The 576,716-nt window shown below is 30.1% G+C and overlaps 12 protein-coding genes and 3 long non-coding RNA genes across 22 annotated transcripts in view; 5 read left to right on the forward strand and 10 right to left on the reverse strand.

Annotated features, from left to right (window-relative positions):
* LOC122272894 (uncharacterized) overlaps window positions 1-3,355 on the forward strand; it is a 7,815-nt gene extending 4,460 nt beyond the window's left edge. The window contains exons 3-4 of the mRNA XM_087156533.1: window positions 1-721; window positions 2,612-3,355. The exon at window positions 1-721 is cut by the window's left edge and continues 1,789 nt beyond it. Coding sequence (XP_087012659.1) covers window positions 1-721; window positions 2,612-3,355 — 1,465 coding nt within the window. The remainder of the gene's footprint in view (window positions 722-2,611) is intronic.
* Window positions 3,356-31,293: 27,938 nt separating this feature from the next.
* LOC139424971 (speckle-type POZ protein B-like) lies at window positions 31,294-34,333 on the reverse strand. The gene has a single exon (XM_071177343.2). The coding sequence runs from the start codon at window positions 34,303-34,305 to the stop codon at window positions 32,845-32,847; it is 1,461 nt and encodes a 486-aa protein (XP_071033444.2). The 5' UTR covers window positions 34,306-34,333; the 3' UTR covers window positions 31,294-32,844.
* An 11,619-nt stretch (window positions 34,334-45,952) lies between these two features.
* LOC147814900 (uncharacterized) lies at window positions 45,953-51,958 on the reverse strand. 2 transcript variants are annotated; one of them, XM_087157114.1, is made up of 4 exons: window positions 51,512-51,958; window positions 48,432-48,603; window positions 47,390-47,486; window positions 45,953-46,079 (listed from the first exon to the last, which is right to left on the reverse strand). In XM_087157114.1, exons 2-4 carry the CDS (start codon window positions 48,592-48,594, stop codon window positions 45,980-45,982), a joined length of 360 nt encoding a protein of 119 aa, XP_087013240.1. In that variant the 5' UTR covers window positions 48,595-48,603; window positions 51,512-51,958; the 3' UTR covers window positions 45,953-45,979. The 2 variants fall into 2 exon arrangements, with proteins under 2 accessions (XP_087013240.1, XP_087013241.1); XM_087157115.1 differs by lacking the exon at window positions 51,512-51,958 and adding an exon at window positions 50,881-51,095.
* Window positions 51,959-52,354: 396 nt separating this feature from the next.
* On the reverse strand, window positions 52,355-418,398 carry LOC147814901 (uncharacterized). The gene is made up of 2 exons (XR_015431325.1): window positions 418,191-418,398; window positions 52,355-52,712 (listed from the first exon to the last, which is right to left on the reverse strand). It is a non-coding gene; the product is annotated as an uncharacterized LOC147814901 (long non-coding RNA).
* LOC107441306 (uncharacterized) lies at window positions 75,146-81,260 on the reverse strand. Its single transcript, XR_001583723.4, has 3 exons — window positions 80,994-81,260; window positions 75,866-76,085; window positions 75,146-75,372 (listed from the first exon to the last, which is right to left on the reverse strand). It is a non-coding gene; the product is annotated as an uncharacterized LOC107441306 (long non-coding RNA).
* LOC107441311 (uncharacterized) lies at window positions 89,546-95,989 on the reverse strand. The gene is made up of 2 exons (XM_016054523.4): window positions 95,855-95,989; window positions 89,546-91,262 (listed from the first exon to the last, which is right to left on the reverse strand). The coding sequence occupies exon 2, from the start codon at window positions 91,242-91,244 to the stop codon at window positions 89,952-89,954; it is 1,293 nt and encodes a 430-aa protein (XP_015910009.3). The 5' UTR covers window positions 91,245-91,262; window positions 95,855-95,989; the 3' UTR covers window positions 89,546-89,951.
* Window positions 102,086-126,932, reverse strand: LOC107438000 (uncharacterized). The gene is made up of 2 exons (XM_043053673.3): window positions 126,756-126,932; window positions 102,086-104,565 (listed from the first exon to the last, which is right to left on the reverse strand). Exon 2 carries the CDS (start codon window positions 104,547-104,549, stop codon window positions 102,255-102,257), a length of 2,295 nt encoding a protein of 764 aa, XP_042909607.2. The 5' UTR covers window positions 104,550-104,565; window positions 126,756-126,932; the 3' UTR covers window positions 102,086-102,254.
* Window positions 140,114-184,370, forward strand: Uba1 (ubiquitin-like activating enzyme 1). Of its 4 annotated transcripts, none has more exons than XM_043051850.3 (26): window positions 140,114-140,530; window positions 155,219-155,301; window positions 158,548-158,716; window positions 160,103-160,237; window positions 162,357-162,463; window positions 162,957-163,047; window positions 163,200-163,332; window positions 164,039-164,136; window positions 165,798-165,944; window positions 166,083-166,250; window positions 167,176-167,274; window positions 169,449-169,685; window positions 172,269-172,434; window positions 172,514-172,596; window positions 173,547-173,660; window positions 173,997-174,061; window positions 175,507-175,555; window positions 176,706-176,852; window positions 176,936-177,010; window positions 178,506-178,692; window positions 179,563-179,831; window positions 181,057-181,161; window positions 181,501-181,584; window positions 181,682-181,782; window positions 182,998-183,170; window positions 184,105-184,370. In XM_043051850.3, exons 1-25 carry the CDS (start codon window positions 140,420-140,422, stop codon window positions 183,131-183,133), a joined length of 3,159 nt encoding a protein of 1,052 aa, XP_042907784.1. In that variant the 5' UTR covers window positions 140,114-140,419; the 3' UTR covers window positions 183,134-183,170; window positions 184,105-184,370. The 4 variants fall into 4 exon arrangements, with proteins under 4 accessions (XP_042907784.1, XP_071033447.1, XP_071033448.1 ...); XM_071177346.2 differs by lacking the exon at window positions 140,114-140,530 and adding an exon at window positions 150,512-150,705; XM_071177347.2 differs by lacking the exon at window positions 140,114-140,530 and adding an exon at window positions 150,670-150,788.
* On the reverse strand, window positions 260,224-262,509 carry LOC107446249 (uncharacterized). Its single transcript, XM_016060847.4, has one exon. It carries the CDS (start codon window positions 262,150-262,152, stop codon window positions 261,082-261,084), a length of 1,071 nt encoding a protein of 356 aa, XP_015916333.2. The 5' UTR covers window positions 262,153-262,509; the 3' UTR covers window positions 260,224-261,081.
* LOC107446250 (glutaredoxin) lies at window positions 262,548-270,360 on the forward strand. 2 transcript variants are annotated; one of them, XM_016060848.4, is made up of 5 exons: window positions 262,548-262,720; window positions 262,819-262,946; window positions 264,953-265,013; window positions 268,420-268,584; window positions 268,850-268,903. In XM_016060848.4, the coding sequence occupies exons 2-4, from the start codon at window positions 262,830-262,832 to the stop codon at window positions 268,569-268,571; spliced, it is 330 nt and encodes a 109-aa protein (XP_015916334.2). In that variant the 5' UTR covers window positions 262,548-262,720; window positions 262,819-262,829; the 3' UTR covers window positions 268,572-268,584; window positions 268,850-268,903. The 2 variants fall into 2 exon arrangements, with proteins under 2 accessions (XP_015916334.2, XP_071033452.1); XM_071177351.2 differs by having other exon boundaries at window positions 262,716-262,739; window positions 268,420-270,360.
* On the forward strand, window positions 341,221-379,004 carry Cerk (Ceramide kinase). Its single transcript, XM_043051849.3, has 11 exons — window positions 341,221-341,586; window positions 346,096-346,380; window positions 349,859-349,987; window positions 353,169-353,232; window positions 353,395-353,615; window positions 365,724-365,876; window positions 366,407-366,512; window positions 368,363-368,427; window positions 371,913-372,109; window positions 374,308-374,486; window positions 376,027-379,004. Exons 1-11 carry the CDS (start codon window positions 341,469-341,471, stop codon window positions 376,127-376,129), a joined length of 1,620 nt encoding a protein of 539 aa, XP_042907783.1. The 5' UTR covers window positions 341,221-341,468; the 3' UTR covers window positions 376,130-379,004.
* Window positions 411,865-412,816, reverse strand: LOC147814902 (uncharacterized). Its single transcript, XM_087155799.1, has one exon. The coding sequence runs from the start codon at window positions 412,796-412,798 to the stop codon at window positions 412,040-412,042; it is 759 nt and encodes a 252-aa protein (XP_087011925.1). The 5' UTR covers window positions 412,799-412,816; the 3' UTR covers window positions 411,865-412,039.
* Window positions 418,399-458,310: 39,912 nt separating the features above from the next.
* LOC107444919 (uncharacterized) lies at window positions 458,311-521,896 on the reverse strand. Of its 3 annotated transcripts, none has more exons than XM_071177349.2 (2): window positions 521,662-521,896; window positions 458,311-460,082 (listed from the first exon to the last, which is right to left on the reverse strand). In XM_071177349.2, the coding sequence occupies exon 2, from the start codon at window positions 460,024-460,026 to the stop codon at window positions 458,569-458,571; it is 1,458 nt and encodes a 485-aa protein (XP_071033450.1). In that variant the 5' UTR covers window positions 460,027-460,082; window positions 521,662-521,896; the 3' UTR covers window positions 458,311-458,568. The 3 variants fall into 3 exon arrangements, with proteins under 3 accessions (XP_071033450.1, XP_087013242.1, XP_015914678.2); XM_087157116.1 differs by lacking the exon at window positions 521,662-521,896 and adding an exon at window positions 498,817-499,117; XM_016059192.4 differs by lacking the exon at window positions 521,662-521,896 and adding an exon at window positions 486,422-487,366.
* On the reverse strand, window positions 500,720-502,971 carry LOC147814903 (uncharacterized). The gene is made up of 3 exons (XR_015430770.1): window positions 502,809-502,971; window positions 502,596-502,706; window positions 500,720-500,777 (listed from the first exon to the last, which is right to left on the reverse strand). It is a non-coding gene; the product is annotated as an uncharacterized LOC147814903 (long non-coding RNA).
* Window positions 521,897-554,212: 32,316 nt separating the features above from the next.
* Window positions 554,213-576,716, forward strand: part of LOC107443031 (uncharacterized) — a 22,573-nt gene continuing 69 nt past the window's right edge. The window contains exons 1-6 of the mRNA XM_071177350.1: window positions 554,213-554,458; window positions 559,960-560,010; window positions 568,068-568,191; window positions 570,248-570,372; window positions 571,416-571,540; window positions 576,003-576,716. The exon at window positions 576,003-576,716 is cut by the window's right edge and continues 69 nt beyond it. Coding sequence (XP_071033451.1) covers window positions 554,317-554,458; window positions 559,960-560,010; window positions 568,068-568,191; window positions 570,248-570,372; window positions 571,416-571,540; window positions 576,003-576,428 — 993 coding nt within the window. The 5' untranslated portion in view covers window positions 554,213-554,316 and the 3' untranslated portion in view covers window positions 576,429-576,716. The remainder of the gene's footprint in view (window positions 554,459-559,959; window positions 560,011-568,067; window positions 568,192-570,247; window positions 570,373-571,415; window positions 571,541-576,002) is intronic.

Genomic DNA, 576,716 nt, shown 5'->3' on the forward strand with positions numbered 1-576,716 from the left:
AAATCTAAGTACAGAAAAGTTTATATTAGCCTTGCGTAGGTTTATTTCCAGACGAGGAATCGTCCAAACCATGTATAGCGATAATGCAAAAACCTTTAAAAGCGCAAATAAAGAACTTCAACTCATTTTTAACTTGATTCAAGATCCAAAGATTCAAAATTTTATAGCAAATAAAAAGATCAAGTGGAAATTTATCATGGAACGAGCTACATGGTGGGGAGGTTTCTATGAGAGATTAGTGAAATCGGTGAAGGAATGCTTACGCAAGACCCTATCTAAATCTCTTCTTACTTTTGAGGAATTAATAACAATCTTAACAGATATAGAATCAGTGTTAAACCAACGCCCTTTAAGCTTCGTTTATTCTGACTTAAATGAACCCGAACCTTTGACCCCTGCTCATTTTTTGTTGCCCCAGAAGAAAATAGAGCTTCCGTTATATTACACCGGAACTCTTTTTGAACACTCAAATCGTTCTTCTTTAATCAAAAGAAAACTGTTCCAGATGAGACTTTTACAAAATTTTTGGACCAAATGGAAAGAACAGTATGTTCTTCTCTTAAAAACTGCGCATCGGCTGACAACTTCAGAAAATCAACGGAACCTTCAAGTCCAGGACGTTGTCTTGATCGAAGGAGCCCAAAAGAATAAATTACTTTGGAGCCTTGGAGTAATCGAAGAAGTCTACCCTGGACGGGATGGCAAAGTCCGGAGCTGTCTCGTAAGGACTAATGGAAGTCGGATCAGACGTCCCGTTCAACTGTTATATCCTTTTGAAATTTTAAATAATACTTAAAAATTTGATTCATGTTGAACTTTAATGTTTTTTTTTTTTCCATTTGTCATTTTTCCTTTAATCTTACTAGATATTATGGACGTCCCCGTCCATGATGGGGAGTTTGTAGAAATACATGTTATTGAACCACCGATAGATGGCGGAGTTTATCATTAGATTGTAACCGTAACTGCAAAAAAAGATTGTGTAAAAAAAAGCAAGCACATCACTATTGTAATGTAGTAGTAGCATTGTCTACCATTGTACCGTATTTCTCATGTTAACGATTTAAATATATTTTTGTTACTTACCCCTTGGTAATTATTGAGTAGTTTTCCTGTGCCATCAAGAAAACGAGAAAAAGGTTATATTCACTAATAATAGTAATAAATCTTCGGTGTATTTACCCTATTAGAATTGCTTTAAGTTGAAAAGCGAAATATGGTTAATGAGTTAAAAATAATTTTTAAAAAAATCGACATTTTTGATGTTGTCAATTGGCCGCTTTCACAAGAATGTATAAGTAGATTATGGTGCTTACAAATAAATATTGTAAAGATGATACTTTTTATTTTATAACCGACTCCTGATGTTCAACTCCTTAGCCTTGTAATTTTGAACCTATTCTAGAAAACAAGGGAAATCCTGCTTCAAATAGCTTTCGTGAAGGACTTTTTGATGGAACTAACCCGCATTTGCGTTACATGAAGAGGGAAACCACGAACACCTCAAACATTTAACCTGACGACAAGGGGATTCTAACACTAAGGATATTTTACGTCAGCTCTGTGGTGGTTGCGAGCCGGATGTGGAATTTGTATCAACTAGCCATCGCTGAGATACGAACCCAGTTCACCTCATTAGAAGGCGAACGCTCTCCTGAGCCTCTACTGCTCAAGATGATACTTTAAAAAAATATTGACTTGTAGCCAAAGGGTTTAATCAAAAACCAGGGATAATTTATCCAGAAACTTTTGCATTCGATACTCGCACCGGACTAGTTGGAATTATGGCTAGTCTTGCTGCTGAATTAGAATAAAAAATACATCAGTTTTTGAGTTAATTGTAAATAAAACCTTAGATAGTAGCATATCTAAGAAAGCAGTTTTAATTCTCATAATGAAGGCGATGAAGTTCTTTTTCTAAATAAATCCCTTTATGATTTGAGACAGGCAGGTGGATGCTGGAATAACAAATGAAATGAAATTTTTTATTAGTTTTAGAATGAAACACTCAAACTCAGATCCCTGTTTATATTATCTTAACAAGAGCCGGAGGGAGGTTGGTTTTAAATGTAAACAACAATTCCTATAACTATCTACCCCCAAATGCAGATGGAATTGTCAGCATATAGATGGAGCCTAATCATGAGCGTGGATTATGCATTAGTAAAACCTAATTGAATATTATTACCTTTTCCATCTGGCTCTTGCTTTTTGTCCTGTCTTGAATTATTGTTATTAGCTATAAAGTGAACAAAATAAAAATTTTATCACATTGAATGACTTTCGTTCTAAGGATCGGATTTCCATGAACTAAGTGTAAATCTTTACGGTTTCTGAGGGTGACCTCAAATGTGTTAATTAATTAGTGATAACTATTAATTAAGTTACGAAATAAAACACATAAACGTACATTCACTGAATAGATATTTAATTTTTTTTTACATATTTAGGTTCTTGTTTCCCGAAACAAACAAAATTTGTAAAAATTAGGTCATAAATTGAAAGGGGCGACTACGAAGCTATTTATATTTGGCGATTTTCCCAATAAAACAGCTCAATGTTATCTTCGCTAATGGAGTATTTTAAGATAACCAAAAACTAATTCAAAAAGGGTCATTCGGTTTTGGGGCAGAGCTGGATTGATATTATCCACGACGGCGTCTCCTGCTCAGATCATGAGCTTATCACAGCGACAATCGAAAATTATAGACAACGAGATAGATGTTACAAGAAAGCCCAGGGTATTAAATATAAAAACTTGGACTGGCTTGTCTTGAAATCAAAACTTCTTGAAATCACGAAAACCTATAGTACTGACAATTTAAATAACACAGTTAGTATAGATCAGCATATTGATAATGTCACTGAAGATATATACAGAATTTGTCAGGAGTCCAGAATACGCCCCATAATACAGTCCCATAATACAGCCCAATACACTAAGCACTGCTCCTGGTGGACCCCGGCTCTGGGACTGCTAAGGAAACAAGTTAGAGCTCTCCGTAGGCGGTACCAAAGGGAGACTAACCCAAACATAAGGCTCAAATTTAATATTAGGTATAAAGCCATGTACGCCAAATATAAAAAACTAATAAGGAAATCTAAAGCGATTAACTTGAAGGATTACATAAATAATTTAACAATAGATAGGGCATTTTCTACACCATATAAAATTGCAAAGGGTTGCTTGAGCAGTCACTTGATTACCAACCCGGTCATGTTTAACGGCAGTACCACGGAGAGCTACCACGACACTAAAGAGGGAATCATGCAGCATCACTTCCCGGAGGCGACCAATAATTATACTGATGTTAATAGGTGCCATATTAATGAAGTCGATTTTACTGTTGACTAGCTGGAGTATATTATTATGGGCCTTAAATCAGGGAAATCTCCGGGTCCTGATGGCATACCAGGGGAAATTTGCCTGGGATACTTTCCCAGCTCTTGGAAGAGAGTCACCCTAATCCCTAAAACAAATAAAGACCTCAGTCTTCCGAGTTCTTACCGCCCGATCTCCCTCCTGGCCGTCTGGGGAAAAATCCTAGATAAGTTAATTACTAAGAGACTGAGTTACCATTTGGAAAAAAGAGAAATAATAAGCGATAACCAGTTTGGCTTCAGGGCTGGGAGGGGGACCGATGATGCACTCAAAAGGGTGGTTGATTTCGTCAACAATAAAAAACTGGAGAACAAACATACGATTGGGGTGGCTCTGGACATAGAAAACGCCTTTAATTGCGCCGACTGGACAGTTATCAAAACAGCGCTTAATAATTGTGTTTTACCGGACAACTTAGTCTCTATTGTTTTTAGCTTCTTAAACGAGAGATCTGCAAACTTTTATGATGGCAATGGAAACATTGTCGTTAGTAGAAACTTAAACGTTGGTGTGCCACAGGGCTCCTCCCTGGGTCCTATACTTTGGCTTATTTTAATTAACGACATTTTTAAAATAGTTTTAAACATTGATCTTATACAATTTAGTGATTTTAGCTATAATGATATCAATATAGTCGCATTTGCAGACGACATTTTATTATTGGTAAGTGGTCCAGTTTTATACCACTTTGACCAAATGGCGACTCATATTCTTACCTGCATGTCAGACTGGGTCGAAAGGAATAAATTAAAATTCGCTAAAGACAAAACACGGCTGTTAACATTCCCCAAAAGTAATAAAAAAATCGGCCGGTTACCTTGTATCAAGTTTAATTCTACAGATTCGTGTAATGTCAAAAATGTTAAGACAATGAAATACCTTGGCGTCACCTTGGACCCGGGTCTGACATGGATACCACATCTAAACGATATTAGAGATAGAATCACAAATTTTAACCAGGGTATCAGAAGAGTCGCCAGAGTCACTTGGGGACTCAGACCACAAATCTTGAAACGAATATATCTCCAGGCAAGCGAGAGAATCATCCTTTATGCCGCCAGTGTCTGGTACAGAAACAATAGTAAAATTAATGAAAAACTAAATAGCCTTCAGAGGATTCCATTGTTAACCTTGACTAAAACCTACGCTACTACCAGTACTGAGGCTATCCAGATACTGGCGGGGGTGGTTCCAATAACACTTAAAGTTATAGAGGATGTTTATACCAAGAGGGTGAGATGGGGATGGCGATTACAAGATCTAATGCATGTACTACCTCCCGATTTCGACAACACCTTGAATTTTGATACGCCGCCCCGGGAGCACCCATCTCTTTATCGCTCCTTGCCCTGGGGATATTGTGCCCCTAGTAACCAGGGGGTGGAGATCTATACTGATGGCTCTCGGATGGAGGTAGACACACCTGGAATTTTCCATGCGTCACATGCAATGATTGTTAAACAGGATGGTATTACTATTTTTAAATCCTCCACCAGAGTCACAGACAATCTTTATCGCAGAGGCAATCAGATCCGCCTTTATCTGGATCAATGATAATAATATCAATAACGCTACCATTTTTTCAGACTCGTTGTCCTCCCTCCAGGTCCTGGCTGACCCAGAACCAATTTCAAAACTGATTGAAAATATTAAAACATATTGGCACAGAGGTATTACAATGAATTGGGTTAAAGCCCACGTGGGGATCCAGGGCAATGAGGAGGCCGACGAAGCAGCTAAGGAGGCCATTGGCTCCGATATTATAGATCTCCAAGTTCTGAGGATCCCTAGGCAAGCAAAGACCGAAATCAAGCGGATTCTAATGGCAAGGTGGCAGTACAATTGGTACAATTCTGTTAAGGGCCGGCAGACTTTTAAGTTTATTAAGACCCCGTCAACTACAAGAATTCAATCAAATTTCTACTTAAATCAATACCTGACGGGACACGGAGTGTTTGGGACCTACCAAAGGAAGTTTTTCAATAAGGATGATAAATGTAACAATTGCGATCAACCCCCAAACAGTAGAACATCTTCTATATCACTGTTCTCGGTTCCGAGCACTCCGACAACAACACTTCCTCGAGAAGAACGAGCATCAAATTTTTGCCAGTATCATTTGCCGTAATATCATTAAACAAATTATTAAAACAACGCTCGAGGAGGTGTTGGTCCAAAATAATAATAACAACTTTTAATGTCTTTTAATCTTGTTATTGATTGTCGCCTTGCCAAACTCCCTTTTATCTGGACCACTTACCCATTTTTACCAACTTTACCATTTTACCCTTTTTCCATTTTACTACTTTACCATCTTATTATAACTGTCTTGTTTTTAGTCTGCTTTGTCATGTTTACAGGTTTAATTTGTTTTAAACTGTATTTTTACTTTTTTTTACTCCTGTTTTATTGTAATGTCTTTTTAGTCATGTACCTCAGATTTTATACTGTTCTTCGGCACCCCTGGGCGTTTTTGCCTTCGGAGCGTGTTTACTTTTATCCTGTTGCAGATTTTAAATGTTTTACCATTTTTTAAAATTGGTTTTACATATTATGTCAGCTGGTCTGACTAATGGTTTTACCCTTGCCCTTTTGGCTAATGATAAGTTGAATGATTTTAATTCCAAATTTTAAACATTGGTGGTGGGTTTTTTTTCACATTGTGCTACTGTAAGTTTTTTTTTTGTTGTACTTTTGTCTCCAGCTCGTCAACTTTTTCAATGTTTAATCACTCTGGTGTCGCCTTTGCTTGATAGTTGTCGCATTTGTAGAACCCTGTCGAGCAATGTCTCTTTGTTACTTTTACCCCAGCTATACTGGTGCTCAGGGTATGTATTATTTTATTCCTTCCTCTAACTGTCACTATCCTTGCCAAAGGCAAAATGCTATGTAAAATAGGACAATTTTTTAAGGCTATAAGGGTCTGTTGACCTGCCATATAAGGGTCTGTTGACCTGATATTTTTAAACATTTTATTACTATGTTAATTTATGTAAATGGCCTGTTGCCATCCCGATTCTTCTAGGTATATTTTTTGTATCTTATATATAAGGGTATGTTGACCTTTTTTTAATGTATTCCATTGTATTTGGCGTATGGGCCTAATGGCCTAGGCTGCTGTAAAACTTCCAAATTCAAAAAGGGTCGTGGTGGCTCAGGAAATAGAGTGCTCGTCTCACAATGAGGTGACCCGTTTTCGAATCTCAGTGAAAGCTGGTCGATACGAATTCCACACTCACTGATAGACGAGTCCCGGGTTAGAGTAACCTTTCTGTCAGTTTAACCCAGGGATGTTTTCGTGGTCTTTCAATCCCTTTAACGCATATGCAGGTTAGTTCCATAAAAAAAGTCCTCCACGATGGTAAATTTCTCCTAATACTTGATCCAAGATTTGTCTTCTGGATTGGGTACAAAACTACAAGGCTAATAATAGGCTTCTACAAGGCTAATAATAATAATTCAAGAAAGCAACCAAGGTGAGACAGTAAAAAGGAATGAAATAAAAATTAGACAAATTTTGAATTAAAACATTTCATTGTTTTATGACAGTTTAGAAATCAATCGGAAAGGCTTATTTATATAAATCATCATCAATGGCTCGACAGACCAGGGAGGGCTTTGGCCTTCTCAATAAGTTTTTTCCTGGCTAACCTTTTTTTTTTGCTAGTGTTTCCCAATTTTTTGCTTTTAAGACCAAAAGTTCTTTCTATAGGCCATCTATCAATCTCAAAATCGCCTGCCTCTTTTACGTGTGCCAACTGGATTTATATTAATATTTAATTGAAAAATACCTCAACGTTACTGGAAAAATGAAATTTTTTGGGGCTGATTTCTGCCCAAAAAGGAAAGAATGTTTTCTTTTTATTCTCTTTTGAAATATTTTTTTAAATAAATTAAAAAATTATTCATGATTTTCCAAGATTTTAAAATTTGAATACATGAATTCATTACTGAGCATTGTTTTTAATTCATTTTCATGAGGATTTCCTACTAAAATCAAATTTGCTTTACAATTTTTTATAATTAAATACAAGATTGTAGGGAGTAGTAATTTTTACCTGAATAACCTGAAATAGTGCGGATGTTTTAAGTGACTAAGTAGAGATGCCAAACATACAGAGCTGTCGAGTACATGGCCAAAATAAGCTAGAATAATAATTTTTTACGCGTTTTAAAATATCTCTGCACCTGATATATAGCCTTAAAGTCATAATTTTAAAATTGAATTACCCGGCCACGTGTGATTCACAGAACTATTCAGACAATTATTTCATATATTTTTAAAATTATAATTTTTTATGCTACTAAGTAGATTTTTTTCGCCATATTAATCTAATTCGTTTTATTCTAATACGTTCTTGAAGTTTTCCTTTAAATTAACACTCACTAAAAATAATTGTCACGTTTATTTTTCAAGTCTCAAATCTACAGCAAGTTTGGTGAAAAGAATTTAAGAACATTTTGCTTAATTAAAATTACTCGGTGGGTAAAACGTCTGACTTATTATTTAAGATCACCCTTTATTTAGAAATTATTTATTTATGAACAAACAAATTATTTATTTACTTCGTTTTTTATTTGATTAATTTGCGAAAGCTAAATGCATGTTAGTGCAACCATCGAATTTAAAAAAAAAAAATCGCGAAATTGAAATTCGATTTCTCAGAAACTATAAGATCGAATTAGTTCTGAGAAATTAAATTTTAAAAATACAATTTTTATTTTAATTCGCTTTTTAAAGAACTCTTTACTATTTAAAATTACATTCTTTAAAATAATGTTTAAAAAAATTACCATACAATTCATAATTTTTTTTTACTATTATTAAATTAAATAATAAAAAATACTAATTTACTTAAAGTTATATTTGGCGAGGAATTTTCTTTGGAATAACAAATTTTATAATTATGAGGAATTTTTTTTTTATTTGCTTAATAAGTTCTCGAGAAACGGAGAAATACGCAAAAAGGGAAATTAAGAGTATCCTAACCAAATTATTGTAACCATATTACGGCTACTTCCTATATCTTGGGAGTTAGAAATCGGAATTCGTCGAAAAAGAAGTATTTTTGTGCTTCGTAACTTAAAATATCGTCTGCACAAATTAGCATATTTGAGGTCATCCTCTTGAACCATTGAGTCTAAAACGTGGTGATCAAATCATTAGATCAAAAGTTATTTAAGGTGGTCCGTACCAAGTTATTGTGAAAAAATGCAATTAGAAAATGCTGAAGAAATTAGGAGTATAATTGACTGTGTTCGAAAAATTCGCGTGCTTTAAAGGTACTTAACTATGAACAGTAATTGTCATATATTTTTCTTATTAATATACTAGTGTCAAAACTAGATAAAGAATCTAGGAAAAATTTTCACTTAAATAACTAACTGTACCTACATTTGAAGAATTCATTTAACACTTAGAACAACATGAATTAGTTTTGTTTTCTCTTAATAGAAACACATCAATCAGAAGTAAAAATCAAGAAATGTTTTACTCCTCACAATAAATGAAAATAAAAACGAAAGTTATGGTAATTTGTAAAAACTCAAACCCAATATTTCCATGCGAAATGTTTCTGAAATTAAATATTGAGGAAAATTAATTCGTTCTTATAAGCTTTGTGAATTATGCTTAAAACAGAATCATAATAAATCACAGTGTTTATCGAATTATAAGTGTAATTGAGATAGTTCTAAAGAGGTTTTAGACAAAACACGCTGATTTGTGATGAGCACAGGCGCCAAGTGTCGATTTCCCCTCCAGATGGAATGCTGAGAAAGAAATTAAAACAATTAAGTCTTCGGAATTATTAATCAATGAAAGAGAGAATTCGCAATCAGATGCTTCTATTTTAAATAGCAGCTGCAGAAGTAATGAAAATAAAAAGATAAAAAAAATTCATTTCTAGACTTTTGAAATTTTTGTGCAATGCACAAATAAAATACGAAGATCATAATTCGTTGCATTCTTGATTCTGCTTCGAATATTTGAGTATTGACAGATAAAACAAGCAATTAGTTGTAACAAAAAAGAACCCATTTCCTCAGTTTTTATTATAAAAATGTACAGCTGGAAGAAAGCTGCAATAAATATCATATATACTCATAAAATACTTTGTAACAATAAAATACAAAGTTTGATTTTTATATATACAATAAACTTTTAGTTTCAACAAGCTTAAGTATTTTGCTACAATGAACCAAAACTTTAAAAAAATTGTGAGACATTCTTCAGCCTCTGTTTTCTAAAAAACTTGAAATCACAGTGTTTACGTTGTAATTGTATAGAGATTACCATGGAATAAAAGAATTTAGAATTAAGTCCGAGATTTATATAATAACTGCTAAACCTGAAGCTTAAAATAACATGCAGGCCGCGGGAATGCAAATGTAGAGCTACAGAGTGGAAATTTGATTGTCTAAAAAGATAATTATTGGTTATATTTTTTTTAAAAAAAAAGGTCATAATTACGTTTTTTCTTCTTCTTTACGCTGCATGTTTTGCTGTGCAAAAGCTGTGAGTCTTAGAAAGTTAAAAGGACGAAGATGTGTTAAAAAGTGTCCAATCTGCTCGATGCAATAAAAAAATAATTCAGTTATTATTTAAAAGAATTTTCAACAACTAAATTTGAATTTTGTGGAATCGCCTTCGAGTTGGACTTTGACGAGCTGAAAGGTTTAATTTCATTTATGAATTTAATAAAAAAAAAATTTATTCTAATATGTTTGAAAGTTACTGTAGTTTTAAAAACATTTTTAAAGAATTTTTTGAACTTTTTGATTGATTGTTTACCCATTAATGAAAAGATAAAAGATTATCACTGTTGAGATTTTTATGTTATAAGCTTACACTTGACTTGATTTCAAGAGCAAATTTTGCATATATTTTTTATCTGTGCAAAATTTTACACCATTTCTAAAAAAATAAAACGTAATCTTTCAAATTGTGCAACGGTTTTGCTACAGTAAACCTTTCAAGACATTTATTTGCTGAAAGAAAGATTATTTATACAGAGTATTTCTATCGTTAAATATATTTAACAAGTAACTTTACTTTGCACTTATTTCTACGTAATGAAGCACGTTCTGAGTTCAATATTTTTTCTATTATGTACAATTGAATATTTTTAAAATCCAAATAATCGTTCATTTTGTTCCGATTAGCATAAAAACAAAATATCCATACACAAAAATATTATTACAATGTATTATATATGTTACCGGCAAAGTATGAAACGCCGGCATTATATATAATGCCTAAGCATTATATATGCCTGACGTTTTTAGGCAAAGTATGAAATATGAGAAGTATTACATACTTTCCCTAGGCATTCTATATAATGCCGGATGCTATTTAGGCAAAGTATGAAATAAACGTCCTGATGAGGTTATAACGTAAATTATGTGCATCTTACTGTGAATGATTGAAATCGGTGGTTGTTGACTTTCACCGGTGAATGTTGACAATCACATAGTCGCTTTGGTGAATGTCCGAAATATTTATTACATCCGATTTGATATTAATTTATTCGTGGATATATTTACATTTATTCGATATTTTAATACTTACTGACGATAGATTAGAAGAAACATCAGTGTTTGGAGTATCGGGCAAATATATACCGGGCAACGATACTATACCTTAAAAAAACATCAGTGTAGGACATACCGGGCAATGGGCACTTAACTAGACCTAGTATGACTAGACCTTTGGTAAATGTTCGAAATATATACTAGGTCTAGTTAAGTGCTACTGCCCGGTATATCCTACACTGTTGTTTTTTTGAGGTCAAGTGATATTGCCCGGTATACCCTACACTGATATTTTTTAAGGTCAAGTGCCACTGTCCGGTATACCCTACACTGATGTTTTTTTAAGGTCAAGTATCATTGACCGGTATATATTTGCCCGATACTCCAAACACTCATGCATCTTCTAATCTATCGTCAGTAAGTATTAAAATATCGAATAAATGTATTATATCCACGAATAAATTAATATCAAATCGGATGTAATAAATATTTCGGACATTCACCAAAGCGACTATGTGATTGTCAACATTCACCGGTGAAAGTCAACAACCACCGATTTTGATCATTCACAGTAACATGCACATCATTTACATAATAACCTCATCAAGACATTTCATACTTTGCCTAAATAGCATCCGGCATTATATAGAATGCCTAGGCAATGTGTGAAATATAAATCATTCCTTACTTTGTCGGCTAGTTTTAGGCATTATATATAATGCCGGATTTCATACTTTGCCGGTAACATATAAAAAAATGATCTTCAAAAAAAAATCTACTTTTAAGAAAAAAGAGAGATGATTTAAAAACGACCACGGAGGGTGGTGAGCAGAGCTTTCTAGTAAATTATAATAGCACTAAGCTTTTGAAAATAATGTTAAGCATTGACAAATAACCTTTTCAACTAAAAAAATTATCTCGTACAGAAACTCAACTAAAATAACCGCTTAGTGTTAGAATCTAAATCAATATATAAATAATACTTAAAATTTTGTGCCACTGAAAAATTGTTCAATTGTTCTTAAATTTTATTTCACTAAGTTAAAAAAAATGCAACGACTTTTAAAAAAAGTATTTTTTGGGTTTTTAAGGTAGCCTATACATAAAAGTGATAATCGTAAAGCTATTTTGTTTACTTATCAACTATCTAATATATTTCTTTTTTAAGGATTTAAATGAAAAAAAAATATCTGTTTGGGTTTGGAATTTAAAAAAATTACAACTTAAAAAAAAAAAATTCTGAAATTTAGAAGAATTTTGTCCCCTGTGGTCCCCCTATAGTTACGCCTATAGACGTTGCAACTTCCGGCAATAACTTTTTTCTTGTAACTGTTGATCCTTCTTCATACTTCACCTGATACTTTCTTGATACTTTTACCTGATCTTTTAGGTGCATATGGAATCAGCTGTAGTGACAAGATGGAAGAAACAAAGACATTATTAAAAAGATAACTCTATGAAATTTTTGGATATTTTTTATTTATTTCTAATATATTACTTTGCCCTAAAGAAACACAAAAATATATTTTAAATTTTATTAATGAATATAGAAAAAAAATATAATATTAATTTATAAATAATCTTAAAATACTGAAAGTAGGTTAGCGAATGTATATTACTTTAAAAATTCATTTTAAAGCAAAATATTTTCCGTTTCACAGAAAATTAGAAAAATGAATTTTTTTAAAATGTGTCAAAGGTGATTTGTTAGCATATTTTGTTTACTTATCAAATAATAACAACAAAGTAAGAAATTGGCTGAACATTTCACGAATTTTTTAAAAAAAAGAAAAAAGTTTTAAAAATTAAACATAAAAGTTAAAGTAAAGGAAGTAAAAATCCACCAGTTTCAGGATTACTAAAATGTAATCTAAAAAGCTGCATTAAATTTAATTTGTAAGAATTAAACTTCAATTAGTAAAATAATTTAGTTTTACTGATTAAAAAAATATTTTTTTAATGTGTTGTTATTTTTGGAAAGCTGCTTTGCATTTAAGTTATATACTCTAGAAGCAACATCTAAACTATTCAAAACATATAAGGACATTTTTCTAACAATTCCATTTCTGAAATTTTTTATTTTTTCACAAATTTTTGAAAGTACTTTTCATGTTACAGAATGCAAGCGAAAAGTGGCTAAAAATGTAGACAACCACTAATTTTTTTTTAAAATTTCTTTTACTTTTCTTATTTTATTTTTTTAAACATTAAACAAAACTTTTGTTCAGAAAAAATAAATTAATTACAAAAGAAATTTTTAAAAAAAATAGTTGAATTTCCTTGCAACAGTCCGACCGAAAAGTACCTTTCATAAAAGATTTAAATGCACCACTTAAATGTTTTAAAAACTTATCAATTTTCAGAGAGATATTATAAACAGTATCTACGTTCATTGAAACTTAAGTTTATTAGACAATATAGTTACTATTTTATTACATATTCAATTCTTTTTTTTACTCATTATGAACTAAGTTATGTTAACTAAATATATGCAATATTAAGTATCTGTATCGAAAACTACTTAAACAACCTAATACTATATATGCATGTCGGAGTATGAAATTAACTCTTGCAAAGAGAAAAAAAAAAGAATCCCAAAAGGTGAATTGTTTCAAGAAATTTATTTGAGGCCTTAAACTATAAAAATAAAATGTTTACTAAAAATATTTAACTATTTTTCATAATATTTCAAAAGTAAATAAAAATATAACTGGAAAAAGTTATTTAAAATATAAACACTTTGGCTAATAGAAATAATTGATGCAGTTTTTATTTAATTTTTTCTTTACCATACTCATTGTATGCATTTTAATGAAAAATAATTATTTATGGAATCCCATTAGATGAATTCAACTAAGTATAGATTACTTAATGACCCAAAAAAGTTATTCACAATTTAATACAATCCTATTCACAAATAATAAAATAAAGACATGATTGAAAAATAGTGGGTTGATTTCATAAATATAAGTTTGTTTTGTTCTTTTTGGCTTTTGAAAATGAATTTTTTGTCATTATTTATTATTCAGGCTATCGCAATTTCTCAAATATAGGTGGTTTGCTTTCTATTTTATCAACAAATCATACAACTGCAAGGGAATGTTTAAATATTATACCAGTACTAAAGAGAAGGTTTTACTTAAAGGTAGATTGCAATCATAAGATACTAAAATCGTTTCATTTGCAATTTTTTTAAAAAATAACTCATGAAATAAATTAAAATAAGAAATATAGTTTTCAGTATGCCAGGCACTAATAAATTAAGCTATTTTTTGCATATTTCTATATTTTATTCTAATTTTTGTGTAAGTTTATTTGAATAATAAAATTAATGAATGATTAATAATGTAATATAATTACAAAATAAATAATAAAACTAAAATTAAATAAAAGTTTATTGTTGAATTTACTTGAAAAAAAAACAGAAATAAAAATTAAAATTTGGTAAAAAAAAATTTTAAAAATATAGTTACTTGATGTCAGATTTAACCAATGAAAACGAAACATAAAATTCCCAAAGAATATTCAACTAAAGGTTTTACGAAATTAATAAATCTGTATTTTTAAGCAAAAATCATGTCTTTCATTAGAATTTAGTCCTAAAATTAAATTGTTACAATAAAAAAAGTTAATGCATATAAAGAGTGTTGTGACTTTCTTATGCAAACATGAATAAGGATTTGAGATAAGCACATTTTTGCTAACAATTGGATTTAATTTACTAACACTTCCAAGTTTCTACCAATTTAATTGAATTTAAAATCCAAAATAACCAGAAACAAGTTTACGTATTATTTCTTCTGCCTTTCCCATTGATTGAATAGCAAAATATATTAATACTCATAACTAGAAAAATAAAAGTTGAAAATATTTAAAGTAAATTACTTTATTTCATCATGAAGTATTAATTCCATGCAAATTAAAAATTAACTCAGTAACAAATTATAAATCAGTATTTGCAATAGAAAAAAATTTTTAGTTATTAATTAATATTAGAACTCCTAAAATAAATCACATATATATGCATCAATAGGCAATATTTATGCTGAATTAATATCAATAAAGAAATATCAATCAATTATTACAAAATGTAATAAAACTATAAAAAGAAGAGATACAAAATTAGTGTTCGTTAAAACTAAATTATTTCATAAAATAATAAAATTTCACTTAAGAGTAAACATCGTTCAAAAATTAATATTTAAGGTATTAAGAATACAGGAAAATGTGAAATACTGAAAAAAAGCCTTCATAAACTCATCAGAATACAATATCTAGATTAACTTTTGTTCATTGCCGATTTTCGTATGTCCGCGGACAACTTGGATAAAATGTATGTGGCTAATTTAATATTTCCTTCAATTAAATCAGTCCAGGCTGCAGTTGATAAAATATTGGCAGGATTGAGCTCAATAAAGCTTAACGCATAAGATTTCAAACTTTCACAATCTATCATATCTGCAATTGAAATAATTTCACACACATTTTCTATGGATGCAGTAGATTTCAAGAAAGAAGCACACTCGTCTACGAGCAATGGCACTTGGTACTTATCGGCAGTTAATATTAGATTCTTGGCAATATCGTAATCCATTTTATCCACTCTATCCGTATACAAAAATTCGAGAAACGCTTTCAATATTTTTCCATCTATGTCAGCCATATCCACTATACCAGTTTTGTTCTCCAGCATATCTTGATCAAACATGGCAGCTAAAACCGGTGACCGAACTTTCAAAACAAACTTGTGAGCAGGAAATTCATCATTTTTGCAACGAATTGTAACATCTGAGTACTTTTTGCTGGAAAATATGTTTTGAAATTCACTTTGCATAGAAGAGGTTGGATTATCCTTAACTATTACGAGGTTACAAGGAGTTGAAAATTCAAATTTTTCGATAAAACTGGAAACATTATTCTTGGAGATGTAAACCTTACATTTCAGCCCAAATTCATACCAGGATGAACTGCTTTCACACTTTTTCAGTATATCTTTGGTTATGAAATCTGGAAATTTCCACTGTGCTGCATTTTCATATGTATGCATTGCACGTTTGGAAGCTAACTCACATCCAATTTTATTAAAAATAGAAATGGTAAATGTCAAACGATTAGGTGCTTTAGATTTCTTTTCTTTGAGCAGAATTAAAATGGTCAAAACTTCTGACATGGAATTCAAAACCATTTCTACATTATACAAATCTGAGATTGAAAAAGCAATGTTTTCAGAGTACTCACCCAGAGTGGGTATTTTAATATTCCAGTCGACAAAGACTCGGTCTACTTCAATGATAGAACAAGCTACAGCCCCACATAACTTTTGCTTGAGTCTGTTATCCCTCTTTATTCGACAGCGAAGTGTTAATACATCTTTGGTCCAATTGCTCATTTCCTTCTCTATTTCATCGATAGCAAAGAATTCTTTCTGGCCCCATGTTTCAACCAGATTCTGTCTAAATACTATATCTTTACACTCCAAGCTCTTCAAAGCACAGCATTTTTGGTCCACAATCTCTAAGATGTAAGAAATAGTGACTACTTGAATTGAACCCAATGCTTTGCACTCTAAAAAGTAGGAAACGTCTTTCACTCCACCGTTGCCTTTTGGATAAAACCACAAACACCACTGAAAATCAGGGATATTTTCTATCGTAAAAAGAGGGCTCACTATTTTTTCATTTTTCGCATGGTAACAAGAAGAATAGTTTTTAATCTTCCAAGTGAAAACATACTCATTCATCTCTTCGCCCAACATTTTTCACGCGCTATCCAAAAGACAACAAATAAAAATATATCGCAAACAAGGGCGCCGGCAGCGGGGTGCAAGGGGGTGCACTTGCACCCCCCTGGCTTTTTTTAAAAAAACAATTAAAGAGATACAGAAAAATTTTGTTATAAAATTTTTTTATTAAACCTATTTTTATGGAAAAACAAATTATTAAGTAATTATTGATACATAACAATTAAAAAATTGTTTAATCAAACAAGAATTGTAATCGTCTTGTTTGCTGTCCAAATCTGTTTTTAACTTTTTCAATGAATTCTGAGTCATCTTTGATTCTTTTCTTATGCACACTGAGCATTCACAAACTTGGCAGATATCTAAGCTATATTTTTAAATTTCATTTAATAAAATGTAAATAATATTATATTTTCTATTAGTTATTCAGTTTAACAAAGGTGTATAACACAAGCTGACTTCTCGCAACTGTAAAACTTCATCAACACAATAAATAATGTTAAGCGTGTACAAACACGTTAGTATACGAAGCTACTGTTTGTAGTTATTTGTGTTTCAAAGTCAGTAGCTATGCCAGCGTGATCGCCTCTGGGCAAAATTTGCAAGTACAAGAAATTCGTACTATTTTTTAAATATCTTGTTAACAATGAAGAAATGTATCTTGAAAAAATGAACAGATGAAGGTATATGTAATAACAAAACAAAATGTAAAAGCAGAATATTTTAATTTTTTTTCGGGTTAGTTCGGGTTTCGGAGGGTAGTTTGTTAGAGGATTGCACCCCATTTTATATTATTCTGCCGGCGCCCTTGATCGCAAATGTTTTAAAAGAATGAATGTCAAATGCATAATCACTTTCTTCGATTCGCCTTCCTGCTGATAAGTTATTCTTCTCTCTTCTGTGTTAAAAATGCGAATTATCCCTTTCGTTATTGGCTAACGTGATAGAACATTGCCAGTCATGCAACGTCAATGATCACGTGATTCAGATGTAAATTGTTCAGGTGTTTCGAAAAGAGTTGATGTTTTTTTTTAATTATTTTATTTTATGCTTATCTTATTTTACGTTTGATGCGCCTTACTTTGAAACTACATTTAAAGAAATAAAAAATAAACTAGCAATATTAAGAAAGGATGATTTAGTAATTTATTGATTTGAAAAATATCAACGATATGATAATCAGTCGATTTAAATAAAATAATTTGATTTATTTTGTGATTATTCAGTCATGTTTGGAGTTATAATCAGAAATTATTTCACAGATGAATCATTTGTCTTACGATCTTTATGTGAATATTAATGTTCATACATTATAGAGATACTTTGTCAATTTTGTTTTAGTTATGGAAATACATTCTTCCAAAATATAGATTTTACGAAAATGTATAGTTATAAATACAAGGTTTTACATATTTACCAACTTTAATATATGCATATTTATAATCCTTTTTTAAAAAAAGCAAGCAAATAAATATACACATTAAGAGTTTTAAATTCATATCTAGGCCCCCATAAAAAAAAGGAAAATTTTATCGAAATCCAATTGAGATTTTATTTTATTCCTAATTGAGATTTTATTTTATTTTACAACCAGCGTTGAAAAGCTGTTTCATTTTTACATTTGCGGCAATCAACTCAATCGCCTTGTAATTTTAAATCCAGCCTAGAAGACAATAGAACTAAGCTTTGAGGCTAACTATAGCTTTCGTTAAAAAAATTTTAGATTTTTTAATAAGTAGTAGCGTTACATAAAGTGGAAAACCATCGATATTTATCCTGATAGTAAGGGGATTTTAACCCATGATCTATCTACCACTGAATATATTATACATCAGTAATGTTATCAGTGGAGGGATAGAATTTAAATGTACCAGCCATTGCTGGGATTCGAACATAGATTGTCTCAATGGGAGGCGAGAGCTCTATCCTAATCGCGACTCCGGAAATCTAGATTTTTTACTTTTATTTTATTACCTTCGTTTAACAGTCGACCCAATTTTGAGTTTACAAACAACTACCAATGTTCATAGGGGTTTAAAATATCAACAGTTGCATTCAAGCTATTGTTGATATTTTAAACCCCTCTTTATGCGATGGTGACTTTTAAATTTCGATAGTATTTTTATTTGTTTCCTATTTCTTTCTCAATTATAAGTTTGGGACTCATAATGTCTATATTTTTTTTATTTCTCTTTTGAGGATTCAAAAATTTACATTAAGGGTGATAATGGAGTACCCATATCAACCGGAGGAGTACCTATATCAACCGGAGGAGTACCCATATCAACCAGAGGAGTACCCATATCAACCGAAGGAGAGAAATTAAGGTTAGATGAATTTCTCGAACCCAGTGGTTCTAGTAAATTCTTGGACAAGATGAATTCGAAAGTTCAAATATTTTCGGACTTGGATCAGAAAAAAAATCCAACAATTTGGTCAGGAGAACAAGACTCATCTTACTTCTCGTACGTATATAATGAATATTTTATTTCTTTCTATATCACGGATATGGTAAGGGAAAATCTTTTTTTTTAATATTTTTTTTAAAAATTTCGTGAACGAAATGGCTTAAAATTTTATTTTAATAATATAATAGTCCTTTATCTTTTAAAATAAAAATTATTTAATGAAAAAAAATATTTAAAATGGTAAAAGATTTTTTGAAATTATGTTAAAATCCAGTTTTATCTAACCAGGTTCGATACATTTGTGTATCCAACAAAAAAATATTTTTTATGGCAAAATTTAAATATTATGGCCCTCCTAAATTGAGAAACATTCAGAAGTTTTAGATCAATGAAAGTAAGGAAGAATTTATTTGCAATTCATCGGAAATTAAGTATACTGATCAGATTTAAGTCAGATTAAAGATCAAAAATCACAAAAATGCTTTGATCATGTTTCCCTGCAATACTGCAGGCTTCATGCGCTGCAGGCTTAACATTGTGTCCGAAATTCCGGAAATTTTGGATACTGTGATGGGTATGAAATTTAATGCGATTACGCTATAGACACTATTTATAAAGAAATTTCAGTAATAAAGGGATGAAAATAATTAATTTTAGTATGAGTTATTGGTCTTTTTTTTTCTAGGATTTAGATAAAAAAAATCAGAACATACCCTGAAGATTTCAAATTATTAGCCAGAAAATAAGTCAAATATCAAAAGTATTAAGCCAGTTCTTAAAATTCTTTGACAAAGGCAAATCTTAACAATTTTTTATGATTGATTTTTTTCCATGGTAAATTTCCAAATCAAAATACAAATTTATTATAATTTGATTTATTTTATAAAATGCAAATTCAAATTATGAGTCATTTCGTAATTGGGGAGGAGTAAATGAGCAATGAATGAATAAGAAATGTTGATTATATTTCATCGTCTTTGAGAAAAATAATAGGAATAGGTAGGGATTAATTTCTGATAACGTCGTGGACTAGAGCAGTGTCATACGGATAAACCTGAAAAAACAATATGTTATTGTCACGTTATTGCATTTGTTATTGTCACGAGAAAACATATTTTCTGCAAAAATAGTTGGATATGCAAATATGCATCCTTAGTCCTATGCTTACATAATCTCTCTTGTTGCTTACTATCATTGAATTATCTGCACTTAATATAGTTCTCATTGGTTGTGAGATGTGTCTAAGGGAAATTACTGTAACCGAATAAAAAAGACAGGATTTTTTTTCTTGATCCAATTGAATATATATTTTTCTATTTGGTAGAAAAAACACTCGCCAATATTTTCGCCAAAATGCACTTATTTCACCGAGTTTACAATTTTATCGCGTTTAGCGAGATAGCGAATGCTTAGCTAGGGCCCTGAAAAATTAAAATTAAATATCATCCACCGACCGTTTCAAGCACAATTTTTTAGAAATTACTAAAAATCCGGGAATTTGAATTTTCATGCAATATCAATATCCGGTCGTGTCTTTCATAGCAGACATTCATTCCTTTCTCGCCATTACGTTTCGCCAATTAGAGGAGCGCTTTTCTTTAGTGGAATGCGAATGACCTTAATTAATTACTCGAGACTTTCAATTTTTTTAAAATTTAAATATAAATAACAGACGCTAACAAAAATTTTACAAAGGAAAAAGTACGTAAGAATAAACCTATCCGTTCTTATATCGACGAATTGTATTGTTTTTTTAAGTTACTTATTTATTTAGAAATAAATAGATTTATTTTATATTTTGTAATGACCATTGAATTAGAAGATTTTACTGCGTTCTTATAGCTTGCTCTTAAATCAAGGGGATTAAGCTTCATCTTTTTAATCTACAGTAATCACTAAAGCCAACAAAAATAAAAGAAAATCTACTTTTATTTAAACTTTAAAAAATCACAAATTGTTTTTTACTTAACCTAGTTCTTACTTCTTTCACCTAATTCATTCATATGAATACTGATTCCCTTTGTTTACGACATTTGTTCCTGGCCAGTTCTTCTTAGTGCGTAGAAATGCATTTTACCCTGAATTGCCCCTCTCGGCCTCTGTGATTTTTCGTGTTCTATTTTCATCTTTTTTTCGCCATCTGTTATTGCGGTTTTTCCAGTTTTGTTACTCACTTTTATTTTTCAATTTTTCGTTGGCAACTTTCTATCTGTGTTTGACCCAAATGTAGACTTAATCTGTCTCCGCTGAGTCATGTCAATGTTAATGAATACGTTGGCATTATTTTTTTTCAAATAATTAGGATATACGTTTAACATTTCGGATTTAACAATTAATATTTTAAATGTGCGCACAATCCTATAGATTGCTGATGAGCCTCTAGTTATGTACAAACGATTTAAAGCTTTGTTTCTTACCTTTGTTTCCCCAAATCAAAATTTTTGATGGTTTTCTATTGATATACCAACATAATCTTGATAGTAACCAACATAAGTAACCATCACTCCAACGTTGGAATTTGGGCTGATTTATGCTGGTCCAATAGAAGAATAGTAACTTGTTTTGATGGTTTGTTCACGTTGAACCATCTGAAACTTCCATCATAGTTTCTTAGAAATCAATTATTGGAACGATCATGAATCAACATGACTCCAATGTAGAAATTCGGTCTGTTTTATGATGAGCCAACATAAAAAAAACTAAATGGTTTTGATGGTATATTCCTGCTGAACCAACAAGAATTTCCATTATATCTTCATAAAAATGTATTGTACCACTATGGACCATCACGAATTTCCATAGTATACCAGAAATGAATTGTTGGAATGACCATAAACAACCATCATTCCAATGTAAGACTTTCAACTGACTTATGATGGTCCAAATTCCTGAGAACCACCGCATATTAAACCATCATGGAAATGTATAGTTAGAACCATCAATAACCATTACGGATCATCAGGGATTGTTGGTTCATGAGAATCAAACTTCTCTTGATGGTTAACCTTGTTAAGTGTGTAGTATTAAAGTAGCATTTTCCATCACGCAATGATGGAAGTTTGCTGGCATATCAAGCACCATGAATGCAGAATGGAAAATGTTGGATGATGGTGACCATCAAATGATGTTGGACCATAATGAATCATATTGAAACTAACTTAAACCATCAAAATTTTTGGATGGCACCATCAAGAATTTTGACTTGAGTTTTCTATTTTTCGTTGGAAAATGCACATTTTATGTTTCAAATCACTTTTGTTTCTTTTTATTTACGTCTGGCGAGTCTTGAAAAATAGGAGCCTGTTTTTGATCGCCTGAAACATGTCGACTGTTATTTGCTATATGTTATTCTTGAGTTAAATGAAGTTTTTATCAAGTGTGATTATAGATGCTTACAAATAAAAAATGAGTACTGAGATTAAATGGATTGAATAGGTAGCTGAATAATATCCTTCACAAATGTTAGCAATAGATAAAATATACTGAGTAAAAACTTTTCAGAAAAAGCAAATTAGTGTTTTAATCCTTGTCCAAAAAACATCCTACGAACCGGAATATTATTTTTACAAAATAATAGATTGTAGTAAGGACTTTAAACTTATTTATCTAATCTTAAAATAATTTTTCAAGTTCCTAATTAAGCTTCTATAAAGTATAGTTCGTTCACCAGGAGTTGGCACTTGGCTTCGCCTTCATCACGTGGTATCTGACTATACTATTTCGCTATTTTTGGGAGAAGCATGTGAACAATCCCGAACAAGTTCGCTATTTGGTGGTCGCACGAGGAAAATATTTATTTAACTTTATGTGCATTTTTTAACATTAAATATTTCTTAAATTTGATGATATTTCTCTCTTTTGAGTGAATAATTTGTCCTTTTTGAGACATTTTTCTGCAATATATTTAAGTAGCTAGAGTAACAAAAGGTATAATAGCAGATGATAAAGCTAAGTATAAAGTAATATAGTTTGTCTAAGCTACGAACTCCTCCCGCCACTAGGTCTGAGACCGTCTGGTGCTATGGAAACAAGATGGCTCATTTTAGGGAGGGGAGCTTCACTCTAGGACTAACACAATAGACCAAAGAAAGAGATTCCCTTTCTCTCGCCGACCCGAGCCGAAATCACTCCAAAACAGTGACCGTCCACTCTTTCTTGAAGCAGTCATACCTCGTTACCATAGTCACTGCCACAGGTTCAGACGATTGTCTGGGAGAGTTCTTATTTTAGACAAAATATAAGTGTCTGAAAAAGAATTCACTGTTAACGTTTGGCACGCATTCAGGGTTGTCTCAATTTCAAGCACGGAGATGTTTCTCCTTTCCCGCGCTGAAATGAACTCTGCGTCCTAGGAGGTGGAGCCAAGTGCCACCTCCTGGTAAACGAACTATATTTCTGCAACTGAAGAATCAACAACGTATCAATCCAAACTGAATTAATAATAATTAAAAATATTTTTCTGAAAAGCAACAACGTATCAATCCAAACTGACTAAATAATAATTAATAACATTTTCCTGCAGAAGCAACCTTACCAATCAAAACTGAATTAATATTTAAAAATACTTTCCTAAAGAATCAACAACCTATCAATCAAAACTGAATAAAAAACAATTAAAAATATTTTCCTGAAGAATCAACAACTTATCAATCAAAACTGAAGAAATAAACAATTGCTCCTCTGAAGCTAACTTAACTGGTTTCGCACAACTATAACAAATTATATAGTTACTGTTGCCATTTATATAATTTCCTGCATATTATTTTTACATAGGTAGGTACTTTTTTTACATCGCACTAAGAGCTACACAATGGGCTATTGGCGACGGTCTGGGAAACATCCCTGAGGATGATCCGAAAACATGCCATCGCAATTTTGATTCTCTGCAGAGGGGATGGCTCCACTGCTTTGGTAGCCGGAGGACCTTCTTGTGAAGTCGAGCACTTTACGGTAGAGCAGTTAAACGAGGACCCATACAGCGCACCCTCGGTCCCTACGCAGTCTGATCAAAATGGTCACCCACCCGCTTACTGGCAGCAGCCAGTGATGTTTGAGCTCGGTGTTCTGCTGGGAACCGTGTCAGTACGATCAGTCCACCGAGGGACTTAAATTTTATATAAATATGTTTAATAGTGTGCTTAGATTCCTTTTGTTTACTGTTTGAAATAATTGTTACTGGTTTCACATTTATTTAAAGTCGCAAAAACATGCAACATCTGAAAAACTTAAATAAAAATATTTAATAGTTCATTTTTGCAGTTCAAAATATTTTAATCAACTATTTTTAAACACAAATTATCAGAACAACTATTTTTAAACAAAGAAATTTTTCATGGGAATAAATCAAACTTTCTGTTTAGGGTGTTACAATAATTAAGAGTAAAATTAAATATGCTTACCTTGTGTAACGAAGATTAGTGAAACATTTCAGCTGACAAAAACTCCCTGTGAAAGCTGTCAGTTATACAAGTTTAGAGATTTGCTGAATTATTTGTTCAACAATACGGAACCAAGATTTTTTGCTCAATTTTTTTCCCCACAGACATAGTGTCACTTAATGAATTAAAATAATCCATCCACAAATAAGCAATTTAATGACAGATTTTTATTCTTTTTCATTAAAATATGAAATAATATACAGTTAATAAGCAAAATTTCAAATCCTATAATAAATTTTCATCCTCATGTGTATGCGTATGCCCCCCCCGAGCTTTTATATGCGTCAGAGCTCAGAGTAAATCAGGCCATTTATTTCCTTTATTATTTGTCAGCCAGGTGGCTTAGCGGTTAGCGTGCCTGATTGGGAAGCCAATGGTTGCGGGTTCGAATCTCTCTTAGGGCGCGGGTGTATCTCTCTGTGTTGTGTTAATTTGGTCCACTCTATGAACGCGTATCTGTGGTGTGGGTAATGTTACTCGCCTCCGTGACTAAGATTCACAGGTGCCCATCGAGTAACGCTGTTTTTCGAAGCTCTGTCGCTAAGGAAAATGAAAAATCCATAGATTAAGTGCCTTGCACTTAAAGCAATGCAATGGTATTGAACTATATATACAGGGTTATTCAAAATTCCCTCCGAGGTTTCGAAGCGCTATAGTAAAAAACAACAGGCTTCAGTGGTACATGTTACTGCCATCTACCGGCAACTGCTTAAATTAAAACTTGAATACTTACGGAATAATTTCATTTTTTTCTCTCCCCATATTCGTCTTCGTTTATTTACTGTAACACTTCGAAACCCCGGAGGGAATTATGAATAACCCTGTATAATCTTGTCGTGAAGAATTATCTATGGACAAATAACTTAAATATTTTAAAAGTCATTAAACTTTTTTAAAAATCGCCAATCAGGCGACATTTTCCCACCTAGATGAAAGTTATCAAATTCACTGCCTTATTCTCAGTATTTGCAAATTTTTATAAGCCCAAACAATGGAGCAATGTTGTAAGTTTTTAAATATTTAAAAATTCGACCACAAACGGTGTTCATTTTTATAAAACTGTGGCTTTTTTCATTATTGATATTTTGCGCCGTTTTCAAAATAAGCGTAGACAGCGCTGACTTTAGATAGGCTAAGCTTGACCTAACTATCATGAGTAACAGTTGCAAACTCAGAGCAGTTATAAAAATAACATATTATTCGTAATAAATCATCATCTGACGGTGAAATCGAAAAACAGCCGTAAAGATCTACACTTCCGGCATCTTCCAAAGCAAACGGAGCATAGTTCAGTGCCTGCCGTTAATAAAAAAAAATTATTCTTTAATTTTGATTCAATTTTTTCTTTGCTTATCTATTTTGCTTGAATTGTATGTTTTTAATCTGTGAGTTAAAGAATGTGTTTTTCATCAGTGTACCTGTCTAAAATCAATACTTGAAAATGCAACGATGAAAAAAGTTTTAAAAAATGCAAATTAAAAGACAGAAATTTAGGGTGATATGCATTCTGAAGTTATATGGCATCCAGGCATGAAGTTATATGGCATTTGAATATTCATACTAAAGATAGTTTTTTTTTAATTTTTTTTTAATTTTCTGAAAAACATATTGTTGTATTTCAACATCATGAACAATCACTCCTTAAGTTCTATAAATCAACCGCGAACAATAATACAATGTTTCAAGCACAAATTTTCATATAATATTCTGTTCGAAACATGATATTTACAAACAAAATTACTTTTGAAAAAAATACTCGTAATTCCTAATATCCGCTGAAGTGAAACTGTACTCGGATAATGCGGCAACAATGAATATTGCCATAGATTAAAAAAAATTAACTTTAAAAGATTACGTTTGCGTTCGAAAGCAATAAAATAGTTTTGGTAACATTAAATTAAAAAAACACTATGCAGACACTACATAAAAAAAAAATGAGTTTCTGGGTTAAATGCCGAAAATTGTAGTGAAATGAAAGAATAATTTTAAAATATGTAACAAGTAAAAATATAATACACTAGTGGGAGAGCCCCCTGCTTGCTAACGCTCACCAACCCCCGAGAATTGCTACGTAATCTTATATGGTTTTCTTCGCAAACCAAGCTCACTTCGGTCGCTACTAACTTAGGTACACTGCAAATGCACAAAATTCTAAGAATTCAAAACAATCATTCAAATCCATATAACAACTTTAAAAAAAAATTGCATCATTTTAATAAATACTAAGTCATTAAAATAAATTTGAATTCAAATAAATGACATGTAATTCGTTAAACCTATTAGAAATGTGCTATAGTATAAAATCTTAAAGCGTAACAGCACGACTGAGACTCATTTTTCAATGAATAACTAATAACAATAATAAAACAAATAAATTCGTGATATAAATCAAAAATCGTCAAATAAATTCGTAATATATAAATTCGTGAAAAAAGCGCTTTCAACAAAATACTAAAATACTTATTTCAGTTTCCGTTTTTAAAAGCGCTATATGTTGAGCCACCTCAGCTAGATTTGGCATGTGACATTTTTAGCGACAATCATTGGTCGATTTTCTAGCGTTGCCATTCAGGGAGTTATAATGAGGCTTTTTTTTGTAGCCGTGTAAGAGAAATATATATATATATAGGTAGCGATTCAGCTTAGACTTTATAGCGGGTCAAATACGTCAAAAATTACTGAGGTGATGCGAAAAGAAAGTTAAGACGCGTACTCTTGAAAGCGTAATTATGCTTGACAAAAAAACTAGGGGGCCAGCAGATTTAAGAGGACAAAATTAAACCAAACTTAAAAAAACACAATAAATAATATCCTTAAAAAATTTAATAAAGAATATTTCAGCGATGGCTGATCGATACGAATTCCGCACCCAGCTCGCACCGACCACAGTGTTGACGTAAAGTATCCTCAGTGGTAGACAGATCATGTGTTAGAATCCCTTTGCTGTCAAGCTAACAGTGGGGGTTTTTCGTGATTTTTCTTTCCAAGTAACACAAATGCGGGTTAGTTCCATCAAAAAATCCTCCTCGAAGGCAAATTTCTCCCAGTACTTGATCCAGTACTTCCCTTGTCTTCTGGATTGGGTTCAAAATTACAAGGCTTCGGAGTTGAACGTTGGTAGCCGTAAACTCAAAATTGGATCGGCTGTGAAAATGCGTGTGAAATTATTGCAATCTCTTATATGATTAATTGCGAACATTTGAAATTTTACACGCTTAACTTCATTAGATTAATGCTGTAAAATTATTACCTACTGCAGTCTGGACAGAATGGATTGAAGGAAATATGAAATTAACTTACATATATTTTATCTGAGGTATCTGTTAGTTATGGCACAAATTATAAGTTAATTTAACCTTTTTTTTAACTTGTCATGGCTTCTACAAAAAATCTTTTTATAATGGCTTTCCTAAGAGTATACATTTTTATAGATTTATTATTAGTTTTTTGAATTCATATTCATATGTTAGTTTTTTTACGTTTACTGAAATTTAAAGCTCTGCTAAACTTGTGATTCATGTAATATTAAAGTAATATGAAGAATTTTTTAAGAAATTAAGTATTTTTAATTAAAGTATCCTTACATTTTAAGCATTTATATAATTTTCAAACGCATTAAATTTTTTTTATATAAGACAGGTTCATTCTGAAAAACAGATATCATCTGTTGTGTGTTCCCAATAGATGGAAGAAGTATTTTATTTGTAGCATATACTTCATTCAAATTAAGAAGTTTTGAAAACTCTGATTTTTAATCAATTTAACAATTGCTAACTTCAGACCTTATAGAGATATTTATTTATTTATTATTGATATTATTTATTTATTTACTACTATATTCTTGTTCTTTTTCCTTTTTAATTGCAATTTATAGTTTTTGAAAAGAAATCAAACTTCAAATTTTACAGTTTTTATTGTGTATGGAATTAATTTGCATTTTATAACATTATGAAATAATTTACTACTTTTGTTTATAAATTAGTAAATTTTAAGCTCATGAATTTAATTTATTATATGTTTTAGGTGTTCTTTTAATTTTCAGTCATAGAGCAGCACTTTTTAATCCAATTTAAATCAATGCAACTCCAACCAGAAAAATATCAAAGTTATAATTAATTTTCCGATTTACATCATGTAATTTTGAACTTCACATAAACCATAAAAAAAAAACAAAGAACATAAATATTATATATTTTCTCTGATTAGAGCACTGTAGTTACGCAATATTTCTTTCTTTTGATAAATCTAAAAATCTAATCAAAATAAGAATTTAATACATTTTAAATTGTTTAATTAATTGATTTAGTATTTTAATAGAGGTCATGGTATTTATAATATAAAAACATTGAAAATGTCAAAATGATTACTTTAAAAACTAATACATATATTTTAATGTTTTAGTTTCTTCCCTTAGTATTTTTTTAAATGCAAGTTCGAGTTATAATTAGTTAACTTCAAAACTATTTTTTTTTCTTGTAACCGTGTGTTTCAAGGAAAGAAGGAGTTAAAGTGGGAGTTAGTGAAAATCTATTTTATAAAGAATGAATAAGATGATTGTTTTTGTATCTTCATTTTCCATTGATAAACAAATTAATGGATTGGATAAATTTTAATTTTTCACATTTTTATCTATAATTATTTAATTTTATATTTTCTACGCCAAAACTTGGATTTCTGACTGTAATTATCAAAACAAAGAGAAAAATTACATTAAAAATAGTTCAAGAACATAATTGATTGATAACTTCTAATTTTATGTGGTTTTTATTTGCAAACACATGATAACTAATAATTATATAATCGCAAATAATTATCATTACACCAAACTTTTTCACATAATAAAATTTTAACCATAAAAACCCTTTTGTTATGATTTTTGACAATTGTCAAAAACAATAACAAAAATAAAGGAGTTTTTGACATAATGGTTAAAACCATCTTAAAAACTTTCTAACCTTGTTGTAAGCTCTTAAGGGTTTGTTAAAATACATCAATCAATTACATATGGATATTACAGATTCAATATTCGATAAAACCATGGTAAAAACCAGATAAAACCATGAGCTGTTAAAAACTTGCTAACCTTGCTGTAAGCCTTTAAGGTTTTGTTAAATTACATCAATGGATAATACAGATTCAATATTCAATAAAATCATGGTTAAAACCATCAGCTCTTAAAATCTTGCTAACCTTGTTGTAAGTTCTTAAGGGTTTGTTAAAATACATCAATGAATTACAGATGAATAGTACAGATTCAATATTCAATAAAATCATAATGAAAACCAAATAAAACCATGAGCTGTTAAGAACTTGCTAACCTTGTTGTAAGGTTTTGTTAAATTACCTCAATGGATAAAACAGATTCAATATTCAATAAAATCATGGTTAAAAACATCAGCTCTTAAAATCTTGCTAGCCTTGTTGTAAGCTCTTAAGGGTTTGTTAAAATGCATCAATGTATTATAGATGGATATTATAGGGTCAGTATTCAATAAAATTATGGTTAAAACCATATAAAATCATCAGTTGTTAAAAACCTGCTAACCTTGTTGTAAGACTTTTAAAGGTTTGTTAGAATACATCAATGGATACAAATGAATATTACAGATTCAATATTCAATAAAGCATGGTGAAAACCATAAGTTGTTAAAAACTTGCTAATCTTGTTGTAAACTCTTAAGGGTTCGTTTAAATTCATCAATGGTGATATATTGCAGATTTATTTCAATATTTCAAAGATTTTTTTAGACTAAGAATGTAGAAATAAATTTTTCAATTAAGCATAAATATGTACTGAGTATGTTAAATGATTATACCTGTTGCCATCTGCTGTACCTTCTGAAAAAAATAAAATTTATATTTAAAATTAATAATATTGAACCTAAAATTTGCAAAAAAACATTATTTAAAATCTCAGGTGAAAGGCAAAACGTCTCATCTAATTACTCACTTATTCACTGCTTCTCTTATAACAGCTGAATTGAAAAGAATGTTTTCTGATTTTACATTATTTCAGTTTAAACTTTGACCATAGGCCGTGTAATGACCGTTTGGTGGGGGGAGGGGGCAAACTTTTTGTCTTTAAGAAACTGTTCGCTTATTTTAAGTATAAATAGTATAATTTATGTATAAATAGACTTACATAGAAAAACTGAATATGCATATATACATAAAACTTAAAATGAACGAACAATTTTTAAAAATAAAAAGAGTGCCCCCAATCACGCTACACCTATGATTGTGACTGAATAGTTTCTGTCACGTTTTAATCTTTCAATAATAATAAACAGTGATTTTCTGACATTTTAAATTTTTAGTTCCATGAAATTTTCATAATACTCAAAAATATCAAATTCATATTTTACATTTTAATCAGATCAAATCAAATTTATACTTTACATTTTAACGAGTATTAAACATTTTTTTTTCAATATTTGTGAATCTTATTTTTGTTTGCTAATACTTAATTGAAAAAAAAAATTGTTAATTACAAAAGGAAGATAAAATTATGTGCTCAAACGTAATTATTTATTAATGAAAATTAGATTTAATGATCATTTCTGCATGTTCATTAAAATCTTAATTTGTATACTTGGAATGCTAAGAAAATAAATGTTTAAATTTAAAACACAATGTGAAATAAAGATAGAAATTGATATTTTTTTGCACAATTTAACGCAAATAAAGAATTCATTGATTGAAAAACACAAATGAACATACCATGTGCAGCAAAAAGATAAATGTATTTCATTTCATGAATGCTTACAATGCTTTTAGAAACTCTATTCATCAACTTTAAAGCTAATTATGTGTTTATTTATAACTTTCAGCTAATCACAAGACTTATGATGCTTTACAATTTACAGAAAATCATTTCAGCAACTTCATTATTATAAAAATCATAACACATTTAGAATAAGACATAAAAGTGACTGAAATAGTTATTCTCATAACCATTCCTTTTATAATAATCAAGCAAAATTTTTTACTGAGTAAATATAGGTTATTAAAAAAGTTCTGCAAAACTTGCGAAAATTTCAACTTTTATGAATTTTCATTTTGTTTTGCTGTTTTTAGTGATCTTAGTTTAAATTTTCATCAATATTTCTAAATGATTTTGGATAAAACTGAATTCTGGGTTTTGGTTCGTTATTGTTCTAAACAAGTGTTGTAGCTATAAGCATATTTCCCAAGTGTTACAGAACTTTTTTAACAAGATATATATCGTATGTTATATTATATATATATGGGTATACATGTAGATTATACTATAAAAAAATTCAAAAAATTGTAGAATATACTATAAAAATCACTTATCAACAGATTGATTATTTTCATTAAAAAAAACATTAAAACCTACCTATCTCCTGCATAATTGAGTTTTTTCATGAAAAAGATCCAAAAATCAATTTATTCAATGGCTTTTTTTTTTGAAAATTGAAGTTTTGTTTGCATTATTAAAAAAATGTTTTTGCGTTTCATTCGTATTTTTTCAAGTTGAAAGTTTTAAATATTAGAAACAAAATGTGAACTTCATTGATCTGAATTTTTACTTTTTTTTTCAAAAATTGGTTAAAGTTTCGTAATTATTTTTTCATCTAAATTAACTAACTAATAGAAATTACTTTAAAATTTTCGGTAACTTGTCAACTGAAACATGTCTGAGAGTTCGTGACGGAGGTCTGAGGTTCTATCCTCGGACCGGCAAGATTGACTCTGCCTTTCATCTTTTCAGTGGGTGGATAGAATGAGTACCAAGCATGCTCTGGGACTGAACAGTGGGGGTTCCGGGTTCGGCTGCCCCTGCGTCCCAGTGCCCAAAGGCAAGAAAATTGGGATGGGCATAGTAGGCTTTGGCTCTTCATGGGTTGTCGAGCCACTGAGTTTAGTTTTAATGGTAACTTCTGCTTACTTGAATTCTCAATGACAAAAAAAGTGAATTTTTCACTAAAGTTCCCGTAGATATTTTTAAATTTAAAATAATCTAATAAAAAATAATTCAAGAAATTAAGAAAAAAAAAACAAATTATCTATACTAATTAAGAATATTATGTTAAAGAACGTAGGTATTACTTCAATTACCAATAAAATATAAAAATATTCTGCACACATTGAAAGTAACTGTGAAATTTTCAAAGCTTACATAATCACGTAGATTTGAGATGTTAATATTATTTTAAGCTTCTAATAATAGCCATTACCAACAAGTAAATTTTGATTTAAAAAATGTATACCACAGAAGCTTTGGTTTTAGACGACACGTTAAAACTGGTAGAAATGTTTGAAAAAATTTCATTAGCTAATTTAACATTTTCTTCCTAAGTAACTTTTGATTATAAAAATCTATTCCACAGGAGCTTTGGTTTTTGGCGACACGTTAAAACTGGTAGAAATGTTTGAAAAAATTTCATTCGCTAATTTAACATTTTCTTCCACCAAACTAAACCAATCAGGAGTATTAAATATTTCTGCCGAGTTTTCAATAGAAAAGTTCATTGCTATATGCTTTAACCGTTCGTGGTTCACCATATGTGCTGTAAGAAGAATATCACAAACATTACTTAGCGACATTACACTCTCTAAACGTGATGCACATTTTTCCCGGAGTGAAAGAACCTGATACTTATCGGCGGCAAATAAAAGTTTCTTAGCTGTTTCGTAATCCATGTTATCCACCGTTGCTGTGTAAATAAATTCAAGAAGTAGCTTCAGGGTATCTGTTTCTACATCGTCAATATGAACGACACCCGTCTGTGACTCGATCATATCTTGTTCGAACATCGCTGAAAATACAGGAGAACGAGCAGCAAGTACAGATTTATGTGCATGCACTTCCAGGTCATTTACTTTTAATTTTATGTCCGAATGTACGTCGTTTAACAACATATATTTTAGTTCTTTTTGCAAAAGTGAAACATCAGCATCGGAATTCAAACTGTCCTTTGAATCTAAATCTTTTGTTGATACGGTTCCATCTGAAACAGCTAGTTCACATAATAGAAATATCATGTTATCCTCTGTTAAGACATTTGCATCACTTTCCATAGTAGTTTTAGAAATAAATGACGGGAATTCCCAAACCTCGTTTTTATTTTTCGACTCAAATAAGTGCTGAGCACTTTTTGAGCATATTTTCTTTCCTTTTGAATTTAAAAGAGACAATTTACAAATAATAAATGTAGGTAAAATTGACTCAAATTGAATGATACAGATTTTCACTGAGTCAGTTGCCCCACTTAAAGTCATTTCGTAATTGAACTTGTTGTTAACTGTAAAGTTTTTTCTTACAGTATCATCTGCAATCTTAACCTTCCAAGAGAACGAAGTAGAGTTTACGCCAATGTTAGTATACGTTTCATACGCAGGTGATTTATCCTGTCCACATTTGATACGCATTTGGCAACGAATGGTTAAAATATCTTCTGTCGAGTTTTTTAACTCCTCCATAACTTTATCTGTACTTTCAAACTTAGGCCAACCCCAAGCTTTATTCTCTTTATAACTACGCTCTTCCATTGTTTTAGTACAGAAATTTTTTTCATCTATTCCAATGCTTACCGTACATCTTATAATGCTTTCTTCATTGTATACACTAGGACTTCTTATAAATAAATATAACGACACAAAGCCCTCAGAATTCTTGTCCTCTCCTCTGGGATAAATTTCTAAAGACCATTTACTTCCACCAATACATTCTACTCTAAACACAGAACTTAAAATCTTCTCTCCATTTTTCTGAAAACTTAAAGAAAAATTTCGAATTTTCCACACACATATAAATTCCTGAAAACACTCGGTAGGCATGTTTTTTATCAATGCACTTTATTCTACGACTGGTTTTCTCAAAGCAGTGAAAAATTTTGTTCATTTAACAGCTGATAAAACAGTTCGAAAGTGCAATTGCTATCTGATATTTATTCTTTTCATAAAAGGTCAATGTCTATCTTATACATGATTGTCATTTTCTAAGTATCATAGATAAGACTTTTCTATGAATAATGGTTTAAATTTTAAAAAAAACTTTCAATTTTCATTTTTTTTTTCAATTTTCATTTATTATTTTAAAAGTTCAACTTCATCTAAAATGAGTGCAGCAAAGTTTTCAAAAACATAAAGTCCTGAAAAATTACACAAAAAACTTCATGTTGTTTAAATTTCAAATTGAATTTTATACAATCATGCTAAAAAAATTAAATAAATCCCTATTCAGTTAAGCATGTGATCAAATAACAGAAAAAAATATTTATTTTTAGTTCTTAGCGGTAATCTCTCAATTCAGAATTTTAATTTTTATAAGTAACAAGTTTCGAAATGTTTTAAAAAGGAATCTCAGCAATTTATCTACATCTGATTTCCTTTTTAAAAATAAAGCTTAGATAAAAAATAATTTGCAAATGTTGTAATAACCTGCAGAGTCCGCTGTCGTGCTGGATGGTTTCTATTATCAGAGTTCGGCAACTAATAAATGCAAAATAATCATAAGATATGATGCACTTAAGAGTTAGGGGAGTTACTTTTATTACACAATTTAAAGTAAGAACAGTTAGTTTTGGATACGCCGCATTAATTCTTAAAATTAATTTAGTTTAGTTAAAACCTACACACAGCATAGTGATAATAGTGAGAAGAATTCGAATTAGGCTTAACGGAACAGAAGCGTGTAGTATGAAGGGGATATAAAATAAAAGGAAGGTTTCTGCTACCGGAGTTCAGTTATTCTAATAGTCATAATAATCATAAGATAGGATGCACTTAAGTCATGGATGTTATTTGTATAACACTATTTAAAGTAAAAACTAATTTTGAATACACCCCATTATTTCTTAAAATAAATTTAGTTTGTAAATTCAACCTACACATAGCATAGTGATAATGGTAAGAAAGAATTCGAATTAGGCTTAACAGAACAGACGCGGATAGAAATTACATGACGGGGATAAAAAAAATAGAGGTTTTCTGCTACCGGGGTTCAGTATTCTAATAGTCATAATAATCGTAAGATATGAAGCACGTAAGAGTCAGGGAAGTTATTTCTATTACACAATTTAAAGAAAGAACAGTTAGTTTTGGATACGTTTCACTAAATCTTAAAATAAATTTAAATTGCAAATCAAACCTACACATAGCATAGTGATAATAGTAAGAACATTCGAATTAGGCTACAGCACGGAAGCGGATGGAAATCAATTATTATTAATTTTTAACACATTTCACAGATACTTCAAAACTAAAATCTAATTATCTTTATTGAACAACTGAAATACATACATTTTGTAAAGACGAACTTTTGTTCTAGAAGACGTATAGCAGCGTGAAAGTCATGTCAAATCGTATACTTGCTAGCAAACAATTTACTTAAATACAAAGCACGCCAACATTGGTATTTTCGGAAATGAAAATAATTAAAGGTGTGCACGCATATGAGCTTGGACTCACTTTTTTCCATTTAAATTTAATTATACTCTTTAAATTGTATAAGAAAGACAGACTTGTTGTTAATTTGAGATAAAGTGTTCTTTCAACACAATTTTCAGGATTGTTCAACATCAAATTTAAAGAAATATTGCATCAGAGATTTTACATTCTATATACAGCTTTGTGCAGTTGTTTATTTCATTTTATTCTAATATAGGTGAGATTTAGTTTAAAAAAGTCGATGAGTGTAATTGGTTGACATAATATAGTTTCCAGCTTAAAAAATGTATTGTTTCAGTGTGTAGAGACACTAAAAAGAGAAAAATTTAGTTAAGTAGTTGGATTTTTACAGAAGTAGCGATATGCTTTAAGAAAGAGATAATTAACCATTAATAAATAATTTATTTTTGCAAAAATAGAGAAAGAAATTATAAATAAAACAAATGATAAATCTTATTTAAAAAAAAGTCAAAAGAGTGCTATTGTTTCATTTAATAGTTTTTGAGTTATAAAAGTGAGAAGTGTGCAAAAATTCTCTGTTAAATAATTTTTTAAATATATAGAGAAATAATAAAAATAATACTTCTACAATTTAAATATTCAACTTTATGTCAACTGCATAGTCTTCTAGGCATAGAAATTTTATGTGTTTAAAAATCAAGATGAGTTTCAGCAGTGAGTTGTTAAATAATTTTTTTTTTCTTCAAATTCATGCGACATTCGCCTTTTTTTCTAATCTAACTGCATTTTTCCATCCACTGTTACACCTGTTGAGTTTTTCTTTTTCATAAAAGAAGGGTACTTTTGAAGATTAGCTAATTTACATCTTATCTCTCAATTTCAGACGAAACTTCCTCATTTGCATTCGGAAATAAAAGCTCCATGACGATTGGTTGTAAAATTGACTTTTCAATGACAAGATGGAGATAAGATTTGTTGAGGAAGATAAAAGAAAGGTAAAATGAAAACCTAATTTGATACTAGTGCCTATTTTTTCCATCGCTATTTAAAAATTTTAATAAAAGTGGAATATTGACTAATTTCATCAGCTCTTTTTAAAAAAATAAAAATTAAATGAAATTTTGCAAATATTCTAAATCGTGGATATCTTTGGGAGGTCACAGTGACCTCCCATCCCGCTGCCCCTGATTACAACAATTACTATTTTCATCTGTGGGATGAGTTCAAACTGGTAAACTAATTCACCATAGATGAATACAATTAATAATACTACAGGAAGATTTTGAACTTCAGATTTTGTCAAATTTAAACGTCCAATTATTGACAATGTTAGAGCTATCTTTACTATACGTGATTATGTGAATTAACGGTTCAAACCTTTTTTTTTTAATTTGCATTATTCATCTGATACTTTCATTATTCCATGCAGTTATATGATTATTTTTCTTTAGCTTTTACTTATTGAATTATCAGTAACTGAATATGTCAGCATAAAGTATGTCTGTTTAAAGGAGGGTAAAGACAAGGCAAAAATAACCACCAGAAAGTAAAGTCGAAGTTGAAAAACATTAACCCCGATTAAAGGAAAAAAATTCCTGTAATATTTTTTTTAAATATTTTCAAGCGTAGAACTATTTATATCAATGCAGAATAAAAAATAATATATAAAAAATAAAAAGAAACACAACAACTTCTAAGCTCAAATTTTTACGCATTAAGAATCATTATTAATGAGATATTCTACTTAATTAGGCAGTGCAAGATATTTTAAGTTACGAAATCAGACACATATGTTTTAGATCAGACACAAAATAAACGGACATTTTTCGGTCGGATTTTAAAATTCGAGCTTTAAAATACGGTGGGAGAGGAGTTCGTTGCAGTCTGGAAAACATGTATTTTTAAAATCACTGTAAAAATGAAGTAAAATAATATGCTAACTTAGGATCACAAGTTAAGGCTGAAAATTGTAAAAACCCAAAACGTTTCCCCACTCTTAAGTTCCACCTCTCTATTGAAGTCCAAAGTAACAAAGTACAGATTAAAATCTTCAAACAACATTTGTCTAAAAAAACTGGAACCAGAATTCTAGAATGAACAAATTTTAGAAAATTTTAACTTCTTTTCGTTTTCTTAATGATCTGATTTACGTTTCATAACAGTTTGAAAGCATATTTTTAATCTATATAAAGTTAAATATTTATTAAAAATCCCTAATCTACATTTTTTTACCTTAAATACGCATATTTCTCATTACGTCATGATACTCAGACCTTTTTCAGGCAAAGTAAGTTTTGATTCTAGATAATTTTTTATAATAAAATATCTCAAAATAAAGTATCCTTTGTATTGCAAATCACCAAAGTATTCTCACAATTTATATCCTGAACAAAACAAAAATCATATATATATATATATATATATATATATATATATATATATATATATATATATATATATATATATATATATATATATATATATATATGCATACATACATATATATAGAAATTCCTTCCCACAATTCATATCCTGAAAAGAAACAATTGTTGAAGTTTACAATTTTAGTTAAAAATGTATAGAAAGATTGCTTAAACATATCATGAAATACAAATCTTTATTACATAAAATCCTCTACTAATAATCATCCTCTCTAAAATACAAATCTTTATTACTCAATTAAACATTTTCTATTAATATCCGAATATAGACTAAAAAAGAATATACACACATTTTATTATAACAATCAACTACTATAGCTAATACTTGTAACTAAAAGATAGAAAAATCAAGTACATCATAGACACAACAGATCATTGACACAAACCTATTTTGCAATTCAGGTATCTAATTAGCCTTCAAATTAGTTATATTACGCTATAAAATATCCCAACATGAAGTACCCTAAGTTTCGCAAATTACGAAATATATTCACAATTTATATGCAGCAAATGCAATAACTTCAGTTTATAATATTAATTAAAAAAATAATATGAATATTACGGTAACTATCAAGAAATTAAATTCTTTATTAAATAAAACAAGCTTAAATTGTCATTAAATTTGATACTAAAATGCCCTTGCATTAAAAATCCTATATATTGCAATTTACAAAATATGTTCCCAATTTCTTTCAGGCAAATACAATACCTACAGCTTATAATTTTAATTTAAAAATAATCGTATTATTGCAAACTATTATGAAATTCAATTCTTTATTAAATAAAACAAGTTTAAATTTTCATTAAATTTGATACTAAAATGGCTATGCATTAAGAATCCTATGTATTGCAAATAACAAAATATACCCACAATTTGTGACCTGACAGCGCAATTGCCACAGTTTATACAATTAATTAACAAATAAAAAGATTATTGCAACATATCATGAAATGCATTCGTTTTTATTTGTTTTCTCAATTAATTTATTTTAAAAACTAAGCAGTTGAGGTTTGATAGCCAAATTAAGTAAAACAAAGTCTAATTACACATTTCACATTTTGAAATCAATTTACATCTTAAACAAGACTATTTATGGTTCTATCATTAAAGGTAGGTAGGCACTTTATTTACGCCGCATTAGAGCAGCACATTGGGCAATATCTAAACAAAATGTTAAAAACAAATCTGAGATTAAAGAAATTTGCAAGTAAAAAAAATGAAGAAAATATGTACTCTGTATTATCTGATAGAACATTTATGTTCAGTTTAATTTTTGAGATCAATTTTCCTACATTTCAAATTGAAGCTATTAGCAATTGCGTGACATTTAACTTACAAAAAGCATATTTCCACAATTAGCCATAAATATGCTCTACTTATTTAATTTGAATTGGATGTAAGCTAATATAAAAATGTACTTTTCTAATATTGCAGATTTCAAAGTCACGCACACAACAAAATCTTTTAGTCTTAACTAAAATATTAAATGATTTTTTTTCCGAATTAATCTAAATGTATGAAAAATAACATAATCAAAGACTTTAAATCTTATTTTAAAACTTAGAAATCAGAATTCGTATTTAGGAAATATCATTGAAAATAAAAAATTTTATTATCAAAACAAACAGCTGTTAATTAGGACAAAGGCGTGTGTGAGTAATGAAAATTAAGCATTCAATGCAACAATAATAAATTACTTTTACGAAATTTTATATCTCATTTGGATATAATAAATTGCTTCTCTCTTTTTACAATAAATTAAATAAGTTCATATAACATATCTAATGAAAATTTAAATACTTATGTTTCTAAAAAATAATTTTAACAAGAAATTCACTAAAACAGGGCCATTCATGATTTTCATGGCTCTCATGAAAATCGTGAATGTCGAAATTAATATTATTTCATACTGATAGCGACAGTTAAATTGGAGAAAATATATGTAGCTATTTTACCATTTCCTTCAATTTTTCCACGGAACGGTTGGTAATATTTCAGCAGCATTAACTTTGATGAAATGCATCGCATAACATTTAAAATTTTTCGCAATTAATCACATCAGTGATTTCAATAATTTCACACACATTTTCTATCGCCACAATGGATTGCAAAAATTGAAGCGCACTCATATACAAACGACAGCACTTATCGGCAATTAATATTAAATTCTTGGCAATATCACAATACATTTTATTCGCAGTACCCATGTACAAAAACTCAAGAGACAAGTTTGCAAAGACAAGTTGCAAAGTTTTTTCAAAAGTTTTTCTAGTTTTGTCAACCATATCCACTTCACCAGTTTTTTTTCCAGCATGTTTTGATCAAGAACACAGGTGATCGAGCTGAACTTTCAAAACAAATTTATGAACAGGAAATTCATTATTTTAGACTAGGATTATTTCTGAGGTACATCCAGGTACGCCTGCGACGTGACACAAATTCCAATCTTTCAATGGTACTAGAATGAGTTTTCTTAGAGATGCAAACATCGCACTTCAACGTGAATTGATACTTAGGGGAATTCACTATACACCGTCTCAACATTTCCTTAGTAATAAAATCTGGAAACTCCCATGTTTCTTCATTTTCATACACATGCATAGCCCGCTTTGAACCTAGGTTACATTCCATTTTATCGAAGAGACAAAATTTAAATGTTATCTGCTGAGGTGATTCTGATTCTTTATTTTCAAAATGAATTAAAATTGCAATCGTTCCTTCCGTAGACTTCAATGTAATTCTAAAACTGTATAAATTCAAGACTTGAAAAGTTAAGCTTTCAGAATAATTAAACAGAGAGGGTTCTATGCCTCGCCACCCAACAGAACATCGATCTACGTTGATTGTAGTACAAGCTACTAATTCAGAAAGACTCAAATTTGCACTCATTATCCGACATCGTATCGTTAGTACATCTTTTTTCCAATTACTTATTTCTTTCTCTAATTGATTGATTGGAAAAAATGTAACGCAGCCCCAGGAGCTTTTTTGTTTATTAAATAAATGATCTTCCATCTTTTCAGGCTCTAAAGCTTGACCTTTCTCGTCCACAATCTCTATGGAGTGAGAGACTGTGAATGATTTAAAATCGTCTTCAAACGATTTCCACACTAAAAAACAGGAAACGAAATGTTCATCGTTTTTCAAGCTAGAGTGACCCCTAGGATAAAACGATAAGTTCCACTGACCACCAGGGATATCCTCTATCGTAAAGAGTGGGCTCTGAATGACTTCACCTTTAACTTGGTAACAGGAAGAATAGTTTTTGATCCTCCAAGTAAAAACAACCATCTTACATAAACACTATTAAAACGAGAATAAACAAATACCTATCGTAAATGTTAAAAAGAATAAATATCAAATGATGCCTCCCCTCTATCATTCGCATTTCTTCTGTCTCGTTATCTGTCTTAAAAACAAAAGGGAACTTTCCCTCTTGAATCAAATGATAAGACTTGATAACGTTTCCATTGATGCAAAGCCAGACATCGCTTGTGTTAGGTACAAACATATCTGATTTTTGAAAGAAGATAATAAATTTTATTTTATACATTATTCTTTTAATAATAAGACTCACTCTGAAGTAACAATTAAAAAAAAATATCTGAGGGTGTTGTTACTTATACTGAAAAAGAAATTTGGCAATTCATTAATTTGAAAGCCTGTTTTTTAATTCCCTATTTTATTTTATTTAATTGGTTTGAATTGAATCTTTTAATTCACTTAGTGTTAGACCAGTGATGTTGTACATTCAAAGGCTCAATCTTGGATATCCAGGTAATGGTATGCAGGGAGGGCAAGAGGGATGCACCACGAGGCATTCAGGAAAATGGGGCGTCCAATCACCGTCTAGTAACACTAGAACTTTAAGTTCAATGATCATGTTTATCACTGAATTATTTATTTTTTCATTAGGCCCCAAAATTATCGGCATTCTATTATCCAGATTGCGGTTGGCTTCCAATATACTAAGGGTCAAGAATCTAAATCACACAAAAAGGTGGTATGTTTATTCAGAGAAAGTACTTTTTTGTGTCTGGCTTCGTAACTTAAAATATCGTCTGCACTAATCAATTAACATATTCAAAACTAGGTCCGTAAATTTTTAAGACTGTATCTTAGTAAGTGAAAATCCGATTTATAGATCAAAAGTTATTCAGGGTATACTGTTTTTTACACACTGTTTCACGGACCATGCATGATCAAAATATTTATTTTGTAATTTATTCCAGGAACTAACTTTCTACGAAAGCACAGCCTTTATTCCTTGAAAATAACCAAAGATATCTCTCTTATTTCGTTTTTTTATGTCATACTTAGTTTAGAGCACTGTTGGATTTCCCTACTTTGAGTAAATAACGTGTTGGACGCTGTATAGAAAATTTCAGATCTTGAGTTTTTAAATGTTGTTTTAATTGTATCATATTGTTTTTTCACAAGAGTGTTTGAATTGATCAATGAATTTTTTTTTAGTAAAAGTGACGTCGTAACTACAAAAATAATGAAGCTAAAATACTTCCTCCCTTTAATTATGTATTGCATTTCTCAGTGGCTTTACGTTATTAGAATAAACAAAATAATTATTCAAAAGTTCATTTCATGAAAATTAAAATTTACAGTATTCAGTATCATTGCCATGCTCGAAGCCAGCTCATTAAACTAAAAATTTAATACATTTAAGCAATTTTCTCTAGCACTCATCCATTTTGGTCAACCGTGAAAAAACCTATTACCTACAGTAATACCTATAGGTATTACTGTAATACCTATTACTATATTTGGTACCAAATAAAAACCGCACTAATTTCAATTACCAATAGCACTATATACCAAAATTAATTAAGCATTACTGCCATCAATAATATATAGCCTTTTTTTATAATTTTTTAAAAGAATCAATATCTTTTCTCTAATGAATTTTTTTATTTGATAACTTTGAGAAAGTCATTGTCATGAATTAGCAAAGTTTCTTGTCAGAATGCTAGTAAGAAGCTTCGTAAACTTCACAAATCTGTCAGTGAATGTATGCTGCAGATAGGTTTTTTTTTGTCCACTAAATACGCATCACTGATAGTACCTCATACGCGGTGGGCGATTTGTTAAACTTGAACATTTTAAAGAAACAGAACTGACCTTGCAGGTTGCCTACATAGCTGTAACTAAGCACAGTTGTTCCCAAGGAATGCCAGGATCCGACGTAAGCACTCGTTGCGACGCAAGCGTGCTTACGTACACAACAAAACTGCCCTTACTTTAAAAAACAGCCCTCGTATAATAATAATTATAAATGAGTTCGACTACCACTAAAGATAAATAATTACAACAAATATATTAAAGCATAGCAGTCTTTACGACAGTGAATTTCAACATGATTAACATAAAACTATATTTTTAAGTAAGATTTTTTTCGGTAATTAGATTTACTACCACTTGGAAAATCCATTCTCGGAAAGAATGAAAATTGCCAAGCATGAACACGTGAATTCGAATAGCTTTAAAAACTAAATTTGACTCCATTTGAAATTCACGTTGATGACGGAGCTGTAAAAAAGTATTAAACATTAAGAACGCGCAATAAGATTTTTAATAGCTTAGTCTACAATTTTATTCATACTAATGACTAATGTTAAACTATTGAGGAAAAATCCTTTTTCAAACATCTCTCTTCTGAACGGACTAATTAAAAATTTAAGTGATTTTCAGTATCAGCGGCTAAAATTTCTCCTTGTTTTCAATGTCAAATTTTAACAACCTTTTCACAAACTGTTCTTGAGATTTAGAAGATTCGATATTGCGTTCTGGAAACGCAAATAAATCAAAATATTCAATGAACGCAAGAAAAGTCGGAAAACATAACGGATTATTCCCCTGCCTGAAGCTTATCAGAGGAATTCTAAAAAAGTTGTTTCTGTTATTATTTTAATCAATTTGATCTTATAAAACCAGTGAGTCTTTAATGCCTACTTGGAACATCAAAGCAACAGAAACAATAGCATAAGTAACTCCATGAATAGGATTTTGAAATTTGATTATATTTACAAAGGAAATTGCAAAATTGTTTTTTAAAGGTGAAAGTACTTAGCACTTCTTTTTCTAATATGAGATGCGAAACAATGTGAAGAATTCTTCAAATCTGACTTTTTTTATTGTGTTAACTTAATTCATTCGATATAGGTAAAGTATCCTATATTACATAGCCACTTGTAACCACAAAACATAGATATATCTTTTTCAGTTAATTGATGCATTTAATTTCAGAAATCGAAAATTTTCAATTTGCACCAATGTTACAATGCACACTCTCACATTATTTTTAAAAGGTGAAAAGACTTCATCTCAGATACGGGATGAGAACCAATATGAGGTTGTCTTAAAAAATGAGTAATTATTTTTTCGTTTATATTTTAAGCTATTTGATTTTGATAAAACATTCTGTACCCAGATAGCAATATAAGGTTTTTTTCACCCAACAAAAACCTTTTCATGTAAACCTAAAAAGGGTTTTTTACACTGTTTACGTGTAAACCTTCTAACCTTAAAACGAGGTCTGCCACAATCTGCTCTATTCTACGCACATTACCCTAATCCAAAACCTTGGAAAAAAACCTTCTACATAACAACCATAAAACGAGGTTGTCTTAAGGTTTTCAAGCGGGAAAAAAACCTTGAATAAAGCTAGTTCTAAGATGAAAATCATCTTAAATCTACGTAATTATAAGGTTTTCGTTTGCAGCGTTTCGTATGCTCAGCTAAAATCTACCTTGTCATGAGATTTTCATTGACAATGCAATTTAATACTATTGCTAGTGTACGTCAGCTAAAACGTCATTCTGAACGTGATGTCATCTCTCCCACGATTGTATGACAGCGCGTTTTATTATTTGTTTTATATTTTTCTTCTTATAGCTTCTCAGTCCGAGGTAAATTCTCCTTTCCATCAATTTTGCTTGATTATTTTGGGGGAAATAGTCATTTTTAATCAGTCTAACTTACTTTGCTGTAAGAACTGAGCGAAAAAATTCCAAATATTTCTTCTTTGAGCTAAAAAAGAATGTTTGCATATTTCCCTACGTATAAGAAATTTCCTTGTTCATGAAGTTTATAAATATTGTTTTTATATTTAAATTTTAAACTCACTTCTTTAATACTGATTTTTATTTTAAAGTTCCTGTTAAAATTGATAATCACCAGGAAGTCATTAAAAATGATAAAAATTAAGATTTAAATGCTAAAATAGTTCAAATTTTTGTTCAACAAAATAAGAATGTTAAAAATATTTGAATTTTTTTTTTTTTTTTTTTGCAATGCTTATATTTTAAATCAATAAATTGGACACACAGAAAAATTACCTTAATTTTTAAGTATATAACAGGATAAAACAAAATTTAAACATTTAATTTATAGTGCTAACAACTGGCATTAATATTATTTTCTTTGATATTATGGAAAAGCATTTTTTTTTGTCTAGATAAATGGGACACTTTTTAAAATATTATCTATAGAAAATAAAAGCCAGTTTTTATATTTTGTAGCTCAAATAGGTTAAAAATTTCTCAAAAACAATTGGATTTCAAATGTAGAAAATACAATAGCAATAAATAGATTTTTAAACAAGTATTTATTCCATAAATAATTGTTGTATCAAATAAAAAATTACACATCAATATAAAAATAAAAAATATGTCGAAGCAAAAATAAAAAATGAAGTTGTCAAACATTCAGAACATTCAGCAACTGAGATTATTCCAGCTCTCGTTTCCCTGAAAAATAAAATGGGAAAATTTACATCAGTGGAATTGAAACTACACTGTAAAAACAAACAGAAACCCTGTATTAATCATATTATAGAAGATCTCTGATAAGTAGAAAATTTCTTCGTGCTACTGGAAAAAAAAAATAGTAAATGAATTTTTTTGAAACAAAAACTGTTAAAAAAATCTTTGTAAATAAGATTTTTTCTTCCTGCATATCAGATCATACACAGTTCGGTAAAAGTCTGTACAGTTGATATCTAAAATTTTTATTTTGATTGTGGATCAAGAGATGGTGTTTACCATAGAAATTCGAATTGTGGTTGTCTTGTCATCTCATGAGAAGCGAGAGAACTTCATGTCCATTATGTGTGTTGATCATTGAAAAGGGTTGTGGAAAACAGGTTTCGTTGTTCTCTGGCTTGAGCTGAACTTGTTGAATATAATGTTTGTTGTTATTTCGATATCAAAGTTTTTAGTCGTCGAAGAGTAAAGACTTTGAACAAACCAAATAAATATGCATAATAATTCAGATCAAAACATTTTACAGTAATTTTTTTTTTTTTTTTTGTAATTTGAAAAAAAAGGTAATTTTTTTATAGAAATATCTATAGGAAAACTACAAAAATCTTTTTTAACAGATTTTTTTAGTGAAATACGAGGAAAAAAAACAATTGCACCAGAATCTGTCTATGAAGTTATACTGTGACTCCGTTAATAATTTAAACATGAAACTAATCAATAAAAATAAATAAAAGTATTCGCGCATCCTGTCCATATACAATAAAATAATAAGTCTACTCCTGAGTTTGTTTGCGTGCCTACTTGCAAGCATTTCAGAGCTACAGAATTTAGTTTGATTTTAAATTTCCACATGAATTCGCTAAATTCATAGAGTAATTTTTAAAATTTTGATCGGATTTCATTTTACAGTAAATTTAAGATTTTCAAATATTTTTATAAGATTATCATTTAACTGTTATTGGAATTTTTATATTAATTTAAATGTAATATCACACATAATTAATAAATAATAGCAGGTATTTTTATTACCATTAATGAATTATTAACAATGAAAAAAAATTTCTTAAAAGTATATATTTTTAAACGTCACTACAAAAAGATTTTACACAAATAAAACTCTTCATTTTTTTTTTCATAATTTATAATTGCCAATAATTTAAAATATCAACTACAAGTTTCTTTTTATATATAAAGAAAAATATATATTAATGAACTAAAATTATATATTAATTATATATTAATGTACTATTAAATTTATCTGCTCAATAATATTTTAAAAACAAAATAAAACATACCTTCTCCTTTTTCTAAATTTGGCTTGTGAAAGCCAGTCACTTAAGGCTTCTTTAAAATAGTTTTCTTTAAATGTATCAAAAGACTGGATGCAAACATCTAAAAAAAGTGAATAAATGAATAAATGCGAATGAAATTTTATAATTCTTCTGTGTGTGTATATATATATATATATATATATATATATATATATATATATATATATATATATATATATATATATATATATATATATATATATATATATATATATATACAGGGTGTCTCAGTTAAGCGTTTCAGAACTTCTAAGAGGGGTAGGGGGCATCCTGACGACTCGAAATCATATAGCAATGTGGGGTCGGAAATGCTTTCCTGAAGCGGTGACGTACACAGAAGCACCATAAAGAAAAGAAACCGTAAGTGTAAAATCGCTATAATAATACATTGAAAAAATTATATGACCTCCTCGGTCACCCGACCTATCATGTCTTGATTTCTGGAGTCATATGAAAACACTGGTTTATGAAACCCCTGTTGATAAAGCTGGTTGCAAGAATCGCAGTAGCTGCCTGCACGATATGCCTGGAGTATTGCAGAAAGTTCGATTGTCCATGCGCCGGAGATGTGAGGTGTACATGGTAGCCGGTGGCAGAAACTTCGAACACTTACTTTGGCCCATGTACCATATAATTTTTTTAATGTACTATTATAGCGATTTTTCACTTACGGTCTCTTTTCTTTGTGGTGCTTCTGTGTACGTCACCGCTTCAGGAAAGCATTTCCGACCCCACATTGCTATATGATTTCGAATCGTCAGGGTGCCCCCTACCCCTCTTAGAAGTTCTGAAACGCTTAACTGAGACACCCTGTATGTATATATACATATATATATATATATATATATATATATATATATATATATATATATATATATATATATATATATATATATATATATATATATATATATATATATATATATATATATATATATATATATATATATATATATATATATATATATATATATATATATATATATATATATATATTATTAGTTACCTCTAATCATCTTGTAAATGTCAGTCTTTTCAAAAGAGTTTTTCAATTGTCCACTTTTACTTTTTCCAGTTAAACTGTAGCAGATGGCCACCTCATCTGTTATTAACCTTCTAAGAAGATTTGCCACAAAGGCCATACAGTCTTTACCATGGCAGCTAAACATGAAATCTTTCTAAAAAATATAAAACATTTTTAATTCTTTCATTTTCTGATGGAAATCAATTTTTTTTTTTTCTTGTTCAATGAAAAAGTTGTGTATTGAGTAGAAATTTCCGTACGAAATTACAAAAATGTGAAACGCTCAGTCGGATTAAGAAAATTTTTAAAGTACTTAATTGATATAGAAAAACAAGCAATTTTTCAAACAAAATTACTTAAGTGAATAGCGTTGGGTAGAGGACTCAAGAATTGCCCTTCAATTTACAAAAAAGAAAATCTTTGACACTTTTTTAATTTTAGAAAAAAATTCAACATTGTACCAGATAATTAGCGTAGAAATATAACGTTAAATCTCGTTTTATTTTAAAATTTTGTTTTTTCTTCAAAAATACAGGAAACAATTGACAATTTTTCAGAATCAGATGGTCAAATAAAATTTTAATGTATTTAAATGAATATGAAAACAGGGCATTAAATTGCAGATTACAGACAAATTCAATACTATCTAATACTTAGATACAGTTGGGGTTATCCGTGGTATTTTACTAATGATCGCAGAAACTGCTCCTGACTGAGTATTTTATTACACGGTAATGATTAGTGGTTTATAATAACAGAGTATTATTATGAACCACTTAAAACAGGATTAAAAAGGGTAGTTCCCTAAAATAATAAATCTGTTGTTCTAAACCAGGGGTTTCCAACTTAGATGAGGCCGGGGGCCACAATTGAAAACACAAATCAAATGGCGGGCCGCAACTTTATCAAAATTTTATACAGGACTCTTTTATGTTTGAAGGAACATTAAATATTTCTGTCAGATTTTTACCAAGCTGTACAAAACAAAACTATTGAATTACAAATTAAAATAAGAAGTAGATTTTTAAAAATATCAAACTGCATATTAAATTATTCGGGCTACAATAACTTTAATGTGCAGCTATGTATTAAACAATTGATGTGCAACAGATATCAAGTTGTTAAGACATAAAACTTATACAGTAGCACACAAAATGTTCAATGAGAAAATTGAGGTTTGTCTACTGCAATCACCTGATAATAGATATTTGCATTTTAAATTTAAAATTTATAAATGTGTGCGTAAATATTTTCGCCGAAATTGAGTGGTTTCAAAAAGTTAAAACGGAGAATTTCTTCGAGAAAATTTCTGATACATACATGCTAAATTATATTTACAAAATACAAAAAAAAAAAAATGAAATAAAAAAAAAGAGCAACATTCACGATTATTTTTGTATTTGAATAAATATTTTCTTGAATGCAAAACCTGAGAAATAAATATTTTTGCACCGCTGGTATGTAAAATTTCATTGAAACGAAGAAATTAGGTTTTTGTTAACGAGAAAAGTATTCTAAACCCATACAGATTTTGTACGAAAATTTCCCACAAAAAAAAAATAACAACTAATATATTTTAGTTCGCGGGCCACGAAAAAAGGCTTCGCGGGCCGGATGCGGCCCCCGGGCCGCCAGTTAGAAACCGCTGTTCTAAACCGTGAACCAAACTTGGTTCAAGGGCCTTATCTTAAATATGCTAATTTATTATTGTAGACTACATTTTAAATTATAAAACCAGACAACAATAAAAAAGTGTTTCGTTGAAAAAACATGCCTCCTTTTAGTAGGATTTCAATTCCTGCCTTTAAATTGGTTGTCGTCACAATATTAAAAATATGGTTCTAATAGTTTAGGTAGGAGAGGGATCGAAAGTTTGGGTCAACCTTTAATGTCAATTTAATTCTTTGCGTATTTCACGTTCAAATAAATCTAAACTTTTTTCGCAAAATTATAAAAATCATTTAACCAAAACTAATTCTGGCAAAAAAAATTAATAATTAATTTTTTATTTTAATTAATATCGGTCGAAAAGTTTCTGAGTTGTTAGTTACACAATCTAAATACCCATTTAATAAACGTAATTAATTTAAGCGACGGTGTGCATGCATCCCGATAAGACGTTTAGTCTGAATTCGCGCACTAGCTAGTCGGGAAGGGGTTAACATTTCGATTTATGATGACTTCCGATCAGCCAATAATGTGGCAATAAATTGTGCTAATAGTGGACAGAAAGCGATTAAAATATGTTTTGACATATAGCACAGAGTTCCAATTCTAAATTGCACATTCCTGCTACTAGGAAAAAAAGTCACATTTTCGATAGAAGATTATTCCTATAAGCAATAAATTCTACTTATAGTGGTTAGAAAACGAATAAAACACATATTATTCTGTCTAGAAATTAATGAGCTTAAGCTAATTGGAAAGTTACCGAAATTTAAATTGCAATCTTCTAGCCTTAAATAAACTCGAAAGTGCGCGAAGAAAGCATTATAAATGCTACGTTTGGCAAAACTCAGATTCAAACACACACAGTAATACACAGTTTGGATTTTAAAATCCTGATAAGTAGTCTGAAGCGTCATAAAAATTTTAATATGAATAAATCTCCAATTTGGGAAATATAATTTTTATTAGTTGAGCTATATTTTCATAATATTAATGCAAGTTTAATTAACGCTAGTATTAATTTCATTTTTTAATAGTTATTTAAATTGTACTTTTTGCTTTTTTTTTGCAATGTCTCTGGAACTATTTACATGAATCTTCAGGCAACGCGTACATCCAAAAAAAAAATTAATGTCAAATAATAATAAGAGTAATAAATTAAAATATTGATAGTTAAATTTAAATTATAGTTTCAGTGTTTACTTAAAATTTATTGAAATTAAGAAGAGAGCATAATAATCAATGTCCCTTAGGTTGTGTCATCCCAAGCATAAATTTAAGTTTTAGATTTCTAAGTTAAATGGTAATATTAATTGATAATCTTAAAAAAAATAACAATACGCAAATTAAATACTTAATAATGAAAATGAAATACAATCAAACAGTGAACCTACTTTTTTTGTTGAAAAGAAAATCGAATATCTTTAACTTGAAACAATATAACAGAATGTCAATAAAACTTAAACTCCAATTTCAATTTTAATTGCGAAAGCAAACTCCAAGAGTGATAATGATCACCAGCAGTAATATTAGTGCTTTGTTGCGCATGACGTAAGTTTTTAAGACAGTATTATTGGATGGAGGGGAATCAGGTTTACAATAATTTTCTAATGTTAAATTTAGTGAGATTGTTTCTTTTTTCTTTTTATTATTATTTTTAATCGAATGAGAATTTTGAAGTTTGAACATAAAGTATTGCCTTAAAGTTTCAGTACAGCAGGGCTAATAGAAGTTTTTCTAGTTTTTTAAAGAACTTTTTTTCAAAGTTTATTTATTGCTTTTCCGTTTTCATTTTATGTATTTTAGATATATAGTTGTTAGCTAATACAAATAAGACGTTAAAAGGAAAAGTACAGATTTAAAAGACCAGATTTTTTAAACGACTTGAGTAAAATTTAATTAAGCTGACTTTTAGCCTCCCCTCCTCCTTTAGAAAAACGTGTTTTTTCTTATATCACTTCCTTTTACATTTTAATACTAATTTTTTATTTTCAACAGTGTTTTGTTGAAAATGCATATAAAAAAAATTTTCACTCTGAAAAACTGATGCAAATTATCAGCAATGGTTAAACATTTACGTACCTGTTAAGTCATAAACTTTTTAGAGAAAGCATTTTACTGTAGTTGCAAATTGTTTGATTGTCAGTTTGACAAATTTATTTCAAAATTATATGTAAAATCTCTACGTACAAATAACATATCTACAAGACTTGATTGTAATTGAATAATACCAAAACTAAACATTCAAACAATTATTTATTTACACCTCATATAAATGATATTAAATACAGTTCTTCATGCCTGAAACCTTTTAATTTTGAACCCAATCTAGGAGACAATGGAATACATTTGTCAAGTATTAAGACCATCTTGTGCTTTTATGAAAATTTGTTTCGATAAAATTTCACCACATTTGCGTTCAGGAAATCTCTTACTGTTAACCCGACGTCAAAGGGATCTCTCACACCAGGATGAGTTGGCCGCTTGCGTCATTTTTTGTCGCTGCTGGTAGACTGGGGCTGACCATCAGTTAGTTATATGCAATTCAACTTGTCGCTGTCCAGAATTAGGTGTCGATTACAATTGTAATTTATTCTAAATAATGATTGAACAAAAATAAATTACTAGAAATCAAAAACGATTACAAGCATTAATTACATTAGAAAAATGCTAATACAATTTAATTAGCTATTTTGTTTTCGATAAAGAAAAGAAATTCTTGAATATAATTTTATAAATAAATAAATTTTATTCTTCAAAAATAAAATAATCAGCATTTATAACTTTTTAATTTCACGGTTAAATTGTAAATAAAGTACTAAAAATAAAAACACTATATGAATAAAAAATAAGATTTATAAATATACAGATACATCCACTAATGCACTTAATATATTTTTAACTCTACCAAGTGAAATAGAGTTGAAAAATTCAACCTTATAACATTGATCGCAAAAACTGCAATTGATATTATTGAAATTTTATACAGTGTGCAAAAATTTAACGGACCATCCTGAATAACTTTTTATCTAATGATCAGATCTTCACGTTCTAGAACTATAACCTCAAAAATGCTTATTACTTAGTGCAGACGATATTTTAAGTTACGAAATCAGACAAAAATCGTACTTTCTCTAAGTAATTTCTTTTTCTCTCCAACTGATTTAGATTTCTGACCCCCAAAATCTAGAGGTTAGCCGCAATCAAGGAAATATGGTCTAAATAGTTTGGCCAGGAGCGCGGTCCAACAGTTGATTCCCATAATGTTAATTTTACTTTTTGCGTATTTCACCATATTTCAAGAGCTTTTTAAGCGAATTGAAAAATATTTGCACACAATTACGAAATTCGTTTATCCATTATGTTATGGAAGAAGTATATTTTAGTAAATATTTTTATTATTATTTTATAAAGTAATAGTCGGAAAAATTTTAAATTATGAGGTATGTATTTTTTTACATCCTTTAGAAATAGGTAATTTTACATGGCAAAATATAAAATTTGAGCAAAATCGGTTAAATTGTTTCTGAGAAATCGAATTTTAAATATACGCAGGAACAATTCAACCGATTTAACTCAACTTTGTGTTTTGCCATGCAAAATTACCTACATTAAAATTTAATAAGAAGTTGTATGCCTTACAATTCAAAATTTTTCCAGCTATTATTTAATAACATAATAAAAAATAATAAATGCCTACGAAAAATAATTTTTTGCGTGTAATTATCTTTAGAATAACGAATTTTTAAATTCTGTTCAAAATTTTTCAACTTGTTTAAAAAGATCTGGATATATCGCGAAAGACGCAAAAAGTAAAATTACAATTAAGGGATCCAAACTTTGGATCGCTCTCCTGATCAAACAATGTGAACCATATTCCCCAGACTGCGGCAACCCACTATATTTTGGGGGTTCAAAATCTAAAAGCGTCTGGAAAAAGGTATGTTTATTCAGAGAAAGTAAAATTTTGCGCCTGATTTCGTAAGTTAAAATATCGTCTGCATTAATTAGCCTTCGAACCATTAAAATTGAGTCACAAAACGTGAAGATCCGGTCATTAGATCAAAATTTATTCAGGGAGGTCTGTTTCTTATTTTGCACACTATACAGTGAGTTTTGTGCGCAAAAAGTTTTTAAATTCACTCCTAAGATATGATGAAATAAAGCTATGGGTCTAGGCTTTGAATCTACCCAGCTTTAGAGCAGGTACCAGCTTGTCGTGGAAATAAAAACGGAAAGTGCGCGATGCTGATTTTATAGTCACCATCACGCCGTTAGTCACAAATCGTGGACCATCTAATTCACAAGGGACTGTTGGGCGAATTTTTTGTATATTTTTTGTATCGAATATTTTAAATAAAATTCTCTTGGTGCGGATATTTTAGTGCTATACCATAATTAGGTCTGCAATGAGGTAAAATAAACGAGAATAGGCCACACATTTTAAAGGAACCGCAACGCATAGGACCCCTAAACACAATTTTTAAAAAAAAATTACATTTCTGAAGAAAAAAAATATTGAAGATCAAAATGAAATTTTTTAAAATTTTATTCATTTTTAATGTGATTATTCGAATGAAAAGTTTCGAAAAATTAACGTTAACTGTTATTTGTTGTGTTCACATTTTCTTAAAAAAGCAAAACTCGAAAACTGCTAAAGTATTTCTCGTTATAACAGGAAGACGGTAAAGCCCTTGACTTGATATGATTCAGACTCAACAGAAATGTTTTCCCAACTTTTTAAATCTAAACCGTGACTACAAGAAAACTTTAAAAAAAGGTTTTCGCTGCATACTTTCGCAGACCTTAGAAAACAATCCAAAAACATGGTCTTATACTCGTTTATTTGCTTTCCCTAAAATGAGGTTTTTTGCAAAATATTTTCTAATTATTTATTAATATTTTCGCTGGAAAGGTTAATATTTGCCTTATTTTCTTTCCTTGGAAAAAGGTTTCAGCTTTATATTTCTGCTGACCTTATCATGACAACGAACAAAAATGAAAATATTAAGGTTTGCCATTTGCTTATTTTTTAGCCTAAGTAACAATGTTTTTTAAAAAAGCTTTAAAAATCATTTAGTTTTCCTTTTAGGAAAAAAGGTTGGAAACTGCAATATTTTTGCTTTATTGAAAAAAGGTTTTTACTGCAAACCTTTTCGTGACAATGAAAATAAAGTTAAAACACAACGTTGTCGTAAGGTTACATGCTTTCTGGGGTATTATATGACTACTTGTGATATCATAGCATTAGCAACAACTATATATCTTCAGCAGAATTTGATACAGATAATTACATTCAGAAATAGATGCACCAATGTTACAAATCATACTTTAAAACATTGTTTCAAAAGAGGAAAAAGAACCTAAAGATTCCATCTCTGATTGTGCAACAATGAGAAGAATTTTGCAAAAATTGGAATTAATTTCTCTTTCATTGATTTAAACATTTAGATATAAGCAAAACATCCTCTATTGCCAAACTATTTGAAACATCATAGCAATAAAAACATATACATGTATGAATTATTTATGGCTCGTAATTAATTTTAGATCTAGATATTTTTCTATGTGCAGCGATGCTTTGAAGTAAACTCTCTCATAGTTTATAAAAGGTGATAAAAGCCTGACATTTCCATCTCAGATATGAGATCAGAAAAAAATTGAGGCCATCTTATAAAATTTGTTACTCTTTATTCATTCATGATTTCAATAATTTCGATTTTGGTAAAAAAAAACCTGTATTATAATAACGCTTGTAAAATCAAAGCACTTGCATCCACTATAAATCATTATAAATAATTTGATGCAGATAACAAACTTCAGGAACAGAAACATTATTATTTTGCACCGATGTTACAAAGTAAACTCTCACATTGCTTTTAAAAGGTGAAAAAACTTAACATTTTTAACTCTGAAATGAGAACAGAAACAAGGTGAGGATATCTTCAAAACTTATTATTCCTCTTTCCTTTGTTATTTTAATTCAATCTTCTTAGAACAGACTATATTATATAACTGCTTGTAACATCACAGCAACATAATTAAATATATATGTTCCAGAGTCTTTTGAATCGTAAAACTACTTTCAAGATGAAAAAATTTGATATTTTGCACTGATGTTACAAAGCAATCATCACATTGTTCTTATTTGGACGAAGGACCTTACAAAACCTTCTCTGAAATGAGAAGAGAAACAATGTGAGGATATCTTCAAAACTTCTAATTCGTCTTTCTTTTATTACTTTAATTCAATCTTCTCAGAAGAGACTATATTATATACCTGCTTGTAACATCACAGCAATATAAATAAATATATATGTTCCAGAGTCATTTGAATCGTAAAACTATTTTCAAGATTATATTTTGATATTTCGCACTGATGTTACAAAGCAATCACTCACATTGTTCTTATTTGGTAAAAGGACCTTACAAAACCTTCGTTGAAATTAGAAGAGAAACAATGTAAGGATATCTTCAAAATTTCTAATTCTTCTACTTTTTTTTATTTTAATGCAATCATGATAAAACAGACTGTACCTGCAAACTTATATACCTGCTTGTATTATCACAGCAATATAAATAAATATCCTGAGTCTTTTGAATCGTAAAACTATTTTCAAGAAGAAAAAATTTTATATTTTGCACTGATGATACAAAGCAATCACTCACATTGTTCTTATTTGGTCAAAGGACCTTACAAAACCTTCTCTGAAATGAGAAGAGAAACAATGTGAGGATATCATCAAAACTTCTAATTCGTCTTTCTTTTATTACTTTAATTCAATCTTCTCAGAAGAGACTATATTATATACCTGCTTGTAACATCACAGCAATATAAATAAATATATATGTTCCAGAGACTTTTGAATCGTAAAACTATTTTCAAGATAAAAAAATTTGATATTTTGCACTGATGTTACAAAGCAATCACTCACATTGTTCTTATTTGGTGAAAGGACCTTACGAAACCCTCTCTTTAATGAGAAGAGAAACAATGCAAAGATATCTTCAAGACTTATTATTCCTCTTTCGTTTGTTATTTTAATTCAATCTTCTTGGAACAGACTATATTATATAACTGCCTGTAACATCACAGCAACATAAATAAATATCTATGTTCAGAAGTCTTTTGAATCCTAAAACTATTTTCAAGATGAAAAATTTTGCTATTTTGCACTGATGTTACAAAGCAATCACTCACATTGTTCTTATTTGGTGAAAGGACCTTACGAAACCTTCTCTGAATTGAGAAGAGAAACAATGGGAGGATATCTTCAAAACTTATTATTCCTCTTTCTTTTGTTATTTTAATTCAATCTTCTTGGAACAGACTATATTATATAACTGCTTGTAACATCACAGCAACATAAATAAATATCTATGTTCCAGAGTCTTTTGAATCCTAAAACTATTTTCAAGATGAAAACTTTTGCTATTTTGCACTGATGTTACAAAGCAATCACTCACATTGTTCTTAATTGGTGAAAGGACCTTACGAAACATTCTCTGAAATGAGAAGAGAAACAATGCGAGGATATCTTCAAAACTTCTTATTCCTCTTTCTTTTGCTATTTTAATTCAATCTTCTTAGAACAGACTATATTATATAACTGCTTGTAACATCACAGCAACATAATTAAATATATATGTTCCAGAGTCTTTTGAATCGTAAAACTATTTTCAAGATGAAAAATTTGATATTTTGCACTGATGATACAAAGCAATCACTCACATTGTTCTTATTTGGTCGAAGGACCTTACAAAACCTTCTCTGAAATGAGAAGAGAAACAATCTGAGGATATCTTCAAAACTTCTAATTCGTCTTTCTTTTATTACTTTAATTCAATCTTCTCAGAACAGACTATATTATATACCTGCTTGTAACATCACAGCAATATAAATAAATATACATGTTCCAGAGTCTTTTGAATCCTAAAACTATTTTCAAGATGAAAAATTTTGCTATTTTGCACTGATGTTACAAAGCAATCACTCACATTGTTCTTAATTGGTAAAAGGACCTTACGAAACCTTGTCTGAAATGAGAAGAGAAACAATGCGAGGATATCTTCAAAACATATTATTCCTCTTTCTTTTGTTATTTTAATTCAATCTTCTTAGAACAGACTAAATTATATAACTGCTTGTAACATCACAGCAACATAAATAAATATCTATGTTCCAGTGTATTTTGAATCGTAAAACTATTTTCCAGATGAAAAATTTTGCTATTTTGCACTGATGTTACAAAGCAATCACTCACATTGTTCTTATTTGGTGAAAGGACCTTACGAAACCCTCTCTTTAATAAGAAGAGAAACAATGCGAGGATATCTTCAAAACTTATTATTCCTCTTTCTTTTGTTATTTTAATTCAATCTTCTTGGAACAGACTATATTATATAACTGCTTGTAACATCACAGCAACATAAATAAATATCTATGTTCCAGAGTCTTTTGAATCCTAAAACTATTTTCAAGATGAAAAATTTTGCTATTTTGCACTGATGTTGCAAAGTAATCACTCACATTGTTCTTATTTGGTGAAAGGACCTTACGAAATCTTCTCTGATATGAGAAGAGAAACAATGCGAGGATATCTTCAAAACATATTATTCCTCTTTCTCTTGTTATTTTAATTCAATCTTCTTAGAACAGACAAAATTATATAACTGCTTGTAACATCACAGCAACATAAATAAATATCTATGCTCCAGTGTATTTTGAATCCTAAAACTATTTTCAAGATGAAAAATTTTGCTATTTTGCACTGATGTTACAAAGCAATCACTCATATTGTTCTTATTTGGTGAAAGGACCTTACGAAACCTTCTCTGAATTGAGAAGAGAAACAATGCGAGGATATCTTCAAAACTTCTTATTCCCCTTTCTTTTGTTATTTTAATTCAATCTTCTTAGAACAGACTATATTATATAACTGCTTGTAACATCACAGCAGCATAATTAAATATATATGTTCCAGAGTCTTTTGAATCGTAAAACTATTTTCAAGATGAAAAAATTTGATATTTTGCACTGATGATACAAAGCAATCATCACATTGTTCTTATTTGGTGAAAGGACCTTACAAAACCTTCTCGGAAATGAGAAGAGAAACAATGTGAGGATATCTTCAAAACTTCTAATTCGTCTTTCTTTTATTACTTTAATTCAATCTTCTCAGAAGAGATTATATTATATACCTGCTTGTAACATCACAGCAATATAAATAAATATATATGTTCCAGAGTCTTTTGAATGGTAAAACTATTTTCAAGATTATATTTTGATATTTTGCACTGATGCTACAAAGCAATAACACACATTGTTCTTATTTGGTGAAAGGACCTTACGAAACCTTCTCTGAAACGAGAAGATAAACAATGCGAGGATATCTTCAAAACTTCTTATTCCTCTTTATTTTGTTATTTTAATTCAATCTTCTTAGAACAGACTATATTATATAACTGCTTGTAACATCACAGCAACATAATTAAATATACATGTTCCAGAGTCTTTTGAATCGTAAAACTATTTTCAAGATGAAAAAATTTGATATTTTGCACTGATGTTACAAAGCAATCACTCACATTGTTCTTATTTGGTGAAAGGACCTTACGATACCTTCTCTGAATTGAGAAGCGAAACAATGCGAGGATATCTTCAAAACTTATTATTCCTCTTTCTTTTGTTATTTTAATTCAATCTTCTTAGAACAGACTATATTATATAACTGCTCGTAACATCACAGCAACATAATTAAATATATATGTTCCAGAGTCTTTTGAATCGTAAAACTACTTTCAAGATGAAAAAATTTGATATTTTGCACTGATGTTACAAAGCAATCACTCACATTGTTCTTATTTGGTGAAAGGACCTTACGAAACCTTCTCTGAAATGAGAAGATAAACAATGCGAGGATATCTTCAAAACTTCTTATTCCTCTTTCTTTTGTTATTTTAATTCAATCTTCTTAGAACAGACTATATTATATAACTGCTTGTAACAATACAGCAGCATAAATAATAATATATGTTCCAGAGTCTTTTGAATTGTAAAACTATTTTCAAGATGAAAAATTTGATATTTTGCACTGATGTTACAAAGCAATCACTCACATTGTTCTTATTTGGTGAAAGGACCTTACGAAACCTTCTCTGAAATAAGAAGAGAAACAATGCGAGGATATCATCAAAACTTCTTATTCCTCTTTCTTTTGTTATTTTAATTCTATCTTCTTAGAGCAGACTATATTATATTACTGCTTGTAACATTACAGCAATATAAATAAATATATATGTTCCAGAGTCTTTTGAATCGTAAAACTGTTTTCAAGATGAAAAAATTTGATATTTCGCACTGATGTTACAAAGCAATCACTCACATTGCTCTTATTTGGTGAAAGGACCTTACGATACCTTCTCTGAATTGAGAAGCGAAACAATGCGAGGATATCTTCAAAACTTATTATTCCTCTTTCTTTTGTTATTTTAATTCAATCTTCTTAGAACAGACTATATTATATAACTGCTCGTAACATCACAGCAACATAATTAAATATATATGTTCCAGAGTCTTTTGAATCGTAAAACTACTTTCAAGATGAAAAAATTTGATATTTTGCACTGATGTTACAAAGCAATCACTCACATTGTTCTTATTTGGTGAAAGGACCTTACGAAACCTTCTCTGAAATGAGAAGATAAACAATGCGAGGATATCTTCAAAACTTCTTATTCCTCTTTCTTTTGTTATTTTAATTCAATCTTCTTAGAACAGACTATATTATATAACTGCTTGTAACAATACAGCAGCATAAATAATAATATATGTTCCAGAGTCTTTTGAATTGTAAAACTATTTTCAAGATGAAAAATTTGATATTTTGCACTGATGTTACAAAGCAATCACTCACATTGTTCTTATTTGGTGAAAGGACCTTACGATACCTTCTCTGAATTGAGAAGCGAAACAATGCGAGGATATCTTCAAAACTTATTATTCCTCTTTCTTTTGTTATTTTAATTCAATCTTCTTAGAACAGACTATATTATATAACTGCTCGTAACATCACAGCAACATAATTAAATATATATGTTCCAGAGTCTTTTGAATCGTAAAACTACTTTCAAGATGAAAAAATTTGATATTTTGCACTGATGTTACAAAGCAATCACTCACATTGTTCTTATTTGGTGAAAGGACCTTACGAAACCTTCTCTGAAATGAGAAGATAAACAATGCGAGGATATCTTCAAAACTTCTTATTCCTCTTTCTTTTGTTATTTTAATTCAATCTTCTTAGAACAGACTATATTATATAACTGCTTGTAACAATACAGCAGCATAAATAATAATATATGTTCCAGAGTCTTTTGAATTGTAAAACTATTTTCAAGATGAAAAATTTGATATTTTGCACTGATGTTACAAAGCAATCACTCACATTGTTCTTATTTGGTGAAAGGACCTTACGAAACCTTCTCTGAAATAAGAAGAGAAACAATGCGAGGATATCATCAAAACTTCTTATTCCTCTTTCTTTTGTTATTTTAATTCTATCTTCTTAGAGCAGACTATATTATATTACTGCTTGTAATATTACAGCAATATAAATAAATATATATGTTCCAGAGTCTTTTGAATCGTAAAACTGTTTTCAAGATGAAAAAATTTGATATTTCGCACTGATGTTACAAAGCAATCACTCACATTGCTCTTATTTGGTGAAAGGACCTTACGATACCTTCTCTGAATTGAGAAGCGAAACAATGCGAGGATATCTTCAAAACTTATTATTCCTCTTTCTTTTGTTATTTTAATTCAATCTTCTTAGAACAGACTATATTATATAACTGCTCGTAACATCACAGCAACATAATTAAATATATATGTTCCAGAGTCTTTTGAATCGTAAAACTACTTTCAAGATGAAAAAATTTGATATTTTGCACTGATGTTACAAAGCAATCACTCACATTGTTCTTATTTGGTGAAAGGACCTTACGAAACCTTCTCTGAAATGAGAAGATAAACAATGCGAGGATATCTTCAAAACTTCTTATTCCTCTTTCTTTTGTTATTTTAATTCAATCTTCTTAGAACAGACTATATTATATAACTGCTTGTAACAATACAGCAGCATAAATAATAATATATGTTCCAGAGTCTTTTGAATTGTAAAACTATTTTCAAGATGAAAAATTTGATATTTTGCACTGATGTTACAAAGCAATCACTCACATTGTTCTTATTTGGTGAAAGGACCTTACGAAACCTTCTCTGAAATAAGAAGAGAAACAATGCGAGGATATCATCAAAACTTCTTATTCCTCTTTCTTTTGTTATTTTAATGCAATCATGATAAAACAGACTGTACCTGCAATCTTATATACCTGCTTGTATTATCACAGCAATATAAATAAATATCCTGAGTCTTTTGAATCGTAAAACTATTTTCAAGAAGAAAAAATTTGATATTTTGCACTGATGTTACAAAGCAATCACTCACATTGTTCTTATTTGGTCGAAAGACCTTACAAAACCTTCTCTGAAATGAGAAGAGAAACAATGTGAGGATGTCTTCAAAACTTCTAATTCGTCTTTCTTTTATTACTTTAATTCAATCTTCTCAGAAGAGACTATATTATATACCTGCTTGTAACATCACAGCAATATAAATAAATATATATGTTCCAGAGTCTTTTGAATCCTAAAACTATTTTCAAGATGATATTTTGATATTTTGCACTGATGTTACAAAGCAATCACTCACATTGTTCTTATTTGGTCAAAGGACCTTACAAAACCTTCTCTGAAATGAGAAGAGAAACAATGCGAGAATATCTTCAAGACTTATTATTCCTCTTTCGTTTATTACTTTAACTCAATCTTCTTAGAACAGACTATATTATATACCTGCTTGTAACATCACAGCAACATAAATAAATATCTATGTTCCAGAGTCTTTTGAATCCTAAAACTATTTTCAAGATGAAAAATTTTGCTATTTTGCACTGATGTTACAAAGCAATCACTCCATTGTTCTTATTTGGTGAAAGGACCTTACGAAACCTTCACTGAAATAAGAAGAGAAGCAATGCGAGGATATCTTCAAAACATATTATTCCTCTTTCTTTTGTTATTTTAATTCAATCTTCTTAGAACAGACTAAATTATATAACTGCTTGTAACATCACAGCAACATAAATAAATATCTATGTTCCAGTGTATTTTGAATCGTAAAACTATTTTCAAGATGATATTTTGATATTTTGCACTGATGTTACAAAGCAATCATTCACATTGTTCTTATTTGGTGAAAGGACCTTACGAAACCTTCTCTGAATTGAGAAGAGAAACAATGCGAGGATATCTTCAAAACTTCTTATTCCTCTTTCTTTTGTTATTTTAATTCAATCTTCTTAGAACAGACTATATTATATAACTGCTTGTAACATCACAGCAACATAATTAAATATATATGTTCCAGAGTCTTTTGAATCGTAAAACTATTTTCAAGATGAAAAAATTTGATATTTTGCACTGATGTTACAAAGCAATCACGCTCATTGTTCTTATTTGGTGAAAGGACCTTACGAAACCTTCTCTGAAATGAGAAGATAAACAATGTGAGCATATCTTCAAGACTTATTATTCCTCTCTCTTTTGTTATTTTAATTCAATCTTCTTAGAACAGACTATATTCTATTACTGCTTGTAACATTACAGCAATATAAATAAATATATATGTTCCAGAGCCTTTTGAATCGTAAAACTGTTTTCAAGATGAAAAAATTTGATATTTCGCACTGATGTTACAAAGCAATCACTCACATTGCTCTTATTTGGTGAAAGGACCTTACAAAACCTTCTTTGAAATTAGAAGAGAAACAATGTGAGGATATCTTCAAAATTTCTAATTCTTCTTCTTTTTGTTATTTTAATGCAATCATGATAAAACAGACTGTACCTGCAATCTTATATACCTGCTTGTATTATCACAGCAATATAAATAAATATCCTGAGTCTTTTGAATCGTAAAACTATTTTGAAGAAGAAAAAATTTGATATTTTGCACTGATGTTACAAAGCAATCACTCACATTGTTCTTATTTGGTCGAAGGACCTTACAAAACCTTCTCTGAAATGAGAAGAGAAACAATGTGAGGATATCTTCAAAACTTCTAATTCGTCTTTCTTTTATTACTTTAATTCAATCTTCTCAGAAGAGACTATATTATATACCTGCTTGTAACATCACAGCAATATAAATAAATATATATGTTCCAGAGTCTTTTGAATCCTAAAACTATTTTCAAGATGAAAAATTTTGCTATTTTGCATTGATGTTACAAAGCAATCACTCACATTGTTTTTATTTGGAGAACGGACCTTACGAAACCCTCTCTTTAATGAGAAGAGAAACAATGCGAGGATATCTTCAAGACTTATTATTCCTCTTTCGTTTGTTATTTTAATTCAATCTTCTTGGAACAGACTATATTATATAACTGCCTGTAACATCACAGCAACATAAATAAATATCTATGTTCCAGAGTCTTTTGAATCCTAAAACTATTTTCAAGATGAAAAATTTTGCTATTTTGCACTGATGTTACAAAGCAATCACTCACCTTGTTCTTATTTGGTGAAAGGACCTTACGAAACCTTCTCTGAATTGAGAAGAGAAACAATGGGAGGATATCTTCAAAACTTATTATTCCTCTTTCTTTTGTTATTTTAATTCAATCTTCTTGGAACAGACTATATTATATAACTGCTTGTAACATCACAGCAACATAAATAAATATCTATGTTCCAGAGTCTTTTGAATCGTAAAACTATTTTCAAGATGATATTTTGTACTGATGTTACAAAGCAATCGCTCACATTGTTCTTATTTGGTCTAAGGACCTAACAAAACCTTCTCTGAAATGAGAAGAGAAACATTGCGAGGATATCTTCAAAACTTATTATTCCTCTTTCTTTTGTTATTTTAATTCAATCTTCTTAGAACAGACTATATTATATAACTGCTTGTAACATTACAGCAGCATGAATAAATATATATGTTCCAGAGTCTTTTGAATCGTAAAACTATTTTCAAGATGAAAAATTTGATATTCTGCACTGATGTTACAAAGCAATCACTCACATTGTTCTTATTTGGTGAACGGACCTTACGAAACCTTCTCTGAAATGAGAAGAGAATCAATGCGAGGATATCTTCAAAACTTCTTATTCCTCTTTCTTTTGTTATTTTAATTCAATCTTCTTAGAACAGACTATATTGTATAACTGCTTGTAACATCACAGCAACATAATTAAATATATATGTTCCAGAGTCTTTTGAATCGTAAAACTATTTTCAAGATGAAAAATTGGATATTTTGCACTGATGATACAAAGCAATCACTCACATTGTTCTTATTTGGTCGAAGGACCTTACAAAACCTTCTCTGAAATGAGAAGAGAAACAATGTGAGGGTTTCTTCAAAACTTCTAATTCGTCTTTCTTTTATTACTTTAATTCAATCTTCTCAGAACAGACTATATTATATACCTGCTTGTAACATCACAGCAATATAAATAAATATATATGTTTCAGAGTCTTTTGAATCGTAAATCTATTTTCAAGATGAAAAATTTTGCTATTTTTCACTGATGTTACAAAGCAATCACTCACATTGTTCTTATTTGGTGAAAGGACCTTACGAAACCTTCTCTGAATTGAGAAGAGAAACAATGCGAGGATATCTTCAAAACTTCTTATTCCCCTTTCTTTTGTTATTTTAATTCAATCTTCCTAGAACAGACTATATTATATAACTACTTGTAACATCACAGCAGCATAATTAAATATATATGTTCCAGAGTCTTTTGAATCCTAAAACTATTTTCAAGATGAAAAAATTTGATATTTTGCACTGATGTTACAAAGCAATCACTCACATTGTTCTTAATTGGTTAAAGGACCTTACGAAACCTTCTCTGAAAAGAGAAGAGAAACAATGCGAGGATATCTTCAAAACATATTATTCCTCTTTCTTTTGTTATTTTAATTCAATCTTCTTAGAACAGACTAAATTATATAACTGCTTGTAACATCACAGCAACATAAATAAATATCTATGTTCCAGTGTATTTTGAATCGTAAAACTATTTTCCAGATGAAAAATTTTGCTATTTTGCACTGATGTTACAAAGCAATCACTCACATTGTTCTTATTTGGTGAAAGGACCTTACGAAACCCTCTCTTTAATGAGAAGAGAAACAATGCGAGGATATCTTCAAGACTTATTATTCCTCTTTCGTTTGTTATTTTAATTCAATCTTCTTAGGACAGACTATATTATAAAACTGCTTGTAACATCACAGCAACATGAATAAATATCTATGTTCCAGAGTCTTTTGAATCGTAAAACTATTTTCAAGATGATATTTTGTACTGATGTTACAAAGCAATCGCTCACATTGTTCTTATTTGGTCTAAGGACCTAACAAAACCTTCTCTGAAATGAGAAGAGAAACATTGCGAGGATATCTTCAAAACTTATTATTCCTCTTTCTTTTGTTATTTTAATTCAATCTTCTTAGAACAGACTATATTATATAACTGCTTGTAACATTACAGCAGCATGAATAAATATATATGTTCCAGAGTCTTTTGAATCGTAAAACTATTTTCAAGATGAAAAATTTGATATTCTGCACTGATGTTACAAAGCAATCACTCACATTGTTCTTATTTGGTGAACGGACCTTACGAAACCTTCTCTGAAATGAGAAGAGAAACAATGCGAGGATATCTTCAAAACTTCTTATTCCTCTTTCTTTTGTTATTTTAATTCAATCTTCTTAGAACAGACTATATTGTATAACTGCTTGTAACATCACAGCAACATAATTAAATATATATGTTCCAGAGTCTTTTGAATCGTAAAACTATTTTCAAGATGAAAAATTGGATATTTTGCACTGATGATACAAAGCAATCACTCACATTGTTCTTATTTGGTCGAAGGACCTTACAAAACCTTCTCTGAAATGAGAAGAGAAACAATGTGAGGGTATCTTCAAAACTTCTAATTCGTCTTTCTTTTATTACTTTAATTCAATCTTCTCAGAACAGACTATATTATATACCTGCTTGTAACATCACAGCAATATAAATAAATATATATGTTTCAGAGTCTTTTGAATCGTAAATCTATTTTCAAGATGAAAAATTTTGCTATTTTTCACTGATGTTACATAGCAATCACTCACATTGTTCTTATTTGGTGAAAGGACCTTACGAAATCTTCTCTGTATTGAGAAGAGAAACAATGCGAGGATATCTTCAAAACTTCTTATTCCCCTTTCTTTTGTTATTTTAATTCAATCTTCTTAGAACAGACTATATTATATAACTGCTTGTAACATCACAGCAGCATAATTAAATATATATGTTCCAGAGTCTTTTGAATCGTAAAACTATTTTCAAGATGATATTTTGTACTGATGTTACAAAGCAATCGCTCACATTGTTCTTATTTGGTCTAAGGACCTAACAAAACCTTCTCTGAAATGAGAAGAGAAACATTGCGAGGATATCTTCAAAACTTATTATTCCTCTTTCTTTTGTTATTTTAATGCAATCATGATAAAACAGACTGTACCTGCAATCTTATATACCTGCTTGTATTATCACAGCAATATAAATAAATATCCTGAGTCTTTTGAATCGTAAAACTATTTTCAAGAAGAAAAAATTTGATATTTTGCACTGATGTTACAAAGCAATCACTCACATTGTTCTTATTTGGTCGAAAGACCTTACAAAACCTTCTCTGAAATGAGAAGAGAAACAATGTGAGGATGTCTTCAAAACTTCTAATTCGTCTTTCTTTTATTACTTTAATTCAATCTTCTCAGAAGAGACTATATTATATACCTGCTTGTAACATCACAGCAATATAAATAAATATATATGTTCCAGAGTCTTTTGAATCCTAAAACTATTTTCAAGATGATATTTTGATATTTTGCACTGATGTTACAAAGCAATCACTCACATTGTTCTTATTTGGTCAAAGGACCTTACAAAACCTTCTCTGAAATGAGAAGAGAAACAATGCGAGAATATCTTCAAGACTTATTATTCCTCTTTCGTTTATTACTTTAACTCAATCTTCTTAGAACAGACTATATTATATACCTGCTTGTAACATCACAGCAACATAAATAAATATCTATGTTCCAGAGTCTTTTGAATCCTAAAACTATTTTCAAGATGAAAAATTTTGCTATTTTGCACTGATGTTACAAAGCAATCACTCCATTGTTCTTATTTGGTGAAAGGACCTTACGAAACCTTCACTGAAATAAGAAGAGAAGCAATGCGAGGATATCTTCAAAACATATTATTCCTCTTTCTTTTGTTATTTTAATTCAATCTTCTTAGAACAGACTAAATTATATAACTGCTTGTAACATCACAGCAACATAAATAAATATCTATTTTCCAGTGTATTTTGAATCGTAAAACTATTTTCAAGATGATATTTTGATATTTTGCACTGATGTTACAAAGCAATCACTCACATTGTTCTTATTTGGTGAAAGGACCTTACGAAACCTTCTCTGAATTGAGAAGAGAAACAATGCGAGGATATCTTCAAAACTTCTTATTCCTCTTTCTTTTGTTATTTTAATTCAATCTTCTTAGAACAGACTATATTATATAACTGCTTGTAACATCACAGCAACATAATTAAATATATATGTTCCAGAGTCTTTTGAATCGTAAAACTATTTTCAAGATGAAAAAATTTGATATTTTGCACTGATGTTACAAAGCAATCACGCTCATTGTTCTTATTTGGTGAAAGGACCTTACGAAACCTTCTCTGAAATGAGAAGATAAACAATGCGAGCATATCTTCAAGACTTATTATTCCTCTCTCTTTTGTTATTTTAATTCAATCTTCTTAGAACAGACTATATTCTATTACTGCTTGTAACATTACAGCAATATAAATAAATATATATGTTCCAGAGCCTTTTGAATCGTAAAACTGTTTTCAAGATGAAAAAATTTGATATTTCGCACTGATGTTACAAAGCAATCACTCAAATTGCTCTTATTTGGTGAAAGGACCTTACAAAACCTTCTTTGAAATTAGAAGAGAAACAATGTGAGGATATCTTCAAAATTTCTAATTCTTCTTCTTTTTGTTATTTTAATGCAATCATGATAAAACAGACTGTACCTGCAATCTTATATACCTGCTTGTATTATCACAGCAATATAAATAAATATCCTGAGTCTTTTGAATCGTAAAACTATTTTGAAGAAGAAAAAATTTGATATTTTGCACTGATGTTACAAAGCAATCACTCACATTGTTCTTATTTGGTCGAAGGACCTTACAAAACCTTCTCTGAAATGAGAAGAGAAACAATGTGAGGATATCTTCAAAACTTCTAATTCGTCTTTCTTTTATTACTTTAATTCAATCTTCTCAGAAGAGACTATATTATATACCTGCTTGTAACATCACAGCAATATAAATAAATATATATGTTCCAGAGTCTTTTGAATCCTAAAACTATTTTCAAGATGAAAAATTTTGCTATTTTGCATTGATGTTACAAAGCAATCACTCACATTGTTTTTATTTGGTGAACGAACCTTACGAAACCCTCTCTTTAATGAGAAGAGAAACAATGCGAGGATATCTTCAAGACTTATTATTCCTCTTTCGTTTGTTATTTTAATTCAATCTTCTTGGAACAGACTATATTATATAACTGCCTGTAACATCACAGCAACATAAATAAATATCTATGTTCCAGAGTCTTTTGAATCCTAAAACTATTTTCAAGATGAAAAATTTTGCTATTTTGCACTGATGTTACAAAGCAATCACTCACCTTGTTCTTATTTGGTGAAAGGACCTTACGAAACCTTCTCTGAATTGAGAAGAGAAACAATGGGAGGATATCTTCAAAACTTATTATTCCTCTTTCGTTTGTTATTTTAATTCAATCTTCTTAGGACAGACTATATTATAAAACTGCTTGTAACATCACAGCAACATGAATAAATATCTATGTTCCAGAGTCTTTTGAATCGTAAAACTATTTTCAAGATGATATTTTGTACTGATGTTACAAAGCAATCGCTCACATTGTTCTTATTTGGTCTAAGGACCTAACAAAACCTTCTCTGAAATGAGAAGAGAAACATTGCGAGGATATCTTCAAAACTTATTATTCCTCTTTCTTTTGTTATTTTAATTCAATCTTCTTAGAACAGACTATATTATATAACTGCTTGTAACATTACAGCAGCATGAATAAATATATATGTTCCAGAGTCTTTTGAATCGTAAAACTATTTTCAAGATGAAAAATTTGATATTCTGCACTGATGTTACAAAGCAATCACTCACATTGTTCTTATTTGGTGAACGGACCTTACGAAACCTTCTCTGAAATGAGAAGAGAAACAATGCGAGGATATCTTCAAAACTTCTTATTCCTCTTTCTTTTGTTATTTTAATTCAATCTTCTTAGAACAGACTATATTGTATAACTGCTTGTAACATCACAGCAACATAATTAAATATATATGTTCCAGAGTCTTTTGAATCGTAAAACTATTTTCAAGATGAAAAATTGGATATTTTGCACTGATGATACAAAGCAATCACTCACATTGTTCTTATTTGGTCGAAGGACCTTACAAAACCTTCTCTGAAATGAGAAGAGAAACAATGTGAGGGTATCTTCAAAACTTCTAATTCGTCTTTCTTTTATTACTTTAATTCAATCTTCTCAGAACAGACTATATTATATACCTGCTTGTAACATCACAGCAATATAAATAAATATATATGTTTCAGAGTCTTTTGAATCGTAAATCTATTTTCAAGATGAAAAATTTTGCTATTTTTCACTGATGTTACATAGCAATCACTCACATTGTTCTTATTTGGTGAAAGGACCTTACGAAATCTTCTCTGAATTGAGAAGAGAAACAATGCGAGGATATCTTCAAAACTTCTTATTCCCCTTTCTTTTGTTATTTTAATTCAATCTTCTTAGAACAGACTATATTATATAACTGCTTGTAACATCACAGCAGCATAATTAAATATATATGTTCCAGAGTCTTTTGAATCGTAAAACTATTTTCAAGATGAAAAAATTTGATATTTTGCACTGATGATACAAAGCAATCATCACATTGTTCTTATTTGGTGAAAGGACCTTACGAAACCCTCTCTTTAATGAGAAGAGAAACAATGCGAGGATATCTTCAAGACTTATTATTCCTCTTTCGTTTGTTATTTTAATTCAATCTTCTTAGGACAGACTATATTATAAAACTGCTTGTAACATCACAGCAACATGAATAAATATCTATGTTCCAGAGTCTTTTGAATCGTAAAACTATTTTCAAGATGATATTTTGTACTGATGTTACAAAGCAATCGCTCACATTGTTCTTATTTGGTCTAAGGACCTAACAAAACCTTCTCTGAAATGAGAAGAGAAACATTGCGAGGATATCTTCAAAACTTATTATTCCTCTTTCTTTTGTTATTTTAATTCAATCTTCTTAGAACAGACTATATTATATAACTGCTTGTAACATTACAGCAGCATGAATAAATATATATGTTCCAGAGTCTTTTGAATCGTAAAACTATTTTCAAGATGAAAAATTTGATATTCTGCACTGATGTTACAAAGCAATCACTCACATTGTTCTTACTTGGTGAAAGGACCTTACGAAACCTTCTCTGAATTGAGAAGAGAAACAATGCGAGGATATCTTCAAAACTTATTATTCCTCTTTCTTTTGTTATTTTAATTCAATCTTCTTGGAACAGACTATATTATATAACTGCTTGTAACATCACAGCAACATGAATAAATATCTATGTTCCAGAGTCTTTTGAATCCTAAAACTATTTTCAAGATGAAAAATTTTGCTATTTTGCACTGATGTTGCAAAGTAATCACTCACATTGTTCTTATTTGGTGAAAGGACCTTACGAAACCTTCTCTGATATGAGAAGAGAAACAATGCGAGGATATCTTCAAAACATATTATTCCTCTTTCTTTTGTTATTTTAATTCAATCTTCTTAGAACAGACAAAATTATATAACTGCTTGTAACATCACAGCAACATAAATAAATATCTATGCTCCAGTGTATTTTGAATCGTAAAACTATTTTCAAGATGAAAAATTTTGCTATTTTGCACTGATGTTACAAAGCAATCCATCACATTGTTCTTATTTGGTGAAAGGACCTTACGAAACCTTCTCTGAAATGAGAAGATAAACAATGCGAGGATATCTTCAAAACTTATTATTCCTCTTTCTTTTGTTATTTTAATTCAATCTTCTTGGAACAGACTATATTATATAACTGCTTGTAACATCACAGCAACATAAATAAATATCTATGTTCCAGAGTCTTTTGAATCCTAAAACTATTTTCAAGATGATATTTTGATATTTTGCACTGATGTTACAAAGCAATCACTCACATTGTTCTTATTTGGTCAAAGGACCTTACAAAACCTTCTCTGAAATGAGAAGAGAAACAATGCGAGAATATCTTCAAGACTTATTATTCCTCTTTCGTTTATTACTTTAACTCAATCTTCTTAGAACAGACTATATTATATACCTGCTTGTAACATCACAGCAACATAAATAAATATCTATGTTCCAGAGTCTTTTGAATCCTAAAACTATTTTCAAGATGAAAAATTTTGCTATTTTGCACTGATGTTACAAAGCAATCACTCACATTGTTCTTATTTGGTGAAAGGACCTTACGAAACATTCACTGAAATGAGAAGAGAAACAATGCGAGGATATCTTCAAAACATATTATTCCTCTTTCTTTTGTTATTTTAATTCAATCTTCTTAGAACAGACTAAATTATATAACTGCTTGTAACATCACAGCAACATAAATAAATATCTATGTTCCAGTGTATTTTGAATCGTAAAACTATTTTCAAGATGATATTTTGCTATTTTGCACTGATGTTACAAAGCAATCACTCTCATTGTTCTTATTTGGTGAAAGGACCTTACGAAATCTTCTCTGAATTGAGAAGAGAAACAATGCGAGGATATCTTCAAAACTTCTTATTCCTCTTTCTTTTGTTATTTTAATTCAATCTTCTTAGAACAGACTATATTATATAACTGCTTGTAACATCACAGCAACATAAATAAATATATATGTTCCAGAGTCTTTATAATCGTAAAACTATTTTCAAGATGAAAAAATTTGATATTTTGCACTGATGTTGAAGCAATCACTCACATTGTTCTTATTTGATGAAAGGACCTTACGAAACCTTCTCTGAAATGAGAAGAGAAACAATGCGAGGATATCTTCAAAACTTATTATTCCTCTTTCTTTTGTTATTTTGGATGAATCAATTTGAACAGACTATATTATATAACTGCTAGTAACATCATAGTAACATAAATAAATATACATGTTCTAGAGTCTTTTTAATCGTAAAACTATTTTCATGATGAAAAAATTTGATATTTTGCACGGATGTTACAAAGATACTACGATACTTCTTTTTCAGTCTTTTGATGCTGATCTTTATGAATAGAATTTTTAAATTTGCTCTGATGTTCCAAAGCAAATTCTCATATTCTTTTCTTAAAAAAAGCTGACTAAAACCTAAATATCTATCTCCCATATGAGATAACAAATAATGAAAGGCAGCCTTATAAATGTGTAACTTTTTTTTCTTCTCTTTTTTAAGTTTAAGTCGTTCTATTTTAGGGAAACATCTCATATTATATGAGTTGCTGTAACATCATAACGCTTGAAGCAACTGTATGTCTTCTTTAGTAATTAGATCGTATAATAAATATGCGTATCTAGGAACAGAAACTTTTTTTTATTTTAACAATCAACTTCTTATGTTTTCAAAAAGCTTAGAATTCCATCCCCGAAATGTAACGAGGAACAAGGTGAAGAATTCTGAAAAATTTCTTTTTTCTTTTATAGTTTTAATACAGTCAGTCTCGGTAAAACATACTGTATTGGTTGTTTGATATAACATCATAGCAATGGAAATAATTATGTGTCTTTAACAGTCATTTGGAGTGCAAAATTAAATTCAAAAAAATAACTTTTTAAATTGCACAATTTAAGATCAATTAAAGTTGCATTACAAGGCAAACTCTCACTATATTTTTAAAAGGCCATGATAGCCAGGCTGGTAGGGCTCTGGGCCCATGTCCAAGAGTTCGTGGGTTCGATTACCGCCGGCCGAAGACTCCTCTTGTAGTAAATGATGACTGATGCACATTAAGTCTGTCCAGTCTCTAAGTTGTTCTCATAACAAATCATACCTCAGGGGGTACTGACCCATGGTTCAAAATTACAAGGCTACGGAGTTGAACATTAGTAGTCGTAAACCCAACAATTGGGTCGACTGTTCAACAACGGTTATAATATAAAATAAAAATATTTTTTTAAAAATTGAAAAATTGAAATCTTTCTTTTTATTTGCACGGAAATAAAAATAATTGCAATTATTCAGATATATGAAAAGTATTTAGTTTGTAATTTAAATCTTTTTATAAGATATTTACGCAAAACCATTGGTAAGTATTGTTTACATGATTTTTTTTTTTGTATAAATTTCAATTCTATTTTAAGAAGGTATTAATAATTGAAAACCATAATGAATCATAATCAGGAATAATTATCAACCAGATTAATTACAATACTATAGATATAACTGATAATAATAGTTTTACATGATATATTTGTCGTAATTCGTTAGTTACTAATATTAGTTACGATTGACACATTAAATAACTTTTAATCACATTTCGCATTAATGAATAAATACCATGATTATTCACAAAAGGAAAAAATTTTTCAAATAATTCAAATTTCCTATAAGAAATTTACATAAAACTTGCAATAAAAAAATATCTTTTTTGAAATTTTAAGCATTTCTTACCTTTTTTCTTGCTAGCCAGATCATTTACTCATTCTATCAGGAAAAACTCTTCTAAAGAAACACTTTTCTATTATAAGTTTCATTTTAACTTTTAGTTGAGGTTTAGAATGTAACTCTTGGTTTTTGTTTCGGCTGTGACTTCGTATGTCGTCTCAAACAATTGAAACTAACAAGGTAAAGTTTCTTTTCCACTCTGTTTTTGCTTAATGAATTGAGAATCCAATAAACTGTTTCAAACAGAGAAAATAGAAATAAAAAGGATTATCATCATTCAGTAATATAAACTTTATTAAAACTTCCTACAAGATATTTATGCAAAACTAATGTTAATCACTCCTAAAATATTACTTTTTCATAAATTTTAATTTGATTTTATGAAATATTAATAAATAAAAACCATCATGAATCACAAATAGGAAAGATAATCAATTAGACTTTAAATTAATTAACATTTAGTTACTTCTAATATCAGTTATAATTAATAATAATATTTTTAATTGATTACATTTCTCTTAATTAGTAATTAATATTAATAACTACAAATAAAATTTTTTAATAAATTTATATGGCTTTTATTCTAATTTCGCTTTAATAAATATATACCACACTCACAAATAGGAAAAATATTTCGTTAGATAAATATTTAAATTTGTTTTCAAAAAAAATTTGCATATAATTGCATTAAAAAAAATTTTTTCTCAAAACTAAAATATTAATTACCTTTTTTCTTGACAGCAGTTACTGTATATGAAGAAAGAAATCATCCTAAAGAAAGACTTTTCTACTATTAGTTTCATTTTCACTTTTTTATTTAAAGTTTCAAATTCAATTCTCGGTTCTTGTTTCAGCTATGACGTCGAATGTCGTCTAAAAACAATGAAAACTAACAAGGTAAAGTTTCTCTTTCACTCTTGATTTGATGAATTGAGAGTCCAAAAGACTATTTTGAAGGGAGAAAGCAGAAATAAAAAAGTATTACAATGATTCTGAAATATTAAAGTTGTTTAAACTTCCTACAAGATATTTACTAATATTAATCACTCTAAAAATATGACTTTTTTTATAAATTTTTATTCTATTTCAAGAAAGTATGTATAAATAAAAACCATAAAATATCGCAAATAAAAAGGATAATCAATCTGTTTATTAACACTTATTATTTCTAATATTAGTTAAAATTGATAATAATAGTTTTAATTTATTATATTTGTAATTAGCTACTAATATAATTCAATACTAATAGAATTTTTTAATAAATTTTAATAATCTTTATTCTAATGATCATTAGCACATAAAGACAATAATGAATCTCAAATAAGAAGAGTATTCAGTAATTAGTTAGTAATTCGAATTTATAATTAGAGATTTGCATAAAACTTGAATTAACTTTTTAAAAAAATTTCGAAAATTTTTTTAACATTATTTACATTTTTTATCACAGTTACTTACGGATCATTCACGCATTCGGAAAGCAAATGTAACATAAACTCCTAACACGATATTCATAGAAGAGAAGAAGAAAAATTAATTGAGAAAAACTTCTCTACTATTAGTTTCGTTTTCAGTTGTTTAGTTCAGGTTTAGAATTCCACTCTCGGTTTCCGTTTCAGCAGTCATGACGTCGAATGCCGTCTGAAAAAACAAAAACTAACAAATTATCTCTTTCACTGTGCCTTTGTTCGATTAAATGAGTGTTTAAAGGCCCATTTTAAAGGATGAAAAAAAAAGAAACGCTTTTGCTTTATAAAAGAATGGTTTCTTATCGATTATAATTCTGACTGGTCTTTTTTTATTTAATACTCGCAGAAAGTTACTCTTTTTTTTCAAAAGTTAACATTTAAACTAATGAGTAATAAATTATTATATTTTTAAATAATTAGTAACACAGTATTTTGAGAAGTAAAAATGTTCTGATTCGTAAATGTGCATAATTTAAAATGAGTCTACATTAATTGAGTAAAAAATTCGATTTGCACAAAATTAGTTTTCCTGTTGAATACACATTCAAACCTCAAAAATAAACTACATTTTTTAACTTTTTTTTTATTCGACATCAAACTTTGTTCTGAGAAAGTGATGGTTAATTTATAATAATTTTAATTATTGCTAAGTCAAAAAAATTGTTTTATAATTTTAGAAACATTTATATTTTTTCTAAAAATTAATAAAAAGATGAAAAATTAATTTTATATTCATGGTTTTGAAAGAAGAATGTACTTAAAAGAAATAAATAAACAAACAAATCAACAGAGAGTAATTTTGACATTTTATCTGAATTCACTTAGCCTTTTATAAATTTTCACGTCTCACTCATTTTAAAAATAACAGTTAAATCAATCTTAATTTTACTACACATCAAATAAAAAATATTTTTGTTTTGTATTTGTTTATTTTATTTAGACACACTTATTTTAGTATACACAAACACAAATACAAAAAGAAAACGAAATCTATGGGAAAAAATTTGAAAGCTGTTGTTCAAATTACGCAGAAATGAAATGAATTACAATCATTTAGAAATATTAAAATTATTTAACTAATTTGCAATTTAAACTTCATACAAGATATTTACGCAAAAGTATTATAACTCACTGATAATATGCTTTTTTTATGAATTGCAATTCTATTCCAGGAAGTCATTAATAAATAAAAATCATAATGAACCACAAATAGAAAAAAATAATCAGTTATTAATATTGGTTACTACAATTCTTAATATAATTGATAATGATAGTTATAAATAATAATATTTGTTGTAATTAGTTATTAATATTAATCACTATTTTTTTAAAAAAATATATAAATTTCGCTTTAATAAATAAAGACCATAATGAATTACAAATAAGAAAAATATTATTACTTAGTAATTCAAATTACTTATCCGAAATTTACATAAAACTTGCATATTTCTCTTAAAATTTAAATTTCTCTTACGTTTTTTCTTGAAAACAATTATTCCCATATCATTTACAGTCGGCGTTGAAAATAATAAAAATCTCTAACACGATATTTATATGAGGAAAAAATACTTCTAAAGGAAAAGTAATCTACTATTAGTTTCATTTTCGTTTTTTAAGTTGAAGTTTAACTCTCAGTTTTTGTTTCAACTGTGACGTCGAATGTCGTCTGAAACAATAAAAACTAACAAGATCAAAGTTTCCCTTTCACTCTATCTTTGTTAGGTGAACTGAGAGTTGTAAGATAAATTGAAGGTCTAAAAAACTATTTCAAAGGGAGAAAGCAAAAATAAAAAGAATTACAATCATTCAGAAGAATAAAAGTTATTTAAACTTCCTACATTTTATTTACGCAAAACTAATGATAATTACTGCTAATACTACATTTTTATAAATTTTAATTTTATTTGAAGAAGTTATCAATGAACAAACACTATAATGAATGTCAAATAGGAAAAATATTCAATTAGTTTGAAATTTAAATTTCAAATAAGAAATTTACATAAAGTTTGCATTAAAAAAAATTTTTTTTTCAAAAAATGTAAACATTTCTTGCTATTTTTCTTGATAGCAGTTACTTCCAGATTATTCACACAGTTGGCGATAAAACATAATATAAATCCTCAACACAATATTTTTATCAGAAAAAAAAATTCTCTAAAGAAACACTTTCTTACTGTTGGTTTCATTTCACATTTTAGTTAAGGTTTAGAATTCAAATATCAGTTTTTGTTTCAGCTGTGACGTCGAATGTTGTCTAAAACAATATAAGTTAACGAGATCAAAGTTTCTCGTTCACTCTGTCTTTCTTAGATGAATTGAGGGTTTTAATAGACTTTTTAAAAGGGAGAAAGCAGAAATAAAAGAAATTACAATCATTCAGAAAAATAAAAGTTATTTAAACTTCATACAAGATATTTGCGCAAAACTATTATTAATCACAGCTAATATGCTTTTTGTTTTATAAATTGCAGTTCTATTCTAGGAAGGCATTAATAAATAAAAATCATAATGAACCGCAAATAGGAAAAATAATCAATCAGTTATTTATTAATATTGGTTACTACAATTCTTAATATAATTGATAATGATAGTTGTAAATGATAATATTTGTTGTAATTAGTTACGAATATTAATCACTATTTTTTTTTTAAAAAAAATTGAATACATGTCGCATTAATAAATAAAGACAAGATTGAATCACAAATAGGAAAAATATTATTACTTAGTTATTCAAATTTCTTATACGAAATTTACATAAAATTTGCTTAAAAAATTTCTTTTCTCAAAAAATTTAAATTTCTCTTACCCTTTTTCTTGAAAACAATTAGTATTGCCATATCATTCACACACTCGGCGTTATAAATAAAAATCTCTTACACGATATTTATATCAGGAAAAAATACTTCTAAAGGAAAATTAATCTACCATTAGTTTCATTTTCATTTTTTTCGTTGAAGTTTTGAATTCGATTCTCAGATTTCGTGGCAACTATGACGGCGAATGTCGTCGTCTGAAACAATAAAAACTAACAGGATCAAAGTTTCCCTTTCACTCTATCTTTGTTAGATGAACTGAGAGTTGTAAGATAAATTGAAGGTCTAAAAAACTATTTCAAAGGGAGAAAGCAAAAATAAAAAGAATTACAATCATTCAGTAGAATAAAAGTTATTTAAACTTCCCACATTTTATTTACGCAAAACTAATGATAATTACTGCTAATACTACTTTTTTTATAAATTTTATTTTCATTTAAAGACATTATTAATTACAATCATTCAGAAAAATAAAAGTTATTTAAACTATTATTAATCACTACTAATATGCTTTTTTTTATAAATTGTAATTCTATTCTTGGAAGACATTAATAAATAAAAATCATAATGAATCACAAATAGGAAAAATAATCAATCATTAAGTTATTAATAATGGTTACTATAATGCTTAATATGATTGATAATGTTAGTTATAAATGATAATATTTATTGTAATTAGTTACTAATATTAATCACTATTACTTTTTTTTAAATTAATACATTTCGCAGTAATAAATAAAGACCACAATGAATTACAAATAGGAAAAATATAACTAATTAGTAATTCAAATTTCTTATACGAAATTTACAAGAAAAAATTATTTTCTCTTAAAATTTAAATTTCTCTTACCCTCTCAGTCGACGATAAAACATAATATTTTTCATGACCAAAAAAAATTCGAAAGAAGCGTTTTCCTACTATTGGTTTAATTTTCAGATTGTTGTTTAGAATTCAAATTTCGGTTTTTTGCCTATTGTTGTGACGTTGATTGTTGCTTATAACAATAAAAACTAACTAGATCAAACTTTCTTATAAAAGTGTTTGATGAATGTCTAAAAGAATATAATAAAGGGCTAAGGCGTAAATCAAAAGGATTACAATCATTCAGAAATATAAAAGTTATTTAAATTTCCTACAAGATATTAATGCAAAGCTAATATTAATCATAGCTAATATGATTTTTTTATTAATTTGAATTCTATTTTAAGTTGATAATAATAAATAAAAACTATAATGAATCACAAGTAGGAAAAATAATCAATTAGTCAATTATTAATATTAATTATCATAGGTATAGTTATTATTGTTTTTATTTATTGCTAATATTTTTACTACTAATATAATTTTTCTCATACATTTACACAACTTTCATTCATAATTCATAATCATAATAATAATTTTCATAATAATAACTTTCATTCTAATTTTGTGATAACAAATAAAGATCATTATGAATCACAAATAGAAATCTGTTCAATCAGTTGGTATTTCAAATTTGTAAGAAATTTACATAAAACTTACATTCATTAATTTAAAAAAAAATTATTTCTACTTAAAATTTTAATGTTTCTTACCTTTTTTACTTGATCACTGATACTTCCAAATCATTCACGCAGTCGGACATGAAATATAATATAAATTCCCTACACTGTATTTATATCAGGAAAAAAAAACTTCTAAAGAAAAACTTTTCTACTATTAGTTTCATTTTCACGTTTTAGTTGAGGTTTAGAATTGAATTCTCGGTTTCACGTCACGCGTGACGTCAAATATCGCCTGAAACAACTAAAACAATCAAGGGCAAAGTTCTTCTTTCATTCTGCTTTTGTTCGATGAGATGAATTGAGAGACTAAAAGACTATTTTATAGGGAGAAAAAAAAGAATATTTCTTATCGATTATAATTCTGGCTCTCATGTTTTTATTTATTACTTGCTGAAAGTTCTTTTTTCAAAAGTTAACAGTTGAACTAATAAGGAATAAATTATTAAGTTTTTAAGTAACTAAACAGTATTTAAAAAGTAAAAAAGCTTCGATTCATAAAAGCGCATATTTGAAAAAATGAACCTATACTTAATGTCATAAAAAATTCGATTTGCCAGAAAGCAGTTTTCGTGTAGCATACACATTTGAATCTAAAAAAAGCTTTTTTTTTTCATTCGGCATCGAATTTTGCTTTTAAGAAAGTGATATTAAATTCATAATAATCCTAATTATTTAAAAAAACTGATTTATAGTTTAAGAGAAACTGCATTATGGTTTTTATATAAATAACAATACCAAAGAATAATTTTATATTCATAGCTTTGAAAGAAAAAATTAATAAGAAGGATTGAAAGGACAAAAGAAGCATTACAGGAAATAATTTTAAAATTTTATATGAACTTCACTTTATCTTTTATAACTTTAAATTACTCGAAAGTTTGGAAATCAATCAATTTAAAAATCAATCGGTAAAAAAAATTTAATCAATCTTTTTTAACAATATAAAAGCTAGAAAAAAAATACTGTTAGAAAAAAGAATAAACAACTAAATAAAAATATTTTTAATAAAAATAAAAATATTTTTATTTAGTTGTTTTTTTTTTTTTTTTCTAACAGAAAGTCTTTCAAGCACACTCACTCTAAAACACAAATACGAAACGGAAACAAAATCAGTTCATGGAAATAAATCCAAGATCACTTAAAGCTGCTTCGATGTCGCAACTAAGAAAAAGTTTGACGTGAACGTTTCGTACAGCGTGTATTAGCGTACAGTATTAGCGTTTCGTCAAACACTTTGAAGCGTGAACGTATCGGGATCGAAACCTGTTTTTATCTGACAAGGAGAAAATAGGGCTGAAAGCCTATATATATACCAGGGCTCGAAAAGACTCAAAAATTTTACCCGTCCTCCTTTGAAACTAACCCGTAGCTTCTAAATAAATAAAAATATAATTTTCTCTTATTTATTACAAACATTTATATAAATTGCACGATGAATTAGTAGTTACTAGGATTACATTATACAGTAATAAAAGAAATACTAGGTTACTAATAGTAACCTAGTATTCCTTTTTTGAAATAATTTATTTCTTTTATGAAATAATTTAAATGACAAAAGTCAAGTTATCTAGAATGTCAATTTATCCGAGGGTACTGCGTTTTTTAAATGAATCAAATATGACGTTTGCCAGTTCCACAATCAAGCCAATGATTTACAGAGGTTTCTGCACAGAAATCTGAAAGGGGTTTTCCATTTAGGTTGATGTTCATAATTAATGGGATTTCTAGATTTAGAGGGTTATTTTAGAAGTGAGGCGCTAAACTCTTGTAAGATAACAAAAATTTAAAATGTATCACTAGCATTAACGGAAAAATGGCCGTCCGTGTTTGTTGTCCGCGTGGAATTTTTGACCGCCGAGGACGGAAAAGGGCAAAAACGGGCACGAAAGCATTTTTTTAGAGAAACATAAAATATCTGAAACTACATAGGGTTTTTTTTACAATTATAGCGAATGTATATAACTGAATCTTTCCTCAGAAAAAGTAAATATTGGCGAATAGTCGGAAGAAAATTTATTTACTCCTCCCGAAAACAAATTAAAATGGTTTCACTTCTTTTCCGTCTCGCTTTTACCCATGGCGGAGAAAACAAAATTAACCTCATTGATAATGGGGCAATAGCAGAAAATCTACCCAACAACAAGACGCTTGGAGTTTGAATCATGCGATTGTTTTTTCTTTCTTTTTTATTAAATGTATGTTGATAAATTGCTTTTTTGTTTACAAACACAAATTTAATTTTATTTTAATTATAAATATTACTCCAAATTTTTTTAATGAAAATTTTTTATATTTAAAAAGAGTATTAAATACAAATTATTTAGTAAGTTGAAATATTTTTAGTTACTAGACATTGCTTGTTATTCAAACAACAATGATAATTAAATCTTTCAATAAATGACATCGCTTAAAATAATATTTGTAAACTGTGGCTAAAATAAATAAAAAATTAGATTTTAAAGTAAATCCTCGAAAATGTATTAGTCCGGTACAACTGTGTGGCGTTTATTTTTATAGACAGGAAAAAAAATCTAAAAAAAACTTTTACAGAAGTAGAAGTATCAGTCACAGGTCCTTGGTTCGATCCTTGGGCCGGGCAAGGCCGACTCAGCCTTTCATCCCTTCAGTGGGTCGATAAAATGAGTACCAAGCATGCTTGGGAACTAACACTGGGGGTTCCGCGTTCGGCTGACCACCTGACCGGAACATATGCTCCTGCACCCCAGAGCCCAAGGTCAAGAAAACTGAGATGGGCACAGTCGGCCTTGGCCCTCTTAATGGGCTGTCGCGCCACTGAGTTAGTTGAGTTAGAAGTATCAGTAGAAATTTATTTACTGCGCTTTAGAGCTGTAAAACGAGCTATTAGCTGAGGTCTGGGAAACAGCATAGATTCCAGACATGCCAACACAATTTTAATCCTCTGCAGAGGGGGTGGTTCCCCTGTTTTGGTAGCCCGATGACCTGCACACGAAATCGAGCACTTTACGGTAGAACAGCTTAACCGTTTGACGCAGAATTTTTATTAAATATATCTGTCGTACTTTTTTCCAGTATTTTCTATTAGTGTAGGTCAAATAAGTGAAAAATATTATAATTAGCATTTTAATAAATTAGCACAGCACGAGACGCTGGCATGAAAAACAGCATGACAAACCGGTGTCTTTTTCTGCGTTAATGTGAACTCTTCCAAACAATAATTTTTCAAATTTTCAACTATAAAGATCTAAGAGAAACTATTCATTCATCATTGAAATTTCTTTACTTTAACTCAATTATTGATAAATTTTTGAGTATGAATGAAAAGAAAATTTCTAACTTCTTGCGGTATTTTATATTTCAGTACAAACATAATTCCGATAACCGAGCAGTTTTATTTTCAGTGGATATTAGAATGGGTTTTTTTTATAATTAAAAGAATACCTAAATATTTTTTGTCGTATTTAGAGCGTCAGAAATAAAAATTATAAAAGAAGCACCGCATCCCATCTATGGCAAAGGAACCGACAACGAGCGCCCTCGGTCCCTTTGCAGGCAAGGTGGTGCTTAACTTTAGTGATCTACTGGAAACTCCGTCTTATGGCACGGGATGTCACTGGAAAACAAGTGTTAAAAAATCTGCAGTGTTATTTGAACTAAATCGAAATATTATTTCCTGTGAAGATTACAAATATAAATTCCTGTGAAGACTCAATATATTAAAATAGAGCCGCGATGGCTCAAGGGATAGAACGTTTGCCTTCCAATGGTGTGAACCGGGGTTCGATCCCGGCTTTGGCTGGTCAATACGAATTCTGCATCCAGCTTGCACTGACCACAGTGACGTGAAATATCCTCAGTGGTAGACGGATCATGGGTTAGAGTCCCCTTGCCTTCAGGCAAACCGTTGGAGGTTCTCGTGGTTTTCCTCTCCATGTAACGCAAATGTGGGTTAGTTCCATCAAGAAAGTCTTCCACGAAGGTAAATTTCTCCCAATACTTGATCTAGGAGTTCCCTTGTCTTCCGGAATGGGTTCAAAATTACAAGGCAACGAAGTTGAACATTAGTAGTCGTAAACTCATAAATTGGTTCGGCTGTTCGACGACGGTTATAAAAATTTTTGAAATATATAGATATATATTAAAATAAAAACAGCAACTCACCGTCAATTTCTAACTGTAATTTTAAATAAAATGATAAAATATGGTTGTTACGTTTTTAAACTTTCTTAAAGGATGGATAATTATTTTTGAATGTTAATAAAGTATGTTTTTCGACAGATCAATTTCAAAATCGTTGTTCATGTTAACTATCATTTTTTATTATTTGTAAAAGAAGCCTAACAATTTTTCATTTTTAATTTTTCATAATTACAATCCAGGCTATTGCTTATAAAATAAAATAATTAGTAAAATTAATTTTAAAAAAATATAACTATTTAAGGAGACCGACTGGTTTAAAATAACAATTTCTACAAAAGTTTTGATTTAAGTTTTAATCGTCCATATTGAATTTTTGTTCACTAACTTTCTAAATCTCTTTAAACTGAGAAAAAATGTTACGATTTCTACTTATTTTATTCGCATAAAATAATTTAAGTATTTTTAGCAATTACAAACTTTAAATGAATTTTTAGAAGAACTTTAATTTTAAGAAAATCTCTTTACGCTACGTTACATAAAATGTTTTTTTTTTAGAATTCATTGAAACTTCGTATGAAGGTTTTGTATGAAGACTATGTTTTGAACTAAAGTATAAGTGCGAATTTATTCTTTTTATCCTTAGAATTTTTCTTTTAAAAAAAACCAATATTGAAAAATATTATATTTAGTTCTATTTCATCGTATCTTAGAATTTTTTAAAAACGCAAGTTCCAAGCATAAGTAACCATTTTATTAATCGTAAAAATATATTTTGATATTTATGCATTATAATTTGATGTAGAGCTGTCAGCGTAATATAAAAATTTTGTAGTTTTAATGCTCAAATTTGCTCTTATTTTTAAAAAAAAATTACATAAATGTTTATATTTTACTTTAGATTTTTAATTTTAAGACCCCGGCTTATCAAAAAATAAATTAAAATTTTAATTAAGGCTGCATTCAAAACAAATTTGAGTCTAACCAAGACAGATATTTTAACTATTATAAGCTCAAAAGGTAAAGATTATTATTTTAACCATTATTGTTTTCTAGTGTAACGCTTTTTAGTTTATTTTTTACAAGGATACTAAAACTAGATATTAGAAACGGTGGGTACGGAGCACCCAGATAAATATTTACAGTCAATAAGGAGAAAAAGTAACCAAATTTAATTATTTTTCTTCAATAGAATTTTCAAAAATACAAGGAACAAAAATAACTATCACCTAGTATTGAAATAATTTTATTTTTTATTTTATAACACAAACATAACAGAATCTTGCGCTATCATTCAACATAAATAGTTTATATTTTTTGCATAACTTCTTATACACTTTATACAGATAATATGAGTTGATAGTTAAATTATGAGTTGAGCATTATAATTATAAGTTGATAGAAAAATGAGTTCAATATTTTTTCAATGACTTGAAGAAAGGAAAAAAAATTCTAAACAAGAAAAGTTAAAAGTTATTTAAATGCGCAAACCTAATAATGCACTACTATAAAAAAAACGGACTGTAAATATCACTGACATAATTTTTTCCTGTACCAGATGGATATTTTTTGTTCTTTGACTTCTACCGCTTTAGCTTATAAAAAGCAACCTGCTTTTACTTCAGATCCAAATAAAAATTACTGATAGTATAGTTAAACTCTTTGTAAATTATAGTTGGCGTCCCCGTTCCCAAAGAATTACAGAAAACCGACAAAAAAAATTACTCTGAATAGCTATACTGAAAAACCAGAAAAATGCTTTAAACTACCTGGGCCCCGGATCTAGCTTAGCCCATCTTCTCCTTTGAGCAAAACAGAACAAGAATAATGATATCACAACTGTATAAGTATCAAAATAATTCGGTGATGGTAAAAATTCGTGCCCGATTTATTAGCATTAAAAAAGGCTTGCTTGGTGTGATTAGTAAGGAATATGACAGTTCTCTTGTAAACTGAACAGATGTTTCAAGATTACCCTTTCCGTTACCATGGTGACATCACTTCTTACTGAAGCGTACTGCAGTAGGAAAAAACCAAAGCTTTTGGTAAGATCTGGAAGAAGGTAAAGTGTGAACAGTGTTTAAATTTTAGATGCCTATTCTATTTACAAAGTATGTAACATCAAATATAAGACTTAGTAAAATAATGATCTAAGTGACATTTCAGAAAGTTTGTGTAAATAAAGTTTTTACATTGACAATATGAAATTCAAATAGCACTTTTCCTTTATTTCTTGCCCGTAAGCTTCCAATTAGTGAAAGGACAATTAAAAAAAGCCACAATTTAAGTTTCTTATTACACTTGCAGCATCTTGCCTTAAGGCTGTTTTTTGAAGGCTCTGTTGTAATATGAAATGCTTTTTGCAAATATAATATATTTTTTTAAGCTTCTGTGAGTTTGCAACTGTTACTCATGACTGTTGGGTCAAGTTTAGCCTATCTAAAGCCAGCGCTGTCTATATTTATTATAAAAAATGGCGCAATATGTCAAAAGTTACTCCGATGCTGCATTAAAATATGTCAAAAAAATGAGTCAAAACTAAGACTAAGCAGTGATTTCGATAACTTTCATCTAGGTGGGAAAATGTCGCTAAATTAGGTTTTTTTTTTTCAAAAGTTAAATAACTTTTAAAATATTTAAGTTATTTGTCTGTTCCAAAGTCCAGATTATTCTACACGGAAATTTTTATATCATATATTAGTATGTATATACACATTATTTAAAATCATCACATTGCTTCAAGTGTAAGGCACTTTAACTATAGTTTTTCGTTTCCTTGGTGACTGAGCTTCGAAAAACAGCGTTAATGAATTTATCTTGGCTTTGGAGCAAACAATTGGGTATACTATAGCCTACGTCACAGGTTGTGTTATTCCTACTAAATTTAACCCATGAACGGCATTTTCTGCGAGCCTAACTTCAAGCCACAAATAAACAAACGAAGTGTTTGATCGTTTAAATAGTTGCTCGCCAGATTTTAATGCATTATAAAGAAAAGTAATTGATATTCGATTTTTGATTAATAATTGATTTATGTGGATAGTGGCATAGAATTTAGCATTGCGTCATGGTAAATGTTATTCCTACTAAGTGGAAGTAGTTGTGTTTTTTTTTATATTATACCCAATTGGCTTGATTTAAAAGTTATTCAATTCTTTTTAAAATTGCCCATTTGGTTGAGATTTTTCCACTAAGATTAAAATTATCTAAAATGGGCGTATAATTCTCAATCATAGCACAAATTTTTATAAACCGATAAACCTTTGGAAATATTAAATAACTGATTGCAAACGCTTTTCTTCCTGTTTTGCACGAATTTTAGAATGACCATAGAGTGCGCTGGCTACAGATAGACAACAGTTCACCAAACAGTGAAGAACAACTGTAGCAAACTCACAGCAGTTGTGAAAATAATAACTTTCTTCGGAAATAAAACGTTTTTTCATGTGCCAATGACGATCGAGTTTTACACCGTTAGCGTTCTCACAGTTCACTTTTTAATATGCAAGTAAAAAAACAGTTTTCTAAGGTTGTTGTCAACTGTACTTTGAATCTTCTTCCACTCTCAAAGGTTTTCATAGCTGCCACTTCAATGAAATCTCTAAAATTTAAAAGCTTGGCAAAGTCGATCAATGTTGTATGATAGTAAAATTTTGCATGATACTAAAATAAGATCTTTTCAAAAATATCTCTCAGAACTTTCTTCCCCCAGTAGAAAAGAACTGTGATCAACTCAATCTTGAAATCAAAACAAAAATATCCCATTTAATCAATTATGATTTGTACGATCTTTAAATAATAATAGTTAAAATAAGAAAGGAAAGTGTATTTAAGTAAACTGGTATTCAGCACCACGTTTTATATTTTATAATAAATATATATCAGGTTGTGGAATCTTTTTTGATTTGTATTCTTAGTTTTTTAAGTGAAACCTAATAAAGAGAAATTGCTATCTTCTTCATCACAATATAGACATTACTTTTTAAATGTTTAAGTGTCATGCAAGTCTGGTCAACTGAAAAGACTCTTTCTTACTGTCACAACATGTCGACATACGAAAAAGTTGAGAAGCTTAAAGAAAATCTCTCATAATCTCCTAACTTCATCAATTTCATAAATTTTGCGTTCAGAAAAATATTGTTAATTATAAAAATAAAATAAAAAATTTGTGGAAAACATCAAAAGTGGCCTCTAATGGCTTTCTTTGACTTTTTATACAAAAAAAATCTAAAATGTGTAAAACATTGAGAATCAGTTATAAAAAATGGAAAATAAATAATTGATGGGTTTAGCGATGAATAGATAAGCTACACTACTTTCTAAGATAACACATTTACATCAAACCATCTCTTAATATTGTTTCCAGATAAATAAGTAAAAAATCCAGAACTTCCCCAAGAATCCCACCAAGTAACACCACAATAGACAGAAAAATCATATTACTAGCATCAAAAAACAGTGCCGTGAACAATTCGAAAATTTGGTTTATTAATAAATCCTTTCGACTTTTTATAATTAAGGATCCAATACTTTGTACCCTTTACATTTGAAGTTCTTTCTAACATTAAAAAAAGAATGCAACCGCTAAGAGTTTACAAGACAAAACCCACTGTTTACACAATTGCCATGTAATACATAGTGACTATTTAAGTGGTTACCAAACTTCATAGAAAATGAGGCAGATTTTAGTTTTATGTTACAAATCGGGCACGAACTTTCATAAAAACCTAATACATAATAGAAGATATTTACTCGCGCAGTACAACACGTGATTATTTAATCAAAAACTCAAATAAGGGATTTTTACTTTTCAAATTATCTTCACGTTGTTCAGTTCACTAATTGAAATTAACAGTTACGTTGTGGAGGATTTCACTCATTAGCGGTTTCCTCTGCCTGCTTAACCGTGGAAGCTTTCTCCTGTTTTTTGTCCGACATCTTTTTCATTCTTTTATGATGCTTGCTAGTCAAATGCTTCTCATAATTCAGAGAACTGTAGCTTAAAAAGTCACACAACTCACAGTAGTGCTTCTCGGGATTGGAAACAATTTCAACTTCACAATCATCAGAACTATCGGTGTCGTCAGTTCCGAAACCATCCAGCGAGGAGTCACTTTTAGTTTCACTCGCTTCGACACCAGATGGCGTGAGGATTGTGCTGACAGTTCCATCGGTTTTGCTAACATTTTCGTCTTTTCCATGATTGTTCGATGACGAGGGAGACATTTTTTTAGACGCTTCCTCGCCGTCTCTAACTTTATGTTCAACTTTTCTAGCCGAACGTTTTTTAACTTCTTCAAACTCCATGCGCCGTTTACACCTACAATCCGGGTTCTTTTTCTCTGTGACGCTGCGTAGCCTAACACCTCCCATTCTTTCTCTCTTGATAAGTGACTCAACTTCTTTATGTCTGTAACATAGTTTATGTTCAGCATACTTAAAACTCGTCACCAACCAAAGAGAGCACATTTGGCAATAATACAATGCTTCAAGTGAATTGCTGAAAGTTTTCGAGACACTCCAACAGGATCCAGCATTAACGATATCAACTTTTTTAACGATGTGGAAGAGTTTGTTCAGAAACTGCTCCGTCCTTCTATGGGACTGATTTTCCAAATGTTGCGTGTAATAAACGGGTTCGCTGAAATGAATGTTACATAATTCGCAGATGAACGGTAACATTCCGTGAGCGACTTTATAGACATGCTCACCGAAAGCACGGTCATGCCCTTTCTGTTTGACGTTAATAATTTTGCTCATGAACATTTGTGTGTCGTACTTTGCTTCCTTAACTGAACAAAGTAATTCTTTCCTTCTAATAACGGTTTTAATTACAAATGCTAAATATTTATGACTGTCGCTCTGGATGTGTTCCTCTATGGGTAGAAAGCCCCTATAGCTGCACAAATAACAGCAAGAATGCGGTGGGAATGAAGGACTAATAGTGCTGGGATTTTTATCTTCAGCATCAAAAGGAATACCCGTGGCTAGTGTCATGACGGAATGTTCATCAGTCCCAATGTGTTCAACGACATCAGTGACACTAGAAAATGCTTGTGCGCATGGCAAGCAAAAGAAATGAGAGTGTCGATGCCTGCCACTGATCCCATGACGTATTAGATCCTTCAATTTCGTAAACTTTTCATTGCAGATTTCACAATTCATTTTCTTCACGACAGATTTCTGAAATTGAAAAAAAGGGTTGTAATTATAGATTTACTGCGAATACTACAATTTTAAAAAATAAAAATTATGTTTAATAGCCAAAAAGTAGTTTAATTCTAGTCATACGTAAAACGAAAAACGTAGAATACATCACTTTCGGAAAACGTGGGATGGGGATTTCCGGTGGCAATAGAAGTTTATTACGTAAGTGATGCTTTCTACGTTTTTCGTTTTACGAATGAAAAATTTTAAACTATTTTCTGCTTTTTGCCTACTGAAAAACCTATTTTTTGTTAAAAATGCGCCCGATGTGCAATTTATTATAATTACTTTTCTTAATAAATATGGAAGTATTAAAAATATTTATAATAATTTAAATATTATTAAATGTTACACATTGTTTATAGAAATTTTTCATTTTTTTTTAAAACCAGCTATGTAATGTTTACTATAATATTATTAGAATGCAACTTTTAAGGCAATGACTTTGGTCTTCTTTCTTTGTTATCCTGCGCACATCTTTACTGCATCTTTCTATTTGTACCTTTTTGCCTTGCCATTGGAAATTAAAAAAAAAGAATGCTTCAAACGATAACATTATTGATATAAATATTCTTTTTAACTACTAAACTCAGCGGCGCGAGAGCCCATAAAGTGCAAAAGCCTACTATGCCCATCTCAGTTTTCTTGACCTTGTGCTCTGGGGTGCAGGAGCAGATGTTCCGGTCAGGTGGTCAGCTGAAAGCGGAACTCCCAGTGCTCAGCTCCCAAGCATGCTTGGTACTCATTTATCGACCCACTGAAGGGATGAAAGGCTGAGTCAACCTTGTCCGGCCAGAGGATCGAACCTAGGACTTGTGGCACAGGAGAGCGAAGCGCTACCACTCAGCCACCGGGCGTCTAAATAGTCTTTTAGTCGTTTAAAATCTTTTAGTCTTTTAGTCGTTTTCAGTTTTTGGAAAAGTGGCCACGTGTTATAAAAGGTGCCACTGTTAAAAAATGTTACAATTGACCACTGGCCAGTTACAAAATTTCCTAATTTTGCTATTTTCCACCAAAATACTTTTGATCGTGTACAAATGGTTTAAACAGGGTGCGTAGCCAAATCCTTTAACAAAAAACAAGCACTTTTTAAGCACTCAAAAAATATTTATAAGCACTACATACATTAACAAAATTCAGAATAATTTTCAAAGACTTTACAGGATCGTGACAAAATAGCTAGTTTCTTACAAAGAACGCTTTTCTTGTTTATATTGCAATGATCGAGAAATTTTTCGGTTCGATATCAAAAGGTGGAAAACGAAAACTGAAATTAAGAATATCTTGCAAAATGCAGCAGAGTTGCACATGAGAAGCAATAATCTCAGTATATGCACATGCGGACTCGCAAGTATTTCATTAATCATGTAAAATGATTGGCGTTTTTATACGCTATGAACCAACGGTACACCAAAATAGATTGTGGTTGAATAAATTGAGAATAACGTTGAATAGAATAAAGTAAAAACCACGCTTTTGCATAATACGAGGAGAAAATCGACAAGGATAAAGAAGAAAAAATCTCATTTTCGAAAAGGGAAAATTAAGCACTTTTTAAAAACGCCCCATTGAAAACTCACCTTTAAGGGCTTTTAAAAACGAAAATCAAAAATAAGCACCTTTAAGCACTTTTTAAAAATGCTACGCACCATGTTTAAATGGTAAACCTTAAATATGCGAATTAATTAATGCGGACTATATTTGAGGTTTGCATATGATATTTGATATTGCAGATTATATTTGAAGTTACAGAATATATTTGCAACACAAAATTACAGATTTTAAAATGACTTAAAATTACAAATTTTAAAATGATGATGTATGTATAACACAATTCAAAAATTATTCGACTATTATAAAATAAAATAATAAAAAATAATTATCAAGAATTTTTTTCCATGGAGTTATCTTTGGATAAACGAATTTAATAATTTTAAAAGTTTTCATTTAGGAAAAAATAAAATTTAAGGGTCCAAGCTCTTTTGACCAAACGAGTCGGGAACAAGTTTAAATTAACAAAAAAAAAATTGAAGTCTATTCAGAGAAAGCACAGTGCTTGATTACATTATTTAAAGCATCAGTGTAAACTAACTTATTAACAAGCCATTAAGATTAAATCCTAGTTTGTTAAACATCCCATGACTAAATCAAAAATTGTTCAAGGTGTAACATGTTTTTTTCCCCTTTCCTTTCTTTTATTTTTCTGTACCCCTTCAAAATTCCACTATCCAAAGCGTTGGTATTTCCCAGTTAGCGTCCACGTAATTCAAAAATTGGCGTAATCTTAAGGTGTATAAACTGTTTAATCATATATATAGGTAATATATTAATAAATTCAAGCATGAATATGCTATTACATAAAATAAAAAGCTGAAATTACATGCTTCATTAGTAAAATAAGATTGATAGCTTGGAATCAATATCATATTCTAGTTTTTCGGATCAATTAAAATTTAGTCCTTATTACCTTTTTCATCATACGCTTTTAAACAGTTAAAAAAAATTCTAGTGGGATTTCAGATTCGCGTTTCTTTCTTTTGCTTTTCTATAGAGGAAGAAAATTAAGTTTCAAAATAGCTAGTTGGAAGATGAAAGATCAGATTTCCTTAAATAAATAATCCCAGGAAAAGGAAACGATTAGATATTACTTGATTATTAACTTCATTCGCTTCAAAATTAACAATAAGCTTGTTTAAAGTGCTCAAAAACAGGCGTCCATTTTCAAGACTTGCCAGATGTGAATGAGAAAAAACAAAAAGAGATTTGAAATATATAACGGAAAGTTGCTAACGAAAAAGAAACAAAACTAGAAAAACTACAGTAAACGAGAGAGAAAAAAAGAGAAAAAACAGAACAAGAAAAACTACGGGAGCCGAGAAGGGCGAATCAGAGTAAAATGCATTTCCATAAGCCATGGAGAGTCGGGCAGGAACTTGTGTGGTTAACGAGGGAATCAGCATTCAAATGAATAAAACAAGATTCCTGGGTATCAAGATATGATATGATTAGGGTGGAAATTATTTTGGCACTGTCGAAATTAAATTTATGTTCAAGATCCCAACAATGTGCAACAATTGATGATTTTACGAATTCTTGATAACGAACATAATTATCGTGTTGTCTAATTTTTTTAGGTAAACAGGCCTAAAACTGACTTTAAAACCCAATGGTAAACATGTTACTTTAACGGGGTTTTTCCCATTTTGGTTCCAAAGTTATTTTTAGGTCTGTTAGCAAAATGAAATTTAAGTCTCCTAAAGATCCTATTAGATTTAAGAATTGCTGAGCCATTTACCACATACCTTAAAAATTCGACCTTGAATACATCAGACAAACGAGACATGCTTTAAAATTTAGATTTAGTAACACAATAGATATGTCTGTTATCAAGATTTCGAAAAAACCATCAATTGTTGCACATTGTTGAAATATTGGGCATAAATTCAATTTCGACAATGGTAACATTACTTCCATCCCAGTCATATCAGCTCATCTTAATACCCTAGAAATTTGGTATTATTCACATGAATAATGCTTTTCTTGTTAACAACATTAGTTTTTGTCCACCTCTCCATAGCTCGTGGAAATGCATTTTACCTTAATTTGCCTCTCTCGGCCACTCAGGTTTTTCTTGTTCTATTTCTCTCTATACTCTCTCGATCGGCTAATATGATTTTTCTAGTTTTGATTCTCCAACTTAGTTTTCTAGTTTTGGTTGGTAACTCTGGGTTTTATATTTCAAATCTCTTTTGTTTCTTCTCATTCACGTCTGGCAAAGTCTTGAAAATGGGTGACCGTTTATGAACGCTTAAAAGATGTTGGCTGTTATTTACAATTTGTATGCTTTTGAAACTAATGAATTTTTTAACCAAGTAATATTAAATTTCTTTGCCTTTCTTTATTTCTTGTTTTTATTAAATAGTTTTTTTATCCATTCATTTTTCAAAAAATTATTTAAGGAGTGAAAATCATTTTAGATTAGTTACAAACAAGATATTTTATAACTCCTAGTAGTTCTGGGAAAAATTTTATTCCGAACATTAAAATTCTCAAAAACCGTAATTTTTAAAACAATACTGCTCAGTCCGAGTTTTTGTAATTTTGAATGCCAAGTAGTATTAGAACATGGCGATGCGCGCCAAGCACCCAATCATTTAGATCATTATAACAGCAAAAAATTTCATTCTGTTAAACTTTGCACGCCAGAAGTTCAAAATAAAATTTTACTATCTATCAAAATCAACATATCTGACTGAACACTCGGTTACTAAAAAAGATTGATAAATCGAGATTACATGGTGATAATATTCAAGGGATACTTCAATATTTAAAATAAAAATATTTTTTAGTCTTATGCTAAATTTTTAAACTTGCATGAATAGTTTTTCCAAAACAAAATGCATCCAAAATCCAATTATATATAGAAAGAAACACATTAATCAAAGAAAATGCTTATCAAGAAATATCGCATTTACATGATGATACTATTTTTTAGTATTGCAGGATTACGAAACAAAACATTTTAAAATACAGCAAACATAATTTCTAGCTTTAAGCTAAATACTTACCTTTAAACCTTCACAATTAAAGAAAATCGAAAAAAGCAATTGCAAAGATGATGATGATGACTGACGAACATTTCTAGAGCTCTTTGCAGTATTTTGCTTATAGCTCGCTTATTGTAGAAAGAGAGGAGATAGGATGAAGTTTACAGAAGATGATTACCGTTTAGGAATTGACTGTAGCGTGTGATTGTCTGAAGTATCAACCAGTGATGAGAAAGACTGATGGATAATTCAGACAATCACAGGCTACAATCATTTCTGCGATTCCTTAAAGCAGAGAATAATTAATATTATTGAAAGTAAAAACAATAAGTATTTTTCAGGTAAACTAAATTAAGCCTTACCTATTGAAACGCAGAGCTATAAGCGATAAGCAGAGAGCTCGCCGCACTTTACTATACCCAATAGTGAAAACTTTTAGTAATTTCATGCTTATGACAGCAAATATTTGTGGATTCGCTTCTTTTATTTGAGTTGTCATTGTAGTTCATTTACGTCGCACTTGTGCTGCACAATGGGCTATTGGCGACGTTTTGGGAAACATCCCTGAGGATGATCCGAAGACATGCCATCACAATTTTGATCCTTTGCAGATGGGATGGCACCCCCGCTTCGGTAGCCGGACGACCTGCACGCGAAGTCGAGCACTTTACGGTAGCACAGTTTAACGAGGACCAATACCGCACACCCTCGGCCCCTACGCAGACTGATCCAAGTGGTCACCCACCCGCACACTGGCCGCAGTCAGTGATGCGTGTCTTAACGATCAGTCCACTGCGGGACTCTTTTATTTGAGAATTATGTGATGGGATTAAGATATCTAATTAGAAAGAGTAGAGTACTTTCTGTCAATTTTTTACAACGTTTTTATCCAGTACTGTATTATATCTAACAGCCTAACTATAAAGATCTAGGGGGCGCTACCAACCTAGCAATAATAAAAATAATTGTTTTTCACTTACTCGCTATCGTGTAAAATTTTGCAATCAAAATTTGACCTGGAAAAAAAACACTCAAATTTTAACTAAAATTCCGTGCTCTATAGCAGTGTGAGCTATAATTATTTTCTGATTGATACAAGCTGTATTAATCATCATTTATCGCCAAAACAAGTTTGTCATCTATCAAAATTCCGACCACTTCAAGGTCAGCTAGAGAGCTAAATTTTTAACTGAAACTCAGTAGTTTACTAATCTCTAAAAAACAGAATTTAAAATCATATTGCCGCCAATTTTAATTTTATCATCAATCAAAATTCTGTCCACTTTCTAATTAGTTAAAGCCCTTAACAACAATGCAAAGGCCGGGATAGCCTGATCGGTAAGGTGCTGGGCCCATGCCAGAGAGTTCGAACCCTGCCGGCCGAAGACTCACCGAGTAGTAAAATGGTGACTGATGCACGTTAAATCTGTCGAGTCGCAAAGTCCTCCATGCTCCCATAACAAATCAATACCTCTGGGGATATTGGATAGGAGATCGATCGTTCTCTGGTCAAAAATTACGATCTGTGGATGAATGAATGGGTTCGTCTTATAAACGGGTATGACGTGTGAGTGGCTGAAGACGAATTCTTGGCCGTAGAACTGAAAAACAAGAAACGCACCCTCTGCCTTAAATGTGCTCGGTTTCACCAAGCAGGCTTGCTAGTGTGGCAAGTAGAATTAGAAACAACAACAATGCAAGTTTCAATCACTTCTTAACAGTTGCAAGCAAATATTACTGTATTATGTCAAATTGACGCCAATAGATATTTCGACTAGTTAACGTGATTAAACTTGTTTCATGACAGCTGTACACTGAGTTTCAATAGAATCCTGGCCGTTACTAAAAGAATCGACCGCCATAATATCGCCAAATGGAATTTCTTGAGAACAAAATATCCGATCTTTTTCCGATCAACCAACTACAGGGTTCAAATTGTTGCTGTTCATCAGTTCTAAACTACAATGCAAGTTTTAATCGTTTCCTGACCACCACTAGCAGAATTTACCGTTATTTCACTAAATAGAAATTTCGACAACTTAAGGCAATCAAATATTATCTACAAATCTGTATATGATGACAATGGTAGAATCAACGAGCGCTACAGATGGAATCTATTGCTACATTATCGCCAATCGAAATTCAAATCACTTTTAGACTTGTTAGTGTTCAATCTAAATCAAAGCTTTCTGTTCTGTGCTAAATTTTTCCAAAAATTTCGAGGATGAGTTTTGTGAGTTCTGGCGCTGGAAGAAAGTATAACAGGGTGTGTAGCCAAATCCTTCAAAAAAAAAATAAGCACCTTTTAAGTACTTTTTATGCACTCAAAAATATTTTTAAGCACTATATATATTAACAAAATGCAAAATAATTTTCCAAGAATTTACACGATCATGATAAAATAACTAGTTTTTGACAAAGAACTTTTTTCTTGATTATATTAGCCACCATAAAAAGATCGAGATATTTTTTTGGTTTGACTTCAGAAGAGATTTTTGTGGTTTGATTTCAGAAGAGAGGGGGAAATGAAGCCTGAAATTGAGAATATCGTGCAAAATGCAGTAGAGTTGCACATGAGAGTGCAAGAATCTCAACAAACATAAATCAGTAGACGTGCATGCGGACTCTCAAGTATTTCGTCAAACATGTAAAATGATTGGCGCTTTCATACGCTACGACCAACAACGGTACGCCGAAATGCATTATGTTGGAAGGAATTATGAAAAAATGAATAGAACAATGTGAAAACCACATTTTTGCACTAGGAAAATCGAAATGGTAAAAAAAAAACTAAATTTCGAAAAGGGGAAATTAAGCACTTTTTAAAAACACCCAATAAAAAAAGCACCTTAAAGAACTTTTAAAAATCGAAATCGGGAATAAGTACCTTTAAGTATTTTTTTAAAACCGCTACGCACCATGTATAAGATTGTCCTCTCAAGGTGAACCGAGCAGTTAGAGTGGTCTGGAGCTTTAAAAGGCGTTTTGACGTTAACTAGGTTATGGGAAGAATGTCTGCATATGTGATATCTATTGATCTTGTCTGGATTCGTGTTCGAAGTCATGCTATTAATCCTAGGACAGTAAAGATCTGGAATGGAAGCTTTTTTTGTAAGATTCCTTGCAAAATTTGCACTAAACAACTGCATTTGCGTCTGTAGAGGTGACAATGGGGCAAGAATCTACTAGAGGGTGCACGATTGTTTTTTAATTTGCTTCAGTAGGTTGTTGATGTTTTACGTAAAATTTGTTACACCGTTACATAATTCTTCTAGTCGAATCTGGAAAAAAATATCAGATGCGTTTTCAGTGCTGTTTGACATCAGGCAATCATCTTCTAAGAATAGTGCTTATGTCTGATGACATTACAAATTGTCACCTAAACGTTACCGGCAAACTTAAATACCACTCTATCGTCAATCAAATTTTTGACTTCTTCCCCAATAAGCTCGAAATTTAACTAGAACTATGTGACTGGTGTTATTATAAGTGACAATTGTTTCCTAAATGGTTCGCCATTGTATCACCAATCGAAATTTCGAAGAATTTCCATAATTCAACCCAACAACTTCTTGTCAGGCCAAAAACAATAAATGTAGGGCGCATCGATTAGTTAGGGAATTATTGAGTCAACGAATCTAAACACTGAATCAACAAGGAAACTAACTACTGTTTCGTTAATTTTCTGTTTTAGCAATTCACTTATACACTGACTCATTAATTGGTTGATTTACTCTTTCATATATTCACTTATTAACTTGCCGATATATTTACTTCCAGTTTCTCGAATTTTTAGTTCATTGATTTGCTCTGACTTGTTGAGCAAATCTGAGCTTGTCTACCAAGTTTTGACAGATATCAGCTATTTGAAGTAATACAGATAATTTGGTGAAGAAAACTTTAAATTTGCGTTACTATAAGGCAAGACAATTTAAAGGAACTAGGAAAATGCAATTTATAGGTTATTATTTCCATTTCATACTATATTCGAATAGTTTAGAAATACTAGGAAAGATGAAAATATCACAAAACTAGCATTGGCAGAAAAGAATGCGGATTGTTATTGATATACAATCGAATTTCAGAAAACAGATACTTCTGTTAACTCTGTGTGAATACAGAACTTAAGATACCTCCGATGAAGACCTTACTGAATATCTCCACTTTGTAGATTCATGTTTAATGTCAATACAACGATCATATTAAAACTCAATCGTATTTCACTAACGAAAGTATTTTTCCAGCTGGATTTATTAAATCTATAGCAATGTTATCTAGAGTGCCTTAATTGAAAGAGTTTCAGGCAATAAGTTTAAGCGCACCTAATTTTTAAAATTACGATCTGTGTCAACCGTCGACTAGTAAAATCAATCTTAACACGTTATCTTTGTCGACAACTGCCTGGTGTTTCTAAATTCACTAAAACTTAACTTAATATCCCAAGTTTGAACTGTTAAATTTTACGACTTTTACTAACATAATTAAGATAAAAAGATGTTGATTCAAAAAGCCAAATATTGAAGGGAGAACAACCAGACCAGAAATAACCGCTCGCCACTTTAACAAAAAAGTAGTGACTAAAATTAAACAAGCAACCGGTCGGATGTCTATTTTTTCTCATCGTATTCATTTCAAACACACTCTCATTTTTTAAAAATTGTTTAATGATAGAAGTAAATCAATGCAGAAAAACCCTAAAAATCATCAGAATTAAAATGTTCCATTGCCTCTATTTAAAATTTTTCTTCAGAAATCATCAACTTGTGATGATTGATGTGTAGGGAGAAATCTTTAACAATTCGCATATTTCAAAGTTATGATGTATACACATAAAAATATTTTGCCTCCCCAAAATATTTTTAAATGAAGTTCTTAAAAGTCAATATGTTTAACTAAATTTTGTCTCATATTTATACTTTTAAATTAACCTTATATAAGCCGTAGATGACTAGAAGGAAATTTTTAAAAATATAAATTAATTCAAGTAAAAAAAAAAGTTCGCAAAAAGTGGCTACCAAATAAATAGGACCTATCGATATCGGTCACTGACTCATTAGGTTTGAGGAAAAAGTGGCTTCCAAGTTATTAGTCTGTCAGCCACTAGCTACGAGCTGAAAATTTAAATTTTCAGATTAAAGAACAACACAGCAAAATTTTCAAAAAAATGAAAACATCATTAGATATTTTATCAATACAGGATTATTGCACTAAAAAGTTGAATTGATTTTTTTTTAAGATGTAAAAGTTACAGCATGGTATGTCGAGAACGCGCTGTGACATGGATTTGCTCACTCGAATTTAAACATTAATTTTACATACTATTAATTTTAGTAAAATACTATCATTTTAACTATTCTGTTGAAATAATATGTTTAAATTATGAAAGAAAAAGAATTAATGACTGGTACTTTCAGTATAAATAGTTTAAACTGCAACTTAGCTGTAATAACTTTCGATGAAGGTTTCAAAGGGTTATAGGCAGTTACAGAACAATTAGAAATATATGTTGGACAAACAGAGCAAGAATATGTTTAAAATGAAGATTACCGATGAATTTTGACAGCTTCTCTAGAAACATTTTTGTGTCAGATGAAGATAGACCGACAAGAAAACAGGCTGCACTAGCACTTGTTGAAACTGCTGAAAAAATGAAGCATCTTATGGCCCTCATACTGATGCATTATAGTTAGTTGCAAATTTTGCATGGATAATTGATCACGTAACCTTAAACGAAGTTTACTTAAAACAATATTTCTCTTACTTGCGTCTCTCTAACTAGTACAATTATCAACTTCAAATTCTGACAAAATATTTACAATGTTGTTTTCGTAGCAAACAGGGAATTTTTAATTGGATTGACTGGTTTTGAGTAGTCGAGAAAATGTAACTTAGATTACGGAATTTGATTTTTTTTTAAACACAATTAATTTTTTTCAAATTTTTGTATTTGTAACGTGATAAAATGAAGATTAAAATATGTACAAGATAAAAAAAAGTATTAAGTTTATCACAATCCTTGCCTAATTCATTAAAAAATTCTTTTTTACACGCTTCTATTATGTTGCTTTCACTTTATTCTTTAAATCAATTATGTTAAAATCTGCATTAATATTCGTAAAAAATGAAATGTTCTGATCACAATAAGGAAAAAATTAGTATTCAATTTTTTTCATCAGGATAACAACGAACCCAGTTGAATATATTTTTCTTGTTCTTATCGTAAACATACTGAGACAAAATAATTACACAGAATTGCTGCAATAATCTTATTTTAATGTATCATTGCTATTATTCAACTAGAATAATTTAATTTCAAGCCTGTTATTCAATTCGAATAATTTTTACGCACTTGATGAAAATCGAAGTTAAATTGTAATTTTAAACATATCAGAAATTTTTCAGACGTGACAAAAAAAGTTAATTAGTAACGCATTACAGCAACTGAAACAGGCCTCTGCCTCAAAACATACAACAACCATTTGTTTTTCTTGTGTATTGCACTATTCAAGTGAAATTCATATTCTTCAGAGCTATGATTAAAAATGTCACATAATTCACAGTTGTATTGCTGTGGATGTGAATTGCTGTATGTTTCTAATACCTTTGTCTCGAAGCCCACCTTCTTGTTTATCAACCTTCTCATTCTTTTATGTCGCTCCCCTATCAAGTGCTGGTCATAATGCATGGAGCTGTAGCATAGAAAATCACATAACTCACAGTAGTGTTCTTCACACAAATCATCATCCCTGTCTTCAACACTAAGTCGGAGGCTAACTATTTTACCGTCTTCCAACCGAGAAGGGGAATTTTTAGCAGCTTCACTAGTTTCAACACTTAGCGTAGTTGGACAAATTTCAAGTGCATGTTTTTGAAAATGATTTTCAGTTTCACTGACTTCAATATCAAGAGTGGAAGGGACTTTACAAATAGTTTCTAGAACTTTGTCAAGGAGATTATCCTCCGATCTAAGAGGAGGATTTTCATCAGTTTCACTAGTTTCAGCACAAAGCTGTAGGGAAGAACTTCTCGTAGCACCACAAGCGTTAATTGCATGTTTTTGGTAATGATATTCAGTTTTACTGACTTCACTATCAAGAGTGGAAGGGACTTTACAAATAGTTTCCAGAGCTTGGCCACGAAGATTATCCTCCGATCGAAGAGGATTTTCATCAGTTTCAGCACCAAGCTGTAGGGAAGAACTTTTCTTAACACCACAAGCTTTAAGTGCATGTTTTTGGAAATGATATTCAGTTTCACTGACTTCAATATGAAGAGTGGAAGGAACTTTACAAATAGTTTCTAGAGCTTGGCCACGAAGATTATCCTCCGATCGAAGAGGAGGATTTTCATCAGTTTCAGCACCAAGCTGTAGGGAAGAACTTTTCGTAGCACCACAAGCTTTAAGTGCATGTTTTTGGAAATGATATTCAGTTTCACTGACTTCAATGTCAAGAGTGGAAGGGACTTTACAAATAGTTTCTAGAGCTTGGCCACGAAGATTATTTTCCGATCGAGGAGGATTTTCATCAGTTTCACTACCAAGCTGAAGGGAAGAACTCGTAGCAACACAAGCTTTTAATGAATGTTTTTGAAAATGACTTTCAGTTTCACAGACTACAGAATCAAGAGAGGAAGAGTTTTTATAAATAGTTTCACGAGCTTGGCCACGAAAATTATCCTCCCCCTTCTCCATCTCGTTCATTATCTCTTTACGTTTTGCACACTCCGAAGAGTAATGGTCCTTCGAATGTGATTGAGAATTTTTTAACTTCTTAGAAGCTTTTTCACCACAACAATCACTGACGTCATTCTTATTTTTCCGAGAGTGTTGCTTGATCGTTACTAGTTCTTTACCCACAGAGTGCTGACCATGCTTTCCAGTTACAGATTTTGAATAATGGTCAGTAACAACACGATCCATCGTACTATCACCCGTTTTCTTCTTTTTGGATTGTTTCAAAAGTGACCTAGCGTTCTCATGCCTATTACTTTTCCTATGCTGAATGTAATTAAAATGTGTATCAATCCACATACAGCATACTTCACAATAATATAACGGTCTGAGTGAACGATTAAATGTTTTTGTGGCATTCATATCGGATCCAGCTCCAATAACATCTATTCGTTTTGCTATACGGGATATTTTCATCATAAACTGTTCCACTCTTATATGACTTTGATCTGCTAAGTGCTCATTGAGATATTTCTGTTTAATGAAATGAAGATTACACAGTTCACAAACGAATCGTGAAGAACAGATATAAAAGGATCTTGTGTCATCAAGAGGAGTATTACGCTTTGCATTGATCATTTTGCATATGAATGATCTAGTACTGTAACTATCCCGCCAATTAGAATTATATATCTTTTTACTTGTGATCATGGTTCTCAAAAGCCATGCCATATATCTATGGGTATCAGTTTTCAAATGGTTATTATTTGGAGTACCATCCCGAGAACCACATAACAGACATAAATTATGCGGGGGAAAGGAAGCGCTCATAAAATCAGATCTATCTATTGTATCAAAACGAACACCTGTGGCCAGAGCCGTGATGGAATGTTCTTTACTTGCAATGTGTTCTACAACCTCAAACACACTGGGAAGGGACAATGCACATGGGGTGCAAAAGAATTGAATATGCATCTCACTAGCCCCATGTCGTATTACGTCTTTTAATCTCCTAAATTTCATAGCACATATTTCGCAGTTCATTTTTTCAAATTGAGTTCTGAAATGAAATATATTAAGTTGTAATCATCAAAATCGAATAAGAACAAGTGTGCAGATAGAAAAAAGTTTTAATATACATTACGTAAACAAAAAAAAGGGCCACCCTTGAATAACTTTTGATCTAATTATCGGATTTTCACGTTTTGGGACTCAATCTAAATATTTCAAAGGGTCTCAAATACGTTAATTAATTAGCGCAGACAATATTTCAAGTTACGACATCAGATAAAAAACCTACTTTCTCTGAATATTTCCTTACATAAATTGAATTTCTCCTTTTTTCGCATATTCGGAATTTTGGAACCCTAAAATATGGTCCCTATAGCTTTTGGTCAGTAAAGCGGCCTAAAGTTTGGATCCCTTAATGTTAATTTTATTTCTGCACATTTCGCCATATCTTGAAAACTTTTTAAACAAATTGAAAAATTAGTGCACAGAATTATAAAATTCGCCTATCCAAACTTAATTCCATGAAAAATATTACTTTTAATAAAAATTTATTATTTTATTTAACAAACATTCTAAAACGTTTTGAATTGTAAGGTATAAAAATTTTTACACCATTTTAATATATGTATAGGCACGATATGTAAATTTTACATTGCAAAATTTGAGGGAAATAGGTGGAATAGTTAACGAGAAATCGAATTTTAAGCCCGATTTTGCTCAAATTAGTTTGCATAGACTACTTAAGATTGCATTCCTTAAAATGACGGGGGCGGGGGGGATTTATACCTTTCAATTCAAAAGTTTTTTGACTGTTAATACACAAAATAATAAATATTTATTAGAAGTTATTTTAATTGTGACAAACAAATTATAATGACGATAACTGCGTCCAAAAGCTTTTCAATTTGCTTAAAACTACGCAAATCGTTTTCGAGATATGACGAAATACTCAAAAAGTAAAATTTACATTAAGGAGTTCAAACTGTGAACCGCTCACCTGACAAAACTATTGCGGTTACCCCCCTATTTTTTGATGGCCAAAAATCCAAATCGGTTAAAAAAAAAAAAGAGGTATTTTTATTCAGAGAAAATAAGTTTTTGTGTCTGATTTCGTATCTTAAAATATCGTCTACCCTAATTAATTACCATATTTGAGATCACCCCCTCAAACCTTCAAGATTGAGTCCTTCCTAGAAAGAGAAGATCCGATCATTAGATCAAACGCTATTCAAAGTGGTCCGTTTTCTATTTTAACTGTTTGGCATGATATTGTGCTTTGGGACGCGTAACGCGGAAAAGTTGAAAATAGGCAGTCAATAAATAATCAGTCCATCATTTTAAATAACACGATCAGTCTGAGTACAAAAATTAACCCAAAAATAGCATTAAAACAATATACGCACTATAGCTCATGAGACACTCCAAAAAATGTAGAGGAGACTCGAAAAAAATTTACGACGAGTAGTTTTGTAATGTGCAATTTTCATCTCAAATCGCTAAAAAAATATTTCTGCAACTGAACAGTAAAATTGTCCATTAAAAATAAATGGTAATTAAAACTTATTGAAAATCTATTATTCAACTACAATTCTTTTATATAAGCATAATCATTTCCTATTATTTGTTGTCTTTCTTTAGACAACCCAAAGTTAATATTTCATTTTTAAACATACAATGCACATATCATTCAGTTTTCAATGATACTTTTTCTACCTTAGGCGAATATTATTTTAAATGATTTAATCAGCATGAATAGTACAAAAAAATATGTTATTATCTTTGAAAAAGATTACTCGATTTCGGCCTCTAATGGCAACTGATTGACAATTATTAAAACAAACAGTAATTGTTAAAACAAACTGATTATATTTGTTTTAATAATTACTGAATCTATTAATAATCTCATTTTATGTACGATAACCTTAAATGGGGGATTTATACTATTTAAAATAGGGGACTTGCTTATAGTAACAAAGGACCCGTAGGTTCCTCAGTCTAACGGAATCACTGTCACATGTGTTAGATATATCAAAGTTTCCTTACATTTTAATAATTATTTATCTAGATATCGTTTATCCAGATATCGAAGCTTCAGTTAGTTATAAGAACTAGAAGGAAAACGATAACGGGATATTATTGAACGATTTACTTAAGGATAAAAAATTATCAAATATATTATGCTATCCTGTTAATACAAGCAAATTCTTTTTTCCAACCAACAATTCATTTTCCTATTTCATATCATCCGAAATATCATTAGATAAAAAGCTGCTTTACACATTTGTTTAAGACCTTTACAATCCATCACGAATTTACGAAGTTTGCATACGGAAAAAGGAAGTTACTTATATAGACACCAAAACTCTAACTTACATTATGTCGTACAAAACTAAAATATAGATAAGACATTTTCAGAGCTTACACTTCAAAAATCGTAAGATAAAGCGCATGCCATATTTCATCTTTATATTCAATTTAAATACGAATTTTCAATGCCAAATTGTATGGTGCCTAATCAAACGATGTTAAAAACCGTAAGTTAAAAGTTACGTTTTGAATAAATAGCTCTTCTCAAAAAAGAAATTAACAAGCTAGCATTTAACGAATAATGAATCTAAATATTATAGACACTGAAATTCTTAACTTACATCATATATATATCGTATGAAACTAAAATATAGATAAGACATTTGCAGAGCTTACACTTCAAAAATCGTAAGATAAAGCGCACGCCATATTTCGTCTTTATATTCAATTTAAAGATGAATTTTCAACGCCAAATTGTATGGTGCCTAATCAAACGACGTTAAAAAAAACATAAGTTAAAAGCTACGTTTTGAATAAATAGTTCTTCCCACAAAGAAATTAACAAGCTAGCATTTAACGAAATTGAGGACATATCTGTTCAAAAAAATCCATTTCTTAACCATGGCGGAAATCAAAAACATCTAAATTGCCCACCAACAAAAAATTTCAGAAAATAATGAAAAATAAATGCAATTCAACTTACCTAAAACACAATATGCTCGTTTACTTTTTAAAAAAAATAACAAAAACATGTCTTGGATATAAAAAAAAATTACACAAAATTATATTAATAATTTTATTAGTTTTATTGATTACAACTTGAATTACAAGCATGAATTTATTCTCATGCATTCATTAAATTACAACCCAATTGTTTTAAGAAAAACTTAAAAATCGTTATAGATTCGAACTTTTCTATTAAAAAAAAAAAACAATGGCAGTCAATATGAGCCCCATACATGTGCGGAAAGAGTTTTGCCCAATGCTCAGTTTTCAAAGTAAACGCAACTGAAAAAATATTAACCTACATAAATATATTCATTTAAGAAATAGGGCGATAACTTGAGAAAAAATTAACCGTAACTGTTTTAAGTAAACAAAATTATAATCTAAAAATAAATATTTAAAAAAAATTACAGATCAACATTTTCACATAAACAATACTGTAGAATGGCAGTTAACTTATAGTAGTTGAAACAGACTACGAAAGAAAACCTATGACCTTGAAGCATAAATTGGCCACTCAAAAGTAAATAGGCGGCTTCCTTTCTTTCAACTAATAATCAATCGATAATGCTACAGATTTAGCATAAAAATATTTAGAGCTGTTATGTCAGTGAAAGTCACAAACGCATTCAATATAACGTTAAAATTAAATTGCAAAATGCAGGAGGTATTAACTTAAGATTTCAAAAAATCTTTTTGATTTTATCATTTAGAATTTTTTGTAATGAAAATATTTTTGATTAAAGAAAATATAAAACAATTTTAGTTCAGAGATTTATTTAAAACTATAAGTAATTTGCTTACACTAAAAAAATTATAAAAAATTTAATTTACCAACAGAGAAAGTTGAATATCCGTAATAATTTAATTTGATTCAGAAGATTAAATCTACATAGCTTCCAAATGATCTTAAAATTAAAAATGACACACAAATACTTTTGATTTTAAATTTTTTGAGAATAGATATCGTTTTATTATACTTTAGAATAATTAAATTATTAAAAATTCCTATAAAATCTGAAATTTTAAATTTTAGAAATTATGTAAGTAAGCTATTTTATGTGCACTAATTACGGTAACATAAATTTTAACATTCGTTAAATAAATAATCAACAGATAAATATTTTCTAGCGAGATAAATTAGCTGAAAATGTTAAAATATTGATCATTTTTAAGCACTCAACAGAGGTAATTTATTTTAAATAATAATAATTAACTAAAAAGTAAAAAAAAAATTACATTAAATACTCATCAGCAAAAATATTAATAACTTTAGAAGTTAAAAAATATTTTAACAAAATTACCTTTAAACAAAGCAGATTTTCAAATAAAAAAACAATACAGCAGTTCAAATATTTAACTGCTATAAAATTATTTAAATTAAATTATTTAATTATTTATTTAATTATTATTTAATTATTAAATTAAATTACTATTAAATTATTTAAAATAATTTAATAGCAGTTAAAAATTGCTCAAATATTTAACTGCTAAGTTTATAAATTATTAATAAATATTATTATTATATAATATTTATTAATAGCAACTCAAATATCAGGTTTTCTTTCATAAGCACTAAGAACTATTATTAACCCTTTCCCTATCATGATCTCCATTTGGAGATAAAACTTCATTGCTAAAATTTAGAAGGATGATTACTCCAGGTTTTCTACCTTTATCTTCAGAGCTCTCCCACACAAAAATAAAAAAGAGCGGCAAAAATTCCTTCGCTAAAGCGTCAATCAATCGTGTTCCTATTGTTATCAGAGCATTTGGTAATCACTATATTGAAAGAACATAATATGGTAAACAAAGAAAATCTGCTAAATGCAAAACAAATGCAAGAAAACAATGCGACTCTTGCTATGTTGAATTGAACATAGAATATTTTGAACGTCGCCATTGCAACTAGATAGCATCAGCCATAATTACCATTTGAGATCGGACATAAATTTGAATGTTTTTTTTTTTTAAATGTGAAGCATTTATGAGAAGAACATGTTTTTTTTCTCGTAATTTAGATGCAAACTAACAGCAATAAAATAAAAAACAATGAAAAAAGTTAGGCAGCTAACGGGTTGAATTGAGATATTATATTAAGGTGGGATAGTTATTGTTTTCTAATTCAAATTCAAGAATCTTAGATCACATTTAGGCGCTTGAAAGGAGAGTTAACACTTAGTTTGCTCTCAAATAGGCCTCTGCTTCAAAACAAACAACAGCCACTGGTTTCTTTTATGCATTGCAGTATTCAAGTGACAATCATATTTCCTATAACTTGCACTAAACACCTCGCATAGTTCACATTTATACTGCAACGGATGCGAATTGCTAGATGTTTTACATGGATATGTGTCAGCCTGAGTCTTACATTTCTTGTTTAACAATCTTCTCATTCTTTTATGCTGTTCACCGTTCAAGTGCTTGTCATAATGGAAAACACTATAGCACAAAAAATCACATAATTCACAGTGGTGTTCCTGTGGAGCAGATTTGTCACCAGATCCGCTATATTCTGAACTGCTTTCGGTTTCATCATCTTCAAGAACAGGCGAAGTTGGTTTATTTCTTTGTTGTTTTTGCATAGTAGCGTAGTAACGGTGACGCAGCGTCAATGCAGATTTTTCGCCACCACTTTTTGGATAATATTTCTTGACATACTTGTGCTCAGCGCTCTCCAAGTGCTGTTTATACTCCGCGTAGTTCAAGCACAGAATATTGCATAAAACACAATAGTTAGGTGGTGTACAATTATCAACTTTCAAACTGGCTTGCGCATTCATGTAAAATTTTAAAAAGTTTTTATCCTCTTTTGACAAGCTATTTAAGAACTTTTCGATTTTTATATGCCCTACATCTTTCAAGTGACGGCGATAACCTGTAGCACCCCAAACAGTGCACAGTTTGCAGTATTCTTTCGAACGATATAAGTGGCTATCCCTTGTATTCTGAACACCGCTCAAAGTAATAACTTCTCCATCCTTCTTGTTAGATAGTTTAGTAAACAATTCTTGAATCCTTTTGTGAGTGATATTCTTTGTATGTCGAACATATTTAACAGTTGTTTCGACCCAAACACAACATAATTCACAATAGTATAAAGGCGGAAGGGAGTTACTAAAGGTATCTGTAACTTCTACATCAGATCTAAGACCTATGTATTCCAAGTCTTTCACAACATCAGATATCTTGCTCATAAACTGCTCCATTTTTTTATGACTTTGATCCTCCAAGTGCTGTCTATAATACTCTATCGCATTGAAGTAAACATTACATAATTCACAGTCAAATGTATCGTTGTAAGATTCAGATTCATTTGAATTTTTAATCTTTTTGATGCTGATAAATTTATTTATAAGCTTTTGAATATCCTTATCAGTACAATGCTCATCAGAACAATATATCTTTTTGGAGCTAATAATCGTTCTCATAAACGACGCCATTTTGATATGAGTAGATTTCTTCAAATGCCGATTATGTGGGTTGTCGTCTCGGAAGCTGCATAAAAAGCAACAATATAAAGGGGGGAATGGAGCATTGAGATTATCAGAGGTTTCGGATTTGGTATCAAAATGAATATCAGTGGCTAGTGCCATGATAGAATGTTCTTCAGATCCAATGTGTTGGAAAACGTTCGTTATGTCATAAAGCGGCAATGAGCATGAGATACAAAAAAAATGAGAGCACCGATAACTGTATTTTATATTATATATATGCTGCATAAAATGGTTCACCGTCGTAAACTTCTGTGCACACGTATCGCAATTCATTTTGTAAACTGAATTCTGAAATGAAAAGAAAATATTTTTTTAAATATAATATGTAGGGTCCTTTGGGGCTAATATGAAACAAAAATCTTCAGTTATTTTAACAACTGAATCCGGATCAAAATATAGTTCACAATTTTGTCTTGTCTGATCATCTGTAAAATATTGATTGTCCTAAAAATAAAGAATAAAAAAATATAATATAGTATTTCATATTAGCGTCAATGGATGGCTAATATGCGCGATCTAAGGCCTTGAAAAAGTGCGAATCTTATTTAAAATATAACAAGTTTGTTTAAGCAGAAAATTATATTAACTTATCTTGAATTTTACCACAACTGTTAAGAATTATTCATTCAGTTTGCCAAAATACTCATAATACTATTACGGTCAAGCAGTTTTGGAAGTGAATTTTGTTTGCTACTAAAATTTGGAAATTAATTTGACTACAAAATAATCAGCTAATAGCTCTAACAGAAAAAGGATTCAATTTTATTTCCGTAGTCAAGATAATATAAAAAAAAACTTCTTAAACGCAAAGTCTAGAGAAAAACAAAGTACTTCTTTAATGAAGGACACATTTTTTGACAGTTTTTAATATATTTTGATATGGAACAAAAATAAAAAGATATAAATAAATTTAAAAAAACGAAATTATAGCTACCTTTAAATATTTCATGCCACAAAATAAGTACTTGAATTTTTGTTTTTGGTTTGTCTATCTTTTCACGGATAAAAATATTTCATGCGCAAAAAATAAAACTATAAAAATTTTAAAACTTGTTTCATATTAGTCCTTTGGCTTTGAAACTTTGATTAAGGTAATAATAAACATATTTCAAGCATCAAAATAGGCACTAAAAGCATTATTTTAAAATGAAAACATAATCAGAACAAGACAAGAAATCTAAAAGCAGAACAAAAAATTTTCAAGTAAAATAAAAAAAATAAATCCTTTAATGTTTATTATTACTTTTTTTTTATAACATGTGTATGATTGTTATGGGTACAAATAGTGCTATAATTCTTACAAAATAACCCCAAATCTGATTTTATCTTAATTCGGCAGTTTCATAATAGCCCAATAGAACCTACATGCTAAAAAAATATTACATAATGGTTTTAATGTAAAACAAACATAAAGCAGTAGGATGAAAATAGGTTGATTGCATGCATTGTTTAATGAGACAAGAACAGGAAGGGGCAATGCTGGACCAAACAAAAGATAAATAAAGCTACGATTATAAATAAAGTACTCTAAGAACAAATTATAGCGATGCTACCTCAACTTTTGGTAACAAATGGAAGAAGGAAGAAAAAATGAACGAAACGGTTCGGATCTATCTTAGCCACTACGGGTTATTGAACATACAAAAGGCTGTTGAAGTTATATCAACTAAATGAAATACGCTTTACAAGATTATAACATATATTTGGCGTTACCGCATAACAGAAACGTTTTTTTTTTACATACAATTTTATCAAACCTTAAAATTTCATTAAAAATTTATTACTAACAGTATTAACAAGAGAATGTTCTGCTGCGCTGTGTTTAGGGAAAATCTCATTACAAGCAAGCCCTTTGCTTAGCAACTATGGGCGATATATGTTATTCACGGTGAAATTAAAAAAATCTCTGTAACTCTTCTCAGTTGCATAGCGAGGAAAAGGTATTTTTAAAAACAAAATCTCCTGAACAGTGAATTATTTGACAAAATTTTCTCTTAAGACCGCAGAATGATCCCTTGTACACTAAATAACCCCAAATATCATTAAAGAAAATAGAAGACTTAACCCCGAACGCAACTGTAGTGTTCCGAAAATTCTTATCTCGATATCTATTATAATCCCAATAAAATTCTTTCTAAAACGAAAACAAAGTAGGGTTAAGATTTGGACCTGCCTCTAAATTATCATTCAATGAATAACAAATTTAATCTTCAGAAGATGCATCAAATACAACGCGTAGTTTAGTACACGATTCTTCATTATCCCTTCTGATAACTGAATGATGAGTTATGTAATACATATTGTCTGGCGAACCTCCTTTCTCAATGGTAATATGTCCAATTACACCCCATTTTAACTGTTCTCCGAACACTTCATTATAATCCTGAAAAAGACTGATTTTTTTTTTTTCAAACCGGGTAGTCAAATTAAAAAGCCTCCTCTTTAGAGTTGGGCACTGATTCGATGATTTTATTCGAATCAATTGATAGAATCAGTTTTTGCATCGAAATAGATTTAATTTATAACAAACAATTGTTTTTTAAATTTCAGTTAGTTTTGTTTCACAGTGTTGTTATATCATATACAGTAAAAATTTCTTGTAAAATCTAAGAGATTCTTACGCATTCAATATTATGAACTTTCCATTATAGAATTTCCAATTAAAGATTTCGATGAATTCAGATAAAAAAATAAATAAAGCATTTCTTTTGTAGCTTTTTAAAATACCTATCACTATTTTTCTTTTAACTTATGTATTTTTTTTTTCATTAATGCATTATTTCAAGTAAATAAATATACTTATTACACCTTTCGTACAATTATATTTTATATGTTCCTAATTGTTATAGACTCATAACTATGGTAAATTTTAAGAAAATACAAAAGAAATGTTTTATTTTTTTATCCGTATTCATCGAATACTTGGAAAACCATAGATCCTTAATAATGAATGCATAAGAATCTCTTAGGTTTTACGAGAAATTGTTAACTGTTTATAGTGTAGCATCATTGTGAAACTAAACTAACTGAAATTTAAGAAACAATTATACTCTATGATTTAAATATATTTCGATAAAAAACAACTTATTCTATTGATTCGAATTTGACTTAGATGATGTGTTTTGCCCAACTCTTCTTAGTATTAGAAAAATTATCAAAAAGATTCACGATTTCCTTAAGAGACAACCAATGCTCATCTTTTCCATTTTCAAATTTTATATCACTTTTAAAGCTGCGCAAAATTTTCATATCACTAGTGCAATTATCTTTCTCAATAAACAAATGATTTATTTCCCAAATCGTCTAAGTTCGTTACGTTTTTTCTTCCCGAAATATAAGATATTAACTGATTGAATTCGTAAACTCATAGATTGCGTAACTCCACTAATGTAATAACCGAATAAAGTTACGATACAATAAAGCCCTTTTGAAAGTTCTAATTTATTTCCAGTATAAAATTTCCAAATTATATCGCAACACAATAAAATGTAAATTTTCTCTTTTTCCCCAAAAGAAAATATTTCTTCAGGTGATAAATTTAATTCTTTTAACATTCGTTTAATCACATCATTCGGAGCCTGCAGGTGGCAATAAGAAATAGAATCAGTAACAAATAATTCTACTCTTGCCCATCTGTTTGGATTATTTATATGAGATAGGTTAACTGTCGTGACTACAAAATCCTTTTGAATTAGGCTATTTTCAAATGTATATATAAGTGCAGCTACTAACTGAATCATAAAGCATTAAAATATTTTTAGAATTACATTTCTTATTTGGATCAGTGTTGCCAGAACTTAAGATTAAAAAGTAGCGAATGGGAGCTCCAAAAGTAGCGGATTCGAACATTTTGTAGCCCAAAAATAAATCATATATATATATATATATATATATATATATATATATATATATATATATATATATATATATATATATATATATATATATATATATATATATATATTTACTGCACTAATTTATTTGGCTATATTTCTGTAAAACAGCGCCGTTTGCCAGAAAACACTAAAATTATAATAACATTGGCTAGCTCGTTTTTTTCCAGCTTTTTTATGTGTAAAAATCAGTCGGAACTGTCTTCGATATTTTAATGTTGGTGCGGTCTTTGAGCTGCATAAGAATACTAAGAGGTTTCGACCTCAGCTCGCTTCGTTCCCCAACCTCAAGAACCTTAATTACTCGCACATAAAAATGTTCTCACAAGCTAATTTTTTTTGAATAAAAATTATCACGCGTTTCGAGGAAATTAAAAATAAGACCTAACTAGGACCCAATCTCCAACAAGAAATTCAGAAAAGTTCAACTTCATGGGCCTACATCTGTGTGTATTTAAAAATAAAAGGCAAAAAATCTTTTTTTGATAAGCAAAATAATTTATTTAATCATTTCTGCTCTGAAGTTCGAAACAATACAAAGTACAAACATTCAGCTCGCAGATGAGAAATATGACTGTTTTTCTTTGTAACAGCATCAATAATTGTTTCAAACTCGATTGAGAATAGTTTTGATAGTAATTTAGTGAACAAATGAATATTTTGATTTGGACCACGTATGAAACAGTATTTTAAAGCGTCTACGAAGCAACAAATATTTTTAACTAATTTTTTTTTCATTTATAGTTGCCGTAACATCTGTTGTAAAGTTTAAAAAAAACAATGATAAAAAGATAGATTTGCACTAAATGCTCGTAAATATTTTCTTTTCTCGTAGCTCGCCTTAGTTGCTGTGCTTACTTTACTTGCACAGTGAAACCTGTTAAGTTGACCATCTCTATAAGTTAATCACCTATCTAAGATTTTGATAATCAAGTGCAAAACTGGTAAAAACAATTTATTATCATTTTTATAAGATGACTTCTCTTATAAAACCATCAAATTGTAGTTTCACTTCTGATCAGTTTACGATAGTTTCACTGTAGTAGCTTTAATAATTTTCTAAACTCCTTTTATAACACGCAGCATATACATTACCGTGTTTATCATTTAAAGTAATTATCTTTCATAGTTATTTTGCAATTACTATAAATGTTTCGAAAGGTTTAAAATGTTGACATTTTCGAATTAAAAAATTTTTCGTTATTCAGTTTTCCTGATCCCTAAGTGCATTATGTTTCAATTAACTTAGTCATTTTTATTCATAATTTCATTGTTATAGTAAATTATTATTTGAAATTTCATAGTATATATTTTTGTTTTAAAAACAAAATCCATCTTTTGCGTTTCATCGTCATCATTGGGTGGGCCTTGGCCATCTATGAAATATTTCTTCATGTCGTTCTCCTTGATGCCAATTCTGATTATCATTTGCGCTTGGTAATAGGAATTTTATTTTAATATGATAACTATCCAAAACTTAATTTTTATTTGTTTCATTTATTTATTGCATATTTGGCAAAATGAGGTGAAAAATAATAACTGTAACCATAGCAATACATATTATAGCTTCCTTTAAAAAAAATTATTTCATCATTTACAACGGGCAAATCTAAGCTCTAGAGCAGGGATGGGGAAACTTTTTTGGTCGAGGGCCAAAAATCGAGAAAAAAAATGTTTGGTGGGACAAATAAAACTTTCAAAATTTTTTAAAAAAAAGCGATATACAAGTTTTAATTTAAATATTTAATGAGATGAATGAAATTGCGATTTCGTTTTTAAAAGTTCCTTATATTAAGGTTCGAAGCGAGATGTGCCTATTTTACGGAACAAGGCTAAATGCTTTTCTGTTAGTCCACTTCTGAAATGATTATTTCTAAGGTTCAAAGTTGAAAACTCTTGTTCACATATATAAGATTAAGCAAACATAGAGCTGATTTTCTGGGCATGAAATATTAAATTTTGGAAACTAGCTTTTGGTAATGATTTGTAAAACTTTGGCATATTTAGAAACAACTGCTTCAGATGATTGTTAGATTGTCCGCTCGTTGGATCTTAAAATGCGTAGTCTGCCAAATGTGAAGTACAATTTACCTATATTAGATTCCTCGAGAAAGACAAACACTAGTTAGAGCCAATCTAAGACTATTCTATGAAGAACTTCTGCTTTCAACATTTTACCAATTGAAGCTGTCTGTGTTAACTATTTCCATCAATTTATGTTTTGTAGAACAAAAATAGAGAAAGTAAAAAGGTCATCAGTACTTTGTTAAAAAAGGAAAAACAGAAATAATTTTAAATAGTTGACAAGAAAATGGATGTATATTGTTTATGTATATTGCCACTGATCGGCAAATTAAAATTATATCCGCGGGCCGGATAAAACCTTCCGGCGGGCCACAGTTGGCCCGCGGGCCGTAGTTTGCCCATCCCTGCTCTAGAGAGGTATAAAAATTTTCCTATTTTTCGTGCAACTGTGAATAGATTGTGATTTACAAAAGTGAAATGAATTCACTAAAAAGCATTTAACAGTACGATATTTTTTGGAAACTCATTGATATTCACAACAACTATTTTCATTCATCAGGTAAAATGACTTTGGATTTAATTTTTCTGAGTTTCAAAGCGAGTAACGTGATTTTTTTTCTCCAGAAGATAAACGATTAATAATAGTTGGAGTTAAAAAACATTTTCCCCATCATACTCTCCGTGCATTTTTCCATATATATCTTTGCGATTTCCCGACTCTACGATTTGAAACATAAACATGGAAAGATTATAGACTCCATCAGTAAAACATATCAAGAATCCAAAACTGAAGCGAGAACGTTTTTAACAACAACAACAAAAATGTCCTTTTTAAAAATGGTAAAGAAGCTGCAAACTTTCAGAATCATTTTATAATGGGAAGGGAAAAAATTAAAAAATATATATATATATTTCAGTAAGGAAAAAAAGTAGCGCATATTTAAGATTTGTAGCGTTCGAAAAATAATAAGTAGCCCAAAAAGTAGCAAGTAGCGAAAATTCAATTTTCAGTAGCGGGGACTTTTAAAAGTAGCCCAATCCGCTACTTGTAGCCCAATCTGGCAACACTGATTTGGATTACTCGCAGTAACGGGACACGTTGGCAAAATTAATACTGACTATTCGCTTTATGTGCAACACTAGATATAATAAATTCGGAATTTTGAGGAGTGGCTGCGGTTTCGCTTCTCTGAGAGATTTGCTATTATCGGTTTCTCCTTTCCCAAATCTAAACTCGTTATAACTGTCCAATTTCTTACACATGGAATTTGTTTCTATCATAACTACTACGCTCAAATGACCTTTACAAAGCAACGACCTTTTCTTTTTAATTTAGCCCTTTTCTCTAAGAGCGATGATAATAAGCGTCATTTTAAAGAATCGCGTCCCTTAAAACAAAACACATTTTTTTTTTATAATTGTTAAGGTGGAAATGTGTTACATAATTAACGGTTATTTCTTCAGATACGTTAGCCGAACGATGATAATGTGGGGAATTATCTATTTTTGCTTGTGTTAGCTGTAATGCCGATTCCCTCGATTCTAATTCGATTTTGATAAACTTCATTAACATAAGACCTTTAGATTCTTTGAGTTTATTATATCCCAAACTAATATTAGGAGGAAATAGTTGTAGAATATGGGACGCGAAAGCTTGTCATACGAACCAGATGCGACCTTCAAGCTTTCAAGAGAACGAATATTAATCTTGAACTGATAGTACAAATTTCGAAATGTTCTAAATTAAGAAGTTAAGTCATGTATTCCACTCGCACCAGGCAGCACACAATTTTTCGGCAGCAAATCAAAGAACCTGGAGATACAACATTGGATTTTTTATCTTTAAACCCTTGAAAAATTTCTTTAAGATTTCCTAAAATCAGATAAAACCTTTTGTTTCTGTATTTTTAATCCTGATTATGCATTGTGACAAAATCTTTTCTTCCAAGCAAACAATGACTCACTTCATCACTGTTGTAATATGCAATATTATCAATTGAGTTTTCAGTAAGAGTTTGTCCAGGTCTAGGATTTGGACTTGTTAAAATACCCTGGTCTTCAACTAGCAGTTTAGATTTTCGTGCTATATAAAATGTTGCATTAAATTCTTCCTGTATTTTACGAATACTCTAGGTTTTAGGCAATATTGTTAGCAATTGGACTGCTTGAGTCTTGTTTTTTGAATTTTTTCTTTCAGCTGTTGTGAAATGATACTAGATTCATCAGACATTGTTGCAGAATTCATGCGTTTTCGATTACTATAATTGTCTTTTAAAACTTCTCCAATTTTCTTGAATTTTTTTCCACTATATTGCTCAAAACCTTATCTTCTTGTTTTTACAGAAGATTCACCTAAAACGCGTAATGTATTTTACAAACTTCCCAATTCTGCTTCTTTATCATTCCATATTTCCCTCTGAACATGCTCTTCTGAACAACCTCCTAGGGTTTGCCTCTGTTTGATTTATAGCCGAGAAATCTGGCAAATTCGAGAGAGATATTCGGCAAGAAAAATATTTTTTTTGTTGCAAAGATAAATTTGGGCATTTTTAAATCATCCAAGGTGGTACTTTTTCTCAAATTCTTTTTGACATGGGTGTAGTAATTTTTAACCAGAGGATTAAAACAAAAAAAATTTGACTGTCAAAATCCATTTTGTGAATTGTAACTTCTCATTGCAGAGAGTGGTTAAATTGTCTTAAACAGCAAAATTAACCTTATGCTCACAAAATCGTAATCTAAATGACAGAAATCTAAAAAAGTCTTTCGAAACTCCTTATTGGTTATAAAAAATAAATGAATTAAAAATAAACGTGCAAAAACGAAGAAAAAGAAACACATAGAACTAAAGTGTCAGGATGCTTGCTTGCATTCTAAATTCAAACATCTGCTTTAGCACTCACAGCAGATGATAATTTTGTATTATCAAAACATAATTATAATTCACCTTTTTAAGATTCATGTTTACCTTTTTCTCTCTCTACAAAATACTATTTTACTTCATTAAGTACATTGGTCTTTTATTTTTTTCCATTTAGAATTGCTTACACTACTTGCTTTTATTTAATAAAGAAAGTTCATTGTTATTTTTAAAACATCTATAAGTTTGTTATTAAGCTAACGTAACTGACTCATAGTGACTACAATATCTTTTAATTTGAAAGAAAACTAAAAGAAAAGTAAAAACTCAGAACTTTATTTTTATTTTAACTTTAAAAGTTCTGAAAATGCTTTGAGAAATTCATAAAAATGAGAAGGTTGAAAAAAAGGATGATGTTTTCATAATTGTTTATTTAAAAGATTTATTATTTGTATATTGATTAGAAATTGTGGTGATCATGTTAAATAAGTCTTTAGTAGGAGCAAATTGTGTGTCATGCGTATTATATCATTAAATATTAAACTCAAATTTTTTCTGTCAAGAAAAGAAAGAAATATTTGATGTGTGCATTGCATAGCATAACATTTTTAATTATACAGTATTTCACTTGTGTTTATTCTTTATACCCTTTCTGTTGAGACTCCAAGCTACAAATTTGTTTGTGTGTAGAAGAATGTTGCAGTGAAAAAATAAAATTTTTTTCGTAATTTTTTGAGACCACATATTTTGAGATATTTCAGGTCAAATAAGGTCACTATGAAAGTTTTACCTAGTCTTAGAAGGTCATATAAGGTATCAAATAAAAGCTCTATTTTTTAACTTTGCAATGGTTCTTGAAATTTTTTTCTAATACAATTAGAAAAAAAATTGCAGCCATTTATATGTTTGCAAGTTAGTCGTTTTTTATGAACATTTTATTTTTTCATATGTCCATAATTTGGACAATTTTCAAAATAAAAATCTAAAAATTGGTAGAATTGCTTACTTTATAATGAGTGTTTATACCACCAAATTTTATTAAAATCGGAGGGAGGTCGGTCCAAAAGTGATTGATCTGACGTGGAATGATGACCCAATTATTATTTATGTCTAGACAACTGAACATCAAAATCTAGCTTTAACCTTTCTTTCTTCAACTACATTAAACATTAGCATATACGTTATTAGGTTTACTTTCAATTTCCTACGAACTATTTGCCCTTAAATCCTCAGCCAAGTTATTTAAATATTAACATGCAATATCTTGAGGTTGGCTGAATTGCCTTTTCTTTTGGCGACTATAACAGATCTCTCCTGTACTAGAAAATGTTGATTAAATTACTATTTTTAATTAGGCATATTATGGGGATTTGTCCCCCATGGCTTTTGCTTGTCCTTAATCATATGAAGAATTAATTTTCTTTTATTTTACACCTCGAGGTGTGAAACAGTAAAATTTTTATTATAATTTTTATAATGTTTTCACTATTTACTTAAAAATTAGAACATCTACACCCCCGGTTCGTGGACCGGTACCGATCCGTGGATCAAATGATATCGGGCCGCCCATTTCATTGAAACTGAATTTAAAGTCCTAGGTTTATACTCCAAATTAAAAATATCTGTGTTCCATTAAAATTTTGTTTATCTAAAAAAAGGGGGCCCCCGAAGGTAGTGACATAAATTTTTTAATGTTTGTAATGTATCATTGTCTCCGATTACCCCCAGATGGAACCGTCTCATTGCAAAGAAACAAGCTCAGGGTTCTCATTGATTTAACGTTCTAGTAAGTTAAAATGTCAAATCACTTAATATTTATTTTTTGGTGTAACCGTATTTTATTTTGAGGGCATGTTTAAATACAATTGAATTAAAATTAATAAATCAAAATAATCTAAAATATAAACAATCAACGTCGTCGTCCCCTACCCCCAGCGGGCCGCTGTAAATTGACAAACGTTGACAAGACCGCGGTGATAAAACGGTTGAGGAACACTGATCTACACCACTAACCGCACCCATAATTTTTTCTGACTTTGAATGTCAGCGATATTTGCGATTGTATTTTTTGAATATTGCGTTCGTTACTAGAGAATTCATTTCTAGTGAATAATGAAAAAATAGATCTTAGTTTTTTTTCTTCTTTTTTCTTTACGAAATTCTCTGATTTCCTTCCAAAATATTTCAAATTTCAATAAAACTTCGATTTCCAAAAATGTACACCACGTCTTAGTTTGTCAGAGTAATCGCTGCATAAGCAACCTTTTTATAAAGTAACAATAATAATAATATTTCTATAAACTTCTCTAAGTCTGGTCTGGGAAACATCCCGGAGGATGATCCGAAGACATGCCACCTCAATTTTGATCCTCTGCGGAAGGGATGGCACCCCCGCTTCGGTAGCCCGACGACCTGCGCGCGAGAAGATTTTATAGATAAAATCTCCAAATCGCAGCAATCAATTGATGGTGCACCGTATACTACACTTTAACCACGCAAAAAACGTGATAAATCATAACTTTAATTGTGCCCAAATGTATAAGAAAATAAAAATGTGTCATATTTCAAAAATAACCGAATGTTCGTAAACATACCGAATATTTGAACCCAAATATGGAAATGTAAATAAAAATTCAAAATGAGTTAGAAAGTCAAAATATCACATTTATAAAACAGAAATAATATGTTTGAAAATAGTGTTAGAACTGAAATATGCAAATGATAATACCAAAGTATGAGAATATCGCAACTGAATGTTGTCTAACAGTAGGATGTTTTTCACACTTAAAAAATTCATTAAAAACTGCTGAAGCTTTCTTAAATCATTTAATTAACTCCTAATGCGTACAATTACTAAATTTCGATGAAAATTAATAAATTATGTTCCCCCAATGCGTTTTAAGAAGGGCGGCCTACCCAGTTTGCCCTTTGATCTTATAAATTGGCCCTTCTTGCCCTATTTGTAAAAATAAGCTGACATCTCTTAAAAATATTGCCTTTTTATTTTATTTTTTCCGGAAAAAGTTGTTTTCTTATCCATCTGTTTTAATGATAAGTTGTCCAATACAGATTTATTTAGTTACTGATAATTATGTTATTTTCGATTTCATTCCTTAATTTTAGCAAGATTTTTCTTATGTTGTCTAGTTATATAGTTAAAATTTGCATCATATTCGGCCTGAGAGATATTCACATCTTTTATTTTGCGGGTATATTGAGTTTTTTAAGAGATTTTAAATTTTACCATAACTTTTTTTAATAAATACCTCTTAATGCTCCTTTAAATGTTCATTTTCTCATAATTTTCAGTTTAAAATATTAAAAAAAAAAGCTTTAAGTTGTGTATCAATTAATCCTTTTTTTTTTTTAGTTTACTTTTTTTGAAGAAAATTTACACACAGAGATTGTCTTTTAGCTTGACTTTAATTATTTTTCAGAAGTTTCAAATTTTTGTTATTTTGATACAGAATGAGAATTATTTCGTGAAGTATTTATATAAAATATAAGAGTGTAATTTAAAAATTGAGGATCAATTTCAGTCCTTACATAATTTTACACATTTTGATAAAATTTAACGATGGTTGAGTGGCTTTTCAAAATTTAAAGTGCCTATATTCTCTGCGGAAGCACCTTGCCCTTATTTGTTCCTTATGTACTATAGAGAAAAATATTTAATTTTAATAATTTTTAAGTTCAGTTTGAAAAAAAATATGAAGTCTTGAAAAAATCATGAATTAATGAATCCAATTCATGTGTTATGATAATTATTGATTCATCTCTTCTATTAATTTAATCACACCTGTGAGTTTTTGCCTCTACCAAGTTCCCTATTATCAAGGAAGTTTTCTGATGTCTTTCTTATAAGATCATCAGGGGCCCCCACCAGGGGGGGAGGTGAGAGCACGATGCGCCCACTTAAAGCTTGGGGGGGGGGATTTTTACACTAAATAAAATGAATAGTTTGGGGGGAATTTAGAATTTGCCCAAGAGCTTGGGGGGGATGGGGGCCACTGAAGATCATTATAATTTATTTAACTGAACTGATAAAGATTTGGAATGAATTAGGCAGATAGTGAACACCTAAATAAAATCATATTACATACAAAAATAACTGAACGATCTGTCAAATTTTCATCAATCACAAATTGGAACTAATCACAATTACTAAAAACTAGAATTTAATTAATTAGAAAGTAAAAACTACAAAACTAGAATTTTTAAAAAAACTAAAAAAACACAGATAAGAAAATATTCTTCCAATTTGAAGATAAGTTTCAATATTAGCAATTTCAATATCTATTTAATTGAATACTAAAAAAGAAGCAACTTTAAAAACAAATTGCCAGAACAATTATCAAAAGTAAAATTTGTAATAAGTTCCTCAATCCACCATGTTAACAAATTTATAGTCATTGAAATTTTAATTTCAAAGGTTTTTAAATAAAGATCATATAAGAAGTTAAATTTAAATCATATAAGATTTGTTACTGCATTTTCTAATGATTTATATTAGATAAATGAGATTTTAAAAATATTTGCTAAGAAAATATAGTGTTTTATTGTTCTTTCTTTCTCCATAATATTTATAAAAAGTACTAGAAATTCTTAAAACTACAAATCTAGTCAGATAAATAAAAAGTCTTGATATTTTATAAAGTTAGAAAGACAGTCCCTCAATTACAAATAAATTTTATAGACATGCCACAGCAGTTAGAGAGAAAAAGCTTAACTTTGAACAGTAACACAACACTTTTTACATCTTAATTTCAATACAAAGAAAATTATTATTTCAAGAAGTTATTATAGTAAATAAAATATAAAATAAATGAATACATATTTTAATAAAGATACATTTAATAATTTCACTTAAAGTTACATGACATTATTGTAAATTTCTTACTGAACTCTCAATTCGAATTATATCTAATCATTAACCTATCTTTAAGAAACAATCACATACTAGAATAAGGTTTCCTAATCTATTTAAAAATATTAATTTAAGTGTGTAATATTTTGAATCAAATCAATATTTAAATAATCTTAAAATTTTTAATAAAAGCCTTTTTTTTATTTCATATAATACTTAACATTTTTAGAGAATCAATTCTTAAACGGACTCTCAGTTTATAATTTAAAAACTTTTGATTGTTGAATTGATTAAAACTATTAAAAGTAAACCGATACAAAAATCAATTCAAAAATTAATGCAACTAATCATCATATAAGATTTGTATCATATGTAAGACTTGTCTATCAAATATGATAGTCTTTTAACAATTGTAAATACGTTTATGACCCCCAATTCACTGTTATAAATTTCATGGTAAGAAAATTTCTTTAAATCAATTTTTTTCTCTCTTTATAATATGATTCAAAAGTTCTCAAAATCCACACAAACAAATCAGGTAGAACATATAAGATACTTCAATCATTTTTATATACTTTGTGGATGGTCCCACAATTTTAGACTTGTTAATTAAATCATTGGATGAACAGCAGACCAAAAAAAAGCAGAACTTGAAAAGCGAAACTTAACAGAAAGTGGCATGTTCGATATTAAATCAAATGAACGCGACACAGAAATTTCGAAGTGATGACGCTTAGTCTCAGTAACTGTTGAATTCAAATGAAACAATTTATCCTTAATTTATCGATCCTTAAGTTTCAAGGATTGTGGTACTTATCTATAAATAAAACAGTCTACAAACGTTGATTTTCATTGAAAAGTGAGTTCGATGTGCTAAGTTAGCACCCATCGCAATTTTGGCATTATCTAAATACTTTTTTACACTGACTTACACGAATGCGAAAACGGAGGTAATAGGGGGCAATTTGGGAGCCTTGAACAGGGTGCATAACCAAATCTTTCAACAAAAAATAAGCACCTTTTAAGTATTTTTAAAGCACTCAAAAATATTTTTAAGCACTATATACATTAAAAAACGCAAAATAAAATTCAAAGACTTTACATGATCATGATAAAATAAATGTTAAACAGGCAAAATGATTGGCGTTTTCATACGCTAAGGACACAATGTGAAAAGTACGCTTTTGCATAATACATGGCCAAAATCGACATGATAAAGAACTTTTTAAAAACGCTACGCACTATGTTGAACCTAGATAATGATATCCAGAATATTGTACAATTGGGTAAAATATTAAAAACAAAAATTAGTGCAAGAATTAGATTGCGTCTTTATATTAAGTAACTAGAAAACAAATTATTAAAATAACAGAGATAACATTTTGAGTTCTCAAAAAAAAAAAAAAAAACAGCTCTGAAAAATCATAGCGAACTAAAACTTGATTTAGACGTGGGGAAAGTTGAAGCTTCATAAGTTTATTACAGAAAACTATTGAATTCGTGTGCAAATGAGTTTGGAAAGCGAAACAGTAAATACATCATTAAAAAATAACTGAATTTTTGATGCTAAAAATTTATTGCTATAAGAATTTGTAAAGCATCGCAATTCAGTGAAGCAAGCAATTGATAACTCTAACAAGCATAATTTTATTTAAATACTATTGCTTTAGTATAATAATTACTAAACAATTAAGACTTTTCTGCTACAATCAATGATTTTTTTTAACGCTTAAGATATAATTGGGAATATGCTTAACATTATGTAATTATAGTTTATGTTTAACTGAAACGTCATAACTTAGCAATTTATACTGGTATTTCACAGAAATTATTACATGCGTGATTAAAGAACTTGACAATATCTACTGACAAAAAAATTTTTAAACATGTCGATTTAAATCATTGTTTGCGAGTAAAAAATAGTTTCTAGCATTCAGAACACAATTTAATAGGCACATTATAACTAATGCTTAAACTTAGTTATTATGAATAAACGTTTAAAAACATGAATGTAACACAAATAATTTTTAAAAACCTTTCAAAAATCTGACAATAAAAACTTACTTCAAATTTCACAATTACACAGATGAAACGACAACTGGTTGGATTAAATTTAAATGGCGGACAGTTGTCAGTTTCGACATCCGGGCAATGAGAAGTTTGAATTTTTATTCGCTGAGACAATTTTATTAGTTTAAAAGAAGACAAAAGGTTTATGCGGTTAGCAAACTATTTATTATAGATAAAGTTTATCTTTCGTTTTGCTTTTTTTTTTAAGCCTTTAAGCAGAAGAAAATACTTTAAACCATTATAAAAACAAAATTTTCAGAGCCAAAATTTCCCCCCATCTGGAAGCCAGTAAATACAAATGTTCAATCTGAAATCGAAATCAAAATTATAAAAAAAACAAACGAAAGGGTCAGGTTTTTTTTTTATTTTTTATTATTATGTTTAAAACTTTACTTTTCACTTACTTTTACTTTCTTATCTTTGCTTTTTTATCAAAATCAGTCTGGCGATTGATTTTGATAAAAATAATAGTGGATTTCGCTTTGAAAAAAATTGTTTGTAAAGAAACTAAACTTTTTTTTTTGCCTTAAAAATAAATGTTTAAATAATTAAAAATCTATTTTTTTAATTAAAATAAATTTTAAAAACTATGGGGAAAAAGAAAATCCGTTAGAAAGTATTTAGAATTTTCTCTCTGTCTTTTGAATTTTTACATTACTTAATTTATTCAAGTTTCATTATGTCCCCGCAGTGGACTGATCATTAAGACTCGGTTCCCAGTAGATCACCGAAATCAAGCATCATTGGTTGCGGTCAGTGTGCGGGTGAGTAACCCGCACACTGACCCGAGTGGATTAGTCTGCGTAGGGACAGAGGGTGCGCGGTATTGGTCCTCATTAAACTGTAAAGTGCTCGACTTCGCATGCTGGTCGTCGGGCTACCGAAGCGGGGTGCCATCCCCTCTGCAGAGGATCAAATTGCGTTGGCATGACTTCGGATCATCCTCAGGGATGCTTCCCAGACCGTCGCCAATAGCCCATTGTGCAGCTCTAGTGCGACGTAAATGAACTACAACAACATCAAGTTTCATAATAGACTTATCTAAAAAACACGGTATCCAGTTGAACACCGAAATCAAGCATCACTGCCAGCTGTTAGTGAGCACTTTGATCATCTTGCGAAGGATTCGAGCGTGTGCCGTATGAGTGTTCAGTAGTACAGTGCCCGACTTCACGCGCAGCTTGTCGATCTACCAAAGCGGAGGAGGAGAGGATCAAAATTATAATTGCCTGTTTTAGGATCATCCTCGGTGATATTTCTTAGATGTCGCCAATAGCCCATTGTGCCGATCTAGTGTGACGTAAATAAATTACAACTAATAAATTACTACTACTACTATTGCATAATATTGATCAAGATAAAAGTATATTTCATAACATGGATATTAAAATAATAAAGCTTTTTCCGGCATAATCGATTTTTGTTATTCGAAAATCGCAATTACAAAATCATACTATATAAAGCAGATTCATTTTTGTGAAACTGTTGTATACACTAACATTACTCAGCCCTGCTGTATTCTTGACAAAACATAGAATAGGACTTAAAGAGAGAGGGGGGGGGAGAATAATTTTCCAAGACGATACTTTTTTTTAAATTTCATTTTAATACCTTAGAAAAATTTTTACACTTAGTAAAATTTTTTACCTAAAATTTTTCATACTGCACATTTTGTTTTCAGTAGCTTTTAAATGCAAGCAAAAATTTTTAACAAATATACCCCTCACATTTCTGGATTCGAATGCAAAGGAAATGGTTAAGAAGTTCGAATTAAAACGAAATAAGCTTTTATTAAAACAGAAATATGCCTTTATTAAAACATAACGCGAAATATCATTACACAAAAGTGTATTTTACTAAGATAAACTAGTTAAAAATAAACTTACCTTTAAAATTACTTAATTTTTATGATAATCGGTCAGATGTATGACGTTTGAAAAAAAAAAAAAAAAAAAAAAACGAAATTCATAAGCACATTGTATACAAGTAGAACTTCGGCAATATAATGAAAAGCCCCATTATCAAATTTTTCAGTAGATCATTTTTGGTATTAAAAAAAGAAAGAAAGAAAAGGAAAATATCACAATTTACATGTTGGTAATTGACCTTTCTGTGTAGTGCTCAGCGATCTAGAGAAAACTAATAAAGTATCTTTCTGGAAAAAATACTGAAGATCAGTTTAATGTAAAGAATTTCTCCTTTGAAAAATACTGTGGTTTATCATTGTTGCCGTTATAAGTTAAGAGCTATTTGGACTAACTTGTAAAATTCTTTGATAACTACATTTACTTGAATTAGCTTAATTTTAGATTGTTAATAAAATCTGCGATTTTAAGGCTAATTTACAGGCGAAAAAATTTTCTTATAAGTTTGGAAAACAGTTAAATTTTCTTATATTCTGTGGGTCAATTATTTAACAAACCGAAAATCAAGGGGGAAATTCTGAAATCATCTTCTTTAAAGAGAGTTCGCGGCATAAAATAATTTATAAGCAAAAGAAATATGTATATATGTAGTATCATATTTAATAAATTATTTAAATCAGAAACTTGCTTGCTAGTGAATTTGAAACATATTAGCGAATTTGGTATCTGCAACTCGAGAGGAAGAGAACTGACTATGCCTTACCATGTGATTTAAATCAGATTTAATTGGATACGTCAAGTGTGTGTGTACCTGGTTGGATTCTTAATCTAAAAAAAACTATCTTTGAATGTATTTTCTTTTCGTTTTTTATTATTATTTATTTTTAAGCATCGTCATAAAAAATAAGTTTTAATAAATGAAACATCGAATTTCAACTGGCTTTTTATTTCTACCAAATCGTAAGAGGAATGTGAGAAATGGTTGCTCAAAATCCTTTTAAATTGCAAAATTATTTAAATCTTTGGAGAAAATTACAGCTTGAAAAAAATTCTCGTAAGCATAGATTTGAAGATATTTAGATTTGCCTATTTCGCCTGCTAGAGATGAAGGGGCTCAAAACTTAAGTTATGAATCACTAATGCTCTTAACAGTATTTTTTTTTTTAATTTAAAATAGCATAGATTTGATACCACAAATAAAGTTTTCGATTCTGTTGGGATATAATTCCAAACCTAATTATTTTGCTCGAATTCCATTGCAACTTTATGTAAAAACTTCATGTAGAATCTGCAGAAAAAAAATAAAAAGAAAGAAAGATGTCACCCTGAAAGACTTTCGTTCTAATGATCAGCTTTTCACGTACTAAATGCCAATCTTAATGGTTTCTGGGGGTGACCTCAAATATGCTAATTGTTTAGTGCGAACTATTAATTAAGTTACGACATCGGACGCAAAGATGTACTTTCTCTGACTAAACATATATTTTTTTTTACATATTTGGATTCTTAATCTTCAAAAATATAGGGTGTAGCCGCAATCTGGGAAATGTGGTCCCCATAGTTAGGTCAGACAAGCGACTCTTTATTTTAATTTCCCTTTTTGCGTATTTAGTCATATTTTAAAAACTAATTAAGCAATTCAAAAAAATTTGCATCCACATATAAAACTCATTTACCCAAAGATAATTTAATTCGAAAAGTAATTTTTAATAATTATTTATTAGTTTTTATTATTTAATTAAATTGAGGATGAAAAAATTTTGAATTATAAGGTATGAATTTTTTTATAGCATATTAGTCTACATATTTTTCTATTGAAAAATCTAAAGTTTCAAGTGCTTTTATTTAGTAGAAGCTGAAAAAAATTAAAATTAATTATTTTTAAAAAAATAATTTGGCGACAATAAAGAAATATTTAAATGGTATTAAATTAATATTAAAATATAAAATATAGAAATATTAAATTAATATTAAAATGTGGTTAGCTTACGAGAGGAACTAGATTTACGCGCGTGTAGCGTAAGATTTCATTCATATTTTTTTCGCTAATAACCGATTGCTAATCTTATTTTTTCAATTTTTTTTTATTATAAAATACGATGTTTCTTTTTTAGTCATCTAAAAATTTGTTCGTAATTTAGTAAAGAAATTTGAATAAAACATTATTTTTGAATAAAAAACATTTTGTTCAACGAATGTCGAGTTTTATAAAAGCATGCTTCTGATATATGATTATACACCAGATTGTGCTTATTTGATGTGATTATTTTTTATTTTTTAGTTTGTTTTCACAATAATTAGTAAAATTTCAATAATATACATACGTATGCATAGATTTGGAATAATATATTTATCAATTTCTTCAATATATATTTTATAATTATTAATACGAATAGGTAGTCAACATTTTTAAGCATCTTGAAATTTCTCAACATCTTATGCCTCTATCACACGAGAGAAAAATATGTGCAACTGCAAGTGTAAGTGCAACTGTAAGTGAAATTCCTCCGTTCGGAGTTGCCGAAAGGGTTGCTTAATTGCCTGAACAGTTGCATGAAATTGGGTTAGGGGCCGTTCAAAAAGTACGTACATCCCGACGGGGGGGGAGGGGATTTGCTATTATGTACGGTTTTGTACGATGGGGAGGGGGGGAGGTATTATACAAAGTACGTACTTTATAAACGTACACCAAATTTAAATTTGACTTTATCCTACACACTCCTTAAGTAAATATTTAATTTTATTTAAAACATAATTATTTTAATTTTTAGGAAAAAGGGGGGTAGACTAATAAAATGTACGTACTCTAAGGGGGAGGGGAGTAAGACCTTATGTACGGTAATGTACGAAGGGGGGGGGAGGGGTTTGAAATTTCTCCATTTTTGTGTACGTACTTTTTGAACGGCCCCTTACCATATTTTGTTATTTATCTTTACTTTTGGCTCATATTTAATTTTATCATGTGATTCTATTATATCATAGTTTCTCAACGATGTTCGTAAAGATGCTGTAGAATATTGATTGATTTTGATTTAATTTTTTACATTTGTATTTGTGTTAAGTCTTCTCTTCAGCAGGAAATTAAAATTCTGAAAACTTTATTTCCCCATTAGTGAAGTAGCATAGTATAAAAAGGATTATGATTTCTACCTCATAATATGAGATAATATTAAGATATCATTGAATTTCATGCTGCGTCCCTAAAAAGATAAGGGGGTGAAAGGGGGATGGACTTAAATACTATCTAGAATTTTGACGATTTTTTACTTTGATTTGAGTGACTAATGTATAAAACATGGTGCGTAGCATTTTTAAAAAGTGCTTTTTAAGTGAAGTAGCATAGTATAAAAAGGATTATGATTTCTACCTCATAATATAAAATGATATTAAGATATCAATGAATTTCATGTTGTGTCCCTAAGAGGATAAGGGGGTGAAAGGGGATGGACTTAAATACTATCTAGAATTTTGACGATTTTTTTTATCTTGATTTGAGTGACTAAGGTATAAAACATGGTGCGTAGCGTTTTTAAAAAGTGCTTAAAGGTGCTTATTTTTGATTTTCATTTTTTAAAGGCCCTTAAAGGTGCTTTTCTTAATAAGTGTTTTTAAAAAGTGCCTTATTTTCCTTTTTCGAAAAAGAGATTTATGAAAAGGAATGTCGATTTTCGCCACATATTATGTAAAAACGTACTTTTCACATTTTTCTATTTCACGTTTTCAGAATTCATTCGTCCCGCACTGGACTGATCGTTAAGACACGGTTCCCAGCAGATCACCGAAGTCAAGCATCACTGGCTATGGTCAGTGTGCGGGTGGGTGACCGCTTGGATCAGTCTGCGTAGGGACCGAGGGTGTGCGGTATGGGTCCTCGTTAAACTGTGCTACCGCAAAGTGCTCAACTTCGCTCGCAGGTCGTCGGGCTACCGAGGCGGGGGTGCCATCCCCTCCGCAGAGGATCAAAATTGTGATGGCATGTCTTCGGATCATCCTCCGGGATGTTTCCCAGACCGTCGCCAATAGCCCATTGTGCAGCTCTAGTGCGACGTAAATTAACAACAACAGAATTCATTCAACCATGATCAATTTCAGCGTACCGTCAGTCCATAGCGTATGAAAACGCCAATCATTTTACAGGTTTGGTGAAATACTTGCGAGTCCGCATGTGCGTCTAGTGAGCTGGGTTCGGTGAGATTCTTGCTCTCTCATGCTGTATTTTGCAAGATATTCTCAATTTCAGGCTTTTTTTTCCACCCTCTGAAATCGAACCGAAAAATCTCTTGATCATTTTTTTAATGGTTAATATAATCAAGAAAACAGTTCTTTGTCAAATTCTAGTTATTTTATCTTGATCATGTAAAGTCTCAGAATTATTTTGCATTTTGTCAATTTACCTAGAGCTTTAAAATATTTTTTTAATGCCTAAAATGTTCTTAAAAGTTGCTTATTTTTTGTTGAAAGATTTGGCTCCGCACCCTGTAAAAGCATAGTTTATTTATATATATTTACTATGTAACATGCTGGCTAGGCAAGTGCGGTATCATTATCTATGTAAACACTAAATCGAATGAGAATAAAAACAAGCTGTCTGATTTAATAGTTTAACAATTCGAAAATTTATAAAAAGTTTAATGTGTAGAAAGGACAATTTTATGACTTATACCACTTTATGCAACTGACATTGCTATCTAATCAAGTAAGGCATTTCTTCAAATTTATTTTTTAAGCTTAATTCAAAAACATAGTCCTTTGAAATAATTCTGTAGAAGAAATGATGGTTTAATGTATGAAATATAAATTTTTGAATTACCTTTCACTAATAAAATATTCATAACATCAAAACTATTAGATCTATCAAATCAATTCTATTTTTTAAATTGAGTCTAAAAAATACATAATAAATAATGTCAGACTTGTCTATACTACAATGTCTCAGAATTTTATTTTCATCAAATTAATTTACATTACATGAAGGGATCATCAATTTTATTCATTTACACATTGCATATCAGGAATATCACTTTTATGAAAATTATTTTTTCCACTTTCTCGGTAAAATTGCTTTTTAAATATAAGAGGATTTTCAATGTCATACTTACATTTTATTATTGTAAAATTTAAAACATTCATTATTGGTATAAGATAATTTAATTAAAAATTATAGGATTTATTTTGGGACAAATTTATTGTAATATACAGTATATAGATTAAAATTTATTTATAACTATGAAAAAAAACAATATTTTATTAAGAACATACTTTTAATGTATCATATTATTTTGTTATAGCCCTTTACGTGTTTTGTTTTGCATTTTAAACAATACAAGAATCAATTTAAAAAATAAAACACTTATTGTCAAGTGAAACATTTAGAACATTATTAATTTTTATTTCTTATTTTTTAATTTCTTCCATAAAAACAGTATTACATCTCTTTCCTTCTTTACCAGATAAACCTTACAGGATTATACGAAATATCTGAAATAAAAGAAAGAAATCACTTTCATGATAAAATTTTACCAACACATTATTAGAATAAGGAAGATTAAATGCCATTAATTTGAAATCATTTAAGTCCTTAGGTATCCCTTTTAAACTTATTTTAAGTTTGACAGATATTTTGATTATAGTTCTAAGATTATTCTATACACAAATGAAAGATGGCAGGTGTGTTTAGTTTTGTAGTTCTTATGTTTGGATTGAAATTTGTTTCAAGAAAAATAAATTGTATTTATAAACGAAGACTCTTAAAAATGTAAGTATATTGAAAAATTAGTAAGGTACACTTACATACTTACTGTCATTATAGAAAAGCTAAGTATCAAGAGATAAATGTGAAGTATAAATAAAAAGTAAAGTATCATTAGTTAACTTTGAATAATTATAAACAAAATATTATGCATATCATCATACACAAAAAAAAAAAAAAAAAAAATAGAAGGGATGAATGTAGAAACAGACAAGGAGATTGGGAATTTGCATTTTTAATAATTACTTTTTATATATAATATACTACCTTTCTTGTAATACTTTTCAATAACTACTGGAAAATGGGGTAACTTTGTGAGAAACAAGGTAAATATTTACCACACATATTTTCTAACTTGTTTTAAAATGAGATTTTCAAAAATTAAAAGAATTCTTAGGGAAGAATAAAATAATTATTTCACTAATAATTATAAAACTTTCAAATAATCGGACACATGCTTTTACAATCAACAGAAACAAAGATTAAAATTTAAAAATAAAGAAATATAATCATTATTATATTTTATGTTATAATACTAAAACAAAGTTTGGCGAGTTGCTTGGCGAATATTTCAAAGTAAAGCTTTTCGCCAGTATAATTCTTTATATATATAAAAATAGAAATTATTTCTATTTAAAGTAATTAAAACTTTGATCGGAACAAATTATAATAAGTTTTAATTTTATTAGCTTAAAATAAATAAATATTTTAAAAGAAAATTTATCGCAAAAATAATGTACTATACTTACCGATACTAAAATCGTGTGCAGGTTCCTGTTATGGTAGTACATCAACTGCATTGAGATGATCATCTCATAGTGCGAAAGTATTTTTAATGCTTTCATTTTAAAGGAAATGTTATTATTAAACTAAAAACTTGTTCCGTCTCATCTATAAAAAAATTTCATCCGATCATCCTCTTCCTAACGTCGCCGCCATTTTTATTTACATTTGTATATGTCATCACATAAAATTGAAACGTCATAAAAAGCAAACGATCTGATTGGTTCATGAAAGAAATTGCCTGAACGGTTGCAGATATTTCGTGCAACCGTAATTTCTATATCACACGAGCGTTTTTTGGAGAAATTTCACTTGCAGTTGCACTTGCACTTGCAGTTACACTTGCAGTTGCACATATTTTCTCTCGTGTGATATAGCCATTAGATACCGTCTTAATCTTAAAAGAAATTTTTCAATCACCTGCACATGTTTTGCGAAACTATTTTACCAACTATTTAAATGAAATTTTAACTTTTTCAAAAATTTCATTCTTTACGCTACTGCGTATATTATTTCGTTATTAATATACTAATCAATTTCTTTAGTACTTTAATTAAGGTTTTCCTTAAAGTAAAGTTCTTTTTAAATTATAGTCAAGTTTAAAAAAAAAATTTAGAATTATTGTCTGCTAGCTAAGAATAAAACCTTGTTAAGAAATTAAAAACATTACACTGTTTAAAATTATTTGATGTAAAGCAGCTGATTATTTACTAAGCATCCTATTTTTTTTCCTTCGAAAAAAGAATATAAATTATTGATCGTCTTTCCTTTTTTTTCTTCTGTTTCTTGTGACTTCAACATAGATTATCTAAAATACTGTTGATGTTTTATAAGTCACTACAATTAAAAAATGTTAAGGCTTGCAGTGAAAAAAAAATTGTGCTTCCATTGATTTTCTTAGAAAGTAGTGAAGTATTATTTTTTCAATCTAAGAACCTATGCCTATATCTTAAGTAAAACTTATTTTAATATTGAGAGAAACAATTTAATATCCCAAGAAACTAAATCGAAAATATAAAAGCTTCACTGATTTATAGAATTATAGTTGATAATAAAAATACACATGTTTTGAGCGTCCAATAATTGAAGTCACAAGTCATTCACGCCTAACAAGTCTTGAGAATGGGCGCTTATATTTGAACGCTCGAAACATGTCAACTTTTACTTCCCTCTTCATATTTTTTTGAAGCCAGTTGAGTTTTTATGAGCAATTATACTGTTTTACATTTGGGTCTTGATCATTATTTTGATAAGGATTTTACGCTCATTAAAGTAAACATATGCATTTTAATATTTTAACAGGATTCATGTGGTCTTTAAAAACGTAAGAGAATCGTAGCATTAATATTGTAAAAGTTATCTTTAACTTTAAAATTAAAGTTTTGAGACCAGATATTTTGAGTTTTAATCTTTAATATTTTATCTTTTAAGTCTTTGTGCCCCCATTTCAGTATCTTAAGGACGTTACGAGCTCTGTTTAAAAAGAGAGTATCGTATCAGTTATATATAAGAGAACAAAAATAATCATACTAGCAGTATTTGGTGGTAAATGTAGCTTATCGCAATTGAAGAACGTGCTGTGTGACATTTTATGGTGAATTTGCGAACTTAAGTTTCAGAATGTATCGAAACATGAGGATGCTATTTGCAAATCATCTTTATCCAAAGGAAATCATGTAACCTAAATATCTAGCAGAATGAATTTTTTAAACAATGAATCATACAATATGCAACATATTATTTCAATATCTTATTCTTAAACATAACATGTTTTTTAAAAATGCCACTTAACATTCAGCAATTCCTTAAGTTATAGAGAAAAGAAATATCGTAATTTATAGAAAACCTTGTGAATGTGCATTAGAATTAATATACAATTTACATATTATTTTGATGTACGTTTTTTGTTTCTTCAAACTTTCTTGCCTAGAAGATACTAAGGAAAAGAATAATAATCGACTGAAATGTATATAAATTTACATTTATACTGTTAAAATAAACAAGATTTATAGCTGTGAAAAATTTGTGATCGCAAAGCTGGAATACGCCATCTGAAAAGAAGACCAATTCCATGTCTTAGTCTTAACTCTCCCCTCTCTCCCCCTTTACTAAATTGTATCGGAATGTACTATAATATTTTCCTCTTCATAATATTTTTCGCATTTAACTATCAAAATTATTTTCCATAATATCAACAACGATTTCTTTAAGAATTATGTTTAATGCAACTTGAGTTCCATTCAGTTTCCTAACGTAAAATTTTTTTATTGCAGACAGAAACTAATGTTTTTCCATGACTCCTATGACTGACTATCCACAAGCTGCAGGTGAAAGCATGTGAAATGTTGCCATAGGTAGAGCGTTTTGCTATGCTCCACCACTAGCCTTTCAATAGCCAATAGCTGTTAAATCAATTCGCATAACTAAAAGAAATGCTATTCGGCTTCGGCAATAGATTAAAATCTATTATATATAATTCTCTTACGTGGCTCCCAAATTTTGGCTGTATTTCTTTTCCGCCGGTGGCAACGTTTGCTTTGTTTTGAAAACACCAAAGCATTCTGCCTTTTAATGATGTGTTTCTGATCTAATACATATAATTCTCTTACGTGGCTCCCAAATTTTGGCTGAAGTACTTTGTACAACTAAATAAGATTCTTTTCACAACAGTTAAATATTTTCTTTATTTTCTTCATTCATAGATAAAACAGTCGGCAAAGAATTCTGTTAGGTTAAAAAACATTTCGCTAAAAAAATAACGAATTCTAAAAGAAATAAAAATAAACAACTTAAAAATTAAAAATGCTGTTGCCAGCCATAGAATTTTTTGAAAGTTAACTTAGCAACATAAATCAAAATGACATGGAAGAGCAACTAGATCAAAATTATGATACCCGAGCGCTTGACGTAACAAATCCTTCAATTCTAAAAGTGTTGTATCGCCAAATGCCCAAATTAACAATTGTGTTCTTAAAGTAATTCTATAAAAAGTTTTAAATAAACAACCTACTTCTACAACTGCTTCTTGAAGAACTTGGCTCATTGATAAAAAATATTGTTTTAATTTTAGAGTACTAACTTTACTTCTACTTTCATTATTGCTATGATCCTCTTTCATTACATTTTACAACTTCATGCTAAATTTGAGGACTTTAAGTTGTTTTGTAGTTGAATACTGACATTTAGAAATGTGTACATAAAAAAATAATATTTACAGGTTAAGAGTTTCCTCAGAAAAATTTGAATTGTTGACATTGAACTTAACAATAGAAACAATCGTTTTTGTGAAAAATTGAATTGTATTGTTGACATCAAAACTAAAAATATTGTGTTTCAACTTAACAATACTACCTTAATTTATACTTTAGAATTGCCTCGGAGAAATTTGAATTGTTAGCAATGACTTAAACAAAAAGTTTTATTTTAACTGACAAATACTATATTATAATTTTAACTTTTTCTATGACTATACTCATTTTCTTACTCTTTTCTTTGTTTTTCATACATTTTATTTTTTTGTGATAAAATAAAAAACTTATAGTTGTTCTGCTTCTGAACACTGATGAAAACACGAAATGATGGGCTTCATCAACAATCAAAAATATCTACATTTATTTTACAAATTCCATATTATTAAGGTGGCGCCCTTCAGAGAATTAAAAATACAAAATTATCTTCATCAAAGCCGATGGTTTACATCCAGCGTTCAGCGGCAGATTACTATTTCATATTGCTTTACAGCACATGGCCTTAGCCTTCTGGTGGGAAAGACTTTAAAACAAAAGTTACAACAGTTACTTTTCTCAACAACTGAAATTTAGAATAGTGTGATTAAGAAAAATATCTGAACTGTTTGCAATTTCAAATGAATATTGAAATGTACAGGTTTAGAATTTTCTACAGTGAAAAGTTTTCGGAACTTCAGCATTCAAAAAAGTACACAAAAACTAGACGCTAAGAACGCATCCAATGAGCGAGCAAAGCGAGCATTGGATTGCGAAGCAATCCGAAATGAACTGTGAAAGCAGTTCCGGGGGTTGGTGAGCGCCAGCGAGCAGGGGCGAAGCCTCCTAGTTTTTAAATAATGCTTAAAAAGTATTTAATATATTTATAACTCATTTTTATTTCGGAAAAGCTTTCGAACTGAATTTCAGCTATTTAAATTATTTTCAGGGTATTTTAAAATCATCGAAAAATGTTTTCTTAAACTTAAACCATACTACAAGCAGGGGCAACAGGTGGCGTAGAGCAGAATTCTCTGCCTCTGGCAACACTTCGCATGCTTTCACCAGTAGAGTGTAGAGAGTCATAGGAGAAAGAAGTACGTTAGTTTCTGTCTTGATTTTCAAACAGATTAAAAACTTTAAAGTTAGGAAACTGCATGGAACTGCATTGGATTTAGTTCTAAAAGAAAGAGTCATGGAAATTTAAAAAAACAATTCTGGTGTTTATACGAAAATATTAGGAAGGGAGAAATATCGTAGTACATTCCCATACAACTGAGAAGAGGAAGGGAGGAGGGTCAAGACATGGAACCGGCCTTCCTTCCAGATGGCAAACTCGAGCGTTGCGATCGCGAATTGTTTACATTCAGTCGCATATCCAATTGCATGATGTTCAAGCAACTACAATCGCCTTTGAGGCTCCAAGATGAAGAACTTGATCAAGAATGCGATTGCCGCACCTTCGAAAAAAATGAAGAATACTTGATTGGTAAATACCTGAAAAAATGATGAATACCTGATTGGTTTTCCCGTGAAAAATTCGCTGATCCTTTTTCACTCGGTAAAAATCGGAGGTGATGTAACTGCCTTCGGTGTGAATGCTTCGCAGTTTTCCTTTGACAAATATATTTCACCAATCATGTTTTCATTTTCCCTCGACAGCAACCAAAGCAGTGAGAAGCACATGCAGTCAAAATGCTCTTTCAAAGATAAGTTGCAAGCAGCGGGAATAGTTCTTAAGTGGGACGTTTAGAGTTTTGTTTGTTTGTTTGTAACCGTACAGATAAAAATCAAAAATTGTATTTATTATTTTTTCTTCGGGCGTCGCGCGCATCGAATTTTCGTCCGAAGCACGATCTCTCTTACGGGAGCAGCCATTTTTATAACTGGGAAGGCTGAGATAGTTGCAATCAACATTTCGCTGCCTAAGTGTAAACATATTAACTATTTAATTACTTATCTATCCTTGCGCAGGCTATGCTGAAGTCCGCTAAAGCGGAGTACAGAACGCGATATTGGTGAAGTTTGTGTATTTAGATGTCTAGTGCTACAGGTTCGCACACTGATCAAAGCCTGAGCCCACCGGCGAAGAAGCGCAGGACTGAAATTAAGTCGAATTCAAATTCAATTTGTGAAAATAACAGCTCAGTAAGTTCAGTTCAATGCTAAGAAAACGAACTTTCAATCAAAAAATAAAACTTAAATGTTAATACACCAAAAGTTTTTTAGTAACAATTAAAAGGGTCGTATCAACATCAAACAAAGGAAATATTTTCGCAAGTTTAAAAATATTGTTAAAACTATCAAGTTAGTTTAATTTCTTATTGAAACAGTTGTCGTGTAAATTTTTATTTCAAACAATTTATTTGTAATCCCTAAAAAAGCTATCTCCATTGTCGAATCAATTTAAACTATTTAGTTTTTAATAGCTTAGTGCGTCATTTTAATAATTGCTCTCGATTTTCCTCCCTTATAAGTAGCTGTTTCCTTTCTGTCACTTGATCTTCAACTTTACTGTTTTTGAAAGATTTTTTTTATCTATAAGCTGTTTAAAAAACAAGCGCCATTTAATTCGATAGGAAATATTCGCTACCATGCTTAAACATTTGTAAGAGTTCACTTAACTCTCGGATGAACACTAATTACGGATGCTATTAAACTTTGTATATTTGTTAAACATTGCTAGCAACTGTGAAATGTTTTAACTTGATAGTATTAGTATGAAATCATAACATAGTTCATAAGCGAGCATAATATAGCTGATGAAAATAATTTTTAATATATAGTTTTGGTTAAATCTAATTTTAAAGCTTACATAGGTTTGTAGTTCTTGTCTATTTAATAATTTGCCAGGTTTACAAATGGTTTGTTATTAGCTTTATATTCAATATATTAGATTATAATTATATGTGTAGAGAAATGGTATTAAGATTTATCATATCTGTTGGATTTCACTTATCATTTTAAGGTTTGTGAAGTCTATAGGTTCATACCTATAGACAAGCCCACATAGTGTGCAATTTCTGTTATTTGGTTCCAGAAGAGTATACGATATTTAGGTTATAAACATTTATGCTACTCCTAACTAGTAGAACAATTCATTAATATTTTTTGTTTGACTTCATAATTTATTTTTCTTCCAGTACTTTAGTTTAAAAAAAAATCTTTTTTTACTTATAATAATTTTCAAGAATTTAGTTTTGCATAAACTTAAATTATTTAACCATATAGTCAGTATTGCATTATTTTCTCAATTTCTTAGTACATGTTTCATTTTAGAAGTTACTAAAATGAAATATAAGTCTGCACATTATTTGTAAAATCTTCTCATTGGAAACAAAAAACTAAATTTTTTCTATAACTATTGTAAACATGGAAAAGAGAAGAGAATCATTGTTTTACACGCCTGGTATAAGAAAATAAAGATAAACGTTTTGAAACAAGGGCGAGTTTTTTATAATGCATGGCTGTTTCTAACATGGTTTCTTCAGTAAAAGTATTAAAAAACAAAAAGTTGTAAAAGAGGTTTGACGAAATTGACCTAAAATTATTGATAAAACTATTGTACCTAATGTATTTATCAGATATTATTAATTTTAGAATTTCGTATATCTTAGGTGAAATAAATTATATATTTAAGAATTGTCTACATTTAGTTTTAATTTGTTATACATATTCTTTTTTTATTTTAAAAATCACAACTTTCCATATATTGCATTTAAAAAATTCTGATTAGATGACTATCATATATGAATGCAAGGGGGGAATAAGGCTACTAGTTATTGAGCCTTAGAATTTTTTTTACAAAATCTTGGCAGTAAGAAAAGCTAGGCTCCTGTAGACAGCACATCCAGAAAATTTTAAAATTGAGGATCATAGTTTTACTAAAGTATTTTAAGTAATATTGTATTATAAAAATGAATTCTTTAAACTATAAGTTATTTTATTTAAGTTTATTACGCAACGAATAAATTATTAATTTGCAGTTATAAAATGCAACACATAGTGGATACGGTTTCTGAAAAATGAGAGTTTCCCAAAAAAGAAAGCCCATGGAACTGTTCGAATATATTCTGTTTAGAAATTTTTTCTCCAATAAAAAAGAATATTTAACTTCTTGCTAAAATAAAAGTTCTTAAAGATCTTTTTTCTTGTATAAATAAATTAAGGATAATAAAATTAATAATTTACAAAAATCTTAAATAAAAATCTTACTTACAATTATTGGAGGTCAGGGGTGGATTAAGCAAGCCTTGGACCATTCAAATTTTTTGGGCCCTTAGATTACATTTTTGTCTCGTAAATTTTTTATTTATTCAAATATAAAAGTTTGTATATCTTTTCAGTAAAGTTAAAATAAATAATAATAAATTAAATTTTACTTTATATAATTAGAACTGAAAAATAATCATAAAATTTTGAAAAATCATTGTTTTTTTTAATTTCTTAAAATTTATTTTCAAAAAATCCATTTTAAGAGCCCTCAATCATTGGGCCCATTTTTTATATCGTTATGGTTTTAATTAAAGTCAGTTTTTAAAATTACTTTGTCCTAAGTGACATGTAAATTTATTAACAAAATAATTGTGTGGTAAAATTTAGTTTCTAGGAATAAAAAGAAAAGGGCATGTCGTAATGACTTATTAAAATGTATATTATTATGCATGAACTAAATATTATCCTCAACCATTTTTAAATTACCTTCTTATACTATTTTATGTGTATATTTTTAAAAGTAATTCTCACTTATTACCAAAATAAAAGTGAAGTTTATTAAAAATAATTAAAGGCATGCTAGAAGAGTCACTGTGCACAAGTTTTATAAAACGTAAACTTGAAAAAAAAAATTATTAATTGATAAACAATTTGAAAGCTTTTTTTCTATAATTCAAACTAAAAATTATGAGAAAATAAAAATGTCAAAGTGCATTTAAAAAAAAAAAGATATTTGAAATCACTTAAAAAAATTCATTACTCTACCTCTCCCCCTGAAAAGAAGAAACTTATATACATTTAACCAGTTTAGAACATTAACAAAATATTTATAATAGTAATCAGAATTAAACCTATAAACAGATAATTTTACCAGCGTGTAATTATTATTTAAATAGTGAATTAATGGAATATGAATAAAAATGGAGTGTTTTTAAAGGATGGTGGCTTATACAGGGATGAGATTCTTCCGCGGATTTCCGCTTTTTTTCAGATTTTTCCATTTTTCCCGCTAATTTCCGCTGAAATTTTTTTTTGCCCAAGTTAAAATGTTTTATGAGGAATTTAATTTTCCGCGGAGGGAAATTGTTGAAGTCCCTTTTCCTCCCTCTGAAGTTTCTCTAAAAATCATTTCCTTGGGATAAAACTGGTTGACCTTTATACAGGGATGAGATTTTTTTTGTCTCTCGAATTTCAGTCTTTTTATCAAAAACTCCGATTCTCTAAAAGTTTCGTTTTTTTAAATAAATATCCCGTTTTTTTTTTTAAATTCTGTCATTGAAGTAAAATAATTATATTTATTTACGATTTTCAAAGATAAACAGAAAATTCAATCTACGCCCTAGCTGCTAACCCTTCCGCATTTTTACTTATTTTAGCTATTTTCTCCGATTTCTCACGCACAGAAAATAAGATTTTCCGTATTTTTTATCCGTCGGCTGGATAGCTCGTATTTTCGTAATTCAGATCTCGATTTTTATTCACGCGATTTTAATATCAATCATCGATTTTTGTATTTACCTGATTTAAAAGTTGCACATTGCGATTCTTATTTACGCTATTTAAATATCGTATATTATGATTCTTATTTACGACATTTAAAAATCCAATATCGTGTTTTGTATTTATGCATTTTTAAAATCTCGATTTTATTATCAAATCTCGATTTTCGTATTTACCTGATTTAAAAGTTGAGCGTTGCGATTCTTATTCAGGCGATTTAAATATTGTACAGTGCGATTCTTACTTACGAGATTTAAAAAATCAATATCGCGATTTGTATTTACGAGCTTTTAAAGCCCTATGTAGCAATTCGTATTCACGTGAGCTTAAAATCCAATATCGTGATTCGTTTTTGTGGTTGTAATATCGCGCGATTTAAAAATTATGCATCGTGATCAAAAAATTAAAAAATCATGATTTCTATTTTCGCATTTTTTAAATTCGATGTAGAGTTTCATATTTACGTGATTTAAAAGTCTCATATCGGGATTTATATTCACATGGTTTACAAGTTTAAAAATCGCACTTTTTTGTCAAATTTTTGTTTATATATATATATATATATATATATATATATATATATATATATTTTTTTTGTTTTTTGGATTTCCTCTTTTTTACTTTCTGACTACTCTCATCCCTGCTTATAGAAAACAAGACTTAATAAAAGGGCAGGCTAGGTGGGTCATCCTTCTGAAAACACTGGGGGAGAGCATGAAACACAAGGAAAATATTATGCATTTAGTGTTTTTTTTTCTTGTGTCATAAACCAACCTTGATAATCAATAATCAAGTAAGTTAAGATGTGTAAATCAAGCATTTTGTTTGACTTAAGTGTTCCAATTGTTCATTGGCCTTTTTAGACAATTGTGGTTTATGAAAGTCTTAAGGAACAAAAAATGTTTTTTGTTGGTGAATAAAATTTAGCGATTGCTTTATAGAATTTTGTATCTATAACTTAACACTTTTATTTTTATTATTTGCTACTATAAATTAAAACAAATCTTCATTAATGATATTATGATCATTAATGAAGTTCTTAGATTAATTCATCACTAGATATCACTACTATCGAGTTCGAATTCATATGATTTTAAAATTAGATTAATTCATCACTAAGATGTCACTACTATCAAGTTCGAATTCATATGCTTTTAAACTCGTTAATTTATATTAAATACTTACTAATGAGTCCAAATGACCAAGTCGTCAACATATAGCAAACAATGAACATCTTCCACGGCCCCCAGGAAACGAATCAAGTCGTTGATATAGATGTTGAACAGAACACAACTGATAACTGCTCCCTGAGGAAGACCGGTCAGAAGGTTTTGGAATCTAGAAAATTCATTGCCATACTTAACTCTACAAATTCTCTGGTCAGTAAAGGATAATATCCATTTTAACATTCTGCCTCCAATACCCGATTTTAAGAGTTTTTTAATATAATTTCTCTTTCTGCACCAGATCATAAGCGTTCCTGAAATCAATGTAAATTGCTGACAGAACATTCCTGTTGTCAAGTGCATCCTTCACTGTTTTGCTAAATTAGGCCACTTAATCAATTGCTGAGAGATTCTTCAAAAGCCAACTCGTTAGTTAGCAATTATATTTCTATCTTCAAGAAACTAGTTCAATCTGTTTACTACAAGTCTCTCCATAGTCTTTCCCCGGGTACTTATGAGTGATATTGGTCTGTAGTTCTAAATTTGACCAGGATCTCTACCTTTTTGCAACATCGGTACAATGACAGCTCGCTTCCATTGGGAGGAGACAATCCCTGTCTCCCAAATATGGTTAAATACTTGTAAGATGGTTTCTTTTACTGTATTACTCAAATGCTTTAAGAATTCCACCCGCACAAAATCATCTCCTGGGGCTTTCTTTACTTTAAGACACTTCAGGGTAGTATTTAAGTCCTGCATAGAAAAAGGGACATTGAACACGTCAAGATATGTACCAGCTAGATTCAAGTTTTCAGTGGGTCTTTCCTTTTTAAGTTGTCTCCATTTTTCAGAAATTCCCTTCCTCTGTGTTTGAGCATAAGACCGAGGAAAGGCATTTGCAATATCTTTATTTTAAGTCAATTGCTTATCACCACTACCACTGCTAATCGGTTCTTTCTTGCATGAGAGTCTTTTGTTTTGCAAGGAAGACATGAACTTATAAGTCCTCAAGCTGTCTTTCTTATAGTCCAGGGCTGTCCAACTGCAAAGAGCCCGCAGGCCAGAATTCCGGTCACTGATCACCTGGCGGGTCGCAGTTCTGAAAAGTTAAACAATAACAATTAATAGTTGAATTATCAATTAAAAAACAATGGAACAGAAGGATTATAAAACAATTGTTTACATTTTAATTAAAAAACTGGGGTCGATCAGCCTGAAAATGTTGGCGGGCCGCACAATATGTGTTGGCGAGCTGCCAGTTGGACAGCCCTGTTATAGTCTATGATAGAAATAAATTCATCAAAAGCCTTTCTTTTTGCTTCCAACACACTTTTCTTCATCAAGGCCACCTGTCTTCTCCAAGATAGAATATCTTTGGTATTTTTTGCCGCTTCGGCCTTTCTTCTGAGGCGATCGCGTTTTTCTTTAATATCATCCAGATCCCTGAAACCAGAAGCATTTAAATTCCTTCACTTTTCCTCTTGGAATGCTCAGTTTGGCACATGCCAAGATTTCCCTGTTAATTTCAGAGACAATTTTACTTGGATATCTGAGAAGATTAAACCTCAGTTAATATATTCTTTAATGTTTAATATCTCCCGAATAATGATTAGCAGTTGTTGGTGCTCTTAAATAATTTGTCTCTGAAGAAAAAAAATCATGAAATGCTAAGTGATGTCATATTTGGAAAATTCTTTCAAGTGAATTATCTAATCTATTTTTAGATAATAAAATAGTTCATATCAATGAAAATAATCTGTAATATGAAGGAATGTCATTTGAGAGCTTAGTTTTCAATATTAGGAAAATATAGATATAAAATTTAAAAATTACTATATTTTTTCAGTTCTTTTGAAATTATTCAGAAATATGTGATTAATATAACTTTCCCTTATATTAAATATATTATTCTTTATATATAATATAATCAGTTTCAAATAGCAAAAGTGCAAATATAAAAATTTAGAATTTTGACATATTGAAAAACAGTAGTTATTACAAGATGTTAACTAGAACATTTAGTTTTCTTCACAGTGGCTCCAATGTTTGGATCTCAATGTAAAATGTGAAAGCTCTTTCATGCTAGATTATTTTATACTTAATAGTAGAAATTAAATTTACTGGAACTTTACAATTTTTATTCAGAAATAAAGAAAATTGATATATCAGTAACTTAGTGTTCATTTGAAGAGTTTACGGTTACATATCATAACCAAAGAATTAACTCTTTAACCACATAAATATCATCGCTTCATACAGTTTGACAAATCATAAAATGTTACTCATATCCTTAACAAGCCATAATAAATAACAATTTGTTTGAAAATAATTTTATTCATGAAATCATTGATTCGCCTAAAAAACCTTAGCAAAAAAAATTTACCACATGTCTCAGTAAGTAGCAGATAAGATATTTTTCGTTATAAAGAAAATTGCATGGTGTTAATATAGCATTAGATAAAAAAAATATTGAAATTAAATTGTAAAGAATAAGTTAATTTTAGCATCTTACATGTTAAAAATATTTGAAAAGGGGGAAAAAATCTGCTTAAAATAAATTTTGGAGTATTAATAAAATTATTTTCAGTATAAATATTTCTCAGTATTTTGAATATGATTATTTGCTAATGACTGACAGTAAATGCTAGAATTTGAGTTTAGTAAAATAATATAAAAATAACCAATTCGAAAAATCTTTATCCTCTATGCAGTTTTTTTTTGTCTAATAACCACTGACACATCAAGACAATTCTATTCTAAATACAAAAATAGCATATAAAAGTGAAAACAAACTGATAAAGATTATCTGCAGTTGAGGTGAGATATTGTCACTTCTCTATCGCTTAAAGTTACCTCATTGCTTTATAATATGAATTTTCCAAATTTAAATTTTTACATACTAACCCTGAAAAAAGAAATTCTAAATAACAGGTTTATTTAAAAATATCTATGTTTCTTTTTTAATTAGGTTTTCAGTTTTATAATTTTGTTATGTGGCTAATTTTTTGGCTATATTCACTTGAACTTTGACTGTTGCTTGAGGCTTTCCTAAGGCAATATTAAAGACATCGAAGCATATTAGGGACTGTTTGAATTGGTAACATGTCAATCAAAACATTGCTTTAAGTTGGATTGAATTTTTAGTATCAAAACCTTGTTTGTTTGTTTTTTTAGTCAAGCCTCAAAAACTAGTTAAAATCTTCAATAACATTAGGAGTACCATAATGCTTTTTGTTTATAATAAGTATTTTCTATTTAGATATATTCTGTAAAAAAAACATAGCCATTTTAATGATTTGTATTCAAGTGACTTTATATACATCTGAATTTGTATTCACATAATCTAAATTAATAAATAAAATCCAACATCGATATTTCAATTATTTGAAAAATTTTGTTGGAAGCATTTCTGTTTTAAGCTTTGGTTTTTACCGAACTTATCCCTGTCTTGTAGCCCTCTGTTCTTAGTTCATTTTTTAGTTTTATATAAATAAGACCGAAATTCAAAGCTATTCTTTAGACTGATGCTGAGTTGCATAGACTAGATTTAAAATATTTTTTGAAAGTGGATTTAAACGTTGTATATGGTGATGTGGATTATGTACAAAAGTGGATTATGTACTAAAAAATTCATTTAATTTTACACAATTGCATAAACTAGCATATGTGTTAAAAATAATTTAAATTAAAATATATTGAAATGAAAGTTTGTTAAATTTAATGTAGGGCCCCTCTGATAGACTTAAGGAATTCGAATTAATAAATACACAAATTAACATGTTTTTTTTTTTTTTTTAACAGGGGAGATTTGCAAAGCCACACATTTTTTAACAAAAAATTTTGTGGGAATTTTTTAGATCGAAAATTTCCTCATAGCTGCCTGAATTTCCCCCAAATCCTAGTTTTCATGATCTAACATATTTTGCTCCGCTGCATATAAATAATGACAAATATTGAGAATCAAAAATAAATTATATAAGTTATATAATTATATATACATAATTATATAAGTTATAAATTATATAATCGGACCAAAAAAAATTTCTAAAAAATCTGTTTTTGCATAAAAGAATTATGATCAATATTTAGATTGATAATAATTAACCACTCATAGTCATAATCTGTAATATAAACTGAATAGTTATAATATAGAAAATAATATTGATCTTCATGTATTGAAAGTACCATGTTTTTGGAAAAGCCATTAATTTTGGTTATATTGCTTTATAAATGATGTTTATTCGTATTATAAATCATAATTACAGTCGTATATAATAAAAGCATTGTGCGTGGTTTAATATCTGTTGAAATGTCTCCAATGGCAAAAAAGAAGGCCCCAGGGTTTTTGACAGTTTTTGTCAGATTTCCAGTTTTCGACCAGTGTCAAAAATCCAACTCTGCCTTGCTCAGATTTCAATAATTTGTTTAATTATAAATGTAGGTTCTAAAATAAAACTAAAATGTTGCAGATTCGAAGAATCGTATAACGCTCATAATTATGTCCAATCCAATTCTATTAAGTGTATTATATTTTAAGTCTGGATATGTTTTTTTTTCTTCCGAAGGGCTTTTTTAATGAAACTAACTGAGAGGAAAACCGCCCACTCTTAGCCCAACGGCAAGGGGACTCTAACCCATGATCTGTCTACCACTGAGGGTGTTTTACGTCAGCATTGTGGTCTGTGCGAACGGGTTGAGGAATTTGTCTAAACCAGCCATCAATGGGATTCGAACAGGGTCACCTTTTTTGGGGGGGGAGGCGTTCTATCCCCCCAGCTCCTAGTGTCTTGTAAAAAAATTAATTTTTTGTTATTTCTTTAATATTTAGAATATGTTCTGCATAAAATTCTCCCCTTCGTTTGACGCCTTGGTCATTTTTGAAGAAATTTGAGATCATTAACATATTTTCTGATTTTTCACAAAATCACAAAAAGGAGCCTATTTTCACCAAATTAAATATTGATATTTTACAAAAATTCAGAACTCTCTGTTAAGTAAAAATATTGTCAATTGTGATGTTGGAATGTAATCAAATCCCAATTATTATTAAAATTAATAGTCAACATGTAATTTAAATAGAAATTTTTGATCGAAAATATCCACACCGCCTATTATTGGTATTGAATAATTCTTTTCAATGGTAGAGCATGTAATTTCTTGTGCTTATTGAAAATTCTCTTTGGAATAACAATAGCTGGCGCTTTAATCGGAATTTTTAAAGATCCCGGGTTATGATTGCGTGGAGAACACACTGATTTTTTGACAAGTAAACAATAAAGTGCTTTCAGTCTATCCAGCCTCCAAAACTGAATTGCGCATGCGTGTGAACGTGTAGGTGTAGATAAGCGCATGATAAAAGGTAACGTAAAGACGTCACAGTCATCGCTTTGCTTGCGTCATCCTCTTTTTAGATTCTAAGCGATGCGTTGGCCGTCAGCGGAGGTAAGGGCCTTTCTTTTTTTTCCCTCTCTACCTTTCCAGGTGTGAAATTAATAGGATCATCTGAAATTATTGAATATTTGCAGGTGATATATTTGCCAAACATTTATTTCTTTCGCATTTAGGTTATTATTAGTGAAAGTTATGAATATTCAATTAAGAATTTTTAGTTTCTATTCCAGCTACCCCGATAACGATTGCGGGCGTTCATTCTGTGTTTACGGTTTGCTTTGTTCAAACTCAATATTTTGTTGCGGTTCTCGAAAGGAAAAGTTCTGCTCTATCTTTCCTAAATATTAACTATTTAAAAGTTAACATTTTTGTTCACCTAATGTTATGGCTCTTCATATTTTTATTGCTTTTTTTTTTCGTGATTAGTGCTCTTAAATTTAGCACTTCGAGTAGGTGATTGTTGATATTTTCTTCCCGAGCTGACGACTGTTTGTATTTTCTGCGTGCGTATTTATTTATTTACTTTTTTTAAAAAATTTTTGTGAAGTTTAAAAATTATTTCAATATGCACAACTATTGATATTATTAAACGAGATTTCTTAACGTTAAATTCATTATTTTTTTTATTTATATCTTATGTTTTGAGTTTATTTTGAGAGTGAAATTAATTCCACTGTTACTTTTTCTGACTGTTACTGTTTAATTTTTCCCTCCCTCTTAATAATTCCCGTGTATTTCGATATGTACGATATTTATTGTCAGCAATAATAATAATAAAAAAAAAAACATTTTTTCTTCATGGGAGTTATATTAGATGAAAATATCACTCGTCAAACAACTAAGAAACATTCGTTACTGTATTCATTCAATTAAAAAAAATTTTTTTTTTATTTTTACGTATACAACAATGAAGTTGACAATGGCGTTTCTCTGATAACCATTTGAAACTTTTATTTTCTTTCTTTTCCGTTTTTGTTTTAATGAAAACCATATTTCAGCTAATTTATTTTCAATTTATAAAAATCAGAAAATTAAAATCAAATTGAGAACTAGACTAGCTGCTGTTCCAGAGAACTTTAAGAGAATCCTTCCAGAGAATTTAACTGTCTGACGTACCAATTCCAAGGCTAATTATGGATGAAAAAATTAAGTATTTTCTTTAATTTATCTATTCACAATTTCTAAAGATATTTATTAATTTACTCTCGTGGTAACGCCAAAAGAAAGTAGATCCTTTAGAGTTTCACAACCGGAAAAATAAATAAGTTGGGAACCGCTGCTTATGACAGTTAAATGTTTTTCTAGTAAAATATGCAATAGTCTAGTGTCTCTGTCCAGTGCCCTGCAGAGGGGGGGAGGAGTGCGAAAGAATTAATGTCAGGCATCTAGCCTAAAGGGTGCATCCAATTCATGACAAATTAAAACTTAAAATTTATTACCATTTTTATTGTATTGAATTATTTTATAGGTAAATATTTGTCTAAAGTGTTATTTCATGAAGTAAAATTAAAGTTATAAACAATTAAAATTTAGTTTTTTTTTTCCTTCCCATTTATGGAGAAAAAAAATCGATTTTTGTAGACATTAAGTTTTTTTAATAGAATAATTTTCTTACCTTCATTAATAGTAACTCAAAATATAAATATCGAATGTTCTTTTCAATATTTTTCTTTAGTTTAAATTGCCGTTTTAGCCCCCATGAGGGTGCTTAAAGATGCTTAGTTTTTTAAATCATAAAATGCCTAACACAACTAAATGACTGTCCAGTTTTTTTTTAAAAAAATTTTCTGTTTTGTGAAATACATTGTCGTTATTTTTTAAATCTGAAATTAAAACTTTTTTATGTCCAAGTATGGATAATGTGAATGTGTAAAAATAGAGTTCTGTTTTCGTGCGGGGGGAGAGGTGGTTGCAAACCATACCTTTCAAAAAAGTAGTTTTTTTTCCCCTAAAAAAAGAAAAAAGAATTACTTCATCAACTCCTTTTGTCAATGGAAGTTTTTTGTGAAAGATTTGTTTTCACAGTAAAATAAATTGTGAAGGGCACATTTTTACTTAAATAATATTTGTAAAGAATCAATTAACTAACCCAAATTTCTTCGATATAGACCCCTAGTTATCTGGATCATTGACGAAAATAAATATTTCCGTTTCCGTTTGGTCTCTTATAAATTGAATTTGGTTCAGCATTACCTGCATCCGGTTCATTAATCATTAAACTACTTAATTCCATTGTACTGCATCAGAAATGGGTTTTGAATTAAATTGCATTTTCTCTCAATATATGTATTTTTTCCCTTTCCCATCTGAAGTGTAATTTTAAACTCATGCACACACCTAAGGTTTCTCTATTCTTCTGTATTTAACAGGCTTCAAACTTCGTGTCATATTTCTTAATCCTCGCAATTTTTTGCTATTTTTCTTTTTCAATCCGTAAATAAAACTCTAAAATTTTGTTTTTCTACTCTAAATAACTAAACATTATTTAAAGTAGCGTTGTTGGTTATTGTCAACAATTCCTTCGGCGACCGATTTTTTTTTTTTTTTTTTTTTTAATACTGAAATCAACTATATTACTCGAACAAAAAGACAACTGTTTATGATTATTAATACCTTATTTAGGCTTGATTAATTTTTTTTTTTCATTTGTGCGAGTTGCTATTTTTTAAAATTAAAATGTTTGTGATGCAATGTGAAACATTTGGATTCCCATTTGTTCAAACGCGACCCCTTAGAGCCCCCTTAATGTTTCTTGCACAGTAAATCTTGCAATTTATCAAAGAACAATAAGTTTAAATGAAAAGAATCGTCGTCAAAATGGTTACAACAGAGAAATAACTGAAAATGTGAGCTGAGTTTCCATTTTTTTTTGCGATATGCGCTTGACTAAATGATAGTAATTAATTATAAATTAAGTTGCCTCTCGTTATTTCAAGTTAATCGTTGGGCAAGAGGAAAAGAATAAAGGGGTCTGTAACAAAAGTTCTTATTAAGATAGCAAAACTATTATCGACAAGTAAACTCAAACTTTACCAACATTTTTAAAACTAAAGAATTTCCAAAGTATCACTCAATAACTGAGTTTTATGCCATTTTAGCTATAGAAAAGACTGTGACAGCTGACTCAGTATTAATTAATATGGAATCCTGTATAAAAGAACACTAAGTGCCAATTTCTATTCTTTAAAAAAAATTATTTCTTTATAAGCCACTGTGAAAAGAACAAACACAAACACAAATCAGACGATTACGTGATTTAGGATAATTGTTATCCTGCACATTTTACTTCAGATCATTTGTAATTTGTTTTTTTTTTCCATTAAGTCCTATCTTGTCATTTCTCTCTATTGCTGTATTTTCATTAAACTATTCTTTATTTTTTTTTTACTCTTAATGAGGCTAAAAATAGAATTCTATTTATCGAAAACTCAAAAGAAAAATAATGTATTAAGATTCCATACATCTATCGATATCCATGTTGGGGGGAAACGTGGGAGATGATGACGTCGGTAATAGGCTATTTAATTTATTGAAGTAAAATGTCTTTTTTTCCATTCATCATTTAAGGTTCGATTCTTATGTTTTGTCAAAGTTTCTCAGGCGGGACGCCGTCCTTAGTGTTGATTGGTTTTTCTATGTTTGGCCTTCATACCAGGTAACCCGTTGCCTTATTGATCGAAGATGCATTAGGTTGATATATTTTGTATTTTAAATCATTATGCTCTGTTGTGGCCGGCGGTGATAGACGCATAAACGAACTGACGTCAGAAACTGATTTGTCTTGTCTAGATGTTCTTAGTTATGTTTTCATAAAGTTCGATAATCCTGTTCGTCGAATTTTAAGAATAAAAATAGTTTTATTTTAACCTGTCGTTCATGCACCCAAGCAGTACACCCTTTGTTCTTTGTATTTAAATTGTACTGGTTTTTCTTGCAAAGATAACTAAGTTCGTGAAACACCGCAAAGAACCTGCTTTGGATTGAAAGAAATTTCGCTAAGTTCTTTTACCCTTCCACCCGCCGGTGTTGCTATGCGGTGAATATTGTTTGAGTGGTTCTGGTGTTGCCATGGGAACAGCTTGTAGCAGCACTGTCGTCGACGCGAATGCTTCGGAAGATCCGCAAGAAATGGCTGCGGAAGACGAGGCACCTTTTTATGAAAATGAATTGGTATTTATTTTAATTTTCATTTCTAAATTTCGCCCAATTGTTTTCGTATTTAAAATTATTTTATCAACTTTTGTTTTTCCACCGTTATTGATTTCACGTTTGTTTACTCTTTTCTTATTTCCTCGCTAATATGCCCCATTCAGAAATATAGCACAATTTGCATTTAAATATAGCACATTATTTTAAGGTTTCGTTTTTTAATTTCTATAATTTTTATTTAAAAAAAAACGTGGCTGGAAATTTTTTTATTGGTTATTTGTCATAATTATAGTACAATAACAATATATTGAAAATATTTAGTTCATTAGTTAATTTCAAGCATTTAGTTGACTGAGTGCTTGAAATAACTATTTAAGTTTTGTTTAAATATTTAAAAAAAAAAAAAAAATTGTAGGGTGAAATGGCACAGAATGGGTCTTCCAACCAAGAGAATGCAACTTCCAACAACATTGATGAAGGATTATATTCCAGACAACTGTAAGTTATTTTTCTTTTCATCCTAAAACTTTAAAGTGTTATTGTTTGGGAGTTCTGATGTTTGTTTAGTTATAATTTCTCAGTAAAATTGTTATAATTAGGCGATACTAGAAATAAGAATCAAAAGTTTAAAAAAAATTTCTTAAAGAGGAATTAAAAAATTTTAATATTTTACCAGTAAATATTCATTGAAAGTCAAGAATTTTCTCTCATTCTTAAACATACTCTACGATATACGGGATTATATTATCAAATTATACTCCTAATTATTTTTAAAAAAAATTAGTATTCAGAGATATTGTGTTCTGGAAATCTGGATTTTCGAATTTTTCGCCAACTGGGATCCGGAAATCCAAGGTCCAGAAGTTTCAATAAATCATCAACCACATTTATGTATAAAAAATCTTTTATATTTTTATTTAATAACATCTCTTTCATTTGTAAATGTTTTTGTGATTAGATATTAAAGTAAACTTATTCATTTAAATTTTACTGCTTACAATTTTAATTACAATTTCATGTTTTTAAAGTATAAATGATTTAAATTTATAAAGATATTAATTTTTTGATGTATGTCTTTAATGATTTAAAAAAAATTTGAGAATTTATATCAAATTTATTTAGGGATTTGGTGATCATAAAGACAAAAAATTTTAAAATTCAGTTTCATATGACTACTTTAAATATCCAATGATTTGTAATATATAAAAGACAAAATGAAGAAAAAATAAACTTTGTCAAAAACTTTTTGGAATTAAATTGTTTATGCTTGTCAAGTTTTTAGTGTGTGTCATGAATTTTAAATACATTATATGCTATTTTACTTATCAAATTAACCTATATACATTAAATAAAACTTATATTATTACATAAATATACTTGAAGTATAGACCTCTAACTTGAAAAAAACATTGATGGAAATTCTAAAGATGCAAAGTTGTTTTAAAAAAGTCATTCTAAACTTTGATCGGGGAAAAAATATTTTAATAGTTTTCTTGGTCATGTTTTTGTTATGACACTTTAAGAGTTAGTTTGCTAGAAGTGCAGATTATTAAGAATCATTTGTTATATTAAAATTAATGCTTTTAATAGCTATTTGTTGACAATTCCATTGTTATAATTTTAGATATATTGCTGTAGTGAGAATTTTGAAGTAAAAATTTTGAAATTCACAAAAAAAAACTAAATTTTTATTCCAATAAAAGTGAAATCTAAAACAATAATTACTCTTTGTAAAAATTTTGCATCTATTTTAATTCCTTGCAAAGATTAGAGCTCTCAAAATAAAACAAAAGAAAAAATTAAGGGTTTGTTTATTTTGTTCAAATCTAAAATCTCTAATATATTTTGTGTTGATTTTATGATAATGTTTATATATTAGTGTATATATTTATACTTTCAGGTTTTAAATATATGATGAAGTTTTAAATAGCACTCCAAAATTTTTTTATCTTTTCGGTTTTTTGAAAATTATCAAAAGTTAAAATCTGGAACTGGTTTTTGGCAACTCTTAAGAAATAAATTATCTTACTGGTCATTCAAATAACTTGTGATAGTATTACTATTACTAGGACATCAAATATTTTCAGTTTGTAAATAACTTATAACATTTTGAATTTTTGGCATTAAAAATAATATACTTAGCTATCAGGGTTGGGTTTTTGACATGACAAGGGTATAATACTGGTTTAACCCGTCAAAAATGTCAAAAACTGAAGTTTGCCAAGAAAATATATAAACTTATAAACTACCAACAGTTGCCATGCATTATATTGAAATTTAATTATACTATAGGTAATCAGCAGGTTTTAAAATATTTTTTAATTAAAATTAAGGTAAAATAACAGATTTAAAATCTCAGAAATTTATATTCAAATACATGTGCAGAAAAATTTTGCACAAAAATTGTTTAAATATTTATATTTTGAAAAAAAAAAAATTTTTTTTTGATACTTAAGAAAATTAAAAGTTTATTACTATGCATTTTTGACATATAAGGAACATATAACTAATATTTATAAGGAACTTACAAGTTATGTTGTATAAATACAAACTTGATATAAGATACAAGTGTATAAAAAAAAAATTTTAATGTTATACCGAATATCTTTATTATCCTGTATCTTAATTTGAATTTAAAAGTAGTTATATTTATGAATAATAATAAATATAATTCATATTGTTTATTATATTTATTTATAATTATTACACTTATCATTTTAAAACAATTTTTATCTCTTAAATTTTTTTTTCTCCACTTGTTTTAAGAATACAAATAATGCATATCTTGAAAGCAAGAAGTAATTATTCAACAGCTGAATATTTAGATATTCAACAAAACTATATCATATTCAGCAAAATGAAATTCACAAGTATTTGGATAAACTAAATTTTCAGCATAGTAAATGAATAGGCTGAATATACTGTAAATCGACACTAACTACGCTGTGTATTTAACAGAAAGCACTTAAATTTGTGTTGTCTTATGTTAAAAAGATTATTAAGAAGATTTAAAAGAATATTAAAAAGATTTTTCTTTAAAAGAATATGTCTAATGTACAAAACTGCTAATGTTTATCTTTAAAAATGTCTAATTTTTAGTATAATCTATACTATACACTAAATTTGGTTATAAATAAATTTAATAATATCACTGCGGATTTTCAATAACACATGAAAATGAATACATAATATTACAAAAGATGAGAGTTTTCAAAAGTACAAGATTTTGGTTACTATTCAAAATATAAGTGTTTCTTCAAAATTTTAAATTTATTTTTTCTAGAACATATTTAGAAACACTATCCTTTAAAAAATATATAAATTTTATGTATTAATTAAATTTCACATGTGAATATAGGTTTTTGACATTTTCGACATTTTTGACAGTGAGGTTTTTGACATGACGGTTTAAACTATGGTTTAAACTGTCACATGTCAAAAACCTGCCAACCCTGTTAGCTATATATGAATGCAGATATCTAAACAACATGAATGAAGTAAAAGTGAGTAGTGTCACAAGAAAAAGGCATATTGTGTTTCCTTCTCTCAGTCTGTGTTTTGACACTTTTAAGGTTTTATCAAGCTGAAACTATAGTATGTCTGTTTTTGTGGCATTATTTGTTCGTTATTTTTGTTTTTTATTAATAAATGCAATGTTGAAATAGAAGAGAATTTCTGTTCTAACTTTTAAAAAATATAGTATTTTCAGATGCTTTAATATTTCCTATAATATTTCCATTTCAGCTATGTTTTGGGTCATGAGGCCATGCGGCGTATGGCTACAGCAGAAATACTTATTTGTGGCGCTAAAGGTTTAGGTATTGAAGTGGCAAAGAATATTATCCTTAGTGGTGTGAAAAGTGTCACCGTTCACGATAATAATTCATGTGAAATAAAAGATCTGTCTTCTCAGGTATGTTTGTATTAAAAGACATTTTATTATTAAATTCAGTCTTAGCAATGATTTCAGAATAAGAATGCAATAGGGTTAAAAAAAGATTTTTTTTTTTTAAATCTTAATAACTTAGATAGGTTTTTTAAAGACTTTAAAATATATTTCTTTTTAATGAAAAGACTAAAATTCATTTTTCTATTTCCTTCCATAATACCAATGTAATTTCAAAATTAAGCGTTTGTAATATGTTTGTGTTAAAATCACTCTCTCCCTCTCTTTTTTTTATGTATTTTAACTAAGTGAATCTGTTTATTTTTTTTAAAGAATTTTGTTCTGCCCTTGTATTTATAATGATGCTAAACGCGCGTGCAATATGGTTGTAGAGCAGCAGGCAACAAGAGCTCGCTGTGGTTTAAATTACTATTGATTATTTTTTTTTCTCCTAACTACTTAATTCATTTATTGACATTTGCAACATATTGAATTACTTTTTTACAATTTTAGAATGAGGATTAAATTGTTATCAGACATAACGATTGGTTCTCTGTTTAATGACTTAAAAAGCCTCATGCCAAATAATCCTCGATAGAATTTGTGTAATATCAATTGTTTGTTGCAAATTACCGTTTTTATTTATTTATTTTCTTTGCTGGCACAGATTTTATTAGTTTAAGAATAAAAAAAAACATTTTAAAAAATCTTATTACATCAATTGCCGTCTCACTTAAATAACTTTTCCCCAGTTTTTGTAGCCCATTATAGAGACAGTCTTCCGTACTGGATAATTAGATATTCGTAGTAGTAGTTGCATAAAAAGGATGTCTCTATCATTTCAATTTTGATCTTGCTTTCTTCATGGGCATCCTAAATTTAATCTAAATCTCTTAACTCAATTTTAATATTTTCTCAGTTTAAGAAATTCTATAATCAAATATCTTTCTTTTTTCTCTCTACCTCAATACAACTAATTTAAGGAAACTTAATGCAGGTTAAAGTATTCTGCCCTGAAACAGAATGTAACTTGTCCTGAAATAGGGATTATCCTTAAGTAGAGTTGTAAAATAGAGATTAAACTGTATTATAAATTTGCAAAACCATCAAGTAATTAATAAATTTTTCTTTAGATACACTTTTTTTCAGATCATACTTAATCTTTTTTTAATGTCTAATTTTATAAAGTTGAAAAAGTTCGGTATGTATATTATTAGTGATCAACATGAGAAGCGAAAGAAATTAATAGCAAATAGAAATGTCCGATGTTCCCTAAACAACTGACTTTATGGTGCAAAAGATGCTAGAACATATTAAAGTGTTGTGGAAAAAAACAGCTTTTTTTAGAATTTAATGAATAAAAATGTATGTTTATTTATAGATTGGTATTTTTAACTTTACATTTCTCTACAGTATTACCTGACAAAAGCTGATGTTGGTAAAAACCGAGCTGAAGTTAGTGTGGAACACCTCAGAGAACTTAACCGATATGTCTCTGTTCATGCTCATACAGATAATCTCTCTGAAGATTTCTTGAGGAAGTTCAGGGTATGTTTATTACTTTCTTAATTTTGGTATACAAATGCATTTACATGATTTTATGATAGGATAACCCTATGTTTGGTTAAAATGTTATGCCTTGCTTATTGTTTAAAAAGAAAATTAAGTAATTTTAATACAATATTATCAGGTCTATTTGAACTCCCATTTTTAACTAACATGTGGTGATTTTTGTGTTCGTTCAGGGGATTAGTGATTCCCTGAATTTAAATTTATAAAAGAAATTTCCAACAAATTGCAACTCTGTTATCCAAAACTGATCACAAAATAATTTGGAAAAAAATCTTCAAATTTTTGTCATCTTTTTATTATAAAATATTGATAATCAATTTAATAAAATGTCATAAAAAATTTGCACTTTCACTGCAGCATTCTGTTTTTTTTTTTTTTTTTTTTTTCCTTCTTTTTTTTAAGCAATTTTAAAGTTACACAGGTTTCTAATGCTGAAACCATTTATAAATTATATCATTTATTTTTCAATTTTTAAGACTCTTGAATTAAGTTAAAAAGTTAGCTTAAGTAAATTTTTTTTTTGCTATGAAATTTTATAATGGAGAATTGAGAGTCACATACTTCTTTACTATTTTTTAGGAGAAAAATAAATCAAAATTTTTGAGATGCATAGTAGTTGTTCCACAAATTTGAATTGATCTCTCTGTATAGGTTGTTTAAAATGATTATAATCCAAATAATTATTCCTTAATCACAGAATTTTACAATTGCAAACTAAAGAGTTCTTCACTAAATAGTTTTTTATTTACAATTTGGTGCAAAACTAACAAAACACTTTATTTCATAAAGAAGTTCAGATTTTTAAAAAAATCTGTTGATCAAATTACAATTTTATAAACAGTATATCCCCGTGGCAGAATTGTGGCGACATTGTATCAGAACATAACCAATTTTTTGCAGGATTTTTCCTTTGGGAAGTAAAAATTTTTGTTTTCTCTCCTGCGGAAATTTTTGAAATATCTTTTCTTCAGAATTATGTCCAAAAGATGCCTTTCTCCCTCATGAATAGGGGGGAAGAAATGCTTGTGAATTTTCTATTTTTATTTGAAAATAATGAAGTAAAAAATGTGTTTTTCTTTCCTGCAGAAATTTTTTTTCTATTTGTTTCTGCATAGCTTTTAAAATCTGATATATTTTATTCGATATTTTTTATGACAACAACTGAATCTCGAAATGAAAACATGCTTTTAGTAACTCTGTTTTAAAGAGTTTGATTTGCTCGATTTTGCTTTCGATCTTTTTTTCGGTAGTTACTGCTGTGGATTTAACGATTTTTTAAAAAAATTATCTTTCTTAATGTTATGATGATTTACAAAATGTGAAAAAGGAAATAATTCGTGTGATTCCCTCTACAAAATGAAATAATATTTCTCATAATATTAGAATAAAAAAATTTTACAAAATTATTTTATTTGATTCCCCCCCCCAGTTGAAGTTGTCGTTTCTGTTACTTTAAATTAGTAACATGCATAATTGTTATTTTTAAAAGTATCATGAGAAAGATATTACTGCTAGAGAGTTTTGTCACAGAAAGCCTGAACAATTTCTACCACAAGGCTGTATATTAAATCTTCAGATTCTCTTTGTTAGAAATGATTACAGTTGAATGTTAAAGTAATGACATTAAAGTTTTTAACTGCAATTATTTTATTGATAATAATATTTTTTGTATGTTCAAAAACAGGTTTTGTAGAACAATATCCTAATTTAATAAATAACTGATGTTTAAGTTTATATTTTTCTTCCCTCACAATTTGTTTGGGGTTCAGAGTCTTCTGCGTCGAAAAATATAGCATTTCAAAAATATTCTCTGAATTTTTATTACTGAAAACTATATAAGTATGAAGACACTGTTTTTAATTAAAAATGGTTTTAGTATTTTGATTTTTTTTTCACGTTTGATTTTAAATAACAGCTAAATTTGTATAAATTATAATCCAGTATTTTTATATTGGTGGACATGATTATATTGTAATAAGTAAAGTACCAAACTTTAATTTGTTTTTTGCTATTTTAATTGTGGAAATTAAGACTAATTATAAATGTATCTATTAATCTTGCTGTAAGTATATAGCTGTTAATTTCTTGCTTTCAGGTTGTGGTCTTAACTGATTCTTCATTGGAAGAACAGCATACTGTAGGAGATTTTACTCACACGAATAATATTGCCTTAATAATTGCTGATACAAAGGGTCTTTTTGGGTTGGTATTGGATATTTTCATTTTTATAAACTAGCATGAATTTCTTATTTACACGATTTAAAGTAAAGCGTTTATTATAAAAAGATTGTTTTTTCTAAATATTTTGTAGAATTTTTATACAATATCGTATTTTAAGACTTCTTTTGAACTTTTCTTTTTTATTTATTTATTATTTTTTTGTGACTAGATTAAGCCACGGTTAAGTACCTTATACTGCCTTGTTGAACAGAATTAATTATGTTTAAAGCTGAAAATTGTCTTAATACTTAAGTTCATTTTTTTAACAAAACATTGTTTTGACCAGATTAGATTTAGGCAATCTTTAACCATTAAAAGACTGCTGCTAACTCCCGATGGTTTTAAAATTGTTCTTCATAAGATATTACTTCATATGATTTAAGAAGCTAAATAAAAAACAACTAAGTCAGTTGGTTAAATGGCATCTCAGAAAATTTTGAATCTGTTTTAATGTCTGTGCTTATTTCTTTTATAGTCAAATATTTTGTGATTTCGGAGAAGATTTTACTGTTCATGATGTCAAAGGAGAACAGCCTTTATCAGCAATGATTGCTTCCGTTAGTAAAGTATGTATATATCTGAAATTCTTATTCGCTTTTCTTTTCTTTGAAAAATTTCCATTTTGTGTTAAATTAGTCTTGTTAATTAGCATTACTTCCCAATAGTTTGAATTAACTTTAAAAAAATTTCATATTTTTAATGCCTTTTCTGGTTGCAGGAAAACAATGGTGTTGTTACATGCCTTGATGAAACAAGACATGGCTTTGAAGACGGTGACTATGTAACATTCTCTGAAATACAGGGTATGGTTGAATTAAATGGCTGTGAACCAAGAAAAGTCCAAGTTTTAGGTAAATTTCTTTAGTAATTTATTTTCTACATTTGTAATTTTATTCAAATTAGTTTTAATTTAAATTCTGAACCAATGTGGTAGATATATGCACAAATATTTTCTTCCTAATCAAATCATCCAGTTGTAAACTTAGTAAAAATTTAAAACTGTCTATAGAATCTGTCAGGGTTGTCCTAATTTTTAAAATAGATAAAAATTTCATGGTGATTTTTATCCTTCAAGCTGATTTTTAAAAATTGTTCAGCATACTATGCAATTATTAAACATTGATAGTAATTGATAGATTAGAGCACAATTATGCATTCAATGTATTAAATTTTATTAGTCAGGTGCATATGAAAATTAAGAAAAAATGGAAATTTGTTTTTCTAAAATGAATTGAGTAAAAATCTAAAGCATCAGATATATTTTATGTATAAGTATTTTAATTTTTTTAAAAGGTTTTTAGGCATAACTTATGCCCATTTCAAACTAAATTAATAATTGACTTGTAACATTATTGCACTGATTCATTTGAAAGTTTAAACTGCATATTTAAAAGTAATTAATATGCCAAAAAATATTTTATTTGTAGCTGATAAGGTGCATAACATGAAATTTTTATATACTGGCAATGAAAAACTCATTTTTTCAATCACATTTTAACAGTTAACATAAAAATGCAAGACATGAAAAGCATCCAATATCTGTCATCTTTTTTTCAGGTCCATACACGTTTAGCATTGGAGACACATCAAATTATGGAGAATATATTAGAGGAGGTGTGGCAACTCAAGTCAATATGCCAAAAAAAATTACATTCGTAAGAAAATATTTTTAATGAATTTTTTTAAGATTTTATTTGAATCAATAATGAATTAATTTATAATCCCTACAAAATGTGAACCGTTAATTATTTCCATAAATCATTCCTCAAGGATTATTCATTTCACTTTGTTTATTATTTTTAATCGAAGTTGACATCTGCGTATAAAGAGATATAGCTTTTAGTTATTGGGGAAATTAGAGTATTTACTATTTTTGAAGTATAAAACTTAATCAGCCCTTATGCAATTAGTGAAAATTCTTTTGAACTTGAATTCCATTGCTGCATAATTTAATATAAACCATTTCAAATGTTAACAAAAGACTAAAATTCTGTTTTATTTGTTTGTTAATTCACAATTAAAAACTTCAATGATCATCAGATGTTTTTAAGTGACATGAAATTAAGACTTTATTTGAAACAATAAAATATTTTAAAAAGGAGTTAAATTTTTAAATATTCGTCTTGGAAGTCAAGTATAAGCACATTCTTTGGCACTTTAACCATTTTGGCGAAGGGGTGCACATTTTAAAATGATTTCTCACCATTCAGAAGTTAATCATTTCAAAAATGGTTTAAATTATAACCTGAAAACCAATACAAATTAATGCAATAGTGATAGTTTTATTCAATATATTCCTTGATCTCTTTTTTTACCCATTTAATTTTATGATCAATTTAAGGAGACAATTGTTTTGAAGCAAGACGATTGTTTTGAAGCAAGACGATTACAATTGTTTTAAAATAGAATGAAATTTGAATAGAATGAATGAAATGTAAGCGAGAAAATTTTTTCACAAGTACGTGTAGGTTCAAATACAGAGTGAAATTGTAAAGCAGGGGTGCACAACCTGCGGCCCGCCAACTATTGATGTGCGGCCCGCGAGATCTTCTGAACACAATTTTCTTCTTTTTTTTTTAACTGTGAAAATTTTGAATTTCTCTTCACAAAATATTAAATCTTAATATGTTACTATAATAGTTAAGTTTTAATTTTTGCTTAAACCCTATAAATTTTCTTCAAAACATTTAGTTCAAATATATATTACTCATTAAAATAAGTATGTATGTAGTTTTTTTTTGCTAATTTATTCTATGAGCATTATAGTTTTTGTTTGTTCGAGTTTATAGTATCTCTTTTCCTCACATATATATATAAATTTATTAATAAAAGGGCAAGAAAAATTTTAAAAAATATTAGTTTTTTTTTATTGAATGAATTTAATTTTAATAATTAAAGTATTTAATTTTAAGAAAATATCTTGCTAAATTTACTGATGAAAATATTTATTGTTCAGAGCAATAATTTTGAGATAAAAATTATCATATTTGCCAACAACATGACTAAATATGTGTGCGGCCCTTCATCAGTCAACCTGCTGTGCAAGTGGCCCTTCACTCAAAAAGGTTGTGCACCCCTATTGTAAAAGGATTCACCACACCCTTTTTCAAGGTGAATTTCACTGAATGTCTTGACAAGCAAGCCACATGTGGTCTGAGAGTTACTATTTGCAAACCTCTGTTGTAAAAGCTTGATTTTGTGCAACCAATATTTAAGTACAGAAAGATAAATTAAAATTTAATGCAAAACAAGTCTGTACTTGACATGATATAACTTTTTCAGTAAATGTTCTAATAGTGATTTTTATTTTTTCCAGAAATCCTATAAAGAGTCTACAGTAGATCCAGAATTTGTCATGTCAGATTTTGCCAAGTTAGACTACCCTCCACAGATTCATTTAGCTTTTCAAGCAGCACATGTTTTCAAAAAGAACAATGGCAGGCTGCCCAAACCTTGGAATGCAGTAAATAATATTTATACTTGTATTTTCTCTTTAACTGTTTTGAAAACTTTGCTTGATTTTTTTTTTCCTTCATGTAATGTATATATATATATATATGCATATTTTGTTTTATGTATTCACTGTTATTCTGTACGATAGGAAGATGCTGATGATTTTCTGAGTATTGTGAAAGACTTAAACTCGAAGACTGCCAACCCTGTGGACTTAAATGATGACTTGATTCGACGTTTTGCTCATATTTCTGAAGGTGACTTATGTCCCATGCAAGCTGTGATAGGTGGTATAACTGCTCAAGAAATAATGAAGGTAATATTTTTGAGCTATTAAAAAATTAAAGTAACAACTAAGCAGCTGTAATTTTATATCGAATTCAAGAAATTGTATACATTTTTAAGAACTGCATTTAGGTTGCTTAAGCTATCTATATTTTCTATCATTGGTGGGGTCTAAATTTTCACTCCAAAAATGTGTGCTTAAGTTTTTATCATAGGGAAAGTAGCAAATGAATTTCCCTCTATTTTATTATATTTTAGGGAGAAAGGGAAACATTAATAATTAAAGTTGGTTAAATAAATAGGTTGTGCGATTCCCACAAAAAATAAAGGGGAAAGTGTCTTTAATTAATGCGAGTAAAAAATAGATTTAAGGACAAGATGTGAATATAAAAGTGAGAAAGCGTTTTTATATATATGTATGTGTGTGTATAAATTAATATATGAAATTTCCATTCTGATATTCAATTAAATGTTATTCAAAACTCTAGATAGATATCCAGAAATGATTTGTTTATGATACGATTCTAAAGAATTAATATTGTCAAAAGGTATTGGGCAAAAATAAAAGATTTTGCTAATTGCTATTGACCAGTTTTTTAAAATGTGAATACTTTTTAAAATTTAACATGATTGTAAAAGAAGTTGATATCAATAATGTAAAACAATTCTTTTGAAACATTTCTCTAAAACACGGTAAGTGTGAAATAAAGTAATTTTCAGTGTATGAAAGTTTTACATATTTATTTAAAAATAATAAAATGAACATGGGATGCATTTTCACTATAAAGTCTATACCAGCCTTTTTGGTTTTCAACTAAGCATTTGGAATTTACTGTCCAAAACCTGTAATTTTAAAAAACCACTAAAACACTTTAAAACTTCAATACATTTACTACACTTGTATAAAGAGAAAATCTCTAGAATTAAGCAGCTATGCAATGTTTTTTTATTTCTAGGCAAGTAGTGGTAAATTCCATCCTATAGTGCAGTGGCTCTACTTTGATGGCTGTGAGTGCCTACCGGATGAGCCTGTGAATGAAGAATTAGCCCAACCTGTGAGTTTTCTTTCATTTCATTAAAAATTTCATTATAAATTTTTTCATTAATGGCACTGTTTACACTGATCATTTGATTGCATCCAGGTGAGAAATATCTCACTTAGCCAATAAAAAAAGACTGATTGAAATATACCAATGAATACAATGACATATTCTGGTTGATACTTCTTTTGGTCAGCTTTCAGTGATGTTGAACCTATTGATTGAAAATCAAAGTTTTGTACAATGTAATTTTTTGTATAAAGCTTTTCGAAAATAAGTGAATTCGTAGGATTATTTAATCTTGCAAACTATTTATTATTTAACCCTTTGACTGCTAACTCCCCCCAGTTAGAAGTCTTCGTTTGATAGTGCACGACCAGCATGCTATACTTTTTCGTGCTATAATTGAGTGGCTGGCGTGTATATACTCATTGTAATATAGTAATCAATACAATTACCAAAACTTTAAGCAAATCCAATTTTTTTTTTTTTAGTTTTCACTTTTTTTATTCGCCAATTATAACGTTTAAAAACACCATGATTTAATGGTTATAATGTGTACATTTGGATATTAAAAATTGAACAAATAACTAGCAAGCAGCATAAACTATTAAACAAAAGCTTTTTTTTTAAAGGTATAAAAAATTAATAGTTCAATTGGGTAATTGGCAGAAATATGCATCCATATTAGTCTAAAGATTAAGATTTTTTTTTTAAAGTATTCATAACTGTTTTAAATAAGAACTTGCATTTGATTTACAGGATTTATTTTGTGCTTGCGAAAATTTGTTTGTAAATAATTGGTAACTTTAAATTATGTGTAAAGTGGTACAATAATGTGTAAAGTGGTTAATAGGTCAACAAATAGTGTTCTGCATTTCTTTTTTCTGAATTCAAACGTCTAGATTCTCTCTCAATACATACATATTTCTCTTGACTCTGAATTGTTGCATAGGGCTTCTAACATAGTTCTCCATCTCACTCTTTTGTGACCAGATATTTTGTTTCTCTCCATGTCTTTCTTATTGTTTTCATTGTCATACTAACTAGAGCAGACATATTTGGTTGAGAATTTCCATCCACTTCAGGGAAATAGATCTGCATGATTTCAGTTTCAGTAAGTTTTTGGGAGATATGGTTCTTGTAGCCTAAGCTATTCTCAACCCCCAACCTTAAGGGCTAGGGTTTTACTCTTAGTCTAGTGTTTAGCTAAATTGAACAAAAGAGAGCTGGTCCTAACAGCATTAAATGTTAACCAAAATAAAAATCGCTAGGGAAAAAAATGTTTTAATGTCAATTATAGCCATAAGTGCTAAGTCATTATGGTCCCAGAGAATTTAACTAATAATTTGTAAGTTGCTATTTGCGTGTAATTAGTTCTACATTTAAAAAAAATACCTATCTGTAAATGATCCTTCTGTTTAAAATAGTGTTGGGACTAATTAAATTAAACTGAGTCTCCTGGTGTAAAACTTAATTGGTGCTGTAAGTTCATTGAAGCAAGATTTAGCTTTTTTATCGTGTACAACAGGAAGCTAAATTATGGTAGAAATCATCTCTACTTAATTTTCTATCCATTTGTAATTCTTTTTAGGATATTAAAAATAAAATATTACTTCAATAGTAAGTTATGATTGGGATTTAATCCATGCAAAATGGGAGAAACTAAAAATGCATATTGTTTAGTTTTTTTTTTTTTTTTTTTTCCTAATAAAATAAAGGCCTCAGTATGCATTTCAACATTGGCAATATGCTAAATTGTCATGTTTTCCTGTTTGGACCAGCTATTTAAGCTGGTTATTGATACAATTAGTTATTCAGTACAAAATATATTCATTCATATAGCACCCATTTTATCATTTTTGAATCAGTTATTTAGGCTGTTTACTGATTCAATTAAAAATTGTATATCAAGTAATTCCCATCCTACTGACTATAATTAGAGTTAGTACATTTTCAATAATTAGCATTTTAATGTGTTTTTGACAGTTGAAGTAAGTAGAAATAAGCAAATATTTAATCCTGCTTCACATGCAGAATTTATAAAGATTCAGTTTTTATAAAAAAAAGTGGCTCAATTTGGTTTTAAAGTTTTTAAATCACTGGCTTTCTATGAAAGCATCAATAAATTAAACTTCATGAAACCTACTATTTTTCAGAACTGAATTATCCTCATTTTATATTTTCAGGTTGGTACAAGATATGATGGCCAAGTAAGTGTATTTGGCAGCGATTTCCAAAAGAAACTCTCAAACTTAACTTATTTTGTTGTTGGTGCGGGTGCTATTGGTTGTGAGCACTTAAAGAATATGGCAATGATGGGTCTCTCAACAGGAGCTGAAGGAAAAGTAATCATCACAGACATGGATCGCATCGAGCGCTCTAATCTCAACAGGCAGTTCTTGTTCAGACCTTGGGATGTCGGTGTAAGTATTTATAATCATTATTTTTATAACTTTTAACATGTAACACAGAGAACTAAAAAGATATTCTGGGTTGGTTCTAATGATTCAAAGAGTTTTACTAAGAATATGCTGATAATTGTATCAATTAAGCTCTGAAATCAAGGCACATGTACTTTTTCTGAATAAACTTCAACAAATTTAAATTTTTGACTAATATAGCAAACTATAGAAGTTGGATACAGTATGAAGAATAGTATGCCAATAAAACATAATCTGAAAGGTACAATTTTTTTTTTTTTTTTTACATTTAAAACTATGTTATAACCAATTAAGCAAAATTGGTATAAAAGTTCTTAAGTAATTAAAACTAATTGAGGCATGAAATTTTTTAACTCAGATATTATTCTATTGTTCTCGTTTGAATTTTGTTATATAAAATAACTTTAATCTTTCTTTTAAAAAATTGCAGCCATTTAAATTTTTTTGGCCTTTATTAATAAAGACTTTTTTTTTTGCATTGATTTATCTTTGGATAAACAAATTTTCATGCATGTGGAATATGGTAAAAAAGGTAAATTAATATTCAGGGACCAATTTTTTTTTTCCCACTGCGCTTTACTTGCCTGGATAATTAGGGCTGTATTTTTCAGATTGCGAAACCCCCCCCCCCTATATTTCATGGTCAAGAATCCAAATATGTAAATTTTTTGACGATATTTTTTAGTTTAAAAAAATTATTTCTATTTATCTTACCAAAAAACTCACTAGGAAACATTTATATTTTCAACGTAAGTTGATTAGATTTAGAAAGCCTGCATGAATAAAATTGGTAGTCTGTAACTTTAAACTGAATTTTTACTAAACTTATGTTTCTTACTCATGAGCTCAATAAATGCTATTTCAGACAAGCCTGGTTGAAGCTCTCTTATACTCTAGTTAATGTGTGAGGTTTTTGATTTTTTTTCTGTCTAACACAAATATGTGTTTGGTTTATAGAAAAAGTTTTTAATTATAGCAAATTTGTCCCTTGTTTGATGCCTGATTTAGGTATGGCAATAAAATCGTAACAGCCAAACTGCTATTTGAATCTTCTCTTCAAAATTGCTTTTAAGATAAAAGTTCTCACATAGTATTAAAAGCAGCGAGTATTTGCAGGGTTGCCACAGTCTACTAAAATGCAACTATTTGCTACTATTTTCGGCCTTAGGCGACTATGGCGACTTTTTTCCCCTGAAAAGGCTAAAAAAGCTACTATTTTCAGGAATAGGCGACTATTGGGAGACTTTTTTACTCTTAGCGAAGGTATTTTTATACTTTTTCTTATTTTTCGTAGACCTACTGTTACTTTGCGATTGCTGCACAATCGCTGTTATCTTAAACTTTCGTTCTGAACTCAATAGATCAATGAAAAGAAAATATAAAGTAAAAAAGTTTCTTCATTGGTTTTTTTTCAATTATTATTTTTCATTTTAAGCGATACAATTTAATAGGGGTATTTTATACTTAGTTTTATAGAAAGTTAGTTTTTTTAAAATTTTTTTAATGTAGGTAAGTATAATAATTTGATTATTTTTAAACCAATAAATGTTCAGTTGTTTTTATTTGTAAAAAATTAAAATAAAGCTTACCTTTATTTAATTTGCTTTTATTTTTGAGAAACTGAAAACAAAGTTTTAAAAAAATTTGGCTATTAGTTAAAAAACAAATTTTTTTGAAAAAGGAAATATATCTTGAGTTTGCTTTTACTTTGACTTCTTTATTATTTTAATTGAAAAAATTAAGCAATGATATTGATGTTATAGTAGAATATGTTTAGAATTAATATTTTCTTTTGTAATAGATTTATTCCTTTTTATATATTTTTGATTTTTCCCATAGGTAATTTCTGAACATATGCTAAATCGCGATGTCAAACGGACGATGTATCACGATTTAAAATTTCTGACATCAACCAATCCTTATCATAGTATTTGACAATTAAGATACAATTTAATTATTTGGCTACTATTTTTGATAAATTTTTGCTCCTGTTCAGGCAACTATTTTTATAGTTTTAGGCAACTATTTTCATGCTTGAAGCTACTAAAAGCAACTATTTTTGTTAATTTTTTACTGTGACAACCCTGTATTTGAGATTGTACTAAGGTATAGATTTTAGTAATCGATTGAATTAAAATTAAATGGTTACAGTAAAACGTTTCATTTACTGCTTTTATTAAAATATTTTTAAAAATTTCCTGCTTTTAAGAAGCGCAAATTATAAAGTTTTTGTAAATGCTATTGAAAACTTAAGTAAATGAATTAAAAATTAACTAAAGAGTCCGCTATTATCAAATGTCTCCACTTCATACCGAAGCATTCTACTTACAAATTGTCATCTAAAATCTTTAATTGTTTTGCATAATATTTAAAATGCCCTGTTGGATAACAAATATATTTTTTACCAGTCACTGGGTACCTATACCTGTTTTTGGACTCTGAGCATCACCATTCAAAAGTTATTGAGATATTTTGCTTTAATTTTTTTACCTGTACATTAGTTAGATGTTGTCATTGTAAATGTTGTAACATGTTTGTTTTAAATGCCCATTCCGTACTTTGTAGGGCATGAAATCCACAATTGCTGGTCAAGCTGTGCTGAAAATGAATCCAGAAGTAAAAGTGGAAGCCCATCAGAACAGAGTTGGATCTGAGACAGAAGCAACTTACGATGACGATTTCTTCGAAGCATTGGATGGTGTTGCCAATGCTTTGGACAATGTAGATGCAAGTGAGTGTCAGTATTCCCTTATTTTTTTTTATTGTGTATGACCTCATAACTAAAAATTTATTTTTATGTTCTATAATAGGAACTTATATGGATAGAAGGTGTGTTTATTATAGGAAGCCCCTTTTAGAATCAGGCACTCTTGGTACCAAAGGAAATGTCCAGGTAAGAAGAGTTTAAACTAAATTTGATTCACTCATATCTATTTATCCTCAATTGTACAGATTATGCCTAATAAAATGTGAAGTCTGAGCTTTCAAAATAACAGATCAGACCCTGATGGGATTTCTTCATGAAAGTCTCCGTTGGCCTTGCATAAAAATCCCATTATTATCAATTTTGTTAAGATGGGAGATAAAAATCAATACTGGTGTTTATACAAATGAGGTATTGTCAATGTAATTTTCCTCACTTAATCAAATTAGACTAACCATGTGATAATATCGCAGCTGCCAACCTCTAGTAATAAAAATACAGAAGATTCGCAACTGTGTACTAATTACTAATAAATAACAAAGCAGATTTTAATTAATTATTTATAAATCCCCTATAATATAAGCATAAAAAAACTTTTGACCAGCTACTTGATGGTACAATATTCATTAATTCTTGATTAAAGGGAAATATGTAGTATTTTAAGACTTATAATAACTTTAACTTAATTACAATATAATATTATGCACAATATATAAACTTGATAGAAATTATGGAAAAAGAATAACAAAAAAAAATTGTTCTTCTGGTGTTTTGTAGATTATACGTGTCTGACTATATCAGTTTTACCACCATGCGCGATACTTAAGTCATTTTTACAAACGTTGCAGCGTACATCATGTACTCCAAGATTCAATCTAGAAATGAATGGTAATTCAAGAGCATAAGACTCCTTTAAGGCTTGTTTGTATTGTTTTCGCTCAGCATAATAAATTTACAAGATTAATCTAATGAGCAAATAATTATCACCATAAACCAATTTGTCATTTAAAAGGTGCTGCATTTTGCACTCATGCTTAAAATTAAGAGAATAAAGTGTAAGTAATCCATATTGATCTTTCATTTTGCTCATTTTATTTTTAAAAAATGTGTTATGTAATAGTTATTCATTGTGTTTACAGGTAGTGATCCCCTTCTTGACAGAATCCTATTCATCCTCACAAGATCCACCTGAAAAATCAATTCCTATTTGTACATTAAAGAATTTTCCCAATGCTATTGAACATACTTTACAGGTAAAAAAAAAATCTAAAATTTATTACTTTTTAGTGCTTTTTTTTTATGAAGAAATGACACTATTCAATTCTTCCTATCCTGTTTTACAAACTAGATTGAAGCTAGTAGAGTTTGTGATCATTTTCAAAATTTATTTATGCTTTAATCTTCCATACACTTGAAAGAATCAGCGAAAGCGACAAAAAATTTTATGTTGAGATAAATTACTCGTGTGATAACTCCTAAACTATTTATTGCATAAATAATTTTTTTATCAGTTTGAATTTGTTTTGTTTTTTTTAATTGCACAGCGATTCTGTGCTAGACATTATAATGATTTGTATGTTCTTTTACAGTGGGCCCGAGATGAGTTTGAAGGACTTTTCAAACAGGCTGCAGAAAATGCCTCCTTATATCTTACGTAAGTGTACTTTGTATTGTCTTGTTTTTCTAATTCCTTTTTTAATTAGTAAAATTACTTATTAGAAAATTTAGTAAGGAAAAGAAGAAGAAAAAATGCTTCAGGAAAAACTGAAAAATTTATTATAAAAACTCTCCCCCAAAAATATTGCAAGCATTTTAGAAACAGGCAAAAGTGTATTTTCGTGCTTTTAACATTTCATAAATTTTTACTAACATATTTATCATTGTATATTTTTTATTCGGTGTACTGTCTTGATGTTTTTAAGGGCCGCCTGCCCTTACTGCTCTTTGATCCCAATAAATACGCCCTCTTCACTTTTTTTGTAACTGAGTTGCCAATTCAGGGCAAACTTGTAAAATACATTGAATTAAAAAATTTTAAATAACAGGGAATTTCGATTTTCTGCGAACTGAGAACTTAGTTTTGTTTCTTATTTTGGTCTTTTCAAAAATAGTGGCTACTCAAAACGTAATCTAGTACGTAAACGGGTGGATATTTAAGGATATCTCAGCTATACTAAACTGTTTCATTTATTATATCATTGCTTAAGTGTGTTCAGCTGTTCCTTTTTTTTCCTCTAATTTTTCCTGCAATTAAAACTAATAAATATAGTTAGCCCAATATAGCTCACACTTTCTATTAATATATTGTGCATAATATGTGCAGGAAAAGCAAAAGTATTTTTTTTTCTCCAGATCTGAGTGGCAACCCTGAAAAACACTACCTCTTTATACATATTTGAAGAAATTCACTTATTTTTGAAGAAAATTAATTAACTGTTTAAATAATAATTACTCACTGGTAAAATTATCTTCAATCGGTTTAGTAGGAGGTTGTATATCTGTTAATAGGTTTAATTCTGATTACTGTTACAAATATTTGCTTTGTTAGGATTGTTCTCAACTGAACTTTTTAAAAGTATCTCTTTTTGAGGGAAGTAGATATTAATAAATTTTGGAAGTGATTTTAAATCTTATTTTTTAACTAAAAAAAAATTTTTTTTTTTTAATACCGCAAATTTTTCTTTTATTTTGATAATGAGATAGAATAAATTTTTGAAATATACACATAAAACGGTAAAGAAGGTAATTACAAAATTCAGATTTTACACAATATTACACATTTTAAATTTTTGCAGTGTTTAAGTGAGAGTCCTTTTAAAACTCAAAGTGCCGTTTTCAGAGAGGAAACATCCTACCCTTTACTCTTTTTAACTCTCAATTGCTTTACTACTTATAAATTTTATGCCAAACTCTGACAGTTTTATTATTTTTTAAACCTTTATCTGTTTAAATATTTATAATATTTACACTACTATTATAATCTGAGAAGAGATTGTGGAAAATCTTATGATTTTATTTGTTGCTCTTTTTAAAATGATTCCTGAGAATGTTTTTCAATCTTTCATTAAAAAATATGTAATGATTTATTATCCTTTGCAGAGATCCATCCTTCATTGAAAGAACATTAAAACTTGCTGGTAATCAACCGGTGAGTTCCTTTTCAATAAATTTCTCTACTTTATTAGTTATGCACAGTTTTTACAAATATTTAAAAAAAAGAAGGAAAAAAATTAGTACCATGACAAATATATTTTGTTCTTTGTTAACATAAAACTCACTTGTAAATTATTTATAGATTGAAGCAATTGTAATAGATCATTATTTAGTAATATACATAAATTTGTCATGGCCATTTTGAAACGAAAAAGAAAAGTTGTAGCTTATCTGCAAAAATTTAATTTTTTATAAATTTAATACAATTGTGTACATGTAGAAATAGGATTTTTCAAATTAAATTATTCATCAACTTAGAAGGGCTGCTGATTTTGCTACCACGATGCAAGATCTTAGACTATTATTTGAAAGACTTACAATTATACAGTGCTTAAATCGACAATGTAATTGCATAGTCTTTCCTCTCTCATAACACTATCTTGTAATATAAATGTTTTAGCCAGGGTGAGAAAAAATTATTTTAAATAAAGAAGATTATTTTGGTTCTATTTCTTCTAAAATAAATTGTTTCTTTTATCTTTTAATATTGTTAAATTACCTAAATGCTAAAGTTTGTATTAAACAGTTTTAAAAAAAATAATGTGTTTCTTTTTTCCTTTTGGTGAGCAATCTATAGAAAATAAGTTTTAAAAATTTTTTTTTCCATTCATAACTAAAAGACAATTTCAGCAAAAATTTAGCTGTTATTCGTTTTAAATGTTTTACAACTGTTGATATTAAGATTGGCCCTGTAACCAACTAGCTATAAGTTAATTCTCAGCAGTGCCACCCTAGTGGTCAATGATGAAACTTTTCAATGAGATCAATACAAGTTCTGAGTCCTATGCATAAAGATGACTTTTTCTCAAAGATTAGTAATTTTTTTGTTCCCTTTATGTTAAATTGTTTTTTATTTTCTATTTATTTTATGTTGTGTGCATATTTTGCTACATGCTACTACATTCCTTTAGTATAGCAAAGCAACAATGATAGCACACATAGATTTAAAAAAATGCTTTTTTGTTTCTGTATGAGCTAAAAAATTCTGTTGTACCATTACCTATTCAAATGAGTGGCTGAAAATTATTGAACAAGCTGAAATTTAATTTTTTTTTATTTATACTAAGTGATTTTTATGTTTACAGCTAGAAATTTTAGAAAGTGTAAAGAGAGTCCTGATTGATGATAGGCCAGAAACTTTTGATGACTGCATCATTTGGGCTCGTCTCCACTGGGAAGATCAGTATAATAATCAAATTAGGCAATTACTTTTCAACTTCCCTCCTGATCAGGTAAGTTAATGGCTTAGTCTTTGTTTTGCAAAATTAACTCACTTATTTTAGAGTTATTTTTAAAATTCCATTTCTTTCTCTAGGTAACAAGTACTGGTGCTCCATTTTGGTCTGGTCCAAAACGTTGTCCAAAAGCTTTAACATTTGATGTTAACAATGTAAGTGTGTTAAATATTTGAAATTTTTGTCTAATTGTTTTGATGTATTTTATACAATTGCAGATGTAGTGAAAATATTTTTATGGCAATAACGACTATTCTAAGCATTTATAACTAATCCATACTTAGTTATTAAACTTTAGTTAAATAATTTGTGTTTATTTGTTTTCTAAACATGCAAAGTGAAAAATTAAAAAGAGGGTTTAAGATACCTTTTTTTTAGCATATTAAAGATAAAGTAAAAACTAGTGTTTTATCCATCTATTGACATTACAATAGTTATTATTCATTTTGTTAGGTTGACTGAGTAATAATTTAGTGTTTGATAGTTAATTATACCTTAAACTTAAGTATTTATTTTAAATGATTTTGTATTATAGTACAGGGTGCGTAGCGTTTGTAAAAAGTACTTAAAGGTTCTTTTTTGGGGATTTCGTTTTTAAAAGCTTTTAAAGGTGCTTTTTTCAGCTGGTGTTTTTAAAAAGTGCTTTTTTTCCACAAATTTTTTTTCTTTTCTTCAGTGATATCTGGCGGATCCCCACTTTTTTGACGTAGGGGGTAAGGGTACTTTTGTTCTGAGTTCAGGGTCAAGTTGAATTCACTCGAAGATGTGGGAAAGTACTGATTGTTTCGATTTACGTCCATTTCTTTTTGGGTTTTTTTTTAACTCTAAAACTCTTTATAAGAAGTTTTTGTTTTTCAATAATATCATTGATTGAATATGAATTTTTTGAGTGCTTGAAAATTTTTGTAAAGTGCTTGAAAAGTTTTTAAAAAGTGCTTATTTTTGATTCAAAGATTTGACTACGCACCCTGTAGTATGAAAAACTTAGTTATGAAGTAATTATATTATTTATTTATGATCCTTTATGAACACAAACGGTTGCTATGGTTTTGCATACTCTCATACTAATTATTAGTGGTGGAGCTTGCCTTTTTCGAGCAATAGCAGATATATTGTAGGATACTTAAGTTATGGCTCCAGATGTGTATGATGAAGTACTACAACACTTAATGAAGTATTGGAATTAGTTATCTATCTCATCTCATGATAAAGATGAAAATAATTTTAATACATCTGCTGAAACTGATACTTAACAATGGTCTGTGTGATTGAGACGTATCACACAAAAATGAGTGTCTGATAAGGGAAATAATTTTGAGCTGAGTGACTAATTCTTTTCATCTTCTCTACAGCTGGTTGTGATTATCCTAAGAACAACTCCTGACAACTATTATTGATTTGTTTTGCTAGCAAATAATGTAACTAGAAATTGAAAAGTAGCACAGAAAAATTTAATTGCTTAAAAGCTCTAAAAAGTTTTAATTTAACCTTTTAGATTAAGGGGAGGTTATGAATTTAAGGTTGTCATTTAAGCTATTTAATGTTCCTTTCTTTTCTAATATTTTCTGTTTGATTTGTTATTCTGACTAAACATTTAATTTCTATAAGTTAAGAGCATTTCAAAATTCTCTAAATTTATTCTTATTTCAGCCACTTCACTTGGACTATGTAGTGAGTTCTGCTAATCTTAGAGCTTTCATGTATGGCCTTCCAGAAAATAGCGATAGAAGTTACATTGCTGCTGTTACTAGAAAAGTGGAAGTGCCGGAGTTTGTACCCCGATCTGGTATTAGAATCGCTGTGACAGACTCTGAGGCGGCAGATAACAGTGCTACAGGTAATTGGGTAAACAAAAATATTTAGAAGCAAAAGGTGAATTGATTGTAGTACAGTAGGGAACCGATTATCCGGAATGATCGGGACCATTGCTATTCCGGATAACTGATTTTTCCGGTTTTCTGAATCGCTGCAAAAAGCAGTTTTTTTTTTTTTTTTTTTTTATTGTTAAACCCAGCTAAAAAAAATATTTGGAAATAATCTTAAAAAGATGAAGTAATACACTAATGAACATTTCCAAAATGATGGTAAGGTTAACGTCTTTCAAAAAAGAAAAAAAAATTCTGAAATCTTATGAGGAAAAATTTATTATTTTTTAAATGGCGGGAAAATTTATCAAATTTCGTTCCGGTTTTTTGGTTTCCGGATAACGGGTTCTGTACTGTATAAAAGCAGGGTTTCTTAGAATAAAACTAAACCCTTTTGGATAAGCTTTTTCAACTGGGCTGTGCAATATTGCATTAACTATTTTATTATTAATCATATATTTTATCTATTATACAGAGTTTTCTTTAATAAACAGTGTGAAACATCTGCATTTATAGGGGGGAGGAAACAAATGTCTAAGAAAAACAAAGCATTTCCCAACTTTGATTAACCAAAATGGTGATCAATGCAGACAAGGAATAACCACGCTGGTGCAGTGGTGTCTTATAGCCCAGCCATCTGAAAAGTAAATGTGACATGTGCAGAAATACAATTAATTTACTGTCACTCTGTTTGCTTCGAAATTATGGAACTTTAAATATCTTATTTAGAAAGAAATTGAAGGTTGTTAAGAAGCAATTTTAATCCTTCTGCTTGTTATAAAAATGATCTGTTATTTACATTAATTAGAATATATTTTAACTTAAGATTTTATTTTTTTTAGCTGACATTGATAGGTTATCTCAAATACAAACTGATTTGCCTAATAATTCTGTACTGAAAATTAAAATTCAACCTATTGAATTTGAAAAAGATGACGACACAAATTTTCATATGGACTTTATTGTTGCTGCTTCCAATCTTAGGGCAGAAAATTATGGCATCTCACCTGCTGACAGACACAAAAGCAAGTTGATTGCGGGTAAAATTATTCCTGCAATTGCTACTACAACTGCAATTGTATCTGGCTTGGTTTGTCTGGAACTCTACAAGGTATATTGCTGATGATTTTTTATTTAAACTTTTTTATTATTACTTTTCTATTTGTTCATAAATGAAATAACTGTGATTTTATGTGTAAAAAGGAAAAAACATTTTCAATATTTTTTTTTTCATTAATAAGGATGAGTCTTATGTGCTTAAAACATAGTTAAAAATCATCAGAGTATAATAATATTAAAATATAGATGTGTAGAAACATTTTTGGACAAAAGTAATGTAAGTTTTTGTGTATTCAGTCAAAAATATTGATAAAAAATTCAGTAAATAGTCAAAGTAAACAAATTAAGTTTTATGTATGTGATCATTTCGCACAATTGGGGTAATTATGGCGGCTTTAAAAGAAAAAAATTAATACATTTTGAATAATGGTTTGTGATCTTTTCGTTCTTTGAGAAGATAGAAAAAATAACTAACCTTTTAAGTTATCAATTTTAAGTTCATGTGTGATCTTAACTACCCAGTGCTGCCACAAAAAGGGAGTAATTACATTATGACTATACACTTTCAGGTAATAAACTTTAGTAAAAACAGGAAATGAGTAGAAGCGGTGGAAAATTGTGGTTAAACTAATTTACTTTTACCACAAAATTTGCTTCTAGAATTGAAATCATTCTTGCTCAGATGTGTCTAATCTATTTTTCAAATATTTGAATAGTTATAAATAATTATATATTACTCATTATTTTTATCTAAGGTGATGTTCGCATAATATCCACATAAAACTTGAAACATTTTCCAAATTTTTGCCCTGGACTAGTTTTTTATTATTTTTTTTTTTTTTTTTTACAAAAAAATGGCACTGGTCGCAACTATCTCACATAATCCTAAATGTTATATTTAACACCACTTTTTTTTAAAAGATTCTATAGAGGAGCAATAGGAAATTATACCTTTAAGTCACATTTTAAATTCGTCCAAAAAAAATTACGATTTCTATATTGACAATTAGATGTTTCTGTTGTTGTATTGAGAAAATAATGGAATCTATAAAGTATAAATGTAATGGGATTATTGCAGGCAAAGAATGCTATTTTTACAGTATTGTCTTAAGATTAATATTTAAAATTTTGTTTAATTATCTGAGAAGAAAGTTATATAATTCTTTTCATTAATTAATGATTTTACTATAGCACAATAATTTGCTTTCTATAAATTTGGTGTGTTGATTGTAGTGCTCTTTTTATGAACACTCATTTTTAATGTTAATATTTTTCAGTTAGTTCAAGGTCACAAGAAACTCGAAACTTACAAGAATGGTTTTATAAATCTTGCTCTGCCTTTCTTCGCATTTTCTGAACCTCTACCTGCTCCTAAACAAAAGGTTTTTTAATTTCATTATTATTTTAAAATTATTTCCCACTACCTAGCCATATAATGTTTGACTGTAGTATAATATTTGTAAAGTACATTTAACATATTTCATATTATTCTTTAGTATGTTAAACTTTTTAAAATTTGACTTTGAAATGAGTTATTTTTCCAATTATAATAAACTGCACTGTTAAAACTTTTTGAAAAATAGTACTTACAAATATTTTTTAATTAGATATTCTCCTTAAAAATGGCTAGTTATTGTAACATTTTAATTTTTGTCCAGTGAAAGATATCTTTAGTTGTGGCATGTGTTAGATTTTTAAAGTAAAATTTTTTCTGCTTCTAGTATTATGATACGGAGTTTACCCTTTGGGACCGATTTGAAGTGACTGGTGAATTGACATTACGAGAGTTCTTAAAACATTTCAAAGTAGGTTACTTGTTTTTCTGAATAATCTAGAGATGATTTGTGCTGTTAAATTTTTTGTTATTTAATTTTTAAATTTTTTTTAATCCCTTTCCTTTAGACTGAATACAATCTAGAAATTACGATGCTCTCTCAGGGTGTCTGCATGCTTTACTCTTTCTTCCTTCAAGAGCAAAAAAGGAGAGAAAGATTAGATCTTAAGTAAGTTCATCCATTCATTACTTAGAGTTGGATGATTATTTACCCATAAGACACGTGAATTTCATATTTAATTTAGATTTACTTCATAAAAATGCTAAACTTACAAAACAAATGGTAGAATAGGTTAATTCAAATAGACATTAATTTGTGTCGAAAAACTACCTAATCAGAAGAAGAGGAAATATTGTAATTCGGCTCTGTAACTTGTGTGGAAAAACAATACTAAAGCCACAAGCACTTTTTTCAAAATGATTTGTTATTAGCTTTAGTAAAAATATTTCAGAAATATGCGACCCACAAATTTTATTCCATTACTTAGTGATATATATCTAATTTTTCAATTAAATCACTAGTTTTAATTATATGCTCAATACTTTTTATCCAATGTGCTATAAAAAAAATTAAATTATATCAGAAATATCACAAAGAAATTGTATCAGAATGTTTAAAACCTATAGTTTATGTCCTAAAGGTTTAAAAAAAATTATGAAATTTCATTAAAACTAGTAATTGTAAACTTCACATAAGTTAAGATTTTTTTTTTTTTTAATTTGTGAATGAAACTTTATTTTTAGATAATATTTTCTATTTGTTTTAATAGTTTAAAAAATTTCTTCTAACTATATTGCTCTATAATTTTAATTATTATCAGAATAACATTATTTGTCTTTAATAAATTTCAATGTTTTTGAAATTGCATTTAAAAAAAACTATCTTAATGTCTTACTAATTCTTAAATTCATAAATTTTTTTAACATGGCATGTAATGCAAGTTATTACTTTTTAAAAATGGACCCACCTCGTGTTTCCATCATTTATCAGCAACTATTAACCATTTTTTTCTGTACTTTCCATTTCATCTTCTAAAATCTGATTATTTTTTAATATATGATAGTGGCCTGGTCCAACTTTGGCGAACCCTTTTAATTAATACAATTATATCAGTACTTACATTATAATAAGATTGATTTTTATTGGTTGATTTTCTTTTTTGAGAAAGGTAAATAATTGACACTGCCACTGATGGCATATGTATATTCGATGATAAACAATCATACTATTTTTAAGGTCCTTAATTTTTCAAAAAAGTCCTTAATTTTTGCTTTGTTAAAAGAGTGGGTATTGTGTAATAATAATTTTTATTACAGTTTTAAAAGTATAATTAATTATAAGCAAAAATTTTATACCCCTGTTCATTCTTTTATTATTTTTTAGAATGAGTGAAGTGGTGGAGAAAGTATCGAAACGTAGAATAGAACCTCATGTCAAAGCTTTAGTGTTTGAATTGTGCTGCAATGATGCAGATGGTGAAGATGTTGAAGTACCTTATGTCAGATATACACTACCATGAAGCAATAAGCAACATAGTATTTGTATCTAATTCCGAGGTAACACCAATGAAATTTATTTGTGTATATTCTTGAATAGTTTGCTCTCTAACTGCTTACAAAATCAAAATTGTGTTGAATTTAGTTGTGAAGTAGGCCCTCACAGGGGATTATATTTGTTGATGCAAATGAGGGAGTGTAAGCAATACCTAATTAGAAAGTTAATCTTTTAATTAGCTTGTTTTTGCTAAATAGAGAAGAGGTCCAAAATTTTATTTTTGCATTATATGACCTGCTTCAAATACTTCCTGATTATAAACTTTTTATGCTTTATTAATATTTTCAACAATTTTAAATTCATTGGTGTCTACTAATTAACGTGAAAATGTTTACTTAATATCTAAACCTAATACTTAATGTACAAAGAGGAGAAAAAATGCACCTTGGAAAAGAAAAATTGTATAGCAAAAATGTGTTGAAGTATCGAGAAGATTGATACAGGTCGAACATAGTTCCATTTTGTGTATGAAACTTGTATAGACTGGCTCAAACCAGTATTTTAATTTTATAGAATATTTGCCTTTTTAAAACTAATCGTTTCATCAGATATTGGTAAATGTATCAGAAAAACAGTAGGTTCAAATTAAAGTTATATATTAGAAATTGCTTTTTATTTTGGACTATAGGAAATATGTTATGCCTGTATTGGCAAGACAAGGGATTAAACTGGTGCAAAAATCAATTTCAGTTGACAATAAATTTCTTATTAGTTATTTTTATTTAACTTTATGTGAGCTGCCTTAGTCTTTAATAAAGAAATTTTCACAAATGAATTATATCTTGATTGTCGCTAATCATCAGAAGGTATACCTTAAAATTTCTGCTAATTTTGAATTGATGATTTGATAATTTTTCATTCTTTAAAATAGCCTTTGTACTTACCAACCCTATATTTACTTTTACTAATTGTGTATTTTCCCCCCTTTTGAATTAGATTTACAGAAAACTAATGGCAAGTGTCAGAAGAAAAGTGCATAGGACTTTTTATTTCAACAAATTGTTCCTTTGTGGAGAAAGTGTGGATTAATAATATTTTTGTCTCTTCATCTTTTATATCCACCAGATTTTATATTTATTTCCATGCTTATTTATCTGGCTGATTTTTTATGCCAAAAATTTTGAAGAAAATGTTTTGTGTTACAACAACTTGCAGTCTTAACTACTACTACTAATAATAATAAAGTTTTCATCTTTTTTAAATGTGTCGTGTCTCTCATTTCTCAATATTTCAAAGTGTGGCAAATACTTACCATGAAAGATTTCAACAATTTTATGTCCTTTCTGCTTTTGTTGTGAACTTGATGGTAACCTTTCATATGCAGGCTTCCTCATTACTTGAATTTGTCATTACTTCTCAATTCTAGTGATAAAAGAATAAGAGCAATCTTATTTAGGAATTTTAACTTAATAAATTGATAATTTAATGTTTTGTTTTTGTAGAATGTTGGGGATGATTTCTTGTGTGAAAGGGAGTTTTTTTTTTTTTTTTTTAATAAATTATGAACTATATTAAGATCAGATATTAAGCGTCATTAGTAGTCTTGGAATGACAAATTGGATTCTATTGTAGTAAAGAACAGTATTTCCTCTCTAAAATTGTTCAACACAAAACAATTATTTTTAATTAAAACAATATTTCTAATTTTCTTTTACTTTGAATGTTTTCCTTGATTTCATAAAACAAAATGGTGCAGAAGTGTTTATTAAGAACATCTTTAACTTATGAAAATATAGTTGAGGTTTTAACAGGGTGCGTAGCGTTTGTAAAAAGTACTTAAAGGTGCTTTTTTGGGGATTTCGTTTTTAAAAGCTTTTAAAGGTGCTTTTTTCAGCTGGTGTTTTTAAAAAGTGCTTTTTTTCCACAAATAATTTTTTTTTCTTCAGTGATATCTGGTGAATCCCATGCATTTCACGAAAAATGGGGTGTTTGCTACGTAATCATTCACGCGGACTTCATGTCGTACCCACGATATGACTTGCGCATGCGCGCACACTTAAAACCGAAACCCGAGTGCTCCAATTCGGATAGAGAATATCAGATCCTTATGAAATGTTTTTCTTTTTAATTTAATTAAATTTTATTCTTGTTTATTTTATTTTACTTCTAACACTTTTTGACGTAGGGGGTAAGGGTACTTTTGTTCTGAGTTCAGGGTCAATTTGAATTCACTCGGTGATGTGGGAAAGAACTGATTGTTTTGATTTACGTCCATTTCTTTTTGGGTTTTTTTTAACGCTAAAACTCTTTATAAAAAGTTTTTGTTTTTCAATAATATCATTGATTGAATATGAATTTTTTGAGAGCTTGAAAATTTTTGTAAAGTGCTTGAAAAGTTTTTAAAAAGTGCTTATTTTTGATTCAAAGATTTGGCTACGCACCCTGTTTAAGTTCTAGTAAATTTTTAAAGATAGACTAACTTCTAATTTATAAATCTTTATGAGAATAAATAGACAAACCCTTAACTTATTTTTCCATTTTTAGAGGAAACCTACCTTGTAAGAGAAAATTTGCAGTTTAATTATTTTTGAACTTTTATTAATTTGGTTGATCGTAAGACAGTTCACGGCTTAGTTTAATTAGAACAAAACTATTACCAGTCGGGACTGAAATTTTATTTTATAGCAATCCTTGAACAGCCTACCCAATTTTTGGATTTAAGACTACTAATGTTCAACTCCGTAGCTTTGTAGTCTTGAACCCAATTCAGAAGACAAGGGAATTCCTTGTTCAAGTATCAGGAGAAATTGGCCTTTGTTGAGGACTTTTTTGATGGAACTAACCCACATTTGTATTAGGGTGACCCGGGGTAATTCACGATCACTCTGTTTCTGGGGTAAATAATGATCACCTAAGTTATATTTTTAAAAAAAAATTTTTTTTTGAATTTGAGACATGGACAAGAATGCTTGTACACTTCACTAAAGTATAACTACATTTACTTAATAATAGCCTTTTGTTTTATCTAACAAAATAAGTATCTTTTAAACTGCTTTCTGTATTTTCAATTTCAGAGATGGGTTTCAAAATGTGCACATTTCTGCAAAGATCCCCCTCCTTCTCTTAATAATAAATATTTTGAGTTACTTTATATTTCTTTTATATAAAAATAGTGTAAGCTTTTGTTTAATTGTTTCACATCTACTGTAAACATTATAATTGATTATAGAAAACTGTATCAAATGTTGCCCCCTACAGATGGGGTAATTATTGATCACTGGGGTAATTCCTGATCACTGTCATTTCTTCTTATAAATAGTATATAAAATAGCTAATAAATAGCTAATTGTCTTTTCTTAAATAACAGTTCATATTTATTAAGTGGAACAACTATAAAATATATTTTAACTATCATCACAAAATTTGTTTTTAACGGTATACAAGACTGTATTCTGATTTGCACCATTTCTGGTTTGTCATACCTTGCCTCTATCTTAATTTTATGTGTGTACATTGATAGAATAATTTTTAAGTTTATAAATTAGCTTAGTATAAATATGGTGAGAAATTATTAGCCTAAAAAGGATACTAAGCTTCTAGAAAGCAAAATTAGTCAATTTCTTTTAATGATTGAAAATGAAAATTTCAATGTGAGAGCTGCTGCCAGAGCTGTTGAGTTGACATACCTTACTTTACTTTACACTTTCACTTAATGAAGTTAAAAAATCCAGCAAAAGTAATCCATGAGGGAACTCTCTTATATTTCAGCAGAACATGAGAATGAGTTGGCTGATTGCCTAAAATGTATGGCATGATGCAAAGATTTTTTGCAATTTAAAGTGTTAATCTTTCTTCTTGCTTTTAAATAAAGTTTTATTAGCTGCTTAAACATATCTTTTTGGTTTATTTGTTTGAACTTGATGTCTTATTTGTTAATTACCATTATATAATTATTTTTAAACAGCCCCTTTACAATAAAAACTGGTGATCAGTAATTACCCCAGAAGTGATCAGGAATTACCCCAGAAATGATCAAGACCAGGGGTAATTCCTGATCACTAAAAATTTAAAATCTTTTAAATTCTAATTAGATTTTCAAACAAAAGAAGGAGGCATAGGTCTCATCTCATATAGCCTCAAACTTCCAGTAAATATTAAAATTCTATCTTGAATAGTTTTTTCACAAAATAGATGTTTGCATTTTTTGATCAAGAATTACCCCGGGTCACCCTACAAGGAGAGGAAAACCTCCCACAGTTAGCCTTGCGGCAAAAGGATTTTTCTAACAGAGTTAAGCATAGCTTCCCAATTATTTTAGCTTTATTCATAAGCAGCTCAAAGTTAACCAATTTTTATTTGGAAGTAGCATGTTGGTCATGAGTAGAAGGGATGATCAATCACACAAAATTAATTCAAGAACCCAATCCAATTATCAAAGATTGTAAACTTAAGCCTTTGTTAACTTTACTTTAGAAAATGCAAAATAATATGATTTTTTTCATAATATACTATAACTTTAGCATTCATTATAGGAAATGTTCTCTTGCATTACATCTTCATTCCTTTTCTATAGCTTTTATTCTGTAATTGAATAACAAGTCATTTGAAATTTGCAGAATATTTCTGTAAGATTTGAATTCAAAATCCTTTTTGGACAACAATTATTTTAATAGTGCTGTTTATAATGAATAAAAGTAAACCAATTGAATTTTAAAAAGTGCAGAGAAGTATCCCTAACTAGTAGATGTGAATTCTGCTCCTAGGGATATCTCTGTAAAGATGTTTCACCAACCAAAGTGCTGACGTCAGGAACCGTTCACTTGTATTATCGTTCACATAAATTCAATTCAGAGATTGGAGTAAGTACTTGATTGGTGGAATGAGACCTGGAGAAATCTCACCAGTCGGGCTTCTCGTTCTGATCTTCGAATTTGCTTACGCAATTTTTTTTCGCAGTGCAGTTAGAATGACCCTTAAATTATTCTCAGTGGTAAATTGAATACGGATTAGAATCCGTTTGCCTTAAGGCTAATCATTTAGCTTTTTCGTGGTTTTCTGAACTTAGTGCAAATAGAAGTTAGTTCCATCGAAAAGTCCTCCACAAAGGCTAGTTTATCCCAATGCTTGATCTAGGAGTTCTCTTGTCTTTTGGGCTGGGCTAAAAAAAGACTAAGGACGTGATCATTGGTAGTTGTAAACCTGAAAATAGGTTGGTTCTTTAACACCGGTTATTATACAAAATAACATCTATGAACCAAAGTGTAACATTTTGCAAATGTCTGTGGGAGCGGGGATTCGAACCCAGTTCACCACATTGGAAGGCGAACGTTCCACCACGGCTCTAACATCAATTATTAGTGGTAATAGTATCAATTGGTGATGATTTTAAGGTGGTTAATCGTCAAAGTAGATCCTTGGCTGAGCCAATGTATTTTTGTCAAACATAATTTCTATCACCAATTTTCTTCTTTACCTTTTTCAAATTTTTGGAAACTGAAAGCGTCTTAAAAACCAAATTTAGAACTGATTATTGTTTGTGATTAACATATATTCTTTTGTTCTTAAACATGCCTTAATAGTCAGCATCAGTATTGAATTACAAGTTAGACTTGTAGGGATCTAATAAATCATCAATAAACTAAAAAAATACATTAATAGGTAACAGACGAGACAATTTTCTAAAATTATTTATTATTTTTTTTCCACCACATGTACACACATGTTTTCTGGTTTATCATGGAGGGCTCAAATATTGAATATAAAAAGGTATATTAGTATTCTAAGTATATTCTTTGTATCCTATGTATATTCTTTGGCTCGAAAATGGTTCACAGACTTACTTTTTGTATTCCATGCACCACTTAATAAAGTTACACTTTTCTGTGTGAATGTTTTATCACACACACATAAGGTTTCTCATCAGTATGAATAAGATAGCGTTCATTTAAATTTCCTTTCTGTGTGAATGTTCTATCAAACATATTGCATGAAAAAGGTTTCTCTCCAGTATGAACAAGAGAATGTGCAATTAAATTAGATTTTTGTGAGAACCTTTTATCTCAAACACTACATATATAAGGTTTCTCATCAGTATGAAGGAGATTGTGTCCGTTTAAAACTCCCTTGTGTCTGAATGATTTACCACAGACACTGCATGAATAAGGTTTCTTTCCAGTATGCACAAGAGAGTGTCGATTCAAGTTTCTTTTATTTTTATATGTTTTATCACACAGATTACGTGAATATGGTTTCTTTCCTATATATATATAAAAAAAAAGAAAGTTCATTTAAATGACTTTCCTGTGAGAAAGTTTCATCGCCCATGCTGCATAAATAGGACTTTTCTCTAAATAGAACAAGATAGTTTAAATTAGATTTGTATGCACGATTGATTAAAACGCTCTGCAGGAATGAAGTTTTTCACCAGTTGGTGCAAGAGATGACTTTCATATAAAAGATGAATATTTTATGTAAACTGTCCCTTTAAATTAGATTTTGGTGAGAGTGTTTTAACACAATCAGTGATGAATAAGACTTTTCTCTGCTGTGAACATGAAGGTATTAACTTGAACTATTTTTTTATACAATAAAGATTATTCATAAATACATAGCAGGAATAAGGTTTCTCTTCTTTAGTATAATATATATGCAGATTTATAAAATGTCACTTATTTGTGTAAATCCACTTATTGACTCTAAAAAGTTGGTAACAGGCTGGTCAACATAAAAAAAAAAAAATCACCTTTTTGAGAATCCAAAAATCTCCATAAGCAATCTTTCAACCAAAGATTGTTTTTTAAATAATTATTGCCAAGTACGGAATCAGGAAAACAATATTTAAAAGTGTCGGTCGTATCATCTACAAAGTTATAACAGCTCTAACAGTAAGTAGTAAGCAGTCATTAGTAACAGCTCTGACAGCAACAAACATCACTTCACTTGGACAACACAAAACAATTAATATAAATCGGGCAATAAACACAGTCAACCCCACTTAAAGGATACAGCCAATATTAATACAGCTTTATTCGATTAAAAGTGGAGTACTTTATTCAATTTTAAATACTTAATTTTTACAAAATTTTACTTTTAATGGAGTCTAATGCATAGTATAGTGTTTAGTCATAAATTCAATTTTATGATCAATAAATAATTACAATTTAAACTGTCTGTGTTAGTATAAAATAGAAGTGTCATTTAAAGTTTCTTAAAAATGAATCTGCTAACGAAAAAAATATTACAGGTACGATAATATTATTTTGTTCCTTTCGAAAAATCTGTGTTTAAAGACTGACTTTATACCAGTTTAATTCGTCAATTGATCGAAATTCGAGTTTCCCTTTCATTTTTTACTTAGACTTTTAGAGCTTACGTATTCCTCCCAAATACTTCAAATTTTTTTTCCTATTTATTTATATATCCTCTATACTTGAGAAATTTCAAAATAATTTGCCATTTAAGTAAGGGATTTTTGAAATTTGTTTCTTCAAAACTTCTCTATTTTTTTCTTTTACGATTATTTAAAATCATTCCTTTTCACACTCATCTTGTATTCACTAGAGTAAGCAATAATTATTCTACTTTAGAGAAAGACATAGTGTGTTAGGTTTTTGAAACTTTTTCTTATCAAAGCTAATAGCACACCATTAGGGGACCATAAGTCATCACTCTGTACCTTTTTGCTTTCTAAATTATGTGTGAGTGAAGTAAATCAATGAGGGATGGAAACCCCTCATTCACCCCAATGAATAACTGCCAGCAAGATTTGATTAATTCTTAAGCTATACTCCTAACACCTGTTCCGAGCAACAAATGAACAGGAAGTCCCTATTGAAGTGACTACCTGTTGTATTCTTAACTGAAAATTTCATTCTAGCTGGTGAAATATTTCTTAACTTATTTTTTTTCACCTCTTCTTTATGTAATTACGCGAGGACTGAAAACAACAAATATCCATTTAAACGAGGAAATTTAATATTAGTTTCATATAAAATGATTTGGTTCCATTAAATATTATTCCTATAAGCGGGTTATTAGATTAGATTATCCGATATGCCATTAAGTATAAACACATCTTCTAGATTTATTATAAAATGCATTTTTTAAAAGGAATGTGTTTTGAAGTTACCGAAGCACATTGGAAATATATATATTATAAGAAGCAGATATTAGAATATAATATAAGAAGCACATTGGAAATTGCTAAACTGAAAAAAAAAAAATTTGACTTTTTATACTACTTATATTTTCTATTTCTTTGCCAAAAATGTATAGAAAATAAAGCGCTTGACAAATTCTTATATTATTACACATAATAACATAATATGTATTTTCGAAACTCACAAACATCCAAGCAAGCAGTCTATTTCATTAAAAAAAAATATATTCTTTTGTCGGACACCAAAAATGCCTCAAATTTAAAATCCATTTACGTATGCATACTTTAAGTTTGGCATAAAACAGCTACTTTCGGATATTGCAAAAGATAACTTTACTTTCAATCTAATCCTTATAGCTTTAGATAAAAATTCTAATTTTGAAAAGGAATATCATTGACCATTTAATAATGTGCATTTTCTATGTACAGATCTCAATAATAATAATAAACAAGCCACCCTGATTTGTTTAATGATCGGATTTTCACATTCTAAAACTCAATATGGTTCGAAGGAGTTATTTCAAATATGCTAATTAATTGGTGCAGACGATATTTTACGTAACAAAATCAGACATAAAAACCGGATTGCTGACATACGAAATATTAACTGCAATCGGGGAAAGATGGTCCCCGTAGCTTAAACAAGCAAATCACAAAATTTTGCGTACAATTATGAAATCCGTATATCCAATGTTAGTTTCATGTAAAAAATAACTTTTAATAGAAGTCGGTACAAATCTGAATTGTAAGGTAGACAATTTTCTTACATTATTCTAAAGAATGTAATTTTACATGATAATATACAAAATTTGAGCGAAATCGGTCAGATAGTTCCTGGGAAATTGAATTTTAAATGTACGACTTTTTTAAATTTTGATTTCTCCAGAAAGTATTCAACCGATTTCATTAAATTTGCATTCTTAAAAATAATGTAAAAAAAGGTATACCTTTCTATTCAATATTTTTTTCAACTGTTATTAAATGAAATAATAAAAAATAATATGTAATTACTAAAAGTTATTATTTACATGAGATTCTCTGTTGATGAACGATTTTTATAATTGTGTGCAAAAATTTTTCAATTCGCTTAAAAAGTTCTCAAGATGTAACGAAATATGAAAAAAATAAATAAAGAAAGAAAGAAATTAAATACATAAAATAACATTAAGGGGACCAAACTTTGGGCCTCTCTCCTGACCAAACTACCGGTTTATGTTTATTCGGAAAAAATACGTTTTTCTGTCTCACTTTGTTACTTAAAATATCGTCTGCAATAATTAATTAGCGTATTTGAGATCAATCCCGCGAGCCATTTCTAAGGACTTCTTGAACGTGAGGATCCAATCATTAGATTGAAAGTTAATCAGCGTATTCCATTTTTCTTTTCAGCACTGGTACATTTTTTAAACACGCATTTCGAGCCATATCCATAATAAAGAGCTCACAAGAGTATTTCTTACCACACATTCATTGTGAATGTTTGATTGCAGTCAAAGTAACAAGACCACCTAGATTCTTTATCTTGGGTGGTCGTGTGATCTATGTTCTAAAAGTCAGTCTACATTGATAAGCAAAAGCGTATTACACTGTCCTGAGGAAGTCAGATATCCATTCAAGGATGGATTCACAATACAAAGAGTATAACAATCCATTATCTGTTATTCTTTTCTGCCACTTTCAGCTATTTATTATCAAGCTTATACATATGGTCATTCTATTTACCTGGAAATATACAATAAATGAAAAATGGCTGCTCTTAACAAGGTTAATATTTTAAATTCATTTTTCCTTCTTTCGTGTATCATTTTAAATGGTTTGTATGGTTTAATGGTTTGTACCCTTAAAATAAATTTGTATAATCATTGAGTTACTTTTTCAGTTCTTATTAACCCTTTATAAGGCAATGGGTATACTTCCCACCCACCAACATTTTTTCTCCCTTATCTATGATTTATGACGCAATCTGCTGATAACTTCAAAAGAAAAAACAATGAACCGTTTTCATAAAACAAACGTTTGAGTTAGGTCAAGAATAGAGGCCAACACAGGGGGGTTATTTTCCAGAGTCAGTTATGCGCGATGATTTTTTATCCATTTAATTGGTAGCTTTGTACGCAGAATTTATTAACACAGAACTTCGTTTCTTAACACCCATCTCTTCCCTAACCACCGTTAATTCCACCAAAACAAGTCAAATTAAAATTTGTGAAATCAAATTAACCTTCCGACGTCAAAATCAAATTTTAGGTAATAAGCCAAATAAATTTTGTTTCATAGATCAATCTCAATTGCAAAAATATTTTAGCATAATATTTAGCAAAAATATTTCCCCCAGTTGTTTACTTGAAGAAAAAAAATGATCCAATAAAGGTTTAAAATATATTTTATTTAATTTTATAACCGTCGTTGAACTGCCCACCCAATTTTTTGGGTTTACGACAACCAATGTTCAACTCCGTAACTTTTTAATTTTGTACCCAATCCAGAAGACAAAGGAACTCCTGGATCAAGCATTTGGGACAAACTAGCCTTCGTTAAAGATTTTTTGATGGAACTAAACTACATAAGCATTATAGGGAGATGAAAACCGCGAAAACTTTCATGGTTAGTCCGGTAGAAAAGGGATTCTAACACATGTTCCATCTACCACTGGGAGTATTTTACGTCAGCACTGTGGTCAGTGCAAGCCGGGTGCAAAATTCGTATCAACCACCAAGAGCTCTATATTATTAACCAAGAGCTCTAGATTAGAAAAAAATATATTTATATGATACTTCAATCCTTGTGAGGCTGAAAACTAATTTTCTACAAAGAAGATTTTGAATAGACAGTTGAATTTTCCTAATTTATTGCAATATGCTAAACTGGCAAACATGACATTGCACTATTTAGACAATAGCAGGTATCAACACCCTAACAGTTACACAAAATTTTACTTATGACAGTAATTAAAAAGTGTGAAGTCAAGATTACACGTAACCATTATTACATATAATAATAATTACATGTAACTATACTTACTTATACAAACAATTTTATTGCATGTAATTATAATTAGCAGTAATCGAATTTGCAATTTCAATTATGCAGTGGCGTACGCAGAATTTTTTCAAGGGGGGGGGGGGTTCATAATTTTCAGAAATTACTAAAAGAAATTCGAGTATGTAATAAAGCACTATTATTTCCCTAATTTAGACAGCTAGACAATTTTGACTTTTTATTTAGGCAACATCGTTTAGTTAAATTTTGTTTTTATTTTTTAAGTTTAAGAATATAATTTTTTTTATAATAAGAGGTAAAATATTTTATTTTTATTAAAAAGTAGGAATGAATCAAGCCAGAAAAAACTACTCATACTGTAACAGCTGCCTAAATAATAATCGTATAAATGTGAATATTCCATAGAAAACCAATGAATTTAACCAAAAATTAACTTACCAACAAATAGGGACTTAAACCAGTATGCAAACACGCTGAAAATTTATTGATTTATACAGTAATATCCAAACGACGGGGTTTTTTTGCAAGTTCGTTTAAAATGTCTTCTACAGCTGGGGCAAATTTTCTATGAATGCTTAAGAGCGCCAATCCATTCATTCTATTATTTCTCGTTGAGTTGCGTAAATAAGTCTTCAAACGGCGTAAAGTCGAAAAGGATCTTTCGTTTGCATTCGTTGAAACGGTAGAACGACCAATATTTCTAAGAGTTTGAAAATGTTTGGTGTTATATCTTTATTGCACATTCCAAGAGCATCCGCCGCAGTTTTTGGAACACTACCTCCGTCTTCACTAATCCTTTTTAATCTTTTATACCAGAGTTTTAGTTCCGACTTAAGGCTTTCTTTACAGATATCCAAATCTTGAGCGTAAAATTCCACTAGTGCTTCAAAGACCTTTATGTTTGAAGGTTGGCAAATGAAAGGATCGGCAGGTAGAAGACACTGAAATCCTTTCAAAATATCACGATGCGATACAAATCTTAAGTTTAATTGTGTTGTACAATTTTATATAAATGGGAAAAAAACACTAACTCTGAAATATGTTTCCGGTGTCGATGAAGGATAATTATTGCGATTTTCCTGCCTTCCCGTTATTTTAGGGATTTGCATGGAAGTGGAAGATCCAATGCTTGTTAGCATAAGAGAAGAAGAGCTGAATATTTCAGAGAATGTTTCAGTGGCATTTTCACGCAATAATTTTAAATCTTTAATGACATCTTCTGCAAGATCCACTGCATCTGTCAAATCTATGCTTGTTTTTTGTAGGTATCTACAGAGATGGATTGTTATGGTGAAAACTTTGTAAACGCACAAAAGAGATATTACGAACTGGCAATTAGATACTGTGCACAGTAAAGAATTAGCCTGGGTAGCTGATTCCTTATCCTTCCATTCTGATATTTTTTGTAGTGTTTCGACGATAGGCTCGAAAAGTTCCACCACAGCGGTTACTGAGTCGTATCTTTCCATCCAACGGGTTGCACATAGCTGTTTAATTTTCTCCCTCTTAGAGCTGGTTTCCATCTCCTCTATTGCTGAAGATAGGACATACTGTCTTTTTGGCGTATTTAAAAAGTCGTATAATGTTTTAGTTGTCCCTAAGCAATTTCTAATGCCAGTTATTTCGCATGCATTTGATACAGCCAAATTGAGGCTATGAGCAGAGCAATGTACATAGAGTGCTGATGGGACAATACTTCTTACGGGCTTGTACACCATTAATTTTTCCACTCATTGATGCAGCACCATCGTACCCCTGTCCACGTAACTTTTTTATATTAACTTTCATAGACTGTAATTGGTCTAATATTGTTGTTGCTATTGCTTTTCCGGTTAAGTCATGCACCGGAATGAATTGCAAAAACTGTTCGGTGATGTTAAAATTTTCTTTATCGACATATCGAACGCATAACGATAATTGCTCTATACCTGCAATATCAGTTGTTTCATCTGCAAGAATGGAAAAGCAAGTTGCATCATTAATCTTGCTGACTAGTTTTTGCAGGATTAAAATATTGCAAACCTCAATAACTTCGTTCTGAAATCGAGGGCTGGTATACTGAGCATTTTTTCTGCTTGACTCTAAAATGTTCTTAAGAGTCGAATCGTTCTTACTCCGGAAACGAAGCAATGCCCGAAAATTTCCGTCGTTCTCTTCACCTGGTTGTTCAGCAATTATTCCCGAATCCTTATGTCCTCTTGCGAGACCTTGATTTCCACAAAATAGGATAGTTTCAATGATTGGAGTAATGTTTTTTCTATTTTCTAATTTTCTTCTGCTTGCTGCACTGTCAACTTGTTCATCCACAGGTTTCATGTTTCCAAGTAAAATATCGTTTAATATCCCAGCAGTTTCGATCGATTTTTTGTGAGAAAGACATTTCGCGTGTTCAGAAAATCGCTCTACAGCATTTTTCCAGTTGTCAAATTTTGCATTGCACAGTTGGCCTAAAGGTTGCTTTCCAGAACCGGCACCACTTGGGGTGAAAAGTACACAAAATTTGCAAAAAGCACCACCCTTAACCTCTGAATATGCAAGCCATTTCCAGCGATGAAGCCATTTGTATTGAAATTTCAATTTTCTTTTTCCTTTTTCAGGAAAAAAAAAATGCTGGATTGGGTTCCCAAACATTTTTAAGTATATCCAGTTTTTTATCCTCGCATGTATTATCTTCTGAAAAAAGTCCAGTGTCATATTGGTGGGAAGTAACACTTTGAGGACCGCTTTCACATTCATCAGATTCTGTTACGCTAGAAACGTTTTCTTCAACGGAAGTATCACATTTCTGTTCAACAGAAAAACGAGATGAAATCGTAATTACTTGTAACCGTTAACCATTATTACTTTTAAATCGTATTTCAATATTAGTTGCGATTAAGGTTAAAATTGTAAGCGTATATAATGACTGCGTCATCAGAATATAAATGAAATCATAAACTATGGTGATTTAAAAGAAAGAAAGATATATATATATATATATATATATATATATATATATATATATATACCCTGTGGCAGAATTTTTTCTGACTTTCTGCGACAAACCTAACTAGAACCAATATCTTTCTGCAAGATATTTTTATCGTTATAAATGTATGTGTAATGAATTAATAATAATAGATGAAATTCGTGTTTATAAAATAAGTCTACATGCATAGAATAAAACTGTGCAGATTTTTTTTTCTTAATTTCATAATATAAGTTTGCATTTCTTAATAAGTTTAAATTGTTTAAGTATAAATTTGCATAATCTTCGATAATAACGAAAAGTTATAAATGTATAGATCTGCAGACAAAAATGCTTACTAGAGCATAAATAAAGATTACGCAGAACCTGTAATAAGACAGAACTTATAGAAATAGCTAAGAATGGACAAAAAGATTAAATTTATAAAACAAGATAACTGAATTTGAAGTATCAGTTTAAAACAGTATCAAAATTAAATTATTAAAGCAGTTTAAAACAGTACGGTTTAATGTTTCAATATAGTAGTTATATAGTAGTTATAGAAACAAATCAGGTGAAAAAATTAATATTGAAGTTGAGTAATCAAAATAATAAAATAGAATTGACTATAACCGAATTCTAAAAGCAAAGAAATTAAAGCAATGTTTGTTTCAATTTTTTCTACATCTAATTAATTTTATCTAATTAATTATAGATTAATTAGATTCGATTAATATTGTACTGACTTATTGAAAGATTTTTTTTTTAAAAAAAGGAGGTAAATAAAACTTTTTTCGTGATCAGATTATGTTCAGAACGAAAAAAATACACAGCGCTAGTGATTTCGCACTGTATTGTGTAAATGTATAGCATTGATTCCACACGAAGTATGCAGAAGCGGTTTCCGACTCAATATGCTCAAGTCTATTCAACATCTCGAAACGAAATAGTCTTTATCAGTACTGAAACATCGGTATTAGAGTCATACTCATTGGATGCGATTTTTTTCGCATGCGTATGGAAACCTGTTTGAAAGTGTTTCAGCAGTAAATATTTTCCACCAATCTGGTTTTCATTCGCATCCAAAAAATCGTAGATAGTGAGATATCTTTCAGGCTTTATTTCATTTATCGTTAGATTGCGAGTGTTTTTTTTTTCTTCTTTTTTATCGACGACTTAATTCAAAGGATATAGGCATTTTATCTTTAAATATATATATATATATATAGTTATTTTTTACTTTTTACTGCTTCTAAAATTTTTTGATTTGGTGGATATGCTGTCTCATGCTTACTATCAATATCGCTACTAGTGAGAATTGATTCGAATCTAGAACGTTTTTTTTCTTCTTTTTTTTTCAATATTAGTAGCGTGGGAAGCTTTTTTTCCTGTCTCTTTCCAGAAAAAAAATCTCTGACATCGCTAGATGTTGTCGACTTCCATCTTATTTCTTCTTCAGAATGCCGCCTTGAAAAATCAGTTTTCAAATTTGTTTTAATTATTGTGGCTTCACAATTGCAACAAATAACCTTTTCGCTTGTCATTATTTTTTTTTAAAAAAAGAATCTTTTTACGCATGAAATTTTCCACATAAGTGCAAAAAATATAAAATGCTCTGTTCTCATAAGAAAACACAAAGCAAATTACTGCGCCAGCGCAGCGATAGAGGCCGAGGTTGGCAAATTTCCAAAAATAGCTTAATAAAGGGGAAAAAAATTCTCCCCTTTTTTATCCAGTAACTGTTTGTGTTGGAGATAAACGGAGAATTACGAGCGCTTTCTCCTTCCGCGGTACGCTAGAAAAAAAAAATATTTAAAACAATTCTGTAAGAAAAAAAATTTTGCAGAACCATTATTGCTTCTGCAGAAATTTTTTGTTTCTGTAGAAAATGTTTTTTTTTTTATTTGGCAAAACAGCTTCTGTTTCTGCAGAATCTTTTTTGAGAACTTTTGTTTGTGGCAAACCAAAAAATTTTATTTCCCAAATAAAAAAATCTTTCTGCAAGAACTCAGTCGCTTTCTGCGACAATGCGTGACCTTCGAGAATGAGCACGGGGCAAATATATATATATATATATATATATATATATATATATATATATATATATATATATATATATATATATATATATATATATATATATATATACAGACGTGCCAACCTAGCAAAATTAACATTCAGGAGTTTCCCTAACAAGAATTCAGGAGATTTCAGGAGGGGTAAAAAAAGGTGCATGGTATGCAACATTTGGCACTTTTAAGGAATTTTAAGTAAAAAATTTATTAAATATAAGAATGCAAGAAATTTTACACACTAATAGAGCAATAATTGTTTAAAAATATTAAATGGAAATAAAATAATTAAACACAGATTAAGCAACACAAAACTATATTAGGTAGATACTCTTTAAATAAATACCATTTCCTTAATAAAACATTATTCAAAAACCCTTGACACTGTAATAAAAATGCACAAAAACTTTTAAAAAATAAACAAATTGAATAACTATTTTATTTTAAAAAACCAATTCAATACTAATGTATAAAAATACTAATGTCTGTACAATAAAGAACCAATTATCCGGGATGCTCGGGACCATCGCTATCCCGGATGTCTTAATTTCCCGGTTTCCTGGATCGACAAAAAAGTGTCGTTAATCGATGTTTTATCAAACCCAAATTACAAGGAAAAAATGTAAACACATTTTAAAGTAAGAGAAAAAAGAAAAGCACTCCTAAATCTAAAAAGGAAAAAAATTGTAGAAAAATAAAATTTAAAAGAATAAAAAAATTTTCAAGTTTAGACAAGAAAAACAAGTTTAAAAAATAATTACGATTCCTAAATCAACTAATAAACAAAACCAATGATTAAATAACGCAATATATTTCATGGGGGGGGGCGAAAATAAAAGGAAAACCTATTAATCTAAATAAAAACAACACTTGAAAATTATCGAACCGAAACGATAGTTAAAAAACGGCACTAGCATAAATATTAAAACCTAGAACAAGGCAAGATCAACGGACTTAAAAAAAAAAAAACTAATGAAAAAATTTGGTAATACAAATAATTTTATTGAGTGCAAAATTTATCATGAAAAAAAAAAAAAAAAAAAAAAACGTAGTGGAATCAGAAAAACGAAACTGCAATCTGCTTCATAAAATAATTGTATGCTTAAATTAATAAACAATTCTCCTTTTTTTTTTTTAAAATAAAAACGCGATTTTTAATTAAAGCAGGTGTGATTCCACATCAAGAAAAACTTGCGAATGATACCGCACTTCCAAGGAATCAGAATTTATTCAAAAGAAAAACATTTTATTTTTATTAATCGATGTCAAATAGATAAATATATTTTTCTCTTTCATCTTCTGTTCACTGATATGCATGTGCAATGCATTTTCCCCACCCCCTCGTAAATCAAACAGCAAACGAAATCATCATGCCACTCCTTTGAGTTTAATGACCTAAAAGAGAATAAAGATCTAAAATCTTCAAGGTCGCGGAAGAAATGACGTTTCTCTGGGTAAACGGGGAAAAAAATTCTTCCCTTCCTCACATTTTCCTCTACTCAACTTCAAGGATTAGTCCAGTTTCCGCTTTTTTTTTCATATTGTTTTAGTTCAAAATGGCGGGAGAACCGAGCAAATTTTTTTTCCGGATTATCTGGATACCAGATAAATGGTTCTCTACTGTATGCATGAAAAAAAGAGTTGCAGACTTAGCTCTCAGCAATTAAGTTTTGCTAAAGTCATTGTTACATGATTTGTTGAAATTGATCCATACTTCCGTTTCGACTTAAGACATCCTTGAATTTTTTTTTTTTTTAAATATACGAAGACTAAGCGAATAATTGATATCACGTTGCTAGTTTACGAGCTTGTTGCCAACCGTGGAAAAATACGCATTAAAAACTATAAAAACAGCAAGATACAATATCAATTCCAATCCAACTATCGAGAGTACGAGTTTCCCCACTCCTGAACGGACGACACTCGATAACGACTTGTGACGTCATTGCATTCAACTCCACACGAAAGAAGAGGAAGATTTCACCCGCCCCCAGTGTAAGGGGGCGGGTGAAATAGGAGTGTTAAGAGGTAACGTTGAAGAGGGGGGAAAATAAAGCATGTTCAGCTACGCTTCAGGCAGATGGTAGTTTGATAAGAGGGGATGGAATTCAAGCTGAAAGAAAAACTTACTTTCGCACTCGCGGAAAAATTAGGTAATTTTGAATTTGGCCGTCGATCGCAGTAAAATTCGGGAGTTTTTCAAATCAATTCCGGAGGGCGGGAGAATAACTCAAAATTCGGGAGACTCCCGCAAAATGCGGGAGAGTTGGCACGTCTGCATATATATATATATATATGGGTGATTTTTTTTAAACATGACAATTCGGACTAAAATATTTCTTCAAATTTAAAGTCTTCAAAATAATTTAAAACTTTCCTTGTATGCTTCTTCGGTTACACTTATTAATATCCTACAGATAGCAGTGTAGTTTATTGACATTTGCTCGAAAAAAAAAATGGAAATTAAGCAAATCTTAAATGCTAGGAAAATGACATATTAGCTTAGAAGTTTAAAAAAACAGTCATTTTAAGTTAATAGTAAGTAACTCAACATAAGCCTTTATGATAGATGCTTAAATTAATTCTTTTTATCCACTGTAGAAAGAAACAAAAAAAATTTTGTTGCTGATATGTACAGAATAAAATTGTGTATAATAATCAATCACTAAATAAATAAATAACTTTGATTAGATCCAAGTAGTATATTACAATCATACATAAACTTGGCATTAGGTTAATATTTGCTTTCCCTCCTTACTGTATTAGCAGTTAAAAAAAAATTCTGGTAACACTTCAATGTCCTGCCATTCAAAAGCCAGGAAAATGACAGCCAGTATAATGACAAATTCGCCATTTTAAAACATATAACTTTAGTTTAATTTTTTATTTTGGCCTAAGATGCAGGAAACAACATTCTGCAGGAAACAACAGGATTTCTTAAAATAACTCAGATAAATCTATGTAGTTTATGTTATTACTGATTTCAAGAAGCCAGGAAAATGACAACACAAAAACCTACTCACCTTAAAAAAATTTTTGAAATAAATTTTGAACCAGAAAATTGGTTCTTTATTCATGCAACAAGACATGTTCAGATAGGAGGGTATCTAATCAATCTATTAACATAAGATATTGATTGCTGACTCTATCTATTTTGGTTATAACCACTGAATAAAAAGTAGCCAGGAAAATGACAGATTTTCTTGGGACAAACAAACTATTGAAGAAAAAATTATTTTAAACGAAGTTTTTGTAAATAATACCCTCTGCCCATATTCTAGAAATACTTACACCGGTTGAGATAAAAAAATTCGATATTGAAAAATGTATAGGAAGTTTTGAAGCTAGTTATTATTGGAAACATTGTTTGGGACATACCAGGAAAATGACATTTGGATATTCAATTAAATTTTTTAAGTATACAAAACAGTCAATGCTAGTGCAAAGTCATTTTAAAATGCTAAGTGCTATTTATAATAATGCAGTGCTATTTATTAATTTTTTTTTAAAAAGTTCTTTTAGTATTATAGTATTAGATCTTGGAACAAAGGAAAGTGAATTATATATATATATGATATGATGAATATGATACGATACACGAAATATGATATATATATATATGTTCCTCTGAATAATCTATTTTATGTGCTCCACCAACAAAGTTTGACTTTAAGGTCAACAACTCTAAGACAGAAAAAATTAAAAAAATTATGAAATAAAATCGAGAATTTTTTTTTTGTTTATACCTTATTTAATTTAAAATAGCTAGATTAAGAAGATTTTTATTAATTAACGATTTTTTTAAACTATTAAAAAACAATATTAACTCATTATAAAATTTAACTTAAAAATTTGTTGGAAAATTAGTACTCTCTTTCTCTCAGAGGAGTAGAGTCAATATGACAAGCATTATTTTTAATTATTCAAAATGAGAAATAATGTATGCAAAATAATTTTCAATTTATTGTATTTCTAGGAACCCATGAAGAGCACAATCCTTATTTGATTACAAGGAAATGTCGCTTTCAATTTAGTATTTTTGATCTTAGATGCCTAATTTTTTGTTACACAAATGCATAATATATTATTATGCCAAGATTCATAACAAAACATTGATAGACACACATTAAAACACTCTGTTTTAATCTCTAATCTCAAGCGCTATAATTTTTTTTTTTTTAATTACTGAGAAGCTCCACTCTTCCACCCCAGAAATAAATGGCGAAGTAATTTTACTTGTTGAAAAGTTTGATAACAATTCAAAAAGGGATTCCTATTTAATAATTTTTTATCTCTTTTAAAATAGTGCTAGTAAATAGTTTTAAAATAGAATAGAGTGTTTAAGATTTATATCTGGCAACATGTTATGTCTCTCCCTATCTTGCTACTTTTGATTGGCAAGCACGACCTGATGAAATAAATATCTCGTGAAGGAAAAATAAATTGTCCACATCAATTTGTAAATAATCAATATTTAAAGCCAGAAATAGAAATGACGAAAAATGTCCTAAACAACTTGATTATATTATGTTATTTATATATATATATATATATATATATATATATATATATATATATATATATATATATATATATATATATATATATATATATATATATATATATATATATATATATATATATATATATATATATATATATATATATATTTAAAGCTAAGTAGATTTCCCACAAAATGTAAAATTGTTAAGTACTTAAACTACAAAAATTCAATTCAAAAGTTTGATAACATGATTAAGGTTAGAAAAACATAGGAGCATGTAGATTTATGAGCAGCTACGGTACTTGCTACATAGACTGCTATATCAAAAAGTAAGAGTAGATCAGAAACATCCTAAATAAATATATTAACACTTTGTTAATAAAAAAAATAAATAAATAAATGGAATTAACAATTTATGCAACTCATACAAGGATTTATTCATTATTATTTCGATAAATACACAAAGAAAGATCAATTTACTTTATATTGTCTTTGAAACAATTTTCAAATTCTTCATTTGATGTGAAAGTATTTCTGATAAAAGGGATGGATTCTCCTCAATATATTCAGACCATTCACAGGATTTAAAGATTTCATTGAAATGTTTTACTACGAAATCAACTGCATTGTCTCTGAGAAGCTTGAGATTCAATAGATCAGATAAATACAGGATTTTGCATGCATTTTCCAAAGACAGAGTTGATAGAGCAAACTTAGAACATGTATCTATTAAAGAAAGAACTCGATACTTATCGGCAATTATCAGCAATTCTAAAGCACTTTCGTCATCAATAATATTCACTGATCCTGTATACAAGAATTCCAGGAAAGATTTCAATGTCTTGGGATCAACGTCTGAGATTTCCACGACATTAGATTCATTTTCGAGCATGTCCTGGTGGTGGAACATAGCGCGAAACACTGGTGATCGAGCTGAGAGAAGAAATTTATGCGCAGGTAAACTCATGTTATCGGCTTTTAGCTCCACATCTGAATGATCCAGGTTTGCAAACATTTTTACGAGATCGTCTCTCATAGTTAGAACATTACTCAACTTCATTGAATTAGAATCGCTTATACTGACGATATCGGATAGTACACTACCATTGGGTAAGGAAAACTCACAAAACATAGTAAAAGTAACACCGTTCACGTGATTATTTTTATCATTTATAATCGTTCTTCTAGCGATTAAAGAAGGAAGCACCCATACGTCACTTTTGTCATTAGGAGGGAACAAATGTTGGACATTTTGCCATAAAATCTTTTCTCCTTCATGGTTTAAATATGATATTTTGCCGTTTAAAAGTCTAGGTGAGGATGACTCATCTTTTAATTTACGTACTCTTAATTCTATGAAATCATTTGGAGCATCAGCTGCCGATATTTCGTACATTGATGTTTCTGTCAAAGAAAATATTCGATCCATTAAAAAAGACTTGCTTTCGGGTAAGGTTATTTGCCAAATAAAACTGGCTCTATCCACCTCTATTTTAGTTCGGGCTACACAGTTTGGTCGTTCTTGCATGGTGTACATCTGGCACTGGATGGCTAAGATGTCCTTGTTCCAGGTCAAACTGTCTTTAGCTATCTCTCCACATCCAAAAGCGTACCAACTAAAGCTCTCTCTTTTAAATACTTTCCTGAAAGAACTACAACCTTTAGTGTGTATTATATTGCCGCTTTCACCAATAAATTGAAATATGAAAGCAATTGATACTTCCTCATCACCCGCATCGATGTCATTTCTGTGCAGATAACAAATACCAACTTCTTCATCTGGTGCTATTGTTTTAGATGGAGGTATAAGTCTCATGTACCATTTGCTTCCTCCAAAATTTATAGGAGTAAAAACTGGACTTTTGGGACAACTATTCCTGCTTTCATAATAGCAAGAAGAATAATTTTCAATTTCCCATCGAAAAGAATAACTTAACCGTTCAGCCATCACTAACTACTTTTTAAAAAACCACTTTGAAGAGCTACAATTATTAGTCCACACAATATTCAACAAATTCTTTGGCAAGTGTCTCCAAGAAATGTGCGGCGTAAGAAATGGTGAGAAAAACAGACCAATGAGAGCGAACTACTCGGTTCTGACCACCCTCTTTGACAAATATGAGATTTTAGGGAACAATAGGAAAAATAGATAAGAAGAGATATGTTTCTGGGAGCAAAGAGGGGTCTTCTTAACAATCAAGTTTAACAGGTGGAAGGTTAAGGAAGGTGACATGAATGATGTTGTAGATTAGAATATAGATATCCTAAGATAATTTTCAGGAAGAGTGACAATTAAAAAAAAGGAAGAATGAAAAGTAACAGCAAAAATGCAGATTTGATGAGTTTCAAATATTACTAATAAGCACGAACAACCGCAGAGAGAGTCAATATGAGCCTAATAGATTTTTAAGGTCAAATAACTAACCAAATAAAAAAAATTGAAAAATAAGTTTAAGGTTCGATTTCTCGAGAAATATTCAAACGACTTCGTTCAAATGTTGCATTTTGGCATATAAATATATTTGCCATTGCTTTAAAATGATATAAAAAATTTTATACCTTGAAATTTAAAATTTTTTCGACTCAACTATTTTTTATTTTTGTAATGAATTGTCTTTGAATAAACCAATTTTCTAATTGTGTACAAAAAATTTTCACCTAGCTTAAAAATTCCTTGAGATAAAAATAAATGAAGATATCGTTCGCTCTCCTGACCAAACTATTAGGATCATATATACTCCAGATTGCGGCCACCCCACGTATTTTAGAACACAATCTAAGTTTTTTTCTTTCTTTTTTTTTCAAAGAAGGAAAGAAATCTTGTTTATTAAACGAATGTAAGTTTTAGTGTCGGATTTCGTAATTTAAAATAATGTCTACGCTAGCAAATTAGCAGTCCTACCGCAGAAAATATAAAAGTATTCCGTATTTTTTTCGCACACTGTAGAATGCGCGAGAAAATTAAACGGATCACCCTGAATAACTTTTGATCTAATGATCGAATCTTCAAGATTAAATAGATAGTTTTTTTGAAATTTGATGTCGCAGGAACTATTCGACCGATTTCGCTCGTATTTTGTATTTTGCTGTGTAAAATTGCTTTTTTTAACATGATTTAAAAAGTTGTACGCCTTACAATTCAAAATTTTTTCGACTATTTTTGAATGAAATGATAAAGAATTATTAAAGTTTGCTAAAAGTTTTTTTTTTTTTTTGCAACTTTGAGTTAGTGAATTTTACAATTATGTGCAAAACCATTTCAATTCGCTAAAAAAATTCTCGAGATATAGCAAAATACGCAAAAAGTAAAATTAACATATAGGGGTCCATTCCATACCTTTTTCCTGAACAAAACTATTCGACCGTATTTCTTAGATTGTGTCTGCTCCTTACCGGTTAGAAGTCTGAATATGTCAAAAAAAAGAAAAAAAAGGCATGTTTATTTAGAGAAAGTACGTTTTTGCGTCCGATTTCGTAACTTAAAATATCTTCTGCATTTATTAATTAGCATATTCGAGGTCAGACCTTGAAACCTTTAAGATTGTCCTAGAAAGTGAAGTTCCGCTCATTAGATCAAAAGTTATTTAGGGCGGTTTGTTTTATTATTCGCCCACTGTTCTCCCCTACGCAAATTACTGATTGGCAATACAGATATTTGGCAATGTTATTAACATTTGATAATTCAAGGATCTCTACAGATGCGATATATAAAATCAAATCCGAGTAGATTGAATCTTTACAATATCAAAGCAAGGTAAGGTCATCATACATTTATGAAATTTGTAAATGCAAATTTTTTTAAAATCAATCTTGTGAAATATTCCATAAAATGAAATGTTCTGGTTTTTTTCTTACCCAAACATATCTCCCCCATTTATCTTTTTTTTTTCCCCTTCTCATTTCAAATTTTGTATAGAGATAAGGAATTCAAGCCATCCACTCAAAAATTGAACAAACTTACAGGTGTGGTAGCACTTTTTAACACAATAGAAGATACAAAATCAAAACAAGTAAAAGAAAATTGGGAGAGATGGCATTCCGTGAGAACTACAAATAAAGGAGTACTGTTTTTCGGGTGTCATAGTTGTTTCATCCTCGGGTCAGGTTTTCATTTTCCCTCCCCATCGACTCAAAGCCTCAGGTGATTCTTCACTGCTTAGCCGGTAAACTAGTTTGGCGCGATTATTGCCGCGTTTACACCAAATATTTATTACCGATGAAGTTTAGAGAGCAGAAGATATAGCGAGGAAGAGCATGGCGCTCTTACTCATATTTGGGAGGTGCGCTTGTAACCTTTTCCGTAAGATCGTGCACTATTTGTTTGAAACTGAAAGGGGAACTAACAGAATTATGTTTTCAACAATCAAGAAGTTAGAGACATGCTTCTTTTAATTTTATTTTTAAAAATAAAAACTCGTTCTTTAAAAAGAAATTTATAGGAATTTCTTGTTTTTAATAACATAAGTATTCTTATAGGAGGAATTTTTATTTTTAATAACATTATTTATATTTTTAAGGAAATTTTATTTTTAAGAAATCTAAATTATTTTTTTTAAAATCATTATTTATTTCCATTATTGGTTGAGAGGAATTATTATTATATTATTATTAATTATTATTATTTTATTATAATAGATTATTATTTTATAATGATATTAGAATTATTATTATTATTATATAATTATTTTTTTAAATATTGCTTTTTTTTAAGAAGATCAAAACATTTATAAAAAATTCTTATTTTGATGAATGTTATTTATTTTTAAAAAAAATTCTTTGTTTTTAAAATATTTAATTGTTTTTAAAAACGTTATTTTTTTTAAAAAAAAACATTATTTTCTATATTTACATTCATCTTAAAAGAAATTCTTTATTTTAAAATATAATTTATTTTTTAAAAATATTACTTGTTTGAAGATTTTAATTGCATGGTACATTTACAAGTAAAAATTTTTATTTTTAAAATCTATTTTTACTCTTCCTGCTAGCGATTTTTCTAGTAAATTTTGTTCAAACATTTATTATACGTGATTACCTTTTCTAATATTAATTAATATTTTATATTAATCTTTTTAAAATATATATATATATATATATATATATATATATATATATATATATATATATATATATATATATATATATATATATATATATATATATATATATATATATATATATATATATATATATATATATATATATATATCTTAATGTATATGTCTTAATATTTTTAAAAACTATTATCTTTAATTATATCAAAAAATAGCTAAATTAAAGTAATAAATTTTAAAAAAAATTGTGGTTAAATATTTAAATTTTTAATCAAATTAAGCTTTAAGTTTTCTATACATGGGATGTCCAAAACTATGCAGTGATACCTGTTGATCGAAGGCATGGGTTTCCAACTTACATGAGGCCGGGGGCCACAATTAAAAAGACCAGTCAAATAGCTGGCCGCAACTTTATCAAGATTTTATGTAGGACTTTTATGTCAGAAGGAACATTAAATATTACTGTCAGATTTTTACCAAGTTCAAAACAAAAGTATTGAATACAAATTAAAAAAAGAAGTAGATTTTTTCTTGAGAAATATTTCTTTTTTCTTTTTGCATCGTTGGTATGTTAAATTTCACAGAAACGAGGAAATTAGTTTTTTTTAACGAAGAAAAGAACTTTAAACCCATATAGAAACATCTAAGGGTTATAGAAACATGGTTGAAATGAAATATATTTTTCAAACCATTTGCCACTGTGCAATATCCTCAGCGGAATAAAACATCCTCAGAGGTAGACAAATCAAGGGTTAGTGCCCCCTTACCGCCAGGCTCACCGGGAGAAGGTTTCGTGGTTTTCCTCTCCTTGTAACGCAAATACGGTTAGTTCCATCGAAAAGTTCTCCACGAAGGCCAACACTTGGTTCCTTTGTCTCCTGGATTGGGTTCAAAATAACAAGGATACGGAGTTGAAGTAGGACTAAACATATGAAAAGTTTAAAAGTGAAATGCTGAGAATGAAAGTTTTTGAAATGTAAGCACCTCTTAAATGGATTGCATTATAAATTTTTTTCTTATTTGGTTGAAATTATCTTAAACTATTTGCATTAAAAAATGTATGAGTGAAATACATTGATAGAAATAAAATAGTTAAAATTAATATTTAATTTGCAAAGTTTATTTCGTAGTTAATGGTTGATAGTTAGCAATTTCTCAAAAATTTGAAAGAAATAGTAAAACTTCACTTCTTCAATTACTTTTACTTCAATTTACTTTTTTTTCCGTTGAAATATTTAATAAAATTTTCATATAACAATATGTGTGTTATTGTGAAAATTGCTCTACTGAAAAATAAAATTTAAGTTATAAGTTAAATACGTTCATTTCTCATAAAAAAAGAAAATAAAAAAAATTAAGACACTGAAATCACAGTTAAGTAAAAATACTATTTTATTATTCTTGTAAAGGGCATTTTACCGATGCCCTGAAGTAGAAAATATTGAAGTTATTTCTGCTAAAAATCCCAGTTTAAAAAAAATAACGAACACTTTTATATCATATTCTAAATTTTTAAACTTATTTTCTAATCACTTAGTCTTTTTTTTCTTAACTATAAACAAATAGATTTTTAATAATAAATAAAAATAAATATTACTTCTTCATTCTGACAAAAAACTTTTTATAATTAATCCCTTAATTAGTCGATTTTGACATCTAAAAAAATACTATTTATTAATATACTCTAAAGCAGGGGTTTCCAACTTACATGAGGCCGGGGGCCACAATTAATAACACAAATCTAATGGCGGGCAACAACTTTATCAAAATTTTATGTAGGACTCTTTTATGTTTCAAGGAACATTAAATATTACTGTCAGATTTTTACCAAGTTGTACAAAACAAAAGGATTGAATCACAAAAATTAAAATAAGAAGCGGATTTTTAAAACTGCTTAATTGTTACTAATAATATTTCTAAAAATATTAAATAAATAATAAAAATTCCGGCTACAATAACTTTAATGCACACCTACGTATTAAGCAATTAATGTGCAACAGATATCTAATTGTTAAGATATAAAACTTTAAAAAGGTTGGTATTAAAACTTACACAGTATCACACAAAATGAATGAGAAAATTGAGGTTTGTCTGCTGCAACCATCAGAGAATAGATATTTACATTTAAAATTTACAAATGTATGTGTAAATATTTAAGTTCAAAATGAGTGAGTTTCGGAGAATTTCTTCGAGAAAATTTTTGATACCCACACGCTGAATTATATTCACAAAATACAAAAAAATGAAATAAAAAAGAGCAACATACACGATTATTTTTGTATTTGAATAAATATTTTCCTAGATGCAAAATCCGAGAAATAAATTTTTTTGCACCATTGGTATGTTAAATTTAACAGAAAGGAAGAAATTAGGTTTCTATTAACGAGAAAAGTATTTTAAACCCATATAGAGTTTTAACGAAAATTGTCCGCAAAAAAATGACAGCTAAAATTTTGAAATCTTAAAAATTCCAACTCTAAAATTTTTTTCCAATTGAAATTCGAAATAAAATAATCTTAGATCAAAAAAATCATGACAAGCCAGCAAACATCTATTAATGTGTAATATTTATTTATAGTATAAATAAGGATGTATAATAAGTTTTTGGATAATGAGTTAGAGCTGCTAAAAATGAAGGTACGAGTAAGAATTAGCTTAGGTAAAGCCATATTAGACAGACCTCTTTAAAAAAAAACAAATATTATTGATATGTTTTAGTCTTAGTCTGTAATACAAGCATTATTGTTAATATATATATATATATATAGAATTCAATAAATTTGATTTAAATCAAGCAATTATATTTCATTTAAGTTCAGATTTTCTAATAAGATAATTTGGAAATTTTACCACTAAAACCCTTGTTAAAAATTATAATATCAAGGAGATCTTAACTATGAAAAGAAAAAAATAATTATTATTATTATTTAATAGTTGTTTCCATTTGTTTTTAAATAGTTTTAATATTTGCTTAAATATTTAAAATAATTCCTATGTGACTGTAAAAAAGGAAGAACTTATTCTGTAATACAAGGTTGATTGTTAAAATATAGAATTCAATCAATATACCACTGAACCCTTAGTTAAAAATTATAATATTAAATAAAAATTATAATGGATATTGGCTATTCAAAATTTTTTTTTTATTAACTATTTAAATTTCTTTTAAATGGTTTAATATTTGTTAAAATATTTAAAATAATTCCTATATCTCTGTAAAATATATCAGATAAGCAAAGTTATCTATTATATAACTGATGTAAAAATAATTTTAATTGGCTGAATGCTTCAAATGATTTCAATCAATGACAATTGTATTAAGAAATTTGATTAAAATTTCTCCAACTTTAAAATAAAAATAATCCAAACCTTCATTTAAAAAAATATTTTTTATTCTATGTATCAGTTACAGAAAATAACATTCTTTGGGAGAAAGTGACGAAGTATTCATGTCCTAAAAAATTTTGTATCATTAATTTTTGCAAAAATGAAGTTTTCTTATGAGTTCCAAAAAAATTTTTTAAAAATGAGATTTTTTAAATACGACGTTTCTCTTAAAAGAGAATAAATTTTTCAATTAATATCGAGTTGCTCAAACATATACTAAATTTAATGCAGGCATGAAAAAGTATGATATAATTTAATTTTAAGACTAAACCCATTGTGTGCCGCTATGTCGATGTATTTCTTTTTCTTCTCAATTTTTTGGAATTATTACATTTAATAATGAACATGTTAAGCAAAAAAAAAAAAAATTTGCAAATTGTTTTATTTTTATTGATAGTTCCACACTTCTTGCCAAAGCTCCCATTTCGGGACTGACAAACTGGAAGTCATTATCAAGTGCTTGTAATAAAATTTTGAATTAGCTGGTATTAAGGAAAACTTAGTACTGAGCATTTTCTGCAATTAATATTTTTCAGCTTTGTGTTTAAAAAAAGCGAATGGAAAAATACCCACTATTTTCACATTTTATCTATTTTTATTATAAAAATCGAATACAAATAATTGAATTTCTGGAATAAAGAGTTTGTTTCCATAGCGGGAGCTTTGGCGTCTAATAGGTTAATTAGTTAAGATATTTTATCGTGTATTAGAAATGCGATCATGGGTGACCTATCATTTTTAATGCGAGCCAGATATAAAAAAAAATTCATATTAATATATATATATACAAATAAAGTTGATACTCACTTGTAAATTTTTGGGATAGGCGTCGTCCCTTCAGCCACAACTCTCTTTTTCAAATTTTCCTCAAATTCCTTTTTAGCAATTAGCCCCTCAGCGGACTCGTGGTTGTGTTGTCCGACACGCGTTTTTAAAACGTCATTTACTAACGTTACACGCGCCGGACAAGAGTGTTGGAATCTTCGGCATCGCCAATAGCTAAATTCATTTTTTCTATTTTTTAGATAATAGATTTCATTATCTAATATTAGATTTTTTCCTCCTCTTGACGTTGGCAAGAAATATAAGGCCATTTTAAATTTAGCAAAGAAAAATGAACGAGGATAAGATTTGCGATTTTCAGAAAGAAAAGGATCTACATTTTTTTTTTTTTTTTGATTCATACTATTGCAAAATAATTTGCTTAGAACTCGTACGTTTGTGGAATGGGTTTCTATAAACGTCGATTTCAACTTATGTTATCGATACTACTAGCTAGGAGTGCGGACGAAGTGTTCCCCCCATTATTTCGCAGTTTCGATTTCTCGAGCACGCGCAGTCAATTCTTTCAGGAGAAAAGGGGTATATTTTTACGTTATGTGCCCCCAAGTTGTGATTCCCCACATTGGCGAAATTTGCATACAGCCCTTGGCATGACAATGACTATAAACATACACTAACCCTAATTCCCTACCCAGCCACTCCCTTTGAGCAACTGGAAGAGGGGGGTGTCAAACAGGTGCGAGGATGAAAACTACATGTAACCGTTTTTCGATGGTTGCCGTCGTTGTAAGAAATGATGTTTTTTTTGCGAATAATATGATATTTTTCATAACAGCTGTGAATTTGCAACAGTTACCCATGACTGTTAGGTAGAGTTTAACCTATAGTCAGCTCTCTCTACGCTTATTCTGAAAATGGCGTTAAACGTCAATATGTAAAAAAGCCAAAATTTGGTGTAAACGAAAAGCGTTTGTAGTTTACAATTTTTTATATTTAAAAGCTTGCTCCAATACTGCATTATTTGGGTTCATAAATTTTTCAAAAATTGACAACGAGGTAGTGACTTTGATAATTTTTATCTAGGTGGAACAATAACGCTATATTAGAGAATTTTAAAAAAGTTTTGTAACTTTTAAAATATTGAACTTTGTCCGATCAAAAGCCCAGATTATTCCTCACGAAAGATGGTATTTTTTAGTTTAAAATTATATTTTCGCTTTGCTTCACACAAGTGTAAGGCACTTAAACTATGGCTTTTTTAATTTCCTAGAGGAAAGAACTTTAAAAATCCTTATTAGCAGAGCGTGAAATTTCAGTTCAAAAGGTAGAAGCCAGTCAAAAATATTAGCTCGCAACTATTTTCACGAAAACTAAGAAAGATTTTTAAAATGTTAACAGATGTAATATGAAGAAAATTTTTGTGACGAAAACCATTAAAACAGAAAATTTGAATCTTATTTATTTAAAATTAATAATAATACTATCATTACTATTGTTGTGTTGTTATTGACTTAATTAAAGTTGTCATAATGTTTCAATTGGGTCTTTTGTTCAGTTGGATGGTTACATTAAACATTTTATCACTCCTAAAAAATGCAAAATATGAATATTTCCTTTGTACACTTTTGGACAATGTTCACACAATGTTTACTCTTTTATTTTAAAATTTGCTATAACGCTTTAAACTCATGCTGTTTTGCTAATACGTAGTATGAATAAAATATATAAGGAATATCAAACAACATGTTAATTTTTTAAGACTTGCCGAAATAAAGCATGTGATGGCTCTTGTTTCATACATTTCAAAAAAGTAAATTAAAGCAACCGGAAATTCTAAAAAATGTCTGAAAATTGTAATTAATGCGCTAAAAAAGGAGATATATTTTGATTTAACGATCGGTTTTTTAGAAACATAGTCTTAATGATTTGTAATAACTAACGATAAATATGTAAATTAATTTGTGCAGATGTTATGAAATCATGAATAAAAACGTACTTTCCCTGAATATATTCAAGAAACTTGTTTATCTTTAAAATATGGGTAGTAGCCGCAAGTCGGAAAATATGGTCTTAAGGATTGCGATCAAAAACTAAATTCCCCCAAATGTTTTTTGTCTATTTCGCTATCTCAGATAAGTCGTATCTTTCAATTTCAAGAACTATTTGACCAATTTCCAAAAAATTTTGAACTTCACGATTTAAAATTACGTATATTAAATTGGATTAAAAGTTTGCACGCGTAGACCATTTTTAGTACATTCAAAAATAAAAAAAATAATAAATAATTTTCAGGAAAGAATTATCTTCAGATAAACAAGCTTCATAATTGAGTGCCACAACCATATTTTCCAGATTGCAGTTATCTTCCCATATTTTTAAAGTCAAAGTATCCATCGTAAAAGAAAGTATGCTTATTCAGGGAAAATATGATTTTGAGTCGGAAAAAAAAGTATGTTTTTCAGAGGAAGTATATTTTTTAGTCAAGAAAAAAGTATGTTTAATCGGGGAAAAAAACGTGTTTTTTAATCGAAAAAAATATGATTATTTAAAGAAAGTACGTTTTGGTGTTGAAAAAACGTAAATTCGTTCAGAAAAATACGTTTTTCAGTCGAAAAAAGGTATGTTTATTCAAAGAAATTACGTTTTTGTGTAGGAAAAACTTAGATTCAGGGAAGATAAGTTTTAGCATCGGAAAAAAAAGTATGCCTTTTTTTTTCAGAAAAAAAACGCTTTTTTAGTTTAATTTCGTAACTTAAAATATCATTGCTATGAGAGTATTTTTATCGACCTTGTAAATAAAGCGGTCAGCCGCAATCTGCAAAATGGTACCAATAGTTTAGGCAGGAGAACAGTTCGAAATTTTGGTCACTTTCGTGTTTACAAGATCAACCAGTTCTTACTTTAGGTGGTCCGAGGTTTTCAAATTGATTACATTGACGTTATAACATGGTTGTGCATGGCATATTAATGTTGTTCTGATGTTAATGGTTTATTAATGTTAATGGTTTATTATTAACTCATTGACTCATGACTGCAGTTAAAAACTGCATGTGTATACAATCCATGAAGCTATTAATAATACCTAGATGTTGTATATTATTAAAAAAAACTGAAAGCATATTTTTGCAATGAACATTTAATATTACTAATCTGAGAAACATATCTTTTTTCTCACATCTTGTTGAATATAAAAAATGTGAATGCTTTGACATCAACAGTGAATTTGTTTTTTCTTCAATTTATCAACGGGGCAAATTCAAATATTGGAATTCCCAGAAAAGTGCAAATTATTGGTACACAAAATGATGTGAAAAGAAAATTCAATGAAAAATGTACATAGCTAGGTTTTGTGAATATTCAGAGATCTATTGTAAATAATTTTTAATTTTATTGTTTTCACCTTATATTTTTATAACAATTCAGACAAAAATGTTTATTGATCATTGATAACATAACTATTTCATTTTACATTTGTTTTTTAATTAGTATTCAATGTGACAAAAAAATTAAATTGCTTAATTTAATTTTTCGAATTTCAGTTACGTATGTTTTTATTATATAATTTGCTTTTTGTCTGATTGAAACTAAAATATTTTGTCGGTTGACAGCATTGTTGATTTGATGTGAGCATGTGAGTTAGGTGTAAAAATATACTTGAGGGTGCCCCTTGGCGAAATTGGCGACTTATGTTCGGCGCCATTCCTGTTTCGCGGAACACGATGGTAACATTATGATATTTCAATAAAACATTGGAAAATTTCAACAAAACATCGGTCAAAACTTTATAAAATTGCAATAAACTCGATAAACGTTTGTATTGAAGTGAAAATTAATATATTCTACAAGCACATAAAGTTGAAAAACATGAAACTTTAAAAAAATGCCCACACTTTTGACCACCACTGTATAAATAAAAAAAAGGGATGAAATTTTATTTAAAAAAACCGGAAAAAAAAGATATAATCTTTTCATCAGCTCACACGATTATATACGCAAAAAAGAGTGCTTTCTGATATTGTATCAATATAGCCAAAGCAAAATATATTAATACTATAGTGTGAGGAGCACTAAAAAATTTTTTTTACAAAAAAAAAAAAAAAAAAAAAAAAAAAAAAAATATATATATATATATATATATATATATATATATATATATATATATATATATATATATATATATATATATATATATATATATATATATATATATATATATATATATATAAGTGTATGTGTAGTGTTTTCGCTTTTACTCCCCCAGTCTTTCAATGTGAAGGGCAAGGGCTCCACAAAACCGTATTCCGCTTCTCCTTCGTGTGCCGTAGGGAGAGGTGTGGGGTGAAACGTAAGTGTTTTCAAGTCTAACATTAATCCATTAATAGTAAATTGTTGTTACTCAAAAGAATAAAAGGTACTAATTAATTGAAAAAGTTGATTGATATTCGAATATCTCTAAGAAATAAAGTAACTGTTCTAACTGAGAAAGCTTCGATTATTCTCATTCCTTTTGTTACTTCATACTAAGCTGGGTTTTCAACACTTGCTGCTCTAAAGAGCAGTGGTCACCAAACGATGGTCCGTGGACCACTGGATTGGAGGAATACGAAAGAATTGTTTACAATCACGAAATAATTTTTAACGAACAAGGATTTTTGGTTTGGTAGCGTCAGTCAAATTTACCATCTTCTTACTTATGTGAATTTAGTTCGCATTGTATTAATTTTAGAACTGGTGTTGAGAAACTGACCCAATTCTAAGTTTATGATTTCCAATGTTCAACTCCATATCCGTGTAATTTTGAACTCAACCCAGAACACAAGGGAACACCCGGATAAAGGACTGAGACAAACTAGCCTTAGTTAGATTTTTTTTGACGGAACTAACTCGCATTTGCGTTACATGGAAAACCACAAAAACCTCCAAGGGTTTGCCCGATGGCAAGGAGATTCTATCCCATGATCCTTCAACCACTGAGAATAATTTACGCCAACACTGTTGTCGGAAGCAGAATTCTTGTCAACCAGCAACGGCTGGGATTCGAGCCTGCTCACCATTGATAGTATTGTATTTTATAACTGACGTTGAACAACCGACCCAATTCTGAGTTTACGACTTCTGAGTTCACGACTTCTAAGTTACGATTTAACTCTGTATAGCCTCATAATTTTTATCCCAACCTTGAAAACAAAAGAACTCCTGAACAAAGCATTTGGACAAACTAGCCGTTGGGGAGGATTTTTTATGGAACTAACACGCATTCGCGTTACATAGAGAGAAAAATCATAAAAACATCCCACCGGTTAGCCCGACAGCAAGGAATTCTAACCCATGATCCGTCTGCCACCATGGATATTTTTACATCAACACTGTGATTGGTGCGAGACGGGAATTCTTAACAACGAGTCACAGCTAAGATGTGAATCTGCTTCACCTCATTGGGAGGCATATGCTCTATCCCTCCAGTCAGATAGATTTTATTTTATTTTATAACAGTCGTTAAACAGTCGACCCAATTTTGAGTTTACGACTACTGATGTTCAACTCAGTAGCTTTGTAATTTTGAACCCAATTTAGAAGACTAGGAGAAGGAAACTCCTATATCAAGTATTGGGAGAAATTTGCCTTTGTGGAGGACTTTTTGATGGGACTAACCTGCACTTGCGTTACATAAGGTAAGCAACCTTTCATGGTTAGCCCGATGTCAAGGGAATTCTAACCCATAATAATCCATGTAACACTGAGGATGATTTTACGTCAGCACTGTGGTCGGTGTGAGCCGGGTTCGAAACTCGTTTCAACCAGAAATTATTTAGGTTGAAACTCATCACTTTTGTTGTAATTATTAAGTAAATTTTATTTTATGTTATATATTCGTCGTTGAACAGCTGACCCAATTTTTGGGTATACGACTACTAATGTTCAACTCCGTAGCATTGTAATTTTGAACCAATCTGAAAGAGAAGGAAACTCCTGGATCAATATTCAGAGAGATATTGATTTGTTATGGGAACATGGAGGACTTTGAGACTCGACAGATTTAACGTGCGTCAGTCACCATTTACTACACAGGAAGTATTCGACCGGATGGGATCGAACCAACGAACTCTTGGATATGGTCTCAATACCGTACCAATCAGGCTATCTCGGCCACTTATTATTTAATCATTATCATCATTTGACTTTTATATCTTATCCTTGGCCGCCTTAACTGTAAATTTAATTTTAGTGAAAACATAAAGTTTGTACAATTCCCTTTCCAAAGAAAAGAATCTATCACCCTGAATAGCTTTTGACCTAAAGAATAGATCTTCACTGTCTAAAACTCAACCCTAATGAGGGAGTGACCTCAAATGTGTTAATTAATTAGTGAAGAAAATATTTTAAGTTACGAAATCAGACACTAAAATGTACTTTATCTGAATAAACATACCTTTTTCTTCGACGGTTTCGGATTTCTGATCCTCAAAATATAGGGGGTAGTCACAATCTGGAAATTATGGTCCTAATAGTTTGGTTAGGAAAGCGGCCCAAATTTGGACCCCTAGTTAATTTTACTTTTTGCGTATTGTGCCCTATCTCAAGAACTTTTGGCACGAGTCGAAAAAATTTTGCACATAATTATAAAATTCGTTTATCCAAACATAATTCTATTCAAAAAATAAGTTTCAGTAAATATTTATTATTCTTTATTATTTTATTTAATATCAGTCGAAAAAATTTTAATTGTAAGGTATAAAATTTTTTTACATCATTTTGAAGTATCTAATTTCACATGGCAAAATACAAAATTTGAACGAAATCGGTAGAATAGTTCCTGAGAAATCGAATTTTAGATGTGCAACTTTCTTTTCGGCTATGGGGCTATATACTATACGGCTATGTACCGAACATCTATTTTTGTCAAATAAAGATCGATTTCAGCTTTGCAACTCATTAAATATCATTTTACATGGGACGTGATCCCGCAAACTATTAGTTAAACACTCATAAATACCAAATAGTGGGGATATTATTTTTAAATTTAGATCTGGATAGCAGGTGAAATTCAATATTCTCGAACATTAACCTCGAAAAGTATTTAAATTCATGGTTGTCAGTCGAAATCTTAACGGGTACTACTCCCCCGATTTATAAGAGATGCAGAGCCCCTTTAAATCAGCCGGACTGGGTTTTTGAACCCACCAATATTCAGAAAAAGAGGAACCCCGCCCAACCTCTTCACTGGACGCGGTCCAGTAGCTGAAAGGTCGATAGCCATTTAGCATTTAAAGAGGCACAACTTTACTTCAATGACATATTCTAATAGATTTTAATTAATTGTTCCAATCTATTTCATTGTTCTTTGTTTTAACTTTATTATTTATTGTTGTTTTTCCTCATGGGATAAACTCTACTTTTGATATATTATAAGAAATTTAATAAAACTATTTCACACCCTCCAAATGCTACGAAATTGACGTATCAGCTGATTTTTACCGGAGGCAGAGATGTAAAAGTTTACATACAGACTTTGAAAAAGAAAAATTTGACTTTAACGCATGTCATCATAAAGTGAAATCACCTACTTTCCACCACTACCTACTCTACAGGGAAGTAGAAAAACTTTGTATTCACTTGTATGAGTTTTAAAAAGTCCTAGTTAGGAATATATCATTAAATTGCATAAAAATGGAATCTTGTAGCAGCGACGCGAAAATATCTAATATCTGATCAAAAATTTCACGCAACAGTAAAAAAAATTGTCCCTCAGTGTTTGCGGTTATAGATGCAGATAAAATTTTAAACTGTTGTGCGTACAGTGAAATTGTTATTTCACTACTGTCAGAAAAATGATTTTTAAAAAAAAGTTACTGAAAGAAAAATAGTTTTGAGACGTCTTTCTATTTGTTGGCCACCTGTCTTATCAGAACTGGTCAAAAGTATTGAAAGTCTTGCGGCTTTGCGGAATTTTGTTTTTAATGTAAATTTGTAAATTTTTCTTCTTTTGTTTTCTACTTACAACTGTAAGCCTCATGCTATACTTTGTGGTGCATGAGGAGTTTTAAGTCATTTAAATAAAATTGAAGAAAAAAAATAGTCCAAAAGCATTTGCTTCCATTTAGTTGCATGCTATTACAGCAAAATATTTTGCAGGCTCTTCAATGTTTTTTCGAAATATGGTACAGATTTAAAATAGAAAATTTTTAGAAACTTCAACCGGCGTCAAAGGAAAATTTTAATAGATTATTTGGTTTGGTCATTTATATGCATGTTTAAAACATTTATGCGTAATAGCTTTTAAAATTTTTTTTAAATAATATATATTAGAGTCGTGGTAGCTCAGGGGATAGAGCCTTACCCTTCCAAAGAGGTGAACCAGGTTCGAATCCCAGCAATGGCTGGCCGATACGAATTCCGAACACGGAGAATAGGTTAAAGTCCCCATTGCCGTCAGGTTAACTGTATAAGGTTTTAGTGGTTTTCCTCTCCACGTAATGCAAATCTAGGTTTCATCAAAATAAGTCCTCCATGAAGCTAAAGTTCTCCCATGAAGTTAAAGTTCTATTTATTCCAGAAATTCCTTTGTCTTCTGGATTGGGTTCATAATTAAAAGGCTGCGGAGTGTAATACATATTAGTAGCCGTAAACCTAAAATTGAGTCGGCTGTTCAACAACGATTTTATAAAAAATCAAATGTATTAAACTAATAATGTGTTATGAATGTTGCACTATGTTGATGATTACGAAAATTATGACTCTTTACATATTACTGAATTACAAAAAAATCCTCAACACATTTTAAACAAAGATTTCGTGTTAGGAAATATAATTTAGGATAAGAATGAAATAAATTTTTGTATCTCATATAAATGACAATAAAGTACACATAAGGTGCATTTCCATCAACAAAAAATGAGTTGTGACAGAATTTACACGACAGCGGCCTTTAACGACTCTTTTCTTTAGTTTTTCCTTTTGACCGTATCGCATATTAAAACTTACTTTTTAAATCTTTAATTATAACATCGAAATATTACTTAGTGAACCCGTAAAATAAATAATTTGAAAAATAATACTTAATTTTAATGATAGTTTTTCTCTAATGGGGAGGATAATTATGATGAGAAACGAAATTAAAACTGAAATTCTCTTTTCTTCACCATCCTTCATCGTATCAAAAAGATAGATCACTAGCAACTTTTGTTTTCGTGTGCTAAAAATATGAAGACTCCACGCAATCAGAATTTATATATTTTATTTTATAACTGTAGTTGAACAGCGAACCCAATCTTGGTTTTACGACTACTAATGTTAAACTCTATTGCCTTGTAATTTTGAACTCAATCCTAAAGACAAGGGAACTCCTAGATGAATTATTTACATTATTTTACCTTCGTGGAGGACTTTTTGGTGGAACTAACCCGCATTTGCGTTGCATGGAGTGGAAAATAACTTCCCACAGTTAGCCTGGCTGCAAGGGGACTCTAACCCATGACCCATCTACCACTGAGGATATTTAACGTCACCACTTAGGTCGATGCAAGCCGAGTGTGGAACTGTATCAACTAGCAAAGGCTGGGATTCGAACCCGGATCACCTCATTGAAATGCGAACGCTCTATCTCCTGACCCTTCGCGGTTTACACAATCTAGATTATAGCCGTCGTTGACCAGCCGACCCAATTTTTTGGGTTTACGACTATCAATATTCAACTCCGTAGCCTTGTAATTTTGAACCCTATTAGGAAGAAAAGGGAACTCCTGGATCAAGTATTGGAAGACTTTTGGCTTAGTGGACGACTTTTCGATTGAACTAACCCTCATTTGTGTCACATGGAGAGGAAAACCACAAGTATCTCCCATGGTTACCCTGACGGAAAAGCGACTCTAACATGATCCGTCTACCACTATTATTATTTCACACCAGCACAGTGGTCGGTGCAAGCCGGATGCGGATTCATATTGGCCAGCCATCGCTGGGATTCACCTCATTGAAAGACAAACGCTCTATCCCCTGAGCCATCTACCTCACGTAATCTAGACAGTCACTTTACGTTGTATATGTACCAGCGTAATCAGCGGCAGAGCAAATAGGAAAGGGTACCTTCCAGGTCGAGTGGTATCGCCCATCAAACGCTGTGCAAAGCATTAAGGTAGCGGGTTCGAATCCCTTGTGCTCTCTGTCCTTCTATTTGACAAAGGTTTATAAGCCTAAATAGAACACACAAGCCTGCAAATGTATGCAAACCTAACAAAACAATAAAAGAGGAGTTTCTACAGAGATGAGATTTTCCTGCTATTAAATATGTCAGGAGCTAAAGAAAATGAATTAAATTTCATCTGGAAAATTAAGAATGTGTCGTTTTGCTGTGAGGAGTCGATCACAAGCCCAAAATTCACTAACGACAATTCCGATAGAATTCCATGGGAAATTACCTTATATCCAAGATTGCATGGAGACAGTATAAGTTTTGATTTGTGCAAAGTGGAAAAAATGAAAAGCACTGTCGTTGATTTTTTAATAAAAATAATTGGACCTAGTGGTAACGTGCTTGGTTTTCACGAGGAAAAAAATATAACTTTTGACGAAAATAACGTTTCAAAAGCAGATATCCTGACAAAAAGTGCCGTTTTGGAACAGGATATAATGCATCACAATAAAGACTTCTTGATCGTTAATTGTTCAATTTCCAGTGCCAACTTCAGTGTCACAAATACCTTTGAATGCATTGCAGTAAGTAAAATAACAATTCATCACCAAAGAATTCAATTTACGTGGGAAGAAACTGAGCTAAACGCACTTTTGGATATGAAGAATCAGATCATTGCGTCCAAATTTGTGTATTTTCCGGATTCAACAAAATACATTATAATTTTCGAAAAAGACATCGAGCATGTCAAAATCACAATCAACCGACGTGAAGTCGATATAAGACAATGCATCGCTTGCAAAATTAGTTTAATTGATGAAGGTAACAAAATTTTCACAATTATGGATAAAAATATATTTTCAAAAGAAAACAATAGATTCACAATGCCATCTTTATTTCCGGTGACTGAAATCATTCATGAAAGTGATAAATATATCAAAAATAAACAAATTATTATATTGTGTGAATTAACATGTTCTTCTACAATCGAATCGGAAGCAGTAATCTATGAAACTGGACAAAAAACGCGTGCTGATGCCAATAGTGCTCATAGTCAACGAACTTTGAAGCAAGATATTCGAACTTTGTTTTCTGATAAAAGTACTAGTGATGTTCAAATGAAAGTTGGTGAAGAAATACTACAAGCTCACAGATCAATCTTATCAGCTAGGTCGCCAGTATTCAGAGCGATGTTCAAACCTGACATGGTTGAAGGGAAAGCTGAAATAGTTGAAATTAAAGATGTCAATACTGAAGCCTTTAAATCACTCATAAATTATATATACTGTGATGAAATTGATCAACTAGATTATGAAAAAGCGAAAAATCTGCTAATAGTAGCAGATTTGTACGAAGTTCTTCGCCTCAAAGATATGTGTGCATCCATTCTGATGTCAGAAATAACTGACAAAAACGCGGTTGAAATCGTATCATTAGCTGAAACCTACTCACACAATGGTCTAAAATTATTTGCGATAGATTTTATCGCTGACCATTCAGATACTATTTTATTTTCACCAGAATGGTTTCCATTTATAAGTAATCATTTAGAAACAGCGACTGCAATATTTCAAAAACTAACAAAAAATAAAATACTTGACTAAAATGAGTGAACACTATATATTTAGCTTATTATATTAATTTCAGAATTAGAATGTTGGTAGTTGTAATAAAGTAATACAATACCTAAATTCTTAATATCACTAAAATGTTGTAGTTAGATAAATGGCATAATTATTTAAATAGAAAAAATTATATAAATAATTATTTAAAAATTAAAACTACATCTGTTAAAATTACATTATTTTTTTCATTTAATTAGTTGCATTAAGCTGAATGTAACATTATTCAGGGGCATTTAAAATAAGTGCCTAAGAATTCAAATTTAAATTTCTGAACTATAACAAAATACTACAATTTTACTAATAAAGCTGTGGGTAAGAAAAAAGTTATTTGTCATTTATCTAGCAAAACATCTATAGCATTAAAAAAATCATTTGTAAGATATATTTTTATAAATTTTTTAAAAAATATTTTTACTAAAAACAATTAAAGAAAATTGTTTTGTTTTTTTCGTTAACTTCTTTTCTAAATGAAATACAATATGATGTAAATGTGTTACAAATGTATCAAATATTTTATTAAGTGCATTGCTTATCTGTTCAAACTTCCTTTTTTTTTTTTTTTACTTATTTTTCTGATGAAACGTTCAACTTTTTTTAGTGCTCGGAGGCTCCGTTTACTAACCCCAATGAATGCTTTGCATTCATTGCTTAGCTGAAAATTTTTTATGTTTTTTACGAAAATGTTTTTCACAGTATAGAAAACTACCACGTAGTGGTTTGTGTATGTTTTTCACAGTATTCAAAACTACCACGTAGTTGTTTGTGTATGTTTTTCACAGTATAGAAAACTACCACGTAGTGGTTTGTGTATGTTTTTCACAGTATTCAAAACTACCACGTAGTTGTTTGTGTATGTTTTTCACAGTATAGAAAACTACCACGTAGTGGTTTGTGTATGTTTTTCACAGTATTCAAAACTACCACGTAGTTGTTTGTGTATGTTTTTCACAGTAAAAACAAAATTTATCAATAAAAAACCATTTTGTTAATGAAATTATTGTAATATGCTTCTAACTTCAACTTTTATTTATTGTAGTTCATAATTCATATGCCTCATCATTTATGTTTTTTTACTCCAATCAGCAAAGCAAGAAATTCGACAAGTCGCTCTTGAGCTGCAATAGTGGCAGAACTAAAAAAACACGCGTTTTGGACTCAGAACAGGTGTAAATATGAAAATACACATTTTTTCAGCAGCAATACTAGCACAACTCATACTTCAACTTGAAGGTAATCTTCGTTTAAGCAAACTAAAGCATTTCTTATACATTTTCCTTAGCAATGAAAACTTTAAACCTACTTATCTTCAATTTAATTACCACTGAGGATGGTTATTATTAGCAGTGTGATTTTGCATACTCACTCGGACCTCCATTTAGCGCTAAATCTTGATAATAAGTTCGTTACATGGAAAATTTATTAAATTAAAAACAACCTTTGGAAATACTTAAACATCCCAAAACTGGTTTTAAATTCATAAACTCTAGGCATAATTAAAATAGCAATTAATTCACCTTTATCTTGTAAACTGATATTTACTATTTATTTTATAAATCTTAACGATAAAAGAAATTTGCGTGGAAAGCAAGAAAATAGCTAAACATTATCCAGTGTTACACTATCATGCTACATATATTTTCAACTAAGAAAAACTGCTGTATAAAATACAATGTAGTTGAAATGTATTTATGTATTAAGTTATAAAATTGCATTCATTATTAAAAAAAATTTAATTATTCATTAGTTGCTGCTGACAAAATCCGCTAATTTAGCCTGAGTTTTTCGTTTATTGAAATGCCAACAAAAGGGGAAAGGATTTAGATTTAGCTGCTGTCACTAAAAGTTAAGTGGCTTCGAAAATTAATTAAAGGTTAATTCCCCATCAAAAGCGTTGACAAGTTTGAAATGTGTTGAAATATTATGGGATATAGGTGAAGTGAATTTCACAGAACATTCCTTAAATAGAAAATTCATTTCGGTATTTGGAAGTTATCTTACGAAAAAAATCTCCAAAATGTTCTTGGTTCCTCGAAAACAAAGTATAGAAATTCGCAAAATGGAAGTTCGTTAAATAGAAGTCCGACTATATATATATATATATATATATATATATATATATATATATATATATATATATATATATATATATATATATATAATCATTGGTATTGACTATATATATATAATCAGCTCCAGGAAAGAATATTATATAAAATTCTAGTGTTAAATCAATAAAAAGATAAATAATGCAAAGATTCCACTGTTATATAAAGTTCTGATCATATTGTTTAATTAAATTTATATTTTGCTATTTAATCGTTATTATTATATGTTTACCACTTGAATTAATTAAAATGTAACATTAAGGTTGTTAGATTCAAATGGAAGAATACACTAGTCAACAAAATGTCTTATAATATATATACTATATGAATTTTTCTAAGCAAATCAGTATTTTTTATTCGATAACAGTAATTTGCGATAGACGCGCCACAGAACCAATTAGAATTGGGTCTAAATAATATAAGCCTGAAACAAACTATCGTAATATACTGTTCTATGGGGGGGGGGGGGAATTTGTTAAGATTTACATTTGGCGAAAACTTTCGAAATTCTCGAATACTTTTGATAATTATTAAATTTAGGCACAACATGCAAAATAAAGTCATTGAATTACCCATGGGATTTGTAAGTCCATGTAAAGAATAAGCCAAAACTACTTGTATTTTGAGACCAAACATTTCTGGAATTTTTGTAACCATGAAAAGATATCATCAGCTATATTTGTTACCATGACCTTTTCCGTCCTGCAAAATATCTAGGAATCGCTTATTTAGATGCGGTAATATTGCGTGTATTGTAGGATGAAGTCTATAATTACTTCGATGAAAAAGCATGTCCTGTCGATATCTTGACTCGAACAAGAAAGACGTTCCAGTAAATTGGGTAAACAGATCAGCGCATGCCAGCCAAATGAACATTCAAAAGAAGAAAAAAAAATGTTTGCTGCTATCGATTAGAGATTATGTTCTTTGATTATGTTCTTTGTTGTCTTCATAATTATTCTATCGGAAATTGGCGCTGGTTGTTAACTCGGAAGAAATCATGATTAAGCTGCGAAAGTATATAACGAAAAATGGATGCCTATTCTTTCTTACTCTATTTGAACTTTTCAGATTATTCCAAGAATAGTGGTAAGGTTGAAATATGCTTATTTTTTACTGTGGATGCTTGCAAGAAAGGTACTCGAAGTGTCCATCGGGCTGTTCTTATTATATTTACTTATTTATTTTCTGTTTAATAAATAATTTCCAAAATTTTGTTTGAAGTAATAACTAATTTGTAAACTATAAAAAAATTAATATTTTTACCTTTAAGAAGCCTCTACACGAGCCATCTAGGATTTTAGGTCAAATTTTCGAATTTCGTTTTCTTCTTCTTATTTATCTTTTATTTATTTTGACTTAAGACACTTTTGATTACAGTGTGTTCGATAGCTAATAGCTTTCAAAAGAGGGAGGAAATAAAGGGATCGCCTTATTAGATCAGAAGAAATAGAGCTCTATAATTTTTAGACCTTCTCTATGAGATTTCCTCAACACATTAAAGCAATAAAAATCTGTGATTTGTGGTTTTGAGTCAATAATGTAATACTACACATTTGTCAATTTTTATTTTTTTTTTAAATTTAATTTCATTATTAAAACTAATCAAAACTGTTTAAACTGATAAAAACAGGTTTGGATGATTCTTATAACGTAAATTGTACAAAAATAAGATATTTACTTTGATCTTAACCAGAGAACGATCAATCTTCAATTCAGTACCCCCAGAGGTTTAATTTGTTATGGGAACATGGAAGACTTTGTGATCCGACAAATTCAACGTGCACCAGTCACCATTATAGCCGGTTGGATTTGAACTCCCATCAGGAACGTGAGTCCAGCTCCCTGCCAACCAGGCTATCCCGACCCAGTTAAAAGGATGAAAAACATATTTAGAATTTTCCCTCCCCATCTCCAGATCTTCGACAGTTGAGTTCGGAATGCTTTGCCATCACATGATATTAGAAAACCAAAACATGAATCTACATTTTTATTTGTCCTTGTAAGAACTGAACTGTAGTGAAAATGATCGCTTGAATTTTGCTTAATATTTAGAACAAGGAAATTATGTTTAATTTTTATTAATGTTTTTTCTTTATTTGAAAATAATATGTGATTGTCAATAAATGTTTTTTTATTAAATTTGTGCATAATTTAGGTATTATATCAATATAAACATCAAGACAAAGAATTATTCAGCATTTCGTTAGAAACCGGAATTCTTTTACTCAAACTTGTGAAAATAGTTTATTTTTGACCTAAAAATGCGAGTATTTTTAACGAAGATACATTAATGTGTATTAAAATATGTATTACGCATAAAATAACATTGTTTTCTTTCTTGTAAATAATATACTACTTTTATAACTGCTGTGAATCTGAAACTGTTATTCATGACTGTTTGGTCAAGTTTGGCCTATCCTTAGACAGCGCCCTCTATGCTAGTTCTGAAAATAACGCTAAACGTCAAAGACAATTTTGTGAAACTAAAAATCTTTTGCGATCTAATTGTTCAATATTTAAAAAGTAATTCAAACACTGCATTATCTAGACTCATAAAAATTTGCGAAATTTTAAAAATTATTCATTGATTTTGATTATTATCATTTAGGCAAAAATATCTCACCAAATAGGCGACTTTTTAAATAAATGTAATAACTTTAGAACGAACCAATAACTTAATTTTTAATGTTCAGATAATTTCTTTCGTCAATATAGTATTTATAATTTAAAATTACAGTTTTGCCTCACGTTATATGGCACCTAACTGTGACATTTTCATTTTCCTTGGTTAAAAAGTTTCGAAAAACATAGCTAATACGTCTTCCACTTTAAAATTTCACTATTTTGAGTATTACATTTAAGCGCTTCTGCAGATCTCTGCATTTAATTATTATTTTTTAACTGGAATATTGCATGTAACAATTTATTTGCTTTTCATGAACTCTCACGGAAAATAGTTTGAGAATCTTCCAACTATAATCCGTATCGTGCATATGGCAAAAGTAAGTTTTTTTTCCTATAATAATTTAATATAGTAAGTTTCCTATATAATAATAATTTTTTATAGTTATTTTTGAGGATCTAATTTTTTTTACATCCGCAACCAAAATGAAATATGCAAAATTATTTGCGTATATTATTTCCCAACCAGAAAAACTAACACTAGCAAAAATTCAGCATAATTTGAAATGACACTAATAGATATCAAGGTAAATATTTTCTCGTTTACTTGTTGACAGTTAGAAGAGTGTTAAGAAATTTTTATTTATTTATTTATTTTGTGGACAAGAGACAGTTCTTAGGTATGCAGAATATACAAAAGTTAAAATGCAATTAGAGGGGCCAACTTCACTGTTTCTTCAAAATATTTTAAAAAGTAGTCGATAATTTTAATCTAAAGCTAGTTTCATTGTGTAGTGTGTCAGTGCTTTTTTTTTTTTTTTTTTTTTTTACCTTTTGTGCATTCGAGTACTTTCATATGCTGTTTGACCTAAGGTAAAAACTAAATCATTTAAGCCACGCAGTACAATATTCTTATATAAAACCGTGATGGCTCAGGGGATAGAATGCTCGCCTTCCAATAAGGTGAACCGCTTTAGGATCCCAGCTATTTCCGCATCCAGCTTGCACCGACCACAGTGCTGACGTAAAATATCCTCAGTGGTAGACAGAATCATGGATTAGAGTCCCCTTACTGTCAGACTAACCATGGGTGGTTTTCCTCTCCATGTAACGCAAATGCTGTGTTAGCTCCATCAAAAAGGCCTCCACGAAAAAAAATTTTCTCCCATTACTTGATCCAGAAGCTCCCTTGTCTTCTGGATTGGTTTCAAAATTACAAGGCTACGGAGTTGAACATTAGTAGTCGTAAACCCGAGAGAATTGGGTCGGCTGTTCAACAGCGGTTATAAAATAAAAATAAAATAAAATGTTCTTATATAATTTCTCAAATTAATAAAATAATGTGGCAATTGATTATTAAGATATACATTTTTTAAGTTTTAGAGTGGTGGCCTTTGATGTCACAATATAGGTGCTAAACATTTAAGAGAGTCAGTGGACTCAAAAGGTGATTATTGACTTAGTAAATCTGTTTTAATGTGAATTTATTTAACCACGATACATAAATAAATTCCTCTTATCTCGTGGTGGGTCTTTTAAAGTGTTAGCAAAACTCTGCCATATTATGAAATCTTTTGCAGATAATGCAGTAGTTGGCATTTCTAATATAATTGTAATATTGCCAACTTTTGCGCATTTAGTTTATACTGAATACATGCTGGATATTGGTGTAAGCTCTGCATTTGACGCTAAGCGCCACCAACCGATTCATCTATAATCAGTTATCATGTACTAACAAGTCATGAAGATTTACAAATCTATGCTGGGTCACTTAGTTTGTATTTGATTTTAATTTATTGAAACCACATACATTTGCTGACTTGTGTGCTCAATATATAGCCTTATAAGTCATTGTCAAATAGAAAATACAGATAGAACAATTCAGAGAAAGACATCACAAAGAATACATCCAGGGTTACGTTACCTCCACGCTACACACTTAGTTTGTACATTTACTGATCTATTATTTAAAATTTTGTTTTAGATTTGAAGTGGTAGCAAAATTTGTGATTTTTCTGTTTGATTTTTGTATTTATAAATTTAATTTTAACCATTCCTGAATACAAATTAATTTAACACAAATATAAATGAGCGATTTTCATAAGATCTTAAGCTGTGGCAAAATAACGAATATTAGTTCTAAGTGCAAAATTAAAAGTTAATTCTCAGTTCACAACTTCTTGGGCAGATCATATTCGAAAGGAGTAGAATTAAGAAGTTTGGACATTGAAAGCCATAACTGACAACTTTTGAGGAATTTTTCACAAATTTACGTTTTTACAAAGCAAAAATTATTATTTTTCTATTTGATTCTTAGATTTAAAAATTTATAAATATTTATATATATATATATATATATATATATATATATATATATATATATATATATATATATATATATATATATATATATATATATATATATATATATATATATATATATATATATATATATATATATATATATATATATATATATATATATATATATATATATATATATATCCATTTCGGGCAAATCCGTGTTAAAATTATCTATTAAAATTTTTTTTCTTTGGTAATTTAAATAATTTTTCTATGTGCTAATCCATATCGTGCAAATCCGCGGCTAAAATTATTTCCAAAAACAGGCAATTTATGTTTCTCTTTTCTATTTTATGTGTTTTCTTAAATAAATATCTATCTTCTAAAACTATTTATGATCAATTTCTAAAATTATCCAGCATAATATTACCTTGCGCACATCCATTTCGGGCCCATCCTTGGTAACTAACAAATCAAAGCTCAGAATAACAAATCACTTCAGCAGTGCAGTAAGAACGACACTTTAAAATCCTCTTGTTACACTCAATTTGCGCTTTTGTTTTCATATTTTGTAATCTGGCAATCTTTCTGCAAAAACATTTTTAAATCATTCTTGAAAAATTTTCTGCCCATGTAAGTTGATCTGATTTTGCTACTCGCTTTATAGTCCCCTTTTTAATGTTTTTTTCTTTTTATTTTATTTTCTGTTTTTACATGTTACTTATTTTTACTTTTTGTGATCTATTCTATTTGTTGTTATTTTTATAAAAAAAAATTTGAGAGCTCCTCACACTATTGTATTAATATATTTTGCTTCGGCTTTATTGATACAATATCACAAAGCACTCTGTTTTGCGGATATAATCGTGTGGGCTGAGGAAAAGATTATATCTTTTTTTTCCGGGTTTTTAAATAAAATTTCACCTTTTTTTTTTTTTTTTAAACTGTTGTTTGTTATTTTTTTACTTATTATTTCCCCCCTTTTTTTCCATTTGTCTATTATTTTTCTTTGTTTTATTCTTCATTTTGAGCATATATATATATATATAAAATTTCATTGCGTATGCTTTATAAAATAGTTTATCTTTCTTTCTAAAAAGTGCTTTAAAAATTTTTTTTAATGAAAAAGCGATCACACATCAGATAGGTTTTCTGCGAAGAAACACCAACGCCCAGTTCAATGTTTCTTTTAATCACGCAGTGCATTAAATTTAAGACACGCAAATCCAAATCGGGTCTAGTTCATTTCATCGACAATCACTTCATCGACAGGCCATTTCATCGACACCACTTCATCGACAGCCCATTTCATCGACTAGGTCATTTCGTCGACAGGCCGTTTCCTCGACAGGGTTGTTTCGTCGACAGGCCATTTCGTCGACAGGGTCATTTCGTCGAAAAGTCATTTCGTCGACAGGGTCATTTCGTCGACAGGGTCATTTCGCCGACAAGTCATTTCGTCGACAGGGTCTTTTCGTCGACAAGTCATTTCGTCGACAGGGTCATTTCGGCGACAGGGTCATTTCGTCGACAGGTCATTTCGTCGACAGGGTCATTTCATCGACAAGTCATTTCGTCGAAAAGTGATTTCATCGACAAGTCATTTCGTCGACACGGTCATTTCATTGACAAGTGATTTCGTCGACAGGGTCATTTCGTCGACAAGTCATTTCGTCGACAGGGTCTTTTCATTTACAGGGTCGTTTCGTCGACAAGGTCATTTCGTCGACAGGTCATTTCGTCGACAGGGTCATTTCGTCGACAAGTAATTTCGTCGACAGGGTCATATCGTCGACAGAGTCTTTTCATTTACAGGGTCATTTCGTTGACAAGTGATTTCGTCGACAGGGTCATTTCGGCGACAAGTCATTTCGTCGACAGGGTCTTTTCGTTGACAGGGTCATTTCGTCGACAGGGTCATTTCGTTGCTAGTGTCATGCGTAATTCTGAAACTATTTTAGAGATTTAATCTAAATATTTCTATTATTAATTAGAAAAATGCACTTATTTAATTTTATACTAAAGTAAAATTCTTTATGGCGGTTTATTGTTCCAATTGCACTAAAAGAAGTTCACTTTTTAAATGAATTAATAGGTAGTTGAGAAGCGTTTAAACGGTTGATGTATCGAAATCTACTTTTCTATATCTAAATCGTAATAGCTCGACACTTATTTTTAGGATAGGTAAGGATTGTCTTCAGAACATTACCAAGCATGATATCCGGACCGTGGTTACAGTTAATATAGAGTGACGTTAACAATCAAATTGTTTTTAATATCAAATCAAATTAATAAAATATATTTTTAGAATTGAAAGCAATAAAAATATATTTCAATGAAAATGTAGACACTATTTCAAGGAGAGGAAAGCTAAATTTATTGCTGTAAAAATTTTCAACATTTTTACATAAATTTTAACAAAAACATAGACATCAGTCGAATTCTCACAGAAATGAAAATAATCATAGACCTAATTATTATATCTGCTTAAGTAGAAAAAAAATTCAAGGTTTTTTATGATGGAAAAGTAATTTCTTAATGTTCACTTTAATTGCAATTTTAAACTTTTTGTTCAGCATCTTTAACATTAGGACAGGAATATGCGTATTCGAACAATCGAATTGAGTCTTAGTTTCGTTACTACTATTAGAGATTTCGAAGAACAATAGGAACACAAGCTTGATGTTTAGGTATTTACCGAGGCGGTTGTAGATTCCCACAATATTTAAAGTGCTACTCACCTTACCAAAATTGTTTAGAAGCACGGGCGTAACGTTGCAAGCCTGTTAGTGTTTGGTCTTCACAAAATATGTTTTTTCTATGAATAGTGAATTTAATAATAGTATTAATTATTCAATTTAATCTAATACTATCAAATTATACTATTTCTGCATTATACTATTATTATAATTAAATAATAATAGTATAATTTAACTAGGAGGCTCCGCCCCCTGCTCGCTATCGCTCGCCAACCCCCAAGAATTGCTACGCAATCCTATGTGGCTCACGCCGTGAACCATGGCTCGCTGCGCTCGCTCGCCAATGAACACAATGTTGTAGCACAAAGACATAGTATATTATCATCAAAGACATAGTATTTTATCATCAAAGACATAGTATTGTACTTCTGTAGAAGAATTCTATCAAAGTTCTTATTGGCTTTTAAAAAAGTATATTAGCTATTTAGATTGTACAGTCAGCAAAAAAAAAAAGATATCACCCTGAATAACTTTTGTTCTAATGATCGGATTTTCACGATCTAAGTGTCAATCTTAATGGTTCCCGGGGGTGACCTCAAATATGCTAATTAATTAGTGCTAATTATTAATTAAGTTACGAAATCAGACACAAAAATGTACTTTCTCTGAATAAACATGTATTTTTTTTTACATATTTGGATTCCTGACCTTCAAAATATAGGGGGTAGCCGCAATCTGGGAAATGCGGTCCCCATAGTTTGGTCAGGAGAGCGATCCAAAGTTCGTACCCCTTAATGTTAATTTCGCTTTTTGCGTTTTCAGTCATATTTTCAAAACTAATGAAGCAATTCAAAAAAAAATTGCACCCACTCATAAAACTCATTTACCCAAAGATAATTTCATGAAAAAAATAATTTTTAATATTTATTTATTATTTTTTATTATTTAATTAAAGTGAGGATGAAAAAATATTGAATTATAAGGTATGAATTTTTTTATACCATAATAATCTACATATTTTTCAATAGAAAAATCTAAAGTTTCAACTGTTTTTATTTATTAGAATCTGAAAAAAATTAAAATTAATTATTTTTAAAAAAATAATTTGGCGACAATAAAAAAATTATTAAATAGGGCGATTAATATTAAAATGTGATAAACTTGCGAGGAACTTGACTTCGCGCGCGTAGTGTAAAATTTCATTCATATTTTTTTCGCTAATAATCGTTTGCTAATCTTTTTATTTTTATTTCTTTCAAACTATAAAATACGATGTTTCTTTTTAGTCATTTAATAATTTATTTGTAATTCAGTAAAGAAATTATGAATAAAACATTTTGAATAAAAAACACTTTATTCAACGAATGTCTAGTTTTATAAAGGCGTGCATCTGATAGAATATGATTATGCACCAGATTGTGCTTACTTAATGTGATTATTTTTTAATTTTTGATTTTCTTTTTCAATAACTGATACAATTTCAATAATATACATACGTATGCATAGATTTGGAATAATATATTTATCAATTTCTTGAATATATATTTTATAAATATTAATACGAATGCGTAGTCAACATTTTTAATCATCTTAAAACTTCGCCCGGTGGCTGAGCGGTAGCGCTTCGCGCTGTCGTTCCTCGGGCCGGGCAAGGCTGACTCAGCCCCTTCATCCCTTCAGTGGGTCGATAAATAAATACCAAGCATGATTGGGAACTAAACACTGGGGGTTCCGCGCTCGGCTGACCACCTGACCGGAACATCTGCTCCTGCACCCCAGAGCCCTAGGTCCAGAAAACTGAGGTGGGCACAGTAGGCCTTGGCCCTCCATGGGCTGTCGTGCAGCTGAGTTTAGAGTAGAGTTTTTTAAAACTTCTTTACATCTTATATATCGCCTTAATCTTAAAATAAATTTGTAAATTAACTGTCTGTGCGTGTTTCGCAGAATTATATTTCTAACTTTTTTATTGAATTTTAATGCAATTTTTTTTAAATTCTATTATGTATATTTTTTTCCAATAATATACTAATCAATCATTTAAGTACTTTAATTTATGTTTTTCTTTAAAATAAAATTACTTTTTAAATTATTGCTAAGTTCTTATTGAAAGAAAACTTAGAATTATTGCCAGCTATCTGAGAATTAAATCTTGTTAAGAAATTAAAAATATTCTACTGATCACACACAATATCATTCGAAGCAGAACAGCTGACTATTTACTAAAAATACTATTGTTTACGAAAAATGAAGATAAATTATTAATTTTATTTTTTTTATTGCTTCTTATTTATTCGAGTAATGAAAAGTAAATGCGTATGTGCGCACAGGGGAAAAATTTAACAGATTGTTTTGTTTTTTAAATGAACAAAAAACTATGGGCATGCAATTTTAATTCAACATTCAAAGTTAATCTTGTGCGCTAACCCTTTTAAGTTACCCTTTTGTCTTAAAAAGTTGAAAATATTTTCTTTAAAAGTTGTTTGTATGATTTCTCAACTTTTGCACAGTTCAAAAAAATATTGCTATATCAGGAAAATGTTCGATATGCCTTGTTTTGTTAAACAACTACTAAAATAAAAAATTGTAAAAAGATTTGAAAAACGTGCTATTTTTAGAATCATCATCTCAAAAATTGTTCTTTTACTCCATTTGACTTTTTTCTTCTTAAATAACTTATAATCATAGTTTTAACACACGTTTTGAAGAAATTATGTATACAAATTTCTCCTAATATTTCGTAATAAAAAAACAAAAATATTAATGATTTATTCTGGCAAATCTGTGGCTAAAATTATGTGCGAAACAGGCAATTCATGTTTCTTTCTCCTTTCTATTTTTTTCTCTTAAATAAATATTAATTTCTTAAATTTATTAATTGTTAACTTCTTTAAATTATCCAGTATAATAAATATTTCCTTGCTCACATCCATTTTCGGGCCCATCCTTGGTAACTAACAAATCAAACGCACTACAACACTGCAGTAAGAACGCACTTTAATACAAAACCCCTCTATTTAAGCTTTTAGCTCAATTTCCGCTTTTGGTTTCATATTTTGTAATGTGGCTATCTTTTCCGAAAATATTTTAAATCATTCTTTAAAAATTTCACGTTTATGTAATAAGTTCATTTGAATTCGCAGCTCGCTTTATAGATTTCGTTTCATGTTTTATTCTGTTTCTTCTTTATACTTAATTTTCTGATTTCGCTTGATATTTTTACTTATTGTGTTCCATTACATTTGTAATTTTTTTGTAAAATTTTTTTGAGTGCTTCTCAAACTATTGCATTGATATATTTTACTTTGGCTATATTGATACAATAATAGAAAGTGCTATTCTTTTGCTGATATAATCGTGTAAGCTGATGAAAAGATTATATCTTTTATTTTCCGGATATTTTTAGAAATTTTTTTCCTTTTTTCGGAATTTTTTTTTCCGGTTTCTTGCAGTTTTATTTTTTATTATTATTTTTCTTCCCCCCTTTTTTTATTGTTCTGTAATTTTTCCCAAGTTTTTTCTACATTTTGAACTTATTTACTTATTTTATGAGTTCTATTTACTTGCAGCTTATGCGCAATAAATAAAACTTATTATTTTTCGTAATTTTCTTCGTGTTTTTTTTTGTTTTTATTTATTATGATATATATATATATATATATATATATATATATATATATATATCAAAATGCTTTTAAAATGCCATATAACATTTATTAAGTTTTACAATTTTATCGAAAATAAATACCGTGATTTCTATAAAATTTTGCGATTATGCATCAGAATAGCTATCTTTTTTCAGGTCCACCTTTGCTTGATCGCTTTTTTTTTTCTTTTCCTAAGAAACTCGAAGTGAGGGGCAAAAGCATTTAACCCTACAACTCTTCATAAATTTATGATAACTTATGAAAATTTGGTTTTAATTCAAAACTGTCATACAAATTACATTAAAACAGCTTTAAAAAAATAAATAATGTCAGATAAAAATTCAAAGATTCTGTAATCTTGGAGAATCAAAAATAATTTATTAATTTATTTAAATTTCCTTTTTAAAGGAGATTTAAAAAAAAAAAAAAAAAAAAAAAAAAAAAAGCCCAGAAAGCACGCGAAAAATTCTTTTAGTTGCTTAGCAACGAGAAGCACTATCTTTTCCCATCTTGTCATTCATTCAGTTTCTTTATGGTTGTTATAAATTATTTCCCCTTCTATGGCGAGGTAATTTGGCATATTTTCAAACCATCGCCAGATATATAAATCCTTATTGCCACCTAATTTACAACCCATTTTTTTCGAAATTTTGTCTACCCCCCCTATTTTGAAGGTCAGGAATCCAAATATGTACAAAAAAATACATGTTTATTCAGAGAAAGTACGTTTTTGTGTCTGATTTCGTAACTTAATTAATAGTTAGCACTAATTAAATAGCATATTTGAGGTCACCCCCGGGAACCATTAAGATTGACACTTAGATCGTGAAAATCCGATCATTAGAACAAAAGTTATTCAGGGTGATATCTTTTTTTTTTTGCGGACTGTACATGGGGAAAAAATCAAAACATTAGCTAAATGAGAAACATATTAGCAAAATAAATTATCAAATATTGCAGTTACTCACCTAAATTCAACTAAATGTGTATAACAAATTAGTTAATGCTAGAAATTCTGAAAGTTTCAGAAAAAAATTTTATTATTTAAAAATATAAACTTTAAACCCTAACTTTTCCTTGTGAGATAATAATCCTCAAAAAGTCTTTCATTTTCAAGAACACAAAAATTTGTTTTATCGCCAAATGAAATATTTTTTGGTGATCAGCATTATTGAAATCAATTTCTATATTAATTAACATTTGTGATAAAGTACATAACATTTTAGAACAAAATAAGGATACAATACAATAAATTAAAATGCATGGCTGTTAGCATTACCCGAGAAATACCACGTGGAGGTCGCCATGCTGCATTTCTAATCGGGGAGTTTTGATTTTGGCAGTTCCCCTTGCCTACTGCCAATAGAAATTTCAATTAAATTTTTTCCAAAAAACATTTTTTTCTGCAAAGCTCTAAGAAATTAACACTAAGCATTTAGAATTTCTTTGAAAACACAATTATAGATTTGGCATCTTGGAGTAATTACTGAAAGGCTGTCAAATGACTTAACTCTTGACAGGCCAACATAAAGTTGTCCATGACTAAAAACTTGTTTAGTCAATACTAAACTGATTTTCTCAAAAGTCTGACCTTGTGACTTATTTATAGTTATGGAGAAGGCCAGCCTAATTAATTCCTAATTGAGTTTAAATTAAATATTATGTTTTTAGGTCATGAATCTGAATTGAACAACCTGATAATGCTCACTCTGGTTATTGTTTCCGTTTTTAAAAGCGCTATATGTTTAGCCACCTCATGTGACATTTGCCATGTGACATTTTTAGCAGCAATCATTGGTCGATTTTCTAACGTTGCCATTCGGGGAGTTGCAATGAGGCTTTTTTTTGGTGCCGTGTAAGAGAAATATATATATAGATAAGAATAATAATAGTAGTAAGTAAATGATGAATTAATTCATTTTTTATTTGCAGCATTTAAATTAGACACATTTTGCTTAAAAGAAAATTAACAAAAAGTCAAGCTTGGAATTTAAATGTAAGAATAAATAACTCCTACTCTACAAAAAAGAAAAAACAAATTTGCAATTAAAATTTGACCAATTTTTTACTAGTATAATTGCTGAAATTTTTAACTGATTTTCTACACAGGAGGAAAACACAATTTTCAAACACTTACTGACCACTATTAGCACGACTTATCGCCAATCAAAATTTTGATTATTTTCTGCCTGAACAAGCCAGGAGACTCAAAACTAAAATGTAGAGAAAATGAAAATAAAAAATGCATATGTATTTAAAATATCAAGTTTGTTCAATAGACTACAAATGAGAAAAACAATTTATAAAAATTTTCAGGCATAGCAGAAACCACAAGGACAAAATTTCACAAAATATTCTATCAACATTCAAAATTCCACTTTTTTCGTTTTGGTAACGAAAATTCACATTTCTTTATCAGGACACATATCAAACATGATATTTAAAAATTTACACTTTTACACTTTTTAAAGGACTTATTGCTCGGCCTTTAAAATATATACTCTCCCTGCAAATTTTATTAATTTAAATAAATTTTTATTCTCTTGCAAATCGAAAAGAAAAACATTTTAATATTTGAGTAAAAAAACAAGTTTGCTGAACTTATTTTAATAAAACATTAATGAGAATAAAATCAGATGCATATAGATAACTCTCCTCAATTATAAACTCAAAAGTCAATTTATTTGTTATATCGTAGTAAATTGCGTTTTTTCCCCAAATGTTTTAGATCATAAAAACCAATTAGACAGGTTTCCTCCCCTCCTCTGATTTAGAACCATTTTTTATATCATTTCGATTGCATCGCATACCGAGGATGTGGAGTCATTGTGAGTTTTTTTTTTTTTACTTTAACAAAGTTTATTTTATAAGGTAAAAGAACTTATAAGTGTTTAGGGAACATATAGGATAAAATACATATTAAACGCCACAACGTTATAAATAATTAATTAAATAAGAAATAAAATAAACTGGAAATGCGAGAACAAGATTTTTGTTTAAAATAATATTTCATTTAAATTTCACAAGAATTGTCAGAAACTTCCCTCTTCAGCAGAATAGCTTACAAAGACATGAGGAAGAGGATTAGAACAAAAAATTTATCAACATTATTTCCCAATATTTTTTCCAAGTTGGATTTTCATTTTATTTTTCCCCTCAAGCATTTTTTTCGCAAGATTTTTATAATACTATGAAGTTCAGCCCGTTGCTCACTTCGCTCGCCAACCTTCGTAATAGCCACTCATACAACTTAGTTTGTTTTTTTCCTATATCAATCTTTCTTTTAAAGAGAAAATATATAAATATTGAAATTTCATGTAAGAAAATTTTATTAATATGTCAATAGTAACAAAATTAACGATTACTTGCATATAAAAAAAAATCAACTGAGCTTGAAAAAAATAAATATCTAAACACAGGGAATATATAAATTTTTGATAAAACAAGAAGTAATCTTACTAGCTAACTATCTAAAAGGTTTGTGTTTTTCGGATTAAATTCTTCGTAAACATCACCATTGTTATCATTGCAAAAGTTAGTTCCTTTTCCTTCTCTTTTTTTTTGGACAAGATTTCAAACTGTATTAATGCGTTTTACTCATTGCGGGGGAACGTTATATAAGTATAATTTTCTTTTTTATCGACAGAAAATTTTTGCAGCTGAAATGGCCTGTTAACGAAAAAACCTTGTCATTGAAATTATCTATCGACCACATGGTTTCATTATCTCACAGATTCATTTTATACCGTCTTTTTTTCCTTCCTAATTTCACCCGTCATTCACTCCCTACATCAAGAATCATTCACAATAGTTGTTGCAATTGCTTTTGCGATGATAATCTACAATAATGTACATTAAAAATTAATCTTAGAAACAAATGTGTTAAATATGATTAGAAAAAAATTGTGTAATATACAACTTAAATGTGTAAAATACAATTAATTTTTCGTTTTTGCAACGTGATATGAATAGAGGAGTAGGCAATTTTCAAATGAAATGCTTTTTTCCGGCAACTTCAACATACTATTAAGATTTTGCATCAGGCTAGGCTTAAAAAATTTCATCAGAAATATACTAAATTACAAAAAAGTGCAAGGGGCATAACGTCTATTGTAAAAGAATCATAAGACTAGTTTCAAAATTACGCATGACTTTGCCTACAAAATAATCTTCTCTTAATATTGTCGACGAAATGACCCCTGTTGACAAAATGACCCTGTCGACAAAACTACCCTGTCGACGAAATGACCCTGTCGACGAAATAACTTGTCGACGAAATGACCCTGTCGACGAAATGACCCCGTCGACGAAATGATATAACGATGAAATGACCCTGTCGATGAAACGATCATATCGATGAAATGACCCTGTCGACTAAACGACTTGTCGATGAAATGATCCTGTCGACTAAATGACTTATCGACGAAATGACCCTGTCTACGAAATGATCCTGTCAATGAAAAGACCCTGTCGACGAAATGACTTGTCGACGAAATGACTTGTCGACGAAATGACCCTGTCGACGAAACGACTTGTCGACGAAACGACTTGTCGACGAAATGACTTGTCGACGAAATGACTTGTCGACGAAATGACCCTGTCGACGAAATGACTTGTCGACGAAATGACCCTGTCGACGAAATGACCCTGTAAATGAAAAGACCATGTCGACGAAATGACCCTGTAAATGAAAAGACCCTGTCAACGAAATGACTTGTCGACGAAATGACCCTTTCGACGAAATGACCCTGTCGACGAAATGACCCCGTCGACGAAATGATATGACGATAAAATGACCCTGTCGATGAAACGATCATATCGATGAAATGACCCTGTCGACAAAACGACTTGTCGATGAAATGATCCTGTCGACTAAATGACTTATCGACGAAATGACCCTGTCTACGAAATGATCCTGTCAATGAAAAGACCCTGTCGACGAAACGACTTGCCGACGAAATGACTTGTCGACGAAATGACTTGTCGACGAAATGACTTGTCGACGAAATGACTTGTCGACGAAATGACCCTGTCGACGAAATGACCCTGTCGACGAAATGACCCTGTCAACGAAATGACCCTGTCGACGAAATGACCCTGTAAAAGAAAAGACCATGTCGACGAAATGACCATGTAAATGAAAAGACCCTGTCAACGAAATGACTTGTCGACGAAATGACCCTGTCGACGAAATGACCTTGTCGACAAAACGACCCTGTAAATGAAAAGACCCTGTCGACGAAATGACTTGTCGACGTAATGACCCTGTCGACGAAATGACTTGTCGATGAAATGACCCTGTCGACAAAACTACCCTGTCGACGAAATGACCCTGTCGACAAAATAACCCTGTCGACGAAATGATTTGTCGATGAAATGACCCTGTCGAGGAAACGATCATGTCGACGAAATGACTTGTCGACGAAATGACCTGTTGACGAAACGGCCTGTCGACGAAATGATTTGTCGATGAAATGACCCTGTCGATGAAACGATCATGTTGATGAAATGACCCTGTCGACAAAATGACCCAGTCGACGAAATGACCTTGCTGACAAAACTACCCTGTCGATGTAATAACCTAGGTGAAGATACGACCCTGTCGATGAAATGACTTGACGACGAAATGACCCTGTCGACGAAATGAACCTGTCGACGAAATGAACCTGTCGACGAAATAACTTGTCGACGAAATGACCCTGTCGATGAAATGACCCTGTCGACGAAATGACCCCGTCGACGAAATGATATGACGATGAAATGACCCTGTCGATGAAACGATCATATCGATGAAATGACCCTGTCGACAAAACGACTTGTCGATGAAATGATCCTGTCGACTAAATGACTTATCGACGAAATGACCCTGTCTACGAAATGATCCTGTCAATGAAAAGACCCTGTCGACGAAATGACTTGTCGACGAAATGACTTGTCGACGAAATGACCCTGTCGACGAAACGACTTGTCGACGAAACGACTTGTCGACGAAATGACCCTGTCGACGAAATGACCCTGTCGACGAAATGACCCTGTCGACGAAATGACTTGTCGGCGAAATGACCCTCTCGACGAAACAACCCTGTCGAGGAAACGGCCTGTCGACGAAATGACCTAGTCGATGAAACGGCCTGTCGATGAAGTGGTGTCGATGAAATGGTGTGTCGATGAAGTGATTGTCGATGAAATGAATGCGACCCCGCAAATCATATACCTTCTCCATAACCTTGGAGGAAGGACAAGAGATAAATTGTAATACTCTGTGTATAAATTGTGTGGAGAAAAAAAGATTGTATACCAACAAAGATGCCAACTTGCTCCGATTTGCGGGCAATATCTTCTATTTATACGCTTTGTGTGGCACAAATGTATCGGGTTCATACGATCCTTAAAAAAAATTTTTTTAAAGAGATAGTAAATTTAAGAAAATAAAAGACATTTTAATAAATTTGCATTCACCACTATGATTAGTATTTCCAAACAAATGTTTGCTGAAAGAAATTTTTTAAGTAAAGGGTAATAAAAAGAAATTTATAGCTTCTTTGTTAGAATATCAATACCCCTTTTAAAATTTTCCATGGAGTGTAAGAATCTTTTTAAAATTGAACCCATTATTATCCAGGCATAAGCAATTAGTCTATTTATAAAAATCACCAAAAATGTGGTAGTACATATTTGTTTACACCAAGTGGATATTTGTTTCTGTTAGCTGCCACTTCAGCTTTCAAAAAGAGCCTTGACTTTAGATCGAAAAATAAGTATTTATATTATTAATGGTGGGCTGAACTATCTTGTTTCTGAAAAATAAATCCGAATAATAAAACACTTTTCTTCTTTTTCATAAGAACACAAATGGGATGTTTAAATTTGTTTCAAAGTGATATTTTGCTCACCTTGAGATATAATTAGTTCAAAGTGTTTCTTTGCTTAGGGTTATATTGTGGTGAGAATAATAAAATACACAAAAAATTAAACAAAATTGTTCTATTTTTAATTTTTACTTCTTTATAAAATATTTTTCCGAAAGAGGAAAAAAAGTGATGACATTTTTCTTTTTCTTCGTTATTTATTTTAAAAATTTATAAATTTGTAACTATAAGCTCTTTTATAAAATCTTTTTAAGATATATAATTAATATAAATAATATATAATTAATGTAATCTTTTTAAGATATACAATATTTATAAAGCTTGAGATGCGAAAAGCGTTGTATGTCAGAGTTTCTCGTACTTTAAAACCTGAAATTCTGACATCTATTTCCGGCGCGGGCCTATCGCAGACCTGACGTAAAAAACCGATATTTTTCTCAGTGGTTGGCGGATCTGGATTAGAGTCCCTTCTGCGGTCGGGTTAACCGTGAGAGATTCTTATAGTTTTCCTCTCGATGTAACGCAAAAGTGGATTGGTTTCACTTAAGTCCTTCCCAAAGGGTGTCTCATAGTTTTATCTATGAGCACTCTTGTCTGCTGAGTTGGGTCCAAATTTACAAGGCGACAGAATTGTACATTTATATAGCTGAAAACTCCGATAGAGATTCTAAGTCAATGATATAAAATTAAATTAATTCAAGCCGAAAAATTATCAATTTAATTGTGAATGACGAAAAAACACTTCAATTTATTTTATTTATCATTGCTTATTTGATAACGGATAAATTTTATAAGTTCTAAAAACATCCACACGGTATTAAATAACCGAAATTAAAATAATTTATTATTTCAATCGAAATTAAATTCTTGAGCTATTGACCATATAAGTTTGATTGGTTTAAGAATTTAAAAAAATTTCGCAGAAGTTCTGAACATTTTCAATTCCTATTTCTCCCAATTTAATAAAGCGTAATAATACTTAAAATTGCATAATATCTTTCAGTAGTTCAATTACACAATACAGTTAGTTGTATCTCTCAGAATTAATTGTATCTTTAAAATCGAATTAATTGTGCATTCCTAAAATACAATTTTAAGATTTAAAAATGTGTTTTTGAAAGGTGTCGTGCTGTTGAATAGTACTTTATCTTCAAAAATGATTTAATAAAAAAAAACGGTTAACGAAAATTAAGCTCTCAACCACAAATTCAAGATAAACACGAAGAAGAAAAACAAAACAAAAATCGAACGAATTACTAATAAGGAAGGCGAGACTGAAAAAGACATATACTTCCAAGCTTCATCAGGCAATCTTATTGGTTTTGATGTTTTTTTTTTATCCCGCATTGATTCCTCAGATTTCTGTTGTGTTTTAGTTCATCCTTGTGTTATTTGTCTCTCTCGTTGACTTGTGGGACCAAATAAATTACCCTGACTTTTTTAAACTTATATTTATGAAAGGATTCTAAAATTATGTATTGAAGGCTGTCGTTATAATTTTGATTCGTTTCGTGGAAAAATAATACTCTGCAGTTACTGATGCATCCATTACAAGTGATTCGCTTGAAAGCTCGCCAACCAATTTTTTTTTTTAAAAAAAGGGCAAGTCATTACATTTGGTTACTTTTACGTTAGACTAGAGATGCCCTTTTGATCTATTGACGTGAATGGACTTTTCAGACTCATGTAAAGTGTCCTTTTCGAAAGACGGTTGAAGCCTTTTGGTCATAGAAATGAATATTGTTCAATATTTCGAGGAGTACCAGAAAAAAACTTGCTGCTTCTAAAGTCAGATATTTTATTGTCATTGTTCCTTGCACTGACTTTACAGTCTGAACCTAAAACATTCTTCATTGCAGTAGCATTCTCAACCTCAAGACGTCTCGCAGTGGACAGATCATAAAGACACGGTTCACTGGCTGCGGTCAGTGTGCGACCACCTTGATCAGCCTGTGTAGAAACCGAAGGTGCACGGTATAGCTAGCTCCTCGTTAAACTGTTCTATCGTGAAGAGCTCGACTTTGCGCGCAATGGTCGGGCTACCGAAGCCTACGAGGTCGCCAGAAATTAGAGAATGGACCTTAAATTAAGGAGTTTTAGATAGCTTCATTAGCGTCTAAATTTTAGTAAGACGGGTGTTTTTTCTTTTAACGATTAATAAATTATTAGACTAATAATAAACGGACGGAGAGAGAGATATTAGGAAGGATATTTACTTACGATGCAGCCCGGCCTTTGTAGGGGGCATTGAACTGTCCTTGCATCAGAAAGGTCCTGGATTCGAATCCCGGGCAAGGCATGTTTCTTTCTCTCTCTGTGTGTTCTATGTCCTTTCTCCTATGTGTGTGAATGTGACCCGCCCTATAAACGGGTTGTGGTTGTGTGAATGGCCTGGTGGAAGTCGAGTTCCTGGCCATAGATGGCGCCACTGAAAAAACAGGAACAATCGCACCCCCACTGCAAACAGGCATACGACAAAAAAAAATTACTTACGATTTTTGCAGTAAGATTATGAACAATCTTGTTTTCAGCAAGAAAATGTACATAGGTGATTCCATTTAAAGACTAAAATTGAGTTAGTGATGTCAAAAAAAAAAAAAAAAAACGCATCTCTTAGAGTGTATCCCTTTTCCGCAGATGGGACACCGGTGTCCTTTTAATATATTTTTTTCTGAGGCTTTAATTACAAGCAAAAAAAATATTTTTTGTATATATATTTTTGTTATAAGAAATAGTTTGTGAAAAAAAAAATTTAGTTGCACTATCGGAAATAGTTTGTGAAAAAAAAAATTTAGTTGCACTATCGGAATTATATTTGTACTTACATATAAAATCAAAAGTAGTTTGAAAAAAAGGTTTTATTCATTCAAAAATTAATTGATTTTGTAAATCAAAGAAATTTCAATGATGAATAACTGATTTTCTTAGATCTAAATAGGCTAAAATTTTAAAAATTGTTTGGAAACTAGTCATGTTTTCACCTTTAGCGCATGAAATGACAACAGAATATTATGTTGTATTTTAAAGCCGTAAATAATTAAAATGCTAAATATAATATTTTTCACTTATTCTGACCTAAAGTAATACAAAATAATGGAAAAATTATAAGCGTAAGATTAATAAAAATTCGTCGTCAAAAGGCTAAAAAAAATTGGTTGTCTAACTATTGTTTGAAAACTTCACGGTTGTGCCTATATTATGAATATTTGTAATATTGTTTAAAATTTATGGCAAAATGTTAACAAAAATTTATCCATCAAAATATAGGAGGGGTAACCGCAATATGCAAAAAAAAAAAAAAAATTGCCCTGCGAGCAGACCAAAGATTTGGCCTGTTTTTTTTTATTATCAATTTTATTATTTGCGTATTTTTCCATATCTTAAATTTTTTGCTTACAATTACTAAATTTCTTTACGCAAAGATAATTCCACATTCATAATAATTTTTAATGATATTATTCGTTGCATTTTATTGTTCATTTGGTATTGTCGAAAAATTAAGAATTGTAAGGCATACAATATTTTACATAATTTTAAAAGTTGTAATAGTAAGTCATAAAATACAAAATTTTAATGGAATCGGTTGAATAGTTCACAAGAACTGAAATTTTAAATAAAAAAATTTTTCAAAAGAAAAAAAATTATATATATAGCGCACTGGTCTACGACTTCGGTTTTTCTTCTTTAAGTATAGAAGAGGCGGGCAGTTAAAAGGTTGCCCAGTTATAATTCCTCTTTTTTTTTCCTCGTGCGTCAGTATCTTTCCTCGTTTCACTTACTTTTATATTCAGCTTGTAACTGTTTGATCCATTTACAAAAGTAATAATTCTAAAAATATTTTTATTATGTAATTATATCAAGATGTTTAAAGTTTTTGTAACTATGCATTGAATGCTAGTGTTAAGAAATAATTTCAATTTAGGACCATATATATTTATTTTTCATGTCATATTTTTGTCATGCATTAAGAAAAATTTATTTTCATCAACATACGAGTCTTTCGGCTCTTATAAATTTAAATGGTTCTGCATTTATCCTCGCCGACTCCAGACTTGCTTCTTTTTAGACTATTTCGCAAATATCAGTAGAGAATGGATTATCGTAAAAGAAGTAAAGAATAAAATATTGGACTAGATTTATTTCTGATTTCTTGCGAAAATTGTTAAAACTTGTAAATTCTTAATTTAAAATTCTGCTAATATTACCTATCAAAGGTTGAATTTTATATTGATAGAGATTTAAATAGGAAGTCTACAAATTTAGCTGACGTAGTTTGAATTTTATATTTTAACCGCTTTTATAATATATGATGCAAACGGCTACAAATTTGGATTCCAATCTCCAATTCAGTACCCCCATAGGTATTTTATTTTATTTAATAACCGTCGTTGAACAGCAGACCCAACTCCGTAGCCGTGTAATTTTGAATCAATTCAGAAGACAAGGAAACTCCTGGATCAGTACCCCCGGAGGTATGATTTGTTATGGGAACATGGAGGACTCGACAGATTTCAACGTGCACCAGTTACCATTTATTACACGGGGAGTCTTCAGCCAGCAGGGATCGAACCCAAGACCTCTTGGACATGGAGCCAGTGTCCTCCCTTCCAGACTATCCCACCCCAGAGATATTGATCTGTTATGTAAACTTGGAGTACTTTGTGACCCTGGCAGATTCAACGTGCACCAGTCACCATTTAATACATGGTGATTCTTCGGTCAGCGGGATTCGAACTCACGAACATGAGCCCAACGTCCTAGTAAAATATACATGAATTACAAATAACGTTTTAAAGAGTCAAACATTCGACCATTTTCTTGACTCAACTATAAGGACCATACTTTTCAGATTGCCATGACTTTTAATTTTTAAGGGTAAAAAAAAATTTAACAGAAGGAAAGTATGTTTATTGGAATATTATTAAATAGGTTAATAAATTATTAGCATATTTAAGGTCTGCCTCTTTGACTTTTAAGATTGCATAATAGTAAGCAAAAATTTGATTATTATATAAAAAGTCAATTCATGGTTTCTGTCACTTTTTGGAAAATTCTTATCACTCTCGCTATTTTTTATTGTAATCTTAATGATTCTAATCGATTATGCAATTTCAGTTTAATAACTTTTATATCCATAAGATTCCAGTTTATTTCTTTTCATTGGTATCACAGTTGACCAGACAGCCCAATGTGGGACGGTGCCTTCCTCTGAAGATTTATCCATAACGACTTCGATCTCCAATTCTGTTCATTAATTGTAAGAAAATCAGACTCCACCGAGCCAGCCCATCTTAACCGCAGCCTTCACTCATTCGAATCCCGTGGGCTATTCAATTCATTCTATTTATTTTTATGTATTTAATAATATTGGATTGTTTATAAATCCTGTACAGTTCAAAGTTAAATTTCCTTCTCCAGTTATTGTTTTCATCTACACCACCAAGTATCTATTTATTTTTATGTATTTAATAATATTGGATTGTTTATAAATCCTGTACAGTTCAAAGTTAAATTTCCTTCTCCAGTTATTGTTTTCATCTACACCACCAAGTATACTCCGCAAAATCTTGTGATACAATTTTCCTCCAGTTTTATCATTGTCCAAGCTTCAGATGCATGTGTCAAGACTGGCCTGACAAGAGTTTAGTAGATTAAGAACTTTGTTTTTCTAGAAAGAAACCTAGATTTAATAAATCTTCTCAGCCCATAGACAGCCCTATTTGCCAGATAGAGCCGGTTTTTTTTTTTTTGTTTCAGGAGTCATTCTGTTGTCAATGGTAATAATTGATCCTAAGTAAAACTTCTTACTGTTTAAAATCTATAAGAATCTATTTCAAGATAGGGGTCTGGGACTCTTGTTTCTTGAGAATAACATATTTTTGTTTTCTTTACATTCATGACTAAGCCCATTTGTTTAGCAGCCACCTCAAAGGCAAGAAATGCATCTTTCAGGACAGGAAGGGGATGAACAATAACTTCAACAAATTCAAGTAGTTGTACTAATATAGTAAAAATGAGATCACTGGTATTTGGTATTGATGTTTGAGTCACGAATAACTCTCTCAAGTGCAATATTAAAAAGAAGACAAGAGAGAAAATCTCCCTGTCGAACGCCTGTAAATGTGTCAAGATCTTCTGACAGAGACCCCAGAAACTTAATCTTACACTTTGTATCTTTCAATGTAAGTCTCATCAATTTAATGAGTTTTTAAGGTATTTTAAAAGTATTCAATGTTTCAAAAAATAATTTCTATTGATACTATCAAAAGCAGCCTTGAAATCAATAAAAATATAATGTGTTTCAATTTTAAATTCAATTGACTTCTCTAAAATCTGAAGGAGACAAAATATCTGATCTTTAGTTGATTTTTCAGCACAGAATCCACATTGATAATTTCCTATTTGGGAGTCAACGAATGGTAACAGCCTGAGAAATAAAATTCTAGATAGAATTTTATAAGTTATACAAAGCAGACTAAGGCCACGATAGTTGGCACAGGTCATAGGATCTCCTTTCTTGTGAATTGGACACAAAATGCTAACATTCCAATTCGTTGGCATAATCTCAGAGTGCCAGATGTCAGCAATAAGTTCAGATAAAGGTTCACAATTTTTTAGTAGTTCTGCTGAAACAAGATCATGTCCTGAAGCCTTCTTATTCTTTAAGATTTTAATTGCAGTCCTGATCTCCTCAATAGTTGGAGCCTCAACCCTATGTCATTTCTGGATTCAGGTGCAATTATTTCAAAATCCTCACAATTTTCATTAAGAAGTTCTTTAAAATGTTCATGCCATCGTTTTAAGATGTCTTGTTTATCAGTAATAATTTTACCAAATTTGTTTTTGCGTAGACTAGAGGTCTGTTTAACGTCAATTGACTGTGGTTAATTTTCCGATAGAATGCTCTGTATTCATTAATGGATTTCAGATGTTCATCATCTTTTCATTTAAAGCAATAAAAAAAAAATATATATATATATCACTCAAATTGAATTGGCAACTAAGCAGAAAATACTCAAATATTTCTGAAAAGAAAGAATTTTCAATATTGGGCAGAACTAATATAGGACATTTGTTAGCAATATTGTTTTATGTTTTAAAAGTTAATTAGAATTAGATAAAACCATAATTCTTGCTACAATATGATAAATTTTTACTATGAAAATTTGACAAAAAATACTTGTAAAATTATTATTCCTAAAAAACAATTTCCGGTAAAAGTATCTTAACCTTTGGACGCTTTTACAGGAAAAATTTCCTTTTAGGATTATACCCCAAAATGTTTGCCAATGGATAATACATAATTTTTCTTGTTTTTGAAACATAGCATAGCAAAGCTAATGGACAATTACAGTCAAATTTTTTTTTAATTTTAATGCATTCAGAATCCCTCATAACTCCCAGAAAACATTTTATTACTTTTCTAAGAAGGCTATTTATTTAGTTATTTTCAATCAAAAAACGCTTACTTTCGTTTTCGCCTGAAACGGGGAGTCACGTGATTATTCACGAACTGACGTCACACGTGTCCATCTGCCGTTCACTTACAATAGCTGTGCTGCGAAAACCAATACGTTCCTGCTTTCGTTTAAATTTTCTAATTAAATCCAACCATTTTAGATGGTCTAAAGCTATCTGTATAAAAAATTGCGCCTTAATATCGCTTAATAAAAATATGGATTTGATATAACGTATTTTTATAATGTTAAATTTTAGTGGTACCCACAGAAACATTGTTAATATATGACGAAATTTTCTAGCTCGGAATATTTAAGATTTTTTAGTTCAATAAAAAAAAGTGCATGGTATTGCTTATAAATGATGCGTTATAAAAACAAAATAACTTCGTTTTTTCATTTTTAAACTATGATCTTAATTTTAATGTGTACTTCAAGTTCATTTGGAAGATTTATTTTCATCCTAAGTGAAAGAAATGTTGGATCAATTTCTTATGCAGAATAAATAGTTTTAGATTTTAAAATGTAGGACAGCTTAAGTTATTGATAATTTTTATCTATTTATTCTAGCGTGAATTCAAAGCATGTAATTGTATTCATAGCAGTAGCCTCTTAAAAAACTTGTGATCGCAGCAAAACTTTAAATTCATATATATTGTACATATATATATATATATATATATATATATATATATATATATATATATATATATATATATATATATATATATATATATATATATATATATATATATATATATATATATATATATATATATACATTCCTGCAGATTTTATAAACTTTACTTTAATTGCCTTAATCTATGTTGAGTATTTGAAATCAAGCATATGCATTTATTTAGTTCTTTATTGCAGAAATAGGAATAAAATTTTATAAATGTATATAAAAATAATTTTTCGCCATAGCGAAGTTCCTATTTTCTCAAAGAATAAAAATATTGAGAAAAAATATCAACATTACTGTTTATTTTTTAATTATTTAATAAATAATAAAGAATGTGCATTAGAATTTCTTTCCATTTTGTATAAGTTAATTTTTTATTTTTGTTCTCTAGCTTTACTGAAACAAAAACTTCCAGCTTAATGATATTCGCTGAAATATTGTGTATAAATAAGTTAATTAGATATGGATAAATGAGAAATGAAGTGAAATTTTAAGTATAACTAGATTATGGTGATGATGATGGTCAGATATATTTCAATGGACTAGATTCTTGAAAGTGTTGAGACGTTTTCGGCTATACCGTATGCATAACCTGAGATTTTTAAAAAACTATTTTATATAATTCTTTTTAATTAAAAATGTATAATGTATTAATTTTACTATTTTAGAATTCTTCATTGCAAGTACTGACAAATAGCTTGCAAAAATAAGGAGAGAAATTAAGAATAACCATACTTTATTAATACTATATAGTAGAAAAAGGAATTAAAATTTAAAAATAAAAATAATTTTGAACTGTAACGGAATTCCTATTTAAGCTAAGAATAATAAATACAGGGTGTCCCAAAAGGTCGTTTACAAACTTAACATGCTGGTCTGTCATATCATGATGAACAAGATTTACATAGGAACTTGTGTCCGAAAATTAAAACTGCGACCGCTAGAGGGCGATAATTGCACGAAAAGGGAGAGTGGGAAAAAACAATCATTTCAGGCGTGGACGTTGAAGGATGAATGAGTTTAGTAGCGCAGAAATGGCCGACATGCATTACGTATACGGCGCTGCTGATGGAAATGGACGAGCCGTGGCACGGACGTACCTTGAGCGCTTCCCAAACAGACGTCAGCCAAGTCATGTTTTGTTTGGACGATTGCACCGCAAATTATGTGAATCAGGTGCTTTCGTAGCCACATCGGTCGAGAACGTGCTACACGCACACCTGTCGTAGAGGAAACCGTGCTACAGGAGTATGCCATCAACCCGCAAAGAAGTCTCCGAGAAGGCGTACGTGTCTTGGGTGTAGCTCGTTCCACAATAATGCGCACACTGCACGATGACATGCAACACTCTTACCACTTCCAAAAAGTACAGGCATTGTGCACTGGCGATTATCCCAAACGCATTGCATTCTCACGCTGGTATTTGCAACAGCGGGTCGCACAGCCAGATTTTCCATCGTGGATTTTGTTTTCTGATGAATCCTGCTTTACACGCTACGGTGTCGTGAACCTGCACAACATGCACGTTTGGGTGCATGAAAATCCAAGATGTACACGTGCCCATGCACATCAACAACATTTCAGCGTAAACGTTTGGGCTGGTATTATCGGTGACATGTTGATTGTCCCTTACCTTCTACCTGAACGCCTCGACGGAAATACCTATCGCATTTTTTTAGAAAGAGTTTTGCTGGATCTGATAGGTGACGTTCCAGCCGCTACACGCCGAAACATCTGGATTCAGCATGATGGAGCGCCTGCCCACTTTAGCTACGCTGTTCGAGAATACCTCGATAGGATTTATCCTAATCGCTGGATCGGTAGAGGCAGACCAGTTCCATGGCCGCCGCGATCCCCCGGTCTGACTCCTCTGGACATGAAGTCCATAGTGTACGAGACACCCGTAACATTGGACATGGATCTTATCGCCAGGATCGCGGAAGCGGCAGCACGTGTCCGTGACACTCCTGGCCAATTTGAACGGGTTCGTGCATTCATGCGCCGACGCTGTGAAACGTGCATTGTGGCGAAAGGAAGGAATTTTGAGCATCTGCTGTAATGTAATGATGTTTTATAATAAAAATCATATTAACACCGCTATCAATATCAATTTTTTCTCCATATCCAAACCTGCACTTATCGCCCTCCAGCGGTCTCAGTTTTAATTTTCGGACACAAGTTCCTATGTAAATCTTGTTCATCATGATATGACAGACCAGCATGTTAAGTTTGTAAACGACCTTTTGGGACACCCTGTATAAGCGTTAATGTGTATTTAAATATTTAATACATAGTGAAACAAACAAAAAAAGATGACATAAACTGCATTAGTAAATATTTACTTAAAAAGAAAATCCTTCAACTCTAGTAATAAATAAATAAATTAAAGAAGCAACATTAAATTACATTATTTGAATTTTTGATCATTAGCACATAGATTGTAATGATGGACTAGATTTATGAAAATACTAATTTGTTTTAATGCAATAACCAATTATAAAATCATCCATCCTATATCAAAACGTATAAAATTTCTATCCAATCTGCGACTTATTTTAATTAAGTAATTAGGTTGTAATGAAGCATTAATTTAATTTAAAAGTAAGTGGAATGAAATAGTATTTTCTATGAACTTTAACACTACTGATTTCAGCCGAAAGGAAATGTTGATTCGCTGTAAAGAGCTACATAATCATTTCTTCAGATATTTTAATGATAAATAACAACGTTTGAAGTTTTAAAATCTTTCTTTCATTTTGCACACACTCTCAGAACCGTAAATTTAATTCACAAAATTTTTACTGATAATTTACAAAGGATGTTCATACGGTATACGTGATATCAAAACTAAAAAAGCATTGAAATAGCCTTAGCGGATGGAGACGGCACGTTTCCCTTCGGCACATTTGACGTCATAGCCAATCAGGGGTCGTTTTTGATTGCATCACTTACGGAGTCCTTTTGGGGCAATTTAAATGTTTAATAACTAAATAAATTAACATTTGCCGAAAAAAACAATCAGATTTTCGGTTTCAGGGGAGAATTTCCTATAAGTTAGGTATGAAAATAAAAAATTTATGTAGCTGAAATCCAAAATGTAAACACCTACAACTAGTTATTATTGGCAATCGAAATGGATTATAGGTGGCGTCGAGCATAACTCTGTACCTATGGCAACACCTTGCAAGTTTTCATCATTAGTGTGTAGAGTCATAGGAGAAAAAAGTACATTAGTTTCTGTGTTGATTTTCAGATAGATTAAAAACTTTTAAGTTAGGATACTATATGGAACTGAAAACTACATTGAACATAGTTCTTAAAGAAATAAAGTCATAGAAATTTAAAAAAACATTTTTGACAATTAAATACAAAATATATTAAGAAACAAGAAAGTATCGTAATACATTCCTATATAACTGAGAAGAGAAGGAAGGTGGGAGATCTTCTCACCAGATGGTGTATTCGAGCCTTGTGATCGTGAATAAAGTTTGTTCATGATTTAAACAAATACCAGTTCTGAAGCATGCTTTTTGCTGAGATTTATTCCCTATGCCTAGCTCATTTCAAAATAGAGCCAGTTGAAAATTTCTTCTGGTTTGGAGAGTTAAAATCAATCCAGGAAAATATTTTCATAGAAAATTAAAGTTAAGAGACATTGGGCATTCTGTTGATAAAAGGGGCAGTTTCTTGTGAAAAATTAAAAATAACATCTCAAAATGAAACAAACTTGATTTCCAATTTGTAGCAAGTATACCGAGAAAAGGTAAATTGATATTTGCAGTATAAGGATCTAATACAGAAATGTCCCCCTTTATATAGTAAAATTCATTAGCCATTGGATTATTCAAATGACATAATATAATCAGGGGTCTGCCCAGACATTTTGTGAAAGGTCCGTTTTTGTAAAAAAATGACTCGTAATTTGTGAATATAAAATAAACGTTAAGTCACATTCTTTCAACCAGGGTCCTGCTTTTGTGCAAACAGGGTTCAGTTATTGTAAAAATCTTTTTCAAGGAGTTTTTAAATTGTAAAGACATACAAGATTATGCTCACCACTGTAAAATTATAATTAAAAAAAATTAAATTTTAAAAAATAAACAGCAATTGCTGCTTCTAAACTAAAGATGCAACATACAAATATTTGGTATTTAGCCTATACTGCTGAACGCAGGATATTCATTTCGGACGAATAGAGGAAGAAATGTCTGTCGAAGACAAAACTTAGTTCGTTTACATCGGTCATTCTTTCCCCCCCTTCATGGGAAGGGTTTATTTGAATAACAAAACAATAATGAAGATAAACAAATTTGTGAGGGGTCCGATTAAAAGATAAATCATTTTGTGTAAGGTCCTATTTTAAGTTAAAATACTTTGTGAAAAGATATTTTGTGAAGGACGTTTTTATGAAAAGATATTTTGTGAAGGATTCGTTAACGGAGCCAAATTTCTTCTAAGCAGACCCCTGATAATAAACGAATAAATATTGAAAAACAAAATGTTTCTGAAATAGTATATGCCTTAAAATTTTATGATTTAAATTATTTTACAATTAATTAATTGGTAAATTTAAACACATTTCAATGCCTGGTGGATTTTTTTTTAAAACAAAATAATATTTATGAGATCACCCACATAAATATATAATGTAGGTTGAATATGACAATGCAAGGTAGATAAAATCTTTTTAATTTAATCAAAATACATGACTTGCAAAGTGAAAAGAAAATACAAAATATGATTTTAGTTAACACAATGATTTGTTGAGATCAATCAATCACAATTTATTTTAAAACCTCATTATGAGAAATAAATAAATCTTACAATGCAATTTATGATTTAAGTAGAAAATAATTTGCTCAAAAACAATCAAATTAAAATCTAATAATACTTTTTCAATCAAATTAAAACAAGATGAAAAAAAAAATGATTTTTACATATAATTTTTCATTTGCATGAAATAGAATTACTACTCTACAATATCTTTATGCAAAGAATCACTACAAAACGTTCAGATATGATATTTACATGCTACAGATTTTCTTGACCAATTTGGCTTCTAAAATTTGAGGATAAGTAAGGTTAGTTTTTTGTTATTCCTCAGCACATCTGTTGAACAACAAAAATGTCAAAATCCTAAAAAGCCAAGGATTTTTATTTAAAATTTTTTTATTTCACTTTTTAAGTTTACAACATATAGTAGTAGAATTGCTAAAAGTTATATTAATTAAGAGATTTAAAAATCTTACTTATAAATTAGAATTTTTTCCTTAATCACAAAATTTTTAGTCAACGGTTTCATAATCATTATTTTACTATAGACGGTTAATACCGAAACGAGTATTCATACACATCTCAGGGGTTTTTAAATACCGGTTATAAATGGTTGACTGAATGTAAACAATAACAAGCTTCTTAAAACCGGTAGAAATTTAGAAAACTTTGGGTGCATCCCTCTGCTTAAGTTATGCTTACGAGGCGATGTGTGAACAGGCATAATATTCTAGGAAGTTTTATTATTGTGACTTTTGTTTTAAATTTAAGCGTAATTTTACCAATCATAAGAGTTTTCTGTAACTTATGAATTCTAACAGGTTTTGAGCCTAAAACAAATTTTAAAAAAATTGATATCACAGCATAAATAAAGTTTAACAGGGTTGCCACTCAAATATAGAAAAAAAATTTCCTGTGTTTTCCCTGTACATATTATGCACAATATATTAAGAGAAAACAACAATTAAACAAACAAACTCTTGTGTGAGTTATTGTTCAGCTAATTATATTTATTAGTTTTAATTGCTGGAAAAACAGCTGAACATACTTAAATAATGCTATAGTAAATGAAATAGTTTAGTATAGCTGAAATATCATGGTTAAACATCCCATAGATTACGCTTTGAGTGGTCACCATTTTTTAAAAGACAAAAATTAGAAAAAAAAATTCCCTGTATTTTCCCAGTTTGTAAAGAAAAAATCAAAATTCCCTGCATTTTCCCTGTTATTTTTGGTGATTTATAAATTACCTGTATTTTCCAGGTTTTCCCTGTGGAGTGGCAACCCTGTTTAAGGTTAGTCATGTTTTGAATGTTATCCCTTATTTGGATATATTTGAGTTAATTAGTAAGTTCAATATTTTTTTTTTTTGAGTAGCATCATACCAGGCTTGCAGAGTTTTCTGAATTCATTTATTATTTGTTTCGTTGAAAGTTGGATTGAAAAAAAAAAAAACAAGTTATGCTGTAAATACTACATGTACTGGATGGTGCATTTTTTCAAGTTCAGGCGTAAATATAGTAACCGGGAAGTCTTATGACAAATTTTAACCCCTAGCGCCATCCATATTTAGCTCTACATAGTTAACCATCTATTGTATTTCCAAAATATACGAGACTTAATTTTCGGTATATAATTCATAATCTCTATATGTGGTGATTTAAGAAACATTAATGACACTGTCAAAAGGTTTTTAATACTCACACTAGTTTTAATGCGTAATCAAAATAATAAATAATTGAATGAGCAATAAATATTATAAAATTTGGGAATAGTGCTGAATTTTGTAAATATCTATCAATAAAATCACTTTTCATTAAATATATTTATTTATATAATTGTAAATTATAACTATCATTATGAGGGGTCTGTCCAGGCCAAATTTACTACCGTTTGGCGATACCTTCATAAATTCAACTTTAGGAAAAATATTGAATTTATTTATATAATTGTAAATTATAACTATCATTATGAGGGGTCTGTCCAGGCAAAATTTACTACTGTTTGGCGATACCTTCATAAATTCAACTTTAGGAAAAATTTCACAAAATACCTTTTTTTTAAATTTTATTTTTGTATTATAAACCATATTTTTACCACATATTTGTGTTGATTTTTTAAAGTAATTTTTAATTTTCACAAATTATGTCTAAATTTTCACAAAATAGGTACTTCACAGAAAAACCTAGACAGACCCCTGATTATAAAAGACATCAATTTATTTATGTCCTTAGTTGCGAGAATTCTGACTAGATAATTGTTATAATTCCTTTAAATGAATTTATTTAAATCAACTTAATTCTCTAAATTACTTAAAGATACTTATCAAAATACACATTTAAAATCACAAGTGGTTGTTTAGGTAGGTTAATAGCAGGGGAGATTGTGACTCAAAATGAAAAACCTTGAAAATGTTAAGAGCAAAAAATTGATATCAATTTATATACCATAAATGTATCATATTTAACATTCTTTGAAAGAACAGTTATAAATGAAATTAAATAAAGAATATCACACCTATATAGTAACTAATTCAAGATAAAACTAACTTCTTACAAGAATCACAATATCGGATTTTAGAAATGCAAAAATACAAATACGATATTGATTTTTTAAATTGCGCAAATATAAATCACGATACATAATTTTTAGATTGTGTGAATATGATATATAGTTTTTATATTACGTATACATGGGAAAATCGATATTTGATAGTACAACCACGTGAATACGAATCACAAAATTGGATTTTAAATTGACATAAATAAGAATTGCAATACCAAGATTAAAAACACGCAAGTACAAATCGTTATATTGCATTTGTAAATCGCTTGAATTGGAATCACTGTATGCAGATTTTTAAATCAGGTGAATACAAGTCACTAGGTGTAACATTTAAATCAGTGAATAAGAATTGTTAAATTAGCAGATTCCAGAACAGTTCTAAATATTCAAAATGGCAAAAATCTATCAAATCAAAGGAATAACACGTAGGCAACCATCCCGTTACATCCCTATACTAGGTAATTAGTAGCGTGAAAATACACCTGGTTTTTTTTTTCGCCATTAGTGTTGAAGCCAAATGTGCAAAAATAAATGTAGCATGACATCAAAATTCCTCTAAATTTCATTTTTGAAAATTTGACCAGAAATTTATAGTTTCATGAAATCTGGAAATAAAGTGGAATTTTTCTCAGAATCTAAAGGTAGTTCTTTATCAAAATCGATAAGATGGAAAAACTTATCTTCTTCTTTTGCGGCATAATGACTAGAAGAAAAGTCAAACATAAGGCCAAGTACTACATTCAACGCAGACGTATCGTAACGATGGCAGCCAGTATAACGATAGAGTGGTTTCTTATCAAACCTACACCCAGAGTTTTGAGCCCCAATGGGTGCAATACAGTTTGGTACAAGGGCACATTTCACCCATGGGAACATGAGCCTGAAATGTATGTGTTCCGTATTTAACAATATCATATGATTAGGCTCGACCATACGATGAAAAAAGAACTTTTCTTGCTGTGTATGGAAATAATCAAACATACGAGGATGCGTCAGAGCAGATGTTGGCTGATTTATAGTCCAGGAAATCACACCAGTTTTCTCAGCATGGCTCATCAATTTATGGAGTTCTCCAGATATCAATGTAAATCGAACGTCAATTACAACAATGGCTCCAGCTTCATTCAAAACTTCTTGAATGATTATTGGCCTATATGCATATAGTTGTAAATTCCGCACATGAGAAGGATATGCATCAAAATCAAATGTCCTTAAAACACAAGTGGATGTGTTATTGCAAATCCCGCTGATAAGAGAGCTGTCTGTCGGATTCAGACCCAAGTCGTAGATGAAAAGAACAGAATTCGGAAAAAAATGTTGAAATGATTTCAAAAAGGTTAGGATATATTGGAGATCACTTGGAGGAACAGTGGTTACAAAAACTGGCAAAGAAGAGTTCACCCAGCCAGTGTTTGGATATATACGAGGTTTATCGGTAAGAAATCCAAGCTGTTTAAGATATTTTTCTTCTGGATCAGGTTTCCTCACATCTTTGCTGATTTTGAATGCTTTCCAATCAGTTATTCGTGTCTGTGTTTCAGACACTAAATTTTGTATAGATGGCTGCACGGGGAGATCTCCATAGAGGAGAACAAGGATGGTAATGCATAGAATACAAGCAAGGAAAAGAGCAAATCGTTTTGTTTTCATCTGTTCCATTCACAGAAACCGATGAATATACATGACAATTAATTCATCCATGGTTTTCGGTTGAAGGCGAAACAATCACGTGAAAATTGGTACAGATATGAATTCGCAGTTTGAAATTTCTTGGCCTACAATCGTAAGTACAGAGGGTAGTTGCTGACATATTTTTGTTCTTGAAGAGATAATAGTAAAAAAAGAGCCTTTTATTATAGTTAAAATAATGTAGGGAGGAAAAACATCACAAAAGACGAGAGTAAACAAATTTTAGTTAAAGTTGAAGTTCTTTGCTGAAACAAGAACAAAAACTAGCTTTTCCACTATTGTTTTTCAAGGATATTGCCAGATTAATTTAATGTACTTTTTAAAATTATTTTCTAACTGTCAACTTAACGACCCTAGAGTTGTTTATATTTTCAAATGATAAGAAATGATAAGTTTTCTGAGTTTTCGTTTAAAACTATCTCTTTTCTTTTAAGTATTACTTAGCCAAGAAAACTGCTAAAGATTGTTCCGTATAAAACGTTTAATCTCCATCGTATCTTGTGATCAACCTTTTTTTGTTAATTAAGCAGTCTGCAAGGTATGTATAGTAATTGCCGGTATAGTATAATGTTAATCGTAATTTATTCTATTAAGGAACTCAGTAACATTTTATGTATTTGATCTCCTATTTTACAGTTGTTGAATATATGGGCAATATGTCTGCTATGCACGTCGATGAAAAATTGCTTGCTGATGTTGAAAATTATGTGAAGACCCACAAAGTTATGATTTTCAGTAAATCAAGGTGTCCTCATTGTATAAAAGTAAGTGCGGTTATGAAATTTGATATTTCCAATTTTTGGTGACTTCATTACCCCCCCCCCCCCCCCGGAAAACCCCCAAAAAAGCATCATAAGAACTTGAAAGATATCCATGGATAGTCCATAAGGATATACGTTTTTTATTAAAAAAATTTCTTGTTAAAAATCCCTTTATAGTAGTTGACACGAACAGAGGGGAACAGAAATTAACATGGAAAAAAATGATGAATATTTTTAATAATTTAATGAAAATAATATTGTACTGTCATTTTTAAAATTGTACAACATGTATTTATTTGTGCTTTTTCATTTGCTGCAATATTTTACTGAGAGTCTTGGTTCCCCAACTTCTTCTTTCAATGTATCTTCAACTTTGATATTTCCAATTTTTCAAAATTCAAACATTATCGCCCACAGTAACCACTTCCTCATAAGTGTCAATTCCTTATAGATTCATTAAATTAACAGTTTTTTTTTTAAATGTTATTGTCAGATAATCTTACCTATTCATACATAGTTTACGAGTGCACCTCTTTGAATTTGAATTCTGACAAATTCATTTTAAATATCACAATTTCTTTATTATTTTAGTCTCAATAGATAATTCTTTAGATTATTCAGGAAAAGTCTTTAGAGAGTGGATAAATAAACTATCTAAATTATTCAGAAGTTTGGAAAAAAAAAGTTTTGCAATACAATATTTTGTGTTATAGAAGTTCGTGTTAAGGTTCAAAGTTTAATGTTTTTTTTTTTTCTTTATTGAATAGAGCTTGTTTTATCTTAATTAATTTTATTTTTTATAGTTTTTGAAAAAGCACTTAATATATTTATATATATATTACTGTCCCAGTATGAAATGTCAGCATTCTGCAGAATGTTTGGTTTTTTCCAGGCAGATTATTAAATACAAGAATGATTATTTGTTAGTAAATGCATTTGGCATGCATAGTCTCTTTATATTACCTTGGCATTGTGCAAAATATTAATAGTTTCATACTTTGCTGTTAGTTATTTCATTGAATGCCTAGAGAATGTGTCAAAATATGTATTATTTTGCTTTTCATGATTTCCATTGATTCCATTCATTGCCATTCAATTTTTTAGTTGACTATACAATGAGTATGCATTTTATGGATTGTCGGGTTTTGTACATTGACGTTCCTATTTATAGTCCCCATTGTCGCAGAACGTTACAAAGTTCTTGCAGAAAGAATTTTCCTTTAGAAAGTAAAAAATTTTGGTTTTCTTTTCTGCAAAATTTTTTTTCTCTCTTAAATTATATTTAAAGGATGTCTTTTTGGCCCATCGGAGAGGAAAGAAATGTTCACAATTTTTTCGATTCTTATTTGAGAAGAATGAAAAATAAAGAATATTGAACCAAAAAAATTTCTTTTCTGCAGAAATGTTTGAAAGATTTTTTCCTTCCTGAATTATATTCAAAAGATGCCTTTTCCACTCATCAGAGGGGAAGAAATGCTTGTGATTTTTTTAAATTCTTATTTGGGAAAAATAAATATAAAAAAACATTGATTTTCTTTTCTTTTACGATTTTGATTATTTTTTATGTGATGATGATTTACGAAATGCGAAAAAAGAAATAATTAGTGTGTTAGTACAAATTGTGAGGATATCGCCCATGATATTAGAATAAAGAAATATTACATATTTATTAAAAAAAAACAAAAAAAAACAATATAAAATTTTATTAAAGATCCTAATAGGTTTTTTTTTTTTCGTAAATACAAAGTTTCTGTTACTTTAAATTTAATTTATGACATGTATATTAGTTATTATTCAAAGTATCTTGCAGAAAGATATTAGTGCTAGAAAGATTTGTTGCATAAATCCCCCCAAAAAATTTGCTACTCTGTATACAGTGAAGTTTTCAATAAATCATGTTTTTTTTCTTTTATTAAAGTTGTGTCTTAAGTAAAACGAATATGTCTTTGTATAATTCATTAAAAATATTTCTTTTCTTAACAAATGTTCATGTATTTATTTATTTTTAGGTGAAGGACTTATTTAAAAGTTTAGGAGTTGATTATCACGCAATAGATCTAGATGTAATAGGTATTTTGACATTTATTTTATGTATTCTCAGTATTGTGAAATATAGAATTCATATATTCATTTCAGTATAGAATATGTTCAAAATATATATTAGTTATAATTTACAATTGTTTGTTATTTCTGAAATCTTTTAAAGTTTGTCGCAAAAGCTAAAAAAATGTAAAAAATTTTCACTTTTTAAAAACTTTGTATATGCTATTGTATTTTGTTTTACTATTCCTTTTACATAGCATTTAAAAATACAAATGAAATTTGGTAGGTTGAATACATTTAAGTGTCAAATAATATAAATTCTACTTTTTGGTAAGAAAATAATGAAATGAAATTTATACTATTAAAATAAGGCTAATTTCTTATACATCAATATATTATAAAAGCAAAGTTTTCTTACAGATTTAAATTTCATTAATCAAAAAATTGTTGATTCTGAACAGTAAATGTCCCTTTCCTCCTAAGGACCGAACTGTCTAAAAGAGGGAATCAAAATATGCTTTAATTCATCTTTGTTTAATTTTCACTAATCAGGGGTCTGTCCAGACATTTTGTGAAAGGTCCGTTCTTCGTGAAATTGTGAAAAAATTACTCACATTCTTTCAATCAGGGTCGGCTTTTATGAATTTGTGCAAATAGGGTCCGTTATTGCAAAAAAAAAAACTTTTTCAATGAGTTTTTAAATTGTAAAGACACAAGATTATGCTCAACACTGTAAAATTATAATTAAAAAAATTAAATTTTAAAAAATATACAACAATTGCTGCTTCTAAATTAGAGATGCAACATACAAATATTTGGTATTTAGCCTATACTGCTGAACGCAGAATATTAATTTCGGACGAATAATGGAAGAATCGTCTGCCGAAGACAAAACTTCATTCGTTTACATCCATCTTTCTTGTTTTCTGCCCTGGAAAGGGTTTATTCGATTAACAAAATAATAATGAAGATAAACAAATTTGTGAAGGGTCCGATTAAAAGAAAAATCATTTTGTGAAGGGTCCGTTTTTAAGTTAAAATATTTTGTGAAGGGTCCGTTTTTATGAAAAGATATTTTGTGAAGGGTCCGTTAACGGACCCAAATTTCTTCTAAACAGACCCCTGCTAATAAGCTAATAGTGAACATTTACTCTAATTCGCATTATCTTTCAAAACATGTAAAGTATGAAACCATCACCTAATTGGAACGGGATAAAACTTAGCTGGGGTTAATAGCTTAACACAGACAAACGTACTGTTCTAAGTAACTTACCTATCTAAAACTACATAATTTTATATTACTTTTTCATGTAAAAAAAATTTAAAACTACTAAGAATATCAAGCACGATTTTCCGTTATCTAATTAACAACGCCTTTATTTTTTATGTCTTGTGCTATCTAGTGATTAGAAGTTTGTTAAGAAAATAAATTTTATTTCTTTTTCTTTAAGTCTTAAAGTTTGCGTTTAGATTTAAGATGATCATTCAAAAATGGATAGGGCTTATTCCATTGAACTTTATTTCATGAATGCAAAGAAACTCTTTCTAAGTATTCCTTTACTAATGCTTTCTTATGTAGCTGCGAACTTTACTAGATTTTCTTGTTTCTCATTTTTTAGTCAAAATTTCTCTGTTTTTTCTTTCTTTTTTATTTTTAAAAACTCTCAAGCATTGGATAACTTTTGAGACCAATGCCAAAATTAGTTTCTAATCTATTTTGGTCATCACTTCATTCACAATTTAAATAAATAATTCTTATAATAAATTATGTACTTATGTTACAAATAGAATTAAGAGTATAAACAAATTTCATTTTATATAAATTTTAATTTTTTTTTTTTTTTTTTTTTTTTGTTTTCTTTTTTGTAGAAATTCTAAATTTCTTATTTTCTTATCAAAATTATGAATTTAGGAACATAATCATTTGGTGCAGATCGAACACCACTCTTCCTTTTATATATTTTTCATCTGATATTTTAATTACTAGCAAAAATACATTATGGTGTTTTTTGGCTATAAAAAACATTCTTATAGTTACTAAGAAAAATCTATTAGATTATCTGAATTATATTTGTTGTAAAATATAAAATCCAAAGAAAGTGGTTAGAATTTTTTTTAAAAATTCATATTCAGAAATTTATCAAGAATTAATTTTATAAATTAATGAAATTTCAATGTTATAAATCTGTTTCTCTTCAATCTAAATAACTGCAAATCTTAAAAATTGTTTAGAAGGTAGATGCGATTGGAAGAATTTATCTTTAACGCAGAAAAAAACAACAGTGTTCAATGCTGTATTTTACAACAATAAATTATTAAAATGAAAACTATAATATTTTACTTTAATTTTGAACTAAATTGATACAAAGTAATTAAAAAAAGTATGAATTTGTTTAATAAAAATCCTGCCTTGAAGGGTTACCAAAAAGCTTTTTGTGTTATATATTTTTGGTAGCATATATTTTTTCTCTTTTAAGGAAATTTATATCTACTAGATTTAGATTACTTTTATGTGGTTATTTGTATTAAATCTTTCCTCTCTCCTTTTTTTGTAAAGTTTAGAGGATTATCTGTAATTGCCTTAAGGTTTCAGATGATCAATATAGGTGAAACAATTCTTGCATTCAATGCAGCCACAATTCAATTTTTATTAACAGCCCTTAAAGGTGTTCTATATGAGACCCTTTTGCCACACAGCATGCGTTAATGAGATAATTCAATTATTGCCAGACTTTATTTAATATTGTACTACGGTATTGATTGCCCTTGTAGGTCTATGTAAATAGCCTCGTATGTGTCCTCTTTTCAATCCCTTTGCAATGTGATTTACCTAAACTTCATAAAAGAATTAAACACATTGTCATTACCATTTATATTACAATGCTGAATTGAACTGAGCAAAAACTGGATAATCACATAGATATATTCTGTATGATGAAGGGTTCACACATAGAACACCTGTTGGGCTGTAAATTAAATTGAAATTATTTTCTAAATCACTAGCATATTGGTCACACACACATAACTTTCTCTTGTTAAATGAACCTACGCCACAATGTTTCGATTATTTAAAGCTTCCCACTGTTAGGCATGTTACGAATCCATTACAGTAGATTTAACAACCATTTCAATAGCTTCAACCCATCATGCAATTAATTAATTGGAAATAACACTCACTATATCCTTTTTCTCATACCTCAAGGATATTGGTTCTGACTTCATCAATCTAACTTTTAACCCTCAATTAGTTGCATATTATAAACTTAGTTGTAGGGTTGCTTTTTTGCCAAAAACTCCATACTACTTAACTGTGTTTAGTGCAAGGTTTGTTTTTTGCAGTAATTGGCTTAGTTTTGTTACCATAGTTTTCTGAAATTTTGGCAGGAATTATAAATAAGCATGTATTTTGAAAACTTTTTTCCACATTTAACAGAGAATGGTTCTGCGATGCAAGACGCGATGGCAAAGAAAGCAGGAAGAAGAAGTGTTCCCCAGGTGTTCATCAACGAAGAGCATGTGGGCGGATGTGATGACACCATGGCTGCACATGAAAGTGGAAAATTAGAGGCTTTACTCAAGTTATAGATGTTTACTTATATAGATGTTTACTTATATAGATGTACCAAATATTAGTGCCAAATTTATGAATGTTAGTCTGTTTTACAGTTTCTTAGAGTTTCTCTATTTTTTTGATTTTTTTATAATTCTGAACTAAAATATGTTCATCTTCCTATGTAAAGGTATTGATAAATATTATAAGAGTGTGCATTTACAAATGACTTAAAAATCATGTGATGACATCAAGGTTGCACATGAAAGTGGAAAATTTACGACTTTACTCAAGTTATATATGTTTACTTATGTAGATGTACCAAATATTAGTGCCAAATTTGAAAATGTAAGTCTGTTTTACAGTTTCTTAGAGTTCCTCTGTTTTTTTTATTTTTTATTATTATATTATATTATAAGAGTATTTTGATAAATGACTTAAAAAACCATGGTTCCACATGAAAGTGGAAAATTAAAGGCTTTACTCAAGTTATAGATGTTTACTTATATACCTGTAGATGTACCAAATATTAGTGCCAAATTTGTAAATGTTAGTCTGTTTTACAGTTTCTTAGAGTTCCTCTGTTTTTTTTATTTTTTATAATTCAGAACTAAAATATGTTTGTCTTCCTATGTAAAGGTATTGATAAATATTATAAGAGCGTGCATTTACAAATGACTTAAAAATAATTTTGTAATGATTATTTTTACGTGTTGTGAGATATTTTGATTAGTTTGCTACAGTAAAGCATTTTTTTATCTGAAATTTAATATATATTATAATTAAGTAGTACTGAAATGAAACGGCCTAAAATAATTTCACACTTATTATAAACATATCATGCTATTATTATCATCTTAGTTATTATTTTTCTGATGTGATGCAAAGAGGAAATAAAGTGGAAATCTGTTTTTTTTCCTCTCAATTTTTTAAATTTTTGAATAAAATGCTTTAAAGATGTGATATTCTTCATTAGTAAGTAATTTTATTAAAACTGTTGGCTGAAAAAAAATTATGCTTAATTTGAAATGCGTTGATTGAATTACATTAACTTTGAAGTATATGGATATCTTGATTTTTTTATGTCACAATTACCCCTGATTGGCTTATCAGGCTTTATGTTCCTATTTTTGTTTTTAACAACTTCGCAGCTATGAGTAAGAGGAACGTATTTTAACGATACTAGTCAATTTGAAAGGCAAACACAAAGTGTGTACTATTGATGCTACTGACAAGAAAATAAATTCAAGTTTGGTTGGTTAATTAAAACAGTCAAAGTGACTAAAATTGTAAGTAACACTTTATCAGAAAATATTGAGATGAATGTTGGCAACTGTTTTAATTTAAAATGAATAACCGATAATTAATTTGAAATAATAATTAAGCTGCGACTTCCTATAATTGCTTAATTTTCTTTAATATAGTAGTGGTCAAAATTTTAAAATTATATTTAAGAAAAATTTAAATTTCACTGCCATTTCTAATACTTGCCAAATAATTCTAAATGCTTGCCAAATAAAAATCTCCTGGCAGAGAGCCTTTATGTATCTCATCCATATCATAGTATTATATCCCCCTCCTCCCAGTAAGTGTGTTGTAAAAGTTCACCTTTTTTTTATTTTTATTTTTGTCCATTTTCATTCCTGATTTACTGAGTGAAAAAAAGTGCAGAAAATAAAATTCAATGATATGTTCTAAAATTAAATTGTAATTCTAATAGCAGTAGAATATCGATAAACATTTACTGGAATCAGTTTTAAAATGTTGAAAAAGTTTTTTGTTGTGTATTTATTTGCCTCAAAATAAAGCTTTTTATTTTCCTAAGATTTGTTTCCTTATTTCGTTACACATAAGGTAGGGTGGGCGAAACTGTGTTTTTAAATTTAATTGTTAAACTTTAAGTAGATTCATTTATATGTAAAATAAATGCATACTTCCAACTTTTTCTCCTTACAATAATGATTTCTCCAAGTGGTAGCAAAAAAGAACTGAATATTCAATTCTAGGCAATATTATCTTTTATGATTTGTCAGAGCTTCAATGCAATCATTTTTCTGTCATGCAGTTATATAAATGTTTGATCCATATATATATTTTTTAATATGTAGTTGGAATCATATGAATTTATAAAATCAAGAATGAAACAGTGAAGATAAAATTTAATTACTTCTATCATAAAAAAATGCTCGAAAAATCCTAAATATTAGACAGCTATCTGGATGTCCAGTACACATAATTAAAACGGAACACCTTAATAATTTTTTTTATCTAATTATCGATGCAATTTAACTAATTTGAAGGGCCAACCTTAAAAGTGCTAAATAATTTGTGCTAGCTATATTTTAGAATACAGACAAAAACATAAAACCATATTTGGTTTGAAGGAATGATTATTCCCCCGCAGTTTTCTTTACCCTAAAAATGTTGTGGGTAGCCGCAATTTAAATAATACAGTTTAATTAGAGTAGTGGGCATATGTTTGACCCCCTTTATTGTTAATTTCACTTTTTACAAAAGTTGCTATATATTCTGTCAGGGTTATCACTCCACAGGGAATTTAAAAATCTAAAATAACAGGGAATTTTGATTTTTTTTCTTAACTAACTAGGAAAATATAAGGAATTTTGTACCTTATTTTTGTCTTTTAAAAAAGGGTGACCTCTCAAAGCGTAATCTATGGGATATTTAACCTTTCAGCTATCTATATTATATAAAACGCTAATATGTACGTATGTATCAATAAAACCGATGATATTTCTTTTCTCGCGCTGGCAACAGTTTTCATTTTTAATTGATTGGATTCGGCGCGCAAGAGCACGTAGTGAGCATCATATGGCTAATCCATGTTATATAAAACGCTAATACGTTTTAATTGATAGGCTTCGGCGCGCAAGAGCACGCAGTGAGCATCATATGGTTAGTTGGGTGAATTCTCACCGAATTATCAAAAAAATTCTCACAAAATTATATTCATCGAAGCCGATGCTTTTCATCCGGCGTTCAGTACTATTTCATATTGTTTTACAACACATGGTTTTAGCCCTCTGCTGTGAAAGACTCTAAAACGAAATTTACAACAGTTACTTTTCTCGACAACTGAAATTTAGATAGTGTGATTAAGAAAAATTTGTGAACTGTTCGCAATTTCAAATTAATATTGAAATGCACAGGTTTAGAATTTTCTACAGTGAAAAGTTTTCAGAACTTCAGTGTTCAAAAAGTATACAAAAGCTAGACGTTAAGAACGTATCCAATGAGCGAGCATCGGATTGCGAAGCAATCCGAAATGAACTGCGAAAGCAGTTCCGGGGGTTGGCGAGCGCCAGCGAGCAGGGGGCGAAGCCTCCTAGTACTAAACTATTTCATTTACTTTAGATTTATTTAAGTATGTTCAATTGTTTTTCCAGCAATTAAAACCAATAAATATAGTTAGTCCAATATAGTTCACACAACAGTAATTGTTGTTTCCTCTTAATATATTGTGTATAATATGTACAGGGAATTTTTTTTCCAGATTTGAGTGGTAACCCTGTCTGAAACTATTCAATCGAATCAAAACGTTTTTGCACACTATTATAAAGCTCGTTTATCCTAAGATAAATCCATATAAAATATAATTTTTAATTGTTTGCATGCCAATGTTCCAAAAATGGAATATGGACCTTGAGTTTGAATTTAATGAGCAGTTAAATCGAAACAATATTTTTTAAGTATTAAAAATTTACATAATGAAGTATTTTTAGCCTTTTAATTTTTAAATTTTTATCCTATTTATAATTTAAAATATCAAGAATCCAATTTTAATAATGTAATAATACTATTACGATACTTAAAACTTTCTAAAAGGGTAACATAACCCTCTCTTAAGCTCTGAATTCGAAATTTTATTTTGAAGTTAAAACATTAGTTTAAAGGGAATTTTTAGGAACATTGATGTTTCAAGGGTTCTATTTTTAGATTTCAACTGATTCATTGAGTTGCGTAATTTATTCAATTGGTCTTCTAACACTTATTCATGATAAATTATGTTTGAATAAAAAAGGGGAGGTGAGTGAGTTTTCCATTCTTCTTTTGAAATGAATTTGCAGGTGGCTGACAACAGAGTGATAGTAACAGAATACTTAGAAAGTAATGCAAGATATGCATTCTTTCCTCTTTTGTTGAAATTCTAACTACACTCTATAACAAAAAAAATCGACACACCAAAAAGCAATCATCCCATTGAAATTTCGTATGCATGAATGTTTTGAACAGATATGGCTGGAATGATGCCGACTGGGGACGTATTTTAGCGACGAATCCCGCTTCCAACTGTGTCCTGACGATCATCGAAGACGTGTCTGGAGACGCAGAGGGGGGATCCTGCCTTCACTATTGCACGCCTCACAGGCCCCCAACAAGGCATTATGATCTGGCGTGCCATTTCCTTTGACAGCCGGACCCCTTTGGTCGTCATTAGAGGTACATTTAATGCACAGCGGTACGTCGACGACATCCTAAGACCTGTTTTTCCACTGTTCCTTTTGCAGCGCCCTGGGCTGGTTTTTCAGCAGGACAATGCCAGACCACATACGGAACGTGTTGCTATAAACTGTCTGCAGGCTTGTCAAACTCTTCCTTGGCCTGCCAGATCACCAGATCTCTCTCCCATCGAGCATGTCTGGGATATGATGGGAAGGCGATTGCATCTGGCACGGAATGTTGATGACCTCGTTCGACAATTAGATCGAATTTGGCAGGAAATACCGCAAGAGACCATCCGGGAGCTTTATCGGTCTATGCCACGCCGTGTGGCAGCTTGTATCCAGGCTAGAGGCGGGTCAACACCTTATTGAACTTGTTACTGTAACTCTGCAATAAATTATTCAATTGTTCTGAAATTTTAATCATTTACTATTCTGTACATTGTCTTCCTATCCACCAATTTTCGTTTCAATCGGACAACTCCTTGGTGCGTCGATTTTTTTGCTATAGAGTGTATTAAAAAGGAATCCTATCTGATGAAGTTAATGCTTTGCAATAATGATATTGAATTAAGACCTGATTAAGAAGCAGAAATACTGGGCAGATACTGATTAAGAGACCCCAATATTTTTACTGACTAAAAAAATAGAAAATTGAAGAATTTTTATTAAATAGAAATGCCTTGTCGTTACTTTTTCTCCATAGTGAAAGTAAGCATTGACTCATAATTTAAAATTTCTTTTTGGGTAAAAATTAGGCTACTGCAAAACATAATGAATCAGCAAAGCACAACGTTAAATAAAGAGAAAGATTAAAATCTTTAAATATTAATGTGTAGGGAGCCTTGGGCAAATGCTGCACATGGGGTAATTAGGCCGTGTATTGAATATTTATTTTTAATACTTTTTTTTCTTCTTACTATTAAGAGTTTTTTTTTTCTTCCTTTTTCTTGTGATTTATTTTATATCCCTTTTATTGCCACTGTATGAGTTTAAAAAAAAAGCGTGTCCTTTTCTCTTTGTCTCATTTACCAATTCTATTTGCTCTTAACACCTTGTCTAAGCGATACATAGCGAACATTGGCTTTGTTGAAAGCATTTTCAGATTTGAAAGATCCAAATATTTGACAGCTAGAGCCTGATAAACAAGGGACTTAGAATCGATAAGGAAAACATTGATGAAAATAAGTTAGGGCCTGTCATTCTATTCTATGTTTGTAGAATATTGTTTTTAAAAGTAATATTGGAGAAGAGGAAACTGGGTAATTATTCGAATTGACAACATCACATTAGGGTAGGCGATTCCACTTCCTTAAATTAGTGATGCAGAAGTCCGTAATATATCATTATATCAATTCAAGTGGGAAAATGCTTTTATCCCTTTCGAATTCTTCAGTTAAGTTTTTTCTTTTCTTTATAGTTTAAAAATTTCCCCCCTTAAATATTAAGATATACCCAATTCTAATTTCTTTCTTATTATTTTTCTTCTGTTTTCGATATCAACGCTAGTTCGAGCATACAAAATAAAGTTTTCGAGAAAGGTACATAAAATTTTCTACGATAATTGGATTAATTGTCTATTTATAAATGTCTGAATTTTTCTCTGTCTTTAAATAAAAGATAGAGAAAATTCGCACAAAAAGCTCTTAAAATTACAATAACTTTCTTTCAAATTGGAGACAAACTCGCAATAAGTCCATATATTAAAATGGCCCGATTAGCAAGGGTGCCACGGGCGGCTAAAAATACAAGACGAGGTAACTAAAGAAATTCGAAATTTTATTAAAATAGAATAAAGTTAGCTAGTCTTTTTCTAGCTTATTTATTTTAGTTTAAAATTCATCGTGAATGTAAAAAAACGAAAAAAGTTCTTGCATATAAAATTAATTTGCAATGTAAGTCATAGTGGTAGTTACAATTTTAAAATTAAATAGATTAAATAAATAAAATTGAAAAAGACTTTCTACGAGTACCCGTGGCATTCCTGTATTAGCACGTCAAATTTTAACTCTTTAGTTGCATTCCTTTGGACTAGGGAGAAACCTCAAGAGTTAACAGGTTACAGGCTAACAGCTAATAATTTTTTGAACCAAGTGTTGAATATTTTATTGGCTTTGTATTTTCAGATTTGATCGTCGTTGAACAGCCGACTCAATTTTTGGGTTTACGACTACTAATGTTCTACTACTACTAATGACTACTGGCCTTGTAATTTTTGAGCCGAATCCAGAAGACAAGGAAACTCCAAGTATTGGGAGAAATTTGCCTTCGTGGAGGACTTTTTCGATGAAACCAACCGCATTTACGTTATATGGAGAGAAAGACCAAGAGGACCTCTCTTGGTCAGTCTGACGGTAAAGGGACTCTAACCCATGATCCGTCTACCACTGAGGATATTTCAAGTCAGCGCTGTGATCGGTGCAAGTTGGATGCGGATTCCTATCGACTATCAATCGCTGGAATTCGAACCCGGTTCACCTTATTGAAGGGCGAACGCTCTGCTTTTTTTTTTCCATCTTACTCCCTGAACATTTTTCTACACACCTTAATTTTCCAGCAACAAAATGTAATGTGATATCGCTTACGATTTTTTTTTAAAAAGAGATAATTTTAAAAAATTAAAATATTATTTTTTACCTCCATTTTCTTTAAACTAAATGAAATTACTGTGAACATTTTGTAAAATATTTACCGAATTGGATAGTTGCACTTCAAGAAGAAGATCATAGATATCCACACATTAACCTATGATATCAGCGCCAGCTGATCATTTTATTGTATTTTATAACCGACGTGGAACAGCCGACTCAATTTTTGGGTTTACGACTACTAATGTTCAACTACGTAGCCTTGTAATTTTGAACCCAATCCAGCAGGCAGGGGAACTCCTGGGTCAAGTAGTGGGAGAAATTTGCCTTTGTGGAGGACTTTTTGATGAAACTTACCCGCATTTGCGTTACATGGAGAGGAAGACCACGAGAACCTCCCACGGTTAACCTGACGGCAAGGGGAATCTAACCCATGATCTTTCTGCATCTGAGGATATTGCACGTCAGCACTGTGGTCGGTGCAAGCCGGATGCGGAATTCGTATCGTCTGAGATTCGAGCCCGGTTCACCTTATTGGAAGGCGAACGCTCTATCCCCTCAACCATCGCGGCTTCCAGTTGATCATTTATAAGCAAAATGGCACATTAAAGTTGAGCTAAGTTTGTCCTCATAAGTTGGAATGCTAATTAACGTTGAGTTAATTAAATATAGCGCCGTAACGCACATCGAAATTGCTGAAATATAATTCTTTCTCGTCTATATCTTTACTTAAATATACTATTTGTGTATATATTTTATTGTAACCGTGATATATTTTTGCTTTGTGTCAAAGACAACTTCGATGTTAGTTTGTTTATGTTTAACATGGCTTCATGCCTGTCTTGTGCTAAGTAAGATACATAAAGAGAAAGACTTGAAATATTTGTGAAAGAATCATTGTGAAGGAATATAGAATGTGTCACTTAAGAGAATTGATACTTGACGTTCTTGGTTTACTTGAAATAGAGTTGAACAATTGCAAACGTAAACAAACTCCACGTTTTAACAACCAATGAAATTTCCAGCCAGATATAGATTCAGTTTTCGCCTCGCACCACGTACATTGTACATCACGTGCTAATATTATGTACAAAAGCGTTTTTTTTCCTTTCACGTTTTTAATCTAAATTGTTTCTTTTCATTTCCTTATTCTTTTGTTTAGCCTTTCATCACTGAAATGAAAGCGTCAACCTTGAACCTTTACCAGAAGGCAAACGTGAACAGGTTTCAGGGAATTACAACTTAACAAAAAAAAAAGTTGTTTAATCTTTCTTTCTTCTCGATACGTGAAAGGAAAAGTACACAGCCTTTTCCTCAACTTATAGCCCGCGGACATGACCATGAAATTAGAAATGTTCGGGGGCACGTATAAAATGTTTCTTAATCAATTTACAGGTAGATTCTGTTAAATTTTTAAAACAGAAAGAACTCATTTAAAGTATTATTCGCCAACGGCTTTTGCGAAAATCGGTAGCTATGTACTGTTAATTGTAACTCGTGAAAAAGAACCCTTTCTTCGAAATTATGGTAAAGTACCTGAATTAGATTTAGTAAAAATAAAAGTGCACTGAAATTTATAGAAGCGATTGATATTTTGGATTTTGAAACTAATTTAAAAACGAGGGTAAATGTGCTTAATTGAATAATGGGTAAAATAAAAGCGGTAGAAAGAGAAAATGTGTGATGAACAACATCCCATCTCTTAATTTATTCATATATTTTGGTTAATTTGGTAAAAATTTTTACTTGTTATTTCTTAATTTTTCTTTTTTGTACCCACCCTGATAAATAATATAAATCCCATGTTATTTCAGGTTAACACAGTAAATAGAAGAAGCGATATGAGATAGTGTGATTGCGAAGTTGATAGCAATTCCAAGCATAATATGTATGGGATGCCAATGTGTTCAGTAATAATTTAATAATTAAATTATTGAAATAATTAAACATGTACAGTCAGCAAAAAAAAAAAAGATATCACCCTGAATAACTTTTGTTATAATGATCGGATTTTCACGATCTAAGTGTCAATCTTAATGGTTCCCGGGGGTGACCTCAAATATGCTAATTAATTAGTGCTAACTATTAATTAAGTTACGAAATCTGACACAAAAACGTACTTTCTCTGAATAAACATGTATTTTTTTTTACATATTTGGATTCCTAACCCTCAAAATATAGGGGGTAGTCACAATCTGGGAAATGTGGTCCCCATAGTTTGGTCAGGAGAGCGATCCAAAGTTCGTACCCCTTAATGTTAATTTCGCTTTTTGCGTTTTCAGTCATATTTTCAAAACTAATGAAGCAATTCAAAAAAAATTGCACCCACTCATAAAACTCATTTACCCAAAGATAATTTCATGAAAAAAATAATTTTTAATAATTATTAATTATTTTTTATTATTTAATTAAATTGAGGATGAAAAAATTTTGAATTATAAGGTATGAATTTTTTTATACCATAATAATCTACATATTTTTCAATAGAAAAATCCAAAGTTTCAACTGTTTTTATTTATTAGAAGCTGAAAAAAATTAAAATTAATTATTTTTAAAAAAATAATTTGGCGACAATAAAAAAATGATTAAATGGGGCGATTAATATTAAAACGTGATAAACTTGCGAGGAACTTGACTTCGCGCGCGTAGTGTAAAATTTCATTCATATTTTTTTCGCTAATAATCGTTTGCTAATCTTTTTATTTTTATTTCTTTCAAACTATAAAATACGATGTTTCTTTTTAGTCATTTAATAATGTATTTGTAATTCAGTAAAGAAATTATGAATAAAACATTTTGAATAAAAAACACTTTATTCAACGAATGTCTAGTTTTATAAAGGCGTGCTTCTGATAGAATATGATTATGCACCAGATTGTGCTTACTTAATGTGATTATTTTTTAATTTTTGATTTTCTTTTTCAATAACTGATACAATTTCAATAATATACACACGTATGCATAGATTTGGAATAATATATTTATCAATTTATTGAATATATATTTTATAATTATTAATACGAATGCGTAGTCAACATTTTTAATCATCTTAAAACTTCCCCCGGTGGCTGAGCGGTAGCGCTTCGCCCTGTCGTTCCTCGGGCCGGGCAAGGCTGACTCAGCCTTTCATCCCTTCAGTGGGTCGATAAATAAGTACCAAGCATGATTGGGAACTAAACACTGGGGGTTCCGCGTTCGGCTGACCACCTGACCGGAACATCTGCTCCTGCACCCCAGAGCCCTAGGTCCAGAAAACTGAGATGGGCATAGTAGGCCTTGGCCCTCCATGGGCTGTCGTGCAGCTGAGTTTAGAGTAGAGTTTTTTAAAACTTCTTTACATCTTATATATCGCCTTAATCTTAAAATAAATTTGTAAATTACCTGTCTATGCGTGTTTCGCAGAATTATTTTTCTAACTTTTTTATTGAATTTTAATGCAATTTTTTTTAAAATTCTATTATGTATATTTTTTTCCAATAATATACTAATCAATTGTTTAAGTACTTTAATTTATGTTTTTCTTTAAAATAAAATTACTTTTTAAATTATTGCTAAGTTCTTATTGAAAGAAAACTTAAAATTATTGCCAGCTATCTGAGAATTAAATCTTGTTAAGAAATTAAAAATATTCTACTGATCACACTCAATATCATTCGAAGCAGAACAGCTGACTATTTACTAAAAATACTATTGTTTACGAAAAATGAAGATAAATTATTAATTTTATTTTTTTTATTACTTCTTATTTATTCGAGTAATGAAAAGTAAATGCGTATGTGCGCACAGGGGAAAAATTTAACAGATTGTTTTGTTTTTTAAATGAACAAAAAACTATGGGCATGCAATTTTAATTCAACATTCAAAGTTAATCTTGTGCGCTAACCCTTTTAAGTTACCCTTTTGTCTTAAAAAGTTGAAAATATTTTCTTTAAAAGTTGTTTGTATAATTTCTCAACTTTTGCACAGTTCAAAAAAATATTGCTATATCAGGAAAATGTTCGATATGCCTTGTTTTGTTAAACAACTACTAAAATAAAAAATTGCAAAAAGATTTGAAAAATGTACTATTTTTAGAATCATCATCTCAAAAATTGTTCTTTTACTCCATTTGACTTTTTTCTTCTTAAATAACTTATAATCATAGTTTTAACACACGTTTTGAAGAAATTATGTATACAAATTTCTCCTAATATTTCGTAATAAAAAAAACAAGAATATTAATGATTTATTTATACAGTGAAACCTGCCAAGTTGACCACACTTGTAAGTTTTACACCTGAATAAGTTGACCTCAATTATCAAGAACGGAAATTTTCCTACATAATAAAGAAGCAAAACCTTTGTAACTTGACCACCTGTCTATCTTGTATGTCGACCACTGAAATAAGTTAATTTTGTCTAGGAGTATTATGAAATTCTATTCTAAAACCCTCATAAATTGACCAGAAAAAAAAATTCAGAAAATTTTCTGTCATTTCGCAATGTATGTTAATATTTCACTTGTTTGGTGAAATAGTGTAAAAAGCTAATCTAAACCTTTTTGTGAGTTGACCATCTGGGGAAACTGTAGGGAGTCAGCTTTTGACCATTTCTTTCATTCATTCATTGAAAACAGGTGTGTTAGTTGAAAAGTTGCTCTTCCAGTTGCAATAGTGAGCAAATAGGCTTGTATGCGTAGTAATAACAGAATAAATTTTAAAGTGTTAAAATAATTTTGTTTTGTTAAAGTTTTCAATGTTTTCGTGTTCTGATATTTTAAGAAATTATTTTTATTAAACACTTCACATGCATAACTAACAAAATATTTTTTTTTTTAAGTTAGTTAAATATTAAAATTATTTCTGTGTAACAAATTGAAGTTCGTTTAGGTTTAAACACATTTCTTGAGATATTCATTTGGCCATTTGCTAAATCAAATTTTTAAGTCAAGTAAAAAAAAAATTTTAATGTATAGCAACATGTAGGAAACGAAAAAGTAAACAATGTCCCACCCCTTCTATAAGTTGACCACTTGTCTACGTTGGCCACTAAAACAATGCACATGAAGTGGTCAACTTACCCAAGTTTTACTGTAATTGTTTCATTGAACCAGAGTAGTTAATTGTTTTCGTAATAATCGGCCTTACAACTATTTAACTTAGATTCTTTGGACTAGGCGTCACTTCATGCATGTCTTTCGAGATTGAAATTTCAAAGATAAAATGTAAAAATTACAAGAATGCGTAAGCTGGTTTCAACTAACAAAAAAAAAAGGGACAAAGTCGTTGGCAAAAGAAGTTATCTCATGAAAAGAGTGTCAGAGTTGAAAAATTATTGTAAAAACTGTAACAATTGTTACTCTTGTTTAATTAAGGGTATTATAAACCTAATTTTCGTTTAATCATGTTTTTTAAAGAACTAACGAAAGGAGTGTGTAAATAACATCAACTCTTTTTACTGCAAACTAAGTTTACTTAATATCATTTGCAAATATTAAGAAGTACAAATTCTTGACTTGCTCCTTAAAATAAAGTTTTATTTTAATCGTAGTTGAAGAAGTACGGATATAGTTAAGGGAGGTATGCGACATTCGGGAAAAAAAAAGTCGTGTGATAGAGATAGTTTTAAACAGAGCGAATTAGTTCTTTTAATTGAAATGCTGACAATATCATTACAGCATTTTGGTTAACAAGTGCCATGAAAAAAGGTTCTGAACTTAAGATATGGATTTTAATATATTTTCCTATTTACATACCTCCTTGATCTCCGCACCGTTTTAATATTCTGTAAAGCATAAAATGAAATAATGTTGAATAAAAAAATAGTTTTCAAATGAAATATTTTATTTTCCTTAATACAGGGTATCTGTTACATTTTAGATTTTCAAATTCATAACTTTTCATGTCTAATTCCAAGAATTTTCATGATTTAACGAAGTTACTATTTTCTCCCATAAAAACAGAATAATAAATTCAAAAAGCATTATAATCACATTATATAAAATAGGTATAACCAAAACACTGCAGTAAGAACGCACTTTAATACAAAACCCCTCTATTTAAGCTTTTAGCTCAATTTCCGCTTTTGGTTTCATATTTTGTAATGTGGCAACCTTTTCGAAAATATTTTAAATAATTCTTTAAAAATTTCACGTTCATGTAATAAGTTCATTTGAATTCGCAGCTTGCTTTATAGATTTCGTTTCATGTTTTATTCTGTTTCTTCTTTATACTTAATTTTCTGATTTCGCTTGATATTTTTACTTATTGTGTTCCATTATGTTTGTAATTTTTTTGTAAAATTTTTTTGAGTGCTTCTCAAACTATTGCATTGATATATTTTACTTTGGCTATATTGATACAATAATAGAAAGTACTATTTTTTTGCTGATATAATCGTGTAAGCTGATGAAAAGATTATATCTTTTATTTTCCGGATATTTTTAGAATTTTTTTTCCGGTTTCTTGCTGTTTTATTTTTTATTATTATTTTTCTTCCCCCCTTTTTTATTGTTCCGTAATTTTTCCCAAGTTTTTTCTACATTTTGAACTTATTTACTTATTTTATGAGTTCTATTTACTTGCAGCTTATGCGCAATAAATAAAACTTATTATTTTTCGTAATTTTCTTCGTGTTTTTTTTGTTTTTATTTATTATGATATATATATATATATATATATATATATATATATATATATATATATATATATATATATATATATATATATATATATATATATATATATATATCAAAATGCTTTTAAAATGCCTTATAACATTTATTAAGTTTTACAATTTTATCGAAAATAAATACCGTGATTTCTATAAAATTTTGCGATTATGCATCAGAATAGCTATCTTTTTTCAGGTCCACCTTTGCTTGATCACTTTTTTTCCTTTCCTAAGAAACTCGAAGTGCGGGGCAAAAGCATTTAACCCTACAACTCTTCATAAATTTATGATAACTTATGAAAATTTGGTTTTAATTCAAAACTGTCATACAAATTACATTAAAACAGCTTTACAAAAATAAATAATGTCAGATAAAAATTCAAAGATTCTATAATCTTGGAGAATCAAAAATAATTTATTAATTTATTTAAATTTCCTTTTAAAAGGAGATTTAAAAAAAAAAAAAAAAAAAAAGCCCAGAAAGCAACGTGAAAAATTCTTTTGGTTGCTTAGCAACGAGAAGCACTATCTTTTCCCATCTTGTCATTCATTCAGTTTCTTTATGGTTGTTATAAATTATTTCCCCTTCTATGGCGAGGTAATTTGGCATATTTTTAAACCATCGCCAGATATATAAATCCCTATTGCGACCTAATTTACAACCCATTTTTTTCGAAATTTTGTCTACCCCCCCTATTTTAAGGGTCAGGATTCCAAATATGTAAAAAAAAATACATGTTTATTCAGAGAAAGTACGTTTTTGTGTCTGATTTCGTAACTTAATTAATAGTTAGAACTAATTAATTAGCATATTTGAGGTCACCCCCGGGAACCATTAGGATTGACACTTAGATCGTGAAAATCCGATCATTATAACAAAAGTTATTCAGGGTGATATCTTTTTTTTTTTGCTGACTGTACACGTTACTAAAGCGTTACTTTACCTATTATTTTCCCACTTTCCAACGGACATAACTAATGAACTAAAAACTCAAAGAAAGAAAAAAGTAACGAAATAAATGAAAACAATAAATTATATTAATATATATTATATACATAATAATGATATAACTTTCGTAAAAATATTTTATTACCTTTTAAAAAGCTCCCTTAACAACAAAATAAAATGCAATTTTTTAGTGCACTTAATGAATATAGTTTTTAAATTTTATTTTTTATTTTATTATTAATGTTGTGCCTTTTATACGATTATTAAAAAGAGCTGATGTTTTTTAATGCCAGCCTTAATCCTTTGAGCTTATAGTACTTTAAAATGCTTTTTCAACTTATTTAAAATACAATATCTTTATATAATAAATAACAATCTTAAAAATACGCGCTTACTAAATATTAAGATATAAAAAATTTTAATGTTTCATCAGATTAGGATTCGAAGTGTAAAAACTGTATTGTAGTATTAACAGATGTTTTCTTTATTTTATCAGCGTGAGAAGAAATTTTTTTTTTTTAAATCTACAATCGTGATAAAAAAAAAAGGAAAAATTCGGATTGCTCAAAGGCAATTATTTATCCAGTTATCTTATTCTTAAAAATATCTTTCGATAACTTATATCTAATTGAATTAAATAATGTAAAATAAACATAAGAAATAGAGTTACTCATAAGCGTCATTCAGCATATATCGATCTATATATAGAGATAATTCCATTCGCTTGTTTTTCAAATCAAAGCCCACGCATGATGTAAATATTACACACAATACTTATCTATTTTCAGTTTTTTCTTAAGTTATTTCATTAACGGATTGAAACAATTTCTAACTACAATAAAAGAGGAAAGAAATATGTTTCTTGATGTAAAGCAATCATCATTTGATAGTGTAGATGTGTCTCTGATACTATATTTGCCGGATAAGACATTACCATATATATTCTACTTTTTTTTTTGCCACTATATATTTTTTATTTTAAGGATAGTAATAAAATATTAAAAAGATGATTGACATAAGAAAATTAATCAAAAAGGGTTCTTTGAAAACGTCACCTTCTATGACTTCAATTCACCTTACGTATTTTTAAAAGTTGTCTTCTTAAACAACTTCAATTGACCTTCAGCTTAAAACCAGTTTGCATATTCACGAACTTTCATAGGAATGGGGATAAATACTAGAAAAAGTAAAGTAGCACCATTTGGGAGAAAAATTTATAGTTTGAGAAATCTATTCATTTTTGCAATGAAAATGATTTCATTTTCACTTTAAACTATCAGGCAATAATAAATCATGTATATAGAGACCTATGTGGCTGTGAATATGATACCTGCAAGTGACGTAGTGTCGGTAGTTCGATCCTGATTGGTTGTTGAAGCGTGGCATTTGTTTACGTTAGCAACTGTTCTTTCCATTTCATTTAAAGTAAGCCAAACCCGTCAAGTATCGATTCCCTAAAATGGCAAGCATTCTGTATTCTTTCATAAAGATTCTTTCACGAAGATTTCAATTCTTTCAACAATTTATTTCTTCACAAAACAAAAATACATCACGGTTACATCAAAATACATAAACGAATAATAAATCTAAGTTAAGTGCAAGACGTAGACGAGAAATAATTCTATTTCAATAAATTTGATGTGCGATACTGCACTGTATTTAATTAACTACACGTTAATTAACATTCTAACTTGTGCAGAGAACTCAACTTTAACATTCCATTTTGCTTATAAATGATTAGCCGGGACTAACGTTATATGTCACACGTGTGGGTATCAGTGATCTTTTTCTTTTTAAAGTACAAGTATCCAATTATATCGGTTCACTCTCAGTAGCTCACAGGGATGCCAAACTATTCTGTTTTCTGCAAACAATTTCATAAAATGGTAGCGAACTAAAGACTACAAACTTGTCTTGCTTTAGTAAATTTTCCTAAATCTTAAAAACGAGACAAAGTGACCATTAATTTTTGTATTATTTATATATAATGGCGGAAAAATCAGCATAAAATCAAATTAACAAATATTTGTCTACCAAGCGGAGAAAGTTGTACTCTCTGAGTCTAATAATGTGTATATAATACATGTTTGAATCTTTCGAAGCGTTTCTCCATTTCCTGTTTGCTATCAATCAATCAATTTTGACTCAAATAAGGACAATTTTCTGCAGTAATTTTTACTATAGAGGTTGATTTTTTTTTTATTGTGTTGGTAACTGGGTTTGGAATAGCGGTAAACAATTTAATGCATCGACTGTAATGAAATAGAGGGCTGAAAACAGATTTGTTTATTGGCTGTAATGAAATGGAGAAATAGATCCTCTGTTTATATTTTTGTTGACTGAATTAAATAATGGAGATTCAACTGCATCAGTAACTGAATTCAGAACAGCTGAAAACAAATTTGTTCATTGGCTGTAATAAAATGGAAAAACAGGTCCTCTGTTAATATTTTTGTTGACTTCTGAATTTAATAGTAGAGATTCAGCTACAAAACTGAGGTAACCAAGCAATATTCGTTAAGCAATATTCATTGTTTGTTTTTATTCACAACTTCGATAAAATTAACAAAAAGTAGAAAGAAAAAAAAGTGCATTTAAAAAAAAACTAAAAGCACGATCGAAACACAACTTTTGGCTGTTACTTTTGCCACAGGAAAAAACAAGTTACTTAGAGAACATAAAAATAAATGTTAAGTAAAATTGTAGATGTAGAAGTAATTCTTACATTAACTATTTCAAAACACGTGAGATTTTTTAAATAAAAATATTAAGAACAAGGACACTTTAATTTAAATATAAAATTTATGCTTGATAAAGAAAAGTTAAAAATGCATTTCACGGTTTTTTATGAAAGCTACAATGACACTTCATGCTTATTGTGATCATTCTGGATGATAACCTCTATTTGCCCATTGTGTGAGTCAGTCACATGAAACGACGCGAAGAATAAATTTGATGCAAACTTGGCGCTGAAATTACCTCATAAGACGCCAAATGACGACATAAATAAATTTTCATGAAATAGTAAATGTCACTTTGTTTAACAAGAAAAACAGAATTAAGAAACAGTGGTAAAACCTTGGCTGAAGCGCTAGTAGAATAAAAAGAGAAAAATGAATTCGCTTTTCCTAATTTAACAAGTAAATTGTTTCACCTAAATCATTGTAACAAGGACAAATAAAGAGATTTTCTTATTTGAAATGTCATCAGTATTAACATCTAAATTATACCAGATGAGACGCATTAAACATGCATTAAATCAATAAAAAATAAATGTTTGCTTTTAATAATTTAATTTAAGATGTTTTTGTAGTGCCGGTTTTTGTTAATACTATTTGTGACATTATGTCAGAGGTCGTAATAATGGCAGTGCTTTTTTAAAAAATAAGAAGCCATGGTCAAATAAAATGATTATTATTTGCCCGCTGCTGCGAGAAATGTTAAATTGATAATTCTCCCTACCACAACTAACAGAAATTTAAAGAATATATATATACAGAATGCGTGCGAACCTGGAAGACTTGTATATGTTGTAAATATTAACTATTATTGTACATTTTATATATTGTCATTGGCGATCGATTTCCACTCTTCCGTCGCCAGTTGATACACAATTAACCTTGGATAAAGAGACAGTTGCCAAAAGACAGATGCCTCAACAGAAACATTAAATTGAAGTATTGAACATCTGAAAGAAAATAAAAACTTATATCAATCTTGGGAAAAAATATACTTGAGGGTGCCCCTTGGCGAAATTGGCGACTTATGTTTGGCGCTATTCCTGTTTGCGCGGAACACCGTGGTAACCGGAATAGCGGCCTATACATAATGATATTTCAATAAAACATTGAAAAATTTCAACAAAACATCGACCAAAACTTGCGATGAACCCAATGTAAGCAAAATTGATAAATCCAATAAGAATGATTTTGAATCGAAGCAAAAATTAATTGAGTAGGCGCAGAAGGAAAAGGAAAAAAACAACTCACTTCTTCATTAAGCTTGAATATTCTCAGATTTAGGTGCACAGAATTATCTAATAACAGTTAGATACTGTCTAAATTTATCATGAATAGAATCTTTGTACTTCCATCGTCACATAAATTCGACGAAATACGAATCGAAAATGGCGTCTGTAATTCGCGATCGCAACGCTCGAGTACGCCGTCTAGCGGGAGCCTGTAAATATCGGACATTAATTTATCACGTTTTCATTTAGTTCCATCAAAGTCATTGACTGAATCAGACGCCATTTTTTAGCAGCAAATAAGAAACAAAATTTCCCTAAGGAAAAGGCCGAAGAACTTGAAAAAAATCTCCAGAATATTAGTAAATCTTTCAGGAACAGAACACGCCAAACATTTGAAGAAAAATTCCTCAATAATTTTTAATTTCTATTATCAACAAACTTGCAACTGATGACTTCCGATTTCGGATACTGTTACAGATGTGTGTATTAAGGTAAAATGCATTTCTTCTGTCTTCAATTCATTACGAATTAAAGTGAAGTCAACATTGCTTTCGTCATTCCAGTGAATAAATATGAATTCAGAACATACAGAATTGTAATAGTTATAGCATATTCTTCTTCGTTATAGAATAGTATATATTTCTGTATCCATATAATTCGGAAAACAACAATAAAAAATTATCCAAGTTACTTGAAATAGTGCCATTTGTGCTGATTCTTAATTAATTTAAATCGTTTTCTTGGTAAGTTTTTTTTAATTTTGAAAGAATAAGTTCAACTAGAATTCAGCTATTCTGTTTTTAGCTACATATTCAAATTCATATCAATTATAAAATTTTGCTGTGTAGTATGTTATCTAAAAGTAATGAAGGTATAAACTATGTATCTATTATTTGAGAATAAAGTTTTCAAACAAGGAACTTATCATTTTGGAATTCTCCGGGAATCATAAATCAGGTAAGTGCAATGATTTTTACAATAAAAAATTTGCTTGTAAATATTTTTTTTTCATTTGATGATGGTTCTCTACAGAATGGTTTTTTACGTCTGATTAAGAACTATAAGAATAATAAAAAAAGAAACAATATGAAAGTTTTTATTTCAATGTTAATAATTCTTAAAATCGTTTTTTTTATCCTAAGAATTCTTTATTTTCCGTTTTTTAGTTTATAATTTTTTGATAAAAATTGTTCTCAAAATACTTTTGAAAAATTAAATGGTATAACATTATGTGTTTATGTATACTTCTTGTATATTCCAATGTTTGAAATAATATGATTCAGAAAAGTATGGAATAAAAATTCGGTACTTACGACGTATTAACGCCACCGCCGCTACAGATTTGGCGGTTTTTAAGTGCCGCCAATCTACACTTAAAATTTTTGCGACAGTTCATAAAATAAAACACTTTATTTAAAATCAAAATAGTTAATTGGATTTCGGTGGAAAATGAGCCGATATAGAGTTTAGCATAGATTCAAAACAATCATATCGCCATATGAACTCTGATGAATAAGATTCCAAATGAAATAACATTTCCAAAACGTACGTTTGCCAAGATAAATTTTTAGTTGTGGGAATTGGTACATTTTCGTTTTTTCGGTAAAATATTTCCCTCCTGAAAAAATAAAATTGCATCTTGTTTTGTTTTTGGCAAATCCCAAAGACGAATATTCGTAGCACTAAAAATGGCGACAAAAAAGAATTGTTTTTTTTTTTTTTTTTTAGTTTTTGTTTCGTCAGCATTCTTTATTTTACGTTTCTTAGTTTCTAAATAATGATTTTTATTGAAACTTGAAATTTTTTGAAAAAAATTGTTGTCAAAAAACGTTGTTTACAAAATTAAATTTCATAAAATTATGAGGCTTATGTATACTTTTTGTTCATTTTAATTTTGGAACTAATATGATTCTTAAAACTATAGAATGTAAAGTTTAAATGGGCCTTTCATGTTATATCATTACATTTAGTAATACTATTTCTCGGGCATTAGGTTTTAACTCTTATAAGAATATACATATTTTTTTCTGTTAATGTACAAATATTTTTCCGATGTGTTTTGGATATTCCTTCTCTAATAAAAAGAGATACCATTTTGTTTTCGGTTGTACAAGAAAGAAGATCAAGCATTTTTCTTTTTTAAATTTAATAAGCCACATTAAAGAAGGAACGTTGCAATGCTACACGCTACATTAACGACGTCTCCAGAGTAACTGAATGACGGTTCATATGGAAATCGCAGGTAAGCGTCTCATACAACAACGCCCCCTATAGTTCGTTGCGATCGCGAATAACGGAGTAGCTGTGACATTTTTTACTTAAATCCCTTTTTATGACAGCCCACATACCTTCGATCTTATTGACCAGATTCAAAAGTTACGTTACCAACCGGTATCCAACGTAGAACTAACGGACCTCTGAAATTACATATACCGTTGATCATTTAAAAATAACTTTTTAAAATCTAAACCAATCAGAATCACGATTGGATTTCAACATCGCACAGCTTGGCGATCAACCGCGATCACAACTTGGCGAGAATCAAGGGGCACCCTCAAATATAGTCTAGCCCAATCTTGTAATAAATAAGTTAAAAAGTTTTTTGTGTTGTCTTTCAGAATTGATCAACAGTGTCTGAACCTTGAACCATATTATCGAGCAATTTTGCGGCAACCTTATTAGGTTGTAAATAGAACCATATTTCTAATCATATTGAGCCATACTATTGTATATTATTATGTAATCAAGTTCAAGAATGATTATTGGCTCTATAATATAGTTCAATTTGCAAAAATGCAAATTTATCTCAATTTTTTCGGGCATTTTTTCTGTTCGGGTAGTAAAAAGTGTATTTCAATGCATGATTCGTGATGTACAAAATGCCGCAAAGTTATATTTCCATTTTGCAAAAAAATTCTCGTTTTGCAGAATAAAATATCGAATACAACCGAATCATTAAAAAGTATATAATTCATTAGTTTATAGTCAAAAACATTAATTTGCTGCTAATATTTTCACAATATGTTAATTTTTCCACCAATATATTATTGATTTAACGGCTTTGTGTTAAATAATTTTGCCAATGCGCTGCGATTGGTCAATGGGTAAGACATTGAACTGAGAATTGGGGTTCGATCCCCAACGGCGTCTTGAAGTCTACCCCGCTTCAGATTGATGGGTACCAGTTTGTCTGAGAAGTAAAGGCTGCCTCTGAGCTGCGATACCCACATTACCATAATCAGCAATTGTCATATTATGGCCTCCGAACCTCCCCTCTATATTCTTTGCTTCCGTGAACCCCCTTGGCCGACAGAGGGCTGTTGCGGGAATAAAACATATTAAAAATGAACCATTTAATAAATAAATATCGAACAAAGCAATTAATTCTCAGCTACGATGAAATTTTTCACTCACGAAATGAATTAGACATAATTTGGTAATCGGCAAATCTCGTCGAAAACCCGATCGAAATTTAACATGTATTATGAGAATCGTGTTTTAAAATGCAAATATAGTTTCAGTAGGTAAAAATTAAAAAAAAAAAAAATAAAATATTGCGTGGAGTCCCTCCGCGCGGAAGAAGTTAAACTTCGCAACCTGCGACGTTAATTGTAGAAGAATCAGCAGTCGTAGAAGGATCACTAATTCTATTCAACGACTCTTTTTCCTGCTCCGCTCGCTTCCGTGCTCTGTAATCACGGTAATATTGTGCATTTTTCCCTCGTGGACCTCTTGAACCAGTGGAAGTGCTTGTGGTTGCCTCATCGTCTCGTCCTGGAAAATGTATTTGTATTAATAATGTATGCGGCATAATGTAATTTCAAAAGAGAAAACCTAACAATCAATTGATATTCACAAGAGACGTACCTTGACATAACCTTAAATCCGTTGCATTGTCCATGGGATTGTTTTCACTCATTTTTTACAATTGTTATCCACTAAATTTGAATATAAAAAATACTACCCTATTAAATTATGTGTGTATCAAAACAAACTAAAAAAATATTTATAGAAAAACAATACTTTTATGACTTTTATTATTTTTATGCTAGTGAGAACCAAAACAATATGGAAATGAATGAGGGAAAACTGGATCCTACCTCGTGATGTCCCGGCCAATAAAAATGTTGCGTTAAACGTTTAACGCAACCTTGTTGGAAGTAGCATAAGAAGTATAACTTAAAAAAAACGTATGAAGAATTAATTGCAAATAAAAAGTTTTCTGAACTTATTTAAAATATTTTTACTTGTTGAATTTAAAAAGAGAACAATAATAAAGTAGATGCGGTTCCAATAAACGTGACATCAATATACACAATAAATAATAATAATTCAATAAACTAAATAAAATCAGTATATAAACAGATGAAATAAAAATTATTATTTTAAAATTACTACCAAATATTCTAATAATAATGATACCTAGTATTAATAATTCTCAGTTTGAATTAATTTTTACTTTTTTTTCCTCCTAGTAACATACAAGGGTTTTTGTACGAGCCTCAATTTAATACCGTAATTTTGACGTCGATATTTTAAAAAAAATTTTTTTTAATCACATTTAGGCCTACGCCGGCTGCAATTTATTGTTCCACAATCCCAGAAGCTTTGCACTTTTTCACTCCTATACATTAGAGATTTAAACGAAGTAAAACATGTTGTTCATAATTTCACTTGTGATTTCTAATTAAAATATGAGAAAATGAGAATTTACCAAATATGCCGAATGGCCACTCAAAATTTACCAAACAGTATAAAGGATTAAGAGTTAGCGACCCCTCACCCCCGGGACCTCCCATCCCAGTGCCCTTGGTGATATAGTAAATATAATTTAAAGTTATTTTTCCACCAATCTATATAAATAATTCGCGAAATGCATATAAATAACTTAAAATGCCACTTCGCTTCACTTTTCGCTAAAATACCAAAATGTTGCTCTTTGAACGTTAAAGCAAAATAACCTGTACCCAGAAATATGGATTATTATATTTTTATTTGTCATCCAATGCAATTATCTCAATGCCTATACCACAAAAGGTTTATCTCAACTCGAGAAGCACAACCAAACCTCATCTCGTAATAAAAGTTTCAAAGAGTTGACGAAAACAATTATAATTTTGAAAGCTTTGAATTCTCTTATCACTTTATGAAATCTTTTGAAGAAAACGAACACCCTGAAAATCCTGAATCAGGCTTGAAAGTGAGACGGAAAAGAGAAAACAACTGGTAGTAGAACTATGTCAATAATAGTTAATTTTCGGGAAGATAAAATCGGTTCTGATTAATAAACAATTCTTCTTCTTCTTCAGGAGCGCAACAGCCCTTTGCAGGCCTTGGCTGCCTCAACAGCACGCCTTCTCCAGCTCCCTCTGTCCATGGCAACTCCCCTCCAGTTCTTAAGTTTTAGGACTTTGAGGTCGTTTTCGGTGTCTTTGAGCCATCGAGTAGGTGGTCTACCTCTAGAGCGGGACCCCTGAGGGTTCTTGAAGGTGGCAATTTTTACAGGGCTATCTTCAGAGCCTCTCCATATATGGCCGAGCCATCTTAGTCGGTTGCTTCGGATTATCTGCATAATTTGAGGATGTTTATAGAGCCCATAAAGTTCAAAGTTGTACCGTGTTCGCCAACATCCCCCCTCTGTTATGGCTCCAAAGATAGTTCTAAGTATCTTTCTTTCAAACGTTTCTATCGCGCGTTGGACGTCAAGGTTTGAAGTCCAGGTTTCGTTTCCGTATAGCAAGACAGGCAGAATGAGTGTCTTATATACTTTTAGTTTTGTTTTTCGGCTAATAAAATTCGATCTTAGTTGACTTTTTAGTTCAAAAAAACAACTGTTGGCCATATTGATTCTATTGTCAATTTCAGGTTTCAGTTTGTTTTGGTCATTGAATAAACAATTCATTATTATAAATTTTTTCTTGGGGAAGAAGCAATTCAATATATAAATTATATCTGTTAAAAAAATTTGGTAGTTATGGATATTTTACCATTCCCGAAAAAAAGCTAAAAATGAAATTTTATTGTTGCCGGTTTTTACTCTTTTCCGCCTTGATATATGTATGGACTTTCAGCCCTATCCTGAATTGGGAACTGAATTAAAGGTGTAGTAGTTTCAAACTCACTGAACAAGATTTGATGTTTCAAACGGAGTTTAGTTTTCTTCATAACTTTTTAAATTTCACAACGGTGTTAGGAAAATATTCGTATTTTAACACGTTGAATGCCATGGCTGTGACCGGCACTGTGTTTGTTCGTAGCGCCACGAGGGTCACCAGCGAAACCAAGATTATTAGAAACACCAAGATTTTTAGAAACACATTATTATTATACCTTTATTATTAGAAACCAAGATTATTACAAACACCAAGATTATTGGAAACACATTATTATCGTTACTAAAATGGTTTGAAGAAATTAATGCAATATAGAACACACAAAAATAGTTTTATTTATATACACACACATGCCAACTTGCTCCGGACAGCGAATAAATATGTTCAAGTGGTAGTTTATTAATTGTGATTCTTGGTTTAATGAATTCAATCTAGTAGATTTTTATCCACCACATTTTCTAAACAATTCGTAGGCTTATGTAATTCACCACTTTTTTCAGATATGTTCTGCTAAACCTTTTAAAAACTAGCAAAATCTGTCTAATATTTGCAAATTTAGTTTGTTATTTACCGTGGGGCAAGACGTGCAAGCCATGTAAAATTAGCGTGGCATTCAACGTGTTAACGCATGGCCATTTATTTCTAGTAAAGATAAATCAAAGTATTTTTGGAATTGAGACTGCTTTGAGAATAGTAATTGATATAAGAAAAAAAAAACTCATTTAGTTTATAAAAATGCCATTTTTTTAGTGGTAAATATATTTAATATGACCTATTAGGAACTTATTGACTTTTATTTTTCTTCATTTATAAAATAAATTTTATAAATGTTACGAACTTCAAAAGGAATTACGTATTTTATAACTTTTATACGTTTTTTTAAACTGACAAATGGTTACCAATTTTATTCAAACGCACTTCAAGAAAGATGAAGTAATTAACAAATGGAAACCTAAATTAAAAGTGGTGGTAAGTATACTTACCACGGCCTTCGAAAGGGTTAAATAACCTGATTGGTTGAAACTTGATTGATTGACCTGGAAGGATGTATTTTTGATTTTTTTTTTAACTGAAAGTTAAAGGAAAACAAATCATTTTTATGTAACAAAAAAAAAAAAATATTTTTAAAGACTAAATCAATAAAAAGGGTTCACTTTTGTTTAACTTTCGATTTCAAAACTCATTTTCTTAATTTCCTTTGAGTAAGAAAAAAAACAAAAAAATCAATCTCTCCTTAATCCTCTTTATTTTTCAATCACGTGACTGGAAAATGTCAAGAATGTTGTGAAATGTAGCAAAACGGGTGTTTTGTACGACCCAGGAAGTCACACCGAAATAAAAAGAACTCGTATTCCATTCAGAATGATTATACTCTGATGACTTTATACCTAATTTCTCTTGTTCCATTTTTTCTCCTTCCATTTTGTGGGAGAAACGTGATGGATTAGAACAGCTTTTAACATTCTTTATTCGATTTTTCGTTCTTACTCAATATGTTGTCCTGATTTATTCATGCCTTCCAGGTGAAATCCCTCCCATTGCTTGTAAAAAAAGTCCATCCAATACAAAAGATAAGGGGATTGTGTTGTGTTTCAATTACGTACTTGCCAATTTCGCCTCCCGCTTTCTGCAGTATATTTTTCCTAAATATGTAAATCTAAACGTTCACTTGAATTAACAAGAAGACTGTTTTTCATTGGCTCTGTCTTCATATTAAACTTTTTTGCTAATAGTATGTTATTTTTCATGAGCGTCGGTGGTTTGGTGGACGTCACCCTCAATTTTTAAAAATCTCTAATAAATAAAAATTTTATGAATCACTGATTTAAATTCACCAAATTTAGTAGCAAGAAAGAGATAGAAAACTAATTAATCACTTTGATGGTATTTAGCAACTATAAGAATTCTTTTTCTTACATAAGAAACTTAGTGAACTATTATGACTGTGCATTTTAATTTGGCCCCTCCTCTCAAAATTTCGACATCTGCGCGATCACTGTTTTTTTAAAAAATTTTTTATAACTGCTATAAGTTTACAACAATTATTCATGTCTGTTAGGTTACATTTAACCCATTTTTAGAAAGGACTCTCTATTCTGAATCTAAAAATGGTGTAAAATGTGAATATGAAGAAAAGTCACAGTCTTGTGTAAATGTAAAGCGTTTGTGATTTATTTTTTTAATATTGGAAAAGTTACTCTGATGCTGTATTATCTAGGCTCGCAAAAATTTGAAAAAAATTGTGAATTATTCTTTGATTTTCATTAATTTCAAAGTGGAAAAATCTCGCCAAATTGGCAATTTTATCAAAAGTTTAACAACTTAAGTTATTTCTCCTTTCTTAAGATCACATAATTCTTTACGGCTGGATGATATATATAATTTAAAAGTATAGCTTTGCCTAAAGTATAAGGTGTTTAAATTGTGGCTTTTTCTTTTTTACTTACTTTAGCTAAAAAGTAAGGTTACCAAGCATACTGTTAAGGACAGCGTTTGTGCGGAATGGGACTTCAGGGTTGATACGCACATGGTAAAACTTAAAAAGTGGTATCCATTTTGTTCTAACGAAACCAAAAGTTTCTTAAGACTTTAATTCGCTTTAGAACTAAAAATCAAATTTTCTGACTTCGAGTCTAGGTATATTTATTTTGTATACCTAGTATTAATGTATTTTAGTAGGAGGAAAACGTAAAAAATTTAATTTTTATTATTAATACTACTACCACTTTTTAATTTTCCAAAGGCGTACTAGCCGGAATTTTTGTGAACAGATCGAATTTCCACGCTAGCGTAGGACTGATACTTATGGTGTAAGTAAAACATTCATCATAAATTTAAATATTTATTTTTGGTTTAATAAATTTTATTTCAAACTATTTTGACTACCACAATACATTACATAAAAGATTAATTTACTGTTTTATTCTCTTATATTCTGGCAAAATTTAGCTACCACAACGACTGCTTATATTCAAAATGTTTTTACCTCATTGTTGTAATTTCATGATGAATGGGATAGGGGCCGCTGCGCGGCCCAGGTGCCCAGTTGTTTTTAAATAAAGTAAAGTAAGTAATTCTGGCAAAATTTGATTGTTTAATCATTATTTCACTACCTTGTTAAATATTCTTGAACGTTCAGGGTAAATAGCTCCAGCGACTACCACAGTTACTACTTATTCAGAGTAAATGAATGATACGTAAAATCTTTCAATCCATCTCTCTATTTTTTCTAGAGAAGAATAAACTATTTGTGACTACTACTACTTATTAACTATTATTACTTGTCAATGTTCCCAAGCAAATAACTATATTAGAATCATAAATAAGCAGTTACCGAGACGCCAACTACTTTGGATTGGGCAAAATATTTAAAAAGAAAAGGGTAATGAACTACTGATTAAAATTCGCTAATTTTCGTTTAATTTTGTAAACAATTGCATGCCAACTTGCTCCGCATGGTAAAAGAACAATTTTTCAGTGGTAACGAAATTAGTTATTTTTAGTTTAGAACTTTCTATTTTAAGTAATTTTTCCTCCACAACATTTCAAAAATTCAAAGTATCATATGAAATGCAACTCGATTGCATAGATTCGATATCCCTCTAGGATTGGTACTCCAATAAAACTGTATCAGTCATCAGTGCATAGATTCGGGACTACTTTTTAAAAAAAGTAGGCGGATTTATCCTAATTCTATAAGTTTTACTATTTAATTCGCTACGAATTTGCTAAAAACTTTTGCAGAATGCGGAGCAGTTGGCATTCCCTGCTATAAATGAGCTTACAAAATCAAGAATCATACATTAAAAAATTGACGATCGAAAATATTTATTCGCTGTCCAGAACAAGTTGGCATCTTTGCTGTTTTAGTCGCGTCTGGTTTACTCTTCAAAATAAATAAATAAAAAGAGGAAGACGCATGTAAAATGGTCATACTAACAATTCTTTATCTTTTACGGCTAAGCAGCAACTGGCCGTAATATATATGTTTCACAACATAACATATGTTTCACAACTTGTGTTCTTGTTTAGCAATAGCAAATCTAACGTATGATTTTTTATTTATGAAAGTAAAATTTCATTTTTCAATATTAACAGAGAAAAATCACCTTTTAGTGGGTTGGTAAACAAACGCCAAACGAAAAATAAAAAAACTAATGGCAAAAAATATGAATAGTAGAATATTCTCAGATCATATAAGTTTCGTAAACTTAATAGGAAAAAACATCTGTTAGAGAATTTATATGAACTGAAAGGTGATACAAATCAAGATGGAAAAAGCGGAAACTGGTGATAAAAAATTTCACTCTATTTTGTTTTTCGGAAGAGTAAAATATTTATGATTACAAAACTTTTTAACATGTACAAGTGGTTGTCAAAATAATGGAAACACTTCCATACTAATTCTACGTAAGCAATCTTTCCTTCAGCAGCAAAAGTTTAGGAAGATTTTATGTGGCAAAATTGTTGTTATAATTTGGAATATCATGTTTGAGGTTTTTAGAAATGGTGTACCCATGCAAAATTTACATCCAACAATATGAGCGTAGGAAGTTAAGAGCGTTTTTTTAATACCGCTATAATTCTACAAAAATTCTTATATAAATATTACGATCCTACAGATTGATTTCAAAATTACTACTGGTTTTAAAGCCAGAAAGAAGTTATTAACTTCCTCTCGTTAGTTTGGTCGACCTGAATTTTCCACAGATAAAAAAGAACATCATATCTGAAAGAATGATCTTACAGATTGTGCCAACAGTTTAAAAGTCTCACCATAAGAATACTGATACAAAGTAGCTTTTTATATGAATTTATGAATTATTCACATGCAGTAGTGGAAAAATGCTTTCAAATAAAATTTCCCGGGGCTGCCAGCTACTGCAATTTTTGCAAAATATTTTATTGAGTGGTAAATAATGAAAAATTAAAGCTCTCAGTATCTTGGTTGATTTTTCCTACTGAAACAGAATGGCTTCTTGTATGAACTTTTGAATTATTTACGTGTAATGATATGGAAAATAACTAGATATAAAATTTACAAAAAAAATCACGCATCAAAACATAAACTTTGCTACCACTAGTAGAAATTTTGCAAGAAAGCGTTATCAAATGGAAGATATGTAATTTTTGGATTTATATTTTCTTTAAATATGATATATTTATTGTGATTGTTAATATTTATCATTGAGAAATATAAATTTAATCAGCCGTGAACAGTGGAATGTATTTTCTCCAAATGTTACAACATTTTTTTTTCCATTCGAGTTTAATACAGTCAGTCAGTGTTTCCGGGGTCCTGAGTTTCACCGATTTTTATTGCTTCTGAAAAATAGAATGGCAGACATCTTACAAAAATATACCGTGAAAGTAAACGAAAATAAACAAACACCTTTCTTGGTTTGTTTCTTGGGTGGTTCCGGAAACGGTAGACAACTGAAAAAAAGCAGCACTCTTTGTACTCCGCTAAAGAGAAAAAACTAGCAAACCATTTTTAGAATTTTTTCGAAAAGTAAAACGAAAACTTTTTATATTTTTTGTCATCTGTTATCACCACTATTTATTCTTTTTTCCAGATAATAAATAGTCCTTTACATTAGGGTTTCCGGTAAGTTTGGGAGTAGCCTTTCCCACCACTCAGTCGATTACTGCGAGATTCAAGATATTACTTGGCTGCCAATTTTCTACGCTTTTTGGAAAAATTTCTTGAAGTTTATGCTTTAATGCATTATTATTTGCCTTAAAAAATTTATTTTAAATTATTTTGTACACCACTAAACATGTAAATGATTCAAAAGTTTACGTAAAACATCTTTTGATCCAGTTCTCTCGTGGTGCGGCTCTTAAAATGTTGCAAAATAAATATAATTTTTGAAAGCTTTAGTTTTTAACTGTCTACCACCACTCTATGAAATATTTTGCAAAAAGCGTAGCACTTGGCAGCCCTACTTGCTAATATCTACTAACGTTTATTCTTGATATTTTTTTTTTTTTTAAGAATTTTTTTTTTTTTTTTTTGTAATTTACCTCTCGTGTATTAATCTAACCGTTATCTTTGTTTGTTATGCTATGTCTATGTTTGTCTTGTCTATTCTTTCTCTCTTTTTCATTTCCTTTATCTCTAATTAGCAACTAACTACTTCTGTTTAAATTAAACCGATTGAGTCAGTAACTACCACATAATTACTGAGTTGGCCACATAGTTACTCGTAGGCATTATTTCTTAGTTTCCGGCTACCGGTAAGTTACGTCCGCGAAAGTAAACTTCTCATTTTTCAGATACGCAAAAGGTTCTTTGAAAAAAGAAAGTGGTAGGATATTTACCCTTTAACTCAATGATAATGTTCTAGCTTAGAGAGACAAAACATATATGACGCAAAGGAACTCAACGCCTCCTATAACTCAAAGTCTCCACATGATTTCTTATAGGTTAGGTAGTCCGATCAAACCATTAAGAAAATAAAACAGTTTACGAAAGAGCCATTTAATAGAAAATCTAGTAAAAATAAGAAAGTGGTAATAAACATATGTCTAAAAATTTGTTTAATTTATGAATATCATTGTTTTGTCTTATTTATTTGTCAACCAAGACAGATTATCGTTTTTATCGTTAAGACACGGCTCCCAAATCCTCGAAGTCAAGCATCACTGACTGCGGTCAGTGTGCGGATGGGTGACCACTTGGATCTGTCTGCGTAGGGACCGAGGGTGTGCGGCATTGGTCCTCGTTTAACTGCTCTACCGTAAAGTGCTCGACTTCGCGTGCAGGTCGTCAGGCTACCGGAGCGGAGGTGCCACCCATCCCCTCTACAAAGGATCAAATATTGTGATTGCAATATCTTCGGATCATCCTCAGGGATGTTTCCCAGACCATCACCAATAGCCCATTGTGCAGCTCTAGTGTGACGTAAATGAACTACAACAACGACCCCTACAGATTCAATTCTCAAATATACATGGTAAATTTCTCTCAATTACTTTTAAAATAGAATTTGGGTTCTTGCGCACAGCTGTTCGCTGTTGAAATGGTCTGCGCAGACTACTTAAAAAAAAAAAAAAAAACGTGTGGAGGCTTTCTGATGTAGGAGGTGATGACTTTAACATTCATATTCAAACTTGTAACGAAAGCATCCGACAGAACTAAGCTGTGCATCTGACATATACATTTAAGGGTAAATCTAAATGCCCCAACAATTTTTTTTCTTCATAAACCCTCCCTCTGCATCCGTGGGGTGCATTCTTTCGCCGACAGAATTTTCCGGTAGATCTGATTTATGTAATAGCATTTAATAAGTATTTGCTATATTTTGGTAAGGATACATCACTTCTCTTAAAATTATGGTAGTCGAACTGGTTTTATATCCAGTTTTAATCTAATCTCATTTCCGCCGACCAGTCTGTGTAGGGGGCAGGGAACTGTCCTTGCATCAGAAAGGTTCTGGGTTCGAATCCCGGGCAAGGCATGGATGTTTCTTTCCCTCTATCTGTGTTCTATGTCCTTTCTCCTTTGTGTGTGAATGTGACCCGCCCTATAAACGGGTTGTGGTAGTGTGATGTGGGCGACGCTGTTCCACCGCCGTGGCTTCGCCACAGGTGCCCACTGGGTAACGAAAAGAGAATTAGCAGTTCTGGCACTTTCTGTGGCCAATGGACAATAGCTCCAAGTGCCCGCCATTAAAAAAAAAAAATCTCATTTCCGGAGAACTAACAGTTTCACCAAAGAAATTCAAATCTTCATACGAAGCAACCTCACTTATCACGAATTATCAAACTTCCCAGTAAGTTAGAAAGCTAAAATTTAGAACACGTGTTGGATAAAATAAAAAAATAAAAAACGAAAATTGTTTATTTTCTTCGTAATTATCAGGTTAATGAGGGAGTAATGATCCTAATTGACAATAATACTAAATAACAAGTTTTTACCAAAATAGAAGTTTCTAATTTGGAGCAAATGTTCCTCATAGGATAACTAGAAAATTAAAAAAGTTTCCTTTGCGACATTAATAGTCATCGAGATTTATCGGGAAAATTGGGGGATAATTATTCTAATTGGCAGCTATGATAGACAATGTTTTTACCTAGCCTTTCATTTGGTTCCTGCTTTTTTTATGAGACAAATAAAGAAACTTAAAAAGCTTTATTTAAATATTTTGTAACTATCGGTGTGTTTAGACTAATTGATAATTATGTTAAATAATGCATTCCAACGAATGATCACCACGCAGCATAGCCGATTCCGGTGGGAGATCACTTGGATCAATCTACGAAGGGTTCGAGGGTGTGTGGTAATGGTCCCCGTTAATCTGTTCTACCGTTAACTGCTCGACTTCGCGCACAGGTTGTCAGGCTACTGAAGCGGGGGTGTCATCCCCTCAGCAAAGATTCAAAATTGTGATGGCAGGTCTTCGGTTCAACCTCAAGGATGTTTCTTAGACCGTCGCCAATAACCCATTGTGCAGCTCTTGTGCGACGTAAATGAACTACAACGACAACACATGTAGTGGTGCGGAAAATAACCTCAAATCAAATTTACGAGGCAAAGAGCAATACATTAATCATAAACTTAGCTACCAGCAGAAATTTCTTCCCAAAAAACGCACAGAGTTGGCAGCTCGGAATCACATTTTGAAAGTGAAGAGACAAGAATCTTTCAGAAGAACAAAAAAAAGGGGTAGCATATTTTTCATTAAATTAAATGAATATTTTGTTCTTTCTACTTTAATTTAAAAATACTACAAATAAGTAATTTTGAAACGTAATAAGAGTAAAGTAGTTTTAAAACTTAGGATAGATTTTAAATTGATAAAAATTTTTTTTATCGGGAATATGAATGATTTGCTTATCCGAAATTATTGTTTACAATGAAATAATTAAGTTATCAGTTTTCATATCTTTAAAAAAATGCCGTGTTCCAAAGACGAAACATTTTTGTTAAAAGGTTTTAAATCGGAGTTTGATGTAAAACCGTCAAAACTTTCGTACTCAGACGTGTATTTGTTGCTATAAGATAAGAACCTATAGTTTAATCAATTCTTTTTTTAAATTTATTTCGCTGTAATGAAGACATGTTTTTTAAGATATGTTATTAATGTAATATAATATGTTTACATATGCCGATCCGACTGTGTAAGGGTTAGGGAACTGCCCTTTCATCAGAAAGGTTCTGGGTTCGAATCTCGGGCAGGGCATGGATGTCTTTACTGTGGGAGCAACGCTGGCCCACCTTATATGGTGCCCCTGAAACAGAGGCCAACAAATCTGCCCTGTAAATGCCTGGCGAAAATGTTAAAACAGGTGGGCATTAGAAATTTTTTTTTACATATGCAATTAATCACTTGCAATATTTTTTTAAAAATAAACTGGTAATCACAATAGAGTTCTTAAACTTATTTCTTCAATCGACTTTTTCGACAAAAATAATTTTTCAGTAAATACTTAGTTGCGAAACTGCAAAGTTTGCGTTGAAAGGGTTAAAGATACTCATAAATAACAGCTAAAACGTGATTTTTCCAACTTTGGACTTACACGTGAAACGCCTATCGCAGTTCAAAAATATCGATTATTATCTATCGATATCTGTCAGTGAAGAAACTATTAGCGATGACAGAATGACCGATCATTATTATCCTTTATTACATAATTAAAAAAGTGTATTTGTAAGTGGATTTTTTTTTTCTTTCTGGTTATCAATTTCGAGAAAGGCAGGGTTAAATAACTCTCTAAGTGAGATGAGCAAAGAACAAGATTAATTTCGCGACAGTATTTAAATTTTTTTTAAATTCCTTTAAATAGATAGTTGTTCGGCACAAGTTCACTATCGATTTCTGTACTAGCGTGCTATTGAAAAAACAATGTAAGTGCTTCTTGATAGAGTTCAGAAGAGGAAAAATGAGCGCTACACCCAACTTTTAGGGTTGATGACTATTATATACTAGAATCAAGGTAAATAATATTTTATTAGGGAGAAGGTGAGGTTTACATCTTGTTACGTTTAAAGCTGAACAACAACTGACTAGCGCGGGATAACAAAAGGTTGAGTTGAGTTAAGTCGCTGCAAGGCGCATTTACACTGAAGATTAAATACATGACAATTCTCTGGCGCTTAAATAAAAGGTTAATTATGAATTATTAAAATTTAAGAGTCAATAACGAATAATTAGAGATTTAATCTGGTGACTGGTCTTTTTTCACGAGTTGATCTCCTTAACTGCATTGGATTTCTCTGGGTTACAGGACTAGAAACTGGAAGAGAGGAGGGTATGGTGGGTGTAGAGCTGGATACAGGAAGAGAGGAGGAAATGGTGGGTGTAGAGCTGGATACTGGACGAGAGGAGGGTATGGTGGATGTAGAGCTGGATACTGGAAGAGAGGAGGGTATGGTGGGTGTAGAGCTGGATACTGGACGAGAGGAGGGTATGGTGGATGTAGAGCTGGATACTGGAAGAGAAAAGTGTACTGTCCTGGGCCTAGAAAATTTTAAAGAAGGAGTTATTGATTTTTCAACTTGACAAGCTCTTAATTGGTTAAAGTGACGCTTGATCACATAACCGTCGTCTAATTCAATGAGATAGTGAAGTCGTCCAAGTTTTTCAACAACAGTTCCATACTTCCATTTAGCAGATGATGTATAGTTGCGAGACTGTACTCTTTCTCCTAACTTGAAATTTTTGTTAAATTCTGGCTGCAAGGCATTATTTTTTTGTCCTTTAGTTGGTTTGATTAAGTCGAATTCACATCTTAAGTTTCTACCAAATAACATTTCTGACGGAGTTTTTCCATTGTTAAGTGGTGTTATTCTGTATCGGAAAAGTAGTTTGCATAATTTACTATGGAGGGAACCAGGATGATACTTCATGCATTTTAATTTCGTTTTTAATATCTGGACATAGCGCTCTGCTTGGCCATTTGTAGCTGGATAGCCTGGAGCAATAAGACGCTGTTTAATACCATTTGACTTACAAAAATGTTGGAATTCTGCTGACTTAAAAATTGCGGCATTATCAGAAACTAAAATTTCAGGTAATCCATGACGACTAAAAATTTCTTCTAAATAATAAATTGTGTTTGATGATGTAGGAGATGTCTTCATAGCATAAATTTCAGGCCATTTTGAAAGTGAATCCACAACAATTAAAAATTGATGCTCCATGAAGGGTCCGGCATAGTCGATGTGCACGCGTTGCCCATTTTTCTCCGGTGTTTCCCATATGTGAAGAGGTGCTTTCGCTGGATTTTTTCTTACATCACAGCATTCACGGCAACTCTTAACCATGTTTTCAATATCGATGTCAATGTTTTTCCAATAGCAGTAGTTTCGAGATAGAGCTTTCATTTTCACAATTCCTATGTGTGTAGAATGTAGTTGCTTGAGCATTTCAGGTTGAAGAGATTTGGGAATGATAACTCGATTTCCTCTAAATAGGATTCCATCTTGAATGGTTATGCTGGGATCAAACTTGTTTCCAATAACAATATCGTATTTTATTTTTTTAAGATCAGGATCAAGCTCTGTTTCTGTTTGAATTTGTTTTGCTGTAATTGTTTCAGTTGAAATGTAATTTATGATAAATTGCTGGAGTGCTTGTGATTCATCAATACAGTTGACGTAATTAACTGGTAGTGGAAGAGGATTTCTTGAAAGGTAATCAGCATTTGTATGCTTTTCAGATTTTCTATGTATAATTGTGTAATCGAAACTCGAAAGAAATTGAGCATATCGAAGAATTCTTGAAGCAGTCATAACTGGGAGGCTTTTCTCTGGATGGAAGATAGCGCAAATGGCTCTGTTATCGAGAATCAAGGTAAATTTTCTGCCAAAAATATAATCGAAAAATTTTTTGCAAGCCCAAACCACAGCTGTAGCTTCACGATCCAATTGACTGTAATTTTTCTCGGCAACTGTGAGACTTCTGGAAGCAAAAGCGATAGGACGCTCTATACCGTTTGGCATAGTGTGTGAAAGAACTCCCGAAAGTCCAAAAGGGCTGGCATCAGTAGCTAATGTTACTGGAAGAGCAGGATTGAAAGGCACTAGGATCTGGTCACTGGTTATAATTGATTTTGCTTTTATGAACGCAGATTCACATTCTGCAGTCCATCGGAAACGTACGTTTTTACATAAGAGTTTGTTTAGTGGGTGAAGTAGGCTGGAAGCATCTGGAATGAACTTAGAATAATACATGACAAGTCCAATGAATTTACGAACATCATCAACGGAGTTTGGTCGAGGTGTTTCGGATATAGCTTGAATTTTATCAGGTGATTTGTGTAGTCCAGCAGAACTGATAACATGTCCCAAATACTGAACTTTTTCCTCGAAAAATCTACATTTGTTAAGGTTAAGATGCAAATTATGTTCCCGTAACTTTTCTAATACTTTAATTAAACGTTGCTGGCAATCTTGTTTATCTTTTCCTTGGATGATAATATCATCAAAGTAGGCAATAGTTCCATCCAAATCTTGGACAAACTGATCAATAAATTTATGGAATTCATTTGGTGCAGTTTTTATTCCGAAAAATAATCTTTTTGCTAAGTATGTACCTCTATGAGTAGAAAGAGTCTGATATTTTGCACTTTCTTCATCGACTTTCAAATGTAAATATGCTTTGTGGATATCGAGCGTACAGAAATATTTCCCATCGCGTAATTTATTGAAAATGTCCTCAATTCTAGGAATTGGGTGTCTGGCATTTTGAAGCTGACTGTTGATTGTAACTTTAAAATCTGCGCAAATACGAATTGTGTCATCATGCTTTGGGACAACTACTAGGGGTGTACCCCATTCTGATACGTCTATTTTTTCTATTACACCTTCCGCTTCTAATTTATCTAATTCTTGTTCTACTTTTGATTTTAAAGCATACGGTACAGTACGTGGTTTAATAAAAATGGGTTTAGCATCTGGAATTAGCTTTAGTGTACAAGTATAATCAGGAATGCAACCAATTTTAGGTTCAAACACATCAGAAAAAGAATCAATAATTTTCTGTATAGAAAAATCAGTAGAAGAAATGCTGGGTTTAATACTTGTATTTTCTGCAGAAATAATGTGAAGATCATTTAAATTAATATTCAAGTTTCTAATCCAATCACGCCCTAATATAGAATTTTTCTTTATCGAAACAACATACAAATCTTCAAAGCTAGATTTATTTTGATATGATACTTTAATCTGAGCAACACCAAGAGGCTTAAAAATTTGTCCCGTATAACTTCTAAAAGATACATTCGTTTTTTTTATCGGAACATTCAGACATAATTTTTTGAATTCGTCATTATTTATTATGCTAACCTTACTTCCGGAATCGCATTCGAAGCGATGTTCAATGCTATTCAATTTAACTGGAACATACATTTTGTCATCATGATTGAAATCGTTCAAAAATACATCATAAATTTGATTTACGTTAGTACTTAGTTCATTAGAATCATCTGTTATTTGATTTATATTTCGATTTCTAGATCTATTTCTGAACTGTTTTGATATACACACATTAGCTAAATGACCTCGTTTCATGCAAGATTTACATCGTAATTTATTTTTAAGAAAACAATCTTGAGTTTTATGATTTGTTTTTCCACAATGTAAACATAATCCCTCTAATCCAAGTTCTTTAAAGTTAATACTGCTTTTATTTTTCATAGGCGATTTTGATCTACTTCTGTTTTGATGTTTACTTTCGTTTTCGGAATTTCGAAAATTACTGTTGAATTTTTTCTTTATATAGTAAAGTGACCACATTTTTTATTGAGACAAAGCGGGACAAATGGGATGGAATGAGAATTACAATTTAGTCAAACTTTCAACACGCACAATATATATATATAAAAATACGAATAAATGTTTGCAAAAATATTTTGAACATGAACTGGAAGTAAGTCAGATGCTGTTTGAATAGTATAGGTATAGAATGTGCGCTGCACAACCTACTCCAATATTTTTTTGCTTCAAATGTTCATTAAGTTTCATTAAAACGTTATTGATGCCTCTTCTAGCTTTTCCACCAAAATTTACGTTAGTGTTATCAGCACAATGGGCAATAATTTTATTGTTTAAATTATTCTTTTTCAGAATAGTACTTATTAAATCAAAAATTATTTGTCAAGTTTCATCAGGCAATGAAGCAAAATCTAATATTCTAATTTTAATTCCTGTTTCTGGATCAAAAAATCTAACACCTGTGGGAAATAATTTTAAATCTTTGTGGTTGGAAGCATCAGAATATATGGATATAATTGCGCATTTTTCTAATTCTTTCAGCAATTGTGAAAACGAATATGGTGAAAAAACATTAAAAATAATTGCTTCGATTTTTGTCCTTGCACATGCATATTTTTTGTCGTACAATCCATTGATCTGAAACTTTGATTGTGGTTTATGGTGTGGAAAGCAAATAGCCCTTCCGCTAATGCTAGTTGTTTTTCCGTGTTGCTAAAGCTAGCACTGCGAAAAAACTGTTCCATTTTAGATGAGGAAGCGGCATTATTAAAAAATCTTTTGTGCCTCTTTGTCGCTAGATGTTTAGTAATATCGTTTTTTCCACCATGTGAGACCGAAAATTCAGCATTGCGTTTATCACACCGTACCATATAGTCTATTTTGGTACTTTTAATAAATGGAAATTCTCTGCTTAGCTCTTCATTAAATTTGCATCCTCTTTTTATACTCATCTTTTATTTTGTAGGTAAATACTAGAAATAAATAAAAAAATTATTACAAAGGCTAAAAAAGAGTATTAAATTTTACCTTATTGACCGTTACTTTGTGGCGACTATAGCTCAACCTTTGTCAATCAAATAATGAGTCAAACCGAACGTCAAATTGAAAACAACAAACAGCACTGTCTAACGGCAGTCCGCACTTATCTGAATTTAGCCGAGACGCACACCACAATGATCGCACACCACCGAGTAAATCTAACTTGGTACATTGCCTAATTTAGTTTACTCTGCACGCATTTTATGTGTTTTTTTATGTATTTTTTATTTTTTTATATTCACCATAACACTTAAAAAATAATAGGAATATATTTTTACAGTACATTTAAAATAAGAAATGCAGATATTTTCTAAAAAGCGGGACATTTTTAAAAATCGGCGGGACGCGGGACAGTCCACCAAAAAGCGGGACTATCCCGCCAAAATCGGGACGTGTGGTCACTTTATTATATAGCCACTTGATATTTTATTAATGAAATTAGGATAATTACTCTTATAAACTTCTTTATTTTCGATTTTAGCAGCTTCAATTGCTAAGGCAATTTCAATAGTTTTATCAAATGTAGCATCACCTTGTTGCAATAATTTTTCACGAATATCGGCATCAGCTAAACCTCTGATAAATTGTGATCGTAATAATAAGTTTAACATAGATTTAGAACAGTTATTAGAATTACATTCAGATTTGAATTCAGCATTTTTTGTTAAATCTTTCAATGAAGAAACGAAAGTAGAAATCGACTCACCTTGATGTTGATGTCTAGAAAAAAATTTATGTTGTTCGGTAAGAACATTCGGTTTCGGTGATAGATGCTTCTTTAAAAGCAATAGCAGTTCTTGAAATGTTTTTGTCGACGGAATATCCGGTGCAGTAAGACTCGAAAGCAGCTGGTATTGTCGTGAGCCAAGACAGTTAATTAATACGAGTACCTTTAATTCTTCTGTTTCTGGATCATCTGCTGACAGTCCTTTTAATTTGAAATAATTTTCAAGTCGTTGAGAATAACAATCAAAGGATTCGACAGCGGCATCAAAAGGATCGAATGATAAGTTTTGAGTAGCGATGACATCTTTTGCGCTTCGTTTCGATTCTGGTGTTGATTTTACTGATTGAACAAATTCTTGAAGAGTTGTAATTAATTGATTGAGTTCCGTCATTATTATTCTTTTATCCTCGTCGCCAAATTATTATATACTAGAATCAAGGTAAATCATATTTTATTAGGGAGAAGGTGAGGTTTACATCTTGTTACGTTTAAAGCTGAACAACAACTGACTAGCGCGGGATAACAAAAGGTTGAGTTGAGTTAAGTCGCTGCAAGGCGCATTTACACTGAAGATTAAATACATGACAATGACCTCCCTCACTATAGTGCTATGGGCTGAGTGCTTCACCCGACTTCGGAAGTATGGATGAGAGTTCAACCCTACTGATTAGCTCTTGGTAGAGATGACGTAGCATGGCTCTTAATATAGCATGGTTTAGGCTAAACAAATGCTTCTTAAAAACTTGGGGTATTTATTTCTTCACAATTATGGGTGTATTTGAAAAATTTGTGGCTTACGTTTTAATCTGAAACAAGTTTCAAATGAATTAATCGAAGCAAATAATTATGGAAAAAAATTGCGAAACGTCCTCTATTATGTTAAATATATACATGCTCTTAATGTCACATGGTTTAGACTAAACAAAGGCTTCTTAAGAAATTTTGAGTATTTATTTCTTCACATCTGTAGGTATTTTTGAAAAAAATTGAGGTTTACTTTGTTATTTGAAACAAGTTTCAAATGAATGTCTCATTCAATTTCTCAAAAAATTTGCAAAGTGACCTCTTATTTTTATATGTATGCTCTTAACGTAGACGTGTTTAGAATAAAACTTGCTTCTTAAAAATTTTGAGTACTTATTTTTTGAAACACATGGGTATTTTTTTTAAAGTGATAATCACTTTATGTTTAGAAACAAATTTAAAATTATTTTCTCATTGCAAAAAATTTAAAAAAATATTGCATATTGTCCTTTATTGTGTTAATTATACATATATGCTTTTAACGTGAGTAAACTGGTCTGGTCTGTTTAGTCTAGCTGGGCTCCTGAAGCCAATAATGGCCCTTTTCCCATTCATCTTGTAATAAGAACTTAAACAAAAGACAGATTACATGAAATGCAACAATTCAATGGCGCAAGTTAAGGTAGAGAAAGCTCTATAATAATAGCTCTTAAAAAGAATAGCTCTTTGCCATGGTAATAAGAAACAAATAATTGAATGTATAGAAAAATGAAATACATATTTACAAGTAGGGAAACAATATTTACAAAAAGAATAACTATTTACAAAATATGAGAAGAGTTAGCAAAAATCAAGATAACGTGAGTAAACAAATCCTTCTTAAAACTTTTAAGTACTTATTTCTTAAGACATACTGGTAATTTTGAAAAAAATCCCTTTGCAATTTGAATTAAATTTCGAATGAATTGCTCATTTGCAAAAAAATATTTAAAAAAACACACACTAAAAAGTGCTCACCATTATGTTAACTATATACATGCTCTTAACGTAACATGCATGGTTTGGACTAAACAAATGCTTCTTAAAAATTTTGAGTATTTATTTCATCACAACTATGGATATTTTTTAACAAAAAATTGACAGTTACTTTCTATCTGAAACAAGTTTCAAATGAATTCCTCATCATAAAAAATTATAAGAAATTCGCAAAGTGTTCTCCATTTTGTTATCTATAAATATGCTCATACCGAGAGTAAGCAAATCCTTCTTATAAATTTTGAGTACATAATATTTCTTGACGCATATAGTTATTTTTAAAAGAATTGATGCTCCCTTTGCAATCCTAAAAAAGTTTCAGTTGATTTTCTAACACCAAAAAATACCCATATACCTAAGTAAAATAAATATCCAAAATTAAGAAGCATTTGCTTAGTCCAACCCATGCTCCATACACACCACAAATTGTCAATAGTTGAAACTTTGAATAACAATTAATTTCTATGACATAAAAGTTTAAAGTGGACAAAAAGTTCCATAATGTTATTTCAAAAATTACATTCCTGAAGTAAAAGAACGTCAACTGAAATGAAATCAGACCAGTGTCGTACGCAAGGTAGGGGTTTAGGGGTTTAAGCACCCCCCTTGAGCTCAGACAAAATGGCAAAAATGAAAATTTTAGTAGAAATTATGCGGGCTATTATTTTTTAAGACTATATATTTTTATTTGCCTTATGCCTACTTTTTTTTCTCACAGTATTTCTCAGAATACTGAAAAAACATTTACTATAATAGGGTTGTACTTTTGAAACCAAATTCATGTGATAATGTTACGGACTGGTTCCGTTCTGTCCTGCCAGTCGCGATAGTTTTCGAGACTGACTGGCATTCTTAAACTTAAAAAATCAAATCAAAATTTAACTAAACAATGTTGTCTAAATAAAAAGTCAAAATTGTCTAGCAGTCTAAATTAGGGAAATAATAGTGCTTTATTACAGACTCGAATTTCTTTTAGTAGTTTCAGAAAGTTATGAACACCCCCCTTGAAAACATTCTGCGTACGCCACTGAATCAGACACATTTGAAAAGATAAAATATAATAACTCATGAAAAGATAAAAATTGATAGATATTGAAAAGATAAAATATAATATATCCAAGGAATAGTAAAAATATATCCAAGATTCAGCAAATGTAAAGAAAAACTTGTAATAAAACTATTAATCAGTTTGGAATGCTTGGCTGTCCTAGATTTAAGCGGCTATGGACGGCCGCCTACTTCTACGCACGGCCCTGCTTCGAGCAAAATACTTAACGAAATTGCATATATTTGATATTTTCTTAGTATTTTCGTTAAAATTAAATATTCGCTGTCGAGGAAGGCATAAAAAGTTGAAGATTAAAAGAACAAATCCGTAAAAAATGATTCAAAATACCAAACTGTCTCACATAAACATGAATAAATATTTCTTAATAATTCCTATGTTTAAACTCATGTTTAAGTCAACCCATTTTGAACATGGAAGTGGTGATGACATTTTGAAACAGTGATCAGAAATATCGCACTACAAGTATTCACTACTTGTAGACGCTATGTAAAAGTAGCATTAGTTCTCCGTGATAGTAGACACTATGTGAAAGTAGCAACTATTGTAGTAGATACTTTTTTTCGAAGTTATTAGAGTAGTGTGCAACCTTTTTTTTTTTAAATAAAAAAAGGAAAAAAGTAGTGTAGTGAGTAGTGCGATACAAAAAATAGCGTAGTGAGTAGTGCGATACAAAAAAAAAAAAAAAAAATAGTGTAGTGAGTAGTGCGATACAGAAAAAAACAAAAAAAAAAACAGTAGTTTGTTGTGATTCTTGTCAACTACTTTTATTGTTAGTTTAGAAAAGAAACGCGCTTCTAACGCAACTAAACATTTCTAATTTGATGTGTACAAATCTTTGCGGGTCCGTCAATGGGCGCTATGAAAATAACCCTTTAGCTGCAACTGAGCGTTGACAGAAATTGCGTATTTAAAATCACGAATAACTGATATTTAAACTAGCCATTACGAAATATAGATAATTAATCACTTTGGTGACACTTTCACATGCGAATGAATGCACACTCGTGGAATATTGATGTTATTTCAATGGAAGTCAACGTCCTTGTACGTACTTAATTTCTTAGATGAAATAAAAAAAGCAATTAAAAAATTGCAAGCATTTGATAATTTCGCATTTCTTAAATTAAATATTCACTGTGTCGAAAAAGGCTTAAAAAGTTGATGATTAAACGAACAAATTCGAAAAAAAAAATGTTTTGGAGTAACAAACTGGCTTATGTAAACATGAATAAGCATTTCTTAATTATTCCCTTACTAACGTAAAACAATTTCTTATTCAAAACCATTTAGAACATAGGTGTAAATTCAGTTCTCCAGCAAAGTTCGTCTCCTTAAAGTAATGAATTAGTTACTAAATTCCAATGTACGTTTGTAGCCACTACATTTAAAAAAGTAGTTGTACTTAACTACATTTGTAATAAAATAGTTATAGTTAAATACAAAAAAATATATATACCATTTTACCAACAACTGATAAAATTGAGCAAAATTTTGCACTATTCATTTTCCGATTCTTCATCACTTAACCTGCACTTAAGGTTTTCTTAACGGTTAATAAAACTGACGGAGTCACTAAAGGTTCACAAGAAAATATCCAGAGATAGTACACTTACCATAAAATACATGGAAATAACTAAATAATGTGGTTACTTATCACTAAGATGTAAAAATTTTAATATTCATAGTGGTAACTGAGAGTCATATTTCGAGTGGAGAAGGTTTATAAAATAATTTGCAGAAAGTGGTGCAGTTAGCATTCTTGATAAAAGATCAGCCTATGTATGCATTTTTCTATAATAAAACTTAAATACAAGTGATACTCAATCATTAAATTTTTGGAATTTATCTTCGAAAAATCGACTTTCGTGCTATTTATACAGATATTCTAACTTGTTCTGGATAAGTATTTTCTGATGGTATTCTTTTAGTGTATGATTCTTGGTTTAATAAACTCGATTTATAGGATTTTTAATCCACTACTCCTAAATAATCCAAAAACTTTTGTAAAATGCCACTTTGCTACAGTTACGCCGTATTGAGCCTTTTGAAAAAATTGACAAAATTAACCGATAATCTGTAACTGTAAATTTTACTTTATAGTTCTCTAACGTTTCTTAAAATATTTTATCGAATCCGGAGCAGCTGGCATCTCTGTTAATAACAAAATATATTTAAATATTAATCCGAAGCTTTTTAACTATGATATTTTACATCTCTAGTGACAATTAACGTTAGAAAATATCGAATTCGTTATAACCCAAAATGTACAGTCACTTTATTTCCGAAAGGTACTTTTTTGCATCAATACAAAACGCTGCCTTTTCGCGAAGAAGTTTGCATTGTATTTCCAATCCGGACTTCTCCGTACAAATCCGTACTTCCGGCAAAAATGAAATGTTCTAAAATGGTTTCTACTTGGTGACTTCGATATGCGTCGTTGTTGACGGAAGTCACAAAGAAAGAACTGGTCCATTTGCATCAGCTGAACTGTGACAGCGATGATCAGCAGAACATAAATCAGTCTCAAAAGTCTAGAGGGAAAAAAAGTGCTCCGTTCCCTAGTAGAACTTTTCTCCGATAATAGTTGATAATAATTCGTCTACTTCGTCAGTCATGAACTCTTCGTTTTTTTATTCATTTATTTTGTTCATCATCGGCAGAGAGGTCTTTCAAATCAGATAAATGTTGGACGGAGTCAGCGTTGTGGAAAGAGGCAGCAGACGAGGTTTCACGTGATTGCAGATTATGTCGCCCCGTCTATTGCTTTCAGGTAAAAATAATCAGTAAAAAAGAAATAGGTGAAGCGGAGAAAATGTGTTCAGCAAAATTTCCTACTTGTCGCTGCATCAGAGTGTGTAGATAAATTTCGATATAACTGCTATTTAAAGAATGCCTTCCAACTATATAGATGTTTTTTGATGGACAACGCGAAAAGAAAAACATCATCAAATTCCATTAATTGGAAATTTAGTATAATACAAAACGGTTACGGACAACTACCGCGTTTGGCAAGAAAATTACAATGGAACAACATTTCAAGAACAAAAGCTATTGTTTGAAAACGTACAGCAGTTTTTTTGGGGAAAAAAATTGACTACCATGAAGAATTTTTGATTGAATGATCAGATCTTCTCACGTTCTAGGACCCAATCTTAATGGCTCGAGGGGATGACCTCAAATATGCTAATTAATAAGTATAGACGATATTATAAGTTACTAAATCAGACACAAAAACGCACTTTCTCCCAATAAACATGTCTTATCTTGATGGATTTCTGATCCCAAATATATAAGGGATCGTCCAAAATATAATGGGAAAGTTTGTCCCAATAGTTTGGTAAAGAGGGCGCTCCAAAGTTTGGATTATTTAATGTTTATTTTACTTTATGTGTATTTCGCTATATCTTGAGAATTTTTTAAGTAAATGGAAAAAATTTTGCACACAATTGTAAAATTCTTTTAGATATAAAATAATTTTAGATAAGATTTCTTTAAAAGAAGATTATTAAAAAAAAAAAAAAAAAACTTTTAGTAAATATTTATTATTTTTTATTATTTTACTTAATAATGGTCGAAGTCGAAAAAATGTTGAATTAAAAGGTATGCAATTTTTGCATCATTTTTAAGGAATACAATTTAACATGGCAAAATCCAAAATTTGAGCAAAATCGATTGAATAGTTCTTGAAAAGTTGAATGTTTTTTTAAAAAATCAGGTATTTAAATTTCGATTTCTCAGGATCCATTCGACCGATTTTGCTCAATTTTGTATTTTGCCTTGCAAAACTATATTATTTAAACTGATACAAAAATTTGTTTAACTTACAATTCAAAATTTTTTCGACCATTATTTAATTAAATAATAAAAGAAAAAAAATACTTACTAAAAGTTATATTTTTTATGGAATTATCTTTGGATAAACGAATTTTTTAAATGTGTACAAGAATTTTTCAATTCCCTTAAAAAGTTCTCGAGGTGTAGGCGAAATATGCAAAGAGTAAAATTAACATTAAGGTGTCCAAACTTTGGATCGCTCTCCTGACCAAACTATGAGGACCGAATCAGTCCTAAGACAAGGTTCATACGCACCTGGAAAAAATAAAAAAATGGAAGTAATATTTACATTGTTTTTTTATATTATTATGTTTGTAACTTCATGAATATTTCATTTTCTCTGACTAAATATATATATTATTCGAAAGTGGAGGATATGAAATTTTAATTTGGTAGTGGAAGTTAATGTTATAATTTTAAATTAATTAATAATTTTCAGCTTTTTGTAACAAAATTGATGCCAATTATTTTTTTTTCCTGGTACGTACGAGGCCTGCATGAAATTCTCAGTGAACTAACAGGGATTTGTAGTCTTCAAAAAAAAAAAAAAAAAAAAAGTGGTAGCAAAATTAAGAAATTAAAATGTATTTTTTCATTCCCCACTAGTCTTATTATTTTTAAATAAATAATTTAGTATCGAAATCAGCAACATAGAGGTTTGAATTTTATAGTGAAATGCGAAGAATTTTGTACTCTCTTTGTTAGAATGCTAGACGTGAACTGTCCTTGAAAAAATAAAATGTTAAAAATTTATTTTTATCAGCTTTCAATCTAATAATAAAAATTCAAAAATTGTTAATTTGTTACAATATATGTTTATTAGAAATAAAAATAAGCGTAGTGGTGGGAACGAATTTATTAAAATAAATTTTACTTTCTAACTTTGGCTACCACTTTTTAAAATTTAAGGACCTTGGGAATCCTGACTGACACAGTATAATAACATCATTCTGAGTTAAACGTTCACTTTGTTTACATTTTTATCTTTGTTTATTCTCACGTCCAAAATTTTATTTTCCATAACAAATTCTTCCTTTTGTTTATTTTTATTTGATTTAACATTTTTTCTTTTATTTTTACTTTCCTTATTTTTATTCTTAACTTTATTTTCTTTATTGGTATTTTTGTTGCGATCATTAACCTGGATTTCAGGAGAAATGTGTAAAGACAAGTTGCTTTTATAATCCGAAAAAGTGATCAGTTTTCTCTGATTTTGCATTACAACTTGTTTATCACAATCAATCACAAATTTAAACCCATTACATTCCTTTAAACCCAATATGGCATAAGGTAGATCAGTATTTAAAATATAAAATTCCACTGACCTAGCTATATTTCCAATTTTTAAATTTAAAGTACAAGTGTGGTTAAGTTGCAAGATACCTTTTGTTTGTTTTACATTAACACAGTTCTTTCTTTCTTTTAGGACATTAAGTTTTTCAAAAAGTTTAGTTGGGATGATATTTAAAGTACTACCTGTATCAATATTTAACAAGATAGTTTTATTTGTCAAAATCGGGTATTTGTCACTTTCATAGTTTTCATTTTTATTTTGTATGTATCCGGATACTATTAATTGTCAATTTCGTGGTTGGTCACTTTCTTGTTTATGCTGAGTTTGATTCTCAGCCATAAAAGAATTAGGTTTGTTTACACAATTTTGGCCCCAATGATAAGCATTGGTTATACCAAGCTTATCACAGTATTTACATGGCTTAGGAGGCAACTCCTGGGAAGCCTGGGCGAAATGACTAGTTTGTTGTTTATTTCTTTGAAACTTTTCATTTTGAATTCTAGGTCTAAATTGGGATTGTTGGTTATAACTTTGATTAGGCCGGGGAAAATTTTGATTTTGTCGAGGATTATAATTTGGATTACTTGAGTTGTTAAAGAATGGCCGCCTTGGTACCCAGCCTTGATATTGTGGTCTATATACATTAAATTTAGATTCTGGTAATTTTTTAGTTTCAGTTTGGGGCAAGACCGTCGGTACATCATGAATTATTTTCGAAACAATAGTGAGCCATTCAATTGGGGTTTTAGGTTCTTTTAAAACCAAAAGTGTTCTGATTTGGTGGGGCAAACCAATAGATAGACCCTCAATTATATGTTCATTACTTAAATTTATTTTTCGACCCAACTCTACCTTTTCGGTAAAATATGAATTTAGGTCTTTAGCTTGGTCCGAAAATTTTAAATTTTGAAAATCATTAAAGCCAAAGGGAGGTGAAAAATAATGCTCTCTAAAAATTTCAACTATTTCTTGATATGAATTACAATTAAGACAGTTATTAATATACAATTTTAAAGCTGAACCTTTAATGAATTTTTGAAAATTTCTAACTTTCCATTCGTCATTACATTTAGCATCTAGAGTTTGTTTTTCGAAGTGTTTGAGCCAGGATGTGAATTGAACACCAATGTCCGGCTCAAAGACTAGTATGTCTGGTTTATCCTGTACACTTTGATCCATACTTAATTTTTGTAAATTATCACTCAATTCTTCTTCAGAATTATCTATATTGCTTTTGGCATTTTCATCCATTTTAAATTTGTAATTTTTGCCACTCCGTAAGGGCATTCAAATAACCAAAATAAATTTTAACAATTAAATATAGCATTTAGAAGTAAATTAAATCTCATAGTTGTTTATTTATCGTTACCTTACGATAAACACTAAAGCAAAATTTTAAAAAAAATATTCAATTGATCATACACTGGTTATCATAAATTAAGGAAAATTCACAAAAATCGCGATAACTCAAGAAATTACACATGGAATTTTATGAAACTTACCCACAATATACAACACATAGTAAGGTATTAAACAACATAAAAAGAAATTATCAGACATTAATAGTAGTATAGAAATTAGCACATGTATAAAATAAACAAATTGGAAGTATCGGTTTGCAATAGAAAAAGTACCTTTAATATGGAATATGATTGCCTCTAGAAGCAATACAGCACAAACAGCGATGTGTGATGCTTTCAATTATGCAGTCTATCAGTTCAATAGGAAGTGAGAGCCATTGCTCTTGTAAAGCAGTTGCAAGCGTGGCAAGGGTCTGAGGGGGCGGATTGATGGCAGATACACGCCTCCCTAGAGCATCCCAAACGTGCTCGATAGGATTCAAGTCCGGGGATCGAGCTGGCCACTCCATGCGAGTAATTGTTTCCTGTTGAAGATAATCATCAACAATGCGAGCTCTGTGTGGTCTTGCATTATCGTCCTGTAACAGGAAGCAATCACCAATTGCCCCGGCATATGGGCGCACATAAGCATCAAGGATGTTGTCTCGATAAACCTGAGCATTCACGGTTCCCCTTGGAAAGACATGGAGGTATGTGCGCCCTCCTAAGGATATGCCTCCCCAAACACAGACACTGCCTCTTCCGTATGCATCTCTTTCACGGATGTTTGATGGATGATAACGGGTCCCAGGTTCTCTCCATATCAAATAACGTCTACTGTCACTTTCTAGACTAAACCTGGACTCATCCGTAAAGAGAACAGGCCTCCATTGATCTGACGTCCAGTGGACATGTTGTCGGGCCCACTGCAAACGGTCTCTCCTATGGCGTGATGTGAGCGGCACGCAAATGGCTGGTCGTCTCGCATACAGACCACCTTCGTGGAGCCTTCTGCGCACAGTTGACGTTGACACCAACCTTCCGGTGGCTGCAGCAAGAGAGGATCTAAGATGTGTCGGAGTAGCGGTTCTATTCCTGCGTGCACTTAATGTCAAATATCGGTCATCGGCACTGGTCGTAACAGTTGGCCGTCCTTGACTGAACCTCCTAGATGCCGAATCTGTGGTTTGAAATTGCCTCCAAAGTCTATGAACCACAGATGGACTCACATTTAGCCATCTGGCCACTTCTGATTGACTCTGCCCTGCCTCTAGTCTCCCGATGGCTCTCCATCGTAGTTCTTCAGGCAAATGATGCCTAGAGGTCATTATTACGAATTGGCTATCTCAGATTTTCAATGTCGCAATCACAGTAAAATTTGTGTGCTTTCTCTCAAACTTGGACTTTTATGCTCCAGGCAGATGACGTAAGCCGAGTGCAGCGCCACTAATTTGCATATTGCAATTTTACTCAGCTACTCTTAGTGGACAACATATGCAAATTTTGCACGGTTTGGCTTACTTTTGAAAGAGTTATCGCTATTTTTGTGATTTTTCCTTAATTTATGATAACCAGTGTATATTACAACACATAATATAATCAAAACGAAACTAAATATCCTTTAACATTTTTATGCTAATAATATTAAATCAATTTAATAATATAATATTTCTCGAAGAATAAGTAAATTTCAATAATTATAAGTTTTTGAAAATGCATAAATAAACAATCAAAATAAGAACAATGAATAAATATTAATAATCATGAAAAATTCATAATCATAAAAATTAATAATCATCACAATGAAATATCAAGAATGAGAAAAAAAATTTCCGAATATAACCAAAATCTATTATTATTTTCGCTGTTCAAACACCACTTATTTTGATAATCAAAAAATATTTGTAAATTATTATAAGCACGGATCGAAGTAAATTTTCATTATATGAATACCATTGAAGAATTTTCCATCGAGGATTATCACTAAACACTGGGAATCACTGCGCGAATCACTGTATTATCACTAAACTGTACACGCGAACAGAATCGTAGCCATTAAGATGAACTTCTGGAAATGTAGAATCGCTGTCACTTTGAAATAAGCAGGAACTCACAAATATGGAACAGATGGTTTTTAGAGGCATGGAATTCTCGAAACGGGTAAACGAAACATTTTTTTTTTTCTTTCTTAATGTTTTCTCCATAGTCGCACCATTCCAAGAGTAAACACGAGAAGAGTTAGTAGAAAAGGGGAATAAACCATCTTCTTCGTTAAGATGAGTCACTGACTAACGCCGAAATTGATAAATTTGCAGACTATGCTTTCAAGGTTCATCCAAATCCAATTAATTTCGCAGCATTGGCAATGAACTGCTAAGCATTCTCTGTGAAGTCTTCGATCCGTTCGTTAATAGGCTCAAATCTTCTAACATAGTAGAAGTGTGTTCTTTTAGTTATTTTTTTTTTTTTTGTTTTGAAGAAGCATTTAATATTATCCTGCGCCCGCTTCATCAGTTCTTAAAATCCTGCTCGGCTTGTAAAATGATGCAGTCGGACCGAGCAGGGAAACAGACACAGGATTTTAATTAAATCAGAGAAACTTTTATTTGATCATTCTTAGTTGAGTGGGAGCGAAGAAGTGATGTTTACTCCATCAGCAAACAGTCTTTCTGGTAGGGAAAATCTTGCAAAAAATCCTAAAATGTCTCTATTTAGGGAAAAGAGGGAAAACTCAGAAATTACAATTGGTTAATGAACTTGCTCGAGTGATTCCCACGGCTTAAAAGGGAAAAAAGATCTTTATTTAAATGTATGCATACTTTGGCTAAAAATAGATTTAGAAACAGGATGTGGCTTTTAAAAGTGTGAGAAAGTATTTCAAATAGAATAATTAATTAGTAATAAAGTAGGAGTTGTTTTATAGCAAAGAAACTAACATAAAAAGATTAATTGAAGCTTTTTATGTTACATACATAAATTTAAATATGTATGAATTTTGTGGTTAATATGATTGTATTCTTTGTGACACTCATTACAATCATTTCCTTTTTGTTAGTATCTCCAATGGACCCAAATAAATGTGACAACCTCGATGAAGAGTCTAAAAATCTGACCTTTAATATTCACATATTTAACAATGACACAAAAAACCAAACCTGTAGGTGAATAAATTATTAAAATAACACACGCTCTTGTAACAGGGAAATAAATGAAAGCATCTATTCACGAAATTTTTTGACATTTATGAAGATTGCATGTCTGCATGATGAATGGATTAGTTTATTTTTGCGACATTTCTTTTAATCATATTGCAGCTTTTCATTTCTTTTTTCTTTCGGGCCCTGATTAAGTAGATTTATTCCTACAGTTCTTTCATATGTTCATGTGTTTGTTTCATGTGTTTCTATACATGTTACATGCATGTTTCATGGTATGTTTCATGTGTTTCTATTAAATATAAATAAAAGAACATAATCGTGTGTCGAAACAGTCTCTCGATAAGAGATTTTTTCAGTTTTTTTTTTAAAATCCAGATTTGAAGAATGAGTTCGAATATCATTAAGAAATGAAGAAAAAAAATTAGCCATAAATATCAGGATAATCATAAATATCAGGTCAGCTCTGCTTTCTACAAAGTTGTGCTTTCTACAAAGCATACTTACGCATGCAAGCTTGTGTGCTTGTATGCGTTATACAAAGACGGCTTATAATCTCTGGTCAAATCGAAGAACGGAAATCACAAATTAGAGAATGACATCACAAATCATCGAGGATTACGGCGAGATTCGAACCCGCTATCCCCTAAGAAGAGAGAAGACTTTCGAACGGATCACTTTAGTAGTCCGAAGGGACTAATATAAACTGCAAAGTGGGAGAAAAAAAGCTTTTTATTTTATTTTGCAATTTTTTTAAAAGCCGTACCACGAGACACCTGGAACAAAGAGGCGTTTCATATAAACTTTAAAACCATTTGCATGCTGTGGTGTTTTAAATAACTTTAAATCAAATTTACAAAAAAAAAAAAAAAAAAAAGAGTCTCAAATTAAACAATAAAATTAGCAACCGCGAGAAGAAATTTTTCAACCAAGCGTAGAACGTTGTCAGACATTTATCTCGTTGAAACGTTTGTATAGGAAAAACACCTACCTGAAAAAAGTGGTAGTGTACATATTTGTTCAAAGTAAATATTTCCTCTTGTTGCCTATTACTTTAGGTGGTCAAAACTGTTCTGAACAAAAATTATTAAAATCAAAATCAAATTTAAAATATAAAGCTCACCACTAAAATAAATATTTCGGAAAATGTCTCTAGATATCATAAGGTAAGTGTTTGTTTTGTACATTTAGGTATTGTACATTATTTTGTTCATTGAGATATGTTTTGTACGTTTGACCACTTTCGTTTTCCATCACGCTATATCGCGTGAAATTTCCCCCCTCCCTACATTTTGTGTAAATAAAACAAATCAAGTAGTATGTAGCAAGATGCATATTATCATCTGACTGCTTTTTTTGCACAAAAACACGATGTTTTCTCATTAGAATAACATGTTATCTACAAAGATGAACTTATTGTAAATTTTAAAAACCGGAATGGTTGATGGACTAAGAATATTAAAGTTTGATTGTATCTTTATTATAACTCTTTAGTGATAGATATAGTATAACCACCTGCACTTGGCTGACATCGGACGTAGTGTGTGGTTTTCTACTTTTCGCCAACTGTTCAAAGGTTTTCGAGTACAAAGACTTAAAAATAAATTGCCTCTGCAATGGGTTTCAAAATAACATCTCGATTAAACATTATGCAGGTAAAATATCTGGAAAAAATGTTGATGGATACATTTGTAACATTCCCTAATTGTAATGAATAAAACATGTTGGGTTTCAATTTGCCTTATTTGTGTTCGTACCTTTGTTTATTTTCGTATGACTTCGATCTGCTCCTGCGAAAGACTAATCCGTAGTTCAATATAACAATATTATATTGTTATATAGTAATTACGATAATAAAAATAGGATAATTTTTTAAAGATCTCCATTAGCATTTTAATATCAAAATTCTCAACTATGTTCATCAATTAAAAAATCATTTACTTCGGAAAGAATTCAATTTCTAAAGAGTGTCAAACTAACAGTTCGATTAAAATTTAAAGCAAAAAACTAATAGTAAAGGGAAAAAGAAGATAATTTTTTCAGCCTTGAATTATTGGTAACTATTTTTCCTTCTTCGTTAATTTTTTTCTAGCGGAAATTGAAATAAATTTATTCTAATTTTGTGCGTAAAAGGCATTTAGTACGTCTCACATGACCAAACAACAAATGAGCATTTCAAAGTTATTGTTGAAGGTCAATATGAATTTCAAAAGAACATTTTTTCATCTGTTTCAGTTGAAGTTATGAAAGAAAAATACGTTTAATGTTGCTAGGCAACCAAATATAAACTTCATCTATTTTATAATTTGTTGAATAGTCTTTGCTGTGAAATTAAGTTATGATTGTCTTTCATGATTTTGAAGGCAGTTTTAATGCCAACTTGTAATCTCTCCGAAGATGATTTACCCCAGTTGTAGTAAGATTAAAAGTAAATTACATTTATAGGCGAAAATTTGCTCTTTGCACTTTGCGTAAGCTTAAGCCCACCAATGTGAGATTATTATACATCTATATATATGTAGAATTATTTTTAAGGTATCAAATCAAAAGGTCATGATCAAAATTATTTTGAATTGAATTTGTAAATGTAAAGAAAAAAATAGCAAGCATGAAATTTACTACCACTTTAAATGTAAAAATAAAATTTTGCTCAAAATGCTTAAAAATTTACAGGTATAAGAATATATACAGGGTTATTCATAATTCCCTCCTGGGTTTCGAAGCGTTATAGTAAAAAAACGAAGACGAATATGGCAAAAAAGAACATATGAAATTATTCCGAAAGCTTTCAAGTTTTAATTTAAGCAGTTGCCGGTCGATGGCAGTAACATGTACCACTGAAGCCAGTTTTAGTAAAGAAAAACGGCGTTTACAGGCGGAGGAAATTATGAATAACCCTGTATATGAAGGACTGTTTCTAACTCTAAATAGCAAGACACATTTTACTACTCCCTATCACCAGTCAGAATTATAATGATTTTACTACCATTTTTTCCTCTTTTCCAACTTGATCATGCCATCGAATGATATAGTTTGTGTCATGCTTTTACTAATAATATTTTAATATTTTTCTTATAAATTACATTCTAAAGCATTCTATAACAGTACACATTTCCTCTCTCAAATGAGATTTTAAGGAGATGTTGCAAAACTTTCCTTCACCTTTTTAATTAATTCTGACTCAAGAGTAATTGACTGTTATTAAATAGATCATAAAGCGGTAATCAACTCTTGAAATTACCGCCGGAAGCTGCATTCTGAGTAATTGTAATGTACTTCGAAACTAATTGCAAATGAGTTAGGGTTATTGACGATGGTTATTGATTGGTGGTTATTGACTTTTTAATATGTTCCATCAGTAACATAAAATCATTTGAATTTCCTCTTCTGTCAGTTATCTTAATCGAGGAACTTTTTAAATATAAAATTTTTGCTTCCATTTAATATTAGTTGTAAAATAATTTCAATTATAAAAGTTAAATTTATTTGTGGTGTGGTCAATAATTAAGTTAAATTTTAAAAAAAATCCAAAATCATATTTTTATAGTAAATCCCGCAACAGCCCGTCGTGAGCCAAGGGGGTGGGGTCATGGAGGTTAAGGCTTCACAATTTCATGACCAACTGCATGATTGTGTCAATGCGGTACTCATTGCGAACAGTCCGCCTTTAATTCCTAGGCAAGCTCCTACAAATCGATTTAAAACAAGGTGAACTACAAGCTGCCTTTGGGTTTTAAACCCCAATACTTCACAATGACAGTTCAGTGTCTTTACTATTGAGTTTGTGATCACGGCTCAAATCACATTTTTATGGTGTCTATAAAATACATTTGATTTGTGTGTGGTTGTGTTTGTAGGTGTGCTTTGGGAATATGACGTGCACCTTATAAAGCCACTTAGTTCCTTGTGGCTGGGAATATACTAGTATAAGTGAGAGGGCTAAGATGTCAGTCTCATAATCAAGTGAAATGGGGGTTTGACTCCCAGAGTTGACACCAATTCAGTTCAGAAGAGAAAGGAATAGAGGAAATATAAAAATGTCCAAGCTTGAATTTTTGTTCAATCGCTTATTGAGAGCTTAGCCCTCTAAACCTAGACAGTACCTAAAAAGGTGTATAGAAATAGAAATGAGAAATTCCAGTTCAATCGATCAATGACTGCTAAGTACTCAAAACCTTAACAGAACCTAAAAAGGTGTATAAAGATAGCAATGAAAAATTCCCGCTCAATCGATCAATGACTGCTTAGTCCTCTAAACCTAGACAGTACCTAAAAGGGTGTATAGAAATAGCAATGAAAAATTCCCGTTCAATCGATCAATGACTGCTTAGTCCTCTAAACATAGACAGTACCTAAATGGGTGTATAGAAATAGCAATGAAAAATTCCCGTTCAATCGATCAATGACTGCTTAGTCCTCTAAACATAGACAGTACCTAAAAGGGTGTATAGAAATAGCAATGAAAAATTCCCGCTCAATCGATCAATGACTGCTTAGTCCTCTAAACATAGACAGTACCTAAAAGGGTGTATAGAAATAGCAATGAAAAATTCCCGTTCAATCGATCAATGACTGCTTAGTCCTCTAAACCTAGACAGTACCTAAAAAGGTGTATAGAAATAACAATGAAAAATTCCCGTTCAGTAGATCAATGACTGCTTAGTCCTCTAAACCTAGACAGTACCTAAAAAGTTGTATAGAAATAGCAATGAAAAATTCCCGTTCAATCAATCAATGACTGCTTAGTCCTCTAAACATAGACAGTACCTAAAAGGGTGTATAGAAATAGCAATGAAAAATTCCCGTTCAATCGATCAATGACTGCTTAGTCCTCTAAACCTAGACAGTACCTAAAAAGGTGTATAGAAATAGCAATGAAAAATTCTTGTTCAGTAGATCAATGACTGCTAAGTCCTCAAAACCTTGACAGTACCAAAAAAGGTGTATAGAAATAGCAATAAAAAATTCCCGTTCAATCGATCGATGACTGCTTAGTGCTCTAAACCTAGACAGCTTAGCCCTCTAAACCTAGACAGTACATAAAAAGGAATATAAAAATAGCAATGAAAAATTCCCGTTCAATCGATCAATGACAGTTTAGTCCTCTTAACCTAGACGGTACCTAAAAAGGCGTATAGAAATAGCAATGAAAAATTCCCATTCAATCTATCAATGACTGCTTAGTCCTCTAAATCTAGACAGTAGCTAAAAAGTTGACACCAATTCATAGCAATGAAAAAGCAATGCATAGAAATCGCAATGAAAAATTCCAGTTCAATCGATCAATGACAGCTTAGTCCTCTAAACCTAGACAGTACCTAGAAATTTCCATGGAAATAGCAACGAAAAATTAGAAAAAAAGTTAGAGGACATAAAATATTTTAGAAAAATACTTAAAAATGATTTTGAAAATATCATGGAAAATATTGAACAATCATTAGAAAAATTCTTATAAGGACCTGCGACGCTTAGAGAAAAAATTATGTAAAAAAAAAGAAGAAAAAGAAAGAAAATAATAGACTTAAAATAGAAGAGAAAAAATTTTTTGATAAAAAGACCTAAAATGGGTAAAAGAAACCATTAAGTAAAATCGGCAAAATCCTATAAGATAACGAATAATTTAAACATGATTTCATTAATTCCGAAAATGTCTGTCAATAAAAAGCAAAATAAATATTATTTTGTTGAAGATTTACTTGCTGCAGGTTCAGAGAGATAAATTTTATAGTAAAAGAAAACTTTTATTTTCAATTTCAATGATCATCGTTTATTTATTTTTTTCCTTCAAGAAAGAAAAGCAATTTTTTGATTACTGCAAAGAACGTTCCAGAGGGACTCAGCGAAATGATTCCTCCGAATTCTTCCACTGTTTTCTCCAGTTTTACGACTAAACTTTTATTCCATTTCGTGAGAGAAATTTCAATCATTATTTCAGTTTTACGTTCGTGAAAGAATACGACTAACTTTTATGAACTCTTTAAGAGGCATAAAAAAAAGTATACTAGCCTGTTTATTATTGCTTTTATTTGAACGTGATGTTTTTCTCCTTCATATTGCATTAGCAGTTTTAAAAAATCAATGATGAACTGAACCGCTCACAAATTTTTCGTGTTTTCTTTTCTTCCACAAAATATTTCAAATCTAAATCGTGTTATTATGTAATTTCTTTGTTATTAAAATAATTACACAATAATTCATTATATACATGATTATATGATAAATTATATAATCGTGATATAATTAATTAATTACAATGAGAAAGCTGTCAATTCTGCATTTTCAGGAAGATTTTATTTTTACTTTTAAATTATTAACGAAATTTATGCTTTTCTATTTTATTCTTGGATTTATAGGTTTAATCTAGAATAATTTTAAACATCATTACATGGTATAAATTGAACATTTGTATACATGTATATCAATCATACAATTGTGTTTAATCGCAACAAAATAAAAAAATATTTTTCAAGTTTAATTTTTCATGACGTATCCAAAATTAAAGATAAAGCATATGGTTCGGCATTTTAACTTAAAAATCTCTAGTTTAGAGTTGCAAATGAAAATGCTTTTACGAAAAAACCAATTTTAAAAACCAATATATCATCTGCTCTGCTTGAAAAATTGACGCGATGCCAAAATAAAATTCTATGAAATTTTTTTAAAGCCAGATGGTTCATGTGCAACGAAGATATAGAACGCGAAATAAGAATTGATTACCTTTACCAATATATAACAAAACTAAATTCCAGCTTCCAGGGTGTTCAGTGTTCCTTTAAAATTATTATATTGGTATATAAAATTTTGTTGTAAAATATATTTTATATTTTTATAAAAGTTATATAATAACTACTAGAAAATTCTGCCACCGAAATAACACACCTATTTACAAAAAATATCCAACAGTTGCCTTCATAATAAATTGCGGTAGGGAATTTATTCTTAAATGTACCTATAAGATGTAACGCTTAGTACTGTCGGATATTTTGGTAACAAGTTTGAACATGCATGCACATGGTCTTTTGTATTCTTTTTTATTCTATTGCTGTGTCTCTTTCAGCTGGAACATTACCACTGCATTAAAGGTTAAATACCCTACCACTTTCTTCTATAAAATAGCCTCTTGCCTTATTGTAAAAGGAGGCACGAACTTTCTCAGACAGAACTTTCCACTAAATTTCATAATGAAACACACCAGCTCACTTTAGTAATTCAACACATATAAAAAGGGGAGGGTGAGAAAATGTATAGCATTTAAGTGGTCGCTAAACCAGGTGAATTTCCTCAGCATGGATATAAGTTAATGAGCACTATAACAATTTTAAGTGACCACTTTACACCCTGAACATCTTATAGAAGTTCCAACAATATAGTAAAGTTAAGTTCAATAATATCTTCTGATTCGATATGCTACTAGAAGCAATCAAAATTAGGGCATGATCCATAACAGCCTACTTTTTGCAGTGATGCATCTCTCTCCAAGTTTACAAAATCATATAAGCTTTACTTATGCAATTGTGTGAAGATTATTTAATCCCTTTTTTTTTCTCACATGTACTTATAAACATTCATTTAACCTACTTAACCATTTGTCAAATTTGTTTTCTTCTATCAGAAGGGCAAAATGCTCCCTTACCTTCTCCATTTGTATTCCAACTCGCACAATGTCTATCACAACAACGTTAGAAGTCTTATGAAGGTTATGGATGGTCGACTGAATGTAAACAATAACAAGCTACCTAAAAACGGAAAGAAATTAAAAAACTTCCGGTGTACCCCTCCGCTTATGCTATACTTATGAGGCGATGTGTGAACAGGCTTAATATACTAGGAAGTTTTTTTTTTATTGTGATTTGTGTTAAAATTTACATTTAATTTCACCATTCATAAGAATTTACTATAATTTATAACAGGTCGGGAGGGTAAAACATATTTAACAAAACTAAATTTCACAGCATAAATAAAGTGCCGTGTTTTTATCCCTCATTTGGCATGTTTGCTTAAAATAGTGCCGTTTGTTTTATTTTTGGTTAGCAAGACTACAGAGTCTTCCGAATTTATTTGTTGTTTGTTTCGTTGAAAGTTAAATTGGAAGAACGAGTTTTATTGAAAACTCTACAAGTATAATATTATTGGATGAAGCGTTTTTTCAAGCTTAGGTGTAAAAATCAGTCGGAAGTAGTAACCCAGAAGTCCTACGGCCAATTTTGACCACAGCGCCATCTATGCTTAGCTTTCCACTGTCACCATTCTTGAAAAGAGTTAAAGCTGGCATGCATGCAAAATACTCATTTGTAGAATCCTAATTGGTCCTTAAAAATACACCTTTTTATGACATTAGAATGTTGCAAATCCAATTTAGTGATGCGTTATGTAGAAATTTTATATTGACCCTAATTCTTATTTGATGTAGGGCTCTAAGTTATTCTCCAAAAATAATCAAGTAGCAATAAAGTTATCAATCAAACTAAATGAAAATGGATCTGATTAAGCAACCTTTTAACCTTAAACACTTTTTATAAAGTTGTTGTCAGATTTCTATGTCTGCATTTGAGTTTAAAGATTATTGAGGTGATTAGGAACATTTAGTGGTAAATTTATTGAAATGATATACACATTGCATGATACAATTACATTACATGATTCATGATACTATCACTTTCTTTATTTTGGCGACCACTGAGAGCACTGTTGAAATTGGTGAATAAATTTATTTTCATTACATTCCGTAAAATTTGTTCCATTATGTTAAGAGGGGCAGTATGGTTAGTTAAAATTTAACAAGATCAGGGCTGCCGAGTTTCTTTGCTTCGCAATGGGAAAATTTCTTCTTTGGGTAACTAAGTTTATGTTTTAATATCTGATTCTTTGTCATTTCATACGAATACATGTAAATGATTCTTAAGTTCACATGAAATGTCACACGTGCTCTTAAAATGTCAGCAAAATTTCCAAAAGTTCTAAAGCTTTAGTTTTAAATTGTGCAACTTTTTCATAATAATGATATAATTTTAATTAAATTATAATTAAATTATAAAAATAAATGATAAAATTATAGCAAATGTTGTCCAATATATTGGGTTTATGGAGAATATAGTAATTGTCATTTTTCATTTTGGCAACTATTTTGTGAAAGTACTTATTTTTTTCTTTCTCACTTTTTCGGAGACGATCCAAAAGCGCCTAATGGAACATTTCTGCATCTCATTCTAGTCCTAATTGCCGATTCGAAGAACTTGGAGAAGAGGAATACAGGAAGCCATTAAAATAAATGATTCCTGCAACCTTAATATATGCGTGGGAGGAACAAAAACAAAAAAAAAAAATGTAAAATTAACCTGGCTCTGTTTCAAAATTCTTAAGAGTTTTCTTTCAAAAATAAATTTCACAATATATTAAATTTAAGACGCAGATATTTTATTTTAAGAGACTCTTTAGTTTATCTACCTGAAAACTTTTTTTTTCTTCTTCCTCATCTTATTAAAGATGTTGTCTTCTTATATTATAAGAGAATTCTTTCTATATTCATATTTTCCTTAAGAAATATTTTAACTTTGGCTTTAGAATTCCTTTAATTGTGTCTTTAAATTCATAAAAATATTAAGTAATGGAATAATTTTATTAATTTTAAATAGTTCTGCTTTAGTTTGCTACCATTGTAAAATATTTTCTATAGCGTATGCGATAACACATGATTAAAAAAACTGTATTAGATCTTTTGACTGTTTTTTTTTATACTAGTGGTTTATTACTGTAGTAGACAGTGAGCCGCGGTGGCTCAGGGGATAGATCGCTTGCCTCCTGATTGGGTGAACCGGGTTCGAATTCCAGCGATGGCTGGTCGATACGAATTCTGCACCCGGCTTCCACTGACCACAAGGCGTAAAATATCCTCAGTGGTAGACGGATCATGGGTTAGAGTCTCCTCGCTGTCACGCTAACCGTAGGGTAACACCCAAAAGTTTAGTTTCGCTTTATATTATTATTATACCACTGCCTAGACCCGAGAGGATGTGCTCCTCCTGGACGAACGTCATCGAATGATATGCTGCTTCTAGAAATGTTTATTCATTGATATGCTGCTAGAAAAAAAGATAATTTTCAATGGAAATATAACACTTTTGAGACTTAGACGTTGAATATTTATTACTCAACTATTTCAGGCTTTTAACAATTCTTTTTGCTATAAAATTTAATAAAGCATGATACGATATACTTTTGATAAATGTAAAATTAACCTACATGCATTTATGTCTGCATTGAAGCAATCATATCGAGTATACAAATTATTATGTTATACTCGATATGATTGCTTCAATGCAGACATAAGTGCATGCAGTAATATTTATTTATATTTTGTTTTCTCAGAGGCAGAAGTAACGCACAGAAATTATTTGTTCAACAAATTGTTAGTTCCAGTAGCTCTCGATTTCTCGATCCAAGCTTTATTTTCCGGAAGTTTTCAATTTTTATTTTGGTGATTCCAGGCAGAAAATGTTTAATATTTGAAATTGTAGTTCATGATTAAAACGCGAATTAACTTTACGTTTTGCTGGCGTTGATCACTATTGTGATCCAGCAAGGTCTTTGAGTTTCGTACCCAAACACAGTTAGGAAACGTTGTCGGTTTTTATACAAAGTCAAAGGCTTTTTGTTAGATAGCAATACCGTTCTTGCTTTTATTCTGGCAACACTTTCATGGACATTGTAAAAAAAAATCACTTTAATTAAGAAACGAAAAATTAAAATGAGAGCCACGAGAATTAAAATGATTTGTAGATTAAACTGAAATGCGAGCTGGGTCATTCTATGACCCCAGTAGCTGATAAAATGCCCATTGGGGGGAGGGAAAATGCTGGAAATACCTTCAAATATTTATAAAAGGTAGATAAGGATAAAAAACTCAGCTATTAATAAAAAAAGTTTGAACAGGTGTCTAGTTTTTTAGGAATCAGTGCTCGTGGAATGCACGGGGTCATAGAGTGACCCCCGCGTGTTCTCCCGGATTAATGGTCATGTACTCGTTTTCATAGAGCATTGTTGCTTTGCAGAGTTATGCTCTTTCAAAGTTAGTGAAAAATTAAGTTTTTAACGTTTTTGGTCCTGAAAGTGTTGGTTAAACAACAGTGATACGATAATTCAACTGCTAATTTAAATTCATTGAATTCCTCGATTCAAAACAAAAACATATTTATGAAATCTCACCTCCGTCCGGCACGTGACGCTTGCTTTAATGGTTATGAAAAAATGTATTTTAAAACTTAAAAAAAAAAGCCTTAAAAATTTAAAAATTATCCCACTTTATGAAAATAGCATAATTTTTAGTTATTAATGGATAAACTACACTAAAAACACATTTAACTATATTAATGTAACACATTTAACCACAATTGACCGTGAAATGACGCAAGAAAGCAATTAAGAAAAAATTATACTCGTTTAAAAAAAACATTATCGTGAAAAAAAACCCAGAAAAACATAGGAATTTACAATAATAATATTAAATAAAATGAAGATAAACATAGAAAACAAACTCATAAAAACAAAACACACATTAATAAACAATTTGGGGGGGGGGGATAGATTTTTGCTTGAAAATGAGCGAAATTGCGACTTTTACGATATTTTTTTCCATTCAAATTATGTTTCATAAAATAACGAAAAAACGATCCTAATGCATTTCACGGATGAATGCTCGAACTTCAATACTTAAATCTCTTAAATGCTATCATTAAAAACTAAACTCAGTGGCGCGACAGCCCATGGAGAGCCAAGGCCTATTGTGCCCATCTCAGTTTTCTTGACCTTTGGGCTCTGAGGTGCAAGGGCAGATGTTCCGGTTGGGTGGTCAGCCCAAAGCGGAACCCCCAGTGTTTAGCTCCCAAGCATGCTTGGTACTCATTTTATCGACCCACTGGAGGGATAAATGTCGGAGTCAACCTTGCCCGGCTCGAGGATTGAACCCAAGACCTGTGGCACGAAGCGCTACCACTCAGCCACCGGGCGGCCCATTGAAGGGATTAAAGGCTGATCATTAAAAAAGTGGGCATAAATTTGCATTTAAACAAAGTGAATACCAGATATCGCTTCAAACTAAAACGAAAGGACGTCCGCATGATTTCAAATCCATATAAACAGTTTTATCACAAATATTTTATGGTGAATTGAAATGATTTGTTAACAAAGTTTAATGTATATAATGAAATTATGTTAATCTAACCATTTGCATTTTTAATAAAAATTCGACCTGTCTTTAAAGGAAGACTTTGCAATAACAAATTCAAAGATAATTTTAAAAAAAAGCACTTTCTGTAAGCATTAAATTTTCATTAAAGTTCGAATGCTAAAATGGAGTGCAAATAATGCTCGCCAAATGGAGTGCAATAAAAAATTTTGTTTCTTCATAAAAAAGCGTCTTTTGCTTCTATTTTTCTTTTCTTCTTTGACAAAATTAGCCAATTCTCTTTCGACAAAATTATTTTAAGCCAATTTTTTTTGTTGTTGACAAAATAAGCCTTCACAGTTAACTGTTGTACTTATTACTATACTAGGATTTCTTTTAGATATTGCCATAACACTATACAGAAGGAAAATCCGACCTACCATTCAAAAGTTATAAGGGTAATCCGTATCTCTTACGCCGTTTTGTAAAATCTATAAAGAAACTGCACTTGTCTTAATTTCGTAAGAAGTTCATTTAGTTTTTTTTATTTGTTTCCTGCTTTTTTGCTTCATTTTTTATTTTCACTTATTTAAAAAAACTAATTAAATAACTGGGATATCAACATTATTATTATTTACACATGATTGCAATTATCAACTGTTAAAAATTTCAATATTTCTTTTCGTAAAAAAATTTCTCTCATTACTTCCAAGGAAAACTAAATCTTATCCTATTGAGATAAAAACATAATTCCTCCCCCTATCGAAAGATAACAAATTGGATTATTTTTTTGATAAAAAAACTCACCTATTTTAAAATTTTATTCTCCCAGTAAAATTATCTTTCTAACTTGACTAAATTAACCAATTATATCAGAAAACAATTCTGTAATCCAAAAGAAATTTTACGGTTTAAAAGTAAATCTTTATATGTTCTGCATTAAACTTTTTTTTTTCAGTGACAAACTTAAAACGCAGGAAGGTCTTTTTTCAGGGGTTACAATAAAATTTTTACAACTATTGTTTGTTTTGCAAAATTTGAAATCTATTTTTAACATGCGTATATCGTACAAAACTGTGAATGCGATATCTGTCTACAATAGACAACAGCCTTATTAGTTCCTCGGAAATAAATACTAAAAATGACAACAAATGTTCTGGGCAAGACAACCAGTTTTCGCATATAGACATATTTTTTTTTACAATTATTTCTAAATCAAAATACAGAAAATTCCGTTATAACGACAATTTATAACAGCAGACGGAAATGTCTTTATACTGAGTTTGTCGTTATAAGCAAATACAGATATTTAACTCACATATATAACAAGATTAAAAATCACCGATGAATCAGTTGTTGCTGCCTTCGGCGACAGGTGCCGATAAGCAGCACGATAATTGGAAGCTATAGCTATAAAAAAACTAAGACACATTTAAAACTTTTACTATTATTTTGAATAATTATTTAAAATTAATATACATTCATTGGTGTACAGAAGTTAAGCATAATTTTACGCATTTCTATGTTTGCGAAGTATGCTTAATTTTTGGACACCAGTGTACGTAAACAAAAAAAAAAAAAAAAAAGAAAAAAAAAAAAAGACATTACCTTGAATAACTTTTGCTCTAATGATCGGACATCCATGTACTAAGCCTCAATCGTAATTATTTTTGGGGGTGACTTCAAATGTGCCAATTAATTAGTGCTAATCATTGACTAAGTTACGAAATCAGAAACAAAAACGTACTTTCTGCGAGTAATCATATATATTTTTTTTACATATTTGGATTCCTGACCCTCAATATAGGGGTAGGGGGATAGGCAACATTTTGAAAAGATAGGATCATAAATTGGGGGACTAAGAAGCTATATATATTCGGTGACAGCCCCAAAAAACAGTTAAGCAATGTTGCCGCTGAAAATGAATAATTTAAGATAACCCATAGGCTAATTCAAGAGAGCAGTACCTAATTTTACTTCGTTGCTATGCAGCCAAGTTCAGGCAATAAAAAATATAAAATAATATTCTGTGATTGCTCGGAGAGTTTTATTTATTAATAGTTAATCGAAAAATATCTTGAAGCTTCTAGGCGATAGACATTTTTTAAGTCGATTTTTGACCAAAATGTGATTTTTTTAAATTTTTTCCTTCCTTTGAAAGAAAAATTTGAATCGATTAATAAATTATTTATGATTTTCAAGGCTTTTAGAATTTGAACACATGAACTTCCTATCTGGCATTGTGTTTTTTACGTTATTTTTACTTCATTTATACTAGCATTTCATACTAAAATCAAATTTACATAACTTATTATAATTGTATACAAAATTTTAGGGATAATCATTTTTACAGCTTTGATCGAGTCTTCTAGGCAAGAACATTAAAAAAAAAAAAAAAAAAAAAAAAACAGTGTCTGAAAAAAATGTAGACGGTATGGTAATTTTAAAGCAACTTTTTTAAGTAATTTAATAATTTAATTATTAGTAATAATTTAAGGTAATTGTATATAATTTGCGATATTTGTTTTTTCTACAATTGAAGAAATTGCTGATTGTTAAGTGGCACTTTTAAAACGCTGAAATATGTTATGATCAACAATGACATGCTGAAATAATATATTTTAGGATTCATAGCTTAAAAAATTGCTTCATTCTACCAAATATTTAAGTTATATGGTTCTCTTTAAATAAAGATGATTTGCAAATAATATCCTGATGCTTCGGTATATTCTGAAACATTTTCGCGAATACACCATAAAATGTCTCTCAACAAGTTCTTCAATTACGATCAGCTACATTTATTACAAAATACCACTAACATGTTTTTTTTTCTTCCTTTTTTTTTCTCTTTTTGTATAGATCTGATATGATACTTTCCTTTTAAACAGAGCTCCTAAGGCTCTTAAGATACTGAAATGGTGGCGGCAAAACTTAAAAGATAACATATTCAATTTCATTAACTCAAAATGTCTGGTTTCACGAATTCACTAAGATAACTTCATATTGATGCTATGGTTGTCTTACATAAAAAAGTACGGCAATCATAGCATCAATATTGTAACTATGAAGTTATCTTAGTGAAATTAGCAAACAAATAAGAAACAATTTAGGGAATAAATAAATATTATTTCAATCTTCGAGAAAAGGGTGCATTTATTTAATAAGATCAGTCAGACGTTTTGCACTGACTAGTTTTAATATCGAAGTTTTTCTTTAATTCTTATCAACTAACTGGCTATAGTTCTGAGACTCGAATAAAAACTTTACAATTATTTAAAACGGGTGTTAATTTAAAGACATATTTTACTAATAATAGTACTAGTAAAAATCTATATATATATTTCTCTTACACGGCGACAAGTCCCGCAGTGGACTGATCGTTAAGACACGGTTCCCAGCAGATCACCGAAGTCAAGCATCACTGGCTACGGTTAGTGTGCGGGTGGGTGACCACTTGGATCAGTCTGCGTAGGGACCGAGGGTGTGCGGTATTGGTCCTCGTTAAACTGTGCTACCGTAAAGTGCTCGACTTCGCACGCAGGTCGTCGGGCTACCGAAGCGGGGGTACCATCCCCTCCGCAGAGGATCAAAATTGTGATGGCATGTCTTCGGATCATCCACCGGGATGTTTCCCAGACCGTCGCCAATAGCCCATTGTGCAGCTCTAGTGCGACGTAAATTAACAACAACAACTACACGGCGACAAAAAAAAGCCTCATTGCAACTCCCCGAATGGCAACGCTAGAAAATCGACCAATTATTGCCGCTAAAAATGTCACATGCCAAATCTAGCTGAGATGGCTCAACATATAGCACTTTTAAAAACGGAAACTGAAATAACCAGAGAGAGCATAAGCTAGGTAGCAGTGAGTAGTCTTTGTCGATAGATCTCTATTTTAGTATTTTGTCGAAAGCGCTTTTTTTCACGAATTTATATATTACGAATTTATTTGACGATTTTTGATTTATATCACGAATTTATTTGTTTTACTAGAATTTATTTGTTTATGCAGGTTTTTCCGTTGCAATTCACTTATTTCAATTTTTAATAGACTTAATTATAGCCAAAATTTTAACCTTTTTAAAGAGATATCAGTTTTAGAAATTTTATCTTAAGATTTTATACTATAGCACATTTCTAATAGGTTTAACGAATTACATGTCATTTATTTGAATTCAAATTTATTTTAATGACTTAGTATTTACTAAAAAGATGTAATTTTTTTTTAAAAAAAAAGTTGTTTTTATGGATTTGAATGATTGTTTTGAATTCTTAGAATTTTGTGCATTTGCAATGTATCTAAGTTAGTAGCGAGCGAAGCGAGCTTGGTTTGCGAAGCAAACCATATAAGATTGCGTAACAATTTTCGGGGGTTGGCGAGCGTTAGCGAGCAGGGGACGCAGCCCACTTGTTAAATAAAATAGCTTAGTATATAATCTGAAAAAAATATGCGTGATAGAATAGAGAAAGAGCAAAAAATACAATGAAATAATAGGTTGCCAGGTAATTAAAAATTTAATTTCAAAATTAAGATGTTAGGACGACATTTAAGATACTGAGGTATTTTAAGATGCTTAAAAATTTTGGATACGTATTCGACAGCTCTTTATGTTTGGCATATTTACACTCTTAGTTGTAAATTTTAAAACATCAACAATTTTTAGATAATCGTTGTTGATGTCACAAGAGTTTTGTTCAAGACAATATAAAGATACCTTTTACATAATCGTTCGTATTTTTATCGTTTAATTAATAAAATATGCATTAAATAATTGATGAATATATTATTATAAATAAATGCATACTTATGCACATTAGTGAAATTGAATCAATTGAGGAATGCATCAATTTAAAACTTAATTAATAAAAAAGCAGAATCGTAACTACATTCAATCAAAAATAAGTTTTTATAAAACTTGACATTCGTTAAATATAATATTTTATACAAATCTCTTTAATAATTAAGTATAAATTAGCTGACGATTTAAATAGAAACATCGTATTTTATCATTAAAAAAAGAAAAGAAAAAGAAAGGAAAATGATATCTAATCCAAAAAAAAAAAAAAAAAGAAAAAAAAAAAATCATGAATGAAATTTACGCTGGGCTTCTATAGTAAGTCAATTTTCTTCTAAGTCTACCAAATTTAGGCATAAATCGCTCCATTTAAATATTTTTCTCACTGTCGCCAAATTGTTTTTTTTTTTTTTTTAGAATGATTAATTTGAATTGTTCTCATCTTCTACAAAGTGAAAATAAGTAAAAATTTTGATCACACTCTAAAAAAAATGCGTAGATTAATATGGTGTAAAGAAATTTATGGCTCATAAACTTTTTCCGTTCAGTATTAAACTAAATAATAATAAATAATTATTAAAAAGTAGTTTTTTGCATGAAATTATCTTTAGGTAAACGCGTTTCATGAATAGGGTTTTTTTCTTTCTAAATAGCGCAATTCGTTATAAAGATATGACCAAAAAAACACAAAAAGTGAAATTAAAATTCAGGGGAGCAAACTTTAGACAGCTCTTCTGGCTAAACTATTACGACCACAATTTACGGTATGTTTATTCAGAGAAAGTACGCTTTTGAGCTTTATTTTGTAATTAAAAAATATCGCCACCCATAATTAATTAACATATTTGAAGTCCGTCCCCCCTCAAACCATTAAGATTGAGTCCTATAGAGCGTCCGATCATTAAATCAAAAGTTATTCTAGATAGTCCGGTTTTTTTTTTAATTATTTTTTTGCGCACTTTACATAATTAGTTTAGCTATTACTTTCATATGAATTTAGCTATTACTTTGATACCCATTTTAAGACTTGTTAGACGCGAATGAGGAGAAACAAAAGTGAAATGAGAAGAATTTTGTTTTTTCTTATTCACATGCAACAAGCCATGAAAACTTGTGTCTGTTTTAGAGCACTTGAAACATGTCGACTGTTATTTCCTATTTATATATTTTTGAAGTGAATGAAATTTTTAATTAGGTAATATACGTCTTCAGTTTCTTGGGATTATTTATTTAGTATCGTTCGTAAGTATATTACCTTTCAAAAAAAAAAAAGTGGTAAATACTGATTTATTACTATCAAATTTTAAAGTTTCAGAACTCCGAAATAAATTCAAAAGCTAAAAAAGAGACCTACATTTTTTTAAAAACTTTCAGACATAGTATTTGGCAGCAAAAAATTGTGATCTGACAATTTTTCTGAAAAAGGTAGTTGTGAATAAAAATAATCAGAAAGCCGCATAACTTACCTTGGAAAGTTATGTGATTAAGATAGAGTTATATATCTGTATGAATGTTTCAGAATTTTTTTATTTAAAAATTAATCATGAGCAATTTTGATGTTAAAAATATCTATATAAAAAACTTATTTATGCTTAAAAGTTATTTAGAATATTTTTCAATATTTTAATATGAAGTTCTTAGAAAGAAAATGATTGAAATAATTAAAAAGAGTGATTATAAAGGCTTGGGGGCTACGCTTTTTCTTTCTTTTTCTTTTTTAAAAATCATTAGTTTTCAAAAAAAAAAATAAGAAAAGAAAAGGTAAAAAATAAATTATAACTTACTTCCAAAATCGCTTCTCATTCATCATTTTTTTTTTCCTTTTAAAAATCGATATTTTTCAAAAATAAATACTTTAGTTTATAAAATGTATAATTGCGTATTATTATTTTATCTAAGAACATTTTGTTAATGTGTTATTCCTTAGGAAATGAACGATTATTCGAATTTGAAAAATTATCAACTATGCTAAAACGATTATACTACTAGTAGTGCTCAACTACTATACTACACTTAAAAAAAAGAAAGAAAAAACAACAAAAGAAAGAAAAAAAAACTAAAACTAAGGAATGCAGAATGCGTGAGGCAATAAGAAACAATAAATAAGAAAAAAATTAAAACTGTAAAATATACTACGTATAGCAACAACGTCTAATATCTCAATCTCTTACTTTTTTATTTTATGCATTCGTTTCTTTCTTTCGTTTTCTTAACTTTTTTTTGTTGCTTTTGACATTAAATCAAGCGCGAGCTTATAAAATGATGATCGTGAAAAAGAAACGGATAGTCATTAATTAAAACAAGAAGATTCTGCATAGTATTTTTTACCGCAAGTTTAACAATCTTTGAACTAATTATTGAATGTTTATTTTTTATTCCATCGTATTCTTTGTACATTTTCAACCCAATTTTTAAGTTTCTAAGTTTTATAGTTTTTGCGTAGCAAAATGAATTGCAAGTTGAACTTCAGCACCTGAAACAGAACGGCGCTTTTGATTTTTTAACATGGAGAAAAAAAAATTATTCACAAGCAAAATGCTTTTAAAATGAAAAATATCATTCAATATTCCAAAGAGTTAACTACTAAGAGGATAAAAAATATCTAAAACTTAAAAAAAAAATTATAAATTTATTTCAATAAATGATAGAAAAAAAATTAAAAAGATCAAAAAGGTAAAAAAAAAAAAAAAAAAATTTATAGATTAACAATATATTAGCCCTGGTTATTATTTTTGGCATATATTTGGGCATTATTTTTTCATAAGATTATAGTAAATTTTAATAGAAAATTTGTAAAATTCTATTATTTCGAAAAAGAAGCACTCATTTTGGCGAGATGGCGCAAGTGGCTGTTTCTTATTTTATAAAATTTTAGCTCGAAGTAAGAGTAAAAATAAATCAATAACGAATACTTTATACATAATATCAGAATTAGGTTTCTCATTCTGTCTTTCAGTAAATATATGCAGTGCCTACAATTCATATTTTTCACTGTCAGTTAAATATTTAATATAGGAACAGTCCCATACTATTCAAAGAAGAAATATTCATCATCGATTCGCGTAGGCATGTGTCAGTGGCGCGGTGTCGAGAAGATGAATAATGCAATTTTTCGCCATCTCTTTGCCTTGGCGGGTGTCAAACAACCGCCAAGATTCAGTCAGCTGTGTGCCAGTGGTCTCGGAAGACCGTGAGAGATTTTTTTCTTCAAGCAAGTGCAATCGCACTGAACTGCGGATATTTACTTCTCCATGTTCTGGATGACCATCGTGACGGTCCATAATGGCCGGACACGAGCAAGATTTTATTTTAAGTGGCCTTTTTATTACTAAAAGTGAGAGAATTCGTGTGATTTTGAACAAGGAGTGCCTTTTGTGGGAATCTGATAATTTATCAAAATGTAAGAAAAAGGATTATGATTTGTGTTCGACAATTCGAGAAAATGTTTGTTTTTGTTCCTAAACTTATGTAATCTTCTTGTATATAATCTGGACATCTTAATATAGATGTCCAGATTAAATTAATTAATCCAGATAAAATTATTTTATTTTGCGGATATGAGGTTGTTTGCTCAATGGATAATGTTTACATGTTTTGTTGACATCTCTATGGCTGACATAGGAGTGAGAGTGTTGTTTGTAAATAAAGCAATATTTTTCCTGATTCAATGGTTCATCTTTGAATAAATTTTACCTTATCGATTGTATTAGACTAATATAAAATGTTCGAGGGACCTTTTTTAAATAATTTTCATTAGTGAAAATTCGAACGCAGAAGTGTTTGTTACTCGTGGACTTTTTAGAAAATTTTTAGAATGTTAAATCATTAATACATTTTTGCATTTTATAAGCAAGTATATAAATTTTTTTTATCATTTTTATTCTTATTAAATGAACATATTTGCAAAGTTTGCTCGTTAAATTGCAACGAAAAAGAAAAAAAATAGAGTTAAATATTAATTTTACAATTTTGTGCTAATAAGCAAGCGTTTACAGTATTACCTTATTATTATCATTAAATTTACGTATATTTATGTAATTTGGATGTATAGTTAGATTAAAAATAGAAATGATTTTATGTCATTATAATTCATATTAAATTAAACCCATATTTTTGAAATTTGGATATGTAATTAGAACAAAACTGATTTTTTTTTAAGAAATAAAATGTACTAATATATTCATGTTACAATTTTTGTTTATAAACAATAATTTACAATTTATCTTATCATTATTCTTTTTAAATTGGTTATATATTTATGTTATTTGAATGTAACAAATATGGGATAATTTTTTATGTAGTTAAATGATTTATATATTTAGATTACCATTTTTGTATTTATAAAGAAGTACTTCGATTTGTCATATATTTATTATTCTTGTATAATTGGGCACATAATTATGTAATTTGGATGTAGTATAAGAACTGTTAGGAGACAATACACTTAGTTATTTCCTTTAAATTTTTTAACTCATAAAGACAAAATCTGAATTAATATAAATTTTATCTTTAATGTTTTAAAATGATTTTATTATTTTATTACTTACATTAAGGCAGTGTTTTTGACATCAAAAGTTTTTTTAATATAAATACAATCACTATAGATATTTTTTTAAAGTACATAACACATTTTAACTTTTTTTTTTTTTTTTGCACAGTGTGAAAGTTTTACAATTCAATTTAAATAACATATCAAGATTTAACTGATTTATGAATTTTTTTTATTTAATACCACTTTGCAGTTAGTATATTTCCATCTGTGTGTATTTAGGGTAAGACAGTAGCATTGCCAATTAAAGTGAAGAACAAAAAATATTGCTGCCTAACTATTGTATTATTTTTCAGTATATGTGTCAACAACACATATACTGAAAGCATTTTAGTCTTAGTATATGACTAAATCTTTTCTTTTAGTTTAGTTTGTTATTTGTTTTTTTTTATATGTTTTATCTTCATTTATTTTATGATATAGAAATAAAAATTTTATGATTATCTTTATTTTTCAATATTTTTTTTATAAGTTATTTCTTTTATGCAATAAACTATATCAATAAAAGAAACTTAAGAGGGAATTTTTGATTATGGAGATACTAATTTTATTTATTATTTTTAATTACTTTTACCTCCAAGTTGTAAGATATATTGTAATAGAAATTAATTTAATCTGTATTTGTAGGTTAAAATGGGATATTTTTTTTTTAAGATAAAGTATCTACCCTATCAAAAAAGAAAGTAAAAAAGAGAAAGAAAGAAAAATCTTACAAAATTTCTTTTCAAACATTTCAATGCGAACACTATACTTTTAAACTTTTCCCCTAAATAAACATTTTTCTAAAAATGTAACAATTGTTTAAGAATGGACATTGCACTGTACTTGTAGAAATTTTTTATTTTATTTACTTATTATGAAACTGGAGAACCAGTACATTAAAAAGATATTTGTTGCCACATTGTTACAGTTGCTTTGTACTCATAAAATAAAATTAATGTTCATTGCCTGCACAAAATAATCTCAACACTAAAGTGATTATTAAAAAAGTATTTTATGAACTTATGTACTTTAAAAAAAAGGAGTACTTAAAACCCTTTAAACCCTTTCATTGGTAGGTTTGCTTTGAATTACTTTAAAATACCAATTCTTATGAGCACAAAATAAAATAATTTAAGAATAATGTGGTTACTTGAAATATATTTTGTGATATTGATTGTTTTTATAGGTTATTTCTTTAGTCAAGGATTATGAATTGTATCTTAATGAATGCTACAAATTTTAATATTTTTAATAAGAATTATCTTTATTGTTAAAAAAAGTGTTGATTGAAAGATTCAATACTCTGGGCAGCTTTGAGAATAACAAATAGAACAACATTGTTCCTTTATTAACATATTCTTATTAGGATATAGGATAAACCTTAATACATATTTCAGGATTGAGTTATTGTTCTCAAGAACTGGTTCTTCAAAGGAGAAGCTTAAACAATTAGTTTAAACCAACAAAAACCTAGGACAATATAAAATTATCCTAGGTATCATAATGAATCTGAATTCTTTTTCAACATATTTAAAATATTAAATTATTGTATAAATTAATGCTAATGCAAAAATAAATGTTAATGCATGCATATTTGGTTAAAAATATGCAATCAAAAAGTAGAATTATAGTTTTAAGCAGAAGGAAAAATATTTTTACTTTCTTTTCTATTTACTTTTATTGTTTTATTTTATTTAATAGCTCTCATTTTCTCGATTAATTTTTAAACAGACTTAATGCAATGCTGTTATTTGATTTTTTTAATAGTTAAATGGTTAAACAATTAATATTTTGTTTAGTTATAATTAGCAAGGATCAAATTTTTTTCTTTTAATTTTAATGTTTTGCCATGGCATAAAAGCCAACTTACAAAAGGGGATTCATTTATAAAGAGAATTGTCATAAGTAAATGATGGCATGAATAGTTGTTTTAAGTTCTTATTGTTTTTTTTTCTTTCTATATTATTTGATGTCTTTCTTAAAGTAACTATAACTATAGAACTTCCAGGAATTCATTTGCTAGCATACATTGCAAATCATAAATTAGCAACTTAAAGTATTTTCATATTAAGCTATAGATTTAAATATTTTATTTCATAGATTATATTTATGCAATACAAGGTTTTGTTTTAAGGTATTTTCTTCTCAAGAACAGTAGGTACTTTACGGTTGGCTGAGCGCTGGTAAATTCATGGTTAAACCAGTCAAATATTTGTCAAACTTGATAAATCTTTTTTTAAAAAAAATATTTTTGACCACTGACATTGAAATTAAATAAATATGTGGGGAATATTTATTTAATTTCTTGTAAAGTATGTTTTTGTCATTTAAAAATTTTCTCATCACTTCTTTTAATTGCTTACATGAGAATTTTGTATTGTTTTCAAAGTTTAATTTCCATATTTTTCTCAGGAAAAGCTATCTTTTGATTTTTTATACAAATAATCAATTATCTTGAATTAGTTTGTGGAAGTTCTTGTGTACTTATACTTTTTTTCCCTCCAGTTTTTGTACTTATTTTATTTTAATCCATTTGTGATCCAGTTCTTGTACTTTTTTTTACTTTGAACCATTTCTGCCCAGTGTTATTTTAAAATGTTTTTATTTAATAAAGAAAAAAAAAGGTGGCAGGATTATTTCCTTATTAGGATTTATTTTGCATCCGTAATATATTAATTATATAAATATTTATATTTGGAACTTAATTTAAGCAACAGTGCTTTTTTAAGGCTCAAATGGTTACATAACAGAGAGAAATATCCACTCGGTATATATAAATATGTGCTATTATTTTTATCATATGTTTTTTGGACATTATATCGATCATTTTTTTTTGTGCCAGGCACAGAAGAGTTAATAATGTTTACAAAAGATTTTGTTAAGTATGAATCTGAATTATCTGTTGTGCAATTATTTTTTGTACAATGGATGTATTAAATGGACAACTATAGTTATTAAGAACAAAAAATATATTGATAATTATAATAAAGGGAGAAAAACACTAAAACTTACGAACAAATATTTTATTCAAATGGCTAAAAAAATAATTATAAATCTACAAGTTTCGATGCTACACTTTAGTATCATCTTCAGTACACAGTAAAAGATCTTCAGTTTGCTGTATATACAAGATTGCAACAAATGAATGTTATGTAATGTTTTTGTAAAGAAATGTAGTGTTTTTTGTGGTCCTTTTTTATTGTACACTACAGATGATGCTCTAGTGTAGTATTGAAACTTATATACTTTTAATAACTCTTATAATACAAAATTCGGGGGTTTTAACATTGATTTTTGTATTTTATAAATATAGATATTTGAAACTTTCTTCTTAAAATGTTTTTTGCTGATGAATTTTTCTTTTTTTTTTACTTGTAGCTAAAAATGTTGTTCTATTGAAGCACATAATAGCTGTTACACCTTGTGATTGTTCTGGCTATAAGCAAACAAAACCAGTATTATGCTGCTATTGCCAGATTCAAGAGCTTCGAACTGAGCATTCAGCATCAAAATATGTTTTGCCAGTGAACGTGCGATCAATAAAAGTTCATTATGCTGTGCCTTCTGGTAGACATAAATGGAAACTTGCTAGTCATGTTCTACAACCTCTTGATGCGGTGAGAGTGAAAGATTGGATCGATTCTATTCAAGATTTATTAGCAGGTTTCTTATATTTTGTTCACTAATTTTTTTCTATTTTTACGTATAATTTTTTGCTAAATATACTAATCTCATTTAAAAGCTTGTAATGGGAAATATGGTATGAATATGATGCCATAAAAAGCACAATGTTCAACAGATTGTATGGGGTGTATATAATTTAATAAGTATATTCTATTCATTTAAGAGGCATTGATTTTCGAATTATTTGAAACATGACATGAATGTGATGCGTACTAAAAAACAATGTCTGACTTATTATATGGTATGTATAAGATATAATGTGAAGTATATTCCATTAATTTAAAAGACATTGATTTTTTGTTTATTAAGTTCTGAAGAACAATGTTTAAATGTTCATATGTATATAATTTTAAGTTAAGCATATTTAACTCACGTAAAAGTTACCTGTAACCAAAAGTAATCAATTTACTTTGTAAGGACTTTTGCTCTTGATCTTTACCATAAGGTAGGATCAGTTTCCTTCTATCTGAATTTTTCTGGAGGTGCTGTCTCCATACACTTCTTTGAAAATAAAAAGAATACAAAATTCAATTGTATATACTTTGTACAGTCACAGGCGAAGATATAATGATGCTAAACAGCAAGTAATGATTAGGCTATTGATCGAAAGCGATGTTTGATGACTATGTAAAAGGATGGTTTTGCAATTCACCTTCTGCTGCGCTTGGCCCGTTTTGCCGTAAAACGTGATTTTCAAATGCATATAAAACATGGATTTCATCTTCTATGTTTTCGTGTATTCAGATATTGGAAAAGTTTATTTAGAACTTTAAGAAAAAGAGAGGGGAAAAAAAAACAGATTTCTAAAATTTAAGAAAATTGGTGTTTTTGCAACTGAATAGCACACATGCTTACTAGACATATTTTGCATTTGTAATGTATTGAATTTTATCCACCAATTGCAAATCTTTTTTTAAAATTTCAGTTTCTTTCATAGTTACATTTATAATATGTTTTCCACATTTACATAGTTTTTATAGATTTTAAAATGGACTTATTTGATTTTTTTTTTTTTTTTTTGCATGCAAATTTTTCATTTTATAAGAATAAAGCAATCATTATATAAAGCCTTTAATAACTAGTTCATAAAAATAATTTCACTTTATTTACATTTGTAATGTCAGGGGCCTGTCCAGGCCGAATTTACTACCGTTTAGAGCAGTGGTTTCCAACTTGTATGAGGCCGGGGGCCACAATTAAAAACGCAAATCAAATGGCGGGCCGCAACTTGATCAAAATTTTAATGTAGGACTCCTTTATGTTTGAAGGAACATTAAATATTACTGTCAGATTTTTACCCAAGTTGTACAAAACAAAAGTATTGAATTACAAATTAAAATAAGAAGTAGATTTTTAAAAATACTTAATTGTTACTAATAATATTTAAAAAAATATTAAATGGTAAAAATTCGGGCTACAATAACTTTAATGTGCACCTATATGTATTAAACAATTAATGTGCAACAGATATCTAATTGTTAAGATTTAAAACTTCAAAAAGGTTGGTATTAAAACTTACATAGTACCACACAAAATGTTTAATGAGAAAATTGAGGTTTGTCTGCTACAACCACCAGAGAATAGATATTTACATCTTAAATTAAAAATTTACAAATGTGTGTGTAAATATTTTCGTCCAAAATGAGTGGTTTCAAAAAGCTAAATCGGAGAATTTCTTCAAGAACATTTCTGATGCACACATGCTGAATTACATTCACAAAATACAAAAAAAAGAAAAAAATTTAATTAAAAAGAGCAGCATACACGATTATTTTTGTATTTAAATAAATATTTTCTTAAATGCAAAACCCGAGAAAATAATTTTTTTCTCCACCGTTAGTATGTTAAATTTCACAGAAACGAAGAAATTAGGTTTCTATAAACGAGAAAAGTATTTTAAGCCCATATAGATTTTTTATGAAAATTGTCCGCAAAAAAAATTTCAACTAATATATTTTAGGCCGCGGGCCACAAAAAAAGGCTTTGCGGGCCGGATACGACCCCTGGGCTGCCAGTTAGAAACTGCTGGTTTAGAGGTACCTTCACAAATTCAACGTTAGGAAAAACGGTAGTTTTACAAATTCAACTTTAGGAAAAACGGTAGTTTCACAGAATACTTTTTCTTTAAATTTAATTTTTGTATCCCTTAAGAAACGATAAATCCATATTTTTGTGTTGAATTTTTAATATAATTTTTAATTTTTCACAAATTATGTCTAAATTTTCATGAAATAGGTACCTTTCAGAAAAACCTAGACAGATCCCTGAATGTTATTTAGGATGAATTTATTAAATGAATTTTGTAAAAATGAATAAGCATTTAATAGTAGCTCAATTAATTACTTAAAGAACTTGTATGCCATGTTTTTGGACAAATTTAAATTTAGACCACTTCTGTAACAGACTAATAAGTTTATTTTTTCATGCATTTAGACTATATTTCTCCTTTTGTTAACAGAGATAAGCTAATCACAAACTCCCCTACTTTCACAAGATTACATAAGCAGGGTTATATTTACATGTGTTGTTTTTAAAATGTAATTTATTTATTTTTTTGCCAAAATGTTATTTTAAAATTTTTTTAAAATTTTTTTTTAAAAAGGTTTCTTCCTTCTGATTATGAGAATTTAGTTTCGTATGTAAGCATTGCTTATAATTCCGTTTTTTTCCATTAAATGTTTATGAAATATTTGAACTTGTTTTAAATATTTATAATTTGTTAACATTCCTTTTCAGCTTGAAAATAAAATTATTTTTCTATATAATTACAATATTAATTTCAGCAACATCAAGCATTATTTTACTTTTAACTGAGTAATTAAGTTCAGTGCTAAAACTTCATAATTATTACGAGTTTTTCTTGGCTTTTGTAAGTTTACTTTTTGCCGAATGTTTTATTTTTAAAATGATTTTATTATTATTGAATCTGATGTGAAATGTTTTTATGAATTTATTTATTATACCCATATCTGAATAGTTCAATAAAATGTATATTTTTAATTGTTATGTAGTAGTATAGATGTGGGTTGGGTAAATACCCAGTGGATAGGATATTTATAAATGGATATTTACCTTTGCCTAGGGCAAATACCCAAAATATGGATTTTGATAACCTTTTGTTCTTTTTAAAGCATATAAACATGATTCTTTTTGCTTATAATTCTGAAAATTAAATTAAACTTTAATTTTTTAGTAAAAATATGATCTGAGGCATAAACTATTTACTCTTCATGTGTGTGTATCTTTAAAAATGGGTAACACAGTATGGGTAATACAGTATACTGTATAATTTTGACCGGCTTTTGATTAAAAAAAAAAAAAACTGAAATTTTAGGAAAGTTCTAAGGACAATTTCCAAAATAATTTCCAAACTCAATTAGAATCACTGTGTGGATGGAAATAGATTTATATTATTTTTATTTAAAAACATCTTTATTTATAAATTTTTCTTTTGTAGAATTGAATAGGCCTAAACACCTGCTAATATTCATCAATCCATATGGAGGAAAAAAGAGAGGCATCAAAATATATGAGAGAAAAGTTTTACCCATTCTTCATCTTGCTGGTGTTGATGCACATGCTGTTGGTTAGTTGATCTATTTTCTAATTTTAAAGAGAAATAAATATTTGTTTTTGTATTTTTTTTCTTCAGAAGTATGTTTAGTTGCAATCACTTTGGATTGTCAAGGCTCTACTATATTGTAATTTTTTTCTTAGACAAATATAGTCTGTCTATCTAAAGAACTCCCCTTCCACTGCCGCAGAGTCTAGGCTTGATATGGAAACTAGAAAGAGCATATTTTGGGAGAGAAGAGCTTTTTATACTTACTAATAATACTTTAATACTATGCTGATCCCTGAACCTGAGAAAACTTGTCTCAAATATTATCCCACACTCCTACTCCAAATATTTCATCCTTGTAACCATACTCACTGACAGTATTACAGATGACTGATAAGAGGATTTCTTTAGTTAGATAGATTGTACAGTAGAGTCTCTTTATATACATATGTATTTTTACCATCCCATTATACATTTGTGTACTTGTTAGGGTCGACAAAAATCATGACTTTCTTCTCAAAAGAAAAAGTATTTTTATTTTAATCAGCTTTTTTTTTTTATATATCTTGAATCATATACTTTTGATTCCCTATGCCAGTCAAAGCTTAGATGAAATTTATAAGTAATGCCTAATATTGTTTAAAGAAACAATATTATAAGTACAGTATATTTAATATTGCTAACTAATATTGCCAAAATAATTATATAATTATTGCAAACTAACTACTGAAAAAAATAAAGCATAATTGTTTTCAATCAAGGATTTTATTTTCATGAATGTGTAAAGACAAATATGAAATTTATTAGTTGGATATCAAATGAAGAATAAATTTGTCTAGATCAAGAGACATAAAAGTATCAATTATTCTAAATTACTCTTGGATAAGAAAAGTCTTACCTTATTAATTAAATACACAAGTTACATTGTTTATAAGTTTGAAAAGTATTTGTTAAGTCTAAATCGTTACAATTGAAGTATGCTTGTTAAATAGCAAATACATACTTGGAAAGTTGTAATTTAGAAATTCCATATCACTATAATCCACATTTAGCGTTTTTTTTTTTTTAAATTTTTTTTATTTTATTAGTTCAGATTTACTTTTAGTTTATTTTGAACATTAAATAATAATTTATGTGCATTACTCTCTAGCATTATTTTTCTGCATAAGACCTATTATATTAAGGAAATCATATAAAAAAAATTATAAACTTAATTATTTATTTATAAATTATTATAAATAAAAATATTTTTAATTTAATTCAATGATTTAAAAAAAATTGGATGATTTAAATTTGGTTCCAGTTGAAAAATTTGTTTCAGAAAACATTTCCTTGTATGGAAGTTAAGGGATTTGTGCAGATATTTCAATCTTACAAAATTTATACTTGGTATAATAAGTTCAATTTTTTTGTATTTATGATTAATTAAAAAGATGTAACATGTATTATAAAGCAGTATTTGAATGGAATGATTTTTATTCTAATAGAATTTTGTTATTCGAAAAGAAACAGACACTATGAGATAAAATGGTATGATGATGCGTGATGTACAGAGCCCCTTAACTGTTTTGTTTTTTACATAAAATTTTGATGTTCGAACTCAGGAAAAAGGTTCAACCTAGTTTAACCAGATCTGTTTTGTAGCAAACTCTGGTTGTTTCTTTGTGTGAGAGGGACAAGGATGTTTCATCACTGTTGTTTGTTTAGGTTTAGAACAAAGCTGTGACAAATATTTTCTTTCTGACAATTAGCTTGGTTAGCAGTTAACTTCACTAAGGCACAAAATGAGAAGATGATTAGATGTTCATTGGCTGCATAGAAATTCCTACTTACTTCAAAAATAACAAAAATTAAAAAAGGCAAACATCTGAAAAATTCTAAAACTGTAAAAAGTCAAAAAGATATACATCTGGAAAAAAATTTTTGAAATGATGAAAATTGTAAACAAGCATTAGAAATTATTAATATTATATAAAGATAACAATCTGGAAAATTCATTATAGGGAAACTATCACTTTGTTATCTGAAGTCTATTCTGAATGTTTTTGAATATTATGATTTAAAATTTTCACCATGGAGAGATATTTGCTGTAGAAAAACTTTTCTTCCATTGAAACTCTGCTAAATATATAATAAATATTGGTTGCAATAAAATATATCTGTTCTAAATTTATTTTGATTAAGGGAAGTATGTTTTATTAAGGTAGAAATATTAAAAAAGCTTGTATATATTTGTTAAAATTTTTATTTTATTAGAAATGTAACCATTTAAAGTTCTTGATAAAATAAAAACTTCATTTCATAAAAAAAAAAAACATTAAGATGAATAAAGTCGATAGACCAGGCGCCCTTCAAGGTGCCTTCTAATTCTTAGTTCTGGACTCAAATGTTAGCCATTCCAGTATACTTGTTACTATAGAGTGTTTCTTCATCATGTTGCTAGGAAATTGCTAATATTCTATCCTGTTTTGGTTTTATACTCAGTTTACACATTGAGGCCTATTAACAAAATTAAAGTCCTTTAAAGATTCAGTCAGTATTGATAATCACTACGGATACATAATTTGCCATTGCAAATTAGGCTACATCGGAGAAACCAGACATGCTTTAAAATTTAGATTAAAGGGATGCCATAGATATGTTTCACAACAATTCGATAAATCTTCTCTTACCTTACATTGTTGGAATGTTAGGCATACATTTTGACATTGCCAAAACTAATCCTGTCACATCAGTTTATTTTGATGCTCTGGAATCTTGTTTCATTCAAATGAATGCCAATTCCCTTGTTGGTCACTGGTTCATCTTGTTTTATTTTTTCAAAGGTATTTATTTTTCATTGGCTATTTTACACTTTCTATTTCACTCTCAGCGACAGCCTTTTTTGTAATTTTGTGTCACCATTATTTAAATTCCACTTTTTATTGACAACTTTATGCTTTCTGTTTCAAATCTCTTTTGTTTTATTCAGATTTGGAGAATGTGGGTGCCTATTTTTGAACATTTGAAACTTATAGACTTTTTTCACCTTCATATTTTTTGAAGCAAATGAAGTTTTTATTTTATCATGTTCTTGGTATTATTCATTTAACAATTTAGAGTTCATTTTTTTTTGAAACTATCTTCAAAAATCTCAAAAATAATACTGATCTTATTTTGTAAACATAAGCAAGTGATAGTATTAATTTAAACTTTCTATGTTTAGTTACCCAACGACCAAATCATGCCAAGGAAATGATTGCTGATATTGATATTTTGAAATATGATGGGTAAGCTACAATTTTATTTTCATGAAATACGTGTTTTTTATGCATGTTCCAGAAAAATTAATATTTTTTTCTGAGAAATTATGCATATTTAAATGAATTTTAAGATACAGAAAGTTCAGAAATTATATGAGACTGCTTATTTAATTTAAACTTTTTTATTAGGATACTATGTGTCGGCGGAGACGGGATGTTCAGTGAAATTTTGAACAGTGTCCTCCTGAAGACACAAAAGGAAAAAGGAATAGAAATGGACGACATGTACAATCCACTGGTGGTGCCCAGAATACCTCTTGGTATTATTCCTGCTGGTTCCACAAATGCTGCTGTCAATTCCATAACAGGATCTTCGGATCCACTATCTGCAACCCTCTTGGTAGTAATGGGTGAGTTAATACTGCTTATTAGTATAATTTCATGAATTAAATAACGTCACTTAAAAATTGCTGATTTTTTTTTAATACTGACCAACTATCTTTAAAAATTAATAAGCAAATGTAACAATGGATGAGCTTTGTTTTGTTTTCCATTTACTTACTATCAAAGCTTAAAATTAATGGTCGGCTGTTAGCCTGGGACCACTAAAATTTGACTTAGACCACTAAAAAATATAATTTCCACAGGAACCCTGTTAAAACCACGAAAAAACATCTGTACACCGCGCGACTAGATTAATTTTTTAGGTGGGTGTCTGGATACTTTTGGTCAGATAGTATTGATAAAATGCATTTTTGAATGAACTTAAGAGTAAAATTGCATTATATTACTTTAAATATAACTTATAAATTTTAGTACTTTTTGTCACATGTCAAAAAATTGCCAGGTCAAAGCATAAAAATCACTGACCAGATCCATTTCATTACGTAAGGTGTATTGATACTTTTGACCAGATAGTATAGTTGAAGTAATAAAAAATATTAGAATAAAAAATTTATGCAATATGTCTGTGCATAAACATTGTGTTCGTTTTCCTCTCATATATTAGTTGTTGGCGCCTCTATCGGCTTTGGCTTCGTTTATCTTTTCATTTGGCGAAAAGAAGAGCTCTTGTTGTTTTTTGTTTTTGATATCGTCGGACGTCTTCAAATGGCGTCATTCATCGTTTCGTTAATAAATTGTTAAATAGTTATCGTTTGTACTTAATCATTCGCAAATACAGTCCGCATATCGACCCCCTCAACATGTTCCTGTCTACCCGGAGTTCAAACTTGATATAATTTGAAAATAACAATTTTGATCAACTTTCGTTTTCGTTTCGTCATAACTTCGTTTTTGGATTTCGTTTGATACATTTTTGATTTGCAAAAATGACTGACACTGAAGAACAATATGAAAAGAGCTTAAAACAATTGAATCGTCGTCGTGGTAGCTCTAAAAGCAAAATAACTAGGTTGGAAAGCTTTATTTCTACAAATGGAAATGAGGCTGATTGTCTAGAACTGCAATCTCGTATCGATAGCATAGGATTAATTCTTCAAGAAATTGAAGTTTTAAAACTGGATTATTATTCAATTTTGAAGGATGAAGAATTAGAAGCTTATCAATCCCATTTTGATGAAATGGAAGAACAGATAGAATCTTGCAAGGTAAGCTTACAAAGACTTTTTCATTCAAGAAGTTCTAATATTTCTCATTTGCATAACAATGAACAATTAAGTACTAGTAAAATAAATGTTAAATTGCCAGACATTTGCTTGCCTTGTTTTGATGGAAAAATAGAAAATTGGAATAACTTTAAGCTTCAATTTGATAGTTTGATAACTGAAAATCAGTCTTTAAATAGCATGCAGAAATTGTTTTATTTGCGTTCAGCTTTAAAAGGTGACGCTAAATATATTGAAACACCAGAAGATACTTTTGAATCATTGATGAAAATCCTAAAAGAAAGATTTGAAAATACTCGTTTAATTGTAAACAATTATATCTCGTACATTTTGAATTTTGAAAAAATTTCTGTTGAATCTTATAAAGAATTGAGACATTTAATTGATACTTTAAATAAAAGTTTAAGAGGTTTAAAATTAATGAAATTGGAAAGTAATGATCTTGTTGAACAATTAATAATTAACATAACTGTTCAAAAATTGGATAAGGAAAGTCGCAAACAGTATGAAATGAGTTTAACTTCTACTGAACTTCCAAAATTCAATACATTTATGGAATTTATTCAAAAAAGATGTCAAACATTAGAAAATCTTCAGGGAAACTTTTTTGTGAACAAAGCTAAGAATATTCAACATCAAAACAAAGCACGCAACTTTGTTGTGAAATCGAATTGCAATAAATGCCATTTGTGTTCAAAGGACCATTTAATTTACAACTGTCCCTCTTTTTTAAAAATGTCACCAATACTCAGATTTGATGTTGTTAAGAAAAATAATCTGTGCATTAATTGTTTAAATGCATCACATAAACTGAATTCCTGTCCATCGAAATTTACATGCAAATTCTGTCAAGCTAAGCATAATTCCTTATTGCATCGCAAGGAAAATAATTTTCGCCAAACGGAGATTAATTCGGAATCTCTAATAGAGCAAGAATCGCAGGCGCCAGTCTGTAATCCAACTTCTCAGGACATAAATAATGTTTCGAATGATACTTTAATATCTCATGTGTTCGCTACTACAAACACTTGTAGAAATAAAAACATAATTCTCGCAACGGCTCTAGCTTGGATTTGGAATCCTGTGAGTAACTGTTTCGTTCAAGGACGTTTATTGTTGGATAGTGGAAGTATGGTAAACATTATGACTTCGGATTTCGCAAACAAAATCGAATTGAAAAAAGAAAGAATAAATATTCCAATAAGTGGGTTAGGAGGAAATGAAACAAATGTTAAATATAAATTGAATGCTCTTGTTTCTAATAAAGATTCATCGTTTTCGCTTCGCACTGAATTTTTAGTAGTCAATAAAATTACGGATTTAATTCCATCTAACACTTTGAATTTACAGAACATTATTATTCCCAATCATTTAATATTAGCTGATCCCTCTTTCACTAAGGCTGGAAAAATTGATATGATCTTAGGTGCTGAACATTTTTTTGAAGTCATTAAAGAAAATAAATATCGCACTTCAGAAAACTTAACATTTCAAGATTCTGTTTTTGGTTTTATTGCTAGTGGTTCATTTGAATCCAAACATCCAAACATTATTGTAATTTAGTTTATCGTGCAGAAAACATTGAAAATAGCATTAAGAAATTTTGGGAAATTGAAGAAATAGATAATTCCCGAATTTTGAGTGATGAAGAAGCATTTTGCGAAAGTCACTTTCAAAAGAATCATAAAAGAGCAGAAAACGGTCGTTACATGGTTAAAATGCCTATTCGTGAGGAAGCGCTGGAAACTATCGGTGAATCTCGTTATATAGCTCAGAAACGCTTGAATGAGACCGTGAGAAGATTGAACACCAATCCTGAAATGAAGAAACTTTATTGTGAATTCATAAATGAATACGAAAATTTAAATCATTTGGAAAAGGTTGTAGATGATGTTTCACCTTCTTTATCATATTATATGCCACATCATGGCATTTTTCGCCCCGACAAAACTTCAACAAAACTAAGAGTCGTATTTAATGCCTCTACGCCTACATCGACAGGACAAAGCTTAAATGACATATTGCTAACCGGAGAAGTGAGAGAAAACGTTTTTGATTTGATTGTTCGATTTCGAAAACACAAGATTGCCTTAACAGCTGATATTAGGAAGATGTTTCGTCAAATATTAATCGATCCGTCTCAAAGAGATTTATTGAGAATTTTGTGGAAAACTCAAGAAGACGAAGTGCCTACAGTATTCAGAATGAAAACAATTACGTATGGAACAAAAAACGCTCCATTTCTGGCCATCAGAACATTGAAGCAGTTAGCGATGGATGAACAGTTGAATTACCCTCTTGCTTCAGAAGTTGTTCTTTCTGATTTATACATGGACGATGTAGTTACTGGATCAACAGATCTTAAATCGGCTTTAGAGTTAAAGACTCAATTAGTAAAAATGTTTGATAGTTGTGGCATGACCTTGCACAAATGGAACTCGAATTCCAGGGACTTGATCAATGACAGCAACTTTAACGAAGAATTCTCTTTCGAGAATGAAGAATCTACTAAAACACTAGGTATAATTTGGCAACCGGGACAAGATAAGTTCACTTTCAAAGTATGCGTGTCCCAGCAATCAACCTATACCAAACGAGATGTATTGTCTGTCATTGCTAGGTTGTATGATCCAATTGGCTTTCTTGGACCCGTCATTAGTAGAGCTAAGATAATGCTTCAAAAACTTTGGACTCAAAACCTTAATTGGGATGACACTTTGCCGGATCACATTGCTCTAGAATGGAATCGTTTTGTCAGTAACCTGAAATCTTTAGAGAACATTCGAATCGACAGATATGTTCTAACCTCTAAAGTTAGGAAAATTGCTCTCGTTGGATTTGCTGATGCTTCCACTTTGGCTTACGGAGCTGTGATATATCTTCATCCTGACAGTTCTAACTCTGCCTTTAAAATCCTAGCCAGTAAATCTAGAATTGCACCTCTAAAAACAATATCCGTACCTCGTTTGGAGTTATGTGCATGCCTTTTGCTCGCTAAGTTAGTTCAAAAAGTTATAGCTGCTTTAAGAATGGATATCAAAGAGGTCACTTTATTTTCAGACTCTACCATCGCATTGGCTTGGATTAACTCATCTCCGCACCAATTAAAAACATTTGTTGGAAATCGTGTATCCAAAATTCAAACACTTTCAAATAATTTTCACTGGAGACATATACCATCTGAGGAGAATCCTGCTGACTTGATTTCGCGAGGAATCGATCCTTCCGAATTGGTGTCACTGGACTTGTGGTTCTCTGGACCATCGAATTTAGACATTCAACCAACAGATCAACAATCCATTGAAATTTTGAACAGTGAACTTTATGAGCGTGAACTTAAAAAATCATCGAATATAACTCTTACTTTGTCTTCCAACTCAGACTTTGTTAATAGTTTTCTCACTTTAAGTAATAATTTTGTAAAACTAATTCGTATTTTGAGTTACATTTATAGGTTCATATCTAATTGTCGGAAACAGGAAAGGATGTTTGGTCCCATCACTAGAGAGGAACTTCAGCATGCAAAGCTTTCTCTAGTAAAGTTAGTACAGGTAATTGTATTTAGGAAGGAGATACATGCATTAAAAAATAAAAAAAGATTGAAGGACAGCCACGTAAGTAATTTAAATCCTTTTCTTGATTCTAATGGTTTAGTTAGAGTAGGAGGCAGAATCAAGAATTCGAATTTATCTTATGATCAAAAGCACCCATTGCTAATTCCAAGAGATCATAAAATAACTACTTTAATTTTCCAGTATTTTCATTTAAAAAATTTGCACGTTGGTGCGCAAACTTTGCTTCATTGTGTTAGACAAGAGTTTTGGCCCCTAAATGGTAGGAACACTGCTCGAAAAATCGTTCACGATTGCATAACATGTTTCAAAGCCAAACCTAAGATAGAACAGCAAATTATGGCTTCTTTACCGAAAGAAAGAGTTACCATAAGCCCCCCTTTTTCAAGAACTGGCACCGACTTATGCGGTCCCTTTCTTATTAAATATAAAAATCAGCGGAAGGGAATCTTAAACAAAATCTATGTTGTAATTTTTGTATGTTTAATTACTCGTGCCATTCATTTGGAAATAGTAAGTGATTTGACAGCAGAAGCATTAATTGCCACCCTTAAAAGGTTTTTCGCGAGAAGAGGTCTGCCTTCTATTATATTTTCCGATAATGCCACAAATTATGCTGGTGCTCATTCTGAATTGAGAAAATTGCATGATCTTGTTAAAAATTCAGAAAATCTTGCTTCTTACTTATCCCATGAATTCGTTGTTTGGAAATTTATTCCTCCCAGATCGCCAAATTTTGGTGGCATTTGGGAGGCGGGAGTTAAATCTTTTAAGCACCATTTGAAAAGAACTATTGGAAACTCTAAATTAACATTCGATGAATTTTTAACGGTTATTAACCAAATTGAAGGTGTATTAAACAGTAGACCACTTTTTCCCCTTTCTTCGGACCCCAATGATTTTGAGACCCTAACTCCCAGTCATTTTTTAATTGGGCGACCCATAAACAGTATTCCGGAATTTCCTGTTGCAGACATTCCTGATAATCGACTCTCTCGGTGGCAAAGGATACAAAAAATCAATCAAACTATTTGGAAAAAATGGTCAAGAGATTATCTAAATAATTTGCAGCAAAGAAGTAAATGGTTATTCGAAAAAAACAATGTTAAACTAGGAACACTAGTTTTAATTAAAGAAGATAATCTACCCCTTTGTTCATGGATTATTGGTCGTATCCATGAGGTTATCCCAGGAAATGATGGGAAAATTCGAGTTGTTATTGTAAAAACTGCACAAGGTTTCTTTAAACGCAGCATATCAAATATATGCGTTTTACCTATCAATGAGCCTACTATTAATTAGTTTTACATGTTTATTTTTTTCATTGTTGTCATAAAGAATGTGATTGTATGCATTTAGTTTGCTTTTGAAAAATATTATGTTATTTGGTTATTTAGTCATAAATTTTTAGAACTCTTTTTTTTATCATTTGCGTTATAAATTGTCATTTATTGTTGTGTATGTATTTGTTTGAAATGGATATTTCAAAGCCGGGCGGTATGTTGGCGCCTCTATCGGCTTTGGCTTCGTTTATCTTTTCATTTGGCGAAAAGAAGAGCTCTTGTTGTTTTTTGTTTTTGATATCGTCGGACGTCTTCAAATGGCGTCATTCATCGTTTCGTTAATAAATTGTTAAATAGTTATCGTTTGTACTTAATCATTCGCAAATACAGTCCGCATATCGACCCCCTCAACATTAGTTAACCCATGTGTTTTGGGTGTGTTTTAAATTTTTGTAGTAAGGTAAAATTAATTTGATCTCTTTTTTTAAAAAAATATATATGTACATGATTCTGATAAATGCATTGGAATGAATTACAGTAGAGCACCGATTATCCGAACCCTTATTATCCGAACATCCAATTATCCAAACCATGTCCGAATTCGTTTTTTTTTTTTTTTTACAGTTTAGAATACTTTTAATTTATCGATAATTTTTCTAAATTTAGAAGAATAAATAAGATCTACTACATCTGAAGATCATATTTAATTTACAACCTTTTTCAGCAGTTTTCTTAAAGTAGCATGCATGCATGTATATTATTATACAGTTAAACCCACATATCCCTTTAGCCCCTTTCAACTGAAAATTATCTTTCAAGAATGTGAGCTTCATTTTGACAGTCAACAATGGTTGGAATGCGGAAGGAGTTTATGAATAGATAAGTGCTGAAGTTCTACAATTGGTGGATGGGTAGTTCTCACTTATGGTTAATGATTACTGATTACAGTGCGCTTCTCACAGCTGGTTACTTTTCGAGGAAATTAACAGAATTCGGTTTCATCATGTAAACTAAACTATGACCAGTAGAATGACCATGTTTTTATGACGTCACTTCCGAAATGCACTATTGGACAACAGGTTTTCTGTTGTCAAGACTACAATCAGTTGAAAAGTAGAGTTAACCTGAGAAAAGTGCTTTTCATAAGAATCTAGAAAGATGTCGCGCAAACGTAAGAGAATCGTTCTTTCCTTAAGTGATAAAACAAAAATTTTAAAAAGATTGAAAAATGGAAAAAGTGGAAGTAAATTAGCGGCAGAATATGGCGTAGGAAAATCGACAGTATCGGAATTGAAAAAAAATGAAGAATCTGTTATGAATTATGTTTCATTAATGGACAAAAACAATGGAAATTTGGATCGAAAATGCATGAAAAAGTCAAGCAACGATGACGTGGATAATGCACGTTATTTGTGGTTCCTACAAAAAAGATCTTTAGGTCAACCAATATCTGGCCACCTATTATGCGAGAAGGCTTTATTTTTTCATGAGAAATTTGGTGGAAAGGGTACTTTTCAGGCTAGTTCGGGATGGTTAAGGAACTTTAAACATCGACATGGAATACACGAGTTAGAAATTCATGGCGAAAAACTTTCCGCATCTACCGATTCCGCTTCAAATTTTGTAAAGGAATTAGAAAGCATTATTGAAACTGAAGGATATGAAGAAGAATTTATTTATAATGCAGATGAAAGTGGACTGAATTGGAAATCTCTACCATGAAGAACTTTGGCTTCAGGAGATGAAAAGCGTGTTTCCGGGAACAAAATAATTAAAGAAAGAGTCACAATTAACGTATGCGCAAATGCAACTGGAAATCATCGAATACCTTTAATGATGATTGGAAAATCCAAAAATCCAAGAGCCTTCCAAAATGTTAAAACACTACCTGTCATTTATGCATCTCAAAACAAAGCGTGGATGAACACCAGCATTTTTATTAAGTGGTATGATAAGACTTTCATTCCAAATGTGAAGAAATATCAAAAGAATTTGGGAAAAACAGGAAAAGTGTTACTCATCTTGGACAATGCTCCGTCGCATCCAAATCCAGATCTCTTAGATCGGGAGAATGGAATGTTTCGTGTTGTTTTCCTGCCACCCAATGTGACACCTTTGATTCAGCCGAGGGATCAAAGTGTCACTGAAACCTTAAAACGTCTTTATAGAAAGCAATTTTTAGGAAAATTTTACTCTCGGATGAACAAAATGAGGGGAATTTTCGGAACTCAATCAAAGCTATTGATTTAAAAGATTGCTGCATGATGATAGCTGATGCCTGGAATTTAGTAAAAACAGCGACGCTTAGAAAATCTTGGAATAAGATTCTTAACAGAAAAACAAACGAAACTGAAGTTTCTGAGCCAGTAGAATTTCCGAATGAAAAGATGCCAGGTTATACAGCAGAAGAAATCAAAGACTGATGTCAAGAAACTGAAAATGACCCAGGATTTCAAATTTTAAATGATGATGAAATTGGTACTGAAATTTTGAATGAAAATCGGAACTCCGCCGACGAAGAGGAAGAAGTAGGTGACCAAGTTCAAGATTGTGGACCTTCTCATATAGAAGCATGCAATGCATTAGATATTGCAATGAATTGGCTAGAACGTCAAAATGATGTTGATCCAGTTCAGTTGATTTATTTAAAAAGAATAAGGGATATGGCTGCTCAAAAAATAGTATCTTCCTTGAAACAAAAGTCTTTGCTGGATTTCTTTGGCAATGGAAAATAAAGATAAATGTAGTAAGATCAGTAATTGACAAAAAACTTATAAAAAGCTAAAATATGACCCAAAAAAATTTAAAATGAAAAAAACTTTTTAAAAAATTTAAAAATCAAAAAAAACAAAAAAACTTTTAAACACGCTAGAGCTATTTTAGATAGTACTGCCAGTCCTGAGCCTGGAAAAAGTGTGAAGGGAAGTTGGCGCATAAATAATAATCATTTAAACTAGATTTTGAACAATTTTCCAGTTATCCGAACTTTTCATTATCCGAACCACGTTTGGTCCCGAGCAGTTCGGATAATCGGCGCTCTACTGTACTTTGAAACTTAATTAAAGGAACTTTTTTTATCATAATTTAAATCTCTAATGCTTATTTTTTTGTTGCTGCTTTCTTTATTAAAGGCACTTGCCCTGCTACGGTTGGGTATCGAAAATGAAAAGTTGCTAACAAGCAAGTGATAACAATTTTAAAGAAAAATAAAAATTAATGGCCGGGTGAAACGATATAGGGGTACATTTCTAGAGTCGTGTTGCAATTTGCAACCCATAAGAATTTTTAATTTTTAAAAAAGTCCCAGAAACAAATATATTCTACAAAAAAGGCATACCTCCTCTCCATAGAAGTTCTCCGTACCTAGAAAGAAAGCAACAACAAAAAACCAGTCCAAATGAAGTAGTCCAGTTCTTTTTACTAATATTTGTTGTTTATTGGAGATTACTAGGCAAACATCTTAAAATTATCACAGTGAGGCACAACATCTTAAAAATATCATCAATGGCACAACATCTTAAAAAATATCATCAATGGCACAACATCTTAAAAAATGGGTACTATTGGGTAGCTGGAGCAGGAGACCGAAACATCACAAATAGCATGTTCGTGTATCATGGTGAAGAGCAGTCAATCAAAACGGATTACTGATAAAAGGGTTGAAGCATAACATTTTTCAAAAAGGGAACAGCTGCCGATATTTTCGGGATTTTCTTTAAAAATTACACCAGCATTATAACAAAGCTAAAAAATGGCTGTGAAGGAATCCATCAATGGCGGTCTTCGACGCCATGTAAAATCCGAAAACCTTTCCTCAAATGAGGAGATTACTTGGCAAACATCTTAAAATTATCACAGTGAGGCACAACATCTTAAAAATATCATCAATGGCACAACATCTTAAAAAATATCATCAATGGCACAACATCTTAAAAAATGGGTACTATTGGGTAGCTGGAGCAGGAGACCGAAACATCACAAATAGCATGTTCGTGTATCATGGTGAAGAGCAGTCAATCAAAACGGATTACTGATAAAAGGGTTGAAGCATAACATTTTTCAAAAAGGGAACAGCTGCCGATATTTTCGGGATTTTCTTTAAAAATTACACCAGCATTATAACAAAGCTAAAAAATGGCTGTGAAGGAATCCATCAATGGCGGTCTTCGACGCCATGTAAAATCCGAAACCCTTTCCTCAAATGAGGAGGGAAGTAAAAAAAAGCTCCGCGAGGGAGTAAGTATGACGTTGGGGCGATGGAAGATTCGAATGCCACGAGCGTTTCTCGCGCTCTGGCTTTTATAGCAAAAGAAAAAAAAACCGAGTTGAGTACTCAAGGTACTGAAAGTATGAATTAAAGAACTAAAATTTTAAGTTGAGATGTATTATCAATATTATTTTTAAGTGTTATTCTCACCTTCTGATTGACGTTGCAAAGCTAAGTTTCAGCCGACTTCAAATTCTCGTGCAACATCAAACGACGCCGACAGCTTTTTCCGAGAAAAGGGGTGTCTGAGGAATGTGTAAGGAACTTTCAGGGGAAAATGTCCTCATTGCGCTAACGCGTTAAGGGGCGAGAAGAAAAGGATGAAGAAATAAAAAATTGTATCATAAAATTATAAATTAAGCCGAAAAAAAAAGGATTTTGATTAAAAAAACAGGATATTTAAAAATTAGGCTGTGACTTAATGTCACAGCACTGATTTTAAAAATGATTGTACAAGCATACTTATATTTCCTCTATGCTAGAGGAATTTTTCTACTGTGGACTAAATATTTGACAACCTTAAATGCATATGACATATTTAGTTTTTTTTTTAATAATAATTAACAATTAGAAACATAACTCTTATTTAAATTGATTTCACTTTTTTTAAATTTAGAAATCAATTCTGTTCAAAATATCTTTTTTTTTTTTTTTTTTTTTTTTTTTTTTTTTTTTTTTTTTCCTTGAGCAAAAGCCAGTTTTTCTCAATGGTTATGTTCTCTATGGTTAATAATGAAGAAAGAGTGTTTGGAAGAAATTTATTTTTTTCATTATATTTAATTTCTTATGAATACTTATATGGATACAGTAGATGATCTTTTTAATGTAAACATTTGCGTTAAATTTTGTGTCATATGAGTCATTTTTCATATCATTAAACTTACATTTTAAACGTCTCAGGTATGTACCTGTTACTGATCAATATTTAGATGTTTTAGAATAATTTTTAGAACCAAATTACTTTAAAAGACAAAAACATGCACTTAAGTACTTATTTACCAAAAGAAAAAAAAAACTGAAATTATTCAGAGCAATAAAATTAACGACAAAAACATTTATCTAGTTTGGTTTGCTGTAGAGATCATAACCTCTTACAAAATGCTTGAAAAAGGATACAAAAATATTACAAGTCCAGTCCTGACTTATGATTCAAAGACTTGGACTCTGCGAGTCAAAGAGGGCAATTTCTACAGAACTAAGAACAATACAGAAATTTGAAAATTTTATAAAGACATTAATGTAATAAAATTTATAAGTTAAACAGAATGAGATTTGCCGGACACATTTGCTATTCAAATACATCTAGTCTGACACAACAAATAATCAAACTAAAACAATTAGTAGCAGATATAAATTGCATCTGAAACTTTGATGTATAGCCTCCATTTATGCATATTTTAAAACACTTCAGTTATTTAACTGGCAACAAGGAGAATAATAGGGAGAAATGTTCTAGAGAAGGCCATGTCTCACCCAGAGCTGCTGTGCCAATAATGATGAACCTCTTAACAAATAATTTTTCTTGCAGCCTATGAACAGTTACAGCTCTTGCTCAGTTTCAAAAAATTTTTCAATATGATTTGCAAAGTTAATGTGGTTTATGGACAATCACAGTTTATAAAATTGCATTATACAGATTTTCTGTATGAATGTTTAATAGCCACTATTAATGTATTTTTGGCTTGTTAATTTACAGCAATATTTTACTTTTGTATTTAAAAGTGTTGGAAATGATTTAAATAATTTTTACTTAACTATTTTTTTTCAGGTGATATCACAGGCATTGATCTTTGTGGAGTGTACAGTGCTGGACGCTTCCTCAATTTTGCTATTACTTTTCTATCTTACGGATATTTTGGTGACATTATTAAAGAAAGTGAGAAACTTAGGTGGATGGGACCAAAGCGTTATGATTATGCTGGTATATTTTCTTCACTTACCCAGTATTATTTGATTCCAATTTTTCTGTGCTATTTCTATTTTACTGTCTTTTATATTGTTCCAAAACGTTAAAATAATTAAAATATAATTTTAAAAAAATATATAGTTATGTTGTAGGTTTGTAAACTGAATTTATTCATGTTCTACAGTTTAAGATATATAATAGCATTAGTATTACTGAAAATTGAAAAATAGAAAATGATTGAAAAGTTTCAGTTAAAAAAAAAAAAAAAAAAAGCATTATAAATTATTCCCTCACTTCCTATTCCCTAACTCACAAAGCATTATAAATTATTCCCTTAATGTCTCCCAAATTGTGACTCTTGCTTTTATGTGTATATCTATATTTTTTTCATCTTTTAATCTTTTGTTAAAAAAATAATTCAAATATTATATTTTTAAATAATTTAAATTTTTACAATTAAAAAAATCATTATGTTCTTAATGTATTAATAGAAATATACTTTTTTTAAAATTTATTTTCATTCAGCATGTGTTTGTTTTTATCAGGTTTAAAGAGGATACTATGCCAAAAGGTTTATGAAGGAGAGTTACAACTTCTTGTAGATGTTCCTACCAATCAAGCATTAATGAAAAATGATAGATGCTGTGTAGAGTAAGTATTCAGTTGTTGTAACTTACTAAGAAGTGCCAACTATTTCAATTTATGCGTAATGGGATAGCTGCAAGTGACGTAGTGTGATTATCTCTGTCTTGATTGGCTGTTAAAATGTAGCATTTGTTTATGTTAGCAACAGTTCTTTCCCTTCTATTTCGAGTAAGCCAAGTTTATTAAGTATCGATTCTCTTTAGCGACATATTCTATATTCTTTCACAAAGATTTCACTATATATTTCTTACTTAACACAAAGATAGCCACGAAGCCATATAGAGCATAAACAAACTAATTATACATTGAAGTTGCCAGGTACTCAAAACAAACATCTCATGATTACAATAAAATACATGAACAAATAATAAATCTAGGTTAAGTAAAAGACGTAGACCAAAAAGAATTATATTTTAGCAAATTCGATGTGCACTAGGACATTATATTTAACTTCACATTAATTAACAATCTAACTTATATGGAGAAATTAGCTGACCTTTAATACGCCATCTTGTTTATAAACTATCAACTAGCTCTAAGGTCATAGACTCACGTGTCTGTGTAACAATGAGCATTCTTCTGGAGTTGCAAGTACCTAATTATTAAAATCTGTCCATAATTGTTACAAATATTTCGTAATGATTGCGATTTTATAGTCTAGATTACTATCTTACAGTTGAGTATTAAAAATTATAGAATTTTCATAATAATCAGTTTAATCTAAAAATTTCCCTCCTTAACTACCAAAAGTTATGAAATTTTGTTGTTTGCTACTAAACTACAATTTTTTTCTTCTTTATCTTAAATAATTCTAAAGACAAATTAAAAACATGAGCAATTTGATAGAAACAAGTAAGAACAACGAAAGCTTATCCTTCTCTATTCCAACAAACTATTTTGAAACTTAACTCTTTAACAAACTAATTTAAAACTCTCCTTATAGAAAAGCAAAATAACACAAAATGAAATCCAAAATGCTGTGAGCAAAATTTTTAGTGGTTTAAATTCAAGATTATAAGAATGCAATAAAGGGGCTAGTTCTCTGATTTAACCCAAAACTAGAACAACATTGAGTTCAAGTAATCAATTTATATTTTATTATTTTATAATGCTGTATAAAATGTCAGTGTTGTATAATTTTCAATTTAATACCTTTATCTAAATGTTACTTTGCTTTATTCCATAACAAATTCATGCATAATTTTATTAATACTATGTACCTATATAGAATTAAGAAAAAAAATGTCTTAAAATTATGTTAATTTAAATTTTATAAATGCTAATTTTATATATTTCTGTGTTATTGTACTTCTGATTTCTACTAACTAATTTGGAAAGTTGGCACTTCTGTTTGTATTTCTAATATCCAATTATTTACTTATTATAACATTTAACTTCTGATTTCTACTAACTAATTTGGAAAGTTGGCACTTCTGTTTGTATTTCTAATATCCAATTATTTACTTATTATAAAATTTTAAATATTCTATGTTCTTAACCATTTTTAATTTCCTATTCACTTATGACGTATGTTTTAAATAATTATTTGGTTGTAGTAATTCATATTTTTAACATTCTATAAATTTTGTAATTGTTAAATTCTTAAGAGCAATAACTGGTAATTTCCTACTCACTCAAATCTTAAGCAAGACTGAAATAAGTATTTTTTCTTTAAATTTTTATATGTAACATAATTAATTTTAACTTGATTCATATTAAATAAGTAGCATTATTCTTATTTTTCTTTCTATTAATATTGAAAATTAATTAATTTTAACTTGATTTATTTTAATAAGTAGCATTGTTCTTATTTTCTTCTCTATTGATATTGAAAATTTTCCTTACTTTTTTTTAAGTTGTGGAACGTGTAGAAATGCTACTCATCTGCCTCGATCTGACGGTGAAAGTATGAAAAAAATTAGTAAGTATTTGGTTTTCTTTTAATGTATATATATCAGCACATGTACTAAGGATTTCATATTTTTAACCTGTAAACTAGCCAACTATTAAAAATATTCGCCAGTTTTCGAAAGTCTTTGCCAAATGCAAATCATAAAAATTTTTTGTGGATTCATTTTTTTCCTATCGAAAACTATTTCACGGTAATTTGTTTCAGGCATAAATTATTTGTATCCAATTCTAACTGGTTATGTGGCGCATCTACCGAAAATTACTGTAATCGAATAAAAAATACTGATTTGTTTAGAAAAAATTTTTTTGACATAATTTTGAGGATCGAGTTAACTATATATTTTTCTTCCCAGTGAAAAAAATCATTCGCCGAAACTAAATTTGAGATTTTATTGCATTTGGTGAGGTGTATTTAATGTTGGCCCTGAATATATATGTATGTATCTTACTAAGTAGACGTTTTTTGTTGTTGTTTCTAATCCCCAAGAGGTCCGTCAAATTAGACCAAATCCATAAGTCCAAAAATGTCCAGAAAGTCTAAAAACAGATGAGGTTTTGAAAAAACCTCGTCAATCTTAAAATCGATACAGTTTAAAATATGCTGGGGCGAAGCCTGAGCAGTCCTACATTTAGTGCAAAGTCCAAAAGTCTTTCGCCCCTGAACATACGAGAGACACCTCAAGTGACCTCTGGCAAAGCGAGAGAAACAAGTCTGTTGGCTTCTAAGTCCCTCAAAAGCAAGGCACCTCCAGGACGTTTTCTGAAATACCAACTATGCAGAGGAGGAACCCTCCAGAGGTCCATAAACATTTTTTTACACTTATCAAAGACCTCATTGAAAGTAGAAGGCATATCTGATTGTAAAGATTCCAAAGAAGCATCTTTAGCCAGTGAGTCCGCCATCTCGCTACCTTTGATTCCAACGTGTGATGGGATCCACTGGAAGAGTACCCCAAAGTCTGCTGAGAGCCTGAAGAGCATCCCCAAAATTGAAGCCACAGCCCTGTCTCCAACATTCATCCAGTTGCTTAGGTGTTGGATTGAAGATTTGCTATCCTGCAGTATCCAAATATGCTTAAAGTCAGGCTCAGCAATATTATCAACATATCTTAGGCCATTTTCAATCTCAATAAGCTCAGATCTGAAAACCGAGCAAAATTCAGAATTTCTAAATTTGAGACTCAATGTGTACGTGGGTGTTTTAATAAAAACCCCACTGCCTGAATGACCTTCATCGCTCTAGCTGCCATCTGTGTATAGAAATTTTTTAATTGGATGTAATTATGAATTTTTTTAAGTGAATGTTATTAGTTATTTTATTTTGATTAGACTTGATGAAATTTTATGTTTTGTTGATATTGTAAGGTAGGGTGAAACAAAGTCTTTTCATTATTTCACTGATGTTTACTGAATAAAAAAATATATATTTAATCTGTGATCTAAATTCCATCATTTCAAATTTGTTGATGTCATAGGGTTTATTTTTGTAGTTTTTTTTATACATATTTATCAAGCAATCCATTAAGCAAATGCTTATTTTGATATTTATATCCTTGAAGAAAGCTTAACCAAAAATTTCTTCTTTTTTTTTCTAAAGAGTTATCTATTTCATAAAATATGAAAAGATTAATTTAAATTCAATCTTCAAATATTTTGTTAAAATTTCTTTTACTATAGTTTATTATTATTTTACTTTTTTGGTAGCTTTTAATTTTTAATAATCGTAATTTCCTTCTTTTTAAATTTAAGAATTGCATTAAGGATGGGTCTGAAATTAATGTTGGATTATAAAAGCTATCAAATTATATGCACAATTCAAAAATAAAATGATAAATTTATAAACTTAAAAAAACTGTGAAAATAAAAAAAATTGCTTCCAATCATCACTTGGTAAAAGTTAATTTGTTTATTGTTTTTCACTTTTTAATTAGGTACACTTTTGTTATTTGTTGGAAAAAAAGCACTTTTTCAATTTACATATTGTATCATTTAGTTCAACTGTGATATAATAGATCACCAATTCGTAATTTTTTTCAGCTATGGAACCCTAAATGATTAAACTTCTTTTGGCAGAACCCTAACTTTATGACTGAAATTTATTTGCAATTGTGAATTAACTTAAGAATCTAAAAAGAGTACTAATTAATTTGAAAAAATTGAATATGCAGAATGAATTTTTTTATTGTTTTATTAATTTTACAGTCTTAAAGTTAGGCTTTATGCCAGGCAGTTGAATTCACAAGTCTCGAATAAAATTAACTGAGTTATGGTTTTCAAAAAAGAACTGCTATGAACAGTGAGATTGATTTCTTGAGTTTGACTATTTTATTTTGAATTGAAAAATTTGATGAGAAAAATTGATGCAATTATTTGTAAATTTATATGGCTTTCGTAATTTATTCTTTTTTTAAAAAAAAAAAAAAATTGGAAAAAATATATACATATTTAAATTTTGTGATTTCTTTTGTAATTGACATTTATATAAATATGTTCACAAAAGTAACTGAATTATTAAAAAGAGTATAGATAATTTGTAGAATACAAACATAGTTACAGGCTAAAAAAGAGTCCTAAATCTCAAAAACTTGGTGGTCTCAACTTCTGATCCAGTTACTTCTGATTGTTCACAAAGAGTCCTAATTGATTTGTAAGGCACATTATAATTTAAAAATTAAAATATTTTGCATCATTGTTTAAATTTAATTTTAGCTCCCTTTTGATAATTTATGTAAGAAAGCTTCATTTGAAAAACTAGAATGAATAATTAGTAAATAAAGAAAGCTGGTCACGCTCACAACTTTAGTCACATATATAACACACATATAGTCACATATATATATATAACAACATTTTCCCTTTAAAAAAAAAAATCTGGTATCTTTTTTTCAGGATGGGGAGACAAGAAAAAAAAAGAGTTGTATTTTTCATTTAATCTTTTACATTTAATTAGTGTGTAATTAAAATGCTTAAATAGTTTGGTTTAGACATGTGGGAACTCAAGGACAAACTTAGGAAATTTTGCTACTGGCAGTAGCTAGTGGTAGCACTTTTAACAGTGGTATTTTTTTTTAAAAAATCATGTGGCCATTGCTTAAAAAATTGAAATATTTTAAATGATTATAAAAACTATATTATTAAGCATATAATATTTTCTAAAATATTAAGCATTTCTTTTTTAAACATTTTTTAAAATTTGGTAAACATTACAAGGTTTCTTTCTTAAATGAAGAAAAAGTTTAAGAAAAAAATAAAGTAATTTTTAGAATATTATAAAAAAATTTCTTAATTCCATATTTGTTGAAAGATAATAATAAAATGCTCATGGGCTGCAATTTCAATGAAAAACTTGGTGATTGAGTGGCGACTAGCAGACAATTTTTTAATCGCTATTTCTCATATTTGTGTGTCCGTTAGCTAGAGGTGACTGTTAATTTTGACTTGATGTACTATAAATTTACAAAAATGTTTCATTCTGTTGTATTTGTTTCTTTGTAGGATGGCTCTCATTGCGTGGCAGGTTCATAGCAGTGAATTCAGCCATCATTAGTTGTTCCTGTGTCATGTCTCCCAAAGGAATCTCACCCTCTCAACATTTGGGCAACGGTTACACTGATGTCATTGTTGTTAAGAAATGCTCTCGTTTAAACTATCTGCGCTACCTCCTCAGAACATCCTATCATCATTCAGATCCAGTAAGGAAACTTTTTATAATTTAAATCATTCTCTTTGTCAATTCAGTCTCATTTAATTACTCCTGGGGCTAGCATTTTGTCTGGAAACCTATTTCTACCAGGAAATTAGAATAAACTTTATATATATATATAATAATAATAAAAATTTAAAAAACTGGATAAAACTAACAATAATCAATACAATTGTTTAACAAAAAGTATTATAAGAACAGCTTAAATTTACACACAGGGCTGTCATTGGCAACTAAGTATCCCGACGACTAAAAGGACTATTTTTTAGAAAATGAGACAATGGGGACTATTTTCCTTAAAATATAGGTTGAAACAGCTATTTTGCAATGAGTTGTGAAAAATAGGCTTTCTTTTTCATTTTATTTTTTTAAACCATGTATCCACCTTAAAAGTATAAATTCGTGATTTTTTTTCCTCACCAGGAATAAGAAACAGACAAGGGAGGATCATCATGCATCTTCTTCAAGCGTTGGTTTTTAATAGTTTACCACTTTATGAAATAGTTTTCAAAAAAATATGGCACCTTTGCTGCATGTCTGAATTATCACAACAAAAGATATAATCTTTGGACCTGTTGTTGTTTGGTTTTGACAGTTGCATATTCATTTAAAATGTCTAAAATTTATTCAGTTCAACATTATAAAAAAGTATTGTTGGAATTGGTTAGGATTTTTTCTGTCCTTGTGAACATGATCTTTAGTTAATACGAGAGTCCTGAGCATGTTTTATTAAAGTTGCAAAATATTAAAAACTGTTTAAAAATAATAAAGGATACGTTTGGGTATGATATCTGGTGATGTTCCATTCATGAAATATGACATTTTAAATATCTTTTTAGTTTAACCATACTTTTATTCTTGTAATTTTGACTGATCACTGGCCATTTATTCCTATAGTGGTCATATTTTAGTTAGAAAACTATTAAGTTCAGATCACTGCCACAATGAAGTCTAACAAGATCAGGTTTTTTCATTGAGTTTAACTTTTTTGATTTATCAGTATTACTTTATTCTGTTTGGATATAGTTTTTTTTTTTTTTGATCAGTATTTCAACTTATACTTTTTAAAATATTTCTTCCTATTACAGTGATTTTTCTAATTGTCAATATTAAAAAGAAATTGTCCTTATTTCTTTCTTCCTTTCCCTGAGAAGGTCATTTTGTAAATATGCACTAAGTCCATTTATACGCTATAACGCTCCAACAATATTTTTAGTGGCAAAATTATAACTAAACTTTAAATGCATATAAAAAATTATTTTTATTTGTTAATAATAGCTGGAGGTGTAAGTTTGGATAATTCTGAAAAATGATAAATTCAATAAAATTACATCATTACTTTTACTTGATGCTGGTGTTTGATAAGCTCTAATTAAAAACATTTGATTGTTCAAATATTACTCTTCTTCTTTTGAAATTCTTTGTTTTGAATTATCAAAAGTTAGAATAATTATGAATGTGAATATTAATACATGGATGGATAAAAAGGGAGAGAATTCATATTTTTAATAGGAATCTGTTTTGAATAAAAAGGGTTCCAGAATTCTGGAAGTCCTGGGTTCTATGGACTCGTTGATTCCAAACTATTGCAGATTCACTGAATATGCAACGAGTAATAATGTTTCCATGTTTATTATTATTGTGTGTGTCTTAAATTATTACTTGTCATCCGGTGTATGATCACGGATACACCAAGAGTATGCTTTTGAATAAGTGCATCTGATGAAAATATTTTATTCTTAAAACATGATAGGATTACATTTTTTGAACCAATAATTTATTTCAATTTCCATTTATTAATTGATGAAAAATGTATATCAATATAGAAAACAAAGGAAATAAAAATATGACCACCGAACCCGACGTCTTCAGGGAGTACTGGCCTCGGAAGCCATAAAACAAAACCTTTTCTATTGAGAGAGAGGCCAAATTAAAGATTTTGTTTTATGTACCGTACCCCCTGTTATAAATTTATTGTTGTATGTTATTGTACCCCCTGAAGACGTCGGCTTCATTGGTCATGTTTTTATTTCCTTCATTTTCTTTATTGCTATATTTATATTTCTTTTGAAAATACTGCTGCTTTTAAGCGCGTTTCTTTCAAAGATAATTTTGTCAATTTAGAATTAAATATTTTGTATTCTTTTACTATTGATGAAAAAAGTTTAACTTTCTTTTTCTTTCCAGTTCGACTTAGATTTTGTGAAAGTGTACAGAGTGCGAGAGTTCAAGTTTAACCCTTTTGTCACTGATGACAAGACCCCCGCCACAGGCTGTGTAGGTCTGCAGGACGGCTGGCAGGAAATGAACACCAGCGTCTGGAACTGTGATGGAGAAATTATAAATGAGCCTTCTCTCTCTGCTAAGTAAGTCTATAATGGTTGTGCAAATGAAATGACAATGTCATTTGTGTATCTTTGCAAAGTCTATGTTGGATTTTGCCATTTGCCTTCATTCTCCTGGTTTCCCTAAGACCCCCTGGTACCCCCTGGTTTTCATTAAGAGCAATGGCGAAGTGGGTTCCATAATGAACTATACTTGTACTTATTAAAATATATGGGATTCTGATAATTTTATGCTATTATATGGTAAAAATGTTATATATTATTAATCACATATAACATTTTATTTTTAAAAATATGTAAAATATTAAATATATGTTAATATTTCCCCTAAATAGTGAGTTTTCCAGCAGGTGGCGCAGCGTCTCAACTACTGTGTCTGTTTACAAATGTAAGAGCGAGATTTTTAATATGAAACGATTGGGAAGCAGCAATGTACTCGGCTGCTGAAGTAGTTTGTTTTCTTTTATTTCTTAATTAAATTTATTGTTTTATTGTTGAAATCATTCTTAACTTGACTAATCGCCACATAGAAGAGCAAACAGCGATAGAAAGTAAAAGAAGACAACATATATAAATGTATATGTAAAATGTTATATTAATTCATATTTTACCTATAACAATTTATTTGAGACATAAGTAAGTTTTATTTAAAGTAAATAAATTTACATTATTGGCATTTTGAGAACCGATGTTGAATTACTCTTATTGCAGCAAGTTCGGCACTGGCACTTTAGTTTCCTATTTATAATTTCTCGACATAAAATGTCATAATTGATGTTCCTAATATGTGTTACTAAATGTATTTTTAATTATTCTGAGAAATATAAAGCAAAGCAGTATAACGAAAATAATAAAATAAAATAAACTGTTCTTAGGTATTGAATTTTAATTGTTATTTAATTGTGGATTTTATTTTAATGATAGTAAAATGCAAAAAATTTTGTGGAAAAAAAAGTGATTTTGTATTTTTGATATTATTATTACATTTTTAGTCCACCTATAATGAATTATAAATATCATTGTCACATAAATGAGTCCTTTCATGGTAAATATTTCTTGTTTCCAAGTGCATTAAAGTTGTTTAACAACCACAAATAGGTAGGTTTTTTAATTAATAATAGTTATATGTATTTAAAAAAAATATTTCTATTTTTTAAAACTTTGTTCATTTAACTAATTCAATTAAAATGCATACAAAATAAATAATAGTTGAAATTCATAAGAAATGTTAGGCATTAATTTTTTCCGCATGTTTGCCGTCGAAACTAGTGGGCAAGAAATAACAAACATGTTTTTAAAATACCTAAAACTGATTAAGGCTTAATAGACAGCATCGTGCATGTTATAATGCTGGTGCCCTGATAACTGTACTCAATACAGTAAGACTGTACTCAATATTGTAAGACCAAAGATCAGAAGAGAGAGAGAGAGGTTATTTTTCCTTCCTTTAATTTCATTGGTTAGTGTGGTAGATTTAATTTTAGTTTTGAGTGCTAGTTTTATTGTTTGCAATCAAATCATATGGTTATCACTATTTCTCACGAATCATTCTTTATTTTAGAATACATTGTCAACTTTTAAATGTGTTTGGACGTGGTTTTGAAGACCGAAAGACAAATCATTCCTCGTGGTCAGATTGTTTCAAATTCCTGAAGAGAGCTTAAATGAATGATGACAAGTAAACAATGCCTTTGGGCTTTAACAATGACTATATTAAACACTTCCAGTTCTTAAAATGATGTGATATTCACAGGTTTTACATTGTATGGTATTTTTCTGGTTTTATGCACAGTTGTGTTGTTCTTTTTGTTTATCTTCTATCATTCCTTGATTGGTTTATTTGAAAAGTACGTACTGAATAATCCTGTGCTACTTGGTATAGAATTTAAAAGATCTGAACTAAAATTGGAAATTTTATTACGAAACTTTTAAAGAGCTTTATCTTAGGTAAGAACCAATTTTAGTGTTAAATATAACAGTATTGTTAATTATACTTTTTTAGTAAAACTCAGCCGTAATAGAAAACTGCAATTTTAACCTTTTTTTTTTTAAAGTTTCCAACGATGAAGCTAAAATTTAACTGTAGTAAAACCTCTTAAAGGAATTTTTCATAGGAATAAAAGAGAACTTCTTGTATATCAAAACTTTTTTTTCAGGGATATGCTAAACTCTATTTGAAAAAAAAAGCATGTAATATATTGTAAGACTGATATACAGAAGTGTATATTTACTTTAAATTATCATAAACTTAAAAAGTTATACTTATTGAAATTTAATTTAGTTAACTATAAAAAACAAAAGTATGAATTTAATTTAATATGCAGTGCAAAGTCCCATATCCGGACGTCCGTTTACAGGAAGGATCTTTTTACCAAACAATTTTTAACAATCAAAATAAACATAACTTTTTTTCCTTTTGTTTAAAAGAATGGTTTTTTTTCCTTTACATTTGTGACCTGTTAAAAAAATTACTCAGGGATGAGAATCTTCCACTTTTTCGCTTCTTTATAATCTTTAGCCACTTTGCGATTTTTGTTGATTTTAATCCAATATCCGCTAAAGTATAAAAAATAATTGAATATCACGGAAACGAAATCCAGCATTTCACTACTGTGTGAAAAAAATTGCGTATTTTTTCTTATGTCTAACGTAAAAGGGTCATTATTGTTAAAAATATCACACTAAATTTCAGAATATGATAAAATATTTCAGAATATGATATTGAAATAGAAAGCTGTGATGGCTCAGGGGATAGAGTGTTCACCTTTCAATGAGGTGAACCGGGTTTGAATCCCAGCGATGGCTGGTCTATACAAATCCGCATCCAACTTGCACCAACCACAGTGCTGACTTGAAATATCCTCAGTGGTAGACGAATTATAGTTTAGAGTCAGACTAACCGTGGGAGGTTCTCTTGGTCTTCTCCATGTCATGCAAATGCAGGTTAGTTCCATCAAAAAATCCCCAACGAAGGCAAATATCTCCCATTATTTGATCCCGGAGTTCCTTTGTCTTCTGGATTAGGTACAAAATTACAGGGCTACAGAGTTGAACATTAGTAGACGTAAACCCCAAAATTGGGTTAGCTGTTCAACGATGGTTATAATAATAAAATTTTCTTCTTCACATTTTAAAAAATTGCGGTTTTGAGATGAATTCAGCATGATTAAAGCTGATTATTGAAAAGCTCGATTTAGAGTTCGCGGATTGTAATAATATTGCGTACAAAAATAAAATCAAAATTTTTTCAAATTATGTAAAATCCCAAACTGTTGAAAATGTGATCAAGGAAACTAAGTGGACAATAAAATCGTCACAAATTAGGTGCATCAAAAAGTAAATTTTCAGATGCGCGATTCCAAATTTTCTGTGTATGATAATGTAGCATTAAAAAACCATGAAAGTCCATAGCAATAACTGACAAAAATGGGATCGCAAATTCACGTGTGATTGCGGGTGAATTTTAAATAATTGAGTGTGAAATGAACGAATCGAAGTTTGTTGATAATCAAGTGGATTGTGAAATTACTGACTGAAATGCATGATTCGGAATTTGGCGTATGTTATATTGGCATATTAAAATATCGAGATTTTAAAATCCATGGGAAAATATATGCAACAAAAGCTGTGAAAATGTGCTCTATTTTTTGGACTTGCCGAAGTCCCGAGGATTTCGGATATGGGACTTTCCACTCTACCTCATTTAACTTTCCTCTTCTAGAAATACCAAGTATATTTCAACATCTTCAAGAGTTTTTTCCCCTTCAAAAACCGAGAGTTTAACACAATTAGTTTTATTTCTAAAGGCTTTCTCATGCTTTTTTTTCTTTTAATTTTCCATGTTTTGAATGGAAAATGTTCAATCTGGGAAAATCTTTTAACTTGGAAAAGTTGAAGTAAAGGAGTTCTTTAAAGGATTATTTTAGTATTGTTGAAATAGGGGACGAAATGATAGTGAAAATGTAAACTTTTTAAGTGGAAAGCACTTTTTAAATGGAATTTTTTTTAAAAAGCGAATTTTACTGTATGTATATTACTTTAACATTGTAGTTTATTGAACAACTTTCATTATGTGTTGTGAAGCAATGTGTGTGAATGATGCATTATTTCTATGAATAAAATTATAAATTTATTAATGTTAGGATTGTGAGAAATACTAGAATATTATTAAAATATTTGTTAATTTACTTTTGGAAGTACAAAGTTATGCCTATAACTATTTGGGTAGCCTAATTTTTTAAATAGCCTAATTTTTTAAACTGTTGTATTTTATAAATTATAATAAATTGTATAGAATATTTTATAAGTGAATTTTTCTTAATTGTTAGCATTATTTTTCCTTTAAATATGTAAGCATTGTATTTTCTTTAATTGAATTTTATATCTAAGAGATTGCTGTCTCCCTACTAAATTTAAATGCTTGTATTCATTAGTTACATAAATTAAATCATTTTTCTGGATTTTTGTTAATATGTTCAATATGAATCCAGTTGCTTTAAGGTATCCGACTGGGTAAAAATCAGTAATTTCGAATTTTTTTTTTAAAATTTTTTTAAAATATTATATTTTTGAGACAAATAAAAAAAAAATTCTGAAAATAATTTTCGTACAAATTTTTTTGTTGTCAGAATTTTCTTGCATTTTAAATGCATTTTCTGAAGAATGTTGATTTTGAAAAAAATTCTTTATGCTGACACACATTGAAAAATAAGTTTATTACAGAATTCCTTAAAAATTTTCTTATAGATTTTATATAATGTTAGCAATGTTTTGAACTAAAATCTAAGGTCTAAGTGGGACTTTGTTTATCAAGCTTTAAGTGAGAGTATTTAGAATTTTTCTTCAAAAATTCAATATTAAACTATACATTTAATTCTGTTTTATTGTTTTTTTTTTAAATGTTTTTAAGAATTTAGTTTAAAATGTATGAATCACATAAATGATCTAGAAAAATTATTCTGAAATTTATGCATTACTATTTGATATCGTGGCGTGATAAATTTGTAGTTTTTATGCTAAAATTTCCCCTTATTTTGAAAATTTTGAATTTATAATTATAGGACCTTTCTGTTAACCAAACATAAAATTAAAATTTTAAGGGGTTTTTTTTAAAAAAAAAAATTGGTTCAAAGCCAGTCGGATACCTTATATGATTTTTTAAAAAAATTTATTTTCGTATTTTAAAGATTAAGTTAGTTGTTTTTGATTAGATAGGCTTTATGGAAAAACTTGTTTGGTCATTGTAAGTGTAGAACATTTATTTTTTCTGGAAAGTTCTTAAATAAAGCCAATACATATTTTATAAACAGTTCCCTGATGTTCCTGTATATTCTAACGCAATTTGTTTGTTCATATTTTAAATTGGCTTTAATTTTAAACTTGTTCAGAAAAAGTAAGTTTTATCTCATTCCATGTTTACTATGCAATTTTAAACAATTGGACATTTCACAATTGGGCAATTTTAAAAAAAATCTCTGCAATGCCTGTCCTTTTCCTTGAATAACGAAAGAGAAAAAAAATTATTTTTAGCAGGAACAAACTGGTGAAGGGACATATTGTTCAGTTGACTAAGTTGATTGTTTAATATTGTTATCTTGATGCATTTATGTGTGACACAATATTGTGTGTACATTTTAATTATTTATTGTACAGTTTTACTTCTGTTTCTTTTGAAAGTTTGTCTGTGATGATGGGTGTTGTTTAGGGGCTATAAACTTAAAAGTATAGATTAAGAGTGTGCAATTTTTAACCAAATGTTTCAGGACTTAGTTCTAAAATATTGTTAAAAATATGTAAGAGAAGAAATCAAAATCAAAGGTATGATAAACCTTACTCAATGCGAGAAAGTGACGAATAGATCGTGTAATGCTTCGGAAATTCTTTACCGATGGCTTAAATCTTGGTAGTTTAATTTATTTTATTTACAAGGTAGATATGTGGATAAAACTGCAAGACCATAAACATATTTGATTTAAACAGTTCATCAATTACAATTTTATAAGATTTTAAATTTCAGTTTTAATGTATTTTTACTCAAATTAAATACATGCATAAAACATATTTTTATTTAAAAGCTTTGATACAATTTATCTTGTATTATCATGCATAATCAATAAACACTAATAAAATTATTCTCTTGTTACTTAAAATAGCATTTAGAAACAAATGGATTTTTTCCCCAATTGCTTAGGTAAATACTTTAATTAGGGTTTATGTGTACCATAATAAGCTAAATTGAGCTTGTTCAATGAGTAAATACTTTAAATAGGGCTCATATGAACCATAATAAGCTAAATTAAGATTACTTAGGAAGGGGCAGATGTTTAATTTGAATTCTTATATTTTGCAGTTAATTATAATTACCAAAATTGAGTATCTATATAATTTTACGTTTGCCATTAAAAATCAAATTCCTTATTCTTAAATTATTTAATTTTAATAAAATCTTTTGCTTATTGTAGTTTTCTGTTACTCAAACTGTGCGTTTATAATTTTTATTTTTAAAAGGTAGTTGGTGCACTATAAGAGCTAAGCATAGTAGGTAGAAGAAAGAAAAGTTTAACTTTTTTTCATGTGCAATTATTATATACATCTTTTTTTTTGTTGTTGAAAAAAAGAAACAAATAATTGATGAAATAGGAGTGTAAAGGAATAGTGAGAATAATAATAAATATGTTAAATTTTAAAACCGTTAGAATGATGCAGTTTTGTCATTATAACAATATTTTATTTTTATTTTTTGTTAGCAAAATTCTTGCTATAAAACAGTAAAATTTGCGATAAAAAAATCAAAGATATTGAAATTCTATAATGTTTGCAAAATTTTAAAAATGAATGCCAAATGAAAAGTATTAAAATTGCTAATTGTAACTTTTTGTTGACCCTTTGCTAACAGCGCTTGCACGGTGAAGCTTTACATTCTGATTCCCTTGTGTCAGCCGTAAGCAAAAGGTTAATGCATCTTTTTGTATAAAAATGTTTCTTTTATTATAAGATAATTAAGTATATACATACATATATTGAAAATTTGTATTTTAATTATTTATCTTTTAATTTAAGAAAACTTTTTTGGATGCTGAAGCAGGTTTACAAATACATTTTTTCATCTTTTCTTCAGTGTAGCATTATACATTTAATCAAAATTTATAACGTTATTTAATTGATCTTTGATTAAAAAAAACTGATAGCCATTTTTATATGAAAAATATCATTACTGTAGTACATTTTGCTAAACAAGATGGTGGTCTCTTTAGAAAAAAATGGCTGAAGGAAAAGAAAAGTATCGTTACTCAGTTTTGTCTGTCTGTCCAGTCATGCTATTGATAGTATTTATATTTAACTATTTCCTATAAATATGAAAAACTGATTTTTATGCAAATTTATAAAATAATTTGTAGTAGTGGCATGCTAATTAGCCAGATAAAAATTACTGCCAGTTAAAAGCCAAATAAAATCAGCAATAATCATCAGGCTGATTTTTGATTTTGTCTACCTTGTGATGGGGTTTAAATGATTTAAACATTTATAATAGCCATTTCTTAAACATATTATGTAAAATATATATGCTAGTGACCAAGCAGAAAGCTTATAACATTCAATTTAAAAAAGATTAATATTGATTACCTAAAACTTAAGCTAGCTATTTAGAAGAAAGTGTTTGTAAAAGTCAAGTATAGGTCATTGGTCAATAAATCTTTCGAATTGTAAATCCTATTTTTTAGAGTCTGATATGAAAGATTTTTAAAATTAAAAATTTATTGTATTCAAAAAATTTATATTGTTCAATATTTTTATTTCCTGGCAAATCTATAACTATTTTACTTTCAATGATATGAATCAAATGAATTCTTTTAAAAATGTCAGTATTAAAAAATATTAGACTTTGCAATTAGAGCCTTCTTAAAATAGCTTTAAAGTTTGTTTCAATCTTTACTTGTTTCATACAATGCTATTCCTATGTCAATAAAGTTATTAATTCATTGTTAAACATTCCAGAATATAGTATTAAAATTTTTTAGATCTTGTTAATATGAGAAATATATATTCTATTATAGTTATGTATTTAGAGTTTAATGAAAAGTATTGATTTTGCAAATTCCATGTAACAATATTTGTAAATAATTAAATTTGCTGCATTTAAAAAAACAAACATTGTATTTATATTTCCATTTTTAGAAAAGCTTTTTGTGTAATATTTTTTTACATTTTATTTAACCTATTGATAAGCATTAGTAGTAAATAGTTTATTATATTCATGAAAATATTGATTATACAGAAAAACTCATAAAAATTTTAATTTTTTCAAGCAAGCAATTACTCAATTTAATTTTAAAAACCATTACTGTCTTATCTATTTAATTATTTTGTATACAAATTCAAATCAGTTAAAATCCAAAAAAAATTTACTTTTATAAATTTATTTTTAATTAGACCTCTCTTATCTTCCCCTCCCCCTCTGATGACTATTTAATCAAACAAAAAATTCAATCTTAATTCAATAAAGTAAAGTTTTAGAAATTTCAGTGGTAGAAAATTGTAAGAAGTGGTAGAAAGTTATGATTAATAATCAATTAAAATTTTTCCATTTGTTTTAGAATTCTACCCTGAAAAAAAAAAGATTCATATTTCAAACTTCTGTAAAATTCACAAATCTAACTTTGCAATAAGTCTAAATTATCACAATCAGCCTAGCTTCGTTATTATGTTCATACTTTAATTTTTGTTGTATGTGTATGCTAGAGATGTAAGGCTAGAATATTCTTGAAAATGGAGAATATTTTTTTGAGTCTGGAGTATAAAGAATAAAGCGAAATATTTTTTCCCTCCTAGATAATTTAAAATTTAGAAAAAAGAAAAACATGCAAATCACCCTTGTTTATTTATCATTCTCTAATATATTATTATATAACAAATTATATAAGTATATTTACCACTCATTAGATCTTTGGGAATTTTTTATTTCAAGAATTTTCCTTGAACTAGCTTTCTGACAGATTTTAGCTAACTGAACAAATGCTTTTGATATTTATTTATTTGGTTCCAAAACTAAAACATTTAAAACTTAAAAGGATTAAAAGCTTTTAATGCAATCTTTATATTTTTTAATAAAAAAAAGCATACAGTTTAAGGAAAATTTAAACTTTGTTGTTAAAAATTTGAAGAGCAATTTTTAAAAATTATCTAGCCTTTTCTATTTCTTTCATTTGAATTATTATCTAGCTATTTTATTTTGAAAACAAAATGAAATATATTAATAAATTTTAAATAATTGGATTAAATTTTTAATTGTTTATGTTTATGGTTGAAGTAATTTGTAATTGAGATAATAATTCATGTGCAAAATGCTTTGATTGCATAAATATTAGATAGGAGAGTATTCTCTGTAAGATTACAGGATGATATAGCTATAATCTGCAAATGAGGGAAATATTACGCACTACTGAGGCAAACCCATTTGAAATGTGTTCTACCATAAAATCAAAAGAATTTAAATCAATTATTGAAATCTTTAAAACTAACTCCACTTTAAAAATTAAAATTTTTAGTGAATAATCATGAAATAAAAATTTAACAAAGCAATAATTATGGTTTTAAGAAGCAATTACTATTCTTCACAACTTAATAAAAAAAAAACACAATTATAAATTTCAGGAACTTTGAGCTATCCTTTGTAAAGCTATCAAGTAACCTAATTATTAGGAAGTTTAGATTAAAATAAATCACATGCAATAAAAAAAATTGCGTAAACTAAACAGAAATTATTCTTTTAAAAAACAAAAATTACAACTAGTTCTGATTTTTCAATGAGTAAAATTATCATAGAACCTGCATAACTATATAAAAAATAAAGAACTATTTTTTTTTTTTGTCTGAACTATTTGCTTTTAATTCATCGCAACTTATAGTTGAGTTAGTTTCAATTTTTCAAAAGAATTTTCATTCAGAAATTTGTAAACGTGCATTAATGCTGTCATGCTTATGACTGTGCACACGCTTGATCTTTCAATTCTTTGTTGCCAACGCAAAGAAATGAGGGCTTTCTTTGTGTCTGTGTGAAATAAATATATAAATTCAATAAATCAGATTTCATTTGGGTTGAAAAAATCAGGGAGTTTTTTTTAGGATTATTATTATTCAGGGATTATTATTATTCTGGGTGTTTGTGGTGCTTCTAAATTATTAAGAATTTTAGATGATTTCAATAATTATTTATAATATTATTGGATATTACAGAAGTTGAAATGATGAAAAATTCCCTCACTCCTTATTGTTCACTTTTTAAATTTTGACAAAATTTACTATTTATTTATAATTTTTTTAAATTTGTATTTAGTTTATAAATTGAAACAAAAATCATTTTTTATTTGACTTTTGTACGTAATATAAAATCATTTAATTTAAAAATATTGTTCATTTAATATAAAAATATAATTTTAGTTTTTGGACATAAGAGTGTATTACTCAATGACAAACACATTTTTACAATGACAATATTTTTTAATGTATTGAAATTAAAAAAGTTTGATGCTTAAAAAAGTGTTATTGCTTAAAATTAAATATGAGTATTTTGATAAAAATTCAAAAATCTTAATATTCTTACTAATTCTAGTTTTTAAATTGTGTAGCAAAGTATTTTTGAGCATATAAATTCAAATAGTGAAAATTTCTGAAAAAAACAGAAATTTGAAATAGTGTTATGAAAGTTTATTTTACTTGATTTTTTTAATTTTTTTTTTAAAGCTTTCTTGATTCATTTTTATGTTAACCCTGTAATATTGTTTAAAATCTTTTCTGATCCTGGTGTATGTGAAAGTATGGTTGTCTTATTGTGATTAATTAATTGAATACTGTTGTAACAACAGTGTTTGATCTACTTGTTAAACTGTGTACACTATTTGTTGTTTATTTTTATTATCACCACAAGTTAAAATTATCTGTATTTATTTATTTATTTTTATTTATTACATTGTTATCTAACATGATTTGTCAAGATTCTCGTCTATGCATTCATGTGTATTTGTATATAATTTACTTTTGTGATAAAGAAAAAGATTTTTCTGAAAAAAATTTATAATAAAAATATTATTGTTCTTAATTTACTTTTTACTGCTTTCTTGCCAATTTTACAATTCTTTATTTTTTTTTTCTTTTAAGGGGATAAATTTTTTAGTTGTACAGACTCCAACTTTGTAAAAAAAACTTCGAGGTACACTGACCTTTATTTATGCTAGATGTTGTTGTCGTCGGTTATTAAGGCAGAGGGCCATAAGTGCAATTGTTCTTGTTGGTTCTAATGCCACTTGCCACACGGGCAAGCCTGCTTGGTGAAACCGAGCAAATTTAAGGCAGAGTGTGCGATTCTTGTTTTTCAGTGGCGCCATCTATGGCCAAGAATTCGACTTCTGCCACATCATGCGTCACACCTGTTTATAAGGCGGACCCATTCATTCATCCACAGATCGTAATTTTGACCTGAATTAGAGAACGATCTCGTTTTCCAGTGGAGCCATCTATGGCCAAGAATTCGACTTTTGCCACACCCATAAGTAACACCCGTTTTATTGGGCAGACCCTTTCACACATCCAGTCATTTTTCCCCAGATCGTCATTTTGACCTGATCCAGAGAACGATAAATCTCCAATTCAGTACCCCTAGAGCAGGTGTCGGCAACCTGTGGCTCGCGAGCCACAGGTGGCTCTTTTGATGTAAAGTTGCGGCTCTCCAGTTCCATACGAAAAAAATTAATAAATTGTTACCAAGACCCTTAAAAATAAGAAAAAATATTTTTAAGTATCTAATATCTCAAGAGCTTTCTATTCTTATAATCGTTAATTAAAAACCGCTACGCTCAGGCCCGTCGTTAGAGGGATGTCTCATTCCGACTCGATTCCGAGTATTCACACAGAAAAGTGGCAAGTCTGTTGTCTGTTTGAGCATGCCGTTACCGGTCCGACGCTATGAAAGGGCACAAAAAAAGGATGGTGCCCGCGGCTCTGATCTTGTGAAACAGCAGACAAAATCCCGGAAATTTCTGTCAACTTGAAAAATCAAGAGTGCTTTAAAAGTATTTAGTTGGAAATGCCTTTTTCTCACGCTTTCTCTTACTCTTTCTAAGAATAAAGAGAATATCTTTGTCCACTGTCTTTAAGAAGGGGAAGGAAAGGGCTCAATGCTCATACAGCTGTGGTTTTCTCTATATGACTGTCCAGTTTCTTTTCACTCACCCCACCAGTTACTTCACTGACCTGTCTTTAACTGTCAAGCACCAGAAAGCGTATTTTATAAATTAATATTATTATTGAATGCAAGTATAAATTTTTTATGAATATTTACTATTTGCAGTCTTATTGTTTAAATATTAAGGTAAAATTAAATTACATTAAATATGTTGTTATTTTCCATGTAAATTAATTCCTCAATTTTAGCTTCAAAATTTAGGTATAAGACTTTTTTTCGAAAAAGAAAAAAAAAGTTTTTTTTTTTTTAAAAATATATATGGGTAAAAATTGATTTTTATAAAGTAGATAAAAATTTTTTAATCTCTTTTCTACAGTAAAATGATTAAAAGAAAGAAAAAAGAACAATTAATTTTTTTTAATGTTATTTATATTCATTAGTAGGAGCTTGAGATAGAAATAGATGAATCACATTTGAATTCTAAATATAGGAATTATTTTTCCTTTTTTTAAATAGTTATTTACTAAGCTTTTTAATTTTGTGTTTGAAATAGTAATTTATCTTTAAATTTAATTTTTTCAGTTGAGATTATTTTTCATAGATCTTATTTAATTGAAATTTCAATTCCATATTTGTTCGTAGCATTTGTTTTTATAATAAGTTCAAACTGCAATCCTTTATGAACAAAACTGTACCAATGCTTATTTTATTAAAAATGTAATGTGTTTAAAAATATAAAAGCTTCAGTTTTTTTTTATAAAATTTTTTTAAAAATCTTTTTTGTTACAAAGTTGATGTATTTCGTATATATTTAATATTTAATTTTTTTTTATATTATATTTTAGACTTAAGTTAACAATTTTCCATTTGTTTAAGTTAGTTATTAGTAAAAAAAAAACTTAATATTTTTGTAATTATGTAAAAACTCAATTCACAGTTTTGTATTAAAAGGCAGGATAATTAACAAAATAAATAATTTACAAAATTGTACTTTAACTGCCTTAACTAGAAAAAAAATTATTTTGCTATTTGAGGGTATTTTTTTTTATTTTAAAAAAAGACTTAAACATTCTTCGGTAAAGCATTTTTAGGATTTTGCAAATCATCAAATTTTACAAATATTTATTTATGATTTATCATGCTACAATGTTTGAATACATAGTTAAATTTTTTTTAAAGTTTTATTTATTATTTATATTGTGTTATTTTTATTTAAAGAAATATTCGAATAAAAAATTTAGCATTTTAAAAATTATTTAAGGCAAGAATGCGTGAAAAAATTTATCTGTACTTCCAAAACTAGTTCATTCCCCCCCCCCAGAAAAAAAGGAACTATTTCTGTATCCCCATTCAAGATTTTAGTCACAGCTCTTATACTAATAACAATGTAAATTATAACACGAATAATAAAAATGAATAAAATTATTAAATAAAAGTGAAAAATAAAATTCGAGTTATACATAAGCATTAAAAATAATTATTCGCAACTAAAATTAAATAAATACGCATATAATATTTGAAATGTATCAAAAAGAATCATACTTAGATTAAGAATTTTTTTAAAAAAATGCACGAACCATAATTGATGTCTGATAATTTTTCAGTTTAATGAATAAATACTAATTTAATTTTCATCTACATTTTTTAAAGCCTTTGATGTGTATCACATGTAATTATTATGTAAAACATGATGTTATGAAAATACCACCCTTTATTAATACCACACCTTATTTTTATAAACCTTGTCAAAAATAAAAATCTGCTTCAGTGGATGTAGTAAATTAAAATTTATAAGGGAAAAACAAGCATATGAATTTAAAAAATATCTAATACAATATATTGATAATAATCTTTATAATAATAATAATAATAACAGGCCTGCTTAATTGCTAGGTGAATGTCAAAGTTTGTAATTTATGAAGTTATTTAATTTGATAAAAAATCGTTAATCGCCTTTTTACACTCTTTCCTCAACAGTGATTTGTTTTCGATTGTTAAAATTCTAACGTGTGACCTCTATCCGTTCTTTTTCGCGTTCACTTGAAACAAAATTTCTTTAAGTGCATATTAAGAGCGGTCATTCCGAATCACCTGCATATTATTAAATTACATATTCAAATACATTAATGTTGTAATTTTGCGTATAAAAGATATTTAAAATAATAGAAGATCGTTACTTTCAGTGACTTTTATTAAATTAATTTTTCAAAAAATTTTAAGTTATTTGAGTTGGAAAGCTCGAGGCTCTATAAATTTAAAAAATTTTTACAATAAATATAAAGAGTATGTGACCATCATTTCTAGCACTTCATCGTAAATCGATTTAACGTTTACTTTGACAAAAAAATTTAAAATTTATTTAAATGTTTAATAATTAAGTGCTTAAAAATTGTTTTTAACAATAAGAAGAATAGACGGTACATATTTCTTAAAAAAGGAAAATCGTGAAAAAATTCTGATATAATATTAAATTAATATAAACTATATAATATAAATGAATATTATTGCGGAATGGCTATGAAAAATTTAAAAAAATTATTATAAAATCTATCTGATAAGATTGTGTTTCGTTGCACATTCAAAAAAAAAAAAATCGCGTTTTCTGTTGAAAATTTGATAAGAATTATTAAGAAAATTTATAATTTTCATCGAATTTTAATGACCTAAGTATTCTTATCTTCCCCCCCCCCCAAAGAAGAAAAATAATTTAAAAAAACTGAAAATTAAATGAAAACTAAATTTAAAAAAAATTATTAACGTATTTTAAAAATAAGAAATAAATATTATTCTGCATTCAAAACCGTTTTTTTAATTAAAAATCAAATATACATAAAAAAAATACTATAGTATTAAATCAAAATTTTTAGTGGCTCTTTAAAAGCGGGAAATTTTGTAAAATTGTAACTTTTGGCTCTTTCATTTCAAAAGGTTGCCGACCCCTGCCCTAGAGGTATAATTTTTTATGGGACTAACCTATCTTTTTTTCTTCTACTAACCTCTCAAGAATATTTGAGAAAAGCGTGGCTCAAGACCGAGTAGTTGGTGTCTTCGGTCCTTCACTGGTTGAAAATAGGGATGGTTTCTTTGTGACAGAAGTTCTTAGATTGTCCTCTCACGACCATCTAGTGACCACATTCAGAGCCTCTCTTTTAAATATGGAATGAAAATCTTCTCCATCTGGACATATAATGCCACGATCTTAAGGCTTCTGCCTAACATATCCTGGAATGTTTTGGTCTCAATGAGGAGGGAATTTATTCAAATCCTATCTTTGTGATCTTCGATTCTTTTGGATCTGGCCTGGCTTAGTCATTCTTTGGAGGATTAGATACAACATAGTAATTTTAAATAAATCTTTTATATAATATAAATTTCAATATATTAGATAAAAATATTATATATTACTATACATGCATTATTAAAATATATTATTAAAGTATATATAAAAATGATATGTATAGGGGAGAGTGGGGTCAATTGTAACAGGGTACGATTGTAACAGAGCAAATATTTCGAGTGCCGGGCTCTAGATTCGGTTCCTACGTGGCGCACAAGGTGTATTTAATAACTCTACATGTACACCCCTGATGGCAACCATTTTTATGTACTTTTGAAAGAGTTATATCACAAAAGATATTTTCACGCTACGTAAGTACTTTTTTTGGTGTTCGAATATTATATTGTAACATAGTAATTTTGTTTAAACAAATAAAAATTATTAACCGAATATGTAAGTGGACACCTTAATTAACATTTTAAGAAAAAAAAAGATTAGTTTTGTTAATTAACAAGCATTGTTTTTAACAAATGAAGCTGAAATGGCGACTTGGGGACGATTGTAACAATAAGTAAAGGGACGACTGTAACAGCTGAAAATAAATAATCTTATGTTTACAAACCATTACTTAACTCTTTAAGAACCACCAATAGTTTCCTATATCATTTATATTATGTTGCATGTGCATTATTTCATTTGTCACCTTTCACAGCATAAATTAAAATTTTTAACCCCTTAAAGTTAAAAGTTTAACCCTTTAGGTCTCTGCTCATTATTATTTTTACTCCTAAAATATCATTACTATTTTGATCAATAAAAAAATATATCACAACTATGATAATATGTATAATTAACTATGTTTTAGTTGAATTTATGAACTGTTACAATTGACCCCGTAAGTGGGGACAATTGTAACAAGTGCACGACTGTCAAAAATTGTTAATCACTAATATAATAACATTTAAAATAAGGTATTTATTTTTTTTTCTAGTAGAGGATAGTCTACTTTACTCGTCTGTCAATTAATACTAATAATATATTGGATTTTTTGTTAGTTAAAAATAGTTAAGCAAAAAATGTTACAATTGACCCCACTCTCCCCTATATATACTTTTTTAATATAAGTTTTAATGTTTATTTAAAGTTTCATTGTATTCAATATTTTTAAATTATGTCATGCAGTCATCACGTCTTTCCCTTTAGCAAAGGATTGAATTTTCCCGAAACCTGATATTACGACCGGAGATTTATTTAGACACTCGACCAGTGGACACGACGTAATATCACACTGCTCGTGGCAAACTTGTGCGCCTTGGCTCGTTGGTTGTTAAGTACTGAGACAGACCGCACTCTTCTTGAAAGAAAAGCTATAACCGCTCTTTTGTTTTGTATCGCTCTAGAAATTCTTTTTTACCAATTGCATAACAAAGGACGTTTTTCGGAATTTTGATTTATGTCATTGTCTTGCTGAATTCGATTCTCAAAATATGCTTTTTTTTCTTCCTATCTCTCTTGCCTATATTCCTTAATCAGCACACAGTCTTATTTAATGTTCTTAAATGCTTGTTAAAAATAATAAATGTAATCGAAACTTACTTTTTTTTTAAAAATAGTATCAGCACTCAATAATTTAACTATTTTATATTATTCAGTCTAAATATACTAAATTTTTCCAAGGATCTATTGTTACTCACAACTATCAAGTTATGCACAAGATACTCAGAGGGGCCACAGTCTGGAAAAATTTTAAAAGTGGTGATTAATGTTTCACAAGATTATCGAAAAATTTTAGACTAATTTCACGTCAATTTTCGGAATTGGGCTGTTGTAACACAAATATTTAATTTACAAATACTTTTAGTTAATGGTAATTAGGTATAACATTTTGTTTCCTCGATCTTTTTCTATCAGTTTTTAATTTTTTTTTGAAAAGCGGGTACTCTGATACTGCTGAATAGAGTAAATATCTACCATTCTTTATTTATTTGTCAAAAATGGAGAAAGATTAAAAGCTTGTTTAGAATTTACCCACCCCGTCCCTTTAACAGTTGAGTTTGGTCGGAGGGAAGAAAGCCTTTTAGTTCAATTAATTGAAAGAGAGAAAAAAGCTAGTAGTATGATTTTTAATTTTTATCATTTAATTAAGAAAAAACATTTAAGTCATAATAAAGTAATTCATTTTGGAAACACTAGTCAAATAGTTAATAAAAAAAGTTGCTTTAGTAGGGGAGAGTGGGGTCAATTGTAACATTTTTTACTTAACTATTTTTAACTAACAAAAAATCAAATATATTATTAGTATTAATTGACAGACGAGTAAAGTAGACTATCCTCTACTAGAAAAATAAATAAATACCTTATTTTAAATGTTATTATATTAGTTATTAACAATTTTTGACAGTCGTGCACTTGTTACGATTGTCCCCACTTACGGGGTCAATTGTAACAGTTCATAAATTCAACTAAAACATAGTTAATTATACATATTATCATAGTTGTGATATATTTCTTTATTGATTAAAATAGTGGTGATATTTTAGGAGTAAAAATAATACTGAGCAGAGATCTAAAGGGTTAAATTTTTAACTTTAAGGGGTTAAAAATTTTAATTTATGCTGTGAAAGGTGACAAATAAAATAATGCACATGCAACATAATATAAATGATATAGGAAACTATTGGTGGTTTTTAAAGAGTTAAGTAATGGTTTGTAAACATAAGATTACTTATTTTCAGCTGGTACAATCGTCCCTTTACTTATTGTTACAATCGTCCCCAAGACGTGATTTCAGCTTCATTTGTTAAAAACAATGCTAGTTATTTAACAAAATTAATTTTTTTTATTGAAATGTTAATTAAGGTGTCCACTTACATATTCGGTTAATAATTTTTATTTGTTTTAACAAAATTACTTTGCTACAATATAATATTCTAATACCAAAAAAAGTACTTATGTAGCGTGAAAATATCTTTTGTGATGTAACTCTTTCAAAAGTACATAAAAATGGTTGCCAGCAGGGGTGTACATGCAGATTTATTAAATACACCTTGTGCGCCATCTAGGAACCAAATCTAGAACCCGACACTCGAAATTTTTGCTCTGTGACAATCGTACCCTGTTACAATTGACCCCCCTCTCCCCTACTATATTAAAAATTACTAAAAAAAAAATAATTTTCAAAATGCTGATTTTTTGAGGCTCTAGTCGCATGAAATGATGATGCTTTTTTTTTTTTTTTTTTTTTTTTTTGTGAATGATCTATTTTCATAACTGATGGAAGATTGCATCAGTTACTTATGATTGTTAGTTTAGCTTATCTTTAGTCAGGGTCTGCTTTGTTTATTCTGAAAATGGTGCAAAACGTCAGTATGGTGAAAAACCACAGTTTTAAGGAAATAAAAAGCGTTTGTGGTCTAATTTTTTAATCGTATTTAAAAACTTAACTCTAATGCTGAATTATCTGGGCTCATAAAAATTTTCAAACAATTTGAATACTGCATTAATTTTGATAAATTTAATCTTAGTGGGAAAATGTCTCAAAATTCGTGATTTTTAAAAAAAAGTTTAATAATTTTTTAAATATTTGTCTGTTCAAAAGCTCGTATTATTCGTTAGAAATGGAAACTTAATATGTAGCAAAACGGAAAAGAACAAAAACTGGTAAGTAAATCATTTCATTGTAACTTGTTTTTGGGGAAATTTAAAATAATCCTTGACTACCAAGATTTTTTAACAGTTACAACATACATATCAGATAGTTTTTTAACCGAAGAAAAATAAATACTGATGAATTGCTAAAAGAATAGGATGAGCTTAATTTAGTTCTCACGAGAATCAACTATTTAAGAATTGGTTCCACCAATGCTTTTTTTTTTTTTTTGTCTTACTATTTCATTATGAATAGATAGGCTTTCCGACGCGAAACTAAGATTCCATTCTTAGTCTATTTTATTGAATTCATTTAGCACAGTTTTTCAACATTCTCTGAAGAAATCTACAAACGATATATTTAATAAATAAAAAGCTTCAAAGTGTTTTCCATAATATGCTTTATTGATTTTAAACGCAGAAATTACAATTTGCTTTCTTGCTGTAATAAAAGCTCTAAATGTTCTATATGAGTTTCAGCGTGATTAAAATCTTTTGTGGCATTTGACAAAAGATTCATAAACGAATTTTTATTAATTCTACAATATGCATAAGCTGAAACAATCGCGTTTCGTTATATTTCTATGTTCCAAGTGCAAGCTTTTAGCTTGTTCCAAAGTAGTGTTTGTCAACTCAAATGGCTTAATGCGTTTCTCTTGTCCCCAGGGGGAAACCAGAGTAAAAAAAAAAAAAGGCTTTTGAATATAATATAAAGATGACTGCGTGCGTGCAGTTAACACGCAAATAAGGGGTTTCGAGATGCCCGGAGGCTTCAATCAACAAAGGGCAATTTTAAGCGTATTCCGGAATTTAATGTCTTATTTGTTCACTAACTCATCGTACTTGTCATTCTTTTCGAATAGGGCATACATAATAGAGTTTCTGTTTCGTGTTCCGACCCTCTGGCATTTTCATTCTAGATCGTCTGCTCAAAATTTGTAGGGCTGCCAGATTCAAAAAAGACTTTTTTCGCTTAATAAATGAATCGTGCAATTTTTGACGTAACTTTAACGCATAATTTTAAGCGATGATTTTAATTTATGAAGCATTAATATAAATTAAAGTATTGTAAATTAGAAGTTAAATAATTATGACCATTGATTTTTCTAAGTGTAAAATTCCGCAATAGCACTTACTAAAGAGTCAAAATTTCTCAAATTTAAAACGAAAAATCGAAATTAAATAAATTCTTGTTAAACGGTATGCATTAAACTAGTTTTTATGGATTTAGTCACAGGTAAAAAAAATTTTCGGGAATCAAAATTAAGCCCCTGCTCTTCCTGCATCATTCTCCTTACTGCAGCCAATGTGAAGTCCAGGTAAGGAGTACCTAGCCCGAGGGGAGGAGGGGGGGGGGTCTAGCAGCTCCTTCATCGAAAATTTTAGTTTGAGAGAAGAGGGGCTTTTATGGCAATTGGTTACAAAAGTGCAATTTCGTGTAAAATAGAGAATAACTGGAAGTGAAAATATTTTCAAAACTTATAATTTTTTTTTCTTTCGTTACGAAATTCTTCAATCCATTTCCAATTTATCTTCGTTTTATTTTATTTCTGCTTATAAAGGAGAATATTTTTGAATTTCACTATCTTATATATATATATATATATATGTAATAACAGGGCTCCAACCCTGTTATTAGTGTTGTATTTAGCTTGAAATAATTGCAGTCTTAAGCCATCATACGTTCTAAACAGGTTTATTTAAATATAGCTGGTATCGATAACAGTCACGTCCCCACTCCTGCGAAGGAGGGGGGAGTGGACAAGACTCCGGACAATTCCGGCACAGCTTATTTGGATCACATCATTATGAAAAGGACACGCAAAACTATGCGCTCTTACATTTTATACCAACATAGATTTGAAGTAAAAAGGCACATTCGTACATTCCTTGTAACCTTACGCATTAAGGAAAATCATTTCTGCTTCCTTATATGGTATTGAAAAAGGGAACGATTCTAAAAATAACTCTTCCCTTGAAATATAAATCTATTTATATTTCAATGGTATGTTTTCAGCCTTGAATTCCCAAAATAGAATAGCTTTACGCTTATTCTTTAACAAAGACATTTTATGAAAACGAAAGAGTTTTAATTCTTTTATTAATACAAAAGCATTTAATTCTTGTATTACATCCCCCCCAAAAAAATTTTTTGGTGAGTCAAAATAAAAAATTTAGAAAACTTTAAATTTAAAATTTTTAGGTTTGTACGACTGTTCCTTTTTCCTTACTACAAACATTTTTTCAATTAGGTAAAGAAGAAAAAAATTATTTACAATGACAAAAATATTAAAAACATGATTATGCAATTTATCTATTTAGTAACTAAACAGAAAGAAAAATTAAACATTTATAAAACTAATCTACTAAAATTTTCAAAAAAAAATTTTTCACACAAAAATATACAACATTTTATAGAAACGAACTGGACAACAAGTGTCATTAAATCAGAATTTAAGATTCTGTGTGGTTAAATGATTATTTACTTGATGAAATAAAACTATTCAACTAAAAATTTTCAAAAAACATTTTCACACAAAAATATACAACTTTTTATGGAAAACGAACTGGACAACAAGTGTCATTTATTCAGAATTTAAGATTCTGTGTGGTTAAAAATACTTCCTAAGCTTTGATACATGTATTTTTTCAAAATTTTGTTTACTTAAATTTCTTTTCATTTTTTTTTTTTTTTTTGTAATCAGTTTCTTGTTCATTCTTTCTTTTTCCTATTTTTCCTTTTATTTTTTGTTTTTGTTACCCTTTACATATTTTTTCGTCGATATTAACCTGATAATGAACGCATCCATTACCTAGATCTATCTTCGAATCATTTGAACTTTTTGGACATTCTTTCTTTCTATTTTTTGATGTTTACTTTTACTGAAACATCCTTAACATTCATTTTTTCGATGCTTACTTTTTTGAAACATCATTCTTTTCTTTTTTCGATGTTTACTTTTTTTGAAACATCTTTTTCACCATTTTTAACCTTAACATTTTGAGAATTCCGCTGTTTAATGTGCAAGGATAAGTTGTCACTTTTAGAATTAGCAGAGATGATCAGTCTCTTACCAAATAGAATAACAACTGGCCCGACACAATGAATAAACAAACAAAAATCCCTGCAAGTCTACAACCCTACTAAAGCATATGGTAAATCAGTATCAAGTATAAAAAACTTAACTGATTAAACAATTTCGCCTATCGTAATAAGGGAGTCTCACAAATTTTGTTAAGTATTAACTGTCCGTTTGTTTGGGTTTCACATTTTTTTAAAATAGGAATATTTAGTTTTGACCAAGTCCGAAAAATTAAAAGAATTACAAATTTCTTTAAGTTTATTTAAAAACTCTTCATTGTTTGGTTCAAAAAGACAGTTTTGAAAAATTTAATTTTTAATGTGGTTAGATCTTGAAAAATCATTAGAAAACAAAAGTTTAAATAATGACTTAATTTTGTTTGCCGTCACTCGTCTAATTGACGTTTGAATCACATTTTTTTTCCAAAAAAAAAAAAAGAAAAAAACATTTTAAATGCACTCTTAAAACAGTATTATATCATAATTTAAAAAAAAAAACAATATAAACACTAGAAATGCAATCTAATCCTTAATAATATACTATTCCATTATTCAAAATAAAATATTTAGATTACTACTCATATCTAATATTACTAAAATATTTAATCACAACATTGAGAAAGATAAAAAAAATGAGAGAAAAAAATTATATATCTACAGTAAATCCTTTCCATTTGCCCTTGACCTTCCTTGTTGAAGAAGAAAAAAAAAATATCACTTTTTTTTTTCTTTTTCCGCGCACTTGAATCGTAGCAATTCATGAATATCCATGATTAAGATTCGCGCACATTCACTTTTTATTTCACAACTTGAGTAGTAAGAATTGTAGGATCACTCGGTGTCGAATCACTACCATGTTTGATGTTTCTTCCAACTTAGAGGCACTATGGAATTGTAGGGTCATCGGATGGGATACTTTCACTGGTTTCAGTACATCAGCATCAGGTGCGACGAGGTACAAGTAGTACGGGTGGAAATCGCCCTTCCTTCCTTCAACGTTTTTTTCACTGCCGATTTTTTTCTCCTCCGGGGGTGATGGAAAATTTCAACTTAGCAGTCAGCCAGACTACTTTACGCTTAGTTTTTGCGAGATAAAAAGGGGTAAACTTCCTCCGCAAGTATTATCCTGGCGTCTTGTAATAACAGGGCTCCAAGCCTGTTATTAGTGTTGTATTTAGCTTGAAATAATTGCAGTCTTAAGCCATCATACGTTCTAAACAGGTTTATTTAAATATAGCTGGTATCGATAACAGTCACGTCCCCACTCCTGCAAAGGAGGGGGAGTGGACAAGACTCCGGACAATTCCGGCACAGCTTATCAGGATCACATTATGATGAAAGGACACGCAAAACTATGCGCTCTTACGTTTTATACCAACATAGATTTGAAGTAAAAAGGCACATTCGTACATTCCTTGTAACCTTACGCATTAAGGAAAATCATTTCTGCTTCCTTATATGGTATTGAAAAAGGGAACGATTCTAAAAATAACTCTTCCCTTGAAATATAAATCTATTTATATTTCAATGGTATGTTTTCAGCCTTGAATTCCCAAAATAGAATAGCTTTACGCTTATTCTTTAACAAAGACATTTTATGAAAACGAAAGAGTTTTAATTCTTTTATTAATACAAAAGCATTTAATTCTTGTATTACATATATATATATATATATATATATATATATATATATATATATATATATATATATATATATATATATATATATATATATATATATATATATATATATATATATATATATATATATATATATATAAATGAATGTGTGTCTGTCTGTTTGTCCTTTATAGACTCCTCGACCAACAGACCAAATGCTATGAAACTTGGCGTACAGATAGTTCAAAGCACGAGGAAGGTCACTGTCGACATTAGAACATTCTGCGAAAAGCCGTTCCAACGACATGAGCGAATAGAATTTTCTGATTGGTTAAAGGTTAGCCATTGTTTTAAATTTTGCTATTCGCGATCGCAGCGCTCGAGAACGCCCTCTAGCGGGAGCCTGTAAATATCAGACATTAATTTATCACGTTTTCAATCAGTTCCATCAGAATCACTGGCAGAGTCGGTCGCCATTTTCTTTGCACGAAATAAGAAGCAAAATTTCCCTAAAGAAAAAGCCGAAAAACTTGAAAAAAGTCTCCAGAACATTGTTAAATCTTTCAGAAACAGAACATGCCAAACATTTGAAGAAAATTCCTCAATAATTTTCAACTTCTATTATCAACAAACTTGCAACTGATAACTTCCGATTTCGCTATCGCATACTGCTACAGATGTGTGTTTTAAGGTAAAATGCATTTCTTCTGTCTTCAATTCATTACAAATTAAAATGAAGTCAACATTGCTTTCGTCATTCCAATAAATAAATGCGAATTCAGAACGTCAAGAACAGCAATTGTTATAGAATATTCTTCTTTGTTATAGAATGGTATATATTTCTGTATCTATATAATTCGGAAAACAACAATAAAGAATCATCCAAATTACTTGAAATAGTGTCATTTGTGCTGATGATTAATAAATTTTTTATCGTTTTCTTGGTAAGTATTTTTTAGCTTTGAAAGAATAGATAATTTCAGCTAGAATTCAGCTGTTCTGTTTTTAAGCTACATATTCAAATTCATATCGAGATCTTACAATTATAAAATTTTGAGGTGTGGTATGTTCAGGGCCGTTTTATCCATTAGGCACTGTAGGCAACTGCCTAGGGGCCTCGCCACGTTCAGGGGCCCTGTGCTACAGAGAAAAAAATTGACTATGTTTCTTAAACAGTAGAAATTTAATTCGAAATTTCAATGACGATTGTCTTGCTCTGTACATTACATCGACGCTATTTTAGAACATTTCTGAACGCATTCCAAATTAGATATTAATATTATGGTAGTTAGTTCATATATAACGCAGTAATATAATCGCAAGCAATTTTATCGCGATAATTTTAACGCCGACTAATCAGATGACTATACAGCAAGAGCAGCTTTTTTAACACAACACGCTTGAAAAACGCGCAAAATTCTACGTTGTGAATGCACACTTACTGTTCTGGTACCTACCATAGGTATGTATATTCTATGGCCAAGCTACCAAAGAGTATGTAAAAATAAGGTTGGCAGTACTGGTTCTTTCGTCGCATGACTGGGGAATTCCCCGATCAGCTAAATACATACGTTGTATTGTGTCAAAATCCGACGACGAAATTAGACAGGCTTGCACAAAGTTTAAGGAACATTATTTCGAGGACATTGAGCCTGAGTTTATAGACGAAATGGTGCAGTATAAATACTTCATCTTACAATTAGAAGACGCCGGGAAAAAAATTGTGCCTGCCGATGAGTCATACAAACTGATTATTGGTAACATGGCACAATCAACTTTCCCGAATGTAATGACAGCTTTGCAAATATATAGAAGTCTAATGATTACAAACGCCACTGGTGAACGTAACTTTTCCAAATTGAAATTAATTAAAAATTGTCTTCGTTCAACTATGTCTCAAAACCGCTTAATTCATTGGCCATAATGGCAATTGAAAATGATGTATTGGAAAAGGTTAACTTTCAGGATGTCTTGAACGATTTTGTAACAAAAAAAGTTAGAAGAGTTAATATTTAAGCTTATTGTATGATTTTTTTTAAATGCATATATTAATTACTTATATTCTTTTCGTTTGATTCAATATATTTATTGAATAATGTGATAATATACCTATGTAGTAAAAAACAGCGTAATTATGAATAAAGTGTTGTGTTAGCGAAAAAATATATTAGGAAGTTAGAAGACGGTAGGGGCCCGAGACGAGCATTGCCTAGGGGCCGCGACATGCATAAGCCGGCCCTGGGTATGTTATCTAAAAGTAATAAAGGGATAATCTACGTACATATTATTTGAAAATAAAACTTTCAAACGAAGAACATTTCATTTGGAATTCAGCGGATTTATAAAGAAGGTAAGTGTCATGATTTTTATAATAAAAAATTAGCTTATAAATTTTTTTTTCTTATTTGATGATAGTTCTCTACAGAATGTTTTTTTACGTCTGATTAAGAACTATAAGAATAAAAAGAGAAATAATATGGAAGTTTTTTATTTCAATATGAGGAATTTTTAAAATCGTTTTTTTTATCCTAAGAATTCTTTATTTTACGTTTTTTAGTTGATAATTTTTTGATAAAAATTGTTGTTAAAATAATTGTTTCGAAAATTAAATGGTATAAAATTATGTACTAATGTATACTTCTTGCATATTCTAATGTTTGAAGTAATATGATTCAAAAAAGTATGGAATAAAAATTCGGTACTTACGTAATAACGCCACCGCAACTACAGATTTGGCGGTTTTTAAGTACTACCAATCAACACCAAAATTTTTGCGACAAATCATAAAATAAAACACTTTACTTAAAATCAAAATAGTTTATCGGATTTCGGTGGACAATGGGCAAAATATTTCGCTCCTGAAAAAATAAAATTGCATTTTGTTCTATTTTTGGCAAATCCCAACGACGCATTTTCGTAGCACTAAAAAATGGTAACAAAAATCGAAGAACAAATCATTTTGGAATTCTTCTGATTAATAAAGCAGGTAAGTGCTAATTTTTATAAAATAAAAAATTCTACTTTTAAGTAATTTTTTTCTTATTTGATGATAATTTTTAATAGAATGGTTTTCTACGTCCGATTATGAATAAAAAACAAACAAACATGAAAGTTGTTTATTTTAATGTAAGGAATTTTTAGAATTGGGTTTTTTTTTCTGCTTCGCATCGTAAGCATTCTTTATTTTACGTTTTTTAGTTTCTAAATAATGATTTTTATTGAAACTTGAAATTTTTTAATAAAAATTGTTGTCAAAAAACCTTTTTTACTAAATTAAATTTCATAAAATTATGAGGCTTATGTATACTTTTTGTTCATTTTAATTTTTGAACTAATATGATTCTTAGAACTATGGAATGTAAAGTTTAAATAGGCCTTTCATGTTACATCATTAAATTTAGTAAAACTATTTTTCGGCATTAGGTTTTAACTCTTATAAAAATATACATATTTTTTTCTGTTTATGTGCAAATATTTTTCCGATGTGTTTCGGATGTTCCTTCTCTAAAAAAAAAGATACCATTTTGTTTTCGATTGCATAAGAAAGAATATCAAGCATTTTTCTTTTTTAAATTTAATTAGCCACGATAAAAAAGGAATGTTGCAATGCTACACGCAACATTAAAGACGTCTCTAGAGTAAATGAATGACTGTTCATATAGAAATCGCAGGTATTAGTCTCATACAACAACGCCCCCTATAGTTCGTTGTGATCGCGAATAAACGATTCAGTGTTCAAATATCTTGAAGATAACAAGAGTGATATTTTCTACCTTATAGCTCTATTCATTTAGAATAGTAAATTACATATACATTAATATTTAATCATAATTCGGGCAAGTTTCTTTATGTCAGATGAGCACAAGCACGTAAAATCAGCGAGAATAGATGTGAAAACTGTTTAATAAAAATAAAGGCAAAAGCAAATTTCATTCAAATTGCACGTTTTATATAATTATTTATATTTAGTATGCAATTTTAGGTTAGCACAATTAAATATAGTTCTTGAAGGTTTCATTGCTGACAGTTGTCATTGGAAAACTATTAGATTGTTTATTATTACAGAGTTTTCAAATTCACATTCATTTTATTTTTGGGAAAAATATACTTGAGGGTGCCCGTTGGCGAAATTGGCGACTTATGTTTGGCGCCATTCCTGTTTGCGCGGAACATCGTGGTAACAATGGCGGCCAAAACAAAATGATATTTCAATAAAACATTTAAAAATTTCGACAAAACATCGGCCAAAACTTGCAATGAACCCAATATAATTAAAATTAATAAACCCAATAAAATGCATTTTGAATCGAAACAAAAATTAATGGAAGCTCAGAAAGAAAAGGAAAAAAACAACTCACTTCTTCATTAAAGTTGAATATCCTCAGATTTAGGTGAACAGAATTCTCTAATAACAAAAAGATACTGTCTAAATTTATCATGAATGGAATCTGTGTACCTCCATCGCCTCATAAATTCAGCGAAATACGAATCGAAAATGGCGCCTGTGGTACCGGACTGGCAGTGACATTTTTTCTAAAGTCCCTTTTTATGACTGCCCACATACCTTCGATCTTATTGACCAGCAGCAAAAGTAACCTAACTAGCCGGTATCCAACGTAGAACTAACGGACCTCTGAAATTACATATACCGTTGAACATTTAAAAATAACGCTAAAATCTAAACCAATCAGAATCACGATTGGGTTTCAACATCGCCCTTCCAGCTTGGCGATCAACCGCTATCACAACTTGGCGAGAATCAAGGGGCATCCTCAAATATAGTCTACCCCTATTGCTCTTTTTATTATTTGAAATATATATGTGAATTTTCGATTTAGCAAATTTGCGACCACTGTCAACTTTTACATTTCTTTTTGTTTGAGAGAGAATATTTGAAAAAATATGCCGCCTAAACGAATCGCTCTTAGTCGATCGACATCTCAAGCACGCAAAAAGAGAACTATTCGTGTTTCAGAAACATCTGAGCAACGGGGAAAAAGACTTGAAACTAATCGAGAACAGAATGCTTTTGCCCGTTCCTTAGAAATGTCTGAGCAACAGACGCCTGAGAAACAGGAAAGAAGACTGTTAACAAATCAACTACGCACTACTCAAGCCCGTTCGTAGGAAACATCAGAGCAACGGGAAGCAAGAATGAAAACCGATCGAGAACGCACTTCGCTATTCAGACGCTCAGAAGAATACATTCATTTAAGGGATGCAATAATTAATGATGGTAACGTTAATCCTAATGATGTGAGGGAAATGATTATATTGTCGGCTACATTTACTGGGAGTTCAAGGCACATGTATGAATACTCACAGGATGCAATGACATACGTATGTTCGTGCATATGGGCACCCGGATTTATTTATAACATTTGCATGCAATCCTGCTTGGGTTGAAATTAAAGAGCTTTTGTTACCAGGACAATTATAATCGGATCGTTATGATATTACCGCACGTGTGTTCAAACAAAAATTAAAATCTTTATTTGATTTCATTGTGAAGCGTCATGTTTTTGGAGAGACACGGTGTCGGAGAGACACGGTGCTGGAATGGCAAAAAAGAGGATTGCACACATGCACACATTTTGATTTGGCTTATTGTAAAAATCACGCCAATGCCAAATTGGCCAGCTCATATCAGTAAAAATACCTGATGTCGCCATTGATCCAGACTTATTTCAGATTATCATCCAAAATATGTTTCATGGTTCGTGTGCATCACCATACATGTCTGTTTTAAAATGCACTAACGATATCCTGGAGAATTAACTGCTGAGACTATCACTGGTTTTTTCACCATTAAATAAAATTCTCATTTCAAATCATAATCGCAAATCATATTTACACACTTAAATGCAAAATTAAAATTTAAACTGAAAGCGTTGCAACGTGCGCAGGGTACAGCTAGTATATGCATATATAAATGAATGTCTGCGTGTGTGTATCCTTCATAATTTCCTGAAGTGTTGTTTTATCGCTTTAATACAAGATAGACTTATTCAGAAGGTTAGCAAATATTTATTCACCGTAGCTGTTCTATTTTTCATCCAGACTGTTGCCATCCAACATATAATAAATAATTTATAATCATCTTACTTAATCGATTCATTATCGATTAAGAATAATACTACAGAGTATCCCCCCAGTGTCAGAGAATTATACTCTGAAACGACATAATATTTTACATAAAATTTTGAATATTACTCTATTTACATTATTGAAAATAATATTTTATACTAAACAACCTTGCTTAACTAATAATGTTAATAACTAACATAAGTTGCCAGTTTGGCTGGAAAGTGTACATGTCTTCCAGACCTAGTCACAATTTTGTCGGGTTCCTTGGGAGAATGATTTTTTTCTGTATGTAAGGATTTGAAAATTCCAGGTTTTACAACTCGTAAGTTTGATTCAACCTTCTCTGTAGTAGGAACAGGGCCGTAACTACGCCGGGGCACCGCCCCGGGGCCCCGACGGTCAAGGGGGCCCCATATGAAGAGATCACATCATGTTTTTTTTTCTTTCAAAATAAAGCACTCTAATTATATATATATGTAGGAAAGAAATTGTGTTAAGATAGAGTTGATGAAAATTTTCTTTTTTGTAATTGCGTACCTACTATAACATTAAGGGAAGAGTAAAAAACGGTAAAACACCTTTTCACAAATTATTTCCCTTTCTTAAAAGAACAAACACGCTTTACAGAGAAGGGGAAAGGCCTCAGCTGCATGTAGTTGATTGCGTCAGACCCAGTGGCAGAGGGCCCCTCTAAAATTTAGATGATGGAGCAAACGATGCGTTTCGCCCCTCCTGAAATTTAGACACTCACAAAAATAAAGTCAAGTAAAATCAGTAATTTCAAAATTTTTTTTTTCAATTTTGAAGCTATTTTTGAAATAGAAAACTTTATATTCCTCTTACATTTACGTGCCTTGCCTCTTCTGATATTTAGTTATTCGCCAAGACGAAGTCTAGTAAAATAGGTAATTTTAGAGGGAAAAAAAAGCTATTTTTTTTCAACTTTGAAGAGATATACATCAAGTTATTCTGTTATGGGTGATAAATATGTTTTTTGACTTTCGGAAAAGTAAAGTAAAAGTAGAAAAAGTATTTTATTTCCAATTTTTACTCTATTTTCTTCCGAAATAGCAATGAGGGGGCGAATTTCAGAAGGGGCTTCCGCCCCTTCTGAAATTTCAAAGTGCTCAAAAATAATAAAAATTGGTAACTAAAAAAAAAATGTCATCTTTGAATCTATTTTCCAAATAAAAGTGAGGGGGCGAAAAATTTGCTTCTCATCTTCTGAAATTTAGACATTAATAGAATAAAATCAAGTAAAGTTGAAAATTTTAGAAGAAAAAAAAATTTTTGTTTCATAACTTCGACGATTTTTTCCAAGCCAGAAAACTTCATTTTCCTCTTAAATTATAGTAAGGGGATAGAAAACTTTAATTTCTTCTGATATAAAGTAAGGAGGGCTAAAAAATTTTTGTATCTTCAGAAATTTAGACACTTGGAAAAATAAAGTCCAATAAAATTGTTTAAAAAAAAAAAAAAAAAAAAAAAAAAAACCTTGAAGCTATTTTTCAAAAAGAAAATTTTCTTTTCTTTTTAAAGTGAGGGGGTGAAGAATATACTTCACCCCTTCTGAATTTCAGACATTCGCAAGAATAAAGTCGAGTAAAATTTATATTTAACTCTTATTTTCGACTTTAAAGCTATTTTCCAAATCGAAAACTTTAGCCTCCCCTTCTGAAAATTTGACATTCGCTACAATAAAGTAAAGCAGAATTGAGAATTTCAGAAAAGGAAACTACTTTTTTTCCCAATTTAATAGCTATTTTTCAAATTAAAATAGAAATCCCCCCCCAAGAAAAATGCTTCGTTTTTGTTTCAATTTTTTTCTACATATTACAACTTTTTATTTATTAAAAAAATTTAAAACAAAAACACGAAAAGAGAAGAGGAGCACATCATAAAAAAGCATAACAAGTGTTTAGAAAACTAAAATAAACACCACTGCTTTGCATCCTGAAAAATGCATTCTACACTGAGACTAATAGATATATTTGAAAGCATCTTTTGACTGTGGGTGGTATGAAGGTGTTAAGACCTTCATACCCCCATAGAATTGACCCACAGTTATCTGACTCCTCAAAAAATAGCCATCTCCTTTTACACCATGGGAAAATGACCTTTTCCTTCTTTAAATTGCCTTAATCATTTTTATGACCCTGGGCTCTTTTGTGCTTTTATAAAATGTCATATATTTACAGTACCATCTATATGTCCCTTAAGTTGTCTTAAACTAGCAATTATCTAGATGGTCTAGGAAAAAAGATGTAAGCTTTTAAGGGATTCAAGGGGATGACTCTTGTTAACATTTACTTAGGTCATTTTGTCAAGAGATTTTTTCTGAGACAAACGTAAAACGTTGCAGTTAAATTCCAGTTTTTAACTCATTTAATTGCGTCATTTAAATTAACCATTTTTAATTCAGATATAAATTTTCTGTTACCTTTTGTTTTGTTTAAATTTTGAAATTAAAATTTAACTTTACTAAATTTTTTCCTTGGAAAACAAGAAAACCAAATGTAAATTTATTTATAAGGAGGTAAGTAAATGTTTGCATTAACTCATTTAATACATTTAAATTTTATATTTATATACTGCTAGAATTCTTTTATAAGAATGTTAACATAAAAATTGCTTTTTTTTATGTTCGTATATAAAATTTTATTTGTATAATACTTTAATTGATAATTTTACTGTTTATTGTGTGCATGGATTTTGTTCTTATTTTATATTTTTGAAATTATTAAGACCTTTAAATTTTTTAAATTGGAACTTCGAATTTTTAGGGTTTTTAACAACTTTGTTTCCATTAAAAAATTAAATGCAATCTTTATTTTATATTAAAAAAATCATATTTAATTTAATAAAAAAACGCATTTAATTTAATAAAAAAGCTATGAACATTAGCTTAGAAATCCGTAGCAGTTAAAATTTATTGCCATGACAAACCATTAAGAAGAATTTTTTTTTAATTAGCAAATATGCTTTGGCTTTTTCTCATTTTTCTTTCATAAAAAAAAAAAACTATTACTTTTTGTCATAATTTTGCCACATATCGTTGGTTCAAAACTAAAACGACACTTCTGCACTATCTTCTCATGTTATTTGAATGAGACGTGAGTGCAGAAGTGTCGTTTTAGTTTTGAACCAGCGATATGATTACATGGCGTCATGAATACATAGACCAAATATTCAAGAACGAATTCTTTTCAAAATGTAGCTATATTTTCTAAGGACCTGTCCATATTGGAGTAAAGCAACTTTGTTTTTTGTTAATCGATGTATATAATAGAGAAAAAATTTCTGTATATTTTTTCAATTAGGACTTTTTGAATTGTGGATATATGTGCCGATAGAAAAAAAAGTCTATAATTTCCTTCAGTTTCCATAACGCGATCAAAAACTTTTAGATTTGAAACTAAAAAATAATTTTAATTATTATAATGATTTCGTCTTGAAAAGACCTTCCTAACGGTATAGTAACCGGATTCAACAGGTTTATAAAAGTGGTATTTTATGATTAGCATTATATTTAGAGGAAAAGGAGGCTACTGTGGACATGGGGGACAAGAGGAGACAACATGAATAGCTTCCCCCCCCCAGTCATATTTCCTAGGTGAGATGCCGTAAATTGGTAACATTTACGTGCAGTGAACCAAAAACGTACCACCTAGAATAACTTTTGATTTAATGATCGGATCTTCACGTTCTAGGGCTCCATCTTAATAATTCGAGGGTGTGACTTCAAATATGCAAATTAATTAGTGCACGATATTTTATTTTAAGTTACGCAATGAGACACAAAAACATACTTTCCAGTTCAACAGATTTGATTTTCCAACCACCGTAATGTAGGAGGTAGCTGTAATCTGGGAAATATGGTCCCAATAGTTAGGTCAGGTGAGCTATCCAAAGTTTGGACCCCCAAATGCTAAGAGAATTGAAAAATTTTTGCACACTATTATAAAATTCCATGCAAAAAATAACTTTTAGTAAATATTTATTATTTAATAATAGTCTGATGTTGTTGATCATTTACGTCGCACTAGTGCTACACAATAGGCTTTTGGCGACGGTCTGGGAAACATCCCTTGAGGTTTGATCCTCTGCAGAGGGGATGGCACCCCCGCTTCGGTAGCCCGGCGACCAGCACGCGAAGTCGAGCACTTTATGGTAGAACAGTTTAACGAGGACCAATACTGCACACCCTCTGTCCCTACGCAGACTGATCCAAGTGATCGCACACCCGCACACTGACAGCAGCCAGTGATGCTTGACTTCGTTGATCTGCTGGGAACCGTGTTTTAACGATCAGTCCACTACGGGACAATAATAGTCTAAAAACTTTTGAATCGTAAGGCATATTTTTTTTGTATCATTTTAAAGTATCTAATTCCACATGGAAAATACAAAATTTGAGCGAAATTGGCTGATTAGTTCTTGAGAAATTGAATTTTATAAGTACGACTTTTTTAAAATTTAATTTCTCAGGATTAATCGATTTCGCTGAAATTTTGTATTTTGCATGTGGAAAACTTACAATGTTTTGTTATCCAATTTATATGCGAGCAAATAACTTGTTTTCATAAACATATTCGCTAACATAATACATAAATAGCTAAAATGACGATTAGAGATGGAGTACTGAAAGTTTTTGAAAGGGCCTCTGTCAAAAATTTTTGCCCCAGGGCCCCGAGGGGTGAAGTTACGGCACTGAGTAGGAATCAAATATGCTGGCTTTACACGGTCTATGGACACAGTAGATTGCCTACCATTTAGTTGAATTGTAAGGTTTTTAGCTGACCGCTTCAAAACCTTATGTGGACCTGTATAGGGTTGACACAATCCACTCTTAAAAACACGTGAGAACAAGTGCTTAATGAGGGATTAACGTAAAATGTAGTTCGTCCATGAGCAGATGTTGCAATTGGATTCAATTCACGCATGGTGTTTCTAAGACGATCAACAAAAATGTCATCACATGGTGGAATGATGGATGTTTCTAGCATGTCGCTTGGAAGTTGAAGAGTTGTTCCGTATACCAGTTCGGCACACGATGTGTTGATATCCTCCTTTACAGCAGTACGGATTCCTAAAAGGACTACTGGAAGTACTTCTGTCCACTGTGAGTTTTCATGCGCTTTTATTGATGATTTTAAGTGGCGATGAAATCTTTCCGCAATGCCATTTGAAATGGGATGGTATGCTGTCGTACGAATTCGGCTTGTTCCTAACATTCCGGAAAACTCACGATATAAAGATGATCGCATCTGAGAACCTTGATCTGTTGTAATTATCGAAGGGCATTCAAATCGAGATATCCAAGTGTGGAAAATTGCACGACAAATGGTTTTGGCTTGCATATCCACAATCGGTATGGCTTCTGGCCATCTTGAAAATCTATCGATCATTGTTAATAAGTAGCGGTAACCATCAGATGAAGGTAACGGGCCTACAATGTCGACGTGTATTTGTTGAAATCGAGCATCAGGTAAGCTGAATGTTCCTAGAGGAGCTTTGGTGTGTCTTTGAATTTTAGAACGCTGACAAGGTTCACAGCATTTCATCCATTCCTTTATGTTTTTCTTCATATTTGGCCAAACATATCTGGCACAGATGAGCTTAGTAGTAGCTGTAATACCAGGATGTGATATGCCATGCAAGTGCTCGAAAATTTGTCTTCGAAATGTTGTCGGAATGAATGGGCGTGGAGAACCAATTGAATTGTCGCATATTAAGTCAGTGTCTGTATTTTGACATGGTTTGAGTTCAAGATGAAGAGAAGAATTTTTATTTTGAATAATATCTTGAATTTCTGCATCAGTTTGTTGAGCCTTCGCCAGATCGTGAAAATTCAGAAAATTCGATTTAGTAATTGAATCTAATTCTATACGCGAAAGTGTGTCGGCTACTATATTTTCGGATCCCTGTACATGTCTAAGGTCAGTTGAATATTGAGATATAAAATCTAAATGGCGTAGTTGTCTTGGGGAACATTTATCCGGATTTTGTTTGAATGCATAGATTAGTGGTTTTTGATCAGTATATATTTGAAATTCTCTGCCCTCTAACATGTGTTTGAATTTTTTTATTGCCGAATAAATAGAAAATAACTCGCGGTCATAGATTGACCATTTTTTTTGAGAATTATTTAATTTCATCGAGTAAAAAGCTAAAGGCTCCCATTTCCCCTCTGAAAGTTGCATTAATGAACCCCCTATTGCAAAATCCGATGCGTCGACCCATAAGCTTAAGTTTGCACCAGGAATAGGGTGTTTTAAGAGGGTTGCCTGCGCGATTGCTTCCTTTGCCTTTAAGAAGGATTTTTCTGCGTTTTCATTCCATTTTAATGGCTCATTTTTGACCTTAGAATGATTTTTCTTTTTATTTCCTTCTAAAAATTGTATTAAAGGATTAAGGATATCAGCGGCTTTTGGGATAAATCTGCGATAGAAATTAAACATGCCTAAAAATCTGCGAAGTTGTGTTAAATTGGAAGGTTGAGGGAATTCTAATATGCATTGTACGCGATCGGGTAGAGGTTCGATTCCTAATTCTGTTAATTTAAAGCCTAAGAAATTTAAAGAATTTTTACTGAATGTACATTTTTCAACATTGATACAAAGACCATATTGTTCTAATCTTGCAAATAAATTCTTAAGGTTTTGTATATGTTCACTATGATTTTTAGACACGATTAATATGTCGTCGACAAATGCATAAATATTAGGTAAATCTCTAGTGACTTCGTCAATAAATCTTTGGAATGTAGCTGCTGCGTTGCACAGTCCGAACTGCATGCGTGTACTTTCGAATAGTCCAAAAGGTGTACAAATGGTCGTTTTATGAATGTCATCAGGGTTAATTGGAATCTGGTGATAGGCCTTTACTAAGTCAATGTGACTGAAAATTTTGGCGCCATGCAGTTCAGATGTGAAATCAGCTACACAAGGAATGAGATATTTTTCCTTCACTGTCTGTGCATTTAGTGCCCTAAAATCACCAACTGGCCTCCACTCCAGTGTTCCCTTTTTTGGGACCATGTGAAGTGGGGATGCATAATTACTTCTAGATGGTCTTATGTGCCCTAATTCCATCATTTTTTTAAATTCTGATTTTGAAATTTTTAGTCTATCCGGAGCTAATCTGCGAGGTTTTGCTACTACTGGAGGACCTACCGTATTTATAAAATGAAGGGTGTTATGTTTTACGGGTTGATTGGGATCCGGTAATTTAGTAATTGAGGGAAATTCTGCTAAAAGTGAATGAATCACGGAATCACCTGATATTGTTTTAACTGAATGCAAAATTGTTTCCTTAACATGACCTTTTGTTTTAAATTTAGTCGTCAAATCTCTTAGAAATTTACTGCGTAAATCTGGCACTAAAGCAAAAGAGTGAAGGAAATCAGCACCTAAAATTGGCGTCGTAATATTAGCAATAAAAAATGACCAAGAAAAAATTCGTCTTAATCCGAAATCTAAAGAAAGTGTTTTTTTGTCCATAAACATTAATTGGTGTAGAATTAGCAGCGAAAACTGTTTGCAGAGGACTATTTCTTTTTTGAATATAATTTGCCGGGAGAATAGACACGTCGGATCCAGTATCGACCAGAAATGATAAATTTGTTGTCCGGTCTCGAATGAACAGGCGACGCGATGTTTGTGGCAAAGAACATGTCGCGTTTATTCTTCGCCAACTCCGTTTTCCCGAAACTTACATGGCATAACGCATTTTCCTGGTTTACATTTGTTTCCAAAATTGCGATGGTACCAGCAAATAGATGTATCTCGTTTTTTAACACTATTACTTCTGTTCCTGCAATAAGGAGAACGAGAGCGAGAAATTTCAAGTTTGTCAATTCTTTCATTTAATTTTTTTATTTGGCGAAGTAATTTCTCTTCCATTGAATTTGAATCGTTTTCAGTTATAGAGTGGGTTTCCATGGGAACTGGCGTGACTTCTAATATCTTATCGGAAATGTCGGCTGCTTTTTCTAAAGTTAAATCTGAAACAGCTGCTAAAATCGTTTGTACTGATGTTGGCAAACGCTGCAAAAATAATTCTAACATAAGCTTTTCGGGGACTTTTAATGTTTCTGCACGACTTTTCATAATCCTTAATAGTTCGGAAGGCTTCCTGTCACCCAGTTCTTCACCAGACAAAAGTTGGCGAATTTCTTGTTGCGATGACTCGCCTGATCTAACAATTAATTCTGTTTTTAAATTATTGTAAGGATCTGTAGCATCAGGATTCATTAAAATATCTCGTACAATCGATGCAATCTCTGGCGGTAATTGAGAAACAATGTAATTATATTTGGTTATAGATTCTGTTATAGGTTTGGGAGATGCCAATCTAAACGTGCTTTCACACATAATAAACCAAAGAGCAGGATCTGATCTGTTATATAGTGGTATTTGTACATCACTTACCTCAGACATGGCGAAAGAAGTCTGAATGGCGCCACCAGATTTTTTTCTTTTTCAAACTGATATCAGAATCAAACTAAACAAAATTCTTGATGGGTATAATTAATATCAATTCAATCACGTCCGCATAGTCACCATTGAAGTGTTGTTTTATCGCTTTAATACAAGATAGACTTATTCAGAAGGTTAGCAAATATTTAGTATTGAGTATTGAGTATAGTTAAGTGCTGCGAGCTCTCTGCTTATCGCTTATAGCTCTGCGTTTCAATAAATGAGGCTCATTTCAGGTTGGGGGCTGGGTAGATAGCACAAGGTTGGAGCGAACTGCTAGAATCTGTTAGTTGCTTGGAAGAATTTTAAGAGGGATTGGATTTTGGTCCGGGAGTTGAGAGACAAGTTAACCAGATCAGTGAAAGCTGGGCTCTGCAGGGATAAGGATTGATAGAGGTCTTTACGAGCATTTTGATAAAAGGAGCAGTCCAGGAGGTAGTGTTCGTTCGTGTCTATATGTCCGCAGTTGGGGCACTTAGGACTTTCTACTAACTTGCACTTATGTAGAATCGCGTTAGTTGGAAGCGTTTTCGTTCGGAGTCTGGCTATTAATACATCTAGTTTTCGGGACTTGATAAGTGGGCGGTAGCCTTGAGGTTCGTCGAGGTGCGGAAAGGGTTGGAAGTATTTGCACTCTTTCCATTCTCTGTGTTCTTTATTGAGCTCATCTCTCAAAAACATTTGACAAAGATCTTGGGGTGATGAAAGGTGCGAGATAAAATCTTGATTAAGTGCCTGTTTAGCGAGTTGGTCAGCTTGTTCGTTTTCTGTAATACCAGTATGGGATGGGACCCAGATAAATGAGAGTGACTTCGCAATTTGGCTAGAGTTGGCTATTTGGTCTAGGAGAAGTAGAGAGATTCTTGGAGATTTTCTAGTGCCTTTGGAGAGGGACTGAAGTATTGAGTGGCTGTCTGTTAGCAAGGTATGATGTTCGTAGCTGGTAACACAATGTTTGAGGGCGAGGAAGATCGCCAATCCTTCTGCAGTGAAGACTGATGTTTGTGACGGAACTCGGCCAGAGACCGTATAACCTTTAGAGGAATATATACCCACGCTGGTTCTGTCCAATTGTTTTGATCCGTCTGTTGCCAGAATAATGCTGTTGGTAAGGTTTCGATAGCGAAACTCTTCAAATAAGGCTCTTATCTGGGATGGGGCTAGATTCTTGGTTTGGAATGCAAAGTTGTCTAAATGAATGACGACGTTTGGGGGAATTGGAGTAGGGGTATGGTATTTAATGATGTTATTTTGGGAGAGGTTCTTGCTAATCATCCATTTATGCATGTATGGTATAAGCGGGGCCGATTTACCTTGTGGAAAGCTGGATAGTGGGAGATTTAGGTGATGGAAGACTGGAGAATATGAATGTAGGGAGGTGTGGCGGAAGTAGAATTTAGCTGCTATCCATTTGTGACGAGAAGCTAATTTGCTCACTCCCGCTTCTTTGAGAAGTAGTGGAATGGGTGTCCATCGAGGTAGTCCTGTTGCTACCCTAAGCGCTGCATTGTATAGGATTTCGAGGGTTCGTAACCCTGTTACACTTGAGGAAGTAAAGATGTGGCTACCGAAGTCTAAAACACTTCTGATGCATGAGTTTACGATTTGAAGAAGATGTTCTGACTGGGCTCCCCAGCGGGTGGTAGCAATACAGTGAAGAGCGGAGAGTTTCTTTAAAATTTTTTGTTTTAAAATTCTGAAGTGGTGGTGGAAACTCAGGTTACTGGAGAAGTGAAGTCCGAGAATTCGGAGATTTTGAGTCCACGGGATAGGTTTATTAAAGATGTTGAGATTGAAGTTATCACCTGAGCGTCTTCTAGAAAAGTTGATGACGGCACTTTTTTCCGGAACGATTTCGAGGCACCAGTCCTTGCACCATTCCTGAATAAGGTGGAGTGAAAATTGCATCTTATGTCTTACTTCGTAGGTGGTTTCAGCGATTGCTATAAGGTAGATGTCGTCTCCAAAAATGAGGCAAGTTATGTCACCTGGGAGAATGGGATGCAGGTCTGACATGTAAATCATGAAGAGGAATGGGGAGAGCACAGATCCTTGCGGAACGCCTCTGTTCATAGGAAAGTTGGCTGAAAGCGCTTTCCTCCATCGCACAGCTATTTTTCTTTGGTTGACAAAATTGTGTATGAATTTGGCGGCTCGACCAGTAATTCCGACCTTTAAGAGTTTGAGAATTAAATATTCCTGGTTTATACTGTCATACGCAACGTGAATGTCTAGGGAGCAGCAAATTACATACTTTTTTTCGAACCGAGCCTGGAGCACTTCATGGTGAAGAATGGTGAGAACCGAGTCTACACCTTTGAATGGTAGGAATCCGCAGTGATAGGGATGGAAAGTTCCAGTTTTGAGTGAAAAATCTACGAGTCTCTTTAAGAGCATGCGTTCGAGAGATTTGCTCAAGGTTGATGTGAGTGATATGGGTCTGTATGATGATACTAGGTCAGGTGGTTTCCCTTTCTTATGGATAGGTATGATATGGGCTAGCTTCCAGGATTCTGGGATCTGTCCTGAGACCCAGATATGGTTTAATTCGTCGAGTAGCTTCTGAGTGGCTGCTTCCGAAAGGGAGCGAAGAATTTTTAAAGGGATGCCATCTGGTCCGGGGGACTTGCATTTTGAAGCTGTGAGGGAGTCGTTGAGTTCTTGTAAGGAGAATGGTTCGTTGAACTCTTGGTCAGCTCCGCTGAAATCCAGTGGGAGTGGGTTTTTGTTTGGTGGTTTGGAGTAAAAAGCTGCAAATGCATTTGCTTGAGACAATGGGCTGTGAAGTTCTATGTTGTTGGTCATGATTAGATTTGACGATATATTTTGGTTTTCAGGGCGGTTAATAATTGCACGGAGTATTTTTCCAATGGATTTAGTTTGACCTGCGTTGACACAAACGTCATTCCAATATTGTCTTCGGGCTGAGTGTATTGTTTTTCGTAGTTCAGCTGCTGCTTTTTTGTATATATTCCACTTATCTGGGTTGAAGGATCTACGCGCGATTCTTAGATATTTTCGTTTCTTACCTAATAAATAGGAGCACAGACTGTTCCAGTAGGGTGGGAAGAGTGGATTAATCGCTGGTCTGAAAGAGGTATGATTCTTTATTTTTTGCTGGAAAATAGTTTGAAACTTTTGAGTTGTAAGGGTATTTTCGGTTCGAATAGTTTCCTCAAGGTCACGGGTTAGGTTCTTCCAGTTCACTCGAGTTTGCCTGTTCAAAGCGGGGTTGTCGTTTGGGGTATTAAGGGACATGTTCACAGGGGCATGATCGCTATCGAATGTGTCTGGGGACACTACGAAATTCATTTTGGGAAAAAAATCCGCTGATGTTATTGTGAGGTCTAGAAGGGAGGGTTGGCACCCTGGTTTGAAGCATGTGGGGACCTTCGTGTTTAGTAGAGAGAATTGCGCATCTAGGATCCACTCGAGGAGCCTATCCGCGTCTCTTGATGTTGTCTGAGCTCCTAACGCAGCATGGTGTGCGTTGAAATCCCCTGTTAAAATAAAAGGGTTTGTTAACGTTCGTCTTAGGGATTGCAGCCAGTCTATTGAATATTGACCTTTAGGGGAATAAATATTCACTAGTAAAAATGAGAAATTAGTCGTTGTGATCTGCACCGCTAAGATTTCGTTATCTGATGTTGGTAGATTCGGTATTGGAATGATCTTCGATGAAATGTTGCGGTCAACCGCGATGACGAGTCCGCCTCCTCGACCTCTCGTTCGGTCCTGACGGAAAATTGTCTTGGACGGAACATGGAGTGAGTCTGCTGAACTTAAAAACGTTTCCTGAAGAACAATTATATGGGATTGAGAAAAAGGTTTTATTTTAAGCCAGTGAAGTTTGTTTTTAATACTTCGGCAGTTCCAGGAAGTGATGTTAATTGGCATTTTGTAGACTGTTCAAAAGGGTGGCTAGAGAATTGTATTGTCAATTGCAGTAAGGAAGTAGGGGTTAGCTTTTGGTTTTATTGGTCGATGATTTTGTTTGAACTTGCGGGACCTTTTGGGTTAGACCTCTATTTTGTGGTCTTGGGGTAATGCCTCGAACTGGTGTAACTAGGCTCTGCCCCTTAATTTCTGAAGATTCTGGTCGAGGTTCTGTTTCGATGTAGTTGGATAAGTACGGAGTGGGTGACTCAGTGTCGGTCACAAAGGGAAATTCGGTTTTAGAACCGTGTTCTAGGGCTTCCGTGTCGAGTGTCGGACGAAATTTCTTACGTGAAAGATTTTGGTGAGGTTGTTCGATGTCTTGTTTAGAAGTCAAAATTTCTAAAACTTTGAATATTTTGTCGAAGAGGGCGTCCTGGCGTTGTGTTAACGCCAAGAGTTTTGCGTCAAACACTGTAGCTACTTCTGCTACTGCTGTTTTGACTATTTCTTTGATATCCGCAATTTGTTCTGATCGGTCGGATTTCACCACTGATGCAAACGTTGGTTTATCTTTTTGTGATTTGTATTGTCTGCGAGCTTCTGGAAACGTTAAGTGAGCTTCGTTTTTGAAGCGCAAAAATCGAGCTTCCTCTAGTCGTGCTTGGCAATCAGGATAGTCGGAGGCGTGGTTCCCTGTGCAATTACTGCAGATCGTTGTAGGGCTGTTGCATGCAGATTTGTGATGACTTCCACTGCACTGGCTACAAATTTGGGTAGGAGCGGGGCAATTCTTTTCTAAGTGTGAGAATTTGTAACATTTGTGGCACTGTCTAGGGCGGTCATAAAATGCTATGGGTCGGATGCTATCATAGAAAAGTCTAAGATTCTTCGGCGTGTGTGTTCCGTAACAGGTTACTAAGCAGGTTTCAGAGGGGACGGTATCTCCCCTTTTTTGGAATCGTCGAATACTATATACTTGGATGTTGCTGTACTCTAATTCGGTTTTTAAATCACAAAGATTTAAGTCTAACGGTATCTCATGCAGAAGGAAGCGAGATGTAATGTTTTCTTGTAACACTTCAGGTTTGGTAGGTATATCAAATAGAGAATTCAGGTTGGTAAGTTCCAAAGCTGTAGCTAAATCTGAGGTTTGAATCAGTAGTTTGCCCTGTCTTGTATGAGTGCATAAACTAATTTTCCTTGGGTTGCTAACAGCGTTCGTTAGAATTGTTTTTAATTGCAAAGGTTTTTTGGGAAACGAGTTTACTCCTGTTGGCGAGAAAAATAGCGTGTATGAATTTAAACCATTGTCCGTTGCGTACGTCAGTTTGTCTTGGATCGTGTCGTCATATTCTAAGAGGATGTTAGTATTCGTTTTAATAAGACGACTGCTATATTCTGTAGCAGTTTCATCCATTAATTCATTCTGATCCATTATTTACATTTCCAAATTATACGGAAAATTGTAACTTACAGTTTTCCTGGAAAGAAGCAGAAGAGTCTGTCGGAGAAGGGGGCGGTTCCTTTCCCGACGAGCGAAAACTCCCAACTCGGGAGAAAACAAAATTACGAAGTTCTTATCAGTAACCGAGGTGAAGTATCCGTTACTAGAAATATAAAGGACCTACTTTATCACTATTCGTTGCAGTCGATTCACATTAAAGCATCCAAAGATTTTTTCACTCCACCTAGCAAATATTTATTCACCGTAGCTGTTCTATTTTTCATCCAGACTGTTGCCATCCAACATATAATAAATAATTTATAATCATCTTATTTAACCGATTCATTATCGATTAAGAATAATACTACATTCCTAAACTACCCGACCAAAAGCGATGAAATTTAGCTCACAGATAGTTCGTAGCACGGGGAAGGTCACTGCCGGCGTTAGAACACTCTACTACATTCGGATCTGACTTAACGATTAGCTTCCTGCACAATGCGATGCATGCGAAAATTTTATTTAATATATCCATCCATTTGATAAGAAAAAACACTTTATTACGGAAGTGAACTGCCTAAATTTGTTATAACAACATTGTAATTTTAAGTGTTATTTTAAAAAATTATAATTTGGAAAAATTACTTATGCTCACTAATAGATCTTTAACGAATCATAAAGGAAATATTTAGACGTGGGAAGTGGGGGCACAAGCGTAAGCAAACAGAATTCTTTTTAGTACATATATTCTAAGAGAATAATTTCAACTATTCTAAGAGAATAATATGAACAATTCAACAAGTAGAAAAAACTGCTTTAAGCCAAGAAACAACAATTATTGCAAAGGGGTTGGTAAACGCCAGTGAACAGGGGGCTTTATCCTAGTAAAATTAAAAAAAATTCTTTTTGTGGTACTATAATTTTGTTTTTAATCATTTAGCAAGTTTTATATTTTCTTTGAAGAGCTCTTACTATTTTCTGTATACCCTGAGACTTTTGTTCGATTTTCTTTACTGATTCTTGAGATATAATTTTTTTTACTTAATAAGTACAAAAAATTCAATTCCTTACTGGAAATTCTTTTTCTGCCTTTATTTTCAAAATTATTTTAACCCACGTCTAAACTCATAAAAAGCTAATTTAATGCATTTTTTTTTTAATTTCTTAAGACAGAAAGACAACAGTAAAGCAATAAAAATCACTAATAATGAAAAAAAAACAAACAAACAGAATTACAATAGCCGGCTGCACACTGAGGAGGCAAGCGGTAAGAAGAGGCAAACAGAGGATGTGCAGAAGTGATGTGCGCATGCTAGTGCAAAAATGTGGGAATCTACCTCTCGTATGCCTCTTACTTACCCTCAGTGTCAGACCTGCCTTTAAAAGTCATTCCCTCATTAGCCGTCTTCTCATCTTTCGATGATCGTAGCTCCACGAAGAACTCTGCAGTGGAGAATGTGGTTGTTATCTATAGTAAAATGGCCACAATAGATTAAAAAAAAGAAAAAAAGAAGAAGAGCCGTGATGGCTTAGGGGATAGAGCTCTCGCCTCCCAATCGAGTTCGAATTCCAACGATTTTTGGTTGATACGAATTCCGCACCTGGTTCGCGCCGACCACCGCATTGACATAAAATATCCTCAGTGGTAGACGGATCATGGATCAGAGTTCACTTGTCGTCTGGTTAACTGTGGGAAATTTTCCTTTCAATGTAACGCAAACGAGGAATAGTTCAACTGAAAAAGTCCTCCTGGGAGGAAAATTCCTCCCAATCCAGGAGTTAACTTGTCTTCTGTATTGGGTATACGGAGTAGAACATTAGGAGTCGTAAGAGCCAAAATTGGGTCGGAGGTTCAACGGCGTTTATAAAATATAATAAAAATAGGAAATCGATGGAACAGCGTGGCTGAGACGCCAGACGAATGCTGTGTAAATACTCAACTAAACAGTTTGTTTTCAAGAATCAGAGCTTCAAAAATTACGGGGAAAAAATTCATCTCGTTACGAGCACTTGAAACAAGGCACTCGTAATCAAGAAGACACAGGGAGGGAAAGAATTTTGACAGCGAATTTTTAATTACGTCTGATTTTTTGTCTTTCCCTTTGATTTATCAGCTCATCAACTGATTCATTAATGTTCTGGCAATCTGTTTCATTCATATGGATGTCGAATGCCGATTCCGTTGTTAATGACATCAGTTCTTCGCTAATTTTTCATATTGCTCGGAAATGTATCCTGCCCTTTGTTTTGTTTTTTACCTTAAACTTTTTTTTTTTCAATTTTTGCGCTGGCAATGTTACGTTTTTTTCTCTTTCAAACCTGTTTCATTTCAATTATTTGCGTGTTGGTAGGTCTTGATAATGGGTGCCACGACTAGAGCTCTCGAAACCTTTTGTGTTTTCCCGTCTTCATTTTTGGAGACAATGAATTTTTTCCAGTGACCAGTATATCTTTGCGTTTCAGTTTTTAAGGATTATTCATTTTTTATTTCTGTTGTTACCTAATAGCAAGAACTATTAAAAAAGATCGACTGATTTATTGGATGAATGAGCCACAGTGCAGCTTTGGATGAATGGGTGCTAGTTTGAGTGGGAAGTAGAAAGGTGGCGTGCATTACTGTATACACTGTCACCATCCCGCCTTTAATCCCGATATTGTGAAAACATAAGCTTCGTGATGCCCTTATATACAAACTGGCTATCGCTAGAGTAATTTAATACCTTTCACGCACTGTCAAAAATTCTAGTGTGTCTATCTTTTTGTTATTTTGACTTTAATCTCTTTCTACAGGAGTTTAAATTTGTCCAGACTGTGATCACCTTGAAATCTCTTTTGATAATATATACCAACTCAATCATTAAATCAATTTTAAAGAATTAACTTCTGCGATTGGAATTTTTAGAGAAGTAATTTAAATACTTTTGCTGTATTGAAATTTTGCATCGTTACTGATATCGCATCGTATTACTACTAAATAATCTCATAAGTACATTTGATCCAAGTAGTCCTATTTCTCCAAAATATTTAATGTGGTAGCAAAGTAACTTACATAATACGAAAAGTTTGGTCTAAAAGTATTTTAAAATTACAATGATGAATTTTCACTTTCAAATTAAATTCTTAAGACCCAGATTCTGACCCTCGAAAGAGATCCTAGAGTCGCTTCAAGCAAATTTCAAAACTAGTTTTTGCTTTAAATATGAATAATTTGAAATATAAGTCACAGTGGTAGTTACGATTAAATAATAAAAGAGATTATAAATATAGAAGAGTGATTTGAGTTACTACCACTTTTTGCTTTTTTAGTCGCCTGTTGGCATCCCTGTTTAATCTATTAAATTATTCAATCGTCTATAAACTACCTTCATAACTTACTCTGACAATTATTCATATTTGAAATAAAACCATTCTTTTCATTTGCTTTCAATAGTAAACTGAAAAACGAATGCAAGTAAAAGTAGCAAATTTTAAAAGATTTTTGATTTTATTAGTCATCACTTTTTATAACCGTCGTTGAACAGCCGACCCAATTTTGGGCTTGCGACTACTAATGTTCAACTGCCTAGCCTTGTAATTTTGAACCCAATCCTGAAGACAAGGGAACTCCTGGATTAAGTATCGGTAGAAATTTTCCTTCTCAGAGGACTTTTTGATGGAACTAACCCACATATGCGTTACATGGAGAATAAAACTACAAAAATGACCAATTAAGGGACGCTCACCCATGATTAGTCTACAACTGAGGATATTTTACGTTTGCACTGTGGTCGGTATGAGCCACGTGCGGAATACGTATCGATTAGCCATTGCTGGGAACCGAACCCTGGTCATCTTATTGGAAGGCGAACGCTCTGTCCTCTGAGCCACCATGGTTCAGTCACAACTTTTAACAATTGTAGTCGCCCATGGCAACCCTGTAGAATAGCTTAATGGTCCCCACTGCAACTGGCACCTGAGCTCAGAGCCCCAACTTAGTGGAAAAGCTATGGGGGCCGAATGTGCTTATAGCCTTTCTGGCGTTGAGTTTTGTATTTTGGTGTCAGAATTGTCTTTTCTCTATCTGGAAAATAATAAATAAAATAATGATTATTAACTTTTTTTTTATTAATTTACACTTCAAAATTCTTTGTTTCGATCTTGTAAAAGCTAAAATGAGTAAAATTTCTCCAGATAAAAAGAAAAATTTAGATAATTCATACTTCGTTATTAAATTTCAAAACCCTACTTTCGATGAGATTAAATTTCATAATAATTTTGAAAATGTGAGAAATTTGTTTCCCTTAAAAGATTTTAGCATAATTAACAGCTTTTAATGTAATAAATCTCTTGGTGGAATTAATTTTATTTATAAAAATATTAGCAAAAATATTGGGAAATTAATCTATTCGACCATGAATGTTATTGTGAAAAAGAGAAATATTTAGATTTTGTTGATAAACATCTTAAACATATAACTACTGGTAATTTAAATATTGTAGAAAACATAGAACTTAGGATTTTAATGGTGAAAGGCACAAAATTTATACCCATTTAGGGTAAATCAACCAGTGAAGGAACGCTACCCAGTGAAGGAACATTTCATATATATTGATTAAAAATAAGAATTTGAAAGTTTTTCTTTAGATTGATTGGTAGCAATAGCTTACTGCCAAACAATAGGAAGTCATCTAGCAATGTTTTGGACTACCTGGTCACATAGACTTCCCTGAAAAAAATTTTACATTTGTTATTATCTCTGCAACACCTTGTTTCTTTGAAAAAATTATAAGGTGAATGTTTGTATTTATATGTTTGAAGAGGAATTAATTGGGTGTAATAGTTTTATTTTTCTCACTGTGAAAATAAGAATTCAAAATATAGTTATTGAAGTTACGCTTTATTTTTTTTAAAGCAGCATAGCATAATCAAGCACTGGGATAAGGGGGTGTTTATTCACTGGATCACCAAACGATGAAAAACCAGTGAAGGAACAAGTGTTCCTTTACTGGGTTTTTTCCAAAGTTAATGAAAATGAAAGAAAAACTTTAATTTTCTTGTACCTTTAGTGATGTTTTGCATCAACAGTATGTTAAAAATACAAAAAACAACTACTGACCTGTGAAGGAACAGGCATGTTCCTTTACTGGGCATAGATTTCTCAGTGAATGAACAGTATGTGTTAATATGTTGACATTTTACTTTTCAATTCATGATTACAAAAAAAAGTTAATATTTTCCAAGTATTTGTATGTTATAATTTCAAGAATAGGCTTGTTTTTAGATATTTGTAGGGCATATAAATTCATAAAGAGCATTAAAAAATAACCAAAATTAAGTGTTCCTTTACTGGGAAATTTTGTGTTCCTTCACTGGTAAGAGCTGTTTTTTCACTTGGTCTTCTTACTACTTGTTATTTGAACCTCCAAAACTTTAAAACAATATTATGTAAATTATCTAAATTTTTTTACATAATTTGCAATTAGTAACAAATATGTTGACACTGTCATTTAACTAAAATTACGAATTTTGAAATTAATATGATTTTTTAAAAGGCAAGCGAAGCTTAAGTGTTCCTTCACTGGTTAGTTTACCCTACCATGTATCAATTAATTAAAAATCTATAAAACTTTCTTAATGATCTCAATAATTTTGTTTGAAGATATCAAATAGGTTTGTTAACAGAAAGGAAATGGGCAGTTTATTACTGCTTTAAAAACTCATTTTTCTTTAATAAGAAAAATTTAAATTACTTTAACAATTCAAAAAAATTTTCTAAAATTTATAGATCAATTAAGCAACTGCAATAAAATTTTATAATTACCCCCATAGACAAAGCTAACAATAATTATGCAATCTTCCGTAAAAAATTCTACGTTGAACTTTTAAATAAGGAGTTAAAAAAAAGTTTAATTTTTAAGCTTAATAATTTAAATAATAATATTATCATTAAAATTTTTCTAACTATATGTAAGAGGTTAAAGATTAAATTAGCAATATACAATTTCCTTACTTAATTATCAGTCTAAACTTTTATAAAAACCTTATAAAATCACATGTGGGTCTAATACTTACCTAACTAAACCTGGCTTCACTTTCTCTAAATACTTAAATAAAATCATTAACGATATTATTAAAGAAGGTTTTTCTTGGATTATCACTAATAATCAACCGGTTTTAGAATTTATTAAACAAAATAAAATTTATTATTTAGCTACTTCTGATTTCTAGGATCTTTTCAATAGCATTCCCCTTTCTAAACTAAAAGATGTTCTTTTGAGTTTTTACTACGAATTTAAAAATATCCATAATTGCGATTTTGATTAATTGGGAAATTCCAATTAATTTTAGTCCTTTTAATAATTATCTTTACAATGTAAAACTCATTTTTATTCAAATTGAAGGAATACCACAAGGATTAAATTTTTCATCTCTCTTAGCTAACTTATTTTTACATCATTATGAAAAATATTGTACTCTTAATATTAAATTTGTTTTTAGAATAATAAAATTTTTAATTATCTTTAATTTTCAAGATAATGCAATTTCGTTAAATAATATTTACCCCGAGGAATTAATCTTGCTTTGTAATCATGATGATAATATTAATTTTAATTTTTTTTGGAATTGGGTATTAAAAAAGAAGAAAATATTTGTTGATTTGTACGATAATTATTTGAATTTTATTAATCTAAACAAACTAATTACTTGAAATTCTAATATTTCTAAAAACATTTATGTAAATACCATTTTTAATCAAATGACTAGAATCAAAAGAATATCTAGTAATGTTTTTCTTAATCCGAAAAACAAATAGGCAAACTCTTTCAAAATTTGATAAGAAAAACAATGAATACCCAACTAATATAATTAAGTTCTTTGTAAAATCAGTGAGTTAACTGTGTGTTATTATTAATAAATTTACTTAAAACTTCTCTGTTAATCTATATTTTTACCATGGGCAAATCTAATTCGGACAAATCCATGGCTAAAAATTTGTGCAAAACGGGCTAATCATGTCTCTCTTTTTTTTAACAAAAATAAATGTTATTTTTTTAAATCATTAATATTGTAAAATTAAATATCAGCCTTACTAACTATAAACTTTAAATTATCCAGCATAATATTATTACCTTGCGCACATCCATTTTCAGGTCAATCCAAGGTAACTGAAATATCAATTGCGCTTCAGTACTGCAGTAAGAACATGACATAAAAGAGCCCTCCATTTACGCTTCTAACTCTACTTGCGCTTCTCTTTTCATATTTTGTAATTTGGCAATCTTATTAAGAAAATTGAATCTTACTGAAAGTTGTACGTGTAAGTTCATTTGAATTCGATACTCGCATTATGGATTTCGTTATGTGTTTTGTTCTGTATTTTCTGTTTTTTGCTTCATATGTTTTAATTCGTATATATTTTTTGCTTAATGTATTCGATTTTCGTTTCAATTTTTTTTTTTTATTGTGCTAATCACACTATTGTATTGATATATTTTACTTTGGCTATAATGATACAACATTAGAAAGCTCTCCTTTGTACGGATATAGTCATGTGAGCTGATAAAGATATTATATCGTTTCATCATTTAGTTTTCCTTCCGGATTTTCATTTATATATTTAAATAATTTTTTTTGAAATTTTTTAAAAATATTTTATTTTTTCCTTTTCTTTTTTCATTGACCTTTATTATTTTCAATGTTTTCTTTATATTTTTAACTTATTATCTATCTATCTATCTATCTATCTATCTATCTATATATATATATATATATATATATATATATATATATATATATATATATATATATATATATATATATATATATATATATATATATATATATATATATATATATATATATATATATATATATATATATATATATATATATATATATATATATATATATATATATATATAAATATATATAGATATATAGATATATATATATATATATATATATATATATATATGTTGCAAAAATACAGGGTGTTCCAAAATTATCTTTACAACTTCAAAAATTCATAACTTCGAACATAAACAAGATATTTATATTCTGTCTTTTGCATGTATTACTGCAACTAATAAAGTTTTTTTTTTCAATAGGTTGAAAAGTTTTAAGTGAGGATGTGGACACCACAATAGAAAGCTCAATGCGTCTCATGGCCGTATTCGCTCCACATTTTCTGGATTTGTGCTGGGTCGTCCGGCTCCACTTTTATGCAATACTGATCCGGTGCTCATGAAGCTTGTGTGCCATGCACGGATGGAGGGTCTGGATGGTGGGCCTCTTTGAAAATTTGTCCTGAAGTTCCGTTGAACCTGTGTATCTGGTTTCGTCTCTGTGAACCATGAGACGCATTGAGCTTTCTGTTGTGGTGTCCACATCCTCACTTATAACTTTTCAGCCTATTGAAAAAAAACTTTATTAGTTGCAGTAATACATGCAAAAGACAGAATATAAATATCTTGTTTATGTTCGAAGTTATGAATTTTTGAAGTTGTAAAGATAATTTTGGAACACCCTGTATAATGAAAGGCTTACCTATTTTTAAAATTACTACCTAATTTCACCACTGGTGGGGAAAATTTAAAAGCAAAGAGCGTAAACATTTGCGGCAATTGAGGCATAAAAAAAAATTTAGGAGAAAAACCTAAAAAAATTTAATTTGTAGTTGCTTTAACTAGTTATTCTTTAAGGATTGTGAAAATCCTGTAACCCTGCAAATCATACCAAAGTACGTATAATCCAAAATCAGATATCAAGTAAAAATTCATAAAAATTCATGACAAAAAAATAAACACTCAATTAAAGTTCTTTTTTTGTCTCTGAAAATTTCCATTTCTATAGCTTTTTTCCGGCAACAAATTGCGATAAATTGCAGCACGTGGCAGACCTTCCATTTCCAGACCTCTATCAAAACGACCCTTGGGACAGAGGCAACTGATGATAGAGCAGGGGCGGCACGCATTTACTCGGCCGCAGGGCGATTGGAAACTCCGCCCCTGCTCTCTCCCCGATACTTTTAAAACATCAGAGGAATGAGAAAGAAAGAAAGAACAGCCAAAGCAAAATACCATCGAATGTTCTATGAAAGGTGTTTCTCTTTCTGCTGCACCCTCCTGCTGCAACTCCCCCTTTTGCAGGCTTTCACTGTTGACTTTGAGCCCCCCTCCCACTCCCTTCTGCAACGATTTCTATCTTTTGGAATACATCGAATGCAAATGCGAATTTCGCCTTCGGGAAAAGTGGATAAATATACATGCACACATACAGCGTCGCAAGAACTTTTCCAACCGTTCGTATACTTCAACGAGAAAAATTCTTTTCCGTCTATTAGAGCGTGCCGGTTCTTTTCTTTCAAAAAATTGAAATAGAAAAAAAAATGGCGATAGTGCCGAGAGAGAAATAAAAATAAATGTAAGATAGCAGAGAAGAGGAGAATATTTTTTTTTCTTCTTCTTTTTTTGTATTTTTATAGACTTCTGACGGCGACGTCGTCAAAAACAAATACCTTTTTGCAGGAAAAGTCTTTTTAGAAAGTTAAAAGATGGTTCGGGATTTTTCCTTTGTATGCGAAAAGATGATGACGGCATAGGAGGAAAGTAAAAGAAAGTAGAAAGAACAAAAAAAAAAAATAAAACCGGGGGAAAAAAGTTATTAAGAAAAGAAAGTAAAAGGGGTCTGAAATAAGGTTTAAAAAATAATGTTCTGCTTGAATAATTATAAAAACAAATTTATGATCCTGAGGAATTGCATTCGGAAAATTTCGCGAAAGGCTAGACAAAATTTTTTTTTTAAGGAGTGTGTAAAATTAATTAAAAAAAAAAAAAAAAATTCTACGTCTTTGCTGACAATAAAGAGCAAGTACGACAGAATATTATGTATGAAATTAACAACTGATAGTTTTATTGCACATCAGAGATAAGCATAGTTACTATTTTACACTGTTTAAATTGGTAGCGAAACAACGATTAAAATAATCTTAATTTGTTTGATTTTGCCCCCACTTGGAAACTTTACTTCCTGATTTACAAGTTTCATATTTTTTGTTTAAATTGACTACATATAGTGGTTTCCAAAATTTTATATATGTATTATATATACAGGGTGTTTATAAAATCCCGGACTCATTTTGATGTTCAATAACTCATAAAATAATAAAGATAGATTAAAATTAATAACATAAATGATTAGATAGACTCAAAAAGTTTCATGACCCTTGTCAATGAACTTCTACGTGTGCCCCCTTCGTCGCACGGAGAATATCAAGTCGATAGTCAATTTCACGCCAGGTAGCGGCAAGCATGTCGGCATCCACAGTGGCTATTGCGGTTGCAATTCTGGCTTTTAGGTCATCAATGTTCGACACGATCCTCCTGTAAACATTGTCCTTTATAAATCCCCAAAGAAAAAAGTCCAGCGGCGTTATATCAGGTGATCTGGGTGGCCAAGGAATTGGACCTCCTCGCCCAATCCATCTTCCTGGAAAATGGTCATTCAAAGAACTACGAACGATGATACCTCAATGAGGTGGTGCACCATCTTGTTGCAAAAGACATGTAGCTGAAGTTCTTCTAGTTGTGGAAATACGAAGTTTTCCAACATGTCTAAGTATACGACTGATGAGACCGTCTTTTCTGTAAAAAAGAAAGGCCCAATGACTCCGTCTTGCATTAGTCCACACCACACATTAACCTTTAGGGAATCCCTTTGTGTCTGACGGTATTCATGGGGGTTTTCAGATCCAGCGGCGATTATGGCGATTAACAATGCCAGAAACATGAAAGGATGCTTCGTCGGAGAACATTATTCGCTTCAGAAAATCAGCAGCATCTTCTATCCTTCCTACAATATCAGTTGCAAACGCTATCCTCTTAGGCCTATCGTCCGGTTCCAAACCTTGAACAATTTGAACTTGTATGCATACAGTCTTAATTATTTCTTAATAACCTTGTACACCGTCGAAATTGGCATATCCAATTCTCTTGCCGCTGATCTCACAGATCTTCTAGGATTGTCTAAAAATGTCTGTCTGACACGCCCAACGTCAAAATCACTTGTGCAGGGAAGTCCGGAACGTTTCTTATCTGCGATACTTCCAGTTTCTAGAAAATTCTTTTTCCACCGCAAGATGCTGCTTTTGGATGGAGGATCTTTTTGGTAAATTCTTCTGCAATTTCTCTGTGCTTGCACTATCGATTTCGTTTCTATGAACCACCATAAAATCTGTGCTTTCTCTTGTGGTGTATGCATTCTCCTTAATATCTGCTAGAATAAAACATCATATAGAAAAGTACTACATAGAACAAACACATCGAAAGTAAACATAACATTGCAATAGTTGTCAAAAACAAAAGAGAGAAAAATGCAATTAATAAGCAGACGATATTTAGAAAAGTACAGATATTTAGACTGGAAAATGAAATTATCTGAAATTAACCACACGTGCAGACGATATTTAAAAAAGTAAAGATATTCAAACCTAAAAAGGAAAATCTATGAGTTATTCCATCAATAAATGCCATAAGTTTGTTTATATCTTCCTTATTTTATGAGTTATTAAACATCAAAATGGGTCCGGGAATTTATAAACACCCCGTATTATAATCCCCGCCAGACTGTCACAGATACACGTTAATAGGCTGGGACACATTCACACATCATCCAACAGAGAACAACACACAGAGAGACATCATGCCCTAAACGAGATTCGAACCCGCAGCCATTGCCTTCGGAGTCAGGTAGGGTAACCACTCTTCCAACTGGTCGGCGCCAAAATCATTGTAAATCAAATCCCTACCCAGCAACATTTAATACTTTTGCAAAATATTATTTTCGATGACAAGGAACTTAACCACTTTAAGAAATAAATGAAATTGTTATAAAATTACTTCAACCAAAGAGAAGTTATTGTCAATCAGGACGGTCGGGTCTCTAATTTAACAGAGGTACACTTTTTTTGTTAATGAAGTTTTTTATGATCTTAACGTTATTCATTATGAATATTCGTTAATTCTTCCTATTTTTTTGTAAATATTTTTCCTTCGTGTAATTTTCGTTTCCCTACTTGTAAATATGTCTTAAACTTTTCTATACATTCAATTTTTTATTACTTATTACCATAGCAAAGTGCCATTATTTTTTCTCTACCTTAACATATGCCATTATTTATTGCATTTTATGTAACCTGTCTATTGTTTTTGCTTATGTTCTCATTACAGGATGAATGGGAAAAGGGCCATTATTATCCTCAGGAGCCCAGCTAGACCCAGCAGAACAGAGATGTTATTATCACGTTGAATGTCATGGGGATCACCGATGACCGGCACTGAGTTTGTTCGTAGCGCCACGGGAATCACCAGTGATCGGCGAAGCCAAGATTATTAGAGACACATAATTCGAGTAAATTTTTAATTTTAACCACTTTTTTCTGATTTGTCATGCTAAACCCTTTAAAAAAATGGAAAATCTGTCATATTTGCAAATTTAGTTAGTAGTTATTTATTGTTTGGCATGACGGGCAAACCATGTAAAATTAGCGTGGCATTCAACGTGTTAACGTTTCTCAATTGCTATCTCTTGCACTCATTTTCATTTATATAATTTGCTCTTGCATTTAGTGGCATTCATATAAATTTAATTTATAACTCCAAATATTATAAAGAAATTTATAAGATTCAATACCGCTTTAAATTTAAACATAAACGAGTTTGGATAATCAGTAGAGCAAAATTATCGCAGGGAACAGTTGATAACTCTGAACACCTATCTTACCAAACCTGCATTCAAGTGAAAGAGAAGAGACAATGACTAAAATCCTGCAATCAGAAAAACTTTACGGTCAACTCTCCAGGTTTAATATATTTGCTTTAATTGATTATATAGATTGGTGGTAAAAATAATTGTCAAACAAGTTTATTAGATCAAAAATAAAATTTTCGATAGTAAAATTTATTACTACTTTAAATTTAAAATAAACTAGGGTGCTTAAATGAGAAAAGCTAGCATGTATGAACAGATGGTCATATTCGCAATTAATTTTACTTGCAATTATTAATACTTGCAACGTGATGTTCAGAAGATATCCCCCCCCCCCTCTTACTTCCACTGGTTTATGGACAGTCCTGCAGGATTCGTAAATTATCTCCAGCACTACTTCACACATTGATCGATTCCATGCCCTGCTCGTTGCGGCACTTCTGCGTGCTCGCGGGGGCCCTACACGATATTAGGAAGGTATACAAGTTTTTTTGGCTCCTCAGTATATATATATATATATATATATATATATATATATATATATATATATATATATATATATATATATATATATATATATATATATATATATATATATATATATATATATATATATATATATATATATATATATATATATATATATATATATATATATATATATATATATATATATATATATATATATATATATATATATATATATATATATATATATATATATATATATATATATATATATATATATATATATATATATAAAATATATATTAGTGGTACACGAAATATTTGACCAAATATTTAGCAAAGTATTATTTGGAAAATTACTTTCAACAAAGTTTTAATTAATAGATTTCAAAAAGAATAATCTAAAATCGTTTTGTTTACTATGCATTATTAGAAATAATTTTCACAAATATTTGTTAAGATAAAAAACTTGTTCCTTTATGTCCTGAAAGACACGTGGAAAAGCGAAATTTTAAGAATTAAAACTAGATTACTTTATACTGAACCATGAGTTTTTTAATGCAGATTTTTCTTTTTCTTTTTTTTTTTTAAAATTTTATTTAAGCAAGCAATTTCATTATTTTTTAAATACTTTACATTTTAAAAATTGAGAAATTTTTTGCTTGATAATTTTTGTTTGTTTTTCTTTTTTAACTAAAGCAAACCATGTTAACGGAGCATTTCTAATAGTCTTTATTTTTTTATTGACAGTATAGTTATAGTCACTTTATTTATTTATTTTTTTTTCGTACGGTAAAACAAATAACTAATAACAAAGAATGCTGTGATTGTCAACTTTAAGGTTATATTTCAGAGCTAAGAAGGAAAAAAATTTATGATTCTCTTTTGATTTCTTTTATTAACTTCTCCTCTTATCAGCGTTTTTATTATGGCAGCATTTTTTTAAAGAGCGTTAATTAAAGAACGTTATTCACTTATCGTCCCTGTTTTTTGAAAAATACGACGGCATTGTGAAAAATAAGATTTTTAACATTAAATCTATCGTTTATAAATTAAGAATTTATGTTTTGGTTTCAATATAGCTTTTTCTTTTACAAAAAAAATTATGTTTTTATTTATACGTTTTTATTGAAGTTCGCCTTCCAATGATAGTACGAGGTTCGAATCCCAGTGATGGCTGGTCGATATGATTTTCGCTTTCGACTCGCCCCGACAACAGTGCTGACTTGAAATATCCTCTGTGGTAGACGGATCATGGTTCATTGAGTTCCCTTGCCGTCAGGCTAACAGTGCAAGGTCTTCGTGGTTTTCCTCTTCATGATACTCAAATGCGGGTTAGTTCCATCAAAAAGTCCACCACGAAGGTAAATTCTCCCAAAGATTGATCTAGGAGTTCCCTTGTCTTCTAGATTGGGTTCAAAATTACAAGGCTATGGAGTTGAACTTCGGTAGTCGTAAACCCAAAATTGAGCCGGCTGCTCAGCGACGGTTATAAAATAAAATATGTGTAGCAGTTAACTGTAACCACGATGGCATAAGTTTATTTTGAGGCAAAAAACGCGCTTCTTTTCTTAAGAAACAAATTTTTTTTTACTTCATTCGATTCACAGTGCAAACATAACTTCACGCTGAATTTCATGAAGTTCTAACAATTAATCCTCAGCACTCCGATGTTACATTTGAGGCGCTATCAACAGCCATCACTCTAAAATTAAAATTTTTCTATACCTTAATAATTAGTAACCGCAATATTTTATGAATTTTAAAAATTATGTAAAAATACTATATTATTTTAAATGATTTAGTGCTCACATTTTTACAAACAGCATTTCGAATTACTAGGAGTGCAAGGTTTGAAATGATTTAATGAGACAAACGAACTTTTCACCTAAATGCAAAACCGCAAAATTTTTTCATTGCTAAAGGAAAGGGATTTAATCAGACGTAAGGATGCACCTCACCAAATACCTAAAAAGAAATTTTTGCTTATAGTCTGCTCCCCCTTTGTCCCTTTGCTTATAGTCTGCTATAGTATTGCTCCCCCATCCCTAGTCTGCTAAAATAAGCAAATCACCCCCTCCCTCGGTTAGGTGCTTACGTAGTATTCGAACGGCTCCTAATTTTTATTCTGATGTTATTTTAACATAGTTCATTCCACACTTAGTTTTGATGGGAGTGATTTTATGATTTTTCATTAAAAAGTTCAGCTAATATTTTCGTCGAAGTTTTATTTAATGACACTTAATTTAAACTTTTTATTGATATTACTACCTTCAGAGATGGATCAAATCGAGCGTTCTTACGCGTTTCGAAGGGTGTAGTTTAATCTTAACACTAGATTGCCTAAGGAAGTCATTTTGGCTGCTTTTAATTTCAATTAGAAAAACAATGATGTATATAATTACACAATTTCTTAGAATTTTTTTGTACAACATATTGTTAGTGTTACTAGTGTTAATATTTACTAAAAACTTATAATTGTAAATAATGTAAAAAATAATAAAAATTAATTTTTAGCAAATTTCTTTACACATTATTTATTCTTTTACAATCCAGTCATTTTGACTGCTTTTGGGCAATATAGGTATATCAGTCTTTATAGTTTCAGTCTTTCTAGTGTCTGCACCAAAGCTTACACCAATCTGCAACTGGTTAGTGAAGAATCTTGCGTTTTTTAGAGCTCCGCAAATTTGGCGATTAATTAGCGTTTTTAACTAAAATCTTGTAAGTAATAATGGTAGAACACGTTTTAAAAGAATCATAAGTCCCTTTGGGCTATTATAAGAGGTTTAACCGCTTGGGGACGGGTGATTCAGAAAAGCATTCGTACGAAATCAGAATCAAGTTGTAATCAAATAAGAAACGGTAACTTAAATGTAGTCGTTGCTAATTTGACAGACTTACTTTGCTTTTACTTTAATTATTGTTAGTTTAATAATATATATAATCAATGTCAATTCAAAGTATAACTAAATAGTTTTATTTTGAACAAAGTAATGGTGAATTAAATAAATCAAACAATTATAACTCCTCCCACAAACATTACCAGTTTTATTTTTTTACCCTGATTGATACGATTTTATGCTGATGCGTATTTGTGGCAGTCGGCGTGAAAGGGTTAAGGGGTCACAGTACCTTTGCAACAATTTTTTAAAATAAAGGTATAATCATTCATTTTGAGGATGCTTTACATGCTCATTTAAGTTATAATCAATAATTTATCTTCAAAAAGTAATTAAACTGTTGAATTTTTTTAAAATTTTAAAAAAAGTTGAAAAAATTCTAAATTTTTAAATCCCTAAGGCTTTTTTATTTTAACATATTTTCAAAAAAAGTTTTTTTCATAGTGCTTGCGATATTTATCTTAATAATTTTGTGCATTCATTTGTTGATATTTCAATTAGAATATTTTTTATAGATTATTTTGTAAAAAAGTAGAAAAAAAAGTGTAAAAATTCCTGTTAGGTATATATAACATGCCGTAAAAATTGTAATACCTCATAAAATGCTTATTCCATGAACAGTTAAAATAAGTGTATTATCCTCAAGATAAAAAAGTTTACTTCAAAGCTTTATCTTAAATAGAAAAAATTCCTTAGGGATTTAAATAAGATTAAGACACAAAATTATCATCTATGCGAAAAAGCACTTTAAAGTCAGACTGCTGAGCAAGTTTCTGTATTAGAACAATTTAAAATCATTCATAACTTTTTTAAAAATGTAGATAGAGAGATGAATTTTTTTCTGTACATTTGAAATACTTTGAAGCTTTATTATAAGCAATAAAAAAAATTTTGGTATTTTCGTCATTTTTTGGGTACTGTGACCCCTTAAAGCCAAATAATTCTGCTACTTCCAGAAATTAGCAATTTGGTAGCCAGATTGGCAGTTTGTTTACATGAAATGTACTTCGTGTTGGATTTAATTGACAAACTCGTCATAGCGCATTTAATACCAAGTAAGTTTCAATCTTCTCTCCTGATTGATAAAAAATATTGATTGGGCTCGATTATTTCAATATTCCTGTTGGATTGATTTGACAAACTACTCATATAAGCAGTTATGAAATGCTTGCTTGTTTTAAGTTTTAGTCTCCTAAGATTTGCATAAATCTGCCAATTGTATAAAATAATTTTGTAATATTTAACTTCAATTCATTTCAGTTTTGTTCGAATGCATATCAACATTTTGTCTGTGCGCAACACATCATTTTCTCGCACGGTTTGCACGTTTTTATGCTTATGACTGTTTTGGTTGAATATAGTAAAATAACAAATAATTTATTATTTAACTATTTTTTAGGCATTTCTAACAGTGTATCGGTAACAGTAATAAATTACAATTGTAAAAAATTACAGGTAAGGATAACATATTAATCGTAATTAGTTATAATTTTAATTGCAAGTATACCATAATAAAAGTTGCTACAAATTTCCATAACTATCATTCTTACTATAACTATCATTTTACTATATCTATCATCTTTAGTCATTTTTACAATGTTACATAATTATAAAAAGATGTTACATTTTTATATTGTTACATTTCAGATGTTACAATTTTATAATGCTACATTTTTAAATAATTATAAAAAGCCATGATTTAGATTACGAGCAATCATAAATGGAAGTAATCATACTCTAAAACTTTCAATGAGCAAGAAAATAAATTTTAAAAAGATCAGTGAATAAGAAAATAAATTTTAAAAGGATCAATGAAAATAAATCAATGAAACTATGAAAAAACAAATCAGCTGATCAATAAATCAAAGAATCATCGAAACTACGAATTAGTAAATCTATGAATGAACGAATCAATGATTTAGCGAGACAAGAATTAAGCGAATCAGAGAATGTCAATGAATGAGCTAATCAAAGTTAGAAAAAATTACTTCATTAGCAAATTAATGAGGGAAGGAGTCAACGAATCATTCAAATCAGCGAATGAGAGTCAATAAAAGAATTTTTACACCACCATTTTTAGAATGAGTAAAAAGGGTGCTGGATAAAAATATGCAAAACTTAACCTAATATGCATAAATATACATGTCACAAATTCACAATAGTGTTTTAAAAATAGAATTTTATTCGTTAAAAATCTTTATTTCATGTAACTGAGCTGCTTTCGTAAAAATCAAAGACTAATTCATAATTTATAAACCCATACCATGCTCTTTTCTTTTTAAATATCAAAACACGAGATCACGAGCACTTTTGTTTTTTCCTAAATTCGTGATTATTCCCCATGGTTCCGTTATACTCCACTGTTATAATCTACACGGAAGACGATGGCTGAAAAAGGACTAAGCCTACTTTAACAATCAAGAATAAGTTTTAAAAACTCATGACAGTTATAAAAAAAGCATATTATTCACTATAATGTTTACTTCAATTGCCGATAGTCCACTTTATGACTCTACGTCGAAGGGAAGGAAAATAATGCAAAAGTGTCCCTCTCTTTATTTTTCGGTTTCATCAACAACGGAGTGAACTGAATACCATATGACATCTCATGTACAAGAATTGAATGAGTGCCATTGTATAACTAGAAGAGGAAAAACCAAATTTTATCCAGAAAGACAGGCGCAGGTGAAGAGTATGTGAAAATTTTTTGAAAACATTTTATTTTTCATAATCCTACTTTTTCGATGCTGTAAGCATGCAATATTGACATAATTTACCAAGTTTTCGAATAAATAGTTTTGTGGTGTCCGTATAAGCTGCACTACATGGTTTCATTTCGCGCCATTTTCATAATGTACATAGAGGAGGACGATAGCTAAAGATGGACTGACCTTATGCGGGGCTAAAAATCATGAATGAGTGTTCCAAATTCACGACAGTTATAAAAATTGCATATTATTCACTAAAACTTTTTATTTCATATGACGATATTAAGACCAATTTAATAGTCAACGTCTAATGATAAAAAAAAAATATCAGCGTTGCAAAAATTTGCTTCTCATTATTTTCCAATTTCATCAAAAGTGAAACGAACGGGATACCATGTGTCATCTCCTATTTAGGAATTAAATGGATGGCATTGTATAAATAGAGGAGGAAAAACTGAACTTTATAGAGGAAATAAGATCATGTTACATAACATAAAATTTTTCAGTTTACATGTTTTTTCAATGTTGTATGCCTGGAATATTGATTTATTGTACCAAGTTTTTGAATGAAAAGTTTTTAAACTGAAGTTTCATGGTGTAGGTATAAATCTAAACATTGATTTTCCAAACTTCTCTAAAATGCCATTTAACATTTCCTTCTAACTAACTACTCTCAACTATTTTTCCTACTTTATTTTCTCGAATGGAATACATTAGTTTCTCATACGCCGTTTTTTATAATTAATCTCAGAAACCGGTACTCTGCATTAAAAAGAGTTATTGGACTATGTTTTCCCAGAAGATTTCTGGAAGAAGAACCTCTTAGTTTCTACACCGAGAGAAAGATAAAAAAAAAAAAAAACAGCCCAAATAGCCAAAAAAATTCCAGCAGCATAGAAAAAAAAAGAAAGAAAAGCAAGGGAGGACCCAGGTAAAATAGATTGTGATTCTTTTTGGTCTGAGATTGGTTTTCTAAAGGGATAAAAAGGGCGTCGATTTGATGGGATTGCAGCATGAGAAAGACACTGTCACTCTGTCTATATAAATCTAGACAAAAGGATGAGAGACAGAAAAGGACTTTCTCTCTTCCCATCCACAATAAACACGACAGAGAGGAGGGAAGGACTTGCTCTTCAGCATCCTCGCGTCATCTCCACAAAAGGCAGACATCAGCATCGCCGAGGGACGCGGAGCTCTTTTGAACGCGGAAAATGGAAAACCTGAAAGGGATGGAGAAAGTCATCAGAATGGGATGTGGAAGACTCCTGGGGAATGGAATGAGAGAATTCTTTATTGAAACAGTGGGTATGGGGAGGGAATCCCGAACGGTACAAAAGCTGCACAATCGAACCTCGCGGGAGAGAACTGCGAGAAGAGTTTTGAATCCAGCAGCAGAGAAGGACCGTCAGTTGCCGTCAGCCTCATCGATTGAATTCGATATGGAGAACGTCTTTTCAAAAGGAATTGAAAAGCCACCGCTTTTCTCATTCCTCCAACAAATTGCGCTCAGGCTCCGTTTTATGTCTGTCCGCTTGGCAAGCTCCAATGAGGATGGTCATCCTCTTCCGCAAAAGGGATCATCCCTTTTGCGATACCCACTCGTTCGAAAAAAAAAAATTGTTTTGTGCGCAACGCTTTGTTTCGATTAACGAAACTTAATGAGAGTGGTTGAATCGAAATTCTAACTTAGTTTCAATGTTGAAGTGGTTTCACATATTTTTTAATAAGAATTGGATTATGCCAATATTATTCTAGTCAAATACCGCCAATATTTTACACTACACTAAATACACTACACTACATACACTAAAGTAGTGCAATGAAACGCTATACACCACTCTTGGAACTAGTGTTTCACTATACATATGTTCTTTTACATTCTTACTTGGTATAAAAGTTGCAGACACCATTTTCGTTTTGTGCATACCGCTTTGTTGCGATTCACAAAATATGTTTAGAGTAGTTGAATCGAAATTATTTCTTGGTTACGACACTGAAGTGATTTCCCATAATTTTTTTACATGAATTAAATTATACCAATTTTGATTTATGCAAATACCGCTAGACTGTACAATGTAAAAAATTTTACACTGCTTTACATTAAAGTGATGTAAATAAACTCAATACACAGCTCTTGGATCTAGTGATCTAGTGCTTCCCTATACATAAAAGTTCTTCTACATTATTTGGTATAAAAGTTGCCGCCATCATTTTTGTTATTCAATAACAATAAAATAAGATACACTAAAGAGTCGGTAAAGTTATTTTTCCAATACAATATTAACCAAGAATCGTTAATTTAGCAAGCATGTATGCATTAATTCTTAAAATAAAATTAGCTTGTAAATTAAATATTCCCGTAGCACAGAGAGAATCTTAAGACGAATTCGAATTAGGCTTAGCAGAACGGAAGTGAATAGAAATTATAGATTATGAAACTAGTTAATGTAGTTTTCAGAGAGAATTCAAAGTTAAAATATAATTATACTTATTACATAACTAAAAACATACATACATACATTGAAGAAAAAAAATAGATGCATAGTTGCCAACATTTTTGGCGATGAGGTAAACTAAATTTAGTTTTAGTTATTGTGCGAAAAAGTATACAAAATGGACAAAATAAGAATTAGCGCGAATATATTGCTAAAAATCTGCTTGTTTCTTATGCGAAATGGTTTTTGCAATAAAACCATAAAATAATTCAAATGCGCAGGTAAATATGTATTTATTAGTCAACGAACAAACAAACAAGAAATGAATAAATAAATAAATAAAACCATAACAGTGAACCAGTAAATAAAAAATGTAATTTGTAAAAAATTTTAGTTAACATGAACACAAAAAATGGTAGCAACTATACACCAAATTTTTTTAGTAAATATTTGAAGATGAATTTTTGATTCTGTTGATGAATATCAGCTTTGAAAATAACTTTGAACTCTCGCTAGGTCATTCTAGATTGAGCTAAAACTACTCGCGATATTCTGCGTGGAGTTTTTCGAATTTTTGATCTTCAAAACGTGTTTGTTTAGTGTTCTCGGAAGTGGAAATAATTATAATATGGTGTGCAAGCGTGAAATTTGAGAGTAAGATTATTCAATTTTAGGTGTTTAGATTTAAATTACACCCTTCAAATCGTCTACGAACGCTCGATTTGGTGTTAATCCGAAATAAAATGTTCCTTTACATAATTTTTTGGGCTGTTCAGCATTATATTCATAGATATCTTTCATCAAAATGTTTACTTACGTGATAGAAATCTTTCATGACAAATTCTCTTTCATCTTTGTAAGTAATTAAAAATTTAATTTATAGAATAATTTAGCTAACGTAAGTCTATTGTAAATCATGAAATTCAAATGCTTATTATAATTGAGAATATCAAATTACAAATATATTATGACAGGATTACCTGGGACTATGTAGTGGTGAAGTTATCCTGCAATAATTTGTTTGTATTTTGATAGTTCGAAAAAATATTTTTAGCGTTTGAAATTTCGTGGCTTATTCTAGGTTTAAATGAACTCAGATTTTTCTAAATTTTAAATTACCAATGAAGGTGAGATAGGATTCGTCGAGAAGCGTTTCACCCGAGATATAACATTCTCTTAATTCTTCAAATTTTACAATATTGGGAAAAAACCTATATCAAAAATGTGGAAAAGAATAGTTATGGTTAAATTAGTGTTTCTAAATACAAGGGGACAATTGGATAAAATGGGAAAAATAGGTCGAACAGATTAAGGATACAATGGGACTTTTCTTGAATTTTTGACACTCAAAGCGGACATCAAAATGCGCTTTGAATGGAACTGTACTGATTAAAGATGTAATGGGAAATTTATTGAATTTCTTATATTCAAGGAGGAATAAGTTTTAAATTATCAATGGAGGTGAAACAGAATTCATAGGGAAACGTTTCTCTCGAGATATAGCGTCCTTTTAATGCTTCATATTTTACAGTATTGGGAAAAAGCCTTTAACAAAAATGTGGTAGAGAACAGTTAGGGTTAAATTCGTGTTTAAAAATACAATGGCACATTTCATATGAAAATAAAGATTTCAGTTGCATTCGTGTATTTTTATTGATACGACCCTTATTCCATTTTCTCATAATGGAATAGTTCTCGATAAACCGTATAAAGATTTTTTTGAATTAATAATTGATTTTATTTATTATTATACAAATTGATTTTATTTATTTATTATTATGATTATGCAAGTGATATTATAGAAGGTAAATTAGGCGACTTTTGCTTTACGATTTTCAACTAGTTTTCTCGCCAAAAGAGGCCGTGGAAACATTATGTAAGTGCCTAACAGAAAAAGCATTTTTTAAATTTGCTAACATTTGCTGACAATGGGGAGAAATTATGAGAAATGCTTGCGTAAGAATTGATTCAAGAATTCACTTTATTTTTTAGTTTTTATTTAAAAAAAAGTTATGAAAACTGAAAAAGTTTGAAAAAAAATTACCTTTCGGCAGGCCTGAGGCAGGCGGAAAGTCGCCAAGAAATGCTCGCTAACTTTTACTTATTAATTTTTGTTCATTTATTTTTATTCACATACAAATTAAATACTCGGGTTAACCGAAAAGTACAGAAAAAAATTATACTTATCAAAGCTGAAAATTAGAAATAAAAGTTAAGTTTCGAGAAAGGAGAAGTATATAAAATATTCTACTCAAATTTTTATAAATGATTTGAAACTTTGTAAAATTACATCGTTTGTTTGAAATTAATCCTAAAACTATATTACTATATAATAAAAAGCAAAAAAAAAAAAAAAAAAAAAAAAGGTTGTTGCGATTTTTATAGGGTTAGCATGAACGAGGTTTGTGATTTATTTATTTTTGGTGGTAAGTGGAGAGGAAGACCGAGATCACTAAAAACATGCTAATGAAAAGGCCTGAAATTCAGAGTTTACACCATCATTAAAGTTTTCAAGAGTTGTATTTATCTATTACGGAGTCATTCTTTGCAAACTATTGTTTCTCTAACTTTTTCAATATTTCGAATGATATCGAGTGGGGAAAAAAATCCAATAAGGAGATAATTCAATGTTGAAAGTAATTATTATGAGTGAAATGTGTGAAAAAATGTAGCAAGTTCATCCATTTTATTTATATATTGTCTCTAATATTTAATTCTCAGTGTAAGTCTCGTAATCGGATTAAATATTTTCATATTGGAAAAATGTTATGAGTAATGCTAAAGGGTTGAAACATACAGTCTTCCCAACTATCAACTTGGTTCTCGATGTTGGATATCTCGATGTTGGACGATGGCTCTTAATGATAAAACTCTCTGGAATATTGAGCCCTTCCACACTTCACCTCATCGACGGAAGGATACAACGGAAATTTTCTTTTTTTACGGTTCGTTCCGATTTTAGGAAGCTTATGGTTTACTTTTTTTACACTCGGATTATTGACCATACATTAATGGAACATTAACACTGAATACTTAAAAGCCGTTGTCATATTTTAGGACGCAAAACTAGATTCAGGTTCGTACAGCCCTTGCAAATTTTTGAAAATGATAGTAAAAAAATAAGAATAAGTCACCATCACGTTTAGGATTTCAAAGTACAATTACGAAATCTTTGGTTTCCAATTTTTAATTTTAAAGTGAAAGATAATAAAACGAAATTTTTTATTAAAATATGGATATCACTTTTTTAATTCTCTAAAGATCTCTGTATATTGTATTAAACTGCTGCACAAAGCACGTAAATCTCGATATATCATAAAGCCCGAAAAAAAATAAATAATGTAGATATGGAGCAAAGGCAATGTTGTCAATGAATAGAATTCTAAAGTGAGGAAAACAAGAGATTCATGAACGCCGAGAGAAACGTCGCTGCATAGAGTTAAAAGCAAGGTTGTATTCATTTTCAAGAGCCCGGCAGAGGCGACGATCGTTCAAGAATTAATTAGCATTAATATGAATGAAGCAGAAGTTCAAAATTATCAATGTAGGTTGACAATGGGCATTGAGCATTTTAGTAATTGCAGGTTTCATTGTAAGATAGGACTGCTAATTTCAAGAAAAGACAAAACTTTAGATTAAAAAGAAAAAAAACCTTTTTTATTTTCCAAGGTACAAAGATTCCTAAAGAACTTAATTACGAAGTACTTATTTAGATTTATTTTAATCTTTTCTAAAATAGCTTAAATTTTTTTAAACATAAACGGTGATATGGTGCCGTATACTGTAATATATTCAGTAATTGGTGCAAGAGCTTGCTTTTTTCAAGCAATAGCTTATACATATTATACGTTACTCAAGCTATGGCTCTAGAAATGCGTCAAGAAACAGTACAGTTACTGTTAGAAATTTCTCGGAAAAAATGGTTATATTACAATTAATTTAATTGTTATTTTACCATATTCTAACAAAACAGCTAAATAACCATAAATAAGACTGTATTCTAACTGTTAACAACCGTTAGAATATGCACCTGCTCTCACCTAATACGGTAAAACAACCAGAATTCTATCTCAGCAACTAGACCCACCAAATGAAGCCAATTAGTTCCTTGCAGATGGGTACATATCGTCGTTCAAAGGGCTAATCTGTCATTCTCACCACCGAGTCCCAGTGTTGACACCACAGTATTTCTTTTATTCCAACACATAAAGAGTTTCCAGTGTCCTACACTCTCTAGTTTGTGACCCTGGGCTATTGGAATACGATACTCCCTCATTCACGCATGGATGGCATCGCCATAAAACTGCTAAGCTTTCTCCAATGTCCAGTTAAATTTCTTTTTTACGGTTTGAAACCATACAAGATGTAAATGGTTTAAAAAAAACGTATAATTTTATATTCATGATTTTTTAATCATGCTAGTTGTAAACGGTTTCAAAATCACAAAGGTAAAAAAAACGGTTAATTAGATACAATTTACGGTTAATTAGATACAATTAGAATTTTACGGATAGCTGATTTACGGATTTAGACAGATAGCTGCCATTTATTTTACAATAATTTTAGAATGAAAATTCTAACAGTGTAATGAGGCATTGAAATGACTCTTCTATCTTATGTCACGGCTGAAATGGAAATAATTTAAATACTTCTGTTGCCTACAATGCTGAAATGTACCGAACACATATTTACGGTTGTTTGTGCGTACGGTATGTTTGTAATTTGACTAATCTGAACTCTTTCAATAAAAAGGTATGTTTATTCACGTTTTTGTGTCTGATTTCGTAGTTTACAATATCGTCTGCACTAATTAATTAGCATATTTAGGGTCACCCCTCAAGCCATTAAGATAGCGTCGGAGAACGTGAATATCCGATCATTAGATCAAATATTATTCAGGGTGGATCGTTAATTCTTTTTTTTTTTTTTTTTTCACTGTACCTATGTGTTTTTACGAATTGGATATTTCTCACGATCCACCAGTTTATCTTAAAAAAAGTGTTGGGTCAAGACTTTTAATCCAAATATAAATATTTAGATAATTAATGCATTATGGAAGACAGGACTATTTTTTTCTGCATAAACTGGTTGGTTGTAACTCTTATCATAAAGTATTTGTGGTACTGTCTCTATTATTTTCATTTTTTATTTTTTTAAAGAAAGGAAACGTCTTTTTAAAAGGACTTTTGGCACAAATGGACCTATGATTCCAAATGTGCAGGCAATTTTATATTTAACTGGATATAAGATAAGAATGAGAATAGGAATATTTATGTGACTTACATAGTTTAAATTATGAGTTGCATGAATCTTGAATAAGGTTACCACCTGGTTTATTGAACTAAAATAAGGGTAAAAATAATTTAAATGTCTACGTAAAGGAAATTTTGAACCTGTCAGAAATGTATGAAAGTAATAAAGGGTGAAAACGAGATGGAAAAGGGGAAAACTTGGTAGTAAAACCATTTCAGTTACAGCTAGTTTTCCGGAGGATTAAATCTATTCTTTACTCCCAAGTATTCAACAATATTCATTTTTTCTCGAGAAAGAAACAGTTTATATGTATGCTATAATTGTAAAAAAAAATCTTGGTGGCTATAGAAGTTTTATTTTCTCGAAATAAATGCTCGAATGAAATTTTTTTGTACCAGTTTTTGCCATTTTCTGTCTGGATATATGTAGGCTTTCAGTCTTGTATGTAATGCGTAAACCAACACATTAGGGTGAGAGGTTGTTCAAATATTGCGTAAGTAACGGAGGAGTGGGTTTTATGATTTACGCATTTTCGTGCACGGGGGAGGAAGGGTAAGTGCATTGCTTATGTAAGACATCAAAATTCTTGTATTTTCACAATTTTCTTAAAAAGACAGAAAAAATTTTAACAAGAAAATTACTTGTGGAAAAGTTTAAAATATGGAATAAAAGTTGAATTCGACGAAAAAAAAAGTTTTTTTTCCCCCAGGAGGTTTTAGAGGTCTATAGTTTGGAACACAGCAAATTCTTAGCCAATATTTGAATAAAAATTTTATAAAATGAAGAAAAAAAACCTGCACTAAGTGGCCACAGTCTGGAAATATTTGAAAAGTGATAAATGTCTTAAGTGGTTATCTAAAATCAAGCCTTTAATTTCACGCCAATTGTTGGAATTCAATTGGTCAATTGTAACATCGATATTCAATTTAAAAACACTTTAGGTAGATAGCAATTAGTTAAAACATTTAGTTTTCTCGATCTTTTCCAACCAGTTTTTAAATTAATTTTTCAAAAATATGGTTTTTTGGTAAGGGAATATCTATCTTCTTAAAAGTAACGTGCTTTTAACTAATTCTAGTTCGAATCAAACGGATATATCAATAAACAGTTATTTTTTTAAAAAAAGGAATCCAATTAAAATTGCAGTTATAACCAAAAAAAAAAAAAAACTTCATTTACCATGATGAAATAAAAAGAACAGAAAGGAATGTTCTACAACACTAAAGAAAATGAGCTCTCTTCATCCACTCCAAAAGAGAGAACATGCGCAATTATGTTCAATTTCACGGAACCCCGCGGCTCATTTACACACTCGGTAAAAATATTATCGCATTAGAAACCGCTGTGGCTGACAGCACCCCTCCCTCCCTTCGAACCTTATGTTAAGTGGCCCCTCTGCTTCCCGTTCCAGATTGGCCACAACAAAGGCAGAACCTCCTCCCCTTGTTATTGTATAATGCCTCCTTATTGGCTGTCTTTCCACCACTCGGACAGATGGTGGACAGGCACTCTTTTATTCCATTTTTATTGTCTGATTGAGAAAATTGGTAAGAATGATTGGCTTTATAAAGAAATCGAATATTAAATAGTCACTATAGGAAGTGTTTAAAAATATTCAGTTATTTTGATGATTTTATTTTTTAGACTAAAACAAAAGTATTGAAGGTTGACGACAATTAGAACTTTTAAAAAAGAAAATTTCAAATTGTTATAAATTCTAAAATTGTTATAAATTGTTTTAAAAGTCTTGACGCACACGTACTTTAGTCACGATTATTTCAAAATAAAAATTGCACAAGCACTTTTTTAAATAAAATAGATAATATGTGCGAGAATTAAAGGTTTAAAAAAATGTTTGTTGCATTGTTAAAATTTTTGGCTTGTTTATATCAACACCATTTTCGGTGTTCATATAAAAAGTTTTAAGTACAGAACTGAAATTATAATTTTAAAAAAATCATCAAATTGACAAAATAACAATTGTTTGAGAAAATTAATGCGAATATTTTACAAAAAAAGGGTGCTTGTTTTTTAAACGAGTTGTTTTTGCAATGAAGCCATGAAATCGATTCTAATGCAAATAAAAGTATGTATTGCCTGTAAACAAACTAAGAAGAAATGAATAAATAAATAAAACTATAATAGTGAAAAAATAAATATAAATGTGACTTCATGCACCGTAAAAAGAAATTTGATTCTACCTCAACACTTATTTTTTAGCAGTTTTTTATGGCGTGGTGTGTAAGCAATCACCCTTTTTTTGGTGTTATATGGCTCGGGCACAGTCTTGAAAATGCGAAGATTCATAGACGAAAAAAGTTAAAACGTAAAGAATTCATTAATGAAAAAAATTACAATAAAAACATAAATTAAAACGAGAGCTTTAATAAAAGTAGCATTTGTAGGAAATATTTTTTTAAAAAAAAAGAATGGAACAAGGCAAAACTACTAGAAAAATTAAATATCCTTAAATCTCACTAAGCTCATAGTTTAAGTGCAGAAGTAAAAGTTTGCTAGAAACAGATATCCGACATAAGTTAACGAAAATTGAAGAAAATTTATATTTCATTGTCAATGGTAATGTTAAAGCATAAACTAAAATACTTCAGAATTAATTTTACACTTTAGTTCTATAATAAGCAAAAAGTATTTTTTTTAAAAATATTTTTATCTACTTTTGTCTAGTTTTATTCTTTCATAGTCTATTATAAAAAGAGAAAGGGGAAAAAATTACATTAATAATGCTTTTCCGCATTTATTCTTCGATTAGTTTAAATGAATTAATAATGCATTTCAACCATTTAAATACTTATTAAATTCAACACTGAAATAATTAAAAGAATTAAGATATACGAGAAATTTAAGCATTTCAAATAAATTGAAATTTAATTCGCAAAATGGTTTTTTGTCTTCATTAACCAAAGACATCCTTAACGAACTAACATCTAAGCATTTCATAGAACTGAAATAAAACAAATGACCAAACGATTTTAAAGAACTTTACGAATTCAATTAATACTAAATGAAAATGATAAACTCATCAATTAATCAATCAATCTTACTGATAGTTAAGATTTTTATCGTGCTTGGCTCTAAAAAAATCATTTGTACCAGACTGTTGTCATAAGCTAAGTTCTTATGCTTTATTTGAATCAAAATTATTGAATTAAGATTCTATTACGTGAATTTATATTATTTTTTTCAAAATAAGTTTATATTATGCATTTATATAGAAACATAAAATTTTCCAATCAACTCCAAATCTTACATTTTACATTTTTATTCTATAATACCAAAACGTATTTATTATATATTTTTATATAGTCCTGTCTATTTCTATTCTTTTATACAATAAAGCCTACTATAAACGGAGAAAAGAAAAAATTACATACACTATAACGCTTTTCCGTATTAATTCTTCCATCAGTTTAAAATGATTAATGATGCATTTCCTCCATGTAAATACATATTAAATTCAACATTGAAATAAATATAAAAACAAGAAAAATGGTTATTTGTCATCATTAACAAACGACGTCCTTAACGAATTAACAAAAAGCATTTCAGAGAAATAAACTAAAACCAACGACCAAGCGATTTTAAGGAACTAAATAAATTCAATTAAAAATAATAAAAGAAAACTATAAACTCTTCAATTGATCAATCTAACTGTGAGTTAAGCTTTTTACTGTAACTTGGCGTTGCGACGCTTTGTGCCGGACTATTGCCATTTTGGTGCGCAGATATAAGAAACGCCCCGTCTTTTTATATGCTTTAGCAGTAAAATGGTAACTCTTTATATATTTTTCTGAGCGTTTAACATAAATATGAGCATTTCTTATTCACCCAAATGACAATTCAATTTCAAGGCTTTTAAATTAATTAAATTCTAATGCTAAAACATTTTAAAATAACAACTGTTAATAATAAAAATTAATTGTTCACCTCGTTTCTGATCATGAATTTTAAATTCTCCAGCTTTATATTGTTATCTTTAAAATGAAAATATAATAAACTTTTTATATAAAAAAAAAGTTCTTATCGGTTATTAATGCTATGAAAACAAGTTTACCAACAAGTGATTTACCCAGGTCGCCGACTACCGATAATGCATATAGGTGCATTGAATATAGCATATGCATTATAAAACAAAATTAGAAGAAAATTATGATACATTAAAATTCGATTTTTCTATATTCTGATAATTGATAATCCAATAATTGATATTCTAATGCTAAAACATTTTAACATAACAACTGTTAATAATAAAAATTAATTGTTCACCTCTTTTCTGATCACGAATTTTAAATTCTCCAACTTAATATTATTATCTTTAAAATGTAATATAAATATCATAAACTTTATTTAGAAAAAGAAATCAATATTTATCAGTTATTGATGCTATGAAAACAAGTTCTATCAGCCACCACACAGACTGCTGAGCTCAAACTGTTTTTTATTATAATTTTTCTGTAATATTTCATGATGTATGGGATATGGGCCTTCTGCGCGGCCCAGGTGCCTTAACCAAACAAGTGATTTACACAAGTCACCGACTACCGATAATACATATAGGTGCATTGAATAGAAAATATTTAATCTAAAACTAATTTCGAAGAAAGTTATGACACATTGAAATATGCTTTTTTTTCATTTTTTTTTTTTTTTTCATTTTGATAAGGAAATTTTAAGCAATCTTGAGAAAAGTTAGTCATCGCTCTTTAGTTTTTTTAAGTTGTGTTGAGGGCCCTCTGCATTTGAAGTGTACTAATGAGGGGTTCGTACAATCCCAATAAAATTTAAAAAGTGGTTGTAAAATTAAAAAAATAAAAATGTATTTTAATAAGTTTGTGTTCACCAAATATTTTTCCAAATAAATATATTCATGTCCTTCCAAAAATATATCTGGCTTTGAAATCTCGAACATATAATTTTTAATTTTAAATTGAAAGCTATTAAAAAGAATCTGTAACTATGTAATTAAAATATAAATCCGACTTTTTGAACTTTCAAAGGACTGTAGATGCTCTTTTAACATGCAACTTGGGTCAGAAATGGCTAATAGATCCCTACTTCATATAAATAAACTAAACATTAATGCACAAATGCCTATTAAACTAACGATTTTTGATTTAAGCTCTTGCAAAATAAAATAAAAAATATTTTTGCATCTGTGTGGTCACAATCGGAAAAAAATTTAAAAAGTGGTCAAAAACATTTTATGAGGCAAGTGGAAATTTGTGTGCCTAGCGTTTTTCCACCATCGGAATTCAATTGCCCATTTTTTTTCCATCTAAATACATTTCCAGTAATTTACAAATATATCTTTGCCTCTCAGTGAGGTGTTCTGGATTCGAATCCCAGTGATGGCTGATTGATTCGAATTCTGCTCAGGGATAGCACCAACCACAGAACAGGCGTAGATTATCCGCAGGGGTAAATTAATCATGAGTTGGCATCACTTTTTTATGGGGCAAATTGTGATAGATTCTTGGAGTTTTCTTTTCCGTGCAATACAAAATCGGGTTTACATACCCTCCAACTGCTACGGAATTTCCGTGGTTTCAGAAATCTTCTTTTCAGACGGTAGCAAAATTAATGTCTTAATATTTAAAAAAAAAAAAATAATTATTTTAGCGTAACTTGTCCACTATTACTTATAAAAGTGCAGGCCATATGGCTAGATTCTTAAGTTCTGATGAAAGTTTTATGAGAGATCCATTTGCTTTAAAAATTTCTACTTTGGTTCGCTACCACTAGAAAGAATTATTTTCAAAATCTTCATAAGTTGGAGGGTATGGACATTTAAACTTAGCATCTTTTCCTAGCATATTTCTTTCGGTTTGCTATGAAAGGTGATTGCAAAAAGTCTTTTCGCTTTAAATATAAAAAATGTATAGTGTATATCGTGGTGGTAGTTACTATTGAATAATTAAATAAATGTAATAAATAAATAAAAAAAATAAAGAATGGCGCTTTTACCGCTTCATACAATTTTAGTCCCCAATGGCATTCCTGCAGATGCTTGATCCAGGAGTTCTCTTGTCTTCAGGGTTAAGTTCAAAGTTACAAGCCTACGGAGTTTAACATTTGATAGTCGTAAGCTCAGAAATGTGTCGACCGTTCAACAGCAATTATAAAATAAAATAAAATATGTTTTGGCAGGTCGGAATTTGCAAAAATAATTTTTTTTCAATCTTTCTCTACCACTTTTTTAATATTTCCCGGTTGTGGCCACCCTGTGCGTGTGTATTCTAATTGCCATAACTATAACCAACAACTAAAGAATTTCCGTAGTTTTACGAAATAATTTCTCTAGTGGTAGCTAACGTATTTCCAGAGGTAATTAATATTTAATAATTTAGAATTAAAAGCATTTGGTTTGACAACTAAATATAAATAATTTGAAATAGATGTATTTAGTCAATTAGGTGAATGGTCATATTCTACTTTACTGACATCAATTTATGTAAAGGTTCAACTTGTTTTCAAAATGCCTGTTTAAATTCTTTACAAATCGAAAAAATAGCTCACAAAAATCTCAAATGTTTGAAGGTATGTCACTTGTGAAAATCCCTTTTCATTAATAAATGTTAGCAGGCATGCTGATGTAAATGACCTAACATGCGGGCACTTAATGATGATGTAATTAAACACTCTTGATGACCTTAATTATTATTTCATACCGGTCATCTTTTAATTTCTCTGAGTTTGATTTTAACAAGTGGTAGTACACCATACCTGCCAACTTTCACACTTTCCGAGAATGGATTTTCAGAGTGGTTGCAAAACAATAAACTAAAAACAATCTGACTCAAAAATATATTTATATTTTGATCCCGTTGAAATTCGCTTGCGTATGAATAATTATGCTTTGATATATTTATTGTAATTATTTATATGTAGTGGTGGTCAAACTCATTTATAATTATCATTTCAATTCAAAAAGTTAATTGGAATAACCTGAGTATTGCTACCACTTTAAATATGAAAATAAAATCTTCCGGAAAATCCGGAACAGTTGGCAGGTATGTAGTACAGTGTAAAAAAATCATGAAACTTTCTGCATATATGGGACAGCCACGGTGCATGTAGTTTTTTAAAACGTTTCTGAATATTTGGGAAATCTCTTTCTGCAATATTCAACAACATTTCGCAGTTGCTTAGAAATATTATGAATCCTTTCTTACAATTTCGAAACTTTATTTACTTTATTTATTTTTATTCATTTGCTATACTTTTCATATTATTTTAAGTACTTCCGGTGAGGAGTAGATTATCTTCGATGTCAACCATTTTCCATTTAAATGTATACCCGACGATGCACTGTGGGCCAGATTTTTGATCTTTAGTCAAAATATTGATCAGATATTGATCTTTGGTCAAAAGTCAAAAATTAAATTTTCAACTAAAATATATGTAGGCAGTTTTAATATAGCCTAAATTAAGTATTCATAATCATTCCAAACATTATAATTTACTTTTTGGACCGACGAGAGTACAATGTAATGAAAAATATGTCAAAAATTTTTTTTATAAATTTAAATTTAAAATTTTTATTTCAGAAATATATAAAAGAATTTCACCTTACTGTTACATTTTTATCAGAGTAATTAGTCTGAAATTATAGTACAATTTTTCAGTTTGTTGGATTAGTTAATACTCGTGACAAACTTATAGTTTATATCTTATCATTTGACATTTTACAATGTTTGAATGACTTTCGAAACTTAGTTCCAAAAAGTTGCACGAGGTAATTAGCTAAACTTTTTTTGTTGCCTTCTTTGATGTTTCTTCTTTCGAAAAAACCTGCCCCATTTTGCCAGTATTGCAGAGGTGGACTAAAATATACCGAAAAACAAAAATTATGTTTTTTTTTCATGTTTTCGCGTTATTTTGTAATTAATTCGCGTTATTTTGTAATATTACTTCGGAAATATAATTTGCTCCATTTCAATTTTATATAAAATTTCATTCATTTTTAATATAAAATTACGAAAATTATTATATTTTCATTGCTATATTTAATTATTTAAATGTACTATATTATTTTTTTTATTTTTGCTCGCCATATTTCAGCTGCCATTTTGGGGGAGGGGGGGGGTATTTTTAGGGTATTTCAAAATTTCAACTATGAATTCAATTTATCTGCACATAAAAACCCCCAAATTTTGAAACAAATTTTTATCTAAGTACTAATTTTGGCCACGAAATCTTGGATGCTGGCCTACTGTGCGATGAGAAAGAGTTAACACGTTTTATATACTAGGGAATTGGAATTTAATAGTTGTAGTCGTGGGTATCTAAGCTACTGTCTGAAACTGAATCGGTGTACATTCGATTCAGTTTCCTACTTCTAAAAATAAATAGAAATGTTTCTCAATTGATGGGAAATATGATATTAAATTGATGTTCTCTGAAATTTTCGGAAACATCTTTGTCGAGTCAAAATTGGTTTTCGAAATTTTTTACTGCGTAATGGGTCTCCCAATTCACAGTTACAGTCAGCGTAGCTGCTAACTTCCAAAAAAACTTTTCCCCAGCTGTCGTGAAAAAATGATTGAAGCGATATTATAGGCAAATGCTTAATTCACCTTCATGCGTATGTTTCAAAGATTTAAACGCAGTGGTAGATAAAAGTATATTTAATTAAATTTGTTAAAACAGAAATTAAGCATGAATGTAAATATTTTGCTACTACATTAAATAAAAAAATGAAATCTTCTGGAAAATTCTGAGGAGTTTGTAGGTATAAGGCAGAAATATTTCTATATTACACTAGAGCTTAAGCACATCATTGGATGCTACTATGATATTTAATCTATATATTCAATAAATATCTCTGTGGGTACTGAATTGGAGAATGATCGATTTCTGGTTCAGGTCAAAATTACGATATGTGGTTGAATGAATGGATACATGAATAGGTCCGCCCTATTAAACTGGCTGTGACGCGTGTTTGTGGCTGAAGACGTATTCTTGGCCATAGATAGCTCTACTGAAATACAAGCCCTCTACCTTAAATTCGCTTGGTTTTACCAAGCAGGCTCGCTGGTATTATCAATGGCATTAGAAGCAGCAACAAGTTCATTCTTTTTTATGTAGTGGTTATCAAAATTATTTTAAATTAAATTTATAAGGTAATAATTAAGTACAGGAACATAAATTTTGCAAACGTTTTAAATATAAAATTAAACTCTTCTAGAAAATCCGATAAAACTAGCCGAATTTCTCTATAACTTTAATAATTGTGGACAATTAAAACGTACGGATTGTTGACTATATTTAGTATGAAATTACGTTACTGTATTTATGGTAATGTTAGAAAAATACTTAACTTTTTAACTCAGAGGGGACACTAGTCCCCCTTTTTTTATATTTTTTTTCTGGCGCACTAATTATAATCAAAAATATATTCTGGTATTTTTTAATTATGAAAAACAGTCTAATAGTTACCAGAAAGAAAAATCTGTCTGATTATCGGAATTATATTTGTGCTAAAAAAAAGTTCGATTTTTAAAATTTTTTTTTAATTTTATTTATTATTTAACTCCTTGAGGATGGGTGATTCAAAAAAGCATTCGTAAAAAATCGGAATCAAGTTGTAATTAAATAAAAAACGGTAACTTAAATATAGTCGTTGCTAATTTGACGGATTTACTATGCTTTTACTTTAATTGTTGTTAGTTTAATCATATATATAATCAATGCTAATTCAAAGTATAACTGAATAGTTTTATTTTGAACCAAGTAATGGTGAATTAAAGAAGTCAAACAATTATAACTCCGCCCACAAATAAACTGCTAAAGAAATACTCTGATTACCAGTTTTATATTTTTACCCTGATTGATACGGTTTTATGCTGGCACGTATTTGTGACTTTCAACGCGAAAGGGTTAAATATTCCTGAATAATTGATTTTGTAAATTAAGGAAATTTCAATGAGGAAAAATTGTTTCTCTTGGATTTAATAACTGCAGATTTAAAAAATTATAGTTTGAAAGTGAGTCATGTTTGGAAGATTTTATCTTTAAAACAGCAAAAGACACCGGTGTTTCATGCTGTATTTTGCAACTATAAATTATTAAAATGATAAATATAATATTTTTCACTTATTTTAGCCTAAACTAATATAAAATAATGAAAAAAGCATGAAAAGTATGTTTAATAAATTTCTACATCAAAGGGTTATTGAAAGAGAAAAATAGAGCGCTTGACATTTACATTTAATTAAATTGATAATACGTATGATTAGGGCAATCTAAATTTAAGAAGGAAAAAAAAAGAAGCCTCTTTTGGAAGACTTCTTGTTCAAGTTAAGAGTTTTGTATCGATCCATTTCGCATTAGCTACGAAAATGCAACACTTTATTTTGATTCAATAAATGATTTAAAAAAGGAAAAAGCATTAAAGTACTCATTTTTAGACTAAATTTGACAATATTTAATTTAAACTATATATATATATATATATATATATATATATATATATATATATATATATATATATATATATATATATATATATATATATATATATATATATATATATATATATATATATATATATATATATATATATATATATATATATATGTATATATATATATATATATATATATATATATATATATATATATACAGGGTGTTCCAAAATTCTCTTTACAACTTCGAAAATAAACAAGATATTTAAATTCTGTCTTTTGCACGTATTACTGCAACTAATAAAGTTTTGTTTAGTACGCTTCAACATGCGCACCATTGGTGGCCCTAAGCACTTCCAGTCTCTAATCAATTTCAAGCCAGGTGATGTAAAGATAATTTTAATTTTGGAACACCCTGTATATATATATATATATATATATATATATATATATATATATATATACGTATAAGCCAATGTATACTAAAACTTTTTCTAATATTAACATATTTTTTTTTTTTTTTTTTTTTTTTTTTTTTTTACATTTATGAATTTCACAATTATTCAAAAGACAATGATCAATCATAATTTACAAATTTCTTTTAAATTTTGAGTTTGCTTCAGCAGTCACATCATATGGGGGGAAGGGGGTGGTAAAAGATTGTTTCAAGAATCATTGAGATAGGAAAGTGGGGATAACCTAATGACAAACGGAAACAATTGAATCTAGAAAACGGATTATCAGCACCCCCAGATCACTGAAAAAACAACCTCATCCCCCCCTTATCTCATTCAAGTCTGTCAATTTGTCACGATTCTTTGGAAATGAGTGTTATCCGCCCCCTCATTACTTCTCCCCATCTACCAATGAAAAGCCTAAATTGGAAAGTTCAAATAGAATAGGGAAAATGATTAAAGGGTATAAAAAAAGAATAAACAGAAGAAAACGAAACCATTCACTCTATACAAGAGAAAGGATCATCATGTATTGGTCTGAACTACCCGTACAGTTACTGGCATTTTTTTTTTCTCTTTTAGTTTTGTCATTTTTTATTTGAAATTGAATATTTTAGCTTTCTATGGTGTAAAAAATTTTTTAATTAAATTCGAGAATTTTTTCAATTTTCGCCAACGTTTTTAAAGAATACACATGAACAAATTATTAACCAACTTTGAATAGAGCATGCCGAAGATGGTGTTAATTATAAAAATATAAACGAAAACAGAAGTGTTCCGCATTTTGCTAATTCTGTGTTTCAGGACTTATAATAGAATGCAAAAAAAAAAAAAAAAAAAAAAAATGGTGACGTATTGGAACTATTGACTATCACAACATGGCTGTAGCCGCTATCTGAAAAGTATGGTCCCAACGTAGTTAAAGCTCTCGAAAACTTGTGCCCCTTCGGTCGAAAGTGAAACCGACACTCAAAGATAATTCCAAAAAAAAAAATTCTTAATTATATTTGATAATTATTTGATATTTTTATTATTTATTTTAATAATGGTTCCAAGATTTTTAATTAGTAAAGTGTACACATTTTTATTTGTATATTTCTTTATTATTTTACATTCCACGTCTCGGCACTGGTGATGTTATTTACTAAAATTACAGTATTAATTATCTGTGTCACAAATTCGTAGACTTATGCTTAATATTTAATGTTTACATTATTTTACTTTCTGTGCCTCAGCACTGAGGATGTTTCTAAAAGAACCGAAATTATCATCTGTCTCTTGAATTTGTTTACTTATGTTTATTATTTATTGCTTTCATATTATTTTATATTTCATGTCTAGAAACTTATGATGGTTCTTCGTCTCTCGAACTCATATTTGTTTTCATTATGGTCTTTCTACAATCTATTTTCTAAAATATTCTCAGAATTTTATATAAATCCCATTGTTACTTAAACAAAATAGTTCATATTGCATCATGATATCCTCATACATACCAACTTCGCTTGCTTCGGGCAGCAGATTTTTCTCAAGTGTTTAACGTGACAGCAAAATTCATACTTTAACATTTAATTCGTGAAAAAATTTGTACGAAAATTTGCTTTAAAATTATTTATACCGCCACAGCATATGCATAATTAATACCTACCTGAAAAGGATCTGTCATGGTTGATAACTCATTGATAATCATGTTGTCATGACTTTTTAAGTTTTTACAAAAAATATAAGTTGTTTGCAAAGTTAAAATCATTTCTGCAAAACATTTTTAAAGTCAATTGTTGTGTCGTAGTCAATGGCAGCTATGTTTCTGTACATGCATATAGACTCAGACCCAAAATTATGTCTTTGCGCTACTTTTTTAAAGCTAAAGTAGTAGTCACATTAGAAACTATCAATTAAGCTTCAGAGCTAATTCCCAACCACTTCTTCAAAATGATATGACATCATTTAAAAGTTCTGCTCAAACTTAATATCAGCGGGAATTGAGTCAGGACTGTTAACTGGTAGTATAACTAATTCATTTCTAGGTTGTTCACGCTTGAAATAAATGTCCGTGATTATCAAATCTCACGGAAAGTCATTTTCCATTTAAGAAAACTATCTTGATATTAAATTTAATAAATATTGGTAGGCTTTAGTTTTTTATTTCTCCAGGAAACAAGCTAGATGTAAAAATAGTTTTACTACCAGTTTTTTCCCTTTTCCGGGTACCAAGTTTCATGATCGGTTAAAAAAGTGGTAATTCCGCAGAAAAGTGCTTTAGGTTCTTAAAGTGAGGTCAATAAAATTAAAGTTTTTAATATGTTATTGTTTATTCATTTAAACTAATTCTCCACACCACTATAAAATGATTTAAAAATTCATATGCAACGTCTCTTTGTTCTAGTTATCTCGTGGTGAAGATTTTAAAATGCTGGCAAAATTGCCAAAAAATCTGAAAGATTTGGTAATTAAATGTCTACTATTTTATGAAATATTTTACCACTAGTGTGGTAGTTGACATGCCTGCTTGAAAATATAACATGAGATTTTTAATTTATATAAATATTTTATAAGCGATTTATGTAATTGAATTTTTTTTTAATTCTCTTAAATAAAAAGTCTTTTGCGTGTTGAAAAGTAATAATTACAAAGAAACAAACTGCGAAGTGATTTTTGAAGCCTAGCATGCGAAGCCCCTAATTTAAAATTAAAAATGATTTCACTCTAAACCTAAACAATATACATCAAGAAATACTAAATAAAAATAAAATAAATAAGTAAAAGAGCTGTAGAATATTTATTTCACTAAGAAAGCCCTATTGCCAGTACATAATTAAATATTTCCAATGTATGGGATTTAAATGTTTCTATGGTACTAAAAGAACCAACAATTTATATCACTAACTCTTTTTTGTCCTCGCGATTCAAATTTCTGCTGGAAATTGACTAAGATTTTTAATATATTAACATAACATCTGAGTTCCTATTATACAAGCGTAGAATACAAAATTCCTCTTCCTATATATACAATTACTACTACAAAACTATTCTTGGTGGCGCTTCCATATAAGCATTTGAGTTCGGAGACACAAAGAATGGGTTCATTAAACTCACTGCAACAGCCTGTCCTGAGCTGTTTTCATGACTATGACTGACACTGGACGACGCGAGGCCACCGTCATGTAATTTACGCATGTGTTTTTTTAAGTCAAAGTTCCGACAGAAGCCTTTACCGCACACTTTGCACGTATATGGTTTTTTATCATTATGCGTATGCATATGGAAAGTTAGATTGTAAATTTGGTGAAAAGCTTTGTTACACACCGAGCATTTATAAGCCTTTTCACCACTATGAGTTAGTTTGTGGTTCTTGTAGTTGCCCTTTTGGTGGAAACCTTTACCACAATACTCGCAAACCCACGGTTTGTATCCGGCGTGTATTCGTATGTGAGTGTTCAATGTCGAACTGCGGTTGAACGCTTTTCCACATGTATGACACTTGTGTGGTTTTTCTTGTGTGTGGATTATTTTATGCCTGCAGAGTGTGCTGGCCTGTCGGAAACCTTTACCACAAACTTTGCAAACAAACGGGCGAGCACCGGTATGAACAGGCATGTGACGAGTGAGGTTGTAGTGGGCATTAAACACTTTCCCACACTCGGGACAAGTGAAAGTTTTTTGCTTGTTGTGATTTCTTTTTTGCCTTGCAGGACTACTTGATTCCCCAGACGATTCTGAAGATATCTTAACTTCCCCAGGAAATCTAGAGTTCGGATTACTGCTGGGAAGGGGTTGGCACAAAGCGTCTGAGTCACTAGTGTCCTCCACTTGGCGAGATCCGCCAGTGGATGTGGTGGCAAAAACTGGTTGAGGACGAATCACCTTGTGGATGGAAGCTGCATCCATACTATGCACATTGGGAGCTGGTGGTACCTCTTCCCACGGTAAATCACCATTGTTTCTGATCAGTTGCTGTGGTGGTAAGGATGCGTACATGAAACTGTAGTGCCTGAGGAGGTCTTGAGATCTTTGATTGAGGAAACGAGAGGATGAGCAAGTGCTGTTGAGCTGACACCTCAAATCTTGCATTCCAGAGTTCTCCATGAGACGTTTGAGTGCCAGCTCATACATGGCGTCCATGTTCATCGGAGGATATCTTTGTTGACTTGATATGTAGTTCATGCCCATTGGATCCACGTCATCGACACCTCTATTCGGCGGGAAGGCTAGAAGGGGATTCACCATGAGTGGATTCATGAGAGACATCCTTTTGTTGAAATCTTCAAACATCACGTTGAGCAGTGGTGTGATTCCTTTATCGGGAGAGTTTGATTTTTTCTTTGGTCCTGGCTCCATTATCTTGGCGATGGAGAATGCCAGGGATTGCTTTTCTTTCTCTCGCGTCATCTTGCTGGGCTCTTCTGATGGCACGGGACTTTCGTCGTTGCTTGAAGGAGACGGGGGTTGAATTAAAGTAGGTGGAGAGGCAGCCATCTTAAATATTTGGTGTATTGGTGGTTGCGTTAGAAATCATAAGTGCTCCAACAAATCTGAAAATAAACGAAATATTTTTATAATAGTTGTGAAAAAATTTATTAATATTAGTATACAGATATTTTGACGAGAGACTTGATACGAAAGTTATGTGTTATGAAATAATTTCCAATACTCTGGGCTTGTTCTAAAAGAAACAACTCATTTTTCCATGTAATATTTTGATAAGTTTTGCAAATTGTTTTAATAAAATGTAACTTTGTCAACTAATTTTATGAAGAAATTTAAAATGTTTTTGAAAATTCCATACAATTTTTAAATGCATTACGATTATGTATTTAAATATTAACAAAAACGCTTTTATATTTCCTTTAAACATATTTCTGTTTTATAAATTTTTATAACTCTCGAAGACTTTACCACGATGTATCTAGATTATAGTAGCATTTTATATTTTCGCTTGAGTTATTTACCAGTGGTAAAGCGGAATAACGATTTTGATCAAATTAATTAAGAATCATACATTGAAAAATGATTTTTACAGCCACTAGTAATAATTTTCTGCGAAAGCGCAGCAAGCTGACATTTTCTTATAAATTGTGCGAGACTATTTTAGATTCTCTCTTCGTTTTTATTCAGTTAAAAGTAAGCTAATACAATTCTGAATTTAGCTATTTTTAAAGTATTATACATTTGTTTGTTTTTAGATTTTTGAGTATATATATTTTTTTACAATTTAAGTTAGAATATTTCATTCATATCTGTTTGCACAAGTTTAAACTGCAATAGAATTAAGTTTTAAGAATTTTAAAAACAACTGCAGTTTAAAATTACTTACTCAAAACCACAAATCTCCTTATTTTATTGTTTTAAACTTCCGAGAATTAAACTTTATAGAATTTCTCAAAGTCATCAAGCATTCGTCTAATTCTTCCTAAAGCTATCTCTCTATTTTTAATCTTTAATGAACAGTGTAGTACTGTCGTATAGCACTATATTATCAAATGTTTGTTAAAAACAATAACTTTTCGAGGAAATAGTACGAAAAAAATTCAACTTAAAATTCTAATTGCAATAGAAGATACCTTTTAAGGGTGACACTGAAACTACAGTTATGAGATATAATGATGGGATTAATTCTTAGGAATGATCCGACGGCAATACTGGAGTTTAAGTTGAATTTTATCCCAAATGTTTCTCTCACACTTGAAATAGTTAAGCCCCGTAACCATAGTCACCGATAGTACTCTAGACAACTGGCGAGAGGAATTTGGTAGCGAAACAAATAGGAATTTGATTTCGGTTGAGTTAAATATTCGTGAGTACCCCAACTAGAGAATTGCAAAGTTCATAGAGGATTTGATTTTAAATCGGGAAAAAGTGGCTATTGTTGGAGTTGGATAGTTCCTAATAAAACTTTAGAATTGTAGCAATTTTTTAATCATACTTGTCAGAGACTTTTTATGCTAATTAATGTGTAATAACTGTTGATAAGTCATTGTAGTCAAACAAAATTCCCACCTTTCAGATTCTCACAGATTCACTCCTTTAAAAAGACAACCATTACAATTTATTTTTTTATATGGACGTCTGAAGTCGATAAAAATACGTACGGTCCTTTCCCCGTCCTCCAAAATTAAATTCGGGATCGCATCAATTTTAGCGCCAGCTATTTATTTTTATTTTCCTGATAAATTATTAATAGATTGAAACTCACAATAAATTACAACCATAGATTAAAGCTTAACAAGAAATTTTTTAAAAACCATTCAGAAGAATAGAAGCTGTTTATGTTTTATTTTTTCACCACTTAAAGAGTAGAGTAAACCAGTCTTGAACACCTAAGTTAGTCTCTTTTACCAAAAAACGAATTCATCCTATGCATTAAATGAGACCGAAATCTATGCAACCTAACCACCTGTCTATGTTGTAAGTTGACCACTGTAATAAGCGAAATGTGTTAAGAGGTATTATTGAATGTTCTTCTGAACCCATAAGTTAACCGACAAGAAAAAAAATCCAGCAAATTTCCTATGCTTTTATTCTGTGCCTTAAAATTTCACTGAATCGGTAAAATATTATTAAAGCTAACCTAAACCCCTTATTATAACCGCCGTTGAACAGCAGACCTGATTTTGAGTTAACGACTATTAACGATAAACTCTGTAGTCTTGTAATTTTAAGCTCAACCCAGAAGACCAGGGAGCTTCTGGATCAAGTATTGGGAGTATTTCGTCTTCGTGGAGGAATTTTTCATGGAATTAAACCACATTTATGCTATATGGAGAGGAAAATTACGAAAACCTCCTAAGGTTAGTCTGACGGCAAGGGGACTCTAACCCATGATCCATCTATCACGAAGGATATTTTACGAGTGCGAGTCGGGTACAGACTTCGTACCGACCAGCCACCCCTGAGATTCGAACCTGGGGCACCTCATTGGGAAGCGATCACTCTATCCCCTGAGCCACAACGGTTCTGATCATATGGTTATAATAATAACGTATATAGAATAACACGATATTAAAAAACAATGGCTTATACCCTTTCTATATGTTGACCTTCTGTCTCAGTTGACCACTAAAGCAATGCATTGTTAGTGGCCAACTTACAATGGTTTAACTGCATTGAATATCTTTTTTCTTAACTTTTAGCTTATTTTATCTTTAATGACACGGCACCTGTTTTATATTTTGAGTTGAGCTCAAAAATCCCGAAATAAATGTCCTAAACTCGGAAATTTATTTCCTGAATAAATTCGGCAACTAAGAAGAATTAAAAAGAAAAATAAAATTTTCTAAGCTTCACCACAAAACTTTTGATGTCTTTCTCGCTGATGATTCAGTCTTTCAAGTGTGTTATAAGAGTGTGAATCTCAAATGTTACAAAAAAACAAACCACTTCTAACTGATGAATGATCAAAAGTGTTCCAGACAAAAGGTCTAGACAATACTGCCCACCTATCGGCTCCCTTTGACCATCTAACCATGGGTTGTTCCAACGACCACCATGGAACAACTGGAGCAGAGAATGTCGCCAAGAGTGCCTTTTTTATTCCATTCAGTGGAATCTCTCCCACCCATCCCTTCACATCAAGCCACTCTTGTACAATCTCTGGAGGCTGAATCTTGATATCCAGAAAACTGGAAATGTTTGAGCTTTTCCCGTTTCCATGTTTGCCGATGGGTGGGAAGGGAGGGTTGTTGGAGTGTCGAAAGGGAACCATTCCCGGGGGGTGCCGGAAAAGGAAGATCAACCTCCCGGTTTGATGTGTAGAGAATAATCAGAGCTGTCGTGTGAGCTGGAGCAAAAAGTTTAATTCCATTAAAAATGAACACCGGACTGTGCTGCCAACGAAGAAATGTTTTCAAGAAGTCTTATTCAGTTTCTTAACAAAAGATTGTCCATCCGATTCCTGTGTTTTCAACTTCAGTTCAGACACTCCAACAACTATACGGAGTTCCAGAAAGTATTTTTTTTAGTGGTAGCAAGAGTAATTATTATTATATATAATTATTTTTATTATTTTAATATTATATATACTATATTACTATATATAATTAGAACGGTTATATATAAGGTCAGATACACAAATGCTTAAGTTAAAAAATTTGACGGAGAACTTTTATTAAACATATTTTTCATACTTTTTCATTATTTTGTGTATTCATTTAGCTCAAAATAAGTGAAAAATATTATATTTAGCATTTTAATAATTTATGGTTATGAAATTCAGCATGAAACATCTGTGTCTTTTTTTCCTTTTTTTTTTCTTTGCGTTAAATGTAAACTTTTCCAAAAGCGGCTCACTTCCGAATAATAATTTTTCAATTTTGCTGTTATTTAGATCTAAGAAAAACAGTTACTCATCTATGAAATTCCATTAATTTACAAAATTAATTGGTACCAATTGGTAAATTGCAAGAGTTAACCCTTTAACGGGCCCTTTATTTCTAGTAAAGGTAAATTAAAGTATTTTTGGAATTGAAATTGTTTTAAGAACAGTAATTGATATAAAAAAAAAACTCATTTAGTTTATAAAAATGCCATTTTTTTGGTGGTAAATATACTTAACATGACCTATTAGGAGCTTACTGACTTTTATTTTTCTTTATTTATAAAATAAATTCCTTAAATGCTACAAACTTCGAAAGGAATTATGTATTTTATAACTTTTATACGTTTTTTAAAAGTGACAAATGGTTACCAAATTTATTCAAACTCACTTCAAGAAAGCTGAAGTTATTGAAAAAGGGAAACCTGAATCAAAAGTGGTAAAACGTGGTGGTAAGTATACTTACCACGGCCCTCAAAAGGGTTAAAGTGAGGTGGAAAAGAAGAGGATCTGGTAGTAACAACCGTTTTAATTATATCTATTTTTTCACACTACTCAATAATATGTACTTTCTCTCAGGAAAGAAGCAGTTTCATATATATGTTAAAATTGTTAAAAAAATCTTAATAGTTTCAGAAATTTTAATTTCCGGGAAGAAAAAAAAGTGCTATAATGATTTTCCTTTTGTACCAGTTTTTGCGCTTTTCCCTCCTGATATATACAGGGATGCAAACTGTTCCCCTTTCTGCTGAAGTTTTAACTGGTAAAGATTTAAACTATAAAAAGAATAATTAAGGATAACAACTTGTAGAATAAGGATAATTACACCCACTCCTTTATAAGTGTCACCTCGAGATATCTGCTTTAACCCTTTTGAAGGCCGTGGTAAGTATACTTACCACCACGTTTTACCACTTTTAATTTAGGTTTCCCTTTTTCAATAACTTCAGCTTTCTTGAAGTGAGTTTGAATAAAATTGGTAACCATTTGTCACTTTTAAAAAACGTGTAAAAGTTATAAAATACATAATTCCTTTTGAAGTTTGTAGCATTTACGGAATTTATTTTATAAATAAATAAAAATAAAAGTCAGTAAGCTCCTAATAGGTCATGTTAAATATATTTACCACCAAAAAAATGGCATTTTTATAAACTAAATGAGTTTTTTTATTTTTTATATCAATTACTGTTTTTAAAACGATTTCAATTCCAAAAATACTTTAATTTACCTTTACTAGAAATAAAGGTCCCGTTAAAGGGTTAACGTAGCATTTCATGCAATAATTTGATTTTTTTGATATGCAGGGCTACCAACTTTCTACTCTTTTTGTAAAAATTTGTTCTAGTAGTAGCTAAGTTTATGGATTTAATAAACTTAGCTACTACTAGAACAAATTTTTACAAAGTAGTATTGTAGTATTTACCAATGTAGTATTTTTTAATCATTTTTCCTTCCTTTATAATTTATTTTCCACGCCATTTCATATATAAGTTCATATATAAGTTCATATGTAACGCCACTTGTTAATGCTCTCTCGCGGTGAGGTTTTTCAAAAGTTTGCAAAATCGCGAAAAATTCTGAAACTTTGGTTTTTAAATGTCTTCCACTCTATAAAATATTTTGCAAAGAGCGAAGTTGTTGGCAGGTATGGATATGTAGTAGTGGGAAAATTACTACAAAGGAAAAATAATAAACTTAATCTAAAATTTCGCTACCACTAGAAAACATCTTTTTGGAAAGTAGAGTAAGTTGACATCTCTGCACATATGGAGTTTCGTGGCCCAGGTGCCCAATTTTTGAAAAAAAAAATTTAAAAAAAAACATATAGGGTTTCATTTACGAATTAAATGCAGATTTCTTTGACAAGGCCATAAAGTGCAATGCAGCGAGCTTTAACCAGATATTCAATTTTGAAAATTACAAAAAAAAAAATATGAAATTAAGACCAATAGCTGTTCACTTCACATCCGACACCTCATATCACAATTATCAAAATAAATAATTAATCACAGATCCATCCATAGCATCAAATACAACAACAATACTGACAACTTGATCAAGCGTTTCCCCAAGTTGACCATCAAACTACATTTAAAGCCACACATAGTTCAAAGCAAGCTGCTTCTTGTAATTTCCATTATTATTATTTACTCAAGCAAAGCACTTGAATACCGCATACAGTCACCCCATAGACTGCTGACCTTAAAATCCTACCACAATTATCAAAATAAACATGATGGATGGGCCCTGCTCAAAAATCAAGAGAAGACAATATATATGTTTTCAGCCCTGGAGAACTGGAACAAAGTGTCATTTCATATGATCTTTCGAATGCATTTAAACGTAGTTGTGCGGAAAATAACTCTAAAAATCAAATTTATGAAATAAATAATAATACATTAAAATATAAGCTTAGCTATCAGTCGAAAACTTTTTCCCAAAAAGCTTACAAAGTTGGTAGTCTTCGGTATCTATGCACATAGCTGCTAACAACTACGAATTATCCGTAGTATTTCATTTTTATATTTAAAATGGCAATGAATCTGATAAATCTCTTATTGATTCTTGGAGTTATAAATTTAATTGAATATGATTTTGAATAACACTAAATGCAAATAAATCAATCTTATATAAGAGTAAATTAAAGAAATGAAAATGAGGCCATTATTGGCCTCAGGAGCCCAGCTAGACTAAACAGGACAGAAACGAAAATGAGTCCAAGCCATCGCAAGTGTGAAAAGTTAATTATATTTACAATTGCTTTACAGTTAGTCTTTCATTTCAGCATTTCCTCGGAATCAGTAACTTTAGAAAAAAAGTTCAGGTTGTATGTGTATTCCGTAATTGAATACTCATGAACACTTCAACCTCCATGTTCTATTTCGAAAAGTTCTATGTTCGATTTACCCGAATATATTTCCCCTTTAAAGTTCTTATAGAAGGGGGGGGGGGAGAGAATATTTCCTCCATTTTGTCGAAGTTCGTTTCCTCGAAAAAGTTATTAGTTATCTCGTCACTTCGAAGAATTTTTCTGTCGGAGCATTTACCAGGAAACGGCTTCGTCAAAAACGAAGAAAAATTCGTGAAAATTCCATTGTTTACAATGGAATTATTAAGTTATGCAGCATAATAATTTGAAAGATTGAACTAAGGCAATATGTTTTTCCACTTAAATAATTACAAAGCTTTTTAAATTTGAACTATAAATCTGATTAAGCCTTAGTACCACTATCCCCAACAGCTTATAAAAAATTGAAACCCAATAATTGATTTAGTTTGAACCAACAAGAAAAAGTGTTTAATTTGATTTAAACATAACCAAACATTTGCTTTTTTGACTTCATTTTATTACAAAAACAACACTGTTAACGAGTTTAGAGCTAAATATTTCAGTTTAAAATTGCAAAATGGGCCAAAATGTTAATTAACAACATGTCGTGTTAGTTAAAATATCCCGTTTAATCCAAAAATAGGTGAATGACGTCATAATTTTCCTACCACTAAATTTTGTTAATAGGGGTACTGCAAAACCAAAACAGTGACCCAAGCGTGGTATCAAAAGTTAATAAGTGGTAAAAAGTTTTTGATTAAAAATATCAAACTTAGTGCAGCCGTAACTTCTACTTTATTTCAAAAATTACACATCATGTCAGGGCTGTTTGTGTCACGAAATAAAGAGAAAAAAATATAGTATTAAATTTCATATCTAGCTTGTTATAGCAAGTAATAAATTACCGAGATTTCCAAGACTTATTTTATCAATTCTTTTTTTTTTTTTTTTAATGAATAAAGCAATCTGATGAGTACATTTTAATTTTTAACACGTTGAATGCCCTGTGGGCCACCGGTGACCGGGGAATTATTAGAAACACATAATTCGAGTAAATTTTTAATGCTTTTAATTTTTTTAATATTATTATCGTTATTAAAATGGCTTGAAGAAATTAATGCAATATAGAACACACAAAAATAGTTTTATTTATATACACAGAGATGCCAACTTGCTCCGTACATCGAATAAATATATTCAAGTGGTAGTTTATTAATTGGGATTCTTGGTTTAATAAATTCAATTTAGTAGATTTTGATCCACCACTACTTCTAAACAATTCGTAGGCTTATATAATTCACTACTTTTTTTTTCCAGACATGTTATGCTAAACCTTTTAAAACACTAGCAACTGTGTCTAATATTTGCAAAATTAGTTTGTTGTTATTTACCGTTTGACCAGACGGGCAAGCCATGTAAAATGAGCGTGGCATTCAATGTGTTAAGGAGGTCTTTGTTTTGTATGGCCCATTTTGCTTCAGTTATTTTTCTCAGAACTTTATTTTGGAAAGTGATAAGTTCCTTCATTTGCGTGTTTGAAATATGGCACCATGCTGGTGATGATAACATGTGTCTGTTTAAGGACTAAGTATGTAGTCAATTAAATTTTTATCTTGCACTGATAGTCAAAATGTCGTGTTTTACCTGAAGGTTATGAAAAATAACATAAATCTCCAACCACTTTTAATTCGTTAAAGGACGCTGCGGTCAGTAGCCTGAATTAAGTCTAGTCTGAATTAAGTTAGTGATATTGTCTGAATTAAGAGCGAAATCGTGCAAATAATAATTAATTTTTTTTCTTCTCGTGCGAGAAAAAGAATATTTTTTCACTTCCAAATATGAAACACAAATAATATAGTATTAATAATTCCAAAGTGGAATCAAACCATCATCATACTTGCATCATGTTTTTTTTCTTATTTGTGCTGCAAATGATTATTGCCACTTTATGGTTGCGTGTGTTGATTTTCATATCTAATGCTGGATCTAAAATCATGGGACAATGGACAGGACAAAGATCCATTTGAAAGGTCAACAATGGTTGGGAAATAGAAGCTTTTAATGCCCGTATCGATTGAATGGTAAATAGCCTCATACGCAGAGAAGCGCAGTGAATTCACCATTAACTTTCCATCAGGAATGTTAGTACCGCTACTCTTATATCCTTTAATAAATAAATAGTAATGGAATCAAAGACACGTCAAAAATATGAAAAAGTGTTGGAAATGAATTTTCAATTTCGAAATTTATTCCTATCAAACACTGTCGGGCCTTTAAAAATTTTAAAAAATGGTAACAATAAGAATATGAATCTCCATCACTTACTATACAGTCGAATCACGTTTTAGTGCTCTTTCTGGGGACCTAACATTAAGTTTATTATAAACTGTGGTTTACTATACCCAAATTCATTGAAAAATTATTTTATAGCATATGATAAGAGGATAATTAGAAATAATGATTACAATAGTACATAATTTGTTTATAAATAATTAACTGATTAAATATATAAGGAATCAAATATATAAGAAATTAAATAAGAAATTAATTATATAAGAAATTAAATATTCGAAATAACTTACGTTCTATAGAAAAAAAATAGTGATTTTTCTAGATTTTTACTTTTTGACAATAGGATTATTGGAAATAATAATTGCGATTGTACATAAATTGTTTATAAATTAACTGTTTAAAAAATTAAATATTAAAAATTAAAACAACTACTTTTTGCATTCTATGGAGAGAAAAAAATAATGATTTTTCTATTGACTACAATACGGTTTTCAATACATTTTACAAATTTTTGTATCAAGTATTAGTAAAGAATCCAGTATTAAAATCGGAGAAATAAAATGAAAAGAAAAAGAAAGGAAAATGAAATTAGAGTCCACTATAAATAATGTTAGTTAAATGGGAGTACAGAAGGAATCACTAAAAAAATTCAGTTCAATCGTGTGCTCACTATATGCCAAGTTTGTTACAGGGTTCCCATGGTAACTACATGCACCGTAGCTGCCCCATTTATCCAAAACGTTTCGGGATATTTATTAGTGGTGTACTATAAATACTACTTTTAAAATAAATATCTGTAGATATTTCTTGTCTACAAGACTTTTTAATCAAAGACAAACTGGGGTTGTTGAATATAGGGAAAAAAATACATATATTGCATATTTTAGACGGTAGGAGAGAAACTAAATCATTGCTATATGGACAAGTGAGGTATTGTTTCTCATGTATATTAAACCCTGAATTGTATCGAAGATTACTCAAGTCGGTGGGATTAATATATTAGAAGTTATTGAGGTGATATTTATGAATATTACTTTCATATTTATAATAGGTACTTTCTCCTATGTGCAGCTTTATACTGAATTGAATGAACCTGAAACTAATTAGTTGCGACAAATAGTTTAATGGTGATATAAATTTTATATATCAAAAGTATTACGTTGTACTTATAAATAACTACACGTCTGACGTAACAAATAGAGGCAGTTCTGCTTATTCTTTTAATGCCTAACTCAGTAAAATAAAAATTAAATTAATGAAAACAAAGTTTCGAAGTTATGAGGGTTTTATTCTTAAAATATGGTATTTCTTAAATATAATATTTTACGTGAAACCTTCATTGCTACTAAATTATTAGTTTTATCAACTCAATTTTCCCTTTATTGTATTCATCATAGAAAAGTACGTAACAAAAACAGCGACACACTTGTCTAAATAGGGATATCAGACGCATAAATAGGTAAAAGTTTAAAAGGACATAGACAGAAGTTTACTATTTATGCATACAGGGGTTGAACAAGAATGGGGAAAATCTTCCAGTGGTACTTCTATTTTAACTTAATGTACACAATCTTTCTTTTAAAGGCAAATACTTTTGAAAGATTTACACGGCAAAACTGCTGGCCCAATTTGAAAGATTATGTATGAAGCTTTTTACCCATGCAAAATTTGCCTCGACCAAAATGAGCTTATGAAGTTAAAAGCTTCTTTCCTTTTTTCAGTAGCACTATAATTAAAGAAAGCATTCTGATAGGAATGTTGCAATCACCATACCTGCCAACTTTCACACTCTCCGAAAATGGATTTTCAGAGTGGTTGTAAAACAATAAAAGAAAAACAATCAGAATCAAAAATATATTTATGTTTTGATCCTGTTGAAATTCGCTTGCGCATAAATTATTATGCTTTGATATATTTATTGTAATTATTTATATGTAGTGGTGGTCAAACTCATTTATAATTATCATTATAATTCAAAAAGTTAATTGGAATAACCTGAGTTTTGCTACCACTTTAAATATGAAAATAAAATCTTCCGGAAAATCCGGAAGAGTTGGCAGGTATGCAATCCTATAGAATGGTTTCGAAATTGCCTGATATTAAAACTAGAAAGAAGTTATTAGTTTCCTCTCTTCATTTCGTTCGATGCAAATTTTGCATTTGTAAAAAAGGCACCATTTCTAAAAGCTTCAAACATGATCTTGCAAATTGTGCCAATAGTTTTGCCATTTAAAAACTTCCAAGGACATTTGTTGCTGAAAAAAAATATTTTTTTGCAAAGAGCTCCTTACATAGGATTTACGTAGAGTAAACGTTGCCTTCTTTTTCTTTTCTTCTTTTTTAACCCTTTCGCCCCGACTGTCACAAATACGTGCCAGCATAAAAACGTATCAATCAGGGTAAAAAGATAAAACTGGTAATCAAAGTATTTCTTTAGCAGTTTATTTGTGGGAGGAGTTATAATTGTTTGATTTATTTAATTCACCATTACTTTGTTCAAAATAAAACTATTTAGTTATACTTTGAATTAACATTGATTATATATATGATTAAACTAACAATAATTAAAGTAAAAGCAAAGTAAGTCTGTCAAATTAGCAACGACTACATTTTTAAGTTGCCGTTTTTTATTTAATTACAACTTGATTCTGATTTTGTACGAATGCTTTTCTGAATCACCCGTCCCCAAGGGGTTAAAAAAGAAAAAAGTGTTGGCACAAATATTTCATCACTGGGATTTATTTTGTAGAACAAGAGAGTTCAGTCTACCCACAATAAATTAACACGTTGAATGCTACGTTAATTTTACATGGCTTGCCCGTCTGGCCAAACGGTAAATAACTGCAAAATAAATTTGCAAATTTGACAGATTTCATCATCATCATCATCAATATTTATCTGGGCGCCTGGGGCCGTTAGCGGCCTTTTTCCCATTCGTCTTGAATTGTGATCTTTAGGGTGGTTCTTTCTGGTAATTGGAATGCAATTGAAGTAAAAGGAATTTGACAGATTTCGCTAGTTTTTAAAAAGGTTTAGCATGACATATCTGAAAAAAGTGGTGAATTGTAAAAGTGTACGAATTTTTTAGAAATAGTGGTGGATAAAAATCTACTAAATTGAATTTATTAAGCCAAGAATCACAATTAATAAACTACCACTTGAAAATATTTATTCGAAATTCGAAAATTTATTACTTGAAAATATTTACCCCTAAAAATCTACGAATGATCAATCAGTTACAGATGCAACCAACAGGAATAAGTTTCTAATAAGTTAGGAAAATAAACTATCCAATGGGAATAGTGCAAACCGAAATTGATTGAATGATAGTGGAGCTCTGATCTAGTTCAACCTCTGACTCTAACATTCCTATTGTCATTTTATTATCAATGAGTAACAGATGCAAGAAATTAGAATAAGTTTCTAATGGGTTCGAAATACAAACTGTCCAATGAGAGTAGTGCAAACCGAAATTAATGATAGTGGAACACTGGTCAAGTTCAGACTCTAATTTGGACATCCCTATTGTCATTTTATTGTCCTCTTTATAAATATATACTTCGATGAGTCATCTCTGTGCGAAAATGAAACCTAGGGACTAGCCACTGGAAGAAGAGAAACAGAGAGAAGGCAAATATATTATTTTCAATAATTCATTTTCTTGTCTACTTTATAAATATTTCTATGGTACAATTTATATTGTCACAATGCTCTCAATTTCCCTGATATCACTCATTCGTCGCCACTGACAGTCAACCACAGATGTGGAGGCATAATAACGGTCGAAAAACTTTTGAATTACAAGGTTTTTTGCACCGTATTAAAAAATGTGATTTTATAAAGAAAAATTCAAAATTTGCAAGCAATCGGTCGAATAAGACATCCAATTTTAAAAAAGTTAGATATTTAAAATTCAATTTCTCAAATAAAATTCATCAGATTTCGTTTAAATTTTGTATTTTGTCTAATAAAATTAATGCATCTTTAAAATGGTACAAAAATTTTTAACCTCGCAATTCAAAATTTCTTTGACTATTTTTAAATAACATAATAAGAAACAAGAAATATTTTTGAAAAATTACTTTATGCGCAGAATTATATTTAAATAAACGAATTTTACAATTGTGTGTAAAAAAAATTTCAATTCGCTTAAAATGTTCTCAATATATGGCAAAATATCCAAAAAGTAAAATTAACATTTAGGAGTTCAAACTTTCGACCCCTCTCCTGGCCCAACTACTGGGAATCTATTTCCCAGATTGCAGTTACACGCTATATTCGTAGGATCCGACGAAAACAAAGGTATGTTATTTCATACGTATGTTATTATGTCGTGCCAGATTTCGTATATTAAAATATCGTCAACACTAACTAATTAGCATAATTGCGGCCACCCCCTCGAAGCATTAAATCTTAAAACTTGAATATCCGATCAAATCTAAAATTATTTAGAACATTACGTTTTTTTATTTAACTATTTATTTGTTTTTACGCTTTGTCTCTGATAATAAATAATCTACGAATGACACTTTGGTATCCGTGGTGGCTCAGGGGATAAACCACGTTCGCCTCCCTATGAGATCACCCGGGTTCGAATCCCAGCGATGGCTTTTCGATATGAATTCCGCACCTGGTTCGCACATCCCACAGTGCTGATTTTTCGATTTTTTCAAGCTTTAGCACGAATTTCCAGCATTATTAATCAGTTTCTAGTGAAGTTAATGCGTAAAATAATCGTTGTGAAAACTAAAAACGTTAGGATTGTTATTCTTTTCATTAGAGTATTAGTTAAAGTTATACAGTATCCCATTATCATCAGCTTTTTATTTTTTTTTTCTATTTTTTTTGTGGTTTACCTCTGTTGCACGACAAAGCGTTATATAAGACATGCATATTCGTCGATTTTTTTTTTTACTTTTTAAAGAACATTATCATCAATCAAATATCAGCAACAAATCACATCATTAGAAGGCAATTCTTTGCCCACATTTTAATTAAAAATACTGCGCAGTATTCGCTACGAAATGAAATGAATGTAAGTTTCAAGTATTCTTCATTCACTTAATTAAATTAATTAAAATCAAATTATTTCACTTCTTTTTAGTATCATCGAAGATTTTTCTATCTTAACAAAATTTCTGCGGATGTAGGGGTCCAATTTAACTCTGCTGGTTCCATGTATTTTTTATTAAAAGTAATTCAATGACTTTGAATCACAATGCAGTATGTACTTTCAGATACAGGCAGTATCATTAAAAGTAAATTTAATTGACTTTCTAATGAAATTCTAGAAATATATTTTAACTGTCGTCGATGGAAAAAGTTAAAAATAAGAAAAGCAAATTCTATATTACATTAATTAATTTTAATTTTTTTGCTTTTAATATTTTGAGCACTGAAATAGACGTTCCATTGAGATAATAAATAATTAATATATTTCAATTCTTGCGATGCATAATTTATTTAGTCTTTCGTAACCGAAACACAATAATTGTTAAAATAAATAAAAAATATACGAAATTCCAAATCTATTATTTTGGGAAAAATAAAAGCGAATTAACATAATTTTAGAATAAAATAGAGTAAAAGAAAATTTCATTCAAAATTTCTTTTACTGTTTTACAAAAGTAAAAAAATGGTAACAAAATTGAAGGCAGCATAAATAGGGAAATAATGTAACGTAATTATTACAGCGATTCTTCTAATTCTGGTAGTCTCAATTAAGCTCTCGGGGCCGTTTGAGGCCCTACTTACACAGGTCGGAACTTTGACACCAGAGACTTCAATTATTTGAGGCTGTTGCAAATTATTATTATTATTTTTTTTATTTCAGTGGTAGTGGTCTAAAACAGATTTTTTTTTTTGTTGAAACAAACAGAATTTGCGCAAATAGTTATAAGAACTAAATTTTTCTCCATGTGATCTTACATATAATCGCTTAAATTACTTGTGTTTAGTGGCGGATGAACCACTTTTATAAACCTAAATTTTTTAAATATTAATATATTATCCTTGCTACAACAGGGAAAAATGTTTACTAAAACTGTGGTGAATCAGTAGTAGTTGGGTAATAGTAGTTGGGAAATAGTGGTGAATCAGTAGTAGTTTGAAATAAAAAATGGTAACAAGCACTCGAAAAGAAATGTTTTAATTTTCTTAAATTGACTAATTAATTTTCGTAATATATTCTTTCATTTTTTGTTATTGTGATAGTCACGAGTATATCAATTCTCTCGATAGTATAAAAATCGGAAGAAAATTTTGTCAATAATTTTAATTTTAGAAAAAAATCATTGTCCTAATACTTTAGGACATCATCAACCCTTGCTGTTATTAAAAAAATAATAATAATAGGCATTACAAATTGTTAACGTATGAGGATAAAGAAAAAAAAACTTATAAGGAAACTAAAAGTGGTACTTAAGTTAATAATATTTTCAACTTTTCTTCGAGAGTTGCTGTGGCTCAGGAAAAAACAGAGAGTTCATCCAATGAAGTGACCCAGAGTCGAACTCCAGCGGTGATTAGTTGATACCAGTACTGTATTAACCTGCTCAGAATTCTATTCATGTATTAGTTTAAGCAGAAAGTTAATTATTTTGAATTTACTTTAGTATGATTTGTACGACCTAGAACTCTAATAATTATAAGAAAAATGTATATGGATGACTGCAAAAAAAAAAAAAAAAAAAAAAAGAAAGGGGAAAAAAATGGATTTGATTTATAACAGAGGTAATATTTAAATTGTTATAAGTAAACGGTTATTTTTTTTCAAAAAAGTTCAACGGTTTTTATTATATAAGAATAAATTTTTATTCATGTATTAATTTGCGCAGAGAGTTATATAATTTGAATTTAGTATGATTTCTATGACCGAAACTCAAATAATTGTAAGAAAAATTTATATAGCAATGGTTGAACTGCAAAATGAATACATTTGATTTATAACAAAGGTAATATTTAATTTGTTTTAAATGGTTGTTTAAAATAAAATTTTATTTTTAAAAGAAATGTTCAACGGTATTTATTAAATGAGAATAAGTTTTTATTCCTGTATCAATTTGTGCAGAAAGTGAATTAATTTGAATTAACTTTAGTATGATTTGTATAACCCGGAGCTCAAATAATTATAGGAAAAATGTACCAAGCACGATTGAGATTCATGCACGGACCACCAGAAACTAATTGGTGTATACAGTGCACAAAAAAATAAATAAATAAACATTTGATTAGCATTTAAATATGTAACTGTATTTTCACGAGCTTCAATACAATTTTTATAGTTCGAGAGAGGTTGACCTTAAATAAGTTAATTAATTTGTGCAGATGATATTTTAGGTCATGAAATCAAACGGAATAACGTAATTTTTCTGAATAAAAACACCATTTTCTCAACGGATTTGAATTCTGAACCCAAAAATGTGAAGAAAGCTGCAATATGAAAATAAAGCTTTTTGAACTCAATTATAAATTTCGTTTGTCAAAAATTTATTCCAGACGAAAAATTTCTTAAAAACGTATTTATTATTTCATTTAATAATAGTCTAAAACATTCGTAATTGTTAGGCTTATGTATTTTTTTACATTATTTTTACGATCTACATTGCAATCTCTATGGCAACGTATTTAAGCGTATTGACGTATTTAAGTCCAGCCAATTTATGCAACCGATAGTCAATTTATGCAAACGATAATTAAGTTTACGAAATCAAAAACGATATTTTAATTTACGAAATCAGACACAATAACGTACTTTTTACATGGATAACGTGTAACACGGATTACGGATACGAATTGGAATCTTGACACTCAAAATATGAGGAAAACTGCAATAATGTATATAGTCCTGGAAAACTTTTTTCACACAATTTGTAACAAATCTCGTTTGCGAAAAAATACTTCCATGCAAAAAATTATTTTAAAAATTATTTATTACTTAATTTAATAATGGTTGGAAAAATTTGTGATTGTAAGGTTTAAGAACCATTTTTACATTATTTTAAACTATATAATTTTAAACAGCAAAATCCAAATTGTAACCAGAATCACTCGAATATTTGCAGTGGTAAGTTAAAAATAAGCATTTAATTTTTTTTTACTTCCCTATTCTAGTTCAAATTTTTATTTTACCATCCAAAATTCCATCATTTAAATTAAAGTACAAAATACATAACCGTTGAGAGAAAAGAATGTAAATTTTTTTTGAAAATAGCTTTTATTGTCTGATTTCATAAATACATATTTTATTGCGTAATTGTCTAATTTTTTTTGTCTAATTGCGTAATTTAAAATATCGCATGCATAAATTAATTCCCATATTTAATGTTGAAATGGTATCGTAATGCATGAGAATCCGATCACTAAATTAAAAGTTATTATGCGTTCCATTTTTAATTTTGCTCACAGCACATCACTTCCTTGAAGCTCTGTCTTCTTCTCATATAGAATTTCATTTTAATAATGTAATCAATTTTTAATATTTATCAAAATAATATTCCAAGTATCAAATGGGGTCTTTGGAATATCTTTTGAAGGGGTCGGGCGGGGGACGCAAGATATTCGCACGCAGACAACTCAACGAGCCGATTAGCTTCAGCGATGAGGAAACAAACTTTGAAGCCGCCGAAGTGATGCGGAATTCGGCTGCACGGCGACTGATTCCTACCATAAAACGTTTCTCTTTTCCTCTCTTCACTTCACATCGATTCTTGACTTCAGCAGACGATTTGAATTACGCTAGTGTTTACGTTTATTTATTATTAAGTGCGACATTTTCGGAGAATTCTTATCTATTCATACCTAGGGAAATAAAACGTAGAAATATTTCTCTTTTTGAAAATTTTCGAACTTTTATACTCCTTGAATAGAAGTTGAGAAAATTGTTTTCACTTTTTATTCCAATACGATAATAAAAGACGTAAAGAGATATTGTTTGAAATGAAATTGAAGTCAATTATGTGTTTTAAAATATAACGTTTTGTATGCTTAATTTTAATAAAAAGTTATTAAACCCCTTTTCTTCCAGTTCTTTTTCTGAATATTTTGGCTCTGTATACTTTATAATATAAATGACAATTCAACATGAATCGGTTCAATTTTTCTTTGAAGACTAAACAATTAGTGATAGTTTACATTTTGCTGATTTATTTTTATAAATATAATTAAGAGTTTCATTCCCAATTGAAATGGAGAACAAATAACTTGACGCGAAATTAACGTGAATTAAGGTAAAATAAACTTTAAATTTATTTAGTTTAGTTTTTGAAATTGCTTCTATAGAAAATAATTTTTCCTGATACTAAAAGGATAAAAGAATCTTGGAATAGTCACGATTAAAAACCAAATTCAAACAGGCGAATCTCAATATAAAATAAATATGAACACAGTTTATTTTAGTTTGGTTAATTTCAGATATAATGTTAATATTTCTGTATAAAACATAGAAAACAGAACATTATGTTTATAAATCTATTACATACAGAGTTGCAAAAAGTGCTGACTAGTAAAATTACAAATTTTATTAAATTAAAATTAATAACTTCTTGTAGTATATTTATTTTTTTCAGTTTACTATTGAAAACTACTGCAAGGTATGTTTTTGTTTTAAATAGGAATAATTTGAAATGTAAGTCATGGTGGTAGTTACGATTAATTAAAAAAGTTAGTAAGTGAAGTTAAGATAGTAAGTGAAATTGAGATAGTAAGTGATAAGTAAAAGTGAATTGAGTTTCTACCACTTTTTGCATTTTTAGTCTCCCGTGGCAACCCTATTCACACAACAGAATTAATGATTACTCAATTTAAACATTAATCTAGAACCATTCTTAGCATTCCCTCCCCACCTGCATTTTTGTCATTTCCAGCAAATTAAATATTTTGCTGTGGTAGGATAATTGGTAGGACCTCTAGGGTTACGAAGTGGACATATTATATCATTAGCTACCACATTTAGTTAAAAAAAATTCTGAAAATTTCAAGACTAATATATATATATATATATGAATATATATATATATATATATATATATATATATATATATATATATATATATATATATATATATATATATATATATATATATATATATATATATATATATATATATATATATATATATATATATATATATATATATATATATATATATATATATATATATATATTGTAGCGGAAGAAACATCTTTATTTTTCAAAGTAAATGCATAATTATAGGGCCTCCTTGGCCGGCAGGCCTGGCTGTTTCGTCAAATGGAAACTAGAGGTAGCGGGACTCGAATTCCACCGTAACTTTGATTGACTGCTATTGATTTTTCTCTAGCAGTTTTTTAAATTGACATGGACTAGTAAGCCGTGATTTTTCGGTTAAAAGAAGCTGAACATTTTATTGTAGATATTAGCTTTCACTTAAAAATGTATACATCAAAACGTCAAAGATGAACTTATTTAAAGTTATTATCAACTTCCGGTAGAAACAAATGTAATAAAATTCAATTATTTATCGTAATCAGTCATAATCGATTAAAATAAATATCTCGAAAGAGAAAAATAAAATTGTTTACAACAATAGATAAGTAGTCATTACTTAAAACAAAAAAAAAAGGAAAAAGAATTTGCAAAAGAGCACTCAAAACTGCGATAACTTTCAAACAAATTGAAATTTTGAAGGAAAAAAAAATCATGTTTTCGTGTATAGAAACAACTTTGCAGCATGTCAAATTAGAATTCTTTACTTGCATTTTTGTGGACTGTAGAGCGGTTTGTAGGGTACTTTTTTTTATCACAAGTTAAACAGTTAATATTTCACTAAATAATTATTGTTTTATTTGTTAATTGTAAATATTGTTTTATTTGTATTATCAATTTTTTGTTTTATTTCGTCAAAATCCTTGTGAATTTTTCAATAGCTCTCTACAATTTCTAAGTCTTATAGTTTTTGCGTAGTAAAGCGAATTGCAGCACAAAAGCAAGGAATTTTTAAAGTCGACAGATATTATTACCACGGTTTAACTTTTCGTAGACGTGCATAAAATTAAACTGCAATTTCTTTTTTTTTTTTTTTTGCAACTTCCATAATAACAATTTTTTTTGATAAAAAGTGTGTTAGGATTTCTTCATTCTTTTTTTTTTTTTCCGTTTCTTTTTTTCTTTTTTTTATTTATCAGAATCAAAATAAATTATTAAAACAAAATTAAAACTTTTAAAGTTTCCAATAGCTTTGCGGAGCATTAGTAAGCACTTTTTAAAGTTTTCCAGATTGCCAACCGCGATGTTCTAGCTGCCCAGAATATCTAAAACGGTAACCAGATGACAATTTCAGGAAAATTTAGCTTGCTATTTTTCCCACATTTAAAAATTTCTCTGAACTATTAATAGGCTTTTTATGTATAAGTTGTTTACATGTAGTGATGCTCAAAATCTAGCTAAATTAAATTTAAAAAGCATAATAATAAAATTTTAAAATTTACTACCACTGTAAATAATGAAATAAAAGCATTTTGAATAATCTTAATAAGTTGGCAACTATGCTTTAGTAATCAGGATTTAAGACTTTCATATTTTAAGTAAAATTAATTACCTGTAGCAGTAGTTTAAATTTTTTAAAAAAATTTTCTTAAACAGAGAATAAAATAATACAGTATAAATTTTGCAACCACTTTAAACATAAAAAAAAAATAAACCCTTTTATTTTGCAACCACTTTAAAAATAAAATAGAAAACCTTCATTTTCGCAACCACTTTAAACATTAAAAAAAACTCTAATTATTCTGTCATTACAAACATAAAATAAGAAATCTTTTTAAAAAGTTCGGAAATATTGGGAACTTTAAATTTCTTTACGAAAGTCACGTTAGTTTGTCAAATGGTATGGAGTTATCGGGTTTAAATCTTGCTCTTACCCTGAATATTTCATTGTGATATCCTCCTTATTTTGCCAAATGTGCTGTTATAGTTAAACTACAAGTTTAAACTATCTGTTCTTAAATCCTACAAACTTTATCAAGCTGTGCGTTGTTCTGATCCCACAATCATTTTATGATTGTGTAAATAACTTTCTTTAGGTAAATGAGTAATTATAACCATAGCTGCATAGCATGAAGGAATCATAGCTGCAATGTTAAAAATTTCACGGAAAAAATTATTAAATGATAATTAATTTAACTGTTATTTCACCATATTCAAACAAAAGAGTCAAATAACCATAAATAAGAAGGTAATCAAATTATTAACTGCTTTCACTTAATACTGTTAAACAACCAGAATTTTATCGCACTAACTAAGCCCACCTAATAAAGCCACTTATTTCCTTGAAACTGAGTACATATTGCAGCCGAAAGAACTAATCTGTCAGTCTCTTGACCTAGAGAACAGGGGTTCGAGTCTCAGCCATGACACCACAATATTTCCTCCATCCCTTTCAATACACGACGAGTTTCCAGTGTCCTGCACTCTGACCAAAAGCCTAATTCCAATGTCCAGTTAAATTTCTTTTCTATGGTTTTAAAAACATGCTAATTGTAAACGGTTAAGAAAACCGTATAGTTTCGCATTCATGGTACTATACTAGTTGTTAATGGTTCCAAAACTGTAAAGGTAAAAGATGTTCTTTACCGTAGACGTTACGGTTAATCGGGAGTACTGACTGCTACCGGTTATCTTACTATAATTTCAGGATGAAAATTCTAACCGTGTGCAATCGTTGCACCGTCCTGTAAAGAATTAAATTTTTGTAGCCAATTTCCCTTGAGTAACATACAAAAGCATCAATTAAGCATAAACTTAAAATATTATAGTTGATTATTTTTTCAGATTATTCTGAAGATTTTATTTTAATAGTTAAAGTGATGATAAAATTTTTACTTTTCTATTTGCTTCCTGCATTTATAAATTTAATTAATATTTTAATTTATACATAATCATATTTTTTAATTTATTTATAATTTATAATTATAATTATAATTAATATTTTTATTTATATACCGTAAACCGGGGCGAGTCTACCCATTTTTTTCAGTTTGTCAACTTTCAAGTGGTCAAACTTTTGTAAATATTAAAGAAAAAAGGCTTTTAATAGGTGTTTCGGAATCGCTATTTATCCCTCTTTAAAGCTGTGAAATCGATTTTAGAAAATATTAACAGTTACGCTGTTACTGTATATTTTTATAGAACTGCTGACAAATCTCTCGTATGGGGCGAGTCTACCCATTCTACTAAAATGAATGTTAACATTGTAAATAATCAAATTTTACTATTAAATTGTTATTTTAGTTACCATATGGGATATGTATGAAGTAAAATTCATAACTTTATTATATATTCCATTTTTTTATTCATAAAATAACACAAATTGAGTATTTGATCGATTATCACATTTTGATCACAGTTTTGTTTTTATAATCATTAACATTATAAAATAACATTTTTTTCTGATTATTGTTGATAAAAATAAATTAAAATTAATATAAATTTACAATTAAATAATTAATAAATAATAATAATTAAAGATTATTAACAAAATCGAAATTCAAACATTGGGAATCATGAAAAATCCTTTCCCCATTCTTTTGGGAGGTGTGATTTTTCTTACAATGTTTTCTCGTTGAAATATAATATTAAATAAAAAAAGTTAATTTTGTAATATAAAAATTGAAAAAATAGGTAAAATAAACATATTTTATATTTACATTTATATTTAACCTATAAATTTTCTTATTAATGATAAATTTATCAATGCAGAATTAAAATAATATACTCAAATTCATTTAAAATGACTTAATTTTAATATAAACAAAGTTCTAAATTATATTATTATGCTTTATTAAAACTAAATACGAATGGGTAGACTCGCCCCGCGAATTCTGGCTTTTTGTTCACAACAGCAAAACTTACATTCTTTTTGTTTTTTTTCATATAAAATTAATGTAATCTTAGTCTTAGATAAGTTTATCACTTAACCAAAGTGAAAATAGTAATAATAATAATATACTTACGGAGCACCAACTAAAAGTTTGCTGATTTTCAATACAAATCTCTCAAAAGACGTTTGAACAGGTCGGTTAAAAAGACGACAGATAAATAAAAACGGATCAAACTACTACAGCTCCATCTTCCTTAGAGTCTGAATTAAGTTCTCCGTCGGTAAAAAAAAATTTATTTGCAATTTAAAATAGTGAAAATTAAATAAAACTAAAATGGGTAGACTCGCCCCTGGATGAGTAGACTCGCCCCGGTTTACAGTATAGTTTAATTAATTTGAAGTCATTTTAACTACTAGTACAAATTAATAAAGTAAACATAAATAAATATTCACCATAATAATAAAAAGAGGTGCAAACTGCTCCGAAGGAGACAATATTTTTTAAAATTGGTAAAAAGCAAAATATTAAACTTAGCAGATTTTCGAAAAATTTTGCCAATTTTTTTAAAAAGGTATATGACACAAGCCTTTGAATTACTTAGATCTAAAATTCGAATTTACTAAACGAAGAATTATACAATAAATGACTACCACTCAAAAATATTTATTCGTAGTCTGGAGCAAGTTGGCATCTCTGTAATGATAAATTGACATGATTAAGCTGAAGCAAATTATGAAACATACTTGCTATAATTGATTTTTTAATTTATACTTCTTTTTAATTTATAGTGAGAACACTTTCTTAACACTTCTGGAAATAAATTTTGGAGAAAGTAAAAGTAGGCAGGTTGAAAAACTGAACTTATTGATTTCCCTTTCATTTAAAAAGGAAGCAATCGCAGTTTCAGTGTACAGAATGTAATTATTTCAATTGTTTCAAAAACTCCGCATGCAGCTTGCCCCGACCACAGTGCTGACGTAAAATATCCTCAGTGGTAGATGGATCATGGGTTAGAGCCCCCTTGTCTTCAGGCTAAACATGGGAGGTTTTGCTTGATTTTTCTCTCAAAAGTCTTCCGCGAAAGCAAATTCCTCCTAATACTTGATCCACGAGTTCCCTTGTCTTCTGGATTGGGTTCAAAATTACAAGACCACGAAGTTGAACATTGTTAGTAGTAAACCCCCCACCCCAAAAAAAAGTGAGTCTGCTGTTTATAACGATGGGTATAAAATAAAATAAATTTGTTAAAAAGAAGCCACGATGTCTATGGGGATAGAGCGTTCGCCTTCCAATGAGGTGAACCGAGTTCGAATCCCTGCGATGACTGGTACATACGAATTCTACACCCGGCTTGCACCGACCACATTTCTGACGTAAGATATCCTCAGTGGTAGATGGATCATGGATCATGGGTTAGAGTCCCCTTGCCTTCAGGCTAACCATGGGAGGTTTTGCGTGGTTTTCCTCTCCATTTTACGCAAATGCGGGTTTCCATCGAAAAGTCCTCCATGAAGGCAAATTTCTCCCCATACTTAGTTCAGGAGTTCCTTTGTCAAAATTTCAAGGTTCCGGCATTGAACATTAGTAGTCTTTAATCAAAAATTGAGTCCGCTGTTCAACGAAGATTATAAAAATAAAATAATATTACTGACAAGACGTGATAGTTAAAATATCTCGTTTCATTCCTATGTAAGCGAAAAATACCATAATTTTCTGACCAATTTAGTTTTAGTAGGATATGCAACCATTGCTAGTTGACAACTCGTACAGTCATCGAAAAAAAATTTCTTATTAATAGTAAAATTTATGTTGTTTTTTCAAAACATTTGTTAAATTACCATGAAAAATCTTAATAATGAAGATTGAGATACGAACTTGTTCCACTATGTGAAAGAAATTGGTCTAGTGATCGCAAAAGTTTTGTTTTAACCAGAGACGCATTATTCATAATATCCCTTTAAGGCCCAGCCTGCATCATTGTTCGAATTTGATATTAACACAATGTAAAATATTTTGCATATGGGTAAATTGCTTGAAAAAGTTAAAACTGAAAAGAAATTTTTTTTTTTCTCTAAAGCGCGATCATTTTAAAAACAAAAATGCCCATGGCAATTTAAAATTAAGACATTAAAATTAGATCTTAAGTTTAATAAGTATTCTAGTGCGCAAGGATTATCTTATATTTTCAAAACAAAATAACTTTCTTGACACTTTTTACGTTTCGAGCTATAGAAAATAAGTATTTTCAAATTCCATGATGTCTTACAGAGATTAGATAGTACATAGTTAATATATATATATATATATATATATATATATATATATATATATATATATATATATATATATATATATATATATATATATATATAAGGCATTGCATTAAGTAATTTCATGTTTTGTTTATCAGGTTCTTTTTTGTTACATTTAATTATTACATAAAAATTAAAAATTTTTATTTTCAGCTGTTTTTGCATATTGTAGAATAATTAATGCCTACTCTAGATATAAATAACCTGAATGAATACATAAAAATGCAATACTGCATTTTTTAATGTACTGCAATTTCAAATTCACTTATTTTCTCACAATTGCTACAGTAAAAAGAAAACCTAGCAACTATGCGAAGAGGTAGAACAAATTTTGCTGTATATTTTAAAAGCAATTCAATATCCCAGCAGTTCAACACTTATCTCCATATCCCTTTCGCGCCGACTGTCACAAATACGTGCCACTATAAAACCGTATTAATCAGGGTAAAAAGATAAAACTGGTAAAAAAAGTATTTGTTTAGCAGTTTATTTGTGGGTGGGTCTCTAATTGTTTGATTTATTTAATCCACCATTACTTAGTTCAAAATAAAATTATTTAGTAATTAACATTGATTAGACATATGATTAAACTAACAATAGGTAAAGTAAAAGCAAAGTAAGTCTGACAAATTAGCAACGCCTACATGTAAGTTACCGTTTTTTATTTATTTGCATCCTGTTTCTGATTTTGTACGAATGCTTTTATGAATCACCCGTCCCCAAGGGGTTAAAAGCAAAATCTTTCGAACACAGCTCTCTTCCAAACAATAATTTTTCAAACGGGCACTTATTTGCAGTTGTTTAGATTTAAGAGAGACAATTATTTGTCATTGAAATTTCTTTAATTTATATAATTAATTAATGATACATTTTTGAAAATGAATAGAAAAAGAAAATCCAAATTGCATTTTTTGGTTTTTATATTTTAGTACAAACATAATTCTAACAGATTCTTCTAGTAACTATTAGACTGTTTTTTTATGATAAAATGTACCAAAATATATTTTTGCTTGTAATTAGAGCATCAGGAAAAAAACATATATGAAAGTGACACATGTATCCCAATTGATTTTTCAGAAGTGAAAGTTGATTAGCATGCATTTAATTCTGTGATCCTGGGCTATTATGTAAAAGTTACTTTAAAATTGTTTTATTTCTGAAATTTTATAGTTTGCCTGAATTTATTTAATTATCATAATTATAAGTTATAAAGGGTAAAATATGAACGATCAAAATGAATAATAATTAGAATGAATGATAGAATCTTACCAAAGATTTCACTTGATTTAATGTTCTCTTCATCTTCAAAGCCATTTCAAAAGAAATTAAAATAACAGTTTAAAAACTTAGCTCCAAATCATCAGCGTGCATTCCCAATTTTTAAAAGATAAAAAATCGGCCAGAATTATCGAATGCAATCAAAGTAGGAGTAATTGAATTGGATATATATATTTTTTTATCTTTTATTGCAGTTCAATAAGTAGTTGATATCTGTGTTAATAACCACTTCTGTTGTATACGTAATACTATCAACCCAGATTTCTGTTATTTAGAAATACAGTTTCTTAAAAAGTTTTCAATAGTTTCAGACACAAAAACACATTTTTCCAGGAACTTTTTACCTCATAAATTTCATTTTCAACATTTCCAATTCTAAAAACAGAGATCAAATTCATCAATTGTTGGTCAACTTCTCGTCGATTGTGCAGAATCAATTTAAATCGACGCCACCATAAAAATACAATTTGGATTCGAAATCATAGTCTAATCACTTTTGTTTCCAGAAAACCACGTGAGTCTCGTGTTGCAATTGATTTATAAAAAGCTGACGATTCTGCAAAATCCGTTAGAAAGTCATAGTCATCACTGTGCCTGTTGTAAAAATGACGGCTGTAGACTCAGGTCACTAAGCAAGTATCCCTTCTAAATTTTGTCAAAAAGCAGATGCTGTTGGTAAAAGTGGTCACATAGAGTGGATGTCAAAAAAGGCTGGTACATGGGGAAATCTTTTTGAATGGCCCCCCCAGAACAACACAAAACCACAGCCTGCTTGACAATCGGACAAAGATTTTATGTGAGCTTACATGCAGAACTTATGTAAGGACTGAAAAGTACCTCTTTTCGGGGGGTTGGGGTACCCTCTCGGTAAATTAGCCCCCACGGGGAAAGGGGGGGTTAGGCAGAATAAGGCGCAGGTGTTCTGTAGCCCATTTGCGGCCAACGCAAAAGGGCGCTTCGCGGTGGTTCGTTCAAGTCACACGCCCCGCTAGTCACGTTCGACCAATGAGCGACGTCATGGCATCTGGGGGTTTCCGCCAATCCAAGCCGTCGGCACTTGAGCGGCGTTAGAACTACCATAACAATAGGAGTCTTTTTCATTCTTCAAAACTTTTCCTTCATTTTTTTATTTCATACAAATTTCGCTCTGCACATTTCTGGTTGCTGTGCGAACCACTTTTTTTCTGCCCTATTTTTTTATTTTTTATTTTATTTTCTATTCCACTATTTTTCGCTGTTCATTATGTTAAGGATGGAGCGCATTGTGCGCCGGTTCGTTCCATTTTAAAGCTGTGCATTCTGTGTGCAAGAACGATGTGCTAAGCTTTTTTTTTTCGGTGCACGTTCGAAAACTGCTCGCTCTTTTTCGACTGTGGGAGTTTTGAAGATCCCTGATTTTTTTTTACTCCTATTTATCCATTATTATTTCGTCTCTTTTCATTCTCGCTGCATGAAGCGAACAAAATGCAGCATTAGAAGAAAGCTTTTGGCGGAAACTTGAATAAATAATGGCGGAGAAAACCATGAAAAGGCATAGAAAAGTTAGTAAAGAGGGTAAAATGCATGCTTCGATGTGCCTTTGCCTACAAAATTGAAGAAAAAAAAATTGCTCCACCATTTAAAGCTTTAAAATTTTTCTTTACTTTAAAAATCATTTCTTTGCAGTGAACCTGCCTGTCAACTCTAAAGCTTTCATCCCTTAAAAGGGCTTCCTACAGAATCACAAACCAAAAGAAAACTTCTCGAAATTTAGAATATTTTTAACTTTAAAATAAGGTGTTTTTCTGAAAAACTTTTTTTAATCTTACCCTCGAACTACTATGGAATTTCCGTTAATTCAAAAAATAGTTTTTCTAATAGTTGTGAAGGAATTGTATTTTATAACCATCATCCAATTTTGAGCTGATCCAATTTTGGATTTACGACTACCAATGTTCAACTCCGTAGCCTTGTAATTTTGAACCAGATCCAGAGGACAAGGGAGCTCCTGGATTAAGTATTAGGTGAAATTTGTCTTCGCGGATGACTTTTTGGTGGAACTAACCCGCCTTTGCATTACATGAAGAGGAAAACCGCGAAACTCTCCCACGGTTAGCCTTACGGCAAGGAGACTCTAACCCATGATTCCACTGAGGATATTTTGCCATCGCTGAGATAAGAATCCAGTTCATCTCATTGGGAGGCAAGCCCTCTATCCCCTAAGCCTCCACAGCTCAAAACATTGTATTAAATTTTTACAAAATTAAGGAGTGTGCACCTCTAGATAAAAAAAATTAAATAGAAATTAAAGTTCTGAATAGAAATTAAATATTAAAGTTAAATAGAAATTAAAAATTAAATAGAAGCTAAATTGAAATTAAAAATTAAAGTTAAATAGAAATTAAAAATTAAATAGAAGTGAAATAGAAATTAAGTAGTTAAAAGAAATTAAGTAGTTAAAAGAAATTAAAAGTTAAATAGGAATTAAAAATTAAAGTTCTGTTAAAAATTTAATAGAAATTCTGTTCGTTGGAAATATTTTTGCTTTGATTCATTATTTTTAGAAAAGTTATTTTGTATACTGTAAAATATGGATATTCAAATTTGACGAAATTTTTCTCCTTTTTGACGTTTCCCGGTTTATGCTCCGAGTAAAAATTTCGTCAAGGTGACGAAACTTCTTCAAGCAAACGACTGTCGTAAAAATGAAAGAATTGTTTCGTCATTCTATTTTTTTCCGAAGGAGAAAAAAAAGTAACACCTTGTAAATCTAACTTTTCTAATAATCACTTTTTCATTACAAAATCAATGAATTAATGAATGAATGTCGCTCAAACAAAATATGAAGGACTATTACACTCATGCCGGAAAGGGGATTCGAACCCGAAATCTTCCTGCTATACGAAGCCGACTCCTTGACTGATGTTCACAGTTGAGGAAACATTTTCATCATATATTTCAGAGTTCAAGTTTTGTCACAAATCGTGTGATTTCGTGACGAAATGATCTCACAATTAGCGAAATACAGCTCAAGGACTGCTGAATCGTCAAAAGTGAAAGTTTTATTTCTGAAAGTGTAGGAAAAGCAAATTTTAAAGGGTTATGTTATTAACCAATGTATCTACAGTTGACGAGAATCTGGAGTAAATTTCTCTCTAAGTGGTTCCAATACATAACCACTTCTTTTTAAAAACTACTTCCTATTCCTTAATTTTAGATTCGTAAGGAAATTGTTTCGTTAAAATTAGTTAAGTCAAAAAGCCTTTAAAATATTGGAAATAGGAATAAAGGTCTCTAAAATTTTCGTGATCAATATACAGACTGGTTCAGCATAGCTGCCGTCTCTTCCTGATTTTCCGGAAGATTTTCTTTTTATATGTAATGTGGTAACAAAATCTATACATTCAATCTCGATTCTTGTTTTAATAAATTTGATTTAAAAGTATTTTTGACTATCCTTACTTTTAAATAATTTAAACCTTTAATGGGCCATTTATTTCTAGTAAAGGTAAATTAGAGTATTTTTTGAATTGAAATTGTTTTAAGAATAGTAATTGATATAAGAAAGAAAAAACCCATTAAGTTTGTAAATAGGCAATTTTTTTGGTGGTAAGTATATTTAACACGACCATATATTACTTATTGACATTTATTTTTCTTTATTTATTTTATAAATGCTACAAACTTCAAAAAGAATTAGGTATTTTACAACTTTTATATGTTTTTTTAAACTAACAAATGGTTACTAATTTGATTCAAACGCACTTCAAGAGAGCTGAAGTTATTAAAAAATGGAAACCTAAATAAAAATGGTAAAAAAGTGGTGGGAAGTATAGTTCCCACGGCATTCGAAAGGGTTAAACAAACATATTTTAAATATCGTTCTGACTTCTCATCGTTGTGCATTTCGAAGAGTGAGTTAAATATAAATGGAAAGTTTGCTTACATTGTCAATCCATATTTAATTTTGCTACCTCTAGACAAGCACTACTTTGAGCAGCTTAAAGTTTGATATATATATGCCTTTAATATATGTTTTCAGAATTTTTGTAGAAAAAACAATCGTTGCAATGTAAAGCAATATTCGTACGCATGAGGTTTCAATTATAATTAAATGCATTTTTTTTAAATCTAAATGTATTGCTATTTCTTTTAATGTGTTTCTAGCGTGTGAGAACCCTGTAACAGTAAAAGTTATTTAAATGAGAAAAAACGAAAAGAAAAAGAAAAAAAGTCATTAGAAATACTGAAGGAGAAAGTTTGGTCCTTCCCGGACAGTTTGATATTCAAAATCTCTAAGTATAGTAATAATTAATTTAATAAAAACCTGATTATAGACATACTTGATTATAGATTTCATACTAGAAATTCTATGGTATTTTATTCAATTTGGTTTACGAAATACTTGATTAAACGAAACATTATCTTCACAATTATGCATATGATCTACTTTCTTAGATAATTGAGTTTCCTTTTCTCTATGATAAATAACTAAAGATAAGTTGAAATACTCTTGTTTATTTTTTAATGAAACTGGGGTACCTTATATACATATACAAATTTAAGTCAATGCTAAATGGATATTTCTTTCTGATAACTTATAACGCTTTAACATTGAAATGCCTGGATGTTTTAATTTTTTCAGTTGTGAATACTTCTACTAAATATTAATGCATTTTGATCGACAAAACTATTTAGGTAAACTCAAAAAAGGAAAAAAAATCACTAATAATGACACACTCGTGGGTTTGCTAACTTGCTCCACTTCATAAAAATTTTCTAGTGGTCAATTAATTTTTAGTTTAGTATTTTTTCTTTTAAGTAACTTTTCCATCGCTTTTTTCAAATCAGAAATTTAAAAACTCATATGAAATGCAATTATATTGCAGTTATGGTGACACTTTTCAAAAGCAGGAGTAATTATCCACATTCAACAATTTTTACCATTTAATTCGCTACCAATTTATTAAAACTTTTGCAGAAAGCGGAGCAGTCAGCCTTTCTGCACTCGTACAAAGTATTTATTTATTTTTTCTTTCAAAAAGCACTCATTTTGCTCACTTTAATAGAAAGAAGGAACCGCTCTGATGAAGGGACTCTAGGGACAATTGAGTTCATACTTCTTTACAGCTTTACATTTTATGTAGCTTTGTTTTCCATTATGAACTTATTTTTTTTAACCTTTTTTAGGGCCACAATCCATATTTAAACTGTACATCGATCCAACAAAACAACTGACTGTAAGAGATAGCATAGCAATTAATACTCTAAGTCAATAAAAAGATATTTTTTTAACAATAACAATAATTTAGAAGGTAGGATTTTATTTTAAATAATCATATTTGTAGATAAAGCATTACAACAAATTGATTAAAACGAAATACAAAAATATTTCTGCTATTTTGTGATTCATGATTTATCCTTCAAAGCCAATTTTCAAAAGCCATGGTAGAAGCAATGATTATTTTTTTAGTGAAATTTTTTTTTGTATTTTTATTAAACAGGATATGAATAAAATACTGTTTCCTACTTCAAAAAGAATGGTAACACATTATAATTCATGAAAGAGATTCATAATCCTTCACATGCGCCATCTTTGATTTTCAACTTCACAAATCTTGAATAGAGAGACAAAACTAACAGAGGGAAAAATTCTTTTTCGTATGCCATCATTTTTGCCGTTGCATTTTGGATGCCGAGATTATGAGGCAAATTTAATAGCGTTTTCCAACCGTCTTTTAGCTATTTATTTTTCTATTTTTGCTGGAGTTTTCATTCAGTTCTACATATATAAAGAGAAAATTCTCTCTTTTGGCCTTTTTAGAGAATGCCAAAGAGGGCGGATATGTGAGCAATTTCTAAAGAAAAAAATTTTTTTTGAGCTTCCCATTTCATTTTCTCTTGATCTCTTTTCTAAAGACTAAAGAGAAATCTTCTCTTCCATCCTTTTCATACAACTCAACTTCACTCGAAAAGAAGATTTCAATTCGAAAAATTCCTCCCCTTCGTTTTTCCTTTTCGTTTCACTCTGCCTTTTACTCTCATATTCGAGAAAGTAATTATATTGAAGAAAGAGTTTTAAAAAAGAACGCCAATACTCTCTTCTTCATTTCATGTTTTCCCTTTCCCCCAAATTCCCTCGCTTCACGAATCAAAATTCCCTCCCGAAAATCCCGTAGAACTCATTGCGATAAAGCTTATTTCTTTCCTCCCAAAGCAGCAACATGTAAACAAGCTGTGTATTATCGTCTGCATATTCAATTTTGAATCGCAAAAATTACTCAATCGAACTTTTTTTCAATCTGTTTTCTGCCTCCACTCCATTTTTTTTATATTCTCGATTCTAGAAAGGTAATTAGAACAATTTTAAAAAAGTTACTTCAAGAAAAAATAAAATAATGGAAAAATTCTGATATGAAATCAGTGTTAAATTTTTGTTTTTTTATTTTTTCCATCTCAGCGACGTTAAATTTGTGGTTTTATATTATGCTTTCCTTTTACCTTGCAATGAAAATTTCTTTCACGATTGAAGTTTTCTATTTAAACTTACTGCATTTTCTAAAAAGAAAAATCTTAATTAGAACATTATTTATTCTAAGTTTACTTCAAATGTTTAATATTGTAGAAATATGATTAATTTTTTTAAAATTATCTATATCAATACATGCGTCTCATGTATTACCTAGTTACAAGAATTTCTAAGTCTAAGTAGGCAATACTTTAAACCCTTTGTAAATATATACTGGATTACGAATTACTAAATCAAGCACTACATCTGATACTTTTGATTCTTAACACACTTAGCCAGTGAACTATTTTTCCGGAAACTGATATTAGTAAAATTGTTATTGCCAAACTTCACTGAATGAAACATTTATTAGGTGTATACCAGGCTATGTGATTAAAGTGCAATTTCGACACATTTACTAAAAAGGCGTGGTTATCATTAACAATAATTGATCAGAGGCGTGTGACCTGGTTTACATTTATCTAGTATTTCATGCCCACATTATTTTAAGGGCTTAGTTTTCTAAGTTTCATAGTTTAATTTTCTGGAAATTTGAAATTCGTAGCTACCTCCAAGAAGAAAAAAAAAAAAATTAATGACTAGCATGCAGCCTGAGACAGGGTTGAAAGTAAGAAGAAAAAAAGAAAAATGGGTCGCAAAAGCAATTAATTTTTAACAGGATTTCGTGATGAGTAAAATAAATTTTCATACTGAAGTGACAAAAGTGCTGGGATACCTCTTAATGATGCGTCGAGCATTCTGTAGCAAAGTATAGCAACTCGACGTGGTATGAGCTCAACAAGTAGTTGGAAATCCCTTGCAGGAATGTTCAGCTATGCTGCCTCAACTGGTGTTCATAATTGTGTAAATATTGCTGATGCAGGATTTTCTGCACGAACTGGCTTCTCAAATATATCACATAAATGTTCGATTGGATTTATGTCGGGTGATCTAGAAGGCCAAATCATTCGCTGAAATTGTTCAGAATGTTCTTCAGTTGCAAATAATTAAGGCTCGGTACAGGACGCCTTGTCATCCATAAAATTTCCCTCTTTGTTTGGGTACACGAAACCCATAAATGAATGCAAGTGATCTTCAAGTTGCTGAACATAATCATTTCCAGTCAATGATAGATGCAATCAGACCATAGAACTCAGCCCATGCCCTCAAAAAGCAATCCACGCCATTATGGAGCCATCACCAAATTACACAGTGCCTTGTTGACAACTTGGGTCCAAGTCTTCGTGGGTCTGCGTCTCACTCGAACTCTCCCATCAACTCAGACCAATTGAAATCATTACTCAGCTGACCAAGCTACAGTTTTCTAATCGTTTAGGGTCCAACCAACCTGGTCATGAGCCCAGTAGAGGCGCTAGATGTCGTGTCGTGGTGTTGGTAGAGGCACTCAAATCTGTCTTCTGCTGCCATATCAAATTACAGCCAAATTTCGCCGCTCTGTCCATTTCACACCCCGCTCAGATGCTTGCAGTTATTTCACGCAATGTTACCTGTCTGTTAACATTGACAATTCTACGCACACGTCGGCGGTCTCGGTCATTAAGTAAAGGTGTCGGCCACTATGTTGTTCACGGTGGGAGATAGGTATTCTCTGCATAACTCTCGACACTGTAGTGTGGATCTAGGAATGTTAAATTCCCTAACCGTTTGCGAAATGGAATGTCCCATGTGTCTAGCTCCAACAACCATTCCACATTCAAAGTCTGCTAATTCTCGTCTTGCGGTCAGAATTACATCAGAAGCATTCTTCGATGAATAACTCAAACAAAATAAAAATTCTGCCAGTGCTACGATATACATTTATTCCCATACATACATTTTATACGTGATACTACTGTCATCTATATATTTGTATATTGCTATCCCATGACATTTGTCATGTCAGTGTACCATTCTTAATTATAAAACTACTCATTATTATTTACTTTATCTTAGGTAAAAAAGGGGGGATAAAAAATTAAAGAAATTAATATAATACTTGAAATGAATCACATCGCATACAGAATGCGAAAAAGAATGAATAGCATAATCGAGGTTTTTAAGGTTTTTGTTTTCCAAGGTTTTAATCTTTCCTGAATGTTAAATCTGTAATCCCCTAAAGATGAAAACTTTTATCTCTATACTTTAAATTTCTATACTTTAAATTTCTATACTTTAAATTTCTATACTTTACAATTAAAATAAATTTTCAACAATCTATTTATATAAAAAATCAATGTCAGTCAGTTTGTCTGTGAGTGTGTGTGTCCTTTATAAATTTTGGAAAAAAGTGCTTTATGTCTTCTCAAAAGGGATACCGGAGAAGATTACTTGATAGTGGTAAATTTTGACAACCGTGAGTCAACCACGAGCAACAGCATCATACCAAGTGATGATAAATACATTTCATCTTTATTCAAATGGGATTAACTATTAAAAACCAATTTCGACAAAAAGCAAAAAAAATAATATCAAATTATAACATTAAATTTTTTTAAGCTATATTAATTGAAGAACTTAGTAGAAGGGTCAGGTAAGTAACATTTTCAGAACAAACAAAAAAAAGTTGCATCTGAACTATTATTATTATTATTTTTTTTTTTTGACAATTTATTCGAAGACGGGACTAATAATTCTTAGTTTTACTTTATTTACCACTGCTTAATTTAAAACAAAAATCATGCATAGTGTTTCTTAGTAAAAATTTATTAATTTAATAATTAAAAAAAAAATTAAAAAAATTCTTTTTGAATGAAATTAGAAGAAATTTCCTTTTTATTTTTCTCTCATCCCTCTCGAACGGTTTGTCGTAGAATGTTTTTAATGTTGACATTGATCTTCCTAGTGCTTTGAACTATCAATATGCCAAATTTCATTGATTTCGGTGGGTTGGTCTATGAGTCTATGAAGGACAACAACAAGCCGACTAACTGATATTGATTTTTTTATATAAATGGATTACATTAATTAATAAGCATATGTTACATTATCTTATATGTTAATTTAGAATATCATTGAGATTGCGTGGTTAAGATTAAGATTGCGACGTGAAAATTGGATCATTTGATCAGAAGTTATTAGCTTGTTTCGTTTTAAATGTTTGCGCACTGTAGGGGAGAGTGGGGTCAATTGTAAAATTTTTTGCTTAACTATTTTTTACTAACAAAAAATCCAATACATTATTAGTATTAATTAACAGACAAGTAAAGTAGACTATCCTCTACTAGAAAAAAAAATACCTTATTTTAAATGTTATTATATTAGTTATTAACAATTTTTGACAGTCGTGCACGTGTTACAATTGTCCCCACTTACGGGGTCAATTGTAACAGTTCATAAATTCAACTAAAACATAGTTAATTATGCATATTATCATAGTTGTGATGTATTTTTTTATTGATCAAAATAGTAGTGATATTTTAGGAGTAAAAATAATAATGAGCAGAGATCTAAAGGGTTAAACTTTTAACTTTAAGGGGCTAAAAATTTTAATTTATGCTGTGAAAGGTGACAAATAAAATAATGCACATGCAACATAATATAAATGATATAGGAAACTATTGGTGGTTCTTAAAGAGTTAAGTAATGGTTTGTAGACATAAGATTATTTATTTTCAGCTGTTACAATCGTCCCTTTACTTATTGTTACAATCGTCCCCAAGACGCCATTTCAGCTTCATTTGTTAAAAACAATGCTAGTTAATTAACAAAACTAATTATTTTTTTTGAAATGCTAATTAAGGTGTCCACTTACATATTGGGTTAATAATTTTTATTTGTTTAAACAAAATTACTTTGTTACAATATAATATTCTAATACCATAAAAAGTACTTACGTAGCGTAAAAGTATCTTTTGTGATGTAACTCTTTCAAAAGTACATAAAAATGGTTGCCAGCAGAGGTGTACACGTAGATTTATTAAATACATCTTGTGCGCCACCTAGAAACCACATCTTGAACCCGATTACTCGAAATTTTTGCTCTGTTACAATCGTACGCTGTTACAATTGACCCCACTCTCCCCTACTAGTGATAAACTTTCCGCGGTATCTGGAAACTATTTTTAGATTCTACAAAATTATTCAGTGTGTTATTACAAATAGCACACTTACCACAAGATTTTTTCCTAGGATTGCATGTTTTTCCTTGGAGTATCAAATAGTCAGAAGTTTAGGATTAAACTATAATAATTACAGACAAATATGATCCAAAAAATTTACCCAACAAGGGAGAATATAATCAATAAAAAAAGAATTAACGAGCAAAAGAGAGGAAAGGGATGAGGGTTGAGTTAGAATCCAAGTGACATCTTCTTCGTTCTTTAATGCCAGGTGAGGGCTCTGGTTAAGTTTGTTTCTTACACTTTCACTTTCGAATTTAAATCTCAATGCCCGTGATTTTGCATCGATATTGATGCAATTGGAATTAAAATATTATTTTTGTTCCGTACATGCCAAAATAGTTTCATATTCCTCTTAGGTTTGTCATAAGTTTTTAATTTTTTAGACACCGATTGGATTCTGTAATGTGAGCTTTCTTTTAAGAAATTTTTAAGTTAAATACTACAAAAGTGTCAAACGGAGTGAGAGCTTTTATGATTTGTTTATTTTTACTGACAATGGGGAAAGAGGTGTATCAACAATGCTTACGTAAGACATTAAAATCTTATTATTCTCACATTTTTTTTTTAAATGCCAAAAAAGTAAAAAGAAAAGAAAAAAAAATTAGAAAATTCTTAAGAAATTTTCAATTTTAAAATAAAAGTTCAGCTTAGGGGAAGAAAAAGTTGCAAAAAATTCTTTTAGTGGTTTCAAAGGTCAAGATATTTAAAAACAAAAGGAACTCACAAAACATTTTTAAACAATACTCAGCTTAAAAGCTTATAAAATGAATTCACACATAACTTTTATTTCATGTAACGTTACATCGTTTATTTGAATTTAATCTAAATATTATATTATTATGTATTATAGTAAAATCATACAACAAAAGGAGTGCGACTTGTTTACGTAAGAATGAGAGGAAATTTTGTGGTTTGTTTATTTTTACTGACCAGAGAAAATTGAAATTTTGCTGCAGGTCAATGGCTAGTTGTAGCATTTTTACGATGGGCATTTTCTTATAACACTCGGTTAAAAAATAAAAATTTTAGACGATTAAAAAAATATTTATGCTTTAAATGTAAGGTATTTCTTTTTTGAAGCATTTTTCAAAGTATGGTAAATCACTTCAAAGTTTATTTCAAAAATGAAAAAAAATCTTAAGAAACATGAAGTGAAGTAATTTTTATAACATTCCAAAATATTCAAATTTATTAAAAAAGATTCTAAGAAGTTGTACACATCATATCACTCAGGCATGGCCAAGCACTGTGACATTATATTTCGCAATTTCTGCCCAATAACTTATTAACAAATAATATTATTACTCGTATTCATATAAATTAAAATGGCTCAAGCACCTATCCCCATTTTTAGAGCTCTTCATTGTACCGGGCATGATAGATATGCCACGTAAATTTGACTCTGGTCAGACGATATGGACAATGCCTGAACTGTTTCCCTTCTCTTCAAACTTTCATTTCATAATCAACGAGAGGACTTTCAACTACGACTGATATAACGTACATCTTGCGGCATATACAAGCCGGTTGTTCTATCTTCTGTCAGGATTGAACTTGCTACCAACGGTGTGAGTGACGGTTTAATCACTTGCACCATCGGAGCACCCTAAAATATTGCACAAAGTGTGCATTTTCGATGTAAGAAGGATTGGCAGACAAAAGTTTTTAGTCGCCATTAGTAATACTACAATTTTGTTCCATAATTGGGATTTCATTATTACCAAAAACATGCTTGAGTAATATTCGAAGGGATCTTAAAAATTAAAATTTATACCTACCAAAAATATGTTTTATCCAAACTTTCTTGAAACAATCTCTCTTCACAAATAAATGATAAAAAAAAGCTTTCAATGGCCAACTTCTATTCTTCTAAAGCTTGTTGGTATTTGCACTCGGATACTGGAGAGCTTCTGTTAAACTCTTTTAAAGATTTGGTACAAAGCCACATTCTTATAAAAGTACACTTATATATGCATAAAAAAATTTCATTCTTAATACTGAAAAGGTCCATTTATATCAAAGGAACAACAGGCTTCTTTACTACATACAACGGAAGTGGTTCATTTGTGGTAGGGGAAGCCGAAAAAGTTGCTCCCGTTCTAGATCGCAGCAGGTCACGACAGATTTTCGATTTTCTGCAGCTTTGGAATTTTTAAGCTCGCACAAAGGGGGTATTCTGTGGGTTTACCTTTAATGCGACAACTACTCTTAGAATATTCTATCATAGTCCCCTCCTTCCCTTTTTGCAATTGGTAATCCCTTTTAATGAACCGAAAGGACGACTTGAATTAAAGCGAAACCCCTACCGTCCCCGTTTTCGAGTACCCGTTGAGGGGATGCCCTGTGGTCAAGCTGGACATCAAAGGTTTTGCGACTGTAGGTTGTTTGGAAATGCAATCGACTGTGAGCGTTTAAGGATTTTGGATATAAGAGTGGTTCAATGAAAAGGCTTTAAGTATCTTAAGTATGAAATGACTGTATTTCATTGCTGAAGTTTTGACAGTAAAACTTTATCCCCCATATTTGTATGTTTATGTTTTCCCTATTTGTATTTCAGATAATATCTCAAAAGTCAAAAGAGCGCCCAGTATGATAAAACTATGTTTCCCAGCACTTCCGAATATTCGTTGATTGATTACACTGGGGAAAAGAATTTATACAAACATTTGATCTTACCTGATTCAGGACTTCAACTTGTTTTGTACCAAAAGTTGCAGATTTTTTTTTTCAAAATGGTATTTTTAAATTAATTTATCTTTTCTCTCAATGTATAAGTTTATAAAGAATATATAGGTTAACATGCATATACACTGGTCTGCTTCTTTGAAAATAACACTTAAGACAGAAAGATTAGGTAAAAAAAAAAAAAAAAATAGTGCGTGCAGTCCCTCCGCTGGGAAGAAGTTAAACCAAAGAACTTATACGCTTCGCGTAAAGAAGGGAAACTTCCTATACTATCAATGTTAAGTCGTAAGGATCTTTCCCCAACTTGGGCGCTGGAGGTGTAATGCAGGAAAGCCACCGTCAAGAGCGATTGAAGAACGGGCGCAGATCATTTGATTTTCACCCAATGCACTCATATTTTCTCCGTTAATTATAATCGGATTCCATTTTGCTTTTTAATTTTTTTTCAGTTCACAAATTTAGCAGGATTATAATTTATTTTAAAGTAGTAAATATTTATTTAACAAAAGTAATTTATATTAAAAAATAAAAATTCATTAAAACTTTAAAAAAATTGAGTAAAATTTATTTCCCCTTGAAAAAAAAAACTTTTTCGCTTTGTTAATTTTTCCATGTGTGTATATGTATAAGAAATGTGCTATATAAAAATAAAAATTTTCAATTATATATATACTTAGAGTTTTAAAAAAATAAACAATACACTTGTTGCAGAATTTGTTTTATCTTTATTAAACGTATCTAAAAATATTCTTTTTGGTTATATATTTTAAGAATATACTTTTCAATAAAATAAAAATTACACAAATAAAATTGTATACATTTTATACAATAAATAAATATTTGAGCAAGTTTATGAAATAAAATAACATAAAATTAAAAAGATGCAATATTTGTTCGTTGGAACTGCACTAGGAACAAGTCTGCATTATTTTTGATACATAATCTTTAATTTTAGAATATCTTGAACACAATCTACATCTGTTATGCAATCAGTCTGTCAGTATCAACATTCCGTAACGATACAATTTTGCTAGCCTCTAATCATTTCGTGCACCTAATATAAAAAAAAAATCACACAGTAAGATTAAAGTGCTAATATGACATAAGAATGCTGTCTAATTCGAGAACGGAACTTAAAATGTACGGCATTAATAAATTATATGTATTATTTTTCTTAAGTATTAATATTTTATTAAATAGTTTTAAAAAAGCAGGCAGTGCTTAAGGAAAATATTTAGAAAGGAAATCTAATAACAAAACAATTCATTGGGGGATTAAATAACAAAATCAATTAAATTTATGTTTTACTGGCAGTATCATCTTCATAGCATGCAGGGGCCCAGGGCACAAAAATATTTTAGACCTATAATGTGTCATAATGCTTAAAAACAAACTAAAAAACTTCACATACAAAAAATAAATCATTTTTAAGATACAGTCCCTGGCCAAATTATTAGACGCACTTTAAGATTCTATGTAAAATTATAATTATCTGGTAATACTATACAGCTTTATTGTTTTTACGTAGCTGAAACCGGTTTTCACTTCTTTACGTTAGTGTATCAGTTGGTTAACAATGAAATGAAATACGGTAAAAATAAATACAAATAGGAGGTGAATGAAAAATCTCCTGAATAAAAATCTATTTGTATGTTTAATTATAAAAGTATTAACATGTATATTAATACTTTTATAATTAAATACATTACATTAATAAATTAACGCGTATGTTTAATTATAAAAGTATAGTATGTAAACTCGTGCAAATCATGTCATTATTAAAAAACTACAGTGCGTCTATTAATTTGACCTAATTATTATTATAATATTATAATATAGTACCTGATACAATAAATAATCTGTATTTTTATTACATTTTGTCGAATTTATATTACATATCGCCTAATTTAACCAATTGATACACAAACGTAAACAAGTAGAAACCGGTTTCAGTAGCGTAAATACAATAAAGCTGTGTAGTATCACATGAGTAATTAAGATTTTGCATAGAATCTTATAGAGAGTCTAATAATTTGACCAGGGACTGTATAATGCATTAATTTTAACTAATTTTGATTACCACAAAAACTCAAATAAAGTACTTTTAAACTATGCATAGTTTAAAAAAAATTGATACGCTAACCAGTTGTAATCCTCATATAATAAAATAAGAAAAATAGTTTTCGGTTGACTTTTTAAGTTTTCTTGGTGATAAACTACTCCAATTATTGGTGTTTGATAATCAATCACCATTTGTAGAAAAAATATGCATACTCTATAAAAAAAATTTTTTTTAAATATATAAGGTAATGTTTTTAGTCTTAAATTCTTTTTAATGCAATTTTTCAAAAAAGTACGATTCTCTAGGGCCCCCTGAGAAAATGGTGTCCCCGGGCATTGCCCTGTGTGCCGATAAGTAAAGACGGTACTGTTTGCTGGACATTTAGAGCTAACAGACAAATAAAATATATATATCTACTATAAACCACTCTATAAATATTATATGAATAAAAAGTAACACTTTTTACACTTAACACTATTTAAATAATTTCATATATGTAATGAACTTTCAAAAATTTAAAATGTCAAATTTATAGATCTTTTTCACATTTCTTGAAAAACATTTAAATTTTTACTTAGTTATATACATAAATTTCATTTGTGAATATTTAATTCCGACCAAAAAAGATAAACGCCCTTATGGAATTATACAGAATTTAAAAACCAAATGAAATTAAATTAGAGTCAGACACTATAAATTAGTCACACATTTAGTCACAATTCTAAGTCAATCTTATCTAATAGGTTCATATAATCAATCATTGAAAAATAATTTACCTAAATCTTCGAAAATGCTTAACTTTTTACTTACATTTCGATATTTTGAGGAAAGCGAAACAATTTCAAATTTGGATAACCCGCTCTATTTACATTGCAGTAAGCACATCTATCATAATTCTTTGCTTTGCGCACAGAAGAATCACTGAAAAATATTGAAAGAAAAAGAGAGAATTAGAATCTTTATCAAAATTGAAAACAAGGAGAAAAAAATCAACAGAAGATAGGTTATACAAAGCGCACTTACTTGTTAGGGATAATTGTCAAATTAACGTCCGCCATTGATTGATTTCTCATGTGCTTCTCTCTCCAAACTCTCCTTCCAAAACTAAGGATGATATTGCGCATGCGCTGCACTGTGCCCCTGGAGACAAACTTCTCCGCCGTACAAGAATCGCTGGCATTGTGCCAAATTTTGTTACGACTTTCGCGAGTTTCCCATCTTTACACTTATACAATCTTTGGTTAAACTTCGTAATCTGCGACGTTAATTGTAGAAGAATCAGCAGTCGTAGAAGGATCACTAGTTCTATTCAACGACTCTTTTTCCTGCTTCGCTCGCTTCCGTGCTCTGTAATAGCGGAGAAATTTTGCATTTTTCCTTCGTGGACCTCTTGAACCAGTGGAAGTGCTTGTGGTTGCCTCATCGTCTCGCCATGAAAAATGTATTTGCATTAATAATGTATGTGAATGCGTCATAATGTAATTTCAAAAGAGAAAACCTAACAATCAATTAATATTCACAAGAGACGTACCTTGACATAATCTTAAATTGCATTGTCCCTGAGATTGTTTTCACTCATTTTTTACAATTGTTATCCACTAAATTTGGAAATAAAATATACTATCCTATTAAATTATGTGTGTATCAAATCAAACTGAAAAAATATTTATAGAAAAACAATACTTTTATGACTTTTGTTATTTTTATGCTAGTGAGAACCACAACAATATTGTAATGAATGAGGGAAAACTGGATCCTACCACGTGATTTCCCGGCCAATAACAATGTAGCGTTAAACGTTTAACACAACCTTGTTGGAAGTCGCATAAGAAGTATAACTTCAAAAAAAAATTTTTAGTACAAAATTTGCTGTCAGATAAAAAATTTGAAAAAAAATTCTGGAATCAAAAGCAGGCTACATTTATTCTGTAAACTTTGTGCGAAATAATTTCTACCTTCACTCCGTTTCATATATCCCCTCTCCAATCCTCCTTCACGTTAGATTAACTGGTCTCCTTTGTGTGTCGAAGTGTTTAAATTATTTGAATACAGATGAGTGAACTTTTTGAGTTAATTTACGGAACGAAAAAGAAGCATATGCGACACTACTACTAAAAAATTTCAATCAAATATTTTATCCTTTAAAGCAGAATTTTTTAATATATTTTTTCATTATTGTGTATTAATTTAGGTCAAAATAAGTGAAAAATATTATATTTAGTATTTTAATAATTTATGGTTACGACATACAGCATGAAACATCCGAACCTGGCTCACTCTCAAACAATTTTTCGGATTTGTACATATTTGCAGATATTTAGATCTAAGAGAAACAGATATTTATCATTGTAATTTCTTTAATTTTTAAAATTGATTATTAATAAATCTTTTAATAAGAAAGAAAAAAAATTTCAAACTACTTTTTTCTGGTTCTCATATTTTAGTGCAAATATAATTCCGATAAACTAACATTTCTTTAGTAATTATTAGACAGTTTTTTGTATCTAAAAAATATACCGAATTAAAATCAAGCGTCAAAAAAATTCAAAATTATATATATATATATATATATATATATATATATATATATATATATATATATATATATATATATATATATATATATATATATATATATATATATATATATATATATATATATATATATATATATATATATTACATTTGACCATTACATTATGACCACCCTCCATCTATAACAATGGGCTCGCCCAGGAACAATGTTTCCATGGGGCACATTAGGACCCATAATCCTCATAGAACAATCCCTGACGTCTGTAAGCTACTTGAACAAAGTTGCAGACAAGATTCACCCATTCATGGCAACAGTTTTTCCTGCGGGGGATGGTGTTTACCATCAGGATAATGCACCATGTCATAAGGGTCGAATCATCGAGGAACATTCCAGTGACTTTCAAGTCATGTCTTGGCCCCCAAATTCACCTGACCTTAATCCAATAGAGCATTTGAGGTCCCACTTGGAACACCAAATTCCTGCTGCCACGCTACCCCCTCGCAATGTGAGGTAATTGCAGGACTAGTTGGTGAGTGCTTGGTACCAGATACCTCAGACTACCTATCAGCACCTTGTGGAATCCACGGCGGGTGCTAGCAGTTTTGAGGGCTGAAGGTGGTCCTACATGTTAATAGCAGGGTGGTGTATATATATATATATATATATATATATATATATATATATATATATATATATATATATATATATATATATATATATATATATATATATATATATATATATATATATATATATATATATATATATATATATATATATATATATATATATATATATATATAAGGGACACTGATGTCTCATCTACGTCTAAGGGTTAATACAAAGTATCTCAATACATCCATGAGCTTCTTCAGGACCTCAAAAGGTAGCAGATATTAATTCGCAAGCAAATTTTTCCTAAATATTATTTAATTATTCACATTTACTTTGGATAGGCGAAAATCTAAATCAGCTATAAGTAAAAAATTTAATTCCCGTATATTTATATCTGTGCGTTTGTGACCTTTACACCATCTACCTTGCAGATAGTGGCATTCAGATTGGTACGTTTTAGAGACCAGATTACAAATACGAGTAAAAAAAAAAGTTAAATCTCTGGTATGCCAGGTTGCCACTTTCCAGAAAAACGATAGTGAAATATCAAGGAATCAAAATGTTCCAACCAATTACAACTGACCGATTGAATTCCTAAAATTGATGTGAAATAAAAGGCTGTAAAATTTACGATAATCTCATTAAATCTTAATCATCACTTTTTAAATTTTCCTCTACTGTGGCAACCCTGTATGTAAACAGTTTTGGTATGTAAATGCTCAGGTCAGCATAATATGATTTTGATCAATATCACCATTTTTACTTAGAGTGCTTGTTTTACTTTCAATGTCTACCATGAAGAACCTAAAAGTGAGTAAAATATATTTTATAAATATTTGTTACAGAATTATTTCCCATGTCTTTCTTAAAATGTAAGCAAATAACTCAATTTAGCAAACAATCCGTCAGGCAATTGACAAATATATCTTCGACCGAAAATTGCATTGTAGAGTTTAAATGCTTGTAAATATTAAAAAAACATATTTATATAATATTGCGAAGAACGATATTTAATCATTGTCGTATTGTACGATATCGATGTTTGTTAGTTTACAGGAGGACAAATTATATAAAGAAAATATCCGGGTTAATTGTTTAGTTGGGATACTGATTCATTACACTGAGTATTGTCAAAGATTTATTTAAATGATCTGAAATTCTGAAAAGCAGATTTGCTTATTTATTTGCAATACTGGTAAACAAAACATTGCGGATTAAATGTGGTAATTTTACCGAAAAAGTTATTTGCTTAGACATTTTTGGCAATATTAGTTTTAGTACTAAGACTCTAATGCGTAAGACTTCATGTTTTTGTTTTATTCCAAATTATCTTATTTTGCTCCACATTTGAATTTTTTTTTTCATTTAATTCATTACAAAGAATTTTCTTACAAAGAAATTGTAACATCAAAATTATTAAATACTATTTCACATCTATTTTCTTACAAAAAAATTGTAACATAAAAATTCTTAAATACAATTTCACATTCATTGTTATAATTATATAATTATAACAATGGATGCGAAATTGTAATGTTTAATAGTTATAATGTTTGATCATAATGTTTTAATAGTTATTCACCTGCATTTACCAAACAGGCATTACTTATTGATTGTCTTGTTACAAAATTTATAAGATTGCGTTGATTTATAATATTTTATTAGTTATTCACTTGCATTTATGAAACAGGAGTTAATTATTGATTGCCTTGTTTCAATATTGTTGCAAATTTAGAAATTACGTTGATGATAATATTTTATTAGTTATTCCCTTGCATTCACCAAACAGATGTAAATTGACTGTTTTGTTCCAATACAGCTACAAATTTAGGGAACTTAACTTAAGTTATTTAAGTTAATTAAAGTTAACTTAATTGAAATCCAGGAGATGAAATGGCTTGGCCATATTCATGCATAGCTTTTTTTCTTGTTCGGTCAGTGGGAAAAATTTTAATAAATGCTGCAGAATTACGAAGGAATTCTACTACGGAATTACCGAAATTTCAGAAAATATTTTTTATAATCGTAGAAAATAATGCAACACCAATTTAATTGATTGGAACAACTCAAAACGAGTAGGTAATGGTGACGAGTGACAAACTCGTCACCATCCACCATAACTTACTATATACATACTTATATATATATATATATATATAGTATATATATATATATATATATATATATATATATATATATATATATATATATATATATATATATATATATATATATATATATATATATATATATATATATATAGTATATATATATATATATATATATATATATATATATATATAGTATATATATATATATATATATATATATATAGTATATATATATATATATATATATATATATATATATATATATATATATATATATATATATATATATATATATATATATATATATATATATATATATATATATATATATATATATATATATATATATATATAACATAAGCACTTTATATATATATATATATAACATGAACATGATAATTCGGACCAAAAATTTCCTCAAATTTAAAGTCTTCAAAATAATCTAAATTTCTTTTGAATACTTATTTAGTTACATTTGTTAATATCTTACAGACAGCAGTGTAGTTTATTGACATTTTCTCGAGAAAGAAAATAAAATAGAAATTCACCAAATCTTGAATGCCAGGAAAATGACATATTAGGTCAGAAGTTTAAAAAAAAACAGTCATTTTAAACTAATAGTAAGTAACTCAACTTAAGCCTTAATGTTAGATGGACCATAAATTGCTTAAATTAATTCTTTTTATCAACTGTAGAAAGAATCAAAAACGTTTTTGTTGCTGATATGTACAGAATAAAATTGTGTATAATAATCAATCATTAAATAAATAAATAACTTTGATTACATTCAAGAATATTAAAATCATACATAAACTTGGTATTAGGCTAATATTTGCCTTCCCTCTTTACAGTATACTGTTTAAAAATATTTCTTGTAACACGTCAATGTCCTGGCATTCATAAGCCAGGATAATGACAAATTAGTCGTTCAAAAATTTATGAACGAAGTCATTATTTTAAATGGGTGGAAGTATATTACTTCCACGAATCCCTACAATACCCACAGATGTACCAATTCAATTTAAACGCATTCAGTTCCCCATTAGATAGGCATTTGCAATGACTATTAATAAATTTCATGGCTAAACAATGTCTGTTTGTGACTTTGATTTGAGCACACCATGTTTTTCGCAAGGACAATTATACGTTCCATGCTCTCGAGTGGATAAACCATCTAGTTTATTTGTGATAACTAAAGACGGAATGACAAAAAATATTGTACACTACATTGCACTAAGAGATTAATATTGTTGACTAATATTTTCAAAATTCGTTGTAAATATAATTTATAAAAAAAAGTTACAATAAATTTAAAAAAAAATATTATTTAGTGTGTTGTTATTTTCATATTCCGTCATCGTTCACAGCGCTCCAAGCCTCTTCCACTCATATACCACATACGCACACACTTACAATAAATAAGAGATATTTCCATACTCTAGAAATAATTCATATGGCAAAACAACGTTTGCCGGGTCAGCTAGTATATATGTATAATTGTGATTACTTGTAATCAAACTATACTATTACAAGTTATTACGATTGTATACTATATACAAATACATTATGTAAGTATGTATGGGGTTACATATTTTTATGTATATAGAATGTACGCACGCATGAGCGTACAATTTGTGATTCCTACAAATACATATACAATGTATGTACAAACGTTGTTTGTACGTTCAATATACATAATTATATTGTAATATACCTAATGCAATACGCATATGCTTAGTACATATAATTATGCATTTATGACACACGTACGCATGTATGTTAATTTGTACGCAAATGCAATGTTTTGTATCTTCGTATGCCCAGACATTATATGTATGAACGTATATGAAAATAATATTTATATGATTGCATACTTTTATGTACTTCAGCACATACATTGAATAAATTTACGATAATAGCACGTATATACAACTTACGTATGCACATAAAATTGTACGTATTTACGTAAAATATGTAAGAATGTTGTTTAAAGGTGCAATATATGTACTTAGTTGCGCAAATAAAATGCATACATGTATGAGTGCACATTTATATGTACATAGATATATGGTATGTACACGCAAAGTATGTACTTGTATAACTACATACTTATGCTTGTTAATGCTTATGTGCATGTAATGCATGAATTTACAAAAAATGCTTATATGCTCAATGTACGTATGTACATACAGCATATGCATGTACATAATTACAAGTAATGTATAAATACATGCGTACATTTAAATATATGTAATTACAATATACACATGCATTGAGCATACATTAAAAAAATTTATATAAGTAAAATTATTAAAGTTTGTTTTAAAATTTATTCTAGGGCATATAAAACTCGACCTCATATTTTTTAGAAAGCAAACGATAATCTTATTTTAAATTTCTAAATATTTTTTTACCCTTTAAAAATTTTCTATGAACCATGCATTATGTTATAAAAAAAAAATAATTCTGCAGTGTCAAACATTTCATGAAAATATCGGAAAATTATTTTTTATTGAAAGAATTCTAAAATGATATAGAACAATTAAAGCTGAAAACTAAATTTAAATATCGTTTGATTTTGTCATTTAACTTGCTTGAGTCATTATAAGTTAACTAACATGCATTTTATTTATTGCATTGTACTCATATTTAGACATAAATGTAATGTATATATGTATACGTGTAATGTATGAACGTATGTACATTCATTCATGCATTGAACATGCATATATAGTACAGATGGATATGCATGCATAGAACATACGTGCACTGTACATGTGTGGATACACTTATTGGGCATATATAAATTGCACATATTGCAAAAATTAGGATAACATGTATGTACACATGCAAAATTTGCGAGAAAGAATTATGCTCAATATGTTTATTCAAATATGTACAGTATATGTACACACATATGTACATTATATGATCATTACATGTTCATTGCATCATATGTACATAATATGAATGTGCATCTGTACATTAAATGAATATACATCTGTACACTATATGCATATACATCTGTACAATATATGCATATACATCTGTACAATATATGCATGTCAAATGTGTGTATGTACAGTCCGCAAAAAAAAAAAGATATCACCCTGAATAACTTTCGTTCTAATGATCCGATTTTCACGAACTAAGTGTCAATCTTAATGGTTCCTGGGGGTGACCTCAAATATGCTAATTAATTAGTGCTAACTATTAATTAAGTTACGAAATCAGACACAAAAACGTACTTTCTCTGAATAAACATATATTTTTTTTTACATATTTGGAATCTAGACACTTGAATTAGGGGGGGTAGACAAAATTTTAAAACAATTGGGTCGTAAATTGGGTTGCAATAAAGGTTTATATATTTGGCGATAGTCCAGAAAACCGCCAAAGAAAGTCGCCTGCGCAAATAAATATTTTAAGATAACCCTTGACTGATTCAAAAGAGAAACGCTTAATTTTACTAGGTTGCTAGGCAACCAATTTCTGACTGTAAAAAAATTGAAATAATGTTTTGTGATTGCTCTGAGAGGTTTAATTAATAGTTAATAGAAAACACCTCGAAGTTTCTAGGCAATAGACAATTTTTAAGTTCATTTATGTCCAAAAAGCAAAATAAATAAATAAATAAATAAAATAAAAAATTATTTTAATCTCTTTTGAAAAGAAAATTTGAATCGATTTATAAGTTTTCAGAATTTAAATACATGAACTTTTTATCTGATATTATTTAGATTATGCTATTTTTGCTATGTTTATTCGAGGATTTCATACTAAAATCAAATTAACATAACTTATAATAGCTATATACAAAATTTTAGGGATAATGATTTTTACAGCTTTAATCGAGTCTTCTAGGCATGAAAGTTTGAAGGAAAAAAAAGTGCATGAAAAATAAAATGTAGATTGTATAGTAATTCTAATGCACATTCACAAGGTTTTCTGTAATTTACGATTTCTTTTTTCTATAACTCAATGAATTGCTGAATGTTTAGTGGCATTTTAAAAACATTGAAATATGTTATGTTTAAGAATAAGATATAGAAATAATATGTTGCATATTGTATGATTCATTGTTTAAAAAATTGCTTCATTTTGCTAGATATTTACGTTACATGGTTTTCTTTGGATAAAGATGATTAGCAAATAGCATCCACATGTTTCGATACATTCTGAAACTTACGTTTGCAAATTCACCATAAAATGTCGCACAGCATATTCTTCAATTACGATAAGCTACATTTACCACCAAATACTGCTACTATGATTATTTTTGTTATATATCAGATATATATATATATATATCAGATATATATATATATATCAGATATATATATATATATATATATATATATATATATATATATATATATATATATATATATATATAACGTCGTTGCCGAGTGGAAGGATTAAAACAGGTCATAGGTCGGGAAGGAGGGTACAAAATTTATTTATTAATTATTAGACAAGAGCAGTCATGAGAATGAGTGAAAGTGCACATGAAAAGTTGCGCTCCTTGGTTATATGTTAGGGAAAATCTTGCAAAGTAAAATCCGTAATATGTCTTAATTTAGGGAAAGAGGGAACTCTTAGTAGTTGCTATTGGTTTATGAAATAGATCGAACGTTTCCCACACAAGAGCAAAGGGAAAAATGTCCTGCTCTTAATTAAATGCATACTTGAGCCAAAAATAGATTTAAGAACAGGATGTGGTTTTTAAAAGTGTGAGAAAGTATTTCGTTTAGAATAATTAATTAGGATGAAGTTTTATAGCAAAGAAACTAACATAAAAAGATTAATTGAAGCTTTTTATGTTATATATATATATATATATATATATATATATATATATATATATATATATATATATATATATATATATATATATATATATATATATATATATATATATATATATATATGATATGATACTCTCTTTTTAAACAGAGCTCGTAAGGCCCTTAAGATACTGAAATGGGGGCACGAAAACTTAAAAGATTTTTTTTTCCTAATGCCCGCCTGTGTTAACATCAGTCAATTCAGGCATCTACAGGGCGACAGATATCTGTGTGGCCTAAGGATTCCTAACGAGCATCAAACATTCTCAAAATTAAGTGTTCATTCACTGGAAAATTTAGTGTTTATTCAATTTAAGAACTGTTCCTTCACTTGGTTATCTTACTACTTATTATTTAAACCACCAAAAGCTTAAAACAATATTATGTAAGTTATCTAAATTTTTTTTACATAATTTGCATTTAATAACAAATATGTCGACATGCATTTAATAACAAATACGTCATTTAGCTAAAATTACAAATTTTGAAATTTTTATGATTTTTTTTTAAAGACAAGCTAAACTTAAGTATTCCTTCACTGGTTAGTTTACCCTATAAGATTTTGAGAAATTTGCGATGTTGTGAGAGATGCTTAAAAATATTGACTACGTATTTTTATTAATATTTATAAAATATATATTCAAGAAATTGATGAATATTTTATTCCAAATTTATTCATTCGTATGTATATTATTGAAATTTTATCAGTTATTGAGAAAATAAAAAATAAAAAAAAATCACATTAAAGAAGCACAATCTGTTGTATAATCATATTCTATCAGAAGCATGCTTTTATAAAACTCCACATTCTCTGAATAAAATGTATTTTATTCAATAAAATGTTTTATTCAAATTTCTTTACTAAATTGCAAATAGAATTTTAGACGACTAAAGAAACATCGTATTTTATAGCTTAAAAAAATAAAAATGAAAAGATAAGCAAACGATTATTAGCGAAAAAAATATGAATGAAATTTTATGCTAAGCGCGCGAAGTCAAGTTACTCGCAAGTTTATCACATTTTAATATTAATCGCTCCATTTAATCATTTCTTCATTGTCGCCAAATTATTTTTTTAAAAATAATTAATTTTAATTTTTCTCAGCTTCTAATAAATAAAAACAGTTGAAACTTTAGATTTTTCAATTGAAAAATATGTAGATTAATATGGTATAAAAAAATTCATACCTTATAATTCAAAAATTTTTCATCCTTAATTTAATTAAATAATAAAAAATAATTAACAATTATTAAAAATTATTTTTTTCGTGAAATTATCTTTGGGTAAATGAGTTTTATGACTGGGTGAAATTTTCTTCGAATTGCTTTATTAGTTTTTAAAATATGACTAAAAACGTAAAAAGTGAAATTAACATTAAGGGATACGAACTTTGAATCGCTCTCCTGACCAAACTATGGGGACCATATTTCCCAGATTGCGGCTACCCCCTATATTTTGAAGGTTAAGAATCCAAATATGTAAGAAAAAATATATGTTTATTCAGAGAAAGTACATTTTTGTGTCTGATTTCTTAACTTAATTAATAGTTAGCACTAATTAATTAGCATATTTGAGGTCACCCCCAGGAACCATTAAGATTAACACTTAGTTCGTGAAAATCCGATCATTAGAACGAAAATTATTCAGGGTGATATCTTTTTTTTTTTGCCGACTGTACACACGTTATGCATGTCGAATGTATGAATGCACATTTGTACAATATATGCATGTCAAATGTATGTATGAATATATGTAAAATATAAATACGCCAATATAAGTACAATTGTACACAAATGTATTATGCATATTTGGATGCACACATTGAACATGAGCATATTGTGTATATGTACAGTCCGCAAAAAAAAAAACGAATCACCCTGAATAACTTTCGTTCTAATGATCGGATTTTCACGAACTAAGTGTCAATCTTAATGGTTCCTGGGGGTGACCTCAAATATGCTAATTAATTAGTGCTAACTATTAATTAAGTTACGAAATCAGACACAAAAACGTACTTTCTCTGAATAAACATGCATTTTTTTTTACATATTTGGATTTCTTATCTTCAAAATATAGGGGGTAGCCGCAATCTGGGAAAAGTGGCCCCCATAGTTTGGTCAGGAGAGCGATTCAAAGTTCGTACCCCTTAATGTTAATTTCGCTTTTTGCGTTTTCAGTCATATTTTCAAAACTAATGAAGCAATTCAAAAAAAATTGCACCCACTCATAAAACTCATTTACCCAAAGATAATTTCATGCAAAAAATAATTTTTAATAATTATTTATTATTTTTTATTATTTAATTAAAGTGAGGATGAAAAAATATTGAATTATAAGGTATGAATTTTTTTATACCATATTAATCTACATATTTTTCAATTGAAAAATCTAAAGTTTCAACTGTTTTTATTTATTAGAAGCTGAGAAAAATTAAAATTAATTATTTTTAAAAAAATAATTTGGCGACAATAAAGAAATAACTAATTGGGGCGATTAATATTAAAATGTGATAAACTTGTGAGGAACTTGACTTCGCGCGCGTAGCGTAAAATTTCATTCATATTTTTTTTGCTAATAATCGTTTGCTAATCTTTTTATTTTTATTTCTTTCACACTATAAAATACGATGTTTCTTTTTTAGTCATTTAATAATTTATTTGCAATTTAGTAAAGAATTTTGAATAAAAAACACTTTATTCAACAAATGTCTAGTTTTAAAAAAGCGTGCTTCTGTTAGAATACACCAGATTGTGCTTTTTTAATGTGATTATTTTTCATTTTTTTTATTTTGTTTTTCAATAACTGATACAATTTCAATAATATACATACGTATGCATAGATTTGGAATAATATATTTATCAATTTCTTGAATATATATTTTATAAATATTAATAAAAATACGTAGTCAACATTTTTAAACATCTCTCACAACATCGCAAATTTCTCAACATCTTATAGGGTAAACTAAACAATGAAGGAACACTTAAGCTTAGCTTGCCTTTAAAAAAAATTCATAAAAATTTCAAAATTTGTAATTTTAGCTAAATGATGGTTTCGAGATATTTGTTATTAAATGCAAATTATGTAAAAAAAGTTAGATAATTTACATAATATTGTTTTAAGCTTTTGGTGGTTTAAATAATAAGTAGTAAGATGACCAAGTGAAGGAACAGTTCTTACCAGTGAATAAACACTAAATTTTCCAGAGAATGAACACTTAATTTTGATAATGTTTGATGCTCGTTAGGAATCCATAGGCCACACAAATGTCTAAAAACAAGATTTTTCTTGGAATTACGACATATAACCATAGTTAATGTGGAAAATTTTTTTTTTTTCAGTCATGGAATGGAAAGTAAAATATGTTTGAATACATAATTTTAAAAAAATGTTTTTCATTTTTTTCTCACAGTTTAATAGTCCGTTCTAAATTATGAATGTTTATCATTGTGTAATCTGATGATGTTTTTATTATTATTATAATTCGATCATTTTTTTGTTTAATCTTTTCCTCATATTTTTTAAGCTTTTTTTTAAAATCTTTTTAAGTATTTTTTTTCTCTTCGTCATGAGTAATTTATTTCTTTTTCTTTTGATTTAACCTTCCTCTTTTTTCCAAATTTTTGGCCAATGTAAATGTATCTTCGAAATTTCTTTTGATTTTCCAGTTCCATTTCCAGAATTCCTCACTGGATAATAAATGAGAAAAAGGAGTTTCGAAGTTTGAATAAAACCCATCTCTCATTGACTTATATCTAGTAGTTACTTATGAAACCAATCGTTTTTGCAACTAACAATGCCTCAAGAGGACTTATCTCAAAATCGGTTTTCAAGATACTTTCATTATTAATGTTAGTTGTCTCAGCTTCAGAGCCAAAATTTGATTATACAATTGTTCTTTTTGAAATAAATTCTTCAATATTGAGAAAAGCGCAGGCTATTGGATATTTGGGAGATTAAACTTTTCTGTCAATGTTCCTTTAAAAATTTGCAACATAACTTGTGAGATTTCCTTCTCAAGCTTCTGAAGAAATAGCGCATCGTTTCTCTCGAAGCATGTGTTTTGTTGATAAGTTGTCTTGCTCATTAACTCTTGGTGTCTGTTTTGCATGCATTTGTTACAGTCAACGTTTTCTACATCGAATGAAAAAATATCGCATTTCATAAAAGCATTTTAACTTCATCAGTTGATGCCTCAAATCTTATTTAAAAATAGATGTAAAATTTTCTAGACATATTGTTTTACAATTCTTTTGTTTTCAATATCTAACGAGATTTCCAAGAATTACGTAGAAAACTAAACCAGAAAATTTGTTTTGAGGAACAAAACTTGCTCAGTTTCAAATTGATATGAGATTTATACCTATCCAGAAGAAGCAAAATTAGGAATTTGATTGCATTTTTAATTAGCCATGGGTAGAAACATTTGCAATATATTTGTAAAATGTTGCTGCGGTCATAGTTTCATTTCATGAATAGCTTTTTCCAATGAAATATGTAGCAGGGACTGATTCTGTAATATCTCTACGAATTCTTCTGTAAGGAAAAACTACCAATGGAGGTACTTTTTCTTTCCTAGGTGCTTTAGAATATAAATCCTTATAATTTTAAAGGCCGCAGATTTTTCCCGTTTAAGGGCAGTATTCAACTCTTGTTTCATTCGCATTGTAAATGCAATCACTTTATAAAAGGATGTCAGGGCTACTTCCCTCCTAAAGATTCTCTGAAGTTCTTAAAACCAGTATTTCGAATATTATTCTCTAAGGGAAGTTTTGCCTTTTGAAATTATCTTCGCATTGCACTGAGTTATCGGTGGATGTCACCTTAAAAAAACTTCACCCATTTTTCACCTAGATAATTGTCTTTAAGTGGATTTTTCCTACCAGTTCCCGTTAGGACATTAAAGACGGCAATAGGATAATAATTTAGCTAATTATTGGCACAAAATCCTGCAAAGATTCCATTCAAGCTTTTATTATTATATTTAGTTGCTATATTTAGTTAATAAACATAGTTTATTAAGAAGTCTAAGGTATGATGTAATAACTAATCACTACATTTATAAAGATAAATAATAAATTAATTATTATTATAATTCTTTAAATAAATTTAGCAATTAAATTTGCATATTTAACTGAAATAGTTATAGGAACTATTCATACAACATTTAACTGAATTTTAGGAGTCCTCCATGTCGCTGAACTACAAATTATCCAAGTAAAATCATATTTCACACATACTATTCATTTACTGGGAAATCTATTCTCAGTGAAGGAACATGCCTGTTCCTTCACTGGTTAAAAATTGTTTTTTTTTATTTTTAACATAATTTTGATTTATAATATGACAAAAGGTACAAGAAAATTAAAATTTTTCTTTTATTTTCATTAACTTGAAAAAATCCCAGTAAAGGAACACTTGTTTATACATTGGTTTTTCATCGTTCTGTAATCCAGTTAATAAACACCCCCTAATCTCAGTACTTGCTTATGTTATGATGCTTAAAATAAATAAAACGTAACTTCAATGACCATATTTTGAATTCTTTTTTTCACAATGAAAAGAAAAAGCATTATTATATGCAATTAATTGTAGTTTAAACGGATAATAACAAACACTGACCTTATAATTTTGTCAAAGAAACAAGGCGTTGAACAGATACTAACAAATTCAAAACTTTTTCCAGAGAAGACTCAAAGACCAGATAACCAAATGCATTGTTAAAGGACTTCCTATTGTTAGGTAGTAAGCTACTCTTACCAATCAATCTAAATTAAAACGTTTAAAATCTTATTTCTAAGAAATATCTATGAAATGCTCCTTCATTTGTTGGTTTACCCTATATCATCCTAATCTTAAAAGAAATTTCCGGAAGTGTATCGCAGAACTATTTTACCAACTATTTAATAAAATTTTAACATTTTAAAATTCTTATTCTTTTCCATTTTACGTTTATTATTTCTTCATTAATATACTAATAAATTTTTTAGAACTTTAATTTAGATTTTCTTTAATTTAGGTTTCCTTTTCAAATTATAGTCAAGTTTTTTTTAAAGAATTATTGTCTGCTAGCTAAGAATAAAACTTTGTTAAGAAATTAAAAACATTCAGCTGTTTAAAATTATTTAATGCAAAACAGCTGATTATTTACTTAGCATACTATTTTTTTGAAAAAAGAATATAAATGATTGATTGTCTTTTTTTTTGTTTCTTGTGACTTCAACTTAGATTATCTAAAATGGTGTTGATGTTTTATAAGTCACTACAAAGAGGATAAAGATACCGAACATAAAAATCTGTGGAATACGTAGCCAATTTTTTTAGTGTCTTAAAATATCTCAGTATCTTAAATGTCGTCCTACTATCTTAGTTGGGAAATTAAATTTTTAATTATCTGACCACGTGTGATTCACTAATTATTTCATTATATCTTTTACTCTTTATGATACCAAGTAGATTTTTTTTTCTGATAATATACTAAACAATTTAGTTTAATTTTTCACTTTAGCATGATTTCCAAGATATTATTGTAGTATAATTTGTTATCAGGAAAATGCCTTATTTTGTTAATCAGGAAATACTAAAAATTGAAATTTGTAAGGATTCCGAAGCTGTGCACACAATACACAATTTCCGACTTTATTTTAATAAAAAAAAAGTTTTAAAAAAAAACGTGGCAAGTAGGCTAACATACTTTTTACAGAAACTGTGAAAACTAATTTTTCCTATATTTCGTCAAAAGAGGATAAGAATGATATTGCTCCAAGGGACCAGCTCAATAATTTCGCAATTTCCAGAATGAAATCTGTTTGATCGAAACATATTATTCCTTGAAAATTACACGAGGGAAAAATTAACTTTTATTATTTATCTAAGCTTATTCCATTTATTTAATGATAGCGGTATTAAGGTTAAGGATATGCGTCGGAAGCTCCGTTTATTATTATACTATAAATGCATTAAATCATGTAGCTTGAATAATTTATTTTAAGTAAATTATTTAATAATTTTAAGCAAATAAGGGTGTAAAAATAAACTCGATCGAAATACTCCGAAAGTATACCCTGAAATATATGTAGAATAAACTTTGGAATCGATATATAAAAAATACGTTTTCAAACAACTTCGAGTAGGACGGAACGCTAACTTGTTTAAAAAAGTTGTCCTTGTTACTATTTAATTTCGATTCCTGGTACTAGGGGACATTCCATTTTCACATTCGACTTTTGAAATTTCAATTGTAAACGGAATTTTTTTTAGACCTTAAACTAAAATGTTAAGGCTTGCAGCAAAAAAAAAAAATTTTTTTTTTACTGCATTAATTTTTTCACAAAGTAGTGAATTATTATTTTTTTCAATCTAAGAACCTGTGCCTATAACATATGTAAAACTTATTTTAATATCGAGTGAAATAATTTAATATGTTGTGTCACTAAATGGATAATCCCAAGAAACTGAATCGAAAATATAAAAACTTCATTGATTTAAAAAAATAATAGATGATAATAAAAATAGACATGTTTTGAGCGTCCAATAATAAAAGTCACTAGTTATCCAAGCCTGACAAGTCTTGAGAATGGGCGATTATATTTAAAAACTCGAAACATGTCGACTTTTACTTCCCTCTTCATATGTTTTGAAGCCAGTTGAGTTTTTATCGTCAATTATACTGTTTTACATTTGGGTCTTGATCATTATTTTGATAAGGATTTTACACTAGTTAAAGTAAACATATGCATTTTAATATTTTATCAGGATTCATATGGTCTTTAAAAATGTAAGAACACCAATATTGTAAAAGTTATATTTAACTTAAAAATTAACATTTTGACACCAGATATTTTGAGTTAATGAAATTAAAGATTTTATCTCTTAAGTTTTTGTGCCCCCATTTCAGTATCTTAAGGATCTTACGAGCTCTGTTCAAAAAGAGATCATCAGATATATATAAGAAAGCAAAAATAACCATAGTAGCAGTATTTGGTGGTAAATGTAGCTTATCGTAAATGAAGAATATGCTGTGCGACATTTTATGGTGAATTTGCGAACGTATAAGTTTCAGAATGTATCGAAACATGAGGATGCTATTTGCTAATCATCTTTATCCAAAGAAAACGATGTAACCTAAATATCTAGTAGAATGAAGCGATTTTTTAAACAATGAATCCTACAATATGCAACATATTATTTCAATATCTTATTCTTAAACATAACATATTTCAATCTTTTTAAAATGCCACTAAACATTCAGCAATTCCTTGAGTTATAGAAAAAAGAAATATCGTAAATTATAGAAAGCCTTGTGAATGTGCATTAGAACTATTATACAATCTACATTTTATTTTTCAAGCACTTTTTTTTTCTTCAAACTTTCTTGCCTAGAAGACTCGATTAAAACTGTAAAAATGATTATCCCTAAAATTTTGTATATAGCTATAATAAGTTATGCTCATTTTATTTTAGTATAAAATCCTCGAATAAATATAGTAAAAACAGTGTAATCTAAATAATATCAGATAAAAAGTTCATGTATTTAAATTCTAAAGACTATCATAAATAATTTATAAATCGATTCAAATTTACTTTTCAAAGGAGATTAAAATAAAATTTTTTTTTGCTTTTTGGACAGAAATCCCCTAAAAAAATTGTTTATGGCCTGGAAACTTCGAGATATTTTCTAGTAACAATAAATTAAGCCCCTCCGAGCAATCACTGAACATTATTTCAATTTTTTTACTATCAGAGTTTGGTTGCGTAGCAACCTAGTAAAATTAAGCACTCCTCTTTTGAATTAGTCAATGGGTTATCTTAAAATATTTATTTGCGCAGGCGACTTTTTTTGGCGGTTTTCTGGACTATCGCCAAATATATAAACCTTTATTGCGGCCCAATTTACCGCCCAATTTTTTTAAAATTTTGTCTACCCCCACTAATTCAAGGGTCTAGATTCCAAATATGTAAAAAAAATTATATGTTTATTCAGAGAAAGTACGTTTTTGTGTCTGATTTCGTAACTTAATTAATAGTTAGCACTAATTAATTAACATATTTGAGGTCACCCCCAGGAACCATTAAGATTGACACTTAGTTCGTGAAAATCCGATCATTAGAACGAAAGTTATTCAGGGTGATTCGTTTTTTTTTTGCGGACTGTACATTCATACATTGGACATGCATATCATGTACATGTATACATACATATATTGCACATACTGCATATATACCTATATTGTACATGTATACGTATATTTTACTGTTCATAAATAAATCCTACATGCATGGGACATACATTATATAGACAATGTATGTATGTTTGTACAAACAATAAGTACTTGTATATACATGCGTACATGAACATGGATATACATTTTACATTCACAAATATTTGCATAAAATGCATATACTCATTGTGTATAAATGTACGTGTCTACATTGTTTGCACATACATACGTAATTATCTATATACATATGTATATATATTTTATACATACAATACAACTGTACATATGTGTGTGTAACTAAAATGTTTGTGCATACATTTCAGTTACATTCATTCGTACTTACGCTGTATGTAAATACGTACAAAATGTATCATTATACGGTACATTATACTATCAACTGTGAAATATAATCATATATAAGTATACACTAGTCTCCTAATCGTACATTTAGATTACATGTATTTGTAATCAAGATTACATGTAATGACATACAACAAAAAATGACATGCAACAAAAAATGAAATTTTTTAAAATTCTAAACTTACAATGTCCACTCAGACGAAATATAAGATTGGTGATGATTTAATAGCGATAGTATCGCTATTTATCAGTTGGTGTTGAGTAAGTTAAAAGCTTGGGAACCATTAAAACCAAATAAATTTAATGTAACCAAAGAAAAAAAATCTTTCTTTTCTTAGAATATCTGATCTTCAGTTCACCGTTCGTCTTTATTTAACTTAGATTTCCAGGCGTGAATCTCAACATCATAGGAAAATAAATAAATAAATCTATAAATAAAATAAAAGCATATCTGTGCAAACTGGGCACTTGTCTTTCTTTATAATATTTCCCAATACAATTTCATCATTCTAAACATCTTTTCTACCTGGCACAGAAGAAGAAGAAGAGAAAAAAAATCACAATATGATTCGATCCAGGTGTGGGGTCAGGGGTTTGCATTCCTTACAGGGCAACCTGAGATATGCCCGTTTTGATCGCTCTTGTAAGATAGAAGCCCCGATAAGGGGTCCCGCCGCACGCCCGGCAGGTGGGCGTTTGGTTCCCACACTGATTCCCCCCCCCCCACTCTTTAATGTTGGTTATTAGGAAGGGGGTGGGGATAAAAAAGGGTGTTTGGTAGTAGGGAGTTCTGCTGCACGTGCAACAAAGCTCAGATTCCATTTGAGTAGTTATGTAAACGAATTGTGGTAAGCGAGTGGGCGGGGTGTGGGAAGATTTTTTTTCTTTCTTATTTTTAAGTTGTCTTAAACTTATTAAAAGGACTGTATACCACGGGAAAAATCTTTCGTGGCAAATTCTTTTTCACCCAGTAATTTAAAATTTAAGGAACAGAAAGCTTTCAGGAAAGCTTAACGTAAGCCTTTAAGTTTGAATACTTAAAAAAAAATTTTTTTTAATCAAAATACCAAGATGCAAACTAATTATAGGAGGATTATGCCGAGGGGAAGTTATTTTGCAATAATTTGCTTGCATTTTGAAATTTTGAAAACATTTTTTCAACGTGGGAAATTTTATGGTTTACTCAAGATTTCCCTGAACTCACATTTCTCTAAACATTTTAAAATACCAATGGAGTTGAAATAGAATTCGCTATGAAAAGTTTCTCCTGCGATATAGCGTACTTTTTACCCTTTCCGGCAGAGCAAATTTGGATTGAAAATTTCAGACAGACAGCATATTTTGCCGTGAATTTGCAACAGTTACTCTTGACTGTTAGGACAAATTTTGTCTATCAAAGCCAGCGCTGTTTATGCTTATTTTGAAAATGGCGCAAAACTTCAATATGGAGAACAGCCACAGCTTTGTGAAAATGAAAATTGCATCATGAAGGGGATTTAAAAAAATAACGAATGAAGTCTGAATTTTTGTTTTACTTTATTTATTATAAAGCTGCCAACTCTTCTGTTTTTCCTTCACATTTTTAAGTTCTTATCAAAAAATTGGGTTGCATGAGAACCAACTCTGACTGTTTGTTTTATTTTATCTGTTTATATAGCTGTCGATTTTTCCGGATTTTTATGTTGTCTTAAACAAATTAAGTAGTTGGTTGTGAATTTCCCTTGCATTATGAAGTAGATCCAGAATCTAAATGATAAATTCTGAATATTTGTTTTATGTATTTTTATTTACGTAGAGGGCATTCAAATGAGCACTTATTAGGGGGAGAGGGTTTGTAATTTGCGTATTGTTGTTGACAATAAGGAAGAAGGGATATGAGCAATGCTTACACAAGATTCTAACTTTAACTTATTTTCAAATTTTTCTTTTAAAAAAAATGTAGAAAAAAATTAAATAGATACATAAGTTGCAACGATATTTGGAAAAAAAATAGCACTTAGGTAAATTTCAAATTTGAACTGAAAATTAAATTTGGAGCACAATTCAGAGCAGGCACAACAAGACGAATTGTCCTATGACAAATTGCGCGCTGCGAAATGACGTGACACGTCTAACATTTTCAGTGATCAATATTTAAAACAAAAATCTTCCATGTTTTCACATCATGTTTATGGCATCATTGAGGTCACCAGGAATGTTTCATGATGGCTTTAACTCCAAGCTATCACGGAAAAATAAAATAGTTGTTAATTTATATTATGCACATGCATGTGCAGAAATATGTAAGAAAAAAGGAGAAGAAAAAAAAAGAAGAAAAACTGCTTAAAACGGAGATTGTACTCACCTGGAGAAAAAAAATTGATAACCGGTACCAATTTTGTTGTAAAGAAGCTCAAAATTTCTTAATACTAGCTTCCAATACCGAATTGAAATTTCACATCCACCACCTCCGGTCTATGTATATTTACTTAGCGAACTTAAAATATTTTGGTAGCTACTAACATAATAACATTAAAAATTTATATGAATATTACTACCCTAGTTTAAAAAATGATAGTGAACCACCTACTAAAATTTGCATACTTTTGATTAATTTTACAATCTTTTTTAGGGTTTATTATTGGTACAACACACATTCGCAGGCTTGTGTGCTCAATTAATGCTCATAAACCTTTGTCAAGTAGAAGAACAGATAGCACAATACGGAGAAAGACATCACAAAAAATACATCCGGGGTTTTGACGGGATTCGAACCCTCCACTTCCACGCTTTACAGAGCGTTTGGCAGGCGATACCGTTCGGCCATGGAGGCCCCATCTTCTTTAGGAGACTCTACTAGATTATTGTTTATTGGTACAACATACATTTTCAGGCTTGTGTGCTCAATTAAGGCTTATAAACCTTTGTCAAGTAGAAGAACAGATAGTACAATACAGAGGACATCACCAAGAATACATCCGGGTTACAGCGGGATTCGAACCCGCCACTTCCACGCTTAACAGAGCGTTTGGCCGGCGATACCGCTCGGCCAGGGAGGCCCCGACTCTACTGGAGTTGTTGTTGTTGTTAATTTACGTCGCATTAGAGCTGCACAATGGGCTATTGGCGACGGTCTGGGAAACATCCCTGAGGATGATCCGAAGACATGCCATCACAATTTTGATCCTCTGCGGAAGGGATGGCACCCCCGCTTCGGTAGCCCAACGACCTGCGCGCGAATCCGACTCTACTGGAACAAAGTTACATATCAGATAAGCATTTGAATTATTTAGAAGTAGTAGTGAGTAAAAAACCTATATATCATTTTTTTTTAAACCAAGAATCTCACATCGACCCTTTGCACTCCGAGTACTTATATATGCTCATTGATCTAATATCAACACTATAGGATGTCAAATACACAATATAGTATTATTATACAATTTTAAAATTCTTACAATAAAGTGGTTACTAATTATTAAGGTGTAAAATTTCTCAATTTTAAAATGGTGACTGTTGATGGTGCTTCAGTGCTGTTGTAGTTCATTTACGTCGCACTAGGGCTGCACAATGGGCTATTGGCGACGGTCTGGGAAGCATCCTTGAGGATGATCCGAAGACATGCCATCACAATTTTGATCCTCTGCAGAGGGGATGCCCCCCCCGCTACGGTAGCCAGACGACCTGCACGAGAAGTTGAGCACTTTACGGTAGAACAGTTTAACGAGGACACACACAGCACACTCTCAGTCCCTACGCGTCAAGTGTCCAAGTGGTCACCCACCCGTACACTGACCGCAGTCAGTGATGCTTCACTTCGGTGATCTGCTGCGAACCGTGTCTTAATGATCAGTCCACTGCGGGACCTTCAGTGGAGGCATCGGAATGCAAAGGGTTAAAAGACTACCACTCGAAAATATTTCTACGCTGACCGGAGCAAGTTGGCTTCTCTGTAAAAGCTCGAATGAAATTAAAAAATGGAGACCACACAGATAAATCCTGTGTTACGGTGGGTCTCGAACTCACTATTTCCACTCTTGGCGGAACGACGAAACAGCTCCTTCTGGAAGACCCCTGGAAAATAAAATAAAGCATTAAATTTATTTCTGAAATCGGAAAAAGTTTGTTATTTTATAGTTGATTTATTTTATTATTATTATTTATTATTTTTTATTTATTAATTTATAAAGCAATAGTTTATTGAAACTTGTGTAGCCGAACTGATTTAATTGAAAGATAAACTAAGTAATTTGAATGGAAGAGAAAATATTGAGCTGGTATAAGTTATGCGAGGCGAGAAATAAACTTCTATGACAATTAGTCCCGCTTTCCCTCATAAATTGATGAAATTGATGCTTGACTCTTTTGAATCAATGGCTATGATTGAAGCGTAAAGACAAAAACATCACGCAACGTTGCGCTTATAATCAAAACACTTTCGGATCATTAGGTTGATTTCTAAAAGAGCACAATTTTCGTTTGGTTATACGCCTCGCTGCAACAAAAGACAATTTTATTTCGCGAGCATTCCCTCCTTGTTTACCCAAGAATTTTAAACAAAAGCTCCGCCACTTTTATTGGCTGGCGCGTTAGATTAATAGGGAATGATAAGTATTCAAACTAGTTTCCAATTAAATAGCGAACGTATAATAAAAATGCGATAATCAACGAAGTTCAGCGCTAAAGAATATTAAATGCATTTCCCCAGTCGTTTCTGATAATTCCAATTTAGAACTTCATCGTCAGTTTATTTTGTTATTTTTTTTTTCATCTTCGTCCTTATAGTCAACGCATTAGTGTCTTCTTCAAAAAGATTTGATATCACAAAAGAGACACGACGGCGAAAACCGCACACAAAACAAGCGCCAGGCTGAAAGCGTTTTCGAAAATTTTAATTGTGCTTCGTACTCTTTTGTCGCGCCTAATTAAAAGCCTTTCCCCTTTTTCGATCAATGCGGAGAAAGCTAGTGGTAAAAATTAGCTAATTATGCAAATTCTTCGGGAAAAGCCTGACGTTCTTGCACTTGAGAGAAAACTAGGCGCATAAATTTGGCGACCAATGAAAGGAAAAGGTTTTGTCGCTGCCAAAACAGAATGGATTTCCGATTAGTGCCTCTCAATAGGTGCGGAAAGGATCCCTCTTTCCTATCTGCGCATGCGTCTTGCCGCATTCCCTGAAGAAAAGTACACGGCGAGCCTCTTTTGTGAATGCATCTATCGCTTTCCGGCGTTTCCGAAATTGCCTTTTTTAAAAAGAACGTCAAATTACTCTTGATTTTTATCTTTTAATGCATAATTTTTAAAGAATTATTCGCTGCTGCTTTACTTTTGTTCCCCACTTTGAAAATTATTAGAAAAATTAACGATATTCGTTACTAATAAGTGAATAAAAATTAATTACGCTTCCTCGATTGTGAATATCTAAATACAATTGGATTAAATATTTTTTTAAAAAATAATAATAATAAAGACTTTCTGAAACATAGATTATTTTATGTTGAAAATAAGTTAAATATGTCACGTTTTAGTTACTTCCTTAAGAGCGAACAAACTAGTTTAAAATCACAATTCACAGTTCTACCTAAATTCAAGCCAGAACTGAAGGTTTTATTTTATATTATAATCGTTGTTGAACAGCCGACCCAATTTTGGGTTTACGAATACTGATGTTCAACTCTGTAGTCTTGTAAATTTGAACACTATCCAGAAGACAAGGGAACTCTGGGATCAAATATTGGGAGAAATTTGCCTTCGTGGAGGACTTTTTGATGGAATTAACCCACATTTGCGTTACTTGGAGAAGAAAACCACGAAAATCTCCCACGGTTAGCCTGACAGCAAGGGGGATCTAACCCGTGATCCATCTATCACTGAAGATATTTTAGGTTAGCACTGTGGTCGGTTCTAGCCGGATGCGTAATTCGAACCTGGCTCACCTGATTGGAAAGCGAACGCTCTCTCCCCTGAGCCATCACGGCTCAGAACTGAAGGTTTATATACATCTAGACGTAAATGAGCAAAATTTGATCAGAAAATCATTGCTAGTTTGCTTTCTGGACCATTAAAACATCCATAACAGCCAAATTTTCTTCACACTTAAAAAAGTAAACAATGGAAGAATAGTATGAGCTTATCTGTTACACCTCTCAAAAACCAACTAAAAAAAAAGCGTTACTACCAGCTTTTTTCTATTTGTCTTACTTTCAACCCTGATCTCAACTGTTAAATTTTAATTGGCTAGTCCCAGTTCTCAAATCTCTAGTTAATGTCCTCAAATCAACTACTTGGGAGTATTTTGTGAAATACCTTGCATTACGGCAGTAAATTTCCTGGCGTAAAAAACTGGTTGTAAAACCATTTAATTTTCGATTGTAATTCACCATTTTTCACATTTTGTGAAGGCAGAAATAAACAAGTATATATTTAGTAACAGTTAATAAAATCGCATTAGCACGTTGACTGCCGCGTCACTCATATTCGGGTGGCAGCAAAGTTTCTGATCGGGCCGCGTCACCCGTATTAGGGTGACGCTTATTGAACTACTTGTGAAGAATATTCGTATGTATTTGTAAAGATATTTCCCAGGAAGTAACGAAACTGTTGAATTGTTATAAAAGTTATAAAAAAATTATTTATTACGAAAATTATTGTGAACCTCGTGAAAGCTTTCTTGTTCACTGCTATTTGACTCACTAAGAGATAAATTTTCCACTTTTCTTTTTGAAATTTCAAAGAATTAGGGTAAAGATAAGTCCTCTTAACTCACTCAGCAAAGATTCAAACTGATCGTGTAAAGTGGCGAGATGAAAAACAGATGCGAAGCAACGGACACAAATAAACACACATGATACCGTGGAAACAAACGGAGCTGGATATTATTCTTGTGACCACCAGTGACTCGCATTATTAAAATATTGGTGGGAGTACTTAGCAGAATACGCATCGTACAGTTGTACATGTGGCATGAAGGAGATTTCAATGTAAACGCTTGCGGCAATCAACGTGTTAAAAGATATACCTAGTAAGCTCGCTATAAAATAGAAGTATCAAGGACAAAAAAAAGCTAGTTATGATGTAGTTTTTGTAATTTTCTACCTTATAAAATCCACAAAAACGAACTGAACATTTATCTCGTTATGTGAGTTCACCAAAAGTGAAACTGGAACTGCCTTCTTGCATGGTTATTTAGAAAGTTTTTACAAGGTGGTAGTATGGAGTAGCTGTGATTCAGAGAATGGAGCATTTACCTCCTAATGAGGAGACGCAGGTTCGAATCCCATCTAACGCAGATGCGAGTTAGTTTCCTCAAAAAAGTACTCCACAAAGGTTAGTTTGTCCCAATGCCTGATGAAGAAATTCCCTTGTCTTCTGGGTTGGGCTCAAAATTACAAGGCTACGGAAATAACCATTGACAGTCGGCTGCTTAACGAACGAACTTATGGCTCAACTGCCGGTTATATAATATGAAATGTGGGTTGTTGTTATTGTTGTAGTTCATTTACGTCGCAGTAGAGCTGCACAATGGGCTATTGGTGACGGTCTGGAAAACATCCCCGAGGATGATCCGAAGACATGATATCACAATTTTGATCCTCTGCAGAGGGGATGGCACCCCCGCTTTGGTAGCCCAACAACTTGCACGCGAAGTTGAGCACTTTACGGTAACACAGTTTAACGAGGACCAATACCGCACACCCTCGGTCCCTACGCAGACTGATCCACCCGCACATTGACCGCAGCCAGTGATGCTTGAATGAAATGTGGGAGTATAATGATACTTCAAATATTGAGTTTTTTTCTTGAAATTAAGCTACTTCACCAAAACTTATAATTGACAAATAGATCTTATATAAACATGTTTGAATGATTAATTTGGAATGGTAGGTAAAATTATTAAAGATTTAATTTTAAAAATTAAGATTTATACCTTCCTACCATTAAGAAAAGTTCCTACTATCAGTTGAAACGTTCTTACCATAAAGAAAAGATTTTCGCAGTGACCTTAAAAACTGTTAACCAATGAATTACTAATTAAATTACAAACTAATTAATGAAGCAAGAATGAGTTACTGCATGAATAAATCAATCGTGAAATCATTTTCTAAGTCAATAAACCACTAACTTAATCATTAATTGATTCGCTGAAACAGTAACTTTTTTGTTTTTCTGTAGGTGCCATTTTGAAGGAAAGTTTTTCTCAGTGGCAGCAGATTTTATATTATGATGTCTTGATTTTTAGAGTTTAAAAAAATATTTATAATTAACCCACTCTTCTCAAATTAATGATTCGGACTTCTACAAATAATATTTAATAGTTAGGCGTTTTAATGTTTGTGCAGTAGCTAAATTTTAGAATACTCTTTCCTCTTACGTGCGTTACATCACGGTGAGAATAATCTTTGTCCAAGCGCAAACACATTTCAGAATAAATTGAATTTTCAATTATCATCTTATCACCACTTAAAAAATTCAGTTTTCGTAAGGCAGGTATGCTTAGTTTCGCCTTCAGTCTTATTTATGCTTTATCTCTTTCATCATGCATAAATGTGTACAAGCATGTGCAGTACCGTTATTTGTCCCTCCTCTTAGTTGTGTATTCAGCGTGGTCACAACCGGGAGCTATTTTCCAATCCAGCGACTTTTAACAACCCGCTCCGCCTGTTTGTCATTTTCTTAAATAAAAAAATAAATTTGTTAAAAACCTGTAGCTTGACATATTTTATAGAACAAATTTCAATATATAAACAAATTTTAAAAAGCTTGCTTTATAATTGATGGGGAAAGTCCAATTATAGCCACAAAAAGAGGGCCGTAAGGCCTCATACTCCCAGTTCCACTACAACGAACGAACGAACGAATTATAGCCAAAAGGAAAAGCTTCAAAAAGAAAACGAGTTGTTAAGCGTCGCTGGATTGTAAATTAGCCAACCGGGAAAAATTTGAAAATTGATAGAAAAATTTGAATATTGATAGAAAAGTATTGCCTAAAATATTGTTTCTACTTATACATTTTTAAAGCAAACTACCAAAATGTATTTTTAAATTAAAGGAAATATATCTAGTTGGTAAAACTGTCCAATTCGATTCCTAAAATTGAAATGAAATTAAAATCTGTGAAATTTCTAACAGGTTCACAAAATATTTGTCACCAATTTTCAAATTTTTCCCGGCGGTGGCTAACCGAGTATTATGGACTATCAGATAAAATTAATAAGAAGCATTGGCTACCACAAATATTAATAATTTAAAATTTACATTCTAAAAATAAAGTTAACTGTACAACTTGCAAACGTAGTCTGTTTTAAACACAAATTGGCCATCACTTTTCAGGTTTATAAAGAGCTGCCCAAGCCCTGTGTGGGAATGGAAAATAAAATTCTTATTTCATCCATATTATGTGACAAATAGAAAACTACTTTTCAAAATATCTTTAAAAAAAATGTCATCACCCCACGCTGCACCCACTTTGTGGCATGACCCCCTCCCCCTCCTTTTGACAAAACGAGAGTACAACTACTTCCCGATTTGGGCACTTCTGACCACGTGCAACTTCATGAAAAGAGACCGCCGAATCTTTTCAGAACATTCTATACACACGCGCACAATGGAATAGAAGTTCATGAAAAAGTTCTCTCTTCATCAAACTACAATTCGCAGCAATCGCTTCTCTGCCCCCTCCTCTACACCATCCTTTATATTGTGCACTCCGAGGTGGGAGGGGGTGCAAAGTTGTGCAGGGAAAGTTAGTTCAAATTTTCTGTAGATGTGTATGGAATTAAGAGCATTAATATGTTTACGTACACTATGTAAGCCGCTAAAGCTTATTATTTAGGCTTAAGAAAACGCGATACAGCGGGAGAAATTTTTCATGGCAAATACTGTTTCACATCCATTTCTGAAGTTTAAAGTTATGAGAAAAGCGAGTTTAGGTAAACGTAGAGTAAGACATAGAGTTTCAAACCTTGAAAAAAAAATTTCATAACATCGAAATGTTAATAAATTATTACTAGATGTAACTTCCCTAAAATAATCCTCCCATAATTTGTTTGCATTTTAATATTTTGAAAATTCCATTGGTAGTTTATAAAATAAAGGAAAAGCTAGTTCAGGCAGTTAAAAATCTAGTTTAAATCACGAAGTTTCAATTACTAAAAAGTTGTTTTTAAAATATTAAAATGCAAACGAAGTATGGCAGGTTTAATCAGGATTACGTAGTGTGGGTGTAATCCTGAAATAATTCAAAATATCTTAAATACGATTTTAAAAATATTTTTTCAGCATTTGAAATTTCATGGTTTTATTCTAAGTTTACCTGAACTCACTGTTATCTTAACTTTAAGAAAAATAGCTAGCTTGTTAGTTTAAATTACTAATGACGGTGAAAAAGAGTTTGTCATGGAAATTTCCTTCCACGGTATAACGTCCTTTTAAGAAAGCTGTATTTGGCTAAGATTTGAATTTTGTCAAATATATCATACCTTGAAGAGGTATAGAAGTCGAGAACGACTGCAACGTTGCTAACTCACACGGTGGTTGAAGAACATTTTTCTTAAACATAAAAACATTTCTAACGAAGGTATGAGTTTTGGGTTTCTAAAATTTTAAGAAAATAGCTCCCTTACCCACCACAACGTAACATTGCAAAAAGGGTGAATTTGTTTATTTTCCGGTGGCAATTGAATTGAGATAAAAAAAATGACGAACATTTTGCAGTTGAAACAAGGCAATAGAGGAAATAAAACTTTCGTGTTAATAAAGTATTTGAGTAATTCATGACATGTTTTATCTAAATTACCCACCAATGAAAATACTTGACACTAATATTTTTATTTACAAAAAGTACTCAGAAGCAATCCCCTATTTTAGTGGAACTTTGAAATGACTTTAACATTAAATAAAAATATCGTTTAATAAAAACATATTGAACGTTTTCTAAACTATTTTTGCTTGACTAATTTTAAGCATGATTGAATTAAGCATGAAAACTTATTAAGCAATGAGGCAGTCAGAAAAATCGTGAAAAAAATCAGCTTATTCATATCTATTATTATTATTATTATTTTAATACTCAGCATAATTTGCCAGTTACAACAGAAGGACGTTAAGCAACAGCATAAAAAATTTTCGCTGTTAAAATTTCAAATGTATTAAAAAAAGTGTGGAACATTTCAGTTGAAACAGCGTTGGAATAACTTTTCAAACATTGAAAAACCAGATGACAAATTGTTTTCACTAAATGACAATTGCTAAAAAATCAGAGATTTTTTAATTTTTAATTAGACTCGCTTTCCGTCTACAACATAGACGAAGCTTGCAAGAGACGGAAAAGGAAAAAATTACTTAACCTAATAGTTATGAACAATTGTTATATACTCTTTACACTTACAAGAATGGCTTGCTATTCGTTTTAAAAAAAAATTGTCATTTAAATGGCTTTGTAAACAGCTTCAAGTACAACGCTTGGCTATTTCTGTTCCCAAAAAGGAGACAATAAAATCAGTTTATAACTAGCTTATTTTCGGGAGAAATTAATAAACCTTGTTGGTAGCATATACCAAGACTTATTGAAAATTATGACGTATACACAAAACTGTTTCCTTAGGCGAAAAATAGCAGTTAATAAATCCAGGAAATCAAGAACATTAATTCCTTGCGAAAACAAACTAAAACTGAAATGGTTTTGCAACCAATTTTTTCTCCTTTCCGAGGTACAAAAAGAATGATGACATCGGTCATAAGGTACAGCACCACAACCAGAAAGAAAAAAGTTAAAATGTCTCAATATAAACCTCCTTATAAATATGCAAGAGTTCTAAAAAAAGAACATTCTCACATAACTCGCATGAGAATGAACCAGACATCACTCGCCATTCCATGAGACGCTTGAGAATAATAAATATATTTCAAAAAAAAAAAAAAAAGAACTTAAATACATAAATTGTAGAGTAGAAGAAAGACTGCAATATGTTATAACATCAGCATAACACTAACTTCACCCCCCCCCCGTCTTTTTATTTCTGGAAGAGCAATCCGCTTTAAAATGTCTTCTTTCCTTATCCGACACAATCCGTGTGCAGGTATCGAACTCAATATTCATCGCTGGAAAGGGGAGACGGAGAAATAAGTTCCTTGTTTACCTTTGCCTTCAACCATATCCTCACAATTATTATTCCTCCTCCTCAATAGCCCTGGAGATGTTTATCGGTCTTGTAACTGCAACCGGATTACGCGGAGCCTCCCCCCTCCCTCTTTGGGGACCCACAACCAAAGAATAGAGGGATTTTTGGTGCATGGAACTTAATCGATGTGAATGGAACTCCATCCTGGAGCAAAGGGGGGAAATCATTAGCCATCCTTTTTCTGGTGTTCCTCCTCCCAATTTTATTGTACAAAATCCTTTTGGGGCAAAGTGAGATATATTGCGGGTTAAAAACCCATATCGGTCTTTTAAGGGGAAGGGGGGATGCGGATTTGTGGATTAAAGGGATTTGTTGAAAGTGATCGGATTGAGAAAGCAGTTGAGTTGGTAAATACTTTATTTGTTGTCGATACTCATGATAGTTATTCCGATGAATCGAATTTTTATAATCATTTCAAATTTTGATTTATCGATATTAGTTTAAAACAATCATTTATAAAAATTTACTTACTGCTAAATGCCATTCTGAATACGACAATGATGATAATAATTAATTATTTACATTTGTAATGTCCTGTGGTTCCTCGTTCATTATATTTGGGGAGCTATGAACGAATGTCATTTGTATTGTCATGTCGTTCTTCATTGACAACATTTGTAATGTCATGAACTAGTGTCATTTGTAATAGCGTGTCTTTCTTTGTTCATCACAATTGTAATTTCATGACAGAGTTTTACAAAATTGACTTAGCTGAAGTGCATGGCATTTTTGGTAATTTTTAGCGTAATGGCCAACTTTAGTGCTTTCTGAAGAAGATTTTTCCCAAACAGAGAGATTTAAGATGAATGTTTCCGATGTATCTTATTCATATGCAATAACAACCCGAATACCCGCTCTTTATTCAGAGTAAAAAAAATCGTAAATAATTAAGAAAAACTATTTTAAAAAATACACTACAAAGCCATGGACAAAACTGAAACGCATTTATCAAAACAGTTACAAAATTTCAAAATAATTTAGTTTTTTTTTCTTTACATATATATATATATGATTTTTATGCCTATTTGTTGTTCTTCCCGGTAACTTTACATTAAGAGCTGTTAAAATATTATGTAAAAATATTTTTTACCTATTTCTCCATCCTCTCTCTCCTTGTCAGCAAAAATAGCGAATCACAACCCCTCCACACTTACGTAGGAAGGTTTCATCACTACCAAGTTGCAACTCTTTAAGGCTGTAATTTTGCAAAGGTGCAACTCATTGAAGATGTAACTTTGCGTGAAACAAAATTTATGTCTTAAATCATTTTACAAAATTTGGAATTGAATATTCTACATTATAAAAACTGTGGCGTGATACCTGTCCGAATTTAATGTTAAAAAAAACTCTAAAATAAAAGATTATTTTATTTCATGTAAATACCAAATCGAAAGATTAACTTCTTTACGAAATACTTAAACACAAGGCACTAAAGGTGTGCGATTAAATTATGTAACTATAAACTTTTTTTTAAATAAAAATAAGCATTACTGGAGAAGTAAAAAATTATGAGACTTTATTTAATGAATTCTTATTTAGATATTTAAATTCAGTAATATTTAGGTCTTATCAAATATAATCGAATTTATTTATTATCTTTCCTTTCGGTTCGGTGTCATTGATTCGCCCCTTCCAAGGATTTCTTCAAAATTTGAGGGGAGATTAATCAGTATTTTACAATATCGCTAAATATTTACAAGCCTGGCAGATCATATAAGAGTAAAAAGTGCATATTTGGGGGGCGTCGGGCAATTTAATTTTCGAGACGAGTTCAAAACAGTATTTCCCAAACAATTTTAAATTTAAACTTTCATATATAAAGTGTACACTATATAAATAAATATAAACCTTAAAAGACTAAAAATAAACAACCAAAGGAAAAAAATCGCGAATAAACAAAACCCTAATCATTAAAGAAAAAGAAAAAAGAAGCCGAAATTGAAATTACGAGGCATTATTCACTGCATTCTTTATTTTAATTCTAACATTCGACTAGATTGGTGACGGCTTAGATTGAATTATGAATATTCATGGTTAATTATATTCTTTTATTTTGAGTATAAATGATTGTATGGTAATGAGTTTCTCACATAGAAACTTTAACTTTTAAAGAGTTTAACGTAAATAAATTATTTATGGCGATATTTGTTATATTGACAGGATTTTATTTCTTCCGTACCATCTGCAGGGTTATTCCTTCTGCAATTATTGTTTGTAATAATACCCTGTTTTGTTTTGATTTAACATCTGAATTCAAACATCTAAATTCAAATATCGAATCTAAATGTTTCATTCAGATAAAATTAGTAAGTATACCAATAAAAATCACTAGTTAAAAAAATTAACTATGAATTTGTAAAATAAAAATATGTTTCATTACTAGACATTAATGTTATTAATACAATTTAAATAAATAATTTTACTGTAATCTTAAAATAAAAATATTTCACTTACCTTAAAAGAAATGTAATTTTTTTTAAAAAATGGAAAACAAAGAGCAAATTTTTGAAAGGATTTTTCCTTACGAATGTTAAAATTCAATTTTTTAATTAAACAAACGATCTTATTTTGAAAAACTTATGGACGAGTACAGTCAAGAAAAAGAGTGCAATACCGAAGTCTTAATTAGTAATCAATTAACAACCCCTTTTACCCTTTTAAAAAATAGACCGATATTCTCTTCAGCTGCTTTTTCAAACAGCTGCTTTTACTAGCACCCACGAGTTAGTACATGGAAGGAAAAAAAAACAACCCAAATAGCTTCTTAAAGCGGACGATTATTAAGTCAATAATTTAATAATCTCTTTCTCTTTTTAAAAGTGACGTTTTATCGTTTTTGAACACATCAGAATAAACCGAACTAAGTAAAAAAAAATAATAATAAGAGGGAAAAGATATAAATAAATAAAAAAATACATTATGGGTGTAATAAGCTTAATTTTTGTTCAGCTATTAAAAATAAGTTTATTTAAGTTAATTTGTCATTTATTATATTTTTTTCCATTGAAGAGTGAAACCTTTTGGGAGCGACCACTCTCTGTTCCACAGTAATATGGTCGTTAATGGAGGTTGGTCGTTCTTAGAGGTTTACTTCCATTGACTTCAAAATGTTATCGAAAGTACATGATTTTTCGCAAGCGATTTCAATTTTACTTAAGGTTATTTTCTTGGTGCGGAAATGTCACTTGTGTTGGTCTTATAAAGTCTAAAAATATTATAACAATAATTGGCTAGCAAAAGCATGAATAAAAGCAAAAATATTTTTAAAAAATAACGGCCTAGCAAAAGCATGAATAAAATAAAATAAACACATAAAGAGATAAATAAATAAAAAATAAAAGCAGGCGATAAAATTAGAAGCACGAGACAATTTTTAGAACAACAGAGAGTTGTTGATATTTTGAGAATGGTTATTTTGTTCTTCGAATTTGAGGTTTGTACTAACCCGTTTACGGGTTTTCTAGATTTGTTTGAAAAGTTATTACTATCCCGTTATTGAAGCTTTAATTTCATTACTCTATTTGTTGTTATAAAATAAATGTTTTTATGAAAGAAAAAACGAAAAAAAAAACAGAACTTTTCGTTAATATAGTTTGATACGTTACAGTGTCATGAAAATCGGATCAATGAATAAAAAATTTTGTATCAATAAAAATGACCCCTACTACAGTAATTATGTGTAAAAATAAATTTACAAATTATGAATGACAGAACTATTTTAAATAAATAAGCGATTATGTTTTTGGTTTAAGATTGCACTTAATTTCATATCATAGAAACTAGTTTTCTTTAAAAAATGAGAATTTGTTTGTTTGAGACGTTTAGTTTTTTCTAAATTAACTTTTTTTTATAAAATTTAACTTTCTACTCTAAAACTAAATAGCATCGTCTATTGGACTTTGTTGAGAGTAAATTAGACTGAATGTCACATAGAACAAACTGAAAACTTAACTTTTATTTACATCAAAAGAATATAAAAAACAAGAAAGATGTTGCCAGCACAGGAAACTCAAAACTATCTAACTAATCTCGAACTCAAACCTCAACATCCTCCCCACCCTGGTCGACCTCGAGGGGGATGACCAGAGCTACCGGACGGGTTATATTGTGACCATTAACTCTCAGCTCACAGGATCTTATTTTTCCATCTCGTCCTTCATGCAAGTTCACCACTCTAGCTTTCTTCCACTAGTGCCGTGGTCGGACATCTTCTTGTAGAAGTACAATATCGCCAATTCGAACGTTAATGATATTGTCCTGATTACGAACTTGATGAAATGACCGCAATTGAAGCAAATATTCCTTGGACCATTTTTTCCAGAAGCAGTCGAGTAAGTCCTGCTGCTGCTTGTAGATCTTTCTTAGCTTTGTTGTTATTTGGGCTGGATGGAATGGCAGTTAGTTTTCGTCCTGTCAAGAAATGGCTTGGTGTTAAGGCTGTGGAACTGTCATCTTTTCCATCTTCCTATACCAATGGTCGGCTGTTCAGAGCGGCTTCTATTCCAATGAGGGCCGTGGACAGACCTTCCTCGTCAAGAAGTGCTCGTCCGAGTACCTTTCGTAGACATCGCTTGACAACTCCTATTAGGCGCTCCCATTGACGAAAGTAATTAAAACAAATTCAGTATGACTTACAGAGTTATTTCGGCACCAAATATTGGATTTTGTTGAGAGCAAATCAGACTGAAAGTCACGTAGAACAAACTGAAAATTTAACCTTTATTTACATCAAAAGAATATAAAAAACAAGAAAGATGTTGCTAGCACAGGAAACTCAAAACTATCTAACTAATCTCGAACTCAAACCTCAACATCGTCTTTAGTGCACTCTAACTGTAACATTAGGTTGTCAATCTTTTTCAGAGATCGTTAAAAAGAGCTCTCTAATTTTATCTTTTCCGCATTTGTTGTGGAGGATTGCCAGGTTGCATGGTCGTAAACAGAGGAGGCCGATACGCAGAGGTGGTTTTTCTTTAGGGTTTCATTTTGTATTATTGTAATATTGGTAATATTTCATTTTGTAATATTGGATTTTGTTGAGAGCAAATCAGACTGAAAGTCACGTAGAACAAACTGAAAATTTAACCTTTATTTACATCAAAAGAATATAAAAAACAAGAAAGATGTTGCTAGCACAGGAAACTCAAAACTATCTAACTAATCTCGAACTCAAACCTCAACATCGTCTTTAGTGCACTCTAACTGTAACATTAGGTTGTCAATCTTTTTCAGAGATCGTTAAAAAGAGCTCTCTAATTTTATCTTTTCCGCATTTGTTGTGGAGGATTGCCAGGTTGCATGGTCGTAAACAGAGGAGGCCGATACGCAGAGGTGGTTTTTCTTTAGGGTTTCATTTTGTATTATTGTAATATTGGTAATATTTCATTTTGTAATATTGGATTTTGTTGAGAGCAAATCAGACTGAAAGTCACGTAGAACAAACTGAAAATTTAACCTTTATTTACATCAAAAGAATATAAAAAACAAGAAAGATGTTGCTAGCACAGGAAACTCAAAACTATCTAACTAATCTCGAACTCAAACCTCAACATCGTCTTTAGTGCACTCTAACTGTAACATTAGGTTGTCAATCTTTTTCAGAGATCGTTAAAAAGAGCTCTCTAATTTTATCTTTTCCGCATTTGTTGTGGAGGATTGCCAGGTTGCATGGTCGTAAACAGAGGAGGCCGATACGCAGAGGTGGTTTTTCTTTAGGGTTTCATTTTGTAATTATTGAGTTCAATGTCAAAGCATTTCATTGCTTCTCCTTTTATAAAAACCAATAAATAATCAACATTTGATTCGAAAGAATTTTATTTAGCAAATGTTTTTTTCCCCATAACCAGCCCGCAGCTACATTTGAAGCATGCTTGCTGTTACCTGATTGTAAGCTGTCTACAATCAAATAATGATATCAGTTTTCAAAGACCGTTCTGGAAGCAAGCATGTGAAAAGTTACGTTATTGTCATCGTTTTGCGATATTCTAAGTTACGTTAAAGATTTCTGTTACGTTTTTGTTTTTGATATGATTTTGACGGACATTTTGATGATTGATTTTGACCTTTTTTTTTAATCAACGGGGAAGTTACTTTCAAGGTTTAGTTACATTTCTGCAACCGCAAGCATATTTCCATGGCCTGTAAAATGCTTTTCCGCCTAGCATTTCAATAGCTCCAATGCCACCAGCTGACTAAAGACGTTATGTCGACTCCTCTCTTTGTGGGTGTATTTTCTTATGTTTCTAATCCTGCAACTTTTTAACTATTACAAATAAATACACTTGGCTGTAAGGTGTCGGGAAACTAGCCTTTATATTCAAGCAATTAAATGCTTAGCTAAACATGCTTTATTAGTTTAGCTTAAAGCAAAGCAAACAAAACACGGAGGAAGAACAGTTTACGTCCATAAGAGTTGATTTGGAGGGGAAAAAATGATTCTGCGCTAGGAAAGGAAGGTTTATGCGGCACATTTTCCCTGCGTAATAACTCTCAGAGAGAACCGATTTTTCACGTTTGCTAAACTTTAGTGACCCTCAAAATGCAACAGAAGGCGATCCAATTGTTCTTTTTGTAAAAAGAAGGGGAAAAAAGGCATAATAAGTTCTTTCCTTTTGGTCTTCAATTATAAAAGTTTTGCAAATTTTTTATTATATTTCCGACATCTGTTTTACTTTATAAAGGCAGTACTAATCCCGGATAATTTGCAAATATTTCGTGACAATATTTAATGTAAAAGTTATGGAATTCCCTCTTTTCTAAAAACATCCTATTTGACAATCGTAAAACTAAAGACAATATTAGTACGTTTTGATAACAGAAAATATTAACATGCCTTTAATGAAATATATTTATTATCTTATTTCACCCCTGCTAAATATAAAAAATAAAATGTTTCATAAAGTGTTAAATTTGTGCCAAAATATATGCCTTTCGAGTTGCGTTATTGTATTTCAAAAATTTAATAAACAAAAATAAAAATCAGTCTATTCTATCGTGATTTGTGTCCTAGTTTCATATCGTGTGACAGAAACAAAAATTACATTTTTATTCACCCCTTATAACAAATACAATTAACGTCACCAGCAGTTGTTAAAGGGAGGGAGAACTGCTGTCAACACCATTATTGCCTGTTACCACCTACTATATTCCCATTTCCAACACTTGTTTCAGACAACAAAACCAAAAGAGGAAATAAAAATCACGCCAAAGATATGCAAACAAATCAAATTCAACCGCAGCAATAATCATCGGGGAGTTACACGGAAACCAGCAGGCGCCCCAGGGTAGTTTTGACCCCCTTCCATTACGTTTCCCCACCCCCCTACTTTTTTCGGGATGGTTCAATGATTCGGTCAATTGATCACGAAAGAGTAGACAGTGAATTAGATTTGTATATTGTTTAGGGATCTACTGTAGAAAAAAAAAAGTATGGCAATTTGATACGTTAGACATGAATATTGAACGTACACATAGAACGGCGGTATCCGAATTGAATTTAGTCGCCAATGATGAAAATTTGCCAAAAGGATGATGTTTACTAGGAGAGAAAAAATTATTATTTTTCTGGTACTTTTTGTATTTGTTTGCTTATGTAGATATTCCGTTCGTATTGTGGGAATCTAATTACACGCAGAAGTACATGTAGGGAACAATTGTTTCAGTTTTAGTTCAAAATGAGTACTTTTATTTAAAAATTATTCTTGCCCAGAGGTATAATTGAAGGGGCACGCTGGAAATGGAGTATATATCTACTAGTTTTTCGAAAAATATCCCGTTTCCTCGTCAGTTTTTTTATGAATTGTGTTTTCTATTTTTATTTTTGTTCCGTGCAAAATTTGTTTATTATTGTGCTTCTTTACCTTTATTATTTTTTATTATTGTTCATTGATTTTTTTTTTAAAAAAAATTAAAGTTTAATTAACAGTAACATTCCTCGCTTTTTTTCTATTTAGCCATAAACGGGATTCGTACGTTCCTCGAAAATTTAAGGAAGAGTCAACATTGTAATATATAACAAATGTTTTTTTTCTTTCTTTTTTTGTAATACTTTTACTTTAAAATTAAAAATACGAAACCTGTCATATATATCACAACTAGTAAAATTCATGAAATATAATTATAAATCACAACTAGTGAAATATTTCCAGCGTGGAGGTAAATACAAATGTATTAACATAAATTTTATTTTCTTACTTTTCCTGTCACTTTTTAAATTTTTGAAGGAGTATACCAACAATGTTTTAAATTAATAACAAATTGAGTTATGCATTTAAAACAAACATGAAAAACTTTACTTTAAAGTCGTTGCATAAAATTTAGAAACTTTTAAATCAAGTGCAACTAGTAACAGAAAAAAAATTCTAAATTTTATTTCGAAAAAAAAAAGAAAAAAGAAGAAGAAAAAAACAACTTTGAGTGGGATTTTTAGCCTTTAGTCCATTAGAAAATTTTCCATTTCTACACCTTCAAAAAAAAAAAGGGGGGGGGGAGTAAATAGCAAGCTTTTTTTTTTGTTTGCTTCATTTCGAAACTTTTTTTGTTCTTTTTTTGAATGAGATGAAAGTCAGTATATAGAAATAGTTTTCATGAACAACCTGCTACTCGCAATTTTAAAAGAAAAAAAAAGTTAGTTAAAACATATCGTGACAAGTTTTCATTCGAATAAATCGAATTTATATTATTTGTATACTAATCAATATACAAATAATATAAACAATTATGAAAACATCATCCTTTTCTTCCACCTTCTCATTTTTATGTTTTTATGAATTTCTCAAAGTATTTTCATAATTTTTGAAATTAAAATAAAAAGAAAATTTTCCTTTTCTTTTAATTTCTTTCAAAATATAAGATATTGTACTCCTAAGTTACTGTGAGTCATTAACATTTACTAGCTTAATAAAAAATTTATAGATGTTTTAAAAATAAGATATAGATGTTTTAAAATAATGTAGTTTCTTTATTAAATAAAAACGAGTATTGTAAGCAATTGCAAATGGAAAAGAAATAAAAGACCAATGCACTTAATTAAATAAAATTATATTTTATAGAGAGAAAAAAAGTAAAACATGAATCTTAAAAATTTTAATTATGTCTTGATTACACAAAATTATCATCTGCTGTGAGTGCTATACGGATGTTTGAACTTGAAATGCAAGTATCCTGACACTTTAGTTCTGTGTGTTTCTTTTTCTTTGTTTTTACACGTTTATTTTTTATTCATTTTTTTTTTTATAAATAATAAGGATTTTCGAAAGACTCTTTAAGATTTCTGTCATTTGGATTACTATTTTGCTAGCTTAAGGTAAGTTTTGCTGTTTAAGAAAATTTAACCAGTTTCTGCAATAAAAAGTTTCATTTCACAAAATGGATTTTGAAAGTCAAATTTTTGTGTTAATCCTCTGGATAAAAATGACTACACCTATGTCAAAAAGAATTTGAGAAAAGTACTACCTAGGAGAATGATTAAAAAATGCCCAAATTTATCTCTGCAGCAAAAAATATGCTCTTCTTGTCGAATATTTCTCTCGAAATTGCCAGATTTCTTAGTTATAAATGAAACAGTGGAAAAACTTAGGTTGTTCAGCGAAAGTGATTCCGAAGAGGATGTTCAGAGGGAAATATGGAATGATAAAGAAGCATGATTGGGAAGTTTGAACAGTACATTACGTGTTTTAGGTGAATCTCCTGTAAAAACAAAAAAATTTAGGTTTTGGGCAATATAGTGAAACAAAAATTGAAGAAAATTTAAAAGTTTTAAAGGACAATTATAGTAATCGGAAACGCATGAATTCTGTAACATTGTCTGATGAATCTATTATGATTTCACAGCTGAAGGAAAAATTTCAAGAAACAGACTCCAGCTCCAATTGCTAACAATATTGCTAAAACCTGGAGTATTCGAAAATTTCAGGAAGAATTTAGTACAACATTTTATACGGCTCGAAAATCGAAATTGCTAGCTGAAGACCAGGGTATTTTACAAGTCCAAATCCTAGACCTGGAGAAAGAGAATTTAATAAAATTTAAATAAGAGAATTTATTAATTTCATAAAATTAAAATCAGAATTCCAATAGAGCTTTTTTATTTTCTAATTTTAATACCTAAATGGATGTGCTGACTCACTTATCTTCGTATGAATTATATCTCCGAATGAATTTTTAATATGTTAAAAACATATGCTTTTCTGATCCATTTTCTATAATCTAGCCGTGTCTGGAAAATATGTATTTTTAATTTCATAAAATTAAAATCAGAAAATTTTTTCATTTTCTAATCTTAATACCTAAATGGATGTGTTGACTCACTTATCTCCGAATGAATATTTAATATGTTAAAAACATATGGTTTTCTGATACATTTTCTAAAATCTAGCTGTGTCCGGATTCTTAATTTCATAAAATTAAAATCAGGATTTCAATAGAGTTTTTTCATTTTCTAATTTTAATACCTAAATGGATGTGTTGACTCACTTATCTCCGAATGAATTATATCTCCGACTGAAGTATATCTCCACATGAATTTTTAATATGTTAAAAACATATGATTTTCTGATCCATTTTCAAATTTCAATATCTAAATGGATGTGTTGACTCACTTATCCTTGAATGAATTATATATCCGAATGAATTTTTAATATGTTAAAAACATATGCTTTTCTGATCCATTTTTTAAAATTTATCTTTGCCTGGAAAAAAAGGAATTTTAATTTCATAAAATTAAAATCAAAATTCCAATAGAGTTTTTCTATTTTCTAATTTTAATACCTAAATGGATGTGTTGTATCACTTTCCTCCGAATGAAATGGATTTATTTATTTCGTTATTATAGAATATCTTGTATCGCGATTCATCAAATATTCTAATCATGATATTAGAATCGAATAACCATATCCACTATGTTTGGCGACATGTAACACGATACAAAATTATAAATGATTTCTAATAATTTTCAATCGTCCAAATTATCATTTCAAAAAAATCGTATTTTTATTTAATGCATTTTATAACATTTTATTTATACTATGTTGAATATACAAGATTCAAAACACCTTTCGTAAATAAAAATAGAAAAGACTAAATATAAATAAGATAGAAAAGACTATTTTTTTCCCCACATAGCTTTAAAAGTCTCGGTTTAGGCAAGGGCTTTGACAATATATCAGCAGTTTGTACCTCCGTTGAAATCTGCTGCACACTAATTTTTTCTTCTAAAATCTTTTCACGAATGAAGAAATTTTTTATACTGATGTGCTTCGTTCTACGATGAAACCCGTGATTTTGGGCTAATCTGACAGCTGCACTATTATCAACAAAAATTGTTGGCACTTCTTTCAAGGAGGAAATTCCATTGAAGAGTCTTTTAAGACAAATTAATTCTTTTGCGGCTTCATTTGCAGCAACTATCTAAGGCTCTGTAGTTGATATTGCAACCATAGTTTGACGCTGACTATGGTATAGCCCCACCAAGATATAGCCCCAAGATATAGTCCCACCTGCAGACAAAACTAAAACTCCACTCGTCGATCTTCCAGTCTTCATGCAGCCTCCAAAGTCAACATCACTAAAACATTCTGAAATTCCGGGTTTGTAGCCTGATTTATCGATAATACATTTTTGCTTGGAACTTGCGATGTATCGAAATACCCGTTTTACTTTGATAAAATCTTCGCTAGCAGGATTTTCTAATTTACGTGACAAAGCGCTAATATCGTATGCCAAGTCAGGTCTAATGCCCATCATAAGATACATTAATGCACCGACAGCCTCACAATAAGAAAATACTGTTTTATTTTCTTCTTCTGTAGTGCATGTTTCTTCCTCTTTCAAATTGGGTGTATGAACTGGCCTACAATTACTCATACCAAACTGCTGTAGTATCTTTGTGGTAGAAGCTTCTTGTCCAATTTTAATGCTTCCATCATCAAGTTTATAAATTTCTACTCCTGAGAAATATGATGCTGGCTTGCTTGTAATTTTGAACTGAATTTTCAACTGATTTATGAAGTCTCTTGACTCTTCTTCGTGAGTAGCAGCAACTAGTCCATCATTTACATAGAGAGCTACGAGTAGCTTTTTATCTTCCTTCTCGCGAATGGATAAATACTGATCTGCTTCATTAACTTTAAAGCCAAGGTTTAACAGGAATCTACCAAAACATTTATGCCACCAACGAGGAGCTTTTTTAAGGCCATACAAACTTTTCTTGAGTTTACATACATCGTTGGTGCCATTAGTGTAACCTTCAGGTTGATACATGTAAATGGTTTCCTCTAAATTACTATATAAAAAGGCAGTTGATACATCAAATTGCGTAAGATGCATATTCTCACAGGCTGCAATACTTATTATTGAACGTACAGTTCCTAAATTAGTAACTGGACAAAAAGTTTGACTGTAATCAATACCTTTTCTTTGATTAAAACCTTTAATCACAAGTCTTGCTTTATATTTATCTATAATGCCGTCGGGATTTTTCTTGATACGAAACACCCACTTACAAGGCAAAGCATTTGCTTTCTCTGGTAAAGGTGTTAATATCCATGTTTGGTTTTCTTTTAGTGATTTGATTTTAGCATCCATGGCTTTTATCCAACAATTGTGTTCCTTACAATTAATAGCTTCTTCGTATGACTCTGGCTCATTTGAATTTGATTTGAAACTTTCAGCTGCCATTACATAATCTTCAAAACTTTTAGGCTGTCTTAGTTCACTTCGATTTCTTAGTTTCATGGTTAATAAATTTTCTTCATCTTTGCTTTCATTTTCTCTTTTAAGTAATTTTGATCTAGCTTTCCCTCATTTTCAGCTTCAGTAGGTAACTGACTCATTGTATCAATCAAAGGTATTTCTGCAGAATCTTCACAATTAATTAGAAGTTTCTCATCAAATATTACACCTCGAGAACAGATAACATTATTGTTTTCTTTTATCCAGATACGATATCTTTCATCACCATCATATCCCAATAGATAACCTTTTATTGCTTTCTTATCCATTTTCTACTCTTCTGTCTTGGTATATGGACATAACATGATGATCCTACTATTCGCATATGTTTTATTGTGGGTCTTTTCCCCTTCCATAATTCATAAGGACTTACGCTTGATAATGAACTTTTTCCTGTTCTGTTTAATATGTACACAGAGTATTTATCAGTTCTGTTCATAATGATGAAGGAAAATTTATTTCTGACTTTGAATTCTTCAAAGTTCTTGCCATTTCTACTAAAGTCCTATTCTCTCGCTCACTGCCGCCATTCTGTTGGGGCGTATAAGGAGCTGTTATTCTTTGAATAATTCCACCTTTCTGCAAAATTCTTCTCACATTTTCATTATCGAATTCTTCTCCATTATCACTCAAGACCTCCTTGATATTGTGCCCTAGATTTTTGGCATGTGCTAACATATTTTCAAGAGCTTGGGTAACTTTTGATTTCTTATGAAGATAAAATACATAACGAAATTTAGTAAAATGGTCTTTAAAAACTACAAAAATAACGATACTTTTTAAATGATTGATCAAAAGGTCCACAGACATCTGTTGAGATAAGCTCACCAGGGCTCTTGATTTTTTGTCTATTATCAAATTTTAATCGATGAGCTTTACCATAGATGCATGCTTCACAGAGTTGATTGTTTAATTCAACTTTTAGATTCATTTGCTTTTCAACATTCTTTACATGGCGTTTGTCTTGGTGTCCCCAGCCCTCATGATATAATTGCAGAAGAGAATCCCTTGTGGTAACTAAGTTCACTTCCACTGGATTGTTTGGAATAAGAACTTGCATTTTTGCTTTATACAAACCACCTCTTACATTTCTTGTACCATAGAGTACAGTTTTGTTACCAATTTTTAACCAACATTCCTCTGTTGTTGATACGAATTTACTGTTTTTGTTTCTATCCTGTGCTGCTAGTACTGAAAATATATTTTTCTTAATATCTGGGACTAACCAAACTTCTTTAAGTTCCTTAAATTGTCTCTCACCTTTAACTTTTGTCATAATCTTTAAAGAGCCTCTGCCTACAGCTAGTAGTGCCTTACAGCTTGCAGCAGTAATCCCATGTGGGGTATCCATGTGGGGCAACTGTTTATTCAGTATACTATAAAATAAAAATAGAACGATGATCATATATATATAAAAAATAATAAAGAAAACAGGCTTCATAACTAGAAGTTTAAATAGTAGTATTGATTTGTTGCCAGATTACATAAATATATAAAAACTAATCATTTTTCTTATTAACACATACATCAATATACCTTAATTAATTAAACATCATTGGCGTAATTAAACCTCATTGGCGTCAAGTTTTGATGCTTCGCCTAAACGAATTAATACCCCTTTCCCATTAATTTTCGCTTTTGAATACATAAATATTTTTTTTTCCATTTCATTACCGTTGATTTCAAATAAGTAGCATTTTAGAAACACGTTTAAAAGAATTAATATAAATAAAATAAAATCGCGTAGCACCATGATACAGTATCAATTTGATGACATCACGCATGCTACACGTAATGTTCATTGAATTCATCTGACATAGTGAATATAAAATAATTAAATACGTGCAATAAATTATTTTTTGTTCAAACAGCTATATGCCAGCAATTATCACTGATATTATCTTTAAAATATGTGAAAATTGAATCACTAAATTTAAAACAATGGCTAACGCTTAACAAATCAGAAAATTCCATTTCGTTTTTCGCTCATATCGCTGGAACGGCTTTTCGCAGAATGTTCTAATGTCAACAGTGACCTTCCTCGTGCTTGAAACTATCTGTGTGCCAAGTTTCATAGCTCTTGGTCGGTTGGTTTAGGAGTCTATAAAAGACATACATACACACAGACAGACACATATTCATTTATATATATATATATATATATATATATATATATATATATATATATATATATATATATATATATATATATATATATATATATATATATATATATATATATATATATATATATATATATATATATATATATATATAGACTAGCTGTCCCGGCAAACGTTGTTCTGCCATATGGATTATTTCTAGAGTATGTAAATATATCTAATTTTTTGTAAGTGTGTGTGTATGTGGTATATGAGTGGAAGAGGCATGGAGCTCTGTAAACGATGACACACCAAATAACAATTTTTTTAATTTGTGTAAACTTTTTTTTATAAATATCATATATACATATTATTTCATATATACAATGAAAATATTAGTCAACAATATTAATCTCTTCGTGTAATGGAGTGTGCAATATTTTTTGTCATTCCATCTTTAGCTTACACAAATAAACTGGATGGTTTGCCCACTCGAGAGCATGCCACGTATGATTAATTGTCTGCGTGAAAGACATGGTGTGCTCAAATCTAAGACACAAACAGACATTGTTTGGCCTTGTCATTGCAAATGCCAATCTAATGGGGAACTGAATGCGTTTAAATTGAATTGGCACATCTCTGGGTATAATAGGGATTCGTGAAAGAAATACACTTTCACCTCGGAATTTGTCATTTAAAATAATGACTTCAATAACGTTGTTCATTAGTTTTTTAACGACTAATCTCGTGCCGCTTGCACAGGCGTGGTGGGTTCAAATTATGAAGCAAAATAACCGGAGATCCAACTTTGAGTACTAAATTAGGCGGTGGTATGCTTGGTAAATCCAATGAGTTTAAAAACTCTGTTGGAAAATTTGTAGCATCAATGGGATCGTAAACTGCATCAACGGATTTATATATTACCTGGCAATAACTGTTGTATCTTCAGATTCAATTCGTTGACGTCCACATTTTTTGCAGCTAAAATCGCCTTTTCTGCCAGCCACTCATGATGAATGTATTGTGTGTGTACATCGGGAAATATTAGGTTAATGAGAGCATCTTGTGAATCAATGATTGTGCAGAAATCGTCCGGTAATTTCATGCATCCATTCTCATCCTTAGTAACTTTTCCATCACCGATGTCTAACAATTGTTTTGAGAATGTTTCAGCAGATGGATCTTGAAGCATTTGGACGCGTATATTTACTTTTAGTTGAACTTTTTCAACATTACGCCACAGTGGAGATGATTTCAAGCAAGCATTGATCTCATCAGCGTACATTGAACGCGGAATGACGGGAAGTGTTCCTCTGAAATCACCTGAAAGGAGTAAAAAAATAATAAGTAATAATAGGAGTAAAAAAGGAGTAAAAATCGCCAAATAATTTGTCATTGTTTTTTATATCTTTCAATGTCCTGTTCAACGCCTCAAGCGAATGTTTGTGTGCCATAGTGCACTCATCCCAGATGATAATTTTACAGTGTTGAAACACTGTGCCCATAGACGATTGCTTTTTTATGTTGCACACTGCTTCTGGATTGCTTTGAATATTAAATGGCAGCTTAAATACCGAATGAGCTGTTCTGCCTCCATCCAATAAAGTTGCCGCAATGCCAAATGATGAAACGGCTAACGCGATGCCATTATTTGATCGTATTTCAGCGAGAATTAGCGAAATAATAAATGTTTTGCCAGTTCCACCTGGTGCATCCAAAAGAAATCCACCTTGTCCTGCCGAAATTGCGAGCATAATGCGGTCATAAATGCTCCTTTGTTCCTCATTCATTAGTGGAACATTGTGAGTAACAATCACTGCCATTTCTATCGTATTGTATTGAAGTTCACGATTCATGTCATTGTTCAATAAATAAGATGCACTTCGATTTGGAGAAGGCATACCGAAATAACTGAGTGGCAAGTTGTCAATAATAATGCTAAGATCCTCAATAGCAATCAGTGCTTCTTTGTACATAGCATCGCAGAATACTATCGTTAAATCGTTGCAACGTGTGCGATGTTGATACCGTATATCATCAGTCATCGAATCTTTGTGACTATCCCATAGCGTTTCTATACGGGCCGGGAAACATGTAGTTAATACTATAGCAAATAGTAGACGAATTTGCTTTGCAGTACAGTTCAATGCTACTTCAGCAAGCATACATTCCCACTGGTTGTCGTCTTCCACCAAGCCGAGTGCAAGGCATGCATTTTTATACGTTGAATGCTGATGTCCATCGACTTTTCGTATATCTTGAAATGACAATGAGCCGGTGACATTAACCAACAACAGTCGAAAATCGAAGCACTCCGTCTGCCTTGGATTGACTGTAAATACTCTCCCCAAGGCGTTTGATTTTAATAAACCGGGGCATGCATCAACCGGTGTGCCTTGCTTGCGGCGTGTTCATTTTTTTTTGTTTGAGCCCATGTGAAATAGTGCGGTACTTCTGAGTAGAGTAATGTCCGTGTAAAAGAACCAAAAGCATCCGCACGATTACACAATTCAAAAAATTCGGGGAGTGTAGTTTTTGGTGGATTTATAGCTCTGTCAATCGATGTCTCATTCGTGAAATATACTCTCTGACCGTTTTCAAGATGGATAGCTAAATGAATAATGGTTAGATCCCGTTCATGAATTGGGAAACCAAAGATACGCCAAACAGCTTCATTGGAGCTGATGTACCGGCCAATTTGGTACAGCGTTATTTCATCGTTGTTATTCACTGAAAGAGCAGTCACATTGGTATTTTCAAGAAATAAATTTCAATAAATAAATATCGTGATCAAGGCACAATTTATATCAAGGAAAGCAGTTATGATTGCTAGATGAAATTTATATTTTGTTGAAGAGGTTTGATTAGCCTTTACCATAAGTTGAAGATGTTAATGAGTTCAAGTTAGTTTCGATTCCATTAGTTGAGAGGTTGGATGCTTGAAGAAATTCGATGAATTTACTATTCGTTGAAGAGAATGTTGATTGGTGTTGTCGTCCATATATTATTCCAGTCTGATGTAGGCAAGCAATTATTTAACAAAAATCATAAATTGCTTAATAAAGAATCAGATTAGAATAAATAAAAATGTTTTATTTTTGAAATTTATGTGTAATGTTATGAAGCTCCAAAGCAAAAAAAAAAAAAAATTCATATAAATTAATTAATGTAGAAAATGGTGAGGCTGCAATGCCAAACCCCACAATGCACCTCCGTCCATCAAGAAATCAAGAATGCAAGTGTAATGCGTACGTTGAAATAGTTTTCTCCATGGAAAGTTAAGAAATCCGTATATTAGCTATCAATTGATTGAATTTAATGCCATGGCTCCTTTTCTTAGCCTTATGCATTCAAATGTGTTGGCAGAAAAGAAGGCGTGAGAAATCCTAACGAATTTTAATGAAATCAAAGCATTAGCAACCGTATAATGGTTTTCGATTTTATTATAATGCGTTAGGCAGAAGTAGAGGGAATCTGTAGAAATAGATTTTATTCTGCACTCAATTCAAGGTTATGGTATTTATTTTTATTTTATCCGTCGTTGAACAGCCGACCCAATTTTGGGTTTACGACAACTAATGTTCAACTCCGTAGCCTTGTAATTTTGAACCAAACCAGAAGACAAAGAAACTCCTGGATCAATACTCCCAGAGGTATTGATTTGTTATGCATGACTAACATTACAGAATAGTCCTTAAAGTATTTCTTGAGAAATTCAAGGAATTGTCAAAAACTGAAAGTGTCTTTTTCCATTATTGTTGGGTAGGGTATGGCAAAATACACGAAAAGTAAAATGAACATTAAGGAGCTCAAACTTTGGATCGTTCTCCTGATCAAACTACAGGAACCATATTTCCCGGATTGTGGCTACCCCGTATATTTTGGAGGTCAGAAATCCTAATCCGTCGAAAAAATTTATAAAGGCCGGGTAAACAATTAATTTTGGTAAGATTAAATCGATAAACAAATCTATTTCAAAGGTATGTTAAAAGAAAGAACGTAAAAATTGTCTGCAGTTAGGAAAAAAAATTAAATAAATAAAATTTCAGCGCTACACTCTAAAAGAATTTAAATGACCACTTTTCTTAAATGTAATTATCTACTGATTATCATCATTGTTATTACTTAAAAAGAAATAATAATGAAAGATAAAGTACAATATTTGTGACATATATATACCCATTTTTGATCCTTCTTTCTATTTCATTGCTTAATAAACTCTTGTGCCTTGACTTTATAAATCCAAAGTGAAGCTTGATGCTACTATTTAAATATTACGTAGGTTGTGACGTCACTTTTGTAGATGATGTCATTTTATTGAGATTCATAGTTTTGAAAGGAACTCTTTCATTTACGCCCGTATTCACCATTGACCCTAACCCTCGGTCAGAGTTCAAAACAGGTTTTATGAGAGCAACTCTAGGTTAGAGTCCAAAATTTCATTTCACCGTGTACGTAACTGCGAGTTACTCTAACCCAGAGTTAGAGTAACTGAAGATAGTATTCCCCGTTAGAGTAAACGCGCAAGCGCAGTAAACGAGTGTTTGCTTATTTACTTCGTTTTCTTCGTCGGTATTTTTTATATTTCTGCTCTTTTTGTTGCAAAATTTTAATTGTTCCGAATTTCGATTCTTTTTTTGTTTTTTTAACCTGAAGATTTCCTCGGTTTGAGCAACCGCGGATACGAAGAAGGAGATTTTTTATTTACTTATGTTTTCAAAAATAACACTTTTGATGTTCGATTGCTTATGTTCAATGAGGTCAATTTTTTCATTTGATGAAACTATAATTAATTTATATCTTTGCCTTGCCTTCAAAGAAATATAGCATACCATAATATTAATAAAATGAAAATATATTAATAAAATGAAAATTAAATAACATTTTTGATGTTCGGTTGTTTTTTTTATGTTCAATGAGGCCAATTGTTTTTACTAGATGTAACTATAATTAATTTATTTCAAATAAGTGCTTATTAATAAAGTCAAAATTAAGTAACACCTTTGATGTTCGGTTGCTTGTTTTATGTTCAATGAGATCAATTATTATACTACATGCTTGCTTTTTTTTATGTTCAATGAGGTCAATTTTTTTACTAGATGTAACTATAATAAATTTATATCAAATAAATGCTTATTAATAAAATGAAAATTAAATTTTCCTGAGTTAATATCTTCTATAGAAGATACTATATATTTTTCTCAAATTATTATAAGCAGTCGTTACAGCACTTAAATAATTTTTCACTCGAAGAAAAAAAAAAAAACAATCGTGGATAATAAAGATTGCGGCTACAATAATTCAAATGAATAGTGTGAGTAAGAAGATTCTAAATAATTTAACTAACTTTTATTTATTTTTTTAAAAGAAAAAAAAACAATCGAAAATAATCTGCTGAATATTTGGAAAAAAATAGGATCATTTGGAAAAGATTTATTGCTTAAAAGTATATGAAATTAAAATGCCCGTCTTTAGTTATAGTTTCTAATATATAGCCTGACTACTTTACGACATATGGGGCATTTATACAACTGATATATTTCCATTTACAATTATCTATATAATTAAATTTGTAAAGGCTTGATTTTCTTTAAATTTTAAAAGTTTTGGAATATTTGCTCCGATTATAACATTTTCCTTATCATTTATTGTTATCTTATTCACCATATCACCGACTGCTTTTCTCTCTTATCATCGGCAGAGAGCAGCACAATAATAGTCATTTATAACTTCTGAATTTAGATAAGAGATAGTCAGACGGCAGGGGAAAGGTGATTTCGACATTATTATTGAATATTGGAATCGGTTGTTCAGGGAAATCTTGAGCGGTGAATGTAACAAAATAAATGGAATGGGTAATAAAACAAGCAGAACGAGTAACATAAAAAATGGAATGGGTAACAAAACAAGCATAACGAGTAACATAAATAATGGAATGGATAACAGAAATCAAAATATTATAAGGCTTAAGGTTGGTGTACTAGGAGAAACCTGTGAGTAATGTCACTTTTTTATAATTGACAATGAAGTATTACTTTTTGCAATTAGAATTATGTCACTTTTTTTCTACTAGAAATTAACAATTCTTTTAAAAGTTTTAAAAAAAATATTAAGAAAGATAAAAAAAAAACAAGATCTTTTGTGCTCAAATGTACAGTGTGCAAAATAAAAAACGGACCACCCTGAATAACTTTTGATTTAATCCTCGGATTTTCACGCTCTCTGAATAAACATACCTTTTTTTAGACGGATTTGGATTTCAGATCTCCGAAATATAGGGGATAGCTGCAATTTTGGAAATATGGCCCCCATACTTTGATCACGAGAGAGGGCGAAAGTTTAGACACCCTTAATGTTAATTTCATTTTTTGAGTATTCCGCCATATCTTGAGAACTTTTTAAGCAAATTGAAAAATTTTTGTACACAAAAATTTGTTTATCCAATTAAAATTCCACTCAAAATATGACTTTCAGCACATATTTATTATTATTTTTTATTATTTAATTTGATAATGATTGAAGAAAAAAGTAGAATTGTAAGGTATAAAATTTTTTACAGCATTTAAAAGATGTAATTTTACATGGCAAAATACGAAATTTGAGTAACTGAGAAATCGAATTTTAAAATTCAATTTCTCAGGAATTACTTGACCGATTTTGCTCAAATGTTGTATTTTGCTGTATAAAATTACATTCTTAAAAATTACGTAATATCTTATATTCCCTACAATTAAAATTTCTTTTGACCATATATATATATATATATGGGTGATTCTTTCTAAACATAACAATTCAGACCAAAAAATTTCTTCAAATTTAAAGTCCTCAAAATAATCTAAAATTTTTTTTGTATACTTCTTTAGTTACTCTTATTAATATCTTACAGACAGCAGTGTAATTTATTGACATTTGCTCAAGAAAGAAAAGAAAATAGAACTTCACTAAATCTTGAATGCCAGGAAAATGACATATACGCTTAGAAGTATAAAAAACAGTCATTTTGAGCTAATAGTAAGTAACTCAACTTAGGCTTTTATGTTAGATGGATCATAAATTGCTTAAATTAATTCTTTTTTCCAGTGTAGGAAGAATCAAAAAAATTTTTGTTGCTGATATGTACAGAATAAAATTGTGTATAATAATCAATCATTAGATAAATAAATAACTTTGATAACACTCAAGCAAATTACAATCTTACATAAACTTGGTATTAGGTTAATATTTGCTTTCCTTCCTTACAGTATTAGCAGTTAAAAAAAAATCTGGTAACACTTCAATGTTCTGGCATTCATAAGCCAAGAAAATGACAGCCAGGATGATGACAAATTCACCATTTTATAGCATATAACTTTAATTTAATTTAATATTTTGGCCTAAGACGTTTATATTCTGCAGAAAACAACAGGATTTCTTAAAATAACTCAGATAAATCTATGTAGTTTATGTTATGAATGATTTCAAGAAGCCAGGAAAATGACAACACAAAAACCTACTCACCTTGAAAAAATTTTTGAAATAGATTTTGAACCCGAAAATTGGTTCTTTATTCATGCAACAAAACATGTTCATATAGGAGGGCATCTGATCAATCTATTAACATAAGATATTGATTGCTGACACTATCTATTTTGGTTATAAACCACTAAATACAAGTAGCCAGGAAAATGACAGATTTTCTTGGGACAAACAAATTATCGACAGAAAAAATTATCTTAAACGAAGTTTTTGCAAATAATACCCTCTGCGTACATTCTAGAAATACTTACACCGGTTGAGATAAAAAAAAATTAGATATTGAAAAATGTATGGGAAGTTTTGAAGCTAGTTATTATTGGAAACATTGTTTGGGACATACCAGGAAAATGACATTTTGAAGTCCAATTAAATTCTTTAACTATACGAAACAGTCAATGTGCAAAGTCATTTTAAATGCTATTTATTAATTTTTTTGCTATTATTAATAATATTTAATGTAATGCTATTTAGTAATTTTTTTTAAAAAAAAAAAGTTCTTTTAGTATTATAGTATTCGATCTTGGAGCAAGGGACAGTGAATTGTCATATTTCGTGAGAATCACGCATATATATACGTGTCGCTGTTAAATAAAATAATAAGAAATATTGACTGAAAGTTATATTTGCATGGAATTATTGTTGGATAAACGATTTTTGTCATTATGTGCAAAATTTTTTCATTTCGCTTAATAAGTTCTGGAAATATGACGAAAAACGTAAAAAGTAGAATTAACATTAAAAGGTTCAAACTTTGGATCGCTTTCCTAACTAGACTGTGGGGACTATATTTTTTAAATTACAACTACCCCCTATATTTTGGGGGTCAAAAATTCGTAACTGTCGAAAAAAGTTATTTATACTAAGTACGTTTGCGAGTCTAATTTCGTAATTTAAAATACCGTCTTCACTAATTAATTAACATATATTTCAGGTCACCTCTTCGATAATCATTAAAATTGAGTCCTAGAAAATGAAGATCCGATCATTAGATCAAAAGTTATTCAGGGTGGTCCATTTTTTTTCTTTTTTTTTCTTCTTTTTTTTTTCTTTGTGCACTGTACATAAAACTCTTTTGAAGATAATGACAGCTATTAAACCGATAAATTGTATAATATGAGTTTAAATACGTAAAGAAGATCTAGATATCTTTACCTTGCCATCAGCCTAAAATTAATAAAAGTTTCTTACACGTATATTATTTACTTATCCTTTATTTTACAGTATTTACCGGAAATATATATTAATCTCCAAAAATTTGTCTGTTATTATTACGTTTTCACTTTTGACTATGGTTTAAGTTAAAGGCTTAAAAATAAAATATCTAAACTCTAAACACACTACATTTTAAAGCAAAAAATAAGCTTTAAAATATAATTTACCTCAAAAAATTAAAAGACAGCATAAGCAAGTAAATGAGCATTTACGTTTAAAAAAAAACTTAAAATTAGTCTTTCATTTATTTGACACGTTTAATTGGTAATAAAAATGAATTTAGCTTGCCAATCAGTTTCTTTAGCCCTAGATAAAAGATTTCGGCTAGCCTAAAAAAGTACTAAAAGCTATTATTTTCTTATTATTGACATCCAAGAGTTGAGACTTAACTTGAAGCCAAATAAATAGTTTAATGAATAAACACATTTAATAAATACTGTTAACATTAAATTAGAATTTATATAAAATGCGTTTTAGTTAAATTTGGCAACAAATAATTGTGATGGGTAAAGCGCAAAAACAAAGTAAACAAAATAACTAGAGAATAACTAGTCCTTTTTTTAGTAACTAGTTCAATTCGAATATAAGGATGAAAAGAATAACTAGTCCAATTTCGAATATAAGAATAAATACAAACTTAGAGTTCATATATAATAAGTAATTTAAAAGTTCATAAAGTAATTTAAAAATGAAGAATGCGTGCTTGACGTCATGTCATTTCATTACTCCTCTTCCAGTAAAAACCTCATTCGAATGTGTCGAGAAATTTAGATGGAACTTTATCAGGTCTCCCAACACTTGATGACTTGTACGAAACAGCCTTCTTAACGGTTCGTTAGAAAAAGTAACCATTTTCACTTTAATATTTGGAGTAGCCCATTTATGAATGACTGGTGACTGTGAATAATCGAAGAAGTGTTGCTCTTCAAGTCTGCAGACTGCTTCAAATGATTTATAGAGATGTTTCTGGAATTGTTAATGTTCTAATATTTGTAATTTTTAATGTTTTGGGGAAGTTCTTCAAGGGTCCAATTATGTCAAGATTAATTTTGTCGAATCTTTCTAATGTTGGTAGATTCCTCCCAAGTGATTTATATACGTGTCGCTGTATCTTGGAACTTTGACGAGATAGACAGGTCTTAATGCATTTCTTGACATCCTTGTACATCGAAGGCCATGTAAACTTCTTTGACACTAACTGTGTTATTGCTCGAGCTCCTTGAGAACATAGATTACTTTTCGAAAACAATTGGAGGCATATATGGTTGTTGTTTTCGGGATGAAATATTACAATATAAGTAGAAATACATACTTAGAGTTCATAAATAATAATAAAAGCAGAAAATAACGTGATTTATGTCTTAAATGTGTGTACTCAGATATGTAAAGTAAGAATGTTTGGTTGAGCTATCCGCTGTTTTTGCTCAACTCTCATCTCTATTGGATACAAGGATTATGTGTTGTCTGTATTTTCGAGTTGTCACTCACACAAACATTAACACTCATAGTACAAATTATAGTATCGCGAGGATTGTCATAAATGTATAGTTATACTTTCTGTATCAATCTAATTTCTACATTGATATTTCTTTACCCAAAATAAAATGTAACATGATTCACAATAATATCGTATTCAATTATCGTTTTGTATAATATTCACAATATTGTCATATTCAATGCACAGATGTGTATTATCCATTGCCGGCGACCTGTGTACATCAGAACCTGGCGTTGTCTAATATAAATAATAGAATAGAATAGAATAGAAATAACAGAATAGAAAATAAATAATAGAAGTAGCTATTGATGAACTTTGGCTTCATAGTACCAATAACTTATAAGTACATTATTTTAAAAAAATTATGATAATAATACCTTTAAAGGATCCTTTGTATTATTATCCCTTAAAGGACCTTTAAGAAATTATAATATAAGGGATCCGATCTTCAATGGTTTTTTGGAAAATATCTCCGATTGGTAGTTAAATTTATGTTTTAAAGTATGTATCATTCTTTGTTTTATAAAACTGATTTAAAGTTATTTTCCGTACCACTACATGTAAATGTATTTGAAATGCCACTTAGTTCCAGCTCTCTCGTGATGAGCCTCTCAAAATTTTCGCAAAATTACCAAAAATTATGATTGAAAGATTTAGCTTGTTGTTTAGACATAGAAATAGTTTTTAATTTTCTAACACTCGTAAAACGCCCCTAGCAACAATTGGCTAATTAGGTTCAAAATTTGGTCGATCCTGTAATAGCACGCACTGACTTACCAATATTGGAATGTCTAGATTTTTTTACTATTTGTCCTAGAATGGCCTATATAGGACCTACATTGGCTAAATAATGGATATAACATATCAGGAGAATCTGACAATTCTATATAGGACCGATACTGGTTGTAAAGTGGCTGTAAAATATCGGGTAAATCTGAAAATTCTATATAAGGCCAGTATCGGAAAAATAAAGGCCCATGGAACCCTTACTGAACCAAGATTGATGAATATTGGCCCAGTGAGGGCCCAAGTTATTTTGTTTCGAGGAACGTAGTAGTCAGCCCTGATATTATAAAGTTTAGGAATTTTAAATTCGTGACCAAAAAGCAATTAGTTATTATTATTAATAGTTAGTTTTAATTTGCTTAAGTATTAGAGTTTAATTAGACTGCATGAATTAAACATTTCTATTTAGCTCTTAGTTTCGCTAATTTGTTTTGATAAGCAGGAATAATTTATTTATTACTCATTATTTCTTTTAAATTTCAGTCGTAGGAAAAGCATGTTTGGTTCGAACATATATCACTGGAAAATTCGAAGGTAATTTACATGAAAATTAATTTTTGGTTAAGCATATTTTTTACCACGTTTATATTAACTTGCCTTCATGTATGTCTGTTCGGGTGGTATTTTGTTATCGATTTTAAATTAACTTCCCGACTAGTTACAGACTTCAAATTTGGCACATAGTTCAGAATTGGATGACAATGCATGAAAATGAAGAAAAAGAAGACATACAAAGTAAAATAAAATTAAAGAAAAATTAGTATTTTCGCGAATGTCTTTTGTTATCGATTCGATTATTTTAAATTAGTGTCACATGTCAGTTGAAAAATTTTGTGCACAGTGAGTGAAAAAATTGAGATTTTGAAAGTGAGTACAAAAAAAAATCAAAGTAAAAAATAATATTTTTAAAAACCACGCTTCTGTAGTAGAGAATAATAATTAAAAAATTTAAAATTTGAAAGACGAAAAACGTGGGGTGCATGAAATACATAATAGTATATATACACATACATATACACATTTTCTTACTTATACTCATGCACAGCCACATACACAGCCACATATACATCCACATACACATGCATACACAAACATATTCCACATCCACATTCAGATACAATTACAATTACAGATATATACTATACTCATATTCTCATGAGCACGCATACACACACTAATATAACATTACTGTTATGAATTTCATAAGCCTCACGTTTTCGTTTTTCAAATTTTTATTTTTTAATTATTATTCTCCACTACAAAAACGTGGTTTTTAAAAATTTTATATTTTACTTTGATTTTTTTTTAAAAATTAATTTAAAAATATTTATTTTAAAATAATATGTAGTTTAATATTTTTATTGTCAAGTATGATACACTTATTTTTTTTAAAAATAATATTCAGGAGAATGTATGTTAATTGAATGTACTGAGCAATAGTATCATTTGCGTGACGTATGAAAATTCGTTAGAATTCACTTTAGAAGAATAATTTATTGTACAGTAAAAAAAAAGGTTTAATTTTGACATCTAAAAAAAAAATTCTATCCCTCGAAAAACTGCTAAGAAAGTGATAAAAACTGCTGATATCTTGAAATTTAGTCAGCTGAAGAAGATTATTCCTATTTAAAAAAAATGTACAAGTTTTTCACAAACCTCATCAAATTTCTTGATCACCCTACATTTTAGAGAATTTTGAAAATAGAGATGAGATGAGCCTCACAGAGCTTACTCTTCAAAAGATACAAGGCTTCCGCATCAGTAAACTGAATAAGTTCAAATAGATCTTTTTTCTGACTAATAAACTACTCAAAAATTTGAGAATTACCTGAAAATTCAGGTGTACTAAAATTAAATTTACTTGAATAATTTACCCCCGCATAAATACATTACAGGAGCACGGTGCATTATTGTAACGCCGGTAGCAGAATTTTCAGAATCAATTTGCAGCACTTCATAATTTTAAATTTGTCTGCTCCGCTAAAATAGTCGGATTGAGACTTTTATTATAAATATTAGGCTTACTTTAGCATAAGTGCGGGAGGAAAGAAAGAAAAAAGGAGAAAAAAACGGACCTCACTGGATAAACTTTTGGTTTAATAATTGGATCTTCATACTCTAGGACTCAATCTTAATGGCTCGAAGGGGTGACCCCAAATTTGCTAATTAATTTATGCAGACCATATTTTAAGTTACGAAATCAGACACAAAAACGCATTTTCTCTGAATAAACAACATACTTTTTTTTCGATGCATTCGAATTTCTTACCCCAAAATATTGAGGGTAGCCGCAATCTAGGGAAACATGGTCTCTATAGTTTAGTCAAAAGTGCTCTCCAAAGTTTGGACCAATTAATATTAATTTCACATTCTGCTTATTTTACTAAACCGTAAGGACTTTTTAACCTAATTTTTGCACACAATTTTAAAATTCGTTTATCCAAAGATAATTCCATGCAAAAATTTAAATTTTAGGAAATATTTTTTATTATTTTATTTAATAATGGTCGAAAAAATTTTGTATTGTACGCAATTTCTTACATTATTTTACAGAACATAATTTTACACGGCAAAATACAATATCTGAACAAAATCGGTTGAACTGTTCATGAGAAATTGAATTTCAAAAATTTCAGGTATTTAATATTCGATTTCTCAGGAACTATTCGACCGATTTTGTTCATTTTTCAAGCATTCTTAAGTAAAATAATGAAAATTTATAAATTTAACTCGAAGTTATTCTTTGCATTGAATTATCTTTGGATAAACGAAATTTATAATTATGTGCAATAATTTTTCAATTCGGTTAGAAAGTTCTCGAGATATAGCAAAATACGCAAAAAGTAAAACTAAGGGATGCGAATCGCTCTCCTGCCCAAGCTATTGAGACTATATTTCCCAGATTGAGGTTACCCCTATATTTTGGGGGTCAGAAATCCGAATCCGTCGCAAAAAAGGTATGTTTATTCAGAGAAAATACGTTTTTCGTAACTTAAAATATCATTCGCACTTATTAATTAACATATTTGAAGTCACCCACTGGAGCTACTAGGATTGTGAAGCCATGAAAACGATACGAGCCGATCATTAGATCAAAAATTATTCAGGGTGGTTTGTTTGTTTTTATTTTTTGCACACTGTACAGCAAAATTAGTACATATGAAGTCGAAAAAAATTATACACAAAATGTCGTAAAAAATTTGTTATTTTAATATTTTAAACTAATTATACGGTCTTAAATAGATGAATAATTGAATATTTGAAAGTTAAAAAAATTGGCATCTTTTTACAATCTAAAAGTAAACAACGAAAAGATTCCCGAGTTAGGTTCCTTTGTCCTGCAATTAAAAATTATTTGGAAATTTTGTAAGTCATCATTTTTCTTTCGATTATATATCTGCAAATTAGCTAAAAAAAAGTTTTACTATAAGGACTTGAAACAAATAGTAATTGAGTAGGGGAGAGTGGGGTCAATTGTAACATTTTTTACTTAACTGTTTTTAACTAACAAAAAATCCAATATACAGGGTGTTTATAAAGTCCCGGACAATTTTTGACAGTCGTGCACTTGTTACAATTGTCCCCACTTACGGGGTCAAATGTAACAGTTCATAAATTCAACTAAAACATAGTTATTTTTTTTATCATAGTTGAGATATATTTTTTTATTGATCAGAATAGTAGTGATATTTTAGGAGTAAAAATAATAATGAGCAGAGACCTAAAGGGTTAAACTTTTAACTTTAAGCGGTTAAAAATTTTAATTTATGCTGTGAAAGGTGACAAATAAAATAATGCTCATGCAACATGATATAAATGATATAGGAAACTATTGGTGGTTCTTAAAGAGTTAAGTAATGGTTTGTAAACATAAGATTATTTATTTTCAGCTGTTACAATCGTCCCTTTACTTATTGTTACAATCGTCCCCAAGGCGCCATTTCAGCTTCATTTGTTAAAAACAATGCTAGTTAATTAACAAAACTAGTCTTTTTTCTTTTGATATGTTAATTAAGGTGTCCACTTACATATTCGGTTAATAATTTTTATTTGTTTAAACAAAATTAATTTGTTACAATATAATATTCTAATACCAAAAAAGTACTTTTGTAGCGTGAAAATATCTTTTGTGATGTAACTCTTTCAAAAGTACATAAAAATGGTTAGAGCAGGAGTGTACAGTCGGCAAAAAAAAAAAGATATCACCCTGAATAACTTTCGTTCTAATGATCGGATTTTCACGAACTAAGTGTTAATCTTAATGGTTCCTGGGGGTGACCTCAAATATGCTAATTAATTAGTGCTAACTATTAATTAAGTTACGAAATCAGACACAAAAACGTACTTTCTCTGAATAAACATCTATTTTTTCTTACATATTTGGATTATTAACATTCAAAATATAGGGGGTAGCCGCAATCTGGGAAATATGGTCCCCATAGTTTGGTCAGGAGAGCGATCCAAAGTTCGTACCCCTTAATGTTAATTTCACTTTTTACGTTTTTAGTCATATTTTAAAAACTAATAAAGCAATTCGAAGAAAATTTCACCCAGTCATAAAACTCATTTACCCAAAGATAATTTCACGAAAAAAATAATTTTTAATAATTGTTACTTATTTTTTATTATTTAATTAAATTAAGGATGAAAAATTTTTGAATTATAAGGTATGAATTTTTTTATACCATATTAATCTACATATTTTTCAATTGAAAAATCTAAAGTTTCAACTGTTTTTATTTATTAGAAGCTGAGAAAAATTAAAATTAATTATTTTTAAAAAAAATAATTTGGCGACAATGAAGAAATGATTAAATGGAGCGATTAATATTAAAATGTGATAAACTTGCGAGGAACTTGACTTCGCGCGCTTAGCATAAAATTTCATTCATATTTTTTTCGCTAATAATCGTTTGCTTATCTTTTCATTTTTATTTTTTTAAGCTATAAAATACGATGTTTCTTCTTTAGTCGTCTAAAATTCTATTTGCAATTTAGTAAAGAAATTTGAATAAAACATTTTATTGAATAAAATACATTTTATTCAGAGAATGTGGAGTTTTATAAAAGCATGCTTCTGATAGAATATGATTATACAACAGATTGTGCTTCTTTAATGTGATTATTTTTTAATTTTTTTTCTCAATAACTGATAAAATTTCAATAATATACATACGAATGAATAAATTTGGGATAAAATATTCATCAATTTCTTGAATATATATTTTATAAATATTAATAAAAATACGCAGTCAACATTTTTAAGCATCTCTCACAACATCGCAAATTTCTCAAAATCTTATAGGGTAAACTAACCAGTGAAGGAATACTTAAGTTAGCTTGTCTTTAAAAAAAATCATAAAAATTTCAAAATTTGTAATTTTAGCTAAATGACGTATTTGTTATTAAATGCATGTCGACATATTTGTTATTAAATGCAAATTACGTAAAAAAAATTTAGATAACTTACATAATATTGTTTTAAACTTTTGGTGGTTTAAATAATAAGTAGTAAGATAACCAAGTGAAGGAACAGTTCTTAAATTGAATAAACACTAAATTTTCCAGTGAATGAACACTTAATTTTGAGAATGTTTGATGCTCGTTAGGAATCCTTAGGCCACACAGATATCTGTCGCCCTGTAGATGCCTGAATTGACTGATGTTAACACAGGCGGGCATTAGGAAAAAAAAAATCTTTTAAGTTTTCGTGCCCCCATTTCAGTATCTTAAGGGCCTTACGCGCTCTGTTTAAAAAGAGAGTATCATATCAGATATATATATATATGTAACATAAAAAGCTTCAATTGATCTTTTTATGTTAGTTTCTTTGCTATAAAACTTCATCCTAATTAATTATTCTAAACGAAATACTTTCTCACACTTTTAAAAACCACATCCTGTTCTTAAATCTATTTTTGGCTCAAGTATGCATTTAATTAAGAGCAGGACATTTTTCCCTTTGCTCTTGTGTGGGAAACGTTCGATCTATTTCATAAACCAATAGCAACTACTAAGAGTTCCCTCTTTCCCTAAATTAAGACATATTACGGATTTTACTTTTCAAGATTTTCCCCAACATATAACCAAGGAGCGCAACTTTTCATGTGCACTTTCACTCATTCTCATGACTGCTCTTGTCTAATAATTAATAAATAAATTTTGTACCCTCCTTCCCGACCTATGACCTGTTTTAATCCTTCCACTCGGCAACGACGTTATATATATATATATATATATATATATATATATATATATATATATATATATATATATATATATATATATATATATATATATATATATATATATATATATATATATATATATATATATATATATATATATATATATATATATATATATATATATATATATATATATATATATCTGATATATATATATATATCTGATATATAAATAACAAAAATAATCATAGTAGCAGTATTTGGTGGTAAATGTAGCTTATCGTAATTGAAGAATATGCTGTGCGACATTTTATGGTGAATTTGTGAACGTAAGTTTCAGAATGTATCGAAACATGTGGATGCTATTTGCTAATCATCTTTATCCAAAGAAAACCATGTAACGTGAATATCTAGCAAAATGAAGCAATTTTTTAAGCAATGAATCATACAATATGCAACATATTATTTCTATATCTTATTCTTAAACATAACATATTTCAATGTTTTTAAAATGCCACTAAACATTCAGCAATTCATTGAGTTATAGAAAAAAGAAATCGTAAATTACAGAAAACCTTGTGAATGTGCATTAGAATTACTATACAATCTACATTTTATTTTTCATGCACTTTTTTTTCCTTCAAACTTTCATGCCTAGAAGACTCGATTAAAGCTGTAAAAATCATTATCCCTAAAATTTTGTATATAGCTATTATAAGTTATGTTAATTTGGTTTTAGTATGAAATCCTCGAATAAACATAGCAAAAATAGCATAATCTAAATAATATCAGATAAAAAGTTCATGTATTTAAATTCTGAAAACTTATAAATCGATTCAAATTTTCCTTTCAAAAGAGATTAAAATAATTTTTTATTTTATTTATTTATTTATTTATTTTGCTTTTTGGACATAAATGAACTTAAAAATTGTCTATTGCCTAGAAACTTCGAGGTGTTTTCTATTAACTATTAATTAAACCTCTCAGAGCAATCACAAAATATTATTTCAATTTTTTTTCAGTCAGAAATTGGTTGCCTAGCAACCTAGTAAAATTAAGCGTTTCTCTTTTGAATCAGTCAAGGGTTATCTTAAAATATTTATTTGCGCAGGCGACTTTTTTGGCGGTTTTCTGGACTATCGCCAAATATATAAACCTTTATTGCAACCCAATTTACGACCCAATTGTTTTAAAATTTTGTCTACCCCCCCTAATTCAAGTGTCTAGATTCCAAATATGTAAAAAAAAATATATGTTTATTCAGAGAAAGTACGTTTTTGTGTCTGATTTCGTAACTTAATTAATAGTTAGCACTAATTAATTAGCATATTTGAGGTCACCCCCAGGAACCATTAAGATTGACACTTAGTTCGTGAAAATCGGATCATTAGAACGAAAGTTATTCAGGGTGATATCTTTTTTTTTTTGCGGACTGTACATGCAGATTTATTAAATACACCTTGTGCGCCACCTAGGAACCAAATCTAGAACCTGACACTCGAAATTTTTGCTCTGTTACAATCGTACCCTGTTACAATTGACCCCACTCTACCCTACGTTTAGGGTTTAGAAAAAAGGTCTTTTCTGTTTCTCCTCGTAGTAATTTTCAAATCTGACTTTTTTGAAATCTATTGATGGAAAAAAAATCTGCAGATGCTCTGATAATCTGCAGCTTCCGTATCCGTGCTGGAGGATTTCTGCTACCGGAATCGTAACTATCTTGTGTTTTTAACCCTTTAACGCATTTCGAATATCGGTGTCCTTTTTATATATTTCTTTCTGATACTTTAATCATAAGCAAAAGTATATTTTGGTATTTTTCAAAACTTTATCCATAATTTATTTTGTGAATTAAAGAAATTTGAATGAAGAATAATTGTTTCTCTTAGATCTAAGTAATTGCAAATTTGAAAAATTATTGTTTGGAAATGAGCAGTGTTTGAAAGATTTTACCTTTCACGCCGACACCGGTGTTTCATGCTGTATTTCATATCCATAAATTATTAATATGATAAATATAATATTTTTCACTCACATTGTCCTGGATTGATGCAAAATAATGAAAAGTATGCTTAATAAAAGTTCTGCGTCAAAGGGTTAACTCTATTCTCATTTTCTTTGTTATCTTCTGCTTAGACAATTTTCCAAAAATTTTTAAAATCTACTGAAACAAAATAATAATAATAATTTAATGACCATTAATAGCAGTGATATCATTGCACAAAAATATAGAACATTGATATGACTTAAGAAGAAAGGATAAATAAAATTTAGAAAGAAGGACTTTTTAAAAAAAATTAAATGCTTAGGAATGCACATAGTTGGTACTTTTGCCTGAATATATTTTACTCATGTTTGTCAGTGAAAGTTTTACTTCAACTAAAGGGTATATCATCATTTTAGACAATTTTAATCGAATAGTCGTCGGGGGCTACAACACTAAACGACTTAAGGTAAGGGATAAAACTGTGCAATTATTTTTTGGAGTTCATCCTGGTAAAGAGAGATATCGTGAATTAATGTCCATGTAAGTACAAAAAATTCATTTTTAATTCAAATTTGTTACATTTTAGCGTTAAATACAACTTACTTTTTGCAAAATATAACGTATTTACCAATAAAACTCTTATTTGATTGTACTATTTACTTATATCATCACTATGTCGTAACTTAATTGATATTTATTTTTAATAACCATGTGTTGAATACTCAGGATTATTGGGAGAAACTTTAAGGGACGGTAGGAGACCATCACAAGGATTCAGAATTGCTCAATTAGTTATGCTGAATTTAAATTTGCATCACTTTCATCCTGATCAAATACTGATATCTGATGCTTTTTTAAGCTAGGCTTGTTCCATTTTAAACTTAAATTATAATTTCTACTTAATTCTTTTTTAGTCTTAAACTAATTTTAAACTCTTAGAAATTTCGTCTTCCTTTGAACTGATTTTGGTAAATTTATATTATCGTATAATGAGAGTTTACGCGGGAAAAAAGTTATTTAAATTGTTCATTTGCTTTATTTCTTACTTTATATGAAATTTTATTAGAATATAAAGAAGAAAATTTTGAAAAAGATAATACAAAATTATTTTTAAAAAAATTCTGTATCACTTACCACTATTATTACAATTCTCTTTATAACAAACAAGCTTGTTGCCAGATTGTTTGTGATGGCTAGCCCTGCCCTAACTACTATCAATGATAATTTAAAGAAAAAATCGTCATACACAGAAGGCAAATTTTTAAGATACATGACTGGTGCCCCAAGAGCTATCAGCAACAGACTGCTAAGGAAGAATCTAGACATAGAAGAAATTAAATGCTTCATTGCCAAATTCAACAGCAAATTCTATAGCGACGCTAGAAACTGTACTCCCTCGAATTTCAATCATTTGCTAGACATCAGCTTAATCGACAACATTAAATATAGCCCAGTAACCGTATTCCTCATGTCAGATTGTGTCATATCAAAATATTACAAATGATAGTACCACTGTTTTTTAACTCTTATATACTTTTGACCCTGGGGATCTCCTCCGTTAATTTTCTACTAGTATAAGCTTATTCCATCATGACTTTTGAGCATAGAACAAAACAAACCAGTATAAGACGAATCGGTTGGTGGCACTCTGCGCCAAATACTGAGGTACCCTACATATCCAGCATTGTTTGCGATGATGTTAGAATTCAGTAAAATTTCCAGAATGACCAGAAGTGGGGGGGCAGGAACATTGATTGACATTTACCATACCAATAAGTTAAAATCCTTAAGTAATAAGATCTTCTCCTCAAAGAAAAAATAAAACTGTTTTGATGATCCAGTTAGAATCTACTTAAATTTTTTCTTTCCAGAATGTCGGAAAATCCACACGGTATTCTTCAGATTTTTGATATTGTTCAGATTTTTGATATTGTTTTGATATTCTTCAGATTTTTGATATTGAAAATGTTAGTATCCTTAAGACATTAAAAAAAAATCATTACTATTCGCGTATAATTTGTGACGTTGGTCGCGTTTGCGGCCCTGTGCACTTTTGCGATTTTTTATTCTTTTCCTATCTTACAATGAATTTGTTCGTAAGACTTAGTTTCCAGTAGATCACCAAGGTAAAGCATCACTAACTATGGACGATGAACCAGTGGTGTGTGTATGTGTCAGTGTGGGTGGGAATGAGGGTGTGCTATATCGATCCTCGTTAAATTGTTCCATCGTGAAGTACTCGACTTCACACACAGATATCTGGGCTGTCAAAGCTGGGAGCCATCCTCTCTATTAAGGATCAAAACTGTGATGGCGTGTCCAGATCATCCTGGGGTGTTTGCCAGACCATCGCTATTATCCCATTTTGCAGCTCTAAAGCGATTTAAATAAAGTACTACAACTAATTCTTTTTGTATGCCTACTTTGTTCCTTCATTTTTTTAAACTTCCTGAATTTATTTTTATATTTACCTTAATAGTAAGTAAGTATCCTTCAGTAATAAAATTTTGTCCTCGAAGAGCAACAGCAACAATTTAAAAAATATATATATTTATAGATAATGCTGACAGATATATTTAAATTTTTTTTCTTCCAGAGCAACTAGAAATGCAGACGGTATTCTTCTGGTTTATGATACTGCAAACAATCGTACTTTTGAGAAACTTGGAGAATGGTGTGACACAATGAGGAAATTAGCTCCAGAAGCAATCATATTCATAGGTATTTATTTTATTAATTACTTCTAGTATTTGGGCCGAGATTGCCTGGTTTGTTGGGCTCTTGTTCTTGAGATCATGAGTTCGAATCCCGCGAGCCGAATAATCCCCGTGTATCACCCCGGAGACCCAAAGTCTACCAAGTTCCGATAAAAAATCAATACCTCTAGAGGTACTGAATTGGAGATTGGGCGTTCTCTGGTTAAGGTTAAGATTACGATCTGTGTATGAATGAATTGACTCTCCGTGTGAAACAGGCCTTGACGTGTTCGTGTGACTTAAGTCGTATTCTTGGCCGTAGATGGTGCCACTGAAAAACAAGAAACGCACTCTCTTCCTTGCAAATTCGCTATGATTTCCCATAGCAGGCTTGCTAGTTTTGGCAAGTGGCATAAGTAACAACTTCTAGCATTTTATTTTCACAGATAGCTTAAAAATAAATATTTATATCGGAATATTACTAGCTGTTTTTAATTGAATATTATAGGATTTCTGAAATAAAAATACTAATTTAAATCTTTTGCCGAGTAATGCAAGGGTTGTTTATGACCATAGAGTTAGCGTAATCTTCAGTTCGTATCCCTTAGTCTTGATATAAAGTGCACATGTTTGAAACTTTAAAAATTTCTGCATATCTCCATGGGAAAAAATATGTCTGTATGTGTGCATTGTGGCATTTGGATGATATAAATTAAAATTGACATTGGAAATTTCATTTATAAAAAATATTTGGATGAGAAAATATTTGGTTTGAATATATTAGTGAGGGTGAGACATTCATATGGTAAGACAACTTCTCGTGTCGCAATCTCTCCACTTCTCAGCTGCTTGTGTGCCTTTTCGTTTTTATAAGATGAACTATCTATTATGTTAGAGTATCCACTGATATAATTCAAGAACAGTTGGGTATTTAACGAATTGCGAATTTAACGAATTGAGCATTAACGCAAAAATAATGTTACTTTCCCAGAGAAAAAAAATTCATTTATGAAAATTTTTTCTTAAGATTTCAAGTTTCTTTTAATAAAAATATTTTATAATTGACAGTTGGTGCTCGATCTGACCTTTTTCATAAAAGGGAAGTACTTTTTAAAGAAGGCCAAAATTTTGCCAAAAGTGAAAATCTCGAATTTTTTGAATGCAGTGCCAAAACTGGTGAAAATGTTGAAGAAGTAAGACATTATATATTTAATTCAAGTTTTCATACAAACTTATTTTACGATTCTCACCATCACTACATACATACATCTGATACGATAGTCTCATTTTAAACTAAATTCTTGAGGTGGGTACTTAAGAAACTGAAAAAATGGTAGCAAAACTAAGAGGATTAGACGAATTCCAATACGTTTTATATTCACCAATTTTGGGTTTCGAAACTTTAATATTAAAGTAATTCAAAAAGTTTTTTGAAAAAAGAAAATTTATATTTATAACATTCTAATTAAACAAACGTAACAAATGTGTTACAATTTTCACAATACTTTATTGAACGCTCACACTCGTTTCATCAGAAAACTTCTTTCTTTCTTCAAAAAGAAAACTCCTTTCTCGTCTTGTTTATCACTAATTTTTCTCTCACTTTACTCTCGTTTATATCAATTTGTCATTACCTTCTCTTTTTTTTCCATTTTGACAGACGATTTTGTTTAAAATTTCATTTTTATAAATTAGCTCCAGTCTACGCGTTCGTATAATTTTTCGCAATTTATATTTGATATGATCGAATATAGTTATACACACATGCAGTTTGAATGTTAATATTAATGAAATATATATTTGTAAGTGATTCAAGTTCTTAAACTTACTTGGAAATTTAAATTAAACTTTATACAACTATGCTTGAATGATTATATTTTTCTGTTGGAAGAATGTGCATATAATTGATGAGATACAAATCCAGATGTGACTTATATTCCATTTCAAAAATTCATGAATGTTAGCTATTTTAATATTAGTTTAATATTACAATATGACTTTTTTGAATATTTGAGGAGGATTTATTCTAGAAGTATTTATGTAGTATAATAAATTTATACTAAATTATTTTAGTTAGTATGATAGAGTATATTAGTATATAATGAATTATTACTTTTTGAAGCACCATAAATAGTAGTATACAGTGTGTTACAAAATTATAAGACCCACCTGAAATATCCCTCGTTTTTATGCATAAAATCTGTAATTTTAAAATAGTGAAGCAGCTTCAACAAGTTGTATTTTCTCAAATAAATCAAAAAGTGAAAAAAAATTGAATTAGGTTTACATGGCAAACGATTTTTTAAAATCTGGTCGAAATCTTTTGCGTTTTCAAAATCTTTATTATTTTTTCTTTCAAAATCGTATGAAAACGGTAACTATTAGCATCTGAGAAAACGCAGACGATAATATTATAAAGAAAGTGAGAGTTTTATTTATTTGTTCTCTTAAGAAAATTCAAAATACCACGCAGAAAAGGATTATCTGAACTAGAAGAAATAAATTAGAAAATGATTTTTTTTTAATGCTCCAGAAGATTGGAATGTTAATATTTTTTTTTTTTTTTTTTTTCCAATGGCAGGCACTGAATTTGTATCTTTGCCTATACTATGCCAGAATTGTTGCTCATTTCGCGTTACCTAGTGGGCACCTGTGAACCAAAGTCACGGAGGCGAACAACATTGCCCACGCCACACTGCCACAAACCCGTTTATAGGGTGGGCCACATTCACACATCATACACACACACAACAGAGGACAGCACAAAGAGAGAGAAACATCCATGCCCAGAGCGGGATTCGAACCCGCAGCCTATGGCTTCGCAGTCAGACACGCTAACCGCTCGGCCACCTGGCCGGCAGGGGGGGGGGGAATGTTAATATGTAAGTTAATTAAACGCTCTAAAGCTGCTGTCCATAACGTTTTAAGCAAAAAAGATTGTTATGTAAAATAAAAATACGGTAGGAAGCGTAAATTATCAGCTCGAGATAATAGGTACATTTTCAAACTTGCGACGAAACAGAACTTGTCTGCGCTCAAAATAACTCAGCAGACAAGTAGAAATAGTACAAGTAGTAGTAGATTGTCCATACAACAGTCTGATGCACTTTGAGACCAAATTCAAATGTTAAAAAGAAAACCAAGAATGTTAAAGCATCATAAAGAAGAGAGGCTGAAGTGGACAAATGTGGTCATGACCTGGGATGCTACTGGGGAAAATATTATTCTTTTCGACGAAAAGAAGTTCAATTTGGATGTCCCGGATGGCAATAATTACTTCTCACATGATTTTCGAACAGAACCTCGTGATTTCTTCCGCAGACAGATGGGTGTGGACTCGGGGATGGTGTGGGGAGCTTAAGTGTATCACAGTAAATGCAACCGGCAACGAATTTCTGGAAAAAACGGACTCCAGTTGTTAGCAACAACTGCCTTACCAATCCCTTATACCTTCTGGTCCGCATCTAGATGGGTCAAACTGGAAATTTCGACAAGACACTGCGCCATACCATGTATCCCCATCAACTAAAAATTGGTTTCAGAAAGAAAAAAATTGAAATCCTAAGCCTAGTCTTGATATTAATACTATAGATAACTTGTGGGACTGCGTGGTAGGATAAGTGTACGCAAATAACAGCCGATATGCTTCTTTTTACGACCTTGAAGTAACTATCATGGATGGATGGGACAAAATTCCTGAAACTTAGCTAGAAAACTTAATTGAGTCAATGAAAAATCCGAGTTTTTGAATTTATCCTGAAAAATGGTGGATCAACACGTTTTCAGTTTAGTAAAAACGATCATTTTAACACTGGTGGTCTTATAAATTTGTAACAGATTGTCGTTCACAAAATATTTATGGTTAAATGTGTGTATATATATATATATATATATAGTAATTCATTCATTTTTATTGGAGAATTTATATTACTAATAATAAAAGTTACAAAAACCACACAGATCTTATAATTTTGTTACATTGAATATATATATATTATACAATCGAGACAGTTACAGATAGCTAAAGGTTAAGTAATGTCTTAAATAATGATTTTTGAGCAAAAAGTTTTTGATCAGAATTACTTGTAACGTAACGCAACATTAAAATAGGTTTATAGGTTTTATGTACGATAAGGACAAATACTCTTGGACTGAAATAACAATAACCTAGTCACAAATTTCTGGAAAAGCTATGCAGTACAATTTGTTTGGGTTGTTAGCTTTAAATACACTTTTAAGGAGGTCAAAAAATTCCGTTACATTTGGAATGTTAATGTCGAATGAGAGGAAATAACCCTTAGCTTCACAAATCAAAATAATTACAATGCCTATTATTTCGAACAAGTTAACGTTTCCATTTTACTCGAAATTCTATGAAAAAGTATTTTTTATTTGTCGATTTAAAATTATTCTAGATATATACTCATTGACAAAAAAATTAGCGCACCAAGAAATAATTGCGAAACTGGACTACAGCGGAATGGAACCAAGTCGTCTTTAGCGACGAATCCAGATTCAATCTCAGCAGTGATGACAATCGTGTTCGTGTGTGGCAAATCGTGTGTGTGTGTTCGTGTGTGGGCGTCGCCTCAATCCTGCCTTTGCTGTACAGTGACACACCGCTCCCACAGCTGGTGTGATGGTATGGGGTGCCATTGCTTACAATACACGGTCACCCCTAGTATTGTCCCGTGGCACCATGACAGCCTAGCGGTATGTCCATGAAATCCTGCAACCACATGTGTTGCCACTCATGCAACTCCTCTCAGGAACCATTTTTCAACAATACAAGGCTCGGTCTCATACGGCAAGGGTGTCACAAGACTGTCTCCGTACTGTTACTACCTTTCCTTGCCGTGCCCGATCCCCAGATTTGTCTCCAATCGAGTATATCTGGGATCATTTGGGACGGCGAATTGGGCATCCCACGAGTTTGAGCGAACTAGAAGAAAGGTTACAACAAATATGGAACGAAATGTCTCAGGACATTATACAGAACTTGTATGCCTCAATGCCCGATCGTATCGCATCGTGCATTCGCGCTAGAGGGGGTGCAACGGGGTATTAACTCCTCCGTTCTTTTGCCTTTTCCTCCGAAATGAATTATCCTTTTAATTAATAAACATTGCATTTCATAATTAAAAAATAGTTTAGTAATCGACTGACAACGAAAAATTATGAATGAATATTTTAGCTTACGTTTGCGAAAGTTAAATTCTTTGTAAGTTAAACACATTGGGTATTTATTTCTTTAAAAATAATTAATTTAAATTTTCCTCGGTTCCCCATCAAAAATAGTTTAAACTTCAGATTTCTTAACAGAAAAATACGTATATTAATATTGTATTAAAAAAATTATGCCTCATATTCAAAACTTTTATTGCTAATTAATTAGCATATCTGTTACTAATTTGTCAGCAGATATTTGAGGTCACACATCCTACTGGAACAGTTAAAATTTCTAAATACGATTATTATCACCAAAGGTATTCAAGGTGATATCTTTTTTAGCGTCTAGTACGTTAAGTTTGAATGTATGCAAAGGTAACTAAAGGTTAAACGAGATTATTGAAAAGTTTTGCTTCTTTCAACTGTTTTTTTTTTCTTTTTTTCGATTTTTACACATATTTATTTCTTTTTCTTAAAAAATTGCAGATTTTTGAACAAATGACTTTGAGAATACTCGAAAAGCAAGAATTGATACCATTTATTCCTCCTGTTAAAATTGAAATAGAAGGAAAGTCTCCGGAATGGAAGCAAAACAAGTACGTGCCTGCTACGCGCACTAACGAGGAAGAAATACTCAATGGATCTGCTAATAAAACAGAAATTCTTCCCCAAAAAGATGCAAGTTATCCAGAAGATAGCGATTCGGAGTCTAGAGCTGAAGTAGAGAACATGATTGTGATAAAAGAAGATATTATTGGTACTCAATCAAGCAGCAAATTAAAACCTTTAGAGCTAAACGAAAATTACCATCCTCCGAATGATAAAAAAGATGTGATTCCGAAAGTAGAAAATTATATGCTTTCAGAAGAAGAGATGCTACTGGAAGGAAAATGTCCAGCGTGGTTTGCTTGAAAAAAAAAGAACTGTTATTTGGCTCCCTTTAAGTTATGATGGTTAAAGATAAGCTTGTTTTTCCCTCATAGTTTTAAAATTTTATCTGACAATTTTTTATTGTTATTTTGTTTTTGCAAATTCTACTTATAATGGATGCTACAAGACGTAACAGGCTGTACTTGTTGGTACTATGAAACACAGGCGATGATAGCTTTCTCTATCAGAGATTCAATTGAAGACGCGGTATGAAATGTGCAGATTGTAACTTCATTTTCAGATTAAGCAAACCATTGTATTGTTTGGAAT

Source organism: Parasteatoda tepidariorum, chromosome 2, assembly GCF_982258835.1.
Source record: "Parasteatoda tepidariorum strain Cologne lab strain chromosome 2, Ptep-v5.0, whole genome shotgun sequence".
Taxonomy (NCBI): Eukaryota; Metazoa; Arthropoda; class Arachnida; order Araneae; family Theridiidae; genus Parasteatoda; species Parasteatoda tepidariorum.

Coding starts and splice junctions, on each gene's coding strand:
- LOC139424971 (XM_071177343.2), bottom strand. CDS start 34,305: ATGCCTACCGAGTGTTTTCAGGAATTTATATGTGTGTGGAAAATTCGA.
- LOC147814900 (XM_087157114.1), bottom strand. CDS start 48,594: ATGTTTAGCTGCCATGGTAAAGACTGTATGGCCTTTGTGGCAAATCTT. Junction 47,487..48,431: donor CATTTACAAGATGATTAGAG/GTAACTAATAAT, acceptor CACTTTTTTTAG/ATGTTTGCATCCAGTCTTTT. Junction 46,080..47,389: donor AAATTTAGAAAAAGGAGAAG/GTATGTTTTATT, acceptor TTTATTTTTCAG/GGAAACGAGAGCTGGAATAA.
- LOC107441311 (XM_016054523.4), bottom strand. CDS start 91,244: ATGAATTGTGAAATCTGCAATGAAAAGTTTACGAAATTGAAGGATCTA.
- LOC107438000 (XM_043053673.3), bottom strand. CDS start 104,549: ATGAACTGCGAAATATGTGCTATGAAATTTAGGAGATTAAAAGACGTA.
- Uba1 (XM_043051850.3), top strand. CDS start 140,420: ATGTCTAGTGCTACAGGTTCGCACACTGATCAAAGCCTGAGCCCACCG. Junction 174,062..175,506: donor AATGCCTCCTTATATCTTAC/GTAAGTGTACTT, acceptor TATCCTTTGCAG/AGATCCATCCTTCATTGAAA. Junction 177,011..178,505: donor TAACATTTGATGTTAACAAT/GTAAGTGTGTTA, acceptor TTCTTATTTCAG/CCACTTCACTTGGACTATGT.
- LOC107446249 (XM_016060847.4), bottom strand. CDS start 262,152: ATGGAACAGATGAAAACAAAACGATTTGCTCTTTTCCTTGCTTGTATT.
- LOC107446250 (XM_016060848.4), top strand. CDS start 262,830: ATGGGCAATATGTCTGCTATGCACGTCGATGAAAAATTGCTTGCTGAT. Junction 262,947..264,952: donor GGTGTCCTCATTGTATAAAA/GTAAGTGCGGTT, acceptor ATTTATTTTTAG/GTGAAGGACTTATTTAAAAG. Junction 265,014..268,419: donor AATAGATCTAGATGTAATAG/GTATTTTGACAT, acceptor CACATTTAACAG/AGAATGGTTCTGCGATGCAA.
- Cerk (XM_043051849.3), top strand. CDS start 341,469: ATGGCCGGACACGAGCAAGATTTTATTTTAAGTGGCCTTTTTATTACT. Junction 341,587..346,095: donor ATCTGATAATTTATCAAAAT/GTAAGAAAAAGG, acceptor TTTTACTTGTAG/CTAAAAATGTTGTTCTATTG. Junction 366,513..368,362: donor AATGATAGATGCTGTGTAGA/GTAAGTATTCAG, acceptor CTTTTTTTTAAG/TTGTGGAACGTGTAGAAATG.
- LOC147814902 (XM_087155799.1), bottom strand. CDS start 412,798: ATGTCTGAGGTAAGTGATGTACAAATACCACTATATAACAGATCAGAT.
- LOC107444919 (XM_071177349.2), bottom strand. CDS start 460,026: ATGGCTGCCTCTCCACCTACTTTAATTCAACCCCCGTCTCCTTCAAGC.